We start from the raw sequence: 522165 nt of genomic DNA, 5'->3' as shown, positions 1-522165 counted from the left end.
GGGAGAATGGATATTTGGATACTTCTGGGGGTTGGGAGGAACTCACCACCTTACAGGCCAGCCTGTCTTATGACTGGATGGCTCTTGGCTCTTGGCTCTTCCTCAGCTGGTGGCCATCTACCTCCATGTAGCCTCCTTCACGGTCCTCAACTGTAGGGCCCCCTCTGAACAAGCCCCCTCCTCTTCCCCACTGGAGCCATCCAGAGATGTGAAAAGATTTGAAAGCCACCTGCATGCTCTTTAAGATGAATGTCACCATTTCTTTCGGCTTCCTCTCACTTATCACTGCCATCCTAGCCATTCTCCTCCAAAGGGCTCTAATGGGTCACTGTCCCTCAATAAGTTAGGTTAACTCTTTTTTTAAAATAATTAATTAATTAATTTTATTGGCTGTGTTGGGTCTTTTTTGCTGTGTGCAGTCTTTCTTTTTAGCTGCGGTGAGTGGAGGCTTGTCTTCGTTGTGGTGTGCGGGCTCCTCATTGCCATGGCTTCTCTTGTTGCAGAGCACGGGCTATAGGTGCATGAGCTTCAGTAGTTGCAGCACATGGGCTCAATAGTTGTGGCTCATGGGCTCTAAAGCGCAGGCTCAGTAGTTGTGGCGCACAGGCTTAGTTGCTCCACAGCATGTGGGATCTTCTGGAGCAGGGATCGAACCCGTGTCCCCTGCATTGGCAGGTGGATTCTCAACCACTGCGCCACCTAGGAAGCCCCAGGTTAACTCTTTTGAGACCCTTAACAAGTCTTGGCAGTTTGCAGATTTTGAGACCCTTCTTTCCCAACAAACATTTAGATCACTTCTTCATGCTCAGAGTTTTTAGGTAGAAAAAGAGTCAGTGGACTTAACTAAGGATCAATGCTTTAAACCACTTCCGACTCTGCTCCTTTGCTCAAATTTTTCCATGAACAGCAGCCACAAGTAGGGTCCCCCAGATTTAGCCAGGGAGGCAAATGGCTCTATTGACTTTTTCTCCACCCCCATAACTGTTAGGACCAGGGTGAGGGGTGTGGAACCGAAGGCAAAGTGAATTGTGTGGTGCCACCATGCAGAGGAGAAGGGAACTAGTGCTTTCACTCCATCAAGGGCAGTGCTCACTTGGTGGAGGGGTGAGGAAGTGGGGGGCTTGGACCCCTAGGGGATGCTACCAGAGTCTGAGATGGAGGGGATGTTGCATTTGAAAATGAATATACAATATTCTTATTATTCCCATAATTTAATCTTCAAGTCAAAGTTCAACAATTTTCTTGCCTGGTGGGGAGGGAAAACGAAGTGCCCCAGCGTTATTGGGGAGTGAGTTTATAAAAGTCGGGAAACTGGCTGGCACTCTGCATCTGCTCAGCTTCCCCGAGTCTGGGGCGGTGTCCCCACACAGATGTTCAGCTGGGATGTCGATCCTGACCACTCCTCCTCCTGCTGACCTTGGTGGTGCTTTCAGCCACAGGTGCAGGACCCCAAGTGCACGAAGGGAGTGAGCCTCACTCGGTCTCCTTGGCGGGGTGCTCTGGAAACCCAAGAGGGAACCACGTAGCTGGGCTTAATAACCAGGCAGGGAAGGGCTGGTGGCTGCAGCAGGCATCTGGCCCATGTCAGTCACTGCTCTGACCTGAGTCCCAGGAGGTCCTTAACCCCTCAAGATGGGCCTGAAGCCTGAACAGGTGAATGTGTGGGTGAAGTATATAAGATTTCTGGATACTGATTTGCAGGTGACAAAAAGGAAGGGAGGAGCAAGGATGATTTAGATCCACTGCTTGGTGATAATTTTATTCATTCATTCATCCATCCATCACTCACTCAGTTAACACCTGTTCTGGGCCCTCACTGCAGCCAGGCCCCATGCTGCTTCCTTCTCCATCCTTCTCTCTTCTTTCTAGCAGTCCCACCCTCCTTCTATAAGGAATTTGGGGAAATTCCTAAAGAAAATAAAACGAAGTGCCCAGGAAAAGCCAATTGTGTATAAATGCTATTTAATTTTTCAAAACAATTTTTTGGAGAAAAGTCCACATTCTCATCAATCAATCTACAATCCAATAAAATGTCTCCAAGTCATTTCTCATTTCAAGTCTCTGCACTACAGTATCATTCTGAAAATCATCCTGGCTTGACCTATTTTACAGGGGAGGGTTGAGGGGAAAGGGGTTTGGGCAACAGCTTCATTAAAGAAAGGAATAGAATGGGTTTCATCATCCGTGGAACCCTGGTTGGGCTGCTGAGATTCCGATAACTGTCAATGTCACTTAGAAGGAAAAGGTAACTTACAACCACACACTGTCACAAAGCAAACACACAACAAACAAAAACTTAGGAGGTTGGTTGTTTGGGGGCTTGTGAAGACCTGCATCTGCCGTTGCAAGGAAGAGAGAAGCCCTGTTCTGTGCATGTGGCCAGGTGAGAATGTGAGGTGTCCGCTCTGGTAGGTGAACTGCTAGATTTGGGGGGTAGGTGAGGGCCTTTTCTACCAGCAGTCAACCCCTTGACACCCAGAGCTTAATGCTGCCTGTCCACTTGTGGCTCACCTGGTCCACACATGGCAGGCCCCCCCCCCCCGCCCAGGGATGAAGTCAGTATTTTACTTGGAAGATGTTTATTACTCCTACGTACTGCTATTAACTGGAGCCCACAATCAGCGCATCAGGTATTTAGTGGACGTGCTTGGGGACCACGGCCCACCAGTTCTTCAGCTCTCGCTAGTTTCTAAATCCTCGTTTAGGTGCAAACCTCTTTGTGCCTCAGTCTCCCCACTTTTAATGTGGGTGATCACACGGTGATTAACCCCGGGAAGCTCATAGCGGCCACAATTGTGTAAACAGTGAGCAGTTCAGAGTGTTCTGCAGGCCCTCGCATGGTTCCGAGAGGTCTGTGTCACTGGCCTGTGAAACCTGAGGCCCGAAAGGTGATAAAGATGGGAGCACATTGTACTTGCCACCCTGGTGCTTGGGGTGCCTGGGGTGAGCGCCACCTGCGCACGCCGTGTACCCTGGCTTTGCAGCTCCCTGTGTCACTTGGGGCTGGCCAAGGTCAGCGGTCTCACCCGCTGGGGACATTTATAGCTTTAATTGTGGCACTGAGGGCCACAATGCCTCCCTCTTCTGGTCTATTTCAGTCAGAGTCAAGTTCAAGAGCAATGGGATCCCACAGTGGTGGTACGTGTGCAGCCGGAGCCCTGCCCCCTCGGCAGGTGTCTGAGCACATGGACTTGGCTCCACCAGTGCCGTGCTCCAGGGCCAGCCCTGCCACGAACTGCCCTGTGCTCTTGGGGCTGACTCTCTGCTCATGCTATGACTCCATCCCCCCATCTCTAAACTGGGGATTAAAAGTATCTGCCATATAGAGTGGTTGCTCAGCTGAATTATATGTAAAGGGCAGAGCCTAGAGCTTGGCACAGGCTATGTGTTCCGTCAATGCGAGCATCCTTCTTCCCCCAGCGGGTCCTTCCTGGTGGGCTGCCCTGGCTAGTCAGGGAGAAGTTGCCTTCTCCTACAGTCCTGGGCTCCCCAGGGGGGATACTTCTCATACTTGCCTTGCCTGATTTTTGGCTGGGCTTCCAGAATTTTCCACCTCTTTTAGTGCCAGAAGGAACAGGGGCTCCTCAGGACTCACCTTCCATCCAATCCTAATAAGCCACAGACCCAATTTCCCAAAATTCATCACAGGTAAGATGCTGATCACTGCCTAGAAGTGACGGCTCTGGGGTTCCAGGTCCTCCCCAGCCTCTCTGTCAATGTACATGTACATCAGTGCTGGGGGTCCCAGGCTCTGTTCTCTGTTTAAGCAGTTATAGGGACCCTCAGCTCTTACTCTAGCAAGGCACAGGGTCATTTAGACGTGGGACCTTTCTGTCATTTGCCCAGAAGGACCATTTTGGAAAATAGGTAACGTGTTTCCAAGGTCACAGGATCTTTCTGCCTACTCCCCCCACCCCCAATCATGCATGCGCAGGCAGACACACACACACATTCCCCTGCTTCTCTGCCCGTGAAATCCCTAACTCCAGTTGCTTGATCACTGGGCTCTTATCTTGTTGTTCTTGTTTCTGTGGTTTTGGTTTCATTTATCCCTTAGATTTTGGGTAAATTGTCTTTGAACCTTTTGAAAGTAAACAACATAAAAATAAATCAGTGTAGAAGCTCTTCAAAACATTAACTTTTGTCACCCAGTAACTAGTTTCTGTGTGGACCTTAGAATCAAGCTTTTCTGGAAACTTCTGTTTAGTGACAAGTGTCTGGAGATGACAATAGGTTAAAAATATACTGGTTTCCATTTGTAGTTACTTCTTTGTGTCAATCAGAATTTCCCCAATAAGGTCCAGCCAGTCAATACAAAACACAGAAATAAGTCAGATGCAGCGGGCTGCCTGCAGCTGAGTAGCATAATTCCTGATGTCACTTTTTTGTGTTTGTCAGGTAACCTTCTTGTTCAGTCTATGTTACAGATCAACTTATTATAACAAGTAAATGTGGTATTTACTTATAAAATTGAATACCGTATAAAATATATAAAATACATTTATATATGTTCTTTAAAAATACATTTCTGTAGTTGTATACTGTCAGTGTTTGACCAACCACTGTAACAAACAACCCTCAAATTTCAATGTCTTAATTTTTGTCAAAATATAATATGAGTCAGCAGGGAGACTCTTCTCCTGTCCTTCAGACATCCTGACTTCCTCTACTCTGCAGCTCCCCTGTCCCCTGGGTCTTCGGAGTCCTCTTCACTCAGCTCATATATGGGAAAAGCAAGGAGCCTCTGTGGCAGGGTTTGTGGCCAGGCCTGTAAGTGGTACCCATCCTTTCTGCTTACACATCATTGGCCAGAACTCAATTGCATGGTCATCACACCTCAACACCAGGCAAGGAAGTGTGTGTCCAGTAAGAAGAGAAGATAAATATTGGTGAGAAAGAGCAGTGTCTGCTATAAATATATAACCTCACCCCATCCAAGTGTGAGTTGCCTAAAAGAGCTTGTGGTAGGCAGAATGATGGCCTTCAAAGATGTCCATGTCCTAATGCCCAGAATCTGTGAATAAGTTACCTTACATGCAAAAGGGACTTTGTAGATGTGATTAAAAATCTTGAGATAGGGACTTTCCCAGCAGTCTAGTGGTTAACACTCTGCCTTCCAAAGCAGGAGGCACGGGTTTGATCCCTGGTTCTGGAACTAAGATCCCACATGCTGTGGAGTGTGGACAAAAACTTAAAAAAAAAAAAAAAAAGAATCTTTAGATAAGGAGATTTTACTGGATAATCAGGGTTGGAGGAGGGGCAACGTAATCACAAGGGTTGTCAGAAGTGGGAAGAGGGAGGCAGGAGAGTCAGAGAGAGATTTGAAGATGCTACCTAGGTGGCTTTGAACATGGAAGTAGGGCTAGGAGGCAAGGAATGCAGGCAGTCTCTAGAAGCTGCAGAGGCAAGGGAATGGATTCTCCCCTAGACCCTCCAGAAGAAATGCAGCCTTGAAGACTCTGTGATTTTAGCCTAATAAAATCCATTTTAAGCTTTCTATCTCGAGGACTGTAAGGTAGTAAATTTATGTTGTTTTGAGCACTAAGTTTGTGGCAATTTGCCACAGAGCCATAGGGGATGAATGCAGAGCTCATTCTACTTTGCATCCCTACTGTGTGCCCGACCCACAGTAGGTGCACATGGTGGCTGCATTTTTCACACAGAGTTCAATGAGGAGCAAGGCAAACCTGTGAAGCAGGAACTGAAATCATCAAGGAAGATGGGACTGCATCCTAAAGGTTAGGAGAGTGTTGGCATGGAGCCCAGGTAAGGGAGGAGACTGAACTTCCAGAAGGGAGGAGCCTTGCGAGGTGGTGGCCTGGGAGCAGCTGAGGGGAAGCTGGAAACTTGGGCTCTCTGGTCAGAATTCCAGGCTCAAAGTCTGACCTCATATTCCTTCTTGTTTTCTAGCTGTGTAACCTTAGGTGTTTCACTACTATTGCACAACAAACCGCCCCAGGACTTAGTGGTGTACAATAAGCATTGTAGCATGCTCACGCATTCCGTATGTTGGATAGGGCATGGTGGGGACTGCTTATCTCTGATCTCTGATTCCTGGGCCTTGAGGGGGAAGATTCCAAGCCAGGGGATGACTCAACAGCTGGGGGCCGGAATCCGCTGGTGTTTGATACTGGCTGGCTGTCAGCTGGAGCTGTCAGCTGGAGCCCCCACCTGTGGTCTCTCTGTATGTCCTAGGGGTCCTCATAGCATAGTGATCTTACATGGAAGCTCAGAGCTTCAAAGACAAGTGCTCCAGCTCGTAAAGTAGAACCTGTAGCTTCTTTTTATGATTTAGCCTCAGAAGTCATGGAGTGTCCCTTCTGCTGCATTTTATTAGTTTACAAGCAAATCACAAGCACACCCAGATTCAAGAGGGGACATAGATTCTGCCTCTTGATGGGGAGTGTCAAGGTTCTAGTAGAACTTATCAGACAGCAGATATTGTTGCAACCATATTTGGAAAATATGATCTGTTACGTTTGGTAATTTCCTTACTTTTTCAGATTTGGTTTCCTCAGCAGAAAGATAAGGGTAACAGCTGTGAACCTCTCATCTGGGTTAACATATCTAAAGCTTTTGGCACAGTGCCTGGCACATAATAATATCCTAAGTGCTCCCAAGAGACCAGAGGGCAGGTCTGTTGTTTCTCATGATCGCATCCACATGCCTTGCACAGCAGCTGGTGTGTGGATGAGTTTGAGAGAACTGTGCCAGATCGGGGACTGTCTGTCTGTGTATCAGCTAGATATTGCTGTATAACAAACTACGCTAAACCTTCGTCACTTAAAACAGCAGCCATTTTATTTGCTTGTGGTTCTGTGAAGGAGCAATTCAGGCTGGATTCAGCTCAGTGAATCTCCTGCTGCCCCCACCTGGGATCACTCATGTGGCTGCAGTTATGGGCAGTTGACTAAGACTGGATGATCCAAGATCCATCACATACATCTCACACATCTGACAGTTACTGCTGGCTGTCAGCTGGAGTGCCTGAGTTCTCCTCCACGTGGCCTTTCCAGCAGGCTAGCTCAGGCCCATGTGCATCACAGTCCCAACGGCAGCCAAAAGATAAGCCCTAATTCCCAACACTTCTGAAGCCTCTGCTTGGGTCTCATTTACTAATTTCCCATTGGCCAGGGCAGGTCACATGGTCAAGCCTAGATTTAAGGGATGGAGAAATAAACCCCATCTCTTGATGGGAGGGGCAGCCCTCTTTGCACATGATCCGCCACAGTTCATATGGGATGTGAGACAGAGGTTGGGAGGGGGCGGGAGGCACAACTGCCCGAGGGAGGTGGCAGGGAGAAGCGCTGAGCACATGTGAGAGCTGACCCACACGTGCCACATGTGGAGGACACTGGTGTCAGCGAGGAGATTTTACTTTACCTTCTGCCTTAAGCCACAGGGAATCATATCATCTCATCTGACCGAACCGCAGAGGCCGGGCTTGCTCCAGCGTGGCTGAAGGAGCAACTCAACAGGGTCACCTGCCCCAGGTCCTTACTGTCCAATCTCTGCCCTCCGCGGTGAGGGCTTTGTCCTTTAGGTTTGCAGTAGGATGACCGCAGCAATTCCCAGAGTCACAGCCAGGCACCTGTAGAGGAAAAGCAGAAACAGTCCTCAGAATCCAGCCCAGCCGTCTTCCCCTTAAACAGCCCTTTGGCCAGAATGAGGCCAAGAGGGTGGATTACCATGGCTGCTCGTGTTAGTTTCCTGGGGCTGCCATAGTAAAGTACCATATGCCGGGTGGCGTAAAGCCACAGAAATGTATTGCCTCACAGTTCTGGAGGCTAGAAGGTCTAGATCGATGTGTCGGCAGTGCCACGCAACCTCCTGGCTTGCCTCTGCCCAGCTTCTGGTGGTTTGCCCCAAATCCTTGACATTCTTCAGCCTGCAGATGCATCTCCAATCTGTCTTCACATGGCCTTCTCCCTGTGCCCTCACATCATCGTCCCTCTGTGCATGTCTGTGTCTGTGTCCAAATTGCCCCTTTTAATAAGAACACCAGTCATAATGGATTAAGGCCCACCTTAATGACCTCATTTTAACCTGACTACCTCTGTTAAGACCCTATTTCCAGGCTTCCCTGGTGCCGCAGTGGTTAAGCATCTGCCTGCCAATGCAGGGGACAAGGGTTGGAGCCCTGGTCCAGGAAGATCCCACAAGCCATGGAGGAACTAAGTCTGTGCGCCACAACTACTGAGCCCACACGCTGCAACGACTGAAGCCCGTGCGCCTAGAGCCTGTGCTCCACAGCAAGAGAAGCCGCCACTCTCTGCAACTACAGAAAGCCCGCGTGCAGCAACAAAGACCCAATGCAGCCAATAAAATAAAAAATAAAATAAATAAATTTTTTTTGAAAAAAAAGACACTATTTCCAAATAAGGTCACATTCTGAGGTGGTAGGGGTTAGGACTACAGCTCGTAATGTTGGCTTCAAAGACTAGTTGTCTGAAGTGGAATTGATGTTGGGAGTGAACCACAAGGACCCCTGCAGCCCTCGAATGAATGAATGAGTGAAGGAATGAACACGGTGCTTGGAGGCGCACGTGGAGTCAGGTAATAGCTTCCTGGGGAGGTTTGCAGGGTAATTTTAGCCCTAGAACTCATTGACGATATTTGGGCACTTGTGCCTTCTGCTTATGACAGATCGTTGATCACAGTTATGAGTTATCTCTGGCTACATCTTTAGTCAGGATCGCAACACCTCAAGGAGAACAAACGCTCTTCCTCTGAGAAATTTTGACAAACCACGTTATGACCTCGTTTCCAGAAATGCATCGTGGTGAAAAAGTCCTGCCTGCTTATATGGACGCTCAGTAAGTACCCACGAGCACCCACCTCATACACACTAACTGGCATCACCAGGGCAACGCAAGGACAGCAGCCGGCGGCTACCTAGCAACACCACCTCCCTCACTCCCACCTTCCATTACCCCTCTCCTGTGCCAGAGTAGGGGGGCCTTCAGGGGCTCTCTCCCCTTCAAGGCAGCTCTTCATGGGCAGGATGACGGGATTTCACTGCGGTGGGGTGGGGGAGTGGGGGATGGGAACGGGACTCTGGATACCCTACTCACAAAACTTACCAAAGTGGCCTTGATGTTTTCAAATATGTTTAGGTCTAGCCAATCCCAAACATACCACACACTTCTTAGAAGCCAAACTTAAAATTTGTACCCACCATTGAAAGTCCTGAGTCATACATAATGCCGGGTTAGGGGTTGCCAGCCTTGTAGAGGAGGCACTAAATCGTTTACTTTGCTCTTTCGAGGTGGTGGGGGACTGGGTGGAGCTGGGGTTTCAGAGTGCCCTGGGAGGGTCCAGGGTTAAAATGAAAATCTCCCTCTCATAGTCTATTACCTATAAACTCATTAGAGTAGATCCTCTTAAAATGTGCATCTATCTTTACAGAGAGCTAGCAGTCAGCTAGTTTTTAGTGTAATTGTTTTTCCTGTTAAAAAGGACTGGGTTTTGACCAGTGGAAAGGGGAGAGCAGTGGAGTCAGAGAAATTGATTTGCAGCCTGGACACTTTGAGATCAGATCCCTGTGAAAGTAGGTGTTTGGTGGCTTCTAAGCGGTAGAGAAAAAAGGGAACAGAATGGAAAAAGAAGGATGCCAGAAGCCACTGTATTTCTGACCTGAGCTGGGATACAGGGGACCATTGGTCCTTCTGCCCACAGCTGCCTTTGCCGCTGGAAAAAGAGTGATTTTTCTCCAGGAGCAGCACCTGCCCTTAGACTTGAACCCTCTCCTAGGTAATGGTGTCACCACCCATCCAAATACCCAGGCTACTCTAGATGCCTCCCTTGTCCTCAGTCCCTGTCAACAGGTCATGCCTATTCCACTTCCTCAGTATTGCTCTGTCTTTCCCTTCCTCCCCATCTCTGTGACCCGTATTCGTTCAGAGCCTCGTACTCTCTTCCTGTCCCCATCCCTCTGCCTCTCTTCATCCTCCATCCTGGGCAGGACATCTTCTGTCTGCCCTTGAAAGTCCACACTATTCCACTCTTGATCCTGGGGACTGACCGGCCTGGATCACAACAATGGCCTCCCTTGGCTTCTGGCTTCTGGTTGGATTTGGCCAATGGGGAGCAGCAGCTGGAGGTCAAAGTGGGAGGAGAGTGAGGTTGGAGTCTTTACGCCCCCTCCCACTGGAGTCACCTTAACCAAAGGCCACAGCTCCCCTCAAGGTGACCTTCTTCCCCTCACTGCTTCCTACCAACAGCCCTCATGTTCCTTGCTTCAGGTATAGCATCATACCTCGCAGTTTCACTACATGCTACCCAAACCTTAGCAAATAGCCTTTCCATTTAACAGTCCTCAAATTATCCTCATTTGAGTGTGTTGTCTTTCTGCTGCATCCCCAACTCAAAACCCTCAAAGTTCCCCACAGCCTTTAAAATAAGGTGCAAGTTGATGATCTTGGCATTCAAGGTCCTTCATCACCCCACTTACCTTTCTAGTCTCGTTCCTGTCACCAGCCGTCACTTATTCTAGAATCTAATGATAAGGATCATTCGTATTTCCCCTCAGATATTTGCATCTCTGAGAATGCTGTCCCCACGCCTGAGCTGCCTCTCTCTCTCAGCCTGATACAAAGGTACTAAAGGTCTAGCACAGTAACTAGTATATAGTGAACTCTCAGTAATTACACAGTGAATAAATGAATGAGAATTTCTGAGAACCTCACTTCCAGGCCCAAAGTCATGCAAAGGCATATTTATGGATACATATGACTCAACTCTTCTCTCTCTTTTTTTTTTTTTTTTGGACTCAACTCTTAAGAAAGAGGATTTCATGCACGACACAGTCTTCCTCCCTAAATTTTGGGGACAAGCAGCAAGGGAAAAGTGAGGAGGCTGCTAAGCACTAATCAGCACCAGGTTGTATAACCCTGATCAAAGCTCGGGAAGAACAATGGCTTTGTCCCCAGCGGGCGGTCTCCGATGATGCCTGGATGAATCACCACGGAAAAAATACAGAGAAGATGTTCCAGAGAGCCAGACATGTAATCAGGAGGAAAATCTTTCCCTTCAGGGTGTTCTCATTCAGTAAATATTCCCTTGCTGTGAGCTTCCTCAGGACGGGGTGCCCTGGTGATAGGTAGGGGTGGGGTAGGAGAGGGGTGGGACTGGAGGAGAGGAGGAGGGGAGAAGGGTCAGTGTAGCTCAGCGCACCGGGGAGGCTTCCTGGAGCCAGGGAGCTGAGTCCATCACCTGGAATGAGGGCACTGAGGCCCGTGAGAGAGGGGGCCAGAGCGCCCGGAGTGCTCTGGGTCTCCCCTCATTTAGGTGGGACAGCTAACAGAACAATTTGCCCATCCTTCTTACTCTGCGTCTGACAGTTGAAGAAATACTTTTCTGAAAATCACATAAGAAACTCTAACTGGTGGGTCCCAGTGGGAAGGGGAGGCTAAGAAAGAGGATTTTGTGTTTCCATTTTATACTGTTTTATACAAATAGCGTGCAGAGGTATTATTTTTGAAAAACGCTGAAGATGTTATCTCATCAGTGGAAGTTTGGACCAATTGGTTTTCGTACTTTCTTTCTGTAAAAAAAAAATAATAATAAATGGTATTGAAAATCAGTGCAGCTACTGTACCTCTAAGATTTCAGAGATCGTCCTGAGTTCAAATATTCTGTCCCTTTAGTCTCACACACCACAGAAATGTCCCAGAAATTCTGACAGCGTGTTAAAATCTAAATCTCCTCACCGACCTGAAAATAGTGCCAAATCTCAAATCAGATCTCAGTTCCTAATGTCTAAGATAGAAAATTCAAATTTTTCATGTCTAGTAAGAACATCCACTTTTTCTTTCCTCTCTGATAATACCCTCTCAGATGCTCAGAATAATAATACATTTTTTTTCAAGAGTCTGAGGATGCAAACATGTTTTTATAGGGTTGTGCGAGTCTGACCATCCCCAAGTTGAAGAATGGTTCCCCAGGCACTGGAAACACTCTGGGGGCACTCACTGTACCTAGAAATGGGGGATCACTCCCCAAGTTGTCTCCAGTTATAGATTCCACAGAGACCGGGCCTCAGCCGGGGCTGCGGGTTTCAACATTCCTGTTCCAGAATCTTATTTTTTCTATGGAGTGTCATCTTACCATGTCTTAGCAACTACTGTCTCTCAAAGCAGAAGCAAGATGTTCCATTGATGACATTGCTGGAGTTTCTGAATCAAACTTCTCCGGAAGGCAGGCCTGTCATTACATTTTGTTACAGGACAATAAATTCCCCTTTTTGTTTAAGAGTATTCAAGTTGGGATTTTTGCCTCAATATAAAGATCCCTAGGACTTCCCTGGTGGTCCAGGGGTTAAGACTCTGCACTTCCGCTGCAGGGAATGCGGGTTCGATCCCTGGTCTGCAGAAAAGATCCCGCATGCAAGCCAGGCCAATAAATACATAAATAAATACATAAATAAATGCTTGACATAGTGCCTGGTACAATGTAGCATTCGATACATTTAAAAAAAATTGTGGGGCATTACATTAAAAAAAAAAGATCCCTGAATGGCAGGCTATGCCGAAGGCGACCTAGGTCTGTCCCAGGCCTCTGGGCTTAGTGAGGACCTAACATTGCCTGCTCCCTACTTTTCCAGGCTGCCATGAGGAAGAGATTCCAGACATGACAGTGCCATCCTGCCACCAGCGCTGCTAAAGCTCCAGGCCTGTATAATCTCCCCTGGCTTCCTGTCTGATGGCTGGGGTTCCACTACCCCTTGGAATAACCTTCAGACAGCTGCCTTCTATGTCCTGACTAGATTAGGCTGGAGAACCACGGTGAAATGAGTCTGAGGTCAGGGGAGTAACGGGCTCAGCTACGGGGAATGGTCACCGCAGAGGTTGAGACAGTAGGGCAGTGGTTGACAGGCCCCATGAGTGAGACATGGAAAGAAACAAAGGCGCACACAGGTTGATTTCTCAATAGTTCTTCCTCCTGGAGCTTCTCTTGGGACCAGCAATTCGGAACCCATGCTTCCTTCCCTCAGCACAGCTGCTACAATTGTGCAACAGACCGAGGGCAAGAGGCAGGCAACCACTTGGAAAACCTTTTTTTAGTGTATCTAGTAAAGGTGAAAACGTGTATCCTTTGACCCAGCAATTCCGCATTTAGGCATAAACCCTGGAGAAATACATGCCTGTGGCACCAGGGTATACATACCAAGAATGCCTCCTACGGCATCATCACAACAGTCACAGCCTGGAAGCAGCTGATACGCTCATGTAGCGGAATACTGTATACTGCCGTGGAGGTGAGGGCGCTCCAGCTGCATGCGACAATACAGATGACGCTCACAAACACAACCGAGCAGAAGAAGCCAGACACAGAAACCCTGGGGTGACTGTATTCACGTAAAGCTCAAAACAGGCAAAACTAAACTGTTTTCTTTAGGCCTGCAAATTTAAGTGGTAAAACTAAAAGAAGAGGAAGTAAATGCCATCAAAGTCTAAGGGAGAGGGAGAGTGTGATCAGATAGAGATATGCAAGGGGCTTCAGAGTGCTGGCAATGTTTCATTTCTTGATGTGAGTGGTGAGTACGTGGGCATTTGCTTTATAGCTATGTATTAGAATGTATAAGGTTCTATGCACTTTTCTGTATATATGTTAATTTTCAAAATTTTAAAAATGAAAGAGTAAGAGGGCCTTGTTTTAAGAAGAGCTTGGATAAGGGTCTCACCCACTGATGCTCTCTGCTTCAGAATCCACCATCATGGTCCTAGAGGAGGGGCATCCCTGCCTGGTCCTTGCATCCCCGCCCTGCTCCGGCAATCAGTCCCAAGGCCACCAGCACTGGCAGAAGCAATCTCATCCTTGACTAAGCCTGACTCAGCCGTCCCTGATGTGCGTCTTCTGGGCTTTGGCATCCCCAAGGATGTAATTGAATGTGCTCTGTGGCAGACAGTCTGTGATGAATTTTCTAGGATGGAAACTGAACGGAAATCAAGCGTTGTGCCAGATTGCCGGTGTGCATCACAGCTGAGGAGTAGCCCTGATATGCCTGGCCCAGGCTGGCGCTGGTATGCACGTCTCATGTCTGGTTTCCTCCTCCTCCTCTTCCTCTACTTCCTCTGCTCAGGGGGCTGGTGTGCAGGCCAGCTCTCTGAGTGAGCCAAGAGGGTCGTGTTTAGCTCAGGCATCTTCTCACCAGGACCCTTTCTGAGCACTCAGTGTTCATCTCCGCAGCACTCAGCATAAATAAAGCTAATAATAATAATAATAATAACAATAAATCAGCCTGGCATAAATAAAGCAGGTGCCCATGGCCAGCTGGTAGTAGGTGACCCTTTGCTGCTCTGAGGTGGGTAATGCTGAGGCTGGGACTGAGAAGGCCACTACCCCCAAGGAGAGCCTAGATTGAGTCACCTGTGAAGCCTGGGAGCTTTGTTCAAGGCACATGGGTCCCCTTGTTTGGGATTGGGGAGTGGTGAGGCAAAAGTTGAAAAGACCCTAGTCTCTGGGATGCTGTCTCCTGATGACTTGCTAAGAGAATGGAAACCCAAATTTCCCTGCACCTTTTCCTCCTTTGTCCCCAGCAAGGCAGGGTCAGAAACCCTGTACTCAACTCCTTCACTAGGGATTTGCAGAGGTCGATCTTGGTTGCTGCCGCCTTAGCCCACTCCCTTGCCTGAAGTCACCTCTTCCTCCCCTTGGCCTCAGAGGTCACTGCTTCCTGGGCCTGTGGATACAGAAGCTCAGGTCAGATCGGGGCCCTCCTTCAGAGGCAGCTAGTAAGTTCCTGGGACCAAACAGGCTTGGCGAGACCCGAGCTCGGAGGAAGCTCAGAGCAGCCTAGGCAGGCCACAGTAAAAAAAAAAAAAAAAAAGATGCAGGGACAGGCAGGAGGAAGTGAGCAAGGAGCCTCTATCTCTGACTGCAAATAGAAACCTCAGTTTGTGGTGCAATGAAATCACCGTATATGGCTTGGGAGGAAATTCTCTGCAAGGAGTTGCATGCAAATAGGCCATCAAGTAATGGCAAAAATATGCAGCCAAATGGAGGTGCCTCTGCAGGGCTTCTGTGTCTCTAAGGGCTAAATAAACTCCAGGAAGACATAAGGTCTCAGAGCTTCAGGCCACAGAGGATGGGGGACAAAAGATGCTCCCTCTGCTTCCCTGCCCAGCCTCCTGCCTCCTGCTTTCTCCTCCCCACCAGGACCACCCTGAGTCTGACTAGCATCTCTGTTCCCCATTGCTGACATTGGGCAGGGACTCGGAGATTGCCTGAGACACTTTCTGGTGACTAATGCAGTACTTGAACAGGAAACAGACTGGAAAGGGCTTAGGAGGAGCTATAAATAGCTCATGTCCTAAAAAATCTAACTGACAGAGAAATGGAATTAACACACTGGAAGGAGAACAAGGAGATCACAGGCTCTAAGCAAGACCAAGATTTCTTCTGGGAAATGATGTTTTCTCCTAGATGGAGCCCTATCTGCCCTAGTAGGATCAATTCCATCAGGTGTGCACTGTTCAGCCCTGGGGTTGACCAGTCAGCCTTGCCTGGCTGCTGGATGATGCCCTGAATTGTCTGTGGTTCTGGGGATCAAGCCCTGTAGGGATCACGTAAGGGTGTGTATGTGTGTGTGTGTGTGTGTGTGTGTGTGTGTGTGTGTGTGTAATGAGGGTCACTGAGACTCAGAGCTCAAAGATTATGAATGGTTTCACTTGCTGGGGAAGTAGAGAATTGAAAGTGTCAAGAATATCCCTTCAGCTTGCCTCAGTTTCCCCTCTATTCCTTAGGCTACAGCAATCCCTTTCCACCTTGAACCCAGTGAGAAGAGGGGTGAAAAACTAGGAGACCTAGCTTTGGAGTGAGCAGTGGGTCAGCAGACTGGGTTTCTAATACCAGCCAAGACACTTGTTTGCTGAGTAACTTCACTAAGTACACACTCAACTTCACTAAGACTGTTTGTTTTTCTATAAGATAGAGAGGTTGGTCTAGTTCAGTAAGCTTCAAATCTTTTTCTTTTCTTTTTTCAAAGCTGCATAACATTGCTCCAAAAAATCACAAGTCAGAGCAGAGCTGCCCTGGTTAAAGTTGGGGACCTCACACTTAGACACATTTACTCCCCATGTGGTAGCTGCCGAGAAGCCAGCACAGAAGCCCAGGGCTTCACAGAACACAAGTTGAAAACCACAAAGCTAGAGCACTTGACCAGGGGAGCTGGCCACCCCAAAGCTACTCCTCGTGGTCCTTTTTCTCTTTACCTCCATGTAGAGGCTGGAAAATTAAAAGAATGAAAAGTAATACTGAGTGATTGAGATTTAACTAAAGATATCAATCAAAACAAAGGAGGGATTTATATCTTACAACCCCCAGCAAACTTCTTAATATCCTCATTGGATGCAGCGATAACTGACTGCAAAACAGCCACAATCTCCACCCACCCAGTATCCACACCCTCTGCAATGCAACTCTGTAACTCCTCCCATCAAAAAATAGAATTGATTTCCACACCCTCTGAACATGTGCTGGCCTTGAGAGCTGCTTTGAACAATGTTTAGTGGAAGTGATAGCATGCCAGCTTCCAGTTTAGGTCTTAAGAAGCCTTGTCTCTTCCACTCTGTCTGTTAGACCCCTGTTACCCCTCTAAGACTGGCCGGCGTTCGTCTGCTGGGGAATGAGAGGTCCCATAGAGCAGAACTGACTCGACCCAGCTGAGCCCACAACAGAGCAGTCAGCCCCCAGCCGACTGCCTGAAGACACATGAGCAAAGAGAAATAATAAATGGTGGTTGTTTTAAGGCATACATTTTAGGGTAGTCTATTTCTGTGCCCGCTATCTAGTGCTGAGTAATAAAGCACCCCAAAACTTAGTGGCTTAAAACAATGTTTCATACACTAATTTTTTATGATCTCCATGGTTCTGTGCCTTGACTAGTCTCAGCTGGGCAATTCCCATTTGGGGTCTTTCACATGATTACAGTCAGATGTCAGCTGGGGCCGCAGTCACCTGAAGGTTTGACCAGACCGGGTGTCTGAGATGGCTCATGTGGGTGGCTGGCACTTGATGCTAGCTGTCATCTGGGGGCTCAGCTGGGGCTATTGACTGTACATGACAGCTCCACGTGGCGTGGGCTTCTCACAGCATGGCCACTGGGTTCCAAGGGACCAGAAGAGGAAGCTGCCAGGACAGTTAGGGGCTATGCCAGCTCTGGCATTGCTTCCTCTATATTTTTATTGGTCAAAACTGTTAAAGGGTCCTCCCAGATTCAAGAGCGTAAAGAAATAGATGTTACTTCTTGACGGGCAAATGGCAAGATCACATTTCAAAAGAGAATGTAGGATGAGAGATACTGTTGGGACCATCTTTGGGATATAAAATCTGCCATAGCTGTGCAGCATTATAGTGGCAAAGGATAAAAAGACAGTTTTGTTTTACATGGTCGCTTCTTCCCTGCAGCACTGCTTTCTGTCCATCCTCTCACATAATCACACAGAGACTGGCAAGCACTGAGCAACTGGAGAGGGAGACCTGCAGAGCCCCTCTGAGCAGCATCAGAGACTCTGGGCTCAGCGGGGAAGCATGCAGAGACTGAACAGTCACCTCCGCCTGCCAAGAGCCTGGAGGTGAGGAGGTGGCCCGGCTGGGACGTATTCGCTTCCCCCTTTTACCCCTCTGTACCTGGGCTTTCTCTTTTTCATTTTTCTAAGGGCTATTCAGCATGGGAATGAGGAAATACAATTGTCTAATTTAAAAAGTAAATGAATGGAGTCAATGCTAGTTAAGTGCTTTGTCAATAGCTGGAGAGAAAAATGGGATGATGAATAGCTTCAAGTTGAGAGTCTCACCTTGTTACCCAAAGAGTGAGGCTGAAGATGTCAGTCTCTCCTTGCCTGAGCCAGGCCCACCCTCAGAGGCTGGAGATCTTCAACTGCCCTCTTTTCTTCCAGGACCATCACCCAGTGAATTAGAGCCCCATCTGTGCAGTGGGAGAGGGAAGATTAATATCTGTGTTCAGGACTCAAGTGGTCCTGAGGAAGCCCCCAGGTAGGGCCCCTACCTGTCTTCTCAGCTCCAGCCTTTCCCCAGCTCAATCTGAGTGACGGGGCTTTTGCTCCAGTTCTCATAGGTTTCCCAGTGAGCGGGGAGTCCCCTGGGCCCCATTTGGCTGGGACTGTAAGCTCTTCCTCACTTCTCCCATCCTGTTCCTGAATGCCAAACCACTTCCTGTTCCAAAAGTCCCCTCAGGATTGAGAGGCTGCTGCCCACCTAACGACAAAGGCCAGAGACTCTACCTGCCAGAGCCCCTGCCAGGTCTACGGCCAGCCCCACCACCTCTCCTGAGGGCCCCAGACCTGCTACCTCTGTCCTGTGTGCCTGGTGTCTGAGCCCAGCAGGTTACCGCAGGAAGCTCGCGAATGCCTCCCGTGCGGACTTGGGCTTTGGCTTGCATTGGCACCCACGTCCTGTCTGCCCTATTCCCTACTGAGGGGTAAACTGGACTGGTTTTTAATTAAGCCCATACACCGGAGAGCCTGGGGGAAGAGACAGCCTCAGAGAACTCCTTCAGCAGCTATCAGAGCAGGGCGGAGTTCTGGGGCGCTGGGAGCAGGAAAGAGGAAGGTGAAAGTGAAGCCAGAAGTCCAGAGTGGTTCCTTCCTGGCTTGAGGTAATGCGCCTTCTGTAATGAGTAGTTCACCTACTGTCTGTGCTCAGGGAAGAACCAGCCCCTCCGGGCAGCAGCCGCAGCTACAACCACTGCACATACACACCCATCCTACCCATCCATCCATTGAACGGTGGCGAGCATCCTTGAATAACACCTTGCAAATCAAGCAAAATAAAGGGAAGTATATCCACTGTAATGTGTGCATATAATAGAATATCTGGACAGAGGAAAGAAAGTTTCAGGAGTTCTATCCTTAGAGATAAATAATTTTTTTATATCCGAGAAGAGATTTTTTGTTTTGGATTCTTTTTCTTAAAATAATGTTTAACCAAATTATACACTTCAGATCGCCCCTTTGGTCTTTAGCTGAACACTTCTCCCAGGCTACAGAGGTCATGGAGGCGACATGGCCTTTCTGTCCCCATCTTACAGGGCAGAGCTACCTTGATTATTGGGCTAAGGATTCTCTCCTTCACCCTACACTCACTAGGCCTCCAAGAAATGTGCCTCCCCCTTCGGAGAGGATCCTCAGCTGTAAAAGTCTGCCCTCCTCCTCCTCTCCTCCCTCCCAGAGCAAACAAGAGCACTGTGGCAAGACTGCTGCAGTGGGGCTACTAGACTCCCAGGACCCCAGGACACAGACTCCAGGCAAGGGAGGAGGAGGGCAGGCCTGGAGCCTCCAACTCCACCTGCCTCCCTCCCTCAGCTCTCCCTCCTCCTTCTCTCTCAGCTTCCTCCTTCCCAGCCCTGCCTGCCCCTGCCCTCCTTTCCTCCCTTCCATAATAGGCAGAAGTGTGTCCATAGCACAGTCCATGACCTGGATTCCACAGTCACAGGTAGATAGAACTTGGTTCACAATTCTATCATTGACTGCCTGCGTGACCTTGATTGGATGAGTCATTTGAGCTCTCTGAGCCTCTATGGAGATGATAATACCACTGAGGTGGGGACTAACTGGGTTCAAGTATTTAACCCAGGGCCCAACACAGGATAGATTCTTAATGAATGTTCACCAGCCTAATCTGCATCAGGTAAACACCTCTATTGTGTGCCAGGTGCCCAGGGCCCAGAAGGAAGCAGGGAAAAGTCCTTCAAGAAGTCTTTGCTTTAATCTCTTCATAATATATCGTAATGATCATTTTTATAAAAGGTGTAAGGAAACTAAGTAGCTTCCACTGCCCAGCACTCAGGGACCAGATTCAAGGGCTTCTGCACACTTCACAACACAGAGTAGCCTGGTGGCTGGAAGGAAGTCAAAAACCAGATCCCGTGGCAAATTATATCTCCATTCAGTCTACAGGGCTAATTGGTTTGCTTAAAATCTACTATTTCCCTAGGGAGTGGCAATCTCTAAAATAGGAGGAGGTCACGTGTCTGATGGCTTGCACTTCTATCTTGGAAGACAGCAAGCTCAGAGCCCCGTGCAGGCCTGCAGAGCCACTGGTGTTGGGTTGTTCCAGGGCCCTGGGAAATGCCTCCTCCAGAGATGTTAGGTGAGTCTCGCTCGCTGCGCCAGCTCTGACTAATCTGGGAGCTGCCTAAAGGGCCAGGCTGGGAAGGAACCTGAGAGCCCCAGGCTCGGAGGTCCTGCTTTGGGGGCCTAGCACTACCTGCCCCTGTGGGATTAGGAAGCGGGGGCTTGTTTACCATCTCTGGGTTATCCAAACCTCAGCAATCGGGTTGAAGAGCTTACTTTCATCTCCTGCTGTTCGACCCTGCTCACACCCACTGATCGCTTTCTAGATGCTCTTTACTCTTCCACTGGGAATTTCTTTGGGAATGGTGCTCTGTAGTTCATTGCCACGTCCCACACAAAAGGAAGCCTGAATCAAAGGAGAGCTCTACCTGACCCGTAGACTAGAAGATTCAGTACCATAAACGTGAGGATATCTCCCAAATTAATATATACGTTTAATGAAATGCCTATCAGAATCTCAGTAAGGATTTTCCTAGACTTTGCAAGCTGATCCTAAAATTCATATGGAAGAGAAAAGGCCAAATAATGGCCAAAATGATTTTGAAGAAGAACAAGGAGGAGAGACTGACCCTGCCAGTCATTAAGACCTATTACAAAGCCATTGACATCAAGGAATTTGTGCAGGAAGGGACAAAGAGACAAATGGAATAGAACAGAGAGCCCAGAAATATACGCAGATATATCTGAATACCTGATACATAACAGAGGTGGCATTAATAAGGAAAGGGTAGACCATTCAACAAACAATTTTGAGTTATTGGTTATCCACATGGAAAAGTTAAAATGCAAGATGGAATACAATTGGAATTGACATATACACACTATTATATATAATATAGATAACTTATAAGAACCTACTGTAGAGCACAGGGAACTCTACTCAATACTTCGTAGTGACCTATATGGGAACAGAATCTAAAAAAGAGTAGATATATATCTACGTATAACTGATTCACTTTGCTGTACAGCAGAAATGAACACAACATTGTAAATCAACTATACTTCAATAAAAATAAATTAAAAAAAACAGAAAACAAAACAAAATAACAGAAAGGATGGAAAGCAAAATAAAAACAGTTTTTTAAAAGTAGAATGTAAAACTTTTTGGAAGAGCATGTAAACATAAGAGAATAGATTTATGACACTGAGGTAAGGAAATATTTTTAAAAGTAGAGAATAGCAAGAACAACAAACCCACAGGCCATAAAGGAAGCAATAAATTTGCCTAAATTAAGACAACTTTTGTTCCAGAAAAGACACAATAAACCAAGTAAAAAGACTCATCACAGACTATATCCAGAATAATATCAAGAACTCCCACAATCGGTGAGGAAAATGCCACCCAGGAGGATAATCAACAAAGGATATGAATTAGAAATTCACAAATAAATGACACCCAGGTGTCCAATAAACATAAGAAGCTTCACCTTCACAATAATTGGGGAAATGCACATCCAAATCACAATGAGGGATCATTTCATCCCCATCAGACGGACAAGACCTTTAACCTGTGGATGGCAGTGGTTCATGCTGGATAGAACGACACTGATGAGAGTAAATGGTCCACTTTGGAGATCAATGTGTTGCTAGTGAGTAAAGTTGAGAAGGAATATTCTTTATGATTCAGCAATACCAATTCACTCTCATGCATGTACACAAAGGGACACATACAAGAATGTTTTGCAAGAGCAATTATAACAGCAAAAAAAAAAAGTATCAGCAGGGGAATGAGCAAATAAAGCATATGGTATATTCACTCAGTGGTGTGCTAGTCAACGGCAGAAACTAATTAGTATACCTCATGAGTAAATCTCAAATATCAACATGGATAATTTCAAAAACAGGATGTTAAGAGGAAAGAAAAATTATTTCCTGTGATATGACTCTATACTGAGTTCACATCTTTAAAAATGTGAAAAGCAGCACAAAACAGCACATTGTTTAGAAATGTATGCTTAAGTAGTAAAAGTAGAAAAACATATTAGACTGATAGACATTAAATTCACGAGGAAAGGAAATGGATGTCTTTAACAGCATGTATTAACTATAATGTTTATGTTTTTAAAAAGAAAAAATTCATCTGAAGCAAGTATTGCAAAATAAAATTCGTTAAAACTGTATAGTGGGTACATGAGTATTTGGTGTGGTATACTTTATTTTCTTGTGTTTGAGATATTAGGGGGAAAGCCCTCAGGTCCCTGGTCTCTGAGTTTCCCAAAAATGCATGGTTATGGCTTGGGAAAGCAAAAGGCAGAAATGTTTTTTGCCCTTATATTATATCCAGCAGTTTTCCTAGAGATTGTGCATCTCCTTAAAGTACTTCTCACTTATGATGTTCAATGACTTTGAAATCATCAATGCAGTACCAGCTCAGTGCTGTGCACCGAGGAAACAAAAATTAAAAGCCACCTCTCTTCTATATAGGAGCTTGTAGGCTATCAGAGGAGACAGACAGGTGAAGGATCTTACTGTGATAAATGCTAAAACTGAGATGTGTTAAAAAAAAAAAAAGTGTGGGATACCACAATAGGAAGGAGTGATTCGTAATTCATTCTGCTAAGGGGGTGGGTACAAAAAAAGGAAGGAGTTGGTCTTTGAAGGTTGAGTAGGAGTTTGCAAGACAAAAAGGTTGAGGAGAGCATGGCAAACAAGGCCTGGAGTTCCTGCTGTGTTATGGGGCTGGAGGGCAGCATCCCAATTGGACATGTGCTTCAGCAACAACTTTCTGGCAGAGGCAGAGTGTGGAAAACCGGAACAAAGGCAGGGAGATTGGTTAGGAAGCCATTGAAAAAGTGTTTCAGCGGGAGGTGATGAAAACCTAATTTTGGGTATAGTTTCCCCACAAAACTACAAAGTAACTGAAGGTGAGGCAATGGCTTAATCGGGTTATGCTTATCTGTGTGTACCGCACAGCTCCTATAGTTGTACCCTGCATAGGATAGGAGCTCAAGGAATACAAGTGGATGGAAGGGAGGGGGACAGGAAGCAGGCAGCCCACCCCCTCCTTTGACAGATAAGAAGGCTGACCATAGGAGAGGAGAAGTGATGTTTTCAAGACATCCTTAACTGGAAGCTTACTGCCTCTCCCTAAAACAACAAAGAGCCCGGCAACCACTCTGCTAACAAATTAATAAGCACGTAGGTTTTTAAAGACAAAGCCTGGACAGGTAAAGTTCCATTACAACCAATTCCATTATAAATCTGCATTCTTCATAAGGAAGTGCTTTCTCTTTCCCTTAGGCAGAAAAAGAGTTCCTTTAAAACAGGCTAAATTCCCTGAGATGAATAATAGGAAACAATAGCCCTTTACCTGGCCTGGGTCCAAATAACAGGCTCTATTCAGGTGACTCTGAAAACACCTGATTGTGTGCTGTTGGCACTGTGGGCACAGCAAGCCCAGCAGTAGTGAGAACTTTACAAGTCTTTTGTTCTGCCACCAAGCAGTAATTGGCTCTCCACCCCAACATAGTAAATTTCCAGCCACCCGAACAAAATGTACGTTAACAGCCTGCATGCAAAGCAAAACCACCTCTGCAGTGCATACAGGTGTGAAGATCTCCACACCCAGTCTCTGGCCTGGAGAGAGACCCAGCTCTCTGTGTAGGAACAAATGAACAAATGAAGATAGAGGCTGACATTTACTGTGTGCTTGCTGGGTACCAAGCAATGTCCTAAGAATTTTACATGTATTAACCTTGAACTCCTGACAACATCACTGTGATGTTAGCACTATGGTTATTTTCACGTTATAGATGAGGAAGGAAGGCCCAGAGCAGTTGAACACTTACCCTGGGTCTCCCTGAACCAGGATTTGGGCAAAGGCACTTTGGTTCCAGAGCCTGAACTTTCTTATACTTTTTACTCGGTACAAGGTGCCTTGAAGGAAAAAAAACACGTATGAGACAGCACGAACCTGTTGCATTCATTCATTCATTCATTCATTATTTAACACTTACTGAGGGCCTACCATGTGCAAGGCAGAGGGGATTAAAAACACGAATCCTCAGAGCCCAAAGAGGGAGGCAGGCCAGTAACACAGCGACATGAAGAGCTCCAGTAAGCTGGAAAGCGGGGAGCTGGGGAAGCAAAGACGAAGAAGCTTGCTCTGCTTAGAGTGGTTCCCATGCTTCACTCTGCATTGAAATCACCTGAGATCTTTAAAAATGACGGCTGCCTGGCTCCCACCCCCAGTCGTTACGACCTAATTGGCACTGGGTGTTTTAAAATCTCCCCACATGATTCTAATGTTCAGCAAAATGTGGGAAACTGACTTAGAGGTCATAAGTTGGTTTGCAAGTAACACAAAAACTCAAACTATCTTAAGCAAAAAAAAAAAAAAAGAAGAAGCAGCAAAGGAGGGGCCTATGGCTGGATGTATTGGTTTACATTTAAAAAAGGGGACAAAGGCAAAAGGTACAAGCTTCCGGTTATAACATAAATGAGTCATGGAGATGTGATGTACAGCATGGTGACTATAGTTAATATCATACTATATATTTGAAAGTTGCTGAGAGAGTAGATCTTAAAAGTCTTTATCACAAGAAAAAATTTTGTAACTATATATGGTGATGAATGTTAACTAGGCCATCATTTCACAATATATAAATAGCTAATCATTATGTTGTACACCTGAAATTAATATAATGTTATATGTCAATTATACCTCAATTCCTAAAAAAAGGAGAGAGAGATAAAGGGTATATGGTTCTGAGCTGGGTTTGATCCGAGTCTCAAAAGACGTCACCGGAGTGAAGTTTTCCTCTTTCCCCAGTGATGGCTCCATTTGCAGGCTCTCCTTGGCTGCAAGATGCAGCAGTTCTGGTCTCTGTACCTTGTTTCATGTCTAGTGCAAAGAAGAGGTCTGATTTCCTCCTAGCTCAAATGAAGCCCAGAATTACATTTCATTGACTGACTGGAGCCTGAACCAATTACTGGGGCCAGAGAGGTGGAGACTGCTGCTTGGCTCAGCCTGGGTCATGTATCCCACCTGTGGGGCCAGAAATTAGAGGCAGCTTCACCTAGAAGCCCATGGTGGAGAGTGGAGGATTTGCGGCAGGTCCTGGCATGTTCTGGGAGCTGAGGGTCAGGAGGTAGTCAGGGCCAGATAGCATAAGGGTGAGGGGTTTAACTGTATTTCCTAAGGAGATACAGATGTTTAAAGAGGAGAACGAGATGATCATGTTTGTATTTTAAGAATATAACTCTGGATTTCCCTGGTGGTTCAGTGGTTAATACTCTGCACTTCCAGCGCAGGGGGCACAGGTTCGATCCCTGGTCAGGGAAGTTCCACATGCTGCACAGCCACAAAAAAAAGGAAAAAAAAAGACTATAACTCTGACAGTTATGAAAAGGATGTATGTGACTAAACTGGTTATTGTAGTTGTCCAGAGAAGAAAGGCTGGGACCTGAACTAAGTAGCAATAGGTGTGGATAAGAAGGAGGGGACTCAAGAGATGTCTCTGAACCATATTAACAGAATTTTTATCCAGCTAAAAAAAAATTTAGAAAAAGAGAGAAGCCACAGATGACTGAAAATTCTAGTTTGAGAAACTGGGTTGTTGAAATACCATTAGTGAAATTAGGAATATAGATCATTAAGTGGGTGGTGGACAATTTTTGGTTGTGTTGAATTTGAGGTGTGTCGAGGAAGCAGGGACAATGGATGTGATCGCCCAAGGAGAGAGGTGGAGGCAGAAGAGTGGGAAGAACACTTGCAGCCCAGGGCGCTGGGGGGAGGTGTGGGAGCAGGGTGGGTAGGGGGCTTGGGGGTACGGTGGTGGAGCCACCAGAGAGAGGGATGGTGGTGTTTTAGGACCAGAGGAAAGAGGTTTGAAGAAGGATGCTACTCCACAGTATCACGTGGTGCCAAAGTATGAAGGAAGATGAAGGCTGGAAATAGAACATGGATTTGACAACCGGGAGACGCCTGTCACCCAACAAGAGCAGGTTATAGAGTGTAGGGTGAGTGAGCCTTGAGGATGCAGACAGACCAAGGACGGATGGATCACTCTTCAAGTCTGATGATGAGACTGTGAGAGCAGTGGCTCAAGGAGCTGTGTCAAATCATTTTAATGTTCATTTTGTAGTTCTCTGTTTTTATTTAGTTTTGTCTCCTTTTTCTAAGTTTGATTTGGTCTGTTTGATGAGAGAGGTGTGACTACGCTGCCAGGGAAAAAATTAAAAGAGAGAGAAAGGCTGAAGAAAATGTGATTTTCCGTAGAAACTGGAAGCAGATAATGGTTACCACGGGCTGGGAGAGAGGAGGAGGAAGAGGGATGGCTTAATGGGTGTGCGGTTTCCTTTTGAGGTGATAAAAATGTTCTGGAACTGGGTAGTGGTGATAGTTGTACAACACGGTAAATTTACTAAATCCACTGAATTTTCAATTTTGAAATGGTTGAAATGGTGAATTTTATGTGCATTTTAAACATCCCATCCCCTAGACACACACACACACACACACACACACACACACACACACACACACACACACACAGAGTGATTTTATGTACCTTGCTTGGTGGGTTTTATGTGGATCTTTACATTCAATCCTAAAAAACAAAATTAACACAACTTTGTAATTACTTGATGATTACCATTTTACACAAGAGAAAACTGAGGTTCAGAGAGATTAACTTATCCAAGATCACACAACTAGATCTAAGATTCCAATCCAAGCTGATTTAACTTCAAAGCCCAAACTCTTAAACCCTCTGTTATACTGCCTCTATAGCAACATGATTTCATAGGTGTATACTGATAACATGAACAGATCCTCATTCAAGGCATTGATGGTCCAAATTCTGAGTGACGAGATCGTATAGTTTATATTATTCTTTTCGATTGGGCACAGTTTTTATTTTAAAAAGATAAAGCCTATTTTTATTTTTTATTTTAATTTTTTCTCTTTCATCACTTTAAATATACCTTACCACTTTCTTCTGGCCTGCAGAGCTTCTGCTGAAAAATCAGTTGTTGACTTTATGGGGATTCCTTCATCAAGGGTTTTTAGGTGTACTTAATAGGAAGAATGGGGGGGAAATTCACTCACTTCTTCCCAGAAAAAGCCTATTTTTAATATAAGGAAGAAAAAGAGGTACAGCACTTCTCTGAAGGAGACATTATGGAAACAACTAGAGAGGATGTAAAACTTCACCGGACACAGGCAAGTCTGTTTGCAGAACACGGAAGAAGCATGAAACAAGGCAATAAGGAAGACCCCTCAAGGGGGGTGACCGTCATCAGTGGGTGGAAAGGAAGAGAGGGAACGGCCGGCATGAAGCCCCGAGGCCAGGACAGGGAGGGTCAGGATCCAATCAGGCCACGTTTCACGGCACCACTTTCCCGAGCCTCCCTCTGCCCCTCTCCCAGGTCCCTCTGCCCCTACTCTGCCCTGAGTGAACTACGCACAATAAACTTGCTTTGCTCCGTCTGTCCACGGGCAGCCACAGCCTTGTTCTGAGATACTTTCCTCAGTCCTCAGGGGAATAGAAAACCTCAAGGGCTGGCCTCCCAGGCATTCTTAGAAGGCCGCTGCAGCCATGCCTTCCCGCTTTGTCCTGCGATCCTGTGACTCTCGGGCACAAACCCAGAGCAGCCCTCACTCAATCGCTTCTTTGATTTTCTCCCAGTTGGACTGTCAGGGCTTGTTGGCCAGTGGGAGGGTGCTGAGTGGTGAACTGTGCAGAGAAACAACGATTGCATTTCTTTGGGCCAAAAGTCAAATATTTTTTCCAACATGCCTGTGCAGAGAGGGATCAGACCCCTTCAGATGAGCCAAGGCCTAAACCAGTTTGCCTAATGAGCAACTTGCCTGATGACCAGCAGGTCTACGGCTTATAACTACCACTCTTGACAGTGTTTTTATATCTTTGGGGGTATGGCCACGTCTTTTTTTGGCCATGTCTTTGGCATGTTAAACGTTTTAAACTAACATGTCTGAGAGTCTTTCCTATTTTTTATTTTTATTTTTTGGTTGCATGATGAGGCTTGTGGGATCTTTGTTCCATGACTAGGGACTGAATCCGGGCCACCCCAGTGAAAGCTCTGAGTCCTAACCATTGGACCGCCACAGAATTCCCTTCCTATTTCTAAAAAGACTGTATCACATTTGCAATACTTTTATAATTAATGAGATATGTGCTTCTGATAAGTTTCAGAGTGACCATGTGATTAGAGCTTAGACTTAGGAGCTAGACAGACTGCGGTTTAAATTCTAGTTCTGCCAGATACTAGGACACGGTATTTAACCTTCTTGATCTTTGGTTTCTCCAAGTGTGATAGTTAATTTTATGTGTCAGCTTGACTGGGTCACAGGGTACTCAGATATTTAGTTAAACATTATTTCTAGGTGTGTCTGTGAGTGTGTTTCTGGGTGAGATCAGCATTTGAATCAGTAGATTGAGTGAAGCAGATGGCCTTTCCCAATGTGGGTGGGCATCCCCCAAGCCTTTGAAGATCTGGAAGGAACAGAAAGATGGAAGAAGAGAGAAATCACTCACTGAGCCTGACCGTTGAGCTGGAATGTTGGTTTCTCCCGCCCTTGGACTGGGACTCACACTATTGGCTCCCCGGTTATCAGGCCTTCAGACTTGGTGTGAAACTACACCACCTGCTTTCCAGGGTCTCCAGCTTGCTGACAGCAGATGGTGGACTTCTCAGCCTCCATAATCAAATGAGCGAATTTCTCATAGTAAATCTACCTATATCTTTATATCTAATCTCTTATTGGTTCTGCTTCTCTGGAGAACACTGACTAATACACCAAGTATAAAATTGGGTTAATGATCTCAGTCCATACTCCTAAGAAGTAATGCTGTATGGATGACGTGAAGATTTATAAAGTAATTACGGACCCACTGTAGGCCCATGAGAAGTGGCAGTTTTATTTACCTCTTGTATCAGTTAGGGTTTGCTCAGGGAAGCAGGGCCATGCTGTGATATGGAATAAGGGATGATTACAGGGAGTAGAGTTCACACAGTTGTGGCAGCTGGTGAAGAGGTTCAGGAACACTGTTGCTTTCGTGTCTATGCAGAGCCTGAAGCTGTATTGGTCAGCAGTGTTGCCAGGTGAGAAGAAAATGCAGATGTGAAGCAGGAGAAATCAAGGGTGAAAGGAACACAGACAACCCTTGAGGAAAAGCTGGATTTCGTTTCTATTTCTCACTACCTCCTCCTTTGACTACCCGGGGACCCCAAGGGAGTTCTGGGAAACCCAGTTCTAGCTTTGTAAGTTGCTGCAATAGAAAACCACACACTCACAAATAGGAGGGAAAACAGCTAACATTTAATCACAGCTAACAACACACCTTCATGTATATCACCTCATCTGATCTATACTCTGTTCTTGCCAAATAAGGCTTATTATCTCCATCACCGGGCTTGCTCAAAGTCACACTGGTAGGCAGAGTAGAGGTTGGAACCAAGGTTGTTGAAGCCTGAGCACTTTCCACCAGAACTTGACCTGTGAAACTGGATTGGGCCTTTCTGTTTGGGGGTTCCAGCCCCATCATGGCAATCCTGAGTGCCCCTGCAGACCACACTCATCTGACAAGGGGAAGAGTCACCCCTCTGAACCACTCAGAGGCTGGGCTGCACTGGGTCATATCTTGCCATCTAAGATACATCTAGGAGAAAGATTTAAAGAGAAGAGCAGTTATGCTGGAATTTAATTTTACTTAAAATGTAGTTATCTGCTACAGAATGCAAGAAAAACTTCATGGGACGTGGTATGTGGGGAGTGGACCATAGGAGAAGAAGTCAGGATGATGTACTTTCCGAGAGGTAAAAAGCATCAATTCCTTCTGAGCATTTATATGGGCCCAAGTCTATGGCTATGGTCCAGGGCCACTGGAGAAACAGTGGGTGGGTGGTACGAATACCTGGTTTGGTATATTGCTTTTAAATAGCTTCCTCTTTTATTCCTTCAACAAACATTTCCTGACACCTTCCATGTGCTGGGTGCTGTTTAAGTAAGGCACACTGAGGGTAGAGCATTGAATACTACACAGTAGCTCATCTCAAGGAGTTTCAGGTGGGGGCTCAGGTGAGGTGACCCTACTGTCTTAGGATGGGTTCCCCCATAAGCAGACCCTGAGAAGAGAATTTGAGTGCAAGCAGTTTATTTGGGACGTAATCCTGGGAAGCGCCCATAAAGAACTGAGTAAGTGATGGTAAGGAACCAATAGAGGACGTGTTAATGAGCAACTACTGCTGTGGGCACCCGGGCTCAGACCTGCTGGAGGTCTCTGGGACAGGGACAGAGACAGAGCACACACTTCCAAGATATCCCATCTGAGGGCAAGGTATTTGGGGTATGTATCCTCCAACTCCTGTCCACTCTCGTTTGAAGATTGCTACAGTGGTATTGCATCTCCAATACTCTGGCCTGCCCTATGCATGGGCTGAGCTTGCTGTGGAGGCCAGAGGAAACCCGCAGGTATGGAGTCATAGGTGCTTGCAATAGAAAGACACTGGTTTATACGGAAACCAGCAGCATCTTCTATACCCACCCAACACATAACCATCTATCCCTTCTCTCCCTTCCTAACTATACTCGGCTTTTGTTCAGGTGTCCCATGCAGCCTGTGTGTCTCATGGGAAGCTGAGCCCACCCCAGGTCCAGGCAGGGGCCCTTATTGGCACATTCCAGACCTCTGGCTATATGGCATGGGTTCAAGTGGGCATGTGACCCAATCCAACCAGAGTGGATCTCAGGACTCCTGCTTGCAATGCTGGATCAGAAACGTTCTTTTTTTGCTTAAGGTAGCTTCTGGCATTGAGAGCTGTTTTGGCGCTGGCTACCATGGAGGAAATCAGCCTGAAGACAAAAACCAACACAGAGGAGGGCAGAGTCAAGAGAATTGCAAAGACTAGCTGGAGCTTTACTTCTTCAGTCAGAGGAATCTCTTTCTCTCCTTTCGTAGTCAGATCTCCTCCATTACATGTGGGACTACTGGTAGCCCCGGCTTCCAGGGACAGAGAGCGTCTCTCATGCTACCTATACACTGGTCCTGAAGAAGAAATCTGCTTGGACCATATACATGTCTGTTGGATCAGTCACCACTGGGGCTATGTGGTTGGCCGGGCCTGGGTGCTGTGTCCAGTCTTGTAGCTAGGAGTAGGAAGTCAGCCAGTCAGATTCGCCCTGTCATATGTCGGCTCCTGGGAGACTGTGGGTGAGAGACTTCACTTCTCCAAGATTCCATTTTTTCATCGCTAAGGTGTGAATGATAATTATCCACCTTAAAATGTGGCTGAGAGATACACACACAAGTGTAGTGCTAGGCGGGGCCATGTCCCTGACCTGGAGTTGCTCATAATGGTGCCTCTTGGAGACCCCAGTTCTCTAGCCCCTTGATACTAGCCCTCAATTTATTTTAATCAAAACCCATGTATATAATTTTCTTTACACCTGTGTTCTAAGCACACATCTCCCTCTGCTATTACTCTTCCCCTATTACAGGTAAGGAACCTGCTGTACAGAGAGGTTAAGTACTTGCCCAAGATCACCCAGTTAAGTGGCAGAGCGGGGATTCGAACTCAGGCATCTTGACTTCAGAGTTTGTGCTCCTAACTACTCCGCTGCGATGCCTCTTAGACTAACTGAACTGTACCTGTGTGTGGGGTGGATATATGTAGGATGGATAGACAGATGACCTTGAGTCCCCTCCATGGGCTAGAACAGAAAAGAGTGTCCCTGTCCCTGCCACTAACCAGCTACCCTGTGGAGGTTTTGGGAGCTTCATTCAATAACAGCAGTGTGGGGGCTTCCTAGGTGGTGCAGTGGTTGAGAATCCTTCTGCCAATGCAGGGGACACAGGTTCGATCCCTGCTCCAGGAAGATCCCACATGCCGCGGAGCAACTAAACCCATGTGCCACAACTATTGAGCCTGTGCTTTAGAGCCCGTGAGCCACAACTATTGAGCCCGTGTGCTGCAACTACTGAAGCCCACATGCCTAGAGCCCGTGCTCTGCAACAAAAGAAGCCACAGCAATGAGGAGCCTGCGCACCACAACGAAGAGTAGCCCCCACTCACCGCAACTGAAAAGAAAGCCCATGCACAGCAAAAAAGACCCAACACAGCCAATGAAATTAAGAAATAAATAAATAAATTAATTAATTAATTAAAAAAAATAACAGCAGTGTGTTCTAAAATGGGCTTCTGCTTTGCATGAACAGGAGTCTGCCTGGGCAGCAGGTGTGGCCCAGCCTGCCACGAGGGTGCAGTAGGTTTGGTGGTATTGTTTAGTCTTCTGTGCCTCTAGGGACCAGAATTGCGCCCTTGGATTTCACAGTTAGCTTTGAGTATGTGTGTATATACCTCTGTCTGCCTCTACCATCTCCCCAGGCTGTTTGGAGCTGGGGACAGACCACTTTTGTGACACTGTGTCTCTGCCCCTCTCCTCCACACACCCGCTTTCTGTTTGCTCTGGTTGCCACATCACCCTGCCTGTGGCCTCATCTCTCCAGCACCAACATTACCATCATTGCAGCCAAAGGCACACATTCCCCAAAGTGCGGCGGTGGCTCTGTGGGCATTATTGATTTTGACAGGTGTCATTTCTTCTCCAAACCGTCTCTGGAAGATGCACTGAATGTGTGGTAGGCCTGATGAGTTCCTAGTGACCTCGAAAACTTTTGTATGTCTTATGCATGAAAAATAGTGCATTTTGAGGCCTATTGGGATGATAAGGGGCTGGAACAAGGGCCCACTGACCTTGCTTCTTGCACACTCCTGAGCCCGTTTGAGGGAGGTAGAAATGTTTCCACTTCCTGGCTTAGAAAACCCTTCTCCAAAGATAACTCCCAAGGTGAACTGGGGCCAATCCCATCTTTTCCTCATCATCTAAAAAGATCACCAGACTCGGGATAGGTATCAGCCTTCTTCTTCCTTCTGAAAGACCGAAGCCCTTTGATAGCGGCTTGGGGAGGAAGCTGGTGAGACCACACTCACTGTTTTACCCCTTCCTGGAACATCTACACGTGAGGAAGGGGTCTGAGGGCACAGATCCTTTTTCATTTAGAGGAGGGGGCACAGGTGGTAACTCTTCTCCCTGCCATTCAAACACTGTGAGATATACTCCGGCTTCTCTGAAGAAAATCTCTGCCCTGGGAATTCACTTAGTTCAACTCTGACCTTTCTTCGAACCAAATGTTTGGCTGGAAATTAAAAGAAGCCAGGCCTGACACTCCCTCTAGCCCCCTCCCCACCCCCCAGGACGCCATCAGGGGATAACCAATGATGATGGAGATCACCAGCTGGAGTTCTTTCCGGGGAGGCATGTGCAGTGCTGCTGAGACCCATTGCTTCTAGTCTGAGATGTAGATATTTTTAGGGATGAATCTGGGCCTTCCTTCTCTCCCTCCCTCTGATGCTAATGTGGCCATCTGCATCTCCCAGACAACCTTCACAAGCACACATTCTCCATCCCAGAAGAGTGGGCTGGGAAGAGATTGTGATTAAATATAGAATACTGAACCGTGGTGCAAGAAGGTTGAGTTTGCTTGGTGTGCTCAGAGTGAAGCAGGGGCTTTGGCGACCTGGAATCCACTTCCGTACTCTGTGACTCTCACAATGCCTTCCCTTCCCTATTCATTTTTAAATTTCTTTCATCTGTTCAGTTTGGGCCTTAGATAATATTTCCTTTAAGTCCACTCCAATATTGCACGATCTTTTCTTTGAAGATCTTAGTTGTATAAACTCCCAGACACTGTCAGAGTCCAGCAGGATATTGCATGGCTGCTGCTTTGTCCAGAGAAGGGACAATTGTGGTATTCTGTCTCTATTCCTCTCCACCCCCCAGGGAGATGGCCAGCAAGGGTGGCTTGTATGTGGTGACAAGGGACTCAGACCACTGATTCGAGGTCTCAAGGTTTATCTCCCGTCCTGCAATCAGCCTCCATCAACACCCAGCTTGCCCTACATCCAAGGGGAAGTTCACTCACTCTTTAGCTCTCAGACCCACCTAGCAAGAGTCTTTCTTACTTGAGCGCCCCCAAGCTAAAAGGTTAGGAAGAGAGGAGGCAGAGGTCCCAGGAACACATTGATAAGTTTTAGGTTTTGAGCTAATAGAATTTCTATGCTGAGCAATACTATCTCCCTGTGGTAGGCCCACAGTGTTACTGAAGCAGTGTTAAATTTGTTTAATTTTGAGAACATGTACTATAGATAAGGTGATGGGAATTATAAAAAATGAAAGTGGTGAAGAATACAGCTCCCATAGCACTCTGTGCTTCTGAGTATTTGTCAGCTAAATAAGTCACATGAATGCAAGGACCACATCCAGCTCACAGCAGCATCTGTGAAATGAATGAATGGCTCTGTCTCCATCTCCATCCCTAGCATGGGTGTCTCAAGCTCAGGCCAGAAGCAAGAGGCCTGTGTCCAGTGAGGATCTGGGCTGGGGGCAGAGGTAATGCTTTTTTCCTCTATCAGTCACTCTGTAATAAGGCAGGGCCATGCTGATCTCATCTCCTGTCCCTGACAGTGCCCAGGCCTGACCTCAACAGAACGTTTGGATGGACTTGGGGTGGGTCAGGCCCCAGAGTACTTCCTTCAGGGATAGACCTGGCTTGTTCAGTGCTCTAGAAGTATGGGCAGGACTGCAGAGGCCCCAGTGCACAGTGATTAGGTATGCAGATTCTGGAATCCAGAATCCAATCTAGGCTCTGAAACTTATTAACCATGTGACCTTGGTAAGCTACTCTACCTCTCTGAGTCTCAGTTTTCACATCTGCAAAAGGGAATGATAATACAAATGCATACCATGCAGAGCCACTGTCAGAATAATGTACGCAGAGGACACCTCATCAAGTGGCATCACAGGCAGAGTTCCAGCAGAGTGGAGCGCTGCCTCTCTGAGAATCAATGCTGAGTCTTGCAAACTGAGCAGGGATAGCTTTCGCTGAAAGTTCATCTGCAGGAAGTCGACTGAACTCTGAAGATGCTAAGGGAGCAACCAAGCAGGACAATCCCTGGGAAAACCCAATAGGCCTCGCATAGGATCACATAGTAGGGAGTATGGGAAAAAAATAAGCCCCAGGTTTGATAGGGGCAAACTGCTCTGTTTGTACTTGCCTGGCAAGGGAATGTAGTCTCTCCAGAGGGTGGTCTGATGTTGTGGAAACTCCAGCAGCCTGGAGCCACAATATTGCTTTCTCACTGCCCAAGCCTGCCTGTTCTCCTCCCCCTGGGTCGGCTCTGTTCCAAGAACATTTACATTGGGCCAAGCCCATGATAGGCCCCTGGGCCCCAGAGGTGAGTAAGACATAGCTCCTGCCAGTGGGATCCCAGTTTCATGATCACTGCTACTAGGGCAGCCTGCCCAAGGTGTTTGCAGTATTTGCAGTTCACAAAGAGGCTTCACACCCCTCACACTGTTCATACTGTCTTTTCTGTGAATGGTGCTCTCTGGAGCTGTGGGCAACTGTTTAGGGTGAAGGTAGCCATTTGACAGCCAAGAGAAGAGGGTGTTTGGGTGATTTGACTAAGGTAACAGGTGGTCTGCACCACCGCCCCTCTTTCCACCAGTTTTATTCTAAACAAGGCCAGTCCAGGTGAGGGGAAGGGCCTATCCGCTAGCAGGGGTTTGCGGAAGCCCAGGGTGGTCAAGGAGCAAAGCAAGAAGGGAGGTCCACAGCCGTTAAGGGAAGTGCTATGCTGCTCCCCACAAGTCCAAAAGGGGACGCTCAGGCTTGCTTTCCAGCTGCTTAGGCCAAGGAGCGTGAAAATCAGCCCTCGCCTCTACCTTGACGTTTGGATACCCGCACCGGGGTTTTCATCTAGCAGCAGCACCACGCCTCTCCCGCATCGGCCCTCTGCTGGTCTCAGGCCTGCATTGGTCTGGGTGGGAGCACCGGACTGCTCCCTACCCTCGGGCCGGGCTAGAGCCCACGTGCGCCCGCTGCGGCCGCGGTGACAGCTGGCCCCATAGGGGCGGGGCGGGCGGGGAGCGGGGGTGGACTCCGCGCCGCGCTGCCATTGGCCGCGGGCCTCAGGCTGGGGGCGGGGCTGCGCCCCCGCTTGCCCTGTCATTGGCCGCGCCGCCAATGGAGGCGGCTCCCCGTCGCGGCGGCCGCTCGGAGCAGAACCGCAGGCGCTCGCCGGGTTAAGCCTGTGCGGGGCCGCCTAGCTCGCTCCCAGCTCCGCAGGCGGCCTCCGGGTCCCGACCGCTGTGCCTGCGGCCCTAGGCGAAAGCAAGGGCTCACCCGAGGCTCGGTTGCCGGCGCGGCTCTCGGTAAGACCGGGGAGAGGAGGGGGTAGGGAAGGGGAGCGCGGGGCTCTGGGGAGGGCGGGCGGGGACCGTGGCAGCCGAGCTTGGACTCTGTGCCCTGGCCGGCGCCGGCGAGAGTCAGGTGCGGCCGCAGCATCTCCCGCCTCAGACCCACTCCACGGGGCGCCCAGCGAGCAGGTGGCGCTGCCTAGGGAGGCTGGACTACCCCTATCGGTCTCTGAATCCATCAGAACCCAGTACTTCAAACTACCTCTTACTCCGCCCCCCAACACCCAAATTCTTCAATTCTAAGCCTAGCAAATACCCAAACGTCGACATGGGGTGGGCGCGACGCGCCAGCAGTACCGCCTGCCACCGGGGCAGAAGATCATTCCCAAACTTATCTTCCCAAGATTTGGGCTCCTCGCCGGTCACGTTCTTTCCTGGCTTTTCACTGGGCGCCCCCCCCCCCCCCCAGTCCCGCCCGGTTCCCCTCCCTCAACAACAGGAAGTTAAGTCGGGCCAAATGTCGGTGGCCTGGCCGCCTGCGGGCCGGGACTGGGTCGGGAACCGTGGCGGTGGCCCGAGGGGCCGTGGCGCTGTCCTTTCTGAGCCTTGCGCCCGCAGGAGCCCGCGCTCACCCCAGGCCCGGGAGCATCCCCGCCGGGGCGTCCCAGGCTCCCGCCTTGCTGTTGCAGACCGGCCCTGGGTGGAAGTGCTGCTGACTAGGCTTCCAGGCCGGGGCAGGTGGGGTTAACTTTATCCTAGGCCAGCCTCTGGGCAGAGCTGGGAACAGCCTTTACTGGATGGGGAGGAGGTGTGTTGAAACCAGAGTAAACGTGTGTCTCCTTCCACATTGTTTATTCTATTTGGAGGTGCACTGGGCCCTGCTGGGACCTTAAGCAGTGTGGGGACCTCTTGCTGTCAGTCTTGCCTGCTCACTACAGTCTTCAATGGTTTCAGTGAAGGATGCAGTCACTAACCAGCCCCTTTCTGGGCAGGTCCCGTGGGAAGAAATGCCAGCAGCCGATTGGCCCTCAGACATTTGCTTGCCTGGGTGCCCTGGCACCGGGGCCTCCTGGGTCCCCAGGCCAGCTCTGTTCCTGTCCCTTTCCCAGGGGAAGTGGATTCAAGGGGGCCTCAAGTCTCCATGGCAGCCCCAGCTGACATTCTGGAAGCTCTTATTGCAGTAAGAACTGGCCTTCAGGCAGAGAGAAGACATTTATTAAGTGCCTACTGAGGGACAGGTCCTGCCCTGTGGCACTTTTGCAGCCGATTTCATAGTAGTTCTCAAAAACCTCCCTCCTCATTTTAAAGACAGGGAAACAGGCTCAGGTAGGGTAAGTGCCCAAGGTCACATAGTAATCGGCTGAGCCAGGATTTGAACCAGACTCTGCCAGAGCTCAGTCCAGTGCTCTTCCTGCTGCCCCATGACTGTGGAGAGTGGTGTACGCTCCTGGCGCCACACTGTGCCGACTGGAGGCCCCTGGCCTCTGAAAAGATTCCATCCAAAGATCCTGGGGGTGCTTCTTTAGCAAAGCACTTGAACTGACCCAGGTTAGCCCAGGTTGTTCAACCTGCAGACCGCTTGCCCGCCCTGTCCTCCATCAAGGGTGGGTGATGGCAGGTACTGGTCATGCTGTGATGGGGAAGGATTGACTGTTGGTGTCTGGGTGCTATTTGAGGGGGAAGCCTGCCCCTGCCATTGACTTGGCCCTGCATCAGAGAGTTGGTTTCTGGGATGATTTAGGAGGACTGTTAATGTGTGTGTGTGTGAATATTGTATTTATTTGGCTGCACCGGGTCTTAGTTGCAGCATGAGGGATCTTTTAGTTGCTGCATGTGGAATCTAGTTCCCTGATCAGCGATTGAACCTGGGCCCCCTGCATTGGGAGCTTGCAGTTTTAGCCACTGGATCATCAGGGAAGTCCCAGGAGGACTATTATTTGAAATAACCTTTAGGACCGATCGTAGTTTTATTTTGTTTTTTGGGGGGAGGGCAGGTGTTGAGGTATACTAATTGTTATTGTAAGATTGAGATCCACAGTTTGAGCTTATGTTTATGAAAGATGAAATCACTGTCTCCTTCCTTCTTTAAGCCCAGGGCTGGCTTTCTGCTCATCTTTCTCTTCCCAAAAGAAAGTTGTGATTAGCCTCATACCAACCAGTTACACTTTAGTATAAGTCAGCTTATGGACGAAGGCTGGTTGTAGCTTGGTCTTTGGAGGCCTATTCCCAGGAGCTGTAAGGAGCTGAGGAGCATTGAGTAATCTCTCTCTGCCTGTGATTGGGATATGTCTCTATTCTCTCTGCCCTAGTCCACACCCCCATCTGGGTGTGCCTCCCAGTCATGGGTCTGTTCCTTTCACTCCCCACTACAGAAGGGTAGAGGTCCTATCTTCTTGGGGGAGAGCCTTGACTCTGGCGGGAGGGGTGGGGTATTGGTGCAAGAGCATTTGGGCTGAACGTTGCCAATCTTGGAGGCCCTCCCAGGGGTAGAGGGTCTCTGTTGTTTAAAGAGCCAGGAAAGGGAACACTGTACATTATGCTCGGACTTTTCGTTCTTTATATCATTTGATCCCCACATTAGCCCTCTGAAGAAGTAGGTGGGGTTATTCCCATTTTACAGATGAGGAAACTGAGGCTCAGGAACTTTCCTCCAGTCACACAGCTAGTGACCAAACTAGGATTCTGGCCTCAGTCTGCATGAGTCAGGTCTGCGTGGTGAATAAAACACTATGGGAAATAGGAAAAAGCTGTGTGACCATCCTCTGAATTCTGGAGGCTTGGTGTGTGCAGCCCCCTGATGTGCTTATGATTGTAATTATTGGTGAACATGTCTTCCCATCCCACTATGAAATGGCGTTTAAAACACTCATAAACTTGGCAGATTTATTTTCTGATTCTCACAAATCCTCCTTGCTCGATATCCCCTTTGCCTTTTATACCAGTCCTCATTAGGATATCTACCATGATGTGTTGCAGTCCTCTGTTTAAAAATATCATGAACATTTTCAGGGAATTCCCTGGCAGTCCAGTGGTTAGGACTCCACACTTTCACTGCCAGGGCCTGGGTTCTATCCCTGGTTGGGGAACTCAGGTTCTGTAAGCCATGCGGTGTGGCCAAAAAAAAAAAAAAAAAAAGAAAAGAAAAAAAGTCATGAACATTTTCAAACACGAAAAATAGAAAGAATAGTATAATGAACCCCAAATATTCAGTATTCAGTGTCAACAACCCAAATCATGCCAGGCTGGCTTCATTTCTCTCTCTCTCTCTTTTTTTGTTCCCTCCTATTTTTCCTTCCTGAAATATTTAAAAGCAAGTCTCTGATATCATGTCATTTTGCCCCATATAATCCAGCATATATCTATTTTAAAAAGAATGTTCTTTCATGAGCACATCACTGTTGCTGCATATAGCAGAATTAACAGTGGTTCTCTGGTCTCCTCTGTGCATATTCACATTTCTTTGATTGTCTCAGAAGTGGCCTTCATCGTTGGTTGGTTCAAATCAGAATCCAAACAAGGTCTGTCTGCGGCACTTGATTGTTAGTCTTTTTACGCCTACTTTAATCTGGAGCACCACCCCCTCCGCCCCATTCCTGCTTTTAACCAGCCGTTACCCTCCGTTTTAAGTCTCCCACTGGACAGCGAACTCTTTGATGCTGGATTCCGCTTCTGTGCTCTGTTGGATCCCCAGTGCCCGTCTGGGATGGGGCGGAGGCGTGGTGAGCATCTGCCCAGTGGTGGTGTAGCCACTCAGGAAATGCATTTTGAATGAATGAACCCTGTGATGGGTTTGTGTGACTGCCCGTGCCTGTGTTTAGATAAGAGGTTTTTAAAGAAAGATGACTTGCTCGCGTGTGGACAGTTCCTCAGCAAGCGTCAGCCTGTAAACATCCTGAAATAATAGGAGAACTATTTGCCGTGCTCCCTTGTGCACTCTGGGTTGCGGTGTGGGGAGCCCAGACAGCCACAGTGGTGCCCTGATCGGCAGCTGGCCTCCCCAGATCACGTGTGGGGCTGACAGGGACTGAGGTCATTTCTGCCTGAGCTCTGAATCCTGACTTATTCAGCCGCAAGGGATTACCACGTTAGGAACCAGGCACTTGGCGTTGGGCTGCCCAGAGAACGCCGCCCACCTCTCTTTGGGCCGTGCAAGATTCTTGCCTTGTGCCTTCAGGAGCCTTCTCTATCCAGCCTCACGCCTGGGCACAGTATGGGTTTTTCTCAAGTTATTATCCATCTGCAACTGACAGGTTGTGACAGAAAACAGACACTGATGACCTTTCACTGCCTGGTCTGAATTTACGGTGAAGAGACAGTATCACCATTGGCATCTTTGTGGGCATCCTTATAAAGGAGACCAGAGGCTCAAGAGGGAAGGAAAAGGTATGCTTGCTCCCCTGGATAACCGGCTTCACACCTAAATTCCTTGTCAGATCTCCCCAAGGTGCTGGGCATTCTTTTCGTTCATTTGTTTGGTTTTATTTTGGCCACAATGTGTGGTATGTGGAATCTTAGTTCCTGGACCAGGGATTGAACCCACACCCGCTGTGTTGGAAGGCAGAGTCTTAACCACTAGACCACTGGGGAAATCCTTGTGCTGGGCACTCTGATAGTTGTCTTCTGACCCACCCAGAAAAGACCTTTCTCTGCAAACAGCCCCCAAATGAGGAGGCTTTTTTCCTTTCCCTCCCCCGCCCCCACCTCCTCCTCCTCCTCTTTCTTCTTAAATATAAACAGTCTTCCACTAGGCATTGAGTATAAGAAAATGTTGAGTCTTTCCCTCTGTGTGGCAGGGATAGAGTTTATTTTTTCCATTATCTTTTATTTCTCAGTATTTTTCTAAAATTTTTATAATAAAAATATTTTTCTAATGGAATATCCAAATATTTGGGGTTTTTTTCCTCTTAAAAAAAAGAACTTCCTTCAGCCAATTTGGATGGGTAGACAAAATTATAGATACATTTGGTGCAGTTTTATGTGTGGATAGGTCACAGAGCCATTGGGATTTTGATATTTGCTTATTTTGTGACATTATTTTAAAGAACATACCTGTACTTTAATTTTTTTTTTCCACGAGGCACAGCTTTTAGGATCTTAGTTCCCTGACCAGGGGTCAAACCCAGTTTCCCATAGTGAAAGTTCTGAGTCCTAACCTTTGGACCACCAGGGAATTCCCTTTTTGAAAGTTAGAAAGTAAAGAAAGCTGGAGCTTTGGAGATGGGAAGCTATAAAATCCCTGTAGCCTCACCCTTTCTCCCATTCTACTACCTCCCTTTCCTTCCTGAGAATTTCATTTTGGTTTCCCCAGAATGAAATCGTTCTAATATTAGGCTCTTGATTTTGATTTTTTTGTTCAGGGAGTTTGAGATATCAGAGGAAGACAGAATAACATAGTGGGTTAAGAAAAAGCAGGCAGGGCAAAGCTTTAGGGTCAGACGGCCTGGCTTGTCCTCTTAGGAAAGTGCCTGATGGCCAGATGCCCCACTCACCTCACTTTGGGGGGCCCTGACCCCTCCCTCCACCGTTTTCTGTTTTCCTCCCTGCCACCTCCTCAAGCGTAGAAAGCATGGCTGGTCTGTGCTGATAAGGCTCCTCCTTTCTCAAGCCCTGATCATCTGGTCTCAGAACTCAGAGTTGGTGGGGGTGATGGGGACTTGGGCCCTCTGGTCACAAACAAACCTTCATCGCAGGACTGGGTCACAGTGAAGTCTGATTTTTGAGATGCTTCCCTTCGCTGTCGGCTGTTGAGGAAGTGTTCATCCCTGTATCCCAGATGAAGAGCCCTTTGTGAATACCAGGTATGGTATTGGTTCTCAAATGCAGTTGCTCTGTACGCATCTATGTATCTAAATACTACCGCATCCCAGGAAAGCCTGTCTGTCTCCCTGGTGGCTGGCAATGAGTTGTGTGTGGGGGGATGGTGCCAGTGTTCTTAGGGGTGGGATTTTTAGAGCGTCCTGTACTTGCACTGCTGTTTCTCTCCCCTGAGGGTCAGGGTAATCTCCCCGCCCCTCTCCACCCTCACCCACCTTCTCCCATCGGTGTCCAGAGACACTGCCACTCTTGTAGTCCTTCCAAGGCTCGGTCAGCTTTCTTTCTGGGAAATACGGAGATCAAGCAGGCCGGAGAACAGGGCCTTGTTTCCTGCGAGTGTGGGGCTCAGGTCTTCCCCTGCCCTCACAGTGGAGGCTGACCAGTGCCCATGTCCTTTCTGCTGGCAGCAAGACAGAGCAACAAGGAGTCAGCCCCTGGTCCCTGAGCTGCTGCAACAGCAGGTTTTGGGGATGTTTGCAGGCCTGAGCTCCTGACACACCCAGTGCCAGCCAGGCCAGAGACGGGAGTGGGAATCTAAGAACATCTTGTCCTGCACCATAGTATCAATGTGTTAAGATGCAGAAATTGCTTCTTGGCTCTGGTGACTCTGAATGGCTGGCCTTGGCTACTGATCTGAGTACTGACTGTATCTGGTGAAGACTTGCAAGATCTCAGGGTTTAACTTGTGCCAGGGCCCGGAGAATGAGGTATAGGGGAGGATGAAGAAGTGCCTGGGAAAAAGTCACTTGGACCTTTTGATCACCAAAGAAAGCTGTTCCCTGGAGCAGGGTGGGTCCAGGATCTGCCGGGGGCCTGGCAGAGCTGTTGGACAGCTGCATCCCAGGGGAGCAGCATGGGGGGGAGGGTCAAGATGCAGCCTGTGAAGTTCATGGCTGCTGTACCATTGGGGTGCTGATGGCTCTCCATGTCAGGACAGCTGGGCTTTTGCTCAATTTGATACAAAGGTGATAACAGGAGCTCCCTGCTTAGAGGGGTGAGAAATCCGATCGGCGAAGAAAGGGACAGAATAGAGGAATAAACAGGGGCATAGGGGAGGTCTCTCTCCAGCGCCTCAAGGAGAGGATTCAGTCCATCTCTTTCCTCAGGGAACGTCCTGGGGGGCTTGTGCAACTGATTTCGGCCTTAGGGGTCAGAGGTTCACGCACAGAGAGCGTCTTACCACCTTCCTGGGTTGCGGCATGTTACTGCTGTGAGGGAAGGGGGAGGCTCTGGAGGTGCCTTGGCTCCTTCGGAATTCTAGGCTTGCTGCGACCAGGGGACCCAGGACTTCCTGCTTGGTCCAGGTCTCCATCTCCAGCTTGGGTGTGTCTACTTTGTACCTGACATCTTGGACTCTCTTAAGATAGGACTAACCCCTCGGCCCCCCCCCCCCACCATGTGCCTGGATGATGGTACTCACCCTCCCCCACACATACCTACACACATGCATAGGCGATGCTCCTCACCCCCGTACACACACACACACGCACACGCGTGCGCATCAGTGATGGTGCTCACCCCACCCCCCCCACACACAGAGATGTTGGTACTCACCCCCCCCCACACACACACAACTGATGCTCTTCCCCCCACACATATGTGGGTGCAGGGTAACATATGCACTCAGCACAAAGAGAATTCAATGAAAAGCAAGTCTCTCTTCTTTCCATCCTCCAGTCCTCAGTTCTCTTCCTCCGTGGCATCTGCTGTCCCCAGTCTCCTGTGGCTCCTTCCAGATAGAGTCTAGGTATTTGTGCCTGTGTACCCCTTCCCTCCTTTTCGGGCCTGCTGGGAAGCCACCGGAATGGGAAGCAATAGGACCCTCAGGGCTGCCGAGACGCGGCCGTTATCTGAATTAGCCAGGCACGGCTTAACTACTGCCCCTCTACCCTGCTTTGCTGCCTCTCCCATTTAGGATTCTCCGTGTGTCAGATTTATGGGTGTAGAGAGTCTGGGCACTGAGAATAAACCTCAGGGGCATGTTCTGGGTGCGGGTGATATAGGCAAAAACAAACAAACATGTGCCAAGACAGACCTGGGTTCAAATCCTAGCCATGTGGCCTTGGGCGTCAATGAACCCTAGTATTTTCGTCTGTAAAAAGGAGGTAATCACACTGATCTCAGGGAATTGGTGTAGAGATAAAATTAAAATATTTGTGAAGTGCCCCACTTAGATAGGCACTCAAAAATGTCAGTTTTTTTCCACTTTTAAGGAGTGACCCATTTTCAAAATGAATGACACTGGCATGGAATCCTCTGGATGACTTCCTGGAAATTTTCGTGGTAGATCCCTGAGCTTTTCTTTCCCTGCAGAAGGCAGCCAGTTCTCCATTTTCTGCCAAGTTGGGCTCTCCCCCCCACCTCTTCCTGCTGCGTCCTCCCCAGCCTCTGAACAGCACCTTCTTCTCCGTCCCTCCGTTCGCTAACCTATCCCCTACCACTGGTGAACAGGAGGCTGCGGGCGCCTGGAGAGAGCTCTGGGCTGTTTGTGGCTGCTCTCTAGGGTGTTTATGCTGTAATCTCTTCAGAAGCTCCAGCAGATGTCTGTTTATTACTGAAACTTCATCTTTATCTTCAGCATGAGAGAAGAGAGGCTATTTTTAACGTTCTTTAATTGGCCCGGCCTAGATTGCCTCTAAGTTTCATTCTTCACCACGCTCACCCTACCCGTTTTGAAACCCTTCAGATCCAGGCTGAGAGACCTTATATGTCCTGATTTTAGGGCAGCACTTAAATTTGGCAGGCAGTTGTAATCTCTTAAAAAGGTAGGTCAGGGAAGCAAAGGCAATCGGCTGACTGTCTTTTTCCGGGCTGGGACATACTGGGTAAGTGAGAGTAGCATTTCTGTGTCCATAGAAACCAACATCTGTCCCTTCCTTTCCCCTGTGCCAGGAGAGGCCTGCGCCCTGCAGGTCGCCTGCTGATTGGCTAGGAGATCTTTAGCCTTAGCTTTCCCTTTGGACTCAGGTGGGGCTTAAGGTAAGGAGGGAGTGCAAGTAGGGTAGTTTCAAATGATGCTGCCCTCCTAGGAGGGAGGAAGAGATAGAGGCTGTGAGTCACAGAACCTTGGGATGTCAGATGGGAAGGGCCCGCTGGGATCATCTAGTTCTCACTCCTGCCTCCTTGTTTTTTTACCTATGGGGAAACAGGCTCAGAGGCTTCTTGATACTGAGCGGAGGCAGGAAGTGTGGTTCCTGGCTCAAGGTCACCTAGCCAGGTCAGAGTTGAGTCTGTTCTCCATCCTCCATTTCTGCCAGGCTGTGAGCCTATGACCAGTCTTAGGCAGCCTTACTTGCAGGTGGCCTTCCCTTTTGTAGCACCAAGCTGTACCCCCCTTTCTAGCAGCTCTGCCATGCTTTGCATTTAGGATATATACCCTGGTAGCACTGGCTTGCACAACGGTTCGGTGCAAGATCTTTTCTTATCAAAAATACCTCCCCCGGAGCTCTGGGGCCTAAAATTCCCAACTTTGTCTTCAGCCCTTGTCTCCAGAGGGCCTTTGTTAAAACTATAGAATTTAACTGGGAAGGATACCGTGTTGCTTAGTTTATCTCTAATTAGCTGTCAGCTGAGAGCTAAACCTTGCGGGAATGCGGGATGAGTCAGCTGGAAGCAGGTGGAGGAAGGAATCAGGAAGGACTGTAAATAGGATGCTGTAAGGGCCAACGTGGAGCACCATGACCTAGGCTCTTCAGCTCACGGGGCGCAGCTGCTGCGCCGGGGGTGCTGTGCTGAATGACAGCAGCAGAGCCTTCATCTAACGTGTGGAGGGAGGTGCCTTAGAAAACCTCACTGATGCCCACACATCAAGATAAGAGTTTGGAATGCATTTTAGACAGTCATACGGTGTGGGGGAGTCAGGGGAGACTTCCTGCAGGAGGTGACACTTGGTCATTGAGAAGGGCCTTGGAAGATAGGATTTCTATAGGCAGAGATGGGGAGAGGTAGAACACAGATGTAGAAACATGAGGGTATGCTCAGGGTGTCACGTGGTGGAAACCTGGGGGCTGCCTAGGGAAACTGTGGAAGCCAAGGCTGGAATCAGGCCAGCCCTGAGTGCTGGGGAAGGGGTGGGTATGGCCCTAACCCTCTAGGTAGTGACAGGCCATTGGGGAGGGGTGGTCAGAGTGTTTCTTCAGGCAGATCAGATTGTGCAGGATAAGCTTGTGTGGGAGTCGGGGTGGGGGACCTGTTAGGAGGCCTGCACTGCCCTCCAGGCATTGGATGGGTACACGGACCAGGCTGTAGCTATTGGTCTGGACAAAGGAGTGCCATGGGGGCTGGGGAACAGGGGGATCGGGGGGCACTTAAGGCTGGGCGCGAATAAGGCCTTGTCTGTGCTTTTGCCCCACCACCTTCCGTGTGTAGCGGGTCACCGTCGGCAGCCCCTATCTTTCAGTTGATCAGGAGGGCAGCCCATTGGGAACCCTTCAGGTAGGGCCTTAGAATATGGGGCATCTGTCACTTTCTGTGCCACCAGGTGTGCCTGTTGTGCCCTTTGGCAGCTCTGTCTTCTGTGGAAAAATGGTAACTGCCCCTGCTTCTCACCACCTGACTACAGGAGGTCGTTCCCCTCCCTCGAGGTCAGCCTGAGGGGGATGGGTAGGGGAGTCATGGGTGCGGAGCCCCCGGGGGTGAGTACCTGTAGATCAGGAGCAGGTGTTACCTGCCTGCGCGTGGATGAGGGAGCCAAGCAGGGCTGGGGCAGGGACCCTCAGTGAACCTCTCCTCCTTCATTAGAATCGTTTCTGTAGGTGTCATTGTCTTGTGAGCCGTCATCGGAAATGACTGATTTTCCCCCTTCTGTGGTCTCTGAGCATCTGGATATCCCCTGCAGGTGGGTGCTGCCCGGGGTATCTGGTGCCCACTTTGAGTTGACCTCCCCAGTGGAGGAGGAAGCCTGGGCGTGCTGGGCGGCCTGGGGCTGGACTGGATGTCTCCAGGCAGTTGGAACAAATGTGGGGGGGGGGGTTGGCTGTCTCCCCAGCCTTTCCTCAGCCCTCTGGACACGCTAGCCCTGGGAGGGGACAAAAGCTGAGCTCAGCTTCTGCCTGCTCCAGGGATAACCTGGCAGGTGGGAGGCTCGGCAACCTGGTGTGCTTACAGCTTTGACATTTGAGCAGGGCTGCTGGCACCTGTTCTCTGCCATAGATGTCTCAGAAACACCCTTGCTTTATGTGATGGAATAAATTGCTTCTGCAGGGAGCAAATGGCATGAGTTTCATGCCCGTGGGAGCTATTGATAGGGGGTGGGGGTGGGATACTGAAACGGCTTTCCTCTTTCTTTGTTCTCCTAGCATCTGTGCTGCCAATAGGAGACCAAGTTGGTTCATTCATTGATTGCTTAGTTGAGCGCTCAATTCATTCATTCTGCCAGTCAAGACTTCTGGAGTTCCCTCTATTTGAAGCAGGTTGTCACAGACCAACCATGGCTTTCAGTGTGGCAGTAACTGTCACCTAGGGCAAGCCACTGAATTTCTCTCAGAGTCAGGTTTCTCTTGTGTAAGATGGGGGTGATAGGGCTTGTCTCACAGGGCGCCGTGAGGATTAACTGGGGCAGTGTGTGTAGCACACCTGTCACGTGCCTGGCACGTAGCAGGCATGTGGGTGGTCCCCACAGGAGTCTGAGAGCCCAGCTGCAGGCGGCACTCCTCTTTGCCTCAGGTCTCCCATTCTGTACTATGCCTTCAATGGCTTTTATCCTTAAATGGTGACTTTTTAAGAGAATAACTCAGTCTAAGCACATAGGTGGGTAACGAAGAAAGATGGGCCACCTTTGTCTTCGTGGTGAGGTTTTCTCAATCAGATCTTGGGACGGCAGGGCTGCCACACTGGTGCTTGATTTCCCCACTGTGGTCCAGCGTGGGCCTCACATCCGAGGTGACCAATTCCATCTTTGGACGGCTCCTCCTGTCACCTCCCTGCTGGCTCCCTATAGCCTCTGGTACCTGGTTCTAGTTCTTCCTCCTTAAAGCCATAGAGAAGGAACGTCTAGTCTCTCTTCCACGTGACAGCTGTTCAGATACTGTTTTTAAAAATCAAATCTGTGATACCATCGATGGTGAGATATACCATTATTTTATGAACCTCCAAAAAAAAGTGCTTCCAGTTAAACTGTGGAACAATACTTTATCACCTAAAATGTTTATATTTCCTGATGGAATTCTCTTAGACTTTAGACATGTTTTTCTTCCATATCGCTCTTGCATATACATAAAAAGGAAAATAAATTAGTTACAGCATTTCTGAAACTTCTTCACTTTCAAAATCCAAATCTTTCAAATCACTTTTTGACTCAGAGTTATCAGTATGTTCAGGGTTTGATTTTTTTTTTTTTTTGATATATTGTGGAAAAGTGGTGATGTATTTCTTAATCTCTATTGTCTTTGGAATTCTTTTTTCCAGAACTCACATTTCCTCCTCAAATGGTCCTTAAATGTTCTGGCTCCTGAAATGTTGAGGGTTGCAGCTGTCCAGATATGTCACCAGGAATAAGAGTCAGATTTCTCTGTGACAGTGGCAGTGAGGCAGTGACAACTGTGCCACAGCTGCATTCTGGCCTAGAGATTGTTAGATGATAGGGGATTGTAAGATAATTCTGCTTTCAGACATTTTATAACTGAAAAAAAAATGCACGTCTTCTAATTCATGAAATACGATACTTAAAGACAGCCCTCTTGTCCTCTCTTGAGCCTTCTTCCAGATTTACAATCCATGATGTGGGTTCAGGTGTTTTCCTGTAGTTCTCCTCTGAACAAACTTCATCTTGTCCCTATCCTTCTCATACAGCAAGGCTCGTGCCCAGACTCATCCATCATGTTCGTGGTGTGGTGTGACCACAGCAGAGGAAGGCAGCTATCACCTACTTCGTTCAGGCCATTCTGCTCCTTTGAATGCAGCCCAAGATTGCATCAGCCTTTCTGGCAGCTCTTTCACATTTTTGAGTCACTGACATTACTCCTGACCACATCTTTCTTTCTTTTCTTTTTTTTTTGGCTGTGCCACACGGCTTACGGGATCTTAGTCCCGTAATCCGGGATTGAACCCGTACCCCCTGCAATGGAAGTGTGGGGTCCTAACCATTGGACAGCCAGGGAATTCCCCTGACCAGATCTTTTTAATATGAGGTGTTGCTAAGCTGCTTCTCCCTGTCCTCAATGTGTGTGACTTTAGAATTTAAGTGCAGAGCCTCCTATTTTGTTCCCATCCAATTCAGCACAAGCATTTTTTGTTAAATTTCAACAGGGTAAATTCTGTGCAACCCTGTTCCCTTGCACTCTTTCAGGTTTCTGTTTAATTAGTGTGCCATCCCTAGCATCACCCAAGTTGCTGCTAAAAAGCTTATCAGGAGAGAGCCCTCTGCTAGAGTCCTCCCCTCTTTTTTTTTTTTTTTTAAATAAATTTATTTATTTATTTAGGCTGGGTTGGGTCTTCGTTGCTGCACGTGGGCTTTCTCCAGTTGCGGAGAGCAGGGGCTACTCTTCATTGCAGTGCATGGGCTTGTCATTGCAGTGGCTTCTCTTGTTGTGGAGCACAGGCTCTAGGTGCGTGGTCTTCAGTAGTTGTGGCACATGGGCTCAGTAGTTGTGGCTCGCGGGCCCTAGAGCACAGGCTCAGTAGTTGTGGCACACGAGCTTGCTTGCTCCGCGGCATGTGGGATCTTCCTGGCCCAGGGATCGAACCCGTGTCCCCTGCATTGGCAGGCAGCTTCTTAACCACTGCGCCACCAAGGAAGTCCCCAGAGTCCTCCCCTCTTGATGTGATCTTTCATCAGCTTACTCGGAGAAGATAGTCCAAGCTACCCCTGCTTAAGTTTCTGCCTTTTTGCTTTCCTGATCTCTGACCAGATGCCTTCTTGAGTCTAGTTATGCCAAGTCTATCATAATTCTCCATCAACTGTCAAGCAGTCTACCACAGAAATGTGTGAGCGCTCCTTGGCATCACGTTCTCCGTTCCCACAGGGCTCCAGGACTGCTCTCAGGTGTCCCCAGGCTGCCCCACACAGATGTAGTTCAGCGGTCTCTGCTGCCAAAGTTCCCGGTGCTCTGGGCCGGCCAGGGGGCTTGATGTCATTAAAAGTACCTATCCTTTTCTAAAAATCCAAGCTTCCCCCACCCCCCCATCCCAGCCTCCTTTCTCATCTCAGTGTTGGATCTTTACGTTTCAGTCTAAGGATAGCTCTCTTTGACAGGGGCCATCATGTGCCCAGAGTGCGAGCCAAGGTCCAGTTTCCCAGGGTCCCTTTATGTCTCTGGACCTCTTGGCTCAAGACGACCCCACCCCTTCCTGCCACCTGGGTATGCTGTGCAGCCTCTGCTTGTCCAGGCTGGCCTCTTCTGGTTCGTGCTCTGGGGCCGCGTGCTTTCCCACATCCCTGTCTCAGGGGCTTCTTTGGTTACATGTCCTTCTCCCAGTGATGGGACCTGCGCTTTTCAACAACTGACTTTCTCAAGGTTCCCTGTATGACCACATGGCTCTATTCTCTACCACTCACGTGGTAGCTATGGTGCGCCCGGCACCATGTGAGGGGTCTGTAAATACTAACTTACTTCATTCTTGTGTCAGCCCCATGACGTAGATGCTCTCATTATCCCCACTTACCAATGAGGAAATTAAGGTGCACAAGGGTTGACTGACTTGCTCCAGGTTTCGCAGATAGGAGGGGGGAGGGGGGGTTAGCTTCTAGTCAGTTTGCCCCCAGGTCTGGCTCTGAACCATGATGGTGAGCTGCCTGCTTCCTAAAGCGCCCTGTCTTCCCTCCTCCTCCTCCTGCCTCTCCCTCTATCCCTCCTCCTTGTCCCTCCTCCCACCTCTCCCCCCATCCTCAAGTGCACAGCTCGAATGGCACTTCAGAGCTTCTGAATCATGCACTTCCTCAACCTTGGGTCCTAGAGCCCTTCTATTCTTTCAGCAATTTGAAGTCTGTTTCCTTAGAGTCTCAGGCACCAACGTCCCCTTCTTGGTCCCTCCCAAGTTCCAGAGGAAATAACTGCTTTTCCTCCGCAGTTCCTTCCTACGTCCCCCTGGTCACTACCCATTCGGTCATCGCTGTGGGAATTAGGTTGGTCCCCTTCCTATAGACACTTCCTCTCTTTCTAGACGATGAAGTGCTCAGCGGGGCCGGTCTGAGCTTTTCGCCGGTGGGGCTTTAGCGCCATCAGGGTGATTGATCTCCCGCCTGCCCACGACCTCCAGGGCTCTCGCCTGGCTGACCTGGGATCGCGGCCAGCCACAAACCAGTGGTGTCCACGGTGACGGCACCGTCCCTCAGCCTTCTCTCCTCGCACGCGTGTCCTCCAGAGCGGCGATCTCCAAGACGATTTTCCCACAGGGGTGGGCGCGCGGGGGATGGGGATGTGGGGTGGGGGTTGGCGGATGGTCCGGGCAGTAACGCGAGGGATGGGGAGCAGCGGATGAAGCTTTGCTCAGTCTCCTGCCGTTCACCTCCTGCTGTGCAGCCCCGTTCCTAACAGGTTCCTAATAGGCTGCAGACCAGTGGTGGTCCGCGGCCCAGGGATTGGGGACCCCTGCTCCCGAGTACTCCCTCAGCCTTCTCCCTTCACGCGCGCGCATCCTCCAGAATATTTCTCTCTCTCTCTGTTTCATTGACCTTTCACACAGACCTGTCTCATGTTTGATTTTGGTTTTTGATCTAGAGATATGCTGTTTCTCTGTCCTAGTACACGTCCATTCCTTTAAAAGATAAACGCTGGGCACAGAGAAATGTGTATAGTCTGCTCTCCGTAATGGAAAGGATGCATATTTCTATTTGCATGAATGTACATAAACACCTTCACAACACACACAAGCAACAAATAACCGTGGTTACCTGCTTCAGAGCAGGGACAGACTGGAGCGATGGGACAGGAGTAGGAGGGGCACATTTCCTGGATACAGCTGTGCTTTTTGATTTCTGACCCAGTGAAATGTTTGCTATTCAAAATTGTAAAAAGCGTAGATCCTCCGGGAGTCCCGACTGGCGCGTTGTGGAAAGGATGACTCACCTGGTTGAGTTGGCACTCTGCCTCCTCCTGCCAGGTGGGCCCGGTTCCTCAGGTGCGAACGGGCTGGTTGCAGCCCCCTTGCCTCACAGCCAGGACGCCGGGAGCGGCGTGGGCTGGTGCACAGAGGGTCTGCAGCTCACAGGGCCGCCTCCCTCCTCCCTGACTCTCATCTCTCCAAGCTCGGGAGTAACTTGAGATTTTGCCACCTTTTGTTCTAACCTCGGTTTCCTGAGCGCTGGTGCTCAGCAGGTGCATCTGGGCCTCAAGTGCTGGTGTTCTGTGGTAAATCACCTGAAACTTACACCACGGTTTGTTTTTTTGAATTTATTTTTTATTTTTTGTTTTCTCACCATGTTTTTGTGTGTGTGTGTGTTTTCTCTTCTGCTGAACGCCCATATTTGAAGAAATTGAAACACTCAATGTCTGAGTTTGTCTGGAACAACGATATCCTTTCCTTTTCCAGACCTGTGAGACTTTACATATCATTTCTTTCCTAGTCCTCCTCATCTGCCCAGCACAGGGGGGGCGTGATTAGAATGGGTCTGACACACTTTGAAAACACAAGCCCATGACAGGGTTTGCAGATAACCAAGGTCAGAGCAGGCCCTGAAGAAAAAAATCAGGGCATTGAGAGAAGCCAGTCCAGGTACCTATAATTGAGGAAGTGACCTGATTGGGAAGGTGACGTGCTTATGTTGGGCAGTTAATGAAGAAGCATATGTTTAGCACCTACTGTGTGCTCCAGGCCCTGTGCCATGGGGGTGACAATATGGTTAAGCCCAGCCTCTCCTCCCAAAGCATTCACAGTATTCTTGGAAAAACAAGACACACATGTTAAAAAAAAAAAATTAAGTAACAGGAGATTTTGGTAACAGTTTAGCTCAGTCACAGAAGACAAGTCACAAAGTAGTTCATGACTAATTTCCATGTGACTGGTGGAAGCAGCAGTGGGTGTGGGGAGTGTTTTCTAGAGGCTGGAGAGGGCCTGGAAAGCTTCCTGGAGGAGGTGGAGTTGGAGGACCAGGTGGCTGCATATGATCTGTATCTTGAAGAGTAGGTGAAGTGCAGCTGGATAAGTAGGAGGAAGATGAGAGCATCTCTAGTGGTATTCAGGCCAGGAGAAGTGGGAAACGGCCTGGTTTGAAGGCGGTTCTCAGAGGGAGATGAGGCTGGACAGAGGAGTTTAGGACAGATGCAGACTGCCTTCAGTATGATAGAGAGAGAGTGTGTGTGTGTGTAAAAGTTCAGAACAGAGATGGGAGGATGAGGGTCCAGGGTCTCATATGGAACCCTTTTAAACCCTAGGGAGGCTTTGGCCTTTAGACATTTTAATCTAAGCGCCGCTAGCCTGTCGTCCAGCTATGTCCTCAGGAGCAGAGAGGAGGCCAGAAGCATGCTAGCCATACCCCTGCCATCACTCTGTTTGGACACCTGCTTCTTAGGTATTTCAAATGTGCATTCATTCATTCATTCATCCAGTAGGTGCTTGTAAGTTCTTACTCTGCGCCAGAAAATGTTCTAGGTGCTGCAGTTACAGCAGGGAAAAAAAAAAATAGCGTAAAACCCCTTGCCATATGGGACGTCTATTCTAGGAGGGGGAGAGAGACAGTAAAGACTTAACTTAAATGTGTGAGGCAGGTGGTGGGGAAGTGGTTGGAGAACAGTAGAGGAGCGAGGAAGCTAGGGTGTGCTGGGTGCAGGTGGAGGGAAGTGGTTCGGGGGAGGGCTGTAAGTTTAAATAGGATGATCAGGAGAGGCCTCACTGACTCGCCCTGTGCTGGGACTTATAAGCCAGCGAGTGGGAAGTCTGGGGCCAAAGGGAAAGAGGCCAGGCCAGACAGATACTGCGGGGATCTTAAGTCCTTCACTGATCCTCTTCAACCCACTGGGATCTTCAGCTCTATGCAGCAGGGAGCTTTAGAGTGTTCTTGAGCAGAGGAGTGCCACGTATGGGACAATGTCCCTAGTGGCTTTGTAGAGGATGGGGTATAGGGGGCTGAGGCAGAGAGGCTGGACAGGAGGCTGAGATACCCAGAGGAGAGGACCAGGGCCTAACAAAGCCCATTAGCTTGACATTTCCTGCCTGGGAGCAGTGGGGCAGAGCTAGGGGGCAAGAGTGGTGGGACAGGGTGAGGGTGAGAGTGGACACTGGCAGAAAGGGGATGATGGCACAGCTTGGGGGGGGCGGTGACAAGCAGTCCCCGAAGTTCTTAGATGAGGCTTAAACATTCTTGCTGTGACTTTTCTCTCATTACTTTAGTATAGTAGAGTGCTTAAGAATGTGGGCTCTGGGTTTGAATCCTGACTGAGTGACCTTGGGCACGTTATTTAACCTCTGTGTGCCTCAATCTCCATGTCTATAAAATGAGGACAAAATAGTACTTACCTTGCAGGCACATTTTTGAGAGGGCGAAATAGGTTATTGAATGTAGAATGCTTAGAACAGCACCTGGCACGTAGTAGGTTTGTATATTATAGTGTATCCGCTTGTTTGACAGTCCTGTTTCTCTCTCCCTATATGTGTGTGTATGAGTAAGATGAATGTGTTGGACATATTCTTTCTGTTGTCCTAAAGCTACATCAAATGAAGAAAATGATGCTTTTAAGGATTAAAGGAGGTAATGCATGAAATGGATTTAGCTTATTGGCAGATGAATACTAATTAAAAGTATTACTATTATCACCAAATATTATTGTGAAGAAAATGATTTTCCAGTGGAAATCCTTTGTAAAGTCATCAGATTCAACCATAATGTATTAAGCCTATGGTGTTCCAGGCGCTGCACTAGACATATTATCTCATTTCATCTTTGCAACAACTGCCTGAGTTAAGCACTATTAACCACATCTTATTGATGAAGCTGAGGCTCAGAGAGGCAAAGATTTGCCTGAGGTCACACAGCAGAGTAAGTGGCAGAGCTGGAATTTGCGAATTTTTTTCCCTCTGACATTGACTACCTTTTGTAATAAGAACAAATTACTTCATACGTGATCTGTTATATAAATGTACATTGACCTATAGGTTCTTACATCAACCTCCCTTGGTATTTGGTACCCACATGGCGCCTTGGGGAGTGCAGAGATGTGGCCAACTTACAGGACAGACCAGGGGCAGTGTCAGAATGGAGACCCTGGCCCAGCAGTCAGAGCTGCCCAGGAGCAGGAGAGGCCATGAGTGAGTCAGCACCCTCCCTCGGTGACTCATCCCTGCAGACCTTATCAGAGCCTTTCAGCTGCATAGAGAGTCCGAGATCTGTCTTGGTTGACTACGCCCCTTGTGTGCTGGAGGAGCAGAGCCTGATGGGTTCAAATTCCAATTCCACTATTTACCAGCTGTGTGAGGCCAAGAGAGGAGTGAATTTCTCTGTGCCTCAGTTTTGCCATCTGTGAACACATTCACAGACTTTTTATGAGAATTAAATGAGATGGGGCATGTAAATACTTATAACTGCCTGGCCCATAGCAAGCACTCACAGAGGCTTAATATTATGCTAAGAATTATTATATTATAATATTATTATAAAAGCCTCCCCGACCTCTGAGGCCAAAATAAAATGTCCCATCCTTTCCACACGATCCATCCAATAACATATGTTTGTTTTGCCTTATTGTACAAATGTGGATGTAGCTTTTCCCTCACCAGACAGTGAGTGTATGAGACTGGGAAATAGGTCTCAATCAATGTTTTTGAAATCGCTGGGGACTTGTGCCTTGTACTAGAAGGTTTGCGGAATGGGATGGGTTCCCAGTTTCCCATTTCCTTTGCGGCCAAATATTCTGACCTGAAGCCCCCACTTCCCAGGACTGTGGGAAATGTCTGCTGTTTCTAAGGGTGCTTTACAGTTTTCCACGCACGTTCACATTCACATTTCACTCAGTGTTCACAGTCATCCTGTGTGGTCATTGGTTATTATCTCCATTTAATGGTAAGGAGACTGAGGCTCGGCGGGGTTAGGTAATATGGCTGTGACTCACGGGTGGAAGGTAATGACCCAGGCGCCCATGCCCGTCCCAGGCAGCCTCCGTCTTGAGGCTCAGGTTGACCATCCGTGCAAAACCCTTCATCATTTCCCCTTTGCTCTTCTCCTGAGGAGAGTGGGGAGGAGACCATGTGACCAACAGAGCTTTCTGCAGTGCTGCTTTTATCCTCTCCCTCCTCCAGGTCCTGTTATTTCCAAAAAAGCACATGGGGGTGGGCTTGAGCTGAGCCAATGATCAGAGTTGCTTAAATCATCTCAACCCCATTCTCCCTCCTCTGTGGGTCTGAGGCCTGGGCTGAGCTGGGTGGGCAGCTGAGACAGTGGGAGGGCATTGCAGCTCTCAGCATTTGGAGCAGTGCCTGAGCACAGATGTGCCTGGGGTAAGGGTGGGGGGTCTGGGGAGGCGGAGGGACCTGCACTCAGGGGCGGAGGAGGCCGGCATCCACAGCTTCCCTCGGGGAGGGGGGGGAGCAGGCACTAGGTGCAGAGCTCAGAACCACGTACAGGGTGCAGGGGGCTGCTGGGGGCCGAAGCAGAGACTGCTGGGGGTGGGGGCATCTCCTCTCCAGGAGGCAAATGGTCCCTCCCGCTAAAGCAGGACTAAATGCAGGGATGGACTGTAATCCAGACTTATCAAACTCTCGGTTTGTTCCTTAAGTGGAAGAATGTTCCATTTGGTTCAGGTTATTGAGAAAGTACCTACAATGTCCCAGGAATACGAAGTCCAGTGAGATAGGGACTCTGCCATGAGGAGCTTATGTGCTTCAGCCTCCTTTTGACCTGTGCCCTCCTCTCCCTCCTGGGAACCTTGAATGCCAGGGTGGCAGGGGTGCTACTTCTTTGCATATGGCAGTGTTCAGATTCTCAGTGTCCCGGGGCTCGGGCCAGCATCTGGGTCTGAAAGGTCGGCACAGCAGCGCAGGCTGGGAGTTGGCAAAAACATCTGCTTCTCCAGTTGAGTTCTGAGCCTGCTGTGGGGAGGGAGGGGTTATTGGGCCTTTATAATCGTAGGTTTTGATTCCCTCCGTGATTATTGTGTGACCGAAGGAGCAGTCAGAGCAGCATCTCCGGAGTGTGGATGAGAAAGATCCCAGGTAGAAGGGCCGCCAAGATAATGGCTCGGGTGCCCATCCCCCTTCCTCTCCTCCTCCAGCCTGGCCAGCCTCTGCTGCCTCTCTCTGCTCGCCTGCCTGGGTCATCCCTGCCTCCAGCTCTTTGCTTTGTTTCTCCCAGTCTCTAGTGCTTTCCTTTTCTCCTTGGCCTTTCTCCATCCTCACCTTCCAAGGCTGAGATTCAGCCCTGCCTACTTCAGAAAGGTTTCCTAAACTCTCTCAGCCAAAACTCCCCCTCTTCTCTCCATATGCCTCCTGGGTGGAGAGCCAGCAGCCCCCAGTTCAGCATTTACATGTTATATAATGTGTTCTGAGCACCTGTCAGACAGCAGGCAGCAGAGCAGAGACTGGGACTTTGGAGTCTGGCTTGGGTGTGTGTTCTAGCTCTGGTTCTTATGAGCTGTGTGACTTTGGGTAGGTGCTTTGATATCTCTGAGTCTCAGTTTCCTCCTCTGAACTTGAGGATATAGTACCTGCTTCACCAGAAAGTTGTAAGGATCCGGTAAAATAATCCACACAAAGCACTTAGCACACAGTTCCTGACTCATAGTAAATGGCTAACTTGTGGCAGCCTTTGTTATTCTTTGACATGTATTATCTTATTTAATCCACACTCTAGCTTTATAAGGTAGACATCAACCCCCCAAGGTCTCAGGACGTACAGGCAGTGAGGCTGGCATTCAAGCCCAAGTGCTGGCTGGCCATGAGGCACCACTCTTCCTTCTGCTGTCTCTGCTTCCAAAGTTCAAATCCCTAGTCCTCATGCTTTTTGGTATTCTTCACAGTCTTAGCCAGGAAACTCAGCGAGTGTTTATTAAGTGATTTTTCCTGGCTGTTTTGATGGGAACCAGGAAGGGCAGGAAATGGGACCCCTCGAGCATTCCGTCCACTTTCAGATGTCTAGCTGATCCTGCTTGCCCGTGGGTCCCTGCCAGTGTACTGCATACCATTCCAACACCAGGCAGTGCTGAGCAGCAAAGTGCCTCATTGCACCCAGCCAAGGAGGAGGGAAACCAAATCATGCCCTGAGGGCAAATCAGCCAGTTCCTTTTAATTAATATATTTATTTTTAAATCACAGAGAATAAAGCTATGAAAAGAATAAGAAAAGTGAGGGAAATACCTGCCTGGATAATCCCCCACGACTGGGGCAGCCGCTGCCTGAACCCAGCTGCCGGAAAGCAAACAAAAACCACTAGCTGGCAGGGATGCTCTGGGTGGCGTGTGGCATTGTGAACTGTGTGCCCTGTAAGGGTCAGTGGGTAAGGCTCCTCTGGAATGGCTTACTGAACTGCCCCACACCCACGGGTGCAGCCGGGGCCCCGACAAGGCTGCTCTTCTTGACATTACTGTTGTCAGGATGGTTTTCACATCATCTCAGATCATGGTTTCCAGTTTTTCTCCAGCAAACATTGGAAGCCGCCACTTCCTTCTCCAGCTGAGTCTCCTTTGGTACCAGCTGATGTTTGTGTCTGCATAGTCCTCACCCCCACTGGTTATTTAGTTTATGCCTGTGCAGACCTTGGCATTGAGCTCCCAGGGACCTGTGGAAGAAGACGGCTGTGTGTGCTGGTATGTGTGTTCACCCCACAGCTGGAGGCAGGGAGGCAGGGGAGGCGACCAGTGTGTTTTGATTCTTTGTTTTTGCTACCAGGCTGAGGTTTGGGTTTTTGCTTTGGTTTTCCTAAATCTCTTTAAAACACATCTGAAGGAGCTTCTTTCCTGGGAGGGAACTAAGAGGATGCTGTTAGAAGGCCTGGAGGTACAGGAATAGACTCTCTTTGGGTGCTGGCCCACGAGGTGGCAAGAACATGAGACGGAGTAAAGACAATATTGCTCAGCCCATGCTATATGTCAGGCACTGTAGTTGTGCCTGTGGAGTCAGAATCTCTTGAGAAAAGTGACTGAGAAAAAAAAACAACCCCCCACCCCCCCAAAACAGAAACAAAAAACTCCCCATGGGATTCAGACAGTCATGTCCTGTTTAAAACCCACGGATACATACGTCTTGTTAACATCACACTGGAGCTCTCCTAGATTGAAATAACTCATGTCCAGAGAAGAGAACAGCCAGGAAGCTGCCTGTCCTGTCCGCTGGGGGGCCGTCTCTGGGTGGGATGGGGGCCAGTGGTAGATGAGGGGGCTGCGGCACAACCCATCTCCCTTGGGTGGGGAGTGGCAGCAGACGTGCCTGGGCACAGAAGAGGCCTCAGGCTCAGGGATCAGAGTGTGCCGAAGAGGCAGCACGACAGGCGCACCAGGCAGCAGGCACGAGCAGCGTGACCTGTGCTCCCTGAGCCTCAGTCTCCTCACCTGGAAAGTGGGTTGAACGAGCATCTTTCTCCTAGGGCTGGGCTGAAGGTTAGATGAGATTGTTCCAGTGAAAGGGTCACGTAAGGGCTCAGACAAGCTGATTCATCCTCCCTCACCCACCATCTAAAAAGAGTTGTTTCAAGTTGCTGCCCAGATGTTTTCTGGTATCACCGTGAAGCCAGTGGAAATCAACTCTCTCCTTCTTTCTCTCCTTGCCTTTTCCTATTGCTCATGGCACGGGGGACCCATGACTGAGGCTGGGTTCCCAGCCCAGGCCCACAGGACTGGGCCGTTCAATTTTTTTGGTTCCAGCATCTTCCTCTCCCGGGAAGGGCATTTGTCCAAGGGCTGTGGGTGGCTCCTCTCACCTCAGTTTGTGGAGACGCCTGGCTGCCCTTGTTTGCTTTTCCCTGGCAGTCTGGGTCTCACTGAGAGTGTACAGCTGGCTTTTCTTCCTGGGCGGGATTTAGTGATGATAAAGCAGCCAGCTGTTGGCTGCTGCTGAAAGTGGGGACTCTTCGGGTTTCAAGTGATAGGAGCTCAACTTGAATGAGCTTAAGCAAAAATGGGATACCTTGGAAGGTGCTAGGGGAGGTACAGAGACTCAAAGGAAGTGCTGCAGAATCCAGCCCCAGAAAGAGAACACCCAGAAAGGTGACCTCCAGCATCCCTGGACCAGCATCCCCTACCTAGTCCATGGATGCAGCTCCCAGCTGACCCCACACAGCCGCGTACCTGACCCAAGAGGACCAGGCCCTTCCCAAGATTTTTCAGATTGGAACTTGGCCCAGCTTGGAGCATATGCACACCCTTTGTACCTAAGAATGTGGCCAAGGAGGAAACATACTCTGATGAACCTATCTTGATGCCCATGCCTACATTTTTGGCTGGTGAGTGAGGGATGGTGTGGGATCTGTTATTGGAACAAAGGGAGAAGGAAGCCAGTAATTTCAGTCATTAAGCAGAAGGCGACTTTTTTTTTTTTTTTTTTTTTATTTTATTTTTTTGGGGGGTACACCAGGTTCAATCAACTGTTTTTATACACATATCCCCATATTCCCTCCCTTCCTTGACGCCCCCACCTCGATTCCCCCCCACCCTCCCTGCCCCAGTCCTCTAAGGCATCTTCCATCCTCGAGTTGGACTCCCTTTGTTATACAACAACTTCCCACTGACTATTTTACAGTTGGTAGTATATATATGTCTGTACTACTCTCCCGCTTCTTCTCAGTTTCCCCTTCACCCCCCGCCCCCTCCCATACCTCGAGTTCTCCAGTCCATTCTCTGTATCTGCTTCCCTGTTCTTGTCACTGAGTTCATCAGTACCATTTTTAGATTCCGTATATGTGAGTTAGCATGCAATATTTGTCTTTCTCTTTCTGACTTACTTCACTCTGTATGACAGATTGTAGTTCTATCCACCTCATTACATATAGCTCCATCTCGTCCCTTTTTATAGCTGAGTAATATTCCATTGTATATATATGCCACATCTTCTGTATCCATTCATTTGTTGATGGGCATTTAGGTTGCTTCCATGTCCTGGCTATTGTAAAGAGTGCTGCAATAAACATGATGGTACAAGTTTCTTTTGGGATTATGGTTTTCTTTGGGTATATGCCCAGGAGTGGGATTACTGGATCATATGGTAGTTCTATTTGTAGTTTTTTAAGGAACCTCCAAATTGTTTTCCATAGTGGCTGTACCAACTTACAGTCCCACCAACAGTGCAGGAGAGTTCCCTTTTCTCCACACCCTCTCCAACATTTGTTGTTTCCAGACTTTGTGATGATGGCCATTCTGATTGGTGTGAGGTGATACCTCATTGTGGCTTTGACTTGCATTTCTCTGATGATGAGTGATGTTGAGCATCTTTTCATGTGTTTGTTGGCCATCTGTATGTCTTCTTTGGAGAAATGTCTATTTAGGTCTTCTGCCCATTTGTGGATTGGGTTATTTGCTTTTTTGGTATGAAGCTGCATGAGCTGCTTGTATATTTTGGAGGTTAATCCTTTGTCCGTTGTTTCATAGGCAATTATTTTTTCCCATTCTGAAGGTTGCCTTTTAGTCTTGTTTATGGTTTCCTTTGCTGTGCAAAAGCTTTTAAGTTTCATGAGGTCCCATTCGTTTATTCTTGATTTTATTTCCATGATTCTAGGAGGTGGGTCAAAAAGGATGTTGCTTTGATGTATGTCAAAGAGTGTTCTGCCTATGTTTTCCTCTAGGAGTTTGATAGTGTCTGGCCTTATATGTAGGTCTTTAATCCATTTGGAGTTTATTTTTGTGTATGGTGTTAGGAAGTGTTCTAATTTCATTCTTTTACATGTTGCTGTCCAATTTTCCCAGCACCACTTATTGAAGAGGCTGTCTTTTTTCCATTGTATACTCGTGCCTCCTTTGTCAAAGATAAGGTGCCCATATGTGTTTGGGCTTACTTCTGAGTTCTCTATTCTGTTCCATTGATCTTCCTTTCTATTTTTGTGCCAGTACCATACTGTCTTGATCACTATGGCCTTGTAGTATAGTTTGAAGTCAGGAAGCCTGATTCCACCAACTCCATTTTTCCTTCTCAAGATTGCTTTGGCTATTCGGGGTCTTTTGCGTTTCCATACAAATCGTAAGATTTCTTGCTCTAGTTCTGTGAAAAATGCCATTGGCAATCTGATCGGGATTGCATTAAATCTGTAAATTGCTTTGGGTAGTACAGTCATTTTCACGATGTTGATTCTTCCAATCCAGGAACATGGTATATCCCTCCATCTGTTTATGTCATCTTTGATTTCTTTCATCAATGTCTTAAAGTTTTCTGCATACAGATCTTTTGCCTCCTTAGGCAGGTTTATTCCTAGGTATTTTATTCTTTTGGTTGCAATGGTGAATGGGAGAGTTTCCTTAATTTCTCTTTCTGCTCTTCCGTTGTTAGTGTATAGGAATGCAAGAGATTTCTGTGCATTAATTTTGTATCCTGCTACTTTACTAAACTCATCAATGAGTGCTAGCAGTTTTCTGGTAGAGTCTTTAGGGTTTTCTATATATAGTATCATGTCATCTGCAAAGAGTGATAATTTTACTTCTTCTTTTCCAATTTGGATTCCTTTAATTTCTTTTTCTTCTCTGATTGCTGTGGCTAACACTTCCAAAACTATGTTGAATAACAGTGGTGAGAGTGGACACCCTTGTCTTGTTCCTGTTCTTAGAGGGAATTCTTCCAGTTTTTCTCCATTGAGAACAATGTTGGCTTTTGGTTTGTCATATATGGCTTTTATGATGTTGAGGTAATTTCCTTCTATGCCCATTTTCTGGAGAGCTTTTATCATAAATGGATGTTGAACTTTGTCAAAAGCTTTTTCTGCATCTATTGAAATGATCATATGGTTTTTATCCTTCAGTTTGTTGATATGATGTATCACGTTGATTGATTTGCGTATATTGAAGAATCCTTGCATCCCAGGGATAAACCCCACTTGATCGTGGTGTATGATTTTTTTAATGTGCTGTTGCAGTCTGTTAGCTAGTATTTTGTTGAGGATTTTTGCATCTATATTCATCAGTGATATTGGTCTGTAGTTTTCTTTTTTTGTGACATCTTTGCCTGGTTTTGGTATCAGGGTGATGGTAGCCTCATAGAATGAGTTTGGGAGTGCTCCGAGAAGGCGACTTTTTATTGAGTGCTTATTTTGAAGCAAAAATTATTCTAAACTCTTTACTTACAGAACTCATTTAACCTTTACAATCAATCCTATTTTAGACACCAGGAAGCTGAGGCACAGACGATTTAAGCAATTTGCCTAAGGTCACATAACTAGCTAGTAGGAGAGCAGGGACTGAACCCAAGCAGAGGAATCCAGGTGTGCTCCTAACCACCCACTCTGCTGCAAACGATACAGCAGATGCCATCTCCAAGCACCTACTCGGAACTAAACACTGGCCTGTGTCCTTTACAGCATTATCTCATTTTATCTTCAGAACAGCCCTGCGGACTAACATTATCCCCATTTTTAGATAAGAAACAGGCTCACAGAGATTATGTGACTTGCCTGGGCCACCTGACTAATTTAAAGCGACAGAGCCGGGATAGGAACCCAGGTTTGCCTGATTCCAGGGCCTAAGCTCGTGACCACTTTGCTGGGTAGCCTTTGTATTCAGACACTCCTCTTGCTCTCTCAGGTGCTCCCCTGGCAATTGGGATGAAGAGCAGTTCGGGCTCAGCATCTGAGCCGTCGTCCTCTGTCCCGGGGGCTGGGGCGTGGAGGCCTCTGCTTGGCCCACACTGCTGTGGGGCTGGCTTTGTGGTTCTGAGCTGGTGTTTGTGTGTCTCACACTAACTCACGCCGAAGGGTTCTTGAACAAGCCCTAAGTGCATCTAAGCTCTGGATTTCTTCATTCCTCCATTTGACAAATACTGATGGAGTGCCTGGTGGGTGCCAGGCCCTGTTCCAAGTGCTTGGGGTCCCTCAGTGAGTCTCTGACTCTATGGAAGGAGGAAGGTCCCCCAGGTTCCTCTCACGTCCCTCGGGATCCATGAGGCCACTTAAGCTCACAGGAAACCTTTCTTGTACCACCTGTCAGGCCCACAGGGGCGTGGAGACCTCATACTTCTTGGCTTAGGGTTGGCATGACGAAAATCTGAGAGCAGAGATTGTTTCCTCGTTCTGATTGATGACAAAGGGAGACGTGTCAGGGAGCGAGCATGGGCGTGGACGCCGGCCAGCTCCACCGTGAGTCCCAGGCTGCCGTGGTCGGTGCAGACGGAGGCTGAGCGATACCGTGAGTCCCAGGCTGCCGTGGTCGGTGCAGACGGAGGCTGAGCGATACCGTGAGTCCCAGGCTGCCGTGGTCGGTGCAGACGGAGGCTGAGCGATACCGTGAGTCCCAGGCTGCCGTGGTCGGTGCAGACGGAGGCTGAGCGATACCGTGAGTCCCAGGCTGCCGTGGTCAGTGCAGACGGAGGCTGAACGATACCGTGAGTCCCAGGCTGCCGTGGTCGGTGCAGACGGAGGCTGAGCGATACCGTGAGTCCCAGGCTGCCGTGGTCGGTGCAGACCGAGGCTGAGCGATACCGTGAGTCCCAGGCTGCTGTGGTCGGTGCAGACCGAGGCTGAGCGATACCGTGAGTCCCAGGCTGCCGTGGTCGGTGCAGACGGAGGCTGAGCGATACCGTGAGTCCCAGGCTGCCGTGGTCGGTGCAGATCGAGGCTGAGCGATGCCTCAGTTCCGCCGTCTGTGATGCGGCTGCACTACCTGCCTCGCTGGGCTGCTGGGAGGATTATCTGAGAGAGCACATGCTAACCACCTGTCGTAATACCTGCATGTGGGTTGATCCCCCTTTTAACAACCGGCTAGCTTTGTAGGTGTCTCTAAAAAGTAGGGCCTGTGGACAGGGGCAGCTAGAAGGGGTCCTTGGTGAGGAAATCACCAAGCTCCTCATTTTGCAGATGAGGAAACAGAGGTTCCTCAAGGGGAGGGAAGGTACTGGGCCTTAGGACCTTCTGGTTTAGTGGCGTTAAAGGGAGCTTGAAGCGTGTTTGGCTGTTGGTCAGATGGAGGGTACGAGTTAACCCCTGGCGTGACTGGATCACGTGTACCCAGACCTGTGTGGGAATCTAACTGGTGCTTAGCCCTTGTAGACTGGCCCCAAAATGCCCACCTCTATCAACCATGCAGGCAGCCCAAGCAGAACCTCAGAGAGCCCCTGTTTGCTGCTGTTGGTCTCAGCAGCATCCTAGGGTGTGAAGGGCCTTCCATTCCTGACATCTAGGGAGCAGGGGAGGTTCTGATCTCAAACCTGGGTAGACCGCTGGTGGAATTCTGTACCAGGATGTCCAGCTCCCCCACCCACTGCCCCCAGAAGCTTCCCTTGAGAAGCAGAGGGGCAGATGAGTGGAGGCCTCCTGTCTCTCTGACTTCCGGCTCGAGGCCGCAGCACAGAGCCTCTAGCTCAGGCTGATAGAACGTGGCCACGGCAGGCCAGCCTGTTTGTCAGCTGCCACGGGCTGGAGAGGCGTGGCTTAGTAATGATGATGATGACGAGGGTGGTTGTAGCTTCTGCCCAGGTGGCTGCCGTTGGGGGTGCGGGCCCATTGCAGCTGTGCTGGGACACCTCTCACCGTAACGTGGTGGGAGAGATGGTGCGTGCTGGGCCAGCCAGGCCTGGGCTTGAGTCCTGCCATGCCCTGGGCCCTTGACAGGTGCCTCCTGCTCTCCAGGCCTCTACCCCTGTCTGTGAGGAGCCACTGAGACAAAGCATACCTGGTCGCTAGCAGTACTCGTTCCGTGCGTGGCCAGTGCTCAGTAAATCGTAGCTTTTCTTCCATTAATATGAGGATTCTGAACAGTGAGTCCAACTCCCAGGCTCTGAATGCAGCCCTTAGTGTACTAGAGAGAATATCTGTGTGTTTCTGTGGGCAAGTAGGGCTACCACCTTGCTGAGCAAAGTGCACCCACGTCCGTGTCCGTGGAGCAGGGGGGTTGCCTCTCGCTGATCTCAAAGTTTACATGTGTCCTAATTTTTGTCCTTTGGGGGCCATCTCTTAGAAATTTGGGATTGTGAAAGTAAATCCTTAGAATTTTGTAATTCTAGGCTCCATTTTCCAAACAGGTGTAGAAGCATTTTCTGCAGAAGAAATGGGATGTAACCAAATCACTTGGAAGCCAAAACCATAATTCGTTTAGGAAACTCAGCCATGATCAGATGGTCTGCTTTTATGACTTCCTAGTTTATTCAGCATTTTGGACGCTTCTACCTCGGGAAATATGACAAATTTAACATTGGTGAATTATTACCGAGTTTTTACACCAGCTCGGTTTTACTTTCCTCATGTCCTAAGCTTAGAAATTCTGGCATTTTCTATGTTTACCGAAGCAACTAATAAAGCATTCTTTTCCAGATCCGTCTTACTTTCTCTGCAAGCCTTTGTCTAGAGGTGTGATAAGTCTTAGGGTACCCAGATAGTGGCAGACAAAAGCATGTGTTTAAACATCTCATAATTCCTTTCTTCACATGAAAAACTTGGAGTGCAGAGAGACATTCGACATTCTCTGTCCATTTCCTCTTGTTGGGTAAAATGTTACTACTGGGCAAAGTGCACAGCATAGGGGACCTCTTGGTGGGGAGAAGATAGGAGGTAATGTGTACTGTAAGATAATCTATTTGACATTCATTGTTGGGCTCTTGTTTTTAAAGGAACATGGCAACCTGTGCATGGCTTGGGAGGAGCTGACTTCAGTCATCATGATGCCTAAGAGTCAAGTGAGTAAGTCACAGTGGTAGATCTCTTTTCTGCCATTGACTCTCTCTTGGGGGGGGGGGCTGGCTTCAGGCTTTGGAAAGGGTAGGGGTGCTTACATTCTTCTTTCAGGCCCAAGTGAATGTGACCCCCTATGAAGAAACAATGGCTGGTGAAAGCCCTCTGTCTTTGCCCACCACCTCCAAGGCCACCAGCCCTCAGAGAAGGGAGGGTGGCAGGGATTGAGACTGAGATGTGTTTGGGGACATGAAAGACCTGTGTGACTCAGTGGGCTTTGAGTGGATGGAATCTCTGTCCCTCTTCCCCTAAGTAAGACCAGCAGCTCAGCTCTCCTGACTCTACTCCCTGCTCTGATGCTGTTTCCATCTCCTGCTAGCCCAGGTCTGTGCCAAGACAGGAATCTGGTTGGGTAGCTTCTGTAAGGAGTGACTTCCGAGGATGGTAGACCATTTGTCCAAGAGTTGAGGATGTGATCACAGCATCTTCCTCTGCTTGGGTTCCATTGTAAGGAGAGCCAGCCTGTTTGCATCTTTCTGTAGATTCAGCAGGTGCGTGGAGGCGTAGGGTCTGGAAGGCTCGGTATAGGTGAAAACTCAGTGACTTATTTGGCATCATCACCCTCATGAACTATGTAAGAGCCTTCCCACTGCTCTCCTGGCTCTACTCTCTGTCTCCCACTCTGTCCTCTTCAGAGCTGCCAGCGACCTTCCTCAGAGACGCGTCTGCCTGTCACTCTCCTGTTTGCCTTCAAGGGCCCCTCCAGTGACTTTCCAGACTATTTATCCAAAAGTTGGAAATTTCCTCTCCTTTCCTCCCCAGCTCCAGTCCCACAACTCTTGGAACAGATCTCCACATCTGGGACATGTGTTCCCTCTGAGAAACTTCCCTCATGCTCCCAGTAAGGTTGGGGCCTCCTCCTCCTCTCTACTCCCCTAGCAGTTTGTTCAGACCTCAGGTGTGTCACTGGCTGAGCTGAGTTTTGTCCACTCATCTGTCTCCCCCACAAGCTGTGGAAGCCTTGAAAGCAAGGACCCATCCTCCAACCTTCCCATCTGTGCTGGTCAGTGCCAGGGCTTGGGCATTTGGCAGGGGGGCAACAGTGTTTGTTGACTCGAGTTCAGGCCCTGGGGTTTCTTCAGGGCTTTATGGCTCACGAAACCCTATCTTCTGTCTCGTGGGGGCCTTGTACCTTGGGGGTCAGGTCATCCTCATTTATTTTACAGACATGGAGGCTGAGGTCTTGGCTGTCAGACTATAGGCTATTAAGTTCCACGACCCAAATCTCCTGTGAACCCGGCTACTCTGGTTTCCATAACAGAATTTTATAATTAGAGAGAACCCAAGAGGTTACTTAGAGCAAACTCCACATTACCTGATAGGAAAACTGAGGCCTGGCCTGAGGATGCTTTCTCAAGGTTACATAATCCACTGCTGTCCAATGGAGATTTGGAAGGCAGGCCTTAGACTTCCAGTCTAGCTTTCTTTCCACACCCCCTCCCTTCTCTGCCTCCCTTCTGTATATAGCCATCAGAGAACGTTTGGGTACCATCAATCTGCATTTGCGGGAGGGTGAGGAACTTACAGAATGCCCTGAGTCAGAGGGAAGGTAGATGTGAATAAAACTGGCCCTGCCTCCAGGAGCCTCCCTGGGGGTGGGAGACAGGGGGGTGGGGGGGTGGGGCGCTGGAGCAGGGTACAGGCGTGGCTGGGGATGCAGGGGCTGGCCCGGTGGGCACTGGGGATCCCCAGGGGGGTGAGGAGTCCGTGCTGAGATCCTGAGCAGCAGCATGTGGAGGGTTGGCTGGACCAAGGGGAAAGCTGCTTCAGTCGTTCTGCTTCTTAGTGTCTGGGTAGAGAGGTCCTGATCAGCCAGCCTGCTGTGGCCTGAGAATCCCTGGAGAAGCACAGAAAGTAGAGCGCGTGCACAGAGGAAGGCTGAACGGTGGACAGAGAATTCCATCCTTGTCTGCAATGCATCTGGGGAGGGAAGTGTGTGCATTTCTGGCCGGCTCACTCCTATTGTGCTCAAATGAATTTTTGTTTTGTTTCTTATTGACCACGCTTCCAGTTGGTCTTTTCCCCCATCTCCATCTCAGGGCTCTCCTGAAACATTCATTTGGTCTAGACGTGATACGGGGCCAGATTGGTCCTGCTCTTTCCTATTTCACCCTGCCCCTTCTTGCAACTTCCTGGGCATGCAGGCTGGGAGCCTGGGACTGGCTACAGGCTCCATCTCCCCTGGCAGCTTGAAACATATGCTTTGCCCAAATTACAGAGGATGTGATGTGTGCCAAATGGGTACCTTGGTTTGTTTTCCAAAACATGACTAGGTTATAAACTTTTTCAGGGAAAGTGTGCAGTGTCGCATCATTGTTGTTTACACCTTAGGTTTACATTACACGCTACATTTCATCAAGATCAGTGCATCTTCATAATAAGGCAAGCAGATTTACTCCCATTTCACAGATGAGGAATTTGACCTAGACAGGCTATGACCTGCCCAGGGTTAATGTAGCTGTCTACAGGCTGAGCTGGGCCACAGCCCAGGCCTCCTCTTTATACATTTCCTCATCTTTATACTCTACTAAGCTTCAACTATATGCAAATTTCTGAAGGGCCAAGAACATAAGAGGAACTCAATAAATATTTGTTGAGTGAGTGAGCTTTGAGTATTTTTTTTTTCCTTTTTTTGGGAGCGAGGGGGGCGGGGGGGGGGGTGGTTGACTCTTAACCATAAATGGATCCTCTTTGGCAGCAAAGGGAACCCTACCCTGTGAAGTAGTTGAATTTCTTGCCACGATAAGGACCTGGTGAGTTCTCTCCTCACCCAGCCTCACCTCCGGGAACTGGGTCACGCACACTGAATAATTAACTCCTTGAGTCTTTCACTCAGAGCTCCCTCCTCTTGATACTGAGATGATCTGATCAACTTTGATCTTGAAAGGTCCCCGGCAGGGGCAGATCCTATTGTTTGTTGCCATAAACCTTCAGGTGTCCCATCTAATTGCTCACGGGACTACTCTTGGCTTAATCAGGTCAGACTTCCAGCAGCTTAATTCGATTTCCTCCTGCCACTCTTCCCCATCAACCTCCCCTAGACAGAAGGAGAGAGATCTTTGTGGGTTATCTTAGGTATTTAGGGTTCTGTAGGGCCAGGAAGGCCCACCTCTCCTTTCTCACTCCCCCTCTGAACTCCGTAAGATTCTGTGGCATGGGCTGGAGGAAGAACAGCAGACCATGGGAAGGAATGCATGGGGTGGGGGAGGCCATTATCAAATTATCCACTGGGCCTGCTCTTGCCCTGAGTGACACTTGGCTCATGTTGCTTAGAGTCTGCAGGGGATCCAGCTAGCCTCATTAGAGCAACCTAATTAGATCTCGAGGTCAGCAGAGTCGATGGAAAAAAGAGTGAGCTGAGGCCAAAAGACCCACGATCTGGTGCTGGTTGTTCACAACTTAGCTGCGTGGGCGTGGGCCAGTTGTAGAACTTCACCTGCCCTCAGATATCTTATTAAGGAAGTAAAGGAGGCGTAGAGGGTTGTGACATCTTAAAGGAGCCTCCTAGACTCCCAGTGCCCACTCTGCCCATCCCTAGTGTCCCCAGTGCCCACTCTGCCTGTCCTTGTGATCAGCACCCTCTTCTCCTCCAGGTCGCCACCTCTGCTTGCTTCTATAGGCACTTTTCCTAGACTTTGTAGCATTGCCTCTCCCCTGCCCCACCCCAAGATATGCTAGAGTGCAGATAAGAACTGCCTGTTGCTGCCCTAGTCTTCTGCCAAGCAGCCTGGAAAAAAAGTCTAATGACTTAAAAGCATATTGGGGAGCAAGGAGGTACAGATTGGTAAAGGAGGGGAGTGGGATTAACCCATGAGTGCAGAGAAGCCACTCCAGGTTATTAGGAGTTGTTGGAATATCCAAGATCTTGATGCCCTGAGGTGTCTGGACTCTGTCCAGTTGTTTGAACGAAGGGTAGTAGATGTGTTCTTAAAAACATGGCCTCAAGTTTATCATCTTCTTTCCTGGCCAGGGTCTGTGGTCAGGGGTGACCAGACACTCTGGAGCAATAATGGTTGTGGTGTTGGTGGAAGGCTGCTCAGGGGGAGCGAAGAGATGTCTCAAAGAACTAACATACAAAGGGTAAAGGTTGAGGAGGGTGGATCTGTCTGTAAGATTGATGATCTTTGGGCGTGAAAGCTGGAAAGAACCTACAGATCATCTGATCTCTTTCTCCAATTTTATGGGTAAAGAAACCGAAGCCCAGAGACCTGACTTAACCAGACCCATAAAGCAAGCTAGCCGTGGAGCCGAGATACAAGCCAAGTCTCCTGATTCCCAGCCTTGGAATCACAAACCTGATACAGTGGCCCTTTCCCCAGTGCCATGTTGCCTTCTCTTGTGGATTCAGCCACCACCCTTTCCACGCCTCTCCTTGACCTTGAGCTTGATTGTCTGAAGTGTTATTAGGGCCTCACTGCTCCCACCTCCTTGTTTGTCAAGGCCTAATAAAACCTGGGTGGGACATCACGGCAAAGTTGAGGCTTCTCTCACGTGTGGGCTGTTTGGCTTGTACTTAGGGACTTAACACTGTTGGGTCAGCAGTATTCTGTTTTATGGTGTGAAAGGTTAATGCAAGACAGGAAATAAAGGATCTGACGCCCAGCCTCAGCAATAGTGGACTTTTGTAGGTTTATCATGCAGATAGAAATCAGTTTTGTTGCTAAGCCCCGTTCTGAGACTCTGGAGCTGAGGTCACGGATCAAGTGCAGCCTGCACCGTCCCTTGCTCCGAGAGAGGCTGCTCTGGGTTTAGAAGCTGTCTGCCCCGTCACTGTATTGCTGGCATGTGAACCAGAATGGAAGCCATTCACTTTTTTCTAGAGGACTCCAATTGGCTCAGCATTTCCTGCTGAGCTCAAGGAAATGAATCATGAGCTCTTTCCAGTGAACAGGCACCTGTGTTGACGTATATTACCTTGTTTTTCCTCCCCGTGGCCTGCTAAGAGGTGAGCAAGGCTATTTGTTGTATTGGGGCGAAAACAGGCAGATACAGGTTAAATAACTTGCCCACATCCCAGAGGGGCCAAGGATCAGATGTGGGAGTCTGGTTTTAAAGCCTTTTCTCGCTCCACATCTCACACAGCCTCTCTTTGCATGGAGAAGGGAGAGCTGGGCCAAGTGGGCCAGGCATCGATTGAGGCATCAAGCATTTATGATGGGACTTCTGAGTGGCAGGCTCGGGGCTTGGTCATGGGGATGCAAAGGTGAGTAAAACCTGGTCCCTTTATTCCCAGGAGTTCATGGCCTGACCTCGTGGCAGGATAGATATGTATAGAGTCGCAGTCACCATTCTAAACTGTGTCTTAATAAGTCACATACCAAGTGCTCTGAAAGCATTGAGAAGAGAGCCATGTACAGGGAAAGTGGCACCAAGCGTGTGCTCTGGGACTTGGGTATTGAGGGATGAATAAGAGATTGCCAGGCAGAGAAGGAGGCGGAGAGTTTTCCAAGTGAACCGTGTGGGGGTATGAAGGCTTGATGCGGTACTTGGAAGTGAGGAGGAGTCATGAGCATGTTTTCTTCTCAGCTGACATAGAAGGAGTGGAACTTTCAGTTGGGAGATAAGCTGGGGGAGGAGGGGTTTAGAACCAGACCGTTAAGGGCTTTGTAAAACACTTGCTAATTATGTGAGAGTTGTTGAAAGAAACATCAGTTGAGACCAGCAAAGCTTCTCCAGATATGAATTCACCAGGCGTCTGAAGAATTGTACCTTTCCCTGTAGACATGTGTGTGGGGCTGGTGTTCGGAGATTGTGTCCATCTTCTACGTTTTGTGTCTCACGCACCAGTGGAGGTGTTTATTGGTGGGGCTGAGGCATCGGGGTGGGACCGGCCATGCTGACAGTTCATATTTAAAATGTCTCAGATTCCTCTTGCCAAATAAGCTGATAGCAAACACCCTTGTGAGTTCATGTGCAGACTGTCTCTCCAGGGACTGTTTTGCATTCCAGACAAAGCCACACAATAATTCTGTAGGAGCTGGGGGTGTGGGGCGAGAGGCTACTTAAAGATCAACGAAAAGCTATTGCTGTTTTTAAGGACAATATTTACAAGGCGAAAGTAGCTAGGAAATGGCTCATTTGCCATGAGGGTGAGCCAGAATCTTTTAAAAATCCCAACCCTTTAGAGTGGGAGGGGTCGTGGGGAAGAGAGAGCCCTCCAGGAACTCGTGCCTCTCTCCTCTCTGATGAACTCCCTGCTGAGGTCTGCCCCAGGAGATCCATTCTGGAAGCAGAACCTTGAGCCTGACATAGCCTTCGTGGAGGGAAGGGGAGCAAACACCTGGAGAGCGATCTGGAGTCCAAGTCTTCCTGGTCTCATATCACAGTCCATCTTCTGTGGCCCCTTGGGTTTCGTTTCTTCATAAGGAAAGAGAAAATCCTTTCTGGGATAGTGGCTGCTTTAGTGAATGTGTTTTTGAGAACATAAGCCCAAACGCCAAGAGAAGAGTCCCGCATCTTCATTCAGCCAACCCACGTTTATTCCATCGGGATGGCGGGAGACTGTCTCCCGCACCGTGACAGAAAATTCGCCGGCTCTGTCATAGCTTCTGTGGTCCTCCCTGGGCCTGCTACCTGCTGGGGTGCGGGTCAGGGCAGGGCAGCACTTTCTGACTCACGGAGTGAGGAATGGCCAAGGCGGTTGCTGGTCCTGGAGTGCTTGTCCCAGCATCTCTGAGCTCACAGGAACATGGCCTTTGAGTGTCACCTGGAGAGCCGGGCTCCCCTCCCTTCAGAGCTCTGCAGCGCCCTCCCACAGGCTCATACCACCCTCCACATCAGCCTCACGGCCGTTTCCAACAACAAAGCACAACCTGTCAAGCTAATCGTCTCCTCAGAAGTGGGGTCAGTGGTTGAGTGTATTTTAGGGACTGGTTCTGCCCTGTCTTATCAGAGAGGCCTTTCTGCATTTGCTGTCTGAAACCGTGAATGGTTTAAAGAGCTTTTGTGAAAATAGTTCATAGGAGACTTCAGTTCCTCTGCACAATAAGAACGTGGCCCAAACTGTCTTCCTGGCTCCCGTCTGCTCAGACGTCTGAACCGCCCCCCCCGGTAATGGCACATTTGACATGAGCACAGAGCCCCTTGGGTGGGTCCGGTGAAGGGAAGACAGCATTACTCAGGGCTGTCTCACCCTGTCAGTCTCTGGCCTGCTCACTCCCCAGAGGCTGCATCTGAGAACCGTTAAGCTGTGTTCATTTAGCGCATTGCCTGGCACAAGGTAATCGGTATTTGTGGGATGCGTGTAGGAACAAATATATCACCAGCAAGTAAACCCTCCTCCTTTCCAGCAGAAGCAAAAAGGACTGAACAGCTCCCAGGCTGAGCTGCCCGAGTGCTGTCCACGATCCAGCACCCACTCTGGGAAAGGTCCCTTTGGTTCTGGGCACAAAGGGAATTACAGAATCTCCTGTCTCCTGGGCTGGGTCTGGAGGGAGGGCCAGAAGAGCTTTGATCCACACCCAGAAACTCCCCCACTCAAGACTGTGAGTCCTATTTTCAAGGCTCACAACAAGCACAACACAGAAACAAAGAACAGTGACGGCAACGACGCACGGGAATGCGGCCCGGGGGAAGCAGTCTAGAGGCCCTCCTGCTGGCCGCCCCAGCTCGCCCAGCCCACCCCCGCGCGGGCCAGCAGAGCCTCCAGCTGGGCATCCCCGTTTTGTCAGACTGCTTCTCTGCAGAACAGGGCTTTTCACATTTATATCATAGATTCCGGCTTCCCAAGGGTGTTGACTGTGTCAGTAGGTTTTGAACAGCCCGTTAGGCTTTCCTGACTCAGGCAGGGCTCACCTGCCCATGCAGGTGCACACACCTGCTCGTAAAGGCTGAATGCAGTTTATGGGCCCTCGTGTGGAGACTGGGGTGACGGGCGTGGCCCGCTGAACTGCCGGCTGGGCGGACACCTCGATGGAGGAAACAGGCAAGCATCTCCCCTTCCCCTGCCCCAGGCACACCTGCACGGAGGTCAGCTGGCCGTGAGATCCATGGAGATCCATCCGTATACATTGCTCATAACATTAATGACAGTATAAACAACGAAGCGTGTGTAAGTGCATATCAGGAAATGAATCCTGAAATTAAAGGTCTATAATGCAAATGAAAAATGTTGGAAGTCCTATAAGTGAACTCTAAAGGTGGTACAGTGTGAGCTGTTCCATTCCTCCCGAAATAAATTTTTACTGGTAAATATTTATTCAACCAACATGTGCTAATTACCTACTAGAAGCAGATACCACACGGGCACCAACATTACAAAGATAAAAATCAGTAGACAATTCGTTAATGGGTGAATTAGTCCAAAGTCACATAATACAAAAAGTTGAATTATTTGATTAAATATTGGTTGTGTGCCAACTGCATACTTAGAACTGAGCTGAATACTCTGGGAAATAGAAAAGAAACAAAAGACACTGGCCTTTTCCTTAAGAAGTTTATACATTAATTGTCCAGACCAGCATAATGCACAAAACTATGTTGGGTTCAAGGCTAAATTAAGGGCCAAATGGCCAGGTCTGCGTCCCATATGACCCCTGTGTTATAACTGTCTATCTCTAGAAATTACTAGACAGTAGTTTTGCAGAAGCTGGGGAGACAGAGCTTGTTATCCTGGTATCCAGAGTACCTCGCAGTTTTCCCCCGTAGACCTCAGGCTGCAGAGATTCTGTGGGAGTGGGCCCAGGAGGCTGTGTTTTTGGATACTTCCTGGTGAATCTTGTGATGTAGAACCAGGTTTGGTGACCTCTGGCCACACTGGGACCCCGACACTCTGCTACCTTTGATGTTTCAGCCCTAAGGTGGACTGGGTTTTCACCAGTCTCTGAGAGTTAGGAGGGTGCATGGGAAAGAAAGATCAGTACAATACAGGGAAGCCTTTGTGCCTGAAAACTCCGTCTCATCCCTCAGGATCCAGCTCTGGGACCACTTCTTCTGTGAGCCTGTCTCCAGGCTATGGGTCACTCCATCTTCCATCGCCGTGTCCACACATCTTGGTACCCACCTCTACTGCAGCTCTTACCTATAATTGTTATTTAAAATTGATTCCTTGAGTGGACTGTGGTGACAGCACATAGTAGGTGTTCAATGAGTACTATGGGGCCTGACTTTGCTTCAGAGGATGGGCAAGATTTGAGTGGGTGGGAGGAGAAAGGCAGAGACTGGACGTGGAACACTAAATAGGCTAGTCTGTCTGATGCAGCCACAGGGGAGCCCTAAGACCTTTGGGAACTGAGCCTAACAAGGAAATGGGGGCTGCATGGAGGGAGCTGATGAGCCCATCAGGGGAGTTGGGACTTATACAGTGGGGTGTAGGGAGTCCTGAGGGCTTTATGAACACGGTGGGGTGGTGCTGGCAAGGTGGGAAGGGGAAGATGGGAAGTGGAGACTAGTTAGGAGGCTCCCGTGGTAATTCTGGTGGTGGTTAGAGAAAAAGGGCGGTCACAATCCACACCACCACATAGCCTAAATTTTGTGGCTGCTCTTGATTGGATTTTACCAACAAGCAGTGGTTATTGAGCGTCTACCATTGCCAGAGGCACAGGTGCCAGGCCCTGGGTGTGCAGCCTTTGGCATCAGAGAGCTCATGGTCCAGTGAGGTAGGCAGACACGAAAGTAGTCCGTGCAGTAGTTCTGTATGCAACCATCACTGGAACCTCCACAGAATACAGCGTGGGAAAAGGGGTGTGGGGAGGCCAAGGTAAGACTTCAAAGAACAGTGCAGCCAAGGATACTGCCTAGCCTGGCGTCACTAAGTTTCATCCTCATGTCACCCAGTGGGGTCAGGACTGTTATTATCTCCATTTTATGGAAAAGGAAACTGAGGTTCAAAGAAGTTAGGTGACTCATCTAGGCTCACACACCTAGTAGGTGGTGGGTCAGATTTAGAATAAGTCTACCTGACTCCAGAGTCCACGCTGGGACCCTGACACTCTGCTGCCTTTGATGTTTCAGTCCTAAGGCGGACTGGGTTTTCACCAAGGGAACGGAGTCTGGATGGGCCTTCCAGGCGGAGGGACCAGCATAAGCAAAGGCCCACGGAGGGAGGGCTGGCAGAGTTCAGTTTGTCAGGGAGCTGCAGATGCAGAAGGCTCAGTAGGTCTGGACTCGTGGATGTGGTGAGGAAGCAGGCTGGAGAGCGAGTCACGAAGGGGTGAATCATGAAGGTGGTTTTTGTCTTGCTGTGCTAAGATGTTTGGCTTTCCCCCTGAAAGGGTGGTCAGGGAGCTGCTGAAGGATTTGAAACAGAACCTGACCACATGTGAATTTCTGGTGGAAAGATCTATCTGGCAGCAGCTCGCGAGAGAGGCTGGAGGATTGGAGGGAGCAAGCCTGAAGGGCATTTATGAGGAGATTTTGAGAGTTCAGGTGAGTGCAGAGGATGGATGGGAGGCAGTGGTTGGGGCTATTGAGGTGGTGCTTGGGGCCTGGCTGGCTCCTCGAGACGAGGGAAAGGGGGCAGAAAAGGTGACTCCAAGGGTTTGGCGTGAGAGTCTGGGTACAGATGGTGCCATTCACTTAGGTTGGGGAGGCAGGGGAGGTGAGGGCAGAAGATAAATTGACCGACCGCATGTGAGGTCTCTGTAAGACAGTCGGGAAGTGTGTAGTTGAATGCAGGCCTGGAAAACAGCAGGGAGATTCACAACGGAGGGATGGCCCGATGGGTCATCGGGATATAGATATTGGTTGATCTGTGGGAGTGCTGGGGTCCTTGAAAACGAGAGGAGTGTGAAGATCAGAATCTCGGGAAATTTCAGGGGCATTCAGAGAGATGCGTCTGCACAGACTGAGGGTAGAGGAGACCATGGGCAAGAGAAGGTCTGATAAATGACAGTTTGTCAGAGTTGGTAGTGGCCTTAGGCATGATGTCTGAGGTGTGGAATATATGGTAGAGGGAATGAGACTGTGGTAGGTTGGAGGGTGAGTGGAGGTGAGGAAGTGGACACTGCCAGCTAGGCTCGTCTACTGGGAACCTAGGCTGTGAAAGGAAGGAGAGCAAATATAAATCTAACCGTGGTTGAATTTGTGCACGTTTCTGAGATTGACTTCACGCTGATAAATTCATACATCAGAAAAAGAACAACAAGAAAAACTTTTGTTAGGCAATGACTCCTTTTTTTTGTTTTTTGTTTTTTTTGAAGTTTTTTGAAGAGCTCGGCACAGTTCTTCAAAATGGGGGGCCTTTGGAAGATGGACTCCATGAGACACGGCTGGGCTGTGAGCTTCTGGGGTAGGGACTGCTCTGCTGTCCATGCTGGGTTCTGTGTGTGTAGAGCAAGCAGGCGCTGTTAAGAAATCCTTTTCAAGTTCACTTTTCCATGACTTTTACGCCTCCTCCCCAGCATCCTTCTCTGTCCTTCAGACTAATTATTAGGGTTCCAGTCCCTGAGGCCTGAGCTCAGCCATCCAGACACAAAGACTCACCTGGGGAGTGACTTTAAGGGCGTGCTGGGCAAAGACTTGGTGGAAAATATGCTTTAATTGTCCCATCTCAGCTTAACGCAGATCAAGGGGAGATGATCACCCTTACCATCTATGTGAAAACGCCCCAATTTCTGCCATGGTTTGGCCTGGGCTACCTCGGGGTGGTGGGTGTTATCCCCAGGGCAGCAGGCTGCAGCGACACTGGATAAGCACATCCTTAGCGTGCCCGTGAGAGGCACCTTCATCTGATTCTCACAGGGACTCTGTGTTGTTTGTGACTTGCTCAAGGGAGTGCTGGGGGACTCAGAAGTCCACATTCTTTCTACCACACCACATGGGGCTTCCAGGAACTCAGGACCTGAGGGCTCAGGGGGTTATTGAAACCCAGGAAATGACTAGCCTATCCGTCCCATTCTCTTGTCTTATGATAGGGAAGGGATGTGGATTTTCACCATAGGGTATATGTGTGTGGCAGGGGGGGGGGGAGGTGCTTAAATGAGGGGCAGTCAGGCATATTTTTGGGGGTCAAGCAACTTTTCCAGGATATAGAGATCGTAATGGAAGGGAAGATAGAAAATGCCAGGACTGGTTGTTTGGAAGTCGGCCTATAACAGGGCTAGCAAGAGGGAGGTTAATTCCCATGTGATCAACCTAGTAAGGAAGATACTAGGAGGGGATGCTTTCTGACACAGGCCAAGTTTGATACACTCACCGCGCTGTGGTTTACCTACTGGATTAGTTGAGATTTTCTGCCTAACAGATAAACCCTTGATTCTTCACATACTTCAGGTTTATTTCTCACGTATGTGAAGTGCAGATGTTCCTGGTCACAGAGGGCTTTCCTCCAAGTGGGCATCTGGGGGCCCAGCTCCTTCCTTCTCATGGCCTTGCCATCTTGCACACGTGGTTCCCAAGGCTGCTACGCTCTGGCAGAAGGGGAAAGAGCCTGGAGGATCGCCTTAGGAGGGTCTCATGAGTTGGTCCTAGAAGTTGCCTACGTCACTTATGCTCCAATTCCATTACCTGGAACGGGTCACATGGGCTCACACAGCTGCAAGGAAGGGCCCAGGAGGAAGGAGCAAGGAGTCTGGTGATCAGCTGGCCTGCCCCTGCCATACCTGCCCTGCTAGAAAGTCACCCCTCGGCTGACTTTTTATGGGGTATTCACCGTGGTTATCCGATATTGCATCGAGATCTCCTTATGGTAGATCTTGGCATTTTGGAGTTTGATGAAAGAAGGGGAGTGCCATGAACCAAAGGGTCTAGACCAGAGACCATGTCCCTGATGTGGTGTGCGAGGCAGTGCTTGGATCCCTCCATCCACTTTGGGAGCAGTATGGAATGGTGGTTACACATGTGGGCTCTCAACTCTGGCTATAGGACGTCAGGTCACATGTTCATTACTTCTGGCCATGTGAGCTTGCCAAGTTGCTAACTTTTCTAATTTTTTGAAAAATGAGGATAATAATAGTATCTAATGATGCCTTGGTTTGTTACAATGATTAACTTCTTTAATATATGGAAAGCTTTTACCATATTGCTCAAGACTTCATAGATGCTTATTAAATGTCAATAATTATAATGTTCCCAAGGTTTGAACGTTCATTCATTCGTTTAGCACATATTGTATAGAGAGGGCCTTGTGTTACGAACTGGGAGCAGGGAAGTATAAAATTAATTTCAGCACAGGACTTACTGTACCTGAGGTTAAGTACAGATACTGGGAGGGATCCAACCCACTTTGGAAAGGGGTTGGGGTTAGGGAGGTGGAGAGTGTCTAGAGAAGAGCCTCGAAGAAATCTAGGAGTTAGTGGGGTGAGGATTTGTTCACCTCCACGTGCTCTGCCTGAGAACAGTAAGTATGGTCTACGATAGTTTTTTCAAACGGGCAAGCTCCTTTGCCTTGAGGCAGGATTCTCCTAACATGAAAAAGATTCACACCCAGTGTCCCTGAAATTGATATGTCAGTGCAAAATATGCGAAGCTCTGCTTTTGAGAGACAGAAGTCTCCTCTAATTACATGGCCATCGTTTCCTCTCATTGGAGCCCGATGGCACATCCAGCAGATCTGGGCTGATCTGGACCTGCCCTTGGGGAGTTTTTAGGGAATCTGTACACTGCAGGGAAGAATGTTCCCTGCTTTCAAGGAACTACAGTCTACTGGCTGCACTGTCCAGGTACTGTCAGAACACAGGAGTGTTCTCCCCAGGCAAGGGATGGTAGGCCCTGCAGCTAAGACCCGGGAGCCCCTACCCAACCTCCCCTGTGATGTTGAAGCAGATTTTACAGGTGCTGAGTGGGGGAGGGGTGGCACTGGTGGTGGCCGCGGCCTGGGGAAGGCAGAATAAGAGAGGAAAATTTGGAATTTGGCAGGGCTGAGCTTCCAAAGGCTTCCTGGAGTCTGATGAGATTTGGAAGGAAGACTGAGAGAAACCCAGATGACTTACAAAAACAAACGAGAAATTATACCATTGAGCCAAATAAAAAACAGCAGGATTCTTTCACTATTTATTTTATTACATTTTAACTCAAAAGTATTTTAGACAATTAGCTTCATTGTTAATTAGGTACTCTGGGCTTGGACAGCTCCTCCTGTAAGGTGGCGATAGTTTTTTTTTTTAATGCGTTTTATTTTATTTTTTTATTGTGGGAAGATATACATGACAAAATTTGCCATTCTGACTATTTTTAAATGTTAGAATTCAATAGCATTAAGTATATTCACATTGGTGTGCAGCCATCACCACCATCTATCTCCAGAACTTTTTCATCATCCCAAATTGAAAATCTGTACCCAGTAAACAATAACTCTCATTTCCATCCTCCTCCAGCTCCTGGTAACCACTCTTCTACTTTCTGTCTCTGTGAATTTGCTTATTCTAGCTACCTCCCAGCATTAGTTTTGAGATAGGCTGGCATCCTGGAAACTGGAATTTGAAGTTCACAGTACTCCCAGGCAGCCAGTGTGTGAGGAAGGTGTTTCAAGGCATATGCGGAATAGCCTGCTGAGTTTTTGTTGGTGAGATGGGCTTAGTGTGAGGGCTGAGAGGTGTGTTATTTTGTCAGCTCCTGGCCTATAACCAGGCGGGCAGGTGTCTTTCTTATGGGGTTGACTGGCAAGGGGTCTGTGGGCATAGCTGAGATGATGTCAGAGGTACTATCGTCCCCCTTCCCCAGCATGGCTCTTTGGAAAGGAGCCTGCCTCACTGGACTTGGAGGTCTGTGGACCAGCAAGCACAGGTGTGGGAGGAATGCAGCCGTGGGGACCTCATCCCTCACCTGTCGGGACGTACGTCAGTTCATTAAATCAGCAGTGTCAGGGCTTCTTACAGGATGGCCCTTTCTTTTCTGGAGAAGAATGGCACTGCTAGTGTGGCTGGAGCCCTACAGGCCTGCGGAAGAGAAGATAACACGAGACCGAGATAGTCTAGTCAGGGAGAAAGGGCTCTGGGACCTGGAATGCGTATATAGGAGGGAGTTATAAAAGCTGTGTGTGCTTCCAATAGAAAACCTGGAAAATACAGAAAAATATAAAGCTAAACATATATCATCTGAAATACCATCACACACACGTGACCACTGTTCACGTTTGGCTTGTTTCCCTTCTCCTCCAGATGTTACTCTACGGAGTTAGAATCATATCGAGTACTTGAATTTGCATCCCACTCCTTTCACCCTGATTTTGGGCATAAGCATTTTCCTGAAGGATTAAATGTCTTTATAAATATTATTTTTAAAGGGCTGCCTAAGACTTTGTTGTTTGGTTGCACCATAACTTATGAAGCCACACCCCACTGTTGACATTTGCAGGCTCTCGGAGCCTGAAAGAACTTCAGGGACTACAGAACTTAACCTATTTAATTTACACAGCGGCTTCAGAAAAAGCAGGTCATATTACTTCCGTCTACATGGCTCATATCAGTTAGTGATTAAGAGCATGGATTTTGAAGTGAGATGGAACTAGGCTTATTTTATAGCATGTCCACTTGGTCCCTTGGCATGTGGGGGGGGGGGGTTACTTGACCCTCTGAATCTGCCTTCTCTCTGTCACATAAGGATGGTTAAATGAGATCATGGATGTAAAGGATCTGGGACAGTGTCTGGCACCCTGGGAGCAGCTGAGCAGTGAGGTGGTCACTGCTCTGATGAGGCCCAGTCTCCTCACGCCCAGGCCCAGGTTCTGCCCGCCTCAAAGGCTCTGCTTCTCCTAGAAGGTTCTTGAAGACACGCTTAGCAGTACAAGCAGAGATGTGGAGCACTGGTCAGAAACCATTATGGAAAAATGAAAAAATGTGTCTGTGTTGGTGTACACACATGCATGTATACATGCATATATACATGGATATATGCAATACATTTACACCCACCTGTACATACGTTCACACATCTGTATGCATACATGTACATAAACACGTGCACATGCGTATAGCAACTGCACATGGCAGATTTATACTTGTATTACAGAAAAGTAAATGAGCACGTTCTGAAATTACACTCCCTCCCCAGCCCCCCACAGTCCTTGCTTCTTACAGAGTAGAAACAGAGAGAGAGAGAATCACCCCACCCCACAGACTTCTTGTGAGGACTCCATAGGATGATGCAGGTGAAAGAGCCTAGCTGCCGTGGGCCCCTGGGGATGTTGGCCTCCTTCCTGGCACTGTGACTGGTCCGCATGTGGTCTCTGACTCATGGGGTAGGGGTGGGGGTGTCGATTGCAGGTCAACCTGGGATCTGTTACTGTGAGTGATTCCACGAGGAAATGGACTGAGGTGAGGAGGTGGGAATGTGTGAGGTCATTTCAAGCCAGAGCAGTGGAGTCAACTCACTATTGAAAAAGAGCGAGGAGAGGGCTGAGGGGGAAGGGCAGGACCACATGGCCTTGGACTCTCAGAGGAGGAGCAGCACTGAAGGCCAGGGCCTGCAGTGGGCCTGGAGTCTCTCTCCTGAGCTCCCCACCCTGGGCCAGGGTAGACAGAGGGCAGTGTCTAGGCCCTGCTGCAGGCTGGGCGCTGGGGTGGCCTTTCACAGTACGTCTCCGGGGTGCGTTTTCATTAGCCTTTCCAAGTAGGGGCTCCAGATGGCGTGTGTAAGAAGACTGCATGTGTGACTTCAGCCTGCATGGAAAAGGCTTTGATTTCCTGTGGGTGAGCTCAAGGGCTAAAACCAGGAGTGCGGAGAAGCCATTGGAGAGACAGCATTGATCTCCCTGGAGAACCACTAAGAGGAATCAGCTCACTGAAGCGCTCTTCCAGCCAGAGGAGGCGAGGGTGGGGCAGGCTGCCCCAGGAAGCTGTGCGTGCTCCACGCGGGGAGGTGACCGAAGGTTGGGGACCCCTGTCTGAAAGAAGATTACAGAGGGCCCTGTCAGTCCCTCCCGACTGTGGGAGTGGCCACTTTAGATTCAAGTTGGAGTCACATGCCCTGGTAGATGGAAAGCCAGGCCTCCCTGGGCCAGGTGAGAAGACGATGCCTGCAGACATCGCCTGTAAACCAGGTGTTCTGCTCGTGCTGGGCTCTGTAGAGAGACAGCATGGGAGGCATTTCCCCCTGCCTTGGCCCCTGGCTGCTTCCTGCCTCATCTCAGATGTTGGATCCAAGTAGCCATGCCTAAGGGTCTTCTGTGTGAGAGGTGCAGAGCTGGGGGTTTGTAGTCTTTCCAACCACCCTGCGGGTGCATAGGGGTAAAGACCTCCATTTTACTGCTAAGGAAACTGGACCCTGCCCCATGGCCCCTTGGGGCAGTTAACCTGGGAGATGGTGAGTTTGAATGGGGGGCTTGGCAGTGGAAATGACGAGGGGGTTTGGTTTTTAGATTGCATTTAACTTGAAACAGCCTTGAGGGTGGGGTTGAGGGCTATACTTTCCTTATGCTGCTGTGAGGGAAGGTTCTGCCCAGTGTCCCTCCCAGCACTCCTTCAGTTTTTATAGAGCTCCATCTTTTATACACTGCCTGGTCACACTCTTTGATGCTGTTTGGCAGGAGATGAGGCCCAGGAAAGGCAGAGGTATGGGAGTCCCACATGTGGGTACATTGATAACTCTTGGGCCAGGAGGCTCATCTCTCATTTTGAGAGCTACTCAGGGCCTTTGCATAAACCTTGAACTTGTCTCCCAGATGTCATAGGCCGAGAGCACATGACCAGTGCTGGAAGCTGAGGCCCTGAGTTCTAATTTATAACAGCCAGAGGCAGAGAAAGGGAATTACTTTGTGACTCATCAGGTCACATAGGCAGAACCACAAATAAGGGACTCCAGTTGGCAAAGACCAAATTGCTTCAAGGCTATTCTTAGAAACGAAAGCGTCACGTCTTGTTTCTTCCCAGAAAATGCAGAAACCTTTCATATTTCTGAGTAGCTGGTTTTATTTATATTTCATATCAAACTCCAAAAAGGCAGCAGCTGGGTGGTGGTTGACAAGACAGGCTAAAGAGAGCTATTACACAGGATCCTCTGATTTAACTGATCCTTGATCTTCTTCTTTTGGGGAAAGAGAGGGGTATCCAGCAAAATACACACTCCAGTTTCTGGAAGCTCAGCTTCAGCCTCACGAAGTCCTTCTAAGTCAGCCTTTCTAGTTCATTCACAAAACAACCTTGTACCATGGATGCTTTCAGTTCATCACCCAGATTTCCTCGTATGAGGTTCCCCACTTTTCATATGGGGAACTTAAAACTCAGAAGTGGAGTGAGTTGTCAGAGGCTACACAGTTAGGAGGTGGATTTGAAACCAGTGGCCTCTAATTGTAAAGTATGTATAATTGCTTGACTGGGAAGCTAGTACCAGTGGTCATCAGTTATGTTCCTTCTCTTCCTTCTGGTCTGATGACATTTGAGCCGTTCGACAAATAGTGATGAGTGCTGGTCATCATGGAGTCACCAGGTGCTAAATACATTACACACATGATTGAATTTATTCCTTACCACCCTGTGACTCAAGGATTGGTATCCCCACTGAGCAGATGAGAAAACAGGCTAAGACAGACTAGATAAAAAGCCGAGGGTCACATGGCTAGCGAGTGAGTGAGATCAGACTCACACCCAGGTTTGCCAGACTCCAAATGTCCAGGTGCTCTTCTGTGAGGAAACCTACTCTGTGTGGGCGTCAGAGTCATTTCTAAGGTCTCTGATTTAAGTCGGTTTTAAAGGTTGAGACTAGACCCTCTAGATGCAGGGAGGCAGGGCCGAGCCTGGCACAGGCTGTGGAGGCACAGTCCCAGGCTGGGCTTATCTTCTCCTGTCCAGCCATCTCCCTCCACCTTCCCATATCTCACTCCAGATAAGAGCTAGTTCCTGGAGCTCTCACGCCCACCCAGGGCCCGCAGCACCACTTTGGCTCTTTTCCTTGGAGCCCTAAAATTAAGTTGTTCATTTTTCTTTTGGAGTTGGAGGGGAGGCAGCTGGGGTTGGGAGGAGGCAGTTTCTTCCAGTTTATAAATTATTCTCTGGAAGTCGGGTCTGGCTTGATAACTCGAAGCAGTTCATCATTTTAGACAAGGAGGAGTTGGCGACTTGGAGAATTGATGTACAAAACCCTTTTTCAAACTAGTGTGTTCCCCAGATTGAAATCCACCCCAGGTGATGGCTTCGGCATGCATCTCCATATCTATTCAGTGTTCCTAGGGCCAGGCTCTGCCATCACTCACGTATCTCACCCTCCACAGCAACTCCGCAAGCTCTCACACAAGACATGCAGCTGAGGATCAGAGCTTAGTTACATGGCTTGTATGAGGCCAGGTGGGCAGTGAGGGGCCAACCTGAGCTTTGGACATGGGCTTCAAGAGCCCCAAAGCCTGTGGTTTTTTCTGCACCACCTGCCCATCCTCAGAAAGGACTGCGGGATTCCGGTGGAACTCAAGTGGCTTTGCAGTTGTCAATCAGCTACTGCAGCCTTTGTTCAATCCTGGGCTTAGACGTGGTTCCAAAGATAGATAAAGACTGAGGATGTTAAAATGCTCTGAAAAGCAAACGAGTCTTGTTCTCTGTTTATGCTCTCTGGGTGGTGAGTCCTGCACATGGGGAAAGCTGAGACACAGGAGGAGGCAAAGTTTATGTGAGTAATGCCAACGTGAGCACTGCAGACGTTAAAGGAGCCGACTAATCCTCTGTGAGGGAATCCACGTCTTTTGGTGCCAGGCAGAGCACGGAGACACCTTTCCCCCAAGTTGGTTGAATTTGTTGAGTTGAAGGGACCAGAAGATGGAGGCCTGGCTGCAGAGGGGAGCTTGGCTGGGCCTGCATCAGGGAATGTACTATCCTCCTTTCAGCCGAGCCTGGTGCCAGGAGCGTTGGAAGCTCTTGGGCAGAGAGACCGGAGGGAGAGGTCCTATAGTGTATCCTGTGCTGCCTCACCTATCCGTATCTGGGTGTCTGGAGAGCTCGACTGCCCCCAGCAGGGGGCCCCTCTCATGTGGTGCCCAGCCAGGTTGCCCCATGACATACATGTATGTACTTTTCTTTCCTCTGCTCTCCCAGCTTCTTTCCTTGTCGTGCTGGGCAGCCCCCCAGCTGCCTCCGCCTTCAGTCCGCCCCTGCCATCTCATCTTCCCAAAGGCTTGTTGCACCCCGCTGCTCTGTCTCCTGCCCCCCTCAGCCCTCTGGAGAAGCCAGGCCTCCTCCGTGGTCTGCCCCAGACACCCCCCCCACACCTTGTCATGAGTCCTGAACTCCCAACACCTTGAACTTGCTGTCATTCTGCAGCTGTGCTGGCTCTTTCCGGACTCAGGCCTTTTTGTATGGTCCACTCCCCGGTCTTGTAGTGAAATCCACCTCGCTCTAAACATGGCAGTGTTTTGGCATTTCCCTCTCGTAACTCCTCTGGACTCCTCCAGGCTCTGCTGAACACCTTCTCTGGGCTTCCATGTGCTGTGTTCATTTGCACAAGCGCTGGCCTGTTGTCTTGTAATCAACTATTTACAGGCCTGCCTTCCTCACTAGGCCCTGTCTCTGTATCCCCAGCATCTAGGGTGATGCGTGGCCCTTGCTAAGGCACCAGTAGTTATTGCTGAATGAATGAGTAAAGGATTAAGTGAGAAGATAAACACCATTCTCTGCTTTCAGTTTTATAAAGCCAGCCCACAATCCAAATGCACCACAATGGCGTTTCGGTCTGGAGACTGGGAAGCTGCCCAGCCCGAGGGCTTCGTCTCTGTTTGCTGACCTCCTCCTGCCAGGCCTTTGTCTGGGGGAGCTTGATATGCTCTATTCTCACGTTTACAGACCCCCTCGCTGGGCCAGCCCCAGCTCCTTCACACTTGTCTCCTTGCACCGGCTTTGGAGTCTGGAAAAATAGCTAGTGCTTTGGAAAACCAGCTCTAATTTATTTTTGTTCCTTTGAAACTTAAATGACTTTCCTAAGAAGATGCCTGAGGTTAAAGTGGTGCAGAGAAGAAAGGACGATGGCCAAAACCCAGGCAAGCTATTTTTGTGATGTGAATGAAACTCCATTGCATTTTTCCTTCCTTCAGCCTGAGCGCTTGTTCCACATGGCTCCCAGCTTGGCCTTACAGAGCACAGACTCCTTTTGGGCGTCAGGAGGAGACCCACGTGCCTCTCTGTCTTTGTGTATGTCTGACTGAGGTGGCTGCTGTCTTCCAGCAGATACTAGGAACGGAGAGAAATTTTGAGAAGTTGCCATTTATTGTCTGCATACCTGCCTTCTGGTAACTGATGGAGGGAGATTTAAAAGTGTGATGTCTAAGGATAGGTGGGATGGTGGTCCTGAAATCTGGGGAGGCATGGGCTTTGCTTTTTGGGGGCTGTGCACTCGTGTCATGTGAGTAGGTTACATTAACATTTATGGCACCAAGAAATCTAGTGTGCCTTTCTGGGTTTTGTTTGTTTTCCTTTTGCTAGTTACTACTTCCAGAACCATCTGGCTCATAGCAAGACTGACCAGGTAATGTTGACATCAGCCAGGGTATATCTGTGGCAACCCGGAGTTCTTTTCAGCCAGCCAGGGCAGTGGAGTGTTGGGGAGAGAGATTGCCAGCAAGGCAGCATCGCCAGGTTAGAAGGTATGATTATACCTCTCCCATAGATCATATATGGTTAGCATTAAGTGTTATGTTTAGTATGGTCGTATCTTAAAGGAAATGTATTTTTACCTCTCTGCACCCTCTCCCCACCCTACTCTTGTCCACGGAGCTCACCTCTGCCTCCACCTACCTTTTCAGGTGTGACGTTTCTCCAGGTGCTTCATGGTTTTCTCCTCCGTCCTCTCCACATCACTGCTCTACGTAGCTCCTGAAACATGGGAGAAAACGAGGACGAGAAGCAGGCCCAGGCCGGGCAGGTCTTCGAGAACTTTGTCCAGGCTTCCACGTGCAAAGGCACCCTCCAGGCCTTCAACATCCTCACACGGCACCTGGACCTAGACCCTCTAGACCACAGAAACTTTTATTCCAAGCTCAAGTCCAAGGTGACCACCTGGAAGGCCAAGGCCCTGTGGTACAAACTGGACAAGCGTGGGTCCCACAAGGAGTATAAGAGAGGGAAGTCGTGTATGAACACCAAGGTAAGGGAAACTCCTGCGTGGACGCTTCCTACCCTGTGGGGCCTGTGGGCTGGCTTGTTGGGAGCTTTGAAGGCTGTTGCCATCTTGCCATTGTGAGGTTCTTAGCAGGTGTGAGTGTGTTTTGTTGTTCGGCTCTGCTGAAGGGTACCTTTGTCTGTATATGCACAGCTTATCCTGGTTGAGGTCTTCCGTCTTATCATGGTGGCAGGAGCAACTCTTCTGGTGTCCTCTCCACGGCAGAGAGAATGAAGGCATGCTTGATGTTATCCTGTTTCTACTGTTACTACTACCACTACTTCTTCTAGTAGCTACTATTTACCGAGCAGCTTCTCTGGGCCAGGCTCGTTCGGTATGTGGTCTCATTGAACAACACAGTCGTCCTTTGGGTCACTTAAGAGATATGGAACCTGAGAAGTCAGTTACCTTGACCAAGGCTATGTAACAAGAAGGCAACCCTGATCTCTCTGGTTCTAGGGCTTATACCCTAAATTCCCTAGAGAGGCATAATTAGAGTCATGTTCCCCTGGGACCAAACATTTTAGAAAGATCCCTGACTTTAATTGGCTAAGAAATAGGTCTGTAGTCTTTGCTAGTCTTTTCCTCCCTCTCTTTCTCTTCCTCTTCACATCTCCGCATTCAGGCGCCATCGGTGAAGGTGGGGCTGCCCAGCGCGGCGCATCTGCGATAGCCCTGCCTCACCCATTCCCGAATGGGCAGCCAGAAGTCAAGACTCCCCTGGGGGCTGTCAGCCCTGGGCACTGGTCCAGGCTGTATGTTTAGATTAAAAGCAAGCGTGCTGTATTTAGACCTCACAGGAGGTAGCTCAGCCCAGAGCCCTTGGAATTCTAGTTGGTGCCAATCCTAGACAAGAGGATTGAACTCTCCATGGCGACCAGGACTGTTGTGTTTTTGTTTTGGTGATTCGGAGGGAGCCATTGAGTCCACCGTGGGATACGCCACTTTCCCTTGCCCCGGAGGAGACAGCCGCCAAGCTCCTCTGAGCCTGGGACTCACAGACTGTCCGGGGCATAGGAAAGCATTCCATCAGGTCAAAGCAGCCCAGTCGCTTTAGCCCAGAGCATACTAGCCATCCAGGAAGGGCCTGCCCATAACCTGCCAAGCTTCAGCCTTACACAGAGGAGAGGGAAGCGTTAAAGAGAAAAGAGGGGAGAGAGGGGTGGGGCCAGTGTCCTAAGTGCCACCCCCACTCAGCACCACCTTTCCTAGTTGTTGTAACTTCATGGTTCATGGTTCACTGGGCTGCTCTTCAGAGTTCCAGGACAGGGAAGCTTTTAACTTTCAAAGCATCACCCTTTTCAGTAATTGTATTTGGCGATTTTCTTTTAAAATGGTCCCATAGAAGTCAGGTGGCTGGGGTGCAATATATTTTCTCAAGGAAGATTTTCAGAGCACTTATTGTATCAGAAAATGCATCACCCCATACACCCCACAGTTTCTAGCTATTGAGGGACTCTCTCGGTGATCTGAAGACAGACCTTCAGAGGGAGTCAGCCAGCAGAGAGATGGAATGGAGAGTTGACCACCATGAGGATGTCCTTTCAGAAATCACTAGCCAGTTGCCTGGCCTGTTTGGCCAGCCCTTAATTTATAAGCTTTGATGGCTTGAATTGGAAGAGTCCTTACATCCTGTGGTTGGCAAGTCATCACTGAGGCCTAAGATACAAAAGGAAAGGACTCATGGCTTTAGTCAGTGATGCTGGGTAAGAGTGGTGCTTGCCCAGGAGTTTTTACACCTTTCTCAGCAGGAGGAACAAAGATATTTGAAATGTGGTAGCCCATCTCACAAAAACTACCTGCTCCTGAAGTGTAGAAGATACATTTGAAAATGCACTCTGTGGATGGTTGTGACTGTGTTAGGCACACATTTATCTTCATGTTTCAGAAACTCAAACTAACCTAAACAAAACAGGGAAATGAAGGCAATGATTAACTTGTACAAACAGAAAGGTCCAGACACTCAAAATCTTTCCCATCCTCCCTCCTTCCATCTATCTCTTCGATGCATTGCCCTGTTTTGGCTCCATTCTTCCCTCCTGCAAACACATTTTCTCCGTGATGCTAGCCTCTCATTCATATCTTTATAGCTCTGTGACCCAAAAGACCAGAATCTTTCTCTTCCTGCTCTGTATGGAAAAAAAATCTCAGGGAAGGATTTCAACTGGCTCACCTCTGGGCCAGTGATTGCGTGGAGCTGACCACTGTCTGTGGCAGCCCTTTTAAGCATCATGTGATTAATGTGAGGAAGGGAACAGGTCCCCAGGGATGTGGAGGTGGGAGACAGACAAACAGCAGGTGTCCTCTATGTGACAGTGACTACTTGTGTGCATCCTGGTTATGGAACAGGCCTCTCCGTGTTGGATTCACGTGGATGGGTAATGCTCTCTCTAGGAGACTGGCGCCTGTACTCCTGATTGTGAGTCAAGCAAAACACAGAACATGGTCCTCCTCCTTTTCCGACATGAACAGACACTGTCTTGCTCACACACCCCGCTTAGGTTTATCCTTTGGTGTAGGAGTGTACAGCAGGCATTAGCCAAACAAGAAGTGCTGGGCATTACCGTGCACATGGTTCATCATTAATGCTAAGCCGTGTAGCACCGGCGTGTCAGGTACCAGGCATGTGGCCAAGCTGCTGCTTAGCATAGGTAGAGTGGCAATGAACGAAATGCAGCCAGAACTCCCACCCTTGCACTGATGTGGATGCATCTCAGCACCATCTGGAGTGGATCTGGGCCCCAGTGATTCACAAGCATTAATCAGCTCCTTCCAGTGCTGTGAGCCCGGTCTGCTCCCTTCATGCCAGCAGGAGACAGAGAGACAGAAACAGAGGGGGAGTGTGTGTGTGTGTGTGTGTGTGTGTGTGTGTGTGTGTGTGTTAGTGGTGATGGCAGGGGGAGATTGATGACCAGGATCTGCTTGGCTATTTGGAGAAGATGAACTCTGGTACAGGTGCCAAGGGACAGGGAGGAGGACCTGCAAGGTCCCTAGAGCAGTGGCCCAGATGCCAGTTGCATAATCTAACTTGGGATCATTGTTCATTATTGATTATTATTTATGAGGGTTTTGCCAGACACTTAATTCTTTCCCTGGGTGTGATCTGTTTGGGTAAGAAAGGAGTGAACCAAGGAACAAGCCAAAGAAACTCTTTCAGGACTGATACTGGCTCTGAATTAGGGTAGTACCTGGATCACATGCCACATCTGATTGCCTAATGTTCCTGGGGAAACAGCCCCGAAGAAAATGCAATACATAATTTGGCCTGGGAATTAATATTGCCACAAAGTCATGGAGTCTGGTCATTTATTTTACATGGACCTTTAATGCTAGAAGGAACTTGAAAGAATGTTGTGTACAGTTTCTGCATTTAACAGAGGACAAACAGGGGGCCCAGGAAGCTGAAGCTATTTGGTTGAAGCTGGCAGGTAGCATTGCCAGCATTTGGATTCTGTTTATTGATTTGCTCATATAGTGTTTCATTCATTCGTTAGGTATTTCCAATACCCTATACCTTAGCAGGTATTTGACAGAGGAAATGGTTTGAAAGATTAATAAGAAGCAGTTCTCACTTGAGCTTTGTACAGAAGGAACAGAAATGTCATCATTTCTGTATTTATTCACTTTAATCATGTATGAAGTGAATGATTATTGAGTAGCTACTATGTGCCAGGCGCTTATCTAGGCACCAATAGGCCACTTAATAGCTCCGTGGCCTTGGGCAAGTTCCCTAAATCCCTGATCCTCAGTAGCCATCTCTGTAAAATGAGGATAATGATGGTACTTCCTTCATGGAGTTACTGTGAGGATTAAATAAGGTAATCTTTGTAAAGTGTTTAGAGTGCGGCCTTGTACATAATAAGTGATCAGTAAATGTTTAGCCGTTACTATCGTTAATATCCTAAGGGCTATGAGAGAGTTGGGTACACTGTTCTGCAGTTGTATAGAAAAGCAAGCAAATGGGGTAGTCTGGGAATGCTTCCTGCAAGAGGTGGTATGATTTGGCGCTTGACGGACGAGTAGGAGTTTGCCTTGCTTTACTAAAGGAAGAGCTAGAGGGAATATAAGGCAGAAAAACATATCGTGGAAAGAGTGGGTTGCTCATGTAATGGGCATGAAGGTACCTGTGGGGAGAGGGAAGCAAGGACAGCGTGAGAGCCAGAGAGAGTCGAGTGGAGGAATGGTAGGAGACCAGAAAGGCCTCCTGGAGCCAGGCTGTGAAGAGAGAGTCCTCAGTCAAACAGAGGACCTGGAGGATCATTGAGGATAAGCCCCCGATTCTCAATCCAGGGTTCTTTCTCCCACCCTCTGGGGGTGGCTCAGTAGTCACCAGGTAACCGGTTCAGACCAGAAGGCGTTTGTACATCATTGCCATAAAAACACGTTTGCAGGAAATGACTCATGCGTGCCTGTCACCAGCAGCCATGGGGCCAGCCTATAGGATGAAAACTCTTGGGTTGTCCTGTGAGAAGGAAATGTCTGTATTTTATGAACATCCAGAAGGTTCACCCCATGCCTTTTGCTCTTGAATGTGACCTTTGCCCGTCTTTGTGTCTGCACTGGCTCCCCAGTGGTGGGTAACCAGGCCTGGGTCATGCTTTTGGCCCAACTCGTTATGTGGTTCCTGAGCTTCGTGAGCAGAGCACAGCAGGAGCAGGGAGGGAGGGAGGGGGGATGAAGCTAAGAGGGAGGTCGCTATCTCCCAGCCTAGATAAACCTATCTGACATTCCCCACCTCTGAAATCATCCACCCGGCCCTCAAAGCCAGGCTCTGCTGCGCTGGCTGGGAAATGTCTAGCACCGCTTTGCCTAATACAGGCAGTTACAGGCATAACCGACAGAGTAAAGGATGGTCCCCGTGGTGTGACCTTCTGTACTAACTGAACAGAAGCGTCCATAAACTCAGGATCTGTCCACTTACCTGACAGTAGACTTGGGCGCTGCTGCGCTAGGCGCGTCTGCAAGCCTACGTCACCGATCAGGTTGTGTGAACCGCTGCACTTGTCACTGCAGCTCTCCACACGAAGTGTGCGGGGTTTGCACGAGGGCCTGCATTGAACATGCCGTGCAAGCTTGAGGAAATCAGTTCTGAACAATATTAAACTGAGATGAAACAATTCTTTTTTTGGCTGTTTTCATAGGACGTGGGTAATCCGGGTTCACTGTGGTTCGTTTTACAAATACGTTTATAAATAAAGACTTGTCTTTTTCTAAGAACAAACGTATTTGTTTTCTTTAATTCAAAAAGAAAGGCATGCTCATAATAATAAAAAAAAAAAATTCAAGCAGGACAACAAAATATACTGTGCAAGGATGTGCCTTCCCCCAGGCCCCCAGGTCTCCTCCCTAGGGGCACCCGCCATGCCATTTTCCGTGTGCCCTTCCTGAAAGTCTTTACACGTGTGTGCAAGTATCCGAAGGTGTGCCTCCCCCTTCTTATTTAATGGGAAAAATTGTTTACCTATTTGCCGTGCACTTTTCTTTTTCACTCAAAAATGTGTCTTGGAGATGGTTTTATATCAGTATGTGGGGAATCTACCCTTTTTATTATTTTCATGGCTTTTTATGACTTCCCATTTTAGGGCCCCGTCACAATGTATTTAACTGCTTAGGTTGTTTCCAGTCTGTTGCAGCCTTAAACACTGCTACAGTACACTTCCTCCTACGTACTTCATATGCACATGAAAGCGTGTCTACGGGATACGTTGTGAGAATTTCAGAGTCCAAGGGTGTGTGCATCGCATTGACAATCTTACAGGCACTGTCAGGTTCTTGTCCATAGAGGTTCTTGCCGTAGGCATTCCCACCAATAGTGCGGGAGAGTGGTAAGAAGGGCACTGCTTGAGAAGGGGGCTGCCGCCGTGGGACGCTGCCCCCTTGGATTTCCTCAGCTTGGCTGAGTGGGCATTGGGATGGACACCCTCTGAGTCTGGGGTCTGGGGCTGGGTGGCCTTGAATGGGGCCACTGAGGGAAGAGCGGTTTGGTAGCAATGTGGTGGGGACCGCTGCCGCCCCTGTGACAATCACAACAGTCTCATTACTGTTACCTCCCAACATTTGCAATAGTGCTTTATAGTTTCACACACATGGTTTCATTAAGAAGCTTGCGTTCTCTGTGAAAGATGAATGCTCTTTAAAACAAGCACAGATACAAGTGTATGCTTTCATCTTCAAAATTTCATCAGATAGTGGGAGCTGTTAGAGCCCTGGCCCATGGACGATCTGTACTCTTTGTGCTGCACAGGGGCACCTTCCTGGCCTAACTAACGCGTTCTCTTTATGATTCAGTTTAAACTAGGATCACCTCCTCCAGGGAGCCTGCCCTGACCTCCTTTCTTCTTCCCCCTTCACTTATTTCATCCCCAGTGGGGTTTTGTGCCCCCATGGGCTCCCAGACTCGGGTCCTACCGTTATCTTGCTGATGGGTGTCCCTCACTGACTGCTTTTTAGGCCCTTTTCCCACTCACCCTGAGCTCCCTGAGGACAGGGACCAAGCCTGGCTCATCTTCAGGTCTGAAGCACCCAGCACAGGGCTTGGCACAGGGAGAGTGCTCAGAGACTACATGAATGAACTGTGTAGCTCAAGAGGCTTCTTTTGGGAGCGGTACAAATAGCGTACTATTAATGGATATAGTGCTTCTTTCTGGAGCTGTACTGGGTGAGTCCTGGTATTTCCAAGCCCTGATAGTGGGTTTACAGAAGCTGGGACCAGCCAATCCCTTATTTTCTCATTCAAACGTCTGTGCAGATGTGCATCTGAGCATGGCTCCCTGAGCATGCTCTCCCTGTGGTGTGGGATGAGGACCACAGCCTTGTCTGTGCCTTGACTGGCATCTGGCTAGAAGTGGAGCTTTCCAGTGAGGCTGAAGGGCTGGGCCTCCTTTGTCTTGGCGAAAAAAGAAAAACCTCTCACAGTTCCTGGCCCACCCAGGGTTGCACAAGGCCTTAGGGAATCTCTGGCCAGGATTATCCAAATTAATGTGTACCACCAGGCAGGGCAAGAGGAAACCATGGAGCAATTTCACTCTCTGCTTCCCAGGCTGGAAGGTGTCCCCTGGCTTCCCTCCTTTCTTCTCACTGGAGGCTCTTGCTCGGCTTTTTCTTTTTTCATAATAAAAAAATATCTCGGAGATCAGTATATTCCATGACAGGGGATTTTTCCACTTACTGTGAATTTATCTGTCTACCTCGTATCAGCTGGTTGCGGTATCAGGCTGAGCTCAGCCCTCCTGCCACAGGTAAGTTCCCTGGTGATTCACTGTGCCCGGCACTTAGATTATTCTCTATTCTGAATCGGAAAGGACTGCACTCAGCTGCAGGTAACTGAAAACTCAACGGCAGAGACTTAAACAAATAGGGACTTATTTTTTAACCAGATGTCAGGAGAAAGAGAGTGATTGGAAATTCAACGGCTGTATTCTCTGTGATTCTCTGGGCCAGTGCTGTCCAGTAGAAATATGCTGTGAGCTACATATGTAATTTAAAATTTTTCTAGTAGCCACATTTTAAGAAGTATGAAGAAATGGTGAAATTGATTTTAATAATTTATTTCATTTATATATTATATAATTTATAATATTTGTAAATATATATAACATAATATATCCATAATATTATTATTTTAGCACATAGTCGATACAAAAAAATATTACTGAGATATTTTACATCCTTTTTTTCCTTGGTATTAAGTCTCTGAAATTCTGTGTTTTACAGCTCAACTCAATTCAGACTGGCCACATTTATTTTTTCAGATCTTTATTGGAGTATAATTGCTTTACAGTATTGTGTTAGTTTCTGCTGTACAACAAAGTGCATCAGCTTTATTTATACATATATCCCCATATCCCCTTCCTCTTGAGCCTCCCTCCCACCCTCCCTATCCCATACTTCTGGGTTATCACAAAGCACCAAGCTGATCTCCCTGTGCTATGTAGCAGCTTCCCACTAGCTATGTATTTTACATTTGGTAGTGTACATATGTTAGTGAGAGAGTAGCATTGATGTATATGTACTACCAAATGTAAAATGGATGGCTGGTGGCAGACTAGCCACATTTGAAATGCTTAGTAGCTTCATGTGACTAATTGCTGTTGAATTGGATAGTGCAGCTCTAGGCTTTTCCTCATACTTGCCACCTTGTAGTCACAAGGTGGCTGCTGCAGCTCCAGCCATCATGTCTGCTTTTGAGGCAGGAATAAGGTAGAAGGGGCTGCTCTAGTTGCATACACTGCTTTATCACATAGACAAAAATGTTTCCAGAAACCTCATTAAAATATAAGCTCCATGGCGGCAGGAGTTTTTGTCTATATAGTCTCTGCTGATTTTATAGCACCTAGAATAATGCCTAATGAATAGTACATATTTGTCATGGGTTGAGTTCTTCAAAAGCAGATGCTTAGAAGGTGTTTGGAGTACAAGATGTTCATTAGTAATCAACACTTGTGAAAGGAATGGGGGAGGGAAGCAGGATTGGGCAGAAGAAGTCAAACTGTGTACAAAAGAACCAAATTCCTACAGATTCAAGCAGTTGAGTCTTTTCCTAGTTGGCCTTTCAGCCAATGAGTTTTACAAGAGACAGGGGTAGGAGGGCACACAGATCTCAATTGGTGTAGGATGGTCAGCTATGAGGTACCAGCTCTCTCTGTAACATGTTTAACATCTACACCAACACAAATAGTGTATTATAGAACATGTATAGTTATAGATGTGTATGCTTAAGGGGAGTAAGTTGTAGATTTAATAGTATATACACAAATTCTTTTACGTATTATATATTAAATTGTATTACATAAAAAATTATTTACCTTAAACTTCTATGCAGCTTCCTGGGAAGAAAACCCAAATGTGTTCTAACTTCAGAGCCTTCAGCTGTATGGAACATATTTCACTGCCACATGGCATACCCCACACCTCCTCTCATGCATCATGTACTTTCAAGATCTAAATATAGGGTAGCAAGTTATCACCAAAGATTTATCTGTGGGAATTCAACAGTGGGAAGATTTTTATTCTCAGATCCCTTCTCCAGGGAGAGCTGTCTAAATCTGAGGAGCATACCTGGGAAAATTAGTTTATGTCTAAATCTGCAGAAGTCCAGGGAAGTTTCCTTTACCCCTTCTAGTTAGCATGCCAATGTTTACCATGCAACTGTGCCTTCTGCTTTCTGCTTTAAGAAAGTGATCTCTTCCATTTTCTCCCTCTCTCTCCCTCTTATTCTCTCTGTCTCTTTCCTTAGTATTCCTAATGTTTCCCTCTTTTTTTATTGTGGTAAAATATGTATGACATAAAATTTGCCATTTTAACCATCTTAAAGTATATAAATCAATGGCATTAATTACATTCTCAATGTTTTACAACCATGACCATTTTCTATTTCCAAAATTTTTCACTGCCCCAAAGAGAACCTCCGTACACTTAAGCAATAACTTTCCATTCTCCCTTTCCCCCTAGCCCTTGGTAACCTCTAATCTACTTTCTGTGTCTACAAATTTTCCTATTCTAGATGTTTTGTGTAAGTGGAATTGTATAATATTTGTCTTTTTGTATCTGGCTTATTTCACTCAGCATAATGTTCTCAAGGTTCATCCAAGTGGTAGCAAGTATCAGAACTTTATTCCTTTCTTTTCTCCAATTTTAGTAATATGTTTTATTTAACCCAATTTATGAAAAATATTTGACATGTAATCCCTATAAAAGTTATTAATAGGATATTTTAGATTTTTATACTAAGACTTCGAAATCTGGAGTGTATTTACTCAATTAACACATCTCAATTTGGATGCTAAATTTTAGTCAGAAATACTTAATCTGTGTTTAGATTATATAATCTTTGCAGTTAAAAAAGTAGATTTACATGTCCAAGTTATTTCAATCATACTGAGTTGTCCAGTAACTGAATTGAGTCTGGGTTTGTGTTTTTAATTGTGGTAAAATACATAACATTAAATTCACCATTTTAGCCATTTTTCAGTGTACAGTTCAGTGTACATTTGCAGTGTTGTGTGGCCAACACTCCATCCATCTCCCAAACTTTTTTCATCAGCCCAAACTAAAATTCTACCCATCAAACACTAATTTCCTACTCTCCCCTCCCTCCAACCCCTGGCAACCACCATTCTACTTCCTGTCTCTGTGAATCTGGCTACTCTAAGTACCTTACATAAGTGGAATCATACATATTTGTCCTTTTGTGACTGGCTTATTTCATCCATGTTGTAGCATGTGTCAGAATTTCCTTCCTTTTCAAGGCTGAATAGTACTGTATTGTATGTATATACATTTGTTTATCCATTCATCCCTCTCTGGACAGTTGGGTTGTTTCCACCTCTTGGCTATTGGGAATAATGCTGCCATGAACTTGGCGTACAGTATCAGCTCAAGTTCTAGTTTTCAGTTCTTCGGGACACGTGCCTAGGAGTAGAATTGCTAAGTTATATGGTAATTCCATGTTAAACTTTTTGAGGAACCACCAAACTGTTTTCACTTACTCTTATTTTTAAAATTCCCATCCCTGAGTTAAATTTTTCACAATTATTAATTCATTCAAAAATCATTTGGAGTGTCTACTTCATGCCAGGCACCAGGGATATAGCAGTAAAGAGAGCACATAAAATCCCTGCCCTCTTGGATTTTACGTTCTTCTCAGTGAGAGATGACAAATAAGTATATGTGGCCTGAGTGTGCATACGTCTGTGTGTGTGTGTGTGTGTGTGTGTGTGGTGGTGGTGGTGGTAGTGGTGGTGGTAAATGCTAGGGAGAAAATACAAGGTGAGGATGATGTAGGTGCCCTGAGCAGAGGTAGGTTGCTGTTTTATATCGGATGCGTTGGGAAGGCTTCTGTGAGATGGTGACGTTTGAGCAGAGACCTGAAGGAAGTGAGGCATGAGCACGTGGCTCTCAGAGGGAACAGAATTCTAGGCAAAGGGAACAGCAACAGGTGTAGAGATGCTGGCAAGCGAATGTGCTCAGCATATTCTCAAAACAACAGGGAGATCCTGTGACTAGAAAGAGCCAGGCCAGCTGGTAAGACTCAGATCCAGGAAGAGAGTGGGGGGTCCAGATCTCATGGGCCTTGGAACCCTGGAAGGACTTTGTCTTCTACTCTGAATGAGATGTAAGGCCACTGGAGGCTTTGAGCAGGGTCACATGATCTGACTTCCTCATGGAAGGACTTGCAAAACCTTGGAGATGAAGAAAGGAAAGGTTAGACCAGCATCTCTCCCTCTGTGAATAGCAGCTCTCTCAGGCCTGAGGAATTTATTGCATCCTCTGCTCATCCTGTCTTAGAGAAGCTGCTTGCTCTTTCACCACAAGCCAGCAGATTAGGGACAGGCTGAGACCAGCTTTGCTGCCCAGCCGAGGGAAGACCTGGTTATTCTCATTGAAAGTCTTCCTGAAAGGAAAAAAATCCTCCAGAATATCCACAGCACCTCACACTACCCAAGAAAATAGATTCCTTAATTTACTCTTTATTCCCTCATTTAGGGACTGCTACCTAAGTGCCAGTCCTCTGGGTACCAGAGAGGAGGATGAAGGTAGCAGAGAAGGCCCCTGCACTCATGGAGCTTTCCATCTGATCCAGGGAGAAGGGAAACGCACAAAGATAATTTTATCACATCATCCCCAGAAGGAAGTAAATCAGGCATTATGATAGAGAGAATCAGGGGAAGGGAGTTGATTCTAGACAGGGTGTCTGGGAGGTGACACTTAAGCTGAGATCTCCAAGTAAGAAGCAGCCAACTGTAAAAGAGCTTGTTCAGTGAGAACAGCAAGTGCAAAGGCCCTGAAGTGAGAAAGCTCTCGGCCAGTTGGAGGAGGCAGCAAGGTAGCCAAGAGGGAGCTTGAAGGGAGTGAGCAGAGGGGAGCATGGTAGGAGGTGAGGTTGGGGGTGGGTAGACAGGAGGCAGATCATTGAAAGGCCTTTCATGTAGTCCAGTCTACCAAGTTTAGGTTTTTTTCTCTCTTTGAATACCAGCTCCACTGCTTGCTAAGTAGTAGTGTGACCTTGCCTCTTGGAGCCTCTGTTTGTTCATCTGTGAAATGGGAATAATAATAGTTATAGGGCTGGGAAGAAGGTTATCCTCCAAATGCATATAAAGAATTTAAAGTACCTGGTAGCTGTTAATTACCTCTTCTTCTTGAAACTATCCTATTGGATTTGTGACACAAGTTTTTGGACACATTTTTTTAAAGTCATCTTCATGCTCTTTCTCCTTTTTTGTTGTACATACTCAGTGGCCTCCATGGGCTGGTCTCTGACTCCTTTTGCTTCCTCTGGGTGTGCTTTCTGAGGGGAATCTCGGCTACACTCACCTGTCACACCTCCCCCCCATGAAGACGACTCTCTGCTTTTGTGTCTGTGGCCCTTATGTGTCTCTTGAGCCCCATGACCCCACTTAGGTACCTTAAGTCATCTTCAAGATGCCCCTTAGGCACCTTTAAACCACATTCACCATCTTCTTTCTGGAATCTGCTTCTCTTCTTGTTTCTCTAAATCCTGAAGGCTCAAAACCCTACCAACATCGTGGACTTCCATCTGCTTTCTGTCCCCAGTTGCTGTACCTTCCTTTGCAATTTTATTCATATCTGCCCCCTTCTCTCCGTTCCCACTGGCCCCGCTTTGGTGGAGATGGTGATCTCTTAGCCAGGTGATGGCAGAAGGCATCTCTGAAGTTTCTTTTGCCTTTTCCTCCTGTGCGGACCCTCACAGAGTGGTCCTTCTGAAGCACAGGTCTGATGGGGGCTCTTTGCTCACATGCATGTCTCCCCAATGCCTTACGCTGCAGTTCCTCCTCCAGCCTGCCCTGGTGTCCTGTCTGATCAACGCATCTCCTACCTTGTGTTCCAGAGCTCCCTTCTCACGTGCCCCATGCTGGCCACACTCCCTCTTTGCTCTCAGCCTCTTGTCCACCCTGCCTCTGGCCACTGTTCCAGTATTGCAGTCCAGCCTGCAGAGCACCGCCTCCTCGGAGGCCTCGGTCTCTGCGGCTCCAGCAGCTCCCACCTCCCGCCTCCACTCAGCCACCCATCCCCAGGGCCACACCTCAGAGTTTGCCACCAACCAGACTGCTCCACCTAAACCCTCCTTTGCAATGCTTCTCTCTAACCACAGCTCTGAGCTGCTGTTTCTCTTGCTGTGTCACTCTCACCAAACCTGCTGCCAACCCCAGTTTCCAGCCTCAGCCAACGCCTCCCTTTTCTGCCCATCTGTCAGCCAAGCCTCCCCTGGCCTTCACTTTCTTGCCCATCCTGGAGCCTGTGTTCTGTCTTTATGGTCACGTTCAGTGGCTTCTCAAAGCCCCGACTCCAGGTTGGCCCAGCCTTAGCAGATCTGACTCTCACGCTGCCCTACCCTCACGGCTGCTGGGCTCCACTAAAGTAGCAGAGCCCGATGGAATGGTCTCAGTACCAGGTTGTGAGAACTCAGTGCTGAGCATCTTCACGCTGCCAGGATAGCCTTTTAAGAAAGTCTAGCCAGTTTCCCGTCTAAAGTGTCCCTGGCCTTTAATCTCCCTCTCTACTCTTCACCCCCTTCCCTTTAAGCAGCGGTCCTACTTCTCAGGAGAACCAGTATCATCAGCTCTGTTTCTTCTTTCCTTCTTCTCAACAAAATTGATAAGCAAGATGTCTCTGTGTTCCTTGCTTCCTGGCTTCACCTCCCTCTTATTCCCAACCCGCTGTGGCTTCCTTCCACTGTGCCACTAGAAATGCCTTTTTCAGGGTCACCAGGGGCCTAAGAGTTAACCAAGACCATGGCTACCTTTGCATCCTCATCTACTTGGCCTCTTTCAGACACTGGATATGGTAGATCACTATCTCCCTGAAACTCTTCTCCTTAGAGAGGCTCCCAGGTATAGCCCGTGAGCCCTGGTCCTTGAGGGAGGGGAGAATGTAGGTTGTGCTCCTTTGCAAGGCATTGTAAACCTGAGTATTGACAGGTCCAGACTCTCCCTGTTTTTTCATATTTTCTTGGCAGGAAGGTTTTCTATAAAGAGCACATCATTGACCTTTTTTCTGCTGCTGAACTCAGCGACAGGTGTGGTGGCATGGATTTATGATGCCTTCTTGCGCTGCAGGAGGCTCTTGTCTTTTTCCCTAATAGATTTACTCTGGGGCTCCAGATTATATCAAATGACATCATTCATTAGAATTTAGCTATACATCACAATGCTACAAAGCTTTTCCGCTTGCAGAGCAATTTTGCATCCAGTATTTCATTGGATTCTCACAATAACTCTGTGGGGTAATAAGGGCTGGCATGATCAACCCTGCTTTCCAGAGGAGGAAACTGATGCTTAATTGGAATAAAGGACTTGCCTGGAATTTCACAGGGATACATGGAAGGATGCAAGGATGTTCAAAACCAGCAGTCCCAGATGGTAGTGCCAGTTGTTTGACCTTTGTTTGAGGACTTAATACAGACAGACAGTGATTCTTGGAAAGGTGTAAAATCCATTGTGTCTACAACCACATCGTTGCTTCAACACTCAGTACTGGGTGTTATGGATACAGAGATGGCTCAGAAATTATCCTTACTTTTATTTTCAAAAGACATTTTGCCTGAAATATTTAAAGTAGACAACAGTGTTACTTAGTATTTAGGAATTTATAATTTAGAACTTCACATTGTAGTGTTTGCTTATTAGAGGGTCTCAGTTAATGTGCTGATTATGAAGCTTTTTTTTTTTTTTTTTTGGCTGCATTGGGTCTTCATTGCTGTGCACGGGCTTACTCTATTTGTGGTGAGTGGGGGCTACTCTTCGTTGTGGTGCACGGGCTTCTCAGTGTGGTGTCTTGTAATTGTGAAGCACAGGCTCTAGGTGTGCTGGCTTCAGTAGTTGCAGCATATAGGCTCAGTAGTTGTGGCTTGCGGGCTCTAGAGCTCAAGCTTAGCAGCTGTGGTGCACGGGCCTAGCTGCTCTGCAACATGTGGGATCTTCCCGGACCAGGGATTGAACCTGTGTCCCCTGCATTGGCAGGCAGATTCTGAACTGCTGTGCCACCAGGGAAGTCCCTGAAGCTCTTTTGATGGATGTAGTAGTTTGAAATTTTGGGTTAAGGGTGGCACTTGCAGACTTATATGAGCTTTAGCATTTAATTTATTTTGCTTTGTTTACACAGATTTAAAATAGGGTTTCAAGTAAAATAGTTTTTAACAGCTTGCTTTGCAGTTGCTCCAAACATAATAATCCAGAAACTTGACATGTAGTAGGTAGATGTGTCCAACTTGCCTTAAGATTCAACTTCAAAATCAACATTTTCTAATCTGTAGAGTTTAGGTAGTATTTAACCTGTTCAAAAAGTTGTAAGTAGGAAACGGTCACCCTAGCAGGGGGCCTGCAACATTGTAAACTTTCAGTAAATGGTCACTGTTACTATTCTGCCCTATGGCTTTAAGGAAAGGGTTGAGAACTGTCCCCCATGCTAAGGATTCATGGCAGTGCTGGTGTGGTATGGGTTTTGTTTGTTTGTTGTGGTTGCATCCTTTTTCTCCCCCCTTTATTTTCTTACAGCAGTTTTTGGTTCACAGCAACATGGAGGGAAAGGTATAGAGATTTCCCATCTGTTCCCTGCCCCCACACATGCACAGGCTGTGCACTATCAACATCCTGCCCCAGGGTGGACCACTGTTAAGGTTGATGACCCTGTGATGTGATGACACATTGGAATCACCTGAAGTCCAGCGTGTACCTTAGAGTTCACTGCTGGTGTTGTACACGCCATAGGTTTGGGCAAATGTGTAACGTCATGTATCTTTTTACTGCCCTAAAAATCCTCTGTGCTCCCTCTACTCATCCCCGGCCTTTTCACCACACCCTACCGTAGTGCCCTGGCAACCACTAATCTTTTTATTGTCTTCATAGTTTTTTGACATTTCCTTTCCAGAACGTCATACAGTTGGACTCACATAGGGTCTAGCCTTTTCAGACTGGCTTCTTTCACTCAGCAATGTGCATTTAAGGTGCCTCCGTGCCTCTTCATGCCTTGATAGCTCGCTTCTTTTCAGTGCTGTGTGATATCCCATTGTGTGGGTGTAACCACAGTTTATCCATCCATTCACCTACCGAAGGACATCTTACTTGCGTCCAAGTTTTGCAGTTATGAATAAAGCTGCTGTAAACATTCCTGTGCATGTTTTTGGACATAAGTTTTCTTCTTCTTTGGGTAAATACCAAGGAGCTTGATTGCTGGATCGTATGGGAAGAGAGTGTTTAGTTTTGCAAGAAGCTGCTAAACTGTCTTCCAGAGTGGCTGTACCCTTTTGCATTCCCACCAGCAATGAGTGAGAGTTCCTGTTGCTCCACATCCTCGCCAGCATTTGGTGCTGTCTGTGTTCCGGATCGTGGCCGTTCTAATAGATACGTGGTGGCATCTCCGTGTTGTTTTAATTTGCTTTTCCCTGATGACATGTGATGTGGAACATCTTTTCATATGCTTATTTTCCACCTCTAGTGTTATGAGGTTTTTTCATCTTTAGGAGTCTGTGAACTTGGATGGGGGACAAAATCTTTATTTTCACTAACCTCTAACTGAAATGTAGCATTTCCCCCAATCGTGAATGTGGCAGCAAATCTACATTAGGAGTGCCTATGATTTGTCACCAGTAGAAATCACAGATATTTTCATTTTTCCTTGCAGTAGTAGATATCTCAATCTCTGGTTTATACTTATCACTATTTGAAAATTATGTCAGGTCTTAGACCTGCAGCTAGATCTCATCATTTAATATATTATTAGATTTGTTAAATGTGTTAACATTTTATCTTGTGCATTTAAAGATATTATTCTGAGAAAGCATCCATAAGCTTTACTGGGTTGCAAAGTGACCCAGGGCATAGAAATGGTCAAGGACCCCAGGTCTGATGTCACAGACCTGGGAACTAGGGACCAAGAGCTGTGTAGGGCCTGCCTGTGTGCAGCAGGGGGGGATGCTGGGAAGAGCGTGGGAGGGACCTTGGTCAAATCTCTGCTCCTTCACTTACTAGTTTACGACCCTGGGCCAATTACTTGAGTGGTTTGAGTCCCAAATTCCTCATCTGTAAAGCAGCAATATTAAAACATACTTTACCGGCTTAACACATACATAAAGAATCATTTCTAGCACATAGGAAGTCTTCAAAAACGTAAATTCCCCTCTCCCTTCCTCCTTGCTCTGTTTCCTCTTATGTGACGTGAGAGGTCTAGAAGCCCTAAGTTCTCTCTTAAATTTGACGTGATCCTGTGTCTTTCTTGTTATCAAGGCCACGCCAGATCGTCCATTGCTGTGGAGTCACAGCTGGTGTCTTCGCGCTCCGTGGCGCTGCTGGTCTCCGTTCCTGGAGCAGCAGGGAGAACCAGCATCCTCAGACCTTTCCCAGCCCTTCCTCTGTCCACCTTGGCTTCCCCTGGCTCCCCTCCAGGCTGAGCTCATGGGTGGGGAATGCGTAGGCCTAGCTGCTCCCTGAGTGCCTGAGAGACGGCCGTTGGTGTAACGTGTGCTAAGAGCATTTTCTCCACTTCGTGTCTGGGACAGCTGATAGCAGACCTGGGAAACCCATTAATCATCATCCTCAGTAGCTCAGCAGCCCGGCAACCACGCTCCCTGCTTCTCCATCTGTTGTTTCAAGCTGACGGTTCTTAGATGGAAAAAATGTAGCCTATTGTTGTCTTGGTGAGAAGGTGCTAAGGTGACGAAATGCTTCTCTGTACAGGAAGTCGGGAGTATGGGGGTAAAGGTGGCTCGATGCCATCATGGAACCATATCCTGCTCCTGGTTTTTTTTTGTTTTTTGTTTTTTTCCTTAATTAGGCTCTGAATCAAAAAAGGCTTTGTGGTCCCTGGGTTCAGATGACACGTACTGTGGTTCTGTCTTTCGATTGTTGAACTGTCTTGGGCCTTGGAACCATGTTCTATCCCAACTCAATTTTCAGAGTCGGTGAAAATGTGTGGTATGCCCGGCTGAGCGCTGCACTCTTCATTAAAATGATTGCTAGAGTCCCGGCCTGCTGGGCACCCACTTGGAGCACAGCAGGGGAGGACAGCCGTCTATCCCCTGCATGATCCAGACCAGACGTGGAGCCTCCACTCCAGCTCAGAGCCCAGAACTAACCACCTCTCTGCTCTGCAGAGGCCTGCAAGAGAATGGAGTGTGACGGACTTTCTAAGACTGAGCTGAGTCAAGAGGGACCGATGGTGTGTCTTGTCTCTTAAGTATCACTGGGAAGATGCTGGCTGGGGACTATTGAGGTGAGAGGGACCTTCCTGCCCCAGCATGTAGGAGAGTTAGGTACGCCAAGGGCTCCACTGAGACAGATGGCCCTCCAGGCTTTCATGTCCTCATGCCAAGAAGGGAGATAATGGTGTGTGTGTGATGCTGTGCCTGAGAGCATGGTCTTTGGGTTCAGAACAACCTGGATTGGCACCTCACTTTTAGCTGTGTGACCTTCGGCATCTTACTTAACTTCTCTGGGCCTCCACTTCCTCAGTTGTAAACTGGGGATGATAATAGTACTCAGCTTACAGGGTGACTGTGAGACCTACAGAAATTAATACATGTCGAGCACTCAGAGCAGTGCCGGACACAGAGTAAGATTATTGCCTTGGTCATTATTACTGTTTGTCCGAGTGAACGGAATCTGAAGTGGGGCTCTTTACCCCGGCTGCCTCCCTGCTCTGGGAGCTGCTCCTTGTTCATCTTTCTCCCAGTGGCTAGGTACGAGGGTCTGTGTCCCAGAGGAGGGAAGGCGCCACTACGGACCCTAACCACTGGGCTTGCTGCCCACGGAGGCTGCAGAGTTGGTGCTCCTGGGCTTCTCTGAAATTCTAGTCCAGGAGAGGTGAACCGGGGACAGCACCAGCCTCCAGTCTGTCTGCAGGGCACCTAGCTCCTGAATGTCCTACCCTATTATCTGTCCCCGAGAATGTCTGATATTTGGGTTTTGTGATGAAATTGTCTGGCCTCTATGAGAGGTTTCACAAATAGATTCCAGACAGTAAACCAAGCCTTTCTGTATTTTTACTAACACAGGAATGAGCTTGGGGCAATGATTTCAAGGATCCTTCTCTCCAGTCTGCTGGGGGAGGGTGGCTGGGTGGGGTTTACTTTGGTGGTTAACAGCAACAGTGGTAACTAGTAACTAACCCACAGGGCCCTGTAGTTTTTAATTCCGCTGTCAAGCCTCAGGGGTTGGTGAGGTTATCTCCATCTCTCAGCCCCTCAGTGCTCAGAATCTCTCCAGTTAGCTGAGTCTCCTCCACCTCCCTGCCTTAGGAGTTGGCAGAGCAGGAGGGCAGGAAGCAAGCCTTCAGGTGGCCTAGAAGGTCATCAAAAGGCTCATGGCCACAGGAGGGGCTCCTCACCTACCATCCCCAAGATTCCTCCTGTTTACACGAGGTGCTGGGCTCACAGCAATGATTAGCATCCATTCAACACATACATGTATTTGGGGTCACGATGGCTGGAGACAAAGCAGTGAGCACTCCAGAAGTGGTTGCTGCTAGAGTAAAACCATTGCTATTATCTAGTGCTGGAGGGACTAGTGAAGAAATATGCTCACTTCCACAGTTCTAGAGCACTTTCCCACACACACCTTCCTTGCTCGCATGCTTTCCTCTTGTTCTAAGCTTCTCATGCTTCCTTTCAGTCCAGATGACAGAGTCTGGCCAGCTCCAAGCTTCCCCCTGCTGTGCTGGCCGGCGCGGGAGGTGGTGGTGGAATCTGAGACTCCTGGTCGCTCTCTGACGTGTGCAGATGTCACAGGTACCAGTTCTGTGGAGGAGCACGTTGAGGCCAGAGACCAGGGGCCCAAAGAGCAGGAGCATTGCCAGTCTCAGTGCTAGTGGTCAGTGTTCTTTGACTGTACGACCATGCTCAGCTCTCCCCAGGGAGGTGGCGAGGACAGCCCAGCCCAGCCCATGTAGTGTGTGACAAGGGGAAGCTGTAGGACCTCCGGAAGCATGGGGAAAACTGGGGTGACACCTCTATACCCTGGCAGGCTTCCTCTAAACTGCTTCACACTGAACCCCAACCCCCACCTGCAGTGACGTTTCCAAAACACCACCAAAGGCTTGGAAATTCTGCACCTCTTTCAGCATAACCCAGATGCCTCCCAGGTACACGGGGTGCTTCGCACAGGGGCCCTGGCACTGGCGGGTGGGCCCAGTGGCTCTTACTGGGGCCCCAGTTCCTGGTGCCGTTAGAGGTTTCCTTTCTTCTTTACTTAGGAGGGAGGTGGAGGCCCTCTAGCCAGTGGCAGGAGGAGGCTCTCTTTTATGGAATTAACTGGGGCCTGCACTTTTGCTGGAAACTGTGGGAAGCGCAAAGAGCTCTGACGTGCTTACAAAGTGGATTTTGAAAAACAAACAAGAGCTTGCCTACACAGGGATGAAGCAGAGGTTAGATGTGGCTTTTTTGGAGGGGTTGGGGGCTGGTGCTTAGTTGAATAACAGACTAGAAGGAACTCTGTAGATAAGTCCATAAGCGTGTCTAGAGGACAATGTGCGCTCTGTACTGAGTAAATTTATAATAACAACTATCATTTGTAAAAACGCTGTATAATTTATAAAGCCCTTTTCACATGCACTGTATGCATGTGTGAATACTGTATGTAACCTTCCCCTCTAAGGTTACTGAACACACACACACACACACACACACACACACACACGCTTACCTCTCTTCATTCTGTCTGTTACCTACTGGAAAGAACCCAGGCTGGCTTGCAGTCTCTGGGCCTCAGTTTACCCATCTGCAGAGTGAGATGACGTGGGGGGAGACGGTACAGGGGTGTGCCTGACAGGAGTGTGGAGAGCAGGAGCTGATTGGCTCTGGGAGTGCTGGGCAGTTCAGGGGCGCCCGCTGCAGGTGGTGGGAACCCCGGGCATCAGCTAAGGGCAGGTTCTCTTCTGGAGCCACTGACTCAGAACAGGGGGATCTGCCTTGTCCCGGAGGCGTGCGGGAGAGGCTTAGGCCCCCAGGCCCGTGGGCAGCCACAGCCTATTCTCAGGGTGATCTGATGGGGCCCCTGGTCCACCACCGTGCTAGTTCCCATCAGGTGGAGCCTCTGAGGGGCGTGTAGTGTTTCTCCTCGGAGGATGTGAGAGAGCAGGGATGACCCGCTCAGCACCCAGGCTCAGTGGAGGTGGACGGCGCTTCCCCGCTTCCCGCCCAAGGCTGGAGCACAGCATCCGCTCTGCCGTCCCCCTTTGCTCTCCTCCGCTGGGGGGATGCAGGTCCTCTTGTTCCTTTGTTTGCTCTCCTCTGTCCTATTCCTGCTCCATTTATCTCCTTCCTTCCTCTCTTTAAGCCCGTGGAGCGGTTTGCTTTTTAATTGTAAAGGGTTTTTTCTTTCTTGTTCCCTGTATAAAACATGGATGAGTTAACGGATCTCATATTCAAGGGGAGACCATCTCTAAATTTTAGTTTTGAATGATGTGCTTCAGTTTTGTTTTTTTTTTCTTTAATTAGTGACGCATCCTGGCCCTGGCCCTTTCCAGCAGTGTGGTCCTGTGTCCCCATCTGTACAGTGGGGACAGTAATGCCTCTCTCAGCATAGCAGTAACCTTTTGGGAGTGAATAAATGAAGTCCAGACAGCAGCAAGCCCCCGGCACTTCTGTTTGAACTTCCCCAAAGATGTGTTGATCATTACTGAGTGGTCCCAGGCAAGGGCTTTGGTTTTTCTGGATCTGACGAGAGACTGACTCAGATGCTGTGGTTTTGAGGGCTTTGTTTCAGCAGTTACTTGGGCTGGAATCAGCCCTGCGTCAGCGGCTGCTGGTAGAGGTGACTGGGTGTTTCCGACTGTGGATGAGTTGTCTGTCTCTGTCTTACTCCTCCGGTGGCTGCCTCCCTGAAAGCCTCGGTGACTCCCCTTGTCTTCAAAGGTGGGCTTCCCAGGGCCCCCTCCCCCGAGCTCTCTCTGGTTTCCCCTCCACCTCTCTTTACTAGGTAACTGCCTTCACTCCCCACTGGCCCCACCCCATTCCATGGGGTATGTGGGTTGCTGGTGGGCAGGGACAGCTCTCAGAGGGGAAAGGAAAAGCTTGAGCCACCAGCACCCCCAGGAGTCGTCTTTTCCGCCTTCTGACCATTGTTCAGTGTCCTCACCTGCCTGGTGTCCCTCTGTCTGCACCATTCATAAATGTGGGTGGGTGAGCCCCTTCTTCCTTCCTCCAGATCTGCACTGTCCAGTACGGTGCCACTCGCCACATGGCTCAGGCACTTGAAATGTAGCAAGTCCAGACTGAGATGCACTGTTAAGTGTAAAATACACACCTGAGTTCAAAGACTTAGTATGAAAAACAGAGTGTATAATAGCGTATTAGTACTTCTCATATGGATTACATGTTGAAATAATAATATTTTAGGTATATTGAACCAAATAAGTTACATTATTAAAATTCATTCCCCCACCCCCTTTTTTTTTCTTTTTCAAAAAAAAATGTGGCTACGTAAAAATTTAGAATTACATGTGTGACTCCCATTACATTTCTGTGGCAGTGGTTCTGAACGGGTGGTGATTTTGCCTCCCCAGGGCCATCTGGCAGTATTTACAGACATTTTTGATTGCCACGCTTAGGGGTGAGGGGGATCTAGTTGGGAGAGGCCAGGGTGGCTGCTAAGCATCCTCCAATTCACAGGACAGTCCTCCCTCCAGCTATAAAAAATGATGCAGCCCAAAATGTCCATCGTGCCAAACTTGAGAAACCCAGTTCTACTGGACACTCTCACTTTGAATGGTGTAGTCTTCTCTTGTGGGCAATGACTCCAAAATCAGAGGTCCTACGGCATAGTAGAAAGAGCATAAATGGCCTGAGTGAGATACCTGCTACCATAGGCAGGTTTATTAACACTTCAGAGCCTCCATTTCCTCATCTGTAAAATGGGCATAATAATTCCTACTTTACAGGTTTCTAGTTAGGAGTAAATGAGATTGACATGTACCATACCTGAAACATAGTAAACCTCCACTAAATAGAAGTTACTATTATTAAAAAACTTGTATCTTTTACTCTCTGGATCAACTATTGGGATTTCTCCATGCCTTCTGGATTTTCCTGTGGTACCTGACACTCAACAACTTGGAAACTAAATTCGAAATTTCACTCTTCCTCTTCCCTCCCACTCCCTAAATGTATTCTTCTTTCTGATTTTCAGTCTTAGTTCATAGTGGCACCACCCTCCCAGTCTTAGAATCTGAGTCAGTTTCACTTCCTCCTTCTACCCCCTCACCCAAATTTGTAATTTGTTAATCTCTTTGGGGCAAGTATGTCTCCTCCACTCCTCCTCTCCATTCCTGCTTAGCAGGACCTCTTTACCCAGCCTGTGAGCACTGCCTTGCAGGTCCTGCCTGTGCTCTTTCCTCTTCGCTCTGTGTGTGGTTAGTGAACTCCATCCTGTTCGGAAACCCTCAGTGGTTTGTTGTTTTGTTTTGTTTTGTTTCCGCTGAAGGGGAGTACCTGTGGGCAGGAAATGTGACATGCCCATCTCCTCGCCCATTTCCTTACTACCCAATATGATGCCTAAGAAAAGGTGCTCCTTGAGTGTTTTCTGAATGAATGAATGACCAAATGCACGACAGATATCTTTTTCTCCTTGCTTCATCCTTGGTAAGATCAGGTACTACAGGGAGCTAGGATAGTGGTTTCCAAATGCCTTATTTTCCTTTTAATAGTTCAGCCGAGCTTAACCCGTGTCCTCACCTACCTCTTTGCTCCCCTTCTACCCCAACCTCCGCCCAGTGTTTAAGCTGGAGAAGCATTTGTTTGTTCTACCTGGAGGATTACAGCCATGATGCAATACACCCAGATCCTGGAAATCCCACCTTCCATATGTGGACTTCCTCAGCCAGCCCCAGGGGTGATGCCACCGTCATCCCACTGGTCCAGGCCTGCCTCCAGAGAGCAGGTGCCCTAGATGCCCAGGCATGCCTTCCTTTTGGTGGCAGAAAATATTCTCAAGCAGCTCCCAGCTGGCTGTGAGGAGAGGCTTTCCAGAAACGTGCCCTTAAAGATGCTCGGATGAAGAGAACATAATGTGTTCTTTGGCAGGTTGTAGATGTGGGTGGGCAGGATGGTGTAAGATTGGAGCCTCCCAATGTCTAGACCTTGTGATCTATTCACAGTTTTGAAAACATTTTAATTACAAACCACTTTATACTGTAAAGTGACCCACTTGGAAGCTATCAAGAGCTTCTGAGTAAGTTTGCTCACTTCTTTTGTGGCAGCTGCAAGCAGAGTCAAAATTGTATTATACTGGCGAGAGGGGGTTCCCTGGCCTGGAAGGCGTGTGAGATGCTACAGCTTCTAAATGTAAATACGCTGGGGTTTGTCTTCTGGAACTGGTGATCCATGTCTGGATATGCGACTTTCCTATTCAGCCATCTTCTGTGGGTTGGGTACCAGATGTATATCCCACCCCCAGGAGATGGATCAAGGTGCAATCGACCAAATGGATTTTCCCTTGGGAAATATTAAGATTTGCTGTCACCTCTAGCTTTGTCACATCTGAAGGTTGTTTCCTCTATCTGAGCCTAGCTATTTCATTGGTAAATAGGAGAAAAACCCCATATATTACATATATTAGATAATAACATCTTCCCTCCACTTTTGACAAGTCCAAAGGCACTTCATTGCCCATTAGCGTTTCTAATCAGCCACGATCTGTGTACATACTAACTTGATATAATCCCAGGTAAAATAAGCAAGAGCAGTAGTTAATAGTTTGGGCCCCAGATTTGGTTTGAAATTTAGCTTTGCCTCTTACCAGATACATGCCTTTGAGCAGTGGGACCTTAACGTCATCAGAAATGGGGAGATAAAATAGTTCCTATCTCATAAGTCAGTTTCTGACTCATTTAATAAGATAATATATGTAAAGCCCCTAAGACAGTGTCTCAGTAAATATTGGCTGTGACACTTCAATTAGCCTCTGTGTGCATCCTGATCTGGAGTAAAGGCATGATTTAATTTTATGCATTTATTCATTTGGCAAATATTTCATGACACCTCCTGTGGGTCAGGGACTATTCTGGCCCTTGGGGATACATCATGAGTAAGGGAGAAAAGGCCCCTTCTTTGATGGAGCTTATATTCCAGAGTGAGAGACACACAGTGAACTAGTTAATAAATAGAAAAGCTTTAAGGTTGTGATAAGCACTTTGCAGAAAATAAACAGGGAGATGTGATGGAGTAAATGGGGGAGCGCTGGGGAGGTATCTCCGAGGAACATGAAGTTTGAGCTGAGACCTGAACACAGAGATCTGCAGCAGGGTGTCCCAGGCAGCAGGAGAGGCAAGGAAAACCCATCTGAAAATGGTCTCTGGGCTCCCATGAATATCTTCTTGGACCCTCTAAGGGACAGGCAAGGTGGGAAAGAAAGTGTCAGACAGGATGATCTAAGCCAGCGGTTGACAGAAACATCTAAAATATTTACTATCTGGCCCTTTACAGAAAAAGTGCGCTGACTCGTAATCTAAAGTCCCTTCCAGGTCAGATGGTGCACGTACCTGTGAGCTCAGGGGGCGCAGGGCACAGCAGCCCAGCTGCCTCCTGGGTGCCCAGACTACAGGTGGGGTTCATCCATCTGTTGAAGATGCCTTGATAAAGGCAGTATGCCTGCCCCAAGGGATGCAAACCACTCCCAGCCTTTGAACTGGTGAGATCACAGCATCCATATCCCCGGGTGGACTGGACCACATCTCTTAGGGGTCTAAATGCTGATTTCACTTCTAGGACTGCTCATCAGGAAGAAGGAAGGGAGGAGAGGAGCTGTCAGTCATTGCTGTTGTTTATTGACTCCTCATCCTTTGCTAGGCTAGGCTCTTTTGTGAGCTATTCTACAGTTTATTAATTCCATCCCTGTAACAACCGTAGTTGGTAGGAACTACCCTTATTCCTCTTTTAGGGTTGAGGAAACTGAGGTCAAGAGAAATGAGTGTAATAAGCTGCTGTGCTCAAAGGCACACAGCTGGCAAACGGCCTGCCAGCTTCAGAACCTGTCCCTTACTTTGCCACCATATGTGCTGTTTCTCGGCGGTGTTTCATCAAAGGGCTGCTAAGTCTTTACCTGTTTCTATGCTTACCTGTGGGGTTAGAGACCCTACAAAAGGAGAATATGAAGGAGGCCAGCACATCCTTACAGTATATTGAGAAGTGTCTTCTTACCTGCTGCCTCCTTCTTGGGGAATACGCCAGGGCTCTTGGAGGGGTGATTGCCTGGTCCAGATATGGCTGTGGAGTGGCAGCAGTGGCCTTGTGCTCCTTGGGCTCTCGGCCCAGCTCTGAGCTGGCTGCAGAAACAGCTGCTGGGTTCAGGTAAATAGTCTCTCCTTTGCTGACCTCAGAGCAACAGGAGTCGGTGAACGCGGGACACCTGGCCTCTTCTCATGCAGATCTATTACCAGGCCCACAGTGGCCTTTCTGTAGACGCCAGCCCGGGACAAGGCTGCTGCCCACTGATAGGGTCAGCCTTGCCTGTGGCCACGAGTGGTCATAGGATGAGGTGGTACCAGTGGAGGAGTCTCACGAGGGAGAGGAAAGGGGCCAGAAAGAGACAGTGGGCCTTATTGGGAGAAAGGTGGCAGCGAGGGCTATGTAAAAGAAAGAGCCGGATGCCGGAGTCACAAGGATCTGGTGGTGACTCTTGGCTCTGCCTTTTATTAGCCGTGTGATCTCAGGCAAGTGTAACATGGCAGATCTGAGTTTGTGCTCTGGAGCCGGAAGCCTGGGTCTGAACACCAGTTCCTCCTTCCTGTGCCATGACCTTGGGCACTCCACTTAACCATTCTGTGCCTCGGTTTCCTAATCTTGGGTTGTTGTGAGGTTTGCATAAGTTAGTACATCTGATGCACTTAGATCAGTGCTTGATACAGAGTTGGACTTCAATAAATGCCGGCGTTATTAAGTGACGACACCTCTGAGTCTCAGTTTCTCAACTGTATACTAGCAAAAGCACTTTCACAGTGGAAATGAGCTGGTTTACTTAAAGCATCTGCTGCAGGTCTGGCATATGTGAGAGACTCGAGAGATGCTTCGCCTGACCTTACGTGGCGCCCAGTCTCGGCACCTGTTGAGTGGAAATGTTTGACCTTGGGTGGATTGACAGCTGCTGGTTGTAGCTCTGGCTGCGTTCTCTGGGCTGGGAAAGTTGAGTGGGTGCTCAGCCTGTGTTCTCACTGGATTGAGTTACCCATGATGTTGGCCCCTTTGAGAAGTCACTGAGTCCTGGATGGGAGGGGGCCTCTTGCCATTGCTGTACTTTTCCTACTGGATCCTGCTCTCACTGCCACCGCCCCACACTGGTCCACCCAGGGCCTGCCAAGTCCTCTCACCTCTCTTTTTTTTCTAATCATCACGGAACACTTAGCCTGGGTCAGGCTAGCTGCTTGGGATGCAAAAGTGAGCCAGACATACCTCTACTTTTGAAGAGGTCACAGGAGGTCAGATAGACAGACTCGAAAAAGACTTAAAAATCATTGAGAAATGGAGCCGTGGAGGGCATGGGGATTCCCCATCTGCCACCTGCCTCTCCCTGACTCCCTGCGATGGTCTCTGTGGCACAGCAGTTAAAGGCGTGGTCCCTGGAGCCAGACACCTGGGTTTGAATCCTGGCTCCAGCTCTTAAAAGTTACAGCTGTGAAACTGTCAGGAGGGGTGTGAGCTGTGAATAAAGGACTCTGAGGGCTGGCTATTATCATTGTAATGTTTAAAAGCAAACGCTCACTAAGCAACTAAAAAGAAAGAGAGAAAGTGGTAAGTATGAGCTTGTGTATCTATTTCTGGAGGCCAGATTGCTTGTGTATCTTAGCTCTACTTTTTCCCCACATATGGGTTATAACTGGCCCTAGAGTTTTTAGCTTTGAATATATCTAGACTCAGCCCGTCTCAGTCTCAGAAGTCTCTTTCCCTTATTCCTCCTAAAGAATCTGAGATTCCTCCACACCCTTTTTTTTGGTCTTAGAAGGGCATATGGCTTCTGCTCTCCCAAAGGGAGGAAAGGGAGTCAAGGTAGCTGGCTGGTCAAGCCCTCCCCAGTGACTAGAAGCTCCTCGCTGATACCAGTGTACACCAAGATGTCATCACCAGAGCCCAGGGACAAGAACTCTCCAGGTTCACTGAAGAAAGACCAGTGATGGGGAGAAAAATGATGCTATAAGAAGCAACACGTATCGTAAATTGTCACATCAAATTGTATGTTTAGATGTGTACATTTTTTGTATATAAATTTTACCTGAGGAAAAAAAGAACTTGAATAATTATTCTTTTTTAAATTTATTTTTTATTGAAGTATAGTTGATTTACAATGTTGTGTTAATACAGCAAAGTGTGCACTGTACAGCAAAGTGACTCAGATATACATATATATACATTCTTTTTCATATTCTTTTCCATTATGGTTTATCAGAGGATATTGAATATACTTCCCTGTGCTCTACAGTAGGACCTTGTTTATCCATTCTATATATACCAGTTTGCATCTGCTAATCCCAAACTCCCAATCCATCCCTCTCCCGTCCCCCTCCCCTTGGCAACCACCAGTCTATTCTCTATGTCCTTGATTCTGTTTCTGTTTCATAGATAGATTCATTTGTGTCATATTTTAGATTCCACATATAAGTGATATCATACGGTACTTGTCTTTCTCATTCTGACTTACTTAACTTAGTATGATAATCTCTATTTGCGTCATATGTTGCTGCAAATGGCATTATTTCAGTCTTTCTTATGGCTGAGTAGTATTCCATTGTATGTATATACCACAACTTCTTCTCCTCCCCTTTTCTTTTTTTTATAAATTTACTTATTTATTTATTGGCTACATTGTGTCTTTGTTGCTGTGTGCGGGCTCTCTCTAGCTGCAGCGAGCGGGGACTATTCATTGCAGTGTGTGGGCTTCTCATGCCTGTGGCTTCTCCTGTTGTGGAGCTCGGGCTCTAGGTGCATGGGCTTCCGTAGTTGCAGCACGTGGGCTCAGTAGTTGTGGCTCACAAGCTTAGTTGCTCCGTGGCATGTTAGATCCTCTTGGACCAGGGCTCGAACCAGTGTCTCCTGCATTGGCAGGCGGATTTCCAACCACTGTGCCACCAGGGAAGTCCATACCACATCATCTTTATCCATTCATCTGTTGACGAACATTTAGGTTGTTTGCATGTCTTGGCTATTGTAAATAGTGCTGCTTTGAACGTAAGGGTGCATGTAACTTTTTGAATTAGAGTTTTGTCTGTATATATGCCCAGGAGTGGGATTGCTGGATTGTATGGTAATTCTATTTTTAGTTTTCTGAGGAACCTCCATACTGTTTTCCACAGTGGCTGCACCAACTTACATACCCACCAGTAGTGTAAGAAAGTTCCCTTTTCTGCACAACCTCTCCAGCATTTGTTATTTGTAGACTTTTAAAAAAAATTTTTAATGTATTTATTTATTTATTTATTTATTGGCTGTGTTGGGTCCTCATTGCTGCACACGGGCTTTCTCTAGCTGCGGAGAGCAGGGGGCTACTCCTCATTGTCGTGCGCGGGCTCCTCATTGCACTGTCTTCTCTTGTTGGGGAGCACGGGCTCTAGGCGCGTGGGCTTCAGTAGTTGTGGCACACAGGCTCAATAGTTGTGGCTCTTGGGCTCGAGAGCACAGGCTCAGTAGCTGTGGCGCACGGGCTTAGTTTCTCCGAGGCACGTGGGATCTTTCTGGAGCAGGGATCGAACCCACGTTCCCTGCATTGGCAGGCAAACTCCCAACCACTGCACCACCTAGGAAGTCCCTGTAGACGTTTTAATGATGGCTGTTCTGACTAGCGTGAGGTGGTACCTCATTATAGTTTTGATTTGCATTTCTCTAATAATTAGCGATGTTGAACATCTTTTCATGTGCCTATTGGCCATCTATATATCTTCTTTGGAGAAATGTCTCTTTAGGTCTTTTGTCCGTTTCTCAGTTGAGTTGTTTGCTTTTTTGTTGTTAAGTTGTATGAGCTATTTGTATATCTTGGAAATTAAGCCCTTGTCAGTCCATCATTTGCAAATATTTTCTCCTATCCTGTAGGTTGTCATTTTGTTTTGTTTATGGTTTCCTTTGCTATACGAAAGCTTGTAGGTCCCATTTGCTTATTTTCATTTTTATTTATATTGCCTTGGGAGACTGACCTATGAAAACATTGGTATGATTTCTGTCAGAGAATGTTTTGCCTATGTTCTCTTCTAGGAGTTTTATGGTGCTGTGTCTTATGTTTGTCTTTAAGCCATTTCGAGTTTATTTTTGTGTATAGTGAGAGGGTGTGAAGAACTTGAATAATTATTGAACTTTAGTTAATTAGATTTTCATTCTGAAGTATTTGGGAAAAAATGTACTGATTCAGCAATTTCATTGAAATGCACATAAAAATAAGCTAAATTGATGAGTGGGTAGAGAGGTGGATGGATGAATAGATATATGATAAATGAAGGAGACTAAAATGTAGGCGGTGGTTACTTGGGTAATCACTAAAATTCTTTCAACTTTTCTATTTTTTTGAAAACTTTTATAATAAAATATTGCAAAAAAATATTGTAAAGCTACTGAAAACAGGAAAAAAAAAACCCATAATGGAAAAATATACAAGTAGATGCTGGGAATATTTACAAATGTTTAAAATGCTGGAAAGCTGGATGTTAATACAAAGAAAAATAAAACTAGTCCTATATATTTTCTGTAATTTATATTTTCTTTTTTGTATTATAAAATATATATTTAGAAGAATGTTGCAGGCAGAGTGCAAAGCAAGTGAAAAGACCCTGTATTTGCTCAGGGAGACCATAGAGGGAGGGGGGTGGGTAGGAGCTGAAGACAGAAGGGAAATTGGAGGGCAAGGTCATGAAGGGTCTTGAGGCCGTGATAAGTTCTGATTTTGAATTCTGTGTGCCATGGAAAGACATTAGAGGTTGTGAGCTGGGCATGGCATGATCTGACTTTGGAAGGAGCACTCTGGTTGCTGTTGGGGCGATGGACTGTAAGGGGGCAAGGCTGGAAGCAGGAGACCAGGTAGGAGCCCTGCCGTCAGGGCAGGGGAGGAGGACGGTGTCTCGGTAAGGGTGGCAGCGTGGAGAAGGTGAAACTGACTGGGGACAGAATCATTTCTGAAGGTAAAGTCAACAGGATTTATTGGTGGTTTGGTTGTGAGATAAGAGGAAAGGAATCCAAGATGACTTCAGATTTTTGGCCCGAGGAGCTGGAAAAGTGGGAAGTGGATAAATATGAACCGACTTGGCAACGACTGGGAGAGGAGCAGGGGTGTGGGTGGTGGGGGACAATGCGTGATTAGAAGTTTGGTTGTAGGTCTGGTTCGACATCTGAGATGCTTGTTAGAGCAGCTGGGAATGTCAGCAGGCAGTTTATCTGAGTCTGGGAGTTTTGGGACTGGGGATGATTTTGAGCATCATCAGCATGTAGATGGTATTTAAAGCCATGGAGGGAGGATGTAAAATAAAGGTCGAGAAGGAAAGAGGATCAAGTTTGAGCCCCAGGCACTGCCAAGTGTAGAGGTCAGGCAGACGAGGGGAACCAGCAAGGTGGCTGAGCATCTATTGTCAAGGTGGAGGGAGGAGATGCCATAGAGTGAGTCTGTTTCAAATGCTGCAGTACTGGTTTCTCCGCCTCTAGTTTCTTTCTCTCTCTTTACCATCTTTTTTATTGCTCTGGAACCAGTTGTGCTACACTAGTACTTTCTTTTTTTTTAACTGCTAGGTATCTTTAAAATTTTTTTTTAATTTTTAGTTTTTAAAATTGTGGTATAGTTGATGTACAATATTATATAAGATACAGGTGTACAATATAGTGATTCAAAATTTTTAAAGATTTCTAGTCATTATAAAATATTGGCTATATTCCCAGTATTGTACAATATATCCTTATAGCTTATTTTATAAATAACAGTTCGTACCTTCTAATTCCCTATCCCTACCTTGCTCCTCCCCACTTCCCTCTCCCCATTGGTAACCACTAGTTTATTCTCTATATCTGCGAGTCTGCTCTTTTGTTATATTCACTAGTTTGTTATATTTTTTAGATTCTACACATAAGTGATATCATAAAGTATATGTCTGTCTCTGTCTGACTTATTTCTCTAAACTAGTACTTTCATTCTGCTCCAAACCTATAATAGCCCAAGGAGGGAAACCATCCAAACCCTTTGGTCTGACACCCCAGCCCTCCATGATCTGGCTCCCTCTCTTTCCTCTGCCTGGTTTCCCTTCCCCTTTGCACAACACCACACTCACTTGAGCTCAGCCTGGCCTCCCCGCTTCCTCCCAACCACCTCCCTCTTTTTCTCAGCCTGACATGTCTTCTCTCTGAATCCTCAGCCACTCATGGGTTATCTCCTGGAGGGACCCTAGATCTGTCCCTTCCACACATGTCTCCGGTCGTCACAGGTGGTCCGAAACCATCTAGCACTCTTGGTCTCTGTTTCCCTCTCTAGTCCCGACCAGACAGCCTCCTGAGGTCTGGGGACAGGAGCCTTGTCTTGCGTCCTCTGCCACCCCACAGAGTGGACTCAGTGATCTTACATATCTTAGTGGAGGGGACATGCTAACACTACCACATGAGGCCCAAGGAAACCTGGAAGAATTAATCTAGGATCATGATTTCAAGTCCAAACTCTGGGATCCAAGGTTAGCTCTCAGCCTAGGCCGGTGACCACGGTTAAGTCATTTAACCTTCCCACACTCCTGTGTTCTCATCTGCCAAATGGCGACGACTGTGGCCAGTTTAAGATTATTGTAGGAAAGAAATGAGGCGCCTCTCTTACAAAGTGCTTAGCACAGTTGTTGCACAATAGAAGCAGGCAGGAGGTGGGAGCCCTGGTTTTTATTATTGCTGTTATGAATACTGTCATTACTGCTGCTCTTCCCAATATGGGATGGACAGGCACGTGCAGAGTGGGACAGAGCTGGCACTGTCGATGACACACTTTGGCATCTCAGATGAAAGGAGTCATGGGTCGCCGATCTCTTCCGTTCGTGGGGGCCTGGGGGCAGCACATATGCCTGCCGCCTTAGATTGGGGGGGGGGAGGGCGGGGATGCGGGAGGTATGAGCAGCACCCAGAGGCAGGAAGCACAGCCTGGGTGACTGCACTTCTGACTCCCAACAAGGGGTCCAGTATGAGTGTATGTACCAGGCCCAGGGGCAGGATGTTTGCAAATGCGACTGTCCCCCAGGGACGGAACCCCACGGTCACTGGTTACAGTTGTTGGTACAAGGGTTAGAGCACCGGCTCAGGCTGAAAGGGAGGGACAGAGAGGAATGGAATGTTTCTCAGAGGAATTCGTATTATTTTTTTGAGAGCAGGCAGGGAGAACAGGATATCTTTCTTCATTTCCTCTCTGTAAATTTCTGAGGTTAGTAAGTGGTGGTAATTGTTACTCAGGAAAAACTGGGTGCGATGTAGATACAGGAGAGTCAGACCAGGGCAGGGGCAGTGCGGAGGCCAGCTCGGCGACTCGAGGTGAGTGACGGGTGCCGCAAGCTTGAAGAAGACACAGACACAGACTGAAGAGAAAAGTGGGACCGGGGGGCTCAAGACCTCTCGGATCAAGAGCCCTGCTGACTCATCCCACGTGGCTTTTATTGAGTTCTCCGCTAACACTCCCAGGTTACTCCCATAAACAATCAAAGGCCTCACATGACTGGGGCAATTATCTTTGTTTGCTTCCTGGGTCGGAGTTGAGCAGGTGTGGATTTGAGCTGGGCCTGGAGAGCAAAACAGCCCTGGGGGCAGGAGACCTCTCTCAGATATTGGGGGTCTGTGCCCCACCCATGTTGGCCCCTCTGCGACTGTGCCTGTCTTAGGTTGTTCCTCCCTTGAGGAATCTTACTGGTCTCTGGCTAACCAGTCATCCTCCAGGGCCAAACAGGGTGATATAAGGAAGGCTCTATGCACCACCCCTGTTGGCCCCTCTGCGGCTGTGCCTGTCTTAGGTTGTTCCTCCCTTGAGGAATCTTACCCGTCTCTGGCTAACCAGTCATCCTCCGGGGCCAACCAGGGTGATATGAGGTGTGCAGTGAGAAAGGGGCTGCGCCCCTAGAGACGGCCAACCCTCTGCCTATGCCCCCATCGTCTCCACGCCCCGCACCCTCAGCTCCTCCACTGCTCAAGCAGGACATTCTGAATCCCATCGCTCGGCCCACATACATTAACATGTTCAAGGTTTTAGAAAGGCTCCTGAATGTCTTCCCACAGGGCAGGGCCCTGTCAAGTCGGATGAGGGTTTGCTCCTCACCAGAGTGTCCCTTGAAGTTGCCGTGAAGAGCCTGGTCTGGCCACCCGCCTCACAGAGATTTCTCCATCCTCGACTAGAACCAAAGGCGGCTGCATCTCTCGCGAGCCCTCCTTACTTAGCACTGTGGGGCTGTGAGGCCAGGCCCCCGGGGCAGGCCCCCAGGCTAGCATGTGGGAGGCACCTCGGATTTGATAACTCTCTGTCCTGCAATTCCGAACAAGCTGTGTTTACTTGTGGTAACTCAGTAACAGTCAGGGCCTTCCCGCCTGGGTTTAGCTAAGCGGCTCGTCCTAAGAGCTGGTGAGGCGGGGAAGCCACGCCAGGAAGCGTGACGGCACGTCTCTGGAACCAGAGCACTGCCCGGGGAGCCGGCCTGTGGGTCGGCATGCCCGGAGGGTTGCCGCTACCAGGGAGACGGCACCACGCGTGACCTCGTGTCACTCAGCTCGCGGCCACCTCTCCAGAGGCACTGGAGAGGCTGCCACTGTCTGTGCCCAAACCCCCACTGCCGTGGTACCTGCTCGAGTGGCTTCCTGCGACTTGCAGGGGCTCTAGCTCCACCCGGCCTGTAAATTCCCACCCCAGGGAAGCACAGGCAGCTCAGCTCAGATGCGGGCTTAGGCCTTCTGGGCAGAGGCGCTGTGCACTCAGCCTGAACCCAGCTCCGTTCAGGAGGCCCAGGTGTGCTGGGTGCAGGGAAGGAGCGGAAACTGGCCTCCCTTCATCCTGACCACACCACCGGCGGTCCAGCCTCACGGTCAGACAAGCAGTTCAGAGCACAGGCTTTGGACCCACACTGCCTGGATTCGTGTGCAAACTTGACCTCATTAGGCGATCCACCTTGGAGCAATTTCTGATCCTCTTTTGCCTCCATGTCTTAGCTCAAATATGGGCATAATAACAGTACCTGGAGCAAGTTACTTCACTTTTTGATGCCTCAGTTTCTTCATTTACAAAGTGGAGGTGGGGATGACAGTTACCTCATAGGGCAGTTGGAAGGATGAAATACATGAAATGATTAGGACAGTGCCTCGAAAGTGGAAAGTGCCGGGTGTGATACAGTTTAGAACCTATAATCACCCTTTTCAGTGAGGTGCAGAGCCCGGGTGGGTGAGCTTGTGAGCGGCAGACCCTGGGCTGCCTGCTGCCTGCAAGTGCTGGCTTTCTGTGCCCCCGCCTCACTAGGCTGTCTGCATCCAGAGCCCCCAAGGAAACTGGAGGCAGGATTCGGAAGCGGAAATTGAGCCTCCAGACTGCTAACCCCTGGCTTAGCCCCTGGTCCCCTCGGCGGCTCCCTCTGGGGACCGATCCTTTTAGCAGTCTTGGCACAGTCCCAGCACACCCACCCACATATGGGTTGGATTTGCACCCGTCACCAAGAAGTCAGCAGTGCTTGCAGGGCTCCCCTAGGAGGGCACAGGGGTCCTGTGTGAGCTGGGCCTGCCTCAGCCCTGTGCCTTGACAGTGGACGAGGCCCCTCATCCCCTCTTCCCACCCTTTGACAAATAAAGAGCTGATTTTTCCATGTGGTGTTTGTCTCTCTCCACGAATGTGGAGGCCTAAGCACTGCCAAGCTTATCTATACAATGGACTTCCTGCTCGTGTTGGATCTGCCCTGCTCCCCACTGCATAATAAATTTATATCGCCTGAGCACACAGATCTGCTGACGTCCGAGATCCTGGTGGCCTTGGCAGACCCCAGCTCCCCCAGCCTGGGTGGGAAATGCAGGCATAAACCCTGGCTGACATGAACTGAACATCCCGGTTACAGGCAGGCAGCCAGAACTGGGTGGGCTGTGAGGGTGTGGGAAGGTCCTTCATCCATCAACTGTTTGTTGAGGCTTCCTGTGTGCCAGGCCCTGTACTGGACACGAGGACAGGTTTAGGGAGCTTTTACGCTGGCCTGAGAATCGGATGCACATAATTATAACACGTGGAACTTATTTCTGGGGGTAGCACTAAGGACGGAGCCTGTGGAAGGAATGTACAACCTAATTTGGGGCTCGGCCCCAGGGCTGAGTTTTAATGAGAAATTTTCATTCCTTGGCACCAAGTTCTCAGCAGTGAAGCCCAGATGAGTCTGGGAAAGACGGAGAGTTCCTTTGGGTTGCGTTATCACAACGCTTTGCGTTCGTGGTCTGTTTGCACTATGCCCACCATCCAGAGCATCACCTGTGGGCAGGCCTGGGGAGCCCTCTTCTCGCCTGCTCCTCTGCCCAGGCGTGTAGCAGCCGTGGCTTTCAGCTTCTTGTCAGAACTCCGAGTTCCCATGTGAATCATAACAAGCATGTTCCTAGAGGAACTGGCCTGCCCCTGGCCAGCAAGCCTTCTCTCCTGTCTTGATAACATCTGTACCAAATTTTCTCCCTTTATGTAATTAGGCCTGTTGGTATTTGCTTTGGGTATGACTGGAGTCTCTGAAATTTCAGGCCCGAAGTATGAGCTGGGGCCCAGGATGGTGGGAAAACTGAGCTTTCATCAGTGGGATTTCAGGTTTAGCTGGGAGGGTCAGAAATGGTACACCCGCTACTGTTTGCATGAGAAATGCACAGCAGCCCCCCAACTGGTGGGAACGGGATCTCCTGCCTTGCCCTGGGAGTGGTGCTCGGTCAGGCCTGGTGGATGGAAGGATGTAGGAGGGCTCCCCTCCTGCCCTCTTTCACCCCACATCCTCCCACCCCACTCCATCCCTGGCCTGGGAGTGACAGAACTCAGCAAACAGGAAAAGATGTGCTAACTGCAAAGAAATGCAGTGAATCCAGACTTAACCCTGAAGCCAACCTCAGAGTGTCGGGGTTTGGAGTCTTGCTTTGAAATGCCCGTCATGGTCTGGCTATGTCAGAGCCAGAGGAGCTGTTTGGGGTGTGAGATAAAGATGGGAGCTGGGCTTGGGGGATTTGGTTCTCTGCCGTCTGCTCCAACCAGAAAGGAAGCAAAAGGATTTTCATACCCGCTCCATCTCTGGAGGGAACTGTATCTCAGCGGTGACTTCATTTCCCCTAGCAGAGTTTCCACAAACACTCTGGACGGTTCCAACGAGTAAGCCACACTGATTGCGGTGTGGGAGCTTCTGATATGCTTATTTGCAGTTCCCCTTTGGGAGTCTGGAGGCCCCAGATGAGTGATAACTGGGTGATGGAATATTTGCTGGGGGAAGGGGAATGCATTTTTTTAAGATAAGGTTTGATCCCAAGCAGAAGGGATGTTTCCAGATGGCTGTGCAGCGTCAAGCGGTGAGGTATAGATGCAGATCTCCTTCCCTGTGACTTTGCTGGGGTTCACCCAGTTAGTTAGACCCCCCAGGTGAACTCTTGCCTCTTGAAGGTGCTTTAGGAATTGCCTGGAAGTGGGGAAGGCTGCTGCGCGGGGGTGTCTCTCAGCCTGGTTGATTTGTGTGGATGGGGGTTTGCTCCCCAGTTACGTGCTGACGAGGGGATTGTGTCTACCAGGCTAGGGGGTCACTGAGTGTCTCTCTCCTCTCTCCCCTCTGCAGTGTCTCATCGTTGGGGGAGGACCATGTGGTCTGCGCACTGCCATTGAACTTGCCTACCTGGGGGCCAAAGTGGTCGTGGTGGAGAAGAGGGACACCTTCTCCCGGAACAACGTGCTGCACCTCTGGCCTTTCACCATCCACGACCTGCGTGGCCTGGGAGCCAAGAAGTTCTACGGGAAGTTCTGTGCTGGCTCCATCGACCACATCAGTGAGTGGGGCCAGTGGTGGCACCCCACGTGGGGAGGGGGCTGACCGTGGGTGGGGTGCACTTCCCCCCATTGTGGAATCCCCAGGATATTTCATCTTGCAAGTCTCTGGGGGCCCCAAACATCCACCTGGCAGACATTTGATGCCAGGCCCCGTGCTGTGCCCCCCTAGGCCGGAAGCACCATGCGGCCAGGGGCCATGGTATGTCTTATTCACCAGAGTATCTCCAGGGCATAAAAGAGTGCTTGACACATAGCAGATGCTCAGTAGACTTCTGTTGAATGAACGACTGAATGAAATATGGGAACCAGAGTTTGCACTCTCAGAACTTGCTGAGGTGTTGTCGGTAATAAATTGTGCTTTCATAGAGCAGTCAGACTTGCCAGAGGAGCTCAGAAGAGGGAGCCACATGAAACCATTCAATGGTCCAGGTTGTCTAGGGACCTCTTGGGCAAAGGAGTTGGGACACCGTGTTGCCTGTTTGGGGACCGGGGCAGATTTTAGAGCAGAGGAATGACACAATTGACAGATCCTGTGCCAGGTTTCCTTGAGCTTTAAAAAGAGCAAGGCCATCGTGATGGGGATTCATCCAGAAAAGAAAGAGAATTGGGATCGTGGATGTCAGGTCCTGGGCCATCACCATGAAGCAGGGCAAGGTGAGCACTGGGCCTCTTGCTCTGATGTTACTTAGGCCTTGGATCTCTCGAGGCAAGATCTGTGCAGATGGGCTTTGGGAGAGCAGCCTCCCTCCTCATGCTTTGCAGGGAGGAGGTCTTTAGCTGTTTTATATACAGCACTCGTGACCTGTAAAAGTCAGGGAAGTTACTACTGTAGGGAGAGTTCAGGGGTTTGAACAGATTTGGGTCCAAAATCTGTCTTGTCCACTTTGTGTGTGACCTGGCTCAGACTCCTTCCCTTCCTCCAGCCCCAGTTTTGTCTCCCCTAAATGTGATTGATGCCTGCCCATCAAGAGGGCTGAAAGGATTAAATGAGGTCTCATGTGAAATTTGCATATCACTGTGCCTGGCGTGTCATAAGTGCTCGGAAAGTGCTTTGCATACTGTGGGGTACAGTGAGCAAGAAGCAGTCGGGATCCCCAAACCAGAATTAATTCAGAGCTGCCGTCTCTCAGCCAGTGAGGAGAAGGCGGGCCCTGAGAGTCATGGTCTCGTGAGGACAGGCACTGATGGGAAAGGGTGTGGGGCTGGGGTGAGAACGACTGGAGAGAACTGTCAGCCACACAGGGTGTAATTTAGTCACAGGAGAACTTACCAGCAGTGGCCCAGGGTTTATTCCCGCTCTGGGATGAGAAAATTCCAGGAGTTCACTGGAAAGAAATTTAGATGTGCCCAGAAAGCTGCAGTGTCAGCTTTCCGGATATTCCTTACCACCCATGGAAGAATGTATGTTGGTACCAATTTAGAACAACATTAAGCACCACTTTCCCATCGAGCCTTCCTGCAAGGCAGAGCTGGGCACCAGGAGGCCCTGGGAGGCCCCAGGACCGTCGGGCTGCCTTGCCAGCCAGGAGCCCCTCTCTGTGCCATTGATGGGGCCCCCATTTAACCCCTAGTCCTTGGAAATATCCCAGTGTGCGGAAACACCGGCAGGAGCCTGAAATGAGATTCAAACGATCAGAGTGATCATTGCCAAGGGCAGCTCTAATACCTGTGAGGAGGGAGGCAGGGAGAATTTATTGAGTACCTACTGGCTGCCGAAACCAGATAGACGAGGAACCTTGAAACTTCGCGGAGAGGCCAGGCCTCCCCCGTAGCCTGTTTCCAGGCAGGAGGTGGGTTGGATTCTTTAAGCCCCAGCTGACTGGCTTGCTCTCAGACTGACCATGGCCTCCAGCCCCAGCTGTGACCTGGTCCTCAGCATCGCTCAGCAACTCTCCCTCATCCCTGTCAGCACCCTCCTCCAGTTCCCACTGCGGCTGTCCCAAGCCTCCACCACAGCCTCCTCATCCGGAGCAGATGGCCTCCCCTCCATACCCTGGGGAAGAGAAACCACTGGCGGGCAATCCCCATCCCACCCCCTCTCCTTCCTCCTACACTCGCCTCTCCCCAAGTACCCACTCCTTCCTCTCACCCCGAGGTCAGAGGCCAAGCTGGCCGCTTTCCTCTCCAGCTCTAGGCCCTCTGCTTTCCTTTCCTCCTTTTCACCTGCCCTTACCTCATACTGCCCTCCAGTCCTCTGATGTTGCTTGCTACTTTTCTTTGCCTCCAAGTATTTATTCTAGAAAGAGGCGACATAGACTTTGCCTATACTTTGCATTCATGTCGCCTTCTGTCGTGGTCTGATTTCTCCCCACCAACGTGCTAAAGAAAGTTTCTCCAGAAGCTTCCCAACCTCCAGTGCCCTGGCCTCCTGTAGTCTTCATTTTCTTAATCTCTGCATGGGATCTGGTACCTTGGTCCCTCCTCCCTTGGCTTTCAGGACTGCAGCTCAGGCCCTGTTCTGCCACCCCCGCCCCCAACCACCGGGCGCTGCCCCATCCTGTTTACCTGTGTTGCTTCCATGAGACGGTGTTCCATATCTCCTGGGCCTAACATGGCACCTGGCACGTGGTAGATGTTCAGTAAATGTTAAATGAGTGAAGCCCACAAAATACAGAGGGACCTACAGATAATTTGAAACTTTGTGCTCTCAGAAATGTTTTTGGAGGCATGTTCATTTGTGCTCGATGGCAGGAACAAAATACAGAAACAAAGAGCCACTCTTTGGGGGAGTTTATGAGAGTGGGTAGGTGGTGGAAAACCATGAGCCCAGCTTTGTGTGAAGGATTCCCCACCCCACCCCTTACCCTGGATGGCTGAGAGCTTAGGCAGAGTCCCCACGGGATGAGCTGTTTGCTCTCTGACTTTATATATTGGCCTTTTGCTCTCTCTCTGTTTACTCCTCTTTCCATCTTCATCTTATCAAAGCCACAGCCCAGCTCAGGAAGGAGCCAGGAAAAAGAGAGTCACCATCATTATAGGATTACCTAACAGAGCACAATCTTGGAATCAGACAAATCTGGCTCCACATCCCAGCTTTGCCCCTGTGTGAGCTTGAGCAAGTCGCTTAGCCTCATTGAGCCTTAACTTCTCATCTCTATAATGAGAATAAATACCCCAAAGGGCCCCTGGAAGGGGTAAGCGAGAAAGCACTGTAAGGGTTAAATGAGAGAATACAGAGTGCTTAGCGTATAATTAGTGCTCAGTAATGAGTGTTATTGGTACAGGCATACCTTGGAGAAACTGCAGTTCAGTTCTAGACCATCGCAATAAAGTGAATATTGGAATAAAGTGAGTTACATGAATTATAGTGCATATTAAAGTGATGTTTACACTATACTATAGTCTATTTAGTGTATATGCATAATAGAATCATGTCTAAAAAACAATGTAAGTGCCTTAATTTAAAAATACTTTATTGCTAAAAAATGCTAACTATCATCTGAACCTTCAGTGAGTTGTAATCTTTTTGTAATAGTAACATAAAAGATTATAGACCACCATAACAAATGTAATAATAATGATAAAGTTTGAAATATTGCTATAATTGCCAAAATGTGACACAGACACAAAATGAGCAAATGCTGTTGGAAAAATGACACTGGAAGACTTGCTTTGACCCAGGGTTACCACAAATCTTCAATTTGTAAAAAACGTAATATCTAGGAAGTGCAGTAAAGCAGAGTGCAGTACAATGAGGCATGCCTCTATATTGCTATGCTCAGAAATCATTGAGCAGTGATTATATAGTGTTCTGTATACAGGAGGTGCTCAGACATTGCTACTGACAGTTCATCTCTTCCCCCTTCCTTTCTAACAGGTATTCGTCAGTTGCAGCTCATCCTGTTCAAGGTGGCCTTGATATTGGGGGTAGAAATCCATGTGAATGTGGAGTTTGTGAAGGTTCTAGAGCCTCCTGAAGATCAAGAAAATCAAAGTACAGTATAATTTTGCTTTCGGTCTAGAAATCAGATATTGCAAAATGGAAATCACATTTGCAGCTCCTAGAGGATGTTTCTGTAAGAGTTATTCCTATTGAGAGCTGTTTGACATTTTTCCATCAAAGGATATTTTACCTTTTTGGACCATTGCTGTCACTTGAGATTTGCTCTTCAGCTCTTAGGGGATTTATTATTAAACATTTAACCTATAATTTGGTTACCCTGTCACTAGGAGGCAGTACTTTAACAGATGCAGTCTAAGTAGTAAGTAGGAAAAAAAAGACATAGATTTGATTGTCCGATAAAGTTTGTTCACATGCTCTTCAAGCTGTGTGTATACACACATAGGTACACTTATCGTACCCATATGATATTTTAAAATCCAGTAAATAAAGTGAAGATTCTAGAGCAAATATGAAATAAATGTTCAAAATATTATTTGGTATATAATATTTTTAAGCTATGTTGAAGAATTTACAAACCACAAAATTCACCCATTGTAGGTATACCTTATTTAGTAATTTTTCTCTTGTTCTTTTAGTGCATCTATATAAATTCTGATCTTTTATGTACATCGTGGTCAGAAAGTTTGTTCATGATGCCTCTGCATCTTACTTACAATCAAACTTTTCTGCTGCCGGGCCAGGCATTCAGTTTTTGGTCCAGCTTCGTGACAGAGACCTCATAGTTTCACACGCAGGTTACAACTCTGATTTCTCCCGTCCTCTGCCCAGAATATTGAGAATTTAGGGGCAATGTTAGTTGGCTTTTGTGGCAAGACAGCATCTGTAATTTAACTTCAAGACCTATGTGCTCTTAACCTTTCCCAGACCCCTAGTGGGTGTTAAATCCTAATTATGGGTAACCAGCAAGATTGCACCTGAGGTGGTTTCATCAAAGACCATGTATTGCCCAATAAGAATGTTTTAAGCATAATAAAGTAGCAATTCAAGCTGGTTTCATTACCCCCTGCACATGCTTTTGGGTCTGTTTGGCAATGGGAGGGCACCAAGGAATGTAGCGCATAGAGAGAGAACATGAGATAAATAAGGTGCAAGTGAGACTGGTTTGAGAATCATTAGGATAGACTCCCAGCCTTTATAGAAATCAACAAAACCAGGCATGGAGTTGGTACTGCTGGTTTACCTTGTCCTGGATTGATCAGAAACTAAACTCAGAAGAACTCCCAAGTTCAAGTGTGCATCTGGACAACTTGGGTCTTTCCTCTGGAGCCTCTCTATGTCTGGGGTGCCCATACCTGGTGGCATTATCCATTTCTCACAACCAACACAGAGGGCATGTAATCACTCTATTCTCCCATCTCTCGCTGCCAACTCATCTCATTTTTCTGTCCTGGTAGAAATTGGCTGGCGGGCAGAATTTCTCCCTGCAGACCACTCTCTGTCGGAGTTTGAGTTTGATGTCATCATTGGTGCCGATGGCCGCAGGAACACGCTGGAAGGTGAAGACTCTTCTTCTTGGGGATGAGGATGGAGGGATGGGAGTGGGAAAGGGTATATCAGGAAGAGGGTGGATAAGGGGGGCAAGATGGCAGGTGCCACAGCTGGATAGGGATCTTGATAGAAGGGCAGACCACCCTGCTGTGCCTGAGCTGAACATTTAAAAAATAGCCATTTACTTCTTTCTGGACCTCTGTTTTCCCAACTGTAAAATGTGGATAATAGAACCTCTCAGAACATTGGTATAAGTGGGGGAGACTCGCATGTAAAAATGTTTTGTCAAGGTAACGTGCCGTTAAATTAAAAGAAAGAAATCAACATACATTTATTGAGCACCTGCCAGTGTGCAAGTTGTGGTGCTAAGCACTTTCATGCTTACTTCTTCCAACTAGGAGAGCTTACTGTATAAGTAAGTGTAATATATAATATTTACTGTACAAGTAAGTATAATCAATAATACTATATATGTCTAATACTCCAGAGGGAGGACCCCATCTTTCCTCTTAACTTTAAAGCATACTCACTGCTGGGCAGTAGGATAAGTTTTTCCCAAACTGTCAGAGAACAAAACCATGCCTCTGTACCTCTAAATCTGGAAGCATAATATGTTTTTAAGGGAAGAATCTAGTCGGGTTGAGAGAGGAAGAAATGCCTTCAATCACCTCCACCCCAGCCCCAAGGTTAATTGGTGCACAGGTTGTACTAATTTGCACCAACTGGACTAATTTAAGACTGGGTTGAGGACAAAGTAGTCCCACATGGCATCTCTTGGGTTGGGAACACATCTGCTTTTCAAGCTTGCCCTGCTCAAGGGCTGCAGGCTGCAGATGTCTGCCAGGGAGGGCACCTTCTCTGAGGACAGAACACCCTCCCTGAACTAGCGCTGATCTTACAGAACTCAGAATGTGTGGTCCACCTAGCCAAGGCCCTACCCACCTGCTATATACCCGCTGCTCCTTTCCTCTCGCTTCACTTCCACACCCATTCCCCCGCCCCAAGCAATTAATAATGGATATCGAACAAACAAATTTTAAGCTGCCAGCCTGAGTGCTATACTGTTAGTTTATGAGGCCATTCTGATGGTTTGAGAAAAGTGTAAGTCTGAATATAAAAATTCAGGATCCACACTCAGCTTGAGGATGGTTTGACATCTTGTGAACATGAAAAGAAGGGCAGGAAGGGGGAGAACCATTTTAGCAACTTAGGACCAGGTAAGTGAAGCCGAAAGCTCAGCTTCTCTGTACACCAGTGCCGAATCAAATCTTGGAGACAGAGTTTTTGGTGAAGTAGAAAAGGAGAGCTTTATTACTTTGCCAGGCAAGGGGGAAACACAGTAGGCTAGCACCTCAAGAACTGTGCCCCCCTCCATGGGGAATAGGGAGAGGTCTTATAGTCGGGGCTCATACTCAGGAGTATGTGATAAGGACCAAGGCCCGAAGAGTCTTGCATTCTTCTGATGGGTTGGTGGTGAGGTAAGGAGTCAGCAGCATCAGCCTTCAGGTCCAGCTGGTCTGGGGTCTACATGCTTGTGGGCAGCACACCATTGTTAATCATTAACTTCTCCCACCTGGAGGGGGTTTCAGCAAAATAGCTCAAAGATGTTGTGTGTATTGTTGATGGGGAAACAGGACCTTGTCCCAAGGCTACTTTTGACAGCTTGTTTCTCCCTGGTCTGGCATCCCCTCCCTTCCCTAATGAACAACTGCTTGAATGTGCCCATTGGAATTCAGGGAAGGTCATGGAGGCTGAATGAAGTTGTTTCCTATAATCAAAGAAATGGGGGCACAGAAAGGCTTTGTGCCCATAAGCTCCACAGGGCCCTGCGTGGTATCAGAAGCAGACTAGAGCAGGGTTCTCAATTGTGGTGGGGACTGTCCTATGCATTATAGGATGCTCAGTGATATCCCTGGCCTCCACCCACTAGACACCAGCACACCCTCAGTTGTGGCAACCAGAACCATCTCCACACTTGGCCAAATGCCCTCTGGGGGGCAAATCACCCCCAGTTAAGACATACTAGAGACTACTGGCGATTTTTGACCATTTCCACAAAGATCTGATGAAGAACCAAAATGAGAGAGTATTGACTAGAAACCCAAGGTGTTTGGCCAAGGGATTTTTGACAAAGAAGTTTGGGAATTGCCATGAGGCTTGAGTATATGGTAAGCAAATGTGAGTGGAATTCCCACAGGTGCTGAAGACAATGGTTAGTCTGCTAGCAAGACAAATGCCTTGAGTTAAGCAAAGTAAACCGCAGTACCTGGGGTGTCAGGGAAATTCAGGGCTACAGGAAAAGACAGATGCTGAAAAGAAGGATTAAGAGGAAGTGGCCCATTGAAATGGGACCCTCTGCTTCTGATCGTCTGTGTAACTGCCTGTGATACTGGGATTTATAATAAGGCAAATATATTTGGTCTTTGTCTCCTTTCTGGCACAGCTACCCAAACCCACGGAATTTCCTGAGTGATAAGGGCAAACAGAAGCCTTTTTTATGATATTTGGCCTCTTGTCCGTGGTTCCTGAGATCAGTTCAGAGCCCTAAAGGTGAAATGGGTGTCTCGTTATTCATAACAAGCTCCTTTTCACCACACCGAGCTTATGTTAATGAAGTGAGTTTTAGAAACCGCCTAAGAAAGGGAGGGGACTGGTTGCCAGGGGAGCTGAACATGTGATTAGAGGGTTGGATCTTTCAGTCCCACCCCCTGGCCTCCTGGAAGGGGAAGAGGGCTGGAGATTGAGCTCAATCGCCAATGGCCAGTGATGTAATCAATCACACGTCTGTAATGAAGCCTCCGCAGAAACCAGAGGAGAGGATGTGGAGAGCTTCCAGGTTGGTGAATAAATGGAGAATTGCCGAAAGTAGTGTATTTGGAGACAGCGTGAAAGCTGCAGGCCCTTTCCCTGTAACTGGCCCTAAGCATGTCTTCCATCTGGCTGTTCCCGAGTTATTTAGTAAGTAAGATGTTCCCTGAGTTCTGAGAGCCACTCTAGAAAATTAATCAAACCCAAGGAGGGAGGCCTTGAACCTACAATCTATAGCTGGTTAGCCAGAAGCACAAGTGACAACAGGGCTCGCGATTGGCATTTGAAGTGGAGGGCGGTCTGGTGGGACTGAGCCCTGCACCTGTGGGATCTGATGCCATCTCTGAGTAGATAGTGTCAGAATTGAGCTGACGTGTAGGACACCCAGCTGCTCTCCTGGAATTGCTTGTCGGCATGGGAGGAAGGGAAAAAAAACCTATATCGTAATTGGGTGGAGAATTCTTATGGCCATTAAAAAGCAATTTCACCGTATGCCATTGAAGACTATAACAACCTCAACTAATCACTGAACTGAAATAATAGCAAGTTAGAATTCCATCTGTTCGTTATCTATTTATTGAGTGGTACTAAGTCCAGTCACTGTGGACTGGAGATAGAAAATTTGTTAAAATCTCTGTCCCACAGGAATTCAGTTTCATAATTCTACTTTTTGAAGGGAAAAAAAAAAACATGAAAAATGCTAACAAAATAGTTTTAATTGTGTAAGTTTAAAGTGCATGTGGGTCTTTCATGAGACTACCTTGCAGCAATGCCCAACACATCTTCTAAAGGATGAGCCCTGTGATGGCCCATTGGAGAGGCACACTTTAGCGTTTCATTTGTGGAAGCCTAACCAGGATAATGGGTCCTATAGGTTTTAGAAAAGGAAACAGTCCCACTAAGTTAGAAAGACCTCCAATGAGTTTCTTTCTCAGACACAAACCTCAGCATTTCTGCCTGCCCCTGTTTTCTAGATCCAAAATTCTAGTTTCACTGGCCTGTGGGCTGAGAATAGCTTTCTCAGTCATCTTTTCCAGTTTTCACACCAAATCCAGAAGAAAGATCCACTTTTCCCCCTCTCCTCCTGCAGGGTTCAGAAGAAAAGAATTCCGTGGGAAGCTGGCTATTGCCATCACCGCCAACTTCATAAACAGAAACAGCACAGCTGAGGCCAAGGTGGAAGAGATTAGTGGCGTGGCTTTCATCTTCAATCAGAAATTTTTTCAGGATCTTAAAGAAGAAACAGGTGGGACCTTCACCTTTCTCCAAACCAGGCCATTGTCCATGCTTCTTTATAATGTACAGGGGTTGGGCTGGGGGGTGGCGGCACTCGGCTTTCCCAGCTCTTGGGACTGGGAAACTCACGCTGATAAAGTAGAAGCAGGGATTTCTCTTTAGGATTAATAATGGGCAGGATTTCTTCAGGGACAAGAGGGATTCTTGAGGGAAAGGTCTAGGTGTTGTACATGAACATAGATAAACATTTATTTACTCTGGAGACATTTACTGAATGCCCATTGAATGCTCGCACTCAGTGTCGGGATACAAAGTCCAGGTTCATCTGATCCCCTCCCAATAGTGGCTCCTTGTCCGGGGAGGGACGGCTACGTAAACCATCCTAGTGCAGGCTGGTGACTCTCTGCCCGATGTCAACGTGGGGTTCCGGGAGCGCTCTGAGGAGGAGCCAGTAACCTGTGGGTGGTCCGTGAAGAGGCATAAGTGCCTTTATCAATGTGCCAGCTGTCCTTGCCCCCAGGGATGGTAAGGGATGTTGGGGGGTGGGCGGAGGGTACAGCACTCACCCAGGGGCATTGGTTGTCCCTCAACTGTGGGACTTGAGTAAATGAATGAATCCTTTCCTCCACAAATATTTATTGAACACCTACTGAGTGCCAAATTCAAGGGTGTGAGAGCAGTGGGCAAAACAAGCAACACGGCTCTCTTGGAGCTTCTATTCTATGGTGGCGGAGGGGCTTCAATAATCACATACATGACTAGCATGTCAGGTGGTCTGCAAGGGTAGTGGAGAAAAAATAAAGCAGGCTGAGGGGGGTGAGAGGTGAAACTCCTGCTCTTAAGTAAATTAAGTAAGTAAATGTATTTAAGTAAATTTCAGGTTTTTTCCTTTCTAACCTGATTTTGAATGTATATTTCTCCTTGAAAAGGCAGTGTAACAATGTTAAATAAAAGTTTTGTCCTAAAAAGAAGTCATCAACCCCCAGCACCACCTAGCACAGGAGTGGGCCTCGTGCTCGTGGAGTCCTTTTCGGTAGTTTTCCACCCGCATCTTGGCTTTTCACATGGCTAGGGCTTTCACCACAGGGTCAATACTGTTATTCCGCTTTTCTCATTCAGCTTCACATTTGAAATATTATCCGTTGTGCCCAGTCCTGATGGTCAGGTTTGTCGGAATGGCTCAGGAGGTAGATATGGTGTCCCTTACTGCTGAGGCATCTAAACCAGGGGTTGGCAAACCATGGCCTGCCACGTGTTTTTGTGTTGCCTTCAAGCTAACAATGTTTTTTAATGTTTTTTGAATGGCTGCAGAAAAAAAAGTTTGGGGGGCAAATTGAACATTTATGAAATTCAATTTTCATTGTCCATAAACAGAGGCTTATTAGAACGTAGCCAGGCCGGTGTGTTTACCTTGGTGCCATGAGGGCTTGCGACACAGACCGGATGGCCCACAGAGCCCAAGATATTTACTCTCTGGCCCTTTACGGAAAAAGTTTGCAGACTTCTGATTTAAACCTTTCGGTTATTTACTGTCACTGATAAAACTGCTTCTGTTGGATTATTTCCGTAAGATAGTTTTCTAGGAATGGGATTAGTTATTGAGCCAGACTCTGCCTCTCACTGGCCACAGCAATGTGTGTCCACTGCAGGACCCTCTGAGTGTCACCACGGTGGCATTACTTTATTAAAAAAAAAAAAAAAGTATTTCCTTCCAGCATATTATGTCCTTTTGAATGATTTAAGAGTTCTTCAGCACTTCCTTCCCCTCAAAAACCAAGAAAATAAACGCTTAAATAAATTACCAAATATAAATTATGACAGGAGATTGAGTGTGTTTTTCCAAATGTTTCAATGAGCTTCCTTTACACTTTGCTGTGGTCGTCACCTTTGGCCATTGTTCGACAACAATGTCCCTCAAAGAGTGACAGCAATGAATTTCCTCTGATCCTCTGGGGGGCCCTCTGCATTCATGGCTGTTTCCTATTTCACAGCAATAAAGGGGTTTCCATGGTTACCCAGCACTCCTCTGTGATAACTGCTGATAAGTTGCCTTGCGTCTGTTCCTTTCTCTCCAGAGAAACTAAACTAGTGGTTCTCAAACTTGAAGATGAATCAGAATCACCTGTAAGGCCTGTTCAAGCACAGATTGCTGGCACATATTCTGTAGGTCTATGGTCGGCCCCGATTATTTGCATTTCTAATAGGTTCTCAGGTGATGCTGCTACTGCTGGCTGGGGAATCCTGCTTTGAGAAACACTAAGCTAAACTGTGATCTTATGGCTTTGTTTTAAATGCAGAAACCCAGTCTATAAAGTGTTTTGCAATTGGTGGAACGTATAAAAAGATACAACCCAGTCCCCTGATCGAGTTGTTCTACCAGGGCACCTGGCTTTTCACACATGGCAGAGGGACGGTAGAAATGTCCCTTGGCAGTCTTTGGAGGATTCACACAGCTCTTTGCATCTCTGGTCACTTGGAGGAAATGGTGGATGGGACTTGGAATCAGACAGGCTAGGGTTCTGTTGCCACTTAGCTGCCAAGCCACGGACAGCACTGTGCCGACCTGCAGCACGGACTCACCTGCGACTTAGAAATACTGGTCCACGGCCCCCAAGGGCTTTATGAGTTGTAAAAACAATAGTGGCTTAATCATATTGCAGTATATAAATGTATCAAATCAGCATGTTGTACACCTTAAACTTACACAAAGTTATGTCTCAATTTGAAACGAAAAGAAATAGCATCTTTGTGGGACTCTGAAAGCTAGCTTTGTTGATTTGGGTAAGTTCTGGCCCTTGATCTTATCTTTGCCAGGCTTGTATGTCTTAAAAACTTGTCTAATATGAATATTCTGCAGGTAAATAATGAGACGTAAAATGAGGCAAAGCAGGGCTCCTGACACACAGTAGATGCTGAGGAAGTAATACTGAGTCCACGAACCTTCTCTTTTCAGGGATTGATCTTGAGAACATTGTTTACTACAAGGACTGCACCCACTATTTTGTCATGACCGCCAAGAAGCAGAGCTTGCTTGACAAAGGTGTCATCATTAACGTACGTATCTCTTGGCTGTGATGGTCTTCTTTCCCTTTGTGACCTGGGCTGGGAGCTTCAGTGAGTGTGGAAGCAGATGTCATCCTGCCAAAAACTGAGTAAGGAGGGGGAGAGGAAGGGACCACCACCCATCGTGTGCTTCTCCTTGGTGGTGCCTGAGTGTTGGATGAAGGAGCCCACACGAACAATAGGGGTGGAGGTGTTTCTGCAGAGAGCTGTGCTGGGGGCGGGGTGCAGATTTACCCAAGTGTTCGTGTGGGGTCTTAACCACTGAGAGATCAGCTGAGTCTTTTCCTTTCAAGTATCTCATTTATCCCTGCATCCTTTTCTGGGAGGTCCTTTGGAGGCAGATGGGGGCTCTTTGTCCTAGTGAGATGCAGGCATTTTCACTTGCGAATTTCACACTGTAGCCCCCTTGACACGGTAGAGGGGAAAGCCCTTTGGCAGTCAGGAAGACTCACGTTGAATCTTGTCTCTGCCACATATTAACTCAGGACTGTGACTAAGCTATTTGCCTTCTTTGAACCTCAGTCTTCTCGTCTGCAGGAGAGGAATAATAGTTTCTATCTAAAAGGATTGTTCAGAGGAATAAATTTTAAAACGTATACAGAGTGCTTGGCATGTAGCAGGTTTGTAGATTCCCTCCATAACTTCTCTGCCTGGTTTGGACACTTGCTTTCTTGTCCTCTTGGCTTTCTGGCCTCATCTTCCTGCCTTTGCACCTTCATGCTTATATAGAGAGCAGAGCTGCAAGGAAACAGCACGTGGAGTGGCCGGCCCTGTGCTGGCAGCTTTCTGGTTGGGTTTCAGCCCTTCCAGAGGCCCTGTGCCGCCGCCGCTGCTGCTGTAGCCTTAAGAGAAGGATCATGCAGTCCGAGGCCAGCCTGCTCTCTGGGTGTCGGCTTGTAGCCCAGGCAGCATGGTGCCCATTCACTGCTGCCTGTCAGAGACGAATGTGCCCATCCTCTCGCCAGCTTGTGCTGGCGGTCGGCTGGGCAGCATTAGCAACCCAGCCCTCCCCTGGGCCTCCTCTACCTCACCTCAGGGCTTTGCTGAGAGCCTGAGTTGCTGGACAGGAGGCTGGGAATTAGGGGGGGGCGGAGGCGGGGGCTGAATGGAGCTGGCTTTGCACAATCAGCAGATGTACGAGCAGTGGGTTTCAACATCTGGTGCCCTGCTGCTGACCTGGTCTGGGGGAGGTGAGGCCATGTCCCCATTTTCCCTCTGCTCCCCAGGTGTCCCTCCCAAAGTTACCTCCCCTGTTGGGAGGCCTGTGTCAGATAGTGAAAGAATATTCGGGGTCCAGGGTGCAGCCACGGAGGGTAACTTTGCAGAGGAGAGGCTAGGGAGGCTCTTGTTATCCCACCCCTGGAAAGTCAGGCCAGGTTTGACTCGGGGTTCCTACTTCACTGCCTGAGTACTCTGGCCTTCGGGGATGCTAAGGTTCCCCCCGGGGCATCCCAGGGTATTTGTCCTGGCCGCGTGTTGCTCATGGCGACTTGATGTTTTGGCAATTGTCAAAGCTCCTCCACGCTCCCTCTCAGGTTCTGTGTCACAGCACAAGTGGCTGGGAACTCCTCACTCTGGTCCCATAATTACTGCAGGAGCTGGAAACAGCTCCCAGGCCCTCAGTTGTCCTCATCAAGGCCTTCCTTCTCCCTCAGAGCATCTGAGAGCACCACCTGAGCTGGTGCAGAGGGGCCTCTAGGTATAAGACATGAACTCTAGAAATTAGAGGCCATGGCTGGACATGGGACAACTGGACACCATTTGGTTCAGGAGCCCTGGCTTGAGTCTCCAAGTGTCCAGCCAAGCTCTGTAGCATCTGCACAAGCTGGGAGCTGGCCCATCTACCCCGAGCTACTTAAATTTCCATTCTTCCCTTGCTCCCAGAAGAATGGCAAGTCCTAGGTTTTCCTGTCCCCGTATAGGTCAGCATCTTCCTCGAGACACACAAGATGTTGAGTGAATGACTGATTGACCTGCTTCTCCATCTATTCCTGCTGATCTCTGGGCCTGTTTCTATGACTGCTGAAGGGAAAGTAAAGTTTCTCCTCAGGAAAACCTGCCTCTAGGCTCCCAACTGTGTCCGTCCCTCTCGGCCCCTGCCTCTGCTGGTCCGTGCACGCACAGGCTTGGTCTTACCTCAGTAGGAGGGAGCTTGGTTGCCAGGTGTGTGAGGTGGATGGATACACGTCACAGCTGATCTCCCGGTGCCGAGTCCACCCTCGCTTGAAGCAGTGAACGGGCATTGTCTGACCTTCTCTTCTGGTCTGCAGCCTCTTTCCAGATTTACACTTGGGGTGACCGTTCTTCCTGTTGGATTCCCCACCCTTCTCTGATGTTTGCCGCTTCCCTCTCTCCTTCCCCACCTCCATCTAGGACCCAGCCTCCCGTCAGTTCCCCAGGCCTGTGCTGAATGAGGTCCACAATCACCCCCTGCCTTTATCTTCCTTCCTCAGCTCTGCCCACTTTATTACAGCCCCGTTCCCACTTTTTCTCTCTCATCCTTGTTCTCACCTGTTCCCTACAAGTCTGTTCTGCCATCCAGCCACTCACCTGGGACCTCCTGCCCTGTAAGGCCCCTTGGCTCCTCCCAACAGCCCTGGGCTGGTGGCTGTCATCCCAGCACAGCTAGGGTGTCTGCCCCTGGGCCAGGTCCCCACAGTCCTGTGTGTGGCCTCAGCATCAGGTGCCACCTTCATCATACAAGGCCCACATTCATACATCACCCGGTCCTCCGCAGGGGTGCCTTTGGCATGCTTTGAAGAGGGTATTTTTGAGGTCTCTCCATTCACTCTTCCATACCTTCGGGGAGGTGAATGATCATGTGATATTAGAATAGATATGAGAAAGGAAAGCGAATAACAGGAGCGCCAGCCTGGATGCCATGACCTGATAAAGGGCTCTTGGGCCAGCCCTGGGTTCTATTTAGTTGACGTGGTTTAGATGTGGAGATGTTAGGATTTGGGGGAAGTTGTGGCTGTTGGGAAAACTGCCACAGCAAGTCACTGTTTGTAGTTGAGGCCTTTGTAAATGCCTTCCAAGACCTTTGTACATGCTCTTGCTGGTGCCCTCGATGGGTCCAGGATGCACTTCACCACATGGTGCCGTTTGTGCCGTCGTGATTTACGGGGACAGGAATTCCCAATCATTGGGAACATCCCAATTCCTAGGCATTGGGCTAGGGAGTCACGTACATGGTCTCATTTGGTCCTCACATGGTTCTAGGGAGTAGAGCAGTAGATTTTGTTAGTCTCATTTTACAAATTCAGATTTTACAAGTGAGAATACAGACACCCAGAAAAGTTCAATAACTCACTCAAGTTTATGCAATCAATAAACAGAGATGGAATTTGACCTGTTGATATCACGGACCCAAGGCCCGTGTTTGTCTTACACACTAGTCCCTGCCCCCTGCCCCAAGGGATGTGCATCTTCTCTGTCCACTTTTGGGAAAGATAGTCTTTTAGATTCTGTATTCACACAGTGAGCAGATCTGACTCTGGGAAACATCCTGTAGTTCATTGCCAGGGTCCCTCCAAGGTGGCTATCCTGGTCCTTTGTGCTCAGAGTTCTCCATCTCCCGGCAGGCAAGGTGAACAACTAACACTGTAAGAGCAAAGCAGGGCCCTGAGGAGCCCTCAGCCCGTTGGGAAAAAGAGTATCTGATCATGGAGAGAAAGTGTGAGAGTTATGCCAGTTACCCGTTTCTTTTATGGACTTGTTTGACCACTAGCCGCAGCATTTCTGGGACACATTAGCTTAGCTTCGTCCATTATGAAATCACCCTTACTCACTTACTCTTTTGTCTTTTAATTTCAATTTAATTGAAAGTTATCACAAGCACCAGCCATGTGAAACATGTTTCTATATTTGCTGCAGGACCATTATTGAGTACCCTGTTCATTACAACACAATGTTCTCTGTCGAAATTCCTATGTCAGAGAGTTCTTTTAGAATTCAGTGCCAGGAAAAAATTGCCTCCCCTAGGAATTTCTATGCTTCCTTCTTTCTGATAAGGAAAGCCCTGTAATATATCACATTTCCCTTTTGCCTTGGATGCCAGGAAGCTCAAAGCCAAATTCGATGCTTAATCATAACTCTGTTAACGTTCACAGATGGCTGATTCGGTTCCTCTTTATTCCCTTGGCCCCGATTTCTATTTCTGTTTTGATTAACCTCTCTGCGAATCCATTCCAAGTCCTTGTGCAAAGAAGTAGGTATGACTCCTTGCCCTTTTGAGGGGCAGATTGCTACACTGTGCTCTTGTTCTTTCCCCCAGGACTATATTGACACAGAGATGCTGTTGTGTGCAGAAAACGTGAACCAGGACAACCTGCTTTCCTACGCACGTGAAGCTGCAGACTTCGCCACCAATTACCAGCTGCCATCTTTAGACTTTGCCATGAACCATTACGGACAACCCGACGTGGCCATGTTTGACTTCACCTCCATGTACGCCTCCGAGAATGCAGCCCTGGTGCGCGAGCGACAGTCACACCAGCTGCTCGTGGCCCTGGTGGGCGACAGCTTGCTTGAGGTACCGCCTGCATTTAGAACCCCCTCATTCCTGCTGGAAGACAGATCCCCACATTGCTATTCTAACTTGCAGCATCTGCTCTCCTGCAGCCCAAGGGAAGGACAGGCTCCCAGCCAATTGGCAGGACCTTTCTAAGCCTGTCCTGGCCTCAGAGCCTGCCCTTTGACAATGTTCAGAGGAGTCAATTCTGCCTGTGTACAGGCAGGAACACTTTCTCTTGCCCCTCTGGGCTTTTCTGGGCTGACTTCTCGGTTGACATACAAAATTAAGCTGCCCTGGTCTGGACTTCACGGGCCATCCTTCCCAGAGCGTGTAGATCCACAGCGGGGCTGAGGCTTCTTCCTCCTGTGGGTGGATCTCTGTGACCTCTCAGCACAGAGTTCATATAGGAGCAAGAAAGGAGTGTGGGCCCCAAAGTTCATGGCCTCCCTGCTCAAAATTCTTCCCGTAAAAATCTGCAGAGGCTAGGATTCTTAGATTAAATGAATGCTTTCAGAAGGGATAAATTTTTATCTTAATGTAAGCACTGACCAAAAAATGTTGATGTATTTATCCCAAGTTAGCGTCAAATTTCAAACCATGCTTTGGGTGTACATGGAACAGTTTAGTTCAAACTTAGCTTGGTGAATCAATGCTTGCTCACCACTGTGTGTGGACTCTAACCTCAGCTCCTTGCTTAAGCACTCAGCACCCCCTCTGCTTAGTCCCAGTCCTCCCTCCCAGCTTTCTCTCGGTCCTCTTCTCCCGTGCTCCCTGCTGCAGCCAAGCCAGGAGGGCTGTCCTTCCATCGGGCTCCGTCATCTTCCCACCACCAAGCCGTTGCCCACACTGTTGAGTGGATCAAGATTGGAATCCTATCCATTCTTCAAAATCAGCGCAAGTGCAGCTCTTTCTGGAAGCATTCCTTGATTTCCATCTCCCTCCCTCGGGGCGGGAATTTTGCCTCTGCCCTTTTGAGCCCTCAAAGCAGTTTTGCTGTTCCCATGTCATAGCACCCTTGCCTATGACTTTGTGCTACAGCTATTTGTGTTTGTGGTGAATCCCAGTGGACCGCCTTTCACCTCTCTGTCCCCCCAGGGCCTCGAACAGGCCTGGCAAACATCGAGTGCTGGGTAGAATGGGATGGCCGGCTGGGAATCACTGGAATCACCTAGAAATTTGTGTGTGTCCTTTGCAGCCATTCTGGCCCATGGGCACAGGGTGTGCCCGTGGCTTCCTGGCAGCCTTCGACACGGCGTGGATGGTGAAGAGCTGGGACCAAGGGATTCCTCCCCTGGAGCTGCTGGCTGAAAGGTGAATATTGACAGCAGGACCCTCAGCTGGAGGCAGGACCAGGTCAAAACTCAAGCGGGAGAGGGAGTGGGGATGGATGAATCTGGAGCCTCTGCCCTGTCCCATGTGCCTTCCCACCTGTGGCCTGATTTGCTCATTGGGGTCCCCGAGGAAATGTTCTCTGTCATGATCTACCTCCCTCAGTGACTTTCCCTGGGGGCCAGGCCTTCAAGCCCTGGAGGCCAAAAAGAAATCTTCATCCAGAGCAGCCCTGAAGTTGGGATTCTCAGCACTACTAAGGCACTGAGGAGCCAGAAGAGGTTTAGGGGAAGCTTCCATTGCAGCGCTGAGTCCCACTCTGTTGGGGCCTGGGTGCTCTGACCTCCCAGGCCTCTTCCGCTGTTGAGATCTGAGATCCTGGGCTTCCTCCCGGACCCCTGCTGCTGGCCACGTGGCTGTGACAGCTGGTGGATTGGGAGAAGTCAGGGCTGGCGGGTGGGAACAGGCCCCTGCTGGTCTTGGGTGTGGAGACCTGTGGTCATGGGAGACCAGCCACAGGAGGCAGCGTGGCTGAGTGGTTTTTATCGCAAAGCCACAGGTTGCTGGGCTGCCAGCTAAGTCCCTGCCCTCTGCCCAGGGGAAGAGGCCAGCATCACCGCCTCCCAGGCTCCCTCCTGCTTCCTCTTGGCCTTGTCGACCCTCCCCCACTTTGCAGATCTCCAGAATCAGGAGGGCCAGGCATAGCTAGGAAGGGTTATGCAAACACAGATCTAAGAGCTCTTGAGAGCAGGGGAAGCAGGGTGGAGAGGAGGGGTGGAGACAAAAGCCCAAGGCTACAAGAGCAATCCTTGACCCCCCTGCTCTGCCTCCCTCCAGAGAAAGTCTTTACCGGCTGTTACCTCAAACAACCCCAGAGAACATCAACAAGAACTTTGAGCAGTACACGTTGGACCCGGGGACGCGGTACCCAAACCTCAACTCAAACTGTGTCAGGCCCCACCAGGTAAGGCCTCCCCTGGAGTCCTGCCTGGGTCACCATGCACTAAGGGGGGGCGGGGGGTCACCTAAAATCTTGGCATATCCCTGGGACCCAGGCCACCAATGCCTCTTGACCCTAAGGTAGGGCCAATTCCTCTCTCTAGAAAAGCCACAGAGTAAAGTAGAGTCAGCATCTCTCTAGCCTCCAGGAAGGAACTAGAACACACGTAAGTGTATGTCCACCTATGTGCATGTATTTACGTATGTTTATCTGTCACTGAGCGTATGCATTGCTGAGCATACCTCTCTCAAATAATCTCCGTGATCAAATATCAAGTTCTTTCCGTCTGAGGTCCTAGAGTCTGTTTTTTCTCCCACCGACTTCGAGTCACACAAGCTCCGGCCTCTTCAGTCAATAGCACAAAGAGTGGTGTGAATTTAAAAAATCAGCCAGTTACATATATTCATACTTGAGTTTCCCTACACTTGGGTGGATGACAGATCCACAGCTCTGTCTCAAGTTGCTGGTTCCCTTGCCCAGGGTCATGCCTTCCAGCGAGAGAAGGAAAGGGCGGCCAATGTTGACAAGAGGGTGGGGTGGGTTCAGAGGCCTTGCATCGACTAGGATTTGGGCAGAAACTGGCAGACAGTTGTGTGTCCTCTCTCGCTCCTAGGTGAAGCATTTGTACATCACTAAGGAGCTGCACCAGTGCCCTCTCGAGAGGCTGGGCTCAGTGAGGAGATCTGTTGGCCTCTCCAGGCGGGGTAAGTGGCCCTGCTGGGACCCCAGCTTTGCAGGGAGGAGGTCTGCTGGGTGGCCAGTGGGGCACAGGCCCTGCAAGCCAGCCTCGCTCTGATCCAGTGACCTGCAAGACCTTGGCCAGGTGCCTCTCCTCTCTGCACTTCAGTTTCCTCATCTGTAAAACTGGGACAAGGATGATACCCACCATGGGATCACTGTGTGGATTAGAGGCAAGCACTTGGCACGTGAAAGTGACCTGGAATGACTCCCCTGGGACTCGCTTTTCTTTTCCTGTTGTTTCCAGTACGAGGAGTCTTTGTCTCCCCAGCTAGATGACAAGCTCCATGTGCTTCCCTCTTCTCCTGGTCTTCCAGGGCCTGGTGCAGCACGGGACACAAGGCTGGTGCTCAGTGTGGAGGGAAGGGATGATTAAATGACTAAATTCCCAGCGTCCACCCAGCTGTGCTCAGGTCACCATCCTGCTTAAAGACACACCAGGCTTCCGCTGCCTGCCCAGAGCTTGTGTCCTGCCCTCCGCTGGGCAAACCAGCCACTCCTCCCTGCCCTTCACACTCACACGCCCGCTGCTGCTGGCCTTAATAAACCATTTCACAGAACAGCAGGTTTTTCTAGATTCTCTGCCACAGCATAGTCCTTTTTGTTTTCCCGGAGATCTCTTTCTGTCCTAGACACTCTTCTAAATTTTTTTTTATTCATTTTATTTATTTATTTGCTGCATTGGGTCTTTGTTGCTGCGTGGGCTTTCTCTAGTTGTGGCGAGTGGGACCTACTCATTGAGGTATGAAGGCTTCTCATTGTGGTGGCTTCTCAATGCGGAGCACAGGCTCTAGGTGTGCAGGCTTCAGTAGTTGTGGCACACGGGCTCAATAGTTGTGGCTCATGGGCTCTAGAGCACAGGCTCAGTAGTTGTGGTGCACGGGCTTAATTGCTCCACCGCATGTGGGATCTTCCCGGCCTAGGGATTGAACCCGTGTCCCCTGCATTGGCAGGCAGATTCTTAACCATTGCACCACCTGGGAAGCCCTCCTAGACACTCTTCCAGAAGCAGCTCAGGGACTTCCCTGGTGGGCCAGTGCTTAAGAATCTGCTTTCCAATGCAGGGGACACAGTTTCAATCTCTGGTCAAGGAACTAAAATCCCACGTACCACGGGGCAACTAAGCCCGTGTGCCACAACTAGAGACCCTGTGAACTGCAACTATTGAGCCCACGCGTTGTGGAGCCTGAGCACCACAACTAAAGCAGCCCACGCACCGCAACAAAGAGCCTGCACACCGCAATGAAAGATCCTGCGTGCCGCAACGAAGACCCGACGTAGCCAAATAAATAAATATTTAGGGGGAAAAAAAGCAGTAGCTCAAATGCACCTCCTCCGTGACTCTTTAGCGAGTTCCCCTGCCCTGGCAGACTCTGGCAAACCCACTCACGTGCTCCCCGGCATCGGGTTTCTCCGTCATTGTCACTTACTTCCGTGTCTGGTCTTCCCACAGGGTAAGCATATTGTTAGCAGAGTCCATTTCAAACTCACCTCTATGTTCCTAGCCTCCAACCGGGACCTGGCCAGAGGGGGTCTTAGGGACTCTTTACTGCAGGAGAGCATGCTTCCTGTCCCAGCATCCTGCCCTCCTGCATGCTCTCGACAGGGCCCTCTCGGGGGGCTGCACCCGTGCCCACAGCCCCTTGCCTCAGTGCTGTTCCTCCCGGTCCCCCCTCCATGGTGGCAGACAGAGGGGCTCCCCAGGGGAACTGCTGAGATTTCCACAGAGAGCTTCACCGCTGTCTGTCCCCTCTTGCTGCAGAGTCAGACATCCGGCCCAGCAAGCTCTTAACCTGGTGCCAGCAGCAGACCGAGGGCTACCAGCGTGTCCGTGTCACCGACCTGACCACATCCTGGCAGAGTGGCCTGGCCTTGTGTGCCATCATCCACCGCTTCCGGCCTGAGCTGATGTGAGTCTGGGGCCCAGCGGGACCTGGCGAGCCCCTCCCAGCTCAAGGGGACTCTGGAGACAAGGGAGACCAGGGCTGTTCTAAATGCAGACTCTTCGGGACTTAGTTCTGTATTTCTCTTTGCATACTTTCAGTTTGAATTTTTTCCTTCAGTCTGTTCTTTTCCCTTTGCACTGATTATTCTGCCAGCAGCTTGTCTGGGCTGTGTTCCTCCTGTGTGAGGAGCAGAAGAGCTTGGCTCAGCGGTGGATTGCGCCCATACCCCAAACCCCCTTCATCTGGGAAATTTGAGTGTCCACACCTTGGAGCTCTACCCTCAGGAGAGGACGTATGGGCAAGACTTACTTCTGGGAACCAGTTTGAAGGTTTTGCAGCCAAAAGAATCAGAAATAGACCCAGATCTGTTAGCTGTATGCTGTTGGGCAAGCCTCTTGTCTTCTCTGAGTTTGCATCTTCATCTGTAAATTGGGGATAATGGCGGGGTCATTAGGAAGCTTGGATTATGTTTGTGGAAATGCTCTGTGATGTGGAAAGCACAATACACCTGTTGTGTTGTGTTCGCATCAGCTGCAGGGTAACTTCACACCCATGAACAAATTCGTCAGAAGGCTGGATGGAAACCTAGTAAAGGTTATCAATTGGTACCTTTAGGAAGTGAGGTTGCCTTGAGGAGGGGATGAGGCTCTCACTTGTTACTTTATATATTATATATAACTTGATTCTTTTATTTACAAGAAGCCCATATTACTTCTGTAATTAAAAGGAAAAGAACGCGTGGGAACTGTTTAAAAGTAAAGTAGTTCATAAATTTTCTAATCATTTTCTGATTTTTTTCACCCCAGGCAGCAAATGACATCCTCATAGCCCAGATCTGATTCGGTCCCACCCTGAGTGGGGAGAGGGTTAGCGTCTTCCAGCTGAGGCCCCCGAGGGTTGGGTGGTGAGGTGGAGGGATTGGAGTAGGGGCAGTGTCACCTGCAGTGCTCCTTGTAGCTAAGTTTGCTCAGCTTTTCATCCCTGTGCATCCTCTCCCTAAACTTCACCTTGTTCTGATTCTCCAGCAACTTTGACTCTTTGAACGAAGATGATGCCGTGGAGAACAACCAGCTGGCCTTTGACGTGGCCGAGCGTGAGTTTGGCATCCCCCCGGTGACCACGGGCAAAGAGATGGCGTCAGCCCAGGGGCCCGACAAGCTCAACATGGTCATGTACCTCTCCAAGTTCTACGAGCTCTTCCGAGGCACCCCGCTGAGGCCTGTGGGTAAGGAACTGCTTTCGGATGAGGCTTTGCCAGCCCCTGAGCCTAAACACGGGTGGACCCCGTGTGTGTACGTAGGTCCTGTGTGGCAGGTGCCACATGGGGCTGGTCTGTGACTGCCCTTGTCACCGGGAGGTCACTGACAGAGTGGCACCAGCCCCCTCTGCAGGCCACCAACAGCTTCAGTTGGGGGTGAGGGAACTATTTTGGAGAGACCTTGTCTCAGTGACACCGCCTGAGCTATGGGGGAGCAGTGGCAGGATCCAGATCTCAGCCTTACTTTTATTTCCTAACAGATTCCTGGCGCAAAAACTACGGAGAGAATGCTGACCTCGGCTTGGCCAAATCGTCCATTTCTCATAACTATCTCAACCTCACCTTTCCAAGGAAAAGGACTCCACGAGTAAGTTCCAGCCTGGGTTTGTTTAATTTCTTCTTACACGTGCATGGGATGAGGGGAAGAGAAATGCCCTGTGCTGGGTCTGTTTATGCTGATACATTACACAGATCGAGCCCTCAGGGAAGACAGGAGTAGAATTCAGTCAAGGTCCGCCTGCACCATGTAGCCATCTTCAGTGCCTTGAGCATGGTTTTAGGAAGGGCAGGATAGAGAACAAAGAGGACATGCTGGTGAGTATTTTTAAAAGTAAATCAGGACTTCCTAGGTGGCGCAGTGGGTGAGAATCTGCCTGCCAATGCAGGGGACACGGGTTCAATCCCTGCCCCAGGAAGATACCACATGCCACAGGGCAACTAAGCCTGTGCGCCACAACTGTTGAGCCTGTGCTCTAGAGCCCATGAGCCACAACTATTGAGCCCATGTGCCACAACTACTGAAGCCCACGCACCTGGAGCCTGTGCTCTGCAACAAGAGAGGCCACCGCAATGAGAAGCCCGCGCACCACAAGGAAGAGTAGCCCCCACTCGCCACAACTAGAGAAAGCCCGTGTGCAGCAACGAAGACCCAACACAGCCAATAAAATAAATAAATAAATAAATAAATAAATTTTTAAAAAGTAAATCAGATTAGCTCTGCCTCCTAAGCAGGGAGGAGGAGACAATATATCACTTTGTTGAGCAATTTAGATCAGGAACAGGATGGCCATTTAGTAGCAGAGGTGAAGGATGAGGCTACATTTACACATTCTGTTCCATTCATTTTTTTACAATCATTCATTCAACAAATGTTTATTGGGCCCTATTCATGCCAACTTTAAGCCTGAATGTCTTGTTTGTTTTTGGGGTTTTTTTGGTTTTTTTTTTTTAATTTTTTTTAGTAAATTTACTTATTTATTTTATTTATTTATTGGCTGCATTGGGTCTTCGTTGCTGCACACGGACTTTCTCTAGGTGCTGTGAGTGGGGGCTACTCTTCCTTGTGGTGCGCAGGCTCCTCATTGTAGTGGCTTCTCTTGTTGTGGAGCACGGGCCCTAGGCACATAGGCTGCAACAGTTGTGGCACATGGGCTCAACAGTTGTGGCTCACGGGCTCTAGAGCACATGCTCAATAGTTGTGGCGCATGGGCTTAGTTGCTCCGTGGCATGTGGAATCTTCCCAGAGCAGGGCTCGAACCCGTGTCCCCTGCATTGGCAGGCAGATTCTTCACCACTGCGCCACTTATGAAGTCCGTCTTGTTTGTTTTTGATGAGGGGAGCAGAGATACAGAGATGAGTCATATATGGACCTTGCCTTTGAGGGGCTCCAAACCTAATGAAGAGGTTCCCAAATTTTTCCAACTTATAGCACCTTTAGTGTGTTAGTAATTTTTTTCACACTGCTCCCAGATCAAAAGAAATACCTAAAAGTTTCATTTGTTAAGTATTATAGTTACATCCAAACAACTTGGTAGGGGTATTCTGCAAGGTGTGTGACAGGCATCACCATGCTTCCTTAGAAAAGCTAAACTATCCTGCGGCTCCTCTCTGAGTTCACTAGGGTGCCATGGGGTGCCTTGGCACACAGTTTGGAAACCACAGGCCTAATGAGAAATTACCATGTTATATGAATGATGGCATCTCCATGGAAGGTATACTACAAGTTGTCTTGCTTGATGTGCTCATTTTACAGATAAAAAGTGGAGGCCCAGAGATGTCAGGCTGCAGGGGCTCGCACGGAGCTTGCCTTCCTTCCCCTCACTCGGCAGAGCGCTGCAGGCCTCTGTGTGCATCTCAGTGTCTCTGGGTTGCCGACAGGCTCTTAACCACTGGCCACTCATGCCTTGTCCTGCCGGTCCCTCCGCCCAGGGTGGGGCTGGGGCCCCATGGCCTCCTTTCTTTCCCTGGGCTGTGTGATCAGTGGTCACTTTTTCCACCGAGGGCTGTGCTCTCTGGAATGTAGCCGTGGCAGTGCTGACGCCAGGAGCCGGGATACTTCGTGCTCTGCACGCCCTGTCTTATAGGAAGGGACAGGCTGGGGAACGAGGGCGTGCAGCTCAGCTTGGGTGTAAGCAGAGCAGCTGAAAGGCTGAGCTGCACCCCACTGCCCTGTGCCCCGCTGTTCCCCGAGCTGCCCCACTTAGAGGTTCTGTGGGAGGTGCTGTAAGCCACTGTAGGTCACGCGGAGCAAAAGCCATTTTCTGGAGCCCAGGTGTCAACTTGCCCCATGCCAGCCGCCATTCCTCTGATGACCGAGGAGCCCTGCTTTGGGCTCCTCCGTCCCAGGCAAGCCAGGGTGGCCTTTCTGGAAGCTCTCTGAGCCAAACATTTACTGCTGCTCTCCGTTCACCCACCTTCTCCCACCACTTAGCCCGCAGCTGGGAACTGGAGAGGCATGTTTAAACCTCTCGCTCACCACACCTCTGTTTACAGAGTGACCGCATTGAAACAGCCTGGCCAGCTCTGGCTCAGGAGGTGGGACTGGTGAGAAGTCAGCCGGCAGCCAGGCCCTCCAGGCCCTTGGCCCTGGCTCCGCTAGCAAGTGCGGTGGGGGTGCGTGGGTTCTGCCCAGCCCAGGCTCCTCCAGGGTGTGCTCCGTGGCTGCCCATCTTGAGAGCGGTTAAGATCCACAGATCTGGTTCCCTCCCATGGCCCCATTGAATGCCGAAAGTTTGCCTCACTTCTTGGGTAGGTAGAGAGGTTAGGTCATCGAAGTAAGTGCCTGGTGTGGGTATTAGTTGTCCCACCCTTTCTCCTCTAACTGATTGAATGCTTCCTCTGGCGGGGTTGGTAGGTTTGCAAGGCCACTGGGTCACATTCTGCCCTGGTGCTAAAACACCCCAGCATATACTGTCAGCCACTCAATGCCAGCGCAATGGCCAGACCACGTGCAAAGCACCTTCTCCCCTTTCTACCATGTGTCTTCTTCCTATATCTGGATCCTTTTATGGTTTGGAGAAATCTATTTGCAGTGCTCTTCGGTCTCAACGTGTCTCACAAGCCGTGAGTACTGAGTCCACTCCAGGTTGCCCCTGGATATGCACGGTGGAGGTCTGCACAGGAGACTAAAAACTGCACACACACATGGGGCTTCCCTGCAGTTACACCCAGAAGATGTCAGGGCAATTAGACATGCAGTTTTCACTGCCCTGGTTCACGTGCCCCTACGGACTGGAGATGCAGGCTAGACCGTGCTTGGGTGATTTTCTACACCAGAGTGCGTGCACGCGTGCACTCACACACACGCACACGATCTGTGCATGTAGGTGCATCTATATTCAACCTCTCCCCCTTCCCCCTTCCTTCCCTGCCCGTCCCTGCCCCTCACTGACGTCAGAGGAGCATCTCGATACAGGGGAGTGAGTGGCCCATGTTTGTTCACCTGTGGTGTCTTAATCTGAAGAGGGCTTGTTGTTTCTCTCCTGAGCCAGTCTTAACACTCTCTCTCCCTCCTGGTTTTCGATGTTGGTGTTAAATTCTTATTTGCTCCCTAATCTTATTTTCCTGATCATGTCCAAATTTCAGCAAAAGATAACAACTTTGGGCAAAATGGAAGGCTTTTCCTCCATCCAGGAACTTGTTTATTTTAGAGAGAATGATTTTCCCATCCCATGCCAAGAGCGTTGTGTCTCTGGTGAATGGTAACTTACTTGGGTTGGTTATCTCTGAAGACTGGATGACCTGTGTCTGGGGAGAAGGAGAAGAGCTTGGGGATTCTGTTTTTGTCTTAAAAAGCCCTTGGTCTGCTTCTGCAGATCTGCCTCTGTCCTGGTCAGCATCTAGAAGCCTCGTGGCCTGGGACAGTTCCTGCAGACTCCAGCGCTCTTATCACCATGCTCGCAGGTGACATCTGAACACACATATGTGGTTTCTGTCCTCCTGTGGGTGTGTACACACACACACACACACACACACACACACACACACACACACACACACTACCTGTCTGTGCTCTCCTTGTCTTACCACACGTGGGTAATGCCTGGATTTATGGCCACATCAGTCGTGACATATATTATATTACATACATAGTTGATAGTCTCATCTTTGGTTTCCCCATTCTGAACCCATTCCTTGAGGGACAACACAACACGGAAGTTGTCATTTGTCTCTGGAAAGCCCATCCTAGGGGCCAGGTCGGTGGCCCCAGGTTTTATCCTGCTCGGCTGGCTGGTTCTGACCCTGGTCCTCCTCTAGCGCTGGTCTCTGGTGGAGTGCTGTTCACAAAGCATGACTTGGATCAGTGTCCAGCCTGAGCTGGGGGTCCCCCTCCCAGCTCTTTCCTTGAGCTTCCTGCGCAGACACTTTCTAAAGATCCAGGGGCCATTATGTAAGAAAGTGCCTCCTCCATTTACCCAATCATTCAATGCAGGTTTACTGAGTCCCCGTATTATGCCGAGTTCTCAGTGCTGGGGGCAGAGCAGTGAACCAGACGGCCAAGGTCCCTGCCGGAGGGAGCTGACCTTCCAGTGCAACTTCCTAAGTTCCTCTCACTCCCCTTCTCCAGCTGTTTTCCCAGAACCACCCACCTAGCAGCCAAAACTCCCACTAGGTTTCTTGTACTTCTCAGTACGAGTCTTCAGAGACTTGAAGACAGCTTAGGGAGGCAAGAGCCCTGGGTCCTGATGCTACCCGGCTTGGCCAGTGCAGGGCTTACGCAACGTGCCCACGCACTCCCCGCCCCAGGCACCTGTGGTCTGCCGGTCGCATCTGAGGGTGATCGCTCTCCTGTCCTCTGTGTAACCGCAGCCTGGGATTCTGCGCTGATTTATAGAATGGGGATGCACCCTGAAGCCAGGCCGACAAATACGTATTTGGGTCTGCTGGGGATTCAGCACATGTTCAAACCTCTCAAAGTCCCTTTCCTTGTCTGCACAATGATTGTAATAACACAAACATTGCATTGCTGCGAAGACAGCATGGAACAAATGTGAGCTGCAGGTCTGAGCTCCTTCTCTGGTACGTGGAAGGGGCTCTGTAAATGATGGTCCCCCTCCCGCAGTGACTAAACGAAGATGCTTGTTTTCTGAAAAGGGTAAAACTAGTTGGGTCGACCCCTGGCTTCTGTACCATTGCCGTGATGGAATTTTGCGGTCTGCACAGCAGTGTCATAGCGTATTTGCTCCTCTTGTTACCTTTTGAGGAAGGCAGGAGACATATTTTCATCCTAGTTTTAGAGATCGGGAAACTTGGTCTTAGGGAGATTATAATGGGATGGCATACAGGTGGTGGATGTCAATGCCAGAACTAGAATTCAGATTTTCTAATTCTGTGAATAGCACTAACCGCACTTAAAATGGCTGACATTTACATAGCACTTCCTAGCAGAAGAGGTGTCTTACACACATGATTTCATTCATCCTGGCAATAACTCACTTAGGACCTAGATAGTATAGGCTCTTAGAGGTGGGGAGACTAAAGTCAGAAAAGTTCAGTGATTTTCCTAAGGTCACTTAGCTGGGAAGCAATTCATGTCAGAACTCGAACCCATGGCTCCGTGCTGCTCCGTCTGCCGCTGAAGGGAAGAGCTCTCTTGCCAGTGTCACTGGCCGTCTTTCTAAATATTGCGGTGGGTGCCCTACTCTGATCTGAGTTTCTCCAGGGTTGGGCTGTACCAGCTAACTAAATAGAAAGCTGATTTGTTTGGGGCTGAAATCACCTTAAATCAGGCAGTGCAGGAACATGATTATCTTGTGCTGACCAAATAAATGATGAGACTGGTAGGTATATGTCTGGTTTTTTTTTTTAACACCCAGTAGTTTAATAAATGCCTCTTAGGATGTAGAATCTTTCAAATCATTGGGAAACCGTGATAAAAAAGCATCTTAGGGTGAAAGGGCAGGAAGAGTTAATAGGAAAAGGAAGTGAGTTATTTGTTTATTCTCATGCTCTCTCTGGGCACAATGAGTATTTTCTTCCTCCCTGTACCCCAGTTCTCTATAGCGCAAAATAGAGTTCAAGGAGATGGGGATACAGAGGCATTCTTGGCTTCCAGATAGAGATATACAGATGAGAAAAAATCAGATAAATCTCTAGGTGTGTGTTTTCTCAAGCTTTTTGTTTTAACCGAGCTCTGAGTTGAAAGTCAGTGCTTCCGTGATAAATGCGTAAGGAAGACCAGAGCCCCTCTGGGTGTGCGTGTCGCTAGCCTTTCCGTGTAGAATGTGTTTTATTGTCCTGTGGGTCAGGCTGAAGCAGAGGAGCTGAGGTTGCCCCACCCGCTTCCTTTCTTCCCCCTGAAGAACTTAGGGGTCTTCTTAGGTGCTGCTCCTGGGTACCATCCCCCCAGGAGTGTTTTCTGTGAGCCTGTGGCTAACATACTGGGTTTGGATCCATGCAGGCTCTGATTGTTGGACCAGGTACAGCCAGGGCTGCTGAAGGCAAGAGAGTAAGATGTGTTGCTCTCTGAGGGAAAAGCCGAGTCCTCATTTAAGGTGGAAACAAGAAGAACAACGGGAAACCTTAAGATGATGCATGAAGTGTTCTTGTCAGGAGAACATCCTGTACTTTCACAGGCTCGCCTACAGGCCAGCGCAGCACGCACGGGCCTTGGAGCCGGCGCGCAGACAGCCTGCGCCTGCAGGGCCCGATGTTGTAAATAAGGTCATCTGTTTCTCTTGGTGTCTGCCCAGACATTTGGGTTGAAATCATTTCCATTCACAGAATGATGATTTATTAGAACCTGAGGAAAATACTGACGGGAAGGCGAGGCCCTTGGATCTGTTGTTCTGTACTACCTGCGTAAGGGAAGGGTCACATTTCTGAACAAATATCAGTGCCTAAACTGTGCTTAATTTTGTCTTAAAAATAATTTTTTAAGGAGCCGGTGAATAGGAGGAGGGGCAGGGGTGATGGGGAGTTAAGAGCAGGGGAGCAGGTGCTTGCCTGTGGAAGGAAGTTGAGTACACACTAGGCCGTGTGCTGGGGACTCTGACCATTGCTGTTGATTTAGAACAACCAGGAGGAAGAGCATCCTCTGTGATGAGGCAAGGGGAGGAAGTACGGGGCAGACTGGGCTGCATGCCTGGGTTTGAGAGAAGAGGGTGGCCTGCAGCCCTTTCAGCTGCATCCAGTGTGGAACGAAGGCTGGGATTTAACCTGGCCCTGCTCTGGAGGGCCCCACTGAGGGTGTCGGAGGCTCCCACAGGGAGGGATGCGTAGTCGGTGGGGACGGCTCCTTACTCCTCAGTGGGCTGGCCATTTGGGGAAGGTCCCAGCTGGAGGTCTAACCCCAGGGTCAAGGAGAGGCTAAGCCAGCGGGGTGCGGGGGGAGGCACTAAACCCAGCCTCCAGCCCCATCCCGGTCCATAGCATCAGCTCAACCTGTGCAGTCCCACGCCTTCCCTTGAGGAGACAAGCCAGACCCACAGGTGTGCCCTTGGGTGGCCTTTGCAGGGGTCATGGCATGGGCTGAGGTAGAGCAGGGTTCTTTGCATTTAAATGTCCAGATTTGGGAAGCAGAAAGTAGACGATCAGGGGTTATCAACAGAACAACCGTCCAATTTATTGTCTCAACCAGGATACTTTTGAGAATGAAAGGGGCATAATCCATAATTATGCCGGAGAAAAAGCAGTAAATCAAACTGTCCTGGGCAAACTGGGCTGTATGGTCACCATAGCTTTCAGGCCATATCTGATGCTACTTTGAAGTTAACGCAATGTCATTTACCGGTAGCAGCAACAGTGGATGAGTGGCAGATGTCATTTGACATCAAATTCCTGGACAGCTGATCTAAGCCCTGAGAATCCCTGCTAGCGAGGGGACAGTGGCACCTCTTCACAGGAGGTGATCTCTGCAGGGCCGCATCAGCAGGCCAGGCGTGACCACTCTGAGTCCAAGGATATCGACAAGGAGACAATCCCTGCCCGTGTCACGGGGCTTCTTTGTGCTTTGGAATGCTTCGGCATGATTTGGGGGGCTGTATTCCCACCCCTTTCTGGCAGAAGGCCTGGCTCCCAAGGTGGGGGAAGGCTCCCTCCGCTGTGCCTGAACAGAGCTGAGAGCATTTGTCGCGGTGCAGGGTCATTTCTGCCCACCTGTTTCCCGGGCTGGCAGCTGTTGCAGGCAGGGCTGGGTCCCCAGTGCCGGCAGCACTGCCCTTGACAGCCCTGAGCTCACCATGCTTTCTTGGCCGTCGCAGGTGGACAGCCGAACCGAAGAGAATGATATGAACAAGCGGAGGCGGAAAGGCTTCAACAACCTGGATGAGGTTTGTGTGCTCAGTACCACTTTACACAAAGGCCCGTTTCCTGACAGCCAGTGGCCGCAGCCCGCCTGCCCGACCGTGGCAGTCGCCCTGCCCTTCTTTCTTTCCTCTCTCATGAACCACTGGGTTCCAAGCTTGATGGGAAAATAGTCAGGTCTGGTCACTAGCTATGTCACCCTACGAGGGTGTGGCTCGTGTCTGTAAAACACAGATGATGCATTTGAAATGGATGACATTTTGCAGAGTTTTTAAAGATTAAATAAGAGGATGTGTATAACATGCCAAGCATGGACTCTGGCACCTAGGTTAATCAAGACATAATCACTGCTAATAGCAAGTAGTAAAGAGGCACCAGCAGTCCCACTTTTCTCCTGGTCCTAGTTTCTACCTTTTGTCTTTTCTGTACCTTTAGTCTTTAAGGCAAATGTCCCAGCACCCATAAATACCACCTTCTGGTGAAAGAAGGAAGTTACAGGCTACTTTGTCAAAAGCCAAGCATGAGTGTCTCTCCTGCTACTAAAAAATTGGTCAGAAAAAGAGTATCAGTTCTTGCTTCCCTCGTAGCTCTTTAAAGAGACCTGAGATATATACCTTCTTCCAAAAAGCCATTCTAATCCCACGAAAGCAAGCTTAGATACTGTGAACTGTAGGATACCAGCTTTAGCTAGCTTACTGGCTGATATCAAAATGATGACATAGACACATGAGGGATAATTTGAAGGATACATTCACACTTGATTTATAGGACTTAGAAAAAAACTTCTTTTATCTTTTATGGTTGAAGAGCTGTTGCTCTTGGCTCTGATGTAAGCAAGAAGCCAGTGAACAGGGAGACCGTTGAGAGGATGAAGCCGTGGTTGATGAACTGGGTTCCAGAAACATTCCATTCTCCAGTTATGGGTGTGGGTTCTGCCTTAAGTGCCTGTGATTTGCTCCCGCCTCCTCCCAAGAAGCTTCCCTTGGATACATTTTGTCCCAGGGGGAAGTATTCTCCTGCCTTTCATCTGTGCCTTATTTGAGGGGGTGTTTTTGCTGTTTCTGTTGCTGGCAGCACAAGAGTTACAGTGTGGGAAGAAATCTGGTTGCACCTGCCCCTTCTGAAATGGCTCTGTTTTCTGGGCCAGCTTTTTTGCTTAAGTCAGATTTAACCAAGCGATAATTCTTTCTAAATTCTTGCTGCTCAAAGTGTGGGCCCAAACCAGGGCACCAGTATCACCTGGTAACCGGTTAGAAATGCAAACTCTCGAGGCCCACCCCAGACCCATTGAATCCAAATCTGGTTTTGAAGGAGACCCCCAGTGATCCATGTACACATGGGTATCTGTAAAGGGCTGGTCTGCACGACCTACTGTCCTGGCCTACTTTGGCTGTACGAGCAGTCACCAGCCTAGTAAACTTGCCCTGTACACACTCAAGCCTGGATTGCTATGCAAAGTTACAGTTCCCACCGTGAAGTGGGGAGTGACTCTTTGGCTTGTGCTTGTCCAGCTCTTCAGCGTGGCTGTGCATACAAGATTTCCCACGAGGCTGCTACGCTTGGGAATCTTGAAAACAAAAAACAAACAAAAAAACAATTGACTATAGCGTACCTCTTCCCATGAATTTCTTCTAACTGAACATATCTTTGTTTTGAGAACATTTGTTCCTGTGCAGAAAATTCATTGTCTCCTTGGGAAAATTGACTACCCTGTTGACATGACAATGCCATTTGTATTTCCGAGGCTGATGGGAGATCTGTGGTACTGGGGAACAGACATTCACTGGACACCGATCATTTTCAAAGTTTTATTTTTAGCAGATGAGCTAAGAAAACCTTACATGGAATCCCATTGTATAAAATAGCATAACCAAATGGTCACGGTCAACATCTAAACAGTCACAAGTCGTGTCGATATCATGTATCCCGAAACAAAGCAATGAGAAGGGCCCTTCACGTCCATGACATCCTTCTCCAAAATCCCTAACTCTGGTCTAATCGTGAGCAAACATCAGCCCAACCCAGAGGGAGGGACTTTGTACAAAACAGCTGAGCTTCAGAATCGTCAAGGACATTAAAGCAGAGAAAGATGGAGAAACCGTTACAGATGGGAGGAGGCTGAGGAGGCGTGATGACCAAATGCCACGTGGGATCCTGGATGCTGTCCTGGAACCTAAGAGGACATTAGTGGGAAACTGGTGCGATCGGAATCAAGTCTGTGGTTCTGTTAATGGCATCATGCCCGTGTTAATTTCTTAGTTTTGATAACAGTGCCATGATTATTCCAGATGTTAACATTACGTGCAGCTGGGTCTAGGGTGTGCAGTAACTGTGCTATTTTCGTAACTTTGCTGTCAATCTAAAATTATTTCAAAATCAAACCTTTTTAAAAAAAAAAAAGATAGCAACAACAGAGCAGGACTGGCTGCCATTGGGAGTGGGGTGCAGAGGAGAGAGGGGAAGCCCAGAGCCTGTGCCTTGCCTCATTTACATCCCCCTTACTTCCTTCACCCACTCCCTTCCCTTCACCTCTTGTCAGCCACATGATATATTTTGAAAACTATTCTGCCATCATTTTATTGTTTGATTTTTGCAACAGTCACATGAAGGGGGGTTACTGCTCGCATTTTACAGATGAGGAAACTTCAGAGAAGTTAAGTAAGTTGCCGAGATCACTGGGCTGGAAGGTGAAAGAGTCAGAATTCAAACACTAACTGGCTGGCTCCCAAGCCTAGCTGTTCCCGTCTTTGAGAAGACACGTCCCACCTGTGAGCACTGTCTCCAGTGGGCATCGCCTGCTGGTTCTGCCTCACTTCCTCAGGCCACAGAGTGTGTCCTTCTTCAACTGTCCCTGTTGTGAGCCCCCAGGCCCCCTCCCTGATATCTGGAATTTGGAACCAGCAATCAATGCATCGATTTGGCCTTTGCAGCCTTCATCCTTTCCCAGCCAGAGCTTGGACTCCAATCAAGAGGGCAGTAAAGAAGGTGGAAATCAGAACAGAGTCAAGTCCATGGCAAGTCAGCTGCTGGCCAAGTTCGAGGAGAACTCTCGGAACCCCTCACTCCTGAGGCAGGTGAGTCCTGTCAAATGTTCACTGACCCTGCCTTCCGGGTGACCAGAACCCACTGAGAAGCCAGCAGAAATGTCAGGCTAGTACTGGGTTTCTGGTGTGCCAGCCAGGCCTGGCACAAAAGGAGACTCGAGCTTCTTCTAGATCTGGAATCAGACTTTTGTAAAAGGGGCTGAATAGGAAATATTTTAAACTTTGGGGACCATCTGATCTCTCTTGCAATGACTCAGCTCTGCCATTATAGTGTGAAAGCAGCCATGGACAATCTGTAAACAAATGCACATGGCCATGTGCCAATAAAACTTTATTTACAGAAACAGTCAGCCAGCCAGATTTGGCCTGAGGACCATGGTTTGCTGATGCCTGTTCTGCACTGGAGAAGAAATCCTTTCCCTGATTTTGTTTTGCTTTGCAACCATGACTTGGTTTGCAGGCATCTTTGAGATGGTGCAGCTGGAGGGAACTTTAGAGTTGCAGGGTGCCCGGTCCATGGTGAGAACACCCGTCCAAACCAGGGGAAACTGAGACACAGGTCTTAGCTCCACGTGGGCCTACAGGAATGGGGACCAACCTCCAGAGTGTCCCCTGGTGCCCCCCACTCCTTGTTCCCTTGGGTCAGGCTGGCAGGGCTGTTGTGTCTGACCAGGTTCCATGTGAGGCTGAAGGAGGTGAGATGCTGTGGGTCAGACTGCAACCCTGGCTGACTTCTCTTGGACTCAGAGTCTGCACTTGCATAATTCCATTTGCTCCCCTGAATTCCTTTGGGACTCCATTGTCACATTACAGTAACTTAGGGCAGGGGTTCAGTTTTTCTTTGAAGAACATCTGTCACATGACAGAATCAGGCTCCTCTCAGGAGAAAGACAAACTCTTGGTTAATTCGGTTTAGAGGCAATCACAGACGTCTTCCTAGTCTTGACGTAGACCATGCCCTTCCTGGACAAACCAACCTTCCTCAGGAAGCCAGGTTTTATTATACGGGGGCCATGTTCCTAAGACTTGTAGCTGAATTGTTTTCTCCGCTGCCCCTTCTGGAGGCTTGGCCCCTTGCAGTCCCCAGGGGTTGATAAGGGCTCCCTTCCTTCAGAAGGACTGTAGCATCCCTTTCATCTACTGGGTAGGAAGGACATTGGGTCTAGTCACCCTGGCCTGGCATGGGCCCTGGCAGTGGCTGCCCAGTCTGAGCCAAAAGCATAGCCTCCTGGGGATTCACACGTTGTCCCAGAGGAGGGGACCACGGGACTTGCTGTTCTACGGACAGAGGGTCAGGGTTCGAGTTTCCTGGCTGGGCCCACCTTGTCGGAGCTCAGCCCAGGGCCCACTCACCATCTGCAAACTCTCTCTCCCTGCCTCTCCTCCTCTCCTCCTCTCCTCCTCTCCTCCCTCCAAGCGTCTCAGTCTCACTCATCTTTTCCTTCCTATTTCCTGCGGCTGCTTTTTCGGACTCACCTTCCTCCTCCCAGGAGCACCGTGTCTCAGGGATAGGTAAGCCCGTGCTGCGCTCTTCCTCTGACCCTCCTGTTAACTCTTGCTGTCCCAAGCCAGAGGAGCCCACACCCAGCCCATCACCAACTCTGAAAAGGCAGGTAGGGCTCCTTCCAGTGGATGCTGCCTTGGTGAAGCCACAGGGGACTTTGATCCAGAGGGGTGGGGTCTGTGGCTCTCTCTGCACCCCATGTAGGACTGATTATAGATTCTCTGGGAAGGCAGACACAGCTTGAGGTCACCACCCTTATAGGTAAGAACCAAGTATTCAGCATCTGAAAATACTTGGCAGTTAGGGGTGTCGACTGACCAACTACCATGCTCTCAGTGCTTTATTTACTTGGGGAAAAACAGACCACACCACACAGGGTATTTTGTATGATGCCCCTGGGATACGTAGCTTATTTGCAGACCTCTTGAGTAGGCTGATTTCTAAATCAATGGAAAAGTGGCAGTGATGGTGGAATGGACTCAGGTGGCCAGTTGGCCACATGCCATTGAAGGGGTAAGACTGGGATGTGGTGAGACCTCCCCTGGTGCCTGAGCAGACGAGGACCTGCCCAGTGGGCAGGGAGGCAGCCAGGAGCCATGGGCTGAGGCTTTTTCCAGATAGCATCTCTGGGTTTGGAATTTGAGCAGAATCAACAGAATCACTATTGTTGACCACAGCACTCAAAAGTGCCGGGTCGGCATTAGGAATCTTCTGTTGCTTCTGGGGGGTGGAGGTCAAAGGAGGTCAGTGTGGATATATTGCAGTGATTTTATGTCCCCGTGTGTACGAATCACCCAGAGATCTTTATTAAAAATGTCAATCTCTGGCACCCACCCCCAGAGCAACTAAACCCGAATATCTGGGGGTTGGGCCCAGACTTTGAGAGCCAGGGTGGTACAGGCTCTGACTTGGTGGGTCCGGGGTGCTGTTAATAACAAGATGGTATAGTTAAGGAGGATGTCAGGAGATTCTGAGGCAGGTGGTGGGAAGTCAACGCCCAAGGTTAGTTTGGAATCTGACTCAAGGTGGCACCTGGAGTGCCCTTGTCCCTGGTCCTCGAGGGGATTCCTCACGGTGCTGGGGGGTGCTGGCCCATGGGAGGGCCGCAGTCGGGAAGGAAGCTTGATTTTCCTTCTCCCCCAGTTCCCCTCCGTGGTTGTGACGGGGCACGTGCTCCGAGAGCTAAAGCAAGTGTCTGCTGGCGGCGAGTGCCCGAGCAGGCCCTGGAGAGCCAGAGCCAAGTCGGACCTGCAGCTGGGTGGGCCAGAAAACCCCGCCGGCCTGCCTCCCACCTGCCAGGGAGCGCTGGCCCTCTCCGGGGTGCTGCGGCGGCTGCAGCAAGTGGAGGAAAAGGTTCTCCAGGTGAAAGCCTTGCTCTCTGCCCTGCCTCTTCCCTGCCCTTGTCTGGGGTGCCTTCCTTTCCCTGCTCCCTCCTCCTGTCCAGGGTGGGTTCCTTCTCTGACTGCTCCTCCCCGTCTCCTGTCCTGCCGTGTGTGCTGAGTGCCGCAAGCCCACCTAGCAGCTCCCCGCCTCCCTCCCAGAGGAAACCCTCACAGCCTCTGTCACTCCCTCTTTTTACTTTCTCCCTTCTTGCTTTGGCTACAGAAAAGGGCTCAGGACTTGGCCAACAGGGAATTTCACAAAAAGAACATTAAGGAGAAGGCGGCTCACCTCGCCTCCATGTTTGGACACGGGGATTTCCCACAGGTAAACGCCGGTCTTTCAGAGCCCCCAGCAGCCCAGGTGTTGGACATCCAGGGAGCTTACTTGAGTCAGTCTCTGGAGCTTCATTTCTTCCTTCCTATTCCCTTTAGAGCCTGAAAAGCTATTCACTTTTTAAGTCACCAAAGGATTTGGCTGGCATCTAAAAAAGCTCCAAATGAGAAGCTTCAAAATAAGTAGATAAATCACGACAAAGGGAAAACCAAGGCAGAAAAGCGGGCTCAGGTCACAGGAAAACATTACTGAACAGAAGTGTGTACTGTCAGATCTTAGACAGCTTCTGAATAGGCTGAGCTTCCTAGAGGTCAACACAAAGAGGGAAAGCTGGTCAATTGCAGGAATCATGTCACAGTGCCTTTGAGGTGAAAGCAAACCAGTTGCTTATGTTCAGGGGCACGATGGAGAAATCCCCCCGGCCCTGATCAGGGAGACCCTGAATGTTGAGGTTAACCTCATGCCATAACTTGCGCTCTGCTTTCCCAAAAGGTAGCACCAGCCAGAAAGAATGGCCTTGCTTTAGAATAGGAAGCACAGCCCCCTCCAGACCAGGCACTTATTTAGAAACTTGCTGAAAAGAAGAGGGTGTGCTTACAAGGAGATGACAGAATTGAGGCCCTATGGTGGGTGTAAGGTGCTCCCTTGCTTGCAGCAAGCCCGGTCTCTAGAACATACTTCCTCTGCTGCTTTCACCTGGCCTCCTTCAGACCCGTGTCCTCTGCTACTTGGCAGAGTCATAGACATGGGATGGATACTTTGCCTTTAGTTCACTTTTAGGGTTCCATGTGGCTGCAGAGGTCCCTGCTAGGGCGTCTACCCCAGAGTAGCCTGGGGTTGTCCTTTCCTAAATTTGCAGCTACCAATTCATACCAAGCTCCAGAGTGAGGCCTTCAGGAGATAGTGCTGCGTCTGCAGCAGACACAGGCAGGAATAGGATGGCTCTGCTCCTGCTATTTTGATGTGACGAGGGAGCCGGAACGGTTGTAGCAGAGGGATGTGTAACCAGGAGCCAGATGGTCCTGCTGGGCTCCAAAGACACAGGCTACATTTTGTCCTGAGACGTGGGCCTGGGTGTCCTCTCCCCTCCGTGGATGTGTAGGCTTGGGGGCTGCATCATCGAGGTGAGCATCGCTGTGCATTTCCCCGGGGATAATGATAGTTCCCTCTGTTTCTGTTCTGTGCAGAATAAACTCTCTAAAAGCCTGTCTCATACTCAACCTCCGTCTTCTCCCTCCTGCCTTCCATCTCCTGATTCAGCTGCTACTTCCTCTCCATCGACTGTTGACTCTGTTTCTCCTGCCAGAAAGGTAGTTGACTGAACAATCGGCTTCCCTCCCTCCCTGCATGTTCTGAGATGTTCTCCTGCTCTGCTGGGCCTGCACAGACAACCATCTGCAACTTGGCTTGGCTGGAATGAAAAGATACTCTTCATAAGATACTTTACAACAGTCCTGGGTTTGGTTTTGGTTTTCTGCTGGAGCAAGGAACAAAGCAGAGCAGGCAGCATGCAAAACCTTATTAAATGGTGCTTGCTTGTCCAGCAAGCACTCACTGGCACCCACCACCGGCCAGCCACCGCGCCAGATGCTGAGAAAACAAAAGAGGAGGGAGGTACAGTCCTCTGATACGGTGTAGATGACACACAGCACATCAGCATAGAAACCTGTCACATTTTACCATCTGATATTGCCAATTTGGGCTGGCTTTGACCTAACCAAATGGCGGTTTCACATGGTGAGCTTCAGACAATACTATTCATTAATTCCATGAGAGGTTTAAAAGGCACGATTCTGGGAACCCAGAAGGGAGAAGCCTGGGAAGGCTTCACAGAGGAGATAATATGGGGGCCACGTGTTAAAGATTATATGGGGGGATTTTGCTGGAAAGAAGAATAAGGGAAGGGCATGTTAGAAAGACTCCGGCACGTGGTAAGGAAGGCGGATAGGATTTGTATGAATCAGAAGACATTTCCAAATCAAAAGACTTGATTTGGGAATACAGGTATTTATGGGGGTTCAGAGAATGAGTGGGAAAGTCAGCCTGCTCTTTTTGTGTTAAAGGAATTCATTCTACCCTCTTATAAAGAGCCACGGAAGGATCTGCTCTGAGTTCTAGAAGGGTGGCACAGGTAGCCGCGCAGAAGGTGGAGGGTTGGTGGGGAGCTAACGTTGGTTGAGTAGATAATGAAATGCACCTGCAAGCAACTATTCAGTTTAGGTTCTGGAGCACTTTTCATGTTTTTTGCTTGTCTTCCTGTTACTTAATATGCCAAGAACACTACCAGGCTGGCATGGGAGGGGGGCAGTCTCTGGAGAAGCTGAGCCCCTGGAATGGATAAGCCTAAAAAATGGACACAAAGCCCACTTGTTTAGCTGTCGCTCATGGGAGAAGGTTGGAGCCTCTTTCTGGAAGACTGTGCTCGCCGGAACACCTCCGTTCCGTCTGCTCTCACCTGGGCCCGTCTCCGCCTGCGGTGCTGAGGGTGCCCCTGTCAGAGCTGCCACTCGTTTGTTTCCACCCTGTTAGACTGAAGCACAAGCCAGCCACCTGCGGTTGCATGAGGGGGAGGTTAGGAGCTACCTCCTGGGAGTCCCACCCCCACTGAGCTCCACTGCTGTGGGGGAAAGGGTGCGGGCTGGGCCTCCAAGAAAGGAGCAAGGAATACGAGCAGCCCCGCCCCCTCCGTGGTCCCCAGTATGGGTGTGGGGCAGCCCTAGAAGGGCAGCAGGAGATGATGTGGGGACACACAGACACTTCCCATCTTCAGCTCTACTGAACACAGCCACGTGACGCCCGGCATCTTATTCCAGGCCAGCTTTGGTCAGCCGTTTGACCATACGTCTCGTGACCTGTCCTGGCCTCCATTTTCTCATCAACAAGAGAGCGATTCTTGGCTCACGTGCTAGTGAGCTCTGTGGGTGGAGACGGGCACATTTGTCATCACCATCACCAAGGCTTCAGAGTGGCCTTTGTGTCCAGCTTGGGAGGAGAGCCTTCCCTGGGGCGTACTTCCTACCATGGAAAAAGGTCACTAGCACCCTTGACAGGATGATGGGAGGGACCAGGGCACCTGGGCACTGGCAGGCAGTGGCCAGTACTCACGGCTGGGCAGCCGGGCCCACATCTTGCTTCTCTCTGGCCCAGCCCCTTTCTGGCTAGCCCCGGGCAGGCCCTCTCTCGCCTCTGTTTTTCTTTTCTCCTTAGGAAGGCCTGGCTTGGTCACTGCCCTCTCAGAGTGGAGAGCAGAGCTGGGACAAGAAAACCCACCACACCTCCCAAGTTCCCTGACTTGGTTTCCAATAGGTATTAGTTCTCTAGGTGATGGCAAGAGGCAGCCTGCCGAGTGCACACAGGGCTGCCAGGGTCTGGTTGAGACACTGCTCATGAGGATATCCAGTCACGTCGTGAGCTCACTCCCCTGAGGCCCTTGGCTGCTTCTCTACTGGGCTCTTCAAGCAGCTTTAAACCGACGTCACTCATTAAGCCAATAACTGAGCATTCATTCATCCAATAAATATTTATTGAGTGACAGCCAGCGTCAGGCACTTTATTCTTGGGGTACGTATCAGTGATCAGGAGTTACCTTCCTGCTCTGATAAGGCCTGCATCCTGGTAGAGGGAGGTAAATAATCAGCAATAATACATAGGTAGATTGTATGATGTATCAGAAGACAATTTTTCCTATGGAAAAATTAGAGCAGGTAGTAAGGACCTGGCCTGCTGGGGAAGGGGAGCGCTTTCACATGGGATAGCAGGACTCTTCCTGGGAGAGGGAACTGAGCAGAAGCAGCGGCTCAGAGAGGAAAACAAAGGTACAAGGAGGAGACTAGTTCCCAGGGCTCCTGACTCCAGCCTGAGTTCTCTCCTCTGTGCACAGAAGCCAAGTGTGAATGCAGGCCTTGTCAGAGGGACCAACCCGGAGGCTATGTGTGTAAAGCCCCAAGCCCAGGCTCAAGGAGGGCTGCGGATGGGGTGGGTGGGCTTTGGGATGGCCAATCCCGGGTCCTCTGGCCCCCACCTCTACAGCTTTGTTCTTTGTTTCTCCCAGGTTGGGGTAGAACAATCGCTCCCTGTTTTTTCTTATCCCATCTCCCAAGCCAGCCTTGGCCACCAGACGATGGTATAATTGGGCTATTTGAATAGCTTCTGACTAACTAATTACAAGCTGATGAGCCTTTCACTGTGGGGAGGCTGGGAATGATTGGGGAGCTCTTAGAAAAGGCCACCCTGGGACGCTTACCCTGTCTGTGCCTTGGTTTCTCCATTTGTAAGAAGGACCCAGCTTGGACCTGACACCCCAGACCCCTCCAGGTCTCACTGTGAAGCCACTGTAATCGGTTAAGCACAGAGTGGTGAATTTCCAGCTTCAAGCAGCCTTGGAAAGGACATTGCCCACTGCCCTGATGCCCTGCTCCCCTGCCCCAACCCGCAACTTTCCTCCCTCTCCCGGACCCCACCCCACCATTGGTCCCACACGGGGCTTCGCACATGCAGTCTGGCAGAGGCATGGCTTCCTCTGAGGCGAGAATCGGCTGCTCCTCAGTGTCAGTGACAGTCTGGTGCCAGACAGGTTCGTTCAGTCCTGGGGGATGGTAGAGAGCCGCTTCCCCACCTCCCCCGAGACAGCCTGGGGCCTTAATGTGTCTTCCCAGCAGATTATGGGCTGCTCTGATTGGCCAGTGACTCAAGTTTGCCTGAATTCAGGAGAGCCAGAGGAAGGAAAACGCACTGGGAAACGATGCTTAGTTCTGGGCAACCGCCTGGCAGGTAGCGTGTTTCTGTTCCTGCCCTGGAGCCCTGCACCTTCAATCTGAGGGTCCAGGGAGGATCACCTCGTAGGAACAGACAGTCAAACCTGTCATGGGGAACTTGTGTTACTCATAAGGATGCAACCTTGGGTCACCGAGAGCTGTAGCCAGGGCTCTGCCTTCATTCAGACTACCCTCGCCTGCCCTCTCCGACTGGCGTGGCGCCTTACATGTCAGAGTGATACAGGTGAGGTTCTGGCCTGAACAGTCACAGGGCATCTTGAGGGCTTCTCACGTAGAGCCCGCATTCTTGCCAGAGTCTTATCTTTTAAGACCCTGGGCTATGGGATCATGCCCAGTCTGATCATTCATCCCATCAGACCAGCCCTCCTGTGGTACTTACCAGTCCCCATCAACCCTTAGTTAACCCCTTTCTTCAAGGCAGGAGACCACTACCAATTTAGCCTTTAGCATAGCTGCTAGCCATTTACCAAGGCTGGGGAGCTCTTGCAAGATCAAGATGGCAGCCAAGTGTTTGCACAGCTGAGCCAGAGGGATGGCCTCACTGGGCTGGAGGCTGTGGTTTAGTCCTCCTGGGTCAGAAGAGCAATGTGCATTGCAAAAGGAGCTTTCTCTACCCCTGGGGGTGTTTGCTTTAAAACTGGATTTGCAGGGTTTCCTCTAGAGATTTGCATGTTAGAGAGAAGCTGGGTGAGTCCTGGTTAGGCAATCTGCCAGCGTTTCATCTGATACAAGGGTAGATCTCAAGGCTGTCTCCAACCTCATTGTTCTCTCTGTTCTGGGGATAGAGCTAGGCAGCCCTTTGGAGGTAACTGTGTGCATCCCAGCCTGGGGGATTATAATGTGCAAAATGCCGGTGTGTCTCAGGGAGGCAGGGTGCTATAGTGAGAAGGATATGGGCTTGGAGTCACACTTGGGTTCAGAGCACCGATTGCTTGCTTACTCGCTGTGTGTCCTTGGGTGAGTTAGTGGACCTCTGAGCACCTTGGTTTCCTAACCTATAGGATGGAGGTGGTAGAGCTACTCCTGAGGGTGATTGGAATAATGCAAAGACCTAGCATATGTCGAATGCCTCAAGGATTCAGTGAATGTGCTTTTTCCCCAGTGGAGGAGAATACTAGAAAAAAGCTCACTTACCTAAAATGCATGTTGATTCCTCTCTCTCTAAAGGCAAAGAAGTCACCTTCAGGTTTCCATTTCCATCCCAGCCACTTAGGAACAGTGCAGCCTCAGGTGAGTCAGAGCCTCCCTGAACCTCAGCTGCCCCATCCGCGAAGGGGGATTATCAGACCCACCTCGCAAGGCCGTGAGGGTTCAGCACAGCTCAGCGCCTGGCACCAGGGGATGTAGGTGCAGACATGGGCACCCACTGGGAGGTCACAGGCCCAAAGGCTTGCCTGCATCTCAGCTCCGAGGGTATCATTTCCATAGCCCCTCAAACAAGGCAGTTTTGGTCCTTTCCCTGAGCATATATGGCTGAGGACTCAGGTCCACTAGCCTGTCCTCTGATGTCTCTCATCCAGGGACTCCTCAGTGAGGAGTGTATTTGCTCAAGAGGGCCCAGGAGACTTCCTCTGGCCCTACAGGTCGAAACCTCCGCTTCCCTCGAGCCCTCAGCTCCGAGGCCCTGGAAGCTCTGCTCCCAGCCTTGCCTGAGCTGCGTGGGCTTCCTGATCCTCACAGCAGACCAGGTGGCCACAGGTGGCCCAGCTCTGTGAGGAAGAATGGCCCGGACACCTGGTATTCTTGGCTGAGTTCCAGGCCCAAGGCGGGTGTTACCATTGTTTGGACACAAACCGGAGCGAGAGCCTGCTTCCTCCTTCAGTCAGAGCATCTGCCCTGTGCTGGGAGAGCAGAGATGAGAAAGACAGGGCCGTGACATCAGGGAGTGCAGACCGCAGGGGAGATGACCCATCTCCCAGCTCGGAGCAGGGTGAGGACGGCCCCGCCGTCCAGGCGGGGACCACGCATGGTGATGCTGCTTGTGACGAGAGTTAACATCACCATGTTGGAATCCGGGCTGACTCGGGGCAGAGACGCCTGTGCGTTCACCTGGGTGGGCCACGTTATTCTTACTCGTGCGGAGGAGGGAACACAAGCACCACAAGTTCCCTCGAGTGAGGGCCACCCAGGAGAGGAGAAGGTCCGGGACATGGAGATTTGAAGCTGCACGAACAGCCGTGCTGAGGGCTCATTAACCATTTGCCAGGCGATTCTTGGGAGCCCAGCACCATGTGAGGCACAGCTCAGATTCTTTGATGACTCTTTCACAGCCCTCTGGGGATGGCGGTGGTCTCCCCATTTTATAGACGAGGGAGCTGAGGCTCACAGAAGGGAAATGATGTACGTGCGTAATCTAATGTAATGTTAGATGATGGCCCGCCTGAAGTGTCCAACCATCCCAGCTTGTTCTAATTAACTAGCTGAAAATAACTAGAATTCAAAGGGGGAAAAGGTAGTGAAAAATATCCCCATTCTTCAAAAATTACATAAATATTGAAAGATACATAAAGGGTTGCAAAAGCAGTCCCATGGCCCTCCAAAATTACCAATTCTCAAAAGACGAGTGACTGCAACCAGTTCGTTTCTGGCCAGATCATCAGATTGCCCAGCTTTGCATTTGGACAAGTGATTCCCAGTCAAATTGTAGGCTCTCTCCTTGACCAACTCCCCAGGAGCACACGTGCTTTTGCCTTTCAGTGCAGTAATCTCCTTGTTGAGAACCTCTGGCGCTTACTCTGGGGTCAAACCAGGATGAATTTTCTGGAGGTTTCTCCATGAGCAGAATTTCCTTTCTTCCTCAGGATGCATAGGGCCCATTAATTCCCCATTTGGCTAGAGAAGTGATACTTAAAGTGTGGTCCACAGGCAGGAACCGGTCTGTGACCCCATGAGCGTGGCAAGTGAGAGTGACCATTAGACACTTGTGGAGCCGTGTGACATTGTCACACATTCGAGTGGGTGATCATATTTCTAGTAATTCATTTTCATTGTATCCAGAAGTATCAGGCCACAGGGGATTAGAGATTTAAAAAGAAAAAACAAAACCTGGGCATTCACCACTGATAGTTTGAGGAGCACTGAGTTAGCAGTCCAGCTGGTCATGTCCTCGCTGTCTTGGAGCCAATGAGGCAGCCTACTGTCAGGCAATAGGAGATGATAACCCGAGACCCCAGGGCAACATCCACCTTCACGCTGGTCTTTGGGTGGGCTTCAAAGACCCCCCTCACCCCTTGAGACAGGTTCTCCATCACCTGGTCTCCCTGTGAGCTTTCAGGAAGTCCTGGTCTACCTCTCGGTCTTGGTGATCCTGGCATGGTTTCCATCCGGTTGGGAAGGTCATATGGACACGCCAGTGCCGCTTTCCTTAAGGGGTGCCTTCATTTCATTATTCCTAAGAAAGCCTCTGTCACAGGGTGGGAACGTGGGTGTAGCTGGGAGAAAGGAGCCTTATGTGAATAAGGGCCCATAATGAGAGGAAGGACTGGGCTTGGACCCCCTGGCCAGGCCCTGCGCTGATGGAACCACCAAGCAGGCCTGCGGCTGCACAGACGTGTTCTGGCGGCGCCCCCAGCAACCTCAGGGCCCTCTGCTTGCTCCTTCTGTAATTGTTCGCTAAGTTGGGATTGCACGGAAGCTCAGAGGCACAAAGTGCTTATTAGCTAAGTGGTTCATAAGGTCTCATTAGGGACTTGTATTTAAAGCCCCAGAAAGTACGGTCTCAATCTCTGCTCGCTCAGGGGAGGCAGTAATTGCGCGTGGGTACGTGGCAACACGTGATGCCTTCCTGGGAGAGTGCCTGGAGCCAGTTCACACACTGGGTCGGTGGAGACAGCCACACAAGGGGAGTATGGGCAGGGAGGTAAATCAGACCTCGCCTCTCTGTTTTGATGGAAACCCGGGAAGTACTTGGCATGCTACAGCTCCTATCCGAGGGGCCTGTGTTGGGGGCCCCAGCAGGGGATGGAACAGCAGGCAAATAATGGCATATTGTCCTGAGCCAGTGCACCTGAAGCTCTCTTAGAAGCAGGAGCCAAGCTTCGTGGCATTTGTGAAATCCTGAGAGTGGCAGAATGTGTGCTTGGAAGCAGAATCCTGACCTTTCGCAGGCAGGGCCAGCTTTGGGGGGTGGGGAGGGGCTACTGGCCTGGCAGCCGCTGCCACTGAGAGGGAGCGAGCTTTGTCGAGTCTCAGGAGGTCCCATCTGTCTGAGTTGTGGCATCAGACACCCCAGCAGGCCCCTGGCCACATTTTCCGTAGTCCCCCAGAGCCCCGCACATGGTCTGGAGCTACTTATCAAAGTAGCTGCCGGTGTTGGGGCCTCCTTAATGAGAAAGGGGGCCAGCGTCTCCGGGGTCTTGTCTTTCTCCCCAGCCTGCTTGGCATCCTTTCCCTCTTCATCCTCTTTTAGTGCCTGTGCTTTTGCTGCCAACCGATGAGTTGGCCTCAGGTTCTGAGCGTGGACCCTGCTTCCCGGAGCCGGGAGCTGTGGGCGCCTGCCGCCATGTGCTCTGTTGTCCCCTGAACTCCCTGCTTTATACTGGAGGCTTTCACGTGGCCTTCTGAGAGCGGTCTCGGATTTAGACTGAGGGCCTTCCTTCACTCTCACACAAGTCACTGTTACTTGCCATCAAGATGGTTATCAACCTGTGTCCGAGGGCCTTCAGCCTAAATTGCTGTTCTCTGTGGCCACACCTCGCAGTGGCTGGGAGGCGTCTGGAGCCTCCCTCCCTCCAGGGTCTTGGGATCAGGAACAGTGTTTAGAGATATAATCTCATCTTGTGCACTTTTACCTCCCTGCAGAGGAGGAGACTACAAGATTCCCTGGCTGGCCTTTCAGAGCTAGTGGGGAAAGAGGGAGCAGGCTGGGGTCTCCCCAGGGGTGTACGTGTGATCATGCCACGCCCGCTTTGCTGTCAGCTCCCACCCCCTCCCCAGCTCCATGACACACTGGTGGGGATCCAGGCGTTCCTGAGTAGGCATGGACCATCACACCATCAGGAGCACAGGCGCCCACAACCCATCAGGCTGTGATCTCCGGGGCCAGCATAGAGCTGACTTGCCTGGCACCAGCTCTGGGGCCCCGGGTACTGCCCCATCCTGCTCCCTGCACCTGCCCAGTGGGGACCAGCGTTCACTCCCATTCCAGTCACTGTTTTTGTCAGCAAGGTGGTCTGTGTCCTGACCTGACAGGACTCAGGTCAGACAGAGCCGTTGCTCCGTAGGGGACATAGGAGCTGCAAGGCTGGCTGGGGCTGCTGATTCAGAGGGAGAAGGGAGGGAGAGGTCAAGTTCATCTTGGCCCAGCCCTGCCAAGTGCCAGACACTCACACACACTGCCACTCAGCGCCTACCGCAGCTCCCTGAGGCAGGCGCTGTTTAACCCCATTTCACTCATTGAGGACACCAGGCTCAGAAGGTGAGGGCTTTGTGTCCATCTCAGAACTAGTTAGTAGGGGAGCAGGGTCATACCCCTCCAGGTCCAGGGTGAGGCAGGCAGTTCTCACTAAGCAGCGGCTCCTGGATGCCAGAGAAGAAGGGTCTGGGGAGGACGGCTGCAGTGCAGCTGGCTTGTTTCTTAAAGTGAAGGCCTCCTGGGCTTGGGTTCAGGAGACCTTAGCAGAGTCCTGGGTCTTGCATTTAATTTCCAAGTGTCCTTGGACAGATACCTTCCTCTGGGACTCTTTCCCTCCGTCTGTGAACTGAGCAACTCGAACTCCTGAACACCGTGTGTGCCCAATGGATGTTACCCTGCTGACCTAGGGCCGCAGGCCTCCATCTCTCCCTTTCCTCCATCTGCAGAGAGCCCGCTGCCCGCTCTGGGCTGGGGAGGCCTCTCCCAGGACACTGGGTGCTGTTTGCATGTGGGTGTGGAGCCCTCTCCCACCTCCAGCTTGTTCGTGTTTTCCTTCTCGGTGCTAACTGGCCTCTCTCCCTTTGTCTCTGTCTCCTCTATCTCTGCTCTTGGGTAGCTGACAGTAGGGAAAGTGTCCAGCGGAATAGGGGCTGCAGCTGAAGTTCTGGTCAATCTGTACATGAATGATCACAGACCTAAGACTCAGGCCACCTCTCCAGACCTGGTAAGGATGTACAAGCCGCAGCCTTCACCCCCAGACGCTGGCTCTGGCCTCCCGGGAGGGTACACGGGATGCGGAGAGGAAGGCCTGGCCCGCCTCCTCATGGGACGAGAAGGGCTGAGAACGGGCTGCATCAGAGCAGAGGTTAGCGGGAAGCTGTGCTTCCTTGTAGACAAACCTCACTCAGCCTCCTCGTGGGTCATTGCACAAAGCAGAGCATCTTCCCTGCTGGCTGGGGCTCTGGAGAGCTCGGTGAAAAGGCCAGGAGGGGCCATCCGCAGAGGTGGACAGCCCTTACTGCCGACGTCTAGCATCCAACCTGGATTAGACTGAGAATTAAGTATTGGAGAAAACGCCCCTTTCCTCTGAATTCTCCCCTTCTCCAAATGGCTCTGCTCACTGCCATCACCAGCAATTTGAACAGATAGTTCTTTTGGTTTCCTTGCAGCACAGTTCTGCTGCAATCATGCAGGTGTGCCCCTCCTGCCCTAGCCCTTGCCTCTGCCCTCTTGCATTTAGGAAGTTGACTGACAGCCCGGTGGGCTGTAGGACACAGCCTGCCCCTTTTCTGCAGTTCTCTTGAACTGTTTTGATACCATGAACTTTCCCTGCCTGACTTATGTCACTGCAGGGGGACAAGGATGTATAAAACATTCTTTCAGTGACCTCACTGTAGACCCAGGCAATGCTTAACCCCTGGGTTAGATTCCTGGAGACAGCATCCTTGGGCAGGCATGTTTGTGAGGGATGCCTGCTCCGTCAGACCAAGAGATGTCACACCCACCGTGAAACCCCAGCAGCCAGCCTGCCTGGGAGTACAGCTCACAGCTGCCCCCCACAGGGCTGGGGTCTGCATATGTTGCCACCCTCACTCTTTGCTGCAATGCCCGCAGTGACAAAAGCAACACAGCCTGTCAGGCTCCACCATGCAGGCTGGCATTTCTAAAAGCCTCGCATCGGAAGAGGTGGTCTATGCCCTAACACGCCACTCTTCTCTCCCGATGCCCTGTGTCCCCCAGGAGTCCACTAGGAAGGTGTTTCCCCTGAACCTGGGTGGCAGCGACATCTGTTACTTCTGCAAGAAGCGTGTGTACGTGATGGAGCGGCTGAGCGCGGAGGGCCACTTCTTCCACCGGGAGTGTTTCCGCTGCAGCGTCTGCGCCACCACCTTGCGCCTGGCCGCCTACACCTTCGACGTCGAGGAAGGTAACCCCCAGGGCCCGGGCAGCCGTCCTCTCTGGCCTGGGCTCCTGTCCCTCTGGAGGCTCTGGGACACCCAGCACCTCGCAGGGAGTATGGTGTCATCAGGACAGCTCTTCGGGGAGTGGGGATCCCCTGCTACGGAGGGCGGCCGCCTGTGGCGGGCAGGGGTCCTGGGGGGAGGGGAGCCGTCAGCGCCGGGGGTACACCAGCATGGGGAGGCGGGCGAGGCACCTCCCAGGCAGTGAACGCTGTGTGGACGTTTTCTTACTCAGTCTCACCACCGCCAGTCGCCCCTGCGTGGTCGAGAAAATTAACCCTGATAACCTGTGTCACGTGCTCGGCACCACACCCGACGTGTCATAGGGGTTCAGTAAATGAGGGCGTCTTCATGTTGTCGTGTATAAAATATGTGTTGTAAGAAGGGCCGTAACCATAACATGCCCTCTGGTAAATGGCCTACCGAGTCATCAAGGAAAGAAGTGCGCTCGTTGGAGTGAGTGATTGTTTTCTAATTTTCAGCACTTGATGTTTGCACTGCCATGTAATGAGGGTGCCTGTGATTCCATACTCTCAAACTGACTGCCTGGGTTCAAGTCCAGACTATGCCACTTCTAGCCATGTAACGTTGGGCCTGTTACCTAACCTCTCGGTCCTTCAGTTTCCTTATTTATAAAATAATAGTACTTAGCTCGTAAGGTCCGCTGTGAGGGTTGCTGGTAATTCGAGGGAAGGATTTCGGATAGTGCCTGGTGTATGGAGTCCTACACAGGAGTTTCCTGTTGTGACCATTATTTCCATCAGTACTGTCACTATTGTGACAGTGAGCAAAGAAGGCTCTTCTGGAAGGCACCCAGTAGTCCTGGGCGGTAGCCAGTGGCCCAGTGTGTGCCTCTCCCGGGCTTTTCTCCCCAGGACTGCCACCATCTGTTCTGTGCCTTTCCCACCCCGAAGGGTCCCAGAAGCAAGAGGAACTAGAAACAGAGTTGCTCTTCTGGGCTGTCCATTTTGCAGCCTGGTGACTAGCCTTGGGAGGAGACTTGGCCTCAGGGATCATCTGAGGGTTTCAGCCCCATCCCCAGGACCGCCCCCCCCCCCCCCCCCCCCCCCGGCCACTGTTGCAGCCTGCCTGGAAGGCAGCAAAGGGTCCTGCTGCCTCCTCTTGGTGCCACTTCTTGAAGGCAGGTGACGGAAACGGTTTCCCAAGTTTGCGCCTTCCTGGGCTTGTTTCCATTAGTGGCGTTTTCTGACCTAGATGGGGGCAGGCATCTGGCTCATGTCCTGCTGTGGCTCTGGTTTACAGGAGAAAAACCTCTGTGTGTCTGTGTGTTTCTTTTTACAGGCAAGTTTTTCTGCAAGCCTCATTTCATTCACTGTAAAACCAACAGTCAGCAACGGAAGAGACGGGCAGAGTTGAAGCAACAAAAAGAGGTATGTTTTGTCTCGAAAGTGGTCGTGAAATAGGGAAGGCCCCTGACAGGAGAACGTTTTCAAGGGTTCCGGCAAGTTAGGCCAATGTTTCTGGCTTTAGAGGGACTGAAACTCAAGTAAAGGGGACTCTACTCCCTGGCAGGGAGGTTCCCTCTGCCTCCGTCTGTTCAGCTGGCCTCTGGGGTGTCACCTCTTCCAGATGTCAGCTCCCAGGGGAGTGACTGCTGCTTCTCCTGAGAAGCCCGGAAGAGCTTTCCCGTGTGCTAAGGATGGGACTATATGCTCATCCATGCAAAAGCCACCTAGCCCCCGGTGCCCGGGGCCCACATGACCACAGGGCACTGTTAACAGGGGTGCCTTCTCTAGGGCCAGCCCTCTGTGGTTCCCGAGTCCTTTCCCCAGGCTCTTGGATGTCAGCAGTTACTGGCCTGCTGAATTCGTGGATGGCTTATGGTAGCACGACCCCGCCCCGGGCCCCCTCTGGAGCCCTTAGCCCATGCCGATGTCAGTGCCAATGCCGTCACCCACTTCCAGCAAGACCCACAACTTCAGCTTTTTTTCTGATTATACAAGTAAAATAGGCTTCATGTAGAAAAATGAGTAAATAAATGAAAGTCTATAAAGAAGGAAAGTGAAATCACCCCATCATCACTCTATCCTGAGAAAATCACAATTAACTGGAATGTTTCCTTGCAGACTTTTTCCTAAATGAATACAGTTGACCTTGAACAATGTGAGGGTTAGGGGCTCTGACTCTCCGCAGGCTTGAAAATCCACATATAACTTGTTGTCAACCCTCCGTATTAGTGGTTCTTCCACACCCATAGATTCAACCCACTGTGGATCAGGTAGAACTGAAGTCTTTACTATTGAAAAAAAAAAAAGCTGCGTTTTAGTGGACCCATGCAGCTCAAACCCACATTGTTCAAGGGTCAACTGTATGTTTTAAACCAGTTAGAATCCCATCTCTACAGTTTCACAGTCTTCATTTTTCACTAACAGTATATTAAGAACAGTTTCTCATGATGTTAAAAATTCTTTTGGAGCCTAATTTTTGATGCCTGTAAAAGATGGTTGATAATTTATTTGCATCCTATATTGTTGGACCTTTATGTTGTTTACTATTTTTACCTTATAAATATTTTTACAGTGAATGTCTTTGTACCCACATCTTTCTCCACATCTCAAATTGTTTACTTAGGATCAGTCATGAGAAATGGGATTGCTGAGTCAAAGGGCATGTATGTTTTGAAGGCTCCAAACAAAACTGATCCCTGTGATCCGTTTGCATCCCACCGCCCCCCCCCCCCCCCCCTGCCTTCTGCCAGGAAAGTCACACCCATATTCAGCCTGCCCTTCAGCAGTGCCTGGGGGCTGAGATTTGGGGCAGGGGGACTGGTTGCAAATTGCAGGGTCTGTTACACTCTCTTTCTATTGGCTCTCTTCCTCTGCTTCACTGGAGGAGTCCTGTCTGAGTCATGGACTAAATGCCCTCACCTTGCTCTCTTTCTCAGGACGAGGGGATGTGGAAAGAGCAAGAAGCCTCTAGGCGAGACCCTCCCGCAGAAAGTACTTGCGCTGCTGCTGCCATGGGCACGCTGGAAGGCAGCCCCCCAGGTATCCCCAGTTCCTTCCTTAGGAAGGCGCTAAGCTGGCCCCTCAGGCTGCCCTGGGGCCTGCTTCACCTTCCTGGGAGGCTGCTTAACTGGATTCAGGGACTCCTGCGCGCCACGAGCCTGCATATCAGGGACAATGCTTACAACTACTGCTACACCTACGAGCTCCTGAGCCTCGGGCTGCCCCTGCTCTGGGTGTTCTCCGAGGTCCTGGCTTCCATGTACCGGGAGTCCGAGGAGTCCCTCCAGGGCATCCGCAACTGGCTGCTCAGATGCTTCCCGGCCAAGCTGCACTGAAGCCCAGCCCCAAAGTGCCGTAACATTTCCCGCATAGGTGTTGTGCAGCCGGCTCAGGTGCTGGTCAGGGAGCCCCGTGCCCTTTAACCAATTAGTTCAAAGCCAAAGAGTTTCCCGTCAGCCACCTGCGCCTGGCCTGGTCACAGTGAACATCTGCTCCTGGTGCTCAGGCCAGCACAACATGAAGGATTTTTTTTTTTTTATAGCTTTGTACTTTTATACCAATGAGAGCCCTATTTCTAGGTTTACATTTCAATTTTTAACTTTTAATAACCCAAGAGAAAGCAATATTTTTTCTACGAGTGTCAGTTTTTCTAGGCACGGGTTTGACGTTTAACTGGTATCACAGACGCCTTCCACACTGTGGTCAGGTGTAATAACTGCTGCCTGCAGCGTGAATGCTTTGGGCTTTTATGTAAACCAAAGTGAGTATGCCGTCTCCTGACCAGTGCCTTTTGATTTTATGTGCCTGGATACCACTTGTCAACAAGGGACAATTGTTTGCAACATGAAAACATAATAATTTAGAAGAAAAAAGTAGGAAGGACAAAAGAGAATTAAACCTACAGAAGCACATGGCAGAGTGTAGTTGCCTGTTATCTGTCCCCCCAGAGGGAGGAGGACTGTTTTGCTCACTTGTTTTGATGTAAAGTAGTAGCTTAAAAGTTCCCCCCGTCCAGTACCAAATCACAGCCAAATGACATGGAACCACAGGGTTTCAAGCAGATCACTACAAACATACATTTTCCCTTCCCACTAATTAGCACGACAGCGAAAGCCCATTGGCCCCACCACGTGGCGCTCCATCAAACTGATGCAGTGCTGATAGGGAGTCATGTCAGCTGGTGGCATATTAAGTCCTCCTTATGAGGTCCCCAACCCAGGCTGCAGTCTGAGCCAAGGCCACGCAGGGTCCACAACGGTCAGACTGAGGGAAGAAACTGCCCTCTCACATCATGTCCTTTGGGACTGAGGGCATCTGTTAGCACCTCAGGGTATTATTTCTGGGAAGCGTGGTCTGCCCCGTGAGCATGGCTTGCAGACATCCTGGCTTCTTAGCTGCTCAGCTGCCATGCATATTTGGTCAAACAGTCAGAAACCATTTATTTTCACTGTCCTAGCAAAGGAATGCTTCTGACCTCCAGGGGAACGCTCCCCTGTGTCTTGACTGGAAGGGGAGGCTGGGAGTAGACACTGTTATTGACTCATGCAAAAGAAATACACCCTATTAAGGGCAAAGCAGGCCTTGGGCCCACCTGCATTCTTCACTCTGGGCATCTGGAGGAGGCCTCAGCTCTCTCGACTCCACTCTGCCTGGATACGCATGGCTGCTAGGTCTGGCCGACCAGTGGAGACGGCTGATAGAGAGAGGCCTTCTGCAGTGTTCAGTGTATCTAGAGCTGCTGGGCCAGAGACAGCTCTCTGCCCTGTTACACTAGAAAGGTACTCTAGATTAAATAAGCATGGAGCCTGGTGGGTTAGGAGTCAGAGCTCTTGAGGGCTTCGAGACGCCAAGTTCTCTAGGGTGGGAAGAAGTGGGGAGGCCTTTCTATAAACACTTCCCTAAGTCCTTGGGTAAATCAGGGGCATGGCTGCGGCCACGTCTGCGGGCACTGGCGCCTCTGTCTTTGTTGGAACTGTTCTTGTCCTATGACTTGCATTGTGTTTTTCCAAATTTTTGCTGGTATTTTAATGTTCCGCATGGTGGGAGGAGCCCTTGCTTCACTTTACGTTTGATTCTGAAAGTCACGACGTAAACACATGCACAGCTGCGTCCTTGTTATTCCCGTCAGCTCAGGGCAGGACGAGATGCTCTGTGGGGTGCTCCACGAGGCCAGAGTTGGGACCTCTGAGAATGTCACTTATGGCCATAAGCAGACTGGGTTGAATTACTCTGGTGAGACAGGGTGTGCCTGTCAGAAGCCTGAGATGTTTGTATGTTCTGAGACTTTGAACCTTCCTGGTGGGACAGCACCAAAACACAAAGGTGGGTCCTGGGGGCGGATGTCTCTAAGCTTCCACAACATATTTAAGAATGAACGTGGGGCTCCCACGTAAAATCGGGGCAGAGAGGATGTGGGGGGCGGTGGAGAACAGGGGAGTATTTGCCAATTGCACGGATTCACTCTTGCAGATAAGTCACTGCTCACTGCCAGAAAGGTTCATCTGTCCTAAACAAGCAGTAACTTATTTGGAGAAGTTTCTCTTTTTTTAAAGTTTGCCTCGTTTTCAACTTCCGTGCCTTCTCATGTCCGTCGTTTTCCTTGTTCCCCCCAACTAAATTCTCTTTTCTGTCTCTCTCTTTCCAACCTTGCACTGTGGCCGTCAGTTCATTTCAGCCTTCCAGTGCTACACCCACTTCTTGGCTGACGCACTTCTGCTCTGAGGTGACTGGTTTTCTTGCCAATTTTCAAGAGAGTGGTACTAACCCCTGACCCGCTTTCTGTACCCCGTCCCCCCGCCGTGGCCTTGGTTGTGCTAACTGCGAGTGTCCCGCGTACTAATGGACTGATTCGGTGGCATGGCTGGTGAACGGCGTGGGGTGGTCAGCTCGAAAGCTGTTTCTGATTCCGTCCCTCTGAGCCAGCTGCCTGGTCTACCCCGGCATGCCCCGCCTCCCCTCTGCACTCCATGGCCTGCGTGCATGCTTTCCTGGTTGCGCTTACAAAGGCACTTACCTTCCTGGGAGGGTCAACCCTGAATGTGAGGCAGTACCATAGAGAGGGCTCTTCACCTTTGAAAGAACTCTTTCATCTCTCAGCCTCTGAAAAAGCACATGCATACAGGCATCTTCTTCAGTTCTAATACAAAGGTTATCGATCACAACCATACACCTCTCTTTGGATGGAGTTTTTAAAAAAATACTCCCAGTCTTCATCACAAGCTTGACCCAGACTCCATATTTTGAACACACAATTTTCCTAGCAAATCCTTTCTCCACTGCAGCCTATACTTTACCTCCAGGGGTTTTGCTGTGGCTCTTCTGATCTGTTTTGGCTCATAAAGCCCCAGATGATACAGAAACTTCAGCTAGAGCATCACCGTCACAGGCCAGGGATGCCTTTGAGAGATGACTCAGTTCAGCCCCAGGTCTGGAGCAGCCCATTTCAATGCCCCTGCAGCTCCTCTCAAAACACATTTCCCTGCTGACTCTTTACCTCGAGCAGCAAGACACTCAAAGTGCTTTTAAAGAGAAACACCACCCCAAGCATGGTGGGGCTGCTGAAGGCCAGGCCTCGCAGTCTCAGGCTGCAGGTGGTGCGTGTCCTGCATGCGGTCCGGAGCCACGCTGACCCCCGCCTGTCCGCACAGCCCCGCATGCTGCGTTGCTCCCTCGTTGGCGCAGATCCCAGCCAGGATGAAGTCACTGTTCTTGTCTTATCTTCTCTTGCAGAGTCTCCCCCCTTTATAGAATGTCAACCAAAGAGTGCCCTCCTCCCCCAGCCTCCTCCTTAGCTAGCCTCCCCACCTCATCACCACGCATGTTTGTGACCTTTGGCAGTCATTACAGTGCCACACGGAACCCTGTATTTTGCACACAGCGAACAATGTTTAGCTTTATTTATGGTATTTGATGCTGTAAATGAAAATAAATATGGTTCTTTATAAAGCTCATCGTTTCCTCTCTTCTTTGCCATGGAAACTGCTCAAACCTCAAACACAGGGGTTAGTCACAGGGGTCAGCCTTCCCTAAACTGGCGGGCCTTGCACGTGTGGTGCCGTGGGACTCTCTGGGGCTGTGCTGGGTACTCTGAGGGGAAATATTACCCGGGGGTAATATTTGGAAAATATCATCCATGCTCTGGGGCCGGGCTCTGGGGGCTCTTCCTTGAAAACTCGTGGTACTTTTCTGCTGTAGGTGCAGGGCACAGCTGGCTGAAGGTCAAGGTCACCTTAACTGTCAGGAACACTGTCTTAACAGCTACTTGCACCCATTTCCTGCACACATCCAAGCTGTGGACCTGCAGGAGAGCTTTACCTAGGAACCTTACTCTAACTTAGGTTCCTGTGTGACGGAGGTTGCTCTTGAAAGTTTTGTGCTAGTCCAGCTGAGTGATGGGTGAAAGGTAAGGAGGAAAGACTGGACATTGGTTTCATGATGGCAGTGAACATGGCAGGTGTGTTTATCAAGATGGAGAGCCATTTGTGATGCTAGGAGACCTGCCTTGCCCCCAAAGGCTCAGGTCACTCAGTGTCTTAGGCTGCAAGGCTCTGCTCACAGGGCCACTCTGAGGACAGTACCACGGCAGTCTCTGGCCCAATTCCACTTGTCTTTAAGGGAAGGATTTGAAGTTTCACTCAACTAGTCTGGACAGTGTCAGAGAAATCTGGTCCTCAACCTCCCCAGGCTGGGATGCCCCCCTTTGCCAGGCTGGATGTGGCTGGGTTTCTGACGCTGGCGGGAAAACTCATCTGTGAACTTCATGAGGGCCCTTGTACCTCTAAAGGGGCACTTCTGAGGCCCTGGGCCTCTGAGCCCAGCTGCTGGTGCCTGGAGCTGCCTTCAGAGCTGCCTGGGGTCATGACCAACTGTCTGTACTCTTACCAGGGTGAGATACTCTTTCCCTTCTCTAAAAGGAAGGGTGTTCGGGACTGAAATCAGGAGCTGGGTTGGACACGTGACTCATTCCTTTATTGATTCATCTCCTCAAGTATTTGTTGAATGCCTGCCAGGCCCTAGGCTTCTTCTAGGTCCTAGAGATGCAGCAGCGAACCACACACGTCCCTGCCCCTCCCTACATCTTAGACTGTACGCATCTCAGTGTTGTTGTGCGAGACTTGATTTGTTTTGGTTAGTTGTGCATACCCTTATTTGTTTATTTGTACATCACACAATCACACATTTGTTTACTCAATCTTTGCTGAGCATCTGCTGTTTGTTGGGAATATAGCAGGGAGAGAAACAGACAAAAGTCCTCTTTCTCATGGAGCTTATAGTTTGGTTTTGATTTTTGATTTCAGTTGGGTTAAAGCACTATTTTCCAAAGTGTGGCTATGAAACACTAATTTCAAGAGGTGCATTGTGAAAAAAAGGGTTCCATAGTCACAGAGTTTGGGAACTGTTTTATACGAATCATGCCAGTCCTCCCACATCTTGGCGATCCACAAGATCATTGGCTTGTTCAAGTCTGAGGAGTCCGCCAGTGAAGAAACCTAATTAACTTTGTTCAAGTGGGCTTTCCCATACCTCTTTGACGTGTGTTTTTTGTTTGGAGAGAGTTTTTTGGTTTGCATATTACATTCTTTGTGAGTTTTGGTAGAATATTCTTTATCTAGAAATATTGGGTGGAAGAATTAAAATAAAAAATGTAAATAATAGAATTAAATATTAAATAGAATTAAGTATTGGTTAGATAATAGAGTGGTAACTTTCTAAACTAAAAACCTCTGATGGAAAAAATTATAGAGGAAAAACGTGGCACAGATCTGACAAACATTTTTAAAGCAGCGTATAAAAATGAAAATATTCAGTAGGCAGTCAGACTGGGGAAAAATCTGAATTCAGCCTGATAACAAAGATGCTCATTGCTGTGGCATTTAGCAAGTTCTTGTAAAACGATGGTCTCAGGAGCCTTGCACGTGTAGGTGTTATTTGTTGATTAAAGACCCAATGATAAGCGGGCGAAGGCTGTGCACAGATAGTTCACACTCGAGCAGATTTTTGAAGAAAGCACTAAAACAGCAAGCATTTCCAAAAATGTTCTAACTTGGCTTTCAAAGGAATGTAAATTAATTATTCTGCACCCACTGTGTAAGTAAAGAATAGTGAAGGACTGGAAGAAAAAATAGAAACCTAATCACTGGTATTAAGTGAAAAGTTAAAGGGGGACCATCTTTTCTGGAAAGCAATATGGCAACAATTATCAAGACCCATAAAAGGGATTCTGACCTCTTGGCCCAATAATCCCACCCCAGGAACTGATCCTAAAGAAATACTCCAGCCAAAGAAAGAAAATCCTTGCAACCTGAATATTGCATAGAGTAAGTAGGTCAAGAAAAGGGGGTGGAGGTGGGCCGTTCACCTCTATTTCTGTGAACTCATTCACTTTCAGAACTTTTTCATTAATCCCTTAAATAGGTAAAAGAAGCAATTGCCACTTTCCCTGCCGCAAGGCCAGTGTTTCCTCGGGGCCAAAGACTTTCTGGGCAGTCTCCCATTAGGTCTTCACCTCCTGGGGCCGCCTTGAGCTGGTGCTGACATTACCGTTCACTGATGCTAGAGGCGACCTAGAGCGGCATCTTCAGCTGTTAAGGAGCAGTCACGCGGGCTTAGACCAGGAATCAGGGCCGCTCACAGGAAAGCCCTTGGCCCTGGACTTGACCGAAGACCCGGCTTTGAGCCCAGCCTTTTATATTGACTCAGAGGCACTGGGCAAGTTTCTTCTGTGAACGGGGCTGACCACGCCTCTGATGGAGGGTGTGGGGAAGGCAGAGTCAGTGAGCGAACCCAGCAAGAGCCCTTGCTGAGTTCTAGGGAGCACTTTCCTGGTTTTGTGCAGCAGGGAGTGCCCTGAGGGAGGCATTCTAGGTCAGCTGGGGCTCAGAGTCTGATGGGACATCTTTTGGTTGGGGACTAAATGGGTGTCAGTTCACATTGGGGTGGTAACTTCTATTGTTTTCTGGTCCCCCGGCTCTCTTGAAGGTAACTGGTTACCTCGCTTGAGACACAGTGGCCTCAGCTTGAGCTCTTCTCTCCCACCACCTGCTAGCAGTGCTTTAGTTTTGCTGTGCCGAGTGCCTGAGCTCAGCAGAAGGAGCCGTCTCTAGCCCTGGCTCGGGCTTCCTGCTCACCATCTCCACTTAGCTGTCCACTGAGAGTCTCCAACTTAGACGTCCACCTGCAACTCCTGATCTTCCCCTGAGATAGACTCTACCCTTGGCCTTCACAGTCTCTGGAAATGGAAGTTCCGTTCTTGTTGCTCAGCTCAAAGCCTTGGTTGGGGTCATTCTTGGCTCTTCTTTTCTTGGCGCCACATCCAATCTACCAATGAATTCTAAGTACAGCCAGAATCTATCCACATCTCACCAGCTCCACGCTACCTCCTGGCCCCAACCACTGTCATCTCTTCCTGCGTTATTCCAGTGACCTCCTATAAGCTATCCTTGTAGGGGGCTGTTCTTACTCCATTCAACCTATTTTCAACTCAACAGCTAGATTAATCTTGTTAGAACTTAAGGCTCATCTCTCCTCTGCTCAAAACTCCAGTGGCTCCCCACCTCACTCAGTGTAAAAGCCAAAGGCATGCATGGACTCAGATGGCTCCATACGGTCTGGCCCCTGTTACTCTGACCTGCTCTCCTGCTGCCCCCTCTCACACGCTATGTCCCAGCCACACTGGCCTCTGCTGTAGAGCCTTTGCACTGGCTGTTCCCTGTGACAGGAATGCCCTTCCCCGGTATCCATGTGGCTGACCTTGCATTTATTCAATTCCTTCTTTCCATGTCTCCCTTCCAGCGAGGTCTGCCTTTCATACTGCAACCTGCACCCCCAGCTCTCATGCTCCCCTTTACCCTGCCAGCTAGTTTTTCCATAGCATTTGTCACCTCCAACCATATTATATAAGTCACTTATTACCTACATGTATTGTTTGTTTTCCGTCTTGTTAGAACATAAGCTCCTCAAGGGCAGGGGTTTTGTTTTCTTTTGAATGCTTATATAGATCCCTGTTGGGTAGAACAGTGCCTGGCACATAGTGGACCCTCAATAAATATTTGTAGAGTAAATAAAGGTTGTGCCTTCCGGCCTGGACCTCTGATTAGGGAGCCTGCAACCGTCTTGGGCCCAGGAAGACCTTGTTGGTGTCAGATCACAGCTCAAGAGGGAGAACCTGTAAAAGAAATAAGACATTGTGTCTTGCTGCCTCTGCAGAGCCTTTTGATTGATTGGGAGGTGAATTTTTATGTTGCTTCTATTTTGCCTCCAAGGGGTATAATTTGCACACAGCCTCTCTTGGCAGCGGGTGGGAGCAAGCGTGCCCAAAGCTGGAGGCCCAAGGCTGGTCCAGTGTGGTTCCGGTTTGTGGCAGGAGAAGAAGGAAGAAAAGAGTCAAGGTCCTGGGACTAAGGCCCCAAACCTGGCACTGTGAGCCAAACAAAGGAAAAAGCCAGCTCCCTTGCTGCTTTGGGGCCCACCAAGCTGTTGGAAAGACACTGCATGCCCCCACCCCTCCCATCCCTGATGGAGGAGGGCCTACTGCTCGCGGGCTCAGGCCAGGTTGTGAGCCCATCTGCGGCTGGTGTGTCCATGGTGTGTCCAGGCAGAGCGCTGTGTCCAGCAGGTCAGCTCTTCTGAGGGCCGTGAGGAAGGGGAAGGCTGGGCCCTCCTTCCGGTTGGCTTTTAGTTTACTTGAGTTGGTCTCTGCACGGAGGCAGCTGTGGGGCCAGGCAGGGTCCTTGGAGGAACATTGCCCACCCTGGTTCAGGGCAGTAGAGGGTGAGCCCAAGTATACACGTCTGCACACAAACAGACCCCGCGTCAGCCTGGGGACACCTGGTGAGTGCAGCTGGGCAGGATAGCTGTGCCCCAGCATGGTGGGTGGGCCTGAGGACCAGGGCTACTCATCAATTTACTCATTCCCTGAAGACCCCTGGAAACCGGCATGCCCAGTAGTACACTCTCAGAAGCCCCAGGATGGCAGCTGGGCTGTCTTTAGGCACCTGTGCCTTTATCGTTTAAAGGGACATGCACTGCAGAGGACCTTGGTACTGGATAGACACGTGTCCCTCCTAGAGAAATTGGGTGGAGGAAACCCCTGATACGGGCCCCTTCCCACGGCCCTCCCCATCCCGCTGGGGGCTTGTCACAGCACAGTCCACCTTGAAAGAAGGCGAGAAGACTGCACTGTGCTTAGTATCCTGGACATTTGCCTGTTTGCTCTCAGATTCACTCCCTGCCCTTCCCCGGCTCTGCTCGGTATTAGAGAGGTGTAACCCCTGCAAACTACATTTCCCAAGATCCTTTGCAACTGGTTTCCTATTAAGTTCGACCACTGGGACACACCAGTGGGGGAGTGGAGGGCGGGATCAAGGGAGGAGCCAGGGTGTTCCTCCCGTCCCTCTGCATCCCGGCGGTGCTGTGTCTCTGTGGTACCCACTCCTACCTGTCCTCCGGACTCAGCACCAGCTCCTTCCAGTGTCCCCTTAGCCAGTGGCTTCCCGCCATGGCTCATCTCTGCCTTGCCTCACGTTGCTCTTTTGACGTTTCAGCTCGTCCAGTGTCGCTGTTATTAGTTTCCTGTACTAACTTTACTCTGTTGAACTCCCTGGCGTGGGTTCTATTTTCCTGACTGGATCATGATAAACTTAGTTCCATTGCTCCTGTTAAACATTTTTCTTCCGCGAGAACAGGGGTCAAGACAGCAGCAGAGGGAGCTTTTCCAAGCCCGGAGCCAGAAGTGGCTCTGGCAGTTAGGAGCCGTGTGACCTCAGGCAAGCGAGATAATGCCTCTGCGCTTCCAGTTTCCTAATCTGTAAAATGGGCTTAAGAACTGTATGTAGGAGAACATGTTGTTTTGTTGTCTTCCTGGGCTCTAGGGGAGAGTGGAAGGGTTTCCAGACTTGGGGGGGAAACAGGTACAAGTTCACCAGCAGAAATGGAACAAGGGTCCTCACCCTGACACTGTAGCAGGGGTCTGGCCACAGAAGGGCCTGGGGACTTGGCTGCTGGGGCTGGTGTGCGAGGACAGACATTTCCCTGGATGCTGCCTGGCTCTGCCTGTGGAGTCTCACCTTTCACTAGGGAGCAGGCCTCTGGCCAGAGCAACGGGAGGAGAGTGAGATGCTCGGCTCTGAGCAGACCTCCTTCCCTCCAGGAGGCCGGGACAGCTGCCCTGGGAGGGGCGGGGTTAGTCTCACCCCCAGCCCCTCCGCCTCCTCCCCGGGCAGCCCCGCTGAATTCTCCCTACCAGCACAGATAACTTCAGGCCAAGGCTAGGACAAACAGCGGCCAGGCCTGGGAGAGGTGGCACAGGTGAGCACACCTGGGCCCCTCACCTGAGGCTTCCGGACTCTGCACTCTCCCACTCATGCAATGAAGATGATCATACCGTTCTTTCAGGTCGGGGGGGGCTGTCGAGAAGGTGAGCGTCAACTGCTAAACAGGCATGTGGGTCCTGGGTGACAGGCAGGGCTGCTCTGGTACTGCCTTTAGATTACTTCTGTCACTAGTACCAGCACCACTAGAACCGCCACCGCGGGTCCGTGCATGTGGCCTCAAGGGCATGAAGCGTCTGGAAGTAGAAGCTCGGGTGGAGAAATTTCCTCCTGGGGGCATCGCTGAACCTGAGACCCAGCGGTAGACCATGGCCTGGGCCTCAGGGAGCAGAATGAGGGGAGGAACGTGTCTTCCTTGGGGGCTTTTTGCCTGGGCGAGGTGGTGACCAGAGGAAGCACCCGCTTCTTCTCCGCAGTCGCCATGTTCCGGCGCCCCCGCACGGATGTCCAGCCCCCACTGTGAGGGGCGCTGGCCCTGACCCTGCTGCCCTGGGGGATTATCACTCAGCCACGTCCCCACCCTCCAGAAGTCCATGGACCTTCCCCTGGTCCATCCCTCAGCCCTGCTGGCAAAGGCATAACTCTCTAGGAGCGGGAAGGAGGAAAACAGGCCTGGGGTGTTCCTTGCAGGTTTGGGCAGGTCCCTGAGGCACAGGGGCGGTGGGTCTGGTGCCACCGCAGCCCGGCCCAGCTCACCTCCACTGCCTGCCGCCTCCCGTCTGGCCAGGCTGCTCTCCACTCCCTCCCCGCTCTTCTCTGCTCAGCTAATAGGTCACCTCCTGTTATCACAGCCGCCTCCTCACTGGTCTTCCTCTCTCCTCCTTGTGGGTCTTCCTGTCTGCTTTGTACTCTGCAACCAGAACCATCTTTCTAAGAGGCAAATCTGAGCATGCCCACCTCCAGCTTCCAGTCCTTCACCGGTTGCTCCCAGAGCAAAACCCACCCTTCACGTCACCATTCAAGGCCCTTCCTGGTTTGATGTCAGTGCAGTCATTTTCCACCGCTTTCCTTTCTGTACCCCCCTGCCTTCCGGTCGCGTGGACTTATTTTCCACTTCCATGCAGATGGCAGTGCTTTCCCACTTTGCTTTTGCTCGCAGGGGTCTGCCCCCTGGAGCACCACCTCTCCGTTACCTGTTCAAATCCTACTCATCCGCAAACCCCATTAAAACGGTGCCTTCAACCCAAAGTCTTTATCGCATGGAAGTCACATCTCCCTCCCCTCCCACCTCATCTTGGCATCACTTTTTGTGGTCTACCTTACAACGCAGGTATTTGTGAACAGACCTTCTTTCCCCCGTGGGGCAGAAAGCGACCCTTGAAGGCAGACCACGGCTGATTTATCTCCAAATCCCCAGCACAAGCCTGGATCAGAGGCAGGCACAGTAGCTTCTGTTGACTATACAAGTATCTGTGCACAGAGCTCGCAGGAACATGCACCTGTACTTAGATATAAACCAGATATAGGGCCCAGTCTCTGTTACAGTAATTCTGGATAGTAACCTGCCTCGCCAATCTTAGTAGCTTGGAGCATCGTTTTTCTTGCTCATGGGTCTGTGGGTTGGCTGAGAGGCTCTGCTTCAGGCTGCAGGTGTGAGGGTGGCCTGGGCTCTCATGGGATCGGCCAGGCCATCGGTTGGCTCCAGATCTGTTCCATGTGCCCACAGTTGGGGACCTAGGCTGAAGAGGCAGCAGCCATATGGGACCAGCTCCTCTCAAGGTCAACAAGCAGGTGTGTGAGTAGACTAGCCAATTAGCAAGGCCATTGAAAGCCACTGCTCACGTCACAAGCACTGATTTCCACTGGTCAAAGCAAGTCTCACAGTCAAGCCTTATGTCAACTGGGCAGGGAAGCTCACCCCATCTACTCCAGTGGGAAGGACTGCAAGGTCATAGGACAAACCACAACTCTGTTATGGGAAGGGAGTGAAGAGCTGGGAACATATCCCAGCCCAAACTCCCAGAATAATGGCCACGTGCATTAGTGTCCATTTGTGGTTTTGTTCTGCTCACAGACATACAGACTGGTCCCCATCCTTTGAGGAAATGTACTACTGAGTGCTGGTGTCTTAACCTCTTGGGCACCTGTTTTCTCAGCAGCAAAATGGGGATAATACTCCTTTTCTTAGAAGGTTGTGTGAAATTTAATAGACTTATTACATGTTAAACACTTAAACAATCCTTGATAAAAGTACTCATTAAAAGTAAGCTGCTGCTGTTATTGTTACTACATAGTCAAGCATCCAATTATAACACCTACTCCCCAGATGCCCCCTTCTGACCACAGCCACACCAGTGCAGAAGGGTACATATCTGTCCTCGCAAGCAAGCATGCACTGTCCCAGGGCTTGCAACCTGGCAAACCACTGGGTGCATCTGCTTGTAGATGTGTTTCGTTGAACCTGTATGATATTTTAAAATGTGAAGCATTGCGTGTAAAAATCAAAATTTCTTGAGTTATCTTCACAGATGGTAAATAGAGATTAGATAACATCTCCCAGAAAGAGTGTGTGGGGTGAGAAAAATGAGAGAGCCCGGTGGAAGCGGGAAGAACCCATCATTTAAGGGAGGGTTGGGTGGGAGACCAGATGGCTGAGATGGAATAGCCAGCTAGGCAGGGAGAGAAAGCATTCCCGGGAGCAGGGAGGGGTTGGGGGCAAAAGCTGCAGGAGGACCCCAAAGACTTGAGCATTAGATTTAGCAACAAGGAGGCACTAGGGACTTCGCTGGGGGCAGTTTGGGTGGTGGAGGCATAGGCAGGATTATAGGGGATTGAAGAGTGAATGGTGAGAGGTGAGGAAGTGGAGAAAGTGAGTGCAGCAGACTCTTCCAAGAAGATTGGCCGGGAAGGAGAAAGAAGAGGTGGTTGGAGGTGGGGAGGGGGGGACTGGGAATAAAAATAGTTTTCTTAAAATGGTAGGGTATGTAAATACTGATGGAAAAGATCCAGTAGGCAAAGAATCAATGACACAGAGAAGAGGAGATAATGGCCCTTGGTGGAGGGGGAGAGGAGGAGGGGGAGCCAAGTTCCAGTGCAGTGCCAGCCTTAGAGAGGAGAAAGGACGCCTGCCCCACTGTGACCAGAGAGGGGATCATCCAGCTAGTTAGTGGCCAAGAGGGAGCTGGGGCTCGGGCTGCCTGTCCTGCTCATTTATTCCTTCACTGATTCATCGATTCATTTAACAGGTATTTATTGAGCGTCTACTCTTCACCAGGCACAATTCTAGCAAGAAATAGGCAAAAATCACTGCATTTATCCTAGGCGTGGGTGACAGATAACAAACAAAATAAATGGGAAAGTATATAACTTATTAGAAGGTGTGATGTGCTATGAATAAAGATAAAGAAGAAAGGAGAGCACTGAGGGTGCAGGTTGCAGTTTGAAGAGGATGATCAGGGTTGCCTCCTCGAGAAGGTGACAGTTGGCCAAAGGTTTGAAGGTGGTGGGTGAGAGAGCCCCGCTCTCTGGGGACAGCGTCTCCAAAGAAGAGGCAAGAGCCTCTGAGCCAGGGCTGAGAAGAGGGCGTGCTAAGTGCTGGAGGGACAGCACGGTGGTCACATGGCTGGAGCAGAGAGCTGGGGGCAGCACTGGGAGATGAGGCCGCAGGGGCCCTGGAGGATTGTGAGAGGAGGTGACGCAACCTGACTTCCATGTGAACAGGCACTTTGCAGCTATGTTGAGAATAGACTGAGGGGTGGGCTGTGGCCAGAGGGAAAGCAGGGAGACCAGCAAAGGCCGTTTCTATAATCCAGACAAGAGGTGATGGTGGTTGGGACCAGGGTAGTAGCAGAGGAGGTGGTGACAGGTGCCTGGATTCCTGACGTATTTTGAAGGTAGAGGCAACAAAATTTGCTGATAGCTTGAGTGAAGAGTGAAAGAACAAAAGGAGTCAAGGATGCCACTGAAGTCTTGACTGGAGCAACCGGAAGGCCCAAGTTGCCATTTACGGAGATGAGAGGGCTGTGAGGGAAGCAGGCTTGGGGAGAGGCAGAGATGGAAAGTTCCATGGGCATGAGTTTGATGTGTCTATTGGACAACCACCTGGAGATGCCAAGTAAGCAGAGGCATGTACACATCTAGATTCAGGGGAATGTCCAGGCTAGAGGGAGAGATGCGTGAGTCCTTTTTGTCTAGGGTTATTTAAAGCTGAGACCAGATGAGATCATCAAGGACATGAGTGTAGAAGAAAAGAGAAGAGGTTCAGAGACTGAGCCCCGGGGACCTTCCAGTGCTGAGAGGTCACCGGGTGGGGGATGGGGGTGTGACCAGTGAAAGAAACAGAGAAGGAGGTGGCCAGCGGGTAGGAGGGAGCCAGGAGGTGCTGGCCTGGAAGCTGAGAGAACAGCTGTTTCTAGAGGGAGGGAGTGATCAGTAGGGTCAGAGGTTGCTGACGTGTCAAGTAAGATGAGAAATGGGAAGTTACCACTGGGTTTAGCAACATGTTAGACATTGTGGTTTTTGACAACAGCCATACAGAGGCTGGCATGCCTGGGGTGGGCGCCGGGAACATTTCAGACCCTCCTTTACGATGAAATGGGACGGTGTGTACGTTCATGCCCTGCACAGAAGACGTGTGCTCTGAGTGCTGGGGAGTCTGGTGGGCTAAGTGGTGGGGATCCAGCGAGGGCATGGAGGATGAAGTCCATTTGGAGTGTCGGCCCCAGCCTACGGAGGCGGGGCAGGCGCCCTGCGGGGCTGTCCACTCCCACCGTCTCTCTAGACCCTCTTCTCCTCTCAACAGATGAGCCGACCTCCCCCAAGAAGCCCAAGAGTGTCCCGGAGCCCGGGCCTGGGGATGTGGCCAGTGGAACCACCTCCCCGCTTCCCTCTGAGTGGACCTCCGTGTGGATCAGCCCTGGGGAGGCTGTCGCTGGGCAGGATGTGCTGGCTGTGCGCGTCCTGGTCACCAGCGACGACAGCAGGTATGCTCCTACTGCTGCGGGACGGGGCGGGATGGGTTGGGCGAGGGGACAGCATCCGGGAGCTGGTCTTCTCCCCGCTCACTTGTGGTATGGCCTCTCTGTGCCTCCATTTCCCCATCTGTAAGACGGCCCAATCCACAGGGAGTTGTCAGGATCCAGGAATTAACATATCAAGGGTGTAGAACCACCCAAAGCAGCTTAAGTAACAGAGGCAAATACGTTGGATTTACAGCCATCCGCAGAGAGGCCCGTGTGTGGGACCCCTGGCTGCTGAGGGCCTCCGTCCACATCCATAAATTCATGCCCACATATCACGATTTCAAGGTTGGCCTCCAACTGGCAGTACTCACACTGCATGCCCACCCTTGGGGCTCATCGGTGAACAGCACTGGGATGCTGTTGTGGACTGCAGGCTTGGGCAGGCTGATGGATAGATGGTCCGCCAGAGCTCGCCGATGGACGACGGGCAGCACCCTAACACAAAGAGGCGTGCTGGACAGAAAGAGAGAGAAAGAGAGAAAATATGTATATGCATGAAAATGCCACTAGCCAGCAGGTTTTGTGCTTCGCCACCCAGGACTGTGCTGTGCTGTCCCCGCTGCCGAGGACAGCCTGCCTCCACTCCGCCACCCCTTGAATTCTTGACGGTTATTTCAGACCCAGGTTAAACATCCCCCACCCATTCTTTCCTGTCGTCTTCTCCATGCCCTTGTCTATTCCCAAGGGAGGCAAGCAGTATTTAAGTGCCTGACGTTTTAGGTCCCAGGTTGTAATAACGAGCTCATTTTAGCCCAGAGATCTTATGGGTCCTGCTGGGGGACGGTGAAGGTGAGAGGACCCGCCTTCACACGAGGACTTCATTGTATATCTCTGGGCCTCTTTCACCTGCCCTGATCTGAGCTTGTCTGCATTTGTGTACCAGGGCTGCCATGAAAAACCACAGACGGCTGGCTTAAACAGCAGAGATTTATTTTCTCACAGTTCTGAACGTTCGAGGCCAAGGTGTCAGCCGGGCGGGTTCCTTCTGGGGACCGCGAGGGAAGACTCTGTTCCAGGGCCCTCTCCTCAGCCTGTAGACGGCCGTCTTCTTGTTTATGTGGCATTTTCCTCTGTGTATGCCTGTGTCTACATTTCCTTGTAAGGACACCAGTCAGATTGGATTAAGGCCCACCCTAATGACCTCATTTTAACTTAATTACCTCTTTAAAGACCCTGTTTCTAAAAGCAGTCACATCCTGAGGTACTAGGAGTTAGGACTTCATGTGAGTTTGAGGGGACACAGTTCCACCCATAACAAAGCCAGAGGCTGGGTGCCAGGCCTGGAGGTAACTAAACCACAGCCCTTGCCCTGGAACCCCTCGGTCTGCTGGGGGCGGCGACGGGCAGGACACCGTGTTGGGGGTGGGGCGGCTCGCAGGCCAGGAGGCTCCCCTGCTCTCTCCTGCCTCCTTCCAGCTCTGATGCAGAGCTGGACCGTGGCGGCACGGAGGCCTCCAGTGCAGAGCCCTGTGATGAAAGACTCCAGCGACTGGAATCCCGACCCCCACCACTCCTAAAGCCCCTCACCCGGCACAGCTCCCTGAGGGAGGCCCCAACCAGGACAGTCTCTCCACACGGCCCTGAGGAGCCTGCAGCTGTGCGCGGTGAGCAGAGGGCCTGCCTGGGCGGGAGACGACGTGGGGGTGGGGGGTGGGGGAGGACAGAGACCCTCAGGGCCAGTTTTTCCTCATGGGGGACCACGTGACAGTAGGTCTGGCCCTCAGGCTAAGAGGCAGTGGAGCTGGGGCCTCTGGGGGCCGGGGTACAAGTTGGGGTGAGGGGACTGCACCCGGCCCAGCCTCCCTCTCCGTGGAAAGCTCTGGCATCTCAAGTGGGAAGGTAGCAGAGGGGCCTGTCTGGCTGTCATGTGTCACCGGTAGAGATAAGGCGGCCCCAGGACTCTCTTGCCTGGAGCAGCCTCTTCTAACATCTCCTGAGGGCCCCTCTGGCAGTCCACAGCCCTTAAGGGAAGGCAGGGGGGCTCGGCTGCTGGTGGACCACGCACAGCCTTGAGCGGCACAGCTTCCCTGGGCCACCAGGGGGCAGCACAGGCCCACTGCCCGTGCGTGAGGCTTGTGCAATGCCCTTTCACCGAGCACCTGTAATGGCCAGGGCTCGCCCAGCACATGGCCCTATTTCATCCTCAGGATGACCCTGTGAGCTAAGTAGCATGAAGCCCATTTTGCAGGTGTGCAAATGGACTGTTTTCCCAAGGACTCACAGCTTAGTAAGTGGTGTGGCCCAGTGCTGGGTGCTCCACACCCTAAGAAGTAGTTGTTTCTAGCATTCCAGCTTGTTTTGGCCTTGAACTGAATGTTTTGATTTAGTCAAGAGCAACCAGTGACCTGTGGGTGGGAAGAAACAGGAACTTGACACACATCAGGACCCATGGCCTTAGCTGGCCAGGGAGAGCCAGAGCGCTACTTGTCCTGTGCTGCCCTCTGGTGGCTTAGAGCAGAACTTCCGCGTGAACCTCAAAATGTTCTTACCAGTGATGGTTTCACAGGAAGAGCAGGGCTAGGGCCAGAATCCTGTAATCTCTGGATTTACCCTCCAATGTGAGCTGTTTCTAAAGGACAAATTGTCATCAAAACACATTTGCTAGGTACCACTTATGGTGCTGTCCAGAGAGGCTTAGCACATGCAGTGGACAGAGTTTCGGGTACTGCTGGCCTCTCCCTCTCCCTGGGCTCCAGTCTTCTCATTTATAGATACAAAGACTGCTCACCTTTCATCCCTTCCCTCCATTTATCCTCTCTCCTCAATTGCCAGAGGATTTTAGGCAACTTACAAGAAAGACAGAAAACAAAATTGTGTGTCTATATATGCGAAAGATAACACCTTGATAGATAGATAGATAGATAGATAGATAGATAGATAGATAGATAGATAGATAGATAGATAGATGAATGAGAAAACCAGTTTAGGAGGTATAGACCTCAGAGAGGCAGATCATGATCCCAAACAGTTGCTCTCGTGGAATCACAGATTTGACTCTGAGTTTTCTAGCAGACAGAGTTCAAATGGAAACAGACAATTACTTCTCATTGTTCACAAGGAAAAAATACATTGGTTTGCAGCAGATCTCAGAGCCAGTACCACTTTTCTTAATGCTTCACCCTGTGGAAATTTTCCAGCTCATGTCAAATAGATGATATTGAGAGATGTGTTACATCATGTCTTGAACAATGGCTCTGCAGAAAATGCAGCCTTGGTTTTCCCAAGGCTGTTTCATGCAGCATCCCTTGCTGGCAGGTGAGAGCATGATAGCAAAACATGACTCAGCTAGAGCACTTCTCCCAGTGGGATGAGTGTAGGTGGGGAGATCAAGGCAGCATGGCCGAAGCATTTTGTTTGACAGTCCAGTTTAATTCCAGAATAAGAAACATAGTAGACAGAGAGAGAAGTGGATAGACCTCACGACTTTCAAGCAATCTTCTATTGATTTTGTCTTTATCCATCATGATTTCCATCACTGCCAAGCAGACCACATTTTAAGGTCACACTCTCTGGCAGAGCCTAAGCTCTGTGTTTTGTGTTGCTGGTTATGGTGAGTCTGTCACTTTATCAGGTAATGTAGGATTGACGTCATGTTGTGGGTTTTACGGAGCTTCATTAATTACAGTTTTCATCTGGGTAAATGGCTCAGTGGTGAGCTGAGGGGATGCTGAAAAAGACCAGGATATCACTTTTACAAGACTCCTGGTTTGTACACCATGCTCATAGCAGCATTTTTCACAATTGCGGAGAGATGGAATGACCCAAATATGCATCAGCAGGTGAACGCGTAAACGAACTGTGCTGTATCCACACAGTGGAAAGTTATTCAGCATTAAAAAGGAATGAAACTGTGACACACGCTACAGCATAGATGATCCTGGAAGTTACTGTGCTACGTGAACTAAGCCAGACACAAAAGGACAAGAGCTATATGATTCCATGTCTACGAGGCACCCAGAATAGTCAAAGTCATAGAGACAGAAAGTATAGAAAAGTGGTTACCAGGGGCTGGGGGAGGAGGGTGGATGGGGATGATTTTTTAACGGGGACAGAGTTTCAGTGGAGAGGAAGAAAAAGTTCTGGAGATGGATGGAGGTGATGTTTGCACAACAGTGTGAATGTACTTAATGCCACTGAACTCTACACTTAAAAATGGTTAAATGGTGATTTTTATATTACATACATTTTACCACCTTTGAAAAGATTCTGGGACTGCCTCAGCTCATCAAGGGACCTACTGCCTCCTCAAAGGTCTTTAGCGTAGAGCATGCCCACAATGATGGTTTAAAATAGAACCTGATCCCTGTGTAATAGAGGCCATAGAAAACGCTTAGTAATGCTCTCCTAAAACACCTAGTTTAGTCGTTTCTAAAAATCCTGTTTAAGAGACAGATTCCTAGGTTCCCTCCTTCACAAATTCAGATGCCTTAGGTCTAGAGTGGAGTCCAGTATCTGCATTATGTAAACGGTCCAGATGCCTCCATGCAGGAGGGCCACATCCTGCACTGGGAATAACAGAAGAGCAGCTCCTGAGAGGCCTGCCTGGATGAATTAGTTGTAAAATGCAAGCCTAAACAACTACATGAATTGACTTAGTGCATTGGGTTCTTGGACATAAACCCATTACAGTTAGGAGGGAAATCTGCCCTCAAATTATTCTGATTTAGAAAAATTGGTATTTATTCATTTTTTTCTGACAATAATTTGATCACAGGATGGCCCAATGGCCTGTGGAGGACATTTATTGTTAGTGTGTGACAATAAAATGATGTCATCAGCACCCTACGGCACAATACTTACCCTCTTACTCCCTTTGCAGCGGGTCATACACTAAGATCTCCAAAAGTACTCCCTTAAAATGAATATAAACAAATAAAATAAATATAAATATAATATAAACTAAAAAGAAGGGAACAGCCTTGCTTTACTCTGCTCATAAATTACTGGATCAAATTGTCAGTACCCACCCTATTCCTATTGTGGTAAAAATGTGCACATGGATGCCCTATTAACACCAGTGACGGAAAAGCTCTCATGAATTTTAACCATTTCTAATAAGTCCCACTCCACAAAGTTAAGAGCTGAGGAGAAACAAGAGCTTTTATTATTTTTTTAAATTTTATTTATTTATTTGTTTATTTTATTTTTGACTGCTTTGGGTCTTCAAGGCTGCCCACAGGGTTTCTCTAGTTGTGGTGAGTGGGAGCTACTCTTTGTTGCAGTGTGCGGGCTTTTCATTTTGGACGCTTCTCTCGTTGCAGCACACTGGCTCAGTAGTTGTGGCTCTCAGGCTCTAGAGCACAGGTTCAGCAGTTGTGGTGCACGGGCTTAGTTGTTCCTCCGCATGTGGGATCTTCCTGGACCAGGGATCGAACCCGTGTCCTCTGCATTAGCAGGCAGATTCTTAAGCACTGTGCCACCAGGGAAGTCCCAAAACAAGAGCTTTTAGCAGTCTTCTGTGTTTCTTGAATAATTTCTCCATTAGGTGATTGAGAGGTTAACTCTGGTCTGCAGGAAGCAGCTGTGCTTGGGGGCAGCTTGCTCCTTCTGTAAAACATCCAGCCTGGGAACCCCCTGGCCTGCACTTGGCAGGGGGAAGTGGCCCTGCATTGTAGGTAGACTGTTCATTCTGCAATGGGGAGACAGGGCGATGGCACCCTCACCTACCCACATGGGCTCCCCCTCAAACCCATGGGCTTAATTATGACAGCAGACTTATGGAATGGGGAACTGCCAGACACAGCAGGAGCAAATCTCTCCAAATAAGGGAGGGAGGGGAGCCAAGGCTCTAAGGAGCTGAAAGATCTTGTGCCCACCCCACCCCACCCACCTGAACTCCACAGCCTGGCTGGTAAGAGCCCTAGCAGGGAGCGGAATCTAGGACTGCTTGCAGAGAGAGGGCGGGCTGGGCCAGCTGTGTTCTAACCTTCCCACCCCCACTCTCCACATCCACATCAGTCCCAGGTGCTTTCTTTCCTTCACTCCTCCTGGTCCCACGTGTGTGAGCCATTCAGGTGTGCCTCTCCCCCGTCTTTCTCTCCAGCTGTGATGGAGCCGCCACGGAGAGCCTGAGGCCCAGTCTGAGGGCCCAGCGTGGGAACGGGGTGCATTTACATCCCACTGCCCACTCTCAGGCCCCCAATGACCAAGACCCATTTCTTCTGCCTGTGATGTTCATTTTGCTCAGCTGATTCTCAAGGCCCAGCTGGGTGAGGGGTCTTCAGAACGCAGCCCACAGCATCCTGCAAATGTGTTTCCACTGGAACCAGGCCAAGAGGAGGTGTTGTGGCCATGGGTTGTCCAGGGGTTCAGTGAAAACTGGTTCCCAAAGGGTTTGGGGGGTTCTGGAGGTAAGGTGGAGAGAGGGTGGAGCTTTCTGCAGCTTCCAGGCCTCAATGAAAGCAGCTCTGAGTCATCTATGACACATTTGGGGCATTGATGTGAGACTTCAGTTCCGAAGAGCTGCTTTGCTAGAAAGGAACATGTTACATATGCATGTATATATACGGGCATGTATGTAGACATGTATGCATATAAACATATATGTGCACATGCTTGTAAAACATGGGTAGGTTAGAACGATGGCTCATAATTTGAGATATTTTCTGAAAAAGGGCAGTACCTGGCCCATAGCAGGGTGTGGGAAGACATTCTGGAACCTTTTTGAAACATTGAAAATGTTGAAGTATGTGGGCCTAGCGATGGGATTCAGAATGTCCTGCTTGAGCAGTGGAGGAGCTGAGGGTGCGGGGCATGGAGACTAATATCACCCTGTTTGGTCCTGAGGGATGGCTGGTTAGCCAAAGACGGGTAAGATTCCTCAGAGGAGGAACAACCTAAGACAGGCACAGCCGCAGAGGGGCCAACAGGGGTGGTGCATAGAGCCTTCCTTATATCACCGTGTTTGGCCCTGGAGGATGACTGGTTAGCCAGAGACGGGTAAGATTCCTCAAGGGAGGAACAACCTAAGACAGGCACAGTCGCAGAGGGGCCAACACGGGTGGGGCACAGACCCTTAATCCTTTTGAGAGAGGTCTCCTGCCCCCAGGGCTGCTTTGCTCTCCACGCCCAGCTCAAATCAGGACCCAGGAGGCAAACAAAGATCATTGCCCCCAGTCATGTGAGGCCTTTGATTGTTTATGAGTGTAACCTGAGAATGTTAGCCCACGAACTCAATAAAAGCAACAGCAACGTGGGATCAATCAGCAAGGCTCTTGATCCTAGAGGTCTTGAGTCCCTCGGTCCCATCTTTCTCTTCAGTCTGTGTCTGTGTCTTCTTCAAGCTTGCGGCACCCGTCACTCACCTCGAGTCGCCGAGCTGGTCTCTGCAGCAGGGTCTCAAAACAGTCTGATGTATGCGTGAATGAAAAGTTGGAGGTGTGTGTCATAGGGACAGGGAGGTGTGGTCTGAGGAAAGGAAGCGGCTCAGTCACTTCTGACCACCAGTCTATTAACTTCTGGTAAATGGGCCAGAGGAGAAAACTCCCTTTTTATCCTACCTGTTTAACAGACTCTTCCTCCCTCCCCATTTCTCCTGCCCTTTTCTTTTTCCCACCGCAGCTCTGCAGCGGGCCAATAGCTTCCAGTCTCCAACTCCCAGCAAATACCAGAGCTGGAGAAGAAAATTCCAGTCGAGTGAGTCATGAACTCCCTGGGGATGGGGGTGGGGTGGGCAGGAATTGTCTGATTAATTCTCTGGGGCAGCTGTTCTCACTCCTCACATGTCCTCTCTGAACTGGCCTCCTGGATGTGAGGGGCAAGGAAAGAAATGTCAGTTTGACTCTGTTTCTGCTGCTACTAGAGGAAGCACTTTCAGCGGGATTTGCTTCTTTTTCTTCCTCCTCCCCAGCTCCCCACTCTGGAGTCCTGGAGCCCTAGAACTCTACAATTGCCCTTGAAAGGGACCTTAGCAACCAACCGCTCCAAGCTTCTTGAAACATAGATGAGGAAACTGAGGCCGGGGCTCTATACGTTTTGATTCAATACTCTGGAGTTGGGCTGGGGGCATCAGCTTGACCTCGTGCAGCAGCGGGCAAAGCCATGAAGGCATCCAATCACACACACGCACATGCGCGCCCACACACACGCACACACACATGCACAAATGCACACTGCCCTGCTTCTTTTTCTGAGCAGGCTGTGGGCTCGCATCCCAGGAAGACCAGGCAGGCGAAGACCAGGGCCTGTGGCAGGTGCCGAGGCAGCAGGCTCCCACTAGGGGGCGCAGTGACCACGCGCACAGTTGCACAGCGTCCCAGGGCCAGCGTGCTGCTGGCCCTGCCCCAGTGACAGAGCAGACCTTCCCTCTCCAAGCCTGAGACAGGGGCAGGGACTCCTCATCTGATTCCAAGTCCATCGCTGCCTTTCACCTCCTCCTGCCCCCACACTCCCTCTCAGGACCTTGCTGTAGGAGAGGTGGACCCAGGAAAACCTTGAGTTAGATGAAGGCTTCTTAAAGAGAAACATTGGAGCTGGAATAAGGAGATAGTTTAGTTGACCCCTTCCTTCTGAGTCAGTGCTGCCCCCTGGCCAGTGAGTCATTCTCTCCGCAGCCCCTAGCCCTGCTGCGGGTTTCACTCGGGCCAGGCGGGGACAATGGGCACTTCTGGAACTGGACCAGGGCTGCACACCTGGGCCGGACACTTCCCCTGGGGACAACCTAAAATGACTCTGGAACCACTTTGTAGTCCCAGGCAGCGAAGGTGAGGGGAAGGAGGGAACGGCCGTTTACGGAAGGCCTGGGGCAGTCCTTTTCCCACCTCTCCTTTACTCCCCCACCTCAGCCCCTCCCCCGTCTCGGGAACTCTGCTTCCATGGGTGGGTCTGTTTGGGTGCAGAGTCTATCCGTGCTCCCAGCTGACTTTCCTGAATGCCATCCGTGCGAGGGGCCCAGCCTCCGCCTTGAGCAGTTGCTGGTCTGGGGTGAGAGCGGGCAGTCTGGTGGGGCACCCTCACGGCAGGGTGGGGGATGCCGGAGGAGACAGGAGAGAGGGGACTGCTCACCAGCGGCCTGGTTTCTCAGCTGTGTCTTCAGTTATTCCAGCAGTATCAGGTGTTGGTTCTCAAGTGCGTGTAAAAGCTGGTTTGAGGGCAGGCCTTGAGTTTGAATCATTTCTATGGGCTTAGAGCCTAGCAGAGGCCTGGCGCAGAGGAAGCACCCAGTCCTTGCTTGCAGAATGAATGAATGAGCGAATGAACGAGTGAAGGAACTAACTGAAGAACCAGGGACCAAGCCAGCTGAACTGAGTGCAGGAGCAGGTAGAGAACATAAGGGTTCAGCCTGAGCAGGATCCGCCCCTAGAAGGCGCTCCAAGACTTTGGGAGCATTTGAGCACTGCCTAAGCTCCAAATTCTGGGAAGCTGCACCCTGAAACCCATCTGTGAAAATCCTCAGGGCCATCTTTTCGGTCATGTTCATTTTGCGCTAAAGGAAGCCCAAAAGGCAAGGCTGGTTCTGTAGGAGGGAGTAGAGCTTGGAGCACCATTTCCTGTATCCCTTCACTGCCCCATTAACGCTGGCTCTGGCCCCAGCCCCAGGCAGGAGGATGGAGGGGACTACGTGCCTGCCCTTATCACCCTCACCCAGCTGACCATACTCACCAGTGTGACCTCTAGGATCAGGGGAAATGTCTCCATTGCCAGAGGGCCTAGAGAAGAGGCAGCTGACACAGGGGCGATGTGGGAGGAGCTGTAATCCAGACTCTGATCTGTCCATCAACCGCCTTTGCACAGTGGGACTGGAAGGACCAGTGGCACCCAGGACTGAGGCCCCTGCAGAGGGCAGGGCAGCCCTGGCTGGACATGCTGAGGTTTCAAGCAAAACAAGAAAGGGCTGGCAGAGAAGGACCTGAGTTGGTAAATGAGAACCAAGCCTCTGAGCCCCGAGTTAGAGAAATCCTGGCCAGGCTGGGTGTACAGTGCATCCCCCTCTCCTGGAACAGGTCAATGTTTCAGCAGTGCCTTTATTGGACACCACTTGTGTGCGTGGGAGGAAGGGATGGTTTAGCGGGCACATAGCATTTACTTTGTGCTTTGCACTGGGCGCCTCTTTTTTATCCCATCTTCTTTCTTTAGCCTCCCCATGCCAACAGCATGAGACTCCCCATTTTTCAGATGAGGAAATTGAGGGGTTACGTAACTTGCTCAGGGTCAGGCAGCTGGTGTGAGTGTGAAGGGAGTGGGCTCCCAGGCTCCCTTTTACCATCCTCTGAAGGAAACCAAAGGCCTCGGGTGGCTGAGATTTCCCGTCACCTCTCATCCGGGCTCTGGCCTCCCCTTCCCCTCCTAGGCACTGCCCACCTCCCAGCCAGTGGCTTGAATGGCAGGTGTTTTGCTTCCCCCATCTCCTCAAGCCCCCCCCCGCCCCAATTTCTATCCTGAAGACAGTTGTAAGGATCATATGTGGAGAGAGATCCCACTTGCTGGGTAGAGGTGGGGATTAGACAAAGAAGAGAGGGGGTAGCTCCCCGGTCAAGACCTTGAGAACCCCAAGGCTTTCCTGCCAGCTTGGTTCCCAAGGTGTTCTGGCTCTGCATCAGGTTACCAGATCGCTCCTCGGGGGAACAAAAAGGCAGTCTGTGGAGCTGAGGGGCCTTTGGGACAAGTTCAGGAGTTTGATTCAGGAGGTGGCAGAGAGGGGAATGAGGGGGCGAGGAAGAGGAGGAGAAGGAATTTAGCAGGAATTTGGCAAGCGGAGGACAGGAAGCAAGGCAACAACTGACTCACAGCTTTTGCCTTTTTAGGCTCGAACCATCTAATTGTGGGCTGAGATGGGGGTGTGGGTGACAGGCAGGCTGGCCAGCCATCCCCACTCCCCACCACATGTCAGCTTCTGGCAGCCAGTACCCTTTGTCCCCACAGCTCCCTCCTGCCACCCTCAGATCTGTTCCCCCGAGGTACCTTTTCCCCTGGAGCTCCCTCGGGGAGCTTGCTGATGGTGTGTGGCCAGCTTTTCAGAGCCCAGGACTGAGATGCACGCTCTGACATGCTTGCATGTGTAGGAGGAAAGCAGGACAGAGTACTGTGTGGCTGCCCTGTGCAGATGGGTCTGGAAGGAACTCCTGTTGGAGTGAACTTGGATTTGGCCTGGACCGCGTGGGTCCCAGAGGAGGAGCCTCTTAGCCGAAGCTTTGGGCAAACCGAGGCCAGGGGATTTTGTCAAGAAGCAAGCTGACACGTGAAGGCTGGAGGATGCCTTGGAGGGAAACGGAAACGGGGTAGCCTAGCAGCCAGAAGCCGGGAGTCTGACAGGAATGGGTAGTTAGAGACAGTGGTCCTGGGAAGTCTCTGCAGAACAGCCTTTATGTGCCAGGAGGGCTCCCGGGAGAGCTGGCCGGGCTGAAGGGTCAGACACTGAGTGGGCAAATCTGAAAGTGAGCATGGCGTCTCCTGAATCCCCCTGAGGACCAGTTACTGAAATGGTCCAGTAGGGAAACAAAATGCTCGAGAGCGTAGATTTAAGCTTACCAGGGAGTCTCTGTGTGCACACGTGGGTGCGCTCATGAGAGAGAGGGAATGGGATTGATCTTACAGGCGACATCTGTCGGAACTCTGCCGTAACTAGGCTAATTGATTTCAGCTCCCACAGTTCAGAATGAGGCTCGGCCCCCGGCCACACTGCTTTCTCCTGTCGATCTGAGCCTCTCGTCTGTTCCCTGACCAACAGGAGCTTGGCACGAACCCCACTCCGTATGCTTCAGATGATCTGGTGTTCATGATAACCTCCCGCCCTTGTGTTCTCGTAACATCTCAAAGTAACCACCTCGTCCGAGAGCCCCTTGGTGCACACGCGAGAGGAAGGGCCCGTTTCCTCAGCAGTGACTGCCTCTCCCGTTGGTGCCCACGGCGAATGGTCCGGCATCCTGCGGGAAGAGGCCTCACGTGGTTTATTGACGAAGTGATTTAATACAGCCCCAGGCCCCCCCACCACCACCATGATGGCATTAGGACAAACATTAGAGGTAGATGTCCGCTTTCCAGAAACGCCCTGGAGACCCCTGTTCCGTCTGTGGGGGACATTCTCAGGTGCATGTGAGACACGGTGGTTCTGGGACGTTTCGTCCTGGGACCTCCTCCCTCCACAGGAGCCTGACACTCCTATGCCTGTTCTTCCAAGTCCCAAGCTGTGGGCTCCAGGGCCTCTGCATCTGTCTCTGGCATCTTCCTCCCTCTGACTCTGTAGAGAGGAAGGTCACTGAACACCTCTTTTCATGACAAAATAAGGAAACCACAACTCTGTAATGGAGAGCATGTTCCTTCCTCGGTAGATCTGATACCAGTGAGCAGCAAAAGACCCGTGTCACCTCCAAAGGAAGCTTCTCCTTCCCCTTCGTCTCCTGCGCCTCCCTCGCCATCTTCTTGTTTGGCTGGTGCCCCGAATGCTCTGCATGGGGCCTCCCCACCTCAGGTAAGTGCCCTCAGGGCCCTGCCCACGTGTGAGGATGACGAGCGGCCCGTGCTCCTGCCACGCCCGCACTCAGCCCTGCGTTCCTAGCACCCCTGGCTCACCAGGGCCGGAGAGGTGCCCCGTCAAGAGTCCACCCCAGGCCACTTCACTGTTCCTTTCGTGAAAGTGCACCCCACTCCTCAGCCGCCCACTCATTCGCTCCGCAGACTTCACGGGGCATGGAATCTGGGCTGGGCTGTGGGATGCAGGGATGCTAGGGCTTGTGAGGACCTCACGGGGGGTGTTGAGGAGCTAGTAGCTGCAGGATGGCAGGCACAGAACAGAGGGTGCCTTTGGTAGCAGCTGAGAACCTTGGAAGCAACATCCCCCTTGAATAGAAAATGGCATCACCGAGACAGGCAGGGTTGGACTCTTTCTTTCCATATGAGTTTATCAAGCCTCCATTACTTGCCAGACCTTGTTCTAGACTCTGGGGAGTAGAATATCCACGACAGAAAAGTACATACTCTTGTGAAGCTCCTGTCCCAGCTCTTGGCAGGGCACAGCCACTCCTTCTAAAGTCTGCTCTGTTCTCCCTTTGCCAAGGGCCAAGCTCCTGCATGCTAGAAATGGCTGCTTTCGCAATGGTGAGAGGCCTGAGTCAGGTTCTGAAGGGTCATGGGAAAATCCTAAAGGCTATCCTGCCACCACAGCTCCAAGCCAGAAGGGTAGCTGTCTCTCCTTACCTTAATGGTCTCCAAGGAAGAAGCCTTGGTTTCTTGGTTGTTGGAGGAACATACCTATGGGTGGAATGTGCCCGTTAGTAGGGACCACGGCTGAGCTTCCCTACATGCCCAGCACCCCACAGAGGCCAGACCAGCCCTGCCCTCACTGGCCCAGGAGCTTGTCAATGACTTTGCTTTCCTTTCTGGCTTCCTACCCACCTAATCTAAGACTCAGGAAAGCCTTCGATCAGTGATATGGGGGCTCTGGGCCAATTTTAGCCCATCCCAAGGCAGCCACTTAGAAGGAAGAGTGGCCCTCTGCAATCATCCTGGACAGAATTCTTTTTGACGTTGGGTATCTGAGATCTGGAGAGAGGAGGGGAGGGGCCATGGACCGAGATGTGCCTTCTTCATATAAATAATTGCTGGGAACTTCTAAATCACTGCTCTTTTTTTGCCATCCCTTCCAGTTGACAGTTTACAACCCCTCCTTGCAGGTCTCGAGAAGTCATTTCAGTCCTTCCACCCCAATCTTTCTGAGGCGAGCCAGAACCCAAGGAGCACCCAAAGAACTCCCCCTGCATCTCCCTCACAGCCAGGTGCTAGAACAGATGAAATACTGCCTGGTGAGGCCTGGTGGAGACGGCCTTGAAAGCTCCAGGCCATCCAGCCCTGCAGAGATGGCTTCTGATGGGTGTCAGGAAGCAGAGGCCCTTCCTGGGGATACGAGAAGCATCCACAGAGGCCCACACCCCATTGAAGGAAAGGACAGGTGCTTGCCAGGCCAACAACTGGAGAGGACCCTGGAGAAGGACCCTGGGGAAGGGAGTACCAGACCCAGGAGGGGAGAGGAGGGTGGGTCAGAGCTGGCAGAGGAGAAGAAGTCAGGTTTAAAGAAGCTGGTCCTCACTCCGGAGCAGAAGACTAGGTTGCTGGATTGGAATGACTCCAACCCAGGGAGCCTGCACCTGGAAGCCGGGGCACGACTTTCTCAGAGAAGCACTGAGAATGGTAGAGGAGGCCGTGTGCTGAAACCAGCCTGCCCCTCGCTGCTCCCTCGGCCAGTGAGAGAGACCCTGCCAGCCCAGAGAGAGGCTCAGGAGAAGATGGGGTCCCCAGCCGAACGGGCTCCCGGCGAGCGAAGCGCGGCCCCGCCCAAATCCCCGCTGAGGCTCATAGCCAACGCCATCCGGAGGTCGCTGGAACCCATCCTCCCCAACTCCGAAGGTGGGAAGAAGGCCTGGGCCAAGCCACAGTCAAAGAATTCGCCCACCAGCCCGCCCCACGCTTCCACTCGCTCGTTCAGCTTTCGGAAAAGCAGCTCCAGTAAAGACTGGGACCAGCTGTCCCCCAAGAGAGACATGGCGAGCAGGGCCTCGGCCTTCTTCTCCCTGGGCAGCCCGAGTGCCAGGGCTGCCCAACCCTCGGCCCCGAGCCCTCCTGGCCCCGTCCTTCGCACCCACAGTTTGCCCAACCGGTCATGCAAGATGTCCCTACCCTGCAGCAAGATGGAAGATGTCCCCACCCTCCTGGAGAAAGTGAGTTTGCAAGAGGCCGTCCCAGATGCTTCCAGGGTTCCCAAGAAAAAGACCTCATTCTTTTCCTCCCTCAGACTCAAAGACAAATCTTTTGAGAGTTTGCACCAAGAATCCAGACCAAGAAAGGACCTCCAAGACCTCTGCAGCAGCCCCAAGGGGGAGGTGCCAGCCATGGGCCATGCCCAGCCCCCGGAGAAGCTGGTGCAGCCAGGCAGTAGCACCTGTCTGGGGCAGAGGGCCCCTCCTCCTTCTCCAGAGAAAGATGCAAGTAAGTGGCTCTTTCTTAACAAAAGTCTACCATTCATGCTGGGCAATTAGTTATCCTTATTGGATTAACAAGCAGGCATCTTTCACCTCATTTTGCATCTCAAATGCTGACCAAAGTAGGAAAACTTGAATTTGAAAAATTTGAAAAATATCTGAAAAAATTAAATTTGCAATTATGTTACAGAAAGTTTTAAGAGACAGAATCAACCATAATTCCATTACCTTCCCACTCATTGACCATATGAATATTTTTTACTGTTTTACATAAAATTTTATCTTTTAAATCAACATTCAACATTATATCATAGGTATATTAAACCAATTACCTCATAGTCTACATAATGTGATTTAATGGCTGTAGAATATTCTATCTTGTGTATATGTTATTATTTAATGAAGTATTTTTTTACTAACATATATTATATATACGAATATATTTATATTTTTATATGGTGTTGAGTGAACATTTTTATGCATATGGCCTTTTCTTTGATATTTTTTTAGGATAGGTTCTAAGAAATGGAATTACTAGTTGAAAAATGTGAGTTTTTTTAAGATTCTTAACTGACACTGACAAATTGTTTTTTAAAAGAGAATTGTATGGGTAAAGACTACATAAGTTCTCTCTTTGTTATTTCTTACAACTGTGTGTGGTAAATTTCAATTAAAGCAGGTGGAAGGTACCAGTTTATGTTTCACCGTTAATGATGAGAGTACCTTTTTTGCCACACCGTCGCCTGCATTACATACCATATTTTTTCAATGTTGCTATTTTACTAGTCAAAAAAAATGGTGTCTCTTTTAAACTTGTATTTTTTTAATCACTAGCTTAAACACATTTATGTATATTTGGCTACCAATGGGACCTTAGGCTTTTCTTATATTTAAATCTGATTATAATTTTTTGAATTATAAAATTAATTAGTATATCAATAGATCAGAATAATTCAACAATAAGGAAGTATTTTTAAAAAGTAACATGTCATCTCTCACTCTACTCCCCTCCTTGCCGAAGTCTGGGTACATATCCTTAGAGACAGTGTAAATACTTACATGATTTCTTTTTTGTTGTTGCTATTTGTTTGATGGCTTTAAACAAACTGATTCTACATCCTTATTGTTGAGGACTTTTTCTTTAATTTTTTAAACTTTTAAAAATTTAACTTTTATTTTGGAACTTCAGTTTTCAGGCAAAAAAATATTTCTCTTTTGGTGCTTTAATCAAAAAGCTCTACAGATTAACAAGAGAATTTATTTTCAGCCAACTCAGGATAAGCGTGGACGGGCTGGAATATAACTATGCCCTTTTTATTACACCGTAAACTTTAACATGTTGTGCATTTTTTGATAGATGATACATTCACATGACTCAAAATAAAAGGGTACAAAAGGCACAAAATGAATAGTCCTATCTCCCTTCCCTGTCCCTGAGCCATCCAGGTCCTATCCCTGATGACAGATACTAATATCAGGTTCTTGGGCATTCTTCCACACAGAATTTATGAATATATGAACAAATTTACATATCATTTTCTTTCTTTTTTACACAAATAATAGCATGCTAGCGTATTGTACATTCTTTTCTTTGAACTTCTAATTTTACTTTGGAGATCATTCTGTATTAGTACATAAAGAACTTTCTCATTCATTTCCTAGCTGCATGGTATTCCACTGTGTAGATGTACCATAATTTATTTCTAGGCCCCTGTGATGGAAAGCTTAAGTGATTCAAAATTTTGCTATTGCAAACAGTGCTACCATAATAAAGAACTTGGGCCATTTGGCATATGTGTGAAATTACCTGCAGGATAAATTCCTAGAAGTGGAAATGCTGGAACAAAGCACATGTGAACTGAGAATTTTGATAGATACTGCAAAATTGTCCTCCAATTTCGTCCTCCAAAGTGGAGCTGGTTCACCCTCCCAGCGGCAAAGTATGAGAGTGCTATTTCTACACTTGCACTAACCAATGCATTACCCAACTTTAAAAAAAGAAATCTTTACCAACCTGATTAGAGATTGAGCATCATTTCATATATGAGTCATTTGTATATCCTTTTCTGTGAACTGTTGTTTCTGTCTTTAGTTTTCTGTTGGGTTGTTGGCATTTTTCCTCATAATATGTAGGGGCTCTATTAAAAGGGAAACAGCTTTTTTCTTGTGATGTAAATTGCAAATACATTTTCCAGCTTCTTGTTTGTGTTTAACTTTATTTATGGTGATTTTTGTCATGTAAAATTTTAATTTTATATAGTAGTTTTAACAATTTTCCATTTTATGGCTTCTGGGCTTTATACAATATAATTCAGAAAGAACTTTTTCTAAGGTGATAGAAAAAATTTCTTATTTTTTACATTTATATGTTTACATCGAGAAATTGCCCTAGGGGACTTCCTAGGTGGTGCAGTGGTTAAGAATCCGCCTGCCAATGCAGGGGACATGGATTCAATTCCTGTCCCAGGAAGATACCACATGCCACGGAGCAACTAAGCCCGTGCGTCACAACTATTGAGCCTGTGCTCTAGAGCCCGTGCGTCACAACTACTGAGCCCATGTGCCGCAACTACTGAAGCCCACGCGCCTAGAGCCCATGCTCCGCAATGAGAGAGGCCACCACAATGAGAAGTCCATGCACCACAGCAAAGAATAGCCCCCGCTCACCACAACGAGAGAAAGCCTGTGTGCAGCAGCGAAGATCCAACACAGCCAATAAAATAAATTAAAAAAAAAAAAAAAAAGAAATTGCCCTAATATAAAATGTGAGCTATGGATCCAACGTTCTTTTTTCAGATGTCTCTTTGGTTATCTTAAGATAATTTAGTCAATAACTCATCTTTTCCTCTCTTATGTGAGAGGACGTCTTTATCATATATCAGATTCCTGTACTTGGACTAATTTCCACAACGATCTATTATATTCTGTTGTGTTGTCTGTTATGTATCAGTTCCACACTGTTTTAATTATTTTCCTTTATATATTTATATATTTAAAAATTTCTAAATTTTACCCTCTGGTAGGAAGAGTATTTCATTATTGATCTTCTCTTTCAAAACTTTCCTTGGCTCTTCTTGCTTCTTTGATATTCTATATGGACTTAGCATTAGCTTGCCTATGTACCCAAAAAATCCTGTGAATACTTTTATGAGATTAAGTTTAGCAAACCAACTCAGAGAGAATTTATAACCTTATGATATGAATTGCCTTTCCATTTGCCCATATCTTTTTTTGTGACCCTCTGGAATATTCTAAACTTTACATCATAAAGATCTTGCATATTTATTGTTAAGTTTATTATTAGGTATGTTCATTTTTGTTGCTATTATATTTTCCATTTTATCCTCCTACTATTGTGTATGTAATATTTATTGATTACTGTATAGTAATTTTCTGCTCATCCATTTTTTACTGAATTCTCTTTGCTTGTAAATGCTTTTCAGTGACTTCTCCTGGGTCCTCCCCAAATATACAATCGTAACATCTACAAGTAATGATAATTTTACCTCTTGTTTTTAAGTTGTGTACCACTAACTTATTTTGCTTCCTAGTTTCTTTGGTTTCCATAATCTCTAGAAAAATATTAAGGTAGTGATAATGGTTTCCATATTATATTCTTTAATGAGAATGCATCTCATTAAATGCTTTCCCATTTAAGCATGGTGCTGGTTTCTGGGTTGACTCAGATATATTTTGAGAAAATAGCCATCTAGTCCTGTTTTATTGAAAGTATTTTAAATCATGAATGGATGTTGAATTTTATTAAATGTCAGCACATTTTTAGATGATTGCATGATATTTTCCCCCATAGTTTAATTAATATTATGAATTGTGTAATAGATTCACGGATATTGAACCATCCTTGTATTGCTGAAATAAATACTATTTGGTCGTGATGTCTTGTTATTTAATATACTTTTCTGTTTACTAAAATTTTATTTAAGATTTTTGTACCAAATTCATTGTAAGATTAGCCTTTAGTTTACTTATATCACATTTATATGACTTCTGTATGTGCTGATTAGAATAAGTTCAGGTAAATGTGTTTTCCTGATTTATTTATCATGGAGAGCTTCATAATTTATATTCATTAGGAAGTGGTGTGACCTCCTTAGCTTGGAACAGAATGGAAGTGCAGAGAATAGAATTAGGTTAAGGCTGACCAGCTCTGAAAATAGTGCCTGGGCAGGTTGCATAGAAGAGCTTTGCGTTTCTGAGGTGTTATTAAGTCAGTATCCTAAGAATGTAAAGATTTTACCTACCCTATCAGATTAGGCCCATTAGTTTCCTTGTATTTATCTGCCCTTGCCCAGCCCACCAAACACACACACACACACACACAGAGCTCATTTTACATTTACCTTGCTGCTGCACACTTCAATGCAATGGAGAGAGAAAACAGTAATAAAATGGAAAGTGAGAAACTTTCAAAATTTATTCAAATGGAAATACCTCAGATTTATGATCACTTGAATAAGAGTCAGCTGAAATTTAATTTTTCTTATTTTTACAACACATCTTGCCAGGTAAATTATAGTAAACATAAACTTCTCAGAGTTTTTAAGTTACTTGGGGGCATAAACTGACTTCAAACACTTACCAGTGCCAACTATACCAACAATTTTAATGCCAATTATTGCTCCTTTCCTGTATGTAACTAAACAAAGCATCCTGAGAACCTCTTTTGTTAAATTTTTGTGTAAAATATTTATTACAGTATGAAATACACACAAATATTAAGTACAAAACTGGTGAATTTTTGCAAAGTGCACATTTGTGTAATACCCTTGGAGATCAAGATAGAGAACACTACCAGCATTCAGAAGCCTCCCTTGTGCTTCTTTCCAAATATACATGCCACCCACCACAAGTGCTTACTCTCTGACTTCTGTCATCTTAGATTACTTGTGCAGTTTTTAGACTTTATAGAACTTGAATCATTCAGTCTTGTGGTAGGGAAAATTCTGAGAGGGCCCTGTGCTGCCTGCCTCCCATGCACTTGCCCTGTGTAATCGCTTCCTCTTGAGTGTGGTGGAATGTGAATATCATGGATCTCACTCCTGTGCTTCGGTTATGGGGTTTTGCAAATGTAATTAAGTTCCAAACCAATTGAGTTTGAGTTCATCAAAAGGGAGATGGGTAGACCTAACCTAATCATGTGAGCCCTTAACAAGGACTGGACCCTTCCCGAAGGCAGAAATTCAAAGCATGAGAAAGACATGGTCCTGATGACCTTGAAGGAGTAACCTGTCATGGTGTGAGAGGGCTTATGAGTAGGAGGCCTCTAGGAGCTACAACCAGCTGACAGTCAGCAAGAAAATGGACCTTGTGTCCTACAGCCACTAGAAACTGAATTCTGCCAACAACCTGAATGAGCTGGAAGAGAATCCTTAGCTGTAGAGGAGACCCCAGCCCAGTGGACAGTTTGACTGCAGCTTTGTGATACGTTGAGCAGAGGGCCCAGTGGAGCCAGGCCTGAACTTCTGACCTACACGACTGTGAGATAACCAGTGGGTGCTATTGTAAGCTGCTACTTTGGTGTTCACTGCTCCCACAACAATAGAAAACTAATACAAGTATGTGCTCTTTTGTGCCTGGCTTCTTTCATTAAACATTATGGGGGTGGGGGATCCGTGTTGATATGCATAGCATGGTTTCCTCTTTTCCACGCCTATATTTTATTTCTTTGTATGACAGTGCTACTCTTTATTGGTGCATTCTGATGCTGGGCACATAGGTTGTTTTCAATTGTTTTTATTGTGAAGAATGATGTCTTCAGCACCTTTATACATACTGTTTCTGTTGGGTGTTGTCAAAGATAAACAAAGCCAGATACTAGTTAAAGTGCTAAGGATAGAGTTTAATTAGTAATTTATTGTTACAGTAGGGAAGAGAGTCCAGCATGAACTGAACTCAGCTTTGATTTTGCCAGAGGTGGTTGGATGCTTGATAGGGAGATTGAGGGAGTAGGGAGAGGGGCGAGTGGGGGGTTCAGGAGAGTCAGGGAAGTATAAAGTTCTGTAGGGTTGGTCAGTGTAAATGCTGGTAAGGTCAGCTGGGTCTGTTAGCTGGCAGTGATTGAAGTTAGGATTCTATCCTCCCCCAGAAACTGGGAGACAGAGGCCCTATCCTTGCTGATTGATGATTGTATTTGAAAGGACTGGCTTTCTGGTCCTTCTGAGTAGTAGGAAATACATATATGTCTCAAAGAGACAGGTGATGGATTGACAATTGTAAGCCCTTTTCAGCAAAGGCTCTAAGAAAGGGTGGTCAGGAGCTTATAGACAGGTGTTGCCTAAAACAAACAGTAAATTAATTTGTTGGTCTTGAGTTTTCTCACTCAGGTACTTTAAGGGGGACTAGGTCATCGGAAGGATGTGGCCTTGACCTGTTAGAAACTGTCAGTGCTTAAGTCTTTCGGTGTAGAAAGAAGTGGGTGGGCTAAACTATTTGTGTTGAGAGCCTAGTTGCTATGGGTCAAGGAAGAGGGCTCAGGGGAGCTTGGGTAGAGTGTGATCAGAGAGAGAATCTTTGTCAGTACTTACCTGGGAGGGAATTGCTAGGTCCTGGAGTTGGGCATGATTGGTTTATGTTAGTATATACTGTCGAATAGTTTTCCAAAGGGTTGTACCAACGTATATACCCTCCAGCAGGAAATGAGAACTCCCCTTGACCAATATCCTTGTCAACACTCCATAGTCTCAGTTTTGTTTTGTTGATGTCACCATTTTTATGGGTGTGTAGTGGTATCTCATTATGGTTTTAATTTGCATTTACCTGGTAATGATGTTGCACTACTCTTCACAGGCTTATGTAGATATTTTCTTGTATGAGGTCTTGATTCAAGTCTTTTGTCCAGACTTCCATTGCATAGTCAGCCCTTTCCTTATTGGTTTGTAATCTGTGTAGATGCTGGATGTAAGTCCTTTGTCAGATATAAGTATATATATATTTATATATCTCCTACTCTTTGGTTCATTTTTTTCACTCTCTAAAGGTGTTTTTGATAAACAAAGGCACTTATTTTAATGAAGCCAAATTTATCAGTATTTTCCCTTATTGTTGATTTTCTCATCCTGTTTCTGAAATCTTTCCCTATCCTGAGGTCACAAAAATACTATTGTGTGTTATCTTCTGGAATTACACTGTCCGATATGGTAGCCACTATTTCACACTTGAGATATGGCTAGTGTGAGTGAGGAATTGAATTTTTTATTTTATTTTATGTTAATGGATTTAAATTTTAAAACTGAAGCTGTATAAAATATTTTTCTACTTGACTCAACTTTTTTCTTTTGATAGGATTACATTTCACTTTAACTATTAAAAATGCATTATCTAAACCAAGATGTGCTATAAGTGTAAAATATACACCAGATTCTGAAGACTTAGTATAAATGAAATAATGTAAAAGATCTCAGTAATATTTTTATATTTGATTACACATTGAAATGATAACATTTTTGAAATTTAAGCTAAACATATGATTAAGACTAATTTCATCTGCTTGTTTCTACATTTTTTAATGTGGCTACTAGAAAATTTTAAATGACATACCTGGCTCATATTGGATTGCTATTGTGCAGCACTGTTATAGAAGCATTATTATTTTATCTTTCATAATTAAGTGTATGACCAATGTAGGGTAGATTTTTGTATATTCTGTGAGGTAGGGTGAGGGTTTATTTTTTTTCCATGTTGTTATCCAATTGATTCAGCAGCGTTAATTAAAAAGGCCATCCTTTTGCCCCACTTCATTGCAGTGACACTTGTAAATGAGGCAGGTTTGTTTTTGAACCTTCTATTCTCTTCCACTGATTTGTCTGTCCTTGAACCTGAATCACACTGTCTTCATTATGTGTTTTTTTTTAATAAATCTTCATAGTCTGAAGTAAATTCTCCACTTTGTTCTTTTTTCTTTTTTAATTTATGTATTTATTTATTACTGGCTGCATTGGGTCTTCATTGCTGCGCGGGCTTTCTCTAGTTGTGGCGAGCAGGGCTACCCTTCGCTGCAGTGTGCAGGCTTCTCATTGCCATGGCTTCTCTTGTTACGGAGCACGGGCTCTAGGCACATGGGCTTCAGTAGCTGTGGCACTTGGGTTTGGTAGTTGTGGCTTGCGGGCTGTAGAGCACAGGTTCAGTGGTTGTGGTGCACGGGCTTAGTTGCTCCGAGGCCTGTGGGATCTTCCCACACCAGGGATTGAACCCATGTCCCCTGCATTGGCAGGTGGATTCTTAACCAATGAGCCACCAGGGAAGTCCCTCCACTTCGTTCTTCTTCAAGATTGTTTGATATTCTTGGCCTTTTGCATTTCCATGTGACTTACAGAATCAACTCATTAATTTCCACAAAAATATTTTCTGGGCATGTGAGTGGTATTGCATTGAGTTCAGAGATAAATTGCGAGAGAATTATCATCTTTGCAACAGTAAGTCTTCAAATCCATGGACTTGATACATTCCTAAAGACTTCTGCAATTTCTGTCTGTGTTTTGTTGTTGCAGTGATCTTGCACAATTTTCATTGCATATATTCCCTGGTATTCAATTTTTGTGTGTGCAGTTATAAATGACACAGTTTTAAACTGATTAGAGACATCTGATAGCTTTATAATATTGAGTCTTCTGATCTAAGAATACACTATAACTTTCTATTTAGTCAGAGTTCCTAAAAATTCTGGATATACATCCTTTATCAGATATGTGTTTGCGAGTATTTTCTCCCAGCTAGTGGATTGTCTTTTCATTTTCATCACCAGAGAACAGAAGCTTTCAATTTGATGAAGGCAAATTTATTAAATTTTTTATAATTTGGGTTAGATTTAAGAAATCTTTCTAAACCCAAAGTCACTAAGGCTTTCTCCTACGTTTTCTCTTGGAAACTTTACAGTTTGTGGCTTTTGGGCTTAAGTCTATAATCCAATTCTAATTAATTTTTCATAGTAAATAAAAGTCAAAGTTTTTTGCCCATAGATATCCAATTGTTATAGCACCACTTGTTAGAAAGACTGTTCTTCCCCCACTGTGTTACTGTGGCACCTTTATAGGTAATCAATTGACTGTATGTGTGTGGGTTTACCTCTGCACTCTCGACTCTGTTCCACTGATCTGTATGTTTACCCTTACACTCTCTTGATTACTATAGCTTTAGAGTAAGTCTTGCAAACGGGTAGTGGGAGTCCTCCAATTGTGTTCTTAAAAATTATTTTGGCTATTCTAGGTCTTTTGTGTTTCCATGAAAATTTTAAATTTAGCTTGTCAATTTCTACCAAATAAGCCTGCTGGAATTTTAGTTGGGATTGTTTTTAACCTATAAATAATTTGAGAAAAATTGATACCTGCTAAGTCTTTCCATCTGTGGAGATAGAATCTCTCTCAATTTGTTTAGGTTTTCTTAGTTTTTGGTGTGTAGTTCCTGCACATATTTTGTTAAATGTATCCCTTAAGAATTTCATATTTTGTTGTTGCTATTGTAAATGGAATGACTTTCTTAATTTTGATGTTCAGTTGCTCATTGTTAATATATAGAAACACAATTGACTTTTTATGTTATCCTTGCTGAACTCACTTACTATTCTAGTAGCCTTTTTTGTGAGATTTTCTACATAGGTAATCATGTTATCTGAAAATAAAGACAGTTTAACATCTTCCTTTCCAGTTTGTATACCTTTTATTTAATTTTCTTGTACTGCCTGGGACCTCCTATACAATGCTAAACAGAAGTGGTAATAGATCATTGTCTTTTAAACCCAATATCAGAAGTCTTAGCTTTCACCACTGAGTATACTATATGCTGTAGATTATTTTTATACATACTTTTTTTTTTTTTGGTCTATAACATTATGTGTTTTATGTGTACAATATTGTATTTTGACTCCTACATACACTACAGCATGCTCATCACCAAAGTTTTAGTTTCCCATCCATCACCATACAATTGACCCCTTTTACCCATTTTTCCCTCCTCCTGCCCTTTTCCCCCTCTGCTAACCATTAGTCTGTTCTTTATGTCTCTGTGTTTGTTTTTATTTGGTTTGATTTGATTTGTTCATTAATTAATTTTTATATTCCACATGAGTGAACTCATATGTATTTGTCTTTCTCCATCTCACTTATTTCACTAGCATAAAATCCTCAAGGTCCATCCGTGTTGTCACAAATGGCAAGATGTCATCCTTTCTATGGCTGAGTAGTATTCTGTCATATACCACATGTCTATCCATTCCTCTGCTGATGGACACAGGTTATTCCTATAACTTGGCTATCGTAAATGATGCTGTGATGAACATAGCGTGGAGTCTATATCTTTTGAAATTAGTGTTTTGTGCTCTTTAGATAAATACCCAGAAGTGGAATAGCTGGAGCATATGGTAGATCTATTCTTAATTTTTTGAGGAACCTCCATACTGTTTTCTATTGTAGCCCAACCAATTTATATTCCCATCAACAGTATATGAAGGTTCCACCTGATAGATGCATAACTACTCAGATTTCCTGTTTCTTCTTATGTCAGTTTTGTAAGTTGTGTTTTTCAATAAATTTGTCCATTTTATCTAAATTTTCAACTTATTGCCATAAAATGGTTTCTGGTTACTAGCTTCCTTTAATACTCTGTAAGACTTTTAATCCCCAATATTGTAGATGTGTTTTCTGTCTTTTTTTATTAATCATTCTTCATGAAGGTTATCAATTATATTCATCTTTTTAAAGATTTTTACTGTTAATTTTCTATTTTATTTCTGCTTTGTCTTTATTGTCTTTCATAATTTGTTCTTCTTTTTTAAGCTCTTTATTGGAATATAATTGTTTGACACTATCGTGCCAGTTTTTGCTGTCCACCAAAGTGAATCAGCTGTATTTATACATATATCCCCATATCCCCTCCCTCCCACAATTCCCTCCCACACTCCCTGTCCCAGCCCTCTAAGTCATCACCCATCTTCGAGTTGATCTCCCTGTGTTATGCAGCAGCTTCCCACTAGCTATCTATTTTACATTTGGTAGTGTACATATGTCAAGGCTACTCTCTTATTACATCCCAACCTCCCCTTCCCCCCACCACCCCCGTGTCCTCAAGTCCATTCTCTAAGTCTGCATCTTTATTCCTAACCTGTCACTAGGTTCATCAGAACTATTTTTCTAGATTCCTTATATATGTGTTAGCATACGATATTTGTTTTTCTTTCTGACTTACTTCACTCTGTATGACAGACTCTGGGTCCATCCACCTCACTACAAATAACTCCATTTCATTCCTTTTTATGGCTGAGTAATATTCCATTGTATTTATGTCCCACATCTTCTTTATCCATTCATCTGTTGATGGACACTTAGGTTGTTTCCATGTCCTGACTATTGTAAAGAGTGCTGCAATGAACATTGTGGTACATGTTTCTTTTTGGATTATGGTTTTCTCAGGGTATATGCCCAGGAGTGGGATTGCTGGGTCATATGGTAGTTCCATTTTTAGTTTTTTTTTTTTTTTTTTTTGGCACACGGGCTTAGTTGCTCCGTGGCATGTGGGATCTTCCTGGAGCAGGGATCGAACCTGTGTCCCCTGCATTGGCAGGTGGATTCCTAACCACTGCGCCACCTAGGAAGCCCCCATTTTTAGTTTTTTAAGGAACCTCCATACTGTTTTCCACAGTGGCTGTACCAACTTACATTCCCACCAACAGTGCTGGAGGGTTCCCTTTTCTCTGCACCCTCTCCAACATTTGTTGTTTCTAGATTTTTTTTAAGAACTTTTATTGAGATACAGTTAACAGACAATAAACAGCATATATTTAGAGTGTATAATTTGGTATCCCAAGCTCCCAATTCATCCCTCCCTAGCCCTCCCCGCTTTCCACACTTGGTGTCCATGTGTTTGTTCTCTACATCTGTGTCTCTATCTCTGCCTTGCATTTCCTCTATCATAGTTGTTAGCATTTGCCTGATGTATTGAGGTGCTCCTATATTGAGTGCATATATATTTATAATTGTTATCTCCTCTTCTTGGATGGATCCCTTGATCTTTCAGTAATGTCCTTTCTTGTCTCTTATAACATTTTTTATTTTAAAGTCTATTTTATCTGTTGTGACTATTGCTACTCCAGCTTTCTTTTGATTTTCATTTGCATGGAATATCTTTTTCCATCCCCTCACTTTCAGTCTGTATGTGTCCCTAGGTCTGAAGTGAGTCTCTTGTAGACAGCATATATATGGGTCTTGTTTTTGTATCCATTCAGCCAGTATGTGTCTTTTGGTTGCAGCATTTAGTCCATTTACATTCAAGGTAATTATCGATATGTATGTTCCTATTACCATTTTCTTAATTGTTTTGTTGTTTCTGTAGGTCCTTTTCTTCTCTTATGTTTCCCACCTAGAGAAGTTCCTTTAGCATTTGTTGTAAGGCTGGTTTGGTGGTGCTGAATTCTCTTAGCTGTTGCTTGTCTGTAAAGCTTTTGATTTCTCCATTGAATCTGAATGAGATCCTTGTTGGGTAGAGTATTCTTGGTTGTAGGTTATTCCCTTTCATCACTTGAAATATGTCATGCCACTCCCTCTGGCTTGTAGAGTTTCTGCTGAGAAATCAGCTGTTAACCTTATGGGAGTGCCCTTGTATGTTATTTGTTGTTTTTCCCTTGTTGCTTTTAATAACATTTCTCTGTCTTTAATTTTTGTCAGTTTGACTACTATATGTCTTGGCGTGTTTCTCCTTGGGTTTATCCTGCCTGGGACTTTCTGCACTTCCTGGACTTGGGTAGCTATTTCCTTTCCCATGTTAGGGAAGCTTTCAACTATAATCTCTGCCAATATTTTCTTGGGTCCTTTCTCTCTCTCTTCTCTTTCTGGGACCCCTATAATGCAAATGTTGGAGCATTTAACATTGTCCCAGAGGTCTCTTAGGCTGTCTTCATTTCTTTTCATTCTTTTTTCTTTATTCTTTTCTGCATCAGTGATTATCACCATTCTGTCTTCCAGCTCACTTATTTGCCCTCTGCCTCAGTTAATCTGCTATTGGTTCCTTCTAGTGTATTTTTCATTTCCGTTATTGTGTTGCACATCTCTGTTTGTTTGCTCTTTAATTCTCCTAGGTCTTTGGTAAACTTTTCGATCTTTGCATCCAGTCTTTTTTCAAAGTCCTGGATCATCTTCACTATCATTATTCTGAATTCTTTTTCTGTAAGGGTGCCTATCTCCTCTTCATTTAGTTGTTTTTGTGGCATTTTATCCTGTCCCTTCATCTGGTACAAAGTCCTCTGCTTTTTCATTTTCTCTATCTTTCTGTGGCTGTGGTTTTCAGTTCCACAAAACACTGCTGATACTGCTTGATAGTGCTGTCTGCCCTCTTGTGGAGGAAGCTATCTAGGAGGCTCATAGGTGCTTCCTTATGTGAGGGACTGATGGTGGGTAGGGCTGGGTGGGCAGAGCTCAGTAAGACTTTAATCCGATTTGGTGGGCGGAGCTCAGTAAAACTTTAATCTGCTTGTCTGCCAATGGGTGGGGCTGTGTTCCCACCTTGTTCAATGTTTGGCCTGTGGCTACCTAGCACTGGCGCTTACAGGCTCTTTGGTGGGGCTAATGGCAGACTCTGCGAGGGCTCATGCCAATGAGCACTTCCCAGAACCCCTGCTGCCAGTGCCCCTGTCTCTTCCGTCAGCCACAGCTGCCCCCCACCTCCGCAGGCAACCCCCTAACACCAGCTGGTAGGTCTGGTTCAGTCTCCTATGGGATCACTGCTCCTTCCCCTGGGTCCTGGTGAGCACATTTTTTTGTGTGCCCTCCAAGATTGGAGTCTCTGTTTCCCCCAGTCCTGTGGAGGTCCTGCAATCAAATCCTGCTGGCTTTCAAAGTCTGATTCTCTGGGGATTTCCCCTCCCATTGCTGGACTCCCAGGTTGGGAAGCCTGATGTGGGGCTCAGAACTCTCACTTTAGTGGGTGGACTTCTGCAGTATAACTGTTCTCCAGTTTGTGAGTCACCCACCCAGCATTTATGAGATTTGATTTTAACACGATTGTGCCCCTCCTACCATCTCATTGCGGCTTCTCCTTTGTCTCTGGATGTGGGGTGTCTTTTTTGGTGAATTCCAGTGTCTTTCTGTTGATGATTGTTCAGCAGTTGGTTGTAATTCTGGTGCTCTTGCAAGAGGGAGTCTAGATTTTTTGATGATGGCCACTCTGACTGGTCATAATATGCTCTTATCTTGAGTATTTTCTTCCTTTTGGTTTCCTTAGGTTCATTTGGTGGTTCTTTTTCTAGTTTCTTGAAGTAGATCTTACAGCATCAATTCTCAGCTTTTCTTTTTTGCATAATGTGTACATTTAAAGCTCTAAATTCTCCTCTAGTCATTGCTTTAGCTGCATTCTAGTCATTTTGTTATACTGTATTTTTATCATCAATTTAAATTTATTTTTATTTCTTCTTTGATCTATAAGTTGTTAGAAGGTATTGCTTAAGTTCTAATCATTTTGAGATTTTCTACTTATTATTTTTTATTATTGATTCCTAGCTTAACCTCACTGTTGTCAGAAGACACTATGTATAGCTTCAGTCCTTTGAAATTTATTGATACTTGTTTTATGGCTTGGCATATCACCAATTTAGGAAATGTTTCATGTGCTCTGAAAAAAATTTGTATTCTCTACTTATTAGGGATGTTGTTCTATATCAATCAATTAGGTCAAATGCATTAGTAATATTTGCTCAAATCTTCTATATCCTTACAGGTTGTCACCTGTACTTCTGACCAACTGATTATAAGTAGAATTTCCCGCAGTTCCTTCCTTGGTTTCAATAATTTGCTAGTCTGGTGTAGAACTCAAGGAAACACTTACACTTATTAGTTTATTATAAAGGATATGATCAAGGATACAGATGAACAGCCTGATGAAGAAATACATAGAGCAAAATCTGGAAGGGTCCCAAGGACAGGAGCTTCTATCCCTATGGAGCTGGGGTGCAACACCCTCCCAGCCCATGGATGTGTTCACCAATCTGGAAGCTCTCCGAACCCTGTACTTTAGGGATTTTTATGGAGGCTCCATCACATAGGTATGATGGATTATTCATTCATTTTCCAGCCCCCTCTCCCCTCTTCGGAGGTTGGAGGGGTAAGGATGAAAGTTCTAAGCTTCAAATCATGGCTTCGTCTTTCTAGTGACCGGCCCCCATCCACAGGTCCACCAAGAATCACCTCATTAGAGCACAAGATACTCCTATCACCCAGGAAATTCCAAGGGTTTTAGGAGCTTTGTGTCAGGAACTGGGATCAAAAATCAAATATTAGCAGAAACCGGGACAGAGACCAATCCAGAAGGTCCCTGACTTAACAAAGGTTCAATTTACAACTTTTTGACTTTATGGTGGTGAAAAGCAATATGCATTCAGTAGAAACCATACTTCTAAGTTAGAGTTTTGGTCTTTTCCCAGGCTAGGGATATGTGGTAACACTCTCTAGAGAGCCGCAGCTCCTAGTTAGCCAGGAGATCGCAAATGTAAATCACCGATATACCTTCAACCATTCTGTACTCACACAACCGTTCTGTTTTTCACTTTCAGCGTAGTATTCAATAAACTACATGAGATATGCTACACTTTGTTGTAAAATAGGCTATTAGATGATTTTCCCCCAGCTGGAGGCAATGTAAGTGTTCTGAACACGTTTAGGGTAAGCTAGGCTAAGCTAAGCTGTTTAGTAAGTTAGGTGCATTAAATGAGTTTTCAACTTACCATATTTTCAACTTAGGATGGGTTTATCCAGATGTAACCCCATTGTAAGTTGAGGAAGATCTGTAGGTATATTTCTTATTATTTCACACTATCTTACATTAACTAGTCAATTGTATCTATTAAAGAAATAAAAAACCACAAAGAAAATTATATTTACCATTTCTGAAGCTCTTTGTTCCATCTGGTATATTCCTTCTGCTACAGAAGTTTTTAAAACTTTTTTATATCCATATCTGCTAACAACAAATTATCCTTTTTTTAAAAAAAAAAAAAAAAAAAAAAACCAAAACAAAATATTTTTGCTTCATTTTGGATGGGTTGTTTCACTGGACATGGAATCATAAAATGACAGATTTTTTTTTGTTCTTTCAGCATTTTAATGATGTTCTATTGTCTCTTGGCTTATTTAGGTTCTGATGAGATGTCCATGGACATTCTTATCTTTGTTTCTCTGTATGAAATATATCATTTTTCTCTGTCTACTTTTCAGATTTTATCTATATCTCTGGTTTTTGGCAATTTTATTATCATGAGGCTTGCTATGATTTTCTTTGTGTGGTGGTTTTTTGAGCTTCTCGAAGCTGTGGATTTACAATCTTCATTAAATTTGCATGCTTTTCAGCAATATTATGTCAACTATGTTTTCTGTTCCTGCCGTTCTCCCTCTGTCTCCTGGCACTCCAATCACATGTATTTTAGACCACTTGATATTATCCCATGGTCAGTGAGATTCTGTTCATTTTTTCAGTCTCTCTTTCTCTGTGTTTCATTTTGGATAATTTTTATTTTATTCCTATTATTTAATTTCACTGAATATTTTCCTCTGTAGTATTTAGTCTGCTGTTAAACTGATATGGTAACGTTTTCATTTCAAATTTTGTAGTTTTCATCTTCACAGCTTCCCTTTGGCTCTTTTAAAAATATTTTTTGTTTCTGTCCTCATTCTGTTCATGTTTTCTTTTTAAATTCTTGAGCACATTTAGAATAACTGTTTTTATTTATTTATTTATTTATTTATTTATTTATTTATTTTTTAATACATCTTTATTGGAGTATAATTGCTTTACAATCTTGTGTTAGGTTCTGTTGTATAACATAGTGGATCAGCTATGTGTATACATATATCCCCATATCCCCTCCCTCTTGAGCCTCCCTCCCACCCTCCCCATCCCACCCCTCTAGTCCATCACAAAGCACCAAGCTGATCTCCCTGTGCTATGCAGCAGCTTCCCACTAGCTATCTATTTTACATTTGGTAGTGTACATATGTCAAGGCTACTCTCTTACTGTGTCCCATCCTCCCCTTCCCCCCACTGCCCCTGTGTCCTCAAGTCCATTCTCTAAGTCTGCATCTTTATTCCTAACCTGTCACTAGGTTCATGAGTACTATTTTTCTAGATTCCTTATATATGTGTTAGCATACGATATTTGTTTTTCTTTCTGACTTACTTCACTCTGTATGACAGACTCTGGGTCCATCCACCTCACTACAAATAACTCCATTTCATTCCTTTTTATGGCTGAGTAATATTCCATTGTATTTATGTCCCACATCTTCTTTATCCATTCATCTGTTGATGGACACTTAGGTTGTTTCCATGTCCTGACTATTGTAAAGAGTGCTGCAATGAACATTGTGGTACATGTTTCTTTTTGGATTATGGTTTTCTCAGGGTATATGCCCAGGAGTGGGATTGCTGGGTCATATGGTAGTTCCATTTTTAGTTTTTTAAGGAACTTCCATACTGTTTTCCACAGTGGCTGTACCAACTTACATTCCCACCAACAGTGCAGGAGGGTTCCCTTTTCTCCACACCCTCTCCAGCATTTATTGTTTCTAGATTTTTTGATGATGGCCATTCTGACCACTGTGAGGTGATACCTCATTGTGGTTTTGATTTGCATTTCCCTAATAATTAGTGTTGTTGAGCATTTTTTCATGTGCCTCTTGGCCATCTCTATATCTTCTTCAGAGAAATGTCTGTTTAGGTCTTCCACCCATTTTTTGATTGAGTTGTTTGTTTTTTTGAGATTGAGCTGCATGAGTTGCTTATTATCTTTGACAAAGGAGACATGAATATATCATGGAGAAAAAAACAGCCTCTTCAATAAGTGGTGCTGGGAAAACCAGACAGCTACATGTAAAAGAATGAAATTAGAACACTTCCTAACATGATACACAAAAATAAAACCAAAATGGATTAAAGACCTAAATGTAAAGCCAGATACTATAAAACTCCTAGAGGAAAATATAGGCAGAACACTCTATGGCATAAATCACAGCAAGATCTTTTTTGAACCACCTCCTAGAGTAATGCAAATAAAAACAAAAACCAACAAATGGGACCTAATGAAACTTAAAAGCTTTTACACAGCAAAGAAAGCCACAAATAAGATGAAAAGACAACCCTCAGAATGGGAGAATATATTTGCAAACGAAATAACTGACAAAGGATTAACCTCCAAAATATAGAAGAATAGCTCTTTTTAAATCTTTGCTAATTTCATCATTTCTGAGTCTGCTTTTTCTCTTGATTATCAGACTCATTGTCCTGCTTTTTTGTGTATCTAGGACCTGTTTACTGGCTGCTAGATTTTGTAATATTACATTTTAGAGTGTCTAGATTTTGTTTCTTCATTTAAAGAATGTTATATAGGCATTAAAGAATGTTTGGCAGGCAGTAAAGTAACTTGCAGATCAGTTAGTTTCTTTTGAGTCTGGTTTTTAAGCTTATTCAGTTATATCTGTAATGACCTTTACTCTAGAGCTAATGTATCCCTGTTACTCAAGTGTGACTCTCCTGTGGTCTTCACTCTTAACCCCCCCAACATTTGCTCTACCCTAGTTGGGTAAAATTTGTACATTTCCCAGTCTCATGAAAGCTTGAGAGATTATTTACCCTATAACTTTCCAGCAATTGTCAGCCCAACCCCATGTAATTTCTCTCTATGCATCTATAGTTCACTATTAAGCAATAGACTCAAGTTGACTTTTATGCTTATTTCTGAAGTCTTTTTTCTGCATAGCTCCTTGCTCCCAAGTACTCTTCCCCACATATTCCAACTGCCTCAGCCCTCTCAAATGTTGACCTTTGTTTTCTCAACCCAATGAGTCTCCTATGTTCTGTTTAGGTTCTTCCTACCTGCACTGCGTCTGGAAAGTGACTGCAGGCAGAAAGCCACTGTGATTGTAGGGCTTACCTCATTTGCTCTGTTCTTACCTTTATCACAGTTCTGCACTGCCTCTTGTCCAGTGTCTGGAGACAGCTGCTTCATATATTTCGTCCTGACTTGTAGAGCTTGGTGGTGGGAGATCAATCCCGGAATCAGTCATGCCATTATAGCCAGAGTAGAAGAGTGCTGCCAGGTTTTTTAAGCTTGCAAATGAACAGTAAACTAGCATGAATGGTTCTATGATGGAAGAGAGTAAAGGCGAGTTCAGAGGTAACTATTTAACTCTATATAACTTTGCCAGAAGTTTAAGAAATGCATTGTATCTGGAAACATTTTCTCCTCTCCTCAATTTCAAAATAAAATTCAATGGAAACATTACATTTATTTTTGAGAGTTAGAAAAAGTTTCCAAGTTGGGTGATTATACTTCCCCCATACAATGAAGGCTGAGTAGGCAGTTTTACTAGTTTTGCAGTATTGCTCATTGGGATCAATGATGATGATGAAGCAGTGGCTGCTGCGTCGTTTCCTGGCAGAGCATCTGATGCCGATGACGACGTTTATTTAAGCACCTGCGATGAACCAGGCACTGTGTTATGCTCTTTATATCAATTGTGTTTACTCTTCCACAACAGTTCTGCAAGTTAGAGATCATGAGGCCCAGCAACTCAGGAGGTGAAGTTAGTTCCTCAAGCTTACACACTCAGAAGGGAATACTCAGTGACTAAAGTACTCAGTGGGGATTTAGTGGCTAGGAGGCAATCTCAGCTCCCCACTTACAAGGCCTCCACCATTATTATGCTGCTCCTGAGTCTATCTTCACCTGAGCTTTCCCATCTGGCAAATTAAAGTGGAAAACAGTTAACTCCCTCCCCAGAGAGGCTGTGTTATTATATAGATGTTTTGCATTATTTTGCTGTGAATAACAGCATATGTAAATGTATTCCTGGAGGTTAAAATTACCCTCATTTTTTAAAACTTGGCCTCTCCCACTGGGGTGAATAGTTGAAAATTAAGGGGAAGGAAAGGCAGGCTGGAGAGAATGTTAGTCAGCTTGGAATTGCCTCCCCTCCTCCCTTCCCACCTGATACATATTTCGCTTTAGATAGACGCCTCCCCGGCAGAGTAAAGATTAGTAAATTTCCTATCACAGAGTCCTAGCTGGTTCTGATATCCAGTGTTCACGGGTGCATTAATCCAGATATTAATCATTAACTCTGCGTCAGGTTGATGTGTAGGGGCAGATGTTCTTGCTGAGAAGAATAAAAGTCTCCTGTGGCACCTGGAAGACTTTATCACACGTGGTCCCCAGTCAGATCACAAAGAGATCCGAGTGAACACGGGCACTTTGCTGCCTCTAACCATCTACCTCTTGTCCAGGGGTTGGCATTTCCCCTCGATTTCAGCTCTCCCGTGGGCCCTGAATTGTTGAGCCCTCCCTATCTTAAACCGCCTTTCCTGGCATTTGAATCATCACTTCGATGATGTGATAATATCTGCAAGTTGGGAAAATAAAAGTGGCATTTGTTTAGCCATAATTAATGAAATATTTATGTTGCATGAGACTATGTGATAAAACCTTAGGCTTAGAGTCCTTTTGCTTCTGATTACATTTGGGATTTTTTTTTTCTATGACCAGACATTCTGACGCCAGCCCTTTTACACTGAGCAGATGTCATGTAGTAAAAATGGGTGCCAGATGCTGTGAGCCGCAGAAGGGCGATTTGTTTAAGAGCTGGCTCCGATTTTTTTGCATTCAATTACTCTGCAGAACGAACCTTACACAAGCATTTAGGTAACTCAGCTAACTTCAGACATGCATTTTAATAATAGATTTCATCTCTGAATGCATTCTAAGCAACACACCATATAAATGGTGTTTAAGGAATTAATTGATTTCTGCATAATACTTTTTTTTTTTCACATGAAAAGAGAGCTGCAAAGCTCTTGGCAGGGACCCAGAAATGTAATTAACATGGAGGGCCAAATTTTCAGTTGCCCTCAGGTGCTGCCGCCTCAGGCTCATGGCAGGTGCAGAGAGGGGAGGACCGGGAGGAAGGGAATGGGGGTCGCAGGGAAGAGGGAGAGGCAGCTTCAGGTCCTGAAGCAGGAGAAGGTATTAGTTCAGCGAGTTCTTCTCTTCCCATTTCAGGTCCCAAGCATGTCCCTATCAGATCGCAGGTGACAGGGGCTGCCTCTTCCACCTCTTCCACCACCACCTCTTCTGCAGATGAAGAATTCGATCCCCAGCCTTCCTTGCGGTCAAAGGTAACAACACTTGGCAAACCAAAGGGGGCCTTGGCTTGCGGGGGCCATTTACCATCCGGATTTCAGACCCAATGTGGGCTCCAGCTGCAGCGGTTTCATTAGAAGGATCATATTTCATTGCATCTGACAGCAACTGCTCTTTTTACCTGGAACACCCTAAGAATTATCTTTTTATATGTATTTTTTAACTTTTAGAAGCTTGCCATTCTCAGAGACGTCAAAATGGGAAGGGGGGAGAAACCAGACATATTTACTTGAAACCATTTGGTGACTGCAGTTCTTAAAGTGGGTTTAATATGTTATTCAACAAGCAAACCATCGAAAAAATTACAACAAGCAGATGCATATTTCCCTGGGGGAAGCACAGCTTCATTTAAGAAGCACTAGAGGCAGATTGCATGGAAAATGTTATGTTTATTCTAATCAGAAATACGAAATGAACCATGCAGTTGCATCTAGACTCCAAGGATCCCCACTGACTAGCCGTGTGCCGCGGGGCAATGGCAGTTCTTCTCTTCGCTTAATGAACATTAATTTCTGAAGAACCCTTTAAACAGCTCCCATACCCGCGGATTAAAAAACGCAAACATCGTTGTATGTCTTTAAATGTGTCTGTATGTCACATACACGAAGATCGCATCCCATGACCAAATCCCACCACTGTTTTCTTTATCCTCTGGGGCTGGAAGGGCTAAATGGCTGGACCTCATATGCTTCCTGGGCGGACAGAGAAGCAGTTCACTGCTCTGGCAGTGTTTATTTTTTGGAGCAGTGAGGCTCTGAGGAGAAAGAGAGAGAACCAAATTTATTTACTTAAAGTCAACTTTTCCATATCTGGCGCTAGGAACTTTGGCGTCATCTCAAGTCACTCAGGGGTTCCAGCTCCCCACAGCCCAGCTTGGAGCAAGTCAGGAGGGAGCTGGGACATGGCGGGGGGAGAGAGAGAGAGAGAAAGAGAGGGAGAGGGAGAGAGGGAGGGAGAGAACGAGAACAAGAGACCATGTAGAAATTTCTAATTTCTAGCTGTGGGTGTCCATGATTGGTTCTGCACTCAACACAAGTGAATTATATGTGTCGTGTTGATTTCTGGGATTTCTTTACGGACCCTCTCACCACCTTGAATGACCCTGAGTTAATTCTGTATTCAAATGAGGCAGAGGCCCCAGCCTTAGCCATCCTGACACTCATGGGGACCAAAAGAATGGAGCGGCCCAAAGCCATTGAAATAGCAAGACCATGATACCTAGGGCAAGCCTTGCAAATAGCTCCTTTCCTCCTGCTGGCCCAGAACAGAGGCAGTCATCACGTAAGCCTGCAGTGTGGTAAAGCTCGCCCGCTTCATCTGGCTCCTGACACTGCCCTTGCTTCAGGAAGAGAAGCTGGCAAAAAGCTTCCTTCTTTAAGACTTCCCAAGGCTCACACTGAAGGAATGAGGGGAGCATTTCCCCTTCTGGTTTCTTTATCTCTTCTGCCCTATACAGGTGTGTCCCCAGCCACGGGGCACAGAGCCCACGTCAGCTCAAGTGAACCTTTGCACAGGAAACTGGAGACGAGATACGCACTCTCGCCTCTTTGCTCTCTGCTCTCCCTTAAATTGATGCCTGGATTTGAGAGCTGGGGACAGGCAGCTTGTCTTCAGTCCTGCCAGATTTCTCCCTTTCTCGGTCCTTTATCTTTTTCTTCCTTAGCCCTTAGCCTCTTTCCTTTCCTCTCTGTATCGTCATCACCACCACTGAGGATGTAAGAACCGTGCCTGGTGCATTGTGAGGCTATACAAGTGTTTGTTAATAAATCATCCTTCTTGTTTTGTATGTCAACATCTTTTAATAAAAGGCGGTAAAGGACTTTCTTTCCCTGTCTAGGTTCTGTTTTGCCAACTCTTGATAAAGCAGTTGGAATCTGGCAGCTTTGCTGCTGGGAAGTGCTGAGACAGCGTGATGCTGTTGAGGCGCCCCTCGTTGAAGTTATTCGAATGGCCTTAATTTGGGTGGAAAGTTTGATATTTCTATAAATCAGAAGACCTTTCCTGCACCATATTTGGCACAGGAAAGGCAGAAGAAACTAGATGGAAATGTGGACACTGGATTCAGGTTAGCTGGACTTAGCTCCTGGCTCTACCAGTTCCTGACTGTGTCGTCTTAGGCAAGTTATTTAACTTATCTGAGTTCTGACTTCTTTATCTGTGAAATAAGTGTAATTTGAGGAATAAATAAGATGATACATGTGAAGTAATCAGTACAGTGGCACATAGCGCTCAAAAAATGCTGGTATTTATTATGTAGACTAGTATCATGGAAACTCAGGAGATATTTGTTAAATAAATGACTGACTCTCCATAGAGATTGCATTAGACAATCTCTAGACAACAACTACCAGTGATCTCCATCATGCCCTTCCCAACCCCAGCCTTCCCAGAAAGGTCTTGGCCACTTAAAGGACGGTTCCCTCACCCAAATGGTCTGGAACCTCTGTAGCGGTTGACAGTCAATCTGGAAGTTGTCCTCTAGCAATAGACATGATCTAGAATAAGTCTGAGTTCTGAGAACCAAAATTTCCTTCCAAGGATGAAAGAAAGGATGAAGATTCTAGATCCTACAGAGAGTTGTAAAAAAACCAAGTTTCGTCTTTGAGCTAAATGTTTTCACCAAGTGATCTGTAGTCATTCTGAACCCTGAAAGCCAGGTGCTTTCCTAAGGAGAGTGATGGTCTCTCTATGGAGTGGGTGGCAGAATGACAAGGAGCCATGAAGCCCTGGAAATGCACTTGCTTTTAAGGTACAGTCTCGACCTTTGCTGTGGACCTGGGGTCAGGCCTGTTAGGTCTATTCCCCACTGGTCGATTTATGGTCCTTTCAATGGGCAAACATTCAGCTCAACCAAAGTTACTGAATGCACAGGCACCAGGCTAGATGTAACAATGTTTTAATTCCATATTTATTCCTGCAAGCATTAGAAAGAAGTCTCTTGCTTGTTCTCATTCTTCATCTTAATATAGAAAATTGATTGTCTGCTCAGAGAAGGCAAACATAATAAAACTGGCCCAAGTCAAACATTTACTTTGTGTATGTAAGATGTATACATACATACATTATACATACTGCATACACACACACACACGTATATGAAAAATAGTAGATTTTAGTAAGAAATCATAATCATGCTAATTTGTATAATAATAATGTAATAATCATACTGGTAATGGTAAAAAATTATAGTATTTACTGAATATCTATCCATATGTTTTTCAAGCATCCTGCAAAGGGCTTGACCCACCTTATCCCAATTAACCCTTATCACATCCCTACAAGGTAGGCATTAAATCATTCTCTTCACTCTGAAGAGGACACTGAAGTTCAGAAAGTTGTATGATACACTGAAGCTCACACAGCTCAGCTAGGATTTGATGCCAGCTTTGCAAGGCTCCTGGGCCCAGTGCTCAAATGTTATTCTCCGCTGCTTCTCCAATCAGAAGAGTCTCCTGAACTTTCCAACATGTGGAGCTGGCCACACCACTACTTCTCCTCTCTCTGCTGTCTAAAACCTGGAAGTGACACCATCAAGATCCGGACGTCTATTTTAAATGAGTCAATTTGGAATGTTCTGTATTCTACTAGCCCAGGCACACAGAGAACACCGTGGTATTAATGATGTATTTGTAGAAGCAAAGTGAAGTAGGGAAGGGAAGCAATCTTATGCCTGGATACAGAACATTTCCATCGTTGCAGAAAGTTCTATTGGATGTCGTTGTTCTAGAAGCTAAGCAGCAGTTTGGTTGGAGAGGGCAGAGCCTATGACAGTATTTTATAAGTTTCAACTCCATTTTTCTCAGATATATTTTTCTTCTTGGTTCTTGTAGGAGCGGAAGACACTTAGAAGAAGAAGGAAGCTGGAGAAAGCAACAAAGCGATTAGTTAAGCAAGAAGAATTGAAAAGACTTCATAAAGCTCAGGTCAGAAAACAAACTTGAGATGAGTAAGTGGGTCTGGGACCCTGGGGATCTGACTCCAGAAGGCTTTGGAAATCTGTATTGCAGTGGGGGAGGCAGGCTGGGGAAAGATCCGTCTCTCTTTTCTGGGCAGCCGGGCTTGTGGCTATTCTAAAAGCTCTGACTCAATCCCTGGTGGGACATTGCAGGGCCTGGAGAGCCCAGGGGCTGGGCTGGCCCACTCCCAGCTGCCTTTCCATCTGCAGACATGTGTCTTGCAAAGTGAGCTGGAACGGTAGCCAGCACACGGCCTTGGGAACCAGCCCAGGCCCTTAGTGCCACACAGCAGTGTCTGTGAGGACGCAACCTTCCCCTGACTTTCTGACAGTGTCTTTGCTGAACGGACGACTCTTGGGGCTGCCTCTGTTCCAAGGCTAGTTGAACACATGAGCATCTAGCCTTCCACTGTAGATTTCCTGGCCTGATTGTTTACTCCAAACATTTCTGCCCGAGTTGATCTGCCCCCCTCTGTCACAGACGGGCAAAACGAAGCAGAGAGTCAAGGCACGTCCCCTCCCCCTGAGGACCCCAGATCTAGCCTTGAAGAACAGTTGGGTTTTAGGACAGAAGGACTTAAAATGACCCCTCGTGTTAATGCAGCCTACCCTTACCTCCCTTTCTCCCGTTATTCGCTTTATCCAGCCGTGTAGTCCTTTAAGTTGTTTCTGACAAGAAGGACGTCACTTACTCCAGCCTCCTTCAATCATCTCAGGGACTGACTTGGGAGCCACCCCCTGCTCCTAGGAGACAGGAAAAATTCCCATAAATTCCTTCTGTCCATTCTCAACCTCTGAAACAGGCTTTCTTGAAACATTTCAAGACAAGAGAAGTCTTTATGAAATGGATTGGCAAACTCGGCCATTTCCCCTCCTTATATTTTTACCCCAGAGAGTAGGCAGTGATAACAGGAGAATTATGATGGCCTTGAGTCCTAATCCACTAGCACCCATACCAGCCCTGTTTCATCGTTGAGATTTCCACGCTTAGTTTCTAAAGAATGACCGCCACGTCGATCAGCTTGAGCTGCGGTAACAACACACCGCAGCCTGGGGGGCTTAAACCACAGGAATTTATTCTCTCACAGTTCTGAAGTCTGGAAGTCCAAGATCAAGGTGCCTGCAGGGTTGATGTCTGGAGAGGACTCTCTTCCTGGCTTGTAGACAGGCGCCTTCTTGCGGTGTCCTCACGTGGCCTTTTGTGTGTGTGTATGCATTCAGAGCAAGAGAGAGAGAGAGAGAATTCTGGTATCTTTTCCTCTGCTTATAAGGACACTAGTCCTGCTGGATGAGGGCCCGTTGACGTGACCTCATTTAACCTTATTATTAGCCTCCTTAAGGGCCCTATCTCCAAACACAGTCACTTTAGGAGCTGGACATCAACCGATGAATTTGGTTGGGGTGGGGGTGCGGGGCTTGCCCCTACTCGGCCCATAACAATGACAGAGCCACAATCACAAAGTAATCAGTACTAAGGTCATTGACATGTTCCCCTTCCTCTAGCAATTCTGCCCTGTGCCAGCAAGAGACAGATCTATAAAGACATAATTGTCTTTGAAAGAGAGACAGAGAGGAAGAGAGCATAAAATTACGAGCAGTTTTAGATAGAATTCCCCTCTATTTCAGATTTTATGTTCGGAGCTTAAACACTCTCAGCCGAGACAAGAAGCCAGGTGGCTTCTCAGTCCCCACCCCCTCCCCCTCCCCTTGCTTGGGCCTCTTCAAGGGTTGGAGGTACCTCAGCGATTGTACTTTGAATCCAGGGGAGGCTTAGAATGATGTGGCGTTAGGGAGGAAGGGGAGTGAGACCGAGCTAGAGGAAGGTAGGGAAGGAGGGACACACACGTTCTACCTACCCAAACAGCTGCCACGTCCTTGAATATACCTGGTCTGCCAGGTGCAACGTCTGTGCTGCCAAGAGGTGTGCCTTTTGGGGATGAACAAAATGTACATAGGAAAAGGTTTCCCTTCATTTTCCTTCTTATTATACGCAAGAGAGAAATAACTAGTAAGGGAAATAAACATGCAAATACAAACCCCACCATGACCCCAAGCCTTGATATGTGCCTTGATGGTTAGGTTAAGGTTATGGCTGGTGTGCCTTAATAGAATAAACATCTCTGTCTTGTCTTAATAAACCGCTAGTAATAAGCCACAGTGTACTTCCACAGGCAGTGAAAAGCCCCATGGTGCAATGAAAGAATAGGTTGCCAGTTTGTAGCTGAGCACAGGAGCAGGACAAACCAAGAGGGGAACACCCGGCCCCAGGAGCTGGCCCACATCTCCTGCCAGATCAACTTCTTGGGAGGTATCTGCTGGCTCTTCTTGGGAAAATGGAATGTAAACTTGCCCAGTGTTTGCCCCTGGCGAGCCTGTCTTACTCTGAGTAGGGACTGCAGCTCTGATGGCTATGCCATGACCACGGTCAGAGGCTAAGGCTCTAAGGAGTCCAGGAGCCACGAGGACCACCCACCCGGCCCAGCAGCCTCTGCCCGAGAGCACGTCTGGGTGACTGGCCTGGTCAAAGGGGAGTGTTTTAACATCTCCTTGGGGGCAGATTGAGCTTACAGACAGACTCCTTGCTTTGTGTTTTCACACATAAAGAAGGGAAATGTCAGGTTCTAGTTGTTTGGGAAGTTCAGAGGTTCTTACCCAGTGAATCAAGGAGGTGGCATCACGAGGGAAAGGGCTTCTTCCCCTTGGAAAGCAGGTGGCAGAATTGGCCCCTTGTATGAGTCTGCACATGGAAAGTACCTGTGTGATATATGATCTTGGCATTGCAGGCCATCCAGAGGCAGCTGGAGGAGTTGGAAGAGCGACAGAGGGCTTCCGAGACCCAGGGTGTGAGGCTGGAGAAGGCGCTGAGAGGAGAAGCAGGTAGGCGTCCCCGTGGGTGGAGCCACGCGGGCCTGCGTCTGTGGTCTGAGAGCAGTGCTGGTCTAACCATCCGTGCAAGACAGTGAGACCTCGTCACCCACTGTGGAACTGTCAACACGGACCTGCGTTGCTCAGTCCACAACTGCTTCCCACTTTCAAAATCAAATTGGTCATCCAGTTTGACATTCCCAGGGCATTGGTCAGCCTGTGGGCCTTGGGTTTCTAGTCTGTCCAGCCCTCTTCTGTTAGTGTGAATGTTCTTTTCAATTTAGCGTTTAAGATAAACTCAGGAGAAACAGTTGGGTGTTCAAGCAATGTTGGTAGTGCCAACAATGATTCAAAGCCTGGACTTGGAGCCGAAGTCCTGGTTTCTCCCTTTACCACCTGTATCTCCCTTTATCAGCTGTAGGGCCTTGGGTCAGTCACATTCTAAACCTTTATGAACTTTCATTTTCTCCTCTAAAATGCAGGTAATAGTAGTTTCCTATCTTATAGAGCTGAAACAAAGATTAAATAAAGATGATATATTTTATATATATATAAAATTAAATTAAATTAGCACATTGCCTGGCACAAGGTAAAGCAATAAACAGCAACTATTCTGCTGATAGCTTCAGATTCTTAGCTGCAAACAGAATTCATCTGGTGAAGGCCTGCCTTGTATCGGACATGAAGACAGTGGGTCTATAACAATAAACATAACATCTTCTGCCTTTGAGAAGCTTATGACCCACTGAGGGACACAGACATGTGAATAAATAAACCACGATACAGGGGGTTGAGTGTGTGACGGGAACAAGCATTAGGGTGGAATGAGGACAGAATCGCGAGGTTCCTAACTGATCTCGATGGGGGGCGGTCAGGCTCATCACCTGGAGGGCGTGATCTGCTAAGACAAGAACTGGAGGAGGAACAGGAGGTAACCAGGGAGGTGAGGAGACTGTTCTGGCAGAGGGAACAGCACCTGCAAAGGCCAGACGTAAAAAGACAGGAGATGCCGTGCTAATGAGGAGCCAGCAGAGGGTTTTGAGTGAGGGATGAAACTGAAAGAAATCTACGTGTTTTTGGAAACCATCCAGCAGCAGCGATGTAGCTAGTCAATTAGCGTTAATGGGGGGTATTATCTTTTTTTTTTTAATTGAAGTACAGTTGATTTACAATGCTGTGTTAGTTTCAGGTGTACAGCAAAGCAATTCAATAATGATATATATTGGGCTGGCCAACAGGTTTGTTCAGCTTTTTCTCTAACATCATATGGAAAAATCTGCACAAATTTTTGGCCAACCCACTATATATATACATTGTGTATATATATATATATATAGGTGGTATTGTCTCTTTAATTTTCTGATGTGGTATCTTTAGCCTTCTGTATTTTGGATATAAAATGTGAAAAAGCAGACATTGAAAGCACACATCTCTTTGTGCGGTCATGTAAACAACATAGGGGAAGGTTGGGACTTCGGTTCTCTTAAAAGTTCGGTTATTTGAGTGTGATGGTACCAGCAGGGGCAGACCCAGAGTTTGTGAGGCTGGAAGCTCATACAAAGTCATGCAGGCAGAACCCTGGGGCTGCTCCCAGAGCCTTGCAAGGGCCCATGCACGTGAGAGGCCCTGTGGTTTTAGCTTCAGTAGCTGTGTGGTTATTGTCTCTCTGGAAATGTTGGAGTCTGACTTTATCCCTCTGTGCCTCAGTTTCTGTGCTTGTAAAGTGCGAGTGATACTTGTACCTGTTCTTTGGATTTGTGATGAAGATTGGTCAAAATAATGTATGTAGAAGCCCTAGCACAGTGCCTGGCATGGGAGAGATGGTTAATAAATATTTGTTCCTTTTCTTACAATACCCTCTACGTTTCCTTGCAAAGAGATCTCGAATCCACCCATTGGAAGTAGGGATCTTGACCAAAATGATAACTGTTTCTCACTGCTTGGAGTGAGTGTCACTGCCCTCCTCCACAGCCATTGTCAGGGCTTTGGATACGATGAAATGTTTGGCCATGTTCCCAGTGAAGAAGGCTCGACACTTGTCTTTAAGAATCCGCTGACTTTAGTCAGAGCCTTAGAAATGAAAAGGATAAACCAGCAAAGCTAGGACATGTTTCAGTTTGCTGGGGAGGCATTACGGCATGGTGGGGTAAGTAAAATTATAAACATCAAAGAGCCCTGTGTTCAAATTCTGTTCTATTGCATTTAGGCTGTGTGGTTTTGGGAGAATCACTTAACCTCTCTGGCCTCAGATTCCTTATGTGAGAAATGGAGCTAATAGTCCTCACATTACCAGGTCATTTTGAGAATTAAGGGTATTGATGGGCCAAGAGTCTCCCAAGAGGGCCTACCACATTATAGGCATTCAATAAATGGCTACTTGATATTATTTTACAAAGTATTATTAAATATCCATACACTTTTTAAAGAATTGACTCTCTGATCTTTACTGCTTAAAATTTAAAGTCTAGAGACCAAATTTTTAAAGCTTCTAAGAATCTCCCTCACCCTCACGGTAAAGAAAGGCTATTTTGCGTTATCAGCTAAAGAAAACTCGGCCAGCTTATGGTGTTTTCAAAGGTGTATTTGCCCGGCCAGAAGATGGATTCTGTTCATTCCCTTTATATCCTTGGTAATTTAATTCCCCTGTCACGTTTATGGGCCTTTTTCTCCTTGATTGTCCTTGTGTGGGTGACAGGTGCAGATCAACAAGGGGCAGGAGACTGAAAGAGTCCGGTCACAGAGAGCGGTCCCAAAGGAAACCAAACAGAAGATTTGCAAACCAGGCATCGAAATTAATACACTCTAACTTGTAATAACATTTGTGCAATAATAATATTCCTTTGCAGTTTAATATTCTACTCAGCCCCTTTAAGAGATTGCCTGGTGCTTAATGAATGACCGATGCTTATTAGGTTAAGTTGTATTTGAGCTGGCCTGGGCTGCTCTGGTTCAAGTGATTTAATGGGAATTATTTAATAGGTATTATTAGGATAATTAGAAAATGATCACAGTTAGGCAATAATATTGAGCTATAAAGGTTGTGAATAACCAAATTTAGAGACAGGCCTGAAAACATGAGTCTGTGACAGTTATGCAAGTCTCCTCTGATAATGATGTGCGCCAGCCTGAAAGGGTCTTTTGTTCCTAGGAGTTATTCATTAGGCGGGCATTGAATTAGAGGGACATGCGGGGGTGCAGGACGGAGGGCAATGATGGCTGAAGAGCAAAATGAGGCTTTGATGAGCTCCTAATTGTCCTGACAACAATTCCTGCTTCCTCTTTTTCCAACAGTCAGAAATAAGCCCTCCCACCCCCAGGGAGGGTTTTTCCCCATTTTGTCAAGGCAAGGGAAACAAAGAAAAACAAAAATCCAACAATCCACCCCAGATGACAAGTCGTTATGTTCTATAGGGTGTGTGTGTGTGTGTGTGATGGACATCCTTGACAAAGGGAATGGATTCTCCTGATGGTCCTAGCTGCCCAGAGTAAAGGACCATGATATGTAGTGGCCTGATTGCCTTAAGCCTCACCCTCTATGAGGAGGTCAAGTCCAGGTTTGCAGCCACTTAGACTCTTCTTGGTCAAGTGCTATTACCTATTGGTTCGCGGGTTGTCAATGTGATGGTCAGTGTTCCGTGCTATGGAACACCGCAATTTAGCAAAAGACCACTATTCAAATGTAGTAGATAACAGGATCTGTGCTTTCTTTCAATACCTGCAGATAGGTAAAATCTGGTGAAAACTGAGATCAGTTTTGAGGGAGAAAGGATTAGTCTCCAAGGGAATTTATGGGAATTATTCCTCCCTTATAGCTTCACTGACTTTGAGGAACGTTTACCAGTTGGTTGCCAGCATTGAGCTTCTTGCTTTTTTTTTCTTTCTTTCTTTCCTTTTTTAGAGCCAGATGGCTTTTCCTTCATACAGATCATATAAAGGGTTTACAGAGAAAGAGCAGAATGTCTGGGGCTGCCAGCAGGTGGCAGCAGGAGCACACATTATGACAAGAGAAATTGCAATGAACCCTAGGCAGGAAGAGAGAAGTAGTCTGGTTTACACTGTGTGGTTTTTATCTTGACTGCTTCTGAGGAACAGAAGGAATAATAATTTCCTGGGTAATAAAATAGCAAGGTGCCCTGAAAAGAACACAAATATTAGAATCAGACACTCCTGAGTTTGAATCCTGATGCCATTAATAGACAAAGACTCTGAAGTTGGTAGCTAAACAACCAAGGAATTTGGGTGGATTTGCCACACTCTAGGTGCTGAAAGTAAACAGTGGGATTCAGTGCATCAGAGCAGGGGAGTTTTTACTCACAACACAGCAAACAGCAGGAGCAGCAGCACGGTACAAGTTGCCCTGTCTCTAAGTGCCGGGGTGTGGCCTGATAGGCCCAGATGGCAGCTGTGCACACAGTGGATTGTGCCACAGCAGAGGACCTCAGCAGTTTTTATAGCAAGCAGTAAACAAGCCAGCCCCCTTTCCCAGCAAGCAAGTAGTCTACCTGGCTGGTTGCAGGAGTGGCTCGGGGTCACAGGATGGTTAGGCACTGCTGTTTGACAGACTCAGCAAAGACATGCAGGGATGCTCAAGGTTTATGGCAGACTGCCTCACTCAACAAATGTCAATAATCCATTTATTATGTATTCACCTATGTTTTCAGCCTCAGTAGCCACGTGGTTGAGCAGTGGCTTTATAACAGAGATGGGCCCAGTGAGGGCGAGACTAAGATTCTCTTCCCGAAGGAGCCTTGGGTCCTCTCTCCATTGCATGGACTCTAGGGTCACTGAGGCTTCAAAGCTACGTGCCCTAGACAATTGCTTTACACAAGAAAATTCCCATGACAGCAGCAAGAAATATGTTTTATATCACAAGTTAGTACATGTAAATATATAATTGAATAAAATGTTTCAAGAGATAATATTGAATTTTGCTACACATAAAAGATGGGTACTTTGTATTCTGTCTCATTTTTAGTGCTTGTTGTGACCCACAAAATTAATTTTGCAACCTTCAATTTTAAAAAACACCATCATAATGATTTTACCTGAAAAAAATATTTTAAGCTAAATACCCAAGTGGCCGCCTCAGCCAAGGATACAGAATGTGATTCTTAAGAAGTATGGAGTTGTGGAATGGTGGACTAAATGCTATAAAAGCCTATTCAGTGCAACAAAATACTTTTGAAAACATTGCTAGGCTCTTAAGTGAGAGAAATCTCTCAGGGAAGAGATAGAAGAGAAGAAAGGCATGCTGAACCCTGCATGTTCCAGGCAGGAAGCTAACACAAAAGCAGAAATCCAGGGTTGCCTCAGGTCTAACAAAAGTAGGGGAGCTAACCTTGAGATTCCCATATTAAGCCAGGTTTCTATCACTCCAAAACCAGTTACAGATCCTATATGAAAGAAACCATGCCTCAGTATAGGCTCTCAGGATTTAGACAGATAAAGTTCAGTAAACTATGAGCTTTAATAATAATTTTTAAAATTACCCAAAATACAAGGAAATGAGCCACTAAGAATGAGATTCAGGCAAAATCAACAAATTTAAATGGCCAAGAACTTCAACTGTAATTATCAAATACAGAATATACTATGTTTCTGTGAGAAACATTTAAGGAAATAGAAGATTATGTACAAAAATTAGCAGGCAGAAAAATAAAAGTGAACTGGCAACACCACTTTACCTTAACCAATCATAATGACAATCAAACTAACACCACGAGCTTCCTGCTGTGATGTACTAAGAAAGATACATGGTAACTTATGCAGCACCTTGGCCAGAAATGCTTACCTTGACTTTACCCATAAAAATACAATCAGACAAATTCAAATTAAGAGAAAATCTGCAAAATAACTGACAGAAGTCAATGTCATTAAAAAAAGGGAGGGAGGAATCTAGGGAACTGTTCTAGATGAGAAGAGACTAAAGAAGCAACTAAATATAATGCTTAATCCTTTAAGTTTAAATTTTTTCAAATAAAAAGTAATGATCAGAGATTTAAAAAAAAGAGAGTTTAGAACTGAAAGATATATTCATTGAAATGAAAACCTCAGTGAATACCCTAAACAGTAGCTTAGACACAGCAGAAGAGAGAATTAGTGATTTGGACAATATATCTCAAGAAATCAACCAGAAAGCAGCACATGGATAGAAGGAGAGGGAAAATAGGAAAGAGTAGCTTATAGACATAAAGGATAGAATGAGAAGGTCTGGTGTATCTTTAACTGAAGTCCCCAAAGGAGGGGATAGAGAAAATTAAGGTTGAGTATTATTTGAAAAGATAATGGCTGAGGTACTGAGCAAAGCATTTAGAACAGGGTCTGGCACCAAATGCATGGTATATAAGTGTTAGCTTTATTTTTTCCAAAGTGGATGAGAGGTATAAATCTACAGATACAGGGAGAGTGAGATACAGAAATCAGGGTAAATTTTAAATAATCCACCCTTACCTAGGCACAATGATGTGAAAATGTAGGACACCAAAGACAGATAATGTTAAAATGGATAAAGAGAAAAAATAATTCACTTAAGAAAGGGACAGAATTTTTGCTAACAGCCCTCTTCTCAACAGCAATGATGGATGTTAGAAGACAGTGAAATAATAATTTCAAAAGGCTGGAAAAAAAAAAAACCCTTCAAGCTAGAACAGTGTACCCAGAAAAACTATATTTCAAGAGCAAGTGCACAGTAAAGAAATATTCTATTAAAAAAAAGATTTAACTATCTACAAACAAAATTCTGGCAAATATGCTTTAAGGGAAAAAAAAGATAAACCTAGGAGGACAATCTAAAATAGTCAAGAAGAAATGGTGAATGCAGAAAATAATAAACATGTAAGTAAAACAAATACACATTGTCAGTATAAAATAATATGGATTTTTTTCAAAGATAGAACTAAAATGGACATAAGTTGGGAGTTGAATGATTAGAAGTGAAGTGTTCCAGGGTTCTTATATTGTCTGAAAGGAGGCTAAAATATTGATTAAGTTTAGACTTTGTTAGGGTATTAAAAAATACCTATTTAAAATTTAAGTGTAATTATGAAAAGAATAGAAAAAAATGTATAACTTCAAATCAGCTAGGGGAAACAAAGGGAGAAGAAATAAAAAATAATAATCAACCAAACAAAACCCCCAACTCAATTCTAAATAGAAATTTAAAAGCATTTAAAAAAAGATAAAAAGCACAAAGAAAGATAGTAGAAACAAGTTTAAATATCTCAGTAACAGTAGTGGAAGTTAATGAACAATACCCAACTATATGCTATTTAGCAGACACATATAAAACATAAATAAATAAAAGGTTTAAAGTTTAAAAAAATGGCAAGTATATACTAGCTAAATAAAACTAGGGTAATTATATTAAAAGCAGTTAATTAGCCTTTAATACCAAAACCATGATTAGCAATAAACAGGGTCACTACGTCATTTTTAAATGATCAACTCACCAAGATGATATGATAGTTTTAAATGTTGTCTGTATTAACTATGATAGGCTCAAAATATATAAAACAAAGAAATGATAAAACTTCAAAGTGAAATTTCTACTATCATGGCAGGAGGTTTTAGTATATCTCTCAATTGACAAGAGTCAGACAAAACATTACTATAAATTTGAACATTGCAGTTAATAACTTTAGTTTAATGGACAAGCACCCCAAATTAGAGAATGTATATCCTTTTCAAGTTTACATGATTATTTACAAAAATTGACCATATTAGTTTGTAAAGTAAATCTCAGAGAATCTATATTATACAGGCCACATTCTGTACTACAATGTAATTAACTTAGAAATCAATAACCAAAAGATATTTTTTAAAACCATGCATTTGGAAAGTAAAAATATACATTTCTCATGGATCAAAAAAAAAAAAATCAAATGGATATTTTAAAAAATACTTGGAAATTTAAAATATACTAAATATGAAAAGGAAAACAGATCAAAACTCATGAATGCAGTGAAAATGGTCCTTAGAGGTACTGCCTTAAACACTTATTAGAAAAGAAGAAAGGTTTAAAATTAATGAGGTAAGTATCCAACTTCATTTAGAAAAAGAAAAACAAAATAAACCTAAAGAAAAGATAATAAATATGTGAGCAGATGTATATGAAATAGAGAATAAAGATAAAATAGAGAGGATTGAGTAAGCCAAATGTTGGTTCATTGGAAAAGTTAATAAAAGACTAAATGCAACCTTCTTAAATTGACTTTTTAAAATAAGAGAGAAGAAATAAATAAATTAGGAATGAAACAGGCAGATATAACCACAGCTATAATAAAGATTCAAAAAGATAAAAGAATATAATGAACATTTAATCCAATTAATTTTAAAATTTGGCAATCTAAGGGTGATTTAACAATCATCATATTAACAAACTGAAAAGGAAAACCATATGGGCTTTTCAATAGAAGAAGAAAATATCATTTGACAAAGTTCAACACTCATTTAGGATAAAAAATTTTAGCAAAAAAAGAACTTTTCATTTTGCCTGCTTGAAGCTTAAATTTTTTTTATTATATAGGTTTTGATGTACAGCATTGTAATTTGACATCTGTGTACACTATAGAGTGGTCACCACTACAAGTCTAGTTACCATCCATCACCATAGTCTAGTTGACCCATTTCACCCACCCCCCGGAAACCCTTCCTCTCAGGTAACCACTATTCTGATCTCTGTATCTGTGACCTTGTTTTTGTTTTATTTTGTTTGTTCATTGTTTCGTTTTTTTAGATTCCACTTATGAGTAAAATCATATGGTATTTATCTTTCTCTGTGTGGCTTATTTCACTTAGCATAATACCTTCAAGGTCTATCCATGTTGTCACAATGGCAGGATTTCATTCTTTTTTTATGGCTGAGTAATATTCCATTGTGCATATATACCATATTTTCTTTACCCATTCATCCATTAGTGGATGCATAGGTTGTTTCCATATCTTGTCTATTCTAAGTGATGCTGCAGTGAACATAGGGCTGCATATATCTTTTCAAATTGGTATTTTTGTGTTCTTAGGATAAACAACCAGAAGTGAAATTGCTGGGTCAGAACTTTCTTAATTTGAAGGGTATCTTCCAAAACCCTGTAGCAAACATCATTGTTTAATGGTAAAATATTAGAAGCATTTCTTTTAAAATCAGTAATAAAAGAGGATGCATGCTATCACCTCTTCTATTCAGTATTGCACAGGAGACCCTAGACAGTATAATAAGCCAAGGATAAAATGGCACAAGGTTTGGAAAGGAAGAGACAATTTTTTTTTTATATCATTTCCAGGTGATATAGTTCACCACATGGAAACTCAAAGGAATGTACAGATAATTTTTTAAAATAATAAGAGCCTATGTCATGTGATTTGAAATAAGATCAAAATAGAAAAATCAATTGCATTTCCATATCTCAGCATTGATTTCTAGAAAATGAAATAACAAAGATGATATCACTTACTTAGCATAAAAACATAAGGAGCCTAGGAATAAATATAACAAAAAATGTGCACAACCTTTATGGAGCCAATTTTAATATGTTACTGAAAGCCACCAAAACACCCAAACATAATCTCACATATATGAAAACTTGATATAAGCCAGCAGTAGCATTGCAGTTCATAGGAAATAAGTGATTCTGGAATGATTGGTTTTCCATAGAGGAAAAAAATAAACTTGAATCTTATCTTAAACCATATAATCAATGTCATAAAAATTAAAGACTTTAATGTGAAAATGAAACTCAGAAAGTTAAGAATCTTTTTAACTTCAAGTTGGTAGTCTGTAAACACCATAAAGGAAAAGAAAAGCCACTAATTTGGAAACTATATTTACAACGAATATAAGCAAAAAAAGAATCAGTATTCCAGCATTTGTAAACAACTCTTACAAATCAATAAGAAATAGGCAAAAAACTCAATGTAAAAATAGGCAAATGGCATAAACATATATTTCACAGAAGAATACTCATTAGTAATTAGGAAAATGCAAATTAAGACTACAGTAAGAAACTATTTTAAACTATTAAATGATGAAAACATAAAATCTGATGATACTAAGTATTTGGCGAGGGTGAGGAACAAAGGGAGCTCATTGTTGGTGGGAGTGTAAACAGCCACAACTCTCTAGAAAACAATTTGGCTTCATGCTGTAAAGCTGAACATTTGCACACCTACTACTCAAGAATTTCATTCCTTAGTATATATTCCAGAGAAGCTCCTGCCCACCTGGACCAGGAGACATGTGCGAAAATGTTCGTAGCAGCCTCATTCATAGCAGCAAACTGCTAAGAACAACCTAGATATCCAATAACAGGAAAATGGATACATTGTGGTACAGTTAACTGTGGCACATACAACTGAATATTCTAGATACAGCAGTGAAAGCGAATGAGCAACACAGAGGCATTTTAGAAACATTTAGAAAGAATTTAAAATGAGCAAGTTGCCGAAGACTACATCGAGTATGGTATCATTTTAATAAAATTCAAAAGCAAGAGAAACTCTATTTATGATGAATAGATACGTAGCTAAAAGCAAAACAAAACAAAAAGCAGTTTAATAAAGGAAGGACTAGAATTTTTGTGTTTCAGCTGCAGCCTCTGGCTCCCAGAATGGGATCATGAGCTACCTTCCACCATCCTGGCTTTGCCAAGACTGAATCAGGCCAGACCCCCAGAGCAGCTTTCTAGATTATCACCATCATGTGTAAGTCAACGTACCCAGAGGGCTGGGTACAGAAGGCCCGGCTAGAGGTTTAAATGAAGTAAGCCCGTGGATGAGCACAGGAGCTAAGAGCCAACCAAAGGCCAGAGAACAAGAGGCAGGGGCTGAAAGCCAGCCAGTCTGAGGGAGATGCTTGCACGCTGCTACTGAGGGTTCTGGCTGTAATCACTCTAATGCCCTTTCATGCTCCAGATTGTACTGAGGATGTTGAGGCAGCTGACAGAATTGCAGCAAAAACCAAATTAGGACTTCTTATAGATTTTAAGGAGGCAGGAAATGACATCTGAAGAATTAGATAGTTGTGAACCAGAGAGCAACACAAGACCCACCTTGGAAAAAACCACACACCAATACAGAATCAGAGAAGCATTCAGCGTTACCAACGAAAAGAAATGGTTAAAAAGCCATGACTTTAAAGAATAGATTGTGCATGTAGTCTGGTATTCTCCCCTGAGAAAGATGTTGCGGAGCATTAAAGTGCCAGTCCCTCTAAGGTAAGCAGGGACTGAGTGCTGTCAGGCTACATAATCTGAACTTGATTGTGGGGGGTTATTGAAGAATTTCAGTAGGGAGTGACAACATTTGCTTTGCTTTTTTGAGAACTCACTTAGGGACAAATGGCTGGATTTACTTGACTCTATTAATAACAAGCTATTTTGTGTTGAGTTTTGACTACTTTATTTCACCTAAACAAGTGGAATCTTTGCACTTTGTCTAGGAAAGAGCGTGGTAGGAGGGCACAGAAGCAAAGGCAGAATCAGTCGACCGTGGCCACAAGCTGGGGTGGCAAGTGAGGGTTAGGTAACTGGGCTATTATATTCATGGCCAGGGGCTGCTCGCCTTCTGGCCGCACCATTCTAGCTGCATCCCTGTTCCCAGATGTAGGAGTCACATCCCTGACCTGGAAGGGCTTGCAGTTCACCAGCAGCCACGGGACCAGCTGGAGACATGGTTGAGCACACAGTCTGTGTGGGCACAGAGTCTCTAGTCTTCTTCCCAAGCAAGTGCTAATGATCCAGCTGGCCATGTGACCTTTTCATTTACATGGAGATGAAAAATATGTATAATTATTTAAGAGCTTTTATTAATCTCAAGTGAAGTTACCAGTTAAAGTTTAGCCACATGTAATCAAGCCGGGGATTACACTCTAGTTGAGGTTTAAAAATACACAGCAAATACTCCACCTGAAACTATAGAACTAGACGCTGGAACGAACAACAGTGTGGTAATGACAATGGTACAGTCTATTGAATGTTTACTAGGTACCAGGCACCATGCTCAGCATTTTGCATACATCATCTCATTTAGTCTTCATAACTGAGTTATGAGACAGGGACTATGCTCGCCCCCATTTTTCAAGGGAGGAGACTGAGGCAGAGAGGTGTGCAGTTACTTGACCAAGGTCACACATTTGTAAGTGGGGAAGGTCTGATTGATCTCATAGCCCATGTCTGCTGCCACTACACTCTACTGCATCTATGGTGAAGGGCAATGCTGCTTGAGACTTCATCAGGACCAGCAAGGAAGCTCTCTGGTGGGTAGCAGTGAGGTGATGGAAATCTCAGTGTGTTGTTGGGGTTGAGAGCAAGGCAAGCCTGGGCTAGGCACAGTCTGCCTGCACCCAGTGCTTTGGGAAAGCAGATTCCCTAGAAATCTGCACTTGATAACATGTTCAAAGATCCCCCAAAATGACTTTGACTACTGAGGAAAGGAAGAGTCTAAAAAATAAGCTGTAGGATATAAAATTGCAAATTATTCCACTCAAAAAAATAAATTAAATTGATTCAGTTCAACCTGTGTTTGTTGAGTACAGCATCAACAGAAATCAATGAGGCTGCACAGGAAACTCTCTGAGGGACCAGATTTTAGAAGGACACATAAGAAACATTGAAGAAGGGACATGGAATGCAAGATACAAGTCTGACTTGAACCTGAAGGTATAATGTAGTGAAGAGGCTGAATCTGAAAAACAACAACAAGAAATAAAGACAGAAAAATAGTGCTGTTTCTTTTGGATTGCGAACAAGGCAAGGATAGACCCAGTGCTGAGACAGATGGTATAATGTTACATGACTGGGGAGAGGCAGGGTTTTCTACTCTCAGCTTTTCTGTTTTCTTAATCAAGGAAAATGGTCCTCAGTCTAGAAATGTTAAGCAAATATCTAGATGAGGAAATTGAATCTGGATAGGTGAGAAAAATGGGAGAGCAATGAATTCAGGTTTCTAAGCCCGGGTGAAAGATGATACATACACACAGAGAGTAGTGTCTTCAATGTGGCCTTACTCAATCAGAATTTGTTGATTGACCAAATTAACCTCCTGGTGTTGAAATAACTTGTAGACATGACCTCAGTATTTGAAAACTCATGAAGAATTTCAGGACCGAAAGACTAGAGATGAGTACATTTTCTACTTTTCATACGAGAAAGGAACATGTGAGTTCACATGAGTTCTGACTCTTGTTAAAATTCTAGAAAGGATTATTAAAGAAATTGCGAATATTGAGGAAGAAATTTAGAGATTACTAAGGAACTACTGGTGTTTACTTAGAAGCTGTGGAAAGCAAATGTCATTCCTTTTCTGGGTGGTGTTTCAAGGTTTGTCATGCCAATGGACACAGCAGGCTTTGTGAAGCTTGGTTTCAGGAAATTATTTTGTTATTAAAATTTCTTATAAGAGCCTAGTGGACAAATGCTGGCTGGATGGTACCAGCTGGGTGACATGCATTTAAAGTTTATAGAACAGTCTCACCCAAAGATCCCTAATGGGCTAGATGGCTCTGTCCTTGGTCTAGTCCCATCTGATGTTTTGTTTTTCAATATAGCATAAATGTACAAGATGCTCATTTTTATCAGTTCCACAGAAATCCCAGATCTAGGAGAAATGTGTCAGATGGAGAAAATATCCCAAAGATTTCCCCTTGATGGAACAAAATAAACAAGATGATATTTAACAAGACACAAAGTCTTGAATTAAGTCTAGAAAAAGATCAGTTGCACAAGTAGAACATGAAGTCATCAGATTTCACCATCCCTGGTATGGAAAGACCAGATTTGACTGCAAGTTAGGAAGAGCCAGGTGAAGACATTGCTGCTAAAAAGACTTCTGCAATCCCAGGGCACTGGGTGAAGGTGCAAGGGGGTCTCTTGGCTCTGGCATATTTGATTCTGAACTCTCCTTAAGATTGGTCCTGGGAAATTAGAGGGCAAACAGAGGTGGGCAGCTCTTTTATGATAAAATGATAAATGACCTGGAGATATTGACTCTGAAATAAGAACACTTCAGTGCATCATGAGACCCATCTTCAAATATCTGAATGTCTTTCATGTAAAATATAGAGTTCTGTATTCTCTATTTTCCTCCAGAGGGCAAAACTGGACTCAGTGGCTAGCAGCCAACCCATCAAAGATCAATAGAAAGAAGTTTTCAATATTTAAGAGTACCCAGCCCTGCAGTGGGCTTCTTGGACAGCAGGGAATCCATCATCCATGGAGAATTATAGTAGAAGCTGGAGTGGGAGGGAGGTAGAGGAAATTCCTGCGTGCCTCCATGGCTGGGAGAGATGACCACTAAGTGTTCTTCCATCGCGTATATCATATGGATGTGTATAATATATACATTATATATATATATATATATATATATATATATAATATTACCATTTATTGAGCTTATACTAAGTGTCAGGGCTGGATTACGGTCTTTGTGTGCATAATCTCACTTTTTCTTTATAACAGATGAGGAGACTGAGGCTCAGAGAGGCTGTTAAGAGCTCAAGCCCACACAGTGATAGGTTGAAGAAAGGAAATTTGATTCCAAGCTTGAATTTAAAGTATACACTCTTAACTTCTATGTTATTTATGATTTGCAGTCTGTAAAGTTCATTCTTCCATTCAGCAGCTAATGCCCTGGAATGCCTTGTTCCTCACCTCATCCTGACCCTGGAAAACTCTCACTCATCCACTTAGACTGAGCTCAGCTGCTGTCTCCTGTCTGAGGTTTCCCCACTTCCTCCCTACAAGATGAATTAGTTCCCTCCTGTGTTGCATGGCAGGGGCACATTGTATCCTATTTGTGCAGTGTTGGTTTTCCCACTGGACTGCAAGCTCCCAGTTTCCTGAACAGCTGGAACCAGTGCTTATTCATCCCTGTCCCTGAGCACCACAAACAATGCTCAGAAGATGTTGGTACTCAATAGGTTTATAGGTTCGTCCATATAACCATTCATTCATTCAAGAAACCTAAGAAAGAATATCTTATTTCTTTCCCCCTTTTAATCCTTCCTGCATGATACTCCAGGTATTATTCTCCTACTCAACAACCGTCAGTGTCCCTTTGTATCTAGAGCATAAAGTTCAGAGCCTTAGCATGGCATTCAGAGGCCTGAATGAAGATATTTTCATACACCCCCAAGGTCTCAGCATCCTCCCCTCCATGTCCCCTTAGCCCTTCCTGATCTCTGTCTCCACCATCTTCTATCCTATCCCCTCATCTTTGCTCCTATTTTTCCCTTTTCTTGGAATGTCCTCTCCAATGCTCATTATTTCCTCTCAAAGTGTTATCCATTCTTCAACATCCCAGTTCAGATATCACCCCCTCCAAGAAGCCCAACCTCATATTGACCAGGAAAACCTTCCCTTCTCTGTATTCCCAGAGTCCTTTTTTGCTGCTTTGTTGTGGCGACAGTTTTCTAATGTTCTACCTTTTTTTTTTTTTTTTTTTGCCCATGATGTCGTGAAAATGCATGTTGACAGCCTGGTCCACTGATTGTTCGTCCTCGAAAGTAATAAATCCAAAACCTAGCCAACGACAAAGAGTGAATCAAGGTAGCAGGGTGTTGTGACACAAAACAGGTGATGAACAGTATTAGGACGGGCCGAGGGATCAGAACCGGGTTTCAGCGAAGCCAGGGTGTGTGGGAGGATGCGGGGCCCCGACACCGGGGCCGCGGCCGCGTCCAAACCGACCTGGGCCCCGCCGGGCGCCTCTCGGCAGCAGCCCGGACCGTGGGTGGCGAGGGCCCAGCGGGCAGGCAGCCCTGTGTGTGTGGTGGGTGCAATTCTGCTTTTCTGAAACCCCGGGTCCTCCCCCTCGGCGGGCATCGCTCTGCAGCTGGTGCTGACAACAGCCGCACATTGCTCTAACGCGTTAACAGAGTACGTTTCTACCAGTTAGAGCCTCACCAAGCTTGCCCAATGCTGTTGGGTAAGCCCGAGGAGTCCTGCCAAGCAACGTACGTATGTATACAGGTGTCTATCTGTACGTAGCTACATAACTAGGTACACAGAGACACAGACCACGACGGGTTCCAGCAGGTCAAACACTGCTGTCGGCAGCAAGAGCAAGAGGCACCGTGTCATCAAAGGTCTAATATTCTACTTTATTTTAGCTTTTTGGTCCATCAGATCCAAAAGATTATCTAAAAAGACCCTTTTTCAGCAGGCACTATGCCTTACTATCTCCAAAATTCTTGTGATCTGTAGCGTTATCTATCACTGTATCCCCAGTACCTAAGGCAATACCTGCCACCTATTCCATTAATAGGTGTTATTGAATGAATGAATGGATGGATGAATGAATGAATGAATGAATTCATCAAAAGTCAAGTTCTGCACTGTAGCACCAGTTTGCACATTAACTAAATATATAATTTGGGACATTGCATATCAATTGCTCTGGACCCCAGGTTCCATATTGATAAAAGGATGGTCAAGGAGACAGGGAGAAAGGGAACTCATTTTTGTGGATGACTTTGCTGTGTGCAAGGCAATGTACTAGGGGCATTATTTACCTTACAAACCTGAGGGAGGGAGGGAGAGATAAGAGGTACATAAGCAGTGAAGAGTATGGGCTTAGGATAAGGCTTCCTTGAACTCAAGCCCTAGCTCTGCTACTTACTAAATGTGAGCTTGGGCAAGTTATCTTAATCTTTTACATCTCTGTTTCTTCAGCCATCAAGTGGTGATAATAAGGGAACCTACTGGTGAGTTTGTTGTGAGGATTCAATGAGGTGTTGGATATAAGGTACTTAGCCCATTGACTGGCATTTAACCCTGCATTACAAATAGCAGCTCATTATTATTATTCTATTACCTGTGTGTCTTCTTGTTCAGTGGGGTTGAAGAAGCAGAGTTCTGAGAGGTTAAACAACTTGTCCAAGGTCACACACGTCTTCTGTCTGCTCTGTTTTCCTCTCCACCTATGGGACCTGCCAGGATAAATCCTTCGAGAATGGCCACGAGCTTTGCAACACAGCCTGTGTTCCCATTTCAGGCTGAAATACTAGGAAGCCACACCATGTTGCTACTTCTCAAATATTCCCAGACTTCAACATTATATTACCTAAACATTTAACATCTAACGCTGAATAGCTAAAAGCAGGGTCCATTTTCTCATGGTTATTCTTCTGCTTAATAAAGGAAAAAAGATCATAATCTAAGTTATGAGAGTAAATGGATATAACTTTTTCCCTATGAGACTCAAAGCTAATAACTTTTTTGTCCCAATCAATTGGGTTTTCTTTGTGCAAAAAATCAAAGTGCCAATTACCGCTCCTCTATGACCAAATGGGGTGTGAGCTTCCCTGCCCCATAAAGGGAGCCACATCCTACCTGGGCACTCAGTAGGCACTTGATTCAGGAGACGAGAATGAAATAGTAACTATCAGGGTTACTAGGGTTTTCTTTGATGGCGGATATGATGCACAAATGTATAGAAGTTTTATGGAGAACATACAAATAGGCAGGAGAAGGGTCATTTGTGGCAGGCCATTGCCAAGGATATATGACCCATGGAGCTGAAGGATTCATGCCCTAAATGCCCAAGAGGACCACCCCCAGAGCATTCACAGGTGGGTTTTATTTGTCATGCCCATGACCTCGAGGCATCAACAGGCCATCAGGGGGCTGCCGCCTGCAGAGCCCTTTTTGCTACAAACATGGCCCTCTAAAGTAGCTCCAAAGCAGTTTGATCATGGGAAGAGAAATGCCAATCTAACCCATTTGCTGTTGATTTCTTAAGCAGATTCAGGCACACAGGATGAAGCACAGCTTTTGCAGGAATGGTTTAAGCTGGTTCTGGAGAAGAATAAATTAATGCGATATGAGTCGGAGCTACTGATCATGTAAGTAAGGCAACACAGATAACAGTGAGTCCTAAAAGCAAGGGGGGCGGGAGTGAGGTGGCCCACCCTCCTAGGTTGAAGTCCCAGGATTTTTTCTCCTTGTGCATACAGAATTGTGATTGAGACAAATTGATATTTGATGTCTTGCATATCATGCTGGCATTAGTGCACAGAATCTTCAGTTGTCTGTTCTCTGCTGTGGAGTCCTAAGGCTAAAATGACTTCAGGTAATGGGTCTGGAGCTGGAGGGCATTTGGATAAGGCACTTTCAATCCACCCCTGTCCCCCAGACCAGGGGAACCCACCTGCAGTGGGGAAGCATGTGTCTGGCCTCTGAGTGTGAACCATAGGAAGGGCTCCCTGAAATCGCCTGATGACTCCTTACGGCTTTAATGGATTGAAGGTGGAGGTCTGGCTGGCTGACCTCTGAATAAGAGGCTGCAGTCTGGCTGGGAGATCAGAAAGTAGAGACGGATCTCACCCCACTCTGAAAATGCTGAAGGTCATTCTACCTGTCACCATCCTGGAGGGAAAGAAAGTAACATTTGATATAAACCACTTAAGCACCACTAGCTGTACTGGGTGCTTTCACCTGTGCTGTCTCATTTCATATTCACCCCAACACTGAGAGGTAATTTTAGGAGTCTTTGAAAGGGTCTAATAAATTCTATTCCTGGGGGGATTGGGGGGGGGGGAATGAATTGGGAGATTGGGATTGCCATATATACATTACTGATAAGAAAAAGAAATCAAATTGTACACTTTAAATATATGCAGTTTATTGTATGTCAATTGTATCTCAATAAAAGTTCTTAAAGAAAAAAATAATAATAAATTCTATTCCTCTTCTCTGCCTGGATTCTGAGCCAGGTGAGAAATAAGACAACCAGGTCAATAGATATAATATCAAAATAAAGTGTTCATTACTGATCATGGCTAGCTCAGCTAAATATGAGAGCCCAAGTGGGCTTGCTAACTGGACTCATTTCCTAGGGCTGGACTAACACATTATCACAAACAGGATGGCTTACAGCAAGAGAAATTTATTCTCTCACAGTTCTGGAAGGCAGTCTGAAATCGAGGTGTTAGGAGGGCCAGGCTCCCTTCGCAGGCTCTGGGGGGAGAATTCTTCCCTGCCTCTTCCGGCTCAGATAGCCGCAGGCATCCCTTGGCTTGTGGCTGCGTCATTCCATTCTCTGCGTCTGTCTCCATGCAGCCTTCTCTGTGTGTCTGTCTTCTCTTCTATCCTTTGTAAGGACACTTGTCACTGGGTTTAGAGCCCACCAGGATAATCCAGAATATTCTCACTTTGAGGTTCTTAATTTTACATCCACAAAGACCCCTTTCCAAATAAGGTCACATTCACAGGTTCCAGGGGTTAGGACGTGGACGTATCTTTTGGGGGTTCACCATGCAACCTACTATACTACCCAAACCACAGAATTAGACACACTCATCTACCTAGTCACAAAAGGTAGTGAATCACTTGCTTCTTAGGGATCAGGCTTTTACCCTAGACCAGTGGGTCTCACCTGGGTGCAATTTCCATCTTGCTTCCTCCTTCCAGGGATATTTGGCAATGTCTGAAGACATTTTTGTTTATCGTGACTGGGAGGTGCTAGTGATATCTAGTGAGGAGAGGCCAAGGGTGCTACTGAACATGCTACAACGCACAGGGCACCCCCGCTTCCCTCACCGGCAAAGAATTACCCAGCCCCAAGTGTCAATAGTGTCAAGACTGAGAAGTCTTGCCCTAGACCCATAGCAAGGCTCAGTGTCACAGAGAGCACATGTTTGCTGCAGGCAGGCTGATCCCTGGAGAGAAAGGGTGTGAGCTGAGTTCCCCTAGTCTGTTCTTCCCAAATTTACCTCCCCTGGGGTGACAGCAAGTATAGGAGTGAAAGTGGAGAGAAGAAGCCAGGAGTTATACTCCTTGAGCTCCACTGACATGAAGGAAATGCCAGGAATGCGGAAGAAGAGCTCATCTGTAGTAACTATTTTTATTATTACTATTTTTTTTAAATTGACGCACATGCTGAGACTCAAGTCAACTAAGTAATTTGTCCACGTCTGCCTGACTACAAAGCCCTTTTTACACAACCACATCATCTGCCTTTGGGCCAGGTCTGAACTGTAAAGTTCATTAACAGGAATGTATCAAGGACATTCCATGCGCTAGGAACTGTGCTGGGTTACTGTGAAAGTAAAGATGACTCAGGCCACAGTCCCTCTCTTCTAGGATCTCATGGTTTCAGAGGAGACAGACACACAAACACACAACACAAGAGCGATGAGAAAACATAGCAAGAGCTCCATGGAGGTCTGTAGGAGAAGCAGTCAGTGCACAGGCGGGGGTCAGGGGGGTGGTGACAGCTCAGTGGCTTCCCTCGTTGGTACACTGTCAGAGGGAAGTTTCTCCCCCAAAAGAGGAGAACTCGGACGTGTGAGCTAGACAAGGGCAGGTGGGAGCTCTGGTAGAGGATAGGTTCTAGTTTGGAGAAAGACCTGGTTGAACAAGCAGAAATGTCTTAGATTGGTGTGTCATTTTGGGTCCCTTGGGAAAGCAGATGCCAAGACAGAATTAGAAGGACAAGAGATATATTGGGAGAAAGAAGAAAGGGAGTGGGAGTGAGAGGGAAATCTTCAGACCCCATGCAGTCCTGACACCTGCAAAAGGAGAGGGGAGGGAAGGAGACTTGGCAGGAGAGCCTCAGACTGCAGTGCAGCCCTGAGAAAGTCTGAGCCAGGCAAAGGGAGCCCCAGAGCAAAGACTGCCCATCCGAGGAGTCCCCAGTGGGGCGGAAATGGCCCAGCTCCAGCACCGCAGCTGTGCTTGGTCACTGGCTGGGGGCTGCTCATGGACAGTGTGGCCTCAGCACAACAGTGAAGTGGATTCTGCTGCAGCAGTCAGCTCACCACACACTATACTCCTTCCAGAAAATTCTTTCTTAATGGAAGATCTGAGTGGTGCATTTCCATCAGCGACCAGAGTGGGCCAAGGGTAGTTCAATGTCAATAACAAAAGGCAGAGTTTTGAACAAAGCATGGACTTTGGCCCAAGGAATAGTGGAAGTAGTGAAAATAATGACAGCAACAACAGAGTATAGTAAAACGACCCGATGCTATAGTAGATATGCCTGCAGCCTACACGTGGGGCTGGAAGGGAAGCCCCACCCCCGCAACCCTGTCAAACCCAGGGACCTAGTCTCAGCCCTCAGCCTCTTCAGTGTCTCTGTAGCAGTGGACACCCATGACCTCTCTTTTCTCTATCAAATTTTTCCTCTCTTGGCTTCTGTGATGCTGCATTTCTTGTTTCATCCTTCCAGCTTTTCTCTCGCTTCTTCCCTGGCTCTACCTCTTTTGTTTGGCTTCTACATGTAGGCATTCCCAAGCTCTGGTCTTCAAACCTTTTCTTCCTCTATCACCTCCCTTTTAGGGATCACGTGGTTTCACCAATCACCTTTGACCCCGCCACATCCGTTCATGGTCCTCATTTCTCCTGAGAACCCCAGACCTGCATTCCCAAAGGTTTGGGGAACCTCCACATCGCGACACGGCCCAGCATGTGGGGTGCTTGCACACATATTCTGATATACATGGGTTATCCCCAGCACTGAAATGTCATGACGTTCCGTCTGACCTTCACCAAAGGCTAACTTTCCTTCTCGACTCTGCCGTTCTATCGGTGGACACACTGAGTCCCCCAGCACTCCAGCTTGCCTCCTCCAAAGCATAGCTGATTCTTCTTTCCACATTGCCTACAGCCAGATGAATAGTTGTCTGAGTATTTTGCCTCCACCCGGACAAAATATCTCCCTCCTGTTTCCTCCTTGTTTTCGTGTTTACCACAGAGATCTGGGAGTTGTTAGAGGTGATACTTGAAGCCCCTAAAAGAGAGCAGAGTTTCAGATTGTTATTGCTCCTCCCCTGGACTGTTCTAGTCATTTCTTCATGAGCCATTCCTGAGTGGCTTTCCAAAAGCTTACTGAGAGCACATCACGACCTTCGGTTTCTCCCCATCATCTCTTGAGTTCAGCATATCTCAGCAGCAGCAGCAGCAGCAAAACTTTCAGTTTAGAGACAGTCCAAGACCTCAGTTTTAATAAGGAAAAAAGAATGAGGTCACTATGGTCAATGGGTTTATTAGTCAATATGTCTACACACATCTCCAGTATTTACAAAGTTTGAACATTTTCTCCTCCCCAGGGCCCAAGAACTAGAATTAGAAGATCATCAAAGCAGACTGGAGCAGAAATTACGAGAGAAAATGCTCAAGGAGGGTGAGTATGGTGATATGTTTGGGGCCTTTGTTAAGAACATTTTTTCCTATGAAGACACTTGACCAGGACATGCTGCATATTGCAGAATGGAGTGTTCTTCCTGCCTTGTGCCACCAGCCTGGGAGTCAGAGGGGGTCACAAAGCCAGCCTTCCTCTGCCCCCACCAGAGCACAGCAAGTCCCTCTTAGCTTCGTTCACTGGGGCTGCGAGAGCAGCCTTTCGCTCCATCTCATGGGCTAATAGGAACAAAGTCATTTATTCACACACATTCACTTATCCATCCATTCATTTAACAAATATTTGCTGAGACTCTAGAGTGGGCCTGGCAGGTGGAGAAGAGCAGCCCTGACCTGTGGCTTCACTAGGGAGACTGACACCCAGAGCAGTAGTTATAACAGTGAGATGAGGGCCATGACTTCGGTGCTTTGGGAGCGCAGAGGAAGGCAGGCCTGGTTCAGCCAGGCACCGGGGATGGTAAAGGAAGCATCCTTCCCACCACGGGCTGGCCCAGGGCATCACACGTGAGAACATTATTTCCACCACGAAAGGGGGAGAGTTGAAATAAATGTAATTGACACCACGAACTGATTCATGCATTCACAGGCTCCAGCCCACAAGGCACATTCACTGTTTTGTGTCTGTATGTTTGTGGGGCCAGATCCGTGCGTGGCGTTCCTACATTTAAACCTAAGTCTAAAAGTTAAATCGTTTCTGCATACCTCATGGACCGAAACTGCACCTACCTATGGGTCACCTGCTTCATAGCAAGCGCTTAGTAAATGTAAGACGTTATCATCACGATCATTCTTATTTAGGTATTTTATCCCCCTTTTACAGATTAGAAAACTGAGACTCTGAGAACTTAAAAAGCATGCTCAAGGTAAATGATGGGGCTAAGACTTGGGAAGAGATCACCACAGACTTGGGGTCTCCTGTTCTTTCTCACATAGTAGGGGTTGTAGATTGTTTCTTTACAGCAATAGGAAACTATTTCTAACAAAATCCTTACAGAACTGCTCTGTATAGAACAGATAAAAGGGGTATACCTTATCTTGTGTCAGAAGGGGCTCAGCTGGTTCCACTGATGGTGAGCCAAAACCAAGAGGAGTTTTAAATTTCTCTGTCTCGATGATCAAATAAGGGGCACCCATATTGGAGTATACCTAAACTAACAAACCACAGTGTATAACTAATACCTCATTTACACATCTGATAAAAGTTTTAATTTGCTCCATTTCAGGGTGGTAAAATACATGCCACCAAAGACTCCATGAGACACTTTTGAATCATTTTTATTTTTTTAAGTACTTGCGAAGGAGTGAGGGTCATACGTTTTCTCACTCTTCTGAGGTGTACCCAAAAAATGTAGCTTCTTCATTTTGCCTTGTCATCTTGCATGAAATATTCATCCCCCTAGTTGGAAGGAAGGAGAGAAAGAAAGAAGGCAGGAAGGCAGGAAGGCAGGAAGGAGGGAGGGAGGGAGGGAGGGAGGAAAGGGAATTTTATTTATGCCTCTCCGGTAAACTTAGTCTGATGCAATAATTTAGTCTGGCGCAGTCCCTCTAGGGAATGCTCAGTCTCTTTGGGATGAAAGTGTTCAGTCTTACAGATAGGCACCCCTTCTGTCTGCTTGATCCTTAAGGTGACCGCCAGGCCATGGCAAGAGGCAGGTCTGTGTGGCTTCGCAGCACTGGGAATCTGTGTGGGTTGCTCTGACTCGCTGAACCCCACATCACTGTTCTCCGTCATCGGGCTGCCCCTCTCTGCTGGCATTTGCAGCCAAGTTGTATGGCTGGCATGACCCACAGCCTGGCCATTCTCTCAGCATGCCCGGAACCTGACTCCTAGCCTCGCTCAGCCTCGCCCCGGCACATCCTCCGCTCCGGCTGGCCAGGCAGTCTACCAGACAGTCTCCACTGTGAGGCCGTTCATCCCTCCTCATGGCGAGCCCCGTGGCAGGCCCAGTGACCCGCTACCTTTGCATCTCTGGGGCAAGTGGACACTTCTGGGCTCTACCTCTGTGTGCCACACACAGCAGATCAAGATCTGGAGAGCCACACCCAAACCCCTTTTCACTGCTCAGCCACGAGTTCTACCTGTTCCGTGTTTATCCATAGGGCGCCATTCTACTGGCCTCTTCCCAGACTTCCAAGCAAGGGGCAGGGCAAGAGTCCCTCAGCCCCCCAGTGTCCCCATCAAATAATATGACATCCCCTGCCTCCTTGGGGGCTTCCAAGGCCCAGAACAGAGAGACTGGAGCCTAGGGCTTTCACCTTCAGCTTCTCCTGCCTCTCTCTCCTCCCTCCCGTGAAACATGAGCTGCGAAGGGAGCGGTGCCTCTTTATTTCCCTTTTGTCATATGTACCTTTTTCCTGACACTGTTCTCAGTACTCAGCCTGATGCGTGAGACAGAGGTACCCTCTCTGCTCTGGTATCCTGCCCACCGCCTAGTCCCCTCGTGTTAAATAGGAAGGGTTAATGGGATTGATAAAGTCCTGTCCCAAGGCAATAAACTGGTTGACAAGACTTAAAATCTGCCTTTAAAATCCTGTTTTGAGTGTCAGAAAGTCATCACTACCAGTTTCTTACTCTTTTCCCTCCTTTTATAACGGTCTTATCTCCCGGAGGCAATCGAATGTCTCGGGCCAATTAGAGGAAGGTCATGTACTCAGGGAGAAGCACAGGCACAGTCTGGAAACGTCCTCCTAGCAGCCAGCCGTCACCTCACTTGGCTGCCGCCTGGTCTCTATTCAAAGGGCTGCGATCTGTCATTAACTACCAATGAGAAAAGGATTCTCGTCATTGAAATAGTATCCACCGGTGCAGATGGTTTCCTCAGAAACTTTTCCCACAGATGGCTTTGCTCAGATGTGTTTAGGTGAAACCGCCTTTTGTGCTGTTTTGTTGGTTTCTTTTTTGCCAGGGGAGGGCAGGTTGGAGGGCTTGGCAGGGCTTGGCTGGTATTAACTTCTTTTTCTGACAAAGGGGTTTTCCCTGTCACTTTATATAGCATCTCAAGATGAAACCTGAGCAGACGGCAGCACAGAGCACCCACCTTTCTAATCTGTGACTCGGAGGGCGGGTCCCTGGTGTTAAATTCATTTCCTTGTTTTCGCCATGGAAATGGAAGGGCAGAACACATCCAGAACAATCAAGAATGCCCATGCCAGAAGCTCTCCCCGGGTCGAATCTTACCTGGAGTCCAATGTGGGGGTTTTTTTTGTTGTTCGTTTTATTTTGAGGGTTTTTGTTTTTTTTCCGTAGAGAGCCAGAAAGATGAGAACGATCTGAACGAGGAGCGAGAAATACTCACCAAGATGATGCAAGTGATCGAGCAAAGGGACAAACTGGTGGATTCCTTAGAGGAGCAACGCATACAAGAAAAGGCTGAGGACCAGCACTTTGAAAGCTTCATATTCTCCAGGGGCCGTCAGCTGAGCAGGCCCCGCGGGGAGCAAGCTGGGGACCAGATCCGGCCAAGCACCCCTCACTCACTCCTTCCTCCTTTCACAGGATATGTCAGACCTGGAACGTAACTTATACCATGCTGTAATTTTTTTTTTTAATTGAAGATTCTTTCATATGTACTCCAGCTGCCCAAGATCCATGAAGAAAATACAAAGAATCTTTTGAAATCGGCAGTCAACTTCAGCTGGTCTCTTAAATTGGAAGTGACCTTGGCAGACGATCAGCATTGTTTTCTGTAGAAAGTGACACAGAGATCGATTTTCCTGCTGCTTTTATCATTTCTCTTCCCAATTCACTGAGTTAGACATCTTAAGATTTTTAAGAAGCTGCCTTTTCCTTAATATATCCTTATTTGCCCTTTTTTGCGTGGATGACCGGTTTCCAAATGTCAGAAAGAAGCAGCCGCAGTTTAAAGATTAAGTTAATATTTAAATTGTGTTTCCAGAGAAAGAGAAGAAACTTTGAGATTACTGATTACATAAAGCAAATAACTCATATAGCAGGTGTTAATTCAATCCAGGGTGAATTTAATTTACCAGGTGTATTTATAAGCCTTAATATAATATACATAAACAATGAGAGTTTAATAGAACATTTGAGCCTTAATTTTATTTTTTTTTAAAAAAGAAAGAAAAAGAAAGAAAGAAAAAAGGAAATAAAAATTTGACTTCATACCAGCAGGATTGTTACTTATCCCCAAATGCTGTTGGCTTAGAAACACATTTTCTTTCTTCTTTTCTTTTTTCTGTTCTTTCCAGAGGACTCTCCTTATTGCCCCTGGAACATAGTGAGAAATTTTTGTAGGAAATGAATAATTTTGAAGCACTTTTTTATAACTATTGGTAATGGCAAAAAGTATTACAGAACTCTTTCATTTGTTGATAAAATATTGGTGAGGTTGATGCTGCTATTAAAAACAAACATGCCAGCGATCCCAGGTGAGGGATGCATCTCAATGGTGGTCTTCTTAGGTCCAAACAGAGAAGCGTCTCTGACATTCTTTCCAGGGGTTGCCCAGGAAATCCACAGGACAAGACAAGGCCACTTCTGCCTTCAAGGTGGAATGGGGTGCAGTGGTCCCATTCATGAAATCCCAAATTTGGTAATGGTTGTCTTTGTGACATTTTCAACATGAAAAGAAACATGGAAGATGGAGTTTGTACACTGACACGGGATTCCTGGGACATTCTGAGAGTTCATATGGGAATCAAAGAAAAGATTTTAAATGGTGGTTTGTTGTCATAAAGTATTTGTTTTCCCTCAACGGGATTCTTTGAGGAGTCAGTCCATCATTGACAAGAGACAGACTGAAGAACTATTTGTCGTATGTTTGGCCTCTCTCATTACTGCAAGTGTCTAAATGTATTGTTGGGCAAATGGTGCTTTGCAACCACCTGGAGAGCTAACTTTCCTCAATATAAGTTGACCCATAAACCACTTTTGTCTGAAATGCTGTCCGTGCACACCGATCTGGTCAGCTGATAAGCTGGAAATTAGAAGCGTGCCTGAATTTCCCAAGTTAGCCAACATATTGGGTGGTATTAAAACTCAACCTTTCCATGGTATACCAAGTCCCAAAGGTTGAAGTTTTTTTTCTTTCTTCTCTCCTTCCTTTTTCATTTTTTTTTCTTTTAATAATCAGGTCTTCTAGTGCCTGAATTCTATTATTAGGAAATATATACAAGCCTCTATTTCTCTCTCTGTCTCTCTGTCTGTCTGTCTCTCTCGCTGAAAACTGTGCCACTTAGGACTATTTATCTATTTTTATTTATTTGTATATTTGGTGGAAATGGCTAATATGATTTCCTCATAATTCTGGTTTTCCTGTGTTGTAGTTTGGAGAAGACCTATTAGCACTAAGCTATTGGTATATAAGCTATTTAATATCAAATAACCCAGAGGTTTGGGACAATAAGCTGTATAGTATTAAAGATTTATGGAGATAGTCAAAATAACATATTCTGCCATCAGGCATTCCGAGATAAGACTACAGATGCTCAGGAATGTTAATTCATTTTAAGAAAAATACATAACTTCAGTTTTCCTTCTAGAATGGGTAGAAATATTCAAGCCCAGTCACCATTTGATGCTTGCATACATGTAACAGATGATGCTCAAATGTGTAGTGTCTGGGTTGTTTTGTGCAAAAGAATTAATTGCCATTTATTTTAATTTGTGCTATTTCAGTCTAAAAGAAAGATTCTCCCAAGAGGGCCAAGAAAGAAGGTGGTTGTTGGCCCCAGTATTCTGTTAATAGATGAGAGAAGCAATTTGTTCACTTTCTCTTCCAAAGAGTATGTTCTGTGGTTTAAGGCTGAGTCTTATCTGGCCAAGTTAAAACATAAACCTCATATTTAACAGCCTTCTACACTGGCATCAGTTTTCCCAGTACTTAAAAACTATCTTAATGATCATTTCCAAAAGGACATAGATATTGTGGCTGTTGAACTATGTTAAATGATTGCAATAGAAAATGTTCTAAGACCCCCCAAAGGTAAAATATTGTACCATTTGAAGACAGTGTCTGTGTCTGCAATATGAGCAGGATTATGATGAAAACAGACAGAGCCTTCACTCTCCCATAAAATAACACTTGTGATCAAGGCTGAGCCATTTCGGACTCTGAATGAGACAGAAAGCCCCAGCCTCAGGTCATATTTCATAGTCAGTCTCACGCAGCTGCTAAGTTAAACCGAAAGGCTCACAATTGAAACTTCAGAATTTTGCAGATGTTGGACCAAGAGGACAGTTCTTAAGCTTGCTCTCCCAAACCATTCATTTATTTATTTGTTTAATAAACATCTTCCAAATACCTGTGAGATTCAGCAGCCCTGTGCTAGGTATAAGGATACAAAAAGAACATTATTTCCTCTACCCTCAAGCAAATGCAAAGAGAAACAAGGACAACTCCCAAATAAATTAAAAAAAAAAAAAGAACGATTTTTGTGATAAGTATCAAAACCTGTACTGCTTACACTTTATCTCAAGCACAAAGACTTATTTGTAAGTGCTTCTTTGGCAATAAAAACACAAGTTCATGTTTCTAAAACTGTGAAAAATAATATCAGGTTATACTGTTTCATTTAAACCTCGACTTTGGCAGGGTTAGGCTGCTTGGAATCAATCAATGTTGAGATGCATGTTAATTGCAACTGAGAAAGGAAGTGGCAGGTGTTTCCAACTCTGATGAGCTGCAATGAAATTGATGTTTTCTGCCTTCTGGAGGCAGATGACAATTCACCAATGTCTGTCTTCCCAGGAAGCAGATTTACAGGCTTTTCCTTCCAAACTGAAAATGGCAGCCTGTCCCACCCAGGTGGTTGATCAGAGAACTCCCTCAGCAGGGCAGAGGCGGCAGGGGGCAGCTGGGGCTGCCACATGAACGGAGAGAGTGGCAGTCATTGGATGTAGTTTACTGTAATAAGAAGGTTCTCGTACAGGGGAGCGTGTACTATTTCACCTACTGTTTATCTTCTAACCTCACTGCTGAGTGGCTTGTGAAAGATTAATTTGCTCCAACAATTGGGAACTATTCATGTGGATTGAAATGTGTTACATGTGCACTGCTATAAATACTGAAATGAACCAAAAATAAATGGTTTTCTGTCGAAAGAATCCAAACATGTGGGCTTGGTCTGGCACCTCTGAGGCCAGCGTCCATTTCATTTCTTTATTCCAGTGAAAGGACTCGAGCAAAGCTTTGATTTCGTGTCAGAGTCTGTGAATTATCGTTGAATGCTTTGTTCCCAACGGAGCACCTGGCAGGACTTACCTGGATGTGAGTGGGAGGAGGAGTGAAGAAGGCTCGCCTCAGGTGTATTCTCTCAACAAAGAAAGCTGTTCTCAAAGGTGGGGAGGGGGAGAGAGGCGGCCTCTCCTAGTCCCGGCTCCCATTTCTCTTACCCAGTGCAACCTGGTTTTGTATTTCATTCATGCAACGGGAGTACTCCCCTCGGCACAGAGCTGGCCCCTTTCTTCAACTCACTCTCGTTCAGGACTGAGGTTTTTAATTTGTTTCTGTTCTTAATCCCAGCACATGCAAATTTGTGAAATGTGAGCATGTGATTCACCAAAATTGCCACATCAGGTGAATCAAGTGTCTGGTCCCCATCATCTCACACTAAGTTCCCCCATTGTTTGAAAGCTGTTGTCTGCTGATAGAATATTTGAAATGGTTCATTTTTTCCATTGCATGTCAACAGAAAGTAAACATAACTGCAGATGAGAGCTCCTGTTTCACAAGTGCTAACATGCCAAGGGAAAGGCCAGCCACCTTCCATGGCGTTCTGCAGGTTTTCCTTGCACCTGTGGTGGGGCTCATCTACCCACAGAGCCACAGACTCCCAGCCTTGAGCTGACCCGGTAGCTGCAATTCACCACCCCTCAGCCTTCAAGGCACGCTTAGTAATGTCACATTCACTCTCCCAGCTCATTTCTAGAAATAAAAAAAGGAAGACCTATGCTGTCACAGCTCCCCTGAGGAGCCCTGTGACCCTGATAATGGTAACGGGTCCTGTGAATTCAGCTCCCCTCACCTGCCAGCTGCTGTAATAAGCTCTGTAGGTGCATTATTCCATTTAATCCTGAGAGCAAAATTCTTAAGATAAACATTGCCCCATTTTGAGATGATGAGACGGAGACACAGAGGCCCAGGAGCTCAGCTGGTAGTCTAGGTACAAAGTAGCAACACTGGGGCTGGACCCAGATGTCAGCCTCTAGAGCCCAGGCCCCTTGACCGCCAGGCTGTATGACCCCCAGACGTGTGCCTTGTGCTTGGCTGTTCCTTCCCTCCCTTTCCTAGATGGGCGCTCATTGCCACCCTCTCTCAACACACCAGTGCCCAGCACCACTCAGGGGAAATCTAGCCTTAGAAGCCCAGGCTGCCGCTTTGAAGCGTTTTGTTTCCTTTGATACTACATCTGTGTATACTCGAATGCGAAAACAATTGTTTAAATGGTTAAATTACCTAACCTCCACCACCCCTCACAAAAATCTTATAAGAACCATGATACTCTAGGAACAGGCATCTTGTTTATCCTGGGGGATCAGGTACTGCGGACGCACGACCGTGGACCCAGTGGCCCAGGGGACTTTTTGCCCTAAATTGCACTATACAATCCAATCCCCAGTCCCAAGGGGAGGGAGCCAAGACCACAGGGCCAAGGGGGTGGGAGAGGAAGGAGAAGGGAACATGTTGGGGGCCAGCTGAGAATGAGGTGGCTTCTGCAGGTCCTTAGGCAGAGTGTGCAGAGGTGGGGAGCAAGATGGGGTCACTGGGAAATAGCACTCGTGGGCCTGTGTGACACTGAAACAAATAACCTGATACTGGGCGGCAGTTCCCAATACACGGGTGGCATGAGAATTCAGTTCCCTGCCCGTCCCCAGAAAAACAGAAAATGGTTCCCTAGGAATTTGGGGGAAATTGTGTGGGGGGGGGGAGGGGGGTGGTCCCAAACCCTGTGTGTGATTTGAAAACAAATCAATAGCTTAAGAAAAAGCAAGTAGAATTATTCTAAAATAGTAAGCTGAGCACTAGTCACTAATTCAGGGCTCAAATTTCAGCCTTGCCACTGCTCACTGGCTGATATCGAACAACTCAGTTGTGCCTCAGTGTCTTCATCTGTGAAGTGGGGCTGATCCTCTCTCCCTCCTTTCCTCTCCCCCTGCCTCCCTCCCCTCCTCCCTGCCTTGCAGGTTCCTTACAAGCGTGAGTCTGCCCTACATAGGCTCCGATTTTAAAATGGAAACGGCTAGCCTATAACTTTGTGATCAGAATGGCCATGGTGAATCCCAACAGCAGAAACAGAAAACAACACTTCAGATCTCAGCAGAACAGGTACGGATGGGCTGTTTCCACAAGAGGAGATGTAAGCAGGGAACGAGGCCAAGAAATACACTTCTCAGAGCATTGTCACCTACCTTTTGGGCCTCTCTCTCTGAGCTGGCCTCTGCTGACCAAATGCCCAGCCTCTTACAGATCTTTTTGGCCCATGATTCTTCAAGTACACCTTGAAGACACCCTCTGGCCCTGGCGATTTGGTTGCATCCAGCTGTTAGAGGTAATACTTCTAAACTTCCTCCCTAAAAGGGAACATTTAAGCATGAAGAGGCTTAATATCTTCCCCAGCAAAGGTGGAAGCAGAGACTCTCACTCCTTCAGATCACACCAGTCTGGAGGTGGGTGTGGGAGGAAGGTGGATTACAATGGATTACAACCATGACAAAGAAGACGGCTCGCCTGAGTACCTGCCCTGGGGAGGGGTAGGGGACAGCCTGGGAATAACCTCAGTGGCCTGTGACACAGACCACAGCAACAGAATTACTGGAACCCCAGGTATTCTTGCCCGGCTGAGTCTGAAGTGGCTGACAACCGCCCCTTTCTATCCACAAAAGCTTCACCCCTGCGGCTGAGCCCCTGGAGGGTTCCCCGTTCCTCTGCTAAATGACTCAAAGAGGAGGTCCTGATTTTAGTGGCTTCAACTCTACATGCAGTTGACCTTCAGCTATCATGTTCAGGTGGGGGACTCCTCCTACTAACGTTTACAGTGCATTCCTAGGCGCCTAAAGAGTAGGGAAGCAGGTCAGCTGTCTCTAAGGACTTGGGACACATTCCCCCCTGGCCGGATCAGAGGCCGTTTGAATAACATCGCCTGTGGGATCCTCAAAAACATCCTCGCCCTCGGTCCACCATGTCACAAACCAAAGCTGAGGTCTGCCAACCCCCCCTGGCCCGATGCCTTCACTGCTCACCTGGAGAAGTGCTTGCCCGCTCCTGCCCTCAGCAAGTAGGACCCCTGAAGGACATGCCCACTGGCAGCCTGGTCTTCGAAGGCCACTGCTAGTGTCCCAGAGCTCCTGAGGGGGGACGTGCAATAAGAATTCTCACTTAAGACTCTGAGTCCAAAACCATTTCATTTCAGACATTTTTTTCATCCCGAGAGCATACCTTGCTTTCAGTGACTAAAGAGGTCTCCAAGAAGCTCTGTCTAGCTTCTCTCCTCATCCCCTGATCCCGCTGCTTTGATGTGGTCAGACAACTAATGATTGATTGGGATCCAGACCCCTTGGGAAACCCTCTTCACGATCTGCTGGGGCCTCCCATTTTGTCCCTTATATGGTGTATCAGTTTGCTAGGGCTGCCGTAACAGAGTGCCACAAACTGGGTGGCTTAAAACAACAGAAATGTATTCTCACAGTTCTGGAGGCCAGAAGTCCAAAATGAAGGTGTCTTGCAGGCAATGCTTCCTCTCAAGCTCCTAGGGGAGGGTATTTTCTGGTCTTTTTCAGCTTCTGGGGGCCCCAGGCGTTCCTTGGCTGTGACAGCACAGTTCCAGTGGGCATCTTCCTCCCGTGCGTCTTCACATCATCTCTCCTCTGTGCATGTCTGGGTCTAAATTCCATCCTTGCCTAATGACACTGGTCTTACTGGATTAAGTGCCCATCCAGTATGACCTAACATGCTATTTTAACATACCTAATTACATCTGCAATGACTCCACTTCCAAATAACATCACATTCTAAGGTTCTAGGGGTTAGGACTTCAACATATCATTTATAGGGGACACAATTCAACCCATAACAGATGGTATTCACAGTTGGGGAATGTGACGCTTTCCCCAGTGAAAGCCTCTTCCAGTTTGAATTTTACCTTAATTTAGTTCGAGATGCTTAGTTTACCCCTATCCTGGGTTTTTAACCTATGCAACAAAAAAGGAACACAGCAAAATAAAACAAGAGTCAAAAGCCAAGCTGCCTTAAATATGACAGAGACGGATATAAACACAGTTCATGAAATCTGTCTGAATGGAACACACAGACTCCAATTGTCTCTCCATTATCTTAGTAGTTACTCTTTTACTATTCTTTTCATGGTTACCCTAGAGGTTACAACACGATTCCTCGATTTATCAAAGTCCACTGTAAATTGTTACTTTTACTTCTTCCCAGACAATGCCTGGATCTTAGAACTTAACTTCATTTACTCACTTTCCAATTTAAATGCTTTTGCTGCTGTGCATTTTAATTTGATTTATATATTTTTAAACCCTGTAAGACATAATTATTGTTATTTTATGTAGTTATTCTTTTAGATGCACCCATATATTTACCCTTTTATTTGTTCTTTCTTCTTCCATCTGGAATAATTTTCCTCCTGTCATGAGCTTTAGTATTTCCTTTTGTTTGGATCTGCTATTTATTAATGATTTTTCTCAGTTTTTTGTTTGTTTTACTGAAAATGTCTTTATTTTCTCTTTGTCTGCTAGAGTGGAGTCTTTTGGAGTCCCAAACCAAACAAGGGGGTCTTACTGGGGATCCCTAGTTTAGTGCCACCTGAACTGTTGTCTACCTACCCTTGTGAGGTTGACAACTGTCTTGCTCAACCTCTTGGCTTCTCAGCTGCTACATCTGAAATTGGAAAGTGCTCCTAGGGGGAAATTGGTCCCAAGTGACGGGCTCACCTCTCTGGGGTTCTTTCTTCTCCTAGATCTTGGCCCTGTAATTTCCATTAGCTTTCCAGTGCTCTCAAGCAGATTTATTTTACATTTTGTCCAGCTTTTCCAGCTGTTCTCAGTGGGAGGCTTGACCTATATCACATAGTATGATGGTCTGAGGAGCTGAACATCCAATTTCCATCTATTTGTTAGGAAGATCCCCAGAAGCTGTCACATAACACTTTTACTTACATCTCATTGGTCAAAAGTTTAGTCATATGACCACACCTAGTTGGGAAATATAGTCTATATTCTGAAGGACTATAATCCTAGCTGAAAACTGTAGGTTCTATGACTCTTTGGCATAAGAGATTCTAAGGGCTATAGTATTATTCTTTCGGTTATTTGCTATGTGATCTGAAGCAAGTTTAAACTCTCCAAATTTCAAGTTATTCATCTGTATAATGGAGGGAATGATAATATTTATGAGTCTCAAATGAGATACTAATAATGAATATTTATTGTTATCTGCTGGCACTGAGCTGAGTAGTTTATTTACACGAACTGTGTTGGTGGTCCCAACAACCTCATAAGGAAAGAACTCATTTTGATGAGAAAACCGAGGCAGAGAGAGGTTAAATGACACAGATACTTGAAGGCTGAATGGCGATTTGAACCCCAGACCTTCACCGTGACATGGTCCCGCCTTGTAAATCACAAAACCCTACCTGCTGGAATTGCTGAAGGAGGGTGAAACGACCAGGATAGGAACAATGCTGGGTGGCTGAGGGCTGCACTTGCTCAGCTAGAAAAATGGGCCTCTAAGGGAAGGTCTGGGGACAGAACTGACCTACTGGGAGTGGATTTTGAGTGATATGGGCCAAAAGTCATCAGTTTCATCTTACCCAAGGGGTTAGATGATTAGAATAGCTCATAAGTTAAACACGGGAGTTGGAGAAGGAGACCATAGAGGTAAAAGGACCCTGCACAGCATGCAATCCCATGGCTTCATTTTAAAAAATCAGTCATTTTTGTGAGGTGTGTACATTTTTATTGAAGTACAATATGCATACAGAAAATTGCTCAAATTATTAAGTACACACTCTATGAATTTTCAAAGTAAATACACCCATGTAACCAGTACCCAGATCAAGAAACAGAACATCAGCAGCTCCAGTGACTTCTCCCACACCTTCCCTCCTCCCCATTCTAGTCACTACCGCTCCCAAGCCTACTCATTATCCTGACTTCTAACCTCAGAGACTAGTTCTGCCTGTTTTTGAACTTTATATGAATCGAATGATACAGCATATGCTCCTGTGTGTCTGAATTTTTCACTCAACATTATATTGTGAAGGACATTCCCATTACTACTGTAGTTGCAAACTGTTCATTCTCATCGCTGTATAACAAACAGCCCATTGTGTGACTATCACAATTTACCTATCAATTCAACTGTTAATAGGCATTTGAATGGTGCTGCTATGAATCTTCTAGAACATGCATCCAGGTACACAAATGTACTCATTTTGTTGGGTATAACCTAGATTGAAATTGTTGATCATAAGGGAAGTGGGATGTTCACTTAGTAGGAACTACCTTGGCTTCACTTTATTGATGAAGGAAATGAAAGTATCTATAGGGCAGATATTTGTCCAAGGTCATCTAGCCACTGAGCCAGGACTGGAATCTGTGTTATTCTCTCCCAGGGCAGTTTGCTTAGGTCTATATTTTGAAGAGAGACTGACCTAGAGAGTCCGCAGAGTCTCACAGCAACACACATGTAACTTATGAGCTGTCCTTATTGTCTCCTAACCCCTGGGTAAGATGAAACCAATGACCAAGCATGAGAGGGGCAGCTGGTCAGTGGGGCCATGATTGTAAATATCAATTTAGGTTGGAGGCAGCCAGTGTAGGTTCTTCTTTGCATCTTATCAGTGAACAGCCTATGATGTGCGTCCCTGATAAAGCTAGATTTAGATTCGGTCTACTTCAATGCCAGGCCCCATGCAAAGTGCTTTCCAATATACCATCTCATTTAATCTTTGAACTAACACCAAATCAATTCATATCCATAAGGACTGTAAAACCATAATTTCAAAAGAGAGTCTATAAAAATCTGTAAGCAAACCAGAGCCATTTAGAACAGTGCTTTTCAAACGATCTGTGGTGAAGGTCCGATCCATCGCAGATCAATATTTTTGTGAAATACGATAAAAAAGAATAAATATAAAATCGCACTGTTAAATTGTATGAAAGTCTCTAATCACTCAGTTTCTATACTTAGATCATCAAGGACTAATAGCAGTTTGCAGACAATACTGCTTTCCAGACTACACTTTGAATAGCACTGATTTATAATTCACCATCCATTCCACTTGGCCTTTCAAAAGAGATTGATAATTATCTAAGAGGCAGAAAAGTTTGAATAACAGGACATCTGCATAATTCTGAGACCTTAGAAACCATTCACACCCATTGAGGTTACTGTCACCTTAACGGGACTTTACCAGTCCTCGTCTTTATCAACATAACTTCAACTATTCCAAACAACTTTTGCACAGAAAGATAAAAGTTACAAATAACTTTATTGTTCAAGAACTTCCCCCACAATCTCACTGAAATGAACATAAGACCCTTAAACTTTTCAACAGATAACATTAAAGACTACTTACTCTCCAAGGCTCTTGGAAACTTTTGCCTTGTGTCCACCAATCCTAAACTAATATATCACGATCCTTAGCCAAAAGTAATCAAACACTACCCCCACTGAAAGACCTGCCTTAAGCCAGATTCCAAAACCTTATAAATATCCCCACAATGTCCTCTCCCAGTCCAAGATGCTACCATGACTCTGTCAAAGCAGGACTCTCCTTAGCATGGTGTACAATAAACTCAGCTTTGCCTTCTCTACAGCTTATTTTGCTGGTTATTTCCTGGGATCTAGCATCCAACAATCAAGACTTCCCTTTGTTCCTTCATTTAGTCTTGCTCAGTCATTTTTAAACTTAATATTGCGAAAAATTACCAAAGAGGGCTGTATATGCAAAAGCATGCTTGAGCAGTTTAAGAGATCTTCATGTAGAAAGCTGACCATGGCGTGTTTAGAACCTAAACCTGCATAGAGATCAGCAATAGGGGAAGAACAGAGAACCACAGAATGTTAGAGCTGGAGGTGGTTCTAGGTGCCCGAACAGCAGTGCATGAATCAGCTACCTCAAAATCACCTGATGTAATTAATCCTTGTTAAAAAATACCCATCTCTGGGTTTCACTTCAGATGTACTGAATCAGACTTTCTAGAGATTGGGCCTGTGACTGTTAACAAACTCCCTACGGGATTATGAAGCACAATCAGGCTTGAGAACCATTAAATTCTCCCACCACTTCATTCCATAGATGAAGAAACAGACTCAGAATTGGGAGTAAACTTGTCCAAGATCACACAGCTATTGTATCTCAAGATTGCCTGACAGGTGGAGATCAGAATTTGGAGAGGTCCTTATGTATGCAATACATAGAACAAGAATTTTGAATGATGTAATGAAAACATCATTCTACGTTGGCATCTCAATATCTCTAAGGTTTTTCAGGATGGTGGTGGTGGGAGGGGGTGATTATTGTAATCTCCCTCGTGAAAATTCTAGCAGTCGTTGTGAGTTGTCTGTTTTCTACTAGGTAAGAGGAAACAGCTAAATTATAACTTTCAAAAAAAAGTAAAATTATGACTCTTAAGCAAAGACAAGATGAACATGTATCTGCTGAGAATCTATTGACCACCTTGTTAAATTTATGTTCTCAGGAATTGTTGCTTGTTAGTTGGCTCAAGTAAAGGTGGATGGGTTATCATGAGGCTTTAGCAACACATCCTAGGGAAGCACAGGCCCTCCTGAGAACTACAGGTAGGCCCTCAGAAGAGGTTCTAGGTCCAGGCAGCTACTCCCATGTTTTTTCATTACAAGGCTTCTTGAGCACACTTCTTTGCCCCACTGTTTTGTTTCTCTACTCATCAGCATGCCTGTCGCTAAAATGCACCCAGTCTTGAGTCTGCATGATGATCACTAAGTGCTGGACTTCTGACAACTGTCTCTAGCTTAGATTCTTGATGGAAACTATCTGATTGGCTGCTCTCCAGTCAAGCATTAGGACCCTCTGGGTCAGGTGATCACTCAGGGTCAATCAGCTGTAGCTACTTGGAGGAAACACAGTTGCCATGGGGTTGTGTGAGTGTGTGTGTGTGAAAAAGAGAGACCCAGTGACAGCCAGGGGAGGTCAAGTGAGAACCTCAAGTGGCCAAGCACAGTAAAACGTGCCTTTTGATCATTTCCGGCATAAGTCCTTGCAATCCTGGCATTTGTGCCACTCCTGTTATCCCAGATGAGTCTGGTTGTCATTCTGTTGCTTTTATTTAGGCAAGATAAGTTGGGGTGGGGGGAGTTTCTCACAGGAGGCCAGGGTCATACCTTTCCATTCACGTTCCCACCTACATTTGGGATCCTCCTTTGTGGGATCCAGCCATTGAGCTGCTAGAAACAGGGATGTCTCTAGGTGCTGGCCTGTGCTCGTGAACTTCAAACCTTCTCACTCTTGGATGGGGGCGTGAAGAGGCTGACAGCCACGGATAAGTGCGGGAACCGCTGAGTGTGCCCAGCTGGTGGGGCCCGCACACATTTTGGTTCACTCTGTTTCTTCCTGAGCAGGCCCACTCTTTCATGGGCACAAGACATGGGCCTAATGACTACAGTTAGAAATGCAGGGCAAGAGCGAGCTCCTCACCAAGCAGCCGGGCCAAATCAGCGCGAGATGGAGTAGCAGGTGGGTTCGGTTCAGCCATCACTGAACCCCAGACTGGAGCGAGGAACTGTCCTGGGTGCAGAGCCGGGGGAAGTGCGGCCTCCCGGCTCCAGGGCTCCCAGGCTGGAGGGTCACACACGCAGGAACAGATCAGGCCGCGCGTCCTGCAAGGGGCAGAGCCGGGGCATCCTCCCTGCTGCGGGCAGCGGCGGGGCGCGGGCCCCGAGCGCGCAGCTTCTCGCAGGGCGGAGGGCGGCGCGAGGGAGGGAGAGAGGGAAGGGAAAGGCGAGCGTGAGCTGCCTCAAATGCTTGGAATAATTCCGCTTCCGTTTGGAAAGCCGCAGCCTCAGTCCCGCCGCGCCCGCCGCGTCCGCCCAGCGCCAGCTCCGCGTCCCGACCGGCCCGCGGCCGCCCGCCTCGCCGCCATGGCCACGTCCCCGCAGAAGTCGCCGTCTGTCCCCAAGTCCCCCACTCCCAAGTCGCCCCCGTCTCGGAAGAAAGATGACTCCTTCTTGGGGAAACTCGGAGGAACTCTGGCCCGGAGGAAGAAAGCCAAGGAGGGTGAGTGCGGCCCGGGCCGGGAGCGGCCGAGCCGGGGGCCGGGGGGCCCGGGCTCCCCGGGCTGGGCGGGAGCGCGCCGCGCGTGCCCGGCGCCGGGGAGGGGGCCGCGCCACGGCGCGAGCGCGCGCTGCCCGCGGACGTCTCGCGGGGCCCGGCCCGGCGCCGCCGCCGCCCTGCTCCGGGTCGGCCGAGCGCTGCCCACCCGGGCCCCGCGGCGAGCGGGTGGGGCGGCCCGGGCCTGGAGTCAGGCGACGCCCGCGCCGGGCCGGGGGCCCAGGAGGCGGCCGGGCCCGCCAGCCCCGAGGCGACGTCCTCCCGTAGGCCCCAAGTCCCCGCCTTCTCCGCGCCCAAGGCTGGCAGTTTCCAAGTTTCTGCTGAAACTTTTCTGGGCGCCGTCACTCTCACTCTTTGCCTTCATTGGTCTTTGAAATCAGATCATTTCCTAGACCTGCTGAAGTGTGCGGTTGCAGACTTGGCCTCTGGATGTCTCGTCCGTCCCCAGGGCCCAGCAGGGCTCTGTTAATGTATAAATCAACGCCACATGTTTGTTAAATGAGTGGAGAGGTGGTCACGCCTTGTGATAAGTGATAAACTCGCACCCAAGAAGAAAACCTCGATTAGACACACACACATTGTAGCATCCTGGGCTCTGACCCTTCTGTGAACTCAAGAGTTAAGGGCTCTTGCAAAAACCATTTCCTTTTTCCCACCAGGGTGAATTGAGGAGATCTTATTTTTTTCCAGGACAGTTTACATGTAAAATATTTCGTCGCATGGGCCGATTTTGCATCCTGTTTTGTTTTTTAACTGAAGTATAGTTGATGTACAATATTGTGTTAGTTTCACGTGTACAGCATAGTGATTCAGTATTTTCGCAGATTATGTTCTGTTATTACAAGATATTGGGTATAATTATTACAAGATAATGGGTATAATTTCCTGTGCTATACAGTATATCCTTGTTGCTTATCTACTTTATATGTAATAGTTTGTATCTGTTACTCCCATACATCTAATTTTCCCTAACCCTTCCCTCTTTCCTTTGATAACCACAAGTTTTCTATATCTGAGTCTGTTTCTGTTTTGCATATACATTAATTTGTATTATTTTTTAGATTCTACATATAAGTGATATCATATAGTATTTGTCTTTCTATGTCTGGCTTATTTCACTAATAATATTCTCTAGGTCCATCCATGTTGCTGCAAATGGCAGTATTTCATTCTTTTTTTATGGCTAAGTAATATTCCACTAATAAACATATACCACATCTTCTTAATCCAGTCATCTATTGATGGGCACTTGGGTTGCTTCCATATCTTGGCTATCATAAATAGTGCTGCTGTGAACATCAGGGTGCATGTATCTTTTTGAATTAGTGTTTTCATCTTTTCTAGATGTATACCCAGGAGTGGAATTGCTGGATCATATGGTAGTTCTATTTTTAGTTTTTTAAGGAATCTCCATGCTGTTTTCCAAAGTGGCTGCATCAATTTACAGTCCTACCAGCAGTTTACCAGGGTTCCCCTTTCCTTCACATCCTCTCCAACATTTACTGTAGCATACTTATTTTGAGTAATGAGGTGACAGTTCGGAAAAAGGGCTAGTGATTGGTGTGTAGGTAGAAGTTGCTTAGTTAAAAGCATTTTTTTCATAGACTTCAGTGGTTTGGGAATAAACCTTTTTAAGTTTGTGATGATAATATATAAAATATGTTTCATGTTCCTGAGTTATCTTAAAGCATGAAAAAGAACTCAGTGTTGAGAATTATCAAACTTGATACAAAGAACTAGACTTCTATTCTCTATGTAGAATTGAGAGGCAGCAAAACACATTCCCCAAAATGTCTACACCCTCCCCCCAGTGTAAACCATTGCGGGGAAGGTGTGGTAAACCATTGTCCGAGTAGCGTGCAGTTGGTAACAAGTTGTGAAATCCTGGCTTGGAGAGTCTTTTTCTAGACTATCCCTATAACTTCTTCCTATGGTGTTCCCCATATGGGCTCTCCAGCTTGAGACTGGGCAACTCAGAATTACTAAAGCTCACGACCTATCAGAAGTGCTCACCCCACTTTGCCAACTCTTTAGAAAAGTTTGCTTTATATTGAGTCCAAAGGTGGTCCCTCTGTATCTACTATTATTCTGTTCATGCAGCCAGGAGAACGAGTGGGACCGTGGCTCTTTATTTTCTCCAAGTGGACTAGCCTGTTTTGTGGAGTCCCTTGATCAGTCCAAATATCCTCTGTTCCTGTAGCTGGTCCTCACAGATGAGCTTCATGGCCTTCTGGTATCCTGTCTTTTCCATTTCAGTCAGAGTCCCTGCAGGAAACAGAAGGACAAGTTAATTGGGATTTTAAAAGTGATGTGATGAAGGGACTATTTACAGAGGTGTGGGCAGGGTGAAGAGAACCCAGAAGGATGCTGAGACACCTAGGAGCTACCAACAGGGGGAAGCCATTACCACCCCTAGGCCTGAAGGGCAAGGGGAGCAAACCAGAACCCACTGAGAGCAGGAGCTCTGGAAGGGGGGCTGTGGCTATAGAGGGACAAGCCACTGTCAGAAGTGTGGAGCTGCAGCAGGGAGACAGTGCCGCAAGAGATACTCTGCACGTTCTCTCTTCTTGCCCTTGAACCTCTTGCTGGCGCTTCCCATTGGCCGGACCCAGTGGGAAGTCACCAGGGCAAGGGAATCTGCATGATGCAATATGTCAGGGTCAGCTCCCTCAGGGCACAGAGCAGTGCAGAGAGGAGATCATAGCGGGAGTGTGGAGAAACGGAGAATGACTAGCAGACTCTCAAAGTGAGCTGCCCAGAAGTCAACTACCGCCTGGGCGGTAGTCCAGTCCATTAGGACAGGGCGGTCACCTCCTTTGTTCTAGCATAGACACCACGTTCATTAATGCAGCTGCGGCCGCTTTTCTTCATTCTGCCAGCTGTATCACAGTTATCGCTCATTGAGCTTGCTACCAGCTTCCTCAAAGACATTTTATTGTTTGTTGCTCCTAAATCATGACCTTCCCTATCTTGGATTTGCTCAATTGGGTTTTTGAAACAAAGTGCAAGGTCTTATTTTTATCCTTGTTATAGTACTTAACTGCTAAGTCCTGATTCTGTCATTCAGTCTATTAGCTAATCCAGGAGATATAAATGGGTGCATGGAAAAATATGTGCTGCTTCTAAAGGGGCGCTGTCACCCAGCTGTAGCTGCTTGCTGCTACACAGGGTGGTTCTGCGAAGCCAAAGAAGGCAGTGGGGTTGGTCTGAAATGACCTGCTCTTGGCAAGCACATGCTGGGTCTCAGTGATCAGTGCTTTCCCTGTCAAGGGCCCACTAACCATCTCTTCAGTAGCAATAAGGCTAGATCTTGCTCTGGATCCTGCGTAAACTCACAGCTCTGTGCTTTGCAGACACTGCCTTCTTCCACCATCTCCCTAGTGTTCTGGAACCTCCCATTCCTCATGATTCCTCAAGATCATGGACGCTGGTCTATCCACAAATTATCCCAGCGCTTTGTCATAGAATTCTCCTGGGCTCAAGGACTCCCATTCATTCACTTGAAACCTGTTGTGTCCCACAGTCGGATACATGTTAGAATATTTAGGTCAATAATTTCGTATTAAAAATATGTTTTCCTAAGAATACCTACTAACATTTATCATGAAATGACTGGGAGCCTCATAAGAATATAGTAAAACTAATGATCACTCCTATGTTTCATAAGAAAAAATAGCACGAGGGAGGCAAGAGAGAATAGAGGCTGAAAGCATGGTCTTTGGGACCAGACACATTTGGGTTTGATTCCTGGTCTGGCTCTTTATTTATTGCTGTGACTTAGGACAAGTTCCTTAATCCTTCGAAGAAGCCTCTGTTTTTTCATCCATAAAATGGGAATAAAAATTCCTTCCTTACATGGAGGTTGTGAGGCTTAAATGAGACAAGGCATGGCACAGGTAACGGAAGCTATTAAAATTGACAGCTCAATTTTAAGTGGTCTTTAAAATTTGAAATAATCTCTTCATTATGGACTGCAAGAAGGTTCCACATGTTCTGCAAATAGGTTCACATGACTGTATGAAGCCCATGTAGCTTTATTTTGGCCCCTTTAGAAATTAGGGTCTGTGCTGCTTCTCTCTTTGGCTCGGCCCGTGGCGCCAGCAGGATGGGCAAATGTCGCAGTCTTCGTACTGTCAGGAAGCTCCGTAGCCACTGGCAAGACCAGAAGTGTCATGATAAACAGTACAAGAAAGCCCATTTGGGCACAGCCCTGAAGGCCAGCCCTTTTGGAGGTGCTCCTCGTGCCGAGGGAATTATGCTTGAAAAAGTAGGGGTAGCAGCCAAACAGCCAAATTCTGCCATCAGGAAGTGGGTCAGGGTTCAGCTAATCAAGAATGGCAAAAAAAATCACAGCCTTTGTGCCCAATGACGCTTCTTGAATTTCATTGAGGAAAACCATGAAGTTCTGGTTGCTGGCTTTGGTCGCAAAGGTCCTGCTGCTGGTGACATTCCTGGAGTCTGCTTTAAGGCTGTCAAAGTAGCCAGTGTCTCTCTTTCGGCTTTATACAAAGGCAAGAAGGAGAGACCAAGATCATAAGTTTTGATGATGAAAGCACGATAGTAATAAATTTTCATATGCCAAAAAAAAAAAAAAAGAAAAGGAAAAAGCAATTAGCGATCTTTCTTTGCAAGTCAGATCATCCAGTTTCCTAGGGTGTCACATTTCAGCATTTATAAACATCTGGACCCATTCTCATGAGTTGTAGCTAGGTAGCTTTTGTTTTTCCTCTGTGAATCTTCTCTTTTTTGGGTTTCCAGTCCCCATTTATGCTGTACATGGCCTTTCTGTGTAGGTTCTTAGCCTAGCCTTTCAGAGTCTAATTGCCAAAGGGCCACTTCTCACCTTCCTTCCTCCACATCTGCCTCAAGACTTGCTCTTTCCATGAATGTCATTTTGAATTGTATCTCCCAGCTGAAGGTGCCCTACGTTAGGCCTGTAGCAAAGGTTATTCCTATATTTTACTCACTTATTTATTATCCCTCAGAGTTTTTACATTTTGTCTGGTGCCCAAAGTGTACCATTTTGGTTCTTGTTGGCTGTCCAGTGTAACTGGCGAAAACCCCCAAATTCTGCAATGGATTCATGGTTTCTAGAGTAAGCAGAAGCCTCAGCATTGCTGAGCAATCCTCCTCTCCTAATGAGCTTGCATCCTCATTTTCTCACATACCTTGTTTAAACCCTGTCACTCAAGCTCTTCCCCAGACCTTGAGATAGAAAATTAAGTGCCAGGTATGAACTTGTTAAAATTTGCTTCAGCCCACCCCCAATCCCTAGTCCCACCCAACATCTGCCCTGTCCCGTTCCCTCCCTGTCTTAGTCCCTTCCAAGGAGGTCCCTTCTTCCCTTGCTCTTGCGGCCCTTCATTTCCACTTCTTCCCACACTTGGCACGGACACATCCTCTTCCTCACATTCCCAGTCTGTTTCATGCTGCTCTGTCCCCCTAACATCTGCACATATGCTTGAGTCTTTGCCATTTGAGGACACTCTCCCGATGCTGGTTTCCTTTTAAGCTGCTCACCAGAGGCCTTGGAAGCGTTGTCTGCACTGGCTTCCCCTTTCTCAGCTCCTAGTCACTTCCCGATCCGCTCTTCCCATTCTTTCACCGATTATTTATTGAGGTGCCTGCCATGTGCCGGGCACGGTGTTAGGTGCTGGGATGTGGCAGGGAAAAAACAGACAATAATCCCTGCCCTCATGAGCTTGCCTTCCAGTAGGAAAGACAGGTCACAAACAAGATAAACTTGTAAAACGTGTGTTGCGTTAGAGTGATGATTAGTGCCGTAGAGGGAAATGAAGCAGGAAAGGGGGAAATAAAGCGGGAAAAGGGAAATGGAGTGTTGTGGGGTGAGGGAGGAGGGATGGCTGGCAGTTTTAAATAGGGTGGCTAGACAAGGCCTCACTGAGTAAAGACCTGAGGAAGTAAGGGAGCACCACGTGTGTATCTCGGAGACGAGCACTGCAGGTAGAGGGAATGGCAGCTTCAAAAAACACCGGGAATGGGCCTGGTGTGTTGAGGACCACTGTGGAAGGTGGTGAGGTCTCAGGGGTACTTCGAGTGAGGGTGGACAGGCTGTGTAGGGTCCTGGAGGCCAGTAAAGCCTGGGGCCTTCACTCAGGAGGGTTGTGGAGAGTTCTGTGCCGAGAAGTAACATGGCCACGCTTGTGTTTTAACAGGATGGCTCTGAGGGTGGTCAGGGCTGCGGGCGGCAGGGGTGGCCGCAGGGGTGAGTGAGGAGGCCACTGTAATGATCCAGGTGAGAGATGGTGGTGGTCTGGTGCTGAGCGGGAGCAGTGGAGGGGTGAGCGTTCAATTCTGGATATAGTTTGAAGATGTAGCGGATAGGATTTATTGAAAGATTGGATGGAAGATGAGAGAGTAGAATCAAGATGACTCCAGGGTTTGGAAACATGGAACTGACTTTAACTGGTTAGAGAATTCTACAGGAAGAGCTGGTCTGGGGAGAAAGAGCAGGTTTCTGTTTTGGACCTGTTTCGTTAGAGGTGCCTCCTAGACTTCCGAAGGGGCCATACTGAGTTCACAGTTGGTTCTAGGAGTCTAGTGCAGGGGAGGGGTCTGGGCTGGAGACACCTCTGTGTGTAGGTGTGTTTAAAGCCATGAGACTGAAGGGAATCATCAAGGATAGTGTACAGGATGTAGCGGAGGTCCAAGGACTTTCCAGCATTTAGAAGTTGGGAGATGAGGAAGAACCAGTGAGAGAGGCTGGAAAGTTGTGGCCAGTGTGATAGGAGGGAACCCTGAAGAGTGTGGACTCTTGGAAGTCAATTGAAGAATTTATTCTGTGCCCACGATTTATACTTCACTGGCCAACATCTCTAGAATCCACTGTCTCGCTTTCAGTCCTTACTCCACTTGGGCTCTTAGTGGCGTTCGTATTAATTCAACTTTCTCTTTTCCTTAAAATTCGCTTCTCCATTGATCTTATCCACGCTGAGTTGTTCCCTGTGTTGTTATTTCTTTCGGACTCCCTCTTGGGCTTTTATTATTTGTTTATGTCTCAGTAGCGTTTCCCAGGGTCCTGACTTTGCCCTCTCTTTCTGTTTTCCTCTCCGCGGATTATCTCACCTACTCCCGTGGCATCAGTGACCACCTGCCCGCTGGTGGTTCCCCAGTCCACACCTCAAACCCAGATCTTTCACTTGTATCCAGATACATCTTTCCACGGTCTCCGGGATGCGTCACAGGATCCTGAGACCCAGCGTGCCTGTGATGGAATTATTCTACATCCCACTTGCCCAAATCTGCTTCTCCTCTTCCAGCATCCCACCAGCTGCCTAAGGTGGAAATGTTGCAGTCATCCTCTGTTTCAGAGGTCAGCAACTTTTTTTGAAAAGGGGGATGGTAAATATTTTAGACTTTGTTGGTCATCTGGCCTCTGCACAGCTCTGCCCTTGAGGCCACAGATGGTAGGTAAATGAACACGCATGGCTGTGTTCTAGTAAAACTGTAGTTATGGACACTGAACTTTGAATTTCACATAATTTTCATATGTCACAAGATAGTCTTCTTTTATTCTTTTTCAGTCACTTGTAAAATGTGAAAACCATTCTTAGTACCGGGGCTGTGCAAAAGTAGATGGAGGCTGGATGTGGCCGTGGGCAGTAGTTCACCCATCCCTGCCCTGTTTTATCCCCACAGCCAATCATCTCTCAGGGAGTCCTGCTAATTCTACCATCTAAATACTGCTGCCTTAATTCAGACCTCATAAGTGCTCTTTGTCTTCTTCGGGATTGCTTATTTTATTAAACTTTAGCATCTTTATTTTGCAACTGAAATGTTGCCGTATCCACCCCACTAGTCTCCCTAACTCTGGTCCTTATTTATTCAACCCACCCTTCATCCTTTTGCCAGTATGTTGTTCTGTTAAGCACAAAGATAACATCTCTGCAACCAACCTCTTAGCATGGCATTAAGTCCTTCACAGCTGCTCCGTGGTCTACCTTTTTGGTCTAGTCTCCTTTGTTTCCTTTTCAAGGTCTCCATTTTAGCCATATGAAACTGCTCTTCATTGCCCAAACATGTCATGTTCTTCCACATGTTTTCACCTTTACACATGCTGTTCCACCTTTCTGGAATGACCTTCTTCCCTTCTGTATGCAACAAACTCCTATTCAATCACTGAGAGCCAACTCAGATATCCCGTCCTGCCTGATGCCTTCTGTAGCTCCCCTAGGAGGAGTGGGATGCTTTTCTCTCTGTGGTCTGACACTGCCTTGCCTCTGTGCAGTGGCCACGCTGCCTTGCCCCCCTGTGTGGCTGTGCGTGTCACACTGTGGGGAGAGTTCTCCTCCTCTGCCCATCCTGCCTGGCGCAGAATTTAACACGTAGTCGCATCAGAATTGCTATGGAATGAATTTGCCCATATTTGTCTTGGTGAAAACAGCCTGCCACTAACCGGTTGTGTAATCTTAGACAAGTCTCTTCCGCTTTGCCCATTTCTAACATCAAGGGATTAGGCTAAGTAACCTTTCGGGGCCCTCGCAGCTCTGGTATTCTATGACTTCTGAGCTCTGATTTCACCAGGCTTCTCTCAAATTCAGTTTCATTGTCTGTGTAGGGTGGTCTGGGAGTGACATCATCACAAAGACCTCTTTCTTTCCTCCACTAATGAAGGCACCTCTGTGTCGGGAGGAGGAGATGGAAACCAGGATAAGTGGGCCTTAGCCCAAGGACACCTCCATATTAGGAATCGGTCTCCTTGTCTCGTGGAATATCTCCATTTGGTTAACAAGCGCAGTTCATAATTATGTTTTAGCCATTAGTGCAGCAGAAAAGATGAAATCCTCGTGTAAACATTTGTAAGCATCTGAAATCTCCACGCACTGTCATGGGAAAAAGAACACAGTTGGGGAAAGCACTACAACAATTTTAATAATAAAAGGCTCTAAAAATACTTTAAAAAATAAAAATAAAACACTTTTAAAAGAGATGTAAACATTCTGTTACAGATTCAATATGCTCTGTAGCCTGCAGTCAGTAGGACATCCAAATGAGGGCTTTGCCTGAGGACCACGGCCCCCAGAACAAGGTGGCCTCATCCTTTCTTTTCTGTCTTCCTTGTAGACTTCAGAGGGCAGGAGTTGTGTTTGTTCTGCTTACGTTGTATCCCGTGTGCCTAGAACAGCATCAGTACTTAACAGGTGCTCTGCGAAACATTCCCTAACTAACTGCCTGAACCCTCAGTGGGAATAAGATGCCCAGGTTACTTCAAACTCTGCTCTAAGCTTTGTGGATTTTTCTGGTGCCCTGATTCCATCCAGGCCTCCACTCCTGGCTGTGTGTATGTGTGTGTGTGTGCGTGTGTGTGTGACTGGCTTCTAACACTGCCTTCTCCCTCCCCTCAGGAATCTCTTTACCCTCTGTGGGAAGACAACGCTTAGTTTTATTTCACAAACACACAAAGGCCCCCAAGACCAGAGGTGTGGGTCCTAGACTCTGTGGGCGCAGACTGGGCAGCGGCAGCAGTGAGCCTTCGAGGGGGCCCGCTGGTCAAGGGTGATGACAAAGCCAGCGTCCTGTTTTCATCCGGAAAAGCTTGCTCTGTGGAAATGGCATGGCACGTGTTAAAGTGCTTAAATGAAGAAGGACCAAGGTGAAGTAGCCTAGTTGCAAGGTTTGCAGGGGACAAGAGAAACGTGCAGACGGAAACTCTACAGGAGAGATTCAGAATCCCTTTAATTCCCCGGAGTCAGCCTGCTCCCCTCCCCATGTTTATGCCTTCCTGCCTATCTCTGCTTCATTTGCTCACTAAGTGCAGAACTAAGGAAATCTGAAAATTGACCAGAGCCTGGCCACTATCATTACTTCCCAGCAAGGGAGCTCTGTCCCTACAAACCTCCCCCCCCCCCCACTCCAGCCCACCAGGAAGAAGAACCTCCCAAAGCAGAGGCCGGCTGATGCCAGGCCCCCTGAGCTCGGCCTCACTCCTGTTCACGGTCGCTGCCTCCTCGTCAGGCCTGGGAGCAGCGTCTGCCTGGTGTGGGATCCCTCTTCCCTCTAGCACTCACTGAAAATCTGCTTCTCCTAGCACTTACTAAGTGATAATTCTGTTTGCTCTGAACATACCCGTGTGCCGCAGCCTTAGAAAGACCAACTTTGTGACTAGTGTCATTGGCTTCCCTTCAAACCAGCCTTGGGGAAATGTTAGGCCGCGGACGGAAGAAGCAGTGAACTTAATCAGTTTAAACAGAAATATTCTTAACTACTGCACACTCTCTTGGGGGAACGAAGAATGAACCAAGTCACTTAGCTCTTGACTTTTTAAATGAAAGTTGTTTTTTCTTCTCCATTATAAAATTAACCCATGCTTATGGGATTTACGGGAAAATAGAGAAAACAATCATGCAATGTTCCAGGTCCCAAAGGCCATCGCTATTAGGATTTTGGTTTATTTTTTCTATTTTTTCTCCATTATATCGTTTTCCTTTTTTATAATTGTAAGTATGCCATATATATTTATAGATAAAAATTCCATATCTTTCCTTTCCTTTATTATTATAATGTAAATATTTTTCATGTTATTGTAGTTTTTATCAAGCAGGCTTTTTATTGGCACATAATATTCCATTGAGTGAATGCCCTCCTGTTAACCATTTCTTTTGGTGCTTTTTTCAGTTTTTCTAGAAATAATGCCTAAAGTAATTTTTTTGGCTGGAACTCCAGAAGTACAATTACAGGGTCAAAGCGTTACAGTTGGCTTGCTTACTATCAATAGTTTATAACTGATAACCAGGAGACATGACTGCTTTTGGGTCTGGATGGTTTTCCTTGTAAGTTGTTTGAAAGTAAAACCAACATTGTTAGGCTGAAAGTTTCTGGTCCTGGCAGGACCAGGTCACCTGTGGGGTGGGGTGGGATGAGAAAGTGATGAGTCCGGAGAGCACAGGTTTCTAGCCTGGCTACTGCTGTGTGCAAAGTGAGTTCTAGTACAGGCAGGTCTTTATTTTACCCTCTCATGGCCATTCTTCATCCTTCTGTGGCCTGGTCTATAACAGGACCCAGAAGTGTGGCCACCTTGGGAATAATCATCCTTGAAGTCACAGCTGCCACCCTCTGTCCACTGTGAGTTCTCAACAGGCCCATGTGAGACCCAGTGGAGGTTTGTTCAAGAAGTCCCTCCTTCCCTTGATCACTTCCTCCCACCTCCTAATCTGATTTCTTGGACTTGCCCCAGAAATTGGCAACCATGGACAAATGGGAGGGAATTGCAAGACAGTCAGCTGAGTGCTACAGCAGACAAATTTGGGTCGCAGGGTTGAAGGGCCCCTTAGGTGAAATGGTGCTTTCAAGCAAGGTCTTGAAGCCAGAGGAAGAACCTCACAGGCTGACAAGAGAAGGGATGGAATTAGGGAGCTTTCTGAGTTTCAGGTTGAATTTTGACAGAGTGGGCTGGGCTGATGCCTCTGGGGTCCGTTTCCTCCACCTGCACAGGAGGCAGTAGTCAGGTGTCCCATTTCATCTCCGAAGCATGGATCAGAGCCAGTTGGAGTACATAATTATCACACCCAGCACCCCAGGGAGTGTTTCTGGGGAGTCACTTGTGGAGGCAGACACCCTCGCTAGGAGTGATGTGCTGCGGGCATTTATTTCATCGCTGAGTCATAGGCCGTGCTCCTCACTCATTCCTTTGTCTCTTTTAAAATCCAGAGGCAGCTCCCCTCTTTTATGCTGTGAACAGCAGCCTGACCCTGAGGAGCTGGGAGCGATGTAGCAGATCTCCTGGGGATGATGATGTTGGACGGCAGATGGGCAAGGCTGCCGGCCTGTGTCTGCCCCCTCAGTGACGTCAACCCAGGTCGCAGGGCTCCCAGCTACACCAAGGGGCTCCGTGGAGCAGGCTCTGCACTTGTCTCTTTCCGGGAACGTTCATCATCAGTAGAGTAATTAATCTGCCAATTGCAGTCTTGACTGCATTGACTTTTTAATTCAAGACAGTTTTTCCTAAAGCAGTTTTTGTCTTGGCTAACGTGGCTTTGGCTATGGGGCTTGCTGGGAGGGAAGATGCCTCTTGTGGGGCGGGGAAGTGAGAGAGGAGTTCAGGAGGAGGGTCTGTAACCCCAGTCACCGAGTTTGGGGGCAAGGGCACTCCTGGTCTGTTGTGGTGGACACCGAGGTGGCAGGGTGTCTGAGTCCTGAATCAGGGAGGCTCATCCAAGTCCAAGGGGAGTCTGAGATTCAGGGTCTTGGGGACAGAAGCTGGCAGAACTTAGCAGGCAATTGAGGACCCTAGCTGAAGAGGTGAGGAGCAGGGGCAGGCTAGGGTTCAGTGTGGACTCAGGATTCACTGGCGCCCCAGAGTGGAGGTAGGTGGGCAAGCTGCCAAGGCTTGCAGGAAGCCTGGGTCTTGCCTCACTCACCCTCCTCTACACTCCTGGCTCGGAAACAAACTTTCCTCTCAGTGGAGAGGGGTTTTCTGGTTTATCATAAGCTTGAGCTATCCAGGGCTCCCAGCCCTGGGGGGCAGACCTGCAGATGACAGGTAGTTAATGATGACAGTTGGGAGAAACAGGGGGAGTAGGAACCCACAGTTTTGATGCTGTTTGCAAAACACAGAAGAAGGGTAACACAATTCCATTTTAAAGCAACTCAGGATACAGGCAAGTCCTGAAATAGCCCCTTGCAAGGAGTAGCAACTGCCTCTTGGCTGAGGGTTGCAAGGCTCAGTAGCCCCTCCAGCACATGTCCAAGTGCCTGGAGAACAGAACGATCCCTGCGCCTGCTTTTCCTGCATGCCTGTCATTATGGTAAATTACAAGGCTCCCATGATGACTAGGCAGAAGCAGGCTGATTTGTTCCTTCCGACTGTCGCCGTGCCAAACTTGGCCAGGGTGAGGGGCACCCAGATTTCACACCTTGTAATGGCCCTGCCAGGGGTGGATGTTAGCACAATTGGGACCTGACACTTCAATAAATCTGAGACATTCTGTCACAGAGATCAAAGTTCAGAATTGCTTAAATTGGTGTTGGAGCAGGTGGAGAACAGGAGTCCAGGGCCATGAATTAGATAGATAGCAATTGTCGTTCAGTTTGCAAGGTTTGAATGTCAGCTTTTCAAATGATACGACATCAATTTAAGTAATTTGGGCTCCCAGCTACCTAGCCCTTTAAGTATTTCTGGTTCTGGGAAGTATGATTCACAGTCTAGCTTATGCCCTTATGTGGAAAAAAAAAACAAAACCAAAACCAGAAACACCTTGCTTGTATCTCTAGGGTTGGACAGTTGGGTTATCAGTTTTCATGCGAGTGTGGATGACAATTTCATCTCCTACCTGGACGTGCTGGCAACTCTCCAAGCTACACTTCCAGCTGTGACCTCTCACCTGAGCTTCAGACTCATTAGCATGTGTGGGTCATGGCATTGTCACTTGCGCACAGAGACAGACCTGGACTGTAACACAGGGCACATAATTCTCAAAGGCTTCTGATGAGGTGGGAATGTGCTCTGGTTTCTGATGGCAGCTCGAGTTCAGAAGAGAGGTGGCCCGATCCATGTGGAGTAGTGGACACTTTTTAAAAAAATATTGCAGCTTTATTGAGATATAAATTCACCTGTTTGAGCAGTAAAATTCAATATTTTTTAGCGTCTTCAAAGTTGTACAGCTATGGACACAGCCAACTTTAGAACATTCTCACCACCCCAAAAAGAAACCCTGTACCTGCCCCCCCCATTCCTTTGCCTCCAAGTAACCATCAAATCTGTCTCTCTAGATATGTCTATTCTGGACATTTCATATAAATGGAATCCTGCGATATGCGGTCTTTTGTGACTGTTTTCACTTAGCATAGTATTTTCAAATCCACCCATGTTGTAGCTTGTGTCAGTACTCCATTCCGTTTTATGACTGAACAACGTTCTATTACATAGATATACCACATTTTGTTTATCCGTTCCTCAGTTGCTGGACATTTGAATGATTTGTACTTTTTGGCTCTTGTGAATAATGTAGCTACCAATTTTCACGTACAAGTTTTTCTGTGGACGTATGTTTTCATTTCTCTCAGTCATATACCGAGGAGTGGCATTGCTGGCTCATATGCTAACTCTGTGCTTAACACTTTGAAGAAATGCCAGGCTGCACTATTTTACTTTCCCACCAGCAGTGTATGAGGGATACAGTGTGTCTACATCCTCGCCAACACTGGTTATTATCTATCTTTTTGATTATAGCCCTTCAGTGATGTGCAGTGTATCTCATTGTGGTTTTCATTTGCATCTCCTCGATGGCTAATGATGTTGAGCCTCTTTCCGTGTGCTTTTTGCCCATTTGTAGGTCTTCTCGGACACTTAGGCTCTTTCGCTTCGGTAGAGTTCAATGCACATCTCCTCCATCCTGAGCATGATGAGTGCCCTGCCTGCTCACCCAGAAAGGTGCACCCTGGGGAACTCTTACTCTCTCGTTTTTTAAATATTGGCTGGGAGCATCAGAGACATGCTGCATCTTGTACTAGGTGCATCTTCATCTTGCAGGATGACTTGTTCCTGAAGTATTTCCTTTGAAGCAAATTATCATCATCCTGTTTTACCACTGACTTGCATTATTAAATGGGAAATTGTTTGGCTGGAATACAATTTTAGCCCCAAACAGTTAAAAAATATACCAGGAAACTAGCAAAGATTTAAAATGTGTATATTTAAGTGAAATGTGGAAATTCTTGGTGATATACCATTACTTTTCAAATAATAATAACACAACAGTGACAATAATTACATAAGTGCATTGTGCTGTTATGGGCCAGGCAATGCAGTAGATACTTTACATATGTTAACTTATTTGCTCTTCCTAACAACCCTATGAAATAGGTATTATTAGCATCTTTGCCTCTTTACAGATGTGGAAGGTGAGGGACAAGCTAGGTAACTTGCCCAAGGTCAAGGCTAGTGTACTGCTTAAGGTAACACTAGCTGCTGTAACAGATAAGCCCCCAATTCTCAGAAGCTTAACATCATAAAAGTAAATTTCTTGCTTAGAGCAGAAAGCAGTGGCGTCATTCTTGATTGGATTGCCATCCAAATGGCCATTCGAGGAAACAGGCCCCTTACTTGTTAGGACTCTGCTTTCCTCCAGGTTCTTTGAGTCCTCACCAATCAGCCAGTTGTTGAGAAAGAGAACAAGACTGCAGTGGGAGGTTTTCATGGGCCAGGCCGTAGACATGATCCATATCACTTCTGCCCACTTAGCACTGGGCAGAACTTGATTATGGGGCCGTACCTACATGTAAGAGAGGCCAAGAAAGATAGTTGAGTTGTCTGCCCAGAGGGAAAGGAAATGAGCTTTGGCACATACATGCGTCATTTTGCTATTGCTAGCAAGTCGAAGACATGGGATTTGAACCCTGGCAGTTTGGCACCAGAGACTGACTCTAAACTAGCATATTTTACCTCCTCACTGTGAACAGTGGCTCAGAGTCTGAGAAGAATGTGGAAGGTCACATCAGGTTTTGCTCCGTTTTCTTCCCACCTGTAACTGTATTTGCTTGCCTGGATGCTGTGCTTGGGAATTCTGTAAAGTTGCTGTCTTTGAAAATAGTAATGACGAGAACGCATGTTAATTGCTTGCTCTGTGCACTTTACATATTCTGCTTCATTTAATCCTCACAATTATCCCCAGGAGATAGGGAGTTGTTATTATTCCCATTCTCCAGGTGAGGAAGCTAAGGAGAGAGCTTGGTTACGTGTCCAAGGCCATATAAGTATGTGCTATCTCTGGGCCTCAAAGCCCTCACACAGAACCACGGTGCAAGGCAGGGGTTGAAGGGAAGAGAAGATGAGAATGCCAAAGACACCGTAGGTACCATTCAAAACCGAGCCAGAACCTTGTTTGGATCTTGCTTCAAACAAAGCAACTTCTCTAAGTCATTTATGAGCCAATTAGGAAAATATAAACACTCAGTGGAGATTTGATGACATTAAGAAGTCATTGTTAACTTGTCAGGTGGGAGGATGGTTATGTTAAAAGGGAAAAAAGTCCTTATCTTTTCAAGATGCATGCTGAAATATTTATGGACGACAGGATCAAATGTCTAGGATTTGCTTCAAATCATGCAGTGTTGGTAGAGAAAAGTGGCCACAAGTTGCCAATTACTATAGAATGATGATGGGTACATGGAGGATTGCGGTATTAGTCTCTCACTTTGGGGGTCTATTTGAAATTTTCCATGATAATTATAACTAAAAAAAAGAGGGACTTTGATGAGTCAGACTATAATGAATGGCCTTTCTGTAGCCCCCTGGATGGTAAATGAAGTGCTGGGGGTGGGCTCAGAGCACTGAATGCATTTGCTAAAGAGCAGCTGAGCAGCCTGGGATGCTTTGTTAAACAGGTCTTCCAGGACTCTGGGGGCCATGGGCTGGTTTTTGAATTGTGATTCTGAGATACTCCTGGAGGCAGTGTTTAGTGCCTGGAGAATTGAGCTCCTGAAAACGAGCCCTGGGGCCTCCAAAAGGCAGAAGTACAGGCTTCCGGGGAGAGGAGAGATCAGGCCAAAGTTGGGTTCTGCCCTGGCCAAATGGCCTCAGCGCAGGTTCCTTGTGCAACCCGTGACGAACATCTTGCTGAAAGGTACGGCTCAGCCCCAGGCCCCAGCTGCACTTTAATTAAACAGTGAAAATCCATCAAAGATGCAGCCTCCTCAGACGCCAGTTCTCCAGAGTCCCTGGTGAAACCAGCTCTTTGGCTGGCCGCGGGCCAGGAGGAAGGTGGGCTGCAGGCTCTCCCAAGGCCCGGCCTAAAATCAACAGCCACCGCTCAGCAGCCCGGCTTCCGACCCAATGCAAATTAAGCCTGGCATTTGGAGATGGTATTAAATGTCCTAAATCCATATTCTAGAGGCAGCATCAGAACAATTAAAAGTCTGATTTCCTCCTCAAATCATTGGAGTATATATGAATACAAGTTTTTTCAGTTCATTTTTAAAACTCAGCAGGTTGAGAAAGGTGGGGGTCTGCCTGGTGATACTCTGAGCACAGTTCATTCCATCCTCAGTAGCTTTTCCTGTTTTTACACATATCCAATGGATGTCAAGCACAGAGGGGCTTTCATATATGATGTCACATTTAATCCTAACAGTAACCCTGGGAGGTCCTGTCCTGTCCATTTTACAGATGAGGAAACTGAGGCTCAGAGAGGTGAAGTGACTTGCCCAAGGTCTCTCAGCCACTAAGTGGTAGAGCAGGGATGGGAATCCATTTCTTCATACTCAAATCTAATGCCTCGCCCACGTGTCTTTTCTTAATAGTGTTTATTTTTCATTTGCCAATAATAAAAATTAACAATGATAAGTGAAACAGTAGCAATAGTAACTATTTATTCACAGTTTCTCTGGCCTTAAAAGTGTTGGCAGCTTTTCTCGTTTGTCCATTTGTCCAACAGACATTTATTGAGAGGCAGCCCGGTAGAGAGATTTCTGGCTCTAGAGTCCCCCACACTGCGTGGTCCCACTACGCACTGGCTGCATGACCTGTGACATTCTCTCTGAGCCCCAGCTTACTCATCTGCAAAATGGGATGTTACTAGTACCCACCTCACAGGATTGTCATGAGGATTAAAGGAATTGGTCCTTGCAAAAGGTTTAAACTACAGCCTGACTCTCAAGGGGTGTTCTATATATGAGTCCCTGGCAGACACGGTCAAGGCCGTAGAGAAAGCTGTGTCTTGGCTCTCATGGAACTTACCTTTTATGTTTAGCTAGATGATACTATTGCTTTTATTTTTATTAAACTAGCTAAGGATGTTTATGGTAAAAAGAAATTCAAAGAGGCCAGAAATATAAACTGGAAAGTAAGGGCCCCTTTACTTTTTGACTCTCAGGCTTTCAAGATAATAGTGCACCCAATGCTGATGGTGGTGATGGTAATAGCTTAGGGTCAGACATTCTCTGTTTTGTAAGCACTTATGCTCTTTCTGTTTTTATACATCTGAAAGAGCATTGTAAAGAGTGTTCAGCAGTTTCTACTTTTCACATCCCCATTTGTCTTGAGTATCTTTCACATATGAATCTACCTTATTTTTTTATAAACATTTTATGCACTGCCTGGATATGCTATTGTTAAATTTAACCAGTTCCCTATCAATGGACATTTAAGTTTTTTGTAGTATTTTGCTACTCCAAGTAGTGCTGCATTGTATAGGCTTGCAAACGAAAACATTCTATACCTGTTCATCTATACAATAAATTCATAGCGGTGAAATTGCTGAGTCAAAAATTTGTTACACTTGAATTTTGTTGGATATTACCAAATTGTTCGCCAAAAAGGAAATACCAGGGAAGAAAAACTCCAACCCAAATTTTAAAACTCTTGTTTCTCCTTAAGAAGTCACACTTGAAAAGAGAGGTTAGAAACGAAAAGTTATCCTGAACTATAATTTTATCGGACATGCTTTTCCTTGGCCACACAACTTTAGGCATCAAATTCTCGGACTTCTGGTATAGATAGAATGTTCTGAATTTCAAGGCAAAATTCTGTGTGCTCTTAACTGTCTTTCCCCTTCCAGGCCCCCGTCCCCATTCTCTGTGGGAAGGATTTTTGTTTTCTCCCTTCAACTTCTGGAATAAATATTTAGAGATTTCATACTCTTCTGGAATGGATGCTCTTTGCTGCAGAGGGCCCAGATTTCTCACTGGTGGAAAATATCACAGAAGAGCATCCCCAAGTGGATGGCTGAAGCCAGGGTCTTGCTAAGTGTCACAGAAGCCTCTCTGCCTCCTTGAGTCCCTCTAGGCCCGGAAACAGCTGGGTCCTGCCAGCGTCCTTCCTTCTGCCTCCAGCCCCTTTGGCAGGGAGAGATGGGGCTTGTTAACAGACTGACTTCCTTTTAGGGATGACTGCGCTACCAATCTCCAGCCAACCAGGAGCAGAAAGCTCAGTGACGAAGGTCATAAATTGCATCCAGGACCACAGCAAGGAGGGGGAGCGGAGTGACTCATGAGCCCCCACATCCTTCTGTTACATTCCAAGAGCCGCCTTCCTCAGGGCTTAGATCACTCCCTAAGAGCAACACCCCTGCCAGGCTGTGGAGCAAGGCCAGCTGCTGTTTGCTGGCCTGGCTGAGGGGGACCCAGTGAGGGCCCTGGCTGGAAACAGGTCCTGGATTTTTCTTTTGGCCTGGTCTTTGAATAGGCTGGTGGCCCTGCCTCCCCCCTGGGAATAAGACACAGTACATTTCTGTTTTAAAGGGGCTCGCTTTCTAGCCTCTAGGAACCCCTGTCCTTCTGTCCCTAGCTCAGTGCCCTGGAAAGAGACACACCTATGGGCTTGGTGACCCTGGGCAAGTCACTTCATTTCTCTGAACCTCAGTTTTCCCCTCTGCAGAAAGGATGAAAAGAACTTAGGACCTATCTCTAGTGTTGTTAATAATAAGCTAATTCATGTCGAGTGCTTGGCTTGGAACCTGGCACACAAGCACTTAATAATTATCGCTATTATTACTGCTATTTCTACCATTCCTGTTGACCCATTTTGCAAATTAAAAATTGGGAAATGTGGTTTGGGTGTAGCTCTCATCCTTGCCTGTGATTTGTAACAGTAGGAGTGAACATTTGTATATAGAGCTTATTGTGTTCCGGGGCCTTATGTATGTTGACTCATTTAGTTCTGCCCTATGAGTCGCTGTGAGATAGGTTCTATTATTATCCCCATCTTATGCATGAATAAACTGAGGCATAGAGAGGTTGAGCAACTAGCCCATAGCTGGTAAATGGTGGAGTGGTGGAGCCAGGATTCAAACCCACATTGTCAGCTCTGGAATCTTATCTTCCTAACCACTGTGTCCTCCTGTCTCTTAGTATGTGTTTATATAATTCTATAGGAAAGTTTTCCAAAGATGTAACAAGTGACATTTTTCCCCTTTTGCTTGCCTTTAAAAAAATAAAACGTTGGTTTTTCTTATAATAGCAATATAGCATTGTAAAAAAACTTGGCACGTATACAATAGGAAGATGAAAGTATCTACAGTGCTACCACCTCGACCAGTGGTCTGCATGAAGGGCCAGTTCTTTTTTATTTCCAATCCTTTGTGGACTGTGACATCCCACTGTGTGTGACTGCTTTGCAGCTCATGTAACCTGGAACTCTCCATCCCAGTTTGACAGCTGGGATGTTTGACAACTCAAGCTGATCTGCCCCCCCGTTCAACTGACAATTCCATGGGACACGCGCTTGGATGTCTCAGCAATATCAAATTGCTAAAAATTTCCAAATGCACACTATAAAATTAATTTCTTGATAGGGTAACACACAGTTCACAGACTGGTGCTGGTCTGTGAATCACACTCTCAATTGCATTGACTTAGACACTGTTTCTATTTTAGCTTGTTTATTTTCAGTATTTTTCTTTTTTTCTTTTTTTGGTTGATTTTTAGTCTCTACACATTTCTTTTTCTCACTACGCTTCCCATTACAATGTTAATGTAAACAATTCTTGAGTATAATTTTTAATGACTATGATATAATAATGATAATATACCATCTGAAAGATGTACCACAGATTACCAACTTAGTCCCTCTATCATGGAGTTTAGTATGTTTCCAGTTATTTGCCACGATAAAAATATGCTGTTGAACAGTTTTAGTATAATTACTTTTCCATATTTAATATTTCCATAGGATAGATTTCCTAGAATGGAATTACTGGATCAAACAACATGAAGCCTTTTAAATTTCTGGATAGTTATTACCGAGTTATTTTCTAGAAGGGATATGCCAATATATGCTCCCAGCAGTAGTCTGTGAGAGTGTCTGTTTAATGACATCCTTTTCTGCATTCATTTTTATAATTTAATTAATGGGAACAACCTTAATTGTTTTTAATTTCTTTGGTTACTGGTGAGGTTGAACATTTTCCGTGCATGTAGCCATTTATATTTCCTCTTTCGCTTTGTACTCAGTTGGGCACTAGAATAAAATGTTACTGCTTTGAACAGATTTCAAACTACTTTAGATTGGAGGCCAAGTAAGTCTGTACATAAAGTCCATACTTACTGATGTATGCTATCTACATTTTCTGGGTCCTTCCCCTTTTATCTGCTGCCAGGATCGGGGGATGCCTTCAAATGGTCTTGATGGTCCCCATCTTTAGAATAACCCATCTGAATTCATACCAAAAATTATGCATCAATAATGTAGCGAGTATATGGGACTGTTTTTATTTTTTTGGCCATGCCACGCAGCTTGCAGGATCTTAGTTCCCTGACCAGGAATTGAACCTGCGCCCCATGCAGTGAAAGCACAGAACCCTAACCACTGCACTGCCAGGTACAGTGTGGGCCTGTTAGGATCTGTGTCCCCCGAAATTCGTATGTTGAAATCCTAACCCCCAAGTGATGGTGTTAGGAGGTGGGGACTTTGGGATGTGATTTCATGGAGGTTAGTGTCTTTATAACAGAGGCTCCAGAGAGAGCCCTTGCTCCCTTTCCATCATGTGAGGATGCAGTGAGAAGGTGTCAGCTAAACCAGGAAGTAGGCCCTCACCAGACAACCATGCTGGTGCCTTGGTCTTAGTCTTCTAACCTCTAAGCACTGTGAGAAATAAATTTCTGTTGTTTATAAGCCACCCCGTTGATGGTATTTTGTTACAGCAGCCCAACAGACTAAGGCAGGGACCTTTATCAATTATTTCCAATTATTTCCCTGGAAATATCTTTTCTCTCTTTTCTCCTTTTCCTTTCTCTCTCTCCCTCTCTCTCTCTCTCTTTCTCTCCCCTCCTTTCTCTCTCCCTCTTGCTCTGTGTGTGTGTGTGTGTGTGTGTGTGTGTTTGTGTGTGTGTGTGTGTGTGTGATCTGTGCCTCTTTTGTAAGTACTGCAGGCCAGCTTGAGTGAATCAATTTTGAAACTACTGATCCACTGGAATTTCTGATGTATTTTTGTCAGTGATGGGGAAAGTAGAAAGAATTTTTGAAAGCTGGATAATTTTAGGAAAGTCTAGATTCCTGAACACAAATATTTAACTGTGTTCCTGTGTGCTGTGTGCTATAACAGCAGTGCAGGCAAGGTGAGGCCTGAGGAGCAGTTCCGGCTGGAGTCTGGCAATAAATGTTGACCTGTATTTCCCTTAAAGGGATTTGTTGAGAGCTGTTTGTTCTTTATTAATACCAGGAGATATTTATCAGTAAGACAGTGATTTCTCAGTGTGCCCCAAAGTGAGCCCTTTCAAAGTGTGTGCTGATGGCAGGTCTGGTGGTGGTGGTGGCACCAGAGCATTCCATTGCACTTGATTCCCACCTTAACAAGCTTCTGGTCCCCTCTGAGGGTTGGTAGGTATTTTTAAGCAATGCAAAAGATGCTAATTGGAACCTATAGTTACCTTATAGGCAAATAATTATAACTAGCTAAAATATGTGGACATTGAGGGAATTTAGAATGGAAGTTATCTAATTTTATACTTAAGATAGCTTTTTAATAAGTATCCACCCCCCAAAAGTACACTATGTTCAGTTTAGTTTGTTAAAAACCTAAGTTAATGGAGCTTCTTTTCTTGCTATCAAGGATTAATACTCTCTCTGAATTTCCAAAGCAGGGGTAAAGTGACTTATAGGATACAGTGTTTCCAAAACTTTTTTTTTTTTTTTTTTTTGCCTACAGGATCCTATTTTTTAAGAAGCGTCTATTAACCTCTTTCAATATAGGGGTTTTGTAGCACAACATACAATGGAAAATGCTGGAGCCAGCCCAGCTTCTGTGGCGTTGATGTTCACATTGATCATGAATCTTTGGAAGCTGGCAATTGTTGTGCTGAATTATAGGATCACCTTGGGAAAATGGGTAGCCCCTGCTTTATAAGATTGATTTTTTGGAATGCAGTTATTCACCATCAGCTCTCTTTTACGTCCAGTGGTAGGCCAGTAACCTTTGGGGAGTAATAGGGTTGGGAAACCATCATCACAGGTCAAATGTTTCATGGCACTAAAAATGTTTCTTCCTTTTACTAAAATAGACAGTCAGGACAGCCCAGTAAGTGAAGACATTTTACATAACTTAGGTTAGAGGGCCAGTATCACACAGTGGTTAAGGAGAGTAGAGGCACAGGAATACAACTGCCTGTGTCAAATCCAGACTTTGCCACTTAATTAGCTGTGTAACTTTGGGCAGTGAATCAACCCATCAGAATTCTCAAGTTCCCCACCTATAGAGTGAGGATAATAATTTTACTCACTAGGGTTGATGTGGGGATTAATGATGCATGTAAAGTTCTTGGAATTTCATGTTATCAGTTGAGATCCTGCTGGGGAGCAGACGGCATCCTCTATGAAGTCGTTGGAGAGAATAACGAAGGGATCTTTACAAAGATTATGGGTGGGCTTGAAGCAAACCAAGGGTAGTGAGGCACCTCAGGGCCAACAACAGCTGGGAACAGTCACTACCCTTGAGGCTTAAGGGGCAAGGGACAGGGCATTGACCAGCAGCTGGGAGGAAGCTGTAGTTGTAGAAGAGCAGACGTGGCCTGGCAGGGAGGGAGCTGGGGAATAAACATCTTGATCTCATCCATTGGCTCAACCCTAACTGTGGTAGAGAGTTGGTTTAGAGCAACAAGTGGTAAGGGCTCAGTACATGTTAACTGATTGGGGGGAATACTGTGTAATTAACTTCCTTTGTTCCCCCTTGGTCACAGGATATTCTATAGGATTGGTCTTGCTTATTCTCAATGTAGCTTTTGGAAAATTGAAAATGAGAACCTTATTGTGCCTCAGTTTTCTTTCCCTCTACAAAGAAGATACTACTAGTATGTTTCTCATGATGTGAGACATGTCATGAGTTAATACATGTCAGGTACATAGAGCAGTGCCTGGCACATAATGAGCTCTCAATAAACATGAAGTCATGAGCTGTTGTCCTTCAAAGGGATGTCAACGTGTATCTTCTGCTTTGTGGCAGGTAATATGCACATATATACATAAGAAGGATCTTATTCTCTTCCTGGGTCTAGCCCTCCATCTGAAAGTTTAATACCTCTCTGATTTCGTGATTCAGGTGTTGAGTCTCCATTCTGGACCTCAGCTCAGTCCCAGAAACCCGAATACATTTTCTGATGGCGATGGTACCTTTTCTGTACTGTACTTGGCACAGTGGAGAAGGCATTTCTCAGTCTTGCTCTGTACGCCATGGTTATCTCTGCCCATTAAATCTTTGTGTAAAGCCCACATCATCAACCCTGCCAGCACGTGTCTTGACTCCCTCCCTTCCTCCTCACAGAGGCCAGTGGGGTGAGGGGAGCTCTAAGATCCTGTCCACTTTTCTCAGTTTCCTCTTCTCTCTCTCTTTCTAAGGCTTCATTGTGAAACCTCTGCTTCACTCTGCCTTCTCTTTTATTCCCCCTCCGTCCCCCACCTTTTCTATTAATCATAGAGGCGGGAGGAGGATTTCTCCTGCTTTTCCAGTTTTGCCAAGAGCAGCCTGAGTCTTCGGTTGTGCGGTCACCTGAATGGGGCACGAGTGCCCTGATTAGTCCCCTAGTGGGCAGTGGGGCACTCTCGGGGGCGCTGATCGGACGGAGTCCCTTCTCCTTCCCAGCGCCCAGCCAGTGCTCTGAGCATTTCACCTGTGCCCTGAGGGGTTCTGATCTGGGACCCGGACAATATCGGGCCAAATACCTGACGTATGTGTTCAGCATTTATGTAGTGGGGATGGGGAGAAGCTGGTATTTATATGAATAAAGCTAGCAAACCTGTTTCTTTGTCTTCAAAATGAGGGATCACACGTGTTTGTTCTGTGTGATTTTCTGAACTAAGCAACATCTTGGAAAATATTAAAAAGGAGTTTAAATTGAGTTACTCAAATACGTCACGTATTCCCGCTAAATAGGTCTAATGGCCAGGGTTAGTTTGGTTTCTAAATTTCAGCCGCCCTAGACCTGCTGACTTCAGGTTCCTGTCAGCTGCCTGGTTTCAGTGGTGGTAGTGTAGCCATTACAGCTTGCCACTTGCACATTTGGCAGTGCAGACGTCTTAATCCATGATAACTTTCCAAGAGGACTATGCCTTTTCCCCCCTCCCACCAAGTTCATTATCTTCTTTGACAGGACAGAAGGGGGAAAAGTTACACTTTATCAGTATGGAAGAAGCAGTATGTGGAAACCCGAGTTAACTGGTACCATATTTCCAATTCATTCCAGGGATGTTTTAACTTTTCTTATAAACTTGCACCCCAGGCAGCCATTTAGTTGGCTCCCCTTTTAATATGGCTCTTCTTTCTTCTTTTTTTTTTTAATTATTGGGAAATGCTCAAATAGGAGGCTGGCCAGAACCTCGGTTATGGCCTCTGTGTAGTGTGTTTATTCATTTGTTCAGCAAACACTGAGTATTATTCCAGCCTGGATTACCTTTGGGTCTAAGGGTTGTGGGTAACAGCAGGATATTCTGGGGCTTTAGTGCTTGGAGGTAAAGGGCTCATGATTTGGGAAGATCAGCCCATTTGTTGCAGGGATGCTGGTACATCCATACCCTGTTCCCTGGGGATGCCAAGGAGGGTGTCAGGGTCCCAGGAAAGGGTCCAGTCCTAAAGGGATTCAAGAGTACACTTAGTCTCAGCAGGCCCAAGGTGAGGGAAGAGGAAAAGGCCTTCATGTTAGAGCCCAATCCAAGAACTTGATGCTTTTGGCAGTTGGAATTGATTTTGTATCCTAAGTCTTCTACAGTGGGGCCATCCCTCATGGGCACAGGATGGCAGCTGGCCAGGGCCTTGTGCCAATCTTTAGGTGGGGACTGGAAAGAAAGCACTGAATTTGGCCCCATTTGGGGCAGTGCGGGTGGCCCTGCTCGCTTCCAGCTGTAGAACTTGAGTCATCAGAGGCCCTGGCCAGGGTGTTTGGACATGTGGCCAAACTCAGAGCCTTTTTGGTCCTGGCACCTGACCCTGGCCATCCACATTTTTTTTGGAGCTTAATGAGCCATTGTCTGAAGTCACCGAGGAAGGCTGTGGAAGGCCGGGGAGAAGACCTCGTAATGTAATTGACATGGTTCTCACACGATCCATATGGGAACAGTAATGAAAATCACTCACATGTGCCTGGTTTTCCAGTTTACAAAGGATGGAATTTGGACTGTGTCAGTTACCAGCTGGGTATCTATGTACAAACCACTTAAACCCTCTTAGCCTCAGTTTCCTCATTTATAAAACAGGGATAATAAAATCACTGTCTTGCCCATCTAATGAATTTTTTATTTGAGAGAGTGAAGGACAGGGCAGGAGGCTGAATGGGGCACCAAAAAAGGGGCTGGGACAGGTCTGGAGGAAATGCCGAGAATGAAGTTTCTGACTTGAGAAACAGGTGAAATGGTAAAGAAGGGTGTTTTCTTCAGGTTGCCTAAAACTGTGTTGTATACCTCTCAGTGGACACTGAAATTGCATTGTTCAATTCAAATCATATTGTGACTATGATTTCCCTGATTACGAAAGTAACACATGCTTATAGGAAAACGTTTAGAAAAAATATTAAGTATCAAGACAAACATTAAACCATAGTCTTTTTACTTAATATCTGGATGTTCTTCTCTCTCTTGTTGTTCATATATGTAATATTTTAACCATAAAGAAAGAATCATACAATATACTCAGTTGTGGAACTCAAGATTTTTCAGCGTAATTTGTGCACGTAAATGTTTTTAGTTTTGTTTTTACAAAAGTAGAGTCCTGTTGTTTAAGAGTCGGGGTTCTCCAGAGAAATAGAACCAATGGGAGATACATGTGTGTGTGTGTGTACATACATGTACATATATACATACACATGACATACAGACACACATGCAGATGTGTATTAAGAGATACACACACACATACATATATTTGAGGAGATTTATTTCAAGGGGTTGGTTTACATGATTGTGGGACTGGCAAGTCTGAATACTTGAATAGGGCAGGCCAGCAAGCTGAATACTCAGGCAGCAGCTAATGCTGCAGTCTTGAGGCAGAATCTCTTCTTTGGGAAATCTCAGTTTTTGTTTGTAAGGCTTTGCACTGATGAGATCTGCCCATATTACAGAGGGTAATCTTCACTTAAAGTCAACTGATGGTAGATATTAACCCCATCTACAAAATACCTTCCCAGCAACAGCTGGCATTTGATTCAGTAACTGGGTCCTATGGCCTAGCATGTAAAACTGACTATCACATATGATATGCGCCAACTTTGTATTTTGATCCTTTTGCTTCCCATGTCATGAACGTTTTTTCACAGCAGCATCATTCACAGGACAAAACATGTTATAAGAACTTGATGTGACTATTTTTTTCCACCAAATGGCTTTACCATCATTTGTGCATAAATTTCCCTGTTGTCGGATATTTAGGTTGTATCCAGTTTCCACTGTAGACTGTGATGGACATCGCTGGGGGCAGATTCTTTGTATGTTTTCCCTATTAGTCCCTAGAATATATCATTAGCAGAGAATTACTGAGTCAAATGTTATAAAGATTTTAAGGCTTTTGATACACATTACTGAGTTTTCTCTAGGCCTATCAAGTTGTGATCCTTGCACCAATACCATCCGTATAACTGGGTAGCTTGTGAGAAAGGCAGATCCTTGGGCCCCACCCAGACCTATTGAATCAGAATCTACATCTTTTTTTTTTTTTAGAACTTTATTATTTTTTGGCTGCGTTGGATCTTTGTTGCTGTACACCGGCTTTCTCTAGTTGCAGAGAGCTGGGGCTATTTTTCATTGCAGTGCATGGGCTTCTCATTGCAGTGGCTTCTCTTGTTGCAGAGCACAGGCTGTAGGCTCACGGGCTTCTGTAGTTGCAGCATGTGGGCTCAGTAGTTGTGGCACCTGGGCTTAGTTGCTCCATGGCATGTGGGAATCTTCCCAGACCTGGGAAGATTGAGCCCGTGTCCCCTGCAATGGCAGGTGGATTCTTAACCACTGCACCACCAAGGAAGTCCCCAGAATCTACACCTTAACTAGACCCCCATGTGACTTGAATGTGCACTGCAGTGTGAGAGGCACTGCCCAAGACAATCTGGTTTATACACCATGCTATGGTCTGAATATTTGTGTCTCCCCAAAAGGCATCTGTTGAACTCCTAATGCCTGGTATTATGGTATTAGTAGCTGGGGCCTTTAGGAGGTGCTTAAGTCATGAGAGTGCAGCCCTCATGAGTGAGATTAATGCCTTATAAAAGAGGCTCCAGAAAAATCTCTAGCCTCTTCCACCATAAAAGGACTCAGCGAGAAGGGGGTAATTATGAACCAGGAAGAGGGGCCTCACCAGAGAACCTGACCATGCTGCTTCCTTGACTTTGGACTTTGGCCTCTAGACTATGAGAAATAAATTTCTGTTGTTTGTAAACCACCAGACTGTGGTATTTTGTTATAGCAGCTTGAATGGACTAAGACATACCAGCAGTATATAGAGATACTTGTTTCACTTCACTCTCATCAAACTGGGCATTACTTTTTTTTTTTTTTTAACCTTTTAAATTTGCTAGCCAAAAAATGATATTCTGTTGTTCTTTTGATTTTTATTCTATAACAAATTTATTGAATTGTCCAACTTCATTGGAGTTCAGTCAGGAAAGAGCTCCCCGCTGCCCTGCCCGCCACCAAAGCATTGCCTTAAAACATGCTCTGTGACATCTTAAGTGGATTGCATGTCCAGCTATGAGGACATTTAGGGAATTATGATTCACCTGTAGATATGAAGGTCTAGTCCAGTCTGAAATCAAAACTTCAGCTTCCTATCCAATTCCATGCTCTTCCCCTCCTCCTGGCCTGACCTGCCCCGTGACTCAGGCACGGGCCGTGGGTGGTGGGCCTGGCGTGGTCTTTCACTCTCTTTTCACTCCCTCTTCCTGTTTCTCTTATCTACAGCTGGGGCAGGAAGGAATATGATGAGAAGGGACAAAAGTCTTCCAATATTGGTGCCATTGTTATAATGCTGTCCTGTTGGTTGCTATCTTGCAGGCTCATTGCTGATGTGTTTGATTCTTCAGAGGCCCTGCAGGGAGTTTTAAAAGAATTCTTCAGTATGGTTAGCTTGGTTGGGATTTCAGTCTCTGGAATCCGTGAAGCAATGGCCTCCCCTGTCACACATTAAAATAATAGCATACCAGGGCTGCTCTTGCTGTCATAGGAAAACATGATGACATCTGTTTAAGTTCCCCCGAAATGACAGCAATGTGGAATGAAAATTCTAATGTTTAAAAAGCATATATCTGATTATTAGAATATGAAAAAATCAATTCCTTTGGAGGTTGGAACCATCTTTTTCTTTTTCAAGGTTTATTTCTGAAGCCTCAATTCTACCTTGGATGTCTTTAGGAAAAAATAGTATATATTTTTTTACTGCAGGCATTGTAGATGAACTGGTGCTAGGGAAAGGCCACAGAAATATAGATTTATTCTTTGGAGTTGAAACATCGAGGAGATAAACCATGAAAGGCTATTTTTAAATATTTCATTGAAAACATGCTCAGTGAATCAAAAATTCTTTCCAGCCAACTTTTCAATTTGTTTTCTGAAATCAGAAAACTGGAAATATTCACTCTAGGGGTTGGGAGAAGAGGGGATTGCTGAGGCTTCAGTTACAGGTCACAGTTTTTTCTTTCTCCTCTTTCTTGGTTGTTTCTTACACCCATCCATCTGTTGCCAGCTGCCCAAATTATCCGCACCACAGAGGAAAGCAGTTTGACACGCTTGTGACCTGGAGATGTTGGGTTCTTCCTGCATCACCCTCTTGAAGGGCATTAGCATAAGTGCAGTGCTTAACCCAAGGGAGTTGCGCCCCAACCATTGGCTTTGCTCTATGGAGGTGTTTTTTGGGTTTTTTTTTTTTTTAATTGGAGTATTGTTGATTTACAATATTGTGTTAGTTTCAGGTGTACAGCCACGTGATTCAGTTATACGTACATTCATTCTTTGCTAGATTCTTTTCTCATATAGGTTATCACAGAGTATTGAGTAGAGTTCCCTGTGCTGTACAGTAGGTCCTTGTTGGTTACCCATCTTATATGTTGTAATGTGGGTCTGTTCATCCCAAGCTCCTGATTTATCCCTCCCCACCGTGTGTCCCCTTTAGTAACCGTAAGTGTGATTTCAACATCTGTAAGTCTGTTTCTGTTTTGTGAATAAGTTTGTTTGTATCATTTTTTGAAATTAGATTCCACATATGAGTGATAGCATATGATGTGTGTCTTTGTCTGACTTCCTTCACTTCGTATGATAATGTCTGGGTCCATCCATGTTGCTGCAAATGGCATTATTTCATTCTTTTTTATGGCTGAGTAATATTGCCATGGAGGTCTTTTGTGATTGGAGGTCTTTTTGGCATCTACTCTGCCTCGTAGAGAACAGGTCTTCTTGCTATCCAATCCACGCTGCTTCCGTTGCTAAAATAAGTCTTCCTAAAACATGAGCTTTTCTCCTGCTCAGGAACCTGCCAGAACTCTCCATCCTTTGAAAGGATAAGCATAGATTCCTCAGTCCAGCTTTTAAGGCCCCCAGAGTCTGCTTCTAACTTGACTTTATTTTCCCCTGCTTCTTCTTCTTTTTTTTTTTTTAATAAATGTATTTATTTATTTATTTTATTGGCTGTGTTGGGTCTTTTTTGCTGTGCGCGGGCTTTCTTTTTAGTTGCTGTGAATGGGGGCTGCTCTTCATTGTGGTGCGCGGGCTCCTCATTGCCGTGGCTTCTCTTGTTGCGGAGCACGGGCTCTAGGCACGTGGGCTTCCGTAGTTGCAGCACATGGGCTCAATAGTTGTGGCTCACGGGCTCTAAAGCACAGGCTCAATTGTTGTGGCGCACGGGCTTCGTTGCTGCACGGCATGTGGGATCTTCCTGGGGCAGGGATCGAACCCGTGTCCCCTGCACTGGCAGGCGGATTCTCAACCACTGCGCCACCTAGGAAGCACCCCCCCCCCCCCCCCCCCCCCCGCTTCTTAATATGCTGATTGCCTCCTGCTGATTGTCTTCCGCACACATCCTGCCAGTACTAGGGGCTACGCCTTTGCTTGTGCATTCCCTGCCCCCCACCCCACCCCACCCCACCCGCCCGGGCCCTGCTAGGTAAGCTCAGCTACTGTGGCCTCCATGGTGTTCTCACGCCCCGAAGCCCTTCCTGTCCGAGCACTGAACCCTGGATCATATGCCTCCTGGTGCATCTGATGGTTTCATGTTTTGGATCGGTTTCTCCCACATGATTAGGAATTCTTGGTTTGCCGTGACCACGTCCTCTCCTTGTCTCGTAGCCCTCCCAGCCAAGTGTGCAGACCATACTCAGTCATGCTCTCTGGTTGGGACGTGGCGGCCTGCTCAGCAGGCCGTGTCACTGTTTCACTGCCCTCCAGCAAGCAGGGGGCTGCTCAAGAGCTTGACCCAGCGTTTTCATCAGTGCACCTCCCAGCTGGACCAGGGGTCTCTGATGGGGAGCTCAGGGTGTGGCTCCTTGATAGGCTGGGGTATAGAATATGCTCTGAGTTGGAATCCCAGCTGACTAGCTCTGTGAACGTGGCCACGTCACCTCATTTCCGCACTGATATAATTCAGTTTTGTTCGTTTATAACTATGTATTGAGTGCCTGCTGTATGCTAAGCCCTATTTCAGGAGTGGGGGATGTGTCAGTGAATAGGCTGGAGATCTGAGGGAAGGCTGTCTGTGTGATGATCTTGAGGATGAATGTTCCAGAAACAGGGGTCAGCAGATGCAGCCACAGAAGTTCAAGGAACTGAAAGGAGGCTCCTGTGGTTGAAGCGTGGAGCTCAAGGGGAGGCTGGTGGGCGACAGGGCTGGGAGTCGGGCCAAAGCTAGATTCCGTGGGCCTCACAAGGCCGTCAGAAGACTGTGAGTTTTTCCCCAGAACGTAGGAAACCATTAGAGGATTTTAGCAAGCGAATAACAAGATCTGGTTTATTACAGTGCCTGCTTCTTTGAACATTAACTGCGATTAAATAAGATAATGTATGCAAGGTACCTAGTGGTATGCATGGTATACAGTAGGTGCTTGATAAGTGGTAATGAATATTTTCATGTTTTGGACAAAAACTGGTTGTCTCCTATAATTTGACCTTAAAATATGAAGGTTGTGGTAGGCTGAATAATGGCACCCCCGAAATGTCCCATGTCCTAATCCTTGGAACTTGTAACTATGTCACCTTACATGGCAAAGGAGAATTAAGGTGCAAATGGAATTAATGTTGTTAAGTAGCTGACCTTAAAGGAGAGAGAGTGTCCTGGAGTATCCAGGTGAGTCCAGTGTAATCACAAGCATCCTTAAAAGAGGAAGAGGGAGGCAGAACGGAGTCAGAGGAGGCATGACCATGAAGGAAAGTCAGAGAGATGCAGTGTCACTGGCTTTGAAGATGGGGTAGCAGCCATGAACCAAGGAATACAGGTGTCTACAGAGCTGGAAAAGGCAAGGAAATGGGTTCTCCCTTAGAGCCTCCAGAAGGGAAGACAGCCTTGCCAACATCTTGATTTAAGCTCGGTGAAAACCCATTTGGACTTCTGACCGCCAGAACTGTGAGGTAATAAGCTTGTGTTCTTTTAAGCCACTAAGTATGTGGTAAGGATTTTGTACTAAATATTCCAAACTCCAGTTGAGTGCACTCCCATATGACCTATGACCCGTGAGTTTTTAAATCTGTTTAGTTCACTGTCTATTGATTGGTGCCTGTGACGTGCCGGGCTAAGTAAATTAGCATCTGTGCTTTTGGGGATTGACCGTCTAGGGGACTCGCTGGTGTTTTCCTTAACCTCTAGGGGTACCAAGCTCCTTATGTGCCTCTGGGTGACACATAGTAGCCTCTCAAGTACATGGGTGAAACGAGGCCTGCTTTTCATTGATCTGGGAGGGCAGGAGAAGCCACAGAGCTCATGGTAAGAGGTTGGGCTCTCAGATCCAGTACCCTTGGGCTGGGTGACCCAGGCACAGGGACTGCAGGGAGGGGTGGGGTTGCCCTGCCTGAAGTCTTTCCATCTGCCCTTCTCAGCCTGCAGGCCTCCTCCACAAAGCACCCCGGCCCATGGGAAGCACTCCCTCCCAGACCTGGCACCTCCGCTGGCGGGGCTCCGGGCCAGCCTGCTCCATCGCTTGGGCTGCACTTATTTTCTCTTTACTAACCATCAGGTCCTATCTGTGGGGGCAGCAGACAGGCCCAGCCAGGCGCAGGTTAGGGGCTCAGCAATGCCCGTGGTTTGATTGGTTGGGGCTGGCTACGAAGGGTTCCTGTGCAAGGGCTTTTGTTGTATCCTTTTAGGGAAGTTCATTCTCTCTGGTTGCCTCTCCTCCTCCTTTTGGAGGCGTTGCTAGAAGATCTCAGCAGCAGGGGCCCAGCCTGTACAAGTCCATCCTTCACACTACAGCTGCCAGAATGTTCACTCCAACACCAACCACCAGCTCTGACCTAGTCCCTCTGCTGGAAAACCCCCTCCCCCACTCACCCCATTTATAGCTGTGGTTTCAAATGTTAAAAAGAAAAATAAACTCAGTGTATTTCTTTTTCAATGAAATAGCAGTATATAAAACTGAAAGTCAAGAGGCAGTTAAGTATAGAAATGTCATTAAGCATCTGGACTCTAGCATCAGACAGACTTGGGTTCAAATCCAGACTCTGCCACTTATATAACCTCAGGCTAGTTGTCTAACAGCTCTGTCCTCCATTTCCTCACCTGTAAAATGGGGATGTTGGCAGTTCTTAGTTCAGTGGGCTGTTTTGGAGACCAAATGTGATGAGGTATGTAACGTACTCAGAAGAGTGCCTGGTCTGGCATAGGTACTCAATATATGTTGGCTATAGTTACTGGAATATGAAGTAATTTCCTAAGTTCTCATGTATACATTTAATTATAATACGGCCCATTGGATACAATAGCTTGGCCATTTGGATGAACATGAAACTTTTTAAAAATAAATTTTATTTTTTTGAACAGTTTCAGATTTACTGAAAATTGTGAGGAGAATACAGGGAATTCCCGTTTACCTCGCATCTGGTGTCACCTGTTGTTAGCATCTTACGTTAGTATGGCTCATTGGTTACAATTAAGGAACCAATATCAATACATAATCATTAACTAGGGCCTATACTTTATTGCCTTAGTTTTGACCTAAGAATGTCATTTTTCTGTTCCAGGATTCCATTCAGGAGAGCATATTACATTTAATTGTCACATTTCCTTAGGTTCCTCTTATCTGTGACAAGTTCTCAGACTTCTCTTGCTTTTGATGGCAGTTTCCAGGAGTATTGGTATTTTGTCGGATGCCCCTCTATTGGAATTTGTCTGATGTGTCTCTCCTGGTTAGCCTGCGGTTGAACACAGAAATTTGCAGTCCATGGATCGTGGATGGCTACTACAGTGTTCTCATAGCTTCAGTATCCATGAAATTAGAATCAAATGTCTGCAGGAAGCACAGTTTGGAGAATCGTGGTTGGAGAAGTGGAGTCCAGTTTGCTTGATGGGGCCTACAAGACCCCTCTCAGTCTGCCCTGCCCACTTCACCAGCCTCCTCTCCCTGCTGGGAGCCCCCCAGCTTCGCCACAGTCCCCCAGGAGGTCTGGGCCTTGAGGAATATTAATTCTTCTACCTGGAATGCCTGCCCTCCTTTCTCTGCCTAGCTAATTCCTGGCCTCTAAGATCCAGTTTAACTTCTGCCCCCTCCCTGATGTCCTTCCCACTTTCCCTGAGGAGGCTGGCACTGTCCCCGGGGTTCCCTCAGTACTTGGCACATCTCTCTGTATTGCCCTTCTCGGTTCACAGGTCCATCTCTCCCTCTAGGCTGGAAGCTTCTTGAGAGCAGGGACTGAGTCATAATCTTCTCTGTATCCTCCAGTGTGAGACCTAGCACGCAGTAGATGCTCAAGAGATGCTTAGTGAATGACTCTGACATTAGAGAGAGGCGCTGTGCCCGTACCAGCCTTAACACATCACGTTGCCTTGATCCTAGGAATGTGGTGTGCCCCAGGGGATGAGGGATGCTGGTAACCTCCCCTTGGGTGGCTCTTTTAAAGCCACTTTCTCCCTTTCCCATAGGGGTGTGAGTACATGGTGTGAACATGGAAAGGGCCACCAGGGGGCTGCAGGGAGCAGTTCACGGGCCTGGCCAGAGAGGAGGGTTCAGTGGTGGCTTCAGCAGCAAGCCTCAAGTCCTGCAGCATCTACAAAGAAAGTGTGTCAAAAGAGAGGTCTGTTTTGCTACTGATGTGCCAGGCTCTGTAGCAAGGACAGGATGTACCAGCCTGTTCTGAAAACATGTGTGGGCCCCCAGACAGTCTTTTCTCCCCAGAGATCTCTGCCTGCAGAAATCGGCACAAAAGATAGCGATAGCCAAGAAATGAGACTTGCGGAAGCAAGTGATCTCGTGATAGCTGCCAGCAGACCGGCACTTCATTCAGATTTCCCAATTTCTGCTTCCACCCCGGCGTTAATAGTTCTCCCTGGATCGGAAACTCTTAATGGATGTCCCTAAAGCCAAGATTATCACTTAGAAGTTGGAGCCAAAATCGCAGAGCTTTTTTTGAATTCTATGAGGAGGGGAAAAAGACAGCTGAGTTAATTTGAGAGAATGAAGCTTGAATTAGAAATTGCTCTCTGGGGTCAGTAATATCTATTATTTTGTTCCTGTGGCTGATATTAACAGTAGTAAGAATAACAATAGCTCTCGTGTATTGGGTGCCTACTGCATGCTAGACTTTGGGATGGAGATTCTGCCCATGCCCGGCACTTGCCCTTGGGCATCCAGGGAGAGTTAGAGCAGCATAATCCCTGCCCTCTCTGCTACAAAGATATGAGCTCCATCTCATAGGCGAGGAAACTGCGGGTCAGCCACATGAAGTGGTTTGTCAAGGCTAGAAATCAAATTCTCTCTGGCTTGAAGACCTGAAGTCTTGTCAAGCACCCAAACACACCCCAAAAGGATCTAGAAGAGTTGCCAATCATGAACTATGTCTGTGCTGCAGGGGATGGGGAGGGATTATCACAGGAGATCGAAATGTATACATATTACAAGTAAACCCATCATTAATAATAATGATAAAAAGGATGATGATATCTTACAGTTCTGGGACCATGAGCTTCTTGGCAGTTATGATAGACACGTGAAAATACAGAAGGATATCTGTGTGTAATGCTGTTTGTACTCAGAAGGCTGTTATGGTTTACTTTAAGGGCAAACTTAAGAAGGAACCTCTGAAGCTGCACCTTGTAAGAGGTGGACTCTTCCTCCTAAGGGTTCTGGCCCAGCTGCTTATGATCCTCCCACACCACCTTCTGTTCGGCTCCCCAGATGCGACTGTGGTCAGGCGAGGGGACTATGGGACCATCTCCAGGAAACTGGCCCTGGCAGCTCCCTGTCCCAAAGGCCCCCTCGCCAGGATTTCTGAGACTGAGACTGCTGAACAGTAGAGCCCAGAACCAAACTTGGAGAACACTGCAGCCCCAGCTGAAAGACATTAATTGTCCAGCCACGGCTTTCTTAAACAGGAGAGCATTTGTAACTGGAGAGCAAAGCAATTTCTGCACAGAACCATGACTAAAGGAGGATGTGCAGAAACCTCTCAGACTTTTGTCCCACACGATAGCCTGAGTCCCTTTAGAAGCCGCCAAGCTTCTCAGGACCGGGTGTGCACCGTGCCTGGCCCATCCTCGGCAAGTTCATTTTGCCGCGCTCTGGGACTCGCCCCGGGTCAGCATGAAGCTATTCATTATTTTTCTCTGTCAAACCTTTGTCAGCAACTTCATCCCCAAAAAAGTGGTTCGTATTCCCTTTGGCAGTATTGGTGACTCTAGTAAATAAGAGATAATTACACTCCGGTTTTAAAATTAAAACACACAAAAAGCTAACAATGCCAGTGAGCAGTTACATTTTATAGCAGCCTGCTTCCCTCGAGTCAGCAGACTGAGTTTGCTGTGTTTTGTGCAGACTCGGAGGGGTTTGAAGATAGATTTTTATTTTAAGAGGCCTGAAACTCCTTCTCTCTTGCTTCCAGTTAATATGAAATAATGCTTCAAATTCTTTCATACTTTAGCACCTCTTGGGGAATTTAAGGCTTTAAAACTGCAATTAAAATGTGAGCACTAAGGAGTTGCAAGATTCAATGAGAGGATGTATCAGAAAGCATTTGGAGATGTTTTTATTGCATCATGTCCTTTCTATGTGCATAGCGCTTGGATTTGGCAGGAAAGGAGAAAGGCATTCTTGTCTTGCGGCTGCCGAGAATTTCTTTCTTTTCTTTCTTTTTTTTTTTTTTTTTTGTCCCCAAGTTTGTGCTTAGAAAGTGAAAATATATTCAAGCAAGTCCTTACAAACATTTGATCTTGTTTTCACAAGAAGTGAGAGGAATTATGGAGAGTGGTTTACAAAGTGGAATTAGATTCTTAACGTCGTTTGGCCAGTGACCCCCGTCTGCAGGGCGGGAGAGGAGTCCTGTGGGCGAGGCTGGCCGGCGATGCCTGTTCACGAACCTCTCATTAGTGGGCCTGGTGGAAGTTGGTGAAGCTGTGCCTCGTGGAGCTTTTGGGAGGAGAAGACATCTTCCCATTGTGTCAGAGGAACGAATGCCACAGATTGAAGGGCCGTGCTCTTTTCAGAATGTAAGGCTGGCTGCAGGAACCCACCTGGGCACTGGCGGGCTGGCTTAGCTCTTTGCTTTTCACCCACATCCCCCACCGCCACCACCTTGATGAGTGATGTGCGAAGGCCAGTAGGGCAGCACCGAGGACTTCAGGACTTAGGGAGAGAGTTTATCTCCGGCAAGTGAGCTGCCAGCTGTACTTACACAGGTGGGCATTTGGGCACTGGACATCTGTGAATATCCTCAAAAGACATTGTAGGGCCCATGGGAGCAAAGATGGAATGAGAAACTTGAAACTAGGATGCCAACATGACAGAGTGGAAAGAGTTAAGTTTCGTGTGCTATATGCTAAACTTTCTCGTAGGGTTTTCATTACTGCAAATTACAGGAGAAAGCCCTATTTTGACAACCCTGCGTTTAAGAGATACCCACCACTTTGACTATCAGATGGCATTATCTTGCCCTCCCCACCCCCACCCCCAGATGTGCTTTGATAACCAGGCAGCACTCCCTGATGTCATCAATACTTAAATTTATTTGGAGGGCTGAAGAGAGTTTTAGCCTTTGAGGAAGAATGGTCAGTGTTTACTCTCTAGGGGAATCAGCCTTTACATCATCTGAACCTAAGACATTTTCTGGACTGCAGTATATATTATCACAGGTCTTAATTTGAGGCATAGATGTTAGAATAATTTCATTTTGAAATATGGTGGTAGTAAAATTCAGCATTAACATGAGCAGTCAATAATTCAAACTTTTATTTGCTCTGATAGCAAAGGAATATTTCTGCTCCCACCAGCTCGGGAAGTGGGGCGTGGGGGTGGGGAGGAGAGAAGATTTAGTGTTTTGCTGATAATAGTACTTTTTCAGCCCAATTTGACTTTTTTCTTAAAGAAGAGCTGATTTTTTTCTTTGTAACTGATTTGTTTAATTTCTGAAGTCCACAAGAGTCCCACATAGCTCCCTGGATCTTTGTGAAAAGGCACATGACCTTTCCCACTAAGCTACTGGCACTAATCTATGCATGCCTTATTAGGGGCAGAAAGTTTGAAAACTTATGAGAACTGTTTATAATCTCCATTTGTTTCCCCCTTTCAACATCTTCATGGCATAGTGAACTGGCTGTTTTGGCAAAGAGGTCTCAAGTGGGATGATTGAGGGGGAGTTTTCCCCCTTGGTAGAATTGATTGACTAGCCTATGTGAGCAGCTTTAGAAAACTTTTCATCTGTAGAATAATTTTGGCCATTATGAACATAAATGGCTGTGTCACCCTTTAGCAGGCAGATGGAACATGTGTTTCACATTATTAACTCGAGGCGGCGTTCGGGCTGGTTGAAGCAACTTTTAAGAAAGCAGAGTCTACACGTCCCCATCTTGCTTCCAGTTCCACTGCAAAAGACAGTGTTCACACTGCCCAAGGTTGTGGAACAGCCCCTTCTGATGGGAATGCTGTGTGACATGGACCTTGCCAAAAACGAATGGATCATTTACAGGAAATAAGAAGTTAAGGAGGAGGATGAGTCAGTAGACTTCAAAGCAAACCCATTTCCACAGAACTTAAATAATGAATACCAAAAACTGAGGGTTTCACAGACAGCTTCTACAGCTCTCTGTGCAGCTGCAACCTTCACACAGCTCCAGCACTGTCTGCTCTGATGAAGGGTCCCTGCTGCTTCAGGAAGGAAGAGGCGATAGGAAGGAAGGAAGGAAAGGGAGAGAGAAGGGGAAGGATGGAAAAGAAAGAAAGGGAGCGATTCGAAAAGAAAAGGGGAGGAAGGATGGATGGGTGGATAGATGGGGGGAAGGGAGGGAAGGATGAAGGAGAAGGGAGGAAGAACAGAGAGATGCAGGGGCAGAGAATGGGGGTGATCAGAAGGTGGGTAGTCAAGTCTAATTTTGCACAAATATATTTTGCATGGCAAGTATCCTGGTACATCTGTCATGTGGGTCTCTGTTTAACAGATTAGTAAAGTCAAAATAAAACTGTGTATCTTTTAAATGCCACTGAGTCATTTATGAGCTCATAGACAAGGGGTTTAAGGAGTTTTCTTTTGGAACTACTTATAATGGAGAACTGTGTTTGAGAAAATTGAGGGCTGATTCAGATTATAAACACAGTGCAGCAGTCCCTCACTTAAGGAAACTTGTATATCAATGAAATAGATGGATGCAGGAGATTTATGCATATTACAAAAACGTTTTGATCCAGCAATTCCACCTTCAGGAGTTTATTCTTAAGAAATAATTAGACAAGGATGTAAGCCCTGTGTGGATAACAGCATTGTTCATACTTGTGAAAACTGAAATAAACTACATGTCTAATAAGAGACATTAAATAAATCATGGGGTATACATATATACATATATAATATACTATAACATCATTAAAAATACGTCGTTCTATATGATTGACATGGAATGATTTCCACAGTATATTAATTAAAATTTTTTCAGGGAGTCTTTATATGTGTATTTACATTTATATTTGCATGGAACAAAGTCTGGAGATATGTACCTAAAGTGTTAACCGTGATTAAAACTGGAAGGCAGGGTTCGGAGTGATTTTAATTTTTTTGTCTGCATTTTCTCATTTATTTTCTACAGTGAATATGTATTACTTGCCTAATATAAAAAACAGTTGGTGGGGGGGGGGGGTTCACTCTGAGAGCAGATTTATTCAAGCTTTTTTCCCACAGAGAAGGGTCCAAGTTAAGTTTGTGTTTACAGAGCCCTCCCCAGTGTTGGAAGGGGGAAAAAAACGCTCCCGAATGTCAAAATCCTGTTTCTGGATCTTTTTTGCTTCAAGGGCCTGCTGGTGCCAAGCCTTCCTTCTTGCGCATAGCCTGACCTGCGTCCTCCCAGGCCTCTGGATGCCCTTCCAGCCAGGCGGCACTGGAGGCAGCAAGGCGCCTCTGGCTGGCTGGTACCCTTTCCTCTGGGTTGGAGACCCACCACTACCGGGTTCTAATGGGACGTGACCAGAGGCCACCTATGGCCAGCTTGGGTATTTTAAAAGACTTGGGTAGGGAGGAAAACCACTTATTTGAAAGAAAAAAGAACCTCCAAACTGCCAGTCATTGGAAGGTTCTTGCTGGCATACCCCTCTGGGTCCTGAGGAAAACCGGGAACTGAACTCCTGTCCCATTCTCAGTGGTTCTCCAAGGAGATCCACATGGGCCCATTGAGAGTCCGAGGTGGGTGTGTGGGCCCCTCCCTGGCTTTTGTTCTTCATGAGAGATGCTCCCAGTCTCTGGGTGACATGGGTTTTCCTCCCACCTCGTAGGATTGGTGAGGGTGCCCTGGCAGGCCTCGCCCACAGGCCTCGGAGGTATCCCTTCGGGATCTTGCTCCTCCGTCTGCTTGAGGGCTGTGGTGACCTCTGGGACCACTTCCCACTCTAGTCTTGACTTCTCTTTGTTGGGTCCAGCTGGTCTCATCCCTGGGGCAGGATGGGTGTGGGAGAAGGACGAAGACAGTTGAGATTCTTTAGCTGGTGGGTTGCTGGCCTGGAGCAGAGCCCAGCTTCTCAGCCATCCCTACCACAGCCACCCCCGCCCCTAGCTCGTGGTTGGGATGTAAGATTCAGTTCTGACTCGATCCGGAGCCAGCGCGATGGCTGCGTACTTCTCTGTAAGGCAACTGGACCTCATTGGAGCCAAACTTAATCTTTATCCACCACCCACTGGCTTTGTGATCCAGGCAGATCACTTAACCTCTCTGAGCCTCTGTTTCATCATCTGTAAAATTTCAGCTTTATTGGGGGTGGAGGTTGTGGGAGTGGGGTGTTGAAGACTGAGTGCCCTAACATAGGGAAGTACTTCGAATAGTACCTTGCACACTATTATTACTTTTGTGATAACTGACATGTATCGAATAATACTTTGCATCAGGCATGTTTATAAACAATTTGCATGTAGAAATTTATCTAATCCTCACAACAGCCTCTGAAGTAAGTACTAACTAATCCCTTTTACAGATGAGAAAATTGAACCATGGAGAAACTGAATAACTTGCTCAAGTTAATAAGTCAATTAGTGAAATAACCAGGCTGTGACCAAGAAGTTCTTTTTTTTTTAAGTGTGGTAAAATACGCATAATATAAAATTTACCATCTTAACCATGTACAAGTACACAGTTCAGTGGTGTTAAGAACATTCATGTTGCTGTGCAACTGATTTCCAGAACTCTTTTCATCTTGCAAAACTGAAAATCTGTACCCATAAAACAGCAACTCCCAATTACCCCCTCCCCCAGACCCTAGAAATCACCATTCTACTTTCTGTCCCTATGAATTTTGACTATATACCTCATATAAGTAGAATCGTGCAGTATTTGTCTTTTTGTGACTGGCTTATTTCACTTTGCATAATGTTTATGTTGTTGCACGTGTCAGAATTACTTCCTTTTTGAGGCTGAATAATATTCCATTGCATACATAGACCACATTTTGCTTATCCATTCATCCGGCCCTGGACATCTGGCTATTGTGAATTATGCTGTTATGAACATAGATATATCTGTTTGAGTTCCTGCTTTCAATTCTTTTGGGCATATACCCAGAAGTGGAATTCCTGGGTCATATGCTGAGTCTATTTCTGATTTCTTGAGGAACTGCTGTACTGTTTTCTATAGTGGCTGTACAATTGTATGTTCCCACCGGTAGTGCACAAGGATTCCAATATCTCTCCATCCTCCCCCACACGTTATTTTTTGTTTTTTTCATAGTAGGGGTCCTAGTGGGTGGGAGGTGGTATCTCATTGTGGTTTTGATGTGCGTTTCCCTCATGATTAGTGACGTGACCTTCTTTTCATGTGCTCATTGAAATGTCTATTCAAGTTCTTTGCCCATTTTTTAATCGGGTTGTTTTTCGTTGTTAAGTTATAGGAGTTTTTTAATATATTCTGGATATTAACTCTTTATCAGAGACATGATTTGCAGATATTTTCTGCCATTCTGTGAAATACTCTGTTGATTCTGTCCTTTGAAGCACAGAAGTTTTAAATTTGATATAGTACAATTTATCTTTTTTGTTTGTTTTTTTTAACTTTTGTTGCCTTTGCTTTTGATGCCATAGCAAAACAAGGAATTCTTTTGGGTGATCTATAGTTGAAACGAGATGAGGGAAGAAGCACATTCTACCCATTTTGTTTGCACAAATAAGACGTGAAGACAGAAGCCAGCACCCTGTGTGGTGCTGAGTTGTGCGGAGAGACTTAATAACGAAAAAAAGATAGGAAACTAAAAAAAAGGGAAGGCAGTTTGGGATTGGATCCCAGCCCAAAATGGAGAGGAAAAGAGCCCAAGAATACTGTATTAGCAGACACTATTTGAGGCAGAAAAAAGAAAGAGTCCTAAAGGGCTGACAGCCAGAAAGTCCAAATAAGAATAAAAAATTAGGAGAAGATGAGGAAATGATAGGCCTTTGACAGTCTAAAGGGGGGAAAAGGTGGTGTGCATTAGGGAAGGAATTATTGGGTTGAAATTTGAGCAGGGAAGTTGAAAAATTCTTCTGGCTGGGGAAAAGGGAGATTCTACTGACTGGGGGAAAATGGATTTTGCAACAGTAGAGGAGAGAAAGCAGGACAGAGAGGAAGTGAGGCTGCTAATTAAGGGAGAGGGAGGGCTTTTCAGAGACCCAAGGAAATGACTGCAGAGCTAAATTCTTAGTCCCTTTCAGCCTTCCCTGCAAGGGGTTCCAATAACAATAAGTGGGGCACAGCCAGAGTAGGCAAGGGAACAGGAGGCATGGGAGCGCTAAAGAGCGCGCAGAGAAATATCTGAAGCCCATGCATGCCCTTTGGTTTCTCTTATTTATTTAAAAAATGGCGAGAACTGTACCGTGGCAGGAAAAACCCTGGCCACGATTGCTGCTGCAGACCTCTGAAAGGTGGGGGACGCCTTCAGTGTCTGAGACAAGCAAACTTCAAATAGGAGCAGCTTGGCCAGAAGACAGCTTCACAAGCCAGGAGAGGGTTCAGCTGGAAAGAGCACTGTGCTGGGAGTCCTGGTGCAGCCCTGCTTGGCTGTGAATTCACTCTGCTTCAGCGCTTCCTCCCATCTTCACCTAGAAAACAAAGGCCACGGCTAGTCGATCGTAGTTTCAGAGAGGCAAAGGGTCTCATTCAAATGATCTCAAGTGAATGATCTCAGGTAATGGGGGTTTGTTTTAAGGATGTACGTGGACAAGAAGTCTGAAAAAGCAGACAGGGCAGGCCAGAGGCTGAGCAGACACCACAGGAGAGTTGGACCTTAAGGAGGCAGGAGCATGAAGGGTGCTCAGAACCTAAGGCAGCCAGAGAGGCCTCAGTGGTAGAAGTTTCTGGACTGTCAGTCTGATGTCCTGCCACTAACGTGACTCTGGTCTGCTCTCTTGCTGCCGGATGGCTTCCTGACCCTCCTCTCTGGATCTTTTCTCTCCATCTTGGCTTCTGCTTGAAGTGAGGATTGTTCTGTGGGCTTAGATCCTGGGCCCAAGACTTGTTCTTAGTGGATGATGAGGATGACAGTAGCGGCTAACATTTATTGAGTGCCTACTATGTGCCAGGCACTGTTCTAAGTACATTATAGGTCTTAAATCACTTTATCTTCTTACCAATCTTATGGGACAAGAACCATCATTATCCTCAGTTGGAAAAAGCAGAGGGCCAGTGAAGCAATTTGCCATGGTCACGCAGCTCGTGAGTGTCATAACAAGAGTTCAGGTGGTAACACTGCAGAGCCTGTGCTCTACACACCACCCCACTGCTCTCTGCAAGGATGAAAGGAGTGAGCTGCCAGAGGTCTTCAATTCCTGTTTTTCTCAGTGGTCACCCAAACAGCAGTCAACCGTCTATTCATATCAACCTGTTTAGGACTTTTTTTGGGGGGGGGGGGGGGGCACGGTATTTTCCAGTCTGTACCAGCTCTGAGGGATGGTCCTATCCTGAATTTACTGCGTGTTACCTCTTGATGGACTCAGGCCTTTGCCGTTATGAATTGCTTGACATGGGATGGTCAGGGATGTGGGCTAGCAAGAGAGGTAGCCGAGGATCTGATTCACTACAAAGAGTGGCACAGACCAGGGCATTTGAGCATGGTGACAGAGGGATTACAAACATCTCAGCCCTATTAGGAAATCTAGGCAAAGAGGTGGGACCAGGATTCAGGATGGGGTGTGTGTGGGGAGGTGGCTGTTAAGCCATGAGAATGAATGAACTTTCCTAGAGACGGGGTACAACGTGGTGACTCCAACTACATTTATCAGATTCTTGCTCTGCAAGTCTAAATGCCAGATGAATCTTGACAAGAGATTTTTTCTTAATTTGCCTTTTTTCTATTTTTGTAATAATTGCACAAGAGTTTTGCTGAAATGGACTTCACGTGGTCTTAGGATATCCACCAGGGCACACGTCAACTGCCCACCTCTTAACATCTCACTGCCCAGGCCATGCATTACAGAAAGGCTGGTGATGATTGCTAGGGTAGTGAGAAGTCAAGCGCTCATTGGCAACGATCTAGGTGCAGTACTTTTAGTCATTTATGTATTTCAGTGGGAAACAATGGCTTAAGTTCTTCAACTGGAATTGTACAAACACAGTTTGTACATTCCATTCCTTAATCCACAAAATAAAAGGACAAACCAGCAGGATGCTTTCCAAAAGTATTGGGGCTGATCAAATCTTTTTCTGATTGTGCTCTTTTGGAGTTTAACTATCTAAGCTCTAGGAATATGGGAACAGGTCAGGCCTGGAGCATTCTGGATTAAGTAGTTCCAGATCTATTGATAGAATTCAAAGCCTTTACCGAGTGGCTGTGCAAGCCAGATGCTGCTGCTTTAACTTGACTTTGGAGAGAAGTGTCCCAGCCAGGTAAGGACTTGGACTCACAATCATCTTCTTCTGTGTATAATTTGAAATGTTTTACACTGCGCTCCCATTTAGGATTCTTACACTTTTTTTTTAACTTAAAAATTGTTCCACCCTTACATTTATATCCATAGATCTATTTACATGGCCACTTAGAGTTTTTAATAACTTCATGGAATCCGTTGGATTGCGATACTGAATTTACTTACTTAACCTCTTCCCCTGTGATTGGACATTTAAACCAATTTGATTTTGGTTTTTATTAATATGCTGTTAGAAACTTTGTTCACATTGCTTACTTTCTTCCTTTCTGTCTCTCTTTTCCTTTTGAGTATTTCCTTGGAAATATAGTCCCAAAGAAGAACTAAGAATCAGAGGATTTAGAGCTCTTGTTCCGTAGCATCAGGCAGCCTGAAGAAGCACTGGAGTCATTCACAGTGCCCCCAAGTGATGGCTGAACACACTTGTTCCCAACAGCTCTGCCAATAGTGTTCAATCATTGTCTCTTATGCTATTTTTCAGTAGGCATACCGTTATTTTGATTCATATTTCTTAAATTATTAGTGAGGTGGAACATTTTCCCGTGTGTTAGTTTATTGGGTACATTTCCAGGGAGCATAATGTGTACATAAAGTGGCTGGCACGGGTTGCCACTTATTCATGTTCTTTCTCTCTCCCTCTTTTCCCTCTCCCTGGTTAGCCGTTGGTCAAATAGGGTGTCATTACTGATGACAGTATGTTTATATCACAATAGAAGATTTCATTCCTATTTTGGATCATAAATATTTATCATAATTTAAAACTTTCTTTTGTTCCCTTTATATTTGTTTTATTAGTTATAAGGATACTTTTTTAAAATTGACGTATAGTTGATTTATAATGTTGTGTTAATTTCTGCTGTATAATAAAGTGATTCACTTATACATGTATATACATTCTTTTCTAAATATTCTTTTCCATTATGGTTTATCATAGGATACTGAATATAGTTCTCTGTGTTATACAGTAGGACCTTGTTGTTTATCCACTCTGTATATAAAAGTTTACATCTGCTAACCCCAACCTCCCACTCCATCCCTCTCCAACCCCCTCTTCTATGGCAACCACCAGTCTGTTCTCTTATGTTTGTGATTCTGTTTCATAGGTAGATTTTTTTGTGTCATATTTTAGATTCCACATATAAGTGATATTGTATAGTATTTGTTTTCTCTTTCTGACTTCACTTAGTATGATAATGTCTAGTTGCATCCATGTTACTGCAAATGGGATTATTTTGTTCTTTTTTACAGCTGAGTAGTATTCCATTGTGTATATGTACCGCTCTTCTTTATCCATTCATCTGTCAATGGACATTTAGGTTGTTTCCATGTCTTGGCTATTGTGAATAGTGCTGCTGTGAACATAGGGGAGCGTGTATCTTTTTGAATTATAGTTTTGTCTGGATATATGCCCAGGAGTGGGATTGCTGGATCATATGGTAATTCTATTTTTAGTTTTCTGAGGAACCTCCATACTGTTTCCCAAAATGGCTGCACCAAGTCGCATTCTCACCAACAGTGTAGGAGGGTTCCTTATTCTCCACATCCTCTCCAGCATTTGTTATTTGAGGTTTTTAATGTTGGCCATTCTGACTGGTGTGCGGTGGTACCTCATCGTAGTTTTGATTTACATTTCTCCAATTATTAGTGATCTTGAACATCTTTTCATGTGCCTGTTGGCCATCTGTGTGTCTTCTTTGGAGAAATGTCTATTTAGGTCTTCTGCCCATTTTTGGATAGGGTTGTTTGTGTTTTTGTTGTTGAGTTGTATGAGCTGTTTTTATATTTTGGAAATTAAATCCTTCTTGGTCACATCATTTGCAAATATCAATACTTTCTCCCATTCTGTAGGTTGTCTTTTCCTTTTTTTCATGATTTCCTTTGCTGTGCAAAAGCTTGCAAGTTTGATTGGGTCCCATTTGTTTATTTTTGTTCTTATTTCTATTGCCTTGGGAGACTGACCTAAGAAAGCATTGGTACAATTTATGTCAGAGAATGTTTTGCCTATGTTTTCGTCTAGGAATTTTATGGTGTCATGTCTTATGTTTAAGTCTTTAAGCCATTTTGAGTTAATTTTTGTGTACGGTGAGAGGGTGTCTTCTAACTTCATTGATTTACATGCGGCTGTCCAACTTTCCCAACACCATTTGCTGAAGAGACTTTTTCCCATTGTATATTCTTGCCTCCTTTGTTGAAGATTAATTGGCCGTAGGTGTGTGGATTTATTTCTGGGCTGTCTATTCTGTTCCATGATTCATATGTCTATTTTTGTGCCAATACCATGCTGTTTTGATTACTGTAGCTTTGTAGTATTGTCTGAAGTCTGGGAGAGTTATGCCTCCTGCTTTGTTCTTTTTCTTCAGGGTTGCTTTGGTGATTCTGAGTCTTTTATGGAATTTTAGGATTATTATTTCTAGTTCTGTGAAAAATGTCATGGGTAATTTGGTAGGGATCACATTAAATCTGTAGATTGCTGTGGGTAGTATGGCCATTTTAACAATATTAATTCTTCCAATCCAAGAGCATGGGGTAGCTTTCCATTTCTTTGAATCATCTTCAGTTTCCTTTATTAATGTTTTATAGTTCTCAGCATAAAAGTTTTTAACCTCCTTGGTCAGGTTTATTGCTAAGTATTTTATTTGGGGGCGGGGTGCAATTTTAAAAGGTATTATTTTTTTACATTCCCTTTCTGATGCTTCATTGTTGGTGTAAAAAAAAAATGCATCTGATTTCTATATATTAATCTTGTGTCCTGCTGCTGCCTTTCTGAATTCATTGATCAGTTCTAGTAGTTTTTGTGTAGAGTCTTTAGGATTTTCTATATTTAGTATCATGTCATCTGCATATAGTGACAATTTTATCTCTTCCCTTCCACTTTGAATATCTTTTATTTTTCTTGTCTGATTGCTCTCACTAGGACTTCCAGTACTGTGTTGAAGAGAAGTGGTGAGAGTGCGCATCCTTGTCTTGTTCCAGATTTTAGTGGGAAGGCTTTCAGCTTTTCACCTTTGAGTATTATGTTGGCTGTGGGTTTGTCATAAATACCTTTTATTATGTTGAGATATGTTCCCTCTATACCCATTTTGGTAAGCGTTTTTATCATGAATGGATGTTGAATTTTGTTAGATGCTTTTTCTGCATCTATTGAGATGATCATGTGGTTTTTGTCTTTTCTTTTGTTTATGTGGTATATCACATTGATTGATTTGCATATGTTGAACCATCCTTGTGAACTTAGGATGAATCCCACTTGGTCATGGTGTATGATCTTATTAATGGGTTGATGGATTCAGTTTGCTAATGTTTTGTTGAGAATTTTTAAGGAGACTTTAAGTAGACTTTAAAATATTTGTCTACCTTCCTCTTGCCTTATAATGCTATTTAGTCTGTCAGTAGTCATGAAGTCATCTCTCTGCTATAGCTGGGATAAATACACTTTAAGAAAATGCTCTCTGTGTTTAATTCATTGACCAATTTGGAAAGTATTATCATATTGGTAAGTTATGGATATAATCTGCTTTTCTTCATATTGATACCAGGTTGTTCCACCAGCATTTATTAAATGGTGAGTCTGTCATCCATTTATTGTGATTCTTAGTTTTGTTTTTTTGTTTACTGTATCCTAAGAACTTATATGTGTGTAAATTCATCTCTGGAATCACTATTTTATTGGAGTCTTTGTCCTGGCTTTGATCCAACAAATTCAGTTTTGATGAAGATCACTTTATAATATACCCTTAAATTTGATTATTATATCCTCCTCCAATCTTCTTTGGTATTAATTTTGCCAGTGATTTATCACATACTAGAGCAGTCTAGCAGGAATTTAATTGTTCTTACATTAATCTATTTTTTGTTTTATAGACTAATGTTAGTGATATTACTCTAAAATTTCTAAATCAGGAGCAATGGCTCTAACTTTATTTAGGTATTTCTTTATTTTTGTTCCCATTATGGTTTTATAATTTTTACTTCACTATGATATCTTATTCATCTCGATTTATAGATCCTCAAGTACTTTATTTTTTTCAATATTGGGAATAGTACTGTTTTTCATTGCCTTTTCTAGCGCTACATCATTGGTGTGCATTTGGTTATTCTTGAATTTTCTATTTACACTATCATATCATCTGCAAAAAAGTAGTATTTCTATTTCTGCCTCTCCTATATTTATTCTCTATTTCTTGTTCATCTTGTCCTGCAGTCTTTTCTACTATGACCTCCAATAGTGGTGCTGAGAGGAGCATCTTAGATCTCTGCCTGTGTTTGCACAGTAAAGCCCCCAGGACTGCGCCATCCACTGCAGTTAGCTACTAGCTGCTGGTGGCCATTTAAATTCAAATAAACTAAAAATTAAGTGAAATTAAAAATTCAGTTTCTCAGTCACACTAGCCACATTTAAATGCATGATATGCCACATGTGACTAGTTGCTGCTGTACTGGACAGCGCAGGAATAAAGGTCTCCATCATTGTAGAAAGTGTGAGCGGACAGCTCTCAGCTAGGATCTCTACACTAAAATACTATTGAAACTCAGATTTAAATCTCCAATCATTTTCTCAAAGAATACATCCCCTCTTCCTAGTTCAAAGGGTTCTTATAAAGAGTTAACATTGAATGTTAATGATGGCCTTCTCAGCATCCACCAAAATAATTCTTAGATTTAAAAAAAATAGTTTTTTTTTTCCTGTTACAGTGTTGAACTTTCCTAATAACTTCCCCCTGTAGTGCTAGTCTCTCTTTGTAGGATAGCTCATATTGTTCGTTTTTGAAACATTTCCCCTTTCTGTCTGTAGGATATTGGTGATTTATTAAACTATATTCTTGAGTCAGGTGGTCCTATAATTCCACAGCATCCCCCACTCTGTGTTGTCCTCATGAGGTGTTTTCGATCAAGATCTTATTTACTTCCTAATATGAGTTATATAACATATAATCTTGTCTATATTTTGAAACGGTTTATGCAACTGATATGTGAAAATTTAGTAACATTTTCCTGAGAATCCATTAGGGGCTTCTTTTAGAAATGTGTGGAGGGGACAAAATGTTCCCTAACAGTTCCTCTGATATAAGTCTCTTCCTGTTTGTAATTTTTTATCCGACATAATTAGTTCAACAAGCACCATTGAATGTAAACTTCTGGTAAACGCTAGGCAAAGTGCTGGATGACAAGATGAATGTGACATTGGCCATCAAAAAGAATGAGGATTTTTACGTTCCCTCTTCATTGGATTCTTCAGGGCTTCCCCCACCCCTAAATCCCCCCCACACTGGACTCCCCAATATGAGTCACCAGGTCAGTCTCCTCATCTCCCCACCCCCCTCCCTCGACCTGATTACCTCTTCCCAACTCTAAGTTTCTCGTGCGGAGAATGCCCTTTTCCTCTTCACCTCTCATTCACCCTGAGGACCCACCCAAAGTTCTTGTCTTTGCAGTTTTCCCTGAGTGATCTCTCTGCTCTCATCTTAATGTATTCCTTGAGTGTGTCATTCTTTTTGGCAAATAACTATTCACAGCTTTGTCATATTATCTAATTATCTTCTGTGTCATTACGTACATGTCATACATCTAATATCCCCATAGGGGTGAGAATGGAGGGAAATTTCGGGTCTCCTATTCCTTTTGGTTAGCAAACAGAGTCCAGGATATAGAGCTGAGTATGTGGCAGATTTTAAGAGATACTTGTTGAATAAGTATTTTGATAAATTAAGGATTCTCACTTCATTACCAGGCAAAGCCAGTAAAATCTGTGGCTAAGGGCAGGTTTTATTAGCTTTAGTAAATTAGTATAACCTATTAGGAGAAAAAGGCAAAGGAGATTCCATAAAGGACCATATTCATCTTCCAAGCTTATTAATTCAGCCACTGTATCCCCTTCACTCAACAGATAACTTTTGAGTACCTCCTGTGTGCTAGGTATGTGAGATACAGGATCGAACAAAATCAAATGGTCCCTGGCTTCATGGTGTTCACAGTCTTGCAGAGGAGATTGATATTAAACCAGTAAACCAACAAATACATAATTCCAAATTGTTCTAAGTGCTATAAAGGAGAGAGAAGGATATGGACAATTAAAGTTATCCTGGGTGGTCAGTCAAGGCCTCTGTCACATTAGGAAGTGACATTTAAGCTGGGAACTGAAGGATGGGTCATTAGCCAAGTGAAGCCAAGTAAAGAAGCTAGACAGAGGGAATAGCATGTGCAAAGGCCCTGAGATGTGAAAGAGCATGGTGGGTTTGAGAAACAGTCAAAGGCCACTGTGTGACTGCAGCATGATGACATGGTTGAGGCAGATCCAGATCCAAAAGTACTTGGGTTTTAAGTCATCTAATGTGCATTTTAGAGATTTTTCTAAGCCAATATATATACCCAGTACTGCTCCAAGCAATAACCACATATTATCTTATTTATACGGAGAACATCCATATTATGTAGGTACTTTTATTATGCTTATTTTCCAGTTGAGGCCACCAAGCCCCAGACATGTTAAGCAACTAGCTTGGGGGTCACACAGGATATTTGTGAAGGGGTCAGTACATAACCAGGCCGTCTTGAGCCTCCAGAGCCCAAGCTCTGACTGCTGGGTGGCCTTGCCGCAAGGTCACTTGGCACTGTGTGGCTGATGGAGTTGGGCAGTGCAGGAGCAGGCAGATAAATGAGGGAGCTCTTTCAGCAATCCAGGTGAGAGGTCAGAGCTTGGACCTGGGGGTGCTGTGTAATTGGGGAGAAATCGGTATTTTGGGTTCAGGACAAGAGGAGAGAAAGGGAAATATGATGTAAGGGAATAAATATATATGCTTTACTTAGATTTTTTAAAAAAGGCTTTGAAGTCTTGTTTTATAGAATTTAGAATTTAGAAAAGAAATAAAGTAACCAGCAAAAGCATAGCATGAAAATTAGGATCAGAAATGAAGTACAAATCAGAATCATAAAGCCGTTTTTTTTTGTTTTGTTTTAATTGGTACTGTGGGAAAAAGAAGAAAATAAGTGAAAAAGGAAATATGATAATTATTATAAAAGAAGTGGGTCATTTGTATGGAATATTATTTATAGCTCCTTGCTAAATTAGCTCACCAAGCTGAAACAGACAACTTAAGTAAGTTAGTGAAATTGGTCAACAAGTTATTGTCATGAGATCTGATATGAGATCTACTACCCTCTGTGGGGCCCATTCTTTTTCTTTTTTCTCTTCTTCTTTCCCTGTCCATTGAAGTCTGACTGGTCTGCAAGATCCTGTTCAAATCCCTTCCTAAAACAGAAAAATGAAGCCATCAATGTGTATACATGGTTATTTTAGCCCAAATCAACAATTAGCAGCAGTACCTAAGCCTTGCCGTAGTGCAAGCAGAGGTTATGTTCAGCTTTTTCTTTCCTTTTTTTGAACTGCATATTTTTTAATTGCAGTGTAGTTGACGTACAATATTACATAAGTTACAGGTGTACAATATAACAATTCATGATTTTTAAAGGTTATACTCCAGTTATAGTTATTACAAAATATCGGCTATATTTCCTGTGTTGTACAATATATCCGTGTAGCTTATTTTATATGTTTATGTAATAGTTTGTACCTCAATCTCTTACCCCTATATCGCCCCTCCCACTTCCCTCTCCCCACTGGTAACCATAGTTTGTTCTCTGTATCTGTGAGTCCATTTCTTTTTTTTTCCTTTTTTAAAAATTTTATTTATTTATTTATTATTTTTGGGGGGTACACCAAGTTCAATCATCTGTTTTTATACACATATCCCCGTATTCCCTCCCTCCCTCGACTCCCACCCACCCTCCCTCGACTCCCCCCACCCTCCCTGTCCCAGTTCTCTAAGGCATCTTCCATCCTCGAGTTGAACTCCCTTTGTTATACAGCCATCAACGTGTATACATGGTTATTTTAGCCCAAATCAACAATTAGCAGCAGTACGTAAGCCTTGCCGTAGTGCAAGCAGAGGTTATGTTCAGCTTTTTCTGTTGAAGCGAGCAGAGATGGGTTTCATCTGCTTTAGAAATGCTTCCTACCACAACAGACGTATTGTAAAAAGCAAGTTTTGTACCATAAAAGCATAAAAATTATCTAGAAACATTTCTCAAAATGTGGATTACCAAGTGGGCTGAATAAAATTAGAAGGAAGCATGTGTGGGTGACTCTGGTTATAAACGGTTAGGTAAAAACGGCAAGTAGAGCTGCTGTGCTACTCACTTGTATTCTCTTGAGTAAAGGTGAATGACAATGGTGAGAAGTAAATTACCATGGAGTTCTCCAGCTGAGATGTGAGGAAACCTGTTTCCAGCTTTGAGGGAGCAGGCCGGGGTCTGTCTAGGTGTGTGCCCAGAAGCTCCTAGTGACAGGCAAGAGAGGGTCGAAGAACTCCCGGGAGTGGCTGCCAGGTCCCACCTCATGCCTGTCTGCTCCAAGGCTCCCTCCTCCTGGAGGAAGTCTCCCCAGCTCTAGAAAACGTCACGCTTGGGGCAGAGCTCACTACCAGCTATGGGACCTCCCTTAGACAGCCAGCAGCCCAGCTCCGTGGTATGGATTGCTTTCTATGAGGGGGATGAGGAAACTTACAGAACAATGGCAGAAGCTGAGCAGAGAAGTTGCACGAAAATGGACTCTCAAGCTGTGTGCATTAGGCTTTGCCAGATTACGATGTCTTAGGAAAGCGGTCTTGCTTTCATATATCAAGTTCAGGCCGCTCCGGTTTCCTTTTCCATATAGAGGCCCTCATGTGAAAGGAAGGCAGGAAAGTAAGGTAAGCAGAAGGAAGAATAGAAGCAGCAGCGAAGATGGATAGCTAGATGCCAGCACTGGGCCATTCAGTCATTCATTCATGCACTCACGCATGCATTTGACATTACTAAGCCAGGGCAGAGTGAGCTCCTGAGATGGCCAAGGTGCCTTCTGGAGGTATCTTTGGATGGCCAGCCACGTGTTCACAGATACTAGTATGTCTAGATGTTATATGCAGAGTCCCTGACATAGCATCTGGCACATATCTGGTACTTAGTAAACCCCGACTGTCATCACATAACTATTGCCATCATCGTTACGAAGCTGTGAGATCCTTGAGGACAGACAGGTTGTTCTTACATCTTGGAACTCCTGGGTTGGCCAGGTGTCTAGTGCAGAGGTCAGACTCCATAAATGTTACATTGAGCCATTGACCAACTGAATGAAGACATTTTTGGGCACCTGTTCCATGCTGGCAACTTTAAAAGGCATGAAGAAAGCTTCTGAGACTGACCTTTGTCCTGAAAAGAGATGGGGCATAAGTTTAAAATGTAAATTGAAAACTCCATATAGGGGTAGCGTTTGCTAAGTGCCAAGAGAATAGAAACAGAAGGAGCTTCAGGAATTTGGGGGAGGACTAAATTCTATAGATTGATAGGGACCGTGTGACACGTATGAATCCAGAACCTAATCAGGTTCAGAGTCTTAAAAGAAGTGCTGACCCTTGAACTCTTTGGCAGTGGGAATGGGGAAGAGAAACCACTCCCACAAGGCACGCGTTTACAGACCCTCTCATCCAGTTGTGTGCTGGTAAATATTTAACATGCAGCTGTCCAGAAGAAAAGTATGTGTGTGAATGCATGAGAACAGGTAAGTCTTACTGATACGAAGGATCCGTAGCACACAATTCGTAAGTAATAGTAGAATGTCTGCTACTCTTTCTTGTAAATTCCACGAGCCCGTTGATCCTCGCTGAGTGTTTCTGTTGATTTTTGTGTCGTGTTATCCATAGCTAACCTGTGGCTGCTGTTCAGCCATGACTTGACCTGTGGGATTTCATCCCAATCCACTAACTCCCAGTGCATTTCCTGTCATTATATCTGATACGTGATCCACTAAACTATTTCTCACCCTTGTGCGGCGGTTCGACTTAACGATTTTTCCACTCTACAAGGGCACAAAAGCGACACGCGTTCGATAGAAACCATGCTTCACTGTTTGCATTTTGATCTTTTCCCGGGCTGGGGATGGGCAGCGTGATCGTCCCCGGTGATGCGGCGCGGCGGCACCAGCCACAGCCTCCAGGCAGCCGCCACGCGGGCGAACAGCCGATACATCCACAGCCATCCTGGACTCATCCAGCCACTGTTCTTCACTGCCTGTATGGCAGTCACTCAACTGCATGAGATATCCCACAGTTTTTTTGCAAAATAGGCTCTGTGTTAAATGAGTTGGCCCACCTGTAGGCTAATGTAAGCGTTCTGAGCTTGTTTAAGGTAGGCTAGGCTAAGCGATGATGTTTGACAGGTTAGGTGTATGAAATGAATTTTTGACGTCCGCTATTTTAGACTTAACGATGGGTCTATCGGGATGTAACCTCATCAGAAGTCAAGGATGATCTGTGTTATAGTCATTACACGGAAGCCTCTTTCAGCTTCAGCCCTGCACTTGTCAGAGCTTACTCACTCACCACCAGCCTCAACACCTTCCTTGCCGAATCAGGTAACTGTTTTCAAATACTGGGAGAGTATTTTCCTCTCTCTCTCTCTTTTTTTTTTAATACTATTCACAATGTAATGACTACAGACCTGCATTTTTGACATTTTTAAGTTTAACCTGCATTATTGACATTTCTTCCATCATTTTCTTAACTCTAGATAGTCAACAGAACAGGAAACCAAGCTCTGACGTACAGTGTTTGCTATTTGTGTACTTGTATGTATAAATACCACCCCTGTTGTGGCCAATTTTGTGATGTCCTTGAACGTGGACTTGTGAAGCACATCATTATGTAGTATTTCTACCGTATAGATCTTGTAAATGTAAATAATCCCAAGAGCATAGATAGCAAAATAAGTGATGAGTTTTGAGTATTTAATACCCTTGTTTTTCAGCATAACTTATTTAACTATAAGTGTATGATTTAAATTTTAATAATGGCTGTTCTTAACAACCGGCTCCATGAATTCGTGGAAACATAGCACACGAGAGCTGGTCAGAGCTGGCTCCGACACCCGCCCTGGCCCCACTCCTAATGAGGGGGGAGGTCTCCTCTCTGGGGAGGAGCTCTGTACTTCTCTTCACCTTCCCCCTCCCCTCCCCCAGGTCCATCGTTGCTCACGCTGCCTCCAGCAGGAAAACTCACATGGAGGCTCGTTTCTCTCCAGAGTCTGATGCAGGTCGCGCTGTGAGGGCTTTGACGTGGATCTTGCCCAAGCCCGTTACTCACCCTGATCCTGACGTTTCACGCAGGGCCGAACAACTTTACGGCTCACTTGTGTCCACGATCTCTCTCTTTAAAGATAAACACGAGAAAGAAGGATCTCAGAGGATGCTTATGAACAGAGCACTGGGGCAAGCTGTTAAGTTAGTTGTGCTACAGTGTTCTTCACAACCCCCTCCTGCCCTGCTTCCTGAAAGAGACCCAAACCTGCCTGATGGGTTAAGGAAGTTTTTGACCTTTTTTTCTCCCACAAGAACAAAGAGACATGATTCCTAACATTAAAAGCACAGATTTTTATCAGCAAAGCAAAGTTTTATTGAGAAATTTGACCAAAACAAGCTTCCCTGGCTCCACCCTCAGCCATATTTTCCTGTCTTAAGCAATATCCCTTTCACACAGATGTGAAAAAACTGCCAAGTGGGGTGTGGGAATAACCTGCCTGCTCCTCTTCCCAGCTGACTCATGGCAGTTTATTTTTGCATTGGTTGGTAAATAGCTGATCCCGCATTTCCACCAGGACCCCCACCATCCGAGAGCAAGCTTGCCCCTCCCTAGGCCCTGCTGGCCCCTCCCGCAATCCCAGACACCAGCAGACACCCCCACACCTGTTCCCCCACTGACTGGACAGTGCCCAGATGCTGCCCATTGTTAAGTATTTTGACCATCACCCTGGCCTGCATCCTCTCAATCGCAGGTTTTAAGCCACGAAATACCCTGTGTACTCAGCCTCCACCTCCAGATCCAAGCCAGAAGGCTCAGGCTCGCCTCGTGGCTGTGCGATCCCGTCTTGATTTTAATAGAGAACTCAGTGGCTTAGAATCAGGAAAGGGTCTTCAGAATCCAAGCCCCTTCTCTGATGTTCTGCCTTGCCTGTCCCATCCTTGGCTGGTTCTCAGGTAGCTTCACTCATTTATCCCCACATCCTAGTTCCTTTATAACCCTCTGAGCTCTCACCTGCCCGACAGCCCCACTCCCATCCCATGCTAGAGCCTTACCATCTACTCTTAGACCTTCCAAATGCAGACCTTCTGCCCAACTGGTGGGGCCTTATCAGCTTGTGTCCAGATGACCCTGAGATTGATACCACCTGGAACTTCACCTCACTCTCCACCAACTTTCTCCTGTCAACACTTAGGCACAGTGCCTCACTTTCCCTTGGGGACTTTTCCTCATCTTTTGCTGTGGGTCCAAACCTGAGCGCTAATCCGAACCCAGCAGTCGTTGGCAATTCCCAGCTTTCTCTGTTCTGACTACAGCTCTGGTCTTCATAGAGATGAGCCTTCTAGGTTACACTGAGATCTCCTCTCCATTTGACCAAAACCAAAAAGGAGATGGAACCTACTTCTCCAAAGGGAAAGGGCTTTTCAAAAGGAGCTGTAATGTGATTGATGTCCAATCATAGAATCATAGTGAACTGATTTTTTCAATTAACATAAAATTTTTCTTAGTATGCTTCGAATTGTGAAATTACTACTACAATTGAGGAATGATTAAGTGGTGGGTTTTTTTTTTTTTTTTCTCATTTTCTTTCTTGCCTGTTGCTGGAAAAACATAGCTCACAGATGTTTAAGAACATATATTAAAAGTGAATTCCAGTAAAAGGCCTATTAATTACATTATTCAGCCTGGTTCAGTAACTCTTTTTAAAAATAACATGCGTGTTTAGGACAGGAGTGTTTTCCAGTTGTCATATCATGAGATAAATGTGTTGGGAGATGAAGAGGGTATAAATAGATGTGAAAGTCACTTTATCTAATTGAAGATGAATGCTGAGCTTTGGGAGCTGTAGCAGAATTGAGTCCTGGTTCAAACTTGCCTTGAAAGAGATTTATGATCATGGGATATGAAGCTTCAACTCCCAGGGGCTCTCCTGGTGACCATTAACTCCTTCAACTCAGTACTCTGTGCATCGGGTAGAGGCAGCTCACAAGGTGGATGGGGGGAGAAGGAAGGATGCAGCAGTTCATTTGTCAGGTCAACAGAACTAAACAACAACAACAAAGCCACTGCTTCATCCGGGCCTGTGGAATTTAAAGTGCTTTGACCAACTAAGAGCCACATTCTGTCATGTGTGTGTGATGCCAGGTGGCCTTCCCTTGGGTTTTGATGTCTTCCTTTTCTGTTTATGTCATCGAGATTTTCCAGAATGCTTTTAAAAGGGGGAATTAGTAATAATAGCTCTTGCACTGTTGGTTTTAGACATTATTGTTGAAGCCTGGCAGAACCATAGTATTTGAGCTCGTTTTCTGCCTTGACCTCAGAAAACCTTTTTGCAGAAAACTGACTGCTTGGGTCTAATCTGTGGTTACACACAAAGGAGATCTTGGCTAGAAATGAGGGTTCTGTTGTGGCCTTGATACTGGAAGATGCTTCCCTGATGGAATACTGCAATAACATGTAGCTTAAAATATTAAAAGGTATATTAAATTGAATTGTTTTGATGGTTTGAGTACCCTTAGAGGTTGCTGGGGGAAAGCTAGAGTTCTTAATGACTGACTGGAAGAGTAAAATGCACTTGAACCTTTAGGTCAAATGCTGAATTCCTCCTGCAGGTGGAAATGCTGCACCTTCCAGGGAAGGCCAAGTCTCATTTTTGTGATGACCTTACCCATTTGAAACTTTCCCGGAATCCCTTATCATCAGCTCCCCACCCAAAGGATGAAAAACACCATCTGATTTCCAATTTTCCCAGCTCTTATTGGAGTTTGCGACTTTTTTGACTAACAGATGGCCAGAAAATGTGTAAGCCCAAATAAAAGCAAAGCATGATCTTCACTGTGTCTTCACGAGTGTCAGTTGCTTTTTCAAATTAAAATTATGTAAATGATCCCTTGGCTTGAAGTAGGAGAGTCAGATATGAAGGAAACAACCCCAGCACTTAAGAGTATTTTAGTTTGTGTTGCGCGTAGGGCTTTTTTTTTTTTTTTTTTGCTTCTCTATTTTCTTTTCTTCTCTTTTTTCTTTTTTTTCTTTTTTTTTTTTTTAAGCTTTTAATGTTTCCTTTTAAAGAGAGAGAAGAGAAGAGGCATTTGGTAGGAGCATTTTGCAAGTTGCTCATTCACAAAGCTCACTGAGTTTCGCCAGCAGGAATATTAGGGCTGGCAGAGAACTTAGAGGTCCTTGTTTTAATTGACTTGAAGAGGGAGGGAAAGGTTCTGGAGTAAAAGACCAAAGGAGGGCCCGGCCTCTCTGGGTTTGGCATCTTTCTTACCTCAAGGAGTTAAAAGTCTGGGGCTGAGCGTGATCAACCAGATGGTCTTTAACAGTAACATGGTTCATATTGTTTAGATTATCCTCTTGCAAGTACCGTGCCTCGTTTACCTTTTATGGAATAAAGTGTGGAAAATTGACCACAGATGTAAGTAACCAAGAATGACGGGGAAGCTGTTGTTACCAGGCCTCCTCTTTTCTCTCCAACACGCCTGATCCCGAAGATAAAAATAAAGAGAGAAATGGGAGGCAGGCCCAGCCGTAACTTGCCTTCCCTCCACGGCTGGGGTCTGAGCCTCCGTGAGCCCTTTGCTGGACGTTTCCATAAATCCACGGTTGGCCTCAAGGCTCCTGTGCAGGCTACTCTCACGTTCTGATTTTCTGAGTGCCCTCCAGTTAAAATATCATACCACGTAAGCAGTTTTTCCATCCTGTTTGGAAAGGCAGAGGGGCAAGTCCAACATCCTGACGGGGAGCCGTTTTGCAGCCGTCCGTTCCCCGAGGGAGAGCAGCGAGTGCCATTTTGCAGCCTGAGGAGCGCGGGTCAATTTTGCATTCCCGTTGCTTTGATCACTGTCTCCGCTGCGGGCTGGGCCCGATTAATTAGAACTAGGCCCTTGTTATTCCCGAGAACGTATTCCTGAGCTTGACAGAAGAGTTGACTACCCAGAACGGGCCCAGCTAGGAAGGAGCTTGTTGAGACAGGCCTGTGCTTTCCTTCATGGCATGCTTTTTAGGATTAGAAAGGCATTTATGCTTTTTTAAACCCTCAGAGGAATATTCTCCCACCAAAGTCATAAACCAGGTTTTATGAAGTCCCGTTGTTTTCTCCATCTTCCTCCATCCGGCACGCCATTGCCAAGGCCATGGCTGGCTTTCGCCTCTCGTCCTTCTCTGTGCCACTCGCTGCCTTTGCCTGTGGCCATGACCGCCATCAGGTGACGGGACATCTGCTTGCAGGTCAGCTGGAGGCAGGGAGGGCCGAGATGACCCACTCAGGGACCACGGGCCGCTCTGGGCCTCTGTAGAACGATTGCTGCTCCTCAGAGTAGAAGACTGGGTTGCCCGCTCTTTATGAGGGGCCTACACGAGACGGGGCCCCGCTCCTCTGCTCACCTGGGTCCTCTGTCTTCTCACTCCCATCCAGTGCAGCTCGCCTTCCTCCTGCCAGGCTGCTCCCCTCAGCCCTTCCACCAGGCTGTCTGTCTGGAGTCCTGGCTCTGCTGTCAAGAAGCTCCCCAACATCAGATCTCCGGAGCCCGTGCCTCCAGCACTTTCCCGGAAACCCCGACCTGTCTCTGGGACATGGCTTTCTTCCCACGCTCCCCTGGTTTTCCGGGCATACTTGTACCTCACTGTCCTCCGTGACTCCTTTGAAACTTGCCCTCCTTTGAGGCTGGTTAGCCCACTCCCATCTGTTACGAGTCCCCGGAAGCGTCTCGTTCCCTGAGGACTCTGGCACTTGGAGTTGTTACACACCGCCTTCCTCCCTGTGAACGCAGCAGCCTCCTTATTGACCTACCCACCAGCCGTGTGACTCCTGTCCTCTCTGCGTCCACGGCTGCGCCCGCCGCTCCGCCACGTGACTTTGCTCCCATGTCTGGAATCCGGAACACTTGACCTCTAAGTTCCCCTCTCTGCCCACAACCGTCCTTGTTACCATCTCTTCTAGTCTGTAATTCCCAGGAAGGTGTGCTCACCAACCTCTAGCTCCCGACCCTGTATTCTCCTCAGCAGACCCTCCGTCCTCCACACCCCAGCCTCGTCAGTTGCAGATTATTTCAGCCACATTCTCCAGCATCCTCAGTTTCCCCCACCTCCACCCCAGCTCCTTTTGTTCTTTCACGGCTCCAGCTGTGCAATCCCCAGGCCTGAATCCGCTCACGAGGCCTTAATGCTGAGCCTGCCACAGGCCTGCTAAGAGCTGCTGAAGATAATCACATAATCTGTGTAAATGACTTGGGACAAACCCCTGACTCTAATGTTACCCCAGCCCTCGGTGCCACCCCAATCCTTTCACCTCAGTCAGCTCCTTTTTTTCCCCTATTCAGCAAATGTTTTGAAAATCCACCTATAGTACTGTGTTTTCGCAGTTTCTAATCATGTATCAAACTGCAGTCTGGCTTCTGCCCCCATTGAAATCGTTCCAGCAAAGGTTACCCATGACCTTCCAACTTCCAATTTTTTTCTTCATCCCACGTGATCTCTCTTCAGCTGTTGGCCTCTTGGAGCGCTGCTTTTCCTCAGCTATGACAGGCATCTGTCAGGGATCCCCCCTCTCTGAGCACGAACTCTCCCTTTACTTTCTGCTTCTTAAAAACGATTATTCCCTCAGTTTCCATCCTCTGGCCCCTCTCCCCTCACTTCTAGCCATGACCCTGATCCTGCAAGGTGGGAAAAAGCAAACAGGGTTGATCTTACCAAAGGCCACTTCTGATGACATCCTTCCCCTTCAACACAGATGGGAAGGGAAACACGCTAGGTCACCAATGGTACTTAACAGTCTGCTTCCGAGATGACGGCATGAGTCTCAGGGCTGAAAAGTATTTGTTTTGGTGGCGATAGTAAGTGCTGGTGCCCGTGGGCCCTGGATGGGCAAGCCCATAGCATCCACGGAGGGTTTGCACTGCCATGTTGGGTATGAAGTTCTCATAGGCCATCAGGGACGATGAATGGGCAGTTCCTGGAGTCTGGAGAAGCGCTGCCATTTAAAAGCCTGCGTGTGCAGTGGAAGTGGTGCTGGGTTGAGTTAGACGTGATATTTCAAATCCTTTTCTCCTCTTACCGGTTGTGTGATCTAGGGCAACTGACTTCTCTCCTGGCTGTATCTCAGTGTTTTCATTTGCAAAATAGATAACGTTATCTTCTACACAGGATCAGGGATAAAGCACATTTCAGGAAGATGTTATGATTTGCTAGACTTAATTCAATAGGATGACTGAACTGATGTAGTGGTATTCTCTTTGGTTACTATTAAGCTGACAACTCACCCCAGATTACTTAATATCCTCCTTTATGGCATTAGCTTCAGGAATTGCGGATAGAATGAGAACTGGTGCCTGGTCTCAGACTGGTTGAAACCACACACAACACAGAGCCCTTTCAGTAATAATCTCTGATGCAGGTTTCATTGAGGTTGGGTGGCAGGAGTTCTGGAGATGGAGAGGTCCTTGTGGGCTGGAGTCGAGGGGACAAGTGGCCTGGGAGAACCTTTGGCTGCCTGGAATAGAATGCTGTGTTAGTACAAAGCAAGTAATGAGTGATGCAGTCACAGGCTTCTGTTAAAGTTAGGTGGAGGAGTTAAAATTGATGCCGGAGGCCCCGGGGAGCCACCAAGTATTTTTGAGAGAGAACATGAACACGGTGTTTTAGGAAGATTAGTTCAGCTTCCTTGTATGTAAGACATGTTTGATGGGGAGGGTGTGGCCAGGGAAGACATTGGACAGATGGTTGCAGAACCAGAACATGATCTGAGGAAGTGCAGGGTGAGGTTGGGAAGGAAAGGATGGGAGTGCAAACTATTTCAAAAGAAGGAAAAAAAAAAAAAACCCTACAAAAAGCATTAGTAGCAATTTTTATATCAGAGATTCCAATGTCTGTTTTTCCAACACTGTCAAGCAATAATCCGATTCTCAGTGGCCACTGACCGTATGTCCTACAATGTAACTCAATTCTTATCCTGTTTATGGGCAGGTAGATCCCACAGGTTAAGGGCTCAGTTTTACAAGACCGTTCCCCCCTCCCCCACCCTCACTTTAGATGCCTATCTCAAGTCCAGGTTGTTACCTGTGTCTCTGACCCACTATAGATTGAAGGCTCTTCAGGTTCAATTAATTTGCTAGAGTGGCTCACAGCACTCGAGAAAACAGTTTACTTACTAGATTACTCATTTATTATGAGTATAGCCCAGGAACAGCCAGATGGAAGAGATGCTTAGGGCAAGGTGTGTGGTAAAGGGTGCAGAGCTTCCATGCCCTTGCTGGGCATTCCACTCTCCCAGTACCTGCACGTTTTTACAGACGGGAAGCTCTCTGAACCCGTCCATTTTCAGGTTTTTATGGAGGCTTCATTACATAAGTGTGATTGATTAAATCATTGACCATTAGTGATTGAACTTAATCTCCAGCCCCTCTCCCCTCTTCTAAGACCAGCGGGTGGGGATAAATTCCAACTCTCTAATCTTAGGGTCGGTTCCCCTGACAACCAGCCCTTATCCTCATTAACATAAATTCAGGTTGTGATCAAGAGGGGCTTGTTATGAATATAAAACCTGTATCGCTTTTATCAGCTAGGAAATTCCAAGGGTTTTAGGAGCTCTGTACCAGAAATGGGGATGAAGACCAAATATATATTTCTTATTGTAAATCACAGCATCCCAGAGATGAAAACACATAATGACTTAAACTAACTTCAGCTTTTCTAGAACTTCTACCGGAAGCATTATGAAAATGAAGGAGAAACTTTTGTGAATGGTAAAATATACATAACAGAAATTTTACCATTTTAACCATTGTTAAAGTGCACAGTTCAGTGACGTTAAGAACATTCACATTGTTGTGCTACCATCGCCCAGAGGAGAAACTTGTATAGGAATTTTATATCGCCGCACCATCTGAGTATGTGATCGGCGTGCTTGTGTTTTGTATGTTCTGCTATTTCAACATTTTCTAGTAATTTATTTTATCATATATTGCAAAGTATCAGTGTGCAATGATTTGGAAATTAAAAAAAAGAAACTGTACTTTTCTTCAGATTGCTTGAGAAACACTCTGCTAAGCCAATAAGAAAGGTGTGTGTGTAGGAGATTGGGATTGACATATACACACTACTATACATATAGAATAGAAAACTGGTAAGAACCTACTGTATAGCACAGGGAACTCTACTCAATACTCTGTAATGACCTATATGGGAACAGAATCTAAAAAAAAGTGGATATGTGCGTGTGTATAACTGATTCACTTTGCTGTACAGCAGAAACTAACACAACATTGTAAATCAACTGTACTCCAATAAAAATTAACAACAACAACAAAAGGAAAGGTATAGAGTCTCCGGGAAGGAAGAGGTGAGCTATAGGATGGGTATCCTCTCCCCGGCAAGATCCTATTCATTCTTGAAGCTCAATTCCTGGGTCCCTTTCTTTGAGAAACCTTCTCCTCCCAACCTCCCCACAAATTCCCAGGCCTCACCAGAGGTTAATCAACCCTCACATTGTTGCTGTCCGGTGGACATATTTCTATAGCTGCCGTCGTGGTGCTGTGTGAACTGGCCATCTTGGTGGTCTCCCTGCTAGAACATGAGCTCTGCACGAAGATCACGGCCTTTTCATCTGTATATCCACATTGCCCTGCACACAGTAGGTGCTCAGTGAAGGTTTGTTTAAGTTAAATTGAATTTAGAGAGCAGACTCGGAGGGTGGATATAGAGACGATGACGTGGGGTGAAAAAGAAAGACCATTGGCGGGGGCAAAGGGGAAGCTGGGACGAAGTGAGCGAGTAGCATAGACATATGTACACTACCAAGTGTAAAATAGATGGCTAGTGGGAAGTTGCTGTATAACAAAGGGAGATCAACTCGATGACGTGGGATGCCTTAGAGGGCCAGGACAGGGAGGGTGGGAGGGAATTGCGAGAGGGAGGGGATATGGGGATATATGTATAAATACAGCCGTATACAGTTTTTGGTGTACCTCAAAAACTGGTATCAGAGTGTAAAGCAATTATATTCTAATAAAGAGCTTAAAAAAAAAAAAGAGCATCAAAGCCATGCTTGGTACCAAGACTGCTTTAGGAGGAGGCCATTCATGTAGGGAAGGCACAGATGCTGAAGCACAGAAGTGGAGTCAGGCAGCCTGTGTGGGGAATGTGCTGGGAGGCAGAGAGAGAGGAAGGGGAAAAGACAGCAGCATAGGCTCTCATTCTTTGACCTTGTACTTGTGCTGAAGCATTCATCAGTTTCTTCATCAATATCCGAACATCAAATATACTTCAACCCTAGTCATTCATTTATTCATGTATTCAACAGATACCCACCCAGGGCCTACTTTGTGTCCAGCTTTGTGCTACAGACTTTGCTTGATAACCCTAACCCCTGAACACCCTTTTAAGGTAGGTATTATTGTCTCCGTGTCATCGAAGCAGCTCAGGAGATTGAGTTATTTGCCCGCATTAAGACAGCTAATCAGGGGCAGATCAGGTTTTGAGTCCGGGGCTTGCATCCCTCCTGCCGTGCATAACGTCACGAGGCTGGTGCTCAATACGTGTTCGTTGGGTCAGTTCCAGGAAAACTTGGACCAAAATGGGAAGAAAGAGGAGAGAAGGGGCAGTTCAGGGTGAGGGATTGGCTCATCCAGTTTAGAGGAAGACTGAGAAAGAATGGGGTTGGGGCAGGCACCATGGAGCCTAGAATGCCTCACAGCCCCGGGAAGAGAGGCTGCGTGAGTGAGGCTGTGCTTAGGCTGGAGAGTGGACAGGTTTGGGGATGCGGCAGAGGAGGCTCCGCGAGCGCTGACCCTGGGGTGGCACTCTAGGGCCAGCAACTCTTCTGGAGACCCTGTCCTGACGTCTGAGCTGAATGTGTCCTCACGCCCTCTTCTCTCTCAAGACGTGAGGATGAGTCCTTGGCCAATGATTCTGCTGGTTCTTCCCCAAAACCACACGGCAGGAGAGTGGAAGGAGGCCCAGCTGTCTCTGTAGGAGGAGCCTTTGGTACAGATACTCACTGCATTTACCAACGACCCTTCCTGCCTACAGCCTTTCCTCTTTTGATTTAATCCTCAGGCTTCTCCTCTAAGAGGTGTGAAAACATGATTGAATTAGCCAGCAATGGTTCTTGCTCTAAAGGGGACATGCAGTAGGTGTCTAGCCTAACTCACCCATCTCCCTTCACAGGCCTGGGAGGCCGTATTTTAGACCTTGTTTGGATCTCTGACTTCAGACCAGCCAATCCATGTCAGTGCCTTGCAGTCAACTGTAACTGTTTTCCAAAGTCCACATCATGGCCTGTCCGCTCTACCTGCGTTGGCCCAGGCTACCACCCCCACCTCGTTTCCAGGCATCCTCCCCTTGCTTTCTCTGCTCCAGCTCCACTGGCTTCCTTGTTCCCTTTACGGGACAAGTAGATTTCCATCCCAAAGCCTTTTCACTTTCTGTTTCCTCTTCCTGAATGTTCCTTCCGCCATGTGTTGTATATCCGCTCCTTCACGTCACTCAAATCTCTGTTAAAATGCTCCCTGCCCCCCCAGGCCCATGACACCGATTTAAAAATAGCACTTCCTGTTTCCCTTTTCCCATCGCCCTGCTCCGTGTTCCCCTACAACCTATCTTTGTCGCCCTAACATGCTTGCCTTTGCATTGTCTCTTGCCTCCATAGAACTTACACCCCCTCGAGCAGGAGTTTATCTTGTTCATTGCTGTATCTCCACAGCACCTACAACAATTCTTAACACATTGAATGTTTTCAATTAATATTTGCCAGATGAATGAAAGTGACCAGCTTCTCTCTCAGGATCTGAACTAAGGACACAGTGACCTTCTTGGTTGGAGATAGGTTCTGGCCCTGTGGGTCAGTCGGGCTTGGGCTGACAGCCATGTTCATCACATACAAGCCCCAGGAAGCTGGTCAAGATCAAAAGAGAAGCTAAGGAAAGAGAGAGTCCAGGTGTCAGAGAAGGTTTCACTGCCTGAGGGATTCTCCTTCCCATTGTGGTCGGACTCTATTTGTATTGGGCTTTGTGTTTGTTTTGTCCCATGGACTTGTCTGGGTATCTGTATTAGTTTTCTCTGACTGCATAATGAATTTTGAAAAATTTAGCAGCTTAAAGCAACACCCATTCATTATCTCACAGTTCTATAGGTCAGAAGTCTGGGTGGGCTGGGTTCTTTGCTCCGGGCCCCAGACTGAAATCAAGGAATTGGCAGGACTGGCCTCTTATCTGGAGGCCTTGGGGAAGATTTCGCTTCCAAGGTCATTCAGCTTGTTGGCAATCTTCAGTTCGTTGCAGTTGTAGGACTGAAGTCTCTGTTTCCTTGCTGCCTTTTGGCAGGGACTGCTCTTAGCTCCCAGAGGCCACTCTCAGCTCCTTGCCATGTGGCCCCCTCCACGTCAGCAACAGAGAGCCTCCCACACGTGGAATCCCTCCCACATGCTCTCTGAGTTCCTCTTCTGCTACCAGCAGGAGAAAACTCTGCTTTTAAAGCACTCGTGTGATTAGGTTAGGCTCACCCAGGTAATCTGTTGATTAACCCCAAATCAACTAACCAGTACCCTTAATTAAATCTGCAAAATCCCTTTTGCCTTGTCACCTACCATTATCAGGGCATGATATCTCATCCTATTCACAGTCTTAGCTTTAGGATAGAAAATCTTGAGGGCCCATTTTAGGGTTCTGACTACCACCGCATTTATTTTATTAATCTCCTTTAATTCATTAGCTTGAGGGAATGGTGGAAGGGGGGTCTGTTTCTTGCAACTAGAGAGCAATCGCCATAATCCAAATGGCCTAGCCTTTGGGGATGGGTGCAGTTATAAACTTTGTCTTCTTGACCTCTGCTAAATTGTGGTTCTTTATTTTTCCTCTGGAATAGAGTTCAGTGTATAGAGATGTGAAAGATTAGACCATCTGCCATCCTTTAGATGCCAAAAATAATGAAAATAGCCCCTTGGCTCTAAACTTTCTGGTAGGAAACTTTTTTGTTTGTTTGTTTTGTTTTTGTTTTTAATGCTTTTCCTTGTGGATCACTCTCCAAGTGAGATCACTGGTGATCCTGAGCCTTTTCCCATGACTTAATTGAGGAGAGGACTGTCCAGCTAAAGCTTATAGAATACATTGGGGGTAATTGGCTTAAAGTCTATAGGCTCTTGTTGAAATGAGTGGTTTTGGTTAAAGCACACCATGAAGCTGAAAAGTATTATGTGTGTATATTTTCGTCTTGAGGTATCATCAAGAAATTCCATATAGAAGGGAATAAACCATGGTTTGCGAATGAAAAAAAATGTTTTAAGAAAAATGCAAGACGTAAACTCTGTTTCCTACAGATGTAAATCAGAGCAAGTTTTAAAGCCTTTCGTGACTCAGAGAGAGGTCACCAACCAAATCTGCTGAGGGAGGCAAGCTGAAACAAAAACGGCTACATTTTTATGATTTTTTTCCCCTGCTGCTGTTAGCTCCTCATTTCCCCAATGTCACACAATTTTCCAGACGCTATAGGAAATCAGAGCTATGGAATTGCTATCCAGTTCACTGCCTAGCTTCAAAAAATGTATAGTCAGGGTTGAGTGTCAAAACATAGTAAATTGAGGGGATTTGAGAGAGAAAGCATACTTTGTGGCAAATTGCTGGCATGTTGAAGGATTGTGAGATTATAGAATCAGAGAAGCTCGGAGTCGGAAGAAGCCTCACCCCTAGTAGCCTAGTCCAACCCTTCTTTGATGCACGGACCAACTCAGCAGCGTGGGGACAGGAGGTCATCGGCTCTGCTCAAAACTGCTCTTTGGAGTGAGTGAGAAGAAATTAGGAGGCAGAAGCTATGAATGAAGATAAGGAATCCTAGTTCTTGGGTAGTGCCTGGTGCTGCTGCTGGGGGACCTGGCACTTTTGAGCCCCAGTGTCAATTAGAGGTCATGATGCCTAGTTAGCAGGATTGTTACAGAATCAAATAAGATGCACATGTCCGCTTTGTAAAGAATTAAGCAAATATAAGTGACTGCATTACGTGAGCACCGTTAATAGGAAAACATTGAAGCTCCCACCTAGGATGGTGGATGACCTAGAGAAGAGGAACGTGGAGCCCAAGACAGGAATAGGAAATGCAGGGAGAGACGTGTTTTCAAGGCCAATAAATCTAACACTAGGAGCTTGAAGCTGCTTTAAAAAGAGAGGAGGGGACAGCCACTTTGCAAGATAGATGCCTCAGGCCCTAGACAGAAACCCAGGTTGAGCTCTCGGGAGTGTAGCCTAAGAGCAGAGCTCTTACAAGCTACACACCAGGCTCCCTGAGAAACCAGATACCAAGCTTGAGTCTGAGGACCTGAGGGGACAAGAGCCTGCCTCGAAGCTTCATGACGCGGAAGGCAGAGGGCTGCCACACATGAATTAAAGGCAGTTTCCATAGCCATTGGGAAATCATCCAGGTGTTTCCTGGTTCTTGTTGACTTAACTTTTTAAAAATAATTCATTTATTTATTGGCTGCCTTGGGTCTTCATTGCTGCATGTGGGCTTTCTCTAGTTGCGGTGAGCAGGGGCTACTCTTCCTTGCGGTGCTCAGGCTTCTCATTGTGGTGGCTACTCTTGTTGCAGAGCACGGGCTCTAGGCGTACCGACTTCAGTCGTTGCGGCACGGAGGCTCAATGGTTGTGGCTCGAGGGCTTTAGAGCTCAGGCTCAGTCGTTGTGGCGCACAGGCTTAGTTGCTCCACGGCATGTGGGATCTTCCTGGACCAGGGCTCGAACCGGTGTCCCTTGCATGGGCAGACGAATTCTTAACCACTGTGCCACCAGGGAAATCCCTTGACTTAACTTCTTAAAAGCATCCATCATAAACTGTTTTTTTCTCTTGGGTGACCCTTTTCCCCGGCAGATGGAGGATTCGAAGATAGAAAGCTGAACTCTTGGCTTGTGGCAGTAACAGGGTCCAGTGTATTCATTCATTTCTTCATTCAGTACGCATTTATGATGCCTGCTCTTGTTCAGCCCTGTTCCAGACCTGGAGAATCAGAGATGCAGCCTAGTGGGTGTCAGAGAGGAGTACGTAGATACTTGGATGGAAGCAGGTGTGGCATAATTTTTGATTTCCCTCTCTATGCCCTCAGCCAACAGTGATTTCCTAGAGGGACCATTGCTGCTGATTTCTATCCCTAAGACCTTGTTTCTGGACTTTCTTCCTCTCCTCTACCTTTAAGCTCTAGCTTGAGCCCTGCTTCTCCCCCAAAGAGCCCTACCGGATCTTCTCAAGCACGTAGACCAAAGAGCCCTATGAGATCTTCTCAAGCATGTAGACCAAAGAGCCCTCCCAGATCTTCTCAAGCACGTGGATCTCCACTTGCTTGTTGTCTGTGCCCCAAGTCGACGGTCTCTTGACCTCTTTCCTGTTTGCCTTGTCCTTTTCAGCGTGATTTGATAGTCCTGAGCCTGGCTGGGTGGGGGCTCCATGTTGTCATTTCCGGCACTGTGTGTTTTGAATTTCCTGCCGCCAACTTCTCTCTGCTCATGGTTTCCCCACAGAGTGGGGCATGTCAGCGTTGCCCCCAACTGGTACGGACCTGGCAGACGTGGAATCCACATTGTCGATGGGAACAGCTGTGGATAAGACATGGGTCAGTAGAAGGGCATTGCAGGGTCCTCCTGACAGCACCATGAGCCAAAGTTCAAAGGCCAAGAAGAGATGGGCCCCCACTAACGAAGATGTGGGGGACCAGGAGCAGGCAACTCAGATGACTCAAGCTGTGCTTGCGGTGACTCAACCGATTTTTATGTATAATGAATCGGGCCCAGTGTGTCTTAAAGGTATTATTATAGTCTCTGGCTTTCCGGTTGAAGAAAGAAGCCACTGGCTGTTGCCACGTAGGTGAACCTTGAGGCATTCTGAGCCCCTAGTGCTGGCCGAGTGGACAAGAAAGCAGCTGGGGTGGGGTAGAACCAGGACAGGAGGTTCAGGATTTCAAGAGCATGCGAGCAACTGGATTATAGTACCTGGTGGCCTGTCTAGGATGGAGCAGTCCTGCAGTCAGTGAGTGGAGCTGAGAAGGTCCTGCCCTCCAAGGAAGAGGCTGGCAGAGGGGTCAGGTAGGCTGTTGTCTAGGGGAGGGCTGTGCTTTAAGAAGGAAACTAAACATTGTGGTGGTTTCACTTAGTGATGGGGCCTGGGGAAAACTAACCGCAGTTGCATGTACTTATTTACCGAGGCAGTCTGGATACTGGGTGTCTCCGTTAAGGTCCCGGTACACTCAAATTGCGTAACTCAACTACAGTTTAATAAAAGGTTTATCTAGAAGAAGTGAGCTAAGTATACCCCATCCTGGGGCTAGTAACTGTGGGGAGCTGTTACCACTCCTGCGCCTGACTGATGACCGAATTCCAGAGATAAAAAAAATGGTGCGAGGAGGTCCACCCAACAGCCAGAGCCTATGACCTTTGGTGATGGTGACTCCCCAGGAAGGGAATCAGGAAATAAATAACCCAAGCTCCCCTCTCTCTCCTGGCCTTCCTGGGTCACTTCCCATTGGTCTAACTTAAGTTGAAGGCAGAAGGCAAGCGTACCCACTAATGCAGCCATTCCTGGGCAGGGAGAGGGTGGGGAATGATGGCCTGGAGGGGCCAACAGTAGGCTTTTGGAACATAACTAATTCTGGATCCTTCCTTCTGAGGGGACTGGCACTACCAACATCCTATCTGCCCTGCGAAGGTGGGGCTCAGAATTCGGGTGAGGTGAGCCTCAGGCCAAGTAAAAATCTCAGTTGCTTAGAGTTGACAGGAGCTGAGAAAAGAGGGTCTGGCACTGTACCTTTAAACTAACAGCTTGCTCCATACATACGGGGGCCATATGTCCTCAATTTTCCAAGACAGTCTCGATTTCAAATATTCTGTCCCATTTTGCCCATAAGAATACTGGCACTTGTCAGATCGCATGTTCCAATTTTTGATTCAGAAAATATGGTCACTGTATCCCAATACTACAACAAATGCCAGATGGTTTAAAGAGCTAATTTTTTTTAATGGTATACTTATCCCAATTGTTGAGAAAAGACAATTTTCAGACTATTGAAGCAATTGAAGAAATTATCGGTGACAAATTTGATGGATTCAATTACATTTTTAAAAATCACCTTTTTTTCTTTTTTTGTACAAAGAAAATCAAAACTAAAAGGTAAAAAGAGAAGCAACAGATTGGGGAAGTAGTCACAATAAACATAACAGCTAAAACTTACCATCCAGACACTTGGGGAGTTTTATATAAATTTTAAAGGGCATAATCAAGACTTCATTGGACAGATGGCCAAAGGATATGAGTAGATAATTCACAAGAGAAACATTCACTGTAAACAAATCCCAGGGAGGTAGTTTAATATATTCAAGTTAAAACAACCATGAGTTACCATATCACACCTATTTACATTATCAAAAATAAATCAAAGCTATAAAATGTAACATGAGCAGTGCTTTGTGGGAACATATACATTGCAGAAGGCATTAAAAATTATCTTTTTTTTTCTCTTCCTAGAGAACAGTGTGATGATATGTAAAAGAGATCACAAAAGCAATCCTTGACTCTGACTCAACAATTCCACTTTTGGAAATATATATATCCCAAGGAAATAACAGGAAAAAAAGTATACTATATATATATACCCTTGAACAACATGAGTTTGAACTGCGTGTGTTCACTCATGTGCAGATTTTTTCAGTAAATATGTACTGCAGTACTACACTGTAGTAGGTTGACTCCACAGAGGCAAAACTACAAATACTGAAGACTGACTGTAAAGTTATATTCAATTTTTGACTAAGGGGAGGATGGATACCTCTAATTCCCATGTTGTTCAAGGGTCAACTGTATGTCTACACATACAAACCACCCCCCACACCCACGTATACAGTTTTACCTACACTGAGACAGCCCAATTTACCAACAGTTGTGTGATGACTTAAATACAATAGTCTAGGATAAATATTATATTATTAAAATGTCAAGTATGTTCACTTTGTAAACATGAGGGAAGATATATTTTAAAATGTTACGCTCCAGAAAGGCACAATGAAACTCGGGCAGTAATGAAGTGGTCACGTGAAAGCTAGCTGTGGCCAATTATAAGGATCAGATAAGAGTCTAAAATGTGCCATCCGTCCGTTTTCTAAGGTAAAAGTGTATTCTGTGGTTTCTGGCCCATTGTTCATTATTGCTGGCTTTAGACATTCTAAATGTAGCCCAGTTTGCCATAAAAAGAATGAGAAAAGTAAGAACATGGTCTGACTCCTACAGGTTTATAGATTAAGTGTCAGGGGTGATGTCAGTTGCTTCTTTAAGTGGATCTCCGTACAGGACGGGTAGCTGCTTCCTGTCTAGCGCTGTATTCCTCTGCCGAGGAGCCCGCTGTTCTCTGTCTCTTTTCTCTCCCTCCAGAATGTGACCCTTGAACACCCACGCACCTGGTGATCACTCTAACAGGTGATGAGGTTCCTTCTATATGGTACTCAAATCCTCAAACATAGCTGCTTAAACTCAGCCATGAAGTCGCTTCAGGTCCATCCACGTAAAGATCAATCTACTTACTACCCCCACCGCAGGAAACAACCAATTCAATCTCTAGTGCATATTTTTCTGGTATTTTTAAAGCCTTAAATGCTAATCTGTTAAAAATAAAGGAGTGGGGTAGGGAGTTCATTGTGCACATGTGAAACTTACAAATGCCACTCCCCATGTTCCTCCCGTAAACCTGCAGCCAACGTGTAGCGACTCCTTGGTCTCTGGCAGCAGGGAGAGAGGGACCAGGGCACACTGCTGCACCCTGAGCTCTGCAGGCGGTGTCCCGGTCTGCTTGTGTGCATTGACTTCCTCTGGGAAACCCAGGTCCCACTGGTACCTTGCTCACTGGGACACTGGGTAGGGGTTCTTGGGCAGGGCTCTGGGATGGGATGCCAGGCAGATTCTTGGACAGGGATTCATCAACAGGGACCAAGGCAGAAGGTCAACAATGAGAACCTGATAATGGACTAGATAACGGACTGTGTCCGGTACTGGAACGAAGCACTGTTTCATGCTGTTGAGCCCAGGACAGTCTCAGGTCAAGTTGGAATCCTGGGAAACTGAGGCAGGACCGAGTCACAGGTGAGGGTCAGTTGGTCCGAGTCATGGGGATGGGATGGGATGCAGCAGCTGGGAGCCAGTGTGGGCCAAACACTGTTTGTCTTGAAAGCAGACTCACTTGCTGCCACTTGGTTAAAGTTTGGGCTCATCTCCACAGATATCAGCTCCCGCGTTCTCCAGGGGTGACCTAGAAGTTTCCGTTTCCCTCTTCCGTTCTCTTTTTTTTTTCCCTACCCAGCTTATCTAAATCCATGTGGGTAACATTTAGCCAAGAATCTCTATCAAGATTTTAGTGAGAGGAGGGAACTGCAGGTAATGGAAAATTATATTCAGGGTATTATCGTGGCATTAGTTTAGGTTTAATCATAATATTTAATTTGTTTTGAAATCTGAAAGCTCGCTAAAGTGAATTTTATGTTTAGCAAAAGGGACATGGATTCGAGGTGGTCACGAAGCACCATTTATGGGCCCCTCTTGGAAGCAGCCTTCCCTGACTTTCCGTTGAACGGCTCCCTCGTGGACTTCCTGTTGCTCTTTTCCCCACGACCACAGATTCTAGCTCCACACTGTCTCCCGTCCTCTCAGTGCATTACGCTTTTCAGCGAGACCAGTGGGTTTTTTATGGGGGCGGTTTCTCCTCCCAGGGGACATTAGGCAATGTCTGGAGACATTGTTTGGTTGTTGTGACCGGGGGGCAGATGCTCTTGGCATTAGTTGGGGAGAAGCCCCGGATTCTACTAAATGCACAGGACAGCCGCACATCCCGCCTCCCCCCCACGCCCCCCAGGAAAGACGTATCCAGTCCAAAACATCAATAGTGCCCCTGTTGAGAAACCCTGGGCTAGATTCTAAGCATGTTATGAGCTGACGTGATGTCTTAGATTCTGGCAAAATAATAATCACCACTAGCAACTAACATTTGTCAAACTCTTACAGGGTGCCAGGCATTGTTCCACACACTTTCCACATATTAGCTCATTTAATCTTTTTTTTGTTAGGAATTATTGTTATCCTGTTTTACAGATGGGAGATCTGAAACATGAGAAGATTAACTTACCCGGGGTCACACAACTAGTGGCTGGTAAAGCCACTCACTAGTAGTAAGAATAGTAATACTAATAGCAGTAGAATTTTTATTAAGCCAAGGGCTTTGTGTGTTTTATTTCATCTTTTCTAGGACCTCATGGAATAGAAGCCTTATAAGACACATTTCAGATCTGCAGAAACTAGATCTTGGTGGAACTTGCCTTGTTTTTATGAATGTGTGTATTTTTAAAATTGGTGTCCATCTGCCCCCCTGCCCTGTAATCCTGAGAATGTAAGGATCTTACTGGTCTCTTGCTCCCGGAGTGACCCCACTATTCAGCTTAAGGTCTGGCCCTGGTGCACACTCTGAAAGTGATTAAGGGACAAGGGAATGAAGTGGCAGAGTGTTAGATGCCCATAGATGGACCTGTTGAGACCTAGCTGTGGCTTGGCAATTGTGCTGTGTTTTCTCTGCCCTGGAGCTTTCCTGTGATTCTTTCCCTCCACTCGACCTCAAAGCTGCCCTGTGAAAGGATCTGGTCCTTATCACCATGTAGAGCCCAAAAAGTGTTGGGGATGGGCTGAGAGTGTCTGCTGTCTAGCCTCTTCTGAGCCTTGTCAAAACAAGCAGGAGCAACTGATTGTTTATAGGAGCTAAAAAAAATCACGATCATGTTAAAGCCAAGATTTTCAGGCACCTTTGGAAGTTTTTACAGCCTGCTCTCCAGAGGAGGGATGGGCTTTCCTGTGGCTGGATGCTCATGTCCCTACCTCATGAAATCTGATGACACATGATGCTAGGTACTAGAGTTACTTCTTTTTCCTTCTGATATCTGGATATTTTCAGAACTTAGATAATTTTATCCTATTTACATCAAACATGCAGGTAACTCTAGACTTTTATATCTGTATTATTTCTGGGGAAGTATAATATGATTATGAATGACAGTAATTGACATTACATGCTTTAATTAAATTTCCTTTGCTGTGAATCAAAACCTTTCAGTCCAGTCCTGCAGTGCTATTTCTGGACTTCTCTTTTACATACTCTGATGCGTTAGGCATCAGGTATGACATAAATTCACTTTTATAAGTTCTGCATCCCATAGATTAAATAAGATCATGCATGCATGGTTGACTTAATGCCAGCCACATAGTAATTATTCATCAAAAAACGTTAGTTGAATTTGCACACTTTGTGCCTTTTAGGTGTTGGCTGTTTGAAGAATATTGTCCTTCTTGGATAAAAATCATAAGGCAGATGTTCTGAAAAGGCCCCATTTTCAAGTGATGGTGGGTAGCATAGTAATTACATCCCAGGATTTCTCCTTCTGGGGTTTTTAGGGGGTCAGTAGGCCCTTAGAGTACTACCCTTTTCCGAAAGGAAGAAGTACCCAGGATAGCCTCCTGCCACCTCATCCCCCAAACAACAACAACAACAACAGCGAACTCATTAGCCACCTGGAGCTGCCAGCCTGCTAGAGGGGACTGAAAAGGAGGGTCTGGATCAGTTCCTGGAGCCTAACCGCCACCGCCCCCCCACCCCCACCCCTTTCATTTGGGTGCACAAGGCATGTTGCCCTGGAAAATGCACCTGTAGCCATTGCTAGGTGTCTGATGCTCCTGGGCTTTTGAGCATCCTCGGGCACCTCTGTATTACTGTCTCCCAACACAACCCACAGCTTGGTCTTTGGGGTCAGATAGAACAGGAAGTAAGAATCCCCTGCTTAATTGGCCATGGTCCCTCCTTCCAGCTCAGAGATTTTCTGCAGGACTGACTCTTAGTGAAGCCATCTTTGTCCCCTTGCTAAGTCTCTCCCCACCCCTGGGGCAGGAAGATTTGGACACAGGCTTCTGGAAAACTGATCACAGTGGTGGGCATCCCTGCTGATGCCCCACAATCCAGCATCTTGGAAACCAGTCCTGAGTCTCTCAGTACTTGACAAGGGCACAAATGAATTGGTTCTAGCCTCTGAGTGCCAGTGCTGGGTGACCTCCCTGCTTCATTCGTGAGTGAAACAGGCGCACAGTACCAGGGTTACCCCCTGCAGCTCCCCACCAGGGCTTTGCCTGAAACCAACCAGCCAACAAGCCCAACGGGCCATGGTGGCAAATATTCAAATACAGGAACGTTTCCTTGGCCTTAACACATGCCTAAGATGATAGGTTCATGACTGGAAATGTATATGTAGATACCTTGCCATTTTATTACCTAATTATGGGTTTAAGTTATCTTTCCCCCACCACCGCTGAGACAAGGCTTGAAGGCACAGCGTGGCCCTCATGCTGTGTCCAGGGCTGCTTGGTACCCACAGTTGTATCCGCACCTTGCCTCTGCTTAAGGAGATACTTATGACTTTGAGTCTGTGGGCAGACTAAGAAATTTCAGATCCCCCCAGATAATTCTCACTTCTCAGTGGCCCCAACACTGACCCCTTGAAATTACCCAGCCCAGCCTCCAACCCTGCCCAGCTCTGACTGAGGTGTATACCCAGACTGAACAGAAACAAGCAGGCACTCCAGATTTCCAGTTGCCAAGAGGCAAACGCTAGAATCCTGTTTGCTTTGCAGCAGGTCTGTGAGTCCCATGTGGCATCATATTAAATTATATAGGCAGCCACTTGTTCTCAACTGATGCGCTGAGCTGAGAGTTGTGTTGAGCAGGCAGCCTTCTCCTCGGGAAACGGTTGAAAAGATCCTATAGCTCCGTAGACCTCTGGACCTCTGAAAACTGGCCTGAAAGCAGAGGGGTGTGGGCCCACCACAGGGAGGGCTCAGCTCTGGGCAGAAGATACCATGATTGTGGCTGAAATCCTAGACCATGGGCTGCGGGGCACTTTGCCCTAAAGGTGGGTCAGAGCCTGGACGAAGTGGGATGCGCAATGGGAGGGGCGGTTCTCTGTTGGGGGTACCCTGGCCAGCTCCTGGTGCATCTCCCGTGTTTGGACTTCTGAGATGGTAGGTGCCCCTCCTCTCGCCTCTGAAGGTTTTTTGTGTCAACCTGACCTGCATTAGCCTAGCTCTGTTGTTAGAGATAGCTCTGGAGGGATGATGTGTGAGAGAGAGAGAGAGTGTGTGTGTGTGTGTGTGTGTGTGTGTGTGTGTGTGTGTGTGTGTCTAAGATGTTTAGGGACTGAGAGGGGAGGAGATGAGGATGAACACAGAAATAAAGGAGTGAAGGACGTTTGAAAGAAAAGGTCTTCCTAAATTTACTGTTTGCTGTCCTCTGCTCCTATGTAAAAGTAAATCTAAGCATGCATTCTGAAAGTGTAGCAAGAAGCTTTTGGTCTCAGTGAGCTATTAGTCTGCTAAATGCTTTTCCTGAGACCTAACAGCCAGCTCTGCTCCGTAGCTGGAGCAGAGAGGGTGTTGTAATTCTCATTAGTGACAGTAATATCAGCTGGACAAATATCTTACTTTAAGAGCTCATAATCAGTAATGCCTAATGGACCAATTCCCCCAAATAGTTTGAAATAAATAGATGAAGGCAAGAACTGAACTGGGTTTGATTGATGTGCATGCAAGTTCTCTGCAAGACTTGCCACTCAGTTTCCATCCAGGTTAAACATGGCTTGAAAATTCACATGTTTGGGTTTATGCCTGGGCTGAAATGCCTCCCCATAGCTTTTGACTGGTTGAAGGTTACATCAGTTTGGGCTCTTTGATCCAGGTTCTGAAAAGACTGCAACTAATAAAGGCGTAGAGAGGGTAGCTGTGAGCAACTTTTAGTCACATAGGAACCTGAGGGATGACTATGGTGAGCGAGTCTCCTTGGCTCCCCTGAAGATGTATAGGGGGGACCTGGCTCCTGCCTGGGGCCCACAGTGCTTTTATCAGAGATTCACAGCTGCTTGATGAATCAGGGAACCCCCAAGTCACTCATTTGCACCCTCTGGGAAAGCATTTATGTTAAAGGTCCCAGCCAGCAACTCTGGGGGGAAAGAAGGGAACTGAGGGACCCCAGAGTTTCAGCTGACCCCAGGCTGCTGCAGAGCAGAGCTGGTGTCCCTTTGATGGACTGGGGCAGTGGGTGCAGCAGACACAGAGGGAAGGAAGGGACAGAGAGGGAAGGGCTGATGCTCAGAGGCACTTCATTGTTGTTTCACTTGCATTGTGGAGACAAATGGAGAGGAATATGTCCCCTTATATTTACTAGATATTTATATACGTTTTCTTTATATTAATTGCCAGGTAATATATTTTGTTAAGTTTCCCTAGGGGCTTTGTTAGACTGTTACTATGGATTTTTATAATGAAGTTGTTATCCATTAAGAATGTTAATCTGTGTTTGCCATATTAGTTCCATTTTTTGTTTCCAGATTGACCTTATTCTTAGTTGCTTGCCCTGATGTGCCTCCTTATTTTACAAAACAAGCCTGTGGTTTCCTTCTGGTTCCCCGCACCCAGAATCTAGTTCATAAGTACCATGAAAAAACTGAAAAACCAAGAACTTCTCACTACAGAAACTTCTAACATACACAGAAGTACAAAGAATAGTGAGGTGCACCCCCAGAAGCCCATCACCCACTTCAACAATGATTAATCCACAGCCGATCTGATTTCATGTATACCTCCCATCTGACCCTCCGCCCCTGCCGGAAGATTCTTTTGCGGTGAATCCCAGAAATATCATTTCAGTATATATATTTCAGTTATAGTTCTTAAAGATAAGGATTTAAAAAAACACTATTATAGTACATGTAGAGAAAAATGTAATAATGCCTTAACATCTTCAGCTCTTCAGTTTCATAATTTTGATCATTTCATTTATTATTTTTACAGTTTGTTGGAATCAAGATCAAAATAAGGCCCATGCATCACACTTGATTGATATTATCCCAGATCTTTTTTATCCCTTGAAATATATTTATGGAAGAAACGAATCGAGTTCCCACAGTCTAGATTTTGCTAGTTGTATCTTGATGGTGTCAGTTAACATGTTCCTCTGTCTCCTGCATCTCCCGAGAACTGAAAGGTAGATCTAGAACTGACGGTGGTGTGTCTCTCTGGGGGCGGGGGAGAGGCATTCCATCTGGTTGTCACTCACTTGTCAGGAGCCACTGGTGATTATTGCCTAGAAACCTTCCTTCATTAGGAGTTTCCAAATGGTTATGTTCTAGTTCATTTATTCCATCATCACTTATTAGCTGAAATGCTTTATAAAAATAAGCATTGCCTCATTAAGTATTCAATCAACACAGGTACAGTTTGATTTAGAAAGATAGGGTGTACGTAAGATATTTTCCTTTTATTTACCAGTTTGCAAAATGAATGGGTTTCCTAGCATCCTCCAGAGGTGACTAGAGAGGTGTTGAGTTTTGTTTTGTCTTTCCGTGTCCCAATTAACTCATGGATTTAACTATTGATATATTTGATGCATTTGAACCGACTGCAGTTATTATCCTTATTGATGCTCAAATTTTTCTGTCTTTGGCCAGTGGAAGCCTCTTTGATGTGATCCTAATCTAGTAGAAATTCATACTTAACTGGTTTCTAGCAATAAGATGTTAGGCTCATCTTATATATTTTCCTCCTCAAAGCTAGAATCGGCCACTTCTCCAAGGAACCCTGATTCCTTTTATGGGAAATGGCATTATTATGTAGAGGCCACAATCCAGGTGCTATGGGTGTTAAACACCATTTTTTTCCACCTCTGAAAATCCATCCAAACCACAGTCACCACTACCAGCAGCACCACCACTCATTAAAACCACGATGGTCGTCACCCCCTCTGCCATCTCCATCCGGCCTTCACCTTGCCTCCAGGCCACCTCCCACCCACAAAGTATTCCTTCTCCAGCCTGCCTGGGTACTTTCACCACGTCACTTGACCCAAAACGTCCTTCTGCACTGTGAAGCATTTCATGGGCCTTTTTCTACTGCCTCTTTCACGATCCTGTCTCTCTTTATCAACCCGAGACAAGGGGATAGATCATAATTTCTCAAAAGTCTCCTGCAACTTTGTTCTGGAGCTCTGTTGGCTCGCCACAGTCATGCTTGTTTCATGAGATCATCTCTGAGCAGTCCGTCTCTCTCCCAGGGCTTATCTCCATCACTAGGCACATACTGGGGAAGATGGGGAAGGGTGGGTTAACAGTTACTGAATACTCACTTAGGCATGTCCTACTATGCTGGGCATTTCACGTGTGTTATGTCATCTAAGCTTCATTACAGACCTGTGAGCTAAGAGTTATGATTCCCATTTCAGAGGGGAAGAAAAGTTAAATAAGAGGCAGAGCTGGGATTCATCCAAGGTTTCTCCAGAGCCCAGGCCAGCTCAGACTGCCTTATCATGGTGGTGCATCCCAGGAGGACGTCTGCTTGGATGGATCCACTAAGGAATCTTTCTTGAGCCCTTCTGCAACTTGCAAAACTCTGCTTTCCTTATCCTACAGTGGTTTCCCGTTGCTTTCAGGAGTAAATCCATACTTTGTATGTTCTGGCTCTTGGCTTAATTCTCTACACCTCACAGACTCATTCCTCTCCAGTAATCTTCCTGAAAACATCCCTGTCCTCATGTCTCCAGCTCTTTTACATCTCTTGCTCCCTCTTTACCTGGTGAACTCCTACTTCTCCTTTAAGAAGCAATCAAAGCATCTCCTTTGAGAAGCCCTCCCGGATTTCCACGTACAGATGAGTTAAGTGATGCTGCTTTGGCTCCTCCTGGGGACTGTGCTGGACTCTGGGACTGGGTCTTATTCATCCCTTTGACCTCAAGACCCAGCACAGTGCCTGGCCCAGGAAAGTTGCTCAGCAGTACTGTTGAATGCACATTGAAACACATGAATGAGTATGTGGTACTAGCTAGCCTATGCTTGCTCACATAGGTCAAATGTTATCTTCTTTGAAATGGTCTTTGCAGTTTCTTGTGGCCTCTGTCACTCTCTGCTTTCGTTGTACATGTTTATTTTTGTCCGTAAGTTAAATTACGCTCTGGGCCTGGGAGATGCAACGGGCATAAGGCTCCTAAGGCATCGCCTTGCACATAGTCAAGACTCAATAATTATCCATGGAATTGAATCAAATGGAAGGTTGCACAAAAGGAAGTTACAGTGGAAGTGTGGGGCAGGCAATCACAATGCCAGGCAGACAGTTAAAGCATCTCTGATTTACTGCAATTTCTTTTAATAGGTTCTCTGTACAGATTTGCTGTCAACGTGAATTGTTGGTTTAGAAAAAAAAACAACCAGGGCACTGAAATGACTCTTGGGATGCACAGCGACCAGCAGCGTTTTGCCACTGCTTCCAGGGCAATGGTCACGGGTTTCTGCTCTGGGACAGCACTTAGTCATAACGCTGAGGAGGCCTAGATGATAAGCAAAGATGCTTCCACCTAAAGGTCTCAGACCTGTTGGCCTTCTCTGCTCCCTCCTTTGCTGCCTCCAGTTCCTTGTCCTTCTCTTCTGAAAGCCCGGACCCACCCAAGATTTCTATCTAGCTCTGACATAGAACGTGGAGCTGTCATTTGGCTGTGGGACTCTGCTGGAAAGGGGCCCTGCTCGGGGCCCAGCATGGCCGCACTGTGCATGCACTCCAGAAGTACTCATGAAACCTCTTGGAGTGGCAGGTGCTGGCCGTGCAGCCGTGGGCAAGGCTTAGGCCTCTTGGCGCACTCAAAATTGTGGAGACAGGGGTTCTTCAGATAAACGGGGCTACGTGAGATGGAGAGAGGAGCAGAGATCCGTCCATGGAAGGGTCTGGCACCACCTTCTCCATGAAGCCCTCCCTGGTCCCTCCTGGCATTGCAAGCCTAGCCTGGTCTCCCTCATCACCCGGAGGCAGGCCTGTGTCAGCCCTTGGCCCACTGAGACTCTGGGTGTATGTGACTGCGAGCTTCTAGGGCAAGGGTTCATTCTTTTCTAGAATAGCATGTGGCATACAGCCGGTGCTCAATCAGTACTGAAGACCGGGAGAAAGGGAATGAGCACATTTTACAGGGCCCCATTCCGCTAGACGAGGGAGTCATAGACTTCCCTCAGCACCACGAGCCTAACAGTGTGATGATGAACTAGTTCCGAAACTTCAGCTCCATCCCTAGAAGAAGGCATCTCTCCTCCAGAAGGGGTGGAGAGGGTGAATAATGAATGGGAAACCTTCAGCACGCAGCCTGGCCTGTGAGCAGCTCAGCACAGGGCACACACCTGCCCCTGTCCCCTCGTGCCCTGCGGGAAGCAACCTGCCCAGCAGCAGTACCTGCCTCCTCTCAGGGCAGACCTGAGCCGGGGCAGGGGCAGGGCTCACTTCCTGGTCAGCTCGCAGTCTCCAGCGTGGGCATGTCACAGTCGGGACGAAGGGAATGTTTATTTTGAATGGCCCTGGTCTAGTGTCATCATAAGAAGAATGGAATTCTGCCGCCCATCCACTCTGGTTTGCTTCTTCCTTGGAGAGCAAGGGATGTTCCCCTCCCAGATATGTTGCCAAAAATGTACCCACTTAACGCCTTCCCAGTCTCCTGGGGTTTGTCTCCTAGGGGAGGGGGTGGCAGATCCTTTCTCCTGAATCCCTGGGTGAGCACGGTAGATGCTTTTGCACTGTGTACAGCACCCCAGCCACCTCCTGTTTCAGCCCGGCTTGGTAGATGGTTTGGTGCACACAGAGGGGCTCCCCCCTTCATCTGGCACCTCCACGTATCTGTCCCAGGGCTCTCGCTTCTGAAGCCCCCTTGGTTGGCACCCAGCATAGCCTAGAAGCGCGGAGAGTAGCACCCAGGGGTCAGCTCAGTCATGGGGAAGTCTCCTTGGGACACTGTGTACGGTTCCTCAGCCCATGGGAGCTGAGGCTTAGTTGCCCACAGGTAACAGGCTCTGTAATGTGTGTGCACGTCCCTGACTTTTCCTCTGCATCTCTCTCCTCGCCCCTCACCCCATTCCCTGGGATTTCTTCTTGCTTTCAAATGACTTCAAACTAAGACACTGGGGAAAGGAGATGGCTAACTGGTAGAATAATCTTCTAGGGAACTTTTCAGGGAAGTCTCCTAAACTTTCTGAACTTTAGCCTCCTCATCCATGAAAGAGAGCGATGGCCTGTGGCCTGTCCCTCACATCGGGCTGTCATCTGGTGCCCTCGAGTCCCCTCATTCTGCACTAGCTAATGCCAGTGCCCCAGCGCCCCTCCCCCACCCCATCCACAGCTGGCGAATGACTCAACCCTCCAGACTCAGCCGCCTCCCCCTGGACTGGAAACCACCGAAATGTCCAACAGTTATGGAATGGTTAAATAAGTATGTGCGTACCTTCAGTAGAGATTGAGAAAGCCAGTTAAAGGGATATTTTTGGTGGCATGAGATGATATAATGAGATTGTCTGATACTATAAAAGCAGGCCATAGAACTACCCGGTACTGTGCACCCGGGTGTGTGTGTGTGTGTGTGTAAAACATAGAAAAGCTTACCAAAATATAATGTTATCTCTAAGCAGTAGGGTTATTTTCTCTTAGTTTTTTAATATTTTCAAAGTTCTCTTAAATGTGCATGTTTTTCTTTTCTAGCCAGAAATAAGTCAACCTGTTATTTAAAACAAAAATACTCCTCAAGTGTCACCTCCCTTTTAATCTGTCCTCATAGAGGCTGAGCTTCCGTTGAGTGACCAGGCAACCTATGGGGCTCAGTGCACACAAGATTATTCCCCATGGAACTTTCTCCTGGTTTTACGTAGGAATGTAGAAGTGACCATGTTCTAGACATGTTCATATTTAATAAAAATTATTACATAAAGTTGGAACAACATACAGTGTAGTGTTAAGGATATAAACGCTGGAGCCAGCTGGCCTAGTATCAAATCTGGGTTCCACTTTCAGCTGTGTGGCTTACTCAAGTTACATAACCTCTCTGGGCCTCATTTTCCTCATCTGTAAATTGGGGATAATCATAGTACCTACTCAGTGGATTGTTGGGAAGATTAAATGAGTTAATATATGTTTTTTTAAAAAGTGCCACATCTGTGTGCATGGTACAAAGAAAGTGCAGTGTAAGTATGTGTTCTCTCACCAGAAACATCATTGTTCATTCAAGAGAGAGTTTCCACCAATAGTGCTTCTTCAGGATAAACCACTCACTGCCCTTCAGACAAGTCCAGAATTAGCCCACCAGTGAACTGATCCAAACAAAACACAATGCCATGGTCACTCACCAGCCACACCACTACCCAGAGCTCTTGTTTCAGTGGAGGCCACCATTTGGGAATTCCAATGGACTGGTACTTGATGTGGTACTTATTAAGCATTGAGCCACGGCAAAAATAAATGACTGGCTTATTCAGGTTTGATAAGTAAGAAGGCTATAAACATGAAGGTCAAAGAGCCACAAAGAGTGTAATGAAGAAACTTGACTCAGGTGATACACAGAGATAAAAACAAGTGAGGTGCAGAGGCTGCCCTGGGTGCTCTGTTGCTCTCTCCACCTTGGAAGGATGCTTCGCTCTCAGGACGTGGTTCAGAACTGCATGGAGGACCTTATCATATTGCATGTGTGTGTACATCTTTCCCCTGCCCCCACCCCCAACTAAAGCATCCTCTGAGCACTTACTGAATGTGTAGCAGGTGCCAGGCACTGTACTGCTCTCTTGCAGCCACCACAGGTAGCTGCTCTTCAGGGATCTACCCTCCCCCAAAGGGAAGTACTTGTTTGTATTCACAACTCCTGGCCCAGCCCCTGGCACCAGAGATGCCCATACATGCTTATGAATGAAAGAGATAGGCAGTGCCAGTCCCACCCTGGCTGTCCTGGGTCACTTGTTGTACCCACACTTCGTGTGTAATTAGCCCACGTACCAGGTCAGTTTCTATGGTCTCCACAAGGCTGTTACACGTGCTTAGGGTAGATGGATACACCCAGATGCACATGCATGCACAACAGCTTGGTGTTTTCCATTGTAAACCCCCAGGATGGCACACCCACACCACTTTCTGCTTAAGTAGGAACAGACCTTTAAAACCAAGAAAATGGTTCTGGTTCCAGATGTAAAGAAACAGCGGACATGGCTTGGCAAAAGGCAAAGAATGGTGACGTAGTTGATGATGGACCCTCTGTGCCTGTGCAGTGTTTTATTTTTTTAACAAGTTTTATTGAGATACAATTGACATACAATAAACTGCATATACTTAAAGTGTACACTTTGATTTTTTTTTCTTATTAGTAATGTATATATGGCAATCCCAATCTCCCAATTCATTCCCCACTAATGTGCAGTGTTTTAAATTCCCATGGCTTGCTTGAGACCTCACCAATGTTTCAGTTCAGATAGTTCCCACTGCCCTAAACTAGCCAATGGTGCATCCATCTCCCTCTGTGCTTGTTTGCGATTGGAGGGCAGCTGAATCACATGCTTGGCTGAACAATGAATTAATGTCTGGGGGCCATTTGTCTGGCAGCCTTCCAGCTCTGCAGAGACTATAAAACTGACCAAAACAAAGACTCTGGTGGAAACTTTAAGACTTAGGATGATAGATCCCCCGTCAACTCCGATCACAACACCAGCCTCTAAGTTCCCTTTTTTGGCTGTGCTCCAAGGCCCAGATGTCAGACCCTGGTGACTGAACAGCTGTGTCAAGTAGAGGGGAGTGTGGGGAGACCCTGAGAGTCTGCTGAGGCCACTGCAAGCTGGTTCCCACATTTGCCTGATGCTTTATGTTATGGCTGCTGAAATAAGCATCCTTTTAGTTAAAAGTAATAAAACTCCTTTGGTTTAAGGGCTGGGATGGAGGGGGTTGGGATTTTGTGTTGCCTTTTGACAGTCTCACGTAGAGGAAAAGTGAACCCACATGTTGTAGACAGAGTGAGTATTGAGAACAGAACCTGTCCCCTTAACCAAGAAAACTGTTATAGGCAGAATAATGCTCCCCCCCCCCCCAAAAAAATATCCACATCCCAATCCCTGGAATCTGTGAATATGTTAGCTTACATGGCAAAGGGAAATTAAGGTTGCAGGTAGAATTATGGCTGCTCGTCAGCTGACTCTAAAATAGGGAGATTGCCCTGGATCGTCCAGGTGGCCCAGTGTAATCATAGGGTACATAAGGTGGAAGAGGAAAGGAAGAAGAGGAGGTCAGAGCAATGCAATGTGAAAAAGATTTGGCCCCCACCCCCTACTGCTGGCTTTGAAGATGCAGGAAGCGGACCACAAGCCAAGGAATGCAGGTGGCCTCTGGAAGACAGAAAAGGCAAGAAAAAGGATTCTCCCTAGAGAAGGGAACATGCCCTGTCAATGCCTTGATTTTAGCCCAGCGAGACCCATGTTGGACTTCTCACCTACAGAACCATAAGGATAATAAATGTGTTGTTTTAAGCCACCAAGTGTGTGGTGATTTGTTGCTATGGCAATAGAAAAGTAATACAAAAGCCCATGGTGTAAAGGCCACATCAGAAACAGTGGATAGATACAGTTTCCAAAGCAGTTTCAGAGGAAGCATTAAAGATACCTTCAGTGAGGGTTGTACTAGTGGGACAGACCTCTTCTCGGGAAAGCAGAAATGACCTTGCCAGGCATCCTTGAGTTATGAGGAAGCTCTGTCTTCCCATCTTAGCTCTGGAAACAAACCAAAAAACTATGCAGCTTCTTCCTGGAAACGAGTTCTCACTTGAGAATGAGTACAGCTTGCACTATAGGGCTTTGAAATGGTCTTTGTGCTTTGCCTCCTGTACAAATGCTTCTATAGGGCTCAACTAATATTGGATAAATTACCACTGTCTCCTTGGTGACAGGAAGAAACATATGTCTCTTAAAATCATGGATTTTCCCCCAGTGAACACTCTATTTGGTTGAAAAAATAGCAAGTTTGGGTTGATTTTTTTTAATAGACTATTTTTATAATACTCTTAGATTTATGAGAAAAATGCAAAGATAGTACGGAGAGTTCCCATATGCCCATGCCCAGTTTCCACTCTTATTAACATCTTACATTAGGATGGTACATTTGTTATATATAATTCATGATTGATATATTATTGTTAACTAAAGTCCATAGTTTATTCAGATTTCTTCAGTTTTTACCTGATGTCCTTTTTCTGTTCCATGATCCCATGCAGGATATCATATCACCCTTAGCCATCACATCTTCTTAGGCTCCTCTTGGCTGTTCCATTTTCTCAGACTTTCCTTGTTTTGAATGACCTTTTCACAAAATTCAACTCAAAGTGATCACAGACCTAAGTATAAAACATAATGTATAAAATTTATAGAAGAAAATACAGCAAATCTATGTGATTTAGGGGTTTGGCAACGAGTCTTTACATATAACACCAAAAGGACAATCCATGAAAGAAAAATGGATCAGTTGGACTTCATTAAAATTTCTACTCCGTGAAAGATATTAAGAAAATGAGAAGTGTATGGTCTGTATCAAGATTAACTTCTGCCGATGGACATCCGATTGTTCTAGCACCACTTGTTGATACAACTATCCTTTCTACATTGAATTGCCTTTGCTCCTTTGTCAAAGATCAGTTGACTGTATTTGTGTGGGTTTGTTTCTGGGTTCTCTATTCTGTTCCGTTGATCTATGTGTCTGCTCTTTTGCCAGTATCATGCTGCCTTGATTACTGTAGCTTTATGGTAAATCTTGAAGTCTGGTAATATCAGTTTTCCATCTTTGTTCTTCTTCAATATTGTGTTGTCTACTCTGGGTCTTTGCCTTTCTGTGTAAACTTTAGAATTGGTTTGTTGGTATCCACAAAATAGCTTACTATGACTTTGACTTGGATTACATTGAATCTATAGGTGAACTTGGGAAGAACTGACATCTTAATACTATGTCTTATAATCCATGAACACTGACTATCTTGCCGTTTATCTAAATTGTCTTTGATTTCTTTCATCACTGTTTTATAATTTTCTGTATATCAACCCTGTGCACATGCTTTTAGATTTATATATTAGTATTGCATTTTTGGGTGCTACTATAAATGATATTGTGTTTTTAATTTCTAATTTTAATCATTTATTGCTGGTGTATAGGAAAACAATTGACTTTTGTGTATTAACCTTCTATCCTGCCACATTGCCATAATTGCTTATTAACTCTAAGCGTATGGGTTTTTTTGTTCTGCTTCATTATTCTTCTGGTCAGTTCTTTGGGATTTTCTACATAGTTAATCATGTTATCTACAAAAAAAATGTTTTTATTTCTTCCTTCCCAATTTGTGAACCTTTTATTTCCTTTTCCTGTATTATTGTAGTAGCTAGAATTTTTAGTATGATTTTGAATAGGTGTGGTGAGAGAAGACATCTTTGCCTTATTCCCAGTCTTGGGGCATAAGTGTCCAGTTTCTCCCCATTAGGTATGTTAGCTATAGTTTTTTGGTAGATGTTCTTTCAGGTTGATTTTCCACATAGAGAAAAATTATTGGGATTTGCCGACCAGACAATGTAGTTCTCTCTAGCTGCAAGAACTTCTGGGAGGTGGGGGGTGTTGAGTCATTTGGAAATTAAGGGAGCTTTAGTATTAGCTTTCAAGAGGACCAGCAATTAATCACTGGAGTCCTGATAAGGATCTAGAGCAGCCTAAGTATCTCACTGGGGCCCACTTGCACTGAAGGGGAAAGAACGTCCTGCTTATCCTCTTGCTCTCTCTCGCTATGTTGTTTGGGTTTTTCATCTATAGACACGGGGAGCTCAGGTCCAGGGCGTGCTGGGGAACAGATGATTTCCCAGCCCTTGACACCCTGGCCCCCACCTACTTATTTGCCCCTTTTCCTCCCCCCACTTCCCCTATGTGCACCCTGCATTCCCGGTGCTCAGAAATCATCACAACTCTCTCAACACCTGCCCTGTTGGTCCACTGTTTGTACACAAGATGTGCTTTTTGTGGGGGCGCCTGTGTCGGATGAACATTTAAGTTTTTCAAAGTCCAGCTCACCTGTCCCCGTTTCTGGGAATCCTTCTCAGTCTTCCCCATTCAGAGTTATCATTGTTCCCCCCAAGCTCCCACAGCCCTCTAGTTACACGTCTCTCACCCCTGAGTGTGGTGCACCACCCATTGTGTTTTTCTGTGCCTGCCCCTCCTACCACCTGTGAACAAATTTAGGCAAACTCATGTCAGATCCCCAAACCTTTGTGCCCAGTGATGGCAAAGTTCTGCTTCAGAGGAGATACCCAGTAATGTTTATTGGTTGAAGGAATAAAATTACTAGCCTTGCATAAATGGACCCTTTTGTACTCTTAGAAACCTCTCTCCTTCTCACCATATTTGTTTTCTGCCCAGTGTTCATTGAGCCCCTGTATATATGTTCTGGAGTAAGAGATGCCTGCAGCTATTCTGTTTCTCATGGGAAAAAAAAAAAAGGAAAGGAAAATTACTATTGCAGACCTACTGTATTCATCCATCAACTTTATAATCCTGGTGTCCCATGTACCAGTTAGGGAGTTAAGGCTCCAAGCCCTAGAAAACACCAACTCAGCTGACTTACACAATAAAGGAATTTATTATATCAGTTATAGCAATACACACAAAGCTAGGGTGGCTCTAGGGATGGTGGGTTAGCAGTATCAACAAGAACCCCCTTCTTTCTAGCTTTCTTCCTTGCCAACCTTAGCATATTAGCTTCTTCTTTGGGCAAATTTACCTCATGACTACAAAATGGCTGCAGTAAGTCTCAGCATAGCATCCTGATGCAATGTGATGCAGCAGTGGTTAGAAGGAGAAAGATACCTTCTCTTCCTTGGGCCTCTATTTAAGATGGAGGAGAACTTTTCCAGAAGCTTCTAGAAATTTTCTCTCACAGCTCTTTGACCAGAATTGTATTACATGACAATGTTTGAGCCAATCACTGCTAAGGGGATTGAGATTATCATGATTATCTTAAACCAATCAAAAATCTCACCTAGAGGCATAGGAGGGAGAGTGTATACTGGCACAAAAAGAGGGTTCTTTCAGCAGAGAGAAAAGTAAAATCAATATTGGGGAGGAAACCAACAGTGTCAGCTACACCCTGGTTTTATGGAGACTTGTCTTATACCAAATTTCAAGGAGGTTAAGTCACTAACATAACATCCTATGTCTGATAAAAACAGATGTAGGATTCAAATCTAGCTCTTTCAGATGCCAGAGCCCATCCATGTACTTTTTCTGCTGCACAGCTGGACCCAGAGTCAGGCTGCGTTTCCCAGAAAAGCCAAGCCCCCTCTCATGGTGAGCGCTTCAGGAGTTGAGGCAATCGCCCTGCACTCCCAAGCCCGACCTTCAGCTGGGCATTTAATCTGTTTATTAAGTTATGACTAATGGCGCCACGAGACACCGAGGGCTGCACATTCAGACCTAGTTTTAGATTGTTAGAGGAGGTTCAAGGGATAAACATCATATTCATATTCTATGCCGAGAAAATTCAATTGCAGCTCTTTCTCTTTCAGAGCACGGAGATGGCGAGGGGCTTCTGCTGGGTCCTGCTTTGGTTTAATAGAAATGAAACCTCCAAAGCACAAGGGCTGTTTTGGGAACGTGGCCACTAATGCGGCCCCATGGGGCGGGGGCCAGGCCTGAACCGGGCAGTTTGCATATTCACTTTTACAAACAGTTGGCTCCGAGTCAGCAGTTAATGGGATGGGAATGATGTTCCTGTACCAAATCATTTCCTGAAAAAAAACATTTCCAATTGCAAACATATCTCAGCCTTTCTTCTCGGGTTTGTTTTGTCTCTGAGTGAATTAAAGAGGCAGGGCAGAGGGGAGTGTTTGTGACGGGGGATTTTTCATCTGAAAACATTTTTAACAATGATCTACACAGAAAAAGAGATCCTGTTCAGACCCACCTTTAAGGAGTCCTGGCTGCAAATACTGCCTTTCTAGTCACACGTTAGCAGTGTAAATATCTCTATATTCACAAATTGGCTCTGGCTGTACAACAGTCTTGGGACAGAGGCAGCTTTTTTCTCTTCACAAAATGTAAGCTGGAAATGCTGCCCTAGGAATGTGTCCACATTTGCCCACACACGCTCGCACCGGGTCAGGCCAAAATATAATTTCTTCCCGTAAGGACAGGCTGAAATCCTTCTTTGCATCCTATACACTGCTTTGGTCAATTGTGCTTCAGCTTGTAACCTGTGCAGTGGCGGGATGGTCTTAACAGTTTTTTTCATTTATTCAACAAATGGTTCTTGAGCGCTTACCATTTTAAGTAAGAATAGCAAATAATTACATAGCCCTTACCAGGTACCAGACACTCTTCTAAGTGCTTTACATATATTAACTCATATAATTTTCTCAACAGCCCTAGGAGGTAGGCAAGTTTATCATCATCCGCGTTTTGCAGATAAGGAAACCGAGGTACAGGAGGCTGATGAACTTGCCCAAGGTCATATCGCTAGTAAGTGGTAGAGCCTGGATTTGAATCTAGGCAATCTGGCTCCTCTTTGGAGATCTAGTAGCAAACAAAAGACAAAAAGTGCCAGTCTTCCCACAGCTTACATTCTGTTGAGGGGGGATAGATAACAAACGTAGAAATAATAGTTATTTCAGATCGTGATGAGTATTTTGAAGAAAACACAACATAAGAGGGAGGCAGGGGGCTAATCAGAGGGTCTTGTAGGTCTTAGGAAGGAGTTGGGGTGTTATCCTGAGTATGATCGGAGGCCACAAGAGGGCTTAAAGCAGGAGAATGTCTGACCCTACGTACATCTTTATAGATCACTCTGGTTGTAGACGGGGGCGGGGAGAATGCATCTGAAAAGTGCATCAGAAAGCAGTGGACTTGTTCGAAGGTGGTTCTGGTTATTTAGGTGAAAGATAATGTGACCTGGACGAGGACGGTGGTGGTGGAGCTGGTGAGAGGTGGTGGGAATAGGGTCCTGTTTTGGAGGGGGAGCCATAAAACTTGCCAATGTATTGGCTGAAAACGGTGAGGAAAAGAAGTAAAGGGTGAGTCCTCAGATTTCGGCTGGAACCCTTGTGTAAATGGTGGTGCCCTTCACTGAGGAGGATGAGAGTAGGGGATGGGGACAGGCCTTGATTTGGTGGTGTTATGGCGGGGGTGGGGGTGCTGAAAATCGCAGATGCTGTTTTGGATGTGTGCATTTGAGATCTCTACTAATAGACTCGAGAGGAGACGTTAAGTGAGTCTGGAGCTCAGGGTTAGGTCTAGGCTGGAGACTTTGTTTCTGGTTCTTGTTTTTATAACGACTCGACGTTTGTTTTCACAACCCAATGATGCTGGGTAAAATAAAACCCATAGAGAATACATTAGGACAAAGCTTGGTTGTTTTTGTACGTGAAAAATATCTAGGAAGAGGCTTCATTTTTATCCTATCCCTGATTCTGTTGCCTTGAGTTCAGTTTTAGATAATTAAATCTTATTAATTTTAAAAATATATAAGAAAGCATACATCAGGCTAGAGATTTAAACACGGGCACCATCAGTATTTAGATCTATGGGATCATCTAGCACAGCACCATCCAACTGTATCTCCTGTGATGATGGAAATCTACATCCTCACTGTCCAGTGTGGTACTACTTGTCCCGTGTGGGCCACTGAGGACTTGAAATGTGACAGGTGCAATTAAGAAACTGAATTTTTAATTCATTGAAACTTCAATAGCCACATGTGGCTAATGGCTACTGTATTGGACAGCACAGACCCGGCTGGTCAGAGGTGGGGGGGATTGGGGAGCTGGGGCGGGAGGGAGAAAAGGAGGAGAAAGCTAGTCGCTTCACTGGCCAGTAAACCCAGTCTCACACCCACATTGAAACGTGACTTTATTTCCACTGCCTGTTGCTTGTGTAGCAGTGCTTATTAAGTAGTGGAAATCTTGCTTCTTTGTGAGAAACAGCCTGAAAAAGAAAGCAAATTGCTAGTCCTAGGAGGAGTGCTAGAAGACGCTGTAGAGTCTAAGGAAGCAATTGTTCTTCGCTGGAAAGCAGACACAATCCTATACTTATAGAATCATTTAGGCCTTGAAGGTGTCACTTATATTTTTCAGTTATGTTTTCTGGGGGATGAGGGGAATTATATAGAGCGGTGGGTGTCTGTGGATTTGGAGATTCAAGACGGTGACCTGTGGATATTCCATATGAATGTCAAGATCCCACAGCAACAGAACTAAATACCAGCTTCATAATGCGATTTGTGTCTCTTTAGGGCAGAGTGGGTTTCACTCCCTTTGTTCGGCAATCCTGTTCCCTGTCCAACTGCAGGAATCAGTGTGTTTGCTAATATGAAAGAACTCTTTGTAAGCAACTGCCTTGTGCTTGAGAGTTCTTGCAAGTGTATGCTGGCAGTCGGTGAGGCCAGAGTCAATAAAAATAAATAAAATGGAAAGACGGGCCATCGCTTTGACTAAGGTTGATTGCATCTGCCATATCAGCTCTTTAAGAACCTTGTGGTGATCAGCGCCTTCATCTGTGCTTAATTGGTGCAAAGTAATTACCCAAACCGGAATTGATTAGAGGTGAGGGGATTTGAGCCACTGCTTTTAGGAGAGGTAATAATCCGAGGTCAGGGCTCAGCAAGAGTCCAGCACACAACTGGTTTGGGGGTAGGAATTGTTTTTGACTAAGGCTTCATGTCGGGGGTCAGTGCATCGAGGGAGCAGGTTGGACGTCTTTAGCGGTCATTGACCTCTTGTTATTTTTCTTGAGAACAGTGGAATGGTAAAAGAGAGCTTGCTGGTCATCCTGTCCAGGTCTTCATGTTCAGCTGAGGGGATAGGCCTGGAGTGGTGAGGGCCCTGGCCACAGGGCCCATGACTCCTTACAGTTGAAGGGACAGGTTCAGAACCCAGGGAGAGGCCAGAATGAGGCAGCTGGGGGCGGGGTGAAGGAGGGAGGGAGGATAATCAGAAAAACACTCAGCACAGCCAGATCAGGAGAGAAGTCAGAGGAGGGTGGAACTGAGGATGGAAATGGTCTACAACACGAATGTAGCCTCAGCTTGGGGACCTCGTTCATCCAGTCCACACAGAGTTGTCGGGCACACACTCTGCACCAGATGGCAAGCCCTTGGAGGAAGGGCAGGCAGGAGGCAATGGCAGACACTTAAGAAGACAGCAGCACCCATCTCACTTCTGTTTATTCCGAAATCATTTCTGAAAGGAGGGAGATTTCATGCCCAGTTTCTCCAGGAAAGCAAATGAGGTGACAGTCAGAAGAGGTGAGATGAAGGGGGCAGTTTGGTCCTTTTAGCATGGAGAGGCGGGAATCGGATGCAGGCTGAGTCACAGCTGTAGGCTAACCTTGGTGCTTTTATGTCTCAAACCATGTCAATACGGAACACGACTGGTATAAGCCCCACCCCTTGTTGTTTGTGGGCTGCAGTGTGACTCTGTGCTTCCTTCTTGCAGTGTCGGAGCTTCAGGAGGAGGGCATGAACGCCATCAACCTGCCCCTCAGCCCCATCCCCTTCGAGCTGGACCCTGAGGACACGATGCTGGGTAACGGGGTCTCTTGTTCTCTGGATTAGCCTAATGTCTTCAGTGGGACCACCCCGCTGACTGCCTTTTCTTTTTAAAGAGGAGAATGAAGTGCGAACGATGGTGGATCCCAATTCACGCAGTGACCCCAAACTTCAGGAACTGATGAAGGTAAGAGGAAACTAGAAGGGGCTTCGGGTGCCTCCCAGACTCAACAGGTATCTCTAGACCCCACGCCCTGTGCAGGCACCACACGAGCCACTGCAGAAAGAATAGAAAGGCATGGCAGTCCATGCCCACAGGCAGCTCATGGTCCAGTTTGGTCATCTACAAGTTAACGGAAGTGGGATGTGACACGCGCCTAATGAATGGTGTTGACCATAAGCACTGGAGAAGTTAGTGCAAATTAGGCTCACATTTGCAGGATCCCAGAGCTCACACAGTCCTTTCACCACTTTTCTCAAGGACCCTAGAAGCACCCTGTGAAGTCAGATTTAGTATCATCCCCATTTTACAGATGGGGAAACTGAGTCTTAGAACAGCCAGGTGGTTTGTTTATGGTCACAGCTGAGTGGAGGAGATGGGATTCAAACAGAAATGAATGAGATGAAATGAAATACTGTGTGTAATATACTTGGCACAGTGGCTAGCAAATGGTCACCCTCAAAAAATGTTCATTTCATCCCCCTTCTGATTCCTTGTCCTATGTCTTTCTTCTTCAGCTTCTCCAAGCTGCACTTAGAACAAAAAAGCACTGGATGCCAGTGATTCATTCAAAATGCAAATCTCAATATATCACTTTCCTGTTCAAAACCTGTATGTAGTTTTCTATGAACTGCGGGTTGAAGCCCACAGCCCTGGTGGCGGTGTTTGAAGTCTCCATGCTCTAGCTGCCTCTTTAACCTCACATAATCCCTGCCTGGCAACACAAGGACACCAGACCTGTTCATGGTAGCTTTCCGTACACACCTGCACACCATGCTTGCTTCCAGCGCTCTTACCACCAGGCCTCTGGCCATGCAATCCCTCTGCCCAGATGCTCTTCACCTAAAGCCAAAGCCAAGTCATGTCCTCCAGGAAGCCTTCTCTAAACCCCAGGGCTGTCACTCAGCCCCTCTATATGCTCTGTGTCTCAGGTATTTAATTCTGTCATTGTAGTCACCACATGACGTTACAACTACTCGTATACTTCTCTGTCTCCTTCACTAAATGGGGAGCTGCTTGGGGTTAAAGATTGTCTCTTTTTTTCATCATCACACCCCCAGGATCCAGCCCAGAGTGTGACATACTGTAGGTATTAATAAATGCTAGGTGGATAGATGTTGGATGGATGGATGGATGGATGGATGGATGGATGGATGAGGGAGAGAGGGAGGGAGGGGTAGGAAGGTAGGGGAAGGGGAAGAGAAGGGAGGGGAGGAGAGGGAAGGGAGGGAGGGAGGAAGCATGGGAGCTCCTGCCTTAGGACAGTAGAGCAATGTGCTTTGAAGGCCCCAGGTTCCACCCAGGGATGGAAAACCAGCCCAGCTCCTGCCTGTGTTGTAAAAGCAATCTACTTCTGCGAAGTCAAAGAAGTCAAACACAAAAGGTGAAGTTTCATTTAGGTGAAATGATCAGAAAGGCAAAACTTTAGTGGTTGCCTGAGGGCTGTGATCAGGGGAGGGGCCTGAGCACAAAGAGACCAAAGGAGCCTTCTTAGGTGAGGGAACTCTTCTGTATCTTGATTGTGATGGTGGTTACACAACCTTGTACAGTGACCAAAATTCATCAAACTGTATACTTGAAATTGGTTAATTTTATTGTATTTAAATAATACATTCATAAACAAAGCAAGAGGTTAAAATTAAAAAGGTAATGGCCTTGTGCAAGCTTCAGTTTCCTTACCTGAAAAATGAAACTGATGCTACCTGCCTCTCAGGTGTTGTATGGATTAACTGAGCGAGATATCACCTGGAGCGCCTCTGCTGGGTGCCTATGGCAAGGAGGGCTCTCAGGGAATGACAGGGGCTAAGATACAAGGTCACAGGGGTACACATACAGAGGTCCATGGATGACAGGTACACACACACACAGATGTCCATAGATCCCAGAGATGCACAAATTAATTAGTAGGTAAAGTAGGGGTTTCAACCCCAGTTTGTATAACTCCAAAGCCCATACTCTTGCTGGTACAAAGCCACACAGCCAAGCCCTGTGTGAGCATTGCTTGCCATTCAGGGAAGGGAAGGAAGGGGCTAGAGGTATTAGCAGAGACACTGGTGTCACCAGCCCTAGCAGAGCTTATATCTGAAAGTTGACGGGGCCAGTGGGACTCACACGCAACTACTTGTCCCCATCCTGGGTCATGTGGATGGTTCTCTTCCTTCCAGAATCTCAAGTTCATTTAAATTTTAACTGTCCAGGATGAGAAAGCTGTTCCATCAGCAAATACCCCATGACTCTTCTCTTATTCTCTCTCTCTGTGTAGGTATTAATTGACTGGATTAATGATGTTCTGGTTGGAGAAAGAATCATTGTGAAAGACCTGGCTGAAGATTTGTACGATGGCCAAGTCCTGCAGAAGCTTTTTGGTAAGAGGAGGGTTGAATGTCGCAGTGGATGTCTTTAATCTCCTAGCTCAGAGTTGTTCTCTGTTCACAGCAGTTTACCTGGAATGGACTAGGAATGGGTAGAATGTGGGATAACAGACCAGTGAGATGTCCTCTTGGATTGTTTTATGTAAATGCATCGCAAAGGGAGTCTCTGTGACCAGATGGGGCTGTTCCCCCCGAGGGTCATCAGCATGAAAAGTCTCCACTGTACACTGGAAAACATGCCTCACCCTCTCCAGAAAATTGTGCACCTGTGGTCTCTGTAGGTATATTTGCATGTGTATGGAGGTGCATGTATGTGTTTGTGTACCTCTCACTTGGGGACCTGTGTGTATGTACGTGTATACCTCTGTGATCTATGGCCGTGTGTGTGCGTGTGTGTGTGTTCTCTCTAGGTTGGTGCAAGTATTTGGAAGTGTGTGCTTCTGTGATGCCTGGTCCCTACGTGTCTCTAGGAGTCTTGCCTCTGGAAGGGTATATGTCCTTGCGTCAGTTCACAGCTGTTATATGAAAGTGTAAGGCTGTGGGGGAGGGAAAGGAGACTTCAGGGTGATCTTAGTGTTGAAAGGACAGGTTCAACTTGACTGGATTTGAACTTCTCCTCTCTGTTCCCCACTTTCTCTCGTCCTAACCGCTGCCCCAAGTTCTAGACTCTCATTCTTAGCTGCCCACTAGGCACTTCCAGCTGCGTGCATCTCACGCTGAGCTCATCCACTTTCCTAAAGATGTTTCTACCCCTCTAAGTGAACAGAACCGCTTCCCCTCTTCCTTGCCCCCTCATACTGTAGGGCAAGGGGGTCTCCAAGGCCCGTTTCTTGCTCAGAATTCTCTCCCGCATCCCTCCTCCCTCCCGTTTTCACTTGTCTCAACTGTTGAAACAATTTCCAAATTCACATCTGTGCCTCTCACCTCACCTCCTCCAACCTGTTCCTCACACAGCTAGCGGAGGAACCTTTTTTAATCGCAAGTCCCGTCTTGCCAGTACTTGCTGTCCCCTACCTGTGGCACAAAGTCCAGGCCCGCTAGAACAGCATTCAAAACATTGCATCATCCGACCCTCCCCCCCACTCCCCCCCCCCACGCCACTGTCTTGCCAGCCTCACCTCTGGCACAGGTGAGCTACTGCCAGGTAAAGTGCTTAGAATAGCGCCTGATGCACAGCGAGTGCCCTTCAGTGTCTTTCATCTTTTCAGTGTTGGTTTTGTTACGTTTGTGAACAGCAGCGCCGCGTGGTTACATGCGCCGGGGATAGCCACACCTCTCTACTTTTGCCCTTGCTATTCCTTCTGCCTTGAGGCCCTTCCTCCTTTATCCGCCGAGGCAAACCAGTACTGCTCATCCTTCAGATCTCTAGGGTCCACTGAATGCGCCTCCCTCTCATACCCCTGACACACAGTCACACCTCGAAGAGATGGTCATGCGTCCCTCTGTGTCCCCTCAGATGTAGATACACACACGTATACATAACATGCATGCCTTTAGTATATAGATACACACAGACATATACACAACATGTGCCTTTATTATATAGATACACACATACATGGACATAACATACCTGCCTTTATTATTATATGACATTCCATGTTGTTTGTAGCTGTTTATGTAAGTGTGTGTGGTTTTCTCAAGGGCAGGAACCATGTCGCATTTCTTTATCCAGTCTTCTCTTGTACGAACACATGTTGTCCAGCACTTAATCAGTGTATGTTGAACGAATGAATGAACAATATAAAATCTAGTAATTTCTAGGAAGCTAAGCTGATTTGGTACTTAAACCTCAATATTAATGCGTGTTAACATTTAAAGGCTTATAAATGCAACTTGAACATGGAGAGGAGTGAAACAGCTGTGGTACATGCAGATGTGGAAAGGCCGTGAGCCTCACCGGGCATCTCTCCTAGTGACTGTAGCTTTTAACTCCACCAGCAAATTTCTAGTTGGGATCTCAAACTGTCTGGAAGTGTTCTATGCTGGGCTTTGAAAGCAGGGGTGGAACGTGGCTCTGGAGTAAGGGAACATGGTTGTGAGCAATCTCGCCTCCGGGAACAGTTACAAAAGTTTTCCAGCATCATCTGTGCTGCCCCAAGTCAGGCATCAAGTACAGTCAGGTTAGATCATCTCAGATCTCAACCTTCATGTTGAAAGGTGATTCACAGTGAAGCTGATGCCTCTTTTGTCAGTGTAAGTGTAGACCCGTTGTGGGTCTAAGGCTAGACATTCGCGTTCAAAAACTATAGGCAGAATACCCAGTGGCGAGAACTAGTTTGCAGTTAAAAATATGCATCAGGAACCCCTGGGAGGAATCAGTCTGGAGATGGAGTTTTGGGTGACCCCTCTGACCCTGAGTTCCCCTCTGGCTATTTTTCTTTCTTCTTTCCCAACCACGTTTCTGAAAACAATGTGTGACACTCCCTCTATCTGCTTCCCCACCACTAAGCATTCCCTCCTGAGGTACAGGCTGGGTGCCACCACCTTTCCATCAACTTTTCCTTCCCAGGTCACCAGTGTCAATTGAGACCTCCTCTTATGCGGTGGCATTTGACTCTACTGAACATCTCGTCCCCCTTCCCCAGCCTGGTAGTTTCTGTGATCTCATGCTTCCCTAGTTCTCTTCCATCTCTGACACCCACTTCTCAGTCCTCCTCGTACATTCTGCTTTCCGTAATGGTTGGGGTTCCTCCATCTTCCATCCTTGGCCCCCTTCTCTTTTTCTTTCATAGCCTCTTCCTGGCTGATTTCATCTGCTCCTGTAGTTTTGACCATCAGCCATATGATCGTCACGCTCAGGTCTCTATCTCTGGAACAGCTTTCTCTTTGAAGCCATAAGTAAGGTTATCTTCTCCCTGCCCACCTGGATGTCACACAGGCACCTGTAACCAGCCTGCCCCAAACTGAGCTTATCGTCCTCCTCCCCGAACCCGTTCTGTTTTCCACATTGAGGAATGCTATTACAACCACAGATTAGAAACCTGGGGGTCATCCTGGATTGCTCCTTCTTTTTCCCTCATATTCTGTTAGTCATAATTCTGACAGCTGTTTTCCCGTATATATGTGTGTGCGTCAAACCATCCCATTTCTTAATCAGTACACGTGCAGCACTTGGAAAAGTGCCTGGCTCACTGTGTGCTAGGTCAGGAGTGGCTTTCACCAGTATTTTCCAGCCCCACTGCTGCGTCCTTAGCTCAGAACCTCATCATCTGTCTTAGCTTTTCTGGCTCCAAAATCCTTTTCTCCATGTTATGCTCTTTCCTGCCTTGGTAGCACTCTGAAGATCTCTCAGATCTTCTTTATATTTCACTTAACAGTTAAACCCATAGCCCATTTATCAGGGTTTCTTTAAAACTCTTTTTATTGTGGACTAATTTCAGACTTCCAATAGAACTGCAGAGACGGTCCAGAGAGTTGCCGTCTCCCCTCACTCAGCTTCCTCCTAATGTCAACGTCTTACCAAGCAGAGGGCAAGCATTAAAACTAAGAAATTAATCTCAGGACACTGCTTAATTGAACCACATAATTTATTTGGATTTCACCCGTTTTAACATTCATGTCCTTTCTCGGTCCTAGGAGATAACCCAGAATCCCCCATTACAATTTCAGTCGTCACCTCGCCAGTGTCCCCTCCTATCTGGGACAGTCTTTCCTATCTTTCATGACTTTGGTGCCTTTGAAGAAGACTGGTTGGTTATTTTGCAGGATGGCCCCCAATCTGGGTCTGTCTGATGTGTTCTCATGATTAGAGTAAGGTTATATGTTTTGGGGAAGGGTACCACGGAGTTCGTGTGTCCTCAGCGCATCATATCAGGGTGCACACGATGTTAACATGTCTTGTCACTGCTGATGTTAACATTGACCACTCAGTCAAGGTGAGGTCTGCCAGATTTCTTCACTGTAAAGTTATTGTTTTTCTCATTGTTATTAATTTATTTGTGAAGAGATACTTTAAGACTTTGCAAATATCTCGTTTCTCCTTATACTCCTCCCACTAATTGAAATCGGTGGAGCATGTCTGCAGATTACTGTGGTGGCCTAGTGGAGGTTTTCTATTTTTCTATTTTTCTGTTTTCCTATTCCTTCCACATTTATTAATTGGAAGTCTTCTGTAAGGAAAAGTTGTCCCTTGTCCCCCACTTATTTTTTCAGTATGGATAAATTTATTCAGTATGGATACAAGGATACTTATTTTATACTTTAGATTATCATCAATACTATCATTATTCACGTTTTGCTCATGTATTTCCCACGTTGACCACTAGGAGCTCTTTCAGGTTGGCTCCTGGGCACTTCCTGGACAGGCTGCCCCATATTTTTTTTTCTTAGCACTTCTTTACTTTCTAATATCATAAGATGCTCCCAGCTTATCTTGTATTTCACTTTCACTCTGGCCCTAGAATCAACTACTTCTCCAAGAAGCCTGTTTCTTTTATTAGAGAATGGTGTTTAGAGATCAATATCTGGGCACATTACTTAGTGTTTTTAACTTGCTACATGTCACACAAATAAACATGCGTGTGCAGGTATGGTACAATGACCTGGCAGTACTAAGGTGAATTAGGCATGATCATTTCCTGACATTCAGCTTCAAATTGTACTGGGGCTGGGCATGGAGAGTAGGAGGGGGCTGAGTTTGGGATTAGTAAACTATGAAATACTGGCCATTTAGAAAAAGATAAAAATGACATAGGGACCTCCAGGAGTCCAGATGTACCGACTCACATCTCGGGAGCAGAATATGGACCTTGAATCTAGGAAGCTATGCTGATGACATTGTGGAGCCAAGGACTCAACCTGGAAATGAGCAAGATTCTGAGGCAGGGATCTCTGGACCAAAGGTAGTGTGTGTGTTATTGTTACAGTGAAATTCTGAATAGGTGAGAATCCTGGAGGTGACAGGTAGACTGGCTGGCTGGGTGCTCTCTGACCATGAGCTCTGAGAGAGCGGCATGATACCTAGTGCTCCTCTGTGTGGCCAGATGCTACTTGCTCAGCATCAGTGCCCAATCATTTGCCCTTCTGAGTCCCTAGGCATGTCTGGGAAATTCTCCTGGCAGAGCCTCTCTCAGGTCCACCTTTCCAAGCTGCCTAACCCAGCTGTCCACTGCTGCCTCTGTTCTCTGCATCTTCCCTCCTGCCCTGGCAGCTGATCTGCATTGAGATTTTCCTGAAAGCAGATGCTGAAACAAGGACTTAGGTGCAAGAAGTTTACGTGAGGGGTGATCTTAAAAAGTACAAAATTATCCAGTGGGAAATGTAAGAGAGGAAGAGAGAAATGCCATTAAGGGTACATTTAAAAGGATGACAGCTCTGTTGGCAACTAGGGGTATCACCCCTCAAAATCGCCCTGCTCAGGACAGGGAGCAGAGGCATTTATCCTACAGCTCCCATCACTCTGTGGTTGAGGATTGTGTAGGAATTAAGAACCCCTGGATTGTACTCCCGGTAGAGAAGGGGAGCGCTTCAGGGCGGGAGATGGGAACCATCAGCGTGCTGAGAGTGGCCTGCAGCGGCGGGTGAATGCAGGGAGCACTGGGGAGGGGCAGCAGCAGCATCCAGGAAGACCAGGGACCGCAACTTCTGCGTTATGGGCCCCTCTTCCCGACACTGGCCATTCCTCTGTACTGTTGGTGCCGCCACCTGGGAAAAATCAGGTGCTGGCCATTCTGGCCTGCCTCTTTATGGTACCCACCCCCTCCTCTCACGACAATGGCTCCAGCCCTTTCCATCTCTCAGAACAAAAGCTTTCCACCCCCCAGAATGAAGAGGAAGTTTCTCTCTATCCTGTGCCAAAAATTCATCTCAGCTTTTATCCCAGGATTAGCCTCTTCTCAGGGTGACTGATAAAAGCAATATCCTCAGTTCCCCTGGGTATACTTTTACCCCCAATAACAAAGCCACAGAATGGTTTGAAGTTGGGATGCATTTCTCAGCATCTCAGTATGCAGGTGCATCCGTGGTTACCTTGCTATATTTGCATCCCCGGCACCTAGGAGGTAGACGTGACTGAGTGAAAGAGGCAGGAGGCGAAGGATTCTAGGGACATGCCTACCACAGATCATCATTTCATTTGACCATGGACTGCTGCCTGTTTCCTATTGAGGTTTCCTGACTTGGGACAGCTCTGCAAGTTCCCATATGGCATGTCTGATTCCCCTGATCCTTATCTTTGAACATGTGTGTGTAACTGGGAACAGAAAAGGCCTGTTCTGAGGAATATAAGTCATAAGGCTCTCCCTTCTGGTTTTCCCAATAGCACATGACTGAAACAGGTTATCTTTCTTTAGGCATGAGACCTTAGGCATAAAGGCTCTGCAGGAGAGTTTTTGTTTTGTGTTGGGTATGTGTGTGTCTTTTTCCCTGGTAGACCCTAAAGAGTACATCTTACACTGACCTTAATCTAGTCAATTAATGTTCATCAAGCAATAGCCATTTGATTTGCTATGTGCTACTGCTGAGTTTAGGAATATGGAAATAAATACGTCACAGTGTTGCCTTTAGAATTTCGGCCAGATGAAGGAGGAGAAGAACATTCTAGTAAAAAAAAATGTTGCTGGTAAGCCCTGGTGGATTTCAGTGTGAGTGGAGAGAGAGTGTCATAGAAACAGGAGCACATGGGTAGGTGACCATCAGGACTGGTTGAGTGGGGTGTGTGGCTAACGAAGAAGATGGGACGCCGCACCCAGACCTTGACTTCTAACACTGGTCTCCAATAATAGAAACCAGGGCTCAGGAGTATTGGCAGACTCTAGGACTGGAGCAGGACATACAGATGAGCCTGGAATATCTTGCAGTGCCAAAAAGAGGCAGTAAGCAAAAAATATATATCTTTGGGGCAGCATGTTGAAAGTATTCAGGGCCCATCTGAAAGAGCTCCCAATGGCTAAAGGTGGAATAATTTGAGCAAGAAAATGAGTAATAATAATATTGGATTATAACCCTAAGTCTAAAATAAATATCCTTAAGTCCATGTTGATATCAATAAAGGGCTGAATAAATAAATGAGGGAGAAGAGACAAATCTTCTTTACAGAATAATTACAAATAAGTTATTAATTTATAACTCCTTCAAGGACATAGAGGTTAACTCCCCTTCCATTAAGTGGACTGGATTTAGTGACTGGCTTCCAATGATCAGGGTATGAAGTGAAGAAAACTCGTACAGGCACTACTTTGGCCAAATCAAAGTTAGCATCACCAGTGATGTCATGTTAATAGCATGTGCCCTTGATAGGATGCAATGAAAAGGACATTTCACCTCTGTGGTCTTCCTCTCCCAAATACCCAGTCTAACCATGAGAAAAACATAGGAAAAACCCGGTACTCCTCAAAACTGTCAAGGTCTTGAAGAACCAGGCATCTCTGAAAAAATGATCCTAGAACAGAGGAGACCAGGTGAGTAGTGATGAGTAGGTGTGAACAGAAAAGGGGTGTTAGGGGAAAACTAGTGAAACCGAAATAAAATATGAAGCTTAGTTAACAGTCATATGCCAATGTCAGTTCATTAGTTGTGACAGATGTACCATAGTAATGTAAGAGGCGAACGATAGGTGAACCTGGATTTAGGATATGTCAGAACTATCTGAACTGCCATTTCAGCTCTTCTATAAATCTAAAAACCATTCTAAAATTAGAAATTTGTTTAATGAAAGATGAGCTTGTATTATAGAGGACCTTGCACTAAAAATTTTAGACTGTGCTCAGTGGGCAGTGGTAACTGCTGATAGCTTCTGAGCAAAACAACATGATCAGAAATAGGAGCAGCAGGAGGGTTGCTTACAGGCAGTAAAGGAAACTCCAGCAAGGCATCTTTTTACAGGATAATGATGGTGTCGAACTAGAGGAGTGGCAGTAAAGATGGGGAAAAGCTTTAAGAGAACCTGGTGATGTAGGGAATAAGCAGCTGAAGTAAACCAGGCTGACTCTAAGTGGTGTATGTTAAATAGGGGTGACTCCCTGAGTCCCAGGAAGAGTGGCGTCTTGAAGGGTTTGGTCATATTTTTTTGAGAGTCACCTCCCCATACTCCAAAAAGTACTTAGGCTGAAGTAGCAGCTATGCTAAAATTGAAAGAGGAATGAAGAGAAAGATAGGAGATCTGAGTTCCAATCCTGGTTGTGCCACTAAAACATTTCTCTGCAGCTCAGGTCACTCTTCTGTAAAACCAGGAAGATGGCCTGTACAACTTTACAGCTGATCTGTTCAATACAGTACCCACTAACCACATGTAGCTATTAAAAGTAACTAAAATTAAAAATTCATTTACTTAGTCACACCAGCTACATTTCAGATGCTCCCTAGCCAAATATGTCTAATGGCTACCATATTGAATAGTACAGAAATGAGCATTTCTATCATAGCAGAAAGTACTTTTGCACAGCACTGACTTAGGTGTTGCTATGATAGTCGTTGATTCTAAGATAATTGAAGATAATGTATGCTGCTATTCTTAAACTGGACGAGACTTTTTCTGGTCTCTGAAAAACTCAAAAGCTAAGTGAAAGTCTTTTTATTCTTGTTCTTTTGTAAGTAGTAGAGAAGCTCTCTAGAGTGTCTTACTAAGTAAAAAAAAGTGCAGAACTGTGTGTGTGTATATATATATATGTCACTGTGTGTGTGCATTGAGACAACTCTAATGATGGAGTATGTAGAGAATATCTCTGGTAAGTCACAATAAACTCTCTATAGCTTGGAACTAGGGAACTTGGGAGTGCAATGGGAAGAGGGGACTTAATTTTCATAACTTGAATTTTTTTCCATGTTTGCATATTCTCAATTTTATAAAAAGTGGTAGAGTACATGTGTAAATTTCAGTAGCAAAACTGAACCTATCAGTAGATGTCAAATAATACTTCACACATTTCAACAGCTATCCCAAGTAAAATAGGAAGAAAAGGAAACCACCTAAATATGGTAAAGACCATTTATACAAAACCTAACAGTGAACACATTACACAGTGAAATATCAAAGACATGGTATCAGGAACAAGTCAGAGATGTTGGCTATCACCACCATTATAAGTGTTTTGGATATGCAAGCTAATGTAATAAGATAAGGAAATAGATTTTTATGTTGAACATTATGGTTAACTAAATGTTCAAACAAATCCTCTTGGTCTGCATACCTTAAAAATCTGGATAAGCCTTAAAAAAACATATTTTTGTATTTCATGCCTAAACTGGAAGGGAAGGAAATCCTACTGATGCCAAAAACAACAAGGAATTGTAAATCCAGTAAAATAAGTGTTAATTTCTAATGTCCTCCTTAGCCTGAGGTTTAATGGCTCACACTTACAGGGTCAAGACACACAGCCTGAAGTCTGAAAGGAAGGGGAATTGGATCAGAGACCCCTGAATAAAGCCAGGGTCTCTGAAGGGTAATACTCTCAGGGGGTAAACTGGAAAATCTTGTCCCACAGAGGGGGCAGTGAGGATAAATGTCCATCTCAGCCTTGGATATGAATGGAACAGGACAAAGAAAAAGTCTGCACTGATAATTCCTTATCAAATGTCTGTACTCACACAGATTTTAGGACTAGGATTCACAGCACTTATGTGACTTTAAATGCTTCAAGCTGAAAATGTAGTTAAAAGTTGTTCCAAGTTATTAGTGTTCCCCAAGGCAGAAGTGAACATATACCTCTTTAAAGGAATGAACTTTAAACCCAGGCCACAAAAAATTCCCAGAGATAAAATTCCAAGGCAAATGAGGTCAAAATTGAAATCAACAAACACATGAAAGGAAGCCACCATAAGCAGCATCAACCAAAACAATAAACTGCAGATTCATCCCACAAATGCTGTGGATATTAGTAATTGATCAGTTATGGAAGATAAAATATACTTAATATGTCAAAATAAAAGTTTTAAGACTGTTGAAAGGATGATAAAAGAACAAGTAACTATCAAAATTGGACAGGCAGATATGAGAGAAAACTAAATAGAACTTCTAGAAATGGGAAAACATAGAATAATGAAATTAGACACCTCAATGGATTAGACACAGCTGAAGAAGGAATTGATGAGCTGGAAGATGGCATTGAAGAAATTACCCAGAATGCAGTATTAGAAAGACAATGGAGTAGAAAATGAGAATTAAAAGACATAGAGATTAAGAAAATCCAACATATGGCTAATTGGAATTCTAGCAGGAGAAAAGAAAGAGAAAGGAGTATAGACAATACTTAGAGACATAATGAATTAAAATTTTCCAGAATTGATGAAAAGTGTGAAGTTTCAGATTCAGGAGTCTTAGGGAATCCCAAACAGGATAAATAACAAGAAATCTTCATAATGAGACCTAAGAACACTGAAGACAAATGATTAAAAGCAGAAAGATAAAAGAGATTACCTATAAAGGAACAACAGACGGAAAGCTGTCTTTTGTCAGGAACAATAGAATCCCAAAGCCATGGGAATGAAATTTTCAAAGTGCAGGAAAATATTGTTAACGTACATGTTTATATCCAGGAAAAAAACAAAAAAACAAAAGAAAACAAAACCCAAAAACTATTTTTCAAAAATGGAGAAAAAATTATGGCATTTTAAGCAAACATGAAGTGAGAGGGTTTACTACCAACAGACCCTCACTAAAAAGAATTCTAAAGGGTGTTCTCCACAAAGAAGGAAAATGAACCCCCCCCCCCAAAAAAAAAAGATCTGAAATGCAACAAAAAATAAGGAATCAGAATCCCAGACAACTACAGCACTTAAGTCAGGAAAAGTGGTTTGAATTAGAGTGTGCTGAGTCCTTGTATTATCTAGTATGTGGATAAAGAGACTAGCGTAAGATTCTGTGAAGTTAAATACACGTGATACACTTTCTAGGGAAGTCACTAAAATAATAAAACAGAGTGTTATTAAAACCTCCCTACTTTTAATGGGGAGAAAATGAAATGAGCGGGAATAGAAACCTTAATCTAAGAGGCGGCAAGGATGGAAGGGGGACGTAAAGAATAAGGAAAGTTGGGACTTCCCACAGTGGTTAAGAGTCCACCTGCCAATGCAGGGGACACGGGTTCGATCCCTGGTCTGGGAAGATCCCACATGCCATGGAGCAACTAAGCCTGTGCCCCACAACTACTGAGCCTGCGAGCCACAACTGTTGAGCCCATGTGCCACAACTACTGAAGCCCAAGTGCCTAGAGGCTGTGTTCTACAACAAGAGAAGCTACCACAATGAGGAGCCTGTGCACCGCAAGGAAGAGTAGCCCCCACTCTCCACAACTAGAGAAAGCCCACGCGCAGCAACAAAGACCCAACACAGCCAATAAATAAACTACTTAATTTTTAAAAAAAGAATCAGAAAAGTAGAATAGTTGAAAGTTCAAAATAAGTTGGTAGAAGTGAATCCAAGTATATTCATAAACCCAATCAATGTAAATTGGTTTTATCCATTTAAAAGACAAAGACTGTCAGACTAGATAACAAAATAAAATCTTGCTGTATGCTATTTACTAGAGATAGTCTTAACATATGAGGATACAAAAGGGTTGAAGGAAAAAGAATGGAAGTAATCATATATAATAGACAAATACTAATTAAAATAAAGCTGGGGTAACTTTTAAGATCAAATGAAATAGACTTTAAGGTGAAGAAGCATTAATACAGAGAGTCTTTACATATTAATGAGGCTAAAATTACTAGGAAAATATGGACATTTTAAACCTAACCCACTTTTGTGCATTAAATATATAAAAATTAAAAATGCTAGTCAGAATTATAAGAACTTGACAAATCTGCCATTAACATATTTCTCTTAATAACACATTAAGAAAAAAGTTCATAAGGCTAGAGAAGATCTGGACAGTATAATTAACGAGCAACATCCCCATACTGGAGTATTCCCATTCTTTCAACTGCATGGAACACTTAGAAAATTTGACTATGTCCACAAAGTAAGTCTCAACAAGTTATTATACAGACCACATTCTTTGACCATGATGCAATAAAAAAAAAATTTTTTTTAACTAACCCTCTCCATGTTTTTGGAAACAAAAATATAACTTAGGAATTATTCCTTCTGGGAGGAGTATTTTACGTATTCTAATTCTTTGACTGGTGGTTACATTAATATAGTATGATATATATGGCAACTGTGTTTGTTAGAACATTTCAGTCCTTCTATCATTCAGAATAATTGAGTTTATTCTGCCCTGTGTTGATACTTTAGAACTTTTTGAATAGTGTTTCATTGTTTTCTGTAAATAATCTCTACAAAGGCATATTTGGATGCTAATTTCAAAAACAACTGAAAGATTCGCAAATAATCCTACCTGAGAAAATTTTCTAAATAACATCCTATTTCAAAATCATGCCTGGTACTTTATAACAAGTTAAACTAATGATGCACGATTTGCAGAACTATAAAAACATGAGAGAAACAATTTCCTGAAAGAATAAAAAAATTTTAGCAATAGAAGATTTTCATAGAGCTAGCTGAAATTAGCTGAATAAAGAAAAAAGAAGGGCTTCCTAGGTGGCGCAGTTGTTGAGAATCTGCCTGCCAATGCAGGGGACACCGGTTTGATCCCTGCTCCAGGAAGATCCCACCTGCTGTGGAGCAACTAAGCCCATGCACCACAACTATTGACCCCATGTGCTGCAACTACTGAAGCCCACATGCCTAGAGCCTGTGCTCCGCAACGAGAAGCCACGGCAAATGAGGAGCCTGCGCACCACAGTGAAGAGTAGCCCCCACTCACAGCAACTAAAAAGAAAGCCCGCACACAGCAAAAAAGACCCAACACAGCCAAAAAATAAATAAATAAATAAATTTATAGAAAAAAGAAGAAAATGAAGAGACTGTAAAAAGAAATTATCTTTAAATTCTTAGCAACACTGAATGAAATTATTAACTATAGGAATATTTGAGTAGATCTCTTAAATTTTGAGGGTTGAATTTTTTTTTTTTTTTGGGGGGTACACCAAGTTCAATCATCTGTTTTTTTATACACATATCCCCGTATTCCCTCCCTTCCTTGTGAATATTTTTAAAATAATGTGAAGGACAGAAATAGCAGAAGAGGCTCTCAAATCTTCTATCTTAAAATATCATAAAATTGAAATATGATATAAGCTTACAAAATAGAGACAACCGTGTTTCGTGTTATTTTCATACCCAGAGAATTCTGAACACTCAAACAATAATAAGGGGATTTGGTAAGATGACTGTATTCAAGAAGAAAATTTATAAGGCAACAGCTTTTTTTTTTACCAGTAATAATCAGTTGGTAATACATACACACACACACAGGATGTTTACAGCAACTTTATTACAAATAGGGAAAAAGTGGAATATAAGACTGACTACATATCTACAGGAGAATGGCTGAATAAGTTCTGTAATATATTATTCATTTTTCCTTAAAAAGATTGAGTTATATTGATATGTATTGATGTAGAAAGATACTCTTGATGTTTGAGACATATATCGAGACTAAAGAAATATTAACAAAACTAATAGCTTGTTCTTGTGAAAGCTAAACAAAATTGACAAACCTTTAGCTAGACTCACCAAGAAAAAGAACTCAAATAAATAAAATCAGAAATGAAAGAGGAGACATTACAACTGATACCACAGAGCCAAGAGAAAGCTTCAGAAGTTTCTTTAACCGAGTACCTTGGGCAGCCTCTACCAATGGCCAGTGTACCTCTATTAAACGCTGGTAGTTGCAGTGTAGCATGAAAACATCTTGTCATTTCTTCAGTTGGAGAGGATCCAGGGTAATAATTCATAGCCTGAAAGTGGAAAAGGCAACCGTTTCTTTAGAAGGTTTAACATTCATGAGAAAGATATTTATATATATGCTTGTTAAATCTCTGAACTTTAGAAATAAAGAATGATGGTATCAAGCAACTAAAGAAAAGAGAACGATAACTTTTTAGGCTATCACAGGTAAAAATAACTTGAGATCATCCTATCAAGATACTGAAAAGAATTCTTAAATCCACAGAACCTGCAGAAATTTTCCACTGGGCAACTTCATCTTCAAAGAATTATTCAAAGGGCATTTGACTTGGATGAGCTACAACTACTGAAAAATAAAATAAAGTAAGCCATAAGGGAAACACTGATATACAGTGAAGTTTAGTTTGTAATGGCAGCCCTTTAAAATGAGTAGAAAAGACATTTTAAATATGTTTCAGAGAGTCGTTCTATCCTTGAATGAGTTGTAGAGAGTGAATTAGGTGAATTCAACAGTAGACAACATATTTTCCATTAAGGAATCCAAAGTTGTTCTTTAAGATGAAAATATACATTTAGACTAATAAAATAATTAGACTTTTTTTGCCTTTAAGTATTAAGGGGTTATGTCATTGCATATAAGAACCATTGATTTTAAAACACACCAGTATAAGTACCACTCAGAGGAAAAAAAGCTTCAAAGTATTAGCCGATGCTTTCTTATTGCTTAGAATTTTTATGTTCTACTTTTTGAAATTGCATTTGTAGGCATTTTTAAAATTTATTTTATTGAAGTGTAGTTGGTTTATAATCTTGTGTTAATTTCTGCTGTACAGCATCTTGTAGGCTTATTAAGACACGGAAGTGACCACACTATGAAGAGCTATGACCAAATTCATGCACATGGAAGCAATGGTAACTCTTTTACCTTACACCTGGCTGTCAGCAGTTGCAGGATGCCATCAATTTTAAGACACAGCGTGATTTCAGGGATGTTAAAATGTGGAGAGCTGTGTGCATTAGAATTAATGAAATAGGACATATCAAACTAGTTAACCTTCCAGGTGGGTTTAAAAGGAAAGAAGTTTCTTAAGACATAAATGCAATTCAACAGGACACATATTATACTACAGGAGTGTTCAAAATACCTTGGATAAGAACTTGACCACTGCCCAGGGGAAGCACAGAAGGCTATCTCGCTGGGGCCCAGGAATGTCTTTGGAGAAGAAGACAGAAGTGAGAAGAAGAGGGGAAACCCCAGAAAAAGGAGAAAGAGCTCAAATGTGACAAGCTGGGTTAAATGCTCTCCTTCAGTGGTCCTGGGATCTTATGATTTGGGGATTCAAGACGCAATCACAAGGTTTTCACAGTACATACTGGTACCACCCGCGCCAGCACCAGACGAGGAGGGGAGAGCAACACACGCTAGGTGCTCAGTGTGTATTTAGTGAGTGAGTGGGTGTGTGCCTGAGTGCGCGGGGTAGGGCTGTCTGCAGCGAGAGTCACAGCTGTTCTCTTTGCCCTTGTCACCCTAGAGAAACTTGAGAGTGAGAAGCTGAACGTCGCTGAGGTCACCCAGTCAGAGATTGCCCAGAAGCAAAAGCTGCAGACTGTCCTGGAGAAGATCAACGAAACCCTGAAACTTCCTCCCAGGAGCATCAAGTGGAATGTAGACAGTGAGTTTTGCAAAGGAAAACGCGACTGCTACATGACACGTGTGGTGTCTCCCGCGGGGTTTCCCCAGGAAGTCGCATCGTAAGCTGGGAGGCCCCGGGGGGGTGCAAACCCACGTATCTCTGAACGCGATGGGCCTTTCCTAAGAAAGAAAGTTCACCATCCAAAGACAGCTGAGAAAAATGGCAAAATGGCAAAACCTAGTGTGCCTTTTCTGTAACAGGCTTTCCGTAGAAACCTCATGTGAGATTGGTGGGGAAGGAAGCTCCTCTTCATTGAGCCACTTCTGAGTCCCAGAACAACCTTTTGAGAAAACTCTTGTCTCCAGCTTGTTGAGGCTCTGGGAAGCAGAGATCCCTGGTTCCGGCAGCTGAGAAGCAGGGGGCAAAGACTTTGCTCTGTTCCTACACCTACGCCCTTCCTCTCACCCCCCGTACTGTCCAGAGGGAGCAGAGATGTGGCTGAGAGCACAGGCACGGGAATAGGATTTTTAAATTCAGGTTTTCATGCTAGCGTAGCTCAAGGATCTCATAAAGTGTAAACCATTCATTCTTCTGCTGCCTCAAGGGCCTGGCTATCTCACGTGGACTCAGTCGAGTCCATATCAGAGTCGACATGAAAGCAGCAGATTTGGATGAATACAGTAGCAACAACATATTTCCCACAGGGAGCCCAAAGTTGTTTTGTTCCTTGTAATAGACAAAAATATGAATTTAGATTAACAAAATGACTTTGTGGTTTTTGCCTCTAAGTATTAAGGGGTTGAACATTATATCTTATTGTATCTGATGTATACAACTTAAAATGGACATCTCACTGTGCCTTCGCCACGCCAAAAAAAAACACAAAAAACCACCTTTCAGACTTGGGGAAAGAAAAGGGAATCTTCACCTCTCCAAGTCAGAGACCCAGCAGCTGCCAGTGGCAATCTCTTCAGCAGGTTCCTAGCATCTAACATCGGAGGCGAGATGCCAAGTACCTCCTTCAGCATAATTACACCTTTGCTTGCACAGCGTGATAAGCTGCCTCAAGCAGCACACAGCGCTGGGAACAGGGCATCCTCTGCTGAGTAGAGGAGACACCCGAGGGCGGGAGGAGGCGAGGCCACAGCTCTGGGCCCTAGATGCTGCCCCGTGTCCCAGGAATGCTGTTAGTGTTCAGTGGGGGAGGGGAAAGGGGCCTGTCACTAGTTTGGGAAATGTAACTGCATTTTGGAAATCCATAATAGTAATAAGCATGAAAGTCCTATGGTGGTGACCTCTGCTTAGCTTTGTTTCATCCTATTTCCCACTCCCCTGAATATGGCCCACCTCTATATACCCCTCCAAAACAAAACACATTGTATCTTTTTTCTTTTTTAATTGAAGTATAGTTGATTTACCATGTTGTGTTAATTTCTATTGTACAGCAAAGTGATTCAGTTATATATGCATTCTTTTTTAAAATTCTTTTCCATTGTGGTTTATCACAGAATATTGGACATAGTTCCCTGTGCTATACCATAGGACCTTGTTGTTTCAAAACACCTTTTCATTTATCATGGAAGCCAATTTGGGAAATAGGAAGAATGGAATTGTTTTGTTTTGTTCATTTTTAGAGAACAGAAATTTATTTGCTCACAGTCCAGGAGGCCACAAGTCTGAGATGAAGGTGTTGGTAGGTTGGTTCCTTCTGAGGGCTGCAAGGGAAGAGCTGTTACAGGCCTCTCTCCTTCGCTCTCAGAGGGCTGATTTCTTGCTGTATTTCTTCACATCATCTTCCTTCTATGCATATCTCTGGGTCCAAAATTTCCCTTTTTTATAAGGACACTTGTTATATTGGATTAGGGGCTCACCCTACTCCAGTATGACCTCATCTTAACTAATCACATCTGCAAAGATTTTACAAATGAGGTCGCACTCAGAGGGACCGGAGGTTAGGACTACAACATATGAATCTGAGGCTGGGGGGTGCCAATGAACCCATAACGTCTGGTTGGTCTCCCACCTGCCTCTCCAGCCACCTGTATACTTCATGCTTCCTCAGCCTCGCTTCTTGTCATCTGCACACTGGCCTCATTTCCAAGGGCCACAATATTCCCACCTTTCTAGAACCGTTCCTGGAAGACATTTCCTTGATTTGAAACATCCCTCATTCCATCTTCCCCACCCCCAAACCATTTGCCTGGCTTGAGAACGGAATTTTTTAAAGCCACATCAGAACCACTGTCTTCAGTGGCTTTGAGTGATTCGTTTGGGGTTCGCGTTCACTTTCATTTCTTATGGGGAAATGTGTTCGAGTAAAATAATCACTCGTATTACCACTCTCATCTGGCTGTTTTCATTTTTTGATGTTACTGTCCACATCAATGCACATTTTTTCATATTTTTTCTTGATGAAGGCATATACAAACTCATTTTGTTATCTCTTCTTAATATTACATCATACACATCTTCTATAGTCACATGTGGTCTTCGTAGTTATAATTTTCGATAGCTGTTCTATTTCCTGGGGTGGATATCCCATAGTTAACGTAAACTCTATGCTGACATTGATCCTTTTAGGATGTTTTCCAGCTTATTGCTAATATCAGATAGTGCCAAGTTAAATGTTAGGTTGTGACACATTTTGCTTCTCTTGAATTACTCTCGTCAGATAGATTTCCAGAACTGAGAGGAATTACTAGGTCAGAGGGAATAAATATCTCGGTGGCCAGCCCCCTGCGATGCCCCAGGGCTTCGGGCAGCAGTGGTTTCTGCGATAAGGAATGCGGCAGGCACAACTCCAGGTCAGGCTCCAGCCCCTCCTCTCTCTGTTATCTTCCCTGGCCGTTTCTGAGGACATTGTGTCATCTTCCCACTCAGGATAAAGGTGGCAGGGACAGCTGCTGCGTTCCCAAGGTCTTTGATCCAGGGTTTTAGGGAGTTCTTCCTTTTCAATTTTTTTTTATTCATAACAATAATTTTCGTTATTGAAAATTTAGAAAATACAGAAGAGATTTAAACAAAGTCTAACATATTTATGGTGCTTGTATGCCTTGTACTAATCTAAACACTTTACATATTTTGATACGTGTAATCCTCATTCAACCATCTGAGGTAAGAACTCTACTGTCCCCATTTTACAGATGGGAAAGTCAGGGCATAGAGAGGTTAAGAAACAATGAATGCAAGCTTGCTGAGGGCAAGGATTTTTGTCTCTTTACTGGTAAATCCCTAAAACCTGGAAAAGTGACTGGCAATACTAAGCACAATACTATTTGCTAAAGGAGTGTCATTATCCAAGGTTACATGGGGGGTGGGGAGGGGGTGAGTGGTGGAGCCAGGAATGAGACCCAGAGAGTCTGGCTGGCTGCAGAGCCTGTGTGCTAAGCGCACACATACTGCCCCCACGAGCTGCCCATCAGATACAGGCACTGTCAGCCTTATGGTGTGTTCCTTCAAGTCGTGTGTGTGTGTGTGTGTGTGTGTGTGTGTGTGTGTGTGTGTGTGTGTGTGTGTGTGTGTGTGTGTGTAAGAAATAAATACATCAATAAATGAATAAAATGTGTGTACATACTTTATGTATAAAATACATTGTTTTATTTTTATGAAGATGATATCAACCTGTATATATTATTTAGAAGATGTATATCTTTGCAGATCACTATATATTCTTCTATATGTCACTTAATATTATATGACATAGAATTGGGTGTATCATAATTTACTTAACTGATAGAGTTTAAGACTTTTTCCCATTTTTTTCACTAATATCGATACAGCCTGATAAGTTCTCTCTGCTCATAGACATAATTACTTCTTAAGGATGAATACCTAGGAGTGGTAGTTTAAGGCCAAAGAATATGTACATTTTAAGGTCCTATCACATATTGTCAAATTGCCTCCCCCAGAATTGCACGTTTCTGTTTCCACCACAGTTCATGTTTCGAGGACTATTTTTGACTCAGCAGCTCCTTTGAAAAGGTTTTCCAGCACTAGAGTGACCCTCTTGGCAAGTTGCTGCAGGGTCCAGTTTATACCTCAGCGTCTTGGCTTCTCGGCCCTGCTGTCATTCTGCACGTTTTCAGTTCAGTGCAGGAGCACAGTGGCCCTGGATTCTGCCTGGCATCAGGGAGAAGACTCCCAGGAGATGTGCTGAGAGATGGCCATGATGAGAGTACCCGGATATGCAAAGGTCATTAGAAGTTTTCTTAATTGAAAAGATAACATGTCTCTATTCTAAAGAAACATTTGAAACAGGAAAAGAAAATCTTTCAACTATAGCATAACTTTTTTTTTTTTTACTTTCCTTTCCAAGTCTTGGCCACAAGTACATGCTTTGTGTGTGTGTGTGTGCGCGCGTGCACGCGTGCATATTTGTGTATGTATGTACATGTGTATGTATATTGATATATATGTATGTGTGTATATATATCCACAAATATATGTGTATATATGCATAAATTCATAAATATATATATTTCTAGGTCTCTAACATATTAATATCTATAGCTACATTGTCTTAACAATGATTTTCAATGCATGCAAACTATTTCATTATGTGGATGTACCATAATTTATTAAAGCAGTGACTATTACACCATGCTTGGCCCAACCTAGGGATTTGCAAGGAAAAACTCAAGCATCACTGAGGAGAAGAGAAGCAGCTGTGGGCAGGCTGTAGTTAGGACAAAGGGACCAGAGCAGTTGTACTGTTTTTTTTATCAGTTTTGCCTGATGGCTTTTAGAACAAAGGATTTCTCTGCTTAATTTAAAAAATTTTGAAAACCATTGGTCAACTATCCTCTTTCACTTGGATGTACGTTTCCCAGTTTTTTTTAAATGATAATATATTACACAATAAGTAACATCTCTTTTTCTTTTCCATTATGGTTTATTACAGGATATTGAATATAGTTCCCTGTGCTACACAGGAGGACTTTGTTGTTTATCCATTCTATATATAATAGTTTGCATACGCTAATCCCAAACTCCCAGTCCATCCCTCCCCTACCCACCCTCCCCCTTGGCAACCACAAGTCTGTTCTCTCTGTCTGTGAGTCCGTTCTGTTTCATAGATAAGTTCATTTGTGTCATATTTTAGACTCCACATATAAGTATTATCTTTCTATTTCTGACTTACTTCACTTAGTAAGATAATTTCTAGGTCCATCTGTGTTGCTGTAAATGGCATTATTTCATTCCTTTTTATGGCTGAGTAGTATTCCATTTTGTGTGTGTGTGTGTGTGTGTGTGTGTGTGTGTGTGTGTATACACACTATATCTTCTTTATCCATTCATCTATCAATAGACATTTAGATTGTTTCCAGGCCTTGACTATTGTAAATAGTGCTGCTATGGACATAGGAGTGCATGTATCTTTTCAAATTATAATTTTGTCCAGATATATGCCCAGGAATGGGATTGCAGGATCATATGGCAACTCAATTTTTAGTTTTTTTGAGGAACCTCCGTACTGTTCTCCATAGCGACTACACCAATTTACATTCCTGCCAGCGGTGTGGGAGGGTTCCCTTTTCTCTACACCCTCTCCATCATTTATTAATTAACATCTTTTTATATGTAGCCTGTATGTCTGTGTGAGAGAGAGAGAAAAAAAACTGTGTAATTATTTCTCTTGAAAAAACACTTAGGAGGACAGAGCTCTCACTGAAAGAGTCTGACATCTGTATGATGCCTACAGTATAGCTCTACTTGGCTTACAAGACAGTCAAGGTAACATACAATGTCACCGGTGTGTGAGAACAACCTTTCTGACCACAGCTTTTTCAGCATTGTTTTTCATCACTAAAAGGGGAGAGGTAGCAAATGTCCTTACAACCCTCCGTGTCGGGACTGAGGTGGTGGCAGTTCTGACTGCAAGAACAAACCCAGATTTTGGCTTTGTCCATCATGTCAGTGGGTCAGTCCCGTGTCAGGTGCCTTTTTTTGAAGCTATAACTGTGGGTGGCACTTAGGTGACAAAGCCCAAAAGCCCAGAAGTGAAACCTTCTGGAAGGCTACAAGTCAGGATCAGTTCATCTGCTGCTTGATGGTGGTGTTGAGCTGCTGTTCATAGTCAGTGGAGGACCTTTTTTGAAGCAGCAGTGATAACAGGAAGCTCTAATGAGTTCCCAAGGATTGTCTGAAGCATTTCCTTCTCCTGGTGATTTCTCAAAGCTTCTGTTAGAGCAGATCCATTGATCCTGGGGCTGACAGAATGACACCCTAATAATGGGCCCAGTTCATGCTAACTACACAAAACAGACATTTTTTGTTCCTTCCTTAAACGCCCCCTGTAATGAAGAGCCATGAGGCTGGTAGGACTGTGAAGGCAGGTAAAGTATCTAGGGACTCTTTCCTTTTATGAAAGAAAGGGGAGAAAGTTGATGTGGTTTAATTACCTAGATGCCAGGCACTGTCTCATAAGTGATAATAAAAAATATCAACCATTCCTAGGCATTGCTGTGTGCTAGGAGCTTTGCCTACATTATGTCTGGAAATTCTTCCTACTTGTATTTCTGCATAGGTACTGTTATCCCCATGTGTGAGGTTGAGCAGATTGAGGCTCAGGGGTCTTGAGTGGCCTACCCAAGGTCATGTACTCAGTAAATAAATGGTAGAGTTGTCCATTCAGAACTCAAGCTCCAGTAGGCAGGACGCTGTGTGTGCTCGTTACATCAGTCTTTCTCCTCTCATCTACTGAAAAAACTACAACTCAGCCTTCTCTAGCATGAATGACCTAACATCCAGCACACAGCTCAGCTATAGAAGCCACCTGGGCCATGAACATGCCCTCCCAACTTTGGCCCAAAGGACACTGCCTGCACTGACTGTATATGGCACTCATGAGAACAGTAAAGTCCTTTAGATGTCGCTCATGACTTCCTTCAAGGGTCTTAAAGCCCTGAACAAAGGAAGGGATCCAGTATCCTGACTCAGTGTCCATTGATTGAGGGCCTGCTTTGGGTAGAGCCTTGGGACAAGGGTAGTGGGGACAACCCACGGAGTTCACAGTTAGATGGGCAGGGAGGGGGATACCGCAGACATGCTTATGGTTAGCGGTGTAGGGCGAACAAGAACACGGGAGTGGCAGAGGGCTGATCTGAGCTCAGAATTCAGCTGTTGTCAGGGTGCCGATGGGAACCTTAGATTAGAGTGGAGAAGCACTACACTGCAGTCCAGCAGTAACATGATCTGAGAAGCAGATCCACGGGAGCTGGCTGAGAACCGAGGGGTCCCGGGGTGAGGCCTGTGATGAGCAGGGGTGGGATGAAAGGGACATTGGGTGTGGTACTGCTATACTCTGAATATCTGCTTGTATCTGCCTACATCCTAGAAGAAGATTCTCTAATTTTTAAATCATCTTTTATTTCAGCTGTTCATGCCAAGAGCCTGGTAGCCATCTTGCATCTGCTGGTTGCTCTGTCCCAGTATTTCCGGGCACCAATCCGACTCCCTGACCATGTTTCTATCCAAGTGGTCGTGGTCCAGGTAAGTTAGAAACCACAACAAACACCTGCGCCCTTCAAGGGGTGTGGGGGCTGAGTCCCTGCAAGAGCTAAGGCACACTGGGTAGCTTGCTAGAAGGACCACTGAGTGAGTACTGAGTGTGTCTGGGTGTGCTGTATGTTGGGAGGCGTGAGTGAGCTTTCCGGTGCATGTGGGCTTATCTCCAATATGTGCACAAAAGGTGGAAGAGCGTGTGCTTGTGTCTGGGACAGCCTTGTGTGGGGCATGTGCCTGGGGTTTACATGCTTTCGTCAGGAGGGTGCCTGTGTAACGTATATTTGAGGGTGTGTGATGTGTGTATTTGCGTATATGTCTGTGTGGTAGGATCAGGAAGATGTATCCCTGTGTGTGTGTCCTGCAAGCCATGGAGAATCATTTTATGGTTAAACACACAGGGCACAGTTATTGAGAAGAGGCAGGTGTCTGTGCACGTGAGGGCATGTGTGCGTGTATACGTGTGTGTGTTTGAGAGAGACCTTGACAGGCCGTGCCTGTGTTGAGGGCACTGCCGTTTTTTGCTTGCCCAGAGACGCACAGCTGGGGTCTCAAGTCATCTCTTCCAGATCATTGGGTGGAATTTCCATTCACACATGGCTGTGTGATTTCCACAGTGAAGGGATGTTGTCTCCCCGTGACTATCTCATTCTGCTCCTAACCCCATTAGATGCTCAAATTCAATTTTATTTTCCAACTTTATGCCCGTTGAGGGAAAGGCCATCATTTTGTTGACTTCTGTTCTTTTCCAAATAAACATGCTGCAAGGGAGAATGTCCCTTATGAACAGCTCCCCGATTATCCAAGGTTATCCAGGGTTCTGTCTGGCAGCTCTGCCCTCCCTTGGTGAGGAAGAGCCTGGAGGGCGGGTAGGCTTTGCCTGAGAGGCTGGGCCAGGCCAGTTTCCGGGACAAAAGGTCTTTGGGCGGAGCTTTCAGGGATCAGAAGTGAATGGGAGGGGAGGAGGATGTGGGGGTGCGGCTCAGCCATGCCCTGATGAAAAAGCATTTCTTCCAAGGCCTTCTGGGTTCTTAACTTGCTAAACATCGAGGGGGCATAGTAGGAATATGACACCTTGGCCCTGCCTGCCTGGAGACAGGGCGACACGTAAGCAGCAGAGAGGGCTCTCAGCAGCCCCTGTCAGTGCAGACGCGTGCGGCTCAGACACGAAGTGCAGCTGACTGAAAGGGACCAGGTGGCCTCATTTATTGGGCTCTCAACTGCGTCAAGCATGGTGCTAAGCATTGTATGGCTGTGTGGCCAGCCCAGAGCATGCCGGTACAAGCATCTTCCTCGTGAATCCAGGCCATCTCTATTGTGTCATTTTTTTTTTTACCAATAAAGTGTGAATCCATTTCATTATATTTTTAAAACTATGATTCAGGATTTGCAAGGGCCGGGGAGAAGCAGTGGTCACCGCAAGCCCATGTCTCATGCCTTATTTTGAGCTCAGTTATAGGCAGGCAGTTTTGTTAGCATGAGGGAGAAAGGAGGACGTGTTACGTAAAACGGCATCAAGGCATGTCAGGTTCCATGGGGTGTTTTGCTTTATCGAGTTAAACAGGCACAGAAGCAGGACCCAGATTTGGCTGTAAGACACTGAACTATAGGGAGAGTTCTTTAGGGGACAGATAGTGGATCAAATGAATCAGGATGCTGTGTGAGGGGTCACTGAACCCAGATTTCTTTTCCGTTCTGTGTACAAGCATTTAATGCTCCATGCAGTTGAAGATGAGGTTTGATGTCTGTGAATGGCCTCACAAGACAAGGACACAGATTCCATTAGCCCCGTGTGAAAATCTTACGTATGTTGAAGCTGAATTTGGAAAAAGTCCTGGTTTATTCTCCCTGGATCTTTTTTAAATGGTATTTTGATTTTTTTCCTCCTTTTTTGCTTTGATAGTTCATTCTTTTTAATCTAATCCAGATACACTTGTGGCCTTTATCCAGCTCTACCTTTCCTTCTATAAAAGTACTTTGCAAGGACGCTAGTTTCTGTGGTTATTGGGAATGTGAAAGAAAAGGCTGTGGAAACCTGGGCAGGAGGGTCGAGAAGGCAGGTTTCAGATGAAACACTAATGATTTGGAGGCTCCGTCTTGAAACTTCTCAGCCTTTGTGGAAGATGGATTTGCTCTGACAGCCTCCTGCCATGTCCAGACCATCTTCCAAGTGTCTGGTAGCTGATTGTGTAGGGACCTGATAAATTCGTCTTCCTCCTTACCCCCATCTGAAGGTCTTCCTGAGCCCCAGCACTACTTCATTGGCTCCCACGCCCACACAATGAGGTTTAAACTCCAAACCGGCACTCAATTGACCAACGGCAGCCACTGCCCCTCGAAACGGCCTCCTGAACATGCCTGTGCTCTCCTGACTCTGCCTTTTTGCTCTGGCCACTCCTCCCACTGGAGGGATCTCTCCTCTGTGTCCAGCCAAATCCTAGGTGTCCTTTAAGTTCCAGCTCAAGAATCTCTCCCCCGCTGGAAGGTCACTCTGACCCTCTCAGCTGAAAGTAGTACCTGTTCCTGTCCTGCACTCAGCATTTCCCCTCTTTAAGGGGCCACCATGTAATTAATTATCCATGACACATTTGAGAGGAAAAGGGAATCCTACTCTAATAATTGAGCTGGGACCTGAGGCTTAAAGCAGGAGGACTGTTTGGGGAAAACCATTCTTGTATACCTGTTCATCTAGCCCATTTTACTCTAAGTTCCTCAAGGTCTAAAACTATGTTATATGTTCCAAAGTGTGTGCTAAGTCCAACACAGGGGCTTGTACATAGAAGGCATTGATTAATGAAACGGAGAAGAAAGAGAAAGAATTGATGGGAAGGGGCAGACAGATGATGGATGGAAGGATGGGTGGATGGATGGGCAGATGGGTGGGTGGATGAACGGACGGATGGAAGGATGGGTGGATGGATGGACAGATGGGTGGGTGGATGGATGGGCAGATGGGTGGGTAGACAGACCTCCAAAGTGCTTATTATCCTTTTCTCAGAGACTAAGCTAGTTACCTGAGGACTGTACTACTTACTTAAAAGCTCCCCTAGTTAAACATTTTTTAAAAACTCTCCCTCTGAATTCTCCAAGTTGGCCTCAGTTCCTCCACCCAGCCCCCTGAGTTAAATGTGTTTCTCTGCATCCCTCTGTGGCCCCAACTGGAGGGCAGACACACCCCGGCCCTCATTTCCATTTGGTTTACTGTGGATTTCTCCAGGAGGCAAATTGTGTGCTTCCAGCAGAATGTCTTCCAATAAAGAAAGAAAAGATTCACCATCCAAGAAACAGCCGACTTGTTTGGAATAAACACCAATTGCACTTAAGTACGAATGGTACAGTCCAGTCCCAGGAAATCAGGAGCCTTAGTTCACTTCTAGCAGTATCTTGTCTCTGGATTCACTTCTTAAACGCCAGTAACTTTCTCAGAATCAGGAATGCTAATCAGGTTTTTGTATTTTTCTAATGCATATTTTTCTCTCCTCCTTCCAACCCTCTCCCCACCCCCCGTTTTCAGAAACGAGAAGGAATCCTCCAGTCTCGGCAAATCCAAGAGGAAATAACTGGTAACACAGAGTATGTCAACACTATTGTTGCCAGCGATTCTGTAATGGAACACAGATGTTTCTCCGAAATTCATCCATTTGCTGATATTTAGTTTTCATTTATTGGGATTGCAAGAGGGATTAGACTTCAGCCAATGATTATAGTTTAGCCTTTTCCGTGCATTCAAAACATGCCTCTCAATGCTTAAGGTACAAACTTGGGTGGAAGAGGGGAGAGGGAATTAGCCGTGACTGAAAAATTCTAATTTTGTGGCACTCCAGGAAAAAGTGTGCCCGAAAAAGCCAAACAGCATGAAATCGTCATGCCATGAACATGGGGTTGAATTTCAATTGTTAACCTTCAAAAGGACGTTTTTTTCTTCCTTTTCTGAATCTGATTTATATGGTCACATGCCATGACCCAGAAAGCCCCTCTCTACCTTAGGGTGGTGGATTGTTTGGGGTTGGGTTTTTTTGGGGGGTTTTTTTGTTTGTTTGTTTGGTTTCCCATTTACATTAAGAAATTGGAATATCAGAACATGTAAGAGGTTTGTCATGGGAAAGAGAAGTTTTGTTCTCAAGCAGAAAGAGAAGGACGGTGTGTGGGGCTCTGAGATCTCTGGACAGGCCTGAGCCCTGGCTGCATGTAAAAAATTTTGTTTGTATCATCCGTTCCCCCCAACTTTCCTCTCTATTCCTTTGAACGAGAAGAGCAAGTGGAAAGAACAGGGGCACGTGAAGCAATGATTACACCCCTAAAACCCCACAGCCCAGAGGTGGAGGAGGAAACTGCTTGGCCTCCCTGACTTGAACTCCAAGTTCATCATTCTTCCCATCTTGCTTCATAGGTGATAGCTGTACAGTTGGAATAAACCAACATAATAAGAATGGAGAAAAAAATGTATTGAGCATTTAGCACATACTAGAAATTATACTAAAATCGTTCTATATATTAAATCATTTAATGCTCACAACATCTGATTGAGGCATTTACCTCATTTTAAGGATAAGCAACCTGGAGCCCAGAAAAGTTCGGTAGCTTGCCCGAGGTCACACAGCAAGCAAATGGCTCTATAAGATTTGAACCTCGGTACTCTGTTCCTAATGCTTGTGCTCTTAATGCTTTGCTGCTTCACTGCTATGAGTGTGGTTCCAGTTACCGTCCTCTCTGAGAAAACCTATTCTAGGTCAATGGCAGGTGCAGCTTGGTGGGTATCACAGGATGGACAGGAGAGTCAAACCTGACTTCCCCAAGCTGATGCCCTCAGCAACCTGAGCAGGAAATAACACACTGGGATGGCACCTGAGCTCTGCTCCTAAAACATGGCTGGGAATCCTGAATGTCTGAGTCCAGTATTCTTTCTCAACTGTAAGCAATAATGTGAGTTTATTTAAGACGAGAAATAGTCCTTTAAGCATCACTTATACCAGGCTTTGTGCAAACACCAGTATATCTGTAAAGCAGAGGGGGAAAACAGGTGGTAATGAGGTAAAGACTACCCAGGGTTGGAGACTTAGTGCAGAATAAAATGCCAAAGAAGGAAGCTTTGGGGGATCTGCAACCAAAGGTGAGGAGAGAAGAGTCACACTGTTTTCTTTCTCTTGTTCCTGCAGGGCTCTTTCTGGACGGCATGGTGAGTTGCATGAGATTGTCCTCTGGTGCTGGTGACTGCCAATGGGTCTAGTTAATTCTGCAGCAGCTGGGAAGAACAGGCACTCAGCTTGCTTCCTGCATGTGTGTCTGCGCCAGCCTGGTGACAGGGCCGGTTGGTAGGGAGGGTCAGCGCACTGGTGGGAAGAGGAAAAGTAACCACAGCTGCAGTCCTCTTGCACGTAACCAGACCATTGACACTGCTGGGCTTCTGGATGGGTCCTGGGCACTTTCAGGGCAGTCTTGCTCTACGCGGATTGTGGAGGTAAAGCCGGAGTTGTGTATATGCACTCGGGGCTGTCCCCTCTCCCCACTCTGTCAAGCCCTTCTCCAGAAGAGCTGCTCCTTTCCTCATCACACCTCCTACCTCTCCCTTTTCCCAGAACTTTGGGTTTGTTTATAAAGTCTGTGAATGTCCAAGAGTCCAAGATCACAATCACCATTCTGGCTGTCTCCGATTTACTCACCATGAGCAGGAGAGGCAGCCCAGGACCACGAGCGCTTCCAGCCCGGGTTCCTCTTGGAGACGTCTCCTTCCCAGTTGCATATGCCTCCACTCTTTCACCTCTCAGATTGGGGGGCGGGGGGGGGTTGCAAAGGAAACCCCTGTGGGGGCACGGCTTCACTATTTTTTATCATTCTGTATTTACTGTGGATAATATTTTGAAATATTCCCGTCATACGAATAATGACTCAGGTTTACAAAGCACATACTTTCTCGTCTTTCATCCTCATAACCCACCTGGGGGGGGCTCATGTTCAGGAAGCATTTTAGAAAAGAAGAAAGTAAAAGGATTGAAGTGACTGGATACCTCAAGAAGGGGAGCTCCCCTTCTGTCCTGGGGCTCTGTGGCTCCCAGTCTGCTTATCTGCCCTCTACCAGGAAGTCTGTCTTGGGCATCTTGGTTTGGAAAATTAGGGAGTGAAGTGATTCAATACTTGGATGACATTCTGCTTCCGAAAAGCTTCAGAAGCACATTAGAACCATGACTAAGTCGTGATATGAAGGAATATACATAGTAAAGAGAAATGACCAGTTCCAAGTCAGGCTGCCAGCCACAGCCCCCCAACCCCAGCCCAAGGAGGGTGGATGTAGAGGGCAGACACACACACACTGACATACATACACACGGAGAGAAAAAGGCCCCTAAGATAAGAAGCAACCCCAAATCTCTGCCCAAACCCAGTTTCCCAAGTTCTCAGCACAGTCTCATACCCTAAAGAATTCTCGTCTGGATCTGACCGCGTGGCCTGTAGAGGCTGGTGGCTGGGACCTGGGGTGGCCTCAGCTCTGGGCTCTACTTTACATTTTCCTCTTTTTCAGAACGTGATGCCTTTGATACCTTGTTCGACCACGCACCAGACAAGCTCAACGTGGTGAAAAAGGTGGGAAAGAGGTGCCTGGGAGGGAGGGAGGGGAGCAAGAAGTCGAGAAACATTAGGAAAACCCACCCCCTGCAGCTTGCAAGTTTCCCAAAATTGGTATCATCACCAGATCACCACAAACACAGGGCTTTCCTGCTTGATGTTGGTTTGACCTGTCTTGTTCTCACTGGATGCCTTATCAAGTCTCTGCTCCCACCAAGATGATAGCATGTCTTGGGGCTTCTGGGGCTACAAGCCCCTGTCTCCCCACCCCCACTGAATCCCCAGCCATCCCTGCTCCTCACACAGACCTCTGTCTCCCTGGACACAGGCACCTGCACCTGGGAGGACTGGAAGGAGGGACCCAACGGTGTCATTTCTCCTCTGGCCTCCTGAGCCTGGCTAGGACACTCCACCTGTCATTCTGCCCTCTCAGCCCTCCCTGCTCCTTGCACAGTCCTGGACCTGGCTATTAGAGTCGCACAGTGCATGGGACTGCAAATCCTGGGGGCCATCCTTCCCTACGGACTCAAGGAGTTTCACAAGAGCCTCATAGGCTGACAGCCTCGCTTAGCTCGGCACTCTTGGCTGGGCGTCATCCTGTGTCCTCGTGGCTGAGTCACAGGGGTGGCCTCCAGGGTGAGAGTCTCCATCTCAGTGTCTGGCTTGTGCTTGTCTTCTAGACGCTCATCACTTTCGTCAACAAGCACCTGAATAAACTGAACCTGGAGGTCACGGAACTGGAAACCCAGGTGGGTGACAGCCCCGTGTGCGGGGTGGGGGACAAGGCCCCGCTGGACACCACTGTCCCCAGTGCCCCGGCCCCACATTGCCAGGAGGGCTTTCCACCCTGACCCCGGGGTTTTTCCAGGGAAGGGAGAAGGGATTCTATTCCACTGAGAGGGGTGAACTACATGGAATTTCTCTGAATTTTTTCCAGTTTTTTATTCTGAAAATTTGCAAGAATATTATCGTGAATCCCCACGTATTCTTCACCCACATACACCAACTGTTAACATTTGTTCACATGTGGGTTTTTTCTCTCTCTCCACCCCTAAATACCTCAGCATATATCTCTTAAGGACAAGTACATTCTCCTAGAGAATCATGATACAGTAACCAAAGTCAGGCAGTTTTAACATCAATAGACTATGTTAATCTGTTTAGGTTGAAGCATATGAAATCGCTATTTGACTACTCTTGACAGTGTCACATGGTTCAAAGAAACATAGTCGTCCTCGTATTCTCACCTGATGTGTTTAGTTGTCACATCTCTTTAGTCTCTTTTTAATAGAGAACAAAGCCTCAGCCTCTCTTTGCATAACATCAACATTTTGGAAGAGTGTGGGCCATTTGGTTCATGGAATGCCTCTATTTTCCTCCCTCATGATTAGAGCCAGGTTCTGCATGTTCAGAATCAGTACCACGAGGCAATGCTGTGTTCTTCTCAGGCACTTTTGTCCATCAGTCCTGTTCCTGGTGGTGGTAACTTTGATCACTTGGCTAAGTTGGCGTCCCCCAGATTTCCCTACTGTAAAGCTCCCTGCCCCCGCTTTATAATTAATAACTAATCTTTGTTGGGAGATACTTTGAGATTGTTATTGTATCCTGTTTCCCAGCCTCCTTTCATTGGCAATGAATTCCTAAAGTGTGGGTTTTTTTTGAACACTTGGGCACCTCCTATTATTTTTAAAGGCAATTCCCAGGCCCGTGACGGAGCTCTGCCTGGGTGTGTCTGGACTCTGGAGGCAGCTTCATATGCTCTCTGAGTGATAGGGAACGCACTGCAGAAGTGATGACTCCTGGAGAGGGTGGGATGAGCTCTGGAAATTCCCCTTCACTTTTCACGGGCAGGGAATGGGTCTCTGCCGAGCATGTCTGGTGTCTCTCTGCGAGTTTTACTGCCACATCATTGGAACCAGCAGTTGGGGGTGGGAGCAGTCTAGGTCAGTGGCACGCAGTGTGAGTAACCCTGACCCTAACCCAAGGTGCTTCCCTGAGTTGATAGACTGGATTCTGTCACTCTCAACCCATTCCAGCCACAGCCAGAATGAGGCCCAGTTAACTAATTCCATGGGGGAGGGCCTTGATTTTGACACAGATGCTGGGGTCTGCTTCCCATTGTCTACCCGGGGTGGCCTGGGACCAGTCATGCTCAGGCCCTACCAGCCAGGTGGATGGAAGCAGGGAGGAAGCTGCTCTCAGGTCAAGTTCACGCTTAGGGTTGTTTGTCCATAACCAAGGTTGAGTCACAGACCCACCAACCAGTCACCCAGCAGAGCTCAGACACTGGGCCCGGCCCAGATTCTGGGTAATTCGGTCTAGTATTTTTAAAGTTTCCTAAGATGATTCTAAGAACTTGGCCTCTTGTGAATGCTGGTAACTTGTTTATACAAATATTTGATGGCTCTGCCTCCTTTGAAAGGTTTGAGAATATCAGATATGCACCTGACCCCTGTATCTTTTCTCAGGCCATCCATCTTCCACACCCAGAACACCTACTCCTTCCAGAGTTCCCTCATCCCACAGGCCACTGCTGCTTCTGCAAAGCCTGCCTCGATTGCCCAGTGCATACATACTTGCCCTGCCTTGAGCGGAAGGCCTGCCCCACTCTCCTTGGCTTAGGCAACTGTTCTTCCTCTGACCAGGTTCTCAGACGATCTGGCCTCTACTGTCCTTGATGGAAGGGACCAGCTCTAAGCCTCTTGCCATGGCCCAGAGCATACAGCTGTGCTTTACAGCAAGAGCCAGTACGTTGTGTCCTGACTGCTTTGTAGTTTTCCTGGGTAGTAATATAAGTAGTTAGTATGTATTAAGTGTTGCCTACATGCCAAGCAGTGTTCTAGGCACCTGACACATATTTGCTGGTTTAGGCCTCATGATAACCCTATGAATTAGACACTATACTGTTATTGTCCCCATTTTATTTTATTTATTTTTGGCTGCATTGGGTCTTTGTTGCTGAGCATGGGCTTTCTCTAGTTGTGGCGAGCAGGGGCTACTCTTCATTGCAGTGTGCAGGCTTCTTATTACAGTGGCTTCTCTTGTTGCAGAGCACAGGCTCTAGGCACATGGGCTTCAGTAGTTGTGGTGTGCAGGCTCTAGGGTGTGCAAGCTTCAGTAGTTATGGCTCACGGGCTCTAGAGTGCAGGCTTAGTAGTTGTGGCACATGGGCTTAATTGCTCCACGGTATGTCTTCCCGGACCAGGGATCAAACCCACGTCCCTTGCATTGGCAGGAGGATTCGTAACCACTGTGCCACCAGGGAAGTCCCCGTCCCCATTTTACAGATGAGAAAAGTGAGGCACAGAGAAGTTCTGTAACTTGCTCAGGTCACTCAGTAAGTGGTAGAACTGGAGGCTAGCTCCACTACACTGCCTCTCAAGCAGTCATAAGGCGAGGGTGAGAGAGGAGAATGCCCAGGCCTGTACAACACTAGAGTCTTTCTCTGTTCATAAAGCAGAAGTTGCCCTAGTAGCCTCATGCTGTTGACCTTGGACATCCCCTTTCCCTCCTCCCTCTGCCCTCCCTAGCTAACTCCTGCTCATCCCTCACATCTCCATCCAGGTAGCGCCCCTCCAGAAGCCTTCCCTGTTGCCTGCAGCAGGGTGAGTGATCTTTGTCAGTCTCACGCAGGCCAGCATACTTCCCTCCATCAGCACCAGCTGCATTTCCTCCACATCAGTCTTCCCACTGTACTGTGAGCTCCTCCAGGGCAGGGGCCACACCTGACCCACCTCTGTGGTCCCAGTGCCAGATCAGGGCTTGGTACATAGTCGGTGATCAATAAATACTGGATCAGTTGAGGTCAGGACCATGGGCTTGTGGCTTCTGTGCTGGACCAGCCAGACATGGGGCAGGCCTGCTGCAGAGCAGACCTTCCTGCCTCAGGCCACTCTGCCCCTCACCCCCTGCCAGCAGCCTGCCTGGGGATATAGCCTTTGAGGGGTCGGTGCGGAGACTGATGAGCCCCTGGATGGCCCTGGGCTGGGGGGTTTGGGGGCCCAGAGCCTTCATCTGGCTCTCTCCCTCCAGTTCGCAGATGGGGTGTACCTGGTGCTGCTCATGGGGCTCCTGGAGGGCTACTTCGTGCCCCTGCACAGCTTCTTCCTGACCCCAGACAGCTTTGAACAAAAGGTAAGGGGAGGTGATCTCACAGGAGGCCCCAGCCCACATGCCCGACCTGTCTGCCCACACCTGTGCTGGGGCCATCTAGGGAAAAGGCGGTAGCTTCCCATCTGCCCAGGGTCTTCAGTGGTTGGATTGGGGCGGGGGTGGGGGGGACATGATGCACAGCTGAGCTGGAAAGCAGCTACCTCCAGGCCACTGAGCGTCCTGGACAGCTCTCCCTCCCCTGCACCCTGGCTCCCGAGCCATACGCTCCTGCTGGGGGCCACAGCCCAGCCTTGTCTCTGCCCAGAGGTGACTGGGAAGGTGACTGCAAGGCTGATCAGACCTGAGGCCTGCACTCAGCCAACTTCCAATGCCTCTCATAGCCTGCTGCAGCCCACCCGCCAGACAAGGGGCATTTGGTCCCAAGCAGAAACTCTTCTCTACCTCTTGAACATGTCTTGCTGTCTGATCCCTTCGACTGTGGGCACTTATGTCCCTGAGTTTTCAGTCCTGGCAGTGATACGAGAACACAGTAAGACAGGGAGCGGATTTTTAACTCCTCTGGGGATGCTTCATCAACAGCAGGCTGGGCTGACCCACTTTGGCAGCCTTGTTTCTCCTTCACAAAACTGGCCTCATTTTAGCTCAGCTCCTGCCCTGCTGGCTACAGTGCTGGTTCCTTCACCTTCCAGGGGCAGGTCCTGGGGAGCTGCAAGGGTCCCGGAATGTGTGTGCAGCACCTCATGCACTGCACTTCTCTTTCCAGGTCTTGAACGTCTCCTTTGCCTTTGAGCTCATGCAAGATGGAGGATTGGAAAAGCCAAAACCACGGCCAGAAGGTACTTTGCTCTTCCCTGGGTTGGTGACAATATGGCAGGACCCTACCCTGCACACAAGTTTTCAGGACACAGAGCAAGGTTCATATTTGATACCAGAGGGAAGACTATCTTTTCTGAAGCCTTCTTTGCCATTTGCAGGGGAAGGTGGGACAGGGTGCAGTTGCTCAGTCCTAGGGATCCTTTGTGAGCTGCAGATCACACAGCCATGGGGAAAAAAAGAACCTGAAATCCTACACATGGGATCATATGGATAAGGGCCCATGCAGACGTGATGCAGAGCAGAGGTGCTGCTGCAGTAACTGCCCTGGCCTGATTTCCAGGTTCTTCAGTCCCTGGACAGGGTGCTGACCTGCCCAAGAACTGTCTCCCAGGTAGGCAGGGGGAAGATGCAGGGGTCATCACAGGCATTTCTGCTCCGAGCATAATGGCTTTTTCTGCCCTTTGCCTGCTCCAACTCTGCTCAAGGACAAGACTTGATGTGTCAGGTTTGGGTTGCAAATGTTAAGGCTGAAAAAATGCAAAAGGAGCGAAATGTTCCAGGAGCCCTCCCATGCTTGCGCTTGAAGCAATGTGTGCATTTGTGCATGTAGGAGGAGATGGTGAGAGCTGGGCTAAACTGAAAGGGTCAGGGAGGGCTTTTGTATTTTTTTTCATTCTTATTTTATATTGGAGTATGGTTGATTAACAATGTTGTATTAGTTTCAGGTGTACAGCAAAGTGATTCGGTTATACATATACATGTATCTATTCTTTTTCAAATTCTTTTCCCATTTAGGTTATTACAGAGTACTGAGCAGAGTTCCCTGTGCTATATAGTAGGTCCTTGTTGGTTATTTATTTTAAGTCTAGCGGTGTGTACATATCAATCCCAAACTCCTGATCTATCCCTTCCCCTCTGATAACCATAAGTTCATTCTATAAGTCTGTTTCTGTTTTGTAAATAAGTTCATTTGTATCATTTTTTTTAGATTCTGCATATAAGCGATATCATATTTGTCTTTCTCTGTCTGACTTACTTCACTCAGTGTGATAATCTCCACAACTATCCATGTTACTGCAAATGGCAGTATTTCATTCTTTTTAATGGCTGAGTAATATTCTGGTGTGTATATGTACCACATTTCTTTATCCATTCATCTGTTGATGGACATTTAGGTTGCTTTCATATCTTGGCTATTGTAATCAGTGCTACAATGAATATTGGGGTACAGATATCTTTTCAAACTATGTTTTTCTCTGGATATGTGTCCAGGAGTGGGATTGCTGGATCATATGGTAGCATTATTTTTAGTTTCTTAAGGAACCTCCATACTGTGCTTCATAGTGGCTGTACCCATTTACATTCCCACCAACAGCGCAAGAGGGTTCCCTTTTCTCCACATCCTCTCCAGCATTTATTGTTTGTAGACTTTTTGATGATGGCCATTCTGACTGGTATGAGGTGATATCTCATTGTAGTTTGATTCGCATTTCTCTTATAATTAGTGATGTTGAGCATCTTTTCGTGTACCTATTGGCCATCTATATGTCTTCGTTGGTGAAATGTCTGTTTAGGTCTTCTGCCCATTTTTTTATTTGGTTGTTTGTATTTTCTTGATATTGAGCCAATGACTTCACTTGCAAATATTTTCTCCCATTCTGTGGGTTGTCTTTTCATTTTGTTTATGGTCTCCTTTGCCATGCAAAAGCTTTTGAGTTTAATTAGATCCCATTTGTTTATTTTTGTTTTTATTTCTGCTACTCTAGGAGACATTGAAAAAGGTATTGCTGCAATTTTTGTCAGAGTGTTCTGCCTTTATTTTCCTCTAAGAGTTTTATAGTATCTGTTCTTACATTTAGGTCTTTAATCCATTTTGAGTTTATTTTTGTGTTTAGTATTAAAGAATGTTCTAATTTCATTTTTTTTACATGTAGCTATCCAGTTTTCTCAGTACCATTTATTGAAGAGACTGTCTTTTCTTCATTGTATAGACTTGCCTCCTTTGTCATAGATTAATTGACCATAGGTGCATGGGTTTAGTTCTGAGCTTTGTATCCTGTCCCATTGATCTATATTTCTGTTTTTGTGCCAGGACCATACTGTTTTGATAACTGTAGCTTTGTAGATTAGTCTGAAGTCAGGAAGCCTGATAAATATATTGTTCCACTCTCTTTTGGCCTCCTGTGTTTCTGCTGAGAAATCAGTTGATAACCTTATGGGAGTTCCCTTGTATGTTATGTTGCTTTTCCCTTGTTGCTTTTAATATCTCGTCTTTAATTTTTGTCAGTTTGATTACTATATGTCTCAGCATGTTCCTCCTTGGGTTTATCCTGCCTGGGACCCTCTGTGCTTCCTGGACTTGGATGACTGTTTCCCATGTTAGGGAAATTTTCAGCTATCATCTCTTCAAATATTTTCTAAGGTCCTTTCTCTCTTCTCTTCTCCCTTTAATATGAACGTTGGTGCATTTAATGTTGTCCCAGAAGTCTCTTAGACTGTCCTCATTTCTTTTCATTCTTTTTTCTTTATTCTGTTCAGCAGCAGTAATTCCCACCATTCTGTCTTCCAGCTCACGTACCTCTTCTTCTGCCTCAGTCATTCTACTGCTGATTCCTTCTACTATATTCTTCATTTCAATTGTTTTGTTCATCTCTGTTCTTTAGTTCTTCTAGGTGTTTGTTAAACATTTCTTGTATCTTCTCAATCTGTGCCTCTGTTCTTTTTCCAAGATCTTGTATCATCTTAACTATCATTACCCTGAATTCTTTTTCAGGTAGATTGCCTATCTCCACTTCACTTAGTTGTTTTTCTGGGGTTTTATCTTGTTCCTTCATCTGGTACATAATCCTCTGCCATCTCATTTTGTCTAACTTTCAGTGATTGTGGTTTCCGTTCTGCAGGCTGCAGAGTTGTATATCTTCTTCTTCTGCTGAGTTCCCTCTGGTGGATAAGGCTGTCTAAGAGACTTGTGCAGGCTTCCTGGTGGGAGGGACTGGTACCTGCCCCACTGGTAGGTGGAACTGGGTCTTGTCCCTCTGGTGGGGAGGGCTGTGTCAGGGTGTATGTTTATTGGGCAGCCATTTACTCAAGAAAACTTGAAGCTGCCTGTCTGCTGATAGGTGGGGTTGTCTTCCTGCCCCTGTTGGTTGTTTGGCCTGAGGTGTCCCAGCACTGGAGCCTGCAAGCTCTTGGGTGGGGCAGGTCTTGGTGAGAAAATACCAGCCTCTAAGAGGGTTCACACCAATGAGTATTCCCCAGAACTGCCACTGCCAGTGTCCTTGTCTCCGCAGTGAGCCACAGCTCCACCTCTGCAGGAGACCCTCCAACACTAGTAGGTAAATCTGGCCCAGTCTCTTATGAGGTCATCACTTTTTTCCCTGGGTCCTTGTGTGCATGAGACCCTGTGTGCACCCTCCAGGAGTGGAGTTTCTGTTTTCCCCAGTTCTTTGGAATTCCTGTGATCAAACCCCACTGGCCTTCAAAACCAGATTCTGTGGGGGCTTCTCCTCCCATTGCCAGACCCGGGGCTCAGAGCCTGACATAAGGCTCAGAACTTTCACTCCTGTGGAAGAACTTCTGTGGTATAATTGTTTTCCAGTTTGTGGTCATCCACCCAACATGTATGGAATTTGATTTTATTGTAATTGTGCCCCTCATACTGTCTCATTGTGGCTTCTTTGCCTTTGGATGTAAGCTATCTTCTTAGATAGGTTCCAGAATTTTTTGTTGGTGGTTGTTCAGCAGTTAGTTGTGATTTGGGTGTTTTGTAAGAAGAGGTGAGCGCACGTCCTTCTACTCTGCCATCTGGTCTCCTCTCCATTAGGGCTTTTGTATTTAGACATTAGGATAGAGGAGTGAGCACCCCAGACAGGATGGCAATGTGAGGAAAAGTCCTACCTGGGGAATGGGGAGGGACTTAGTTTGTGAGACAGCAGAGCATGTGGCTAAGCTCATGATAGCCCTGGGTCCAGTCCCTACCCCACCAGCCTTGAGCAACTTACTAAGCCTATGTTTCATGTCTATAAAAATGGAACTCCTAGGGACATGCACACTATGTGATGAAATGTGATGTATGATACACAGCACCTGACACCTGATAATGAGTGTAAGCAGTTACCTATTTGGCTGGAATATTAAGAGTATGAATTGAAAAATAATAGTTGATGATGGTGAAGCAAGTCCTGGAGGGACTTGATGCCAAGGCAGCAAGTTTGGACTTGATTCTGTAGGCAGTGGGAGTCGTGGAAGGTTCTTGAGCAGGTGAGTGATGTGATCAGAGCTCTATTACAGAGAGATCATTTGGAAGGCAGTGTGAAGAACAGATATTTAGATATGGGGCACCATCAGCAGTACTGGGGGACCCAGGAGGAAGAACAAGCTTGGGAGGGGACATAAGACTGTGAGCTTTGGAAACCCTGAGGTTACACCTACGCATTGACATAAGCAGAACTAGAGTTTGCGCAAAAGATCAGGGCTGTGGTTATATCATTGCTAGTCTTCCACATATACACCAAAAGACAGTGGAACAACAGGAAAGCACATAGAGAAAAGGGAAGAATTAGGGACAGTGTCTTGTGGGAATGCCTTTACTCATGAAGCTGGAGGAAAACACAGGAAAATCAGAGGAGAGAGGTCAATTGTGAAGACATTGGTTGGTCTCTGTCTCATGACTCTTTCCAGACCTCAGTAACTATCCACTTGGGCCAACAAAAGCCAGTCCTTAGTCTTATTTATCATCACTTTATTCTAAGCATCTGGTCACTGCCAGAGGAGGACCTCTAGCAAGGCTGCTGTCCTTCTCAGGGCTCTCTTCCTGCAAGGCCATTCTAGCCATCCTAATGCCTTTAGAAGTGGACTCTGAGTGTCCTATGGCCAGCTGATAAGCTCCCTGCTTTTGGGTAGGAGAGACATAGCAAGAGAGTTCCAGTCAGCATTTCTGCTTCCACTTCCTTGAACTGCTTAATATGAAACTTCCTAGTTACAGATTGGAAGTTCTTCTTCTGATACTTCAGTTTTCAAGCATTTATTTCCCTCAAGACAGTTTTCCCAATATCAATTAGTTTACAGGGATATTTCAGCATATAGATGACATTTCTTGTGTAATTATTGAACTGCTTAATATGAAATTTCCTGACCAATGTGAATGGAAAAACACATCTGTTTTATTTGCTATTATACTGGGCACCATGCCCATGCTGAAAATTTCCAGTGTGTAAAGAATTGAAATGGTATTTTGTGAGACCGTACTTGGTGAGAGATATACCCCAGCATTCTCCCTTGTTTCTGTGCTTCTAACTGGGAAGTGAAATTTGGTAGTAAATGCTGCAGACTTTTGCAGTAAATGCTGCAAAAGGTGCTAATCTAGGTAATTCTCTGGGGGTGTTTCAACATCAGACTGGCTGTGGTAGAGGCATTTTTCATGGCAAATATTATTAAGGGCAGGAAAATGCATCCCCTGCCATGCTGTTTGACTCTCAAAGCTCTGTTGTACATTGAAACTTTGGGTTTCCATCTCAGCTGACTTTTGCTGCCCAGGCTTCATAACCTTTTAGTACCCCAGATAGTGTAAGCCAAGTGTTAGCATCAATTTCATGGCCAGTGGAGCAGCTGACATACTGGCATGAAGCTGGTGGCTTTCTATTTAGGGGGTCATACCATGTGTCTTCAAATGCACGTGCTTATCCTGTTATCATCATTCAAGTAGACTCGTCATTGAATATGGTTAGGATCCCAGCACAACAGACAGCTGGGGACTGGAAGAAACCTACTACAAAGCAGGAATGAAGTCTGCATGTAAGACAGCCAGCAGGCTGATGGAATATCTAAAATACAAGCCGTCAATAGCTGGGACCAGGCTACTTCAAACAATGCTGAAAATCCAGGCAGGTGAGGGCAGCTTAGTTGTAGATGATCAACACTATTTGTAGAAGGATTTAGTCAGTGTCTGGAAATATGGGAAATCGTTTAACTTCCCTTCCCCATTCCCTTAGGAAATAGTGTACAGACCAGTGGCAAAAAGTGTTAGCAAGGATGTGCAGCAACAGAAACTACTGTTTCTGTTTGTCCTTATCTAATACACTTAAGATTTGTAATACCAATGTGGTATTAAATGCAGAATGATGCCCCCGCCTCCCAGATGTCCACATCTTAATCCCTGAGACCTATTAAAACCTTACATGGTAAAAGAGATTTTGCAGATATGATTTAAGTTGAGGATCTTGAGCTGGAGAGATTACTTTGGATCATCTGGGCGGTTCCACTGTAATCACAAGAGAAGAGGGAAGCAGAAGACTCATCAGAATGATGTAGCATGAGAAAGACTCAACCAGCCATTGCTGGCTTTGAAGATGACAGGGGACCATGAGACAAAGAATGCAGGCAGCCCCTAGAAGCTAGAAAAACCAAAAAAACAGATTCTCCCCTAGTGTCCCCAGAAGTGAACACAACCCTACTGACACCTTGATTTTATCCCAGTGAGACCCATTTTGGACTTTGACCTTTAGAGCTGTAAGATAATAAATTTGGATTGTTTTAAGCCGCCAAATTTGTGGCAATATGTTAGAGCAGCAATAGAAAGCTAATATACCCTATGACCAAGCAATTCCACTCATAAGTGTACTTGTCCATATACCAGAACACGAGTCCAAGAATATCCATAATAGACTAAACTGGAGTGTGCATCCCCAGTAGACAAACTAAATAAATTGTAGTATATTTGTACCCTGGATTATTATACAATGGCAACAATAAAAAAAGAATGAACTGAGAAATTGTGAGAGACTTCTAGTTACTATAGCATGAAGAGGTCAATGATTATCCTCTGCAAAAAAAGCAAGTGTAAAACTGGACAAAATAATCAAAAACAGGCATTTCAAGGCACTAAAAATGACATGACACTATATATAGAAAATCCTAAAGATGCCACCAGAAAACTACTAGAACTAATCAGTGAATATGGTGAGGTTGCAGGATACAAAATTAACGTTAACGTACAGAAATCTCTCTCATTCCTATACGCTAATAATGAAAGATCAAAAAGAGAAATTAAGGAAACAATCCCTTTTACCATCGCAACATAAAGAATATAAAATACCTAAGAATAAACCTATCTAAGGAGGCAAAAGACCTGTACTCAGAAAACTATAAAACACTGATGAAAGAAATCAAAGAGGACACAAATAGATGGAGAGATATACCATGCTCCTGGATTGGAAGAATCAATATTGTGAAAATGACTATACCACCCACAGCAATCTACAGGTTCAATGCAATCCCTATCAAATCACCAATGGCATTTTTCACAGAACTAGAACAAAAAATTTTTACAATTTGTATGGAAACACAAAAGACCCCAAATAGCCAAAGTAATCTTTTTTTTTAAAGCTCTTTATTGGAATATAATTGCTTTACAAATATTGTATATTAATGCATATATGTGAAATCTAGAAAAATGGTACAGATGAACATATTTGCAGGGCAGGAATAGAAACGCAGACATAGAGAATGGATGTGTGGACATGGGGGTGGCGGGTGGTAAGGGGAGAGTGGGATGAATTGGGAGATTAGGTTTGCCATAAATACACTACCATGTGTAAAATAGATAGCTAGTGGGAACCTCCAGTATACCACAGAGAGCTCAGCTCAGTGCTCTGTGATGACCTAAATGTGTGGGATGGGGGGGGGGGGGGGCGTCCAAAAGGGAAGGGATATATGTATACATATAGCTGAATCACTTCACTGTATAGCAGAAACACACTATTGTAAAGCAATTATACTCCAATTTAAAAAAAATTTTTTTGATAAAAAAAAAAATGACAAAAAAAAAGCAACTGTAAAACTGGACAAAATGATCAAAAACAGGCATTTCAAGGAACTGAAAATTTATCAAAAATAGATAAATTGAGAAGCATTCTTGAAAAATGATAGAACATAGTTGAATAATTACACCTCAGTAAAACAATAAATTATACCTAAATGAAATTGTTTAAAGGATTAATCCTATAAGCATAATTTTGAGTAAAAATTTCACAAAATAATATGTATAGTATGAATCTATTTATATAAAGTGTAAAAATAGGCAAAACTGCAGTCTGCTGCTTAAGGATTCATATGTTGCTGGTGGAACTATGAAGAAGAGCAAGGAGGTGATCACGATAAAAGTGAGGATAGTGGTTATCTTTGCACGGTGAGAGAGGGTTGTGACCTGAATGCAGAGAGGAAGGGGCTGCTTCTGGGGTACTGACAATGTTCTACCTCGGACATGGGTGGTGGTAACATGAAGCTTCTCTTACAAGTATTTAAAACTGCACATGTGTATGTTGCATGTACTTTTCTGGATGCTTGTCATATGAAAAAAATTTAATATGTAAAGAATATGGCAAAATCACTAGATAGGGTAGCAGGACACCACCAAAATGGCCCATACCAAGGGATGGATTCTGTCTCAGTGGAGAATAGGGAGCAAACAGGAGAGCGAGGCAGAGACTGAGAATGAGCTATATCATTTGGAGGTGGGATGGAGGCTTGAACATGATGGACATCTTGGGGGCTGGGCTCACCCTGAGTAGGTGCCCTGTAGCCACCCAGCTTTATTGCAGTCCCCACAGCTGGTGGCACTGAGCCCCCAGATTTCCCTCCCACCTTGGTCAGGGAACTCAAAGATGGGGGTGAAGAGGCTTCAGAGAAGGGTCCTTAGACTAGGATGAGGGAGGCTGGGCTGGCCCAAATGGGTCCATAGAGGGCATGGTCACACAGGGCCATGTCCCTTTGTGTAAAGCCTGGGTTTCTGCATTAGCAGAGTTCCCCTTCCTTCTTGACTTCTGCATCTTTTAGAGAACCACAAACTCATTTCGGATGGCCTCTAACGAATGGGATATGTCACTAATGCCACTGAGTGAGAGAAGCAAACCTGGAGACCTTCTCCTTGGCCAGAGGCCATTTTCTCTTTAGAATGGGCTTGGGTCTGACTTGTCTCTTTCTTAGTCCTGGCCAGCCAGACAGCCTCTGCTCTGGCTGTCTATCCAGGAGCCCTACCATTCTGTCTGCTCCCTGATAGGACTCTAGGACAGCACACAGAGGTGATCAGAGAAGTACTGACTTGCTAATCACACAGTTTATTAGCTCAGGGTTTTAAAGAGGCTCTGTTTGTATTGCAGGGAGTCACAGACCATTCCCAGGAATCCAAAGCTCCTCTTATAGCTGAGATGGCCCACCTACTGGCCTACCTGGAGCTACCTGTGTGGCCGTTGGTTTTCTTGATAAGAACAGACAATAAGCAGTGTCTCTGACTGTAGTCCCCTACTTCACCAGGCTCACTTCATGGTGATGACCTGTGGGAAGAAGGAACTCAGATTTCCCAAGGAGTAGGGCTTAATCTACATGAATGGCAACCCCTGAAATTGTGCAGTGCACAGACTTAATGGCTATACATAACAGCTCTGCTACTAGTCAAAGATGGGAAAGTGGGAACGAAACTACCATTTAGTGAGCCCTTCATATGTTCCAGGTGTTTTTCATAAAACCCAATTTTATCAGTGAGAAAACTGATTCTGAGACATTAAATGACTTGAACCAGGTCATTAACCCATTGTAGTGAAGATGGACTTCAAACTTCAGTGAGCATTAAAATTAAACTGGAGGAGACATATCAAGAGGACAGAGTAGAAGGATGCAGAGTTCACACCCCTGCATGAACACATCAAAAATACATCTACATGTGGAGCAATTTTCACTGAAAACTAACTGGAGATTGGCAGAAAGACTCTTGTGTAACAAACGCTGTAAGAAAGGTCTGCACAGGATTGAGTAGGAAGGGAACAGAAGCAATCAGGGATCTGTGTCCCTGGGAGGGAACTCAGAAGAGGAGGGGGATTACATGGGCAGAGATCCTCCCTGGAAAGGGAACAGTTGGAGCCACATATTGGGCACCCCAGCCCTGGGGTCTGACACTAGGTAGATAAGTCCCATTAGGTGGTTTGAAAATCAGTGGGACTAACAGGAAGGCTCTAAGAAACCTAGACTCCTCTCATGAAGAGCATACACACACTTGCTAGCTCCCAAAACAAGGCAGAGGAAGCAGATTGAAACTGCATGGGACTCTGGCCATTCCCACAACTGCCCCAACACATGCTCTAGCCTGAGCCAAGTACCCACTCCAACCCCACTTGCTCCATGATGCTGCTTCACACTAAGGCAAGGGCTGCTGCAGCCGAGGGGAGTGCTCATTTGTGAGGGATGGAGCTGGTTCAGACATGGAACAGCATCTGAAGCGGGGGGTGGGCATGGCAGAGCTATTACTGGTACTTATGGAGGCAGCACATTAGAAGCAGTCTGAGACTCTAACTAGGGCTGGGACTACCTCATAGACCCACACTGACTGCCCAATGCAGCACTGCTCTGCTCTGGGGCAAGGGTGCCATTGATGGGAGGGAGAGAGCACACACTTAGGGGGAACAGAGCCAATTCAGACCCTACCCTCAGGGTTTTTGCTTCAAGAACTTGGGACTCAACCTCACTCCAAATAGAATGGTATCACCCACTGAGCAGAGCAGAAGGCCCAGCTCACACATAGCTCTAGATCTAGCCCCTCCATCTCCAGCCCCACCTCCTACCAACATGATACCTGCCAGAACACCGTGGGGGAAGGAAGATGTGACATATGCTCATGTCAGATCCAGCTCTCCCACCAAAGCCACTGGGCACGTGTAGATGATATAGGGTCACTCCCACACAAGGACACCCATTCAAGACCACAGTAGGTAACTATTTCACCTAATCTCATAGAGACATAGAAAGTTGAGCAAAATGAAAAGATAGAGGAATTTGCTTCAATTGAAAAAAGAAGAGAAGACCCCTGAAAAACAACCAATGAAATGGAAATAATTTACCAGATAAAGAGATAAAAGCATTAGTAATAAGAATGCTAACTGGATTAGGGAAAAGAATAGATTAATACAGTGAGAATTTTAATAAGGAAAAAGGAAATAGAAAAAAGAACCAGTCATAACTGAAGAATACAATCAATGATATGAAAAACACACTAGAAGGAATTAATAGCAGACCAGGTAATACAGAAGAATGTATGAGTGATCCACAAGATAGAATGGAAATCACCCAGTCATAACAGTAAGAATAAAAACAAATTTTAAAAAATAAGAACAGTTTAAGGGACTTTTGGGACATCAAGCATGGGAAAAAAAAATCAGATTATAGGGGTCCCAGAAGGAAAAGAGAGAGAAAAGTATCCAAAATGTATTTGATTAAGTTATGGCTGGAAGGTTCCTGAACCTGAAGAATAAAACAGATATCCAGGTATAGGAAGCACAGAGGGTCCCAAACAAGATGAACCTAAACAGACCCACACCAATACATGTCATAATTAAAAGGGCAAAATTTAAAGATAAAGAGAGAATTCTAAAGGCAGCAGGAGAAAAAAAAAAAAAAAAAAAAAGAATCATATATAAAGGAACCCCCATAAGGCTATCAGCTGATTTTTCTTCAGAAACTTTGCATGCCAAAAGGGAGTGGCATGATATATTTAAAGTGCTGAAAGGGAAAAACCTGCAACTTAGGTTTTTCCATCAATACTAAAATGACCCTAAAAGAAATGTTAAAGAGTCTTCTCTACGTGGACAATGAAAAGCTTATACAAGAAGTAAGTATCTATAGGAAAGGAAAACTCTCACTAGTAAAGGCAAGTATATAGTAATGGCTAATGGTCAACTACTTAAATAAGCTAGCATGATGATTAAAAGACAAAAAAAATGTAAAATCAATTTTAACTGCAACAAACAGTGAAGGGATACACATGAAAATGTAAAATAGGACATCAAAAACACAAAATGTTGGAGAGGGGAGGAAAAAGATGTAGATGTTTTAGAATGTGTTTGAACTTAATTGACTGTCAGACTTAGTTATAGTTCAACATATGAACTCCATGGTAATCACATATCAAGAACCTGTAATAGATACACAAAAACTAGAAAGGAACATAAGCATACCACTAAAGAAAATCATCAGGCCAAAAGGAAAGAACTAAAAGAAGAAAATAACAGAGAAGAACTACAAAAACAGCCAGAAAACAAGTAACAAAATGGCAATAAGTACACACCTATCAGTAATCATTTAAATGTCAATAGACTAAATGCTCCAATCAGAAGACATAGTGTGGAAAAGAGAGATCAAGATGGTTGAGTAATAGGATGTGATGCTCACCTCTTGCCACAAATACATCAAAAATACATCTATATGTGGAACAATTCTCACAGAATATCTGTGCTGGCAGAAGACCTCAGACCTCTGAAAGGGCAAGAAAATCTCCATGTAACCAGGTAGGACAAAAGAAAAAAGAGAAAAAAAGAGAGAAAGGAATCAGGATGGGACCTGCAGACCTGGGAGGGAGGAAATTTTCCTGCACCCTGGGAAGTCCCCTCATGAGCAGGGAGATCAGCCAGGACTGAAGGGGAGCTTCAGAGCCTTGGAGGAGGACACAACAACCAGTTTGCAGCACCTAGAATGGACAGAGACCTGCACAGAGGATCAGTGCCACCACTCTGCACTCCCCAGCACATCTGCCAGGGGGAGGGGGTGCTGGGTGCAGAAGCTCAGGCTTCAGAGATCAGATCCAGGGAGAGGATTGAGATGGGCTGTATAGAAACAGCTTGAAGGGGCTGGAGTCTGGTGCGGCCACACATGAGGGTGTATGCAGAAGTCTGGGCCACCTTAAAGGCCAGGAGCCATTGTGTGGGCAGTGTGTGAGGGAAGAGGTAGGACCCACCATTACAGTCTTTTTCCCTTTGTGAGCTCTCAAGAAGCAGAAAGCTGCCTGCACAAGCTCCAGGAGTGGTCACAAGCTGCCACTGCCACTTCCCCCTCAGTTTCAGGAGTGGTCATGAGCTGCTGCCCCTTGGGTTGCAGGAGAATGCACCACAGCCTCCAAGAACCCCACAACCAGGCACCAGCCACTGCATCTGCACACCCTCTATTAAAGGGATAATGGCCAGCACACACTGAGGAAAGAGATGACAGGCATCCATACTAAAAACAGCCCTCACGCCAAAAACATTAAACCCACACAAGTTCTCACATGTAAATAACCCTCCAAGAGCACAGTAGATAATTGTTTATCTTAAACTTACAGAATAGGAGAAGTATAAGTAAAATGAAGAAGCACAGGAACCACTCCCAGTTAAAAGACCAAGAGAATTCCCCTGAAAGAACAATGAAACAGACCGCTTCAGCCTAATAGAGACCAATTTCAAAAAGGATGATGAAAATACTGAAGGAATTAAGAAAGGCTATCAACAGAAATGTAGAATACTGTAAAAAGGAACTAGAAACTATAAAGAGGAACCAAGAAAAATTAGAAAACTCTTTTGCTGAGATGAAAACTGAACTAAAGGTAATGAATAACAGAATGAATAATGCAGAAGGACAAATAAGTGACCTGGAAGAAAGAATAATGGAAATCACCCAGTCATGACAGCAGACAGAAAGCCAATTTTTTAAAAAATGAAAGCAATGTAGGAGACCTATGGGATAATATAAAGCATGCCAATCCACACATAATAGGGATTCTAGCAGGGGAAGACAAAGAAATGGGGATTGAAAATGTATTTGAGGAAATTATGGCTGAAAACTTCCCAAACCTAAAGAAGGAAACAGCTCTCCAGGTATAGGAAGCACAAAGGGTCCCAAACAAGGTAAGCCCAAACAGACCTACACCAAGACATATTATAATAAAAATGGCAAAAGTTAAAGAGAGGATTCTAAAGGCAGCAATGGAAAAACAAAGAGTTCATTACTAGGGAACCCCCCATAAGGCTATCAGCTGACTTCTCTAGAGAAATGTTGCAGGCCAGAAGGGAGTGACGAAATATATTCAAAGTCCTGAAAGGGAAAAATCTGCAACCTAAGATACTCTACCCAGTAAAACTATCATTTAGAACAGAAGGAGATATAAAGAATTTCTCAGAAAACCAAAAACTAAAAGAATAGAGCAATAGTAAACCTATCCTAAAGGAAATATTGAAAGTCTTCTCTAAATAGAAAAGAAGTAAGATTATATGAGAAAGAGAAAATCACCATTGGACAGCAAATTACCTGAATAAGCCCATATACAGATTTACTTTTAAAAATCAAAACATTTCTGTGAAAGTGATGATAACCACAATGAACAGCAAAAAGATGACCATGAAGATGCAAAAGATGACATCAACATCAAAAATGTGAGGGAGGAAGAACATGTTTTTGTTTTGGTTTTGCATTTCCTAGAATGTGTTTGAGCCTATATGACTACCAGTCTAAGGCAAATAGATATAGGATGCGGTTAATATACTTGAAAAACAGGGTAACTGCAAATCAAAAACATACATTAGATTCACAGGAACTGAAAAGAAGAGAACATAAGCATAATACAAAAGAAAATCATCAAACCACAAAAGGGAAAAGGGAAAGAAACGAAGAAATATAAAATCAATGAGAAAATAAGGTTAAAATGGCAATAAATACATATCTATCAATAATTACCTCAAGTGTCAATGGACTAAATGCTCCAATCAAAAGACATAGAGTGGCAGTTTGGATTTAAAAAAAAAGCCTACAATATGTTGCCTACAAGAGACCCCCCACTTTAGGGCAAAGGACACACAAAGATTGAAAGTGAAGGGGTGGGAAAAGATATTTCATGCAAATGGAAATGAAAAGAAAGCCAGAGGTCACAATTCTCATAACAGACAGAATAGACTTTAAAACAAAGGCCATAAAGAAAGATAAAGAAGGACACTATATCATGATAAAAGGATGAATACAAGAAGAGGATTTTACACTCGTCAACATACATGCATCTAATATAGGAGCACCCAAATATATAAAACAAATACTAACAAACATAAAGGGAGAAATTGACAATAATATAATGATAGTAGGAGACTTTAATGCCCCACTTACATCAATGAACAGATCTTCTAGATAGAAAATTAATAAGGCAGCAGAGATCTTAAAGGATACCATAGAATGGTTAGACTTAATTGATATTTTCAGGACACTACACCCAAAAAACCAGAATACACATTCTTTTCAAGTGCACATGAAACATTCTCTAGTATCGACCACATACCAGGGCACAAAGCAAGCCCCAACAAATTTTAGAATATAGAAATTATCTCAAGCATCTTTTTGACCACACTGGCATTAAACTAGAAATCAAACACAGGAAAGGAAATGAGAAAAAATTGATTACATGGAGATTAAACAATGTGCTACTAAAAAACCCAATGGGTCAACAATGAAATCAAAGAGGAAATTTAAAAATACCTTGAGACAAATGACAATGAAAACACAACCATACAAAATCTTTGGGATGCAGCAAAAGCAGTTCTTAGAGGGAAGTTTATAGTGACACAGGCCTTCCTCAGAAAACAAGAATAATCTCAAATAAACAACCCAACCTACCACTTAAGAGAATTAGAAGAACAAACAAAACCTAAAGTCAGCAGAAGGAAGGAAATCATGAAGATCAGAGGGGAAATAAAAGAGAGATTAAAAAAAAATAGACATCCTCTGACATAAGTCACAGCAGGATTTTTTTTGATCCACCTCCTAGAGTAATGAAAATATAAACAAAAATAAACAAATGGGACCTAATTAAGCATAAAAGCTTTTGCACAGCAAAGGAAACCATAAACAAACCAGAAAGACAACCCACAAAATGGGAGAAAATATTTGCAAACAAAGCAACCAACAAGGGATTAATCTCCAAAATATACAAACAGCTCATGCAGCTCAATTAAAAAAAACAAAAAACAAAACCAACCCAATCAAAAAATAGGCAGGATATCTAAACAGACATTTCTCCAAGAAGACATACAGATGGCCAAAAAGCACATGGAACGATGCTCAACATCCCTAATTACAGAAAAATGCCAATCAAAACTACAGTGAGGTATTTATCACTGGTGTGAGGTGATAGTAAATGCTGAAGAGGATGTGGAGAAAAGGGAACTCTCCTACCCTGTTGGTGGGAATGTCAGTTGGTACAACCATTGTGGAGAACAGTATGGAGGTTTCTTAAAAAACTAAACATAGAACCATGATATGATCCTGCAATCTTACTCCTGGGCATATAACCAGAGAAAACCATAATTTGAAAAGATACATGCACCCCTGTGTTCACTGCAGCACTAATTACAACAGTCAGGACATGGAAGCAAACTAAATGTCCATCAACAGAGGAATGAATGTGGTGTATATATATACAATGATGTGGTGTATATATATATGCAATGGAATATTACTCAGCCTTAAAATAGAATGAAATAATGTCATTTTCAGCAACATGGATGGACCTAGAGATTGTCATACTGAGTGAAGTAAGACAGAGAAAAAAAAATACCATATGATATCTCATATGTGGAATCTAAAAAAAATGTTACAAATGAATCTATTTACAAAACAGAAATAGAGTCACAGATGTAGAAAACAAACTTATGGGTACCAGGGGAGAAAGGGGGAGGGGGAGATAAAAAGGGAGATTGGGATAGACATATAAACACTATTATATATAGTAGTGTATATAAAATAGATAACTACTAAGGACCTACTGTATAGCATAGGGAACTCTTCTCAATACTCTGTAATGACCTACATGGGAAAAGAATGTAAAAAACAGTGGGTGTATGTATATGTATAACTGATTCACTTTGCTGTACAACAGAAACTAACATAACAGGACTTCCTAGGTAGCACAGTGAGTAAGAATCCTCCTGCCAATGCAGGGGACACGGGTTCGATCCCTGCCCCAGGAAGATACCACATGCTGCAGAGCAGCTAGGCCCGTGTGCCACAACTATTGAGCCTGAGCTCTAGAGCCCGTGAGCCACAACTACTGAGCCCATGTGCCGCAACTACTGAAGCCCCATGCATAGAGCCCACGCTCTGCAACAAGAGAGGCCACCACAATGAGAAGCCCGCGCACCACAAGGAAGAGAAGCCCCCACTCACCACAACTAGAGAAAGCCTGTGTGCAACAACGAAGACACAACACAGCCAATAACATAAATTAATTTTAAAAAATCATAAAAAAAAAGAAACTAACACAACATCGTAAATCAACTATACTCCAATAAAAATTTTTAAAAAACAATTTAAAAAAATCAATAAAACCAGAGCTGGTTCATTGAAAGGGTAAACAAGATTGATAAAGCTCTGGCTAGGCTCACCAAGAAGAGAGAGAACCCAAATAAACAAAATAAGAAAAGGAGACTTAAGAACTGATACCTCAGAAATACAAAAAAACCATAGGAGAATACTATGAACAATTATATGCCAAGAAATTTGACAACCTAGAAGAAATGGACAAGTTTCTAGAAACATACAGCCCACCAAAGTTGAATCAAGAAGAAACAGATAATTTGAACAGACCAATCACTAGAGATGAAATAGAATCTGTAATTTAAAAACTCCCTGCAAACAAAAGTCCAGGACTAGATGGCTTCACAGGTGAATTCTACCAAACATACAAAGAAGAAATTATACTGATCCTTCTCAAACTCTTACAAAAAATTCAAGAGGAGGGAATACTCCCAAAGACATTCTATGAAGCCACTATCACCCTGATACCAAAACCAGACAAAGATACCACCAAAAAAGAAAATTACAGGCCAATATCTTTGATGAATATAGATGCAGAAATTCTCAAACTAAAATATTAGCAAACTGAATCCAACAAGACATGTAAAAGATCATACACCACAACCAAATGGGATTCATCCCAATTCCACAAGGATGGTTCAACATACGCAAATCAATCAATGTGATAAACCACATAAACAAAAGATAAAAACCACATGATGATCTCAATAGATGCAGAAAAAGCATCTGACAAAACTCAACATCCATTCATGATAAAAATTCTTAAAAAGTGGATATAGAGGGAACATATCTCAACATAATAAAAGCTATTTATGACAAACCCACAGCCAATATAATACTCAACAGTGAAAAACTAAAAGCCTTCCTGCTAAAATCTGGAATAAGACAAGGATGCTCACTCTCACCACTTCTATTCAACATAGTACTGGAAGTCCTAGCCAGCCAGAGCAATCAGATGAGAAAAAGAAAAGGTATCCAAATTGGAAGGGAAGAGGTAAAATTATCATTATATGCAGATAACATGATCCTGTATATAGAAAACCCTAAAGACTCCACACAAAAACTACTAGAACTGATAAATTCAGCAAGGTAGCAAGATTAACATACAGAAATCAGTTGCAATTCTTTATACTAACAATGAAATATCAGAAAGGGAATGTAAAAAAACAATACCTTTCAAAATTGCACCCCCCAAAATAAAATACTTAAGAATAAACCTGACCAAGGAAGTGAAAGACTTATATGCTGAGAACTATAAAACATTAATAAAAGAAATTGAAGATGATTCAAAGAAATGGAAAGCTATTCATGCTCTTGGATTGGAAGAATTAATATTGTTAAAATGGCCATACTACCCAAAGCAATCTACAGATTTAATGTGATCCCTATCAAATTACCCATGGCATTTTTCACAGAACTAGAACTAATAATCCTAAAATTTGTATGGTACCATAAAAGACCCATAATTGCCAAAGCAATCCTAAAGAACAGAACAGAGCAGGAGGCATAACCCTCCCAGACTTTACTACAAAGCTAAAGTAATCAAAACAGCATGGTATTGGCACAAAAACAGACATATGGATCAATGAAACAGAATAGAGAGCCCAGAAATAAACCCAAACACCTATGATCGGCTAATCTTCAACAAAGGAGGCAAGAATATACAATGGAAAAAAGTCTCTACAGCAAGTGGTGTTGGGAAGGTTGGACAGCCACATGTAAATCAATGAAGTTAGAACACACCCTCTCACCATACACAAAAATAAACTCAAAATGGCTTAAAGACAAATATAAGACATGACACCATAAAACTTCCAGGAGAGAACACAGGGAAAATATTCTCTGACATAAATTGTACCACTGTTTTCTTAGGTCAGTCTCCCAAGGCAATAGAAATTAGAACAAAAATGAACAAATGGGACCCAATCAAACTTGCAAGCTTTTGCACAGCAAAGGACACCATGGGAAAAAAATGAAAAGACAACCTACAGAATGGAAGAAAGTATTGATATTTGCAAATGGTGTGACCAACAAGGGTTTAATTTGCAAAATATATAAACAGCTCATACAAATCAACAATAGAAACACAAACAACCCAATCAAAAAATTGGCAGAAGACATTTCCCCAAAGAAGACATACTGATGGCCAATAGGCACATGAAAAGATGCTCAACATCACTAATTATTAGAGAAATGCAAATCAAAACTACAGTGAGGAACCACCTCACACCAGTCAGAATGGCCATCATTAAAACGTCTACAAATAATAAATGCTGGAGAGGATGTAGAGAAAAGGAAACCCTCCTACACCGTTGGTAGGATTGCTTACTTGGTGCAGCCACTGTGGAAAACAGTATGGAGGTTCCTCAGAGAACTAAAAATAGAATTACCATATCATCCAGCAGCCCCACCCCTGGGCATATATCCAGACAAAACTGTAATCCCAAAAGATACATGCTCCCCTACATTCATAGCAGCACTGTTCACAATAGCCAAGACATGGAAACAACCTAAATGTTCATTCACAGATGAATGGATAAAGAAGATGCAGTACATATATACAATGGAATATTACTCAGCCCTAAAAAAGAATGAAATAATACCATTTGCAGCAACATGGGTGCAACTAGAGATTATCATACTAAGTTAAGTCAGAAAGAGAAATACAAATACCATATGATATCACTTATATGTGGAATCTAAAATATGACACAAATGAACCTATCTATGAAACAAACACTCACAGACATAGAGAACAGACTTGTGCTTGCCAAAGGGGAGGGGTTTGGGGGAAGGATGGAGTGGGAGGTTCAGGTTAGCAGAGGTAAGCTATTATATATGGAATGGGTAAACAACAAGCTCCTACCATATAGCCTAGAGAACTATATTCAGTATCCTATGATAAACCATAATGGAAAAGAATATTTAAAAACAATAGACATAGATATAGATATAGATATGAATCACTTGCTGTACACCAGAAATTAACACAACTTTGTAAATCAACTATATTTCAATATAAATACATACATACATTCTAAAGAAAAAAAGAGACATAGCATGGCTGATTGGACCAAAAAAAAAAAAAAAGCCCATCTAAATGTTGCTTATAAGGGACTCACTTCAGAACTAAAGATACACACAGACTGGAAATGAGGGGAAGGAAAAATATTTCATGCAAATGGAAAGAACAAAGCAAAGATAGCAATACTCATATAAGACAAAATACACTTTAAAACAAAGTCTATAACAAAAGATAGAGAAGGGCATTAGACTATGATAAAGGGATCAATACAAGAAGAGGATGTAACACTTATTAACATATATATATGTATGTTATATAATATATAACTATATTTTATAAATATATAAACATTGACATAACGAGAGAAATTAACAGTAATACAACAATAGTAGGGAACTTTAATGCCCACTTACATCACCAGAAGAAAATCAATAAGGCAACAGTAGTCTTAAATGACACATTAGATCAGTTGGACTTAATAGATATCTACATTCCATCCAGAAACAGCAGAATACAGGTTTTGTTTTGTTTTTTTTTCAAGTGCACATGGTATGTTCTCCAGGATAGAGCACATTCTAGGCCACAAAACAAGTCTCAACAAATTTAAGAGGATAGAAATTATACATCAAGCATTTTTCCAAACACAACGGTATGAAACTAGAAATCAATTAAAGGAGGAAAAATGGGAAAAGCACAAATACATGGAGACTAAACACTGTTCTACTAAAAACCCAATGGATCAATGAAGAAATCAAAGAAGAAATCAGAAAATACCTTGAGACAAATGAAAATGGAAACACAACTTTCCGAAATCTATGGGATGCAGGAAAAGCAATTCTAAGAGGGAACCTTATAGCAATACAGGACTATTTCAAGAAATAAGGAAAAAATCTCTAATAAACAATCTAACCTACCATCTAGTGGAATTAGAAAAAGAAGAAAAAAGCCCAAAGTCAGCAGAAGGAAGGAAATAATAAAGGTCGGAGAGTAAATAAATAAAATAGAGACCAAAAAACCCAAAATATCAATGAAACCAAAAGCTGGGTTTTTTGAAAAGATAAACAAAATTGATAAATTTTTACCCAAGCTCAACAAGAAAGAAAGAGGACCCCTCAAGAAAAAAGAAATGCGAAATGAAAGAAGAGAAATAACAACTAATCACAGAGATACAAAAAAAAATCATAATAGAATACTATGAACAGTTATAAGCCAACAAATTGGATAACCTAGAAGAAAGGGACAAATTTCTAGAAACATACAAGCTTCCAAGACTGAATCAGGAAGAAATAGATTATCTGAACAGAGTGATCACTAGTAGTGAATTGAATTTGTAATTTAAAAAAGAAAACAAAAAAACTCCCAGCAAACAAAAGTCCAGAAGGCTTCACATGGGGAATTCTACCAAGCATGTAAAGAATAACTAATATCATCCTTCTCAACTATTAAAAAAATTAAAGAGGGGAGAATATTCCTAAGTTCATTCTACAAGGCCATCATTACCCTGATATCAAAATCAGACAAAGACACTACAAAAAAAGAAAATTACAGGCCAATATCTATGATAAATATAAATTAAAATTCTCAACAAAGTATTACCAAACCAAATTCAACAATATAAAAATCTCAAAATCAAGTGGGATTTACTCCAAGAGTGCAAGGATGGTTCAGTATCCCCAAATCAACTTGAAACATCACATTAAACAAAAGGAAGGATAAAAATCACATGATCAAAAGAAAAAATGGAAAAAAAAGAAAAGAAAAACAAATCACATGATCATCTCAATAGACACAGAAAAAGTATTTGACAAAATTCAACATCCATTCATGATAAAAATTCTCAAAGTTGGTATAGAAGGAACATATCTCAACATAATAAAGGCAATTTATGACAAACCCACAGCTAACACCATACTCAGTGATGAGAAGCTAAAAAGCTTTTTCTCTAAAACCAGGAATAAGACAAGGATGCCCACTTTCATCACTTCTAGTTAACATAGTGTTTGAAGTCTTGGCCATAATAATCAGAAAAGAAAGAGAAATAAAAGGCATCCAACTGGAAGGGAAACAGTAAAACTCACTATTTGTAGATGACATATGGAAAACTCTAAAGTCTCCACCAAAAAACTATTAGAACTAATAAATGAATTCAGTAAAGTTTCAGGATACAAGAATACCTAGAAACAAACTTAACTAAGAAGGTGAAAGTCCTATAATCTGAAAATCATAAAACATTTATGAAGGAAATTGAAGATGATACAAAGAAATGGAAAGATATCCCATGTTTGTGGATTGGAAGACTTAATATTGTTAAAATGTTCATACTACCCAAAGCAATCTACAGATTTAACACAATCCTTACCAAAATACTCATGACAGTTTTCACAGAACTAGAATAATTCTAAAATTTATATGTAACCACAGAACACCCCAAATGGCCAAAGCAAGGATCATGTGCCCTGGCTTTAGACTATACCACAAAGCTACAGTAATCAAAACAGCATGGTACTGGCACAAGAAAACACACATATAAATCAATAGAACAGAATAGGGAGCTCAGAAGTAAACCCACACACTGTGGTCAATTAATCTGCAACAAGGGAGATAAGAATATACACTGGAGAAAAGACTGCCTCTTCAATAAGTGTTACTGGGGAAACTGGACAGCTACATGTAAAAGAATGAAATTAGAACATTTTTTCATATCATATACAAAAATAAACTCAAAATGGATTAAATACCTAGCTTTAAGACCTGAAACCATAAAACTCCTAGAAGAGAACACAGGCAGAGTGCTTTTTGACATAAATTGTAGCAACATTTTGGGCGATCTGTCTCCTAGCACAAAAGAAACAAAAGCAAAAATAAATAAATGGGGGCTTCCTAGGTGGCGCAGTGGTTAAGAATCTGCCTGCCAATGCAGAGGATACGGGTTCGATCCCAGCTCCAGGAAGATCCCACATGCTGCGGAGCAACTAAGCCCGTGTGCCAAAAAAATTAAATAAATAAATAAATAAATAAATGGGACCTAATTAAACTTAAAATCTTGCACAGTGAAAGAAACATTGACAAAACAAAAAATAACAACCTACTGAATGGGAGAAAGTATTTGTAAATGATATGACCAATAAGTGGTGAGTATCCAAAATATATAAACAGCTCATACAACTCAATATCAAAAAGTCAAATAACCTGATTAAAAAATGGGCCGAAGACCTGAATAGACATTTTTCCAAAGAAGATATACAGATGGCCAGCAGCACATGAAAAGATGCCCAACATCTCTAATCATCAGAGAAATGCAAATGAAAACAATGAATTATCACCTCACACCTGTCAGAATGGCTATCATCAAAAAGCCTGCAAATAATAAATGCTAGAGAAGGTGTGGAGAAAGAGAACCTTCCCAAACTGTTGGTGGGAATGTAAATTGGTGCAGCCACTATGGAAACAGTATGGAGGTTCCTTAAAATCTAAAAATGTAACTACCATATGATCCAGCAATTCCACTGCTGGGTATATATCTAGAAAAGATGAAAACTCTAATTCAAAAAGATACACGCACCTTGGGGCTTCCCTGGTAGTACAGTGGTTAAGAATCTGTCTGCCAGTGCAGGGCACGTGGGTTTGATCCCTGGTCTGGGAAGATCCCATATGCCATGGAGCAGCTAAGTCTGTGTGCCAGAGCTACCAAGCCTGCACTCTAGAGCCCGTGAGCCACAACTAATGAGCCCACGCTCCACAACTACTGAAGCCTGTGTGCCTAGAGCCTGTGCTCCACAACAAGAGAAGCCACCATAATGAGAAGCCTGTGCACCGCAACGAAGAGTAGCCCCCACTCTCCACAACTACAGAAAGCCCGCACACAGCAACAAAGACCCAACGCAGCCAATAAATAAATTTATGAAAAACAGAAAAAAGAGCACATTTATACTTAAAAAAAAAAAAGATACATGTACCTTGATATTCATAGCAGCACCATTTACAATAGCCAAGATATGGAAGCAACTGAAGTACTCATCAGCAGATGAATGGATTAAGAAGATGTGGTATATATATAATGTGGAATGTTACTCAGCTATAAAAAGAATGAAATACTGCCATTTTCAGCAACATAGATGGACCTAGAGAATATTATGCTTAGTGACATAAGCCAGACAGAGAAAGACAAATACTATATGATCTCATGTATATGTGGAATCTAAAAAATAAAACGAATGAATATAACAAAACAGGAAGAAACTCACAGATATGAGAACTAGTGGTTACCAGTGAAGAAAGGGAAGGGGGAGGGGCAAGATAGTGGTAGGGGATGAACAGATACAGACTACTAAGCATAAAATAAATAAGCAACAAGGATATACTGTGCAGCACAGGAAAATATAGCCATTGTTTTATAATAACTTTAAATGGAGTATAATCTATAAAAATATTGAATCACTGTGTTGTATTCCTGAAACTAATGTGATATTATAAATCAACTATACTTCAATAAAAGAAAAAATAAAAATTAAAAAATTAGATTAAATGGTCATTTTGAAACATTCTCTCATATTGGACATTTTCTTTCTCTAGCAACCTTAGAACTCCCCTGTCTTTAAAAGGGAACAACAGATCCTCCCATCTCCACCCATATCTGTCCTTCATCAGGCCCCCAAGTTCGTCCTTTGCACCCATGCCCACTACCTGCACCTCTCAGCTGCCCATCCTACTGTTAACACTTTGCCTTCTCCTGCACATGGCCTTGCTGTCTCCCAAGCCAGCAGCAGGATCTTGTCCCCTGGGACTCTTTCCAGCCCTTACCCTCTTCACCCTTTTGGGGAGCATGTGGCCCTATTAGTCATCTCCTCTTTCTGGAATTTTTTTTTCTTGGCTTCCAGGACACTGGGAAATTATTCATTCATTTATCTATGAATGTGGTTTGGAGGTCTGTGCATGCCAGGTACTGGGCCAGGCACTGAAGCAAAATAAAATCAACTCTCTGCAGTCGTGCTGCTCACAGTCCGGGGCAGAGACAGAGTTCATCAAATAAGCACATAAATCATTGAGGGAGAGTGTGGGGGCTTTGAGAACATAAGACAGGGTGCCCGCACCAAGGCCAGGTGTCAGAAAGGCTTCACTGAGGAGGCTGTACTTTGAGCTGAGGTCTACAAGAGGATCAGGAGTCGGCTACTTGGGAAGAACAATCTAGGTGTCACAACAGCACGTGCAGAGGCTGAGATGACGGAGGAGCACGGCCTATTGGGTGGTTGTGAAAGGAAGCCAGTGTGACCAGTGCAAAGTGAATGAGGGGGAACGTGGCATGAAGTGAGACTGGAAAGGTGGGCCGGAATCAGCTTTTGCCTTGTAAAACCATGGGTTAGGATTTTGGACTTTATCTTATGTGAAATGGCTGTATGGGCACACAAGTTGTGAGCCATACAGCTCCTGGGGCTGGAGTTATGTTGTGGTCTGTGGTAATGGTATCTTGGAAATGTGAATGATGTGCACTGGAGTTGTGCAGTGCACAGCCTACACAACCATACCCAGAAGCCAAATAGTCTAGCTGCAGTGGGTAGAATGGACTGGAGAGGGCAAGAGGCTTTGAGGAGCCCAGTCAAGAGCCTTCTCCAGTGACCCCAATGGCACCCTACCTTCTGCTTCACACTCACTCCCTTGGTGAGCTCACCTTTTCCCCCATCTGCCTTTCTAGCAGTTCCTTCTTAGGGTAACTTCCTAATCTTTGACTTGGGTGGAATTTAAGGAACACTCATCACCAAGCAGTCAGGGGAGGACAGGAATCAGCCCAGAGGGCATAGGACCCTACCTGACAGAGGGTGATTCAGCATGGTCAGGGCAAGGTAGCAGGGCTCGGCCGCTGGGCAGGGTCCAAGCTGGAGGCTCACATATATACACAAACCAACGTGGGAGCAGAAAGGAAGCTGAGCTCCAGGTCCCTGAGCCCCTGGTGTATCAGCAAGAGAGCCTAGAGCAGAGCCCAAGCCTAGCAGGGGTGGAACAAGTTGCCCTACGACTGGGATAAGGCCTGGGAGGGGGCAGGCAGGAGGGGAACCAGGGGTTCCGGGCGCCCGAAGGAGGTTCCCCAGCCTTGGGCCCTCGGCTTGTGGCCCTGTAGGTGTTGATCTCTGCGGGGCCTGGGGCCAGGGCACACCTGACTGTGGCAGCCACAACTGCAAGAGTTCCTGGAGCCACAGCCCAGCCTGCCAGAGCCACTGGCCTCCTGCTCTGCTGGTCCTGAACGACCCCTGTTCCTACTGACCAGGCAGCTGCTGGAGCCCTGACATTGTGCCCAATCCCTTCCCTCCCAGTGGCTCAGCCTCTCACCTTTGAAACCCAGACCATTTATTATTTTCTCTTACATCATTTATATCATTTGACCTTCTGCACAGCCGGGGTTTTTTTCCAATAACGTTTACTGTGAAAAATATCACATAAACAGAATAAACAGAATGGTGCAGAACACATAAAAGGTACAGGTTAGTGAACTATTACCTGGCAAGCCACCATGTATCCGGCACCCAGCTCAAGGGAAACAGCCATCCCAGCTCCCCAGCTTCCCTCCACTTGCCCTTTTTGGATGTAATCCTCAACCTCAGCTCTCCTGACTTGTACAGTCATCAGGCTTTTGCCTTTTTCCTTTTTTTTTTTTTAAATTTGCCTTTTCCTTATAATTTTATTACCTCAGTCTACATCCCTAAATAGTAGGTAGAGCTCCTTTTTTTATGTTTTCTCTATGCCAGTTCTTCAGGGAAGGCTCTCCTACCTGGGTGTGAGTGCAGAGGGACAAGAGCAGGGCAGTGCCTGGTGAGGGGAGGAGAAGGCGGAGGAGTCAGCAGAGGGCTAGGTGGGCAGCCAGAGGAGGTGGCCAGTAAAGAGAAGGGGGAGAGAGAGGGGAAAGGGGCAGGGAGCGCGGGAGGAAATGGGTGTATAAACGCTCAGGACCCACGGTGGAACTCTCCTGAAAATACAGTCCAGCTCCCGGCCTCAAACCCGGCTAACTTGCTCTGTCCTTAATCTGAAGCCGTCTTTCAGATGATATATCTACTGAGTACTCCCTGCCAGGTGGGCTTCTCTGCCCTTTAGGGGCCCTCCCTCCCTTCTTAAGGGAGAGGCAGCTTAGTTCTAACTCACCACCTCATCCCCCGGTGTAGCACCAGGCCCTCCCCTCCTTTCTACCACTCACAGCTGGCTCTGTTGTGCAGGGTGAAGGCAGAGGGAGAGGGCCACTCAGAGACAGGTGAGACCCAGAGGACAGAGTCGGGTCAGGGTCCCCTTGCCTGGAATGCTGTTTCCAGGGCAAAGGCTGCATGCTCTGGGGTCCACTTTCTTTTAGTGAGAGATGAGACGCCCATGTCCCAGCACCTCTGCTCCTCGCCTCCCACTGCTCTGAGTTCTTGCTGCACACACTGCCCATCCTTCAACACCCACCTGCCCCTGGCTGTCTCATGGGGATGCTCCTCTCTCCCAGCAGGACAGGGAACTAGCTCCTCAGGAGCACAGAGTGATGGCCTGTGGGTGAGGGGAGACACCCCCCACCCCAGGACCATGCTGGGCACATGTGGTGGGTGGCAGAAGGAAGAGGACAACCGATGCCAGTTTGGAGCCATGTGGCGCCACTGAAGCAACGTGTGTTTCTTTGTTTTCTACGCAGACATCGTCAACTGTGACCTGAAATCCACGCTGCGAGTATTGTACAACCTCTTCACCAAGTACCGGAACGTGGAGTGAGGGGCAGACTGGACCATCCCCCGAACTGCCTTAACCTGGCTTATTCCTGTCTCCTGCTCTATGCTGCCCCCCAAGTCTGGCTGCTCTATTCCCAGAGATAGTGGGAACTGAGATTTCGGAAGGAAATGATCAGTAACTCCATGGGCTGAGCCACCCCTCCCAGGCTCTGAGGACCGACCCTGCAATGGCTTGTGAAGGTTGTCCCCACCCTGGTGCCAGCTCCAGATTTCCCTCAGTGTGATTTGGAACCAACTTAGACACAAAAGCCCACTCACCCACCCTCAGAAGATGAAAATAAAGATAACAGTTACCATTTAATGGGTGTAACCTATGGGCTGAGCACCGTGCTAAGTGCTCTGACCTACTGCTCATGAATACTCATGACTCCCATTAAACCAGATGTTATCAGCCCATTTTACAGATAAGCAAACTGAGGCTCAGAGAGGTTATGTGACTTGGCAGGAGCTGCCATTTGTTTTTCCTTTTTGAAGAACATATATGTTAATAACTAGCCCATTACATTGCATTCTCTGCACATTCTATATGTGTGTGTACACATGCGCCACCTGCACCCTCCAAGAAGACAGGAGCCCTCTGATCTCACCACCAGGCAGGCTAGTTCAGGGCTCAGTGATTCACACTGAAAGTGGCAATTAATAGTGTGTGTGTGGCAGGAGTCATGTCCCTCAACTCCTTTGTACAAATGAAAATTACTCTTAATTCCTTCAGATTTGTAATAACCCCTTACTCTGGTTTCAGGGTGACATTTGGGATGGATTCTGTTTAAAATTAATGGAGTGGCACATTTTGCAGCCTTTTTGCTTGATTGCATGTAATGTAAGTGCCCTGTATTTTCCTACAAAGTCAGTCCTCGACTCGTTGTTAGGCAAATGTACAATATACCCAGGGCACTGCAGAGAGCTGGGCTCGGGCCCACGTGAGCAGGGCTTGGGAAGTAGGGCTCTTCAACAGGGACCCTTGAGCTTTAAAGAAAGGAACGCCTTTTTGCCCTCTAATTGATCATTTAGACCATTTCTGGCTAAGTCTGCCCACATGCAATTACTGGCTAATTCAGGCGAGGAAAAATGTAAGTTATTTAGACCCAAGCTGAGTGATTTCCTTGCGTGGGTTACCCGCAGGCTTGTGGTTACGTGGGTCCCCTCTATGTGAACCCAAGTTTGGAATACCCGGTTCTAGTTGTCCCAGCTTGCAGGGCCTGGGATAGGAAAGGGGCCAAAGTGGGGGTGACTAGGAGGACGAGAAGCATGGGCCAAATACTTGCACACTTAGCATATAGGGGACACCCTCAGACCGAGGGATGTGGCTTGTGGTACTTAACACTTGTACTAATAAGTTGACCAAGCCCTTGGAATAATTAATAACTTGTACTGATATTATATCTTCATTATAGAATTTTCCTAAGTAGGCTAGATGGACACCAGCCTGTGTCCCCACCTCCAGAAGTCTGTGCCTGCTTTGTCACTATTTTAGGCCCAATTGCACAAAGCCCATCCCTAGTTTGAGGAATTCACTGTGATCTCTGTCTACACCACCCAGAGGGAGGCCTCCCTTCATGTCCAAAACATTCCTTCCAGCTTTTCATCACTTCTTACTCTATGGTCTAGCTGCAGTCACTCAGAACCCATGCAATTTTGATACACTACCTATTTCTGGGGAGATTTTGCTCCAAGAAAGAAGTATTACTCAGCATGAGCACTAAAGATAGAAAGAAAATGTACTCTTCTGTGTCACTTTGTGTAAAAGAATACAATTCTTTTTTACATAATTAGTGAAATATTTCATTTGTCATTAGGAAACACTAAATACTGTGATACTTCTGTTTGCTCTCTTTTAAATTCCTGATAGCAAATCAACATAAATAATTGCTTTGTCTCCTTGAGCAGTACGAAAGCAAGATGAAATAAGAGGAATGCATGCATTTAAACGTGCTTTGGTATATGAATTTTGTCTCCTTTTTTGTGTTGTTTTTTTTATATTCAAGCTGCAAATGGACAATGGACAAGTAGCCTTATTAAGAGCACTACTTTTTGTATTTTACATATACACTGTGTGAAAACACATTAGAGCATTTGGAAAGGTTTTTTAATAGCAGGTCTAATTTATCAGAAAATTGTGCTATGAGACGGAAGTCTGCCTTAGTTCAGAATCTCAGGGCCTGGGCCTGGTTTTGAAGCTCTTTCGTCTCATTTACAGGTTTTTGTTTAGATTCTGGAACCTCCTGCTTAATACATGACTATGTTTTTGAAGGGGGGTAAAAGGCATCAGAAAATGAATAAACCAAACTTAACCCTCATCTCTTTTTTTAAAAAAAAAAAAGCTGAGGCAAGAATCAAGTCTCTATAGGATCACTGGGTCCTTTTCCTTTTTCCTCTTTTCTAAATTTAAATTCATTGATGTTTTTAATAGTTAATCTATAAATGGTACAAAATTCAAAAAGCGTGAATGGGTATCTAGTGAAAAACCTAATCTCCCTCCCTCCCTTCCCCCAGCAGCCAATACCTGTCCCCAGAGGCAACTATTTTGTTCTGTTTCTTATAATCACTTCCAGAGATACTCCAACAATATAAAGCATATAAATATGTCAATATACATATAAAATCACTTTTTAAACATAAATAGCATAGTATACATACTATCATGTACTTTGCTTTTTTCACTTAATGTTCTATCCTGGAGATTATTTTGCACTGGATATTAAAACTTCTTATAGTTTAAAATAAGAATATGAGTACTTTATAAATCCAAATGCACATCTCTGATCTGCGTGAGCTAGAAAACGAAAGTCCTACCAGAAGGAGGTCATATTGCCTAGAGAGTGATTTCAAAAGTGAAGACTGGGACCTACTGGGGTGGGGGTGGGGAGGGCATTACCAGAAACATTCTCCTATGCCCTAAACTGAATTCATTTTTTAAAGGCCTCCTTTGGATTATTATGGTGAATGGTGTACAGTTTAAGCTTTTATTTGTACATATTACTGGGGCTACTAATTTGTAATTGACTAAGAAAGTCCTAAAGGTTACTGAGTATCCTACAGTATCCTGCTACAAGCCCTGCCACCCGTGCGGTGGCCATCTACAGTATGGGAAGGCTCCAGTTTCACTTGGGCAGGCACAGAGCTGACATTTCCAAACTCTGGGAGAAAGACTATCAACACATCATCAATGTTGTCTTGAGTTGGTTGCTATTTGCAATTGCTGCTTTCGGTACTTTTTAATTATGAATTACAATTAGCTTAGCTTTATCATTGTCAGTTTATTTTGTTGTGGGTTGCTTGGTTAACCCTACAGAGTATACTGAAGTTTCTTTGCATCAACAGTATACCAGGGCTGTAATTTTCCAATAACTCGACTCTCAGACATGTATACATTGTGGTTCAAATATGAATCATCCATACTCCAATGCTACAGCTAATGTATACATAATCCACTCCTCCTCAAGTATCACTAATTTATTTTTCCACTGGAAAATGAGACTAGATGGAGTCAGTAGGTCAAGCAGTTTTGCCCTGCCTAAATAGGGGCTGATCAAAAATAATTTGAGATCCACTGCACTTAATTACAACCCCAGCTCAAGAACCCTACCTACATAAAACATCCTTCAGATGGATGCAAAAAGGATGTGTCCTGAAACCTTCACTAATGCTAATACTGCACTCAGTCTCCACCCCCCTCCCCCCCAAAATTCACTTAGCTCTATTGGAAAATTCAAGAGTTGCTGTGGATGCTGAGAACAAGAAGACTGCATTGATGGACTTCCTAGGTGGTACAGTGGTTAAGAATCCCCCTGCCAATGCAGGGGACATAAGTTCAAGCCCTGCTCTGGGAAGATTCCACATGCCACGGAGCAACTAAGCCCGTGCACCACAACTATTGAGCCTGTGTTCTGAGCCCGTGTTCTGAGCCCATAAGCCACAACTATTGAGCCCATGTGCCACAACTACTGAAGCCTACGTGCCTAGAGCCCATGCTCCGCAATGAGGAGAAGCCACTATAATGAGGATCCCATGAACCACAATGAAGAGTAGCCCCCGCTCACAGCAACTAGAGAAAGCCTGTGTGCAGCAATGAAGACCCAATGCAGCCAATAAATACATATAAATAAATAAATTTTTTTAAAAAAAGACTGCATTGAGATGCAAATGCTGGGTGGTTGGTGGACTCACCAGCCTCCCAACACTTACAGATTCAGGTCCCTGCAAAAGACAAGTTAGTACATAGGAGTTGCTCACTGCTGTAACTACAAAGATTCTACCTGCACACACCAAACTTTGGCTGCTTTTTCTTCTCTTTTTCCTAAAAAATATAAACCCAGACTAGCTGCAGAACGTGCTCGTGCTTCCTGCTTTGCCATGGTAGTGTTTGCACATGTGTTCACGATGACAGCAAGGCACGGTGAGGGTGCTCAGTGCAGGATGGCCAGTCCCCGCCCCAAGCCTGACAATCTTGAGATTTGCAGGCTTCCCAGGTAGGAAGCACCAGTAAAGCATCTCTCAAAGTACATTCTGTAGGATATTAATAGATGTGAGGTGAAAAACACATCACACTCAAGTTTGGGAAACAAAAGGCTAAAGAAAATTAAACTCGCTTTCTGTAACTTTGGTTTTATTTCTTGCTTTGTTTTTGTTTTCTCATCGGGGCTCATCTCAGTGTTTCTTGCACTAATGCACAGTGTGACTCTCTAAGCGGAGACAGAGAAGAAGGTATATCCCAATCATGTTTGACCATGGGACCTATTTGCTCCGTAAGGAACCTGTAGGATGTGTACTCTGGGGAACTCACCCATTCATTTCGCCATTAGGCCATATAGGTAATGAATATGTACTGAATGTCTACGATGTGTTAGGTATACTGTGGCCCGTGGCAAGTGAGGCTCACTGTCTACTCATGGGGGAGGCACACAAAAAATAATCACAAGTCAATGGTATTACAAATTGGGATGACCTCTGTGGAGAAGTACAAAAACCTCTGAAGGAGGTCTCACTTGGATTCTGAGGTCAAGAGAGGTCTCTGGCGAAGTGATGTTTTAAGTGACACCTGAATCACTGAGCTACCTGAGTAAAGAGCTATTAACAGAAGGATCCCAGCTAGGAGAAGACTTGGTTCCCTGGAGGAACTGGTAGAATGCCAGGATGGCTAGAGTACAAGGAGTGAGAGGGGAGACAAGGTATCAGATCTCAGAGGATTACAGATTTCATCATAGGAAAAATGGGAAGCGACGTATGTTAAAAAGCCTTCTGGCCACTGTGTGGGAAAACTTTGGAGAAAACTATGGCAGCAATATAGAGGCCTGAGACTGCCCTTCCCGTCTCCATGCTGTGGTCGTGGCTGGAGAGCAAAGGAGACCAGAAGGGGAGCCCCAGCTTCTGTCCCGCCCCATCAGCTAATCAGGTCTCAAGCATGCGCAGGGAGCCTGGGTGCGCTATCCAAAGGCAAGGCCTACTGGGCGCTCCTAATACTCTACCTCCTGCTGGGAGGGCAGGAGCTCTTAGGTCATCTCCATCCTCTCTACATTTGGGTCCCTTGAGAAGAGCTAAGGGAACCAGAAGACTGGATGAGGCTGCATGTGTAAAGCATGGGAAAGGAGAGGGCTATTAGCCAGAAAGCTGATCCTGGGGACCAGTGCCTCCAACCTTCTCACCAGAGGACTTGTGCTATTTTATCCCTATTTGGATTCAATGTGGTGGGGGGGGGGGGGGGGGGAGGAGCAGGAATGCTGTTTCCCAGCCTAGGGGCAGGGCAAGGTATAGGGTTCCTAAAGGTGGAATAATAATTTCATTTTCCAATTCATATTCGTCAGCATGAATTACTACTGGTACATTACATAAAGCCTACCAAAAGTAGGCCATTTAGGCTTCACAATTAGGGTCTTGTGAAATATCTTTCACAGGAAGGTAGTATATTATTTTATTTTCACTGGGAGTTTTGAAATACCAGAAATATCCCAGGAAACCCCCCGCCTGGGAGCTCCTTGGTTAGAAACCAGTCCGGTGGGGGCCTGCCCCAAAAGGATGCTTCTCCTTAGCAAGCTCCCTGGCCCGAGCAATCGGTATTCTTGCCTTGACTCCCCTAGGCCTTCTGCAAATATAGGGGCACTAGGCTTGATGCTGGCATTTCAAAGGGCACTTAGGAAATTCTGAGAAGCCCCAAGGATTAAGATAAATGATGTTTTATCGGTGAAACGAACTTTTCATTTCTTGTTATTGATTTTCATGTTTTCACATCTTCAGATGTGATTTGTTCGCCTGGGGTGGCATTCCAAGACACACAAACGTCATTAAGGCAACCGATTTAAAGAGTGCCCTGTTTTATTGAGGTGGACAGGACAATAGATAAATATTTAATCTGCTACACGTTTGCTCAGTCTGGGAGCCAGTGTTAGGACCGCACGACGCTCAGGCTCTTATATGTCTTCCTGGAAATCTTGACAACGGCCTTACCACCTGCCCTTTAGAAATACAGTGCCTGCCCTTGGCAAACATTTGCCAGTGTTTCTGAAAAGCAGCTCCTGGAAGCCTTTCTTCACTCGAGCTTCAGAGGTTATCCCATCTTTCCTTATTTGCCATGATATTGGAGAGTATAAACTCTCATGGAACAAGGGACATTTGGCTTGAAATAATGGACAATAAGATGGTGACCAGTGAGCAGGTGTCAAGCTAGGTTACTGAGGCCACGTATCCCTCATCTCCTTCACGTCGTGAGTCTCTGGATGATGATGCAGGGCACTTGGGGTCGGGGGGTGATTGCATCCTCTGTATAGTACCTGAGCCTGTACTTCCTACATCATTAGTTCTCCAGCTAATTCCCATAATGGCCTATTATCCTGCATTGGAATTGCATGCAGTTCAAGCTTGCATGACCAAGTTTGCCATTGCCTGTGAGAGACCAAGCTTGCCAGCAACCACTCTAATCAGGGAACCTGCCAGATTATTTTAGTTTATAAAATTTACCCATCCATGTGTCTTCATTTATGGATTAAATGCCTTTCTGACCTGCACACCTTTGGTGTGATTTTCCAACAAGATACAGAGATTTCTCTCCTGTTATTTTCATGATTCCAGTGGCTACATGACGTGTTCCCACCCATGGCAGCACAGGCCTATCCTAGCATTGATGAACAGAACACCAAACACCAGGGGACAAGAAGACTCCCAGTCAACTCCCTTGGCAAGGCCCCAAACTGCACATGACCAGAATGCAATTAAGTCAGGGAATATTTGTGGAATGTCTGTTCTGGGTCCAGCCCCGTTCTATGCACAGAATGGGATCAGAAAGTATAGAGTCCCTTCCCAAATGAAGTCTTCCATCCTGATGGGGGTGACAGATGCAGCTCATGTGAAATAATTCAGTGACATGATGAGACAGGCCAGATACCGTGGAGGGTCCCAAGTTAGATTCTCCCAGAAAATACCCCAGCCCCAGGTGCCCTGTAATCTTTACTGGCATTTGCCCCCGGGATCAGCCATTTCATGTTCCATATAGATTTGATGCTTCCAAAACCACACAATTCACCCTAAAGCCAAATGGAGACTTAGGAACATTTTCCTAAAGTTCTTCCTTGTTGCTTGGAAATCACTATGTTTATTCCAGATTCCAACTAGCCAGCAGGGACCCCAAAGTCCAGTCTGGGCTCCACTGCCAGATGTTTTGACACTGACATTGCACTCACAGCTCTATTGCCTCTCCAAATCACCCTTGGCTCAGTCCCATGGGGAGGCATCGCTAGTCTTATTTCCCAGTACAGAACTGCTGCAGAAAATTACAGCATGGACACGCACCAGCTGACCACTCAGTCATCTTGGGTGCATCTTCAGTTGCCATTGGGTGCTCCCTGGCTTCTGCAAGTCCTCTCTCATCTCTCGTGAATTGCCTTCATCTCCCCAAACATCTGTTCTCTACCTTTCTCCATGCCACTTCTCCCACTTCCTCCCCTTTTATGTCTTCATCCCTTCCTTCACCAAGAAATCAAAGCTGTTTGCTTCATGTTCTTTCCACAACATTTCAACCTCTCGCTGCCTCTTGCTTCTTCCCGCCTCAATTCCCAGGCTGCTCCTCCTCCACCTGCCTCATCCAGGACCAGCTCCCTCATCCTCCTACAAACTCAAGCCCTCTTCCTCCAGCATCTTGATTTCACTCCAAACCATTCATATTTCTAGGATGAAAAAATGTGTGCAATTCCATCTTTTCCTTGTTTGATCTTTTCTTTAAGACATTCTCTTGCAAGTAAATAGATCCGTACTGATTCCATTTCCTCTCTGTCTTTTGTGAATCCCTAAAACCTACCACTAGTTTTCCAGAAGCTGAAATTGCCCTCTGAGTAGTCAGCTCTCTATCCATTGGGCTGAAACAGCCCCTTATTTCCCTGGCTGTAAAGCATCTGACCTTGTCCGTCACTTCCTTCCAGGAACTCAGCTGCCGAGGTTTCAGAGCCACTGCCTTCTTCCACCCCCTCTCAGCCTCTGGCTGCTGCTCTGCTTGCTCCTGGGTACACTCATCCTCTCCCCAGCCCTCAAATGTGGATGCCCCCTGGGGGCATCCTCCACACTTCTCCCCTCACATCTATCCCTGGCTTCCACTAACGCCTGCTCTCCCCTGGCCCCAGCTCCTCAACCAGTCAGCTGGGCATTTCCAGCTTCACATCATCTCCTTTTGAATGGGGTACCCCAAGTCTAACTTGGCACACCCCAAGCTGAGTTTTTATCCTCCCTATACCTGCTTCTTCTTTAGACATCCCTTGTCTCTTCCAGATGTGCTCTTTTCCCCAGGCATCCTGACTCTCAGATGCATAAATGTGTTCTGAATTTTCTGCTCTCCACCTCACTACAGTCAATCAGTTCCATTGATTGCCTCTTCATGAACCACCTATTTTGCATCGATCCCCTCCTCTTCAGGTGCCCAATGATTTCCCTGACTTAGACCTCATCCTCTCACGCCTGGATATTGCAATAGCCTCTGAGCTAGTTTCCCTTTGCGCTAATCCATCCTTCACACGTTCTCTGCTTAAATATCTTGAAACACAACTCAGATAATCTCACACCCCCATCAAATAACACTAACGGTGGTGCCTCTTGAGAACTTACAGTATGCACTTTATACAAATCATCTCATTAATCCTCTCAACAAACCAGTGAGGTAGGTACTATTATCATCCTTATTTTACAGAAGGAAGAATGAAGGTACAGAGAGATTTAGTGACTTGACACAGGTCCTATGCCTCATCAGTAATAGAGCTGGGCTTTGAACGCTTGGCTCCAGAGTTCAGGCTCTAACCTCGTGAACTCAGAACAATCAGTGACTTCCAGTGTCCTTAGACTAGAATCCCGTTGCCTGCTCAGGCCCCCAGAATCCGTCTCTGTGCCACCTGACCAATTGCTAACTCTCTGCATTCAGACAGACCCATCTGTTGCTAGAGAACCTTTGTTTCCTGCCAGCAGCTGTTCTCCTTTGCCTTGTTTTTAAATGGAATTCCTGAAACAACCAGGCTCTGACTGATAAGATTGTTATTCATTCATTTATTCTTTGTTTGTTCAATAAATATTTAGACATTACCTATGCTGCCAGACACTGTTCTAGGCACAGAACACCACGGAGAACAAAACAGACATGCCTTGTCCGCATGTGTGTACACTCCAGACCCCACGTGGAACTGGACGGCAGTTCCCATGCTTCTGCTCGGTCTTGACTGCCATCCCTGCTAGGACCTTGCTAATCGCTTTGTTTCTGGGACCAGACCCTCTTTGGTTGTGTCATATATAACCTGTGCTTTGCCATAGCCAAGAGGGTTGCCAGGGGCCAGATGCTCCCTCTTGGGAAAGCTCATCTCCAGGCCCCTTTCTGCTCAGGAGGCCATGATTTAGTGATGCATTGCAGTGGGAAAGGAAAGACTTTAAACAAACTCTTGTTGGACTCCAACCATGTGCCAGGCACAGGGTTGGCTCCTACAGACATCTCAGTCACCTTTCAGGTAGGTGCTATTGTTATCCCTATTTTACAGAAGAGGAAACAGAGGTCCACAGAGGTTCACCAGCTCAGACTCAGATCCAGCTTTGCTGACTCTGAAGTCTCCATTCTCTCCACAATTCCCTGCTGCCTCCATGTTCTTATAATCCTGGCCAACCCAGGCCACATAAGCTGGAGACAGGGGTCAAGAGCAATGTCAGTGGGGTTTGACTTCAACTGTGGATCAGTGTTCCTTTTAACATCTTAAATACTGTGTTTCTTCTTGACTTCATTTTATGTATTCATGTATTTCGTTATTTAATTGGCAGCAGGGGAATGGTGGGGCTTTCCTTAACTGCAAGAAACTGTGATTGGATGAAGAAAGGTTTAACAAAACTCTGAAGGTGTTCTTTTGAGGGTATGTTCTGTGTCTTTTCTACCAAACACTTGGTTATTAGGATGCTCTGGGAAGGGACACAGGTGTGAATGCCTGAAGGAGCCTCACTTCCTTTCCAGAAAAGACACGGCCTGTCATTGCCCTGGAGTGGGGATTCGGGAGGCTGTGCGACTTTGGGCAGAAAGCAGAAGGTAGGCTGAGCACAAGGCATGTGGCTGGAGGGAGGAAAAGGGCCTGGGTGCGGCAAGCTGGGGCAGCTGATGACCGGCTGGGCCTAGGGCAGGTAGCCAGACCCGCTGAGGTCCCACAGGTGAGACTCATACAGGCTCCACCCAGTTCAGGCAGGTATGTGGGGAGGGAGCGATGGGAAGAAGGACTCTAGCAGGTAGTCTTGAACCCACACAAAAGCAAGGCTTGAGATCACAGAGCAGGGCTGACCAACTAGCCTTCTGAGCTCCACTGGGGAATGGTGATGTAGGGCGGGGGTCAAGACAGGAGCCTAAGCCTGTGGGGTGGACAAGAGACAGGGAAGAGGGCACTGCCATTGAAGTGCCCAGATGCTCTAGCTAGACACTGGGTCTTTTAATAACTCAGCCTTTCCAGAGCTGTTGAGCGGCTACCTGCCTGCGAACCCTACTCTACCCTCTGCAACTTCCCTCCCCAAATGCCCCAGAACCCTACCCCACCCTCTGCAATCTCCCTCCCCAAATGTCCCAGGCTGGTAGTTGGCTCCTGAGTCTGTGGCTGGGCACATCAGCGGACCCTGGTCCCAGCGGTTGGGAACTGAAGAAACGTGATGACAGCCATCCTGGCTCACAGTCCAGGCCCAGCCCAGCCCCCCTGCCTAGAGCACACGGCTCTGTTGGCAGGGCCTGCATCCCTGTATGAACGGCTCCACAGAAAGTCTCTGCTGCCTCCACTCATGACCCAGGATTATGCACACTGGCTTCCGCATAAATGCAGTTTGTAAAGTTAAAGGTGCCGCATCGATGCATATTTACAATAACTCTATGAGATCACCTTTCAGAATGGATTTCCAAGGGGAAAAATAAAGCCACGTACAGCAGCCATCTTCTCAGATTCTCCCAGTGTGTCAGGGTGTCAAGTTACAGTGACAGAGGACAAACCCAGGAAAGAGGGCACGAGCACTAGGTACAGCCAGAACCCCTGAAAACTTCTACGTAGGGCAAAGGACCTGGCGCTTGCTAGCTGTGTGCCATTGGGTAAGCCACTTTACCTCTCTGAGGCTGTCTTTCTGTAGCGAGATGTAAGGGGGGCTTGTCACACACTGAGTATCGGGCTTGGTTCTGCCTGCCTGACTCAGAAGGTATCTCCTTCCCACCTCATGCTCTTCCGGTCTCCCTCCTGAGGCTGTAACCATCCCAGGCCAAGCAGGACCATTCCATAATCCAGTGTTTGTCAAGAGGACTGACTAAGTGCAGCTGTTGTTATTTCTACAAGCATAAGACCAGGGTTGCCAATAGCAGTGCACGCACTCTGCTCCTCACATATCTATGGCAGGCATTACTAACCAGTCCAGCACTCTGCCCCCTCCGATTGACCAGTGATGTCTGCAGTGGAGTGGGAGGGAGGGAGGAAAGTTATTTGCCATTGCAAGCTGCACAGAGTTTACGACTTGGATACCAATACAAGACTCCAAATAGGTGCCTGAAGGCTAACTGGCCTAGGTCAGATACCTACTCCTGAGCCAATTATTTGCAACTGGGAGTAGGGGCAGAAGGCAGAACCTATAACAAGATAGGAACTACCATTCAAACTCGAGAGAAGGAAACATCTGCTAGAAGAAAGCATGCTGTTCTCCTCAGGCGGAACTATTGTTCTCCCCTGGAAAAGCCGCGACCCCAGGTTCTGAGGGCAGCACCAAGCCACATGGGAAATGAGCCAACAAACCCAGGGAGGTTACGTGGTGTGGCCAAGATGACCCTCTAGAAAGGGCTAGAACCATCTGCCCCCAGCTTCTGTGCTTTTTACCTTTGGGCAGGCAACAAGGTTTGCAAACACCCATGCATTACCCAGCCAGCCTTGCAGAGGCCCGCAGACCCTGCAGTCAGAGGGCAGCCTGAAAAGTGGGACCCAGAGAGCCGTGGGCCAGGTTCTAAGAGCTGAGACGCAACCACAATGAAATCCAGAAGGTGCTTTGTAGAGAAGCCTGCAGTTTGGGAACAATCCCGCTAAGTCATAAATGCTTCAAATTCCTCGGCTTTTGCCTTCAGAATTTCTGGCAGCCCCAGGCAGAAGGCAAGTGTTCGTGGACAGACACTGATTCTCCCCTGCTGGGGAAGGCCAGGCCAGGCCTGAGACGGAGAAGCCAGCAGACCAAGTCTCTTCTCTAGGAAAGTCTGGAGGGGGACTTCCCTGGTGGTCCAGTGGCTAAGACTCGCACTCCCAATACAGGGGGCCCGGGTTCAATCCCTGGTCAGGGAACTAGATCCCACAGGCCACCACTCAGAGTTCACATGCCACAAGGAAGATCCTGCACCGGGCAACGAAGATCCCATGTGCTGCAACTAAGACCCGGCACAGCCAAATAAATAAAATATTAAAAAAAAAAAAAGGAGAAGAAAGAAAAGTTTGGAGGTGGGAAGGGCTTTGCTGTGGATGCTCTGGCACCCACCTCCATCCCCCTTAGAACCTAGGCTCTCATTCCTCCCCCTGCATCCCCTCCCTCCCCCTCCCCCCATAGCTACCTCCCACACGCTATCAGCCCCAGCCAAGGAGGCGGCTGGGTCCAGTCTACCCACCCTCCCCTGGGGACCCAGTCTCCGGTCCACATGGGCACAAAGGCCAGTACCTTGTTTCTGTCCAGGATGTCTCTGTGCGGCCCGCCCAGCGTCAGAGCTCCTGGCGAGAGCTGCAGCCATCCCACGGTTCACCTTTCCTCCCGGCCCGCTGCTGCTCCCTCACAGCCGTTGGCCCTGTGATCAGTGCTCCCGACAGGTGTATCTTGTTCCGCACTCCCCGCTCTGCCTGGTGCTGGCAAACCTCCATCTCAGAGCCTGCTTCCCAGGAGGCTGACCTGCAGAGCCTGGAAAGGGAAGGAAGAGTCACGGGGTCTGGATGCTGAGAGCACTGAGAAATAATCTCCCCCAACCCCACCGTCCCACCCATGGGAACAGCCTGCTCCAGGCGGCAGAGCTGACTGGTGGCAAAGCTGGCCCCAGGGGCCTCTGACCCCACTGCCCTCCACCTTTGTGAGAGGATATTGAAACTGACGACATGTTTGATGTTGGGCTGCACCCCACCGCCCTGCAAGCCTTGCAGTTGCCCAGCCTCGACACGACGAATGGGCCCAGAGACAGTGACAGAGACATCAACGGTTTCATGGATGGAGTGATCTTACACATCCGAAGCAAGGTCCCGGAGCAACACCCCACCACGTGCAACAGACAGCAGGGAGAACAGGACAGCAGGCGTCACCCACCCAGGGGAGACGGAGGCTACCCTTTATAGGGAGAACTGACATCCGGTTGGCTCATCAGCCACCAGGGAAACCAGCTGCAGGAGCACGTCCTTCTCGGCCCCTCAGGTGAATGACCCTCAGGAGGGCAGAGGTTTTCCTTCAACAAACTAGCAGCTGGAGCTGTCCTGGCCTGAGGGGCAGGGAGCAAGCACCTTCATGTTAGCACAGGAATGTGAAGGTGAAGCAGCTGTAGGTCAAGCAGGGGATGTACAAAGAGCAAGAGAACTGCCATCTTGAGCGGCCTGACCATACCTTCGAATACCTACTCTCTACAGAAGCGCTTCCCTAATCGTCACAGCACCCCTGTGAGGGACATGCCATCAGCTTCACTTTTCACAGATGTTGTAAATGAGTTGTGTGAGGTCGCACAGCGTGGAGACGGTGGAGGCACATTCCAAACCAGGGAGTCTGCACGACTCCCCAGCCTAGGTTCCGTGCGCTAGTCACAGTGCTGCTAGTTTTCCGGGGGAAAATGGGCTGTTTATGACACATACGAGACCCGCGTGGGTCCTATCCCCTGCTGCCGCTGAGTGAGGATGGCCCGGGGAAGCGCTCTGTGGACGAGGTTGTGCTCCAGGCCTCGGCGGGTCCTGACCTGAGTGTGGCCCACATGTAGAGCCGTTCCTCTTGCGGATCAGGCTCCCACCTACTCCTCAGGGCAGCCCTGTCAGGTTGGCCTTTCAGCCCAGGAATGCCAGAGCCTGTAGAATCAGGAGTTAAACCAAATTCCCTGCCGCTCCCCAGGCCTGTCCCCAAAGGTGACAGAAATGTGTCACACTCTCGTGCTCCATACACTAGGCTGAGTCCAAACTGTTATAACTCAAGACGTGGCCCATTGAGGAGGCAGCAGGCTGTATGTCCAGGATGATGTACGATGAGGGAAGGAGGAGGAGGAGAGCCTCCTGATACACCAGCCAGCAGAGAGAAGGGAGGACTTACCTCTGCACAGGCAAGAAAGGGGAATGGGCAGAAAACCAGGGGGGCAGGCCCCTCCGTCCCTCTAGGCCCCCCTATAAGGGTGCTCCTGCATGTGCACACACCCCCGACCCTGCACACCTCAGGCCACGAGGCCTCTACCTGCGAGGTCAGCCTCCTTCAGGCCCTGAGCGCAGAGTGCCGGCCCCTCTGTGCCCCAGGGATGTTAGCCTACCTATGAGCCTGAGTGACTGAGGCCTGAGAGGCTGCGGATCTGAGCAGTGGCCTCGCGCCCTTCCCCAACACACCCGTGTTTCTGCCCCAGTTTCCTTTCCTGGCTCTTTTATTTCCCAAAGGAAGTACTGCTGATGACGAGTCCAACCTGCTTGACTGAGGTCCTGACATCATGCCCAGCCTTGGTTCCCTTCCCCAGGGGTTAGGCATAGGGACGTCAGTACTTGTGCTCCCAAATCTGGCCGCTGGTTGTGGTCTCCTCAGAGGGATAGAGTTCCCAGCACTTGGCCAGTGATGGAGGGTGTTGGAGGCTGATGCTGGAGGGTGGTCAGAGGAGGCGGCACTGTGCGGCTTCTGAAGCTCAGACAAGGTTTAGATGGGGTGGACCTGGGAAAAGACAGCCCCATAGGCAGACCTGGTGTCCAACGTCCAGCATCAGGCAGAGGGCCGAGATTCTGGACACCTACCCAGCTAGTGGCCAGGAGCTTGGCAGACTGGGAGCTTCGGGGACGTCCCTGGAGTTCAGGGCTGAGCCCCAGGCCAGAAAAGGCCTCAAGGGCTGGGCTGTGACTGCTAGGCTGAAGGACTGAACTGCATCTGGATCAGCAATGAGAGCCCTGGAGAAGGCGGCGCCAGCCAGGGCAAAAAATAAGGGGTCTGGACCCAGAGGTACTCATGCACTCAGTATTGTTTGCCTGAGAAGAGCCAAGAGTAATCTGTCCCTCAAAAGTGACCCAGGGTAGGCAGGGGTGTACCCCAGGAATGTGTACGAGAGACCAGCTATAAAGGTGCTCAGCCTTGGACAGAAGCACTGGGGCTGCAGAGCAGGGCCGGCCCAGGTAGTACATGAGATGTGTCATCAAGCAAGGAGTCCTGAGACCTGTGTGCAAGTGCCAGCTCCACTCCTGAGATGCCGTGAGACCTTGGGAAAATCACGGCACCTCTGTCTCAGGTGAGTGCCTGCAGGAGATGCATGGGCCACCCAGAAGGAATGAGAATTTAATGAAGTCATGGTTTGCATAGCTAGGGGCAGGGCTGAGGGAGCAATGAGAAAGTATGGAGCACCGGCAGGCAGCACTGGGCACCTGGTACCATGCCAGAGGCAGGAGCAGGAGCCCTTACAGGGACCCTGCAAGAATGGTAGCTGCAGGACTTACCTGGTGGTCCAGGGGTAAAGACTCTGCCTTCCAATGCAGGGGATGTGGGTTCGATCCCTGGTCAGGGAACTAAGATCCCACATGCCACGGGGCAACTAAAGCCCATGCACCACAACCACTGAGCTCACATGCCTCAACTAGAGAGCCCTTGTGCCACAAACTACAGAGCCCACGTGCTCTGGAACCCACATGCTGCAACTAGAGAGAAGCCCATGTGCCACAATGAAAGATCCCACGTGCCCCAATGAAGATCTCACGTGCCGCAACCCAGCACACCCAGAAGTAAATAAGTAAATACATGAATGAATGAATGAATGAATAAATAAATAATAAATAAAATTTGATAGCTGCAAAAAGGGCTGCAGACAAGAGCTGTGGCTTTCGGTGGAATCTACTCACTACCTCCAAACCAAGCCCAGACAGGGAGAAGCAGGCTGGGGAACACCCCCTCTTTCTCCTCCAGCCCCTGAGTCTCCTGCCAGAGGCCAGGGGATCCCAGCTGTTGCAGCCTCCTGGGGGCACAGAGAAGCATGGACAAAGTTTGGAAACAGGCCTGGAGGGGCAGAGACGATCCAGCACACCCTCTCTGAAAACACTTCCTCGGCCCAAAAAGGGAGGAAACAGTATCTGTCCTGCTAACCTCCAAGGAGGCTGTGAGGATCGGGCAGGAGGGGGACTGGGGCACTTCTGCAGTCCCTTCAGCTCTCAGAGGCTAGGATTCTCAGCAAATAAAACCATTAGAAGGAAGGACTGAGCAGGTCACCTGGGACAGAAGAGAAAACTCTGTAGAAGCTCACGCCGCCAGTCTGGAGACACAGCAGAGTTCAAACTTGAGTTTGAATTTAAGTGCCCACCACATTTGGCACCAGCTTCCTCAGGAGACAATGGGTATATATAAAAGGAGTAGTTAAAATGCCCAGGTTCAAACTCTGGCTTTGCCACTAAAGAAAGATACTATCCTGAACTGTAAAAATGGGACTAAACTCTTGCAGCCTTGTTATAAGGACTAAATTCACAGAGATGATGTGTCACAGTGCCGGCATACAGCTTGTTCTCATTAGAGAGGAGCTCTTTACTTTCCTTTCTTAGGGACACAGGACATGGAAGGAAATGGCACAGACAGTGTGAAGTGGTTAAAAGTGAAAAAGCAAGTGAGCTCGGCTTGTCTCAGGAAATGGGTTGCCTGTGAAACCAGTCCGGTAAAGGAGAGCTGGGGACAGTCTGAAAGAACCCCAACATGCTGTATGACAGGTAACATGAGACCACAGAGTGACCCAATGTGAATGTCTAGAGATGACTCAGCCTCAGGGCAGAACGTGGTCCGAAGCACGTACCAGCAAGGCCTCGGGTCCCCTGGCAGCTGGCTCATCAAGTCTCGGTGAACACAGATTTCTTCAAAGAGTATCCCGCGGCTTCCAGGTGCCCTGCTGGTTGGGACAGGCATGTAGGATAAATCCTTGGGCACGTGCTCTCTCTGCGTGAGGGGCCAGCTCCTCACTAGTTGAATGAGGGGTGTGAATCAGGTACTGAGGAAGCGGGCCTGGATGCAGAGCCAGCAGTTCCAGATGCAATTCCTGCTCTGCCACTAGTTTCATCTTCTCCTTGCATCTCTGTTTCTCATCTGCAGAACAGGAGTGATGATAATCTCCATAGAGTTTCCATGAGGACTCCGAAAGAGCGCTCGGAACGCGGAAAAGCACGCACCCGAGGGTGCGGCAGGATCAAGCGGCAGTGCCCTGAGTTCACTGCATTCCCTGAGGCCACCGTGCCCAGTGGAGAGATGACTCTCCCCATCAAAGGCAGAGGGAGGGCTAACTCTTCCCTGCCCCAGGGCAGGAGGGAGCTTATGCTGGTTGGTATGGAGAACAGACATCCAGGCCCCAGAACTCTGAGTACCAAGGTCACAGGGAGAGAAGTCATTTGGGGATTTGGGGTGGTACTAATAGGGCAAACCAATTAGAAAGAAGTAACCTCCATGGTAGCTAATTCACCAAGACTGTGCTCACAGCAAACTGAACCACTGCAGAAGTTGAGAATTGCTTGCAGGTCCGTGGAAGAGACATCCAGTGAAACTCGGCAGTGAGCCCCCAGGCAGGGAATACAGAAGCTGGAAGGAGAGGACTCCTGCCTGCGTCAGGGCAGAGATAACTCCCCCTGTAACTCTCAGACCTCCCCCCACCCATGGTGCACTAGAATGCAGTACAAACAGTACTGCAGTACTTTGTAGAGTGTGGGATCCGTCATTCCCAGCAAACCTTTCCGTCACACTCACAAGAGCTCCAGGTATTGGTGATGAGGGAAGCCAAGCTAGGTAGACTCTATCTATAAGCTTAGTGATCTCAGTTCTCAGGATAGGCCAACTGAAGAAGCTCCCCACTTCCCAGTCTTTGCTGGAAAAAAAATGATATCTTGGGTATCCTGGCTTCTCTCTGGACATGCTTCCTGGGACACCAGCTCCCCACACAATTCCTGGCCCCTCACCAGCACTCAGGGAATGTTCATGCTTTCACTCCTCCATGGGATATACTGCCATTCAGACCCAAGAAAACAACACTCGTGGTCTAATATTTGTGCCCAACCTATTGGAGAAGGACTTCTGGAAGCAGTCTGCACCCAATGTCCTAGAAAGCACCAAGACCCAGGCCCCAGCACATCTTAAAGGAGAAAAAGCCAAGCATTCCAGGCCCAGGATCTCCAGCTGCCTGGACCCAGTTAACAAGGGAGACAGCTTTTCCTGCAGTCCCCAAGCACCAAGCACCTCCAGACAGTAGGCTGGGCTCTGGGGGTCCCAAAAGGCATAAGACACATCTTTGCCCTCAAACTGGCTATCCTGGGACCTGTAAATAGGTCTGAGTGAGAACAGAAGGCATGGAGTAGGAGTAAGTGTTGAAAGAAGGACAGGGGTTGGGTTGTGAAGGACCTTGAATGTCAAGCTAAGGGACTGTTGTTGTCCCACGTTCAGAAACCAGAGAGGGTCTCCAAGTTTCTCTAAGCTCGGAAGTGACAAGATCAGGTGTGAGCCTGCAAGGAGAGGGTAAGAGGGGCCCCGCCTGCTCCCTAGGCTCACAGCCTGGCCACCGGAGCAGTGCCGATGGGCAGGTCAGCTCCCCTGGCCCTCAGAGTCCAGGTGCCAGGCGGCTTCATCCCCGCTCTCTTGTTCGCTTTCTCCTCAGGCTCCTTCTGTTTCCTGCCAGCGTGACCCGAGAATCTGGATGGTCTTTTTCAAGGCCCAGAAGTCTCCAGACTCCACAGTGGGATATAAATGTTAGAGCACTGGCTTGGAGACAGGCAGGTTGGGTTCTACAACCAAATTTCCTTTCTGAATGACCTTAAACAGGACATGACCACTCTCTGAGCTGGATTCTGATACTGGAGAACAGCTTTATTCATTGCTGGGGGGGTCGGGTGGGGGGGGCAGGGAGGGAGGGGGGCAATGAGATCATGTGTGTCAAGGAAGCCTGTGTGTGGCCTGAGCACCCAGAAAGAGGTCAATTAAGGCTTGCTGAACGTGAACCTGACTAGCAGCTCAGGCTGGGAGCTCTGTGGGAGGAAGCCTGGCCAGGCCCAGCCCAGCAGGAAAAAAGTTCCCTAACTGGGAAAATTCCGGGGATCACCAGTATTCTGAGACCATATCAGGCAGTGCTCTGACCCCTCTGCTGTCCCCGGGGTGGGAGAGGCTGGGGCTTCACTCCAAGTGTTTATAGGCTATTAATAGTTCGTGGCAGCAGGGCTGCAGGCCACTGTCCAAGGGACTTCTCTCTTCCCCTCTGCTCTCAGCTGCTCTGCTCTTTAAACCACTCAGAAAGAGCTGTATTATTTGGGAGCGCTGGTGGGGGAGAGGGCATGAAGTCCCTCCTAGAGAAGATCACCACTTTCCCCCAGTTTTTTGTTTTCCAACAAATATCTATATATTTCATCTCTATATATTTTTCTATATATTTCTAGTAAGGTAAATGAAAACCTTCCTTTTCTGCTCTTTGAGACTTTTTTTAGATTGTCTATAAAGAGGTGCTCATATCGTAAAGCACTTTGACATTTTTTCTTTTAATCCTTATCCTGAGGTAGGGGCTCCTTTTATCCCCATTTTGCAGGTAAGAAATCTGAGGTTCTAAGAGTTATGTGATTCAGCCAGAGCTGCAGGGCTGGCAGTGGAATCGCAGGATCGAGGTCAGGATTTCTTCCTCCAAGTCCTGCACTCTTTCTAGAGCTCCACACTGCCTCTTGTTTCCCTGAGGAGCTCCCTCCAATGGCTTTTCAGAGTTCCTCTCTGAAGAACACAGGAGCAGAGAATTCAGAGCTTGAAAGGACCTGCTGCATTTCCCACACAAGGCAGGAACCCCTCCTGCAGTATTCCTGGCGGATGGACGTCCTGTTTCCGGGAAGGGGAAGGGAGGAGAACCAACATTAACAAGCCTATGAAGGAGTGTATCATCTAGGTTGCCTTCACCTAGAGAAAGCATAAGTTCTGACTTGACTGGCCTAAATCAAAAGGAAACTTCATCTACCTAACAGGAATTCCAGGGCTGGTTAACTCAGTGGCTCTGCGATGTCATCAAGGACCCAGGTTCTTTCTGGGGTTCAGTGCTGCCATCCTCAGGGGCCAGTGTTTCTCCAGGCGGGTCTGAGACAACTGCCTCCATTTCAGGCCTCACAGGCAGCCTCACCAAAGCCAGGGAAAACAGGACAGGATTTTTGCTTTCCCTATGTGTCTTCTTCCTCTTTTTTAAAGCAAAGACACCTTTCCTGGCATCCCTTAGTGATGTTTGTTCTTGTCTCCTCAGCCAGGACTGAGCCTCATGGCCACCCTTAAAACAATCTCAGGCAAAGGGAGTGAGATCACCAGGATGACCGGCCTGAAATCATGAATATTTATTACGCCTCCCTGAGTCATGGAGAGGAAGCATGGAGCCCTGAAAACAATCAGGGTTCTGCTAGCACGGGAAAAGGGGAGAATGGTTTGGGCGGAGCTGACCAACTATCTCTGATCCTGGCGGATGCTATTTTCTCTGGCTTTAGGAGAAAAAAAAAATGACAGTGAGAAGAACTCAGTGATTTGAATCTTTGTCTGTTGGATTTTACCCAGCCTCTCACTCACTTCTGTAACCCCAAGCATATCCAGAACAATGCTTTACGGATAGGTGGTACTCAACAAACCAGCTCGCTTTAAAGCAACAGCTCGCTTTAATGCAACAGGGTTGCCTACTATGTGCACAGTTATAGGGTGCTGGGAGTACAAAGATGAACAAGGCAGAGTCTCTACACTTGAGTTCACAATCTGGTACCTTTGGGCTATTATTATTTTATTGTTGTTATCATTAACTAACATTGACTTAAGCACACATAATGTGCTACAAATTTTGGAAGTATATATATAACGTCCGTGTCAAGATTCAGGATATTTTTTGTACACCATTTGGCAAATAATTAAGTGACACCATGGAGCAGGAAGTAAGTAACTTGCTCAAAGTCTCAGGCTTTGTGGGCGTCAGACTCAAGGACAAACTCAGGTCCACCTAACTCAGAGCCCACCCTCCTTCTGTCAGTCATGTTCTCTGTGCCCTTCACCCTAATGAATGTTCTAGCTTACCAATAAAAACATGTATAAAATTAAAGAAGCATATGGGTATGTAGGTCTCAAAAGTTATTGTCGCAGGGCCAATTTTTGCTTCTCTCTCCTTGTCTTTTTTGCTCTACTAAGTAGGGACTGCTCTTCCCCTTCCAAGAGATGCAAAATTGAGCAGTTTTGCCATTTTCCTCTGGCTCTTAATGCCTCACATAAAGTTTCCAACAAAATAATTCAAAGATGCAAATGTCTCCCCTCACTCAGCTGGAGATTTACGCCAGGGAGAACCCACAGTCAGGGACGTGGGATGCTTCTTCTCTCTTTGCTTTTAAGAAAACAGATTTTCCTCGGGTCAGAATCATGGTGAGCCATTTCTGGAATCCAGCAGTTCCTCCACATTTTACCACCAGCCTTCTGGTACTTCTGGGCCTGCTAGAACTGACTCAGGATGATCCGAAGAACATACTCTAAGATGCCACAGGAGAAACTGAAAGACATCTGTTGGCCAGCTTGGCTCAGAAGTGTCCTTCTTGACGTGTCACATGGTTCAGGATCCCACTGGTTGCACTAAGAATCCATGCTCCCCTCTTCACCAGCACACGCTGCTGGATGTTACGGGGGTGTGCTCTACTCAGAGTTCATCTCCCTCTTTGGATTGAGGATGCTTTGCACCTTAAAACAGATCTGCTGCCATCCTCCTTGGAGCCCGGAATCTGAAGAGGAGGCAGTGAGCCACTCATCTGGCCCAGAAAGTCTGTTTGAAAGGGCTTATAAGAAATTCCATAAACATCGCTCCCTAAACCCCAATGAGTCCCACTGCAGGTCTCTCAGTATCCTGGGCTGTCGTGTCTGGAAACTGAACCCCTTAGAGCACAGATACATTTCTATGTTGGATGCACCCAAGAAGCCTTCTCTTCTCCCTTGGGGGCAAAGAGAAATGGGCAGCTTCTCAGAACACTTCAGGCTCTGTGCCAGTTGCTCAAGGTTCTCCTTAAATAAGTGCTTTCTGGAGAAATTTGGTCATTAACCTCCCTCTGGGTTCCCAGGGCTCACAAGGTCTAGAGGTTGGGCTCGGGCTGAATGTGGGCCTGGATTCTGTCATTTTTATCACATATTCAACCCACCTATCTCTGCCTTCTCTCGCTTGAGTTTGTTTCCCCTCTTTTGTTCACCTTAGTTTTTCTTCTCCCAGTCTCTTTTTCTGGATGCTAAATAAGGCCTTCTTGCTTATGGCCAGTGTTATAACATAGCGAGAACAAGCAGAGGCCTGAGATTCAGGCTACAGCCAGGTTCAAGTTCAGATACTTCTACTCACTGCCGTGAGTTCTAAAGTAACTTTCCTGAGACCCAATTTCCTCTTTTGTAAAGTAGGGATAATAGTTCCTACTTCATAGTGCTGTTGGTGGATTAAATAAGATCTTTGATGTAGGGGGTCTGGTATATAGCCTGGCATATTGTCAGAGACAAAATCCATGTCATCAGCATCACACCATGTAGCCCACCTAAACAGACTCATTAGTGCTCTATATAGGTTTCTTGAACGAACCTGGAATAGACATTTTCCAGATTTCTGGGCTGCACTGAAAGGGTTTCCTCCACCACCCCATCTCAGTTTAGAAAAAAAAAATCAGAAGCTTGAAAGTTGAGGAGGGACTGGAGAGAAGGCAATGAACTAAGCCGGATGCTAGAAGTCCAGATTGCCTTTGGCTCAGTCTAGATTTGAGGGAAACCTGGAATTACTGCGATTTCATCACAGCAGCTGGTCCAAGATAAACCTGCCAGAACTGCTCAGAGGCCAGATCTGGATTGCAGTGATAGCTGGGGCCTGCTGAGAAGCAAGGAGAAACTATTTATCTGACATTTTTTCAACCCCAACCAAGAATTTTCTTTGGCTCAAGATGCTGTTGGGACCGGTTTTCATTTGCATGGAGCTCATTTGAGCATCCGCGCCTCTGACAGCAGAGACTTCTTAGAAAGATTTCCATTCCCCTGCTTCCCTTCCACGTGTGCCTTTCTCCTGATTCAGGAATAATGATTCATCTAGGAAGGCTAATCCCCGTGTCTTACTTATGCTTGGATTGTGCCAGAACCTCACATATAGGTTGTCTCTGATTTGGTTCCACACACAGCCTATGCAGGCCTGGGCAGCAGTGAAGATGGCCACCAAGGAACATCTCCCCTGCTTCCAAACTGGCAGGCTTCATCTAATCGAACCCATGTTAACCAATGTGGCACATTTTAATATGTTTCGCTGTTTCAAGCTGTGGCAGAAAATTAGAGTGTGAATCTTCTTAACAGCTGTTTCTAGAGTGGCTGTCTGCAGTCTCTGCATCCTTGTCTTTTTGGTGCCAACCAAAGAAAGACCAGTCCATTTATTATATATCTTGGAGGGGTTTTAAGACTGTCACGTCTGGATGAAAATCCACCATTTCTTTTAATATTATTATGTAGATTCTACACTTTTCAAATAGGCAGATTCAGGGAGTGGTATGAATATTCTAGGAATAGAAGAGTGAGGTATTTTTTGAGACAAGGATCCAAAATGAATCCAATCAGATCAGCATTATCTGCTTCCAACTAGTCACTTTATTCCAAAGACATTGCCCAGAGCTGCCTTAGGAGCCTATTGTATGTCTTTGGTTCATCCTTTTTAGTCAAAGCCAAGTGCAAGAATGGTCTTTGCTGCATTGTCATGGCCACAGATCAGAAACAAGTGTTCACGGAAAGGGGATTGGCTAAATTAATTATGATACATCTAGTCAATGGAATGCCAAACAATCATTAAAAAAAATGATGTAGCAAGAATGAACAAGTGTTGTTAGAGACCTATATCCAAGAAACAAGATTCCATTATCTCTGGGGAGGAAAACTAGTGGCAGAGGGACAAGGGAAAGGAAGAAGTTTTGTTTTCATCATCTAATTTTTATACACTTTGCATTTTGTACCTTGTATTACTCATATACACAATAATAAAACAATTGATTTTTCCAAAAGTACCTTCAGAGTCTAATCCAGAAAAAGATGGCTGAACTAGCCATATAATTCAAACAATTAAAATCACCAGCAGTTCTCATCTGCTGAGCACTTAACCTGTATTAGCCTTTATATTAAAGCTACTTACTATACATTTTATCTGATATTCTCCTCAAAGCAATCCTATGAAGTAGATTTTACCATCTTTATTTTAGAAATGAGGACACTGTGACTCAAAGAGCTTTTAAAAGTTGCCTAAGGTTGCACAACCCACACAAGGCAAAACTGGGATTCAAACCTAGGTTGGGCTAACTTTTTCCACTGGCCTCTGGGGACCTCCTACCATCATTCAATGGGACTCCATCTCCCTCCTCACTCCGTCCCCAGAGCCTGACAGAGTGCTTGGCACACAGGAGGTGTATAATGCATGCTGAATGAATGATAAACAGAAAGCAAAACAGCGAGAGCCAGACTCAGCCAGAAATTCCCTAAAAGGAATGTTACACATGTTTGAGCATCTTAGAATTGCAGGATAACATCCCTCTGAGGTTACTTGGAAGACAACAACCTTCATTTGGATGGCTATATTCTGCTGTGTTTGCTGGAAAAAAAATAGTCACATTGTTTTTAGTCACACCTCACAGAGCCTTATTACTTCAAAATGCCTTTCTGCTGGAAGAGGATTTCACAATAAGGAGAACCAGAGAATGTGGTTTTCATTAGGCTACCTTTAAAAATAGCCGTCTTTCAGATGGGATCACAAGAATAAATAAGTATTTCTCTTTTGTTTTATCTTCTGTTTTTCTTCATGATTGTTGGAAAATTCCAACAAGCTTGGCCATTCATTTCAGGGTGAATTTGGGACCCAAACAGTTAAATATCAGCCAATTTGGCTTCCTTGCTGCCTCCCAGCCAAGGAGATGAATGGAATGTTCATGAGGTCGTTTGGCAGGCATCCACATTCCTATGGGAACGTTGCAGCAGGGAGAGCTTTGGGACACTAAGAGGCAAATGTGTGGGAGTTATGGGGCAAACTGCAAAGGACCCAAAGTCTCAGAAAAATGTGTGGAGCGCCACTGGCCCAAGGATGCTTTGCAGAGGACCAGCTAAGTCTCCGCCCTTGCTCACATCCATGACACAAAAGGAATCGCACTGTTCAGTACTTTCCTAAGCCACCCAGGCGAGGAGTGGTACTGGCTACTTCCCGCACCACTGCAGATGGGAGCTCATTAAAAGAATTCATCAAGGAGCCCCACTTCTTCAGCTGATCTTTATATTTGTTCCTCTTTCTCTCATCTTCAGGAAAATGACTTTAGGGGAATGTGCCCAACCCCCTCTTCCCCACCCTCACAGCTTTCTCTGTCCTTCACCAAGAAAGGGACCCAAACCCAGTGCATTTTCATTTTCCTGAAGTGCTTCCTTGTATCGTTTAAAAAGTACTCGAGAGACCAGGTGAGCTCACCAGAATTCTGCATTACAACCCCCTCCAGCTTTTGGAAAAGACTGCATCTGATGGAGGATGATGGTAGAAGTGGGATTTTCCATTTAAAATTAGAAACTGTGATATTCACATTTTCCCCCAAAGAGCAGCTCATCAGAAAATTTCTTAACACCACACTAAAAAGGAAGCTTGAGCCTAGAGCTCTGCATCCAGAGATTTCTGTGTGTCTCCCAAACATCTCCTGTGCCGGTCATATTGAGAGATGCTCCTGGCTCAGAGCCCTGTGCTCTGATTCCCCCTCCCACTTGGTGACATTGGTACCAGGGAGTGGGAAGCACTTGAGAAGAGTTCTCTGCAGTAAGTTGGGCTGTTAAGATAAGACTTTTTCATCCTAGTGCCGTTAGGCTAGAATGTGGAGAGAATGGAGACATCAGGGGTTATGGAGTTTATTTTTCTCTCTGTTTCATCTTATCTCCAGTGTTTGCAAAAAGACACCTTTCCATTTCATCTCCAAAGGCTAAGAGATAAATTAGTGGGTCACTGGCTTTGTTGGTGAGGCCCTACTTAATTAATGTCCCTGAAGGCAAAACTATCAGTCTCTCCCAAGGCCAGCAAGCTAGGCTAAGATTATGAAGAAGTGACTATTTGATGGAGAAACAGTAGTTTCTAGGGAGGGAGACAGCATCCTGGCTTTGTTGGTACCATAGGACACCAAAACCTTAGAAGCCTTCAGGACAAGAACAAAAAGAATGAAGGAATAAAATGGCATGGAAATTAATGTAATATAATATTAGTGTAAAATAGTCATCTGCTCAGCCCATAATCCAGCTTCCAGAGAAGCTGCATTCCTTTGGCCACAAAAGCAGCCCCTGGCCACAGCATTATCTGAACATATGCCCTGCTTCCTCACCCACTGGCTAATTGATCATTGATGGACACCTGACCCAAAATGAACAAGTCAGATTCTCTGTCCAGGAGTTTATGTTTGGGATCCAAAGATTCTACATGTCCCAGTTAGTCATTTGAATTGAAGAGATGTAATTTGGCAGCAGTCGGCTAACCATCTTTTGTCCTATAGATAGAGAGGGCTAAAACCTTCTCTGTAGAAAAAGAAGAAGAATGAAGTGGCCAGGTGAACAGAAACAGAGAGACCACGTAGGGCCAGTTGGCCCCTGAAAGACCCTGACCCTGGCTCCAAATGTTCTCTTTGCTCAGGCCTGGTCACATCCTCGATTCTACAAAGCACATCTATTATAATAGTCCCTCTCCACCTATTTTCTTTGATTAAGCTTGTATGAGTGACTTTCTGTATATAACCCAAAGAACACTGGCTAAGGTAGAAGCCCCAAAAGGTCCACAGGCCAAGGTAGGAACAGAGGGCATTAGGTAACATTTGTAAGGTAAAGTGGTCAACATGGGCGTCAGGTTGGAACTGCAACTGTCCTCACCTGATCTAGACTGCCCGCCTCCACAAATCCTGAAGAGTTTGTTGTTGTTGTTTCCTTACACAAGTAAGCTATATGTATATATACACACACTCTTAGTAAGGTTTTCAGCAATATAAAAGTATATAGAATCAATACAGAAGTCTCTCATCACTTACCTAATCATAGATCCTATCTCCAAGATTACCTTTGCTTGTGCCATATTTCAAGCAATCTGAAATGCCATCAATTGTCAGATACATGCTCATTTCGGAGATGTTAAAAGATAAAAGGAGATAGAGTAGTATGTTGGGTATCTTTCCACATATTTTTCTCAGCATTCCACATATCCATAGATTTTTGTGTGGTTATTAGTTTTTATCATTAATAGATTCATTTCAAGCACATTGTTCTCAACTGCCTTCTGAACACTTCTTGGAGCATCTTCCTTTTCAGTAAAAGATTTTGTTCTCTCCACAATTGTATCTCCAGTGCTAAAACAGTCCCTGGAACATGGTAGGAACTCAAGAGAGAAAGAAAGATTTGGACTTCCCTGGTGGTGCAGTGGTTAAGGATCCTCCTGCCAATGCAGGGGACATGGGTTCCATCCCTGGGCTGGGAAGATCCCACATGCTGCACAGCAACTAAGCCTGTGTGCCACAACTACTTGCCCCAAAAGTCAGCAGAGAATAAGTTATCAGGCAAGGATTTAGATCCCAGGCAACCTTGCTCCAAAGGCCAGGCTCATATCACTGTGCTCCTTTGTTTGGATGGATATCTTGAAGTTGAATTGTTATATCTGAGGGAAAGAACACTTGAATCCAAAACTGCTGCATCGGTTTAATCCCCTCACTTATTGCTTGAGAATACCTGTTTCCCAACACCCTTGCCAATAATGGATGCTATCAGTTTTTACGTCATTTAAAAATATAGGTAGAAAATAGTATTTCATCACTCATTTAATTTATATTTCCAGGTTTACTGCAACATTAAGCTTGATTTCCGTGGATTATTGGCCATTTGTATTTTTCCTATGAATTGCCTGCTCATTTTCTTTGCCCACTCTTTCATTGGGTTCTTTGTCTTTTAGTTATTGATCTCTAGGAACTCTGAGTATTGTTATAATTATAGCAAAAAGTTTTACCTAGGCCATTTCTTTGATATGATATAGTTCATCACACGAAAGTTTTTAACATCTGATGTAATCAAATTCATCCATTTTTTTGTTTTTTTTTTTTACATATGGTTCTGACTTTTGTGTCCTTTCCCACTCACAATGATAAAGGATTCTATTTTCTTCTAACATTTTATTTTTTTTAAGTTTAACTCTATATTCCATCTGGAACCTATTTGGGGATATAACTTGGGCTCTAAATTTTTAAGTGGAGACCCAGTGTTCCTATCACTGTTTTTTTGATGTGCTATGTTTATCATACATTAAATTTCCATAAGTACAAGGATCTGTTTCTAGACCTTCTGTTTCATGGTGTTAATGGTCTGTTCCTGAGCCACAGCATGTATGTAAAGCACAGAGGCACAGGCAGCACGTAATTAATGTCAATTACCTCCTCCATCTCGTTATCCTTCCTATATTCTTTTCTTTTCCATGGTTCCAATCTGTAAATTCACGCCTCTGTTATTTTCCTTCTCTATTTAGAAGCTTTCACCCTGAATTTTGGGGTACACATCTGACTACCCTCACCTTTAATGAAATGAGATAATGTGGTCACTTAACCAAATCATTTTTGGGTAGCTTTATAGCTATAAATAACACAGCTTCCTCCCAGTCCTATTAAACCAGCCAATCTCTCCTCATTGATCTGAATAAAAAACAGTTGAATTTCTTCGGGTCACTTCTTAGGGTTTCTGGAGGTAAAATCATTCACAAATTTGCTCGTCAGTCATTCTGCTGTTCGCTGAACCCGAGGGTTTGGGAAAGGGTTTGGAAAGAGACACTGCATGGCGCATCTTGGCTGTACAGAATATGCTGTTGTGCCCTTTCTCTTGTTGGGTCAGATGGGGTCACTGGAGGCCTCTCCATGGTCATGTGGCCTGCCACAGAGTCCCACAGGTGTCCTCATCACCCCCAGGTTCACTGCTTCTCACTCAAATGACCCACGTGCCACCCCTGCCCCTTCCCAAAGGCCTGTCTCTGTGAATGAAGGTGACTCTTCTGTTAGCATATCCCAGTTCGGCTTCAGCCTCCACAGTGTTGATGATACCATGAGATCCCTCTCGAGTCATGAACTAAAATTTCACATTTGTTCTGCAAGTTACCTGTTTTCTACACATGTGTGTTGTACTATCTGGGGCCATAATAACCTAGTCCCTGTTCCACCTGTTTCTCCATATAATGCAGAGCAACATCTGGTTAAGAGCAAGGCCCCGGAAGCCAGTCGGCTCTTCTGATCCCAGCCGCCCCCTCAACCAGCTGTGCAACCTCAAGTCTCTGTCTACCCCAGCTTCCTCATTTGTAAAATGGGGGTGATGATGATAAGAAACCCATCTTACAGAGTTGTTGTGAGGCTAAATAAATTAATAATTATAAAGTATTTAGAACAGTGCCTGACAGGTAATAAAGCCCTGGAAGAATTTGCTAAAGTTAAATGCACCATAAATCCTTTCCTACATTTTCAATAATCTCCCATGTCATTCCTTCTACTCCACATAAAAATTGGTTTATTTACATTTCTCTCTCCTTAAATATTCATGTGAAAATATTCTTTAGAAATATCAGCTAGGCTTGGAACATATATGCTCTTTCCCATCCTCCATAGATGCAGATTTCTGAGACTGATAATCTCATAGGAATACTAGTAGTGAAAGTAGCGGCAATAACAATAAAGAAGTTTGCAAGGCCTGCATGAAGAAAACTTTGAAACCTTCCTGAAGGAAAGAAAAGATTTGCCTGAGTGAATAGGAAGACTCAGTATCATAAAGATGTCAATTATCCCTGAGTTGATTTGTAAATTAACTCAGTAAAAATACCAATAAGTTTTTCAGAACTAGGTAAGGTGATTCTAAAAATTATCTGAAAGACAAAAACAAACATATCCTGGAAAATTCTAAAACGGAAGAGAAATGAGGAGGGAATTATACTTAGCAGATTTTAAAACTTTTTTATAAAGTCTCATGTGCTCTTGGTACATGCATTCACAGACTGACCAGTAGGACAGAATAAGAAATGAAGCTTTAGTGTACAATAAAGGAGATATCTCAAATCATGGGGAAAGATGAACTATTCAGTTATGGTGCTGGGGCAGTTAGTAGCCATCTTGGAAAACCACAGACAGTCAGTTCTCATCAGTAGTTACATCCTATACATTCTATAAAAATACTGCAAACTCTGAATTAGTGAACATTGAATCACTTTTGCTAAGAGAAATACAGGGGTAGGGTTCTACAAGTCTCTGGTAACAACAATTTCATCAATTGATCAAGAGATACCTTGTTTTATGTGTCTTTCTGTTTAAAGACACCTTATTGAATGAAATTGAGTTATGTGTAGTGAGGTGGATGGACTTAGAGTCTGTCACACAGAGCAAAGTAAGCCAGAAAGAGAAAAACAAATACCATAAGCTAACTCATATATATGGAATCTAAAAAAATGATACTGATGAACCCAGTGACAGGGCAAGAATAAAGATGCAGATGTAGAGAACTGACTTGAGGACAAGGGCAGGGAGTGAAGGGGAAGCTGGAACGAAGTGAGAGAGTAGCACTGACATACATATACTACCAAATGTAAAATAGATAGCTCGTGGGAAGCTGCTGCATAACACAGGGAGATCACCTCAATGATGGGTAATGACTTAGAGGGCTGGGATAGGGAGGGTGGGGGGGAGTCACGGGAGGGAGGGGATATGGGGATATATGTATAAATACAGTTGATTCACTTTGTTGTACAGTAAAAACTGGCACAACATTGTAAAGCAATTATATTCCAATAAAGAGATAAAAAGAAAATACACACCTTATTAATATACATTGTTGACTCATTAACATTTAACTCATGGCCAACAGAACTGTAACTCGTGCTTGAACAAAGCTTATCTAACACCCATATTTTCTCTGTAAGGCCCTACAGTTATTATTGTCTTGTGCTTGAGAACACTAGATAGCACTTCAGTGCTACAGCTGGGGGCCATTTTAAACAGTGAAATTCCCAAGAAACAGCATGGAAATGTGAAATATGGTGCTAAATAGACCACAAAAAGAACACTCATTTCCAGTACTAGAGCTGCAATAAGAAAGCAGAACATCAACTTGTTCAACCTCAGCTGGGAACATGCACGTGATGGGCAACTCAAATTTCCACGACTCCTTATTTGTCCACAAATGACAGCACAAGCCCTATGTGTGTTGATTTTGGAGCTACAAATTCATTTTAGCAAGTACATGAATTTGTAAATGCAGAATCTGGGCGTAATGAGGATAGATGTAGTTAGAACCATATCTCACATTATATACTAGGATAAATTCCAAAGCATCGAATCTTGAAATGTTAAAAATAAGTAATTATAAAGTATTGGGAAAAAAAGTGGAAAATTTTCTTTGCAATCTTGGAATGGAGAAGAACTTCCTAATCAAAACACAAAATCAAAAAGCCACTAATAAAAATTGTTAAATTTGACAAAATTTAAAAACAAAAACAACTTTAAGACAAAAAGGAACTGCTCTAACAGAAGTCAAACTTCTTATTAAACAATCAGAATAACAAAAGATAAATGATATATTGGGAAAACATTTGCACTTCTTGTAAGAACAGAAAGCTAATCTCCTTACAATATAAAATGTCCTAGATATAGGCAAGCAAAAAACTAAACTCCAATTTCAAAAAAAACTGAAAAAGAATATTAAAAAATCAATAAAAAAATGTATAAACAGCTCATAAATCATATGACGATATGTTCAAATGTATTCATAATAAAAGGAATGTAAACTAAAGCTATATTTAGATATTATTTCTCATCAGACTAGCATAAATCCAAAAGATTTTAGAATGGTGTGATGACACTGCTTCAAAGCAACATGTATTTTTATACATTTCCATTAGGGGTTTTAATGGTACAACCCGTATTGAGGACAAGTCGTTAATAATTATCAGAACTCAAATGGACATAACCTTTGACTCAGAAATTCACTCCTAGGAATTTATCCTATATTTAGGCCTTTGCAAAATGACCAACGAGCCAAAGATTAGAGTGTCAATAAAATAAGGATTAAATACACTATGGTTATTTAAACAATGGAAAACTGCAGCCTTAAAAATACATGAAAAAGCTCCCTATGGATTAGCACAAAAAGATCGTGGAGATATATTGTTAAGCGAAGGGCAAGATGCGGAGAAGTATTTGTTGTCCTTTGTATAAAAAGGAGAGAAGAAAAAAATATTATGTACAGACTCCCACTGACAAAAATCAGACAGACAGTAGCCTGAATTGCCACTGAAAATCCTGCTTTGGAGGTACAGATATAGATAAAGTCTTCATTGCTATCATATATAATAAGTATACATGTATGTGTGTGTATATGCATATATGTATATGTCTGTGTGTATATACGTGTGGTAGCACACTCTCACTGCAAGGTAATAGTAAGATCAGGAACAAGATGTTCATTCAAAGGGATTATAATAATCTTACCCTCATTCTTCTTTCTCACAAGAATCCAGTGTGTTCTACACATCTAAGGGAGGCAGCATAGTTTAATGCAAATAACAGATAGATCCAGTTAAAATCAGCCCTCTCACATTCTGGTTCCTTGCACTCAGTGAGACACCACATGTGAAGTGCCCCACACATTGTCAGCATCCAATAAATGGTGATTATTAGTTTTACCTCCCCTTTCCCCTTCTGCCTGGATCCTACTCTTCTTTTCTTGCTTTTTTCATTCCCTGGTCCCATTTCCCAACCACCATTTCCTTTAATTACTGACAATATCATTATTAAAACTTTCTCTTATCTGTACTTACTTTTTAACTTCAAATTTTTGAAGGCTGGAAGCTTCACTAAGTTGCCACTAACTAGTAATCAAAAAAAAGTAATGTAGTTATCTGGAAGATATATTTTCAATTTATATATATATACACACACACATATATATATATATACACACATATATATATACACATATATATATATATACTTTTTTAAAAAACTCTTTATTGAAATATATTTGCTTTACACTCTTGTACCCGTCTCTGAGGTACACCAGAGTGAATCAGCTGCATCTACACACATATAGTTAATGCCACAAGAAATAAAGAGAAATCTCCGCATCCTAGAAATGAAGCAGAAACTGAAAATCAGAACAATAAATATGAGAAGTGACTCTGTGAAGGTCCTTGAGGAAGGGAGGTGATGCTAGTCTCAGTAATCTAGGGATCTGGGTTTCAACACCCATTTAAAGGCAGAAAAGCCTTATGTAATGGTAGGAGTTAGAAATGAGATATCTACACAAAAATAAACACCTCCTAAGAGGGAAAAAAACTTAGCATGTAAGGATCATATGAAAGTTTGGCAGTCTTCTTTTAGGCTCTGGATTAAAAAAGAGGAATAGTCTCTTTTGACAATTCAAAAATGTGAGCATGCAAAATACATGGGTTTGGACTTTGAATTTACACTCTCCATGCTATCCAAGGACATTAAAGATGTCCAATGGCTGAAAACAATTATGTTATATATTTTGTGAGCTTATCTTCTGTGGGTTTTTAATCTGTAGGAATACTGTACAGTTGAGAAATTAACATAATCTGGTGGAAGGAAATACAAAACTACCCTGGAAGCATATGCCTTCAACACTGGCTACACAGGATTCCAACAGAAAAAGCCCACTGAGGATGAGCTCTCATAATAAAAGAGGATAATGTTAGGCATTTGAAAACAATTCATCATGAGCAAAGAGTATGCACTACATAAAACACAATGTAATCCCTGAAATCTTAGATACAGTCTGCATGCACAAAATAGATACTTTTAAAGTTATTAAAGATGAGAACTTCACTATCGGCAAATATGAAGTAACAGAGATGGGATGTGCTCTTCATTTGAAACAACACAATAAAGGACATCATATATGAAAAAATGGTTTTCAGATATTGGACATCAGGCAGTTCTGGACAGTGACACCTGAGAGAGAAGGAACTTAGAAGGTGAGCCCAACAATTGCCTCATCTTACTGCTTGGAGGGAATTTCCTGGCCACAACACAGGAAGAGAGAAGAGAGGAGGAGGCTTGCAGTTTCCTTACATTGAGAAGGGAGAGCTAGAAGACAGGGAGGCTGAAGTGGCTAGAGCTCCCAGGACAGAGAACCAGAGAAGAGAAAGACCAGCCAAGAGAAAACTCCAGAGATCATCAGAGCCTCTTGAGTCTTCAGCTGAATACAGAGCAGAGCATGCTTATGAGAAAACTACCCAAAGATGGGGAAATAATCAACCAAAAATAGCAAGGGGAAGATCCTCAAAGCTCACATCAAGCCAGGAATAGTTCATTTTCCTGCCAGCCAACCATGGAAAACCTCCTAATTCACGGGCATTGAGTAGAATACAGTAAGTCTCCTACATACAAACCTTCAAGTTGTGAGCTTTCAAAGATGTGAACGTATGTGCCAGCCCCTGGGTGCCAGCTGTTGTACTGCACTACTGTACTTTATAAGGTACTGTTATAAGATTAAAAATGTTTTATTTATTTTTTGTGTTTGTTTTTTATGTATTATTTGTGTGAAAAGTATTATGAACCTATTACAGTACAGTACTATATAGCTGATTGTGTTAGTTGGGTACCTAGACTAACTTTGTTGAACTTATGAACAAATTGGACATAAAAACACTCTCTTGGAACAGAACTCATTTGTACATAGAGGACTTACTGTACTTAGAAGAATGTCATTTCATTAGTAATATCAAGATTTAAAACAAAAAATATAGTGATGGATAAAGAGAGACACAATAATAATAAAGGGATGAGGGACTTCCCTGGTGGCTCAGTGGTTAAGACTGCACGCTCCCAATGCAGGGGGCCCAGGTTCAATCCCTGGTCAGGGAACTAGATCCCACATGCATACTGCAACTAAGAGTTCACATGCCACAACTGAGGAGCTTGCATGCTGCAACAAAGGAGCCACCAACTGCAACTAAGAAGCCCACGTGCCGCAACTAAGACTGAGCACAACTAAATAAATAAATAAATATTTTTTAAAAATAATAAAGGGATCAATTAATCAAAAGAAAATAATCCTTGACTTGAGGAGACATAACTGAGAGCCTGGGGAGACTGAGGTGACTAACAGTTTCAGGACAGAGTACAAGAGAAGGCCAAGCATCACAAAAAGAGAGCTCCTGGGTCTGCAGAAGGTCTCCTTGAATATTCAGCTGAGTATAATAAGCACATGTGTGTGAGGAAACTAGCCAAGGAAACTTCCAAAAGATTTAGAAGTAACTATGCCCTGTGCTCTCACATAGCTAGGAATGGTTCCCACCAGCCAGGCTGGGAAACCTTATGATTCTCAGAGTGTGAGGTACAATACACAGAAGACTCTTGTATCAATAGTGGGGAATAATCAGCCCTCTACGGAGCACTGCTTTAGCTTTACCTAATAAATCTTAAAAGCAAATCCTGAAAGGCTTCAAGTAACTTAACTGTGTCCCAGATCAAAGGGTGAGAACAAAAATATCCAGCACCCATCAAGGAAAAATTCACAATGTCTGGGATCCAATAAAATAAAAAATCCCAGATACAAAAAAGTAGAAAAAGATGACTGATAATGAGATAAAATAAATGTATACATTAAAACTAAACCGGAACTAACACAGATATTAAAATTAGCAAACATAGTCATTAAAACAGTTATTATGACTATATTTGGCATGTTAAAAAATAGTTAAGTGGAGATATGTAAGATACAAAAAAAAGAACCAAATAAAACTTCTAGAGAAGAAAACTACAATGTGTGAGATGGAAAATACACTGAGTTGGATTAATGGCAAATTAGATTTTGCAGAAGAAAAGATTAATGAACCTGAAGATGGAACAATAGAAACTATCCCCCAAAAAAGAAACTAGAAAGAAAAAAGAAATTTTCTTAAATGAGCATAGCTTCAGTAAGCTGTGGAAAGACTTCAAGTAGCCTAATAATGTTTGTAATTGGAGTCCCTGAAGGAGAGGAAATATGGGAGCTGAAAAAATATATCCAGAAATAATAACCATAATTTTTCAAAATTTGATTAAATCTATAAGCCCACAGATCCAAGAATCTCAGCGAACCATAAGCACAAGAAATATTAAGAAAAACATACCAATGCCCATCACAAATTGTTCAAAACCAGTGATGAGAAACCTTAAAAGCAGCCAGATTTTTTTAAATAAATAAATAAATAAATAAAAGAAAACAACATTTTCCATCACACTTTCTGATTTCAAACTATATTACATAGGCCCTGCCTCTCCCCTTCCGCCCTCACAGGCCTCGTGGTGAGAAGAACTTGGAACTGCAGGCGTCGCAGACGTAAGTGTCATTCAAGGACGTGATTGCGGAGTTTATGCAGGAGGAGTGGCAGCATATGAGCTCTGCTTAGGGGACCCTGTGCAGAGGTGTGATGCTGGAGAACTACAGCCACCTTGTCTCATCGGCCAAGTTCCCGTTTGTGCTATCACCAATACCACTTGCTGCACTTGGATTGATGCTTCTGCAGAAGCTGAGAATTAGCTACAAATAAGTCAGTTAGCTTAAGAAAGTGACTCTTTCAGTGGGGTCTTTCTTTGTCTTATTTGATTCTGATTGGTTTAAGTTTTAGAGACCATGGTTCCAAAGTGTACTGTAGACAGTGGGAATTATCCTCCTTATAGTAATAGTAGTCTCCCTGAGGCACAGTACTCTCTCAAAAGCTTTAAAAGCATGTTTGCAGTCACTAACCACCAAGCAAATAACCTCCCTAAAAATAAAATGCTAGAAAAGAAACAAAGAGAATGATCAATTTAAAGAATGTGAACCTGATGTTGTAACCTGCTAAATGCCACACAGAGATTGGGCAAAAACTGTGAGAACTACAGAGCAGTAGCTAGCAGTAGTGTTTATACCTACTTCTTATGCTGCAATTACTGAAGGTCACGCACCTAGAGCTCATGCTCCACAAGAGAAGCCACCGCAATGAGAAGCCCATGCACCTCAACGAAGAGTAGCTCCTGCTCATCACAACTAGAGAAGGTCTGCATGCAGCAATGAAGACCCAATCTAGCCAATAAATAAATTTATTAATTAAAAAAAGGACTTCTGAAAAAATAAAATAAGCTATATACTGCAATGATTACAACTATCTGTCACTCTTGAAAAGCCAAAACTGTGAAGACAGAAGAAGAGAGGGACAGAGAAATAAGCAGAGTCCAGAGGATTTCTAGGGCAGTGAAATTGTTCCATATGATAATTATATTAGTAGGTACAAGTCATCATGCACTTTTCAGAATCCACAGAATGTACAACACTGAACCCTATAGTAAACTATGGACTTTGAGTGATGATGTGCCAATGTAGGTTCACTGATTAGAAGAAATGTACTACTGTGATATGGGATGTTAACAGTGGGGATGTTGTGTGCATATAAGGGTAGGGGGGGTTATGAGGGGACTAGGGGAGTACAGAAACTCTTTGTACTTCATGCTCAATTTTTCTATGAATCTAAAACTGTTCTAAAAAAGTTTCTTAATTAAAAAATAAACTGTAATAGTAAGATAAAAAACTATATTACAAAGCTATAGTCATCAAAACAGTACAGTACTGTATGTAGATTGGTGGAACACAATAGAGAGTCCAGAAATGAACTCATGCATATATGGTCAATTAATTTACAACAAAGAAGCCAATAATATACAGGGAAAGACAGCCTCTTCAATAAATGGTGCTGGGAAAACTGCACACAGCCACATGCAAAAGAATGAAACTAGACCACTATCTTACACCATATACAAAAATCAACTCAAAATGGATTAAGGACTGGAATGTAAGACATGAAACCATAAAATTCCTAGAAGAAAACATAGGGAGTAAGCTTCTTGACATTGGTCTTGGCAGTGATTTTTTGGATTTGACACCAAAAGCAAAGTCAGTAAAAGCAAAAATAAATAAGTGGAATTATATCAAACTAAAAAGCTCTGCACAGCAAAGGAAACTATTGACAAAATGAAAAGGCAACCAACTGAATGAGAAAATGTCAATATTTGCAAACCATATATCTGATAAGGGGTTAATATCTAAAACATATAAAGAATTCATAAAACTCAATAGCAAATAACAAACAAATAATCCAATTAAAATACACTACACTGTGTAAAATAGATAGCTAGTGGGAACCTGCTGTATAGCACAGGGAGGTCAGCTTGGTGCTCTGTGATAGCCTAGTTGGGTGGGATGGGGAGGTAGGTCAAAGGGGGAGGGGATGTGTGTATGCATATGGCTGATTCACTTTGCTGTGTGGCAGAAACTAACACAACATTGTAAAGCAATTAAACTCGAATTAAAAAATAAATAAACAAAATAAAAAATAGGCAGAGGAACTGAATAGACATTTTTTCCTCAAGAAGATATACAAATGGCCAACAGGCACATGAAAAGGTACTCAACATCACTAATTATCAGGGAAATGCAAATCAAAACCACAATGATATCACCTCATACTTGTTAGAATAGTTATTATCAAAAAGATAAGAGATAATATGTATTGGCAAGGATGGGGAGAAAAGGGGACCCTTGTGCACTGTTGATGGGAATGTAAATTGGTGCAGCCACTATGGAAAACAGTATGGAGTTTCCTCAAAAATTTAAAAGTAGAACTACCATATGATTCAACAATTCCACTTCTGGGCATATATCCAAAGGAAATGGAAACAGGGTATCAAAGAGTTATTTGCACTCCCATGTTCATTGCAGCATTATTCATAATACCCAAGACATAGAAACAACCTAAGTTTCTTCCTATCAATGGTGAATGGATAAAGAAGATAAATAGATGGATAGATGGATGGGATGGATAGATTAGATAGATAGATAGATAGATACATAGATAGGTGATAGATAGATAGATACACATACATAAACATACACACAATGGACTATTATTCAGTGATGAGAAGGAAGGAATGTCTTGCCATTTGCAACTATATGGATAGAACTTGAGGGCATTATGTTAAGTGAAACAAGCCAGAGAAAGACAAATATTGTATGGTATCACTTATATATGTAATCTTAAAATTAAAAAAAAAATTTTTTTAAGTCATACTGATAGAAACAGAGTAGAAAAGTAGTTGCCAGGGCTCAGGGTGGGGGAAATAGGGAGAGGCTGGTAAAAGAGTATAAATATTAAGCTATAAAATGAATAAAGTCTGAGGATCTAATGTAGAACATATTGATTATACATGATAACACTGTATTTTATAACTGAAAATTTCTAAAAGAGTAGAATTTAAGTGTTTTCACCAAAAAAAAAAATGATAATATGTGAGGTAGTGAATGTGTTAATTAACAAGATGGTGGGAACCCCTTCACAATGTATATGTATAACAAATCATCATGATGTATACAGTACATATCTTACAACTTATTTATCAATTATACCTCAATAAAGCTGAAAAAAATCAATATGTAACATATGGGGAAACAAAAATAACTTGCCAGAAACAATGCAGATGAGAAGACATCAGACAACATCTTTAAAATGTTGAAAGAAAATAAGCATCAGCCTAGAATCCAATACCCTCCAAAAATACCTTTCAAAAACAAAGATGAAATAGATTTTATTCAGATACTCTAAAAAAAAAACTTACCACCAGCAGATCTACACTACAAGAAATATTAAAAGAAATCCCTCAGGCAGAAGCAAAAAGAAATCAGATGAAAATATGTATCTGCACAAAGGAAGAAAGAGCACTGCAAAGAGTAACTACATAGGTAAATATGTAAGATTTTTCTATTATTATTATATAAATTCTGGTAAAGTTAATGACTCCTTAAACAAAGGCAATAACTAGTTAATGTGGGTTTTATAACATATGTTAGTAAAACTTATGACAGTAGCACAGCTTAGGAGAAAAGAGATGGAAGTAAACTATTGAAACGTTCTCATACTATGTATGAAGAGGTATAATATCGCTTGAAGATAGAATGTGATAAGTCAAAGATATATATTATAAATGCTGGAGCAACTTCCAAAATAATTTTAAAAAGCTATAATTAATAATCTAACATGAGATAAAATGAAATCACAAAATGTATTCAATTTACCCAAAATAAGTTAGAAAGAGAGGGAAAAGGGGAACAAAGAAAAATGGAACAAATAGGGGGAGAAGGCCCAATCGTATGCTGCCTATAAGGAGCTCATTTCAAGCATAAAGAGCAGAGGTCGCCTTCCTTGGTCTTCTTGCCAGAAGGAAAAGGTTTTCTCTGAGTTTCTACTCTTCATACCTGTTACAGTTCTATAATTGGGGCCACCCTTGGTTTAAAGTTGGGATACAAAGGAGGAAGCAAAACCGGGAAATTCATTCCTATATTGATTGTTCTGCAAGATCTGACTTCCCTCCCCAATCTGAATAGTATTTTTTTATTTTTCAGAGTCTTCAAGTAGTTTTTTTAATTTCTATTCAGAGTTATTATTTGTAATTGTGGAAAATATAGGCTGCAGTGGACTTACTTCATCTTGATCGACATGAAGTTACAAATATTTTTTTAAGACAGGCAAAGGTTATGAACATACTTTCAGCAGCAGCAGAGAACAAAAAAACTGATAAACTCATGAAGAGATACTGATATCTATAATCATGGAAACAGAAGTTAATGTGATAAAATTTGTATACATCAGTTTGTACACAGCAAATTTTTTTTTAATCATCTGATAACATCAAGAGTGGAAGAAGATATAAGGAAACAGAAACTCTTTTATATTTTAGGTGGAACTGTAAATTGGTATAACCAATTTCAACCAAAGACAAAAGAGATTAAAAGAGCTAAGAGAATATCACATGCAAAATCCATAGGCACAAATTTGAAAATCTACGGAAAATAGAAAATTTTCTAACAAAATAAAAATTGTCAACATTACCCTGAGAAGAAATAGAAAGTTTGAATAGACCAATTATAAAAGTGGTTTAAAAATGACAAAAATCTGCCATTAAAAATGGCACTAAATCCAAATGGGTTTAGAACAGAGCTTCATCTAAGCTCTAAGACAAACTGTTATAATTCTATTTAAATTATTCCAAACTACATAAAAATATAGAAAACCCTCCAACTCATTTTACTAGCAAATTATTTTAATAACCAAATTGGTTACAGACAGTAAAAAACAAAGATGATCAAGCTCACCCTTTTATTTAGAAAGAAAAATTCTAAACAAATATTATCAAATAAAATGCAGCATTGTACAGTAAAACCATATGACCATTTGGCATTTATTTTAGAGATTCAAGGATGATACAATAGGAAAATATTGATTAACATAATCCATTACATAAAGACATCAAAGGAGAAAAACTGTATCATCATTGAGCTTCTATCAACATCTGTCAAGATGTTCAAGACTAATAAGTATTAAGAAGCATAGCTAAGAGAGAGAGCTCCTAATTATCTTCTAAGTTGAAATCTAGTATGATAAGCACTTCATTTGTCCTTCTTAATAATATAAACCAGTACATTTCTCTTTTATTTACATTCCTTTTAATTAAAATTCTCATAAACCAATACCTCAGCTAGTTTGATTTGGAATGCTGTCACTTGAAATCGTGAGTACATATTAATACAAGCATCAATAGAAATACCACTAAAAGAAAAGATTATTCAATAAGATAGTCACATACAAAATAAATATTTTAAAGTCAATAGAGGATCTTCACACATTGCTGGTGGCAATGTAAAATAGTGTAGGCACTCTGGAAAACAGTTGGGCAATTTCTCAAAAAGTTAAACATAAAATTACCATACAACCTAATTATTCCATTTCTACATATCTATCCAAGAGAAATAAAAGCACATGTCCCCACAAAGACTTCATGCAGATGTTCATAGTAGAAATATTCATAACAGTCCATAACTGAAAACAACTTAAATGCCCATCATTGGTGAAAGGATAAATAAAATGCGATATAAACATACAGTGGAATACTATTTGGCAGTAAAAAGACACAAACTGCTAACATAGGCTATGTCACAGTTAAATCTCAAAAAAACATTGTGCTAAATGAAAGACAGACACTTGAGACTACATATTGTATGATTTACTTATATGAATTGTTCAGAAAATTTATAGAGACAGAAAATAGATTAGTGTTCACCTGGGGCTGGGGATGGGAACTGGGATTAACTGTAAATAGGCATGAAAGATCTCACTGGAGGAAGGGAAATTTTCTAAAAATAATTTATGGTGATTGTTGTACCACTCAGCAACATTACTAAAAATCATCAAAATGCACATTTGAAATGGGTGAATTCCACTATACTGTAAACTTTACCTTAATAAAGCTACCTAAAAAATTAAAAATAAAGCTAATAGATTTCTGATATACAAAAATAATCAAGTAAAATATATGACAGAAGAAAACATTCCATTCACAACCATAGAAAATCATAAATTATCTAGGAATGCCGTAACAAGAAATGTTTGGAACTTGTTGGAAATTATAAAGTTCTGCTAAGAATGTTACATCTTGAATAAATGGAATGAGATATCTTGTTTTTTAAAAGTAAATTTCTCTGTCATAAATTCTTCCTAACAAACTATAATTTCAATGTATTCACAATCAAAATCCCAGAATGATTTTTTAGAAGGAACTTGAAAATATGATTCTTAAATTTACCTAAACTTATAAACATGTGAGAATAGCCAGGAAAATTCTTAAAAGAACAAGAAATGGAAACATGTCATATAATACATTATTATCATAAGGCTATCATCCTTAAACAGTAGAACAGAATTTAGAGATATATCAATGGAATGGAATAAAAGTTAGTAAACCAGCAAATAAATATGCAAATGCAATATATTGTAAATCAAAATTCAAAGCAAAGGGAGAAATATGGAATATTCAATACATGGTGTTTGGACTGGTGTCAAGACATTTGGAAAAACACAAAGTGTGATTCTGACCTCACTTCATATGCCAAAATAAAATCCAGATGGATGCTATTTCTATAACAGCTGAGTAGAAAAGACTTCTCTAAGCATTTCACTAAGATCGTTGTCTATAGAGAAAAGGTTGATATATTGGATTGCATTTTAGCTAATAGCATTTTAGAACTCACCCTGTATGAGGCATATTTCTAAGCATTTAAAAACTAGTAACATATTTAATCCACACAACAACCCTATGATGTAGGTAGTAGTAGTAGCCCTATAAATAAACTTATCTTGTGCACGTCCTCATAGTCTCTCAGCCTCACATCTCCTGGACTCTCAGACATTTGCTGTGCTTCACTCACCACCTCAGCCAAAGGACTTCATGCAAACCCTGTGGTCTTGATGCTTGACGCTGGCCAATCACTTACCTGGAGTCTAAGGCTCCCCTCACAACCTCCAGGCTCAGAGGAAATGCCACTCCACAGGGTATGAGATCTGGCTGCCCACAGATGCTAAAAAGGCTGATGATGCAACAGAGAAGGAGGGAAACAATTCCCAGAGGGACAAATGTTGACACCCCCCCTCCAAAAACAGGAAGCTAGGGATAGAATCCCTCTCCTTCCTCCTACCCACGGGCTGTTCTGAGACCCAGGTTGTCATTCAACCTATCTGGAGGCATTTCGCATGGCTGAGAGACTCGCCAGCAAAGTCACTGCTTATGTCCTTGTAGCTCATCAAGAGGTGGTGGCCATATGCACTACCAAAGGTAAAATAGATGGCTAGTGGGAAGCAACTGCATAACGCAGGGAGATCAGCTTGATGATTGGTGATGGCGTAGAGGGGTGCGATAGGGAAGGTGGAAGGAGGCTCAAGAGGGAGGGGATATGGGGATATATGTATAAATATAGCTGATTCACTTTGTTGTACAGCGGAAACTAGCACAACAGAGTAAAGCAATTATACTCCAATAAAGATCTGGGGGAAAAAAAAGGGGAGGGGGAGAGAGAGAGTGGCCAGTGTAGTGAAACATTACCTTACATTGCTTCCCACACTGCCGGGCCTCACTTTCCTTTGCACTCATTCTTGCTACCCTGGGATTATGCCTCCTTTGTAAAGCATTAGCACTTCATCCTTGTCCCAGTCTCTGTCTATCAGAGAATCTAGAGTAGGACATCCATCTTTTTCTCATAAGAAAACTCATGAGGTAAAATTACTTGACAAAGATCATCCAGCTACTTATTCACAAAGCTTGACTTTGAAACCAAGGAAATTCATTCATCTTATAGAGTATAACTCTAAAACAAACAAACAACAACAACAATGAAAAACCAAGACTGAAAACAACAGCAAACACCATCCTTCCTGTTGAACTATGGAACACTATTTTGGGGATTGGAAACAAGACAAGATTGCCTTATTCTACTTATTACCACCTCTGTTCAGTATTACACTAGAAATCCTAGCTATTCATCATGGCAAGCAAAAAACAAGAGAAACAGCATTGATATTACTCACAGATGTTATGATTGTATATGTAGAACAGATTTTTAATCTATAGATAAATTATTAGAATTAATAAACTTTAATTAATAAAATATTACTGAATATAAGGACAACATACAAACCTCAATTATATTTTAATAGATCAGCAACAAAACACAAAAACACAAATACTGCTTTCAATAGAATAAAAAATACCCAGGAAGAAGTCTTACAAAAAATGTGCAAGGCATTCTCAAAACCATAAAACATTATCTAGAGAAATTAATAAGGACTACTCCAAAATGGAGATACATATCACACCAACGAATTGTAAGACTCAATATTATAATGATGTCATTTCTTCTCAAATTTATTCATAGATTCAATGTGACCTTAAAATTTTAGCAATTTTTTGTTTTGGAGGTATTTTTTGTTTGTGTGTAATAAATGGGTACAAAGGGTCAAGAATAATCAAAATGCCCTTGAAGAAAAAACAAATGAAGAGGGGCTTGATTCCAACAGAGGCTAAGTTACAGGAAATTCAATACAGTATTGACACAAAGTTTGACAAATAATGGAAAAGAATAGAACCCCGACTCAAACTCACGCATAAGGAAATAGGCCATAATGAATCATACACTCTTGGACACTTCATACTACGAGGGTGAGTCAAAAATTATCTGCATTACAGCTATATTAAAACTTCTGTTGGCCACATTGTCTCATCAGCACTTTCCATTCAAGGCTTCTGTCTCCCCAGTCACTGTTGTGCAGGTGTGAACATGTTATATCAGTTTATTTATAACTGTGGTGCGAACAAAAATGGATGCCCCACTTGTGATTTGCACCAAAGAAGAGCAGCGTGCAGTGATTCATTTTTTGTGGTCTGAGGGCATACCTGGTGCTGTTATTTATTGAAGACTTTGTGCACAGAACAGAGAAAGTGTTTTGTCGCGAAGAAGTGTGTATGAATGGATAGAGAAGTTCAAGGAATGTTGCACAAGTGTTAGCCATCAACAAGGAGCCGGATGCCCATCCACGTCCACGGCTGATGACAACATTGAGCGTACACGCGAAATGGTTCTGTGGAATAGACGAGTGATAGTGGATTATGTGGCAAATTATGTGGCAAATCATTTGCAAATCAGCCATGGCTCTGCCTATGAAATAATCCACAACAGACTTAGGTTTCAAAAAGTTTGTGCTGAAGCCTAAACTTTGGATTAAACACAGAGGACTGCTCTCCAAGGGTGTTGTGATCTTGCATGACAATCCACATCTGCATACATTCTGCCCACACTGTCAACACTCTGCAAAAACTTCGATCTGAGGTGTTAAAGCATCCTCCCTATAGTCCCGATCTTGCTCCACTGGACTTTCATCTGTTTGGTCCCCTGAAAGCTGCCCTATGAGGATGAAGATTCACTTCTGATGAAGAAGTGAAGACAGTGGTGCATTTGTGGCTCGCAGCTCAGCCTAAAACATTTTTTTAATGAGGGAATACAAAAGCTTATTGACAGATGGATAAACTGTATTGAAAAGCAAGGTGATTATGTCGAAAAACAATATATTTGTCTTTTCTAAAAGTTAATTAAAATAAATTCTACAGCCAGAGTACAGATAATTTTTGACTCACCCTCGTATACCTAAAATGAATCCTAGGTAGATTAAAGATGAAATGAGAAAGGTAAAACAGTATCACTTTTAGAAAATAATATATCTTCATTATGTCACAGTAGGAAAGCCTTTCTTAAGCAAGTGCAAAAAGGAAAAAATATAGAGAAAAAAGTAGATATTCTAAAATACGACACAAAGGAACCTATCTATGAAACTGAAACAGATTCACAGACGTAGATAACAGACTTGTTGTTGCCAAGGGGAAGGGGGGTGGGGAAGGGAAGTATTGGGAGTTTGGGATTAGCAGATTCAAACTATTATATGTAGGATGGATAAACAACAAGGTCCTACTATATAGCACAGGTAACTATATTCAATATCCTGAGATAAACCATAATGGAAAAGAATATAAAAAAGAATGTATATATATGTATAACTGAGTCATTTTGCTGTACAGCAGAAATTAACACAACATTGTAAATCAACTATACTTCAATAAAGAATTTTAAAAAAAGAAAAGAGACCTCCAGAGGGCTTCTCCAGTGTTTTACTCCTAACCTTGATTGGTGGTTACATGGGTGTTTTTTTTTCTATTTGTTAAAATGTAGAGTTGCACAACTCTGTGACTATACTAAACACCATTGAATTGTATACATTAAAGGGGTAAATTGTATGTCTGCGAATTATATCTTAAGCTGGGTTTTTTAAAGATATGTGTTTATTAAAGTGAAAAGCTAAAAAAAAATAAAAAATAAAAAATAAAACCCTGAAATTCCCAACCAATTATAGAGTTCAAGATCTGTTGGCATTTCTCTTTTATATTTACACTGAGGGTGAAGTACTGTGCTTAAAATTACCTGGATTCATTTATATTTTTTTCTCTGAAGTTATGATGTTTATTTGAAATACAAGTTTAATTTGTTTCTGTTGATACTCAATTTTAGAGTTGTATCTACATCCTTATTGATATAATTCTAGTTTTGAATACTTAAAACTTTTATGTTTCCAGAATAAGAACTATAATACGTTACACTCAGAAAAAATAAATAAAATAAAATGTACATAATGTTTTATACACTTTTCTGTATAAATGTTCTATTTTGAATAAAACAATAATTTTTTTTAAAAAGTAGATAAGTTTGATGTCATTAAAACTTAGAACTTCAGTTAATCAAAGAAATCATAAAGAAAGGGAAAAACCAAGTCAAAAACTGGGAGAAGCTGTTTGCAACACATGTAACTACCAAAGGTCTTGTACCTAGAATACCATACTTTTTGTTTTTAAAACATTTTCCACAATTTACCAACACAGAAATTGGATACATGTCATAGTCAATGGCAGGTTATAATTTAATTGATAATGTTCTCTTTTTTAATGTAACATAAAATAGCAGAGGATTTTTAATCAATGGCATCTTAGTTTTGATTAAAAACTACATGAAAAGAATACTTAAGAATCATTAAATAAAAGACAAACAACTCAAGAGAAAAATGGACAAATGACTTGAATACTTTATGAAGAGACAACCAAAATGGCCATTAATTATGTGGAAAAAAAAAACTTATCATTAGGAATCAGGTAAATGCAAATTAATACCATGATGAGATTCTACACATTAGTCTGACAATACCAAGTGTTGACAAAGATGTGAAGAAATAGAACTTCCCATCCACTGCTGGTTAGAGAGTAAATTGATAAAATTATTTTGGAATACAACTTGGGTTATATAGTAAAGATAAACATGTGCAAACCCTATGAACCAACAATCCGTCTCCTAGGTACATATCATCAGAAAACTTTTATACAATTACACCAGGAGATGTAAATAAATTAGTTATAAATAGCATTATTCATAATATTAAAAAACTGAAAACACAAATGTCCATCAACAGTTCAGTGAATAAGCAAATTGACATATCCAGGTAATGAAATATTATACATCAATGAAAATAAATGAACTACAGCTACATGAAACAACATGAGTGAATCTCATTAACACTACTGAATGAAAGAAAAGTCATAGGAAAATGCATTCAGTATTATTCCTTTTATATAAAGTTCAAAACAGTCAAAATTAACAAAATATTATTTCGGGATACACAGATATATGATGCAGGTATGAAGAAAAGCAGGGCAATGCTTGTCATGAAAATCAAGGTCATGGTTTCCTGTGGAAGACTGAGAAGTGCTTGTGATCATGAAGGGACACAGACAGCTTCTAAAGTGCAGGAAATTGTGTATTTCTTAACTTGAGTGAGGTTGCACTGGTGTACATTTAATTATAATTCATTAAAATGTACACATTCATCTACATAATCATCTATATGCATGATAACATATAATATTTTAAAAAGAAAAAACAAAAAAAGCAGATTGCAGAGTAATATGATCTCATCTAATTTTCATACTTATATATGTTAAGTGCTAGTGGATAGAAAAACTCTAGAATACTACACAAACTGCTTAACTTATGGGGCCTGACCTCTGGTGTCCTGGGTTGTGAGTTTCTAAGATATTCATAGTCTATGTTGTTTGAATTTTTTACAATAAGCTCATATTACTTAGTAATTCATTACTTTCTAAGTAAAACTTTTAAACAACCAGGAAAATCATGCTAGTAAAAATGTCCCAGGTATTGAGGCTGGCCAACTTTCACCCAAATAATTCAAATTGAAGATTTCCATATATTTTCATATTTTTTACCATATTGACTGAATTGCTAAGAATCAGATTTCATAGGTCAAATAAAGCCCTTACAGAAAACCTATTATATCAATATTAGCACAGCCAAAATTCTTGTGCTGACAATAACTCTGTGGTCCCACCATCACATTGTATCACAGTTAGCTTTATCTGCTATAAATAATTCTCAGATTCTTCAGACACATTCCAGAGCCTTTTCCAAGTATAACAAGAACCAAAGACATTCCAAAATTTATACAAACATCTTGTAGCTCTCCAAAGATGTGGACAACAGGGCAGTAGCAGGACAGTGGCAGGATGTGGCAAGTGTAAAGTTTGTAAACATAGATAAACCCTCAGGCATCACCTCCAAGTTTAACCAGTTCTAAAATAAAAAAGAATCCCATCATCCCATCTATAGCTATTTGATGAAATTTTCTAACCCCTGAAAAAATTTTCCAATTGAGTTTATATTAATAGCATCTAAATTCTACTTCATATCTACATTCTCATCAGTGCTTTGCTTTTCTTTTCTAACTAAAGAACACCCACACCAAACATTTTGTGTTTGTAAGATACCAAGCCCGATTCCTTAGCCTCCCTAAATGTTAGCTATCCCAAATACAGAGGAGAGCAACCACTGGCAACAGTAGTTTTAATTATTACTCTTCTTTTGCTTTTGACATTGGCTCTGAACCTTGCCCCTTTCCCAGGGATTAAATCAACGGTGTCCTGATAAATGTTTAGCAATCAGCTTTTGGGAGATTGGAGGCTGATTTGTAGCATTTGCCAACTTCCATGGTGTAAACACTCCACAATGGACCACTTCAAGCTACCTATGTGACATCACTGAACACAGAGTCAGAAAGAGATGCACAGTGACACACCAACCACTACATAGTATTTCCGCCATTCAGTGTCAATAGATGGAAACAACTCAAGAGCATAGATAACAGTAAAATGTAGTAAAATAATGAAGAAGTGATGAGTTTTGAGCTTGTAATATCTATGTTTTTAGTATAACTTTAAATTACATGTTTATAAAATTTAATTTTTAATAATGGCTACATCTAATAACCAGCTCACAAAATTCCTGAAAATTTAACAATCAGCTCTTGTGAGCTGGCATACCACTGGACTCGACCTGCCAATTTGAACTTAACTTCCCACAGAGAGCTCTTTTGGCTTTTTGTGGCTAGGAGATGTACATTCTCCACACTGGACTCCTTGAGGGCTCTCACACCTCTGCACAGACAGGTACCTGCTTTACTTACCTTTTGCCCAGGCAGGAAATTTCCCTAAAGACTTGTTGCTATTTACAGCTTAGGTCATCTCCTTCCTTTTATCTTGAGTTAGAAAAAGGGGTGAATGCCTACTAAATTAAGCTTAAAAACAGTTATTTAGAAGTTATAAAAGTTAGTTATGTTGTTGATCAAAACAGAAAGATATGGGTCTTAATTCTTATTCTACTACAAAAAGCTGTAGGACATCATTCAACCTCTCTGAGTTTCAGTATCCTCATGAGTAAAATGGGAATTATAATAACCTCATAGGTAGTTGTGAAGATTAAATGAAATAACGTCTACAAAACAGCACAGCGTCTGGCTTTGAATAAGTGCTTCATGCATGGTAACTGTTGATATTATCTGTTTTTAAAGGCCAATGTTATGCAGGTACATATAAGATGCAACTTATAAAAGTTTAGAATAATATCAACTCCTGGTTAACTAGCTCATTACCAAAGCAAAATGCCTTCCAAAAATCACATTATGTCAATATCCACACTCAGATATTAAAATCAGGAATATGTTCTTCAGCCACCAAAATACCCGCTTTTTCATACTAATGTGGTGGAGAGGCACACTCATTTATTAGTGTAGTTTTCCAGGCATGGGAAATACAGCATTTAAAAGGTTGATACATTTTTTTGCCCTCATGGAAATTAAAGGCCTGGGGGGGGGACAGGGACATGGAACATAATCACATAAATATATAATTTCACATTGAAACTGAAGAGCAAGGAAAAGATATTATGAGAAATTATTATAATCTGGAGTGTTAGGGGAGATATCTGTTCATAAGAGCCATTTAAGCTAAAATCTAAATAATGAGTAGGAGTTAACCAGCCACAGATTAGGGGGCAAAGCATTTCACAGTAAGGAATCAGCCTTTGCTGAGGCCTTGAAGTGAGAGAGAGCTTGGTGTGGTCAAGGCACTGAAAGATAGGAGTTACATACTGTAATAAGCATAAAGAAAAACTATGTTTGCTATTAATATTAAGTATACAGGAAGTGCCCTGCATACGAACGCGTTCCATTCTGAGAGCATGCTCATGAGTCCAATTTGTTCAAAGTCCAACAAAGTTAGCCTAGGTACCCAACTACTGTAATCTGCTATATAGTACTGTATTATAACAGGTTTATAATACTTTTCACACAAATAATACACAAAAAACAAACACAAAAAATAAAGAAAACATTTTTAATCTTACAGTACCTTGAAAAGTACAGTAGTACAGTACAACAGTTGGCATACAGGGGCTGACGCTGAGTGAAGAGGCAAGAAGAGTTACAGACTGGAGGAGGGAGAGGAGGTGGGAGATGGTGGAGCTGGAGGACTGTCAGCAATAGGACACGGAGGACAAGCTGCAACTTCACTCATGCCTGACGTTGATGGCACAGGTTCTGGTTCCTTGCTGGATTCAATCCTATCCACCCTCTTGAACAAACGATCCAGGGATATCTGGGGTAGCTCTTTTCTTCTCATCATAGATGACACGGTAGCACTGAATTGCATTTTGAACGGCTGCTGCAACCTTCGTGTACTGTTCTACATTCGGATCCTGTGCCTCAAAAATTAACAGTGACTCCTGAAATAAAGAAATGCCTTTGCTATTTCCTGCATCGTGACTCTCTTCTGGTTTTCAGTAACTTCTTCTTCCTCTTGTCTCTCTTCGTTCTTTCTCTGGGCCTCCAATTCCACCAGGTCTTCATCAGTCAGCTCCTCGTGTTGCACAGCAAGGAGTTCAGTGAAGTCGTCCTCTTGCTGATCTAGCTCCAACTTCTTGCTGAGGGTCACTAAGTTGCTGATGACCTCTTTGGACTCCTCTGAACACGCATTCACATCTTTGAAAGTTAGCAACTTGAAGGTTCGTGTGTAGGGGACTTACTATATTTGTTGTTTCCCCATCACTCGCTCCCCACTCCACCTCTCCAGCTCTTTCTAAGAGGGTGGATCCTATACCTAGAGAGCCCTTTGTGATATGTTTGACTGCACCAGTTTGGAGGTAGAAATTGGAACCAAGTTGGGATCAAGCTTGATTGCTCAGCATATAAACAGAATGAGAAGTTTTAAGAGTGACCCAGAGGAAGAAGCTGAGAGCCAGGGAGGCAGCATGCTATACTGGGGAAGGGAGTTTCTGCTAGTAGGAAAAGCTCACAGAAGGTCAGAGGCTAGAAGGAGGGAAGAAGCCTAAGGTAGTGACACCCTGTCTCTCTGTCTCCAGCTGGGTCTCCTGCAGCAGCTGCATCTTTGCTGTAACTTCAGATCCTGCCAGACAACCCCTTGGTCCCTGCTCCCATCAGAAAGGTGTGGCCATGTTGTTAGCTACCACAAAGGCACTGATTTCTAGACTTTGGTAACACGTCTCCTCTTGGTGTTCCTTCAACTCTGAGGAAAATTGTGGCTTCCTGCTATCACTAATCTCTGGCTGACTCAACTTCCCCTATTTCCTTGCTATTCAAAAAGTGGCTCATGAACCAGTAGCATTGGCTTTATTTGGAAACTTCTTAAAAATTCAGAGTCTCAGGCTCTATCCCAAACATATTGAATTTGAATCTGCATTTTAAGAAGACCCCAGGGGAATTCCCTGGTGGCCCAGTGGTTAAGAATCTGCCTGCCAATGTAGGGGACACGGGTTTGAGCCCTGGTCTGGGAAGATCCCACATGCCACAGAGCAACTAAGCCCGTGTGCCACATCTACTGAGCCTGTACTCTAGAGCCTGCGAGCCACAACTACTGAGCCCTTGTGCTGCAACTACTGAAGCCCATGTACCTAGAGCCCATGCTCTGCAACAAGAGAAGCCACCGCAATGAGAAGCCCACGCACCACAGTGAAGAGTAGCCCCGTTCCCCGCACCTAGAAAAAGCCCTTGTGCAGCAACAAAGACTCAATGCAGCCAATTAATTAATTAATTTTAAAAAAAAGAAGACCCCAGGTAATTTGAACACATTAAAGTTTGAGACGTAATGCCCTATTTGTATCTTCAGGAAGACTATCCCCTAAGTAACAAATAGCCTGTTCCAAATTCCCTCTGTTTGAAATGCCTAGATGGTTTCTGTTTCCTTAACAGGGCCCTTAACTGACACAGTTAAGCTCTTATGTTCACATATTCACTTGTTTTCTGTGCTTACCACTTATCCCTTTATACTACAATTTAACATTCTTGAATTACTGTAGATTCACCTCTCTCTTGGTTTCTCTGACCAATACTTGTTTTACATTTTTTTCCCTTCAAAACTATGCAGATATTGCTTTATTAAGTTATTCAATGTTGCCAAAGAGAGGTCTGATTTTTGTTCCTTTGAGGATAATCTGGGTTGCTTTGTTTTGGTTTTGGGCATGGATTCTTTTTTTTTTTTTTTTTTTTTTTTTTTTTAATTTAATTTTATTTTTTTTTTGGGGGGTACACCAGGTTCAATCAACTGTTTTTATACACATATCCCCATATTCCCTCCCTTCCTTGACGCCCCCCCCTCGATTCCCCCCCACCCTCCCTGCCCCAGTCCTCTAAGCCATCTTCCATCCTCGAGTTGGACTCCCTTTGTTATACAACAACTTCCCACTGACTATTTTACAGTTGGTAGTATATATATGTCTGTACTACTCTCCCGCTTCTTCTCAGTTTCCCCTTCACCCCCCGCCCCCTCCCATACCTCGAGTTCTCCAGTCCATCCCCTGTATCTGCTTCCCTGTTCTTGTCACTGAGTTCATCAGTACCATTTTTAGATTCCGTATATGTGAGTTAGCATACAATATTTGTCTTTCTCTTTCTGACTTACTTCACTCTGTATGACAGATTGTAGTTCTATCCACCTCATTACATATAGCTCCATCTCATCCCTTTTTATAGCTGAGTAATATTCCATTGTATATATATGCCACATCTTCTGTATCCATTCATTTGTTGATGGGCATTTAGGTTGCTTCCATGTCCTGGCTATTGTAAATAGTGCTGCAATAAACATTATGGTACAAGTTTCTTTTGGGATTATGGTTTTCTTTGGGTATATGCCCAGGAGTGGGATGACTGGATCATATGGTAGTTCTATTTGTAGTTTTTTAAGGAACCTCCAAATTGTTTTCCATAGTGGCTGTACCAACTTACAGTCCCACCAACAGTGCAGGAGAGTTCCCTTTTCTCCACACCCTCTCCAACATTTGTTGTTTCCAGACTTTGTGATGATGGCCATTCTGATTGGTGTGAGGTGATACCTCATTGTGGCTTTGACTTGCATTTCTCTGATGATGAGTGATGTTGAGCATCTTTTCATGTGTTTGTTGGCCATCTGTATGTCTTCTTTGGAGAAGTGTCTATTTAGGTCTTCTGCCCATTTGTGGATTGGGTTATTTGCTTTTTTGGTATGAAGCTGCATGAGCTGCTTGTATATTTTGGAGGTTAATCCTTTGTCTGTTGTTTCATAGGCAATTATTTTTTCCCATTCTGAGGGTTGCCTTTTAGTCTTGTTTATGGTTTCTTTTGCTGTGCAAAAGCTTTTAAGTTTCATGAGGTCCCATTCGTTTATTCTTGATTTTATTTCCATGATTCTAGGAGGTGGGTCAAAAAGGATGTTGCTTTGATGTATGTCAAAGAGTGTTCTGCCTATGTTTTCCTCTAGGAGTTTGATAGTGTCTGGCCTTATATGTAGGTCTTTAATCCATTTGGAGTTTATTTTTGTGTATGGTGTTAGGAAGTGTTCTAATTTCATTCTTTTACATGTTGCTGTCCAATTTTCCCAGCACCACTTATTGAAGAGGCTGTCTTTTTTCCATTGTATACTCGTGCCTCCTTTGTCAAAGATAAGGTGCCCATATGTGTTTGGGCTTACTTCTGAGTTCTCTATTCTGTTCCATTGATCTTCCTTTCTATTTTTGTGCCAGTACCATACTGTCTTGATCACTATGGCCTTGTAGTATAGTTTGAAGTCAGGAAGCCTGATTCCACCAACTCCATTTTTCCTTCTCAAGATTGCTTTGGCTATTCGGGGTCTTTTGCGTTTCCATACAAATCGTAAGATTTCTTGCTCTAGTTCTGTGAAAAATGCCATTGGTAATCTGATCGGGATTGCATTAAATCTGTAAATTGCTTTGGGTAGTACAGACATTTTCACGATGTTGATTCTTCCAATCCAGGAACATGGTATATCCCTCCATCTGTTTATGTCATCTTTGATTTCTTTCATCAATGTCTTAAAGTTTTCTGCATACAGATCTTTTGCCTCCTTAGGCAGGTTTATTCCTAGGTATTTTATTCTTTTGGTTGCAATGGTGAATGGGAGAGTTTCCTTAATTTCTCTTTCTGCTCTTCCGTTGTTCGTGTATAGGAATGCAAGAGATTTCTGTGCATTAATTTTGTATCCTGCTACTTTACTAAACTCATCAATGAGTGCTAGCAGTTTTCTGGTAGAGTCTTTAGGGTTTTCTATATATAGTATCATGTCATCTGCAAAGAGTGACAATTTTACTTCTTCTTTTCCAATTTGGATTCCTTTAATTTCTTTTTCTTCTCTGATTGCTGTGGCTAACACTTCCAAAACTATGTTGAATAACAGTGGTGAGAGTGGACACCCTTGTCTTGTTCCTGTTCTTAGAGGGAATTCTTCCAGTTTTTCTCCATTAAGAACAATGTTGGCTTTTGGTTTGTCATATATGGCTTTTATGATGTTGAGGTAATTTCCTTCTATGGGCATGGATTCTTATAGAATTTTTTGGTTTCCTTAAAAGTCAAAATAAGTCATTAGGAATATGTATCACTGTCACCTGGACATACCAAATCATATTGATCTCCAAACACTGCCCTTTTCTTCCACTAAAGAATAGTTTTTTCTATTGAAACAGATTTTTATCCTTTTTATTTGTTCTAATCTCTGCTTCAGGAACAATTCAATTTTATAAAATTGTGTTCAACATCAACATTATTATTTTGTCAACATACTCATTTCTTTCCTTTTTTAAAATATTTATTTGTTTGTTTATTTATTTATTTATTTATTTTATTGGCTGTGTTGGGTCTTTTTTGCTGTGCGCGGGTTTTCTTTTAGTTGCGGTGAGTGAGGGCTACTCTTCGTTGTGGTGCGAGGGCTCGTCATTGACGTGGCTTCTCTTGTTGCGGAGCACGGGCTCTAGGCGCGTGGGCTTCAGTAGTTGCAGCACATGGGCTCGATAGTTGTGGCTCACGGGCTCTAAAGCACAGGCTCAATAGTTGTGGCACACGGGCTTAGTTGCTCCGCGGCATGTGGGATCTTTTGGAGCAGGGATCGAACCCGTGTCCCCTGCAATGGCAGGTGGATTCTCGACCACTGCGCCACCTAGGAAGCCCTCAACATTATTATTAATCCTGCTTTTGGAGTTGACTTGCAAGCTCCCTTTTTATCTCAAAACACTGCTGATAAAGTTCACTTATCCTTCTTCAGAGAGACCATGACTTCTCACATCATACTGGAAGTAACAAGCAAATGTCTTCCAAAAACTGTTTTGACTCCTCTAGTAGGTAATTCTCACCTTTTTTTTTTTTTTACTATTTTTTCCCAGTTTTATTGAGATATAATTGACACCATTGTATAAGGTTAAAGTGTACAACATAATGATTTGACTTACCTACATCATGAAATGATTACAATAGGCCTAGTGAACATCCGTCATCTGATACAGATACAACATTAAAGAAATAAAAATATATGTATTTTTCCTTTTGATGAGAACTCAGGATATATACTCCTAACTTTCATTTATAGTGTACAGCTGGGGACTTCCCTGGTGGTACAGTGGTTGAGAATCCACCTGCTAATGCAGGGGACACAGGTTTGATCCCTGGTCCAGGAAGATCCCACATGCTGCAGAGCATCTAAGCCCGTGCGCCACGATTACTGAGCCTGCGCTCTAGAGCCCATCAGCCACAACTACTGAGCCCATATGCCTCAACTACTGAAGCCCATGCACCTACAGCCCGTGCTCTGCAACAAGGGAAGCAACAGCACTGAGTAGCCCGTGCACCACAATGAAGAGTAGCCCCTGTTCACAACAACTAGAGGAAGCCCACACGGAGCAACAAAGACCCAATGCAGCCAAAAAAAATATATATATATATATATATGTATATACTGTACATCTGTGTTAATTATCTTTATCATGGTATAGTAAGTAATTTCTAGAGCAAAGATTTTCTTCTGAGCCTAGAGAATAATTTTCCACTTCTTTTATGCTATAGTAATTTTTATAGGGCTTCTTTTTTTTTAAAAGTCCTTTTGACTTATCTTTAAACAAGGCTCAACCTCTGTCAACAGGTAGAGGCCATGGGGTCTCCTTGGTTTCTCTCCTTGTGCATTTGGGTGCTGGATTATACTTTTTTAAGATCCACACTTAGAGTAGGTGTGGATGTACATGGTCCCTAGTCCTGGGCTGGGCAGGTAATTGTCTCACTTGACTAAGCAGGACTGAGGTGAGCTGTCCTCTCCCTCTGACTTTTGGGTCAGATGCATTCATTAGTTCTTTTGTCAGAGCATAAAAGACCACATCCTTCTTCCTCCCTCTGCCTCCATCACCACTAGCTTCTGTCTATGTGTGGAGGGGAATTTACGGAATTGAGAGGACAGGACCAGTTCTATCAAGTTCAAAACATAAACCCCAGATGTAGAAAGGATGTAGCTGCACAGGGTTTGCTGATATTTGGGGCCACTTTAGACTCCTTCTCCAAAGGGGGTTCCATGCTTTCTAGAGGAGAGTGTAGCCTAGGATGTATATCTTTATCAACAGTACAGCTAGAAGGAATTCCCTCTCAGACCTCAGCATATGGTCTTCTCTTTAGCTTCCAGTGTTTGTCTTTTTGCATATCTTTATGGATATTTTAATGGGAGGATATCAGACAATATACTGGGGCCTGGTAACCTGCTGCTATAACAACAACAATAAAGGCTACCATTGGTTGACTATTTACTATGTGCCAGGCACTGTGCTTAGTGTTTCGTGTATATTACCTCCTATTTCATCCTTACAACAATACTTTGCTGTAGGTGTTGGAAGCAACCTCCCTTCCTCTGGCTTCATGTTTCCATGTGGAAGGATCTCCATTAGAGTTAAAACTCTTGGCCTCTTGCTCACCATTTCAGTCTCCCTGGGGAGAGTCACTCACCTCATTGATTGGTTGGGAAGAAGGAACTAGATACATATGGCTCAGCCACATCCAGAACCACTATGCCTGCCTAAAGGAAGGATGCATTTTGATATCCATCCATCTAATTTCTGCCCTTTCAATTACTGAAATCCATAGGGGAAGATGGGAAAGTATTTGCTGATCCCTTAAAGTCCCCAAAGTAGGAAGTACTGGTATCTCCAGTTTAAGTTGTGTAAACACAAGCACTGGGCCAACTTACCCAAGTTTCCACAGCTCATCAATGACAGAGCATGGATTCTTAGTTCCGGCCACCACGCCAAGCTAATCCCCGTAACTTCCCTGCTCTCCATGGCTGAACTTCACAAAATCTCATCCCAACTTTAAGACTCAGTGATGGTACTATCTGAGGAAAACCCAAGCTATCCTTCAAGAATCTTCTGTGGAGCCTTTCCCAATTCTCCCAGACAAAGTAAGTGAGTCCATCCTCTGTGTTCTTTGTACAGCCTTCTGCTGGAGAGCAAAGATTCATTCGGTCACCGAATTATTCATTCACTTATCTCTCTAACCTTAGCATCTAGCACAGAGTAGCTGCCAACTTGGTTTGTGTTAAATGATACTCATAGAAACAGATTAACTAATCCCAAATTCTCCAAAGCAACCACTTTACGCACAAGGTCTACACAGATGCCAAGATGGACTCAGTTGCACTCTAGCAATATTTAAGTTACAGGGCTTCCCTTTGTTCCATTTAGTGTCAGGGGAGGGTTTTTTTGTTTTGTTTAAGTTCCTTCTGTTCTTGCCTTTAGAAGTTGTTGTGCTGGGAGGCAGTAAGCTGGCAGCTTATATGATACCCATTAGCACTGTTTTACTGCACCTGATTTAATCTCAACCAGAATCACTACAAGAACCCAAAATAACAGCAACATTTACAGAACATGAAAATAATAACTACCACTTATCAAGCACTTATCATATGCCAAACACCATGCCACATGGTTTATACACATTAGCTCTAGCCATCACAAGAAGGCAGTGAGGTAAGTGTTATTACTTTCATTTTACAAATGAGAAAACTGAGGCGCAGCAAGATGAAGAGATTTGCCCACTGCCACACACCAGTAAGTGGCAGAGCAGAAATGCAATCAGCGCTGTCTGGCTCCAGAGCTGGATCTCTTTTCCTTTATTCGGTGCCCTCTGGAACATATAGCAGCTGTTGTGATGATTAGAAAAGATAATGGGTGGGAAAGTGCTTGGAAAACTCCACAGAGAACTAAGCATGTAAGAGATCATGAAGACTTGTTGAGAGCTTTGGCAAGGGCACTGTGATAATAGCCCTGGGGAGGGGAACAAATTGATCTGGCTGGAGTTTAGGGACCTTTCCTATTATGTAATTTCTCTGAATGCAGTATTTCGGAAGCAGTGGAGATGCAGACCCTCCTTTCTTTGTGAAACAGTCCTCATCTCTGGGAACAAAGACAGGAGAGGTTAGTTTGGTTTAAATCAGTTATTTTCTTCCAAGACAAATGAAAGGGTCGGGGAGGAGTGGCGGTGTTGTCCACTTGCTGTTGGGTCCTAGACATTGATTGGTTCCAGACTCTGCTTTGAGTGAGAGCAGTAACTTACAACACATGCCGAACGAAATGCATTTCAAAAACACAATAGGTCTGCATGTTTATTCTCTGAAATATAGCACAACAGAACCCACAGATTGTTACATGTGTTCCGAATGTTTCACCAGACTTCAGAGGCAGAGAAAGGCATTTTTGTTCTCTCAGTCACCCAACAATTATTTATTAAATGATTTCTATATGTCAGGCATTGTACTAGGCACTGAGGAGCAAGACAGGGCCCTGTTGTCAAAAAAAACTAAGACTAGAGTAGGAGAGATATAGTTATAAACTAATTTTTTAAATATTATGATACAACATAAGTGCAAAAATAAGAGTACACACAAGATAAAGAAAATTGAGTGAGAGAGTGAGGCTTTCCACCAATGGACACTCTTTCCAAGAATAAATTACATCTGAGCTGACTTTGATGACCAAACTGGAATAATAAGCCCAACCCCTATATACGTATATCTGGTGCTTGGAAACACACTAAAATATTAACTTTTTTTTAATAATTATTTAATAAGCACCTAGTACATGTAAAACACTTGTTAATATTTGTGCAGGATGTGAAGAATAAGGTATCATTCTATCTGCCTAATCTATGAAAACAGATTATATTAGAATAGAGAAAACAAAACATGTTTCAAAGTAATAACAGAATGAATAATAATGGGGAAAATATTTGCATGGCACTGGTTGTGAAAGATCAAGCAGACAAAATATAAACTCTGAATCAACAGAGAGGCAAGGAATGGGGTCAATGACTTAAGCATCCACCCTAAGAAGCTAGAAAAAGAGTAAATTAAGTCCAAAATACATAGGAGAGAAATAGTAAAAACATTTCTAAAATGATCACTAGAACTGAAAAAAACTCTAGCTAGACTTCTCAAGAATAAAAGAAAGTAGACACAAAGTACCAGTTTAGGAATGAAAGAAGGAACATCACTATAAATACTGAAGACACTAAGAGGATAACGTTATGAACATAATTTCAACAAATTTTACAATTTAGATGAAATGAACAAATTCCCTAAAAGAATACAACTTACCAAAACTGACTCAAGAAGAAATAGAAAATATGAGTAGATCTATATTTTATTGAAGAAATTGAATTTATACCTAAACACTGCTATGGCCTGAATATTTGTGTCTTACTAAAATTCATATGCTGAAGCCTAATCCCAACGTGATGGTATTTGGAGGTGGGGTCTTTGGAGGGTGATTATCTCATAAGCGTGACGCCCTCATGAATGGGACTAGTGCCCCTGTAAGAAGCTGAAGAGACCAGAGTTCTCCCTTTCTGCCATGCGAGGACAAAATGTTGATGAGGGTGTAAAACAACTGAAACTCCAACAGCGCTGGTGGGAGTATAAACTGGTACCACTTTGAAAAATAGTTTGTCGGTTTCTTAAAAAGTTAAACACTGCATGCAACCCAGAAATTCAAATCACAGGGATTTACTCAAGAAGAATAAAAACTTATGTTAAACAAAGAAGTGCAGACAAATATTCACAGCAGCATTTTTCATAATTGTTCAAAACTGGAAACCACACAAATGTCTATCAGGAGGAACAGTGGATAAATGAACCAACTGCTGTATATTGACCCAGTGGAATACTACTCAGCAATAAAAAGAAACAAACTACTTATGTATGCAACAACATGGATAAATGTTAAGCAAAAAAGCCCAAACTCCAAAGTATTCTTATTGTATGAGTCCATTTACATGAAGTTCTAGAGAAAGCAGGTTAGCGGTTACCTGGGTTGGGTTACACTGGGGTGGAATTGACCCCTAAGAGGCAAAAGGGAATTTTTGAGCACAATGGAAATATTTATATTTTTATCGTGGTGATAGTTACACGGGTATGTACATTTGTCAAAATTCATCAAATTGTCCATTCAAAATGAGGGTGTTTTATTGTAAGTTAATTATATCTAAATAGAGATGACTTTAAGTCAAAGAAAAAAATTAAACAACAAGGAAGTGTGATGTAGGAGATAGATTATAGACTGGTATTCAGATGGATTGGGTTCAGATTTCAACCCTCGTATACCAGAGATGTGACTTTGGACAGACTACTTTACCTCTCAGATTCTCAGTTTCCTCACGTATATAGTGAGAGTACTGATACCTATATTAAATAGTTGTGGTGAGGAGTAAATATATACACATAGGAGTAAAATTATATATATGTATAAACATACGTACATATACACATATATTTACATATTTAAAAATATTTATATACATGTAAATTCAATATACAATACTTAACAGTGTTCTAATAATATTAATTCTCTTGTATTTAACTTTCACCAAGGAGACGAAAGAACTGGAAGGCTGTGGTATTTCTTGGAGATGTTTAGCCAGCCCGTTGGACCCAAACAGTCCAGAAGTAATTATGGCCCCAAGTCACAGACCAGGCAGGCAGACACTACTTTCTTCCCTGGATAATAAGACAAAACACAGGAAACTGTGGCTTGGCAGTGGTTCTCAGATAAAAGGAAGGCTTGTAGGACAGACCATCCGGAGGAGGAAGATGGGTAAGAAGCTGGGAAAGGAGACACAAGACCAATTGTGGATAATAAGGCTTTTCCTCTCTGCTGCGATTCCAAGTTTCTCTTCAGTTCTATGATTGATGGTGTCTGCAGGTAACAAATAATTACTGTGTCCAGTGCAGGGTAGCCTGGTGGAAAGAAAACAGGCTTTGAAGTTCTCAGTCTTGGGCTTGAATGCCAAATTTCCCGTTCCATGGGTGTGTGATCCTTGGCAGGAGAGGTATGGTTTCTAAATTGCAGTCTCCTCATCTCTAAGACAAGGATAATAAAAGAATCTAGTTCCTAGGGTGTCCTGGGTATTAAATAGCACAGGCTTCCCCTGAAATCTATTACAGAGTTCTCAAAGACAGGAGCTCCCCTGAACGCATGACAGAGCTTCTGGAGGGAGTTCCCCAGAGGCAAGTCCAGATTGGACGAGAATATTCCCTCAGCCAGTTGGCCAAGCACCCCAGCCCAGCGGGTCGTGAGTGAGCTACTCGAGAGTTTGGTAGGTCATGAAAGGCTCTGTTGTCCTTACCGTGGTCCTCACCCATGTTCCTCCTAGAGGACCTCAGCTTCGCCCCCTACCATGGTTGATCCTCTTGGCCCTGGAACTCCCAGAGCAGAATGTGTGTGTCCTTGCCGTGGGGAAGTATTGCATCACAGCTGGGTATGCTCTGTGAAGTGTTTGCCTTGCCTGTTCTTGGTAAGTGACCCCTATTCTCCAAGGGTCCAAGGCCTCCTGTCCCAGTTGGCACATGCGTGTCCTGCAGCAGCCACTAGGGGGAGCCTGGGCCGGGAGCTCTAGGAAGTTGGACCACTGTTGAGATCTTCATTGCAGTTAGGAAATCTTGCAGTGGCCCTAGGTCTATGCCTGCAAGGACCTCATTCTAAACAGACCAGTATGAGGGACTTCTCTAGTGGTGCAGTGGTTAAGAATCCGCCTGCCAATTCAGGGAACACGAGTTCCAGCCCTGGTCCAGGAAGATCCCACATGCCTTAGAGCAACCAAGTCCATGTGCCACAATTAGTGAAGTGATTTGCAACAAGAGAAGCCATCGCAATGAGAAGCCCAGGCACTGCAAAGAAGAATAGCCCCCGCTCGCCACAACTAGAGAAAGCCCATGCACAGCAATGAAGACCCAATGCAGCCAATAAATAAATAAATAAATTTATAAAATAAAATAAATAGACCAGTATTGTATTTGCAGAACACTTGAGAAAGGAAAACTGTCCAACGCTGAACGAAAAATCTCCCTTCCTCGGCTGAGAGGCTAGTCAGTGTTTTCTTCATGCATTCTTTCAAAAGTCACTTCAGAAGCTGTGTAGTGTAGTGCAGTTGGACCCTCTCCGGTTATGACAACTTGGACCTGTCTCTACTTCTCTGAACCTTTGTTTATTAATAACCTCTATTACCATTCTTTGGCTCTGTTCCCTGGATCGTTCTGCTAAAAATTACCTCATTTAACTCTCACAACAATTATGTGAAGGAAGTGTTTGTTATCCCCACTTTATAGACTGAGAAATGGAGGCATAAGAAGTCACTTGCCCGAAGTTTTAGGCCAGAAGAATTACTGAGATCTCTCTGACTCCAAAGTTTCTGTTGAAGCACTTTTATCTCCAGTATACTCTCCCACTTTTCAAATGTGCCTTAGCAATAATAATAATAATGTCTTCATCACATATTTTTTTGTCCAGACTTTAAAGTTATTCAAATGATTATTTATATTCAAGATTATGTTCAGGGTCACAGAAAGACTGTGTGCTTCAGGATGAGTCACCTCCACAGAGGGCTGTGCTTGAGCAGGAAGAGATCTGTGGAGAGGGCTGAAACCAAGGCTGTAATCCAAGCACACATAATGGCAGCAGGCTTCTCCTTCTGCCTTCTCCCCTCACCTGGCACAGGTGCTGAGGCATGCGGAATAGTCTTGTTTCTTCCTGGCCACTCCTTTGCCCCTGGGCAGGGGTCTCTAATCCTCTCATGAAGAGTCTGATGACACAGTCCCATTTCCCTGGCACAGCTATGAAGGCTGACTTTATTCTTCTTTTGAAATCTACTGCATCTCCCTCAAAATATAGCCATTTATCCAAAATCTTCCTCCATTCTCCTCCTCTGCTCAGCCCCCAGGGATGCATGGCTCATAATAGCTAAAATCTGGAGCAACTTAAATGTCCATCCATAGAGGACTGATTAAATATATTATGCTACATCCTCACATTGTTCATTAGTCACCTAACTTTTAAGCGTAGTTGAAATAAACACAACTCAAACTCCTAGAGGCCAAAATAGGGGCTTAATGGCTCATGTAACTGAAAGGCTCAAGGATATACAGCTTCAGGTCCAGTGGGATCCCAGTATCCAAACAATGTTGCCAGGAATCTGTTCCTTTTTGTCTCTTGTCTCTGCTTTCTTCTTCTGCATGAATTTCATGCTCAGGCAGCAAAGACAGTCAACAGCAGCTCAGGCTTTTATCCCACAAAATTCACCACACCAAAAGGTAAAGGGTATCTCATGCACTAGTTGGGGCTGTGGCTGCCCATTTCTGGACCAATCTTTATCATTCAGACAAGGTCAAGTCTTAACAAAGGGATAGATATTACATAAAGGGATAGATGTAACCTGAAACTTCTAGAAGAAAACATGATAAAATCTTTACAGCCTTGGAATAGGCAAAGGTTTTCTTAAACATCAGAAAAGAACTACTCATAAAAGGAAAAAAAAAATCATAAATTAGACTTAAGCAAAGTTAAAAGCTGTTGTTTGAAAGACACCATTGGAAATGAAAAGGCAAAACTGAGACTAAGAGAAAACAATAGATGTGCCTCAAACCATAAAATAATTTTGCCACTGTAGATATAAGTGGCATGTGTCTATATGAAAAGATCTTTGGGACAGGGATTTCTGTTTTGTTTACCACTAAATCTCCGTCACCTAAAATGGTGCACAATCAGTATTTGTTGAGTGAATGAATTGCCAAAATATATTACTAAGTTAAAAATAATGCCACGTCCTGATTGATCTTATTTATGTAAAAAAGTATTTTTATACATGTGTAAATGCATAGAAAAAGGATTAAAAGGGGAAAGAGAGAGATGAGCTTTTACTTTTCACTTCTTATACTTATGTAGATGTTGGATTTTTTTACTAAAATAAATAGAAAACGTAAACAATGTAAGGCTGTCTTATTTCAGGGCCTGGCCTTTGAGCCCTCAGGCCATGCCCTGCCTGGAGCAGAAGAGCCATATCTAGTGATTCTAGGAGTTACTCCAGACTCTGTTTTCCAAGCCTACTTCAAAGTTTCACTCATGATTGATTTTTCAAGTTTTAGTCCAATTTGTAAACAACTGAGCTTCTCATTTTTGACCCATTTTTGACTTTGAATTGACAAATTGACTGTCTGACTTTTAATCTGCCGTTCCTACAAGATCCTGTCTCTCTAGTCATTCCCTCAGACCACCCATTTCAGCTCTTGTATGAATGATGCCCCAGCTCGTCACTGGCCCAGGTTCCCTGGACACTAGATCCTAATGCAGGAAGGTCCTCTGCAGAACAGGTTGGGGAATCAACCTGGCTCTCTCGCTGGGGTGAAAACTTTGCAAGATGACTTCAAGTCAGTGGAAGTATGTAAATCATAAGAGCGTAAGGAAAAACTACCCCATGTTTAACATGTTTACTGTTTTCACAGACTATGAGCATTACAAGGATTCTTTATTACTCCAATTTTAAAGAAAGGGGTAGCAGAAGCCCCAAGTTGGAATAACAGGTCCTAAGTCATACAGCTAGACTGGCTCTGGCTCCAGCGAAAGTCTCCTTCCTGAAGTTTATTCTCTCTTGTTCAACTACACCAAGTTACCACCAGGGAATATGAGCAGATAGCAGGACCCTGCTGATCCCCAAGTCTCCTCGTCTAAACTTGGAATTAACAGAATTCACCTAAAAATGAAGGAAGTTTCTACTCTAATCTTATTATTGCCCCTATATATCCCATCAATGACATTGCTTTGAGAGAGCCCAGGTACTAACCATCCTGAGTAGACAGACATCCCATCACCTGGAATGTATCCCAGGTTGAGCTTATGAAAACTTTTAAGTCTGTAAAGAGAAGAAGCTGAGTACCCAAGAGAGCTTGATTATTTTCCACTTATCCAAACCAAGAGGAGTGGTTTCTCTGGAAATATAAAGATTTCAGAACTTTCAAAAGTGCTTCAAGGAAAGCAAGTCAAGATGTAAAAATGTGCCTTATGAAGAGTTTGCTCATAATGTCCTCCCATTCAATATCCTCTTGGAAAACTATTCCAGCCTCAGTATAAAAGTGGCAGCTCTATACACCATGTGACCAAGTCCCTGATCACAGTTGACTGGGCCAGAAATGGACACCTGAAATGGAAATGGTCAGACTCTCCCCGCTGGCTGAGCTGTTCTAAACTTAGGAAACAACTCAAGGAAGTGAGGAAGCACTTGCCTGAATATTGAAGAAATAAGTGAAAAATCATCACACTGATTGCTGAGACTTCCCAGGACTTTCTAAGCTAGGAATATACCCCTGCTCAAGAGAAAGGACTTACATATACTGACATCTTAATTTCCCCTCAAGGAAATGACCAGGTCTTCCTTAATCAGTGAAGTCTACTGACAATCTTCCCCCACCGTCCACCCCTCTCTCTCTCTCTCTCTCTGTCTCTCTCTCACACACACACACACATCACCTTGTTGTTCAAATATATGTTTTTTAAAAACAAGGCTCCTTAGACATTTGGAGAAAGTTTATGTTGTAATATAACAGACTGACACGAAATGAAGAAACAAGAGAAAGAAAAGAAGAAAGAAAAAGAAAGTAATGTAGAGAAATTAGAAACAACACAGGAAATTAATGAAATTTTAAAAATTATAATACACTCAAGAAAAAGGCTGGTGAGGTTATTGAGTAATGTGAAATTAGATAATATCACCATTCTTCTGCTGAACTGTTAAAAAATTTTTAAATCTGCTCAGAATCACTGAAGAACCCAAAAGATAGTCAAAAATTGCTGGACCAAGATGCAGGAGAAAGAAATATGGAGGTATCAGGAACTTGGGGTCCCTTTAACCTAGAGACACTTACCGACTCCAGAAGTGTCTTAAAACACCAAAAGCTTATTTTCTCACAGTTCTGGAGGCCAGAAGCCCAAAATCAGTTTCACTGGGACAAAATCAAGGTGTCAGCAAGGCCACATTCCTCCAGGGGCTCTAGGAGAGAATCTGTTCCTGCCTCTTCTGACTTCTGGAGGCTATTGGCATTCTTGGACTAGTGGTGACATCAATCTTCAAGACCAGCATCTTCAAATATCTTTCTGCTCCATCTTCATATGACTGTCTCCCCTATGTATCTATGTCAAATCTTTCCCTGCTTCTCTCTTTTTTTTAAAATAAATTTATTTATTTATTTATTTGGCTGTGTTGGGTCTTTTTTCGTTGTGCACAGGCTTTCTTTAGTTGTGGCGAGCAGGGACTACTCTTCGTTGTGGTGTGCGGGCTCCTCATTGCCGTGGCTTCTCCCGTTGCGGAGCACAGGCTCCAGGTGCGTGAGCTTCAGTAGTTGCAGCACGTGGGCTCAACAGCTGTGGCTCACGGGCTCTAAAGCACAGGCTCAATAGTAGTGGCACACGGGCCTTGTTGCTCCGTGGCATGTGGGATCTTCCTGGAGCAGGGATCGAACCCATGTCCCCTACATTGGCAGGCGGATTCTCAACCACTGCGCCACCTAGGAAGCCCTCCCTGCTTCTCTTATAAGGATGACCTGTGGTGGCATTTCGGGCTTATCCAAATAATCCAGGACAATCTTCTCACCTCAAAATCCTTAACCTAATTACATTTGCAAAACCTCATTTCCAAATAAGGTCACGTTTACAGATTTCAGGGATTAGGATCTGACATTATTAGGGGACCATTTTTCAGCCTTCTAAAAGGAGCATCAGAAAACCTCATGTATCTAGTAACAAATATAATAAAAGATATGTGAGACCTCTACACTGAAAACCGCACAATGTAATTGAGAGAAATAAAAATGAATCTAAATATGTGAAAGGGTATACCATTTTCATAAATGGAAGACAATATTTTAAAGATACCAATACTCTCCAAATCAATCTATAATTTGTGAGCATCCTGATCAAACGGTAAGCAATGTTTTATTGGGAGAAATTGACAAGTTGTTTTTTAAATTTATATGAAAATGCAAAAGCTGAGAAGAACTAAGCCAAACTTGAAAAAAGAACAACATTGGAGGACTTGAACTACTAGATATCAATAAAAAGTTAAAATATAAATTAAGTTATATGACAATTGAATTCTAAAGCAGCATTTGGAAACTTTAATGTGTATAGGGGAACCGGCTAGGCATATCACTTAAATTATATCTTTTCCACTTATTGCCCCCGACTTTCCAGAACAAGTGCATCCATTGCAGTGAGGGCTTTTGTTTACAATAAGTGGAAGAAGTGAGTGTTCAGTAAATATTTGCTGAATTGACTTTCATAACCCAGTTCTCTTGGCAAATTTTTAAATAATAATAAATATCACATCAACAAAAGGACTAATGCCTTCCCATACATGTCCATTAGTGGTTTGGAAAGATGATAATGATCTTATACTAAACTTGGATATTAGATATTGGATATTGGATATCAGATGAGTCTGTTTTCTATGAAGGCTTTTTCCCAATATAATGAGCTACAGACCAAGAAGACGATGGGACCAGTTCTGTACTTCAGCTGATATCTAGGAAGCACAGGGCTTATACAGTAATTCCCTCAGGTTATGCGTGTATTTTACATCAGTACCTTTATCTACACAAATGGCCCTGGGACCTCAGTCTATTGTGATTCAGTAAACAGTACTGGCTAGTGATCTGAAATCAGCTGCCTATACCAATAATGGCTCCACTGGACCTTATCTTTCTATTGTGGCTCCTGAAATTAATATTTCTTTCTGTTATAATGAAAATAACAATCTCCATTGATTGCAAAGAGCAAACTTGATATTACAATATACTTACTTTCGGAATAAATTGAATCCTGTATTGTCCAGTAATAATTATCATGTTAAAGAGATTTCAGTTTGCAAGGTAAGAAAAAATCCCATCAATTAGATAATAGCCAATAAACCAATAACCAAACTGTACCAGTACATTAAATATAATCAGCTTTAGGTTTTTTAAAAATTTTCAGAGGCAAAGTCAAGCCATTCCTTGGGAAGATATTATGATTGCCAAGTGCAGTTACAAGTCACTCCCATATCTGAGGCTGACAGAGGCCCAGAAGAGAGCATGATATTTAAGAACACAGTGTGAGTAATGCTTTTACGTTTATTGTTTTATTATTTTATTTAATGCTTTATTGTCCTTGTTCCCACTATAGTAAGCTAGTTTAGGTCCTTGTCACTTAATATATGTGTCTTAGTCCATTTAGGGTACGAGGACAAAATATCACAGACTTACCAACAACAGGAATCTTATTTCTTACAGCTCTGAAGTCTGAATATTTTGATCAAGGTGTCCACATGGTCAGGTTCTGCGTCTGGTGAGGCCCTGCTTCCCAGTTCATACATGACCATCCTTTCATTGTGTCCTCACAGGATGGAAGGGGACTAAGGAAATTTGTAGGCTCTCTTTTATAAGAGCACTAATCCCATGAATGATGGTTCATGATGTAATCATCTCCCCAAAGCCCCAATACCATCACATTAGACATTAGGTTTCAACATATGAATTTGGGGGGCAGGCAGGAGTACGCAGGGTACAGATATTCATTCTATAGCAATATGTTCCTATATCCAGGCTGTGCCTCTACCCATCTGTGTTGAACACCACAATCATATTATCTAAAAGGACTAGAGTTATCCTTTGCCAACCTGATATTCCTTGCATTAGTTAGGATTGTTTAGGGTATGGTAAGGCAGTGCACATCTCCATGTCCTAGTGGCTTAATGTAACAAAAGTTTATTCTTGCTTATGCTGCATGTTCACTGCTGGTTGGCCATGGGGCTGTGTTCTTTGTAAACTCTAAGATCTGGGTAGAGGAAATCTGTAATGGGTCATGATCCCCACAGCTGAAGGAAGGAGAGAACATGGCAAACCATACACTGACACTTAACTTCTATGCCTAGAAGTGACATCCATGGTGACCACTCACATTTCTTTGTCCAAGGCAAGTCACGTGGCTATGCCTAACTTCAAAAGGGGCAGGGGAATGCTGTCTTATCATGTGTCTATAGTGAGAAATGGACTATTATCAACAGCCCAAACAACTCATACTTTTATAATAGGAGAATTTAAAGAAAAGAAGCATACAGCCTTATGGGAAAAGTCAAGTGGGGACCACTGAAATTAAAACTTTCAACAAAGTAAGTCAATTACCTCAGCACACCATTAGCATTAGGTTTTCAATACATATTAAATTAGGAACAAAGGTTCTATACAATTAGGGACTTCCCTGGTGGCGCAGTGGTTAAAACTCTGCGCTCCCAGTGCAGGGGGGGCGGGTTTGATCCCTGGCAAGGAAACTAGATCCCATATGCATGCCTCAACTAAGAGGTTGCATGTCACAACAAAGGAGCCTGGAACCTCAGCTAAGAAGCCCACCTGGCACAAGACCCAGCGCAACCAAATAAATAATATTAAAGAAAAAGAAAGATTCTATACAATTAATTTCCTGTTATCATTGTTTTCTCTCTAGAAAATTTAAAATTTCTCTCCTCAGTAGTTTCAATACTAGCTGTATATTCATTTTGCTTGGTATGTATTATGTATGTGGAATATACAAATACACAAATTATACAAATATAAGGTATGTGAAAAGGCATTTTTCCACTATTTGATATTCCATTCAGGTGTTCTGTTTTGTTTTAATTTTAACTCCTCATAACAATTGAAAATTCACTATTGTCAATCATACATATTCATAGTCTAGGTAATATACCTAATTTTATCTTCCACAACTCAAAATTTATAGAAAAGATATCTGAGATAGAAGAAAATTTCTGGAGTGGTTTCTTGCTATTATTTTACCTCTCTGCTCAAAACCTTAAAAATTTTCCAATATCTACCTGTTCAAATACAAATACTAGTATTTGGTATTAAATCACAAAGAGAGGAAAGAAAGAAAGAAAGAAAGAAAGAAAGAAAGAAAGAAAGAAAGAAAGAAAGAAAGAAAGAAAGAAAGAAAGAAAGGAAGGAAGGAAGGAAGGAAGGAAGGAAGGAAGGAAGGAAGGGAGAAAGAAAGAAAGAAAAGAAAGAGAGAGAGAAAGAAAGAAAGAAAGAAAGAAAGAAAGAAAGAAGAAAGAAAGAAAGAAAAAGAAAGAAAGAAAGAAAGAAAGAAAGAAAGAAAGAAAGAAAGAAAGAAAGAGAAAGAAAGGAAGAAACTACACAATGAACATGGCTTCATTTCAATAAAATTGCATTTACAAAAAAATTCTCATATTTGTCTTTTGCAAAGATGGCTAGCGCTCTTACAAAAAATTCAAAAATTCCTCTTCCTCCTTTCACAGTGTGGAGCTGTCACTGGGAAATAGCTGCCTAGCTCTCCTTACAGCCAGATGCAGCTAGTGGAATGTGAGCAGGAGTTATTATTACTATAGTTGTTGCTACTATTTATAAAACACTTATAAAGTACATAATGTGTGTCAGGTATAGATAAGTGTTTGACAAACATTAACTCATTCAATACACATAACAATCCTATAAGGTAAGTTCTGTTACTGTCCCCATTTCACAGACAAAGAAACTGAGGGTTAGAGTAGCTGAATAATACAGAGGAACACAGCTAATAAGACACAGAGATGAAATTCCAGCCTAAGACATCTAATTCCAGAGTCCATACTCTTAACCATTGCATTATGCTTCCTGTTGGGCAAGGGCCTTTAAAAAGAAAATGGGGCTTCTCTATCTACTCTGTGGTCCCAACGGATGGCAGAGCCACACAACTGTAGGGTCCTGGGTTTCTGATTAGCCACAGAGAAGCAAGCTGCCCACTGACCACAAACTCCCATACTAGACTACCACATGAATGAAATACGAAATTCTGTTGACTCAAGGCACTGAAATTTTGACTTGCTTTGTTACAGCACCTAGCATTTCCCCTAACTGATACACATAGCAACGAAGACCCACCACAATTTGTCTTGGTCCAGAGTCAGAGACCTGGATTCTAGCCCCAGCACAGGCTCTGACTTAATGCGTGACCTTAAAGAAGCACTTCCCTCAAGGCTGCATTTGAAAGATAAGGGGATTGGACAGGATCAAGATTTTACAATCTGTATTTCACTTTCTACCTTGAATATGTTGCTTGAATCTTCTTCTAAATAGGATACTCCACTGCCAGATAAGGTAGGAAAATTTTGGATACTACATTCCCCTATTAGAGATACATAAGTATTCACTGAATGAAAGCTTCAATACATCCTTCTGTAAGGACTTTAACATATTTATTAGATGGAGCTGATCACAGAAACTCTTAACTTTTTTTTCACTGGGAGAAATTTATTAATACTTAGAGAGTAACTAATGTATTAATACTTAGAGAGTAACTAATGTATTAATACTTAGAGAGTAACTATATTATTAACTATAGTTAATAATACCATATTGTATATTTGGAATTGCTAAGAGAATAGATCTTAAAAGTTCTCATCACAAGAAAATAATTTTGTAACTATGTATGGTAATATATATTAAATAGACTTATTGTGGTGATCATTTTTCAAATGATACAAATACTGAATCATTACCTTGTATACCTGAAACTAATATAATGTTATATGTCAATTATGTCTCAATTAAAACAATACTTAGAGGGATACTAGTGTACTAAGAAATGCAGTGTGGAGAATGGTGATATAGAATCCTAAAGCTATTCAAAGTTCTCAAAATGCTTTGCATGGTTCTCTACCTTACCAAGTTTCCCATACATAGTTCCAGTCAGGTTGTCTCTTTATTGCTACACATATACAGCATATATCTCCACTGTGAGCTGGGAGCTTCTCACATTGTTTTTTGAAGCTGGAATGACCCTTCTTGCCTCTGTATCACTCCAAGTCTTTCCTGTATTTCAAGGCTCAACTCAACTCTGTGCCTGGTTCATGAAGACCTCACAGTGTGGATTTCCATGGTAGCACAGTGGTTAAGAATCTGCCTGCCAATGCAGGGGACATGGGTTCAATCCCTGGTCCAGGAAGATCCCACATGCCACAGAGCAACTAAGCCTGTGCGCCACAACTACTGAGCCTGCTCTCTAGAGCTCATGAGCCAAAACTATTGAGCCCACATGCTGCAGCCACTAAAGCCTGAGCACCTAGAGCCCATGCTCCACAGCAAGAGAAACCACCACCATGAGAAGCCTGCACATCGCAATGAAGATAGCAACTAGAGAAAGCCTGCCACAACTAGAGAAAGCCCACAAGCAGCAACAAAAACCCAATGAAGCCAATAAATAAATTTATTTTTTAAAAAAAGGCATAACAGTGTGATCTACCCCACACCATACTTCTCTCTTACTCAATACACATTAAACTGTGTGGACTTTCCATAGACATTTTAGGCTTGGACTCCCCTGAAAGGTTTCTTGAAAGAGAGTGTTCATAGGGCAAGAGGTAACTGGAAGGTGAGTTCCTTTAGCTATTTTAATATGCATTGCTTGAACAAAGACAAAATTAGACTGGAAACAGTCACAAACAAGAAATATTCATTCCTTGGGGGAGAAATAGGAGAACAAACTTTATGAACCTTAGTCAAGAGAATCCATGAGGAGCAAATGAGGAGTGAGATGCAGTTCTAGTTGGAAATTCCAAAGATAGTCTGCAAACAAGAAGAGGCTGTGTGTTGGGATTCTAAGGTAGGTTTTTAATGTTTAACTAGGCTGAACATGCATTGACTGCATGTGCTTGGCTGTGTATTCAGTTTGCCTACTCTATACTACAATGACATCTCCTTTGGCACTTTGGGACTTCTGATCTATCAGCATAAACACCTGGGTGCCAGTTACATTTCATGTATTGCCCTACCACAGCCTAAAATAAAGTTCTGGTTGTTTGTTTGTTTGTTTGTTTGGCTGCATAGGGTCTTCATTGCTACGCACAGGCTTTCTCTATTTGTGGTGAGCAGAGGCTACTCCTCATTGCAGTGTGCAGGCTTCTCATTGCCGTGGCTTCTCTTATTGCAGAGCATGGGCTTTAGGGACGCAGGCTTCAGTAGTTGCAGCACAAGGACTCAGTAGTTGTGGCTCACAGGCTCTAGAGTACAGACTCAGTAGTTGTGGCACATGGGCTTAGTTGCTCTGTGGCATGTGGGATCTTCCTGGACCAGGGATTGAACCCATGTCCCCTGCATTGACAGGTGGATTCTTTGCACCACTAGGGAAGTTCCTAAAGTTCTGTTTTTAATGAAGTACTGGATGTCCAAAATACTGACAGATTTGAAAGAAAAAATAAATAATTCAAGCATAATAGAATAGGAAGGAATACTTCCTAACTCACTCTTTGAGGCCAGAATTACCTTGATACCAAAGCCAAACAAAGAATTCACAAGAAAGAAACTACAGAAAACTATATCCCTTATGAATATGGATGCAAAAATCCTGAAAAAGATACTGGCAAACCAAATCTAGCAACATATAAAAAAGTTTATACATGAGGACAGAGTAAAATTTATCCCAGGAATTCAAAGGTGACCAAACGTATGAAAACTAGCCAATGTAATACACCATATTGATAAAATAAAGGACAAAACCACATTATCATCTCAATAGATGCAGAGAAAGCATGGATAAAATCCAACACCCCCTCATGATAAGAACATTTAACAAAGTAGGAATAGATGGGAATTTCCTCAACCTGATTAAAGGCATGTATGAAAAACTCACAGCTAACACAGTAGTTAATGGGGAAAGACTGACAGATTTTTCCCTAAGGTAAGGATCAAAATTGGGATACTTGTCTCACCACTTCTAATCAGCAGTGTAGTGAAGAAGCTAATCAAGGTACAGGGTAAGAAAAAGAAATAAAAGTAATCAGATTGTTGAAACAAAATAGAGAGCCCAGAAATAAACCCAAACTTCTATGGTCAATTAATTTATGACAATAATATACAACAAGGAAAAGACAGTTTCCTCAACAAATTGTGTTGGAAAAACTGGACAGCCACATACAGAAGAATGAAACTGGACCATGATCTTATGCTATGCACAAAAAATAACTCCCAGTGAATTAAAGACTTTAAGACCTAAAACCATAAAACTAGAAGAAAACATAGGCAGTAAGCTCCTTGATATTGGTCTTGGCAACAATTTTTTTGAGTCTGATATCAAAAGCAAAAATAAACAAATGAGACTAGATCAAACTAAAAAGCTTCTGCACAGCAAAGGAAAACATCAACAAAATGAAAAGGCAACCTACAGAATGGGAAAATATATTTGCAAATCATATATCTGATAAGGGGTTAATATCCAAAATATATAAAGAACTCATAAAACTCAACAGCAAAACCCCAAACAATCCAATTTAAAAATGGACAGAAGATCTGAATGGATATTTTTCTAAAGACATATAGTTCGTCAACAGGCACAGGAAAAGATGTTCACCATCACTAGTCATCAGGGAAATGCAAATCTAAACCATAATGAGATATCACCTCACATGTGTTAGAATGGCTACTATCAAAAACACAAGAAATAATATGGGAATTCTTTGGCAGTCCAGTGTTTAGGGCTCTGTGCTTCCATTGCAGGGGGCACAAGTTCAATCCCTGATCAGGGAGCTAAGATCTTGCATGCTGTGTGGTGTGGCAAAATGGCAAAAGAAAGACATGAAGGAAGGAGGGAAGGAAAGAAGGAAGGAAGGAAGGAAGGAAGGAAGGAAGGAAGGAAGGAAGGAAGGAAGGGAAAGAAAGAAAGAAAGAAAGAAAGAAAGAAAGAAAGAAAGAAAGAAAGAAAGAAAGAAAAGAAAGAAAAAGAAAGAAAGAAAGGAGGAAAGAAAGAAAGAAAGAAAGAAAAGAAAGAAAAAGAAAGAAAGAAAGGAGGAAAGATGGACAGACAAGAGTTGTCAGGGATGTGGAGAAAAGGGCACCCTTGTGCACATTGGTGGGAATGTAAATTGTTGAAGCTACTATGGAAAACAATATGAAGGTCCCTCAAAAAATTAAAAATATAACTATCATATGATCCAGCACTTCTACTGCTGAGTATTTATCTGAAGAAAAGGAAAACACTAACTTGAAAAGATAATAATCATGTTCATTGCAGCATTATTTATGACAGTCAATATATGAAAACAATCTAAGTGTCCATTGATGGATAAACAGATAAAGAAAATGTGATACACACACACAGACAGAGAGAGAGGTGGGGGGGGGATATTATACAGTCATAAAAAATGAAATCTTGCCATTTGCAACAACATGGATAGACCTTGAGGGCATTATGCTAAGTGAAATGAGTCAGGCAGAGAAAGACAAATACTGTATGACCTCACTTATATGTGGAATCTAAAACAAACAAACAAACAAAAACAAGCTCATAGATACAGACTGGTAGTTGCCAAAGGCAAGGGGTAGAAGATGGGAGAAATGGGTGAAGGGGAACAAAAGGCACAACTTTCTAGTTACAAAATAAATAAATTATGGGGATGTAATGCACAGAATGATGATTATATTAATAGTTAACAACACTGTATTACAAATTTGAAAGTTGCTTAAAGAGTAAATCTTAAAATTCCCAAGACAAGAAAAAAAATTTTTATTACTATGCATGGTGATGGATGTTAACTAAACACTGTGGTGATCATTTCACAGTGTACACAAATATCTAATCATGTTGTAAACCTGAAATTAATATATGTCAATTATACCTCAAAACAACAACAAAATAAGTTTTAAAAGTTTATTTAACATTGCTAAGATGGCAATACACCCCCAAATTGATCTATATAGTCAACACAATCTCTTTCAAAATTCCAGCTGGTGGCATTTCAGAAGCTGATCCTAAAATGCATATGAAAATGCAAACAACCTTGAAAAAATAAAACAGTAAGAAGAATCACATTTCCTTCAAAACTTACTAAAAAGTTACAGTAATCAAAACAGTGTGGTACTGACATTAGAATAGACATATAGATCAACAGAATATAATTTAAAGTCCAGAAATAAACCCATATATCTATGACCAATTGACTTGTGATGAGGATGCCAAAACCATTTAATGGGGAATGAATAATTTCTTCAACAAATGGTGAGGGACAACTTAACACCCACATGCAAAAGAATGAAGTTGAGTCCTTCCCACACATCATATAGAAACTAACTCAAAATGGATCAAAGACCTAAATATTAGAGCTAAAACTGTGACACTCTGGAGAAAACATAAGGATAAAACTTCATGATCTTGAACTTATCAATAGATTCTTAGATATGACACCAAAAGCACAAGCAACAAAAGAAAAATAGATATATTCTACTTTGTCAAAGTTAAAAGATTTCAGGCATAAGAGGACACTATCAAGAAAGTGAAAAGACAAACAGAACAGGAGAAAATATTTGCAAATCATATATCTGATAAGTGTCTAGTGTCTAGAATATATAAAGAAGTTACATCTCAAAAAAAAAGCAAATAATCCAATTAAAAAGTGGCTGAAGACACTTCTCAAATACACACACACACACACACACACAAACACACACACACACAAGATCCAGAATCACCCAACCAATCCTGAAGGAAAGAAACAAGGCTGGAGACACAACCCTTCCAGACTTCAGACAACACTACAAAGCTATAGTAACCAAAACAGCGTGGTACTGGCACAAAGACAGACATATAGAGCAATGGAACAGAATAGAGAGCCCAGAAATAAACCCACACACTTATGGTCAGTTAATCTGTGACAAAGGAGGCAAAAATATACAATGGAGAAAAGACAGTCTCTTTAGCAAGTGGTGTTGGGAAAGCTGGACAGTTACATGTAAATCAATGAGATTAGAATACTCCCTCATATCATATACAAAAATAAACTTAAAATGGTTTAGAGACCTAAATAAAAGACATGACACCATAAAACTCCTACAAGAGAACATAGGCAAAACATTCTCGGACATAAATTATAGCAATATTTTCTTAGGTCAATCTCCCAAATCAAAAGAAGTAAAAGCAAAAATAAACAAATGGGAGCTAACCAACCTTAAAATATTTTGCACAGCAAAGAAGACCATAAACAAAACAAAAAACCTATGAAATGGGAAAAAAAATTTGCAAATGATACCACTGACAAGGGGTTAGTATCCAAAATATACAAATAACACACACAATTCAATATAAAAAAAACAAACAACCCAACCCAAAAATGGGCAGAAGACCTAAATATACATTTCTCCAAAGAAGACATACAGATGGCCAAAAGGCACATGAAAAGATGCTCAACACTGCTAATTATTAGAGAAATGCAAATCAAAACCACGAGGTATCACCTCACACCATTCAGAATGATTATTATCAAAAAGTCTGCAAAAAACAAACGCTGGATAGGGTGTGGGGAAAAAGGAATCCTCCAAAACTACTGGTGGGAATGTAAATTGGTGCATTTCCATACTATGGAAAACAGTATGGAGATTCCTTAAAAAACTAAAAATAGGCTACCATATGATCCAGCAATTCCACTCCTGGCATATATCCGGAAAAGATAAAAAATCTAATATGAAAAAATACATGCACTCCAATGTTCATAGCAGCACAATATACAATAGCCAAGACATGGAAGCAATCCAAGTGCTCATCAACAGATAATTGGTTTTAGAAGATGTGGTGTGTGTGTGTGTGTGTGTGTATACAGATATACATATATGTATATATATAATGGACTATTACTCAGCCATAAAAACAAAATATATATTACCATTTGCAGCAACATGGATGGACCTAGAGAATATCACACTAAATGAAGTCAGACAGAGAAAGACAAATACAATATGATATCACTTATTTGAGGAATCTAAAAAATAATACAAATGAATCTTTATACAAAACAGAAACAGACTCACAGACGTAGAAAAAAAACTTAAGGTTACCAAAGAGTAAAAGGAGGGGAGAGGGATAAATTAGGAGTATGGGATTAACAAATACAAACTAATACACATAAAATAGATAAGCAACAAGGATTTATTGTACAGCACAGGGAACTATATTTGATATCTTGTAATAACCTATAATGGAAAATAATTTAAAATTTAAATACATATATGTATAACTGAATCACTTAACTGTACACCTGAAGCTAACATGGTATTGTAAATCAACTATACTTCAATAAAAAACAAGAAAAGTAGAAAATATTTTAAATGATAAAAATAAAAATTTAATATCAAATTTATGGGATGTATCTAAGGCAGTGATTAAAGGGATAGTTTTAAACACCTATATTGGGGATTTCCCTGGTGATGCAGTGGTTAAGAATCTGCCTGCCAATGCAGGGGACATGAGTTCGATCCCTGGTCCTGGAAGATCCCACATGCCATGGAGCAATTGAGCTGGTGTGCTGCAACTGCTGAAGCCCACACACTTAGAGCCCATGCTCCACAACAAGAGAAGGCACAGCAATGAGAATCCAGTGCATGGCAATGAAGAGTAGCCCCCACACGCCACAGCTAGACAAAGCCTGCATGCAGCAACAAAGACCCAACACAGCCAAAAAATAAATAAAATAAAATAAAATAAAATACCACCTATTTAAATAAAATAAAATAAAATAAAATGGACTATTTAAGAAAAACAAATAAAAAAGCAAACAAACAAAAAAACACCTATATCAGGAAACAATCAAGGTCTTAAAAACCACCTAAATTGTACACTTACAATTGGTGAATTTCATGGCATGTAAATTATACCTCAATAAAACTTACAATGTGAAAATATATGTATATACACACAAATCAACAATCACATGAACAGATGTTAAACATCATTTGTCATTAGGGAAATGCAAATCAAATCCACAAGCTACCACTTCACATCCACTAGGATGACTATCCTCAAAAGACAGATAATAACAAGTGTTGGCGAGTATGTGGAGAAACTGGATTTCTCATACATTGCCACTGGGAATGTAAAATGGTGCAGTCACTTTGGAAAAATAGTTTGGCAATTCCTCAAAAAGTTAATGGTAGATTTATCATATGACTCAGCAATTTTACTCCTAGGTACATACCCAAGAGAACTGAGAACATATATCCACACAGATGTACACAGATACAACAGTTTTACTCAGCCAAAAAGTGGAAACCACCAAAACTTCCATCAATGGATGAATGGATAAACAAAATGTGGTTTATCCATACAGTTGGTTACTACTGAGTCATAAAGAGAAATGAAATATTAATTTATGCTACAACATGAAGGAAGTTTGACACATAATGCTAAGAGAAAGAAGCCAGACACAGAAGGTCACAACCTGTGTGATTCTATTTATATAAAATGTCCAGAGAAGGAAAACCCATAGAAATATAAAGCAAAGCACTGGTTGCCAGGGTCCAAGGGAGGGAGAGATGGGGAGTAACTGTTAATGAGAATGGAGATTCTCTTTGGGGCGATGAAAATACTCTGGAATTAGTTACATGGTGGTAATTGCACTTCTTTGTGAATATAGCAAAAACCACTAAATTGTATATTTCTAAAGGTGAATTTCATGGGATGTACATTCTTTCTCAAAAAAAAAAAAAATCATAGAAGACATGTTCACTCCTTGGGGAGAATCCCAGCAACATGACTTGGGACAAGGTAGTCTTTTATAGGACATTATTTCTTCATTTGCCAATTAGACACAGTACCATCATCTCCACAAGCTTGTGGCTAAGTCAGTATATGTGTGGTTCTAAGCCCAGTGCTCTTCATCCTGTTAGTACTCCTAGTTGAATCTGAATCTTGCTTCCTTCTTTATGGTATTGCCCTCTGTCCAATCTAGCCTCATCTAAGACGCTAGATGTTTTTCAGGTTCTTTGGTTTGTTTTTTTTATATGCCCTCTCCCTTTCTGAAAGTCCTGAAAGCCCTCTCCCTAGAGAAAGTAACTTCACTGAGGACCTATTATGTGCCACATCGTGGTATAAAATACCATAATTTAGGCTCCCAGACAATGGCCTGGGTCAGCTGTATTTATTTCTACTTTAAAGAATAGAAACTAAGGCCAAGCTTACAAAATTCTCTTTAAGTCACGCCATTAAGAAGAGTAGGGTGGATTTAAATGGGCCTCAGTTCAAATCTGCCTCCCCCCAAATTTTATATCTCCCACAAATTTCCTAAGCCTCCCAATCTTCGGTTTACTCATCTATAAAACAGGGACGATGAGAAAACCTTCATTGTGCAGTAGCTTTGAAAATTTAATGATACAGAAGATGCACTTAGCACAGGTCCTGAAATACAAGTTAGCTATCGTTCTCTTACATGAATCTGACTGGTGGCTAAATTTGGATTAGAAGCTCTATCTCATGGCATTCCAAAGCCTTCTCTCCCACTTCCCCATGTTGCCTCTTCTCTTCTCTGTACCTTCCAAGCTACTCACTGTATCAGTTGACAAGCAGAGTGTGTGTTGAAATGTGAGTCAGCAGGGAGGACTAAGAACAAATTATCAATAGACATCATACACATCCAGTTTCTCCCAAACTTGTCACTTGTCAATCACAGTGCTTCTTTCATGACTGCTCCCATGCTCAGTCTCTCTCTGTCTCTCTCTCTCTGTGTCTCTCTCTCCAATACATACACACATACGTGCACGCGCACACACACACACACCCACACCCACACCCACACACACACACATGAGTTTTCTTACTTTTTCTGAGTAGTCAGCCCTAACAGCTTCCTGGAAAAACAGATGCAGCTTGAATCAGAGTTTCACTGGAACGTCCTCAGAAGGTCTCACTTCTTTGGCCTTTCACAAAAACTCCGAGACACAATCAAAAGGCTTGCAGAAGCCTCTCCACTCCCCTGTGCCTTCTAGTAAACTGGCTTCTGGCCTCTCACAGCTACATCTGATCTCAGTGGAATGTGCTTATCAATCTTACTCCAGGGGAATGAGGCCAACAGCCTGGTGCCCTGGTGGCTGAGGAGGCTTGTACAAGCTTGTGACATGTCATCAGCAAGTCGGTTGATACAGGATTTCAATTTATCTTCTGGTAACTTCCATAAGACTCAGAATTCCTCCCCACATTCACCCACCCTTCCAGATTCATTCTCTTTTTCTGTCTCAATCCCACTTGCTTTCCCGATCAGTCTATTAGCATCAACTGAGCATTAGCTCTCACTATGATCCTTATTAAGTGTTACTATTGTAACTTACAGTAATCACTGGTCCAGTTGGACTCTCTGGTAGCTCAACAAAAGGACTTGCCATTCTCTGGAAGGCACCATGGAGTGGCAGAGGGCTTTAGGGTTGGGCAGATCTGGCTTTGAATCCAGCTTTCAGTTTTAAGAGAACTTGAACACGGTCCTTCTCTTGAACCTGTATCCTCGTTTGTAAAAGGCAGCTATAGTCCCCACCTAGCCAGGTTTTTGATGGGAAATAAATGAAGTGATCTAATAGGCACCATGGCAATTATTGACATTGTCATTTCTGTCACTGTCATTGCTCTTAGGATTCCAAGAACTACCTGATAGGAACACATTTCAAAGCACGCTCTCAGTGCAAATTGTTACATCGCTGTTAAAAAAAAATTAAGCAGATGTCTAAATGTCAAGAGTATATAATCCTTTATATGCAGACACCCAACTTCCAGAACTTGAGACTAAAGAAATAATCATGGATATGGGGCAAAGATTTAGTTACAAAAATGATCATCACTTTTTTTTTTCTGTGCCACACAGCGTGCAGAATCTTAGTTACCTGACCAGGGATAGAATCCAAGTCCCCTGCAGTGGAAGCACAGACTCCCAACCATTGGATCACCAGGGAAGTCCCGATCATCACATATTATTGTTTATGATGCTGA

At 45.4% G+C, this 522165-nt stretch overlaps 2 protein-coding genes and 1 pseudogene across 5 annotated transcripts; all 3 read left to right on the top strand.

The window, feature by feature from the left end:
• The first annotated feature begins 36174 nt into the window (after positions 1 to 36174).
• On the top strand, positions 36175 to 267244 carry MICAL2 (microtubule associated monooxygenase, calponin and LIM domain containing 2). Of its 3 annotated transcripts, XM_057695680.1 has the most exons (37): positions 36175 to 36336; positions 66727 to 66792; positions 88440 to 88780; positions 126521 to 126728; positions 130547 to 130663; positions 132028 to 132129; positions 136020 to 136175; positions 139119 to 139219; positions 143505 to 143762; positions 144940 to 145055; positions 145911 to 146037; positions 146687 to 146777; positions 148574 to 148721; positions 149783 to 149982; positions 150276 to 150382; positions 158496 to 158564; positions 161469 to 161612; positions 163073 to 163195; positions 164230 to 164448; positions 164692 to 164793; positions 165990 to 166112; positions 170745 to 170807; positions 175547 to 175654; positions 176671 to 176857; positions 178194 to 178282; positions 179797 to 179899; positions 194930 to 195110; positions 196566 to 196753; positions 202710 to 202784; positions 207416 to 207555; positions 208730 to 210065; positions 231102 to 231217; positions 235073 to 235165; positions 237981 to 238074; positions 255799 to 255898; positions 260105 to 260178; positions 263443 to 267244. In XM_057695680.1, the coding sequence occupies exons 3-37, from the start codon at positions 88517 to 88519 to the stop codon at positions 263712 to 263714; spliced, it is 5994 nt and encodes a 1997-aa protein (XP_057551663.1). In that variant the 5' UTR covers positions 36175 to 36336; positions 66727 to 66792; positions 88440 to 88516; the 3' UTR covers positions 263715 to 267244. The 3 variants fall into 3 exon arrangements, with proteins under 3 accessions (XP_057551663.1, XP_057551661.1, XP_057551662.1); XM_057695678.1 differs by lacking the exons at positions 163073 to 163195; positions 164230 to 164448; positions 164692 to 164793; ... (11 more) ...; positions 260105 to 260178; positions 263443 to 267244 and having other exon boundaries at positions 36179 to 36336; positions 179797 to 183805; XM_057695679.1 differs by lacking the exons at positions 163073 to 163195; positions 164230 to 164448; positions 164692 to 164793; ... (12 more) ...; positions 260105 to 260178; positions 263443 to 267244 and having other exon boundaries at positions 36179 to 36336; positions 179797 to 183805.
• A 9858-nt stretch (positions 267245 to 277102) lies between these two features.
• Positions 277103 to 440945, top strand: PARVA (parvin alpha). Of its 2 annotated transcripts, XM_057749058.1 has the most exons (13): positions 277110 to 277433; positions 373355 to 373444; positions 373524 to 373594; positions 375891 to 375993; positions 391225 to 391365; positions 398702 to 398817; positions 402344 to 402402; positions 403986 to 404005; positions 405347 to 405408; positions 406071 to 406139; positions 409423 to 409524; positions 410267 to 410339; positions 438141 to 440945. In XM_057749058.1, the coding sequence occupies exons 1-13, from the start codon at positions 277178 to 277180 to the stop codon at positions 438215 to 438217; spliced, it is 1239 nt and encodes a 412-aa protein (XP_057605041.1). In that variant the 5' UTR covers positions 277110 to 277177; the 3' UTR covers positions 438218 to 440945. The 2 variants fall into 2 exon arrangements, with proteins under 2 accessions (XP_057605043.1, XP_057605041.1); XM_057749060.1 differs by lacking the exon at positions 391225 to 391365 and having other exon boundaries at positions 277103 to 277433.
• Positions 281593 to 282061, top strand: LOC130860614 (40S ribosomal protein S23-like; annotated as a pseudogene).
• Positions 440946 to 522165: the final 81220 nt, after the last annotated feature.

Source organism: Hippopotamus amphibius, chromosome 9 (assembly GCF_030028045.1).
Source record: "Hippopotamus amphibius kiboko isolate mHipAmp2 chromosome 9, mHipAmp2.hap2, whole genome shotgun sequence".
NCBI lineage: Eukaryota > Metazoa > Chordata > Mammalia > Artiodactyla > Hippopotamidae > Hippopotamus > Hippopotamus amphibius.
The sequence above is the reverse complement of the archived record's forward strand: the minus strand, read 5'-3'. Positions and strand labels throughout refer to the sequence as shown.

What these genes read in the sequence shown, in the direction of transcription:
- PARVA (XM_057749058.1), top strand. Translation starts at nt 277,178, where the DNA reads ATGCTTGGAATAATTCCGCTTCCGTTTGGAAAGCCGCAGCCTCAGTCC. An exon ending in GAGGAAGAAAGCCAAGGAGG is followed by an intron (nt 277,434 to 373,354) that starts GTGAGTGCGGCC and finishes TCCTTCTTGCAG; the next exon opens with TGTCGGAGCTTCAGGAGGAG. An exon ending in TCCAAGTGGTCGTGGTCCAG is followed by an intron (nt 398,818 to 402,343) that starts GTAAGTTAGAAA and finishes CCCCGTTTTCAG; the next exon opens with AAACGAGAAGGAATCCTCCA.
- MICAL2 (XM_057695680.1), top strand. Translation starts at nt 88,517, where the DNA reads ATGGGAGAAAACGAGGACGAGAAGCAGGCCCAGGCCGGGCAGGTCTTC. An exon ending in ACCCCTCACTCCTGAGGCAG is followed by an intron (nt 161,613 to 163,072) that starts GTGAGTCCTGTC and finishes TCCTCCTCCCAG; the next exon opens with GAGCACCGTGTCTCAGGGAT. An exon ending in AGCCTTCCTTGCGGTCAAAG is followed by an intron (nt 231,218 to 235,072) that starts GTAACAACACTT and finishes TGGTTCTTGTAG; the next exon opens with GAGCGGAAGACACTTAGAAG.